The 547247-nt window shown below is 40.8% G+C and overlaps 12 protein-coding genes and 2 non-coding genes across 15 annotated transcripts; 8 read left to right on the forward strand and 6 right to left on the reverse strand.

Moving 5' to 3' along the window:
- Nucleotides 1-3340: 3340 nt before the first annotated feature.
- Nucleotides 3341-29430, forward strand: slc38a8a (solute carrier family 38 member 8a). The gene is made up of 10 exons (XM_033634780.2): nucleotides 3341-3691; nucleotides 10962-11160; nucleotides 11661-11817; nucleotides 13666-13770; nucleotides 16948-17005; nucleotides 23033-23147; nucleotides 25813-25960; nucleotides 26143-26345; nucleotides 26420-26471; nucleotides 28387-29430. Exons 1-10 carry the CDS (start codon nucleotides 3488-3490, stop codon nucleotides 28487-28489), a joined length of 1344 nt encoding a protein of 447 aa, XP_033490671.1. The 5' UTR covers nucleotides 3341-3487; the 3' UTR covers nucleotides 28490-29430.
- An 11083-nt stretch (nucleotides 29431-40513) lies between these two features.
- necab2 (N-terminal EF-hand calcium binding protein 2) lies at nucleotides 40514-227929 on the reverse strand. The gene is made up of 13 exons (XM_033635106.2): nucleotides 227557-227929; nucleotides 218625-218649; nucleotides 165191-165299; nucleotides 161065-161090; nucleotides 160752-160849; nucleotides 130491-130627; nucleotides 129951-130075; nucleotides 105350-105429; nucleotides 94761-94817; nucleotides 57083-57195; nucleotides 44749-44826; nucleotides 43833-43924; nucleotides 40514-41802 (listed from the first exon to the last, which is right to left on the reverse strand). Exons 1-13 carry the CDS (start codon nucleotides 227881-227883, stop codon nucleotides 41774-41776), a joined length of 1296 nt encoding a protein of 431 aa, XP_033490997.1. The 5' UTR covers nucleotides 227884-227929; the 3' UTR covers nucleotides 40514-41773.
- A 947-nt stretch (nucleotides 227930-228876) lies between these two features.
- Nucleotides 228877-350894, reverse strand: hydin (HYDIN axonemal central pair apparatus protein). The gene is made up of 95 exons (XM_078168198.1): nucleotides 350796-350894; nucleotides 350265-350356; nucleotides 347825-347950; nucleotides 346061-346180; nucleotides 345524-345658; nucleotides 342724-342923; nucleotides 342348-342472; nucleotides 330622-330823; nucleotides 330130-330319; nucleotides 328908-329007; nucleotides 324309-324427; nucleotides 323455-323678; nucleotides 323226-323293; nucleotides 322856-323097; nucleotides 320341-320441; nucleotides 319425-319560; nucleotides 313629-313793; nucleotides 313308-313460; nucleotides 308478-308716; nucleotides 308057-308354; nucleotides 307784-307927; nucleotides 307331-307474; nucleotides 302979-303071; nucleotides 301486-301706; nucleotides 292981-293149; nucleotides 290600-290809; nucleotides 289057-289260; nucleotides 288786-288960; nucleotides 288069-288202; nucleotides 285442-285569; nucleotides 284721-284857; nucleotides 283477-283604; nucleotides 283205-283318; nucleotides 281959-282039; nucleotides 281646-281792; nucleotides 281312-281551; nucleotides 280822-280951; nucleotides 280574-280711; nucleotides 280292-280462; nucleotides 279911-280084; nucleotides 278320-278498; nucleotides 278054-278128; nucleotides 277545-277728; nucleotides 277256-277397; nucleotides 273960-274116; nucleotides 273716-273809; nucleotides 273459-273562; nucleotides 273032-273148; nucleotides 272824-272929; nucleotides 272315-272418; nucleotides 271510-271677; nucleotides 270094-270291; nucleotides 269756-269959; nucleotides 269207-269442; nucleotides 268906-269088; nucleotides 268215-268334; nucleotides 267963-268122; nucleotides 267674-267846; nucleotides 267298-267496; nucleotides 266946-267039; nucleotides 265586-265679; nucleotides 265274-265442; nucleotides 261099-261181; nucleotides 260714-260869; nucleotides 259777-259873; nucleotides 258540-258744; nucleotides 257893-258125; nucleotides 257639-257787; nucleotides 257283-257478; nucleotides 254938-255046; nucleotides 252513-252755; nucleotides 252175-252317; nucleotides 251810-252034; nucleotides 251560-251720; nucleotides 251217-251311; nucleotides 250114-250342; nucleotides 249123-249323; nucleotides 248902-249028; nucleotides 248302-248467; nucleotides 246547-246694; nucleotides 246072-246273; nucleotides 245740-245961; nucleotides 244720-244889; nucleotides 243158-243356; nucleotides 242008-242160; nucleotides 241736-241906; nucleotides 241422-241531; nucleotides 236521-236743; nucleotides 234983-235192; nucleotides 234654-234817; nucleotides 232163-232313; nucleotides 231829-232059; nucleotides 231506-231724; nucleotides 229710-229991; nucleotides 228877-229297 (listed from the first exon to the last, which is right to left on the reverse strand). The coding sequence occupies exons 2-95, from the start codon at nucleotides 350331-350333 to the stop codon at nucleotides 229088-229090; spliced, it is 15237 nt and encodes a 5078-aa protein (XP_078024324.1). The 5' UTR covers nucleotides 350334-350356; nucleotides 350796-350894; the 3' UTR covers nucleotides 228877-229087.
- trnap-cgg (transfer RNA proline (anticodon CGG)) lies at nucleotides 253304-253375 on the forward strand. The gene has a single exon. It is a non-coding gene; the product is annotated as a tRNA-Pro (tRNA).
- On the forward strand, nucleotides 253774-253845 carry trnap-cgg (transfer RNA proline (anticodon CGG)). Its single transcript has one exon. It is a non-coding gene; the product is annotated as a tRNA-Pro (tRNA).
- Nucleotides 350895-353813: 2919 nt separating the features above from the next.
- Nucleotides 353814-370664, forward strand: pnp6 (purine nucleoside phosphorylase 6). The gene is made up of 6 exons (XM_033635698.2): nucleotides 353814-354001; nucleotides 361112-361281; nucleotides 361372-361475; nucleotides 365339-365514; nucleotides 365604-365794; nucleotides 367594-370664. The coding sequence occupies exons 1-6, from the start codon at nucleotides 353961-353963 to the stop codon at nucleotides 367788-367790; spliced, it is 879 nt and encodes a 292-aa protein (XP_033491589.1). The 5' UTR covers nucleotides 353814-353960; the 3' UTR covers nucleotides 367791-370664.
- A 4070-nt stretch (nucleotides 370665-374734) lies between these two features.
- Nucleotides 374735-399489, forward strand: calb2a (calbindin 2a). The gene is made up of 11 exons (XM_033634359.2): nucleotides 374735-374936; nucleotides 379539-379615; nucleotides 379707-379796; nucleotides 381482-381562; nucleotides 384577-384633; nucleotides 387672-387749; nucleotides 390771-390826; nucleotides 390962-391001; nucleotides 391207-391260; nucleotides 395499-395570; nucleotides 398688-399489. Exons 1-11 carry the CDS (start codon nucleotides 374843-374845, stop codon nucleotides 398799-398801), a joined length of 813 nt encoding a protein of 270 aa, XP_033490250.1. The 5' UTR covers nucleotides 374735-374842; the 3' UTR covers nucleotides 398802-399489.
- An 18953-nt stretch (nucleotides 399490-418442) lies between these two features.
- Nucleotides 418443-427109, forward strand: LOC117261916 (C-signal). The gene is made up of 6 exons (XM_033634511.2): nucleotides 418443-418709; nucleotides 419195-419246; nucleotides 422525-422712; nucleotides 425513-425686; nucleotides 426020-426130; nucleotides 426505-427109. The coding sequence occupies exons 1-6, from the start codon at nucleotides 418557-418559 to the stop codon at nucleotides 426616-426618; spliced, it is 792 nt and encodes a 263-aa protein (XP_033490402.2). The 5' UTR covers nucleotides 418443-418556; the 3' UTR covers nucleotides 426619-427109.
- Nucleotides 427110-429142: 2033 nt separating this feature from the next.
- On the forward strand, nucleotides 429143-445867 carry syt19 (synaptotagmin XIX). 2 transcript variants are annotated; one of them, XM_033634339.2, is made up of 9 exons: nucleotides 429143-429359; nucleotides 431523-431757; nucleotides 431869-431942; nucleotides 433491-433610; nucleotides 440610-440795; nucleotides 441034-441183; nucleotides 441348-441467; nucleotides 444794-444905; nucleotides 445004-445867. In XM_033634339.2, exons 2-9 carry the CDS (start codon nucleotides 431556-431558, stop codon nucleotides 445309-445311), a joined length of 1272 nt encoding a protein of 423 aa, XP_033490230.1. In that variant the 5' UTR covers nucleotides 429143-429359; nucleotides 431523-431555; the 3' UTR covers nucleotides 445312-445867. The 2 variants fall into 2 exon arrangements, with proteins under 2 accessions (XP_033490230.1, XP_033490231.1); XM_033634340.2 differs by lacking the exon at nucleotides 433491-433610.
- Nucleotides 445868-498316: 52449 nt separating this feature from the next.
- Nucleotides 498317-509203, reverse strand: LOC117250622 (myosin heavy chain, fast skeletal muscle-like). The gene is made up of 41 exons (XM_078168200.1): nucleotides 509181-509203; nucleotides 509025-509058; nucleotides 508484-508705; nucleotides 508266-508409; nucleotides 508017-508173; nucleotides 507905-507932; nucleotides 507717-507816; nucleotides 507519-507611; nucleotides 507365-507428; nucleotides 507192-507290; nucleotides 506993-507096; nucleotides 506730-506868; nucleotides 506503-506621; nucleotides 506026-506175; nucleotides 505756-505926; nucleotides 505358-505658; nucleotides 505152-505222; nucleotides 504980-505067; nucleotides 504725-504842; nucleotides 504518-504641; nucleotides 504084-504220; nucleotides 503745-504000; nucleotides 503418-503660; nucleotides 503157-503333; nucleotides 502931-503076; nucleotides 502745-502835; nucleotides 502249-502638; nucleotides 502006-502132; nucleotides 501799-501917; nucleotides 501517-501713; nucleotides 500971-501154; nucleotides 500694-500859; nucleotides 500460-500584; nucleotides 500049-500357; nucleotides 499759-499962; nucleotides 499527-499652; nucleotides 499273-499443; nucleotides 499084-499188; nucleotides 498894-498989; nucleotides 498639-498770; nucleotides 498317-498422 (listed from the first exon to the last, which is right to left on the reverse strand). Exons 3-41 carry the CDS (start codon nucleotides 508688-508690, stop codon nucleotides 498402-498404), a joined length of 5799 nt encoding a protein of 1932 aa, XP_078024326.1. The 5' UTR covers nucleotides 508691-508705; nucleotides 509025-509058; nucleotides 509181-509203; the 3' UTR covers nucleotides 498317-498401.
- A 3807-nt stretch (nucleotides 509204-513010) lies between these two features.
- Nucleotides 513011-514757, reverse strand: LOC117262771 (uncharacterized). Its single transcript, XM_078168201.1, has 5 exons — nucleotides 514546-514757; nucleotides 514132-514440; nucleotides 513842-514045; nucleotides 513200-513381; nucleotides 513011-513115 (listed from the first exon to the last, which is right to left on the reverse strand). Exons 1-4 carry the CDS (start codon nucleotides 514738-514740, stop codon nucleotides 513250-513252), a joined length of 840 nt encoding a protein of 279 aa, XP_078024327.1. The 5' UTR covers nucleotides 514741-514757; the 3' UTR covers nucleotides 513011-513115; nucleotides 513200-513249.
- LOC144458313 (uncharacterized) lies at nucleotides 514745-519332 on the reverse strand. Its single transcript, XM_078168323.1, has 10 exons — nucleotides 519182-519332; nucleotides 518817-518827; nucleotides 517035-517180; nucleotides 516849-516939; nucleotides 516359-516748; nucleotides 516116-516242; nucleotides 515909-516027; nucleotides 515627-515823; nucleotides 515057-515240; nucleotides 514745-514945 (listed from the first exon to the last, which is right to left on the reverse strand). Exons 1-10 carry the CDS (start codon nucleotides 519330-519332, stop codon nucleotides 514760-514762), a joined length of 1602 nt encoding a protein of 533 aa, XP_078024449.1. The 3' UTR covers nucleotides 514745-514759.
- On the forward strand, nucleotides 518668-524254 carry LOC144463519 (uncharacterized). Its single transcript, XM_078168202.1, has 2 exons — nucleotides 518668-519632; nucleotides 523933-524254. Exons 1-2 carry the CDS (start codon nucleotides 519345-519347, stop codon nucleotides 523987-523989), a joined length of 345 nt encoding a protein of 114 aa, XP_078024328.1. The 5' UTR covers nucleotides 518668-519344; the 3' UTR covers nucleotides 523990-524254.
- A 1686-nt stretch (nucleotides 524255-525940) lies between these two features.
- LOC144463520 (myosin heavy chain, fast skeletal muscle-like) lies at nucleotides 525941-537778 on the reverse strand. The gene is made up of 41 exons (XM_078168203.1): nucleotides 537752-537778; nucleotides 537597-537630; nucleotides 537068-537289; nucleotides 536850-536993; nucleotides 536601-536757; nucleotides 536489-536516; nucleotides 536301-536400; nucleotides 536106-536198; nucleotides 535954-536017; nucleotides 535781-535879; nucleotides 535583-535686; nucleotides 535319-535457; nucleotides 535099-535217; nucleotides 533825-533974; nucleotides 533555-533725; nucleotides 533163-533463; nucleotides 532957-533027; nucleotides 532781-532868; nucleotides 532526-532643; nucleotides 532319-532442; nucleotides 531877-532013; nucleotides 531538-531793; nucleotides 531211-531453; nucleotides 530950-531126; nucleotides 530724-530869; nucleotides 530537-530627; nucleotides 530047-530436; nucleotides 529804-529930; nucleotides 529597-529715; nucleotides 529315-529511; nucleotides 528742-528925; nucleotides 528465-528630; nucleotides 528231-528355; nucleotides 527817-528125; nucleotides 527527-527730; nucleotides 527168-527293; nucleotides 526914-527084; nucleotides 526725-526829; nucleotides 526525-526620; nucleotides 526270-526401; nucleotides 525941-526044 (listed from the first exon to the last, which is right to left on the reverse strand). The coding sequence occupies exons 3-41, from the start codon at nucleotides 537272-537274 to the stop codon at nucleotides 526024-526026; spliced, it is 5799 nt and encodes a 1932-aa protein (XP_078024329.1). The 5' UTR covers nucleotides 537275-537289; nucleotides 537597-537630; nucleotides 537752-537778; the 3' UTR covers nucleotides 525941-526023.
- Nucleotides 537779-547247: the final 9469 nt, after the last annotated feature.

Raw genomic sequence — 547247 nt, forward strand, 5'->3', positions numbered from 1 at the left:
ATATCAGTATGCAACTTCATATTGACATAGTTTTCAACTAGCCTATATACTTTTATAGAAGCATTATAGAAGTCCTAAAAATCAGCTATGGCTTTTGGTTTTGGTGTGCCACCCCAAGATTTTCAGTGGCACCACTGATCATATAAAGGGCCTGCAATACCTAAGCCATGAAAAGACCCCTATATTTCCACTCCTCTTACCCATTATCTCCATGCCCAGTCCAGGTTGGTGGCTCCTTCATATTTAAAGAGCATTTGAGATTAATGTTCCTCACTGTTCCTGTAAATTCTAAACAGAAAGGTTATGCATGCAAATCATCATATTTCTACCTGATTCAGTCCATGTCCTTCCTTTCCTTTAGAAAGCTGGCTTCAACCTGCAGGGGTACAATCTGTGCCCCTGCGACTGTACCGCAAGAAATCGATTTTTGTTGCTTTTTCATTTTCATCCATGAAATTAAAAGTCAGGAACTCAATTTCACGAGTGGAAAAAAGAGTGACGTTGGTGTAGTTTTGTGGGTGAACTCAATATGTGTTGGGCTTTTGTACCCACCAAATCAATTCTGCGCATGAAATGTACAAGTTGATGTGCCTGTGTTACCCCTACTGGACACTTGTCAAGTATTGAGTAATTCTGACTGCCTCATGTTTACCCATCCTTCCAGGCCATACAGTCTGCAGAATGATGAGTCATGGACAAAAACAACTGCTTGTGTTGACATCAAAAGACAATCATGATGAAAGCTTTTTAAGCAGAGGGAAGACGGTGTGGGGGACAGGATGGAGGAGTATAAAAAGAAAAAAGTTGTGCAAGTAGCAGTTCCTTGTCCATCATCTTTAATCAACCCTAAACAGCAGGAAATTGATGCATCTTTCTCTGAGGATGAGTAACAGAAAACACTAATGGAAAGGCTTTTGTGCTTTACAGAGTTATTGGCCCATCTCACATCCTTTCATCAACATCCAAGTAAAGGCTGTTTGAAATGAACAACGCAGGCGAGAAAGCCTTCCTCACCTGGCTTACTCCACATCACTTCTGGAAAATATTTCTTACGTTTAGAACCTTTTGCAGATTTGAAGTGTAATCAGATTGGTTTCACCCACATAAAAAGGCGTCAGTGATTGATCTGATCTTTTATGCTTGTGTGAAAACCATGTCCACGTGGGACTCCCTAATTCCCTTTATGTCTGAACTTCACTGACTGCATGTGATAGCCTGGCCAGCCAGGATGCAAGACATTCTGGCCCCACACAGACGGCCTCTTGTGTCCCCCACCTCACCCCTCCAACACCCCTCTCATACCTTTTCAACTCCACCCCATCCTCCTCTGGTATTTGTTGTTCGTTTTATCTCCCTTCTCAGATTCCTTCTAGTATGCAATGCTCTCTTAAAGTCATCGGTCTCCCTGAGTGTCACACTCAGGCACCACACTTCACTGTTTTATCCATGCAGCTCCCTCCATTCCTGTAACTTTCCCATTTCCCACATTTTCTTCCCCCTCAGTTACTGACATCACCAGATTTGACAGTGAGCCAGGCAGACTAACACTCACCTACACACTCCCACACATACACACACACACTGCCCCCCACACACTGTGTCTCTTAGTTATATGTGAATATTTTGACGATTTTCACAAAATACACAACTAAAAACTAATTTCAAGATTTCTGGGAGCCAATACGCTGGCTAATGATGAGAATGTGCTTAGTTAAGCAAAACCATGCAAGACTATGTTATAGTTTTTGTAGTTTGGTTTCTATATAGACTTCTTGCTGACATTCTGTGTGACAACTGTTATGTACAGTCCATGCTTTTTCATGATTCTGGTATGTCCCCTTCATGAAATGGATGGTCATAACAAAAATATTCTCTCCAGCAAAAAGTGATGACATTGATCAGTGTATTGAGTCACCGCATTGGTGGATTAAAGCCAATCTGGATATGGTGGGGGTACTTACTTAATCTCATGTTATATTTTACCTATTAGTTGGATGTAGTCTAAATCTGCACTGATATCTGTTACATGTCCAATCAGTGTCAACATGGTGTGCAGTAACTCCGAGATCATTTTGATTACTCACTGACATCCAGTGATCCCAGGTTAAGGCGACAGCATTTGCACTTTGCAGGAGTTCCAATTCCAGTTTTATAGTTAGCTTTTTTGATTTAGTCTCATCCACAGGTCTGTGGGAATTTTCACACTCCCAAAAAGGGCTTTGCTGACTTTGGTGATGCGGGTGGCCACTGATTAGCTACACCTGTGTGCTTAGCTAGCAGGTGGTTGCTCAATCTCTAAGTTCCTAGGTGATATTTTAATTCATTTTGACACAAGGTGCAAATTACTTTTGACTTGTCAACTGAGGTGTCTGGGAGTTTTTGTTTTTTGTTTTTTTTAAGTGAAATGAGCCATTCAAAAGCACAGCGGTGTCATTTTTTTTCCATCACTCTGGCAGCAGAAAGCAGGAACTACAAATGAGGGTGCATTTAAGGGACATATTAGTAGCATGTGATTAATGCAATTAAAAAAAAAACACATAAACAAAAAAGCCATTATGTTTTGACCTTAATCATTTAATCGGAGATAAATCAAAAGTAAAAATCTAACCTTAATTAATCAAATTAATTTTAAACCCCATGGAACTCAAGAATTCAAAATGCATCTTCTCTTACAATGATTAAACATTTTAAAGATTTTATACAGATTTAATTCTTTTAATTTTCACATTATTCACATTTCCATTCTCTCCACCCATTCTCTAATTTCTTACAACTGATAAGATACAAACACCATTTCAACTTCTACACCATTTGGTTTTGATGTATTGTCAGGTTTTGGATTGTAAACAGCGAGGGAGCCAATACTGGCATCCAAAAAAGTGCAGGGGTCATGTCCCCTGTGTCCCCCCTGTAAATTACGCCCGTGGTTGTGTATCATTTTATGTGCCCTGTCCTGTTTGTTCAGTGCTATACAATAATGTGGTCTATGTAGGCTAAGTCTTACCTGCCAGTGACAGCAGATCTATGACAGCTTTAAGCTAACTGTGGTACTGTACTACATCAAATTTATGTTCACTAGTGTGTGTGGTCCTTTACAGATAAATGAAATATGTCAATAAATAAATAGTGTGTGGTCTGATAATATATCATGACTAGTTTGGGCACCAGGGAGCCCCCTCATGCTGTTAACATCACCATTGTGTATGTTATGACACGCAGAGTTGCTTTTTAAGTTATGGTAAAGTTGAAGACCTTTCATTTTCCGAGCAGGACCTGAAGGCAGCAACTGCCCTCCACCGGGCCCACCCCTCCCTCCTCCCTCCAGCCGGCTCACCTTGCTCAGTGAGCGGCCCGGCCCACAGAGTGCAGCACGGTGCCCGGGGAGTGGTTGAGAGCTGACCGGCTGCTCGTGTGGGTGTATGAATGTAGCTCGTAAGCGCGCGTGTGCGTCATAGTGTCCCGCCGCGAGCTCCCCGCCGGTTGAAGCATGGAGGAGTTAGCCAGAGAGAGCATCAGCCTGCTGGCTTCAGCCTCAGCTAAGCCCCCGCTGGACGTGACCGTCGGGCCTCGGCTCGGCTCCATGGGGGCCATTTTCATCATGCTAAAATCCGCCCTGGGTGCCGGGCTCCTCAACTTCCCCTGGGCCTTCGAGAGAGCCGGGGGCGTCCGCAGCGCAGTCACCGTGGAGCTGGTGGGCATTTTAAAATATAACATTAAAATTAGATATTCCTACCTGTAGAATGTGAGGTTTCTATACATTGCTGTTTTTTTTGTTTGTTTTTTTGCTGAAAAGTTGTTGCAGCCACACTGCGTTTTAAAGGTTATTTATCAAAAATAGCAACTTTTTATATTTAATTTTATTGGAAGTTTGTTGTAGGGGAGATGCATCTTATCTGCTGAGTGCTGAGGTCCACTGAGATCAATTAAGGAGATTGTGATCTGTTCCACCTGACAGGAGAGGCCATGTTTGACTTGACCTCAGCACCTTTTTTAGATTCACTTTATCCTTATCAGCCTGGCTTTTCTTCAGTCTGTCACTCACACCACTGCGATTCTGAAACTGTTTTGGGCATTTCTATGTAGCATAGTCTTCATTTTCCCTTCTGCCAAAACCAGTACTTGAGACTCAACATAACCTTTTCACTTTATGGTCATCACTTTCACCCTGAAATTTGACTTGCAACTATGATCAAGCCATGTGTGAAATATTTCCAGACTCCCCACAAATCCTGGTTTAAGGGACATTTCACATGTGGCTGGTGGAAGTTCAGCAAGGGAACCTGTGCACTCTAGTTTTGGAGTTCGTTCTGAGAGGAATCAAAAAACTTGGAGAAGGCTCAAGCAAACTAAGCATTCCTCTTTTACTTGTTTTTGCACAACTCTCCAGATCAAACCAGCTGTACAAGAGCGTAATAGAAAAATATAAATCATTCCTTTATTCTCCCGGTGTCACTGCCTACCTGGCTGTCCTCCTTTCTAACTTCCACTTTGTCTTCATGGATAAATCACCTAGTGGTAGAAACAGAGGGGTTCCATTAATTTGATGTTTGAAAAGTATTCACTTGGGTGCATCTGCTTCTTTGCTGCTCCTTTCTTTGATTTGTCGTCCTGCAGACTCTCACATATAAAATCTGTCTTTTATGTTGTCGGTTTTAATGTCAAGTAGAAAATCATTTTTTTACTTGCTTATAGACTGTTTGATTTGACACCCATATGGTTTCCATGTCATGTCCTTAGGGGTGCCACATTTGATTTGTGAATAACTGGGACATTGATGTATGATGCATGGCATTAAACCACATTTGCAAATATAGTATGTTAACAGTTGTTGGATTCCTATTGCCTCACTTGGCTGAAAAATAATTGGTCACTGATCATAAAGTTGAAAAACTTACAGAAAGCTACGAATCTTTTCTGTCAGCTTGTTTCAGAGTGATCCAGGCTTTCGATGCACGTGGTGATTTGTCAAAACTAACCTGAGACATCTTAATCCCCCTAATAGCAGCACGAGGCAGGAGAGTAGCCTAACTGCGACATCTGGTCAGGGGCTTTCAAAATAAAATCATCTCTGCACTCCAGTGTGTCAGTTATGAAGTGTGAAGCTCTCACAGTACAGCGGGGAATACAGTGTTCTACCAACTGCACCAAATCATGTAAAATGACTGGATAGCCTACCTTTAGCAATGACAGCTTTTGCAGGAGTTGCTAGGTGATATGGTAAACTTTCGTATTTCTGCTACAAATGAAAAAAAGTATAGTATAGTTTAAAGACATGGATTGGATGTCTAAGAGGAAGAAAGAGAGTAGCAGCAGTACCAGGTTTTATTTGGAACTCTGATATTCTAAATAAGGAGTACATTTTCCCCCAAAAAGGAGGCAGTTTGCGTCCTTGGAAATAATGGTAATTTCCTGGGGCAGTCGCTCAACAAGGAGAATGATCCTGGGAAAACCAGAATGTGTGGCAACCCAACATGTCCTCCAGTTCTAAAGTTGAATGTGAAATTAAATTGGTGAATTATCTTCTCCTGGGTTAGTTTAGTGTTATTTATAAACTTTTCACCCCATGTTAGCTTGAACTTGTGAAGAAAATGTTTTTCTCGCATTCCTCCGGATTCCAAAAACTGAGAAATGTCTTGATGCATTGAAGTCATAGGGGTTCATGTTTAACAACAGCAAAATTATATCAAAACATCAAGTTACAAACTCTGACATAACTCCTGCAGTATAATCCAAGTCTCCTTTATCCAGCCGTATGATCAGTGCTTTATAAACCCAAGCATTTTTGCTAAATGTTACTATGTTACATTTCTGCCTACAGTCTCACACATGGATGACTAGTGCGCCTGGGCAAGTGAGTGTGTTTGAACTCTGTTCAGTGGGATGCACAACTGCGTGCTTGACCAAACTTGTATGCAAAGGTATTTTAAATAGTAAGGTTTTCTCGAAAATGCATCTGAGTGGGAAGAACTAAGCATGCAACTGGATAAATGACACTTGGATTATACTGCACAAGCTGTGTGAGAGTTTGTAAACTGATGTTGTGATATAGTTTTGCTGTTATTAAACATGGCCCCCATTCACTCTAATTCTTCAAGAATTTTTTTCAGTTTTTGGGATCTTTTTTTGCCATTGAGGCGTGCAAGAAAAACCAACCTTTTTTCCACAAATTTAACATGACATAAAGTGAGTAATTGTTACACCAATGTTCATATTTCAGGGTGAAGCTTTCCTCTAATACTTAGTTTAAAGCTGTGTGTGTTAATTTTTGGCCACTAGGGGCAGATAAATATCAAAACAAGCTGACTGATCCACAGCCACCACATATCATGAGCTCATAAAATTATAAACATGGTTAGCTCATGACCTAACAGTTGCCTAATTACATGTAGCAGCATTAGCATTAATTTAGCATTGAGTTTTTTTCAAAATTCACTCAAATTCAGCTCTGTTTTGGTCCCAACAAACACTAGTTGCCATCAGTCTGTTTGCTGTTTAGTGATAGATTAGGTAGTGTACTGTAGATGTATCAGAGCTTTTTTTTTTTGGTCTCATAAATTTGTCTTGATTAGAGCAGTAGACTAAACCATACAATAAATGTGCTGTACAACCAAAACAGTTCATGCTGAATTAGGCGAAAAGCTTTATAGAGCTTCAGAGAGGCCTTATGCATCTTGGTTTACATACAGTGAGATGAATAAGAAATCTCTTTCACACAAGTCTTTCAGCTCAGTGTTATCAGAAATATTAATGGAGACTTAAGCTTTTATTTAGGAAAAAAAATCCATAAGATTCTAAAAGATTTGTTAATTGGTTGTGATTTGAATGTTAGTTTAGTTTGAAAGTATTGTTCAGAGAAAAAGAGCAGGTTTGTGTATTATTTCGGCTCGGGGAAACTTGAAAAATTAAATGTGTACTATTTATTGAATGATTAATTGAAATAATAACATTTATATTAAGTAATAAAGAAAATACTAAATGAATAATTGAGAAAACAGGGTCATATTAAGTTGGCTATTAAACCCTCCATTAATCCTGAACATCTTGATCTGGAACAATGCCCTGTACTGCTCAGTGCCTAAAGATTAGTACTTTTCATATATTTAATGAATGGCAGCATTAAAAGTTGGTGCTGGGTCGTCGGTGGCTTAGTGGATAGAGCAGGCGCCCCATGTACAAAGGCTCCGTCCTTGCTGAAGCAGCGGCCCAGAAATGTACCCAAAAATGAAAATTCAGCCATTATCTACTCACCCTCATGCCGAGGGAGGCTCAGGTGAAGTTTTAGGCCTAATACACATGCCAAAGCAGTAGGTGGCGATATAACTCCTAACTGTAAGGCCATTGTAGCCAATCAGAAGGCAGTAAAACATCATTACTGGAAAAACAACAAGCGCGAAAAATCAACAGTGGTGAATCGAGGCAGGGTGGAATCTCTGTGGACTAACAGTTAGTTGTATGATACAGCCACAAAGTGCTGATATGCTGCTAAATAGCAGCAGTATTTTGTTTAGGTTCATCCTCAAATCGTCTCTCGCACACACTGGATCAGGTAATGACACAGCTGTTTTCTGTTTATGTCGCACACTGTGATGTCATACAATGGAGACGAGACAAAATAACTGCGGTTATCCTGTCCACACATGATTGCTGACACCGGACTTTTCCAAAAAGTTCACCCTGGACTCCGGTTACAAATAACTCCGGTTACAGGGGCCCAAAACTGTGGTTACGTGTGGATGAAAGGCCAAACCGTGAGCAAAGAGTCACGGTTTTATAAATACCCGTGTTGGTGTGGACAGCCTCTTAGAGTCCTCACATCCCTTGCAGAGATCCAAGGGGAGAGGGGGTAGCAACACAACTCCACCTAATGGAGGCTTACGGCGCCCCAGATTTAAACGTCCAAAAACACATAATTGAAACCACAAAATATCTCCATACTGCTCGTCCGTAGTGATCCAAGTGTCCTGAAGCCCCGACATAAAAAGTTGTTTGGAAAAACGTCATATGAACTCTGTTTTAGTCTCATTGTAGCCTGTAGCTCTAACTGCCTCTCTGTGCACCACTTTCATGTGTGTGGGCTTGTGTGCGAGACCAGCGAAAGCACGTGAACACACATGAAGGCGGTGCCCATGTCTCACGGTCTCGCGCAAGTGTGTACATGTGAGCGTGGTGCACAGAGAGGCAGTTAGAGCTACAGGCTACAATGAGGCTAAAAACAGAGTTCAAATGACATTTTTCCAAACAACTTTTTATGTCGGGGCTTCAGGACACTTGGATCACTACGGATGAGCAGTACGGAGATATTTTGTGGTTTTCAATTATGTGTTTTTGGACGTTTGAATCTGGGGCGCCGTCAGCCTCCATTAGGTAGAGTTGTGTTGCTAGCCCCTCTCCCCTTGGATCTCTGCAAGTGTTGTGAGGACTCTAAAACTTCACGTGAGCCTCCCTCGGCATATGGGTGAGTAAATAATGGCTGAATTTTAATTTTTGGGTGCACTATCCCTTTAAAGGCAAAACGCTCAAGAAAATAATCTTTAATAAAAAAAAATTAAAAAAAAGAAAGCTGGTGCTGGGCGCTCTCTGCTCGAGCCAGTCAATGTTTAGCACATTGCACGCTATTGAAGAGCTCTGGTGTTGCTTTCCTCCTGTAGTGTATAGAATAAATTCCTGGACAGTGTATAATGTTTGGTGCTGGTCAGAGACTTGAATCTGAAGTCTCCGTTCTTCCCAATTAGGCCAGGTCTTCCCATTACACTGCAATGGTTCTAAATATCTGACTGGACACTTGACGGTAACTTTGGGGCTTAACTGGATCATAGACTTTTCTAGTTTGTGTCCAAGCTTGCTCTCTTACAAAGTCACTCCCACATGTTTTCCCCCCAGATCTTCTATCGATCTTATTTGCATAATTGCTGTCATTGTATGTCCATGTTGTAATGTAATTCCAGACTTTGACCTTATAGCTGTTCAGCGAGGATCTATAACCCTCTCTCTGGTGTTTTCCCTCTCCCACTGCTTAGGTTGTGTGACTACTTTTCTTAATGTTTTTGAGGAAACACTTTACCTTCCACACCTCTCATTAGAGTTCAGTGATTCTCTCCTTCTAAGCAGCATATTAACCCAGAGGACATGGACATCAATCCTGATGCATAGCAGGGATGAGGGGTTAACCTCTTGGGCTGTGAAAGTAATTGCTTTGGCACACCTCTTTTATAAAAGTTTAAAGGGTTTTGACTGGAAGGTTTAGGATGGTCACAAATCACCATCCTCTTCAATTTTCATGTTATATCATGGCAGCTATAGAGAACATGAGCTAAAATGGGATAACGTGGTCAAGATAGTCCTATCAGTTCTTCTGTGTCCTTTCTCTTTGTCTGTCCAGGCCTCCAACATTCAGAGCAAGCATTTGTGAGGACACAGGGGGACATTAAAAAGATACTGCATTTCCATTTGACAAACCCATAGAAAAACTCAATAAATAGCTTTTGTCTTCCTTATTAGTTTTCCTTGGTGTCATTTTTCACTACCATCAGGTTCATTCACAAAAGCACTTTTCATTAAATCGGCTTGTCACACTGCTTTACAGCCTCAAAATGACACTCCTCCACTCATCATTTGGCAGCTGTATTAGTGGCATTTGTATTATTAATCAAAACTGAATGCCATAATATTAAATAACCAATAAGAAAAGATATCAAGACCATAGAATGGAAATGAAAAAATTCCAGAAAATATGACTTTGTTTTTCTAACTTTGTAGGCAAACAACATGTTATTTTTGACTTTGTCAACCTGCGCATCAGTGGTGGCCTCCAGTTTTTCAACTGCAAAATGTCCATCTAAGTGTGTATTATGGTCACAATTCTCAAAAAATAAAAAAACCACTGACTGGTATTAAAGGGATAGTGCACCCAAAAATGAAAATCCAGTCATTATCTACTCACCCATATGCCGATGGAGGCTCTGGTGAAGTTTTAGAGTCCTCACAACACTTGCGGAGATCCAAGGGGAGAGAGGGTAACAGCACAACTCCACCTAATGGAGGCTTACGGCGCCCCAGATTCAAACGTCCAAAAACACATAATTGAAACCACAGAATATCTCCATACTGCTCGTCCGTAGTGATCCAAGTGTCCTGAAGCCCCGACATAAAAAGTTGTTTGGAAAAATGTCATTTGAACTCTGTTTTTAGCCTCATTGTAGCCTGTAGCTCTAACTGCTTCTCTGTGCTCCGCACTTGCGTGCGAGACCAGCGAAAGCACGTGAACACACATGAAGGTGGTGCCCATGTCTTGCACAAGCGCACACGCGTGAGCACAGTGTACAGAGAAGCAGTCAGAGCTACAGGCTACAATGAGGCTAAAAACAGTTCAAATGACGTTTTTCCAAACAACTTTTTATGTCGGGGCTTCAGGACACTTGGATCACTACAGACGAGCAGTATGGAGATATTTTGTGGTTTCAATTATGTGTTTTTGGACGTTTGAATCTGGGGCACCGTAAGCCTGGATTAGGTAGAGTTGTGCTGCTACCCCTTCTCCCCTGGGATCTCCACAAGTGTTGTGAGGACTCTGAAACTTCACCTGAGCCTCCCTCGGCATATGGGTGAGTAGATAATGGCTTTTTCATTGTTTTTTTTTTTCATTTTTGGGTGCACTATCCCTTCAAGGCTTTATACCACGCCTTATCTGGTGGTATTTACTAACTGAGATAGATGGGCTGCAGCACATGGACTGCACCAGGGTTCACTGGGATCATTTTTCAACAAACTAAAACTAAGCGATCAGTAATTTGTAAGATGCTACATTCATATTAAAGTTCAACATAAAGTGGCTTTAAGGCCTTTGGTCGTTTGGTCTTGAGTACCCATATTGGGCAACAGTATGGCGGTACATGCTATCCTGCCTTAAGATGAACCATCTGTATCTCTGAGCTCCATCGTTCTTCCTTCCTTCATACCCTCAGGTCTCCCTTGTGTTCCTGATCAGTGGCCTGATCATCCTGGGCTACTCCTCGTCCATCAGTGGCCAGTGCACTTACCAGGCGGTAGTGAAGGAGGTGTGCGGTCCAGCTATCGGTCAGCTGTGTGAAGTCTGCTTTGTCTTCAACCTCTTCATGATCTCTGTGGCCTTCCTGGTTATAGTGGATGACCAGCTGGAGAAGTGTGAGTTGCAGATTGTGCAGACTTCAGCAATAAGTGCAGATTTGTGCTTTTTTGTCAAATCTTTTTTGGCTTCATTATTAATATTCATTTTTTGTAAGTAAACCGTTAGCGTGTGAGCAGATCTCCTCTCTGAATTGACTTGTGGTTTCAATGAACCATTGAGTAGCTCTGCTGTGTAAGTGTCAGATTTATCTCCCGAAGTGCAGCCCAGGTCATTGGGAAAAGGAAACATAATGTGTTCATGAGCACATCTTTAAGTGGAGTCTGTTGCCTCCTTGAACTTGACTTTGAATCTCTTTGTGTTTTGTGCTGGTGGACCAGCTCGACTGTTTCTCTCTGAATTAAAAGCCGGTCGATATTAATCACTCCTCTCCTCTTACGTTAGAGAGGATAAATCTTTGGTGACCTCGCATGGCTTTTGTCTCCTCTCAGCTAAAGGGCAGAATAATGTTTGTGCTGATGTGCTTTCATGTCATGTCTGTGTTCTTGTTTCCTGTCAGTGTGTGGCTCCTTGTATGAGCTGGTAACTGGTTTGCCGGAGTCTGAGATGCCGTATCACTTCTACACAGACCAGCGCTTCGGCCTAGTGCTGCTCTGCGTCCTCCTCATCCTGCCACTGTCCATCCCCAAAGAGATCAGCATTCTGAAATACATCAGGTCAGGTGACACATGTAGGAGTGCTTGTGTGTGTGGTGTGGCAAGCTCCCGTACATCCATTTGTTTGCTCACATACATGTTTATGGTTTAGAAATAAGACAAAGCAGAGCAGACGGTTTGTTTGTTTTATCATCTTGGATTTTAAGGAGTTTTTATTGTAAAATAATTTCCCTGAATTTAATTTCAATTTAATTGTAGTTTAAGTGGGTATCGTATAAAAGCTGCTTAATTGTTATTTTTCATTTAATTGACAAATTTTCTAGAGCATGGCTTTCTGCAAGTCATACAGTTGAATGTATGTCAATTAGGGGTGGGAATCACCAGAGGATCCACTATATGATATTATCACAATACTTAAATCACAATTCAGTATTACTGCGATTTTAAATATGTTGCGATATGCTGAGTATTGCGAGAAAATATATTGTCATATATTATGATTTATTACCTTTTTTCAACTGTAAATTATGTACCCAAAGGAAACTCGGTCAACATCTGTTTTATCTAAGATAAAGATTTCAGTCTGTTCATCTCACCTCAGCCATTTTTTTTTTTTTTGCAGCAAAATGTATCTGGTGGACTGAAAAAAGCTGTTGATTTTATCATACAAGTAGGCTACCTAAAGTTTAATTTGTATTTGTAACATTGATAATTTATATTTTTGAAAAAATCGATACTTGGCTCTATATGACGATACGATATTGCCACACAAAAATATCGAGATACTATGCTGTATCGATTTTCGATTGTAAATAAACATTTATAAAAGAGTGTGAACATTTAATTGAAATTATTTAAATATTAAAAATAATTCAGACAAGTGCTCCCTTTTAAAAGTCTGTGTGTCTGCACTTGGTGCGATATTAACACAGCATCATGATCTGTTTAACATTATTATCTTATATTTAATATCACAATCCAAATCATATCCATAATGCTAACTACTCTTATGAAGTGCACGGCAAAGTTCTGGTGTGCAAGCATATAGAGAGCAGAGATTCGGGGTGTCCAATCCATGGATAAGAGACTGCAAACTGGTTTGTAATTCAGTCTTCACTCGCGCTGATTAACGGGGCTCAGTGGGCAGACTGTAGAATCTATTTTTTTTTTTTTTTTTTTAATAATATCTTAGTTGTGATGGCAAGTTAGATAAAATCGCCTTAATGGTGTAGAACAAAACATGCATCAATCATCCCTTCATTGGTTAATATATAGTATATAATGATATCCACAATAAAAATAAACATTTCAACCTAATGTGCATGTATTTTTTCATGAATATATAAATCTAGCTCTATGTGCTTTTCTTCTAGCTCTGTGTGCTTTTCTTCAGTTCCACCTACATGCCAAAATGTCCAGTTTATACACAACATATCTCACAACCGAACAGGCAGAGTGCCATTGATGAGCAGCTAAACACTCCTGAAAATCACGATTCTGTTGAGCTCCAGTGGCTCAATGACATAGAAGTTTACCCCAAGGTATCTTAGTGCACTGTGACATCACTGCTGGTTGTGGTTAAACAAAGCACACTTTAGACCAAACCTTACTCTACAGTGATTCTGACTAAAGCAGGCTTGTGTCATTTTATCTGAGATATTTTTACAAGCACACAACATGGTTTTAGTTTTTGTCACAATGACTTTGTCGTTTTTTTTACATGTATTCTATTTATGCTGAGGATGCTAGTCTTTGTCATGGTCATGTTTATGTATAGATGGCTGGTTGACGCGACCCTGTCAATGGCGCTGACCCCTGCTGTCAGTTTCCAGCAATCCATTCATTCATTGTAATTTAAGTGTCTCTGCGATTGTTTGAACCAGGTGCTTTGTCTCTGTCCTCTCACAGTGTTCTGGGCACTCTGGCTGCAACCTACCTGACCATTGCCATCATCATCAAGTACCACACCACGCCTTCTGTTCTGGTTCACATCACCCCTCTCTACACTAGTGGGTATGTGTGTTCATGTGTATGTGGGGTTTGGGGGGGGGTCACAATGGCTGGTGAAGCCCAAAATTAGTCTGGAGAGTAGATGTGTCTGGTTGCAGAAAAAACGTGTGCACAGTGAATTATCAATGCTGTAGATAAGTCACATGTTTTTTAGTCATACACAGCTGTATGTTATTTTAAAAACCATTAGCGTTTTGGCAGCTACGCTCGTGCTGTCTTGCAGAGATTTAGGTAAAGATATTGATCCTGGTCTCATGTGTCTGTAAAATCTGAAACTATGGCCAGATTAACGCAAATGTTGGTAGCAGGGGAAAATGGCTCACTAGATTGATATAGTGTTCAAGAATCCAATATCATTGATGCATAGTGAAAACATTGATACATATACATTTATTAGATACACTTTACTGTGTCACCATTTCTGTCCAGCCGCAGCTCCTTCCTAAACATTTAAACAGTGCTGGTGGCCTAGCGCCAGGCAGACAATGGCAAGCAGTCAAGAAAAAGACTGTAAAGATATTTACTAGGGATGCACTGATTGTAAGGGCCAATACTGATGTTTTAAATAACTATTTGGCTGATAGCCGAAACTGATGTTTTTTGTGGTTGTTGTTTATTTTGTTTTTATTATCTATTCCCTCTTTTGTGTCTGGGAAACAAAAAAAGCTTTGTTAAATAGAAATACCTAAACTGTTTTAAAGTCATTCAGCCTGTCATGACAGTATCTTTGAGCACAAATTCAGTCATAAAAATGTATGAAGCAGCCTTTTTTTAAATAGCTGTTTTCAAAGCCTTTTTACTATATATAATACATCATAATTCCCTCTCTAATATGTATTTTATGATGCCGTGAAAACATCAACAATTTTTCTCCTCACCAAAAACTACTTTTTACAACATTACATTCCAAATTATCTTGAACACTGGAAATTACCTTTGCCCAATACTCATTTTAACTGATGAGAGCTTGAACACATCATAACGTAACTCAGTGCAACATCTGTCAGCAGCAAGTGGCAACTGGCTGAAAAATGAAACCAAAAGCTGTGCCAAAAGCTACAGTTCATCAAATGGCCATCTAAACCTGGCTCCAAGAGTGGGTCAATCCCTGTGGACCCCCATGTTCAAATGCCCGACTTTACAGCAGAAATAAACATGTTTACAGCCTGGTTCAAAGAATGGTTTTTGTCTCTATGGCTAATTTTAACATTGATGACAACTGTACATGTGGGTACATTTTTTAATAACTCACGGGTTTACATTTTTTTAAGGCCAAAAGTTGGGTGAGTGACAGGCTGTCTGTGAGGCGTAGCTACAGTCCGTGAATCAGATCCACACCTCCACCCTCTTGTCTAAATATGGTCACATCTAGCTCCAAAAATCCAAGATGGCGACGGCAGAAATGCTGAACTCGAGGATTCAAAACAGCAGTCCACAAACCAATAGGTGCCATCACTGTAGCTACATCCATCATTATATACAGTTTATGGTTGGTTTCACCTGCTAGCTGCTAACAGCTAACAGTAATTACCTCTTCCCCTGACCGATTTCAACATGGATATTTTGTTCACAATGAAGCATTATCATGGAAAAAATAGGGTGCGTTCCCTAACATGTCGACACTGAGTTTACTGCGTCCTTTCATCCCAGTGGTATCCTGGGTAGGATCTCTGTTTGTCCCAAGCATGTTTTTTATTGTCCTTGGGATGACTACACGCCATTCATTTGGAAGCCTTGCTTTTTGGCCTGCGTAAAATTGATGCGATATAACAGGAAAACATCAGCAACTACCAACGGTGAATGTCATCTTCTTTGCTGATAGGCCGATGGCAGTCAACAAGGCACATATCTGTTGATACAGAGTCATGTCCAATAAATCGGTGGATCTCTAATATTTACTGATATCATCCTGGATTGAATTAAATAAAAATGATATCATGGTAGACTTTGTGATATCAGCAAATATTGTATCGTTGGCCAAAGGGGTGTTGTAGAATAAAGAGACTTGGCTGTGGCTCAGAGGTAGAGCAGGTCGTCCACTAATAGGGAGATTGGCCGTTCGATCCCTGGTTTCTCCATCCCATATGTCGAAGTATCCTTGGGCAAGATGCTGAACTCCAAATTGCTCCCAATGGTTTTGCTACAGCTGTGATTCCTGTGCCGTTGGTGTGTGAGTGATTAGTTACTGAGTAGCAGGTGGCACCTTGTATGGTAGCCTCAGCCACCAGTGTGTGAATGTGTGTGTGTGAATGGGTGAATGTGACCTGTAGTGTAAAAGTGCTTTGAGTTGTCTGAAGTGCTATACAAGTGCACTCCATTTACCATTTACCAAAGAATCAACATGATATCCTATCATGGTGACACTAGCAATTTACCCCCCTGAAGCCAAGCTAACTGCTTCATCCTGTCATCAGTCGTTAGGCAAAGCTGAACTGACTGTCTGCTGGCTGTAGCTCTGTATTGAACAAACAGATGTGAGGGTGGTGTTGATGTCGTTTTTAATTCTCAGCAAGGAAGCTGATAACTACATTCCACAAAATGTCAAACTATTCTTCTAAATTTGCTTTAGTGTCTACTAATGACAACAGAGTCTGGGTCTGTTTAAATGTATGCTCAACAGTCTATATTTACTGTTGTCTGCATGCTGGAAGCAAGGTGTATACTCTGCCTACAAACCTCAGTTGTTTGGGTGGAAATGAAGGGAAAAAAAATCAGATGGAAATGCTAAACAGGAAGTTTTTATCTGTGTTATAAAAAAAGTAAAGTTTTGTACTTGAGGTCATGTTTTCTATGCCATAAATAGACTTAATCACCAAAGTAAGTCAATATAATGAGGTTGCTTCAAGGAAATATGACTGTTATGTGTCTCATCCATAAATCAGTTTTGAATCCAGGCCACCAGAACAGACAAAGTAGATGAAACTGTCCTGCTCGCTCCTCTCCTTGAACTCCCATGTCACTGTTAAGGCACTCAGTCTGGCTCACTGACTTACCTCGGCTGCTCTTGTCAGCTGCGCCCCTGTGATTGACAGATGAACTCTATGCTGAAGTGTCTCTAAATGCCACGGCATTATGAATGGTGCCCTAATATTTATTTCGTATTTCTTTTTTCTTCTTCTTGTCGTGGCATTTGTGAACTCCAGAAAAATGACTGTGGTGTCTTCTCCTGTCTGTGTGCAGGATCAGCTCCTGGGCCTCCACGTTCAGCGTCATCCCGACCATCTGCTTTGGTTTCCAAGTGAGTGCAACAAATTAGAAATGTGTTCATGTAAGATCCTTTGAGACTTTGTTAACATGTGTTTGGAACATCATGCTGTGGTAAGGCTGGAGGCCACTGAGTGTACAGCTGTGTGTGGAAGGGTTTATGTATGCATGTATTCATGCTTTCAGTGATGGCTGCAAAATTGCAAATACATGCATGTGACTACATTAAAAACTGATTACCCAGCAAGTAATGAAAGCTCCACAACCATATGACCTTAAAGGGATGGTTCCCGTGCATTTTTTCAATCATAGTATCTAGCCTGGCAGATAGTTTGGCTTTTAATGTGTTTGTCCAGGTCTGGCTGAGATTTTTGCCTACACCTCAGAAAACCAGAAGTAAATGGAATTTAATTTGTGCTGATCAGAACAACTGGTGTGTTTATATTCACCTGTTTTTATGTGCATAAAAAAAACCTGAGTGAAAATGCAAAGAAAAAAAAAATCTTGAAATGTAATAAAAGTTTTTACTCTTGGGGGGAGGTGTAAAAGTTGGTGTGTCCGTAAAAGGCAAATGTGACTAAGTGCAGTCAATAGGTTTAGCAAGCGAACACTGCGAGTATTGGTGGGTGCAGTATTGTGGAGGAGTCTGTGAGAGCTAGCTTGTATGCAAATAGAACACTGTAAGTTACAGACTAGTTCATACAACAGACATGAGAGTGGTATCAATCTTCTCATCTGTCAGTAAGAAGGAGTCTTTTCCTTCACTCAGGATGATCTAGACCAGTGGTTCCCAACCTTTTTCCTTCAGGGATCCCTTTTTTATAACCAAATAAACTGACAACCCCGACATATTTTATGGATATTTCATATTTAGTGCATAAATAATAACCGTACAGAACAACTGATAAACTCTACAGTTACTCTTAATAATGAACCCAACAACTGCAGAAAGTCAGTATTGCATCAGAAATGAGTTTTCCGGATATTTTTAGCAACTTTTTATACGACTCGCTGTCTATATTATGTTTTTATGCTGTCGTGCTAGCAATAGTCGTGGCCGGAGGCATTTTGTTTTCTGGTGCTCTGTCCCATTCTTGTGAATGCGATAGCTTAGGATTGCCTGGGGGGAATTTATTTAGATTTGGGACAAATGTCCATTTGGACTCAAGAACACTTAAAGGGAAGTTCCTCAAATTTGGCACAAACACCCCGTCTGACTCTAGAATAAAAAACACTGCAAAAACACTTTTCTGGCAATTATTCAACATCATATCTTAGGAACAGAAGGGGAGACATTTGGTCAGATACTGAACTGGTGACATAAATCTTGGGTGCCCATCTTGAAACCGTGCTGATCAGTGGCGTGCACAGACTTTTTGAAGGGCAGGGGCGAAAAGAAAAAAAAAGGGCACTTAAGCACGTGTTTTGGCTCCCAGGAGGGCACTTTAGCGAACGTTTTGGCTCCCAAGAGGGCACTTTAGCGCATGTTTTGGCTCCCAGGAGGGCACTTTAGCACGCGTTTTGGCTCCCAAGGGGGCACTTTAGCCCGTGTTTTGGCTCCCAAGGGGGCACTTTAGTGAACGTTTTGGCTCCCAGGAGGGCACTTTAACGCACGTTTTGGCTCCCAGGAGGGCACTTTAGCGATCGTTTGGCTCCCAGGAGGGCACTTTAGTCTGTGTTTTGGCTCCCAGGAGGGCACTTTAGGGCGCGTTTTGACTCCCAAGGGGGCACTTTAGCGAACGTTTTGGCTCCCAGGAGGGCACTTTAGCGAGCATTTTGGCTCCCAAGAGGGCACTTTAGGGCGCGTTTTGGCTCCCAAGGGGGCACTTTAGCGAACGTTTTGGCTCCCAGGAGGGCACTTTAACGCACGTTTTGGCTCCCAGGAGGGCACTTTAGCGTGTGTTTTGGTTCCCAAGAGGGCACTTTAGTGCGCGTTTTGGCTCCCAAGGGGGCACTTTAGCCCGTGTTTTGGCTCCCAGGAGGGCACTTTAGCGTGTGTTTTGGTTCCCAAGAGGGCACTTTAGTGCGCGTTTTGGCTCCCAAGGGGGCACTTTAGCCCGTGTTTTGGCTCCCAGGAGGGCACTTTAGCGCGTGTTTTGGCTCCCAAGGGGGCACTTTAGCGCGCGTTTTGGCTCCCAGGAGGGCACTTTAGCCCGTGTTTTGGCTCCCAGGAGGGCACTTTAGCGCGCGTTTTGGCTCCCAGGAGGGCACTTTAGTGCGCGTTTTGGCTCCCAGGAGGGCACTTCAGCGAGCGTTTTGGCTCCCAAGAGGGCACTTTAGCCTGTGTTTTGGCTCCCAGGAGGGCACTTTAGCGAGCGTTTTGGCTCCCAGGAGGGCACTTTAGTGCGCGTTTTGGCTCCCAGGAGGGCACTTTAGCGTGTGTTTTGGCTCCCAAGGGGGCACTTTAGCCTGTGTTTTGGCTCCCAGGAGGGCACTTTAGCCCGTGTTTTGGCTCCCAGGAGGGCACTTTAGCCCGTGTTTTGGCTCCCAAGAGGGCACTTCAGTGAGCATTTTTCAACAATTGAGCCACGAGGGGGGGCGACCACCTGCCCCCCCGCGCACACCACTGGTGCTGATTGTATAGATCCTCTGTGCTGCCGGGGAAAGATGTGTGTGACGCATCCGTGTTTTAACATAGATGTAAACTGTAAGTGTAAGTTGACAGGTTGGTGGAGGCATACAACTGTGATACAGTAATTCTAGTTTTTAATAGACTTTTTTTATTTTTTTATTTTTTATTTTTTTTTTTTTTTAAAATCAGTGTTTTCTTTTCCCTGACGCTTGGCCATTGTTGTATTAGCTCTTTGGTTGTTTTTACTGTGCACTTTTCTAATGCAGGATGAAGCTGTTAAGCAGAGAGTGAAGACTCTGTGACTTAAGCTTGTGTTCAGGCCTTATCCTTACCTTACTCTTATTCAGCTTTTTAAGGGTAAAACAAAATCTAAACTTAAAAAATAACAATCTAATTAACTTTCTTCACATAAATAAATGAAATATTGGGATTTACTGTTTATTCAAAAAGAAATCAAAATCAACAAGGCCCCATGACCCCTCATGAAGCTTTGGAAACCTCTAACGGGGGGGAGATCCCCAGGTTGGAAACCAATAATGTTGACCTCAATGTGAGCAGTATCTGTTGGGACTACTTTCTACAGAAGAAATGGCCCATGTGAGACATGTTGAGAGGGAAGTCTTTAGATTATTCCACAGTAACAGGGAATCAGATTCTGGTTACAGCTGTTTTCTGGTTGTCTGTCCGTTAGGGATGTAACGGTACACAAAAATCACGGTTCGGTACGTACCTCGGTACACAAGTCACGGTTCGTTTTTTTTCAGTACAGTAATGAAAAAAATAGACAACTATTAAATATCTTTTACTTATTGGTAACCTTATTAAAACATACCACCACAGCAGTTAACTCTTTTTACACAATTTTTGAATGAAACAAATATATATATAAAATCCTGCTTTTTCACATTGTTTGAATGAAAATAGAAATATAAAAGTGAAAAATAAAATCCTGCTGTTTTTTTAACACATTTTTTGAATGAAAAATATAAATATACATTTCTGCTTAAACAGTTTTACTCAATTAAAATAAAAAGTATAGTGCAGCTGGTCAGTTTTAAAGCCTGCTCAGATTCAGTTTTACTAGGAACTTACTTAGCTTTCCCACTTTGTTAAAGTGCAGTAAACAAAACATGCTTATATCTAAAGTGCAGCTTAAACAATTTTACTCAGCTCCAATGGCGTTGGTTATTTCTTTAGCGCGATGGTCAGGGAAACGCTCTTTCTTTTTAAACGATATCGTAGTTTACACCAGATTGCTTTTTCTAGTCGTGCCGGTTAACATTCAAACTCGGGTGGTGTCGCTTTAGATGCGTTAGCATGTTAGACGTGTTTCCAAGTACATACCTGACTGCTGTTCTGCAGTGTCGGCACACTGCTTTTGTCTTGTCAACTTGTTTATTTCCATCTTCGTATTTTACCCTAAAACCAAAGTGTTCCCAAACGGAGGACTTAAGGTTTGCGGGTGGGTCTTCAGGTTCATCAGGCTCACTTGCCATGTTGCCATGAGATTGCGCTGAAAGTGAAAGCGGAGATTTACGGTCGGACTCGGTCCGTCACTCAATTATGTCCGTCGGGGAACTAGATATTTTAAATGGTTCGGCTCGCAAAAACTGAATTAAAATAAAACAAAATAAAATAAAATAATATCCTGCGCCCAATAATTCGGTACAGGGTTGTGCCGAACCGAAAGTTGCGTACCGAACGGTTTGACACAAATACATGTACCGTTACGGCCCTACTGTCCGTCCATCTGGTTGTCCCATTCTCATGAACAGATATCTCAACAATGCTTGTAGGAAATTTCCTCAGATTTGGCACAAACATTCACTTGGACTCAAGGATGAACTGATGAGATTTTATTGTCCAAAAAAAGGCCTCATTAGGGCTGGGCATTGGTACTTGATACCCGTAAGGTATCAACCAAAATAACCCAGTCCCAAGTTGTATTGAATCGTCTCCAGTCAAATGATTTTTGCATTTGATCCTTTTCTGCACCTATGTCTAGAAAAAACGACTCTTTGAATGGTTTTGATTGATTTAATGAGACGTGTGTTAGGCCCAGTACCGCGGCAGCTACCACCATTACAGTCTGAGGTGTGGTGTATTTGAGGAAGTTGGCAGTTTTATTGTGCCGAGAAACCACCAAATGAGTGGTGGTGGCATTTTACACAACTGAATGCTTCCGTTCACACGATAGGTATCGAATGAAGTAGAAAACAAGGTGTTAAATGAAGTACTCTATTGGCATCGGTATTACTTTTAAGGGTAGCCTACTGGTGTTGGTACTGGTATCTGGTAATTTTTTAAACGATACCCAGCACTAGATCTCACAGAACATGTTTTTGGCCATAATTCAAGAATTCATCTTTTTTTTTAGGATTATTTTTTGGAAATGTTGCCTGTATTGATAGGACAGCTCAGAGAGCTAGGAAACATGAGATAGAAAGGGGGATGTCATGCAGCAAAGGGCCATGGGTTGGAATTGAACCCAGGCTGTTGCAGAGGACCTCACTCACTCTACTAGGTAAGCTAGAGGTCGTGAGGTGGTAATTCTAGTTGTTTTTTTAATGTAATATTTCAGTGCTGTGAGAACCACAATTAAAATTACATTCACTTCTATTGTATGAGATTAAAGTCAGAGGAAATGAGTGCTTCAGAATATTTTTATGTTGCAACAATGGCAGACATTGAAGTGATGCTTTCCTCAATGATCTTTAGGATGTGGACTTTCTCATGAGAGTGTGTTAAAGAGTTGTAAAGGTCATCCGGCTGGCGCAGCCTGGGGCCGCTGTGCTCCGCGGGATCTCTGCAGACTTAGCTTTTCATATTTAATAGCAGGGTAGAGTACAGGAAAAAGATCGTTCTGTCAATCTAAAGCAAGACAGAGTGATGTATAACTTCCCAAGTTGCCAAGGTAACCACTGAGGGATGCTGAGAGGATCTAATAAAAGTAGAGGAAAGTACGAACGGACTGATGCATGTCCTCTCACACAAACACACACAGAGACGTGCTCCCTCAGGATGAGTGATTGCACTGCAAAGGGTTGAAAAGAGAGCTGATGAAATCCTGAGAGGAGTGGAGGTGGAGAAGGCAGGAAAGGGGAAGTGAGATTTAAAAGCGGGCGACGGCAGCTGGGATCAAGTGGGGACAAGAGTCTGTATCCTGACCTCTGTGATGGTTTAACTCACCTCAATGTGCCAGCAGAGCCCATAGCCTTCATTTAATTCCCTATCTCATCTCAGTTCATCACAACAGCAGAGAGATTGGAGATAATAAGACCTTTGGAGCCTCACCCTGCACTGTGAGCTCCAAACAGATGAGGAAAATCCAAGGTTGGCTGCTGGAGAGGCACACGATCTGTTTAACCAGCAGCTAGTTCCTGTCTTATCTGTCAGTGGATCTGTATTTAGTCTCACTCTGGAGTTTATTGTAACATAACACAACCGTCGATATCAGCTTTAATCACCTTGCTTGTGTGTTTGTTCCAGTGCCACGAGGCGTCCATTGCCATCTATAGCAGCATGGAGAACCAGCGGCTCTCTCATTGGGTCTTCATCTCTGTGGTCTCCATGATCTTCTGTCTCATCATCTACTCCCTCACAGGTCAGACCAGCTTCTACCTCCCCTCTCTACCTACTTTTCCATGATAACAACACACCTGATTTCTTTGGGGTCATCAGCACCAGAAGAAAACTCAGCAGGGAATAAAATGTGTGGTGTTGATACAGAGAAGTCTGTTCCAAGGGTATGACTGGACCACTTTTCCTTTCCAGTCATGTGGGTCTCATCAAGGTGAAGTGAGGAGCATACTTTGGGGACACAGCTTCTAGGTTGTAAAATGATGCTTGGAAGCAGTTATGTCCTCATGAGCAAGGATTTTAGCTGCTTTAAGAACGGCACTGTGGGTCAGTCCACTGTTTCAGTCCGTACTAAAATATCTCATTATCTATTGGATGGATTGTAGTGAATTTTTTTTTAATCTAAAAATATTCAATGTCTCTCGAAGGTGAATTGCAGTGACTTGGGTCATCCCCTTATTTTTCCTCCAGCACCACAATAAAGTTGACATTTGTGGTTGTGAGTGAAATATGTCGACAACTATCGAATGGATGGTCATGAAATGTGTTACATACATTAAAGCCATAGTTGGTAACTTTTGTACAAAACCTTTTGTCATATTTGCTGAAACTGTCACAACATCCACAGAGTAATATATGAGACAGTCTGTGCTTCCTCATAGTGCTCCTGATGGCATTAAAGGAATTCGCTGTAAACAGTCAAACCAGAATGAAGCACGGCCCGACGCCAGGGCACATTTTCCCGTCTCATTTACTACTGTGTGAATATAGTGACAGTTTCAGCAAATATAACAAAAGTTTTTTTTTTTTTTAAAAGTTGCGAACTGTAGCTTTCACGGCCCCCTCAGGATGACTTGTAATAACTTTGGTGTTCCTCTGACTTTTCCTCCGCCGCCATCATCAGATCAGAATTTCACTTTTTCCAATGCTTTGGTTTATGATCAAACACAACGGAAACCACTTAACATTGATTTGCCAAGTTTGCCTCACAGAAACCTGTCTGCTTCCACCTGGCTACCTGTGGCTGGTGCTGCTGTGTGCACATTGGTAGAAAGGATTTCCGCACACTTACATCTATGCAGTGTTCACTTTATTCTGGAGCTTTAGGTCTATTAGACCTTCATCAGAGCATACATCTCTCAATGAAAAGCTAGTTTCCTCTGGGCTTATGACAAACTGCCAAAACAAGTCAATGAGATGCAGCAGTGAAACCTGGAGTTCCTCAGGCTACCTTGTGTAGTGAAATGAGAAACAGCAGCTGCTAGTAACAGAGACATAAAATGAATGCACACAGGGAAAGCACCTGTGGTTGAAGAGGCCCTCGTTAAGTCGATTAATAATGCCCAGTCCCAGGATGACCTTCAATGTTTTATATTCATGTAATAAATATACAAATGTCAATTAGATCGTAATCCACATGAGAGATACAGAAAAATATTTTTTTTACATAATAATAATCTACTTGTAGTAATCCATTTGACCTGGACAGATCAAGAAGGTTTCCACTGTACCTGCAAAATTAGGGATGCATGATAATATCGGTATCGGCCAATATCAGCTTTAGAATTAGCCAGCATGCTTTTTCTTAATTTGCACACCAAATTAATATTACATACATTAAACAGCATTGTATTTCATGTCTCCTTCTGCTGGTGGGCCATCACGATAAAAGTATGCATACGTAAAATGATGTTAATTCCACTACAGAAGAGACTTGACGGTCATTAAAATGAGGTTGGGGAAAAAAGTCAATATATTGATATATCATTTATCCGTCAAATGAGTTGTTCCATATCAGCATATCGTGTATCGGCAAAACATCTAATATCATGCATCCCTATGCAAAATTAAAATCATTCAGGTAGCCTCGGCTGCACTTTGTCTCAAGAGCTAATTAGAAAGTGCCAGCACACTAACACGCTAAATTAGGATGGTGAACATGTTAAAGGAATACTTCACCCTCAAAAGGATCCTTTGTATATCATTTACTCACCACATGTAACCTTGAATTCATGAGGAAAACTTTTTTTTTCTTGCGTGCCTCCACAGTGAACGAAGAATCCAAAAAACAAACATTCTCCTTGAAACGAGGTCATTGAGGACTACGTTTAACAACAGCAAAACTGTATCAAAACATCTGTTTACAAACTCTCACACAGCTCATCCTGTATAATACAAGTCATTTATCAAGTTGTATGCTCAGTGCATTCCGAACACATGCATTTTCACCAAAACGTTAAATAGAACACTTCCACATTGTAGTAGTGTTCCTGAGCATGCCTGAGCACATGGTTTAAATTGTAATGTTATAGCAAAAATGCCTGAGTTTGGGAAGTACTGAGCATACGACTTGATAAATGGGACTTGTGTTATACTGCACAAATTGTTTGAGAGTTTATAAACTGCTTTGATAAAGTGTTGCTGTTGTTAAATGCGGCGTTTCCCGTTAATTTCAATTCATTAAGAATCTTTTTGGATTCTCCTTTCACAGTAGAGACGTGAGAAAAGCAAGTTTTTCTTTACAAATTCAAGACAACACGTGGTGAGTAATTGATATACAGATGGTCATTTTGCAGGTGAAGTATTCCTTTGAACACTAAATTTGAGAAATATCAGTGAGTTAATGTTGTCATTGTGACAATGTTGGCATACTGATGTTGGTATTTAGCCTCCTTCTCACTCCGTTGCAGGGGTTTATGGGTACCTGACATTTGGAAAGGACGTGAAGGCGGACATTCTGATGTCGTACACCAGCGATGACATTCTAATGCTCATTGCCAGGCTGCTGTTTGGCGTCTCCATCATCACCATCTATCCTATCATCCTGCTGCTGGGCAGGTCAGGGACACGGCCTCAGTGAATTTATCATCTCAGTTGAATCTTATAAAAAAAGTTTTAATCTTTCCCACTGTTTTACTTAAATCATCCAAAGTCATTGGAAATGTTGAGACAAAGTTTGAATAAAGTTTTTCACGAGTCACACTGGCTGATCAAATACACATCTGTTTGCTGCACATCAGATCAGTGATCCAGGACCCCCTGCTGAGCTGGCGGCGGAGGCGGGACAGCATGGTGACGGCAGAGTTTGAAAGCCGCAGCCGCTATGTGCTGACAGTCCTGTGGATAATGGTGACACTGCTCATCGCCACGTGTGTACCAGACATCAGCAAAGTCATCAGTGTTATAGGAGGGATCAGCGCCTTTTTCATCTTCATCTTCCCGGGTAACACTCTGATTACAGATTCATATTCTCTCAAATGTGTTACAACCCTTTAACCCTGCGATGTGTTTGAACAGGACTCTGTTTGGTGTTTGCCATGCAGTCTGAGCCCGTCTCCTGTAAAACCAGGTGAGAACAAACTTCATTTAAATGTTAATGCATTGTAAATATATGTCTGAGTCATAATCCAAAGAAATATTAAGGAGACAAGGAATGAATGCGGTAAAATCAGCCAGAGTGGGTGTTAATCAGTATATTCACTTTAAAAAAGAACCTTGAAAATATACAGTTCTGTTCTAACAGAAACTTTTAATTGGCTTTAAACTCACAGTGCAATAGTTTCTGTGCTGGCGGTGATAGGTGTGAGGATGGTGATGTTTTCCTGTCAGTTTTGTTCATCCAGATACTTTGACACATTCATATCTATGTATTGACATCACTGTCTATCACATGTATACATAAATACTAAAATGAGCTGCAGTGTACTTGTACACACTTAAAAGAAAATGTAATGTGCAGATCAACCTGACATTTCTTTATTCATGCTTTCACGAGTGTGAACCTTCTACTTTTTGGGCTGCCTGTAATGAGCCCATGACCTGTAGCACTACCCTCTGTTCAATTCAATGTTCATTTCCTCTACCGCTGAGACTCCACAAATGACTAAATCATCTGTAAATAGTGTGTACTGTTCGCTTTTGGCTCTTTTGTATTGTAGGAATGTAGTGAACCATGGAGCCTGTAGGGCCTCCTGTTAGGGGTTAACACAATTCATCTTGTTTTAGTGCGAGTTGCCTTAGATCCTCTTTACCCCTTGTATTAAATTGCATTTTGGGTGATCGGATGCAATTGGATAGAGCTTGACTACCTGAAAGTAATGGTGTAAATGCACCCAAAACCCATAAGCCCCATTTCCACCAAGCAGCAATGAAAAAAAAAAAAGTAAACACTTTTTATATTTGTATTATAATTGTTAACAAATGTGGACGGGGCTTGTTTGGACTGTGTTTAGTTGTTTTAGCTGGACAAAGCAGTCTGATCTCAATGTGGACACTGGGGACACATAATGATACCAGGGGGATATGTATCAGGATAAATCACATCTATATGCAATCTGAGATGCTGGAAAAATGACTCATCTTTGCACAGTTCAGGGGTCAGTAAAAGGTGAGCAGACAGACGCACATCACAGTGATTACACCGGTACGCAGAAGTGAAAGTTTGCAGGGTTCAAACTTCTCTCTCAAGCTCTGCTTACATTTCTTTTCATCCTTTACATAATCACTTCTGGCATTGTTGTGCACATGAACAAGTGCAACACTGTGAATGCCTTTAAGGAGAAATTGCCAGAGGTGTGTGTGTGTTGTTATCCTTCAGCCTTTTCATGCTGGCTTAGAGTGTGGCCATTCAGCACAGCTATTAAGACTCTTGCCGTTGTACAATGTGAAGGCATACCTTGAAGCATTTTAAAGAATTAATTAAGGGTGCTGTAATTAAAGATTTAACTCAGAACAGAACAGTTACAGTAGCTACGCTGAGTTTCTCTGAGTAGGTTAAGTTTACATTGGATAGATTAGAGGTTTTCACACTGCGGGGCCCCCCCAGAGGGTGCAGGAGAGCCGAAGGGGGGACCTGGAAGATGCTGCATGAGATGAAAGGCAAGGATGCATGCCAGTGTTCCAATAGACAACAGGAAGTTGGTTATATAGTTGTCTCTAGATCCATTGGAATATTGCAAACGGGAACTGCTAATAGCGAACTTGGCATACTTTTAATGGTGCCAGTTTGCCAAAATGTAAACAAATACTGGAAAAAAACAAACAGAGCTCGAGTTGTTGTCCACAGCTAACTGACTGACTCCATAACTGATGGGGGTGTTGTTTTAATTTTGTCTGAGAGGAAGCCCACAGTGTCTGACTTTGAAAACCCCTGGGATAGAACAAAGAGATGATGCATTTTTTACAGACTGATCTGTGCAGTGTCTGCAGCATTTGCTTAAATTACATCACATTTTTCTTACTCTCCTGTACCTTCTCCAATCCAGAGTCGTCCTCACAGTGTGGGGAATTGTGACCCTCATCTGTGGCGCTTTCATCTTCGGCCAGAGCACTACCATCGCTGTCATGCAGATCGTTGGAAAGATTTGACTGTTTCCCCGTCTCTCACTGATCCACGTCTTTTTATAGGGACAGTGGTGACTAGATCTTAACCCCTCTCCTCTTCTCTAAAGAGCCCATGGTGAATAATGGCCACCATGAACTTTAACAGTGGACATGACCCCTGAAAAATCACTCTGCAACATATGGCCTTTGATACAATGGACTAAACCCAGTAAAAACCCTTCCTCGTTCAGTGTCAAGGTATGTCACTTCCACTTAGTTGCACCCTGATCCAGAGCTCTGTCTGCCTCATGCTGGGAAGATCAGATTAAAATGCTCAGGTTTTTCTTTCTATCTACTGTTGTTGCATTTATTAGTGGATATCTGTGCCTACCAGCATTAGACCTGCCTGCATTCAGAAAACATTCACACACAGTCTGTGGGTAAGAGCTTTAAACTGATAGTGGGCAGGGTGCTATAAACATATCTGTCACGTTTTTCATTTTTAGTGAGCACTATATTTGACTTAAATGCTGGGTATTATAAACAATTAGTAGTAAACAGCTGGGACATTGTTACAATATGAATTCAAAACTTGAAAGCTTCTATCATGTGTGCCAAACAGTAAAGCGTAAAGTGTCAATCATTTACACCATCTGCATGTTGCGACTAGAATATATGATAAAGGCTTGATAGGGGATATTTCCAAGACCTGTTGGTATCCACTGTAGAGCCGTATTAGACTGAGCTCACAGAGGTTACTTGATGGTGCTACACGGGAGGGGAGGGAGGATATTTTGATGTTTCTGTATATTTGGATGTGAGTGTGTAAATAAGTCATATCTTATATCTTTTTTGTATGTTTAAAAAAAAAAGAAATGCAGTCTGACATTTGATAAGTAGCTCATGTTGTGTAAAGTAGTTACATTAACAGTGAATATTGAGTTAATGAAAAGATAAATGAATAAAATAATTTTTATAAGAACCTTTGTTAAATGTGCATCCGTTTGCTGTTATAGCATGTAGTACATGAGGAAAATGAAACCCTACATTTACCCTACAGGCCACCCGTACAGCTGCAGTTTGCCCTCAACCACTTGATTTCACAAGCAACTTGATGTTTACAGGGGCAACCCAGCTGATTAGTAATGCAAAATAAAAAGAGTGGTCAAAATCAAAGCGATAGAAGCAAATTTCCCTCCAGAGCCACAGCAGACATCATAGACTGTTTCAACAGGCTGAGGAGCACTAATGGTAAGTCCCAGTTCCTACTAATTCTACACAGTGTGTACTACACTCTAATTGTCATAATATACTGATGTAGCAGTTTATACGTTAAAAAATGTAAATACTTAACTACAGCGGAAACTTTTTATACTGAGCAAACAAAATTGATCACTACAAGCAGATTATTATTATTGTAACTGATTTCTATGCCTCTTCACCAATAGCTGTAGCCACAGGCATTATTTTTTGCATCCATCCATCCCATTCTCATGAATGTGACATCTAAAAAGCGCCTTGAGAGAATTTCTTAAAATTTAGCACAAACGTCTAACCTGGAAATCCAGATGCCCCGCCCCTAGCAAATTCGAATTTGCACTGCACGGGAATCTGGCCCCGACAAGCAGAGCCCGCTGAATCGCCAGTCGGACCAATCAGATGCGCCGTAGGAGTCTAAAAGTAAACAGCCAAGATGGCAGCTGCCAAAGGACCGCATCCATTCAATTTAGCTTTGGAAGAAACACTAAGCCAACTACACTTATCTTTTTCCTTGAGTGAGGAACAGAAGACTGCCCTAGAAGCCTTCGCTTCCGGGAAGGACGTTTTTGCCGTTTTGCCGATGGGATACGGCAAAAGCATAATATATCAGTTAGCCCCACTGGTCGGCAAACAAATGGGGCTTAGTGCAATGAATATGTCACCTTGTTTTTTGCTCTGATTGGCTATCGTGCTATCCAGTTGTGTGCCGCTGCATTTGAAATGCCTCCGTTAGTGCCACCCCTTGGGAAGGAAGGATGTATTGGTGAGGGCCAGACTCAAAATCTTTCTAGATTTGAGATTTTTTTGCCCCCTCTGCATCCCCGACTGTTGATGTAGGTCATCTGGCCCAGTATGTTAAGCCTGCTATTAAAAACCTTGGAGTCAAAGTCGACTCAGACCTTAAGCTTGACAAGTAGATAAATGCAGTTGTAAAGGCAAGCTTCTAGTTGAGGCAGTTGACAAAAATTAAGCCCATACTGACAAGGAAGTGTTTTGAGTCAGTCATCCATGCCTTTGTCACCACTCGGCTGGATTAGTGCAACGCACTATATGTGGGGGTTAATGGGTCCTCCATTGCTCGTCTGCAGCTGGTACAAAATGAGTTGCTGCAGCCTTTTATGCCCACCCGTTCCCTCAGGTCAACTAACCAGCTGCTGCCTAAAACCAGGCTCAAGCACAGAGGAGATCGTGCATTCGCTGTGGCAGCTCCCAAACTGTGGAACGATCTGCCACTACACATCAGGCAGGCATCTTCACTGCCTGTTTTTAAAAATCTTCTTAAAACCCACCTGTTTTCCCTGGCTTTTAATACTGTGTAAGATGTTATTTTTATGTGTTTTTTACATGTTCTATTTTCTAATTATTCAAACTGTGTATTTCAACCTTTTGTGTATTTTATAGTGCTTCTCATTTTCTCTGTACAGCACTTTGGGACCTCAGTGGTTGTTTTAAAGCGCTTTATAAATAAAGCTGGATTGGATTTCCATGCTAACAAACATCCACTTGGACTCCAGAACTGAAAAACTGAACTGATTAGAATTCGGTGGTCAAAGCTCAAGGTCATTGTGTCCTGGTCTGTCCCATTCTTATGAACGCAATATTTCAATAACATGTTGAGGGAATATTTTCAAATTTGGCACAAACGTCCAACTGGACTACACGATGAACCGATTAGATTTTGTTGGTCGAGGGTCATGAGCAATGTGGCCCCAGAAACATTTTTAGGTAAAAAAATCATATGCTAATTATGACAAAATTTCACATAAAATTTCTTATAGGATAAAATGATTATATATATATATATATATATATATATATATATATAATGTCCAAAAGGTGAAAGGTCACTTCACTGTGGCATCATAATGTTCTACAAAAACATTTTCCTGGCCATTACTTGGTGTCATAACTCATGAACAGAAGGGGAGACATTTGGTCAGAAACTGAACTTGTGACACTAATGGGTGTTTCAAGATGGGTGCCCACCTTGAAACAGTGCTGACTGTAAAGATGTTCTGTGCTGCCAGGGGAAGATAGGTGAAACATACGCATGTAAGAATTTGTAGCTTTTTGCAGCAACATCCACACTGAAGCATTGTGAACTGTCATGGCTACATGCCACTCTGGACAGACTTGAATGTAATCTTTGAATGCAACTTCACTGGTTCACGGAGGCTTGTAACCGCAAGGCTGTAATTCTAGTTTTTCTTTTTCTTAATTTCTCATGTTGTTTACCATCTAACTGACATTTGTATATTTATAACATGAATATAAAGTAATTAGGGACATTCTTAATTCCCTTGTCAGATGCTTTTCCTGGTCACATTTGTTTTCTTCTCTGTCACTAGAAGCCATGACTGTTTCTTTTTGTTTGAATAGACTACACAAGGTATAGCCTTAGGAACACCAAGTTTTGCTGCTGCATCTTGTTGGCTTGTTTTTTGCAGTTTGTCATAAGTTTCAAGAATTTTTCCCATCATGATCTCAATGTGTGCCCAGCATCAATCTCAGGTAGCCAGCTGGAAACAGACAAGTCACTGCAAGGCAAAGTATCATGGGAGAAAAGTAAAATAAATAAAATAGAACTATCATAGTTTTAGATTTTTTTTTCAATACATATGAAAAGATCCAAAACGAACACTGTAGGTGGACTACATAATTACTATAAGCTAATTATTTAAACAGCATTTGTATAGAAATGATTCTGTTCAGAGCTTTTGGATCCATATAAGCAGTTGCCCACTGTAACCGTGATCACTTTAAGTGGTTTCCATTGTATTTCATACTAATATGTGCGACATTGGATGCCAGTCAAACTGACTTTGTGATATGTATTAAATTTCACAAATGGGCAGCAAAATGTTTTATGTACTTATTTGTCTTCCAAGATTTTTCTGGAGGGATTTTGTCACCACCGCTCACAGTTGATTAGATTAGAGATGGTGGAAACCAGCTCTAAAATTAAAATGCTGCTTAGGGACCATTCCCAACAAGTATTTTTGATACAAAGTACATTTTGCTGATATTGCTTTTGTACACTGCTCAAAAAAAATAGGAAACTCTTAAATCACACATCAGCTCTTGATGAATGAATTATTCAAGTTGAAAATCTTTACTTATGTATATTGTATAATGTGTTGAGATCAAAATGACTTGGCAATGGTCAATGGAAACCAAAATCCAATCCACTGAGGGCTGGATTCAAAATCACACAGAAAATCAGAAGTAAAACATTGAAATCACAGACTGGTTCAAGTTGTGTGAATTTTATCACAGCAACCCATGATGTGACTCAGTAGTGTGTATGTCTCCGGCGTGCCTGTATGCACTCTTGACAATGTCTGGGCATGCTCCTGAGGCATCAGCGGATGGTGTCCTGGGGTTTCTCCTCCCAGACTTGGATCAGGGCATCAGTGAGCTCCTGGACAGTCTGTGGCGGTACTTTGCGGCACTTGGTGGTGTTGGATGCACCGATACATAACACCCCATAGGTGTTCAAACTGGATTTATGTCAGGGGAACGAGAGGGCCAGTCAATGGCATCAATGCCTTTCTTAATCAGGAACTGCCTACACACTCTGGTCACATGAGGCCGGGCACTGTCCTGCACCAGGAGGAACCCAGGGCCCACTGCACCAGCATAAGGTCTTACAATCACTCTGAGGATTTCATCCCGGTACCTAACAGCAGTCAGGGTACCATTGGCTATGACATGGAGGTCTGTGCGACTCTCCAAGGATATGCCTCCCCAGACCATCACTGACTGTCTGCCAAACCCGTCATGCTGGATGATGTTACAGGCAGCATAACCTTCACCACGGTGTATCCAGACTCTTTGATGCCTGTCACATGTGCTCAGTGTGAACCTGCTCTCATTTGTAAGGAGAACGGGGCGCCAATGGCAGACCTGCCAATTCTGGTGTTTTCTGGTGAATGCTAATCGAGCTGCACAGTGCTGGGCTGTGAGCACAGGTCCCACTAGAGGACGTCAGGCCGTCATGCCACCGTCATGGAATCTGTTTCTGACAGTTTGGTCAGAAACATGCACACCAGTAGCCTGCTGGAGGTCATTTTGTAGGGCTCTGACAGTGCTCCTCCTGCTCCTCCTCACACAAAGGAGCAGATACCAGTCCTGCTGCTGGGTTGATGCCCTTTTACGGCCCTGTCCAGCTCTCCTTGTGTAATGGCCGGTCTCCTGGTATCTCCTCCATGCTCTTGAGACTGTGCTGGGAGACACAGCAAACCTTGCAACTTCACATATGAATGTGCCAATCTAGAGGATATGGACTACCTGTGCAACCTGATTGGGCTACAGGTACCACCTCATGCTACCAGGGACAGGGACACTGGCAGAACACAAAACTGGAGAGGAAGGAAGGACCACATGTAAAATCATTCCTTTTTGGGGGTTGTCTTGCTTTTGCCTCTGCAGCTGTTGTCACTTTCATTTGCACCAAAGCAGGTGAAACTGATTCACAATCACGTGTGCTTCCTAAAAGGACAGATCGATATCCCGGAAGTTTAACTGACTTGGTGTTACACTGTGACCATTGAGTGTTCCCTCCGTTATTTTGAGCAATATAAAATCTTGACTGTGGGACTTTTTTCAGATTGGTGTTGCAAGTTTTACTTAATAAAAGATATGTGTATTTCCTCCACCGCTGATTTTGTTTTAGCTGTGAGCAGCTTCTCCATTTCCATTTTGCATTGCATTGTGGGAGAACAGTGTCCTTCAACAGCACACTCAACAGCTGACTATTTTGCATACAGTATGGTGTAAGTATACTCAATTTTGCCACTTTTCCAGTGTGGACACACCACGGACTCAAAATCTCCTTAGAATTAATATGGATTTGGGACGTACCGTAACCATGACGAATAAGCTAAAAATGCCCCTTTTAATGAGACTGTATCACATTGTGCTCCAGTCCTGTGCTTTGTTGGTTTGAGATCATGTGAACTGGATTGTTTATGGCTTAACTCATTTTAAGGCTCATTAAACCATAAAGTAAACATTTGTGAATTGAGGATTGCCATGCAGGATGATCAGACTTCCATCAGGACAGAAACTCCTCCATATAATGAGAGAAAGTTCAAATTATTCAGATCTGCCAAAACCTTTCAACATGAAACACCCAAATGAATCATCAGTGGAATTTCAAAACAAAGCCACAAAGCACTGGTTTCAGTTTTATAGTTTTATTGAATTGCATCACTCTACATCATCTAGAATTTCAACAAGATATTCTTTAAAGACCAAATATAATACTTGCATCCCTGCATTAAGTCTCTACACTTAAGAAGAGAAAGCAGTTTTACTGAAACATACATTAAGAATTAATATTTCATTAAACATTGCCATAAAAGTGAATGTTCATTCTTGTATGCCATTTTTCTAGTCATATATATATATTTTATATAATAGATTTTAGTCTCTGTCTCCTTCATAGGAATACTAGAAAAGAAAGAAGAAGGTAAGAAATGCACAAAACCCATTGAAGAGTAGCATTGCCTAATACTACAGCAAAGAAGTTACTGGACATTCAGTTGACATGCACTCAGTTGAAGGATAGAAAAGAACACAGCCATAGAAGGGAAGAGTTATGGCCTCGATCAGTTTGGCAAATTCCTGATTGGCTTGGTATCGTGAGGTAAACCTGGTGACACGCTTCCTGTCCACCAGCTTCCCTACAGCTACAGAAAGCGATGCTGCTGCCTACAGGAGGCTTAATCTTTATATATTGTGTCCTCTGCTGTTTCATCTTTTCATGTTGCCAGGAAACATTCAATCAAGGCCTATTTCACTACATTTCAATGGCATAACTCTTTCATTGTATGACGAAGCACAGGTTGCACTGAGGAATAGGAGGATAGAAAAGAACAGGTTGCACAGTCTGAGGGACATTCAGGAATGTATCAATAGGAAACAGTATTGGCATTTCTGACAGTTCACTCACTATCTACCTCATATACACAACCCAACCGAGCTGGGCGCAATGAACAGGAAAGGAACCCTTGATTAGAGCATGTGGGCTGCATTCAGCTGGGCGCTCGAGTACTGTAAAACTATGGCTATCAGTATAGTAAGTCACTGACATGTAAACATCAATCCATGCAATATGGCTTTATGTTTCTATTCGCAATACAGCAGCTCCTTCTTGAACGCAAACAAGATTTGGCACAGGAGTGCAAGTAATTATATTTTTTAAGAAGTGAGAGATTAAAGGTGCCCTGTGGAGCGTTCTTGCAACAAACCAAAGTCCTGTTTACATTCGGCGTTTCACATTGTTCTGTCATTAGCTAAGCTGCAGTTTAAGGTTCAGGACAGGTTTAAACCTGCGTTCACTGGAACAAAATCACATGGTCCCCATTGCTGTGTCCTCAGAGACACTAGAAATCCAGGGATTAACTTAAACCTAATGCAGACGTGCTTTAAGAGATTTAAGGTAACGTATGTATTACTCTGATCTTTAGTATGTTGTTATAGAAACAGCAACGAATGTGAGTCAAATATGAAATACATCTAAAATATGTCCAAACTGGCAAGCAGCTTTGACAATCAGTAATTTATAGCTGTCAATTGTTAACTTCGCACAAGCCAATGAACAAAAAAACAGCTATCTTCAAACCTGAGTGGCCTTGGTGCAGATTAAAGGGTGTTAAAAGATAAGAAATTCTAACAGAGTCAAAGCCACAGATGGCTTTAAAAGTAACTTAAAGGATCATAAACAGAACCCTATAGGGAGTCTGGGTAATCCAGCCAAGTGATGCGGAGATACGGTTTCTGCTGATGCAGAATGCAGCAAGACGAGATGATAGCACGGGCAGCCTATGATAGGATGTAACGTAAGCTAAAATGTGCTATGATTGATTTCTGCTGCTGGAACCAGGAGACAGGGTTCAGCAGAAGCATGGATTGGAGTTACAAGACTTGAGTCACACATTTGATGACTTTGGACTGGACCCGACAAAATCAAAAGTCTTGCAACTCTGCTTAGACTTCAACACCAATGACTTGTGACTTCACTTGGACTTGAGCCTTTTGACTTGAAAATACTTGACTTACATTTATAAAAGAGCACATTTTGACTTGTTTATGACTTGAAACTCAAAGATCAGAACTTGGGTCCTGTCAGTCTTTATTTGGGACTCAGGACTTGCTCGCTTTGACTTGGAACTTGAATGCAAAAACTCAAGACGTACTTATGACTTGCATGACAATGACTTTGTGCCACCTCTGGGATTTAGGATAGGTACATCTCCTGATTGTTTGAGGTAATGTTATTTTCACATTGATATTTTTTAAATATTTGCAATGTCAGAAACATCTGCTGGCATGTTATTTCGATTTTTTTTTTGGTCATTTAAAATATAGCCAAGTAAATTGTAAAAAATGAAAATTAGGCTTTTTTTTTTAACTACTAATACTGCATTGGACAGATCTTAAGTTAACTTCTTCATACATCTGATTTAGCTGCAGGTTATCTCCAGTTCGTCAAATAGCTGTGTTTATAAGTGTTACAAGTTCCGGATTAGTTGGACCCACTTCAAACTGCAGCTAGTCAGATGCTAAGGGACATGTTTGCTAGCAACTTTCTTCTTTGCCTTTGTTGGTACTTTGACTGTTGACTGTTAATCAGCAAATGGCAAGATCAGCAAAAATATGTATTCTGTCCTACATCATACAAACAAGGACACCCACTAATTGAAACATTGCTTCATAGCGCTACCTGTGGTAAGAAAAACTCCACAGGGTACCTTTAGCACAGACACTGAGAGATTAGTAGGTGCATATCACAAATAAAGCATCAATGCCTTTGCATGCCAGTTCTACAAGCCTACTGTAATACGAACTTCTGTTACAGTACATGTAATAATATTCAACACTTCCACATTCCACCAAGTCCTGCCCTGCTCAATGCAGCCCAGAGCGGTGCTAGATCAATATTAGTATCAGTGTAGCTGAATCCCCACTCACCGCTACCACAGTACTGGCAGATGACAGACTGGCTGTCATACACATGTGAAAATAGAGAAAATAGATTAACAGTGATGTGGATGGAAAGGTGCCACCTTTGAAAGTATAGAGCTATAAAGAAGGAGTGATTCATCAACACATCTTTAACCAGATAAACAGTAATACTATATACTCTTTAAATACTGTCATCATACTCAATAACCTCTAATATACTGTATCTTTAAGTCACAACACACTCTTATTTTTACATTGTGCTTTCTGAGTGAGAGTCTGATTGTATAACAGTGGTGGGCTTGTAGTGGTGTTAGTGAGGGGTGACATTAAGTGAGGCGCCCGGGCAACTGAGTCTTGACCTGAGTTTAACCTCTGGTCATCCCAGGGTGAATTGATGGTTTCAGGTGAGACTTGTGCCAAAGACCAAGAACGATCAGAACAGATGCAGAAGTGGGTCAAGAACACAGGAATAGCCAAACGGAAAATGTGGCAAAAACTAGACAGGACTTAACCTCCACTGATTCAGTGTGTTTCCCTAGTTATAGTTTTTCAGAGCGTCTTACAGCATGAATTGGACTGAAGGAAGGAAAGGTTGTCAATTTGGAATATCTGTTGCCGCATAATCACATTCATATATACAGTAATTTACTTGTAAAGGTTTCAATCTACCTGTATGGATTGTGGAAAGAAACCCAGGTCAACATGAAAAGTATGCACAGGACTCAAAGATTAACCCTGATCTTTTGTTGTGCTGTGATGTCTTTAGTGCCAAACTTGACCTTGGTTGAACAATATTGTTGTTGGTCACTAGAATAATGTTTATCAGAGCTTCCAGGTGTTGGTCTTATTGTTTTAGAGCCCAGACCCAGCTGATCAGACCTGCCCAGCATTTGATTCTGATGGTCCACATTTTTTCTGTAATGTCCTCCAGTTGATATTGTATTGAGACCCTTGTCTCCTATAGTTGGGGGTTAATAGTGGCAATATATGTGATCATTGTGTTAGATATTGATGCTAAGGTGGGTGATCTATTGGCTACAAGATGCCAAGGGATGTGAAGACATATTTCAAAGTCATGGTCATCCTTTCAGTCATGTTATTAACTAAAAAAAAGTTCAATGTACAGAAAAATCTAATGGTATGGAGAAACTGTCTTTGTAGACACAACATGTCAGTGCAACGTAAAACTGGTGTTATGTAATCTGATGCCAAGAGGTCCTCACTGACAGACCACTACTGGGCATTTCCCTGCTTAATGGGAGTTCACATCACACCAAAAAAAGTCTTTTTTTATATATATATATATATATATATATATATATAATCCCTTAAAACCTCCTCTACCATGTGGTGATGTTTAAGGCTTCATATTCAATGTTATTCAGATGGGTTTATCTGTCTGAAGTTTCAGATGGGAGATAGGTATTTGGATTCAAACAAACTGTTACAAGAAGCTGCAGCACCTAGAAAGCTACTGCCACTTCCACTGAGGAAAAAAATTGCACCATAGCACTAAAAGATGCCAATAAATACAAATCTAATCATAATAGAACAACATTTTCCATATGTACAATCTCTACTAGACTTCCACAGCTAATATAAGCTACCCACCGCCAATTCAGACAAGGAATACACAAACAGAAGGCATAAATTAAACAAACTTTAGCTGCATGGAGAACAGTGAGGTGCTGCCTGTATCTCTCTCAACTTAGTCTCTTCTGTCTCAAGGTAGCAGCAGACTCTAAGTCACAAATTATCCCTTGACACCAAACGATCTATTCATCTCACCTCTTTAATGACCCTGATGTCAATGCTCAGAGAGTCAACTCCAAAATGTTTCATGAAATAAAAGCTACATAAAGGAATGTAAATTACCAACTCTCTAAATGTTTCTCAACACGTCTCAATCAAAATCATCTAAATACCCAAATTTTTGTGAAGACTGACGTCTTTTCATTATTCAAGACACTGAACTTGCCCTCTCCTTTTGGCCGGTCACCATCTGATGTCATCGTGATGTCTAGTTTCACAGAGATTTGGGTTTAGGGTTCTGTTGCTCATTCTGTTGCTGTGTTTACACATGCTAAATAAATTCCTACCATTATAGACATTACTCCCACAGCAGCCATTGTACATGAATGTACTTCAAACTCAACAAGCTCAAGCTCAGGCAACAAAACAAATGGACCTGAGGAGTCTGGAAGATGCAAGTAAGTGTTTAAAACCCAAAGTTACGACTGTAACCCTGGTTCTCTGATAGCATGAGTGTGCAGGGGACTATAACCTATTGTAAAATATTGAGTGAATTCTCAGTATCATTGGCGATATTGGGGAGTAATTAATAACATGATGTAATTGTAATCAGTTACAGTTACTAGGAGAAAATAAGTACCAATAAAAATGGGAGTACATCTGAATATATTCTTTTTGGTAAAAGGTTTATAAGTAGAATATAATACTCATTTTGTTACTTTGCATCCTTTTGCCATGCAGGAATGCCTTCTTTTGTCATAGCCTATTTCTGGACATTTTTCAGCTTTATTGCCCAGGTTAAAACAGATGATAGAAAAGTAATCAAAAAGTAATTACATGTAGTAAGTTACGTTACTTTGATGAAGTAACTAAAGATGTTACATTATTTATTACATTAAGCACCAATACCGCTTGTTAATGTAATCGCACGGTGATACATTGGTCAACTAGGCCATCTGTCAATGCTTGTTCTCTTTGAGATAATAAAATTGTTTTATGTTTTTTTAATCAAAAGATGTAATATGTTTCAGGCCTATATATGCCTTCCTTATAACACTTGGAGTCCTTCTTACCTTCAAAAAGTAATTTTTCTTTTCCAAAAACGGGTTTACAAAAGAGAGGCTGTGTTCAGGCTAATATTACAGCCACCTCTCAGAATCTAACAATGGTAAATCTGTCTTCAGGTCCTTCTGGAACCTTCTGTCCTTCTCTCAAATTGACATATGTGGCATGTATAGATAATGTATGAGGAAATGTTTTATTAAGTTATTGAGCTAGTGGCTCGAGCTAGCTTTTGTCCATGTCAGAACACATTTTGTACATATTCATTCTAAAAACTCATTGGCTGCTTGCAAGGCCTTCATGGTTTTCAACATAATATTTTTTTAAACAACCCAAACTTCGTCACTTAGCGACTCAAAACAGTAGGTTTGACAGCTAGCCAGGGAGCTAGCTAACCTTCAAGCTAAATTCAAAGCATTCAGTTTTCCTGAGATTGCAAGCTAATCTGGCAACTAACTCTGTATAGTCCTCCTTTACTCAACATGTCGATGTGAGTTCAGAATGGCTGATGTGAGAATAATGTCCATGGCTTTTGGTCGATTATAAAATGAACAAAAATATAATTATTATAATACTGTGTATGGGAGCAAATGTGGAATGAGCACCTACTGTGAAATAACAGTTAACTAGATGAGCTACCTGTGGTCAACCATAACAGCCAGTGGTGTAGTGGAAGGTATACGCAGGTATATGGGGTATACCCATACCCACCTTTTTCTGGCTATTTACAGTACACTCACCTATCAGCCAAAAGCCACTGGAATCTATTGTAAAGTATACCCACTTCCTCCTTGGTAACCTACCCATCTACCTAGTATTACACCCACCTCATCAACTACCACTACACCGCTGCTAATGGGAGTGAAAAAAAGCCACATCCCCAAATGCACTACCCCATAACAGTAACTGCTACATGAAAAACTCAACGTCAGGGTCCTTGCTACATGACAAACTCCACCTTACAGTGGCTCAAAGCTACTTGAAACATGAACATGACAATCCAATATCTTGAGCCAGCAAACTACTATGGTGAGATGCAAACGCATTAGTAATCTCACATTGTAAAATGCACTGTTTGTTCAATTTTCACTGCAGTTGACACCATTCATTTGCACTGTGTAAACATGTACTTACAAAAAGAGTTGAGGAATGTGAGGGTTGAAAGAGGAGGGGGTTTGAGAGGGGGAGGGTGAGAGCGGGTGAAACGCAAGGGCGGGACGGGGGGGTTCAAAGGGAGGTGGGGAGTGTCCAGGAGTCGTGGCGTGTAGTTGAATATCTTCATGCTCAGTCCCTGTTCACACTGCACCAGGCAGCTGCAAATAGAAAGAGAGGGATGACAAGTGAGAAAAAGAGGTTTGAAAGAAAATGAGGCCCAGAGGGGAGTACAGACAGAAAGATGTGCAAGGGAATGAGAGGAAACAGATTGAATGGAGATGAGGAGAAATTTGGCAAGGAAGAAAGTAGTCAGAGAGTGAGAGAGAAGAGAGCGGGGTGAGCAGAGATGGATTTAAAAAACGAGAGTTAGACAAGAAAAAAGTACAAATGGCAGTCTGCCAGGCATCACCTCAAGTCACTGACAGCCTATGCCTCAGAGCGTGGATGCATGCCAGTGTCAGTGGTTTTAAATGCTGCCGGGTTGCTTTAATTGTTCAGAATGCCTCTGAGCTTTGACTAATTACACAGCCAGCCTTACTGACTTAACACTAATCAGTTTCTCAGGATTATGAGGAGAGTGTATTATCATTCAGTTCTGCACTGTATTTGTGTATTTTTACACCATTTCCTTATTTTCTGTTCATTACTGACTTACGTCTATTTGGTTTTATTGTTCTTTAATCAGTGCTGAATTGATTTATCACCTATAACTTTGGTAACTGGTTGATAATCTTAAATCTTTTTAACACAAGACACCATCTTGGGTTTCAGAAACACAGTTTTCTGATATCTTACAAACTAAACAATGAATAAATTAATCTAAAAATTAATCAAGATACTTTTATACTTTAAGTTAAAGTTATGTTGTTATGCAGTTATGGCAGAACCCACAGATGGTTATTAGTCCTTCAGACCCTGAAGGTACATTTGTTTTTCACTGCCATCTACCTGTAACTGTAATACTGTACAATTTATCCTACTGTTCTCTGTGGAAATGAATAACAAATTATCAGAACTTCATTGAGCCATTATATGTCATTTGACAACTTGCAAAATCAAGCATAGGTAGTGGAACAGACCAATGACTGTATATAAAGATGAACGGCATGACAGTTCCCCAAAAGTGAAGCCAAAACATCTTGATCGCCCTCTGGTGGCTGGCTGCAGTATAGGTCATAAAGCCCGCCCCCTCCACGTTTGCAGACAGAAAATGGGCCAGACTAAAAGATCAAAGTACACGTCTAATACATTTTTCCCTAGAGATAATTTCTTTCATTTTAGGCAGTTCCTACCGCACTGCTGTATGTTGTCATAATTTTTCTGACGAGAACATTAGAGCGAGAGACAACGAAAAACCAAAAGCTGTCCGCAGTACAAAAACAAAGACAAAAAAGAAAAAGAAAAAAGAAAAAGAAAAGGACAATGACAAAATTTGCAAATTCGCATGTTCCATTTTCTTTTATCGTTTGTTTTTTTTTAGGTTTTTTATAATTGTTGTTTACTCGATAATAAGTTGGTTACTTGTGTTGATAACTCATTAGCTCTGATTATTAGTATTTTTTATTTTTATTTTTATTATTTAATATCACAGGGGAGGGAGTGGCACCAGGGGAAGCTTGCTTTGGGCACAAAATGTGCTAGGTCCTGTTTTAAAAAGGTTTTAATCAGGTTTTTAATGCTATAAAAAGAGGACTGATGTCATGATTGACAGCTGTGTGTGCCAATCTATGTGCTTGCATTCAGGGTGTATGGGCGGGAACTTATACCAGGCTCCACTTCGCAAATACTACAGTGCAGACTCTGGCTCCAAATAAGGTCACCAACGCAAGATGGCAGCGCCTGTATCTGGGATGTTTTGGCTTCATTTTTGAACAGTGAGAGGATGTTGAGATGCATCCTCCATCTTTATAAACAGTCTATGAAAACAGACCAAATCTTGCGTTTAGTTCCTTGAGTGAATCAGTCTCCAAAAACACTGAATCTTACTCGTACACACTCATGATGCAACCTCCAAATGCCCATGTGTTTTGTTTTGTTTTTCAAACACAGACTCAGATTTGACTTTTTTTTTCAGGCACATTCCCATGACAAGTAAATCTTAGTATCGCAAATCATAGCTGCTCCTTTGATTGATGATAAAAAATAAAGTTCAGCCTACTGTTTGACTCTGTAGTATTTCAGCACTGACCTGGCACGGCTACAGAGGACACAGCCTCTGGCTGGCACAGTGTATCCACCTTCACATGCTGAAAGGCTTTGTTGGGAGCCGACTGGAGGTGCCTGGAATCAGAGGGGAGCGTGAGAGAGCACACACACACATAGCTAAAAAACATAACACATATGTCCACGAGCATTCAGATGTGCGCAGTCACTCAAGCACACATGGCCTCAAACCGCTTAGCATGGCCCTTAGCCTTTACTGTAAGAGTTGAAATATTAATGGCAGCAGGATGCTGTGAGCAGTGGAGCAAAAACTCCGATCAGCAGGCAGCTACATCAGCAACCTCTCCTCCTGCCCAGCACCAGCACCATCACTAAATCATGATGACCTGACGTAACTCAAGTGCTTCAGCAACTCTGGAGTGAGCCAATGTCTGAAGAATGCTAATTAAAAGTGGATGGAGGAATTTTTCCAACAGGCTCATGACAGTAATGGAGGAAAAGTGAGCACTCTCTTTATTTGGCAATCACCAATCAATGAAAACAATGGCAGGAAGAAATGGCATGCTCAGCTCCAAAAAATCTTTCAGAGGAGCCAGAGTGCTGACTTGCAGTTATTTTCAGAAACAAAATGAATGTCCATGCTCAGTAACGACTTTTAATACTTTTAAGGTGGATCAGCATTAGTTATGAAACATTTTGCAGCAATGAGCCATTTCAACATTTACACTTTAATTCTGCCTGTTGCTCATTTTTCGTATGACAGCAAGACGGCTACTTTGACTGCATTCATGCTTTTTTACAAGTTTGTTCACACAAGTCACAGAAAATCAAAAAAGCTCTAAATACTGGCCTGAGTGACAGATATTAACCAGGGGTTTAGACTTAAGACTGACATATAATTATTTTTAAGTACATAAAGCCACATGTGGTTAAAAACTCACCTCTTCCACTCCTCCTCTCCATCCCAGAACTCGTAGACGACAAAGGATAAACCGTCTGGCAGACGCACCGCAGTCACACTGGAGCAAAGACAGAGGAGAATGGTAATGAGTGGATAATAGAGGAGGGAAGGTGGCATGCAAAGTGACGGGTGAGGAAGTGAGAGTTATGACAGAATGGTAAGTGGATCAAGGAGGGGGGAGGGGTGTGAAGAAGAGATGTAGATATACAGTAGGTTGATGGCATAAGTGATGGTAGAAGAGAAACAAGACAGATAAGACATGGCAGAAGAGAAAGGTGGAGCAAAGAGTAAAAGAGAAGAAAGATAGAGGATGGAGAGGATATATCATGGTTCACATTAAAGACATAATTAAAATGAAAAAGAAACACACAGTTTGGATTTCAGAAAAAAAATCAAGGTGACTCATTTCCTCATCCCGCACAATAATGATACCACAGCACTTAACACCGTGATGTGGCCTTGAAGATTGCATCCCATCTGTAAAAATGAAACTCGCAATAATACAATGGAACAACATGTGACCAGGTCAGTGTAGATGAGGGAATCTGGATGTTATTGGCCAATTCTATAAGGCACATTAAAGGGTACGTTTTGCTGTAATGAACAAGGGCTCCATATTGCCTCCCGAAGCATTTATGTGTTGAAATATGGGTTCAACAAGCTGCTAAAAGTAATCCACAGGGGATCATTGTCCTTTTCTCCTTAATAGCATCATTCAGTTTTCCCAATAACTGCTGCATTCAAGGGCTGCAGGCTTAAACTGGAACCACTGTCATGTTGGAACAATCTTAACTCATTGAGAAAGTGTGTTGTCGGAAATGTTAATTTGACAAAAAAAACATAACCTAAAAAGGACTACGGCTTGTCAGTAACAATATTTTGATTTCAGGTGGCAGAAAAATGTCACGTAAAGAAGCGTTACACAATATTCAGAGCATTAATATAGCAGCAAACAACTATTTGCTACGTAAAGATACAATGGGACCTGAATAGACTAGACACACTCCCTCTGTGTGTATTGTAATCCAAGCTTCCCTGTTTGTTGTTGTGAAAGACGGTTTGGCCGCATGTGCATATTAGTGCGTGTGAATCCTGTGTGTGTATCCCACTGGTTAGCTAATCGCTGCCGATCTGCACTCTGCTCATACGGCAGTTTATACTAATATTGGGACAGTGTCATCATGGAAGCTTAGCACCCACCCTCTGGTACTCCCCAAGGGGCAACCCCTGGTTCTCAAAAATGAAGCCAGCACAAAAGTACCAAAAACTGCAATTCCTCAAACAACCATTTATATAACTAACTGATTTCCATCTTGTTAAGACTTAAAGTTATGCATAAATAAGGGAGGGTCACTTTAAGTGACAGGCTGTCTGCTGTTAGTGTCCTAGGTGGAAAAACCAAGATGGTGAAGACCAAAAAGCCAAACTCGAGGCTTTAAAACCAATGGGTGACATCATGGTAGCTACGTCCCTTATTTTTACAATCTATGGTTCTCCCCCAGGTTAACACTGTCAGCACTGTTGCCGTTGTTAACACTGTTCTATTTGCTGGCTCAGCAACCTCCATGTTGAGAGCCGTGTGCAGACAGTTTCTGAAGTATAGATACGCACTGAATATTGTACAGAGCTCTTTTAAGAGTTAAGCTGCTTTCACACACAACCGCAGTAACTCGCCACCAACAGTCAACAGTTGGGTGGTATGAAGTGGTTGCCGCTCACGTGAACGTGATTTTGCTCTCCCATGCAGAGTTCAATGTGTTGGCAGAAAGAAGACAAGATAGAGAAGTTTTTAACATTGGTGATGAGTGTAAATGAGTGGAGTCAGCTGTCAGTCAGTGCTGGAGCAGAGAGGGGGAGGGTGGCCCCGCTCGGTACTGTAAGTGAGTATGTGTGTGTTAAGTGTGTGTTTTTTCGCCACTGACCGGTTCAGATCACCAGTGCTATCTCTGTAAATAGCATACTAGCCTTTCCCTTACCTCTGGGCTGTGTGATGTCACAAGCTTTGCTCCACTGTGTCTGTAGCTCTCTCTACCCGTGGGACAGCCGTTTTCTTGAGGAAGAGGTGTTTCGGGATTGGATGTCTTCTCTTCTTCGGCTGGCAGTAGTCATCTTGGGAGAAGTGAGCACTGCAGACCCAATGGTCTGCAAGGCGCAGTGTCTGGAGAGGAGTGTTAGCATCCATTTGTAGCACGACTAGCCACAACTTCAGCATCTCGCCGTCCGACAAAGGCAGCCTGTGAAAGCTGTACGGGGTGTTGTGCGACATCCTGTTCTTGTGTTCGGGAAAAAGGCCCGTTTATTTGAGCACTCCAAAAACTCCGGTAACACTCCAGGGGGTAGCACGTAAAAGACTCCATCCTCTGACTCTTCTAGCGTAACACACACTTCACACACACATACTCATTTACTGTACCAAGCGGGGACGCCCTCCCCCTCTCTGCTCCAACACTGACTGACAGCTGACTCCACTCATACCACACTCACCACTGCCCCAGGGCCGCTACAATATGCTATCTACAGAGATAGCACTGGCGATCTGAACTGGTCAGTGGCGAAAAAAAGCACTTTTATATGGGACGCATTTGCCCCCATTACCGTTTTAGCTCGTTTTGCGCCTCAATACTGAACCAATTTTAGAACGAGTGGTACCCATGAATCATACGCACACATATACATGGGGAAATAGAGCCCAGGTTGAAAAATACCGAAGTTGTCCTTTAAACCACCAGCAGCCTATGTTACTGACTGTACCTAATTCTCACCCTGACTGAAACAAAGATTGGGGTCTGATGACTTTCAGCCACTCAGTCATTTAGTTTAGGTGATCACATGTCCACTGTACTGTCTCATTCCAGTCTCATTTACAGTTGAGTAAAAATCTCAATCATGGTGTCTTATGAAGCATTCAGCATTCAACATTAGGAATATTTTCTATGTGATGATGTCTTCACATCAGTTTAAACATTTGATACAAGATCCCCATGAGCTACTAACACTCTATAAATCAGTGTAAGACAATGTCCTGAATGAGTGTTTAACAAAACCCAGTGGCCTCTAATTTAGTGCCAGTAAAATTTGAATAGCACCAAAGCACTGCGATTCCATTTTCATCAGACTCAGGTCCATTACATGCATCGCCCCTGTTTGGTAATTGTCCAGCTCTAACTGCTTTGCGGTGAATGGAGTGGAGCAGCTGAGGCTTTGGTTATGCAGATCAGTCAGAGCACTGCAATTTTGGTACTTGTTTCAACATGAAATTACACTCGCATTTATGCCAGCTCTTATCACAAACACTATTTTCATTGTAATTTTCAAAGCAATTTTCATGGTGCAATCACAGTTTTGCCTCTTTCGCACTGCAATACATTTTTTATCTGGTACAAGTTTATGCCCAGGTACAGGGCCTGGAGTGTTTTTCTACACAGCAGATTGGTATACTACTCCACCGAGAGTGGATACGGTGAAAGCAGGTGCATTGTAACAGGCATCCTGAGCAACATCAAAGATCTCAGGATTAATCAAAGTAATATTTTCTGTCTTGGCAACAGGGATATAAAGTCCAGCCCAGGCTATTACTCACACTATTTGCAGTAGTGGCAGTACAGTAATTTATTGTATTAAAGTGCGTAAATGTACACACACATGACCAACTGAATACAACATCTTTAATCACTTAATAAGATTTTAGCCAACAGACAGTAATAATGGGAAAATATTTTAGTGATATTACTGTGTTAAATAACTTCACATCATTACTGAGTGAACTGATTTTTATCCTTACAGAATTAAAATATGTGCTGTATATCAATATTTGTGATTTGCAGCTTCAGCCTTGGCTCTCCTACTGGCACATTAAACTATCTGCTGCTTTAAGATAGATAGATAGATATTTATTTATTCGTCCTTATGGAAACTTGTTCTGCGCCATACAGTACATCTGATACAGTTACTAGGCAAAAGGGACTAGACAAAAGAAAGACAGCTTACTACTAGACAAGACAGGATAGACAACAGTTTCTGCCCCCCAACCCACCTTCTCCCCCAAGACCAGGACAAAAGACACAGACCCCTCTACACATCATAAGTAGAATGGTAAAGTGCATTTACCAAGAGCGGGAAGAGCTGATGTGATTGGCAATTGCACTTACCAATTTCAAAAACATGGATCCTTTTCAGATCTGTATTTAAAGCAACTTTGAGGAGGAATCTAAACCATAATCTGTCACATGTACTATGAAGTACCAAAGTGTTCAATATAATGGAATTAATAACCACAGGAAAACTAGAATTAATGCCTCAGGGTTGTGTGCATCCATGCACCAGTCAAGTTGCAATTAGTTTCCATCCATGTCTGGAAAAACAACCGCATTCCACTAATTTCTAAGTAGTTCATTGTTGAGTCTAAGTGGACATCTGTGCCAATTTTGAAAAAAAAAAAAAAATCTCTTAAGGCGTTCTTGAGATATTGCATTGATGCGAATGTGACAAATGAAAGGACAATCAACAAAACCAAAAACATAATGCCTCCAGTCACAGCTATCGCCAGCATGGAGGCATAAAGACGTGCTCCTAACGAGTTAATAGTTTATTATGTTCTCTCTTTCATTATGCCATTTCCCAAGTGACAATTTTATTTCCTGTCATGACTGAGTTCATAATGACACTTCTTTTTGACAACAGAGGGGTCCGCCATTTCAGCTTTTAACCAATTACATCCCCTCAAATCCCCCAACAAACTCTCAATATCTTACATTTAACACACAAGCCCCTCATAGGTGTCTCTCAGGTTAGACAACTTGTAGAAAGCTTCTGGTTGCATGGCAACCGCCTCACAAGTCTCATAGGAATTTCGTTCTGCCATCAATGCTAGTGCTGTTTCTCAAAGTTAGCAATTACTGTGGGCAACTCTGCAGTTTAATGTGGCTTTGTGTGGCACTTTTTATATATATATATATATATATATATATATATATATATATATATATATATATTTAATATTAAACACTTTGGTGCTCCATTCAACTTATCATGATGAATGAAATGTGAAGTGCTCTGTTCATGCAAAATGTTGAGGTGCTTCTTGATATTCAGTGCCTCTGGACAGATGACTATGACTAAACAACATGTTTAATACCAATACTTTGCCATTTCTTGTATTTTCTGCAGTCTGAAGCCTGGATTTGATCACTCAGCCTGAGCAGTGTATGTTCGCTCTAAAAAGTAGTTCTTCCTTGAGCCTGAGGAGGGCACTGGGGGGACAGGCTGCTACTATCTGGATCCTGTGGAATAACTTGTGTGAGCCCTGCCGGAGGATATGATTAAGTGTTTGTGCATGTAATCACACTTTCGCCCGTAAAGATAATAAGCAGGGAAGGCAGAGACTAAATAAACTGTATATATTACAGTTAGTCCGTGCAAGATTAAAAGAGGAGAGAGACGAGGAGAGGTACGCAGTGATACAAAAGAGAGAAAGAAGGAGACAACACACAGGAGAGAAAACGTCTATCCGAGGGTAATGAGCAGGCTTCCTCTATCAACAAAGCTTCCTCTCCCTCATACATTATTAACTTCAACTACCTATAAGAAATGTGCTGCCAACACACTACTGCACTACTACATTTACTGATAAAGTAGGACAGTAACATGTGTACCAACAAGCCAGTGAAAAAGCCAATGTTAAAAACAAGCAAAAAACCAACGGCATCAATTGAGTGTGTGACTTACTGGAGTAAGGCTATTTAGCTGTTCAGAGCCAGACCTTGAAAACCCTTGAAAGTTTTGGAATCACAGCACATGGTGTTTGAAAATGGATGGATGACAAAAGTTACTGGCTGTAAAATACAGTATCCAAATTCAGCAGTATGCCCAAACTCTCCACTTACGCTTAAAACACATCAAGCAGCAGGGAGGGCAGTGCGCTGCAATAATTACATTTTACTGCAGCCAGGAGGCATGTTCATGTTTTAGACAGGATGATGTTTTTGGTAACATAGGTCAAAATGTCACAGGAATCACAGGATGCACAGTTCGCAGCCAAAAGTTAAACTAGCCCCAACTTGTAGTTTGACCGCACATTGCTGCAGAATCAAACAACTGCAGCTCGCTGAGCTCAGAGCAGGCCCCACTTTGCCGCTGCTTGGTATGTTTTCGACATTACTGAGCAAAACTTAATTTTCATTTGTAATGTAACATCTTTAAAATCAATGATTCCATGATTTCCTCCGCTAAAAACTAATCTGTCTTGTTTTAACTTCATGTTCAGCACAACATTTTAAAGTAACAAAACAAGACTGAGATTCTATAGCTAGGCTAGGAGCTAACATGAATAAATGCTAAAATACATGCAAATATTTAGCAGGTATACTGTTTATCAGGTTCACCATTGCAGTTTAGTGTGTTGACATGTTAACATTTAGCTGTAGTTACAGTTGATGCTGACAGGAATGTCATTAGTTTTGCAAATATTTGGTTGTTAAGTATTGGAAAAATTATAATTGTGGTTATGTGGATACTGAGAGTGTCCTGATTCATGTTTAAACTTTTAAGTTATCTCTGGTTTTAAAAAATTACTGCTGTGTCAATATACTGATCACTGTGTACTCAGACTGTTTCCTGTTTACATCCAACACAGTCTTTAGAAATTTACAAAATGGACACAACCTCTTGACAACGCATTATGTGGTAGTGGGCACCAGGGATTGCGTTAACTGGATATTCTCGGTCATTGACCGGTTTTTTACAACAATGACTGGAAAATCTGAAGGCCGTAGGTCATTTGACCGGTTGCAATTACCACCCCTGCCCACTTGGTGGCGGAGTGCACAGTCAGTGGTGTGGCTGCCGTTTTCACACTGCAGAGAAAAAGTCATTCATCTGCTTCATGTAGCATTGTTGACATAACGGCCTGGACACACCAGATGCGTTAGTGCCGCAGAAGTCCTGTGAGTATACTCGCAGGCGCCTGACTGTCCACACAGGCAGCGCATTTCTCCTGTGCTCTCCGCGCCAGTTAAACATCAACTCCACTCGTCTGTTCCCGTCAGTACTCGTTTTTTCACTTCAACAGGTCATTTTAAACATGGGTAAGTCCATATTTTAATCGTTTTTTATAACATAATAAGTTAATGACCATTTGTCATTGCATGTCCATGTATTGAGCGTGTTGGATTAACACTGACTGAATAGGGCATATTGTTCTGACCATTTTATTTATGTAGTCTGTAGGCTCGGTGACACAAAATTAAAATTGCAATGAAGTGATTAGGGTATTGAAAAATGTGTTCGATTATGCATTGTTGTGTTATTTTAAATTATAAACATGGTATTCCCTCACGTTCCTCAGTGCATGCTGTTGTTATTTTATTTTGAAAATTGGCCGGATTCTCTCGTCTTTTCTGTGTCCGACTTCCTGTTTGGTAGGATCCGCTCTATCCAGCTTGACAGAAGCGCTCGCGGCTCGCGTGTAGACCAGACGCCGAACTGAAGCGCTGTGGTGCGTGGATGTCTGTTCATCTTTTCGTTCATGTCCTTATTAATGCACACTTTATAACTTGCTTGTTGGATTTATTAAAAACGAACGAATGAAAACTAAATGTCTTTGAATATCTTTATTATCATTTAAAAACGAAAATTTAAATGACCGGTTAAAATAGATTATGACTGGATTTTTACGACCCTGTCGGTCAAAATGACCAGCGACGAAAAAGTCTAGCACAACCTCTGGTGGGCACAAAATGTGTTTCAGTCAGGAGTACATATTATATTTGGTGGTATGGCTCTGTTCTGGGGCCTCTCTGCATTCCTAGGCGCCTACGTGGAAAGCCTTAAGTCAGAGAAAGCAAACCTCCCTGCCCTTCCATGTGCAAATGAGGAAAGTCTGAGGCAGAGAAAGCAAACATCCCTGCCCTTCCATGCGTGGAGAGCAGTAGCAAAGACCCCCGATGGAGAGAGCAGAGCAAGCATCAGAAATGACAAACAGAAATGACATTGTCAGTCAGACATAACATGAAAAGGAGGAGCTGGGGTGGAGGCAGGTTGCAAAGTGGCTTGCAGACGAAGCAGCAACAGTAAGCAGGCCAAAGCAGTTTCAATAAGGCACCCAAAATGAAATTTGCCAATTGGTTGCATAGAGAGGAATCATGTGACATATCAACTGACTCCCTTCCATCAGTCAGCTGCTCCATTAGTTGATTGGGCTGCTTGAGATCAGCTGATGTGGCTGGGATGTGAGCTGAGCTTGACATCGTGCCCTGCCTGAACTAACGCTGTGCTTAATTAATATTTCATGCTAGCAACACGAAAAGAATATCAATGCAAAATCTACTACATGCGGTTGCCGTTTTAACCACGTCATTAATGTGGTTAACTTTGTGAAACAGTTGCAATTGTATAAGGGTTAGGGAAAGAAAAACATTTTGTTAAGTTTAGAGAGTTGGTTGAAATAACTACATACCGGACATAAGTGACGACAACTTATGTACTTTGCGTAGTTACATAAAGTACCTACATAAAGTACTTTGCGTAGTTATGTAAAGTCTGTAAAATCACCTAACTACTTTGACTTTTGGTTTCACACGACTTTACTGTGTGTCGACCACAACAAAAGATCCTCACTGACTTTGCGTTGTCATTGTTTTCATGTTGTCTGCACTTAATTTCAGCAGATTTCATGCCTTACTGCCTATCACCACATAATGCATTGTCAAGAGTTCATGTCCATTTCAGGTATTTCTATGAGACTGGACTGTTACATCACTGACACAAAGTACAGACATACAAGCAAACAATTTGGCAAAAGGCAATGCTGGAACAGCTTTTATAATAGAGGTAAACATGCTTGAGAAAGAGTGCTGGGATCAGCATTAAGGAGACAGTTGAACTTTCACATCAGCAAAATAATTTTTTATAGAATAGTTTCCAAGGTCAGGACGTGCAGTTTGAAATTTAATGCCATGGCTCACTACAGGGTTTTGATTGTGTGTGACCAACTTTTCCATTATATTGCGAGCCTGAGGCACTACAGCACTTCATAACCAAAAAGATAAATAACAGCTTGCTCTGACTCTAAAACCTTTAGCCTGTTCTACTTACCATCATCTTCTATCCAGATGACTTTAGGACATTATTTGCTCCCTCCCCACAGACACCATGTTATTACAAGATATGCTGCCACTATTCTGCTGGGAGGTCGCAAAATGTGGTGAACTAAATTGGAATGAGGTGGGTGTATTCTGAAAACACTCATCATTAGACCTTGCTCTCATGGTCCTTGCCCAATCAGAAAGCCATTGCATGTATTCACCCCACTTTGGTCAATATTTATAGAGGCACTTCTGGCAGCAGTTACAGATCTCCGCAGCATGGTGCTGCCACCTCCAGGACTCATGGTGTGGGTGGAATGTTTCTATGTAGTGTTTGGATTACACCAAACTGTTTGGAATGATTGCCAAAAAAAAGCTCAGTTTTGGACCAGATGCTCCAGCCCAGATAAAATGTAAGTGCCTCAAGTCACCACAAGTAAGGCACCTGGCCAGCAGTTCTACAATATTGTCCCCTGTCTCACCCTTTGGAGCACATACAAGCCTTGTGGTGGGCTCCCTCATGCCTCACACAGAGTTCTTGAGGATGTCCTGCTCCGAGCTAATTCTTTTTATTCTTATTTTCCCGAATTACCTTTTTGTACTTGGAATGATATTCACTGTATTTGTATGTGTTCATCACCTCATATGTACTTAGTTATCCTGTCAGCTGAGACCATTCACACCTGTCTGTTATGCATCTCCAACTGACCACTTGTGTTCAGATTTTGTCACTGTCTACATCACTAATGCTAAAAGACCAAAGGGTCTCGGGGACAATTATTATATCCACAATCTTGATAGCTGCTCGCTAACATGCTTGCTGGTTAACTTAGCAGTTGTGCTGGTACAGCTGGAGATATTGCTGTCAGCTGTTCAACATGCGTCCTTCCACACGGCAAAATGGTCATGGGCAATCATGCAATACTTCAATTGACAGCGTAGTCCTTGTCGGAATGCATCGGGACACATTAGCATTTACAATAAAAAAGATGTGTGATCAAATGCATCCCAGACCACCTCAGCGAGTAGTTTGAGTGATCAGATCACAATGTGTCTTGGTGGTCGTCTGCACTTGTATTTAGAGCCGTCCACTTATGTTTGGATCACCCAGATGCAATACCAGGTATAAACAGGGCTTGTAGTTTTAAACTGATTGTAGCAGATACAGGCTGTATTTAGGCTAATATACTTTTCTATCTTGATAAAACAAATCCTCTCCACCCAACTTGTTATACAAGTCCTAAAATCAATTGGCTGCACCACTGATGAGTCATCACTGATGACTTAGATGTGTCACAGTTAGGGAGTGAACACTTGATGAATAATTTATTTTGTGTTTTCTGCTTAATTTAGATCTATTTATAGAGATTTATTTTATGTTTGACATTAAAGAGTATTTTCCATCTAAACACTGTTAGAAAACCCCAGTTACATCAGCGATGATACAGTGTGGTAAAACAATAAACTATGAAAGAGTCCAGGATGGATTCAATGCTTTTGAAAGGCAGTGTAGTTAGATATGTACTCAGTCCCTCTAGGATGTCGCAGGCTGCTTTTGGGATTGTTGAGGCCTGAAATGCCTGATTCCGTGGCAGCTTTTCTGGCTTGTCTTTCTAGGTTTTTTTGTGATGCATGTTGTGATGTTTATAGGTATTTTTAAAATAAAAAATTGCAGGAGCGAGTGAAAATTGCAAGATTAGCTGTGATGCTGTCCCAGATCTTATCATTATGAGCATGTTGAGGCTGTTCAATGCAGCACTATAGGACTGTCTCTGTTCTCCACCTGCTCTTTTTGGCCGGTTAGCATGAGCTGTCACTGCACAATGTGATTTCATCCCTATGCGTTATATTGTGCCGCTTAGGCAGAAGCCACAAAGCAGCTGCTAACATCTGACACCATGCCTTTGACATCACACCGACACCAAGACTCATTAACCCTGTTAATAACCATTGGGTAACGTTAGTCAACTGATGTAAACAGTTAGCCCTGTCACTGACTATGTGTATCACTTTGTCTCAGGCACAGAGCTCTAGTCCTACAGCAGCAGTCTCATGCAAAACAGAGAGAGGGGGGCTGAGTGAATCAACTCTGTCCCTCTGAACTCCATTGAGCATTTTAGCATCTTTTAGCTAACTGTTTTGGTTTTACTGCCCAAACTTGACTGTTTTTGTCCAGTCTTACCACTGTCATGGTCATTTCCAGACACAAACAGCTGTTTAAGTGACAGAGCCCTAATAAACCCCTAATAAAGAGACAGATATTTCCTTCAGGAGTTGGTGGAGACCAAAACACAGCTAAAAGGAGAGTGGATAGCGGACTCAGTATTCATTAGGTGGCCAGAGACACAACTTGAAATGAATGTTAGTGTTGTCTTGTGTCCGCTGGGTGTGTGAAAAGTCTGTCTGCTAACATATTAGCTTAAAAGATGTTTCTACTTGCCCCAAGTGGACAAAAAAACTCAGTTAATGTTGGTTAAACATTTTTTGGCAGACATAATGAGGTTTATACATCTTAAATTACTCCACAAGTATTAAATTTATTGTGCAAATACACTATGCATTCTGTTCAACATGGAGATGTCAGACCTTATACCTCTGACTCTGCCCCTCTTGTACACCTTTTATCCAAAGATACAGACTGCAGTAACTAGTGGGAGAAACTGTAATACAAATAGAAGAAATGCAGCAAAGCAAGAACCTTGAAGTCTTGCCAAGAGCATATACAGAATATGACTCTGGACTATGCATACAGCATATTGAGTCTGGGATTTAGAAAAATCTCTCTAGATATCAGGTTTCACAGCACCCTGAGGCTCCGAGTGGGAGTCACAGGAGGTTTATAATAGGCACAGTATGTGTATAGAAGACTATATTACGGGTACAATATTATACGCATTGGGTATGCGGCATGATATTAGTATTATACTAATCCAAACCACCTGGGATTTAAGAAGTTTTCCTTCAGATTTTGGAAAGATAATGATAAAATACCCACTCAAAGCTTCACTGAAAAATTTTTTTGTGTGTGTGAGCATGAACACCAAAGAATACTGACACAATTCACAACCAGAAGAGAGAATATTTGAGGTAGTACTTAATAAAGTGAGAACAGTGAGGTCCTGACACTGAAAATGGAGCACATTAAATATTAAAAATGATTAGGGTTATGGTGCTGTACTCTGCTGCTGCAGCAGCAGTGCAGTTGTGAAAATGTGGAGCAGCAGTCAGACTTACTGAAAGCAGTCTCTCTGAGTGGAGACATTTTTCAGGTACTGCTTCAGAGCCTCGCAAAACTCGCCGAGCTTCTTCTGGGAAACCACCATCTCTTGACGAATCAGCAGCAAGGACTGCAGAGGAAGACAGAGACAGAGAGGTCAATTTTGTGCTGACATTTTTATATTAGTGTAAGCCACTGCATTTGTTACAAGCCGACAGATATAAACATATATAAGGTTCTGCATGAAACTGTGAAGCTTTACTTGGTATTTCTCATTTTTTAAGTGTCGAGCTTCAAGTCAACATCAATCTTGGAAGCCCATCGGCTATCGTCTGATGACGATAAGCCTCTGGTGGCAATGACCAATATTTCAGGAGATCTGGTGTAGCAAGCGGAGGTCTTGGCCAAGATTTCCTCTTTCATGCACCAGTCATTTTGGCTAATGTCTCTAAACAGATATTTACAAATGAATGCAGATAAATAAGTAAGGAAAGCTGATACAAATCATGGTCAGACATAGCCAATGGGTTCCGAGATTGCTCAGAGTATTACTCAGACTACAAACAGACTACACATGGAAACGAGATGCCTCCGATACCAGAATTTTATACTGTTTCCTACAGACTCTGTATGCATATGCATATATCTGTTTGTAGAGATTAAGTCACAATTGACTTCTCCAATAATTAACATAGACCTGGATCTTTCCCAAACCAAAACCAAGTGTTTTGAGTTGCCAACACATAATTACATAAATATTACCACTAGGAGTGGATACTGTAGGGCAGGCAATAAAATGGCAGTATCTGAGTTTGCACATGCAAAGGTATCAAAAATGTCATCCAGGCAGCATATTGTAAATTTATTAAAGCGGCATTGTTTATTCAATACAAAGTCTTGGGCTACACTGACTTTAAACAGTTGTCTGATTTTGTCGTAGGGATGGCAATGTTAGTCTGGTGGTCCAGACTAAAATATCTCAACAATTATTGAATGGATTGCTATAGTACCAACATTAATGGGCCCCAAAAGATGAATGCTAATGACTTTGTTGATCCCTTGACTTTTGGCACCACAATTATACTGACATTTCGAGGCTGAAATCTTGATTGCTCCCTGGTGGTGGGCTGCAGGACAGGTCATAAACCCCGCCCCCCCAAATGGGAAAAGGGCCAAAATAAAGATTTAAAGTACATGTCAAATACATTTTTGCTACAGATTCTGTCAACTTTAGATAGTTCTTACCATGCTGGTGTATGTTCAAGTGTTAATTTTTCTGAAATGTTTGGTTTTAATTAGTTAATCAGTGTGCGCACTATCAATGGCGCTGCTTGTGATTGGTCAGACTGGTCTATGGGCAGGAACTCCACACTGCTGAGATTGTTACTGCATAGACTCCGGCTCCAAATGAAGTCACCAGTGCAAGATGGCAGTGGCCATATGTGGGATATATTGGCTTCATTTTTGTTCACTGGGGATGAGTGGAGACACGTGGCTAAGTAAGATTGTGATAATATGATAGCATCTGCTGTAACAAGGTCTTTGTGATACAACTGCAAATCCTTTATTCATCTGTTCATTAAGTGTTATACATCTCCTACAGCTAGCAATTTCTTTGATGCTGAAATGCAATGAGAGGGCATGAGGCAGTGTCCTTCCACAGTCCCTGTTTCCTACAGGTAAAAGCAACATCTTCATAATCTCACACAGGCTATAGAAATGTTCTGATGGATGCTTGGGAACCTAACAGTCTAAGACACAAAAGATAAATCTTTAACATCTCCAGTGACCTTTGTGTGTTTGTGCGTGTGACGGAAATTGAACAGATCTGTTGTTGCAACATTTCTGTGTTTGATCTTAACTTTCTGTACAGAACAATAGCTCCCTTCCCAGTGGGCCTGTATGTAACAGAAGCTTTAGTGTGTGGAAGGTAAGCGTATCTGCATGCGTGCGGACGTGGTTGAAGTGGTGCTGTACAATTAGAGCCCAGAGGATCATTTGCAGTTATTTGTATAAATCCCATTAATAACAAGAAGAACCAAAGAAGTGCTGCTACATTTGTTTTGATCAGATGAGATTAGCTGCTATCTTCTGCTTTTTATGTGCAGTCCTTACTGTAGCTCACTACAGTACAATTAAAAATGCATCCACTATGACCTAGATAACTCCAGCAGTGTCTCACTGAGACTTCACAACACACATTCACACACTCTCATATACACACACACTCAAATATCACATGCACACGCATACTCTTGCACATACACACAGGCAGTGTAAAAAAAAAAAAGCTATCCTTAGATAATCTTATTATTTGATATGAATTTATTATGTCCAATGCTTTCCTGCAGCTGACTTTTAACGGCTAGAAGTGAGCTAAAACAGTGAAACCACGAGCCACCTCTGTTATAAACGTGGACCATAGAACTTTTATCTACATTTGGTTGTCAGACTTGAGAGGTCTTAGTGAAGAACAAGGGGTTAGAAGGTCTGAAGTTCAAAGTGAAAGCCATACTATGCAGGGTTTAAGAGAACTCCACAAAATCATAAATTGAATTCTAAAATGAATGAGTTGCCATCTCTGCTTGGACTGGAGAAATAGCCTATGTTCTCTACGTCTACTGTTTGTTAGAAGTCTTGCTGTTGCATTCTGCACCATTTGTGGACAGGCAACCACTGCATCAGTAAGACAAGTAACAATGAATTGCAGTAGTCTGGGCGAGCAGAAATGACGGTGTTACTAAATTGTTCTACAATAGCCTGTATATGTATATTACATGCATCACTATGCAGAGGCCATTTAAAAATAAATAAATTCTTAACACTAAATTAGGCATACAACTGGGTGTCATCTGCGTAACAATGGCATGGTAGCGTTTAAGTGACTTATATAATGACCAAGGGGTATCAGATGAAAAATGGAATAAAATGGGACCAAAAACTGAGCCTTGTGGAACTCCACATGACATGAGAGTTAGGGAAGTAACTATTTACTCATCAATTTGACATGAAATTGGCTTATCTTCCTCCCGTCTTGCTTCATTTATACCTCAACTATCCCTTTCTACCTAACACGAATCCTCTTCCAGCTCTTCTATCCTCACTCCCACCCTTCTCCTCCTTCTCCTTCTCCTCCTCCTCCCTGTGCTCCTCTCTCTGTCCTCATTCTGGGTATCCTTTAGAATACAGATGTGATTAAATTCTATTTATCTGTATGGAAATCACTGCTGCTCTCTCTCTCTGGTTACCCTGTTGGTAACCCCTGTTGGCTACTGTTTTTTCCACACTGTCTGGTTCTGTGTTAATCTTTCACTCCTTGTCCCTGAGAAATATTAGAGATATCTTAAGATAGGGTTAGACTGCAGAGGAATTGTTGCTGCAATTATCAGGACAGATAGTACATATCAGACTATGCAGCTGTTGTGTCACTTGAAATAGCTTGTTGTAAAACATCCTAATAAGAGAACTCTCGATATTTAGCAGCGGCAGCTCTTGCAGCTTGTGCAACATGCACGCTCTAAGTATTCAACACATCTGCATCCACTTGTGTGTGAGTGTGCCTCTGTCACTTTGATTGTCTGTTTTATTGGCATGTAATGACTATTTATCTCTTGACATCACTGTTTATCCGCTGCCATTAACTTAAATTGGTGTCATGAGGCAACAGCATTACTGCAACATTAAGCTACAAGAATTAACACCTGGTTGTTTGTCCAGAAGATACATGTTGTATGTGTGTGATGTAATTTATGAGGCAATGACTGCGTGTGTGAAGCACCCATAAAAGTGATAGAACCTGACAGGCTTATGACCGCTGTACAGACTACCTCAAGACATGAACACACACACACAACACACAAACATCCTACCAACTCAATTAGAAACACTACATTGCCCAGCAGCCTCTGCTAATCTAATCACTACCACTCCATTAACCATCCTGCCTCCCTGACCGAATCTGTATGATAACATCTGCTCCCCTCTGACACTGTGGCCCCGCAGAGCTGATAATTCAGTAGCCTCTAACTTTCCGGCTCTGTTTGCACCGCGCCGCTAACCTCTCATAATGGTCAGCATCAAAGGTAAATCCATGAAGGTAATAGACCCTTTTCTTGTGGCCTAGTGCTTTTGTCCCTAAAGTTCAGAAACTAAAAGTAACAGTCCAGGAAAACTGCATATATCATTAATGTCTTTGGTCTGACAGCCTGAGAACACAACTAGGCAGCCAAAAAAGAAACAACTAATCAGATGAGTGTAAAAACAACAACAAAAAGCTTAAGACTAAAACCTGAAAAAATCTAATCTATCTAATGTGCTAATAGCACAACCAAAAGTACACATAAACAAGATTAGATATTGGTATTACAAGGTTTTCATGCACTGAAAGGATCAATTTAACATTTTTGGAAATACACTTATTTGCTTTCTTAACAACATGATGTACTCTCATGTCTGTTTGCTAAATAAGAAAATGTAGACAGGAGAAGGTTAGCTTATCATGTCTTAGCATAAAGACCAATGACTCTGTACTAGGTTGGACAATGCATCTCCACGTTTCCACGCTGTACAAAAATAAAGCCAAAATATGGCGGATATGGCCATTAACATCTTGCACTGGGGATGTCATTTGGAGCCAGTGTCTGCGCAGTGGTGATCTGTATGGTATTAAGTTCTGACAGCTGTCAGTCATGACATCAAACCCCCATTTTACAGCATCAAAGATCTAATTAAAACCAAACATCAGAAAAATGAACACCTAAACGTACATCAGCATGGTAAGAGCTGTGCAAAATGACAGAAGCCATCTTTGGGAAAAATGTATGTGTTGTGTACTTTGAGGTTTTAATTTGGCCCAAGTTCCATCCACTAAGTTTATGGCCTATACTGCAGCTAGCCACCAGGAGGCAATGAAGATGTTTTGAAGTTTTGGCTTTACTGGGGTGCTGTCATGTCATCCATCTTTACAATCTGTGATCAAGACTGAAATGCAGGAGCAGGTTGCTGGGAAACAAGCATAAACTACTGGAAGTTGCTCAGGGCCAATAGTTACATAAAAAAACAGTTACACATACACATAACTTTTTGTTTTCAAACTTCAGATTTTGTACAAATGTTCATTAGTGAGTGTTAGAGGTGCTGATGGTGCTGGTAGGTGGATTTTGTTACCTTTAGACAGAGCCAGGATGGCTAGTGCGTGCCCTATTTCCAGTCATGTATAGTCAAGCAAACCGTCTGCTGTCTAAGCTTAACTAACTGTCTCCTGCTAAGCTAAGCTGAGCTAAAATGTTGATCTCCTCTGTGTACATGTGGTCAGAAATAGTAGTAGTAAAAAAAAAAAATTAAAAAAAAAAGTAATCAGTTGATTTGGGTTAGTTTGGGGTACTGATGTTTTACATGAGGTAGAGTTTGCTTGGGGTTGTAACCTGGGTTTTGGAAATACTGAGGTCATTAGGCTGTATTCCTCCTGAGCATCCTCCTGTACCGTCTAGCCATCTAGTTCACCACTTTTAAACCTTATGCGTGTCTAACTGTGGAATATAAACTCACAAATTCCCAGAAAATTTACATAAGGCATCTAACTGATGCCTTAATTTATTGTATGAAATCCTTTCAGCAAATGTTTTTAATTTGCTGAATTGGATTGAGACATTAGTTATACAGAATTTTTGTCTTTCATTATGTCACTTCTGCAAAGTGTTTGCTAATTTCCTAAAGTAAAATGTCAGACAGCATTTTGCATTTTGTTTCTAACATTTGAGTATGTGGAAGTCATATCATGGCTTCTCAGAAACAGGAACTTATTCGATGCACTTAACCTTGTACTGCAACAAGAAGAAGAGTGAGAGGGACTTAACAGGTATATTAAACCTATCGTGGTCTTTTTCTTTTAAACTGTCCATCATTACTTGTAATACCTCTGCTGGCATTGTGCAATGAGTAGTAATTGCTTTGAGGGGGAGAAGGAAGTGATTCCTTCTAAAGGGAATTACATAATATGTTATTATCTTACAGTAAAAACCCAACAATAGTCATTTCTGTCATTTACAGAAGAGTGAAATTAATGTGTCTCTCCCAAAGCCAAGGGCAAACCTCACTGATGACAATGAGGATTTTAATCAATGCAGATATTAAATTTGAGTGTTGAGGTCAGTGAAGTAGTACTGCCATCTTTACTATAAGTACAAATGCTTTCCGATAGTTGGACTAAATTGCTCTACCCTAGACAATGATATAATTTAGATGTACACAAGTCCTTGGATATTGTGAGTTTGATCAGCAGACTCAGACTACAATTAAATTCATTAAAATAAATGCCATTATAACAGCTTAGTACAAATCACACACACCATTTTTGCAAAATCAATATAGTGGTTGTAAGTAGTTTTTGATTTTGTTGCCTCAGTAATTTTAAGGACAATGTCAGGTCTGATAGTCAAGTTAAGTTTCAAGTCTTCGTTCTGTTACTTTAAGTCTGACTCAAGTCCTAGTTCCATGTCAGGCCTATAGCTCTGGGGTTTGGTGGAAAGGATTAAAATCAAAATCATTTGCCCATAGTAGGTTGAAACAAAACAAAGTGTGAACCCCTTCCCTGATCGTGCCAAATTTAAGAAATGATAGATTAAACAGATATAGGCAAGATATGTAGAGTAACAGTGGTGGGGACATGTTTAAAATACAGTTAAATTAATTGAAACTTGATGATATTAAAAAGTGTGTATGCTATTTCCCCTGGAGTCCCACCAGTTTTTAATATACAAAGACTACTGGCAGAGATCTGCAGCTCATTACTTTATATTGTTAACTGAGCTTTCAATATATATGATACAATGGATGTGCTCTGCCTGTGTCTGCTCAGTATGTGCATGAATGTGTGTTGTGTCAGCAAGAACATATATAATGGTGCTTCTTCTTGTACCTGTGAAGCTGGAAAAGGTTTGCATACAGTGTGTGTGTGTGTGTGTGTTTATGGGACACTATTGACTCTACGAAGTCTATTTGATTGGACAAACGACTGACTATCACCATGTCATAAAGATTCATGGAGCCTACTTTATAGTCTTGTATAAATATAATGATTTCTGTCTTCTTTCTCCTGGGCTCCATCAGCATTCTTCAACCCAATCTTAAAAAGGAGATTTTCTGTTGTTGCTGCCAACTAGAGTTGAATCCTGTCAGCATTTTCACATCATATTTTTAGCTTCACAGATAATCTCACTGAAGGATATAGTCATAAGCATGGTGCTTACTAATACTGATTTTTTTCATTAGTTATAATTCTTTACCTAAAAATACATCACACAGACACTAAAGATGCTTAAAGCCACAGTGTGTAGGAATTTCTCCCATCTAACGCTGAAATCATATATTGTATTCATACAGATGGCGCACTCTAGCGCCTCACTGTTTCAAACACGTATTGCAACAACTGTAGCCGCTGTGTACCAAAAAGCTATGATAACATTGATGAAACCATGTCATCCGATACTACATGGAATATTCATTCAGGCTCCTACACAGACACACGCAACACGAGTTGACAAACCCCCTCCTCACCATGCTGGCTGTGTTTACAACGTAGGACTGTTGGGGCGGCTGTAAATTGAAACAAACCAATCACGTCTTGTCCTTTGACAACTGACAAGTGGCTCAACCTCACACACCTCATCCCTCTCCTCGCATTACTGTGCCGCTAACAGCTGTTAGTGGCCAGCGGCACTACTGCCGCTTAACAAAGTCCCACTCTTTGAGCATAATGCATCACGGGAGACGGAATCCTCGTCGCCAAGAAAGTGCAAAAGGGAATCAAAAAGGCAGCGTGACCGGCGAATTAAAAAAATAAGGGTCAGCATTGGGGTTGCCTTTCCCAGGTGGAGAGAGCTGCTGAAGGAGAAAGATAATACAATCACAGGCCAGCGCTAACAGCGGCTAACAGCGGCTAACAGTTAACAGCGGCGCAGTGATGCGAGGAGAGGGATGAGGCTGTTAGTGACTGGCTGCTAACAGCGGCTAACAGCGGCTAACAGCCAACAGCGGCGCTGGCCTGTGATTGCATTACCATTCTCCCTCAGCAGCTCTCTCTACCTGGGAAAGGCTACCCCGATGTGGGCCTTCTTTTTTTAATTCGCCGGTCACGCTGCCTTTTCTATTCCCTTTTGCGCTTTCTTGGCGACAAGGATTCCGTCTCCCATGATGCTGCATATGCATGATCCTGCATTATGTTCAAAGAGTGGGACTTTGTTTCAAATTTGCCAGGGTAGTAGCGAAGCGCCTCTTGCTCCTCTCCTTCGGCTCCTCAGTCACGCAGTGCTGGCCTGGCTCTCAAAGAAAACGCAGAAGGCGGTGCTGTATGTCCCTTGCTGGCGGGTGTATTCTCAAGATGGCGAAACGTAATGGAACCCCACAGACGACTTACCCGCACAATGTACAAACAAATCCGAAATTCTCCTTTTACGAGAATAAGTCAGATTATTGGTGGAGGTAATAGTACACCAGTGATGACATATTTATGAATGCAGACATCAATTTTTGCCAATAAACAACTGAAAATGTTACACAATGTCCCTTTAAACTTTTCAGATATTTCATTATAATTTTAACGGAACTGGAAAAGGTCTTAGATGCTTCCTTATTGAAGGCAAGGAATAAAATGTATTATATTGAAGGAAAGATGTGCATCTTTAAACTGAATGAAATTTTTAGCGCAAGTTCAAGCAGGAAGACAACTGTCAACTGCCAATTTTATCAACACAGTGAGACTCCGCCTCTATTGTCAAGTGATTTCACTGGATTTGTCCATTGGTCATCTCAGCTAAAGAATATTTAAACCGGTGTCAAGGCTCCATCTACAGCTCCCCAGGGGGATCTCTGATTGGCTATATATATATATATATATTTAACTAAAGGGCTACTTTAGCTGATACTTGTATCATCATAATGTGGTATGTGTAAATGAACTAAGGTAAACTTCTCTCCATCTGCTCGAAGAGTTTTGCTGGCCCGAACTATAGATTGTACATCTGCATTAGGACTCAAAGAGTATAGAAGTGGATCAAGAGAGAGAGAAACCTGCCCCTCTCTCTCTCCATCACACCGGTCTCAGTCTCAGACCAAACTCAGATGAAACTGTAAAACTAGGCGCTGCTGATAAAATATATACTGTTACTATTACTGTGCTGCCTATTTCTCTAGTTAAATGTTTTCAGAAACATACTTTAGTGTACTGTTTAGCAGTTTTACAAGAGTTTTAAGAGTTTTAAACAGGAAGTGGGTGCCAATTTGTGTTGTGAAAACGGAAGCTGAAAAAACTCTGGCTGGCTAAAAAATTGGTAAAACTAAGCAATACTGATCAAAAATAAACCAAGATTCTGTTACTGCAATGCCTAGTTTTTGTCTAAAATGTTTTTAGAAACATATTTTGGCTTACTGTTTCACTAAAATAGGAAATTGTTTGTTACCAGCAGGATTGGAAACTCATCTTCCATCATCTGTAAGAGTTAGCGTTTATTAGTTGGGTGCAGTGCAGTGCATTCTGGTAGTTGTAGACATACCTCTTGTGCAAAAGCAAATGCCACAGCCCTTTTCCTCTGTTTTCTCTGGTCATATAGCACCAATTTCAAAAGTATTTGTTTTTTCTACTGCATAGACAGCTCAGTTTTAGGCCATTTCTCCAGCAGTAAAATATTTCTTTAACTGACAGGGTCATGAGCAAGGTTTTATCTAATAAAGCCTCTGCATTCCTGTTGACTTGTCACTTTTCCAATTAAACTAAAAATAAAATCAAGTGTTGTGTGCTCAATTGTTGGAGCACAGCAGCCAGTGATTTGCCAGGGACACATTTAGCTTTTTTGCTCATCATTAATATCCACCACAGTTTTTACAGTGTGTGTACAATGTTTGTGTGTTTGTAGCATAAAATGGCTTTCAATGGCACTGTGATGGTTTCAGTGCCAGTAATAATTTAATACAGTCTATGTATCTGTGTCTCACGCAGAGTCATTTTTGACACAACCTCTGGGGGGCGCCTAAGTCAGAAATTTCACACACTCAGTTGGACAATCCACCAAAAACCTGATGTACTATATTAAGGACATATACAGGGAAATGTCAGTGAGCTGAAAGTATGTCAAATGTAAATCATTAAAAAAATATTTCATGCTCTCTCTCTCTCTCTCTCTCTCTCTCTCTCTCATATCTGCACACAACCCCCTGAGTGAAGCTCTAAACTGACAACTGTATCAAATATTCAGAGATCATTGCCATCTATCGAGGACACATACTATACTATATGTGTTAAGTGTGTGTGTGCGTTTAGCATGCCATTGTGGTGAATTTTATCCCCCTGGGTATAAAAATGGAAATAGCAGAAAGATGTGTGAGTATGTGTTGTAGGAAAGGGGAGGATCAGTTTAGTGTTACCATGGGAACTGGGAAATACCACATTCAGGTCTTCCTCTCACACCTTGTCTTATTCTCGACCCCTCATCTCCCCACACATTCCCCCATTCTGTCTCTTCCGAAGGCCTTCCTTACCCACTTCTCTTCACTGCCCTAGTTCTGGTTTTTGACATCTCAACGCTCTGCAGCCTTCTCACTTCTTTTTTTTCTTCTCCTACCATCTCCTACGGTCCCTATATTTACTCTCTTATTTCCTCCCCTATACATCTCTTCTCTCCTACTCATTCTTCCTCCTCCTTCACGGTCTCTGTCTCTTTTCCCTATCCTCATTCCTCCTCCCCCCTGCTCTCCCTCCTTCTTGCTCTAGGCTCGTGGAATCCCTCATTTATTCAAACAAAAAAAAAAGAAAAAGAAAGAAGCCCTTCATTAATTCAGGGAGAATTTGCATATTTCTCCTTGGGCTGCAATAATAGATGGATGACTACAGTATGGCTTACAGTGCCCCGACCCGCTGACTGCAGCAGTGGGAGAAGAAGAATAAATACCTTACAATAAGCAGCAGCAGCAGCACACTTACAGTACAACGGTGGCTGTCATTGTTTTTTGGCCTGCAGCACCTTGCTAGACTATGTCGTTCTTTGTTTTCAGGCTATTTGACTTGACAACTAATACAACTAGTGCACTAGTAGTAGGCTGGCTCAAAGTAGTAGGTAAGTAACAAAAAAGTCATGTTCTCATGCAGTCCAAATATAAAAACAATTATGGTAAAAACAAAACACCGGGTGTTTAAAGCAGCATTTATCTTTTTTTTTTCTTTTTATCACTTCAAGTCATAACAACAAAACAACCTGAAAATCACACCAAAAGTTATTGCTAACAAGTTCGCTATACACCGAGCAAACATGGAGCAACAATAGTATTAATTTAGAGTTCTGGTGACCTCATAAATCAAAGTCCAACATTCACTCATGTTTTAGCCCTAATTTGGTCTCCACCAACTCTGGGCATGGTGAATTTGTAATTCCTACAGTGATGAAAGCATGACCTGGTTAGTACACATTGCCTTTGTTGGTTTGGTTGGTTAGTACAGGCTATTTTCAAGCACTGTTTGAATAAATAAAGTAATTCATCAGAATAGGTATATAATCCACATAATCATGAGCCAGTAATTTGTGTATACGCCACATATGCAATGACAGGACTAAAGAAATAAGTTGTATAAAGTACAAAACTAAAGTTGGGGTGGTGGATGGGTCAAACAAACCCAGGACTTTCCCCCTGGAGACTAGTGTCCATGTCCCATGTGAAACCAAGTGAACTTTTGAGTTATTTTAAGGTACATCATCACCATGTTTCTTCTTCCAAAACCTAACCTATGTGACTTGACCTTCAGTATGTAACATGACAATGCAAAACCATGTTTACTTTCCTAAACCTAACCTACAAAACTTTACTTGCCTAAACCTGATCTACGTGACTTTGCATTAAATACACAACTTTACAATAAGTACGTAACATGACAATGCCATTCATTGGACGCTAATTCATAAGATATAAAACAGTTGTATGAGGATACGTTGGTTAGGTATAGGCAGGAGACTGAGTTGGTCAGGGTTAGGGTGAGAACGTCAGGGTAAGTCAATCCGAGGCAGAGGCAGGCAGATTAGGGCGGAACATGCCTTCACTATCCTATAAAATGCAAACCTGCCTGTGGGGAATATCTTGCTCCCTGTCTGCTATCAAAGTGTACAGTGGGTTTATGATATCAGAACTACAAACAGCCATCTGCTGTGGCTGGAAATCAGGTTGACAAGAACACTGAGACTGAACCAAAACAGTAAAGTTGCAGGTTGTAAAATCAAATTAACAAGCTAAAAGACACTAAGACGCCACGATAGCTGAGATGAACGGCAGAGATGGGTGATAATTCTACAGTATGTGGGTTTGTCACTACAAGCAACCCTTTTCATATTACACATAGACATTTGACTGATTATTCATACAAGAATATGAATTACTGCAGCTTTAACTTAAGTGGTGAGTAGCCATGCTGTCTGTGTGGGTTTCCTTTGAGTGTTTCCTCCCTTAATCCAAAGATGTGTACAGCAGGTTAGGTAATTTGGAGATCCCAACTTGCAGGTGTGAATGGATGACAGTTTAAGCAAAGGGGAATCGCAGTCCTGCCAAGACTGTTTGACTGACAAGTAATATTTGGGAAGCGGCATGAGGAAACAGCAATCATCTCTTAGCTTCTAAAAAACAGAAACAAAAGCAGCAACAAAACAAATTAAGTGTAACTGGAGCCTCCAATTACAGTATCAGTTAATGGAAGCAGACTGTGGTTGTAGTGTGCAGCTCCCAGATGTTATCATGTGTATTAAAATTCTATCTGTGAGACTCGGAGACAGAGATCTCTGCAATTATAATGGGCCAACTTTCCTAGAGAAATGAGGGTGATTCTCTGCACTCAACACTTTGTTTCCTAATGTTCTAAATGTGTGGTGAGACTGCACACACGCTCATTCATATTTTGCCTGATAAAACAACAACAAATCTCTTTAGACACGCTGCTATTAATAGGACAATTACAGAGAGGAATTATTTACCTGCACAAAACAGTTCCATACAAAATGAATGTCCAAAAAGCATCTGGAAAATTGTTCCAACAATTTATTATTAATAATTTATTGTTATTTTTTTACCCAAAACGTACCGCACATGTTATTCAGTGCTAATTAATTTTTATTTGATGGAAGGTTTGTTAGTATTTGCAGTGATGCCATCAGGTTGCAAACATAAGACTGTATCTAAAGATGGATGATGCCTCTCCACTTACCCCCACTGTACAAAAATGAAGCCAAAATATCCTGGATATGGCCAAGACTATTCAAGAGAAGGCTGAGACATGGGGTCAAACGTGGGGGGATTGCACATGCGCAGTGTAACTTGAGCCGCGATGCTGGACGGTGACAGCAGGGGCGCTAGATAAAAAGCGCAGGAACTGCTCAGGCGATCAAGGAGTGCGCTTGGTGCGGTCTGCTTGGACTTTTGGACGGCGGCTGCCTGAAGTTGTCGGAATTGCATCTCTGTCATTCTCCCCCACAACGCAGGCCACCAGTGACAGTCCAGTAATAAGCTGTGAAAATGATATGCATGCACATCTCCTTGATTCCAAGGTCTCACGCCATCTACTGAGCCTTTGAGGAAGTGCAGACCAGATTTTACTGCGCATGTGCAATACCCCCATGTTTGACCCCGTGTCTCAGCCTTCTCTTGAATAGCTTTGGATATGGCTGCTGTCATCTTGTGCTGGTGATGTCACTTGGAGACACCAGAGTCCATGCAGTTGCACTCCACCATGTCAAGTTACCGCCCAAACACCCAGCAAACCAATCGCAGGCAGTGTTATTGATAGCAAGCTTATCGATTCATGACCTTAAGCCCCCGCCTCTTTTTTTTAAAACATCAAATTACTAGTTATAACCAAACTTATCAGAAGACTTGAACACACCTCAGAGTGACAGAAAATACCTAAAATGACTGAAAGCTGCGGGAAAAACTTCTTTGACATGTACTTTGACTTTTTGGTTTGGCCCATGTCCCGTCTGCTAACATGGAGGGGGCGAGGTTTATGACCTATACTGCAGCCAGCCACTAGGGGGTGATCAATATCGTCCATCTTTATTATACAGTCTATGGTTGCAAACCTCACAAAGACGATGAATTGAAATGACAGCTGCCACTGATATCCTGATAATGCAACACCAGCTGAAATATTTCCAAGGGCAAATTCTTTTTTATTGCCGCCACCTTCACTCAATCTTTTTATCCATCTCTGCCTGACTAACACATTCACTGTAATGCTGCATGTCTCTCTTTATCCCCATGATTCTGTCTCTCTCACACACACACACTCAGATATCTTACATGCCGACTCCCTGTGAGCTCCACTGATGCAACCTGCTCGTAAAGCTATTCACCAGAGGTCTCACTGTTCCGTAATGCCTTCTCTTCTGTCTCATCGTTGCTCCAAAACTCACTCAATATTCTTTCAGACTGTATTACTTTGATTGTTTGAATGCAAAACAAAATGAGCTATTTTATATACTGCAATGACCTCCAAGTACAACTATTTTATATAAATGATGAATGGATTTAATTTATCACAATTTACTCTTTCTTACCCCCGATGAATCTTGTTCTCCTCTGCTTACAAATTCCTCCAAACATAAATAAATTCATTCTGCCTCTTGCTTTCCCATCTGTCCTCCAAATTATTCCTTGAATCAGTGTTGACATCTCTTGATGGGGGGTGCATTTTTGGTGTGAGACTTCTCTGTATGCATCTCAGGGCACGTTCACAACGAGCATGTTTGCAGAAATACATTTGAGCTTAGAGGACTTTACTCCTCCAGTTCAAGTTTGTTTAGGCGACGAGAACAATATGATTTGAATTTCAAAAAGGAAGTTAATACCCGAATCTGCTGTTAGTCCTTATCCAAGAGAGCTGCAGAGTGCAGTTTGGTAGGATTGAGAAAGTTAGGGAAACTTTATATAAACCCAAAACATGAGGTACTGTGCAGACAGATGACCCGAGGGTGAAACATAATTTAGAATGATGCTCATATTAGATAATCTCTCCCCATGGTCTCAAAGTGAGATCATTTTTGACTGGAGAAATAACACCCTTCTCTTACAAATGAAAAGTTGGATTCATGAGCAATGAAATGCACCTTTGGTCAATTTAACACCCTCAGAAGTTTTGCTGCCTCAGCCTTATTTGGTCTGGAGCAACACATAGTACATGGTGCCGATTGTTGACTGCAAACTTAACATAAATATTGCTGTGTAACTGACATTATACAGATTCTTAACTTCATGACTCCTCTTTACTCCTGCGATACTGTTTCAGTATGTTTTCAGTAGGAAGTGCAGGGGTGGAGTGCTTGCAAACCCAAAATAGCCTACAGTAGAAAAGTGCAGCATGGGGTTGACACACAACACAAAAAATATGGCAGCATGGTTAATTTACAACCCCTCGAAGTGTTTATTAAAGAGTTATGACATGTAAACAACTGTTGTGTTTAGGTGGTAACTCTTACCACATATCGTTACAAAGCTAAGATTCTTGTGATTCTATTGAGGCAAACCATTTTAAGATAGCCTACAACCACCACAGCAGGTACAATCAACGCCTCTGTTAGACCACTAACAAACAGTTACAACACACTGCCAAAATTTGTCCTGATATATTGGGAGGAGGTCCAGATAATCCAAATCCAGTAAATATTAAGTTCAAACCAGTGGCGTAAGGTAGTTACCAAAGGCCCCAGTGCAGGCTATTGTGATGAGCCCCAGTGCATGCTAGTTACTAGTTATAAGGTATGCACACACGCCACCGGTAACTGTTTATAAAAAAGCCAAAGGAATTTAATTTAGGGAGTTTTGCTACTTTTTCCTCCTGTTTGTTTATCTCTGGTCCCCTTTCTTACTGCAGCTCTCATGATTAAAAGGCATGACTGCTCGCTGGACTTGCAGATGCTCAGCTTGTCAGACTTGACAGATTTTGCACATATACTAGCTACTGCATCATATCGTCCCCAACAACCATCATTGCATATCTTTATATGACCTGTAAATGGTTTTTCAGGTTCACTTAGATAAGCATATATTTTTGTCATATATTGCCACTGACTCCTTTAAAATTATATAATATCTCCATGTAATATCTCCCATTACATGTAAATGTAACAAAATGGCCACTGCACTCTGAACCTTTTGATCAACACCTCACTTGAGCCAATAGGAGCTTCCATGTCCTATCCAGTCTACAATAGCCAACTATAGCCTGTGTTAAAAGGAAGGACCTCAATGCTCCTCTCATCCAGGGATCCGGCCAATAGCAAGTAGTTTTGTTAATGACTGATGCTTCTTATAGCCAATAAAATTTTGAACCTGGTGATATGCATCTTGAGCAGCTTCTCTTCAACACAAAGGTTGGCAAACAGTGTAAATACTGTAGCACCAAACTAACGGAGAGACACTCTTGGTAAAGATGGTAAAAAGGCCGTTATCCTTTTCTCATATTCTGAGCCAAAAACCTTAAAGGGAAATTTCGGTTTATTTCAACCCGTCTCCTATCGTCCTAAATTTGTTTCAAGTGACTAGTGACATAGAAATAATAGTTAGCATGTTAGCTGTTAGCCTAGATACAGCCGTAGCGTCAGACCTGTTAAAACTTAATTGAACCGGCATCCTTTCAAGTGCAAAGTTAGTCCACTAAACAAGCTTTTTCTCCACAAAGACCGCCTCATATCGTTAGGATAAATGTCAGAGAACATATAGAAAACGACATGTAAACATGGTGTCTTACCTTACCGGTGTTGTGTCCCTACTGGTTTCCAATTTAACTGGTTTCCTTACCGAACAGCTGCAGATGTGCTGCGCCTCCGTCAGCAGATTTGTCACAAATTCACAAACATACACAACATATTATTGGCGATCTTAAAGTCGCAGCCCACATCTACCACAGCGAATATGCTTCTGTAGCCTAAGTGAGCACTACGTACCAGCGACATTAAAAAAAAGAAAGGAAAGAAAATATGATATACACAAATTTGCGTCAAGCTGGACTCAATTTCACGTCAACAAAAGACAATATAACACAAACCGCATGTCTACCTGTGTGAGCCACTGAGACTCACAGAGCGCACAGCTTTCCTCAGGTATTAGTAAATTACGTCAGCATCCAGGTAACATTTTGATTTGGTCTGACCTGAGACAACTGGTTACCCTAGGCTTGCCTTGAAAGTACCCAAACATATTTATCAATGTTTCTTGTTCTTTTTCCACGAGTCTACAAACATATTCAGTGCCACATTACAGTCTGCACAACACTGCACACTATGACAAAGCCTGTCATGTTTAAAAAGTGACGATCTAACTCGCTCACTGCGTACCTGTAGAGACAGAGATAACAGCATGACGTCATCTCTCTCGGACCATGGCGACATTTCTTTTAGTGTGCGTCCATAATTGTGAGTTTGTTCTTAGAGCTCATATGTCTCCATCAGAGCTAGCTGCCAGGTTGTCATAGAGTGTAATACTATTATTATTGTGTCATGGTAGTTAACGCTTATACAATTCCGTTTGCTTTTTTAAAATTTCGGCCGACTTTTTTTTTTTTTTTTTTTTTTTACTCAGTCACGGAAGTCATTTAAAATGCAGCGAAGCATAATACTTAAATTAAAACATAGGCTACTGATGTAACACTCAAATTAGATTTTAAAAAGTGCAAGTACACAAAAAACTACTCAATTACAGTGACGTGAGTAAATGTAAGTCGTTGCTTCACCTCTGCAATGATCCAGTGGCTATAAGTGCTATAAGCGTAAACTACTCAATTACAGTGACGTGAGTAAATGTAAGTCGTTGCTTCACCTCTGCAATGATCCAGTGGCTATAAGTGCTATAAGCGTATTTTGAAAGCATTTTCCGAGTTAGATCGTCACTTTTTAAACATGACAGGCTTTGTCATAGTGTGCAGTGTTGTACAGACTGTAATGTGGCACTGAATATGTGTGTAGACTCTTGGAAAAAGAACAAGAAACATTGATAAATATGTGTGGGTACTTTCAAGGCAAGCCTAGGGTAACCAGTTGTCTCAGGTCAGACCAAATCAAAATGTTACCTGGATGCTGACGTAATTTACTAATACCTGAGGAAAGCTGTGCACTCTGTGAGTCTCAGTGGCTCACACAGGTAGACAAGCGGTTTGTGTTATGTTGTCTTTTGTTGACGTGAAATCGAGTCCAGCTTGACGCAAATTTGTGTATATCATATTTTCTTTCCTTTCTTTTTTTTAATGTCGCTGGTACGTAGTGCTCACTTAGGCTACAGAAGCATATTCGCTGTGGTAGATGTGGGCTGCGACTTTAAGATCGCCAATAATATGTTGTGTATGTTTGTGAATTTGTGACAAATCTGCTGACGGAGGTGCAGCACATCTGCAGCTGTTCGGTAAGGAAACCAGTTAAATTGGAAACCAGTAGGGACACAACACGGGTAAGGTAAGACAAAATGTTTACATGTCGTTTTCTATATGTTCTCTGACATTTATCCTAACGATATGAGGCGGTCTTTGTGGAGAAAAAGCTTGTTTAGTGGACTATCTTTGCACTTGAAAGGATCCCCGTTCAATTAAGTTTTAACAGGTCTGACACTACGGCTGTATCTAGGCTAACGGCTAACATGCTAACTATTATTTCTATGTCACTAGTCACTTGAAACAAATTTAGGACGATAGGAGACGGGTTGAAATAAACCGAAATTTCCCTTTAACTTCAGTGGCACTTTAACTTGTTGTCTTTGATGGAGACGGCAACGAGATGCGGTTCACAAGTGTACACTGTGACCTGTAAATTTTGGCTTGTAATTTAAGCTTTTCATCAACCTTCTCAACAATAAAATGATGAATATATCCCTCCAATGCGTAGTTTAGGCCATTTTGGTTACTTCTCAATGACATCTGATCGTTATATCCCCAAAAATAATCAATTACCTCCTGCGAAATGCCGTGTACTGTGACACCTGCCATAGCGCCGGTCACTGAATGCTGATAGTTTGTCCGAGTGAGTGGAGGGGGCGTGGCTTAGCCATAGGTCAATTGTGTTTTTCAGCTAAGTCCCAGTTACAGTCATCTGCAGGGTTGTGTTTTCAGAAAATTAAACAAACCTTCTACTTCAGTGTGGTCAAACTTGGTTTAAACAGTGATTCAGGGAAACCTTTCAAAAGAGACTTTGTATGTGCATTTACCCTACAGGGTTCAAGAACAGCTTTCAATTTACTTTAGGTATGAATTAATTGAAGGCATTTCTTTTTTACAAATGCTACACGAATGCGAAGAGGTTTAAGAAATGTACTTCAGCAATCAGGATGAATGACAACGGCAGAGGGGTCATCAATCACAGTTCTAATGTGCTGCTACTGGCTGAAAGCTGCATTTAAACTTGAGAATTTTGTAAGCCCTGTCAAAACCCTCCTGCTACAACACACACTAAATACCACTAATCACTACACAGCACAATACAGGAAACCATTAGCAAAGCTTGCACTGCTCACAATAATTCTGTTTCTTTTGTGTTAATACATGCGTTATGTTCCCAGCCTTATCTGCATTCACTGTAGTGAAGTCAAACACCAGAGAGCTCTGTCTCTCACCTCCACTTTCTGTCTCTCTGGATCTATAAATCTGCCACGCTGTCCTAACTACCTGGCTCCCTCTCTTTCCGTCTCTATTGTCCAAAGTATATCGACAATGTGATTCACGCTCATTGAGCCCTGCATGTGCATGAAATAATGCTGTGCTGACTCACAGAGAAAAAGGAAGGCACTGGGACTGACTACAACAAAAAGAGCTGACAAGGTACTGTGTATGTGCAGGGCTGTAGCAGGGTTACAAACTAATGAGGGCCACAAGTTTTTCTTTTAATGGTGCTTATTTACCTCATCTTTGGATGAAAAATATTCTTCCTGAAATGACACCTACAGACACAACCCAGGCTACACACTGCACACAAACTCATTATCTATAATTAAATACATACAGAGGGACCTGTTGGCAAAATTACTTTTGTCTGTCTGTGGGGAACTTCTCTCCTCTGCTCTGCTCTCTTCCCATTTCTCTTCCTCTCTGTTGTCTCTTCTCTTCCTCTCTGTTCTCCTCTATTTTCTCCCCCTCTATTTTCTTTATCTGTTCTGTTTTTCTCTTCTCTTTTCTCTACCATTGTTCTCCTCCTATCTGTTCTTATCCTCTCTTTTCTTTCTCTGTTCCCCTCCTCTTCTCTCCTCTCTTATCTTTCCCTTTGTTCTTCTGTCTGTTTTCTTCCTCTGTTCTTTTCCTCTCTTTTCTCCCCTATGTTCTCTTCCTCTGCTTTCCTAATCTCTGGTCCTTTCTTTTTTTTTTATCTTCCTCTGTGTTCTCTTCCTCTTATCTCCTACTGTGTTGTATTCCTCTTTAATGCCCTCTGATTTGCTCCTCTCTTCTTCTGTCTGTTCTCTTCCTTTGTTCCCTTCCTCTCTTTTCTCCTCCTCTATGTTCCCTTCCTCCGTTCTCCTGCTCCTATTCCTTTCCTCTCTTTTCTCGTCCTCTATGTTCCCTGCCTGTGTTCTCCTCCTCTCTGTTCCCTTCCTCTCTTTTTTCCTCCTCTATGTTTCCTTCCTCCGTTCTCCTCCTCTATGTTCCTTTCCTTTGTTCTTCTCTCCTCTGTGCTTCTCCTGTCTGTTCTTCTCTTTTTCCTCATTGTCAATTTTTTTCTCTGGTTTCTTTTTTTAAATAAACAATCTAACGTAATCTGCTGTAATATTTTTGGCGCTCTCCTTCTCTTACCCCTCTGTCTCTCAGTGTTCTCACTTGTTTTCTGTAGAAGGAGGCATCAGGGAGGTCGATCAAACCTTATTGATTTCATCACATTTTTGTAGTTTTTATTTTCCATGCTTTTAATTTCTATAGTTGTAATATTCGTTTTTAAATCTGTGTGTACTGTGGTGAAACATGTAATGTTGCCAGAATGATGTCAATATGACTATCAACAGATTATTTTCACTGTCTATTATTTCTGAGAACTGTGTGTCTGTGTGTGTATTGTATCAAGCCTTTGATCATGAGTCTTTTTTTCCCGCCTCCTCTGGGTAATTCTTGTTTTGTTGTTTGCTTTAATTCCCTCTGACCTTCTGTTGCTTTCACCAAAATCTTCTAAATTCACTCTTGTTAGTTGTGTAAAAAGGAGCCTACTGTTTTGCTTTATTATTTAAATATGGGTCATAAAATGTGTTATTGCTTTACAGAGGGAAAAAAAAGGGCATGGCTTCATTTGGAAAACAAAAATAAATTAACAGGGCCTTTCGGTACAGTTGGGTAAGTAGTCAGCTGGATACAGGCCTGCAACAAAATGGTCAGTGAAGTCAATTAAAGAGAGAAGGGAGGCAATAAAGGCTAAGTTAAAATATACAGAGCTGAAGGAGACACACACACACACACACACACACATACACAGGAACAGATACAGTGAGCAAGCTGTCAGTTTTGTAGGCTAAGTGGACTAAATTGCGTTGCAGCAATAACAGAGGGAGAGAGGGGAGAGAAACAAACAGAGGGAGAGGGAAGAGTGGGTTGTGGTTGATTAATGCACGTAGGAGTGGTTATTGAATTTACAGAGAAAATCTCCAGCGCCAAGAACACAAACAGCCACCAGGGGATTGGGCCCATTCAGGGAACAAGTGCCACCATTCATACATCAAGACAAGAGACACTGAAAAGATCCAGATCTCATAAGAGCATTCTACCCAACAGACCTGTCAGACATGACTGATTTTGATGAGTCTTTTATGACACAGTCACGTTTACACAGAATCCCTCTAGTAACTCTCACCTATTCTTTCAGATGTGCTATATCAGCATTTAAACATCAGTACATCATTAGCAAAATAATTTGGAGACATAATTATGACTGTAAACAAACAGTACCGTTGCTGAAAAGAGCAAGCCTCTTCTATTTTTTTTAAGAGTAAGGCTGACGTTGTTCATTATATAACTTTATTTTTGTTGTCAACAAATTTCATGTTATTCAAACAGGAGGAAAAAGAGCATTTCTTGATTATTGTCAATGGCAGATTAATAATTTAATCTGGTGTATTAGTGAGCATTTTAGGCCACTGTTCTCAAACTTTTTTCAGCAAAGAACCCCATTTGAAATATTTTTCAGCCAAGTTAACCCTGACTAGCACAAAACATTTTTGGTAGAAACAAAAGTAACATAGGCACAATACAGTGCTGCACCATCACTGACTGATTTAATAAAAAACAGCCTTGTAGCTGCAAAACGCTGAAATGGAAAATTTCAAATGTTTAGAATTCATCACTAATGTCATGGCAAACAACACTAGAACAGCATGGTAGTTGCAATGAACTGCCTCTTTTTGACAGACAGACAACCATTCAAACTCATATTCACACCTAAGGGCAATTTAGAGTTGCCAATTAACCTGCATGTCTTCGGACTGTGGGAGGAAGCTGGACATCCTGGAGAAAACCCACACTAACTCAGAGAGAACATGCAAACTCCACGCCTCACATATTTCCTGCAGTACTCCAAAGTACCCTCAGGGGAGAGGTGGGAGTAAGTCAAATATGAAAATCACAAGCAAGTCTCAAGTTTTAACCTTCAAGTCACAAGCAAGTCCCAAGTTACTGTGGAGAGAATCAAGCAAGTTGAGTCCCTGCTATGACTAAAGCAAGTTACAAGTCAAGTCATATGAAATTTGTTAGAAAGCTAACGTTTGACCAGCCAACAATGAGTTAGCTAAAAAGATACATTCCTGTACCTTTCTCTGTTGGTTCTGCGGTGACGGATGAAGTTGGATGTTGTGGCGGTTGTGTTGCTGATTTTAGAGCTGCAGACCTTGTGTACCACTTGTCTCCTCTTACTACTTTATCATCATCATAATCCTTGAATTCAGGCTTTATTATTTTTGGATTATCCCTCTACATGATCGCTGCCTCGTGTTTTTGTTTTTGCTGGCTTGCAGCATCCTAGCATGGTACCAGGTTCACACACAATGCAGTAGAAATCACTCACTCAAGTTTCCAAGGCAAATTTTCTCAATATCTTGAAAAATGCAAAAATTCTATTAAAGAAGTCAGACCTTTTGAGTCTTCTGTCTCAAGACTAAGTCAGGTCTCAAGTCATGAAAAACCAACTCAAAGTCAAGTCGAGTCTTTTATCAGTGTTCATCAAGAAAGTCTCAAGTCAACAAAGTGTACTACTTAAGTCTGACAAGAGTCAAGTCATATGACTCGAGTCCCCCACCTCTGCCTTAGGGGTATGTGTACCCCCATTTGAGAAACAGTTTCATAGGTAGCAGGACAGAAGCTTAAACGGTGGATTGACTCCAAATACAACCCAGTCTCACACTTCTGGTGTCAGACATGTAGGAATTATGTGGCCAGTTGCTGTTATTGTCACAGGTGCCCAGCGGTGTCAGGGGAAAATACGGCAGGACAACAATGAATGTTAAGGTGGTGGAAGTCCAAGTAAGGTCAAGGTCTACCTGTTACATGCATTGTCTTCTTTAAAGATACACTTCTGTTTTCAGAGCCTCTTTCAAAATAAACACATTACGTCGGTACAACACTGTGAATAGACGTTTTTTTTCCTTCAACAACAAACACACATGATTGGGTTTAGGCAACAAAAGCATGTGGTTAGGTTCAGGAAAAAACAGGGTTTGGCTTTAGAATCTTACGGGACGCTAACACTGCTTTCTCGGTTGAACGTCGCTGTGTGTTTATTTTGAAATAAACTGTTTGCAAATGGCACATTTCCTGTGAAAACCTAAGTGTATTTTGACGCCAGAGAATGCATGTAACAGGCAGAACTTGACATGACGTCCAAGAACGTCAACAACCAACGCACCCAGGGTACCTCACACGTCGTATGTCGACGTGGAAAGTCTTTGACCAAACGTCTATATGTGACGAGGTCGGAGTGAGAATGTGTTGCCAAATAAACAGTTCATGATTAACTAAATAAATAAATAAATGAATAAATAAAATCTTCCACAAGTTCCTCAGTGCGATGGTGTGGCTCACTAATGTGTTTTTAATAGTAATTTTTGACATTAATGGAGCTCTATGGCACAGAGGAATAAGATATATGTTTGGATACAAAGATGATACCTGCAGGATCTTTTCATTGTTGGTTCTGGTCTTTCCATAGGATTTGTTGAAAATAAGAAAAATACAGAATACTGCCTTTAACTTATTTCTGTTGGACTGCTTTATGATACAAAAGATGAAGATAGAGCTCTCCTTCTAAAACAAATGGCATTTTATGCACTTTTAACATTTTACCTTACTAAAGAGCTTTAACTAAAATAGTTCATTTTCATAATAACAGGTTCCTGAGTAATGCTCTGCTAATTTTGACAAACGCTACCACTTACAATGTGTGAAATAAGGGATATAACTTCTAAAGATATCACATTCAGTTTCACACAATAACATAGGGAGATTAAAATTGTTATGCTCAGCACCTTCAGCTGAGGCTCATAAAATCCTGTAACACTTTATTGTTAGTAATCCTGCAGCAATTTAGCACTTTTCAGGGATATTCCTTATTAAAAAAAAGATCTTTTTTTGACAGAGAGAGAGAAAGACTCTTTCCTCCCTCTGCAGGGGCGTCAGAGGTCAAACTGTGCTGTAGAACCTGAAGCTGGCAGGAATTCATCTTGCTCTAGGAACCTTCAGCAGGGGAGGGGTTCTTGCTAATAGAGTCCTACAGCTACACTTGTCTCTAGATATAGTTCACCACCCTGCTGCCCTCCTGCTTCCTGCCAGGGCCACACTGCCAACAAAGTGCTGCGAAGCGCAGCGCACCAAAATTCTCGTGCGAGCCCATTCACATCAGACGCGCATTTCTCCACGCCGGTCGACAAGCGCTTCTGCTTTGAAATTCGTTTTATTCTGAAAATTGATGCTGTTGTTGTTCCTTTGTTTGACTTCCTGCCCGGCTTGACACATTCACTCGCGGCTCGCGCAGAAAATAGTCCAGACGCCGAAACGATCGCTGCACGGTGGATGACACAATCGGTTAACATGGGCGCCGAAAGGAAACTGGCTTAGCTTCTCAGCGCTTCAAGGCTATTCGCAGCACTTCCGCGGGCGGTGTGGCCCTGTGATTTGAGCTGCAGGTCTGAGTACTCCAGTAAATTCTGTGAATTTCCTACCAATCACTGTTCTACTTAATATTTCAAGTGTTCCTCCACTGGATGTTGACCTGTGTCTCGGATGCTTTTTTATTTTCAATAATTCACTTTCTGTGTCATAAATATAGACATGAATGCTGCTAAGGCTTCACCCTCTGCAATAGTCACTGTGTTCTCTGACACTGAAACATCAATCTGAATTCAATAAGTGATCATTTCTCATTCTTCTGTCTTTTCCTTTTCCTATGCTTTGAGATAATTTTCAAACATCGACAGTAATGCCTGGTCACATTAAAACTCGAGTATAACTGACAGACTGTTGGGCTGAGAAATGCATAATACCTGGTACTCTTTATGTGATCGCCCTATAGTGTGGCTGTTTTCCGAATCATTCCTCAATAAAAGTACCTTGCATTCATAAAAATGCCCCTATGAGAATGGCTTGGACTATATCAGTCATTTTTTTGTGAGTTGAGGAGAAGAAAAGACTCATCTGGAGCTGAATTTACCTGTAAAAGCTAACCGAACCATCATCCCTTGCTTTGTGAGGGAAAGAGGAGTGGCTGTAACCTGACATTTAGAGACACAGTCAGAACAGGAAGATGTGAGGGACCCTCTTCACACAAACATCTTTTCCACTAATGTGTTCTTGTGCAAAGCAGCTTAAATCAACTGCTCCACTGGAGTACATCTGCAGGCTTCAGAAAGCCATATGTAAGACTGTTAAGACCTTTGAATGCAACACAGAACTTCTATTAGGATTAGTATAAAACCTAAATAAAAACAAATATAAAATGTTAAAATAGTTTGTGTCTGACTGAAAGGTCTCAAAGAAATAACTGGGGAATACAGAACAAATATACATGTAGTGACATGAGGCCCATACCTCATGCATTAAGCTGTTCAGATCCCCCATCCATTCCAACTTACATAACTTTTCTAGGATGTATAGATCTATGATTACTGTCATTTGACTCAAATGCACAGACTTATTTGATGGGATGGCTATAAGCCAATCACAGTGTTCATGTCATCTAAAGTGGACTGCAGTAGGGCCACGCTCCCTTTTTTAACAAGCATGGCCCGACGATGAGGTAAGGAGGAAGCTCAAGGCACATTTCAGTCTATTAATTATGTTGAAATCAATTGCCAGTTGTTACCAGGAAGTGATTGCTGTTGTTACTGCAGAATTCACCAGAGAACTCCGACTGAATACAACTTCCAGATTTGCATAATGTAAACAATAAACATGACAACACTCATGGAGACTTTCAACACTGGGATCACAGCACAAAAAACGACAATAGCGTCATCGTAGATGTTATGTGAGGCCCCTAAATCAAGCAGGTTGTGACAATGGCGAGTATTTTTCTCTCATTCTGCTAATGCTACGCTGCTCCTTCTGTTTATGTGCATTTTGTATCTTGTGGATTCATAATGTAAGCACTAATTTCTGAGGACGTGCACAACCAATGCTCAAAATGAACACAGAATACGCGAGACAGCCATCATGCAAATGCAAAGGCAAATATAGGTTGTTTACTGTTGTTTTTTCACTGGAGTTTTGTATGGACGAAACACATTGGATATAACAGGCTAGCTGTTTCCAGTATTTGTGCTAAGCCAAGCTATCTGGCTGCTGGCTGTAGTCCTATATAATGCATACATTTAAGAGTGGTATCGATCTACTTATCTAATTCATGGCAAGAAGGTGAACATATTCTTCAGAAGTAGATAAAGCCAATAAAAGACTGACATGTTTTGATAGATGTGGATGAAGTTCAGTGTTTCATTTAATGTGAACAAACATCAATAAAATAATTTGATACCTCGCCTGTTGACAAAATTCATAGCCCTGATTTTCCACCTGCCTCCCCCAAAAAATGACAGAGCCAAAGAATATTCTATTAATCATTCCTATATTATAATTTAACATTACAGAGCAGTTGCTGAATTAATTGTACAGTTGGGGTAACAAAGCACTATTATATACAGTTGGCATGTATTAGCGGTAAGGTGGGACCTATTTCACACTTGGTCTCCATCTCGTCTGAGTCAGCACCGGTAGTGTTTGAGAATTATGGATAATTCAAAGAGCAGGCCCATCTGAGCGAGAGCTGCTGTAGAGTGCATGACCCGTTCATATGGTAATATCCATATTTATAACCTCTTGATTTATTTTTCATAAGGGCCTTCACAGCGTCCTGAATGTCCATCTGTGAACTTTACTTTTTCCTCTCAGCCCTCGACTGTCTGTTTCATTTATCTACAACTTATCGGAGCATACATTATGTATTTAAGCCCTACGCAGAGGCTCTTAGTCATTATTCACGCAGTATTAATTTGCTTTCTCAACTGACAGATTTCCTTTCCTGATCCCATTTTTTTAGCTTTAATTTCCTCAGTATTCTCTCATTTCTTTTTTGTGTGTCTCAGCTGACTTATTTTTAAATGCCAACTTGTCACCTCTCCTGTCTTTCCACACATTCCTTTCATTAATCTGTTATGTTTTTTTTAATTGGTCTGTTCTGCTAATGATTTTGGAGAGTAGTTAGAGTATCAGCTTTGTCTGTTTGGTTGTTGGCATGATACTGTAGTGTGTGTTACAGAAAGTGTCACAGAACATTTGGCTGAAATGTGATGCTCGCCTGAAGGATTAGCTTCAGAGCTAAAGACCCACATCTTTTTAGCCACAGCAGTGTTGGTTTGTTTGTCCACCACTTTGGACCAGACTGAAAATTCAACAATTCAATTCAACAATTATTGGATAGATTGCCTTGTTCAGGCTTTATCGAATGAATCTTATGATTTCAGTAATCCCCGGCTTGTCCTTTAGAGCCACCAGCAGGTCACAGTTTTCACATTTACAGTGAGATATCTCAACATCTATGGATGGATTTGAAGAAAATTGGACATTCATGGTCCACAGATGATGTAGGCTGTTCAAATAGATACAGTCAGTGTTTATGTGAACATCTACAAAATTTCATATTCTTTTATGGGGAAAACCAAAGCAATAAAGCATCCCCATAGCTGTGTGGTTTTCTGCACATCAAATAAACTTAAACTTATTATTCAACCTGGACACTTTTCCCCATGATTTTGTGTCTTAGTGACAAATGGGATCAACAACTCAGATTGTTAGTATTATATTATAGTAGGTCTCAAAAATGTCTGACAAGATTATTGAAAATACCCCTACAGAGATACAAAAAGCCCCAAAATTGCTATTGTCAAACCCACCGGACTCCATTTAAATAAACAGTAATTTTATCATCCTACAACATACTTCATTCAGAAGTATGAAGAAACAAAATAATACTCACAGAAACCTTCTTGGTTTTTCTTTCTACTTTTCCAACAATCACCAACTCTGGTTTGGCTGAAAATTAGATGTGAAAATATGCTGGTTCTTTACACGCTAAAATAACTATTTCTTTAGATTGAGTCTGGAGGGTTTAGCGATGGCAATTTTGGGGCTGTTTCTGGTTAAACAAAAAGGATCTAAAACTTTATCCAAACAACGTTGATATGTTTAGTTACTGGTTAAAAAGTTCTGAGCCTCCAAAGGACCTATAGTTCTTGAGGTTGCAGATCCCTGCACGATAATGTTTTAGCACATCGTCAAAACCGGCTTATGGCGTTGAGTAACTTTATTGCTGCTAAACTGCTAATATTCACTAAAACATACTAGTTTATAACATCATAATGTTAGTGGCTGGAGGGTACTATTATCATGTTAAGTTGCATTAATCATATCAGTGGTAATTTTAAGTGTCTTCCCTCCTCACCAACTCCGACTTCACCACACCCCTAACCTTGACACTGACTGCATCTGTGACTCTGGTAACTCTCTATCCCCCGTCTAGTACCACCATAAGGTTAACATTTGTGGGTTTTAGTGAAATGTGTCAACAACTGTTGGACTATTCCTACTATTCCTGTGAGCTATGATAACACCAAACCCCTGAGCTTGTCTGAAAAGGACTAAATGCACAAACCCGCTATTTTTGAATATCCCACGAAAAGAGACTCTCACTGCAGCCTGTTCTATTTTGGTCTGAAAATGTTGGCGTGCAATCCCGTTCTATGGACGATAAATGAGGTGCAGACTTCCATCTGTGTCATTGGTGATGAGGAAGTACAGTGAGTGTTGGACGGAGCAGTGAGTGACAACAACTCTAAAGTCCTAAAACCCAGAAAGGAGTTAGCATTTTTGCACTTGTGGTTCCCTCAAAGTCAGTGGTCAAGGACTCAAGCTGAAGAGATTTTTGAGCCTGGTCTTACTCTGAAGTAGTCGAAATCCGGCACTTGGGCAGTGACTTGCAGCATCAGAAACCAGCGAAAAAAGGCGTCCTTTAACATCTGCATAATATGCGGACGGTTGCCGTTACAGTTTAACGGCGCCTGGGGAAATGCGTTGGAACAAGGACCAAAGTTAAGGCGGCAAAAGTCCAACTGGGGCAGGCGTGAGGGGTGGTGGATGGGTCCAACAAACACCAACCTTCACCCAAGAAAGCAGTGTTCGCGTCCTGTGAGATTCTAAATCCAAACCCTGTTCTTTTTTCACTAACTACGTGCTATTGTTGCCTAAACCCAACCAGGTGTGTTTGTTGTTGAAGAAAAAAAAATCAATTTAAGGTGCTGAACCAACGTAGCATGTTTATTTTGAGAGAGACTGTGTGTAAACATTAAATTTCCTGTGGAAATGGAAGTGTATTTTAAATGGAGGACAAGCATGTTACAGGCAGAACTTGACACAGCATCCCCGAACGTCAACCCAGGGTACCTTGCAAGTCGTGTGTGGACATGGAAAGTCCATGACCAAACCTTAATATGTGAATGTGTTTGATGTACACGGTTTGTTCTGAAATATAAAATATGTCAGTAAATACCCCAATCGCGAATTTTGAAGGTTTATATGTCTTGAAAATGTTATTGCTAACTAACTGAGACTACATAATGTTATCACGCCGACCACGGCATTATGGCATCGTTAAACGGATCGTTATGCGACCTTGGTGTAGTTTGTTTATTAGTCTGAGTGGGCAGAAGTTCGCTGCATAGATCAGCCTCTCATTGGGCGGAACGAGCCACCCGCTGAAGTCCCGCCCTACCACCTCCGGTAGCAGTTTTCAACACGTCCTTTACTAACTTTTGCGGTGTTTGATCTTGCGGGGATGTAGCGATTTTTCTGCCATGGTTCGCGTCCTGTAGGTGATACTTTTGTGGGCGTGTTAATATCTCTGGTTACACCAAAACCTGTTTCCCCCCCAGCAATATTTTTGCAAGCGCACCATTGCTGTGGCACCGCCATGAATGATTGTGATTGGTTGAAAGAAATAAAAAAAGTCGGGGCGTTTTTTTCTCCAATCTTAAAGTGAGAGTCGGCCCAGCCAGACCTTTCTTTTCTTGAGAGAGAAAGGTCTGGTGAGCGAGACTATTTGTTTATAGCCTAACGTCAGCTTTTTACTTCTGGTGATTGCATTTGGGCTTCAAAAATCACAAAATAGGTGCTCATTTATCAAGATTATCTTGCTGAACAAAACGTGTAAGTATCATAAATGTTTGTTTGCCACTGACCTTATTTTTCTGCAATAATCAAAAATCCAATAGAAAAATCCCATAGGCTTTTACGAGGGAATCAGGGTGAAGCTGACCTCTGCGTCTGCTTACAGAAAAACGTTATCCCTGGAGCACTCTTTACTGTATGTGCTAGTGGGCTATCTACACTATCCAGGTCAGATGTACAGCATCACTGCACTTATGTTATAGTGTCTTTGAAGAATCAAACCCAGGAGACAAACAATAATTTGAGAGCTGCAGCTTTGCAAGAGGGAAAATAGTTGAGCGTTGGCGTACGTTTGTGCTCTGTGCTGAGTGCTTTCCAGTTAATTATGTGTTTCATTTAGATAAACATAGCCATGCAAAGATGCTGTATGCAATGATGAAAAACAGAGGAGGAAAAAAATGACAAATTTGTGCTGTTGAAATTTATAATAAAAACCACCTCAGGTGCTATTAAAAACACCATGTCTTAAAAACAGAAACATGCTTGTGTGCTTTTGGCCTTTTCCTTTTCTCATTCCCTTCCTCATTTATTTTATCCCCTTATATCCCACTCACCGCTATACATTTTCTTTTTCTTTTCTTTTTGTATTCCATTGTCTGCAGCTTCTTTTATTGCTACTCTCCTGTCTCTGATGTGCCTCTAGAGGATCAAAAGACTGACAAGGTATAGCGTATGTGATTGATTTACCTACTTCACATGACAGAAATCATTGTCAGCTGCCCACTTACTGCTCAGGAGTGTCCCCTACAAGTAAAATGCAGATGCAAATTTAGCTCCACAACTGCAATTTCAAAGTATCTCTGTATCTCATATACAGTATGTGATCTTATCATGATCCCCTGTGTGGTGATATGACTCACAGAGTGCGTCTTTGTGCAGAAAGGGAGGGATGATTGCTTTGACAGCGGACTGAAAGGGAGAGGAGGTGACGGGTTATCACGTCTGAGTCTTTCCTCTGGTGGAGATTGGAAGGTCTGGGGGATAGACTGAGCAGTGGATGGAAGGGTGAAATTATCTAAAGGTGAAGAGGAGCATGACCTTGTTAAAAGTAATCTGTGTTTAGAAGCAGGAGAAGGGGGTTACTGAGAAACAGAAGGCTCAAGGGATGATGATGATGATGATGATGATACACTCAGCTTTATGATAGGAAGGGGTAATGAAGGGATGGGGGGGTGGAAGGTGGATGGTAAACGATTTAAAGGAATTTTTTTTTTTTTTTTTGTTTATTGAGTTTAGGGAATAAAAGACAAGATTTATTAACCCTTTTCACCTGGTGTGAGAAACATATTTTGCTGACAGGCGTATTTATCAAACAGGCACAATAGCCTGGAGCCACAGTTTGTGAATTTATGAAGTGTGCCGTCAAATGCAAATAACAAAGGAAATATAACACAGCTGGCTGGATATATTAAAGGGGACCAGTTATGCTTTTCTGTATTTTGTTTCTCATATCGCTACAATGGAGGATGGATGTTCATATAAAAAGTGGCCAAAGTTTCAAATAATGACGTGAACGTATCTTGAGGTAATCCCTGTGAACAAAATCCTTGGGCTTTAGACTGTTTTGAAGGCTCTGTTTCCAAAGGTTTTTACTACACATGCTACAGGATGATGTCATTGTGTGCCGTAGTTGCCGTAGCGTGCGTGGAGCAGATGAGAATACAAAGAAATATTCTCATCTGCTCCAAACACACTACTGCAAGTGTTTACATTACTTCGCCTACACAGCTAAATGAAGCCACATGCTAACATCAGGAAAGCATGTAATCTTCTTTGCTGATTTCGTAAATTTCTCCAAGATTCATATGACATTCCTCCTAGAGCATGTCCGTTGGTGTTTAGAAGATTTTATTGGGGATTTTTTTTTTTTTTTTTCCAAAAAAGTGTCACTCTTCCCCATTACAGTCTTCCCCCAACTCCACTAACAGCACAGAGACACTGGCCCCAAAACACAGACCAATCAGAGGGGGTTTAAAGGTCCAGTGTGTAAGATTTAGGGGGATCTAGTGGGATCTAGCGGTGAGGACTGCATATTACAACCAGTTGAAACTTCTCATGGTTCAGTGTTCTTTGATTAGGAGATTTTCACAGGGTCCCAAATTATCCGCAGTGGTTTTCTCCTCTCCAAAACAAACAGACCATGTGATTAAAACTGGTAAAAATACTGAATAAAGCAGTTTCATGATACAAATCATCTTTCTCAGATGCTATTTGGCATGTCGGGGACAGGTGGATTACCTGACAGATGCGGTATGAGGAAACTAAAGTGTTTTTTTGTTTTTGTTTTTTTTAACCATTAAAATCATTGAAATATATTGTAGTAGGAACCTTAATACATTAATGCATAAAATGTCCTCTTGAAGGTGCATGCAGGGTCAGTTTTTGTGGAAATAGCAGATGCTTATTTGTGCTGGTGTAGTATTAAATGGTAAATTTATTTAAAAGAAAAAAACAAAACAAAAACGAGACAAGAAAGGAGCGCAACAACCTGCCATTCTAAAACACCAAACAGTGAGCAGCGCGGAACCTGTGGCTTTGTGCTTAAGCCTAAACCCAACATTCAGGCTGCTAACGTGCGCTGCCAATCTCACTTACATTGTACATTGTAATGGTTGGTCATTCGCAACATTTTTGCATCTTAAGGGGTTCAAGCCCAAAGGGCTAAAACCCTATTGTTTATGTGCTGTTTTATCATTATCCATCCATCCATTTTCTAACCGCTTATCCTCTTGAGGGTCGCGGAGGGGCTGGAGCCTATCCCAGCTGACATCGGGCGAGAGGCGGGGTACGCCCTGGACTGCAGGGCTGACATGTAGAGACAGACAACCATTCACACTCAAATTCACACCTACAGAGAAAACCCACGCTGACACGGGGAGAACATGCAAACTCCACACAGAAGGGCTCCCACACCCGGGATCGAACCAGGAACTCTCTTGCTGTGAGACGACAGTGCTAACCACCACACCACAGTGCCACCCTGTTTTATCATTATTATTAGTATTATTATTATTACTTCTCTTTTTTAAAAAAATGGTTATCTTGTGGTCATTTTTTTGCCTTTCGGAGCGTCGAGGCAGACAGGACATAAGAGAAGAGAGAGGGGAACAACATGCAAGAAAGGTTCCACCTGACCCAAGTACATGATGGTGATGTGATTTGAGGTGCCTATATACTATAATAACTTCCCTACAAAGGCTTGGACGTTACAGAGCTTTGTTATACCGATCAAAAATTCAAAACAGCCGAGTACCTGTATGGACAAAAAAAGGATACTGAAAGGATAAACCTATCAGTCTGAAAGAAGCCACGGAGCTTGTGGCTCGCTACGTGGTCGGAGAAATGCTGCCGTTGTCTACGGTGGAGTCTAAATAGGTGGAGTAGGACTCGCTGACAGACATATTTCAGACTCAGGACTTGCATTATGCCTGGTACACACTACACGCTGGTACTCACCAATTATCCCTGATCGTCTTTCACGGCGTGTGTGATGTCATCGAGTTATTCTTGTCTTATTTTTATTACTTTCACTATTATTTGAGTCACTGTGTCTGTTCATGTGCCAGCTGACATGTTGTTATAGTCACCTAAAAGCGTCAGCAGATGGCAGGAGCAACATTTGAAGCACCATACGTAAACTATCAAGCTACTGTATCTTCCACAGGAAGTTCTGACAAATGTTTCAGAATAAAAGCCTATTTAGAAAATGGAGGGATTCTCTCAGCCGCGGTTATAAGGGGCTTTTCATTTGAAACAAGTGTTGAGTTTGAAATGACAGTGCGATATGTTAACTTTACAAAGACAACGGAGCAGATAAAAAGTAAATATATAAACACACAGAGGGATTAATAAATAACGGACCATCTATAATGTAGTTTGTTTCAAATGAAGCTGGGAGCCTCTGCAGTTGTGGTGAGTAAAAGCCCCGCCGCTATTAGTTAATGTTATTACTTTATGTCCGACCGTGAGGATGTACCATTGTTACCCTTACCCAACACTGTTCACCACAGATTAGAAAAAGAATGGATATGCCGTCACCATTTTATATGACCACATTTTGAGCCAAACAGTGGATCAGGCTCAAAGACTGTAGTGATGCCATGCAGACAGCCTGTCATCCAAAGTGGTCATGCCCTCAATCATGTGTAACTTTAAGCCTTAAAATGTAAACAGTTAAGTTACATAAAAATTCACCCGCCATACAGTTATCGATGTTTAAATTAGCTATAGAGACCAGGACTGTTTTTTGTATCACACTGTAAACATGCGTCTTTGTGCTGTAAAGTTGGGCTTTTTAACACGGGAGGCTAAGGGGATTGACTTGCTCCTGGAGCCAGCCTCAAGTCGTCATTCAAGGAACTGCAGTTTTTGACACCTCAGCGCTGGCTTCATCTCTCAGCCCTGGAGGTTGCTGCTTGCTCTTAAACTGTGTGACAGCTGTATTTTCTGTTTGTGTTGTTAGCGTTTGTTGTAACAATGATTATTCTACCCTCTTAGCCAGGTCACTTAAAAAATACATTTTTATCTCAGTAACACTTTATCTGGTTTAATGGCTTCAAAATATTTTTCTTTGGGACTGTGCTCAGAGTAATGTGGCATTACTGGATCACAAATCATCATTTTTACTGGTTCCTTGATAATTTTTTCCTTTTTCCTAATTTGCCCGTTCTTTCTCTTCTTGCCTTTCTAAGTGCCCCTTGGTGGGTGTTCTAGGAGTGTTGCTTTGAGATGCAAATCACAACTTGAAACTTCTCCCTCTCAGTGCTTGTGGGCAGTCTCTTAGAATAACCTCTCTGCGTCTGTGCCCATGACAACTGGACAATTTAGTCAGGGCTCTCACTGCTTGCTGACAGCTAATGGGGAGCCATAAGTGGCCCAACTGCTGTGGGTAAAAGCTCAATAGGTGATTATTACACTGGTCTCCTGCAGGCAGTTTTCTAACTCTTTGTGTCAGATCTTGAGCCAGATGCATTTCAGTGATTGAATGATCCTTTAGACACACTAACAGAATGGTTCTAGGACGGCAATTTGGTTAGTATACTATTTTGGTTCAGACTAAAATATTGCAACAACTATTCTGTCGACTGCTCTGGCATTTTGGAGAGGATGAATTTTGACTTCAGTGATCCCCTGACTTTCTCCAGTGTCCCCACAAGGTTGACATTTTTGTTTTTTAGTGAAATGTTTGATGGATTGCCGTTTGGTACAGACAGTGTCCAGAGGCTGATGCTGTTGTGTTACATGGCACACCCGTCACGCCTCTTTTGCTTCCATAATGCCAGCATGCTGTTTAAGATCACACATCGGAGCAGCATGATGCTCCCGTCTTTGGTTCTGTGTAAAAGTGCAAAGTCAGCATGAAGAAGGGACTTCGTAGTGGCACTATAGCGCCATCTCTCTATGAAAAGACAGCGTGGCTATAGTCCGATAATTTTGATAATTTGTGTGATCAGTTTTATCATTCCTTTTATTTACAATGGAGGCATCATTGAACAGTTTTCACCGTGTTGTGTTCTTTATTGGGAAGCACACATCTGTTTTGACAACGGAGCCATAAACTAAATTATTGATGATTTTTCTGACGTTCAGATCACAGGTACATGTGTACATGAATTAATTATGTGTGCTATACATAGCCACAGCTGAGAGTAATGGTTGCTTTTAATAATTGTTGCTATGTGTTGTTGAAAAACCTTGCTGATGTGGCTCAATTGGTAAAACTGTACTTCCTGCTGTTCTTTCTGCTGACAGGTTTAATGAGTGGTGATATGCAAATATGGAATTAATTGTGTGTCTTGATCCATTTATGGCTAACTGTAGGAGTGGAAATGAGGCATGTGCATGTGTACCCAGTTCCACAGTGATTGAGATCTAAAACTCAAAACCATGCACACACAACTTTATAATTCTGATGGAAAGGATGCATGCCTATTTTTGTCTTTGTGCATTGTAGTGAATCTAAACAGAGTTTTATGCATCTGGCTGGTGTTGTAGTGACTGTTCATGTAGTTGTCGTCACTTGTTCTGGTGTAAATGTACTGTAGCTTCATGGTGTTGCCAGTAATCGATCAGCCTGTTTTATGGGCAAGAATCAATGTAGCATACTACACCATCTAAACCTCTCCAGCACACATGATCGACACCGCTGTGTTCTTGTTAGGGCGGGTCGTTTTCTCATCTTATGTATCTTCTTTGCATTCCAGAGCGCTTTGTGTAAAGTGCATGTGAATACGATAAATCTGTATTTCTCTAAGGTACAGATGGCTTATGGCTTTTTGCAGGCATTCAAGCCAGTAAGATAGCTTTTGGCTGTATTTATTGCACTCTCGCATTCTTATCTCTACTTCAGTGCAGGCACACAAGTGCTGTATGTGATAGTGATCTTGGGTGAAATCATATCTGAAAATGGTGTCAAATAGTTTAGCTTCTGTAACTGAATTTCTTCTGATTTACGATACAATTCAAATACAGCCTAGGAAGAAAAAAGCCCACACAGTGCTCATGGCTTTTGTAGTGAATCATTGATCATAATCACAGAGAATATCACACATCCTGAATATGCTGTATGTTTCTAGGCCAGCTGATTCGTTATTTTCTCTGAGGGTGTTAGATATTGTAAGATAGCTTGTGACTCTATTAATTCTTCAAGAGAATTCTCAGTGTCTGTAAATTATTCAGGTCGAGACAACAAAACAAAACAAGCACCTTTCCTGGGAAATAATTCAAAAGATTGGTGCCCATGGGACAAGCACTGAGACCTGGATTATTTTTGGACAGCGCTGGCCGTGCAGAAGTGCCGCCCCATGTTAATTACATCACAAAGTCATGTTTCAGCCTTGTAACACTCAGCCTGAGGTCCTGCCGCAGTGGATGCTGGCCTTTGTTAGGCAGCAGAAGTGATGCTGCACCTGGGACTGTGTGTTGCAGTGTAATGTACAATGGTTATTCATTTAGTGTCTACTTACTGCGCTGGTAGTGCCATCTGTGTCTGTTAGCCTCTGGTGCAGATCAAACCAGACTGTCTGCAAAGGAGAAGCACAACAACAACAAAAGCAGCAACATGTCAATCAACAAGACCAACAGCAGCTACTACTACAGCCACAGATTGAAGCAGACATTAGTCACTCACAACTAGAGGTGTTAGTGGACACGCTGAGAGCAGAGACAGGCATGAAAGCAGGATGGGATGCCTTTTTAAGATGAATAAAGTTCAGCAGGGAATATCCGAGTAGACTTCAGGGAGGAGGCGGAAGCATGCCAATAAAATAAGCCCGAAATGAAACAGAATGACTTGTATCTGCATGAAAGGTCTAAATAAACAAGGACACTGAAATGCCAAATCAAACTGCACAGTATGATGTAGAAGCTATAGATGGCAGAGATTTAATTAAAATAAAATTAAAAAGAGAAGTTTTTCATAAGCCTGTTGGCAGAGAGAATGGAATTCCCACACACTGTCCTGTTACTTGCTATAAAGTTTATTGGATCAACGACATTTTGGCCGTCAGACCGTCATCAGGTAAGGCTAACCTGATGACGGTCTGACGATTGAAATGTTTATCCAATAAGGTTTTTGTGCAAGTAACAGGACAGTGTGTAGGTATACCATTTCACTAAACTCCACTCACCTTAGTTACAGTTGCTATGTCTGTCAAGCTTTCCATTCTCACATAATGAAATTTAAAATGAAAACGGTGGCAAATTTCACTTACCACTCAGTTTCTAGTAGTTTTATTTAAACGAATGGTTTGATTTAAGAAGTAAATGGGAGGAGTCCCTGATCTTTTGTACTGTTGTCCCTAGCAGATGTTATCAACTCTAGCTAGCTTGTAGGCTAATGACAAAACTCAGAGAGGTGGAAAATGCTGCCTCCAGCTGACTAATACATTTTAAAACACAAGGGCTGTAAGAGGGTCTTCAGTATGCACGTGATGGTATGACATAATGCTAAAAGACTGAGGCAAAAGCTACTTATAGCCTATCCAAGTAAAAAGCATCTCCAACGGCTGATGATTCATGTAGAAGGCATTGAAATAGCCTAGCTAGGGACTGTTTGTTATTTATGAAGGGGAGGGAGGGTGCAAAATGAAGGAGGCATGTCAAAGAGGGCCTTTTTTTTTTTTTTTTTTGGTTTAAGGGAGGGACACACGACTTTTAATGGTTGTGTTTTATATTTATTTTCAATACACCCTAAACCCCTAAACCCCATATTTAAAATTGCCAAAATTAGACTATTCATCACTGTAAAAACAGAAGTTATTGTCTGACTTTTAAATTTCCAACAGTACTCGAACACATCATGTGCAACGAACACTTCCGTCAGAAAAATTTCTCAGTCTAAGTCTAAAATAGTGATAATTCATTAAAATCACTTAATTTTACATGTCTCATTTAAAATAAACTGTTTGCACAAACTACATCCTGTACAAACATATTCAATTCTGCGCTCCTGCATGCATGACAAAGGCTTTTCGTTTACAACTCTTAATTTTCAAAGACCAAGGGGTTAGTTTTTAAAATCTAATAGTAGTCTAATAGTAGCACCATGCCAAGTTGATACCATTCTGGCTGCTGCTGTGAATGTTATGGTTATTATGGTCATTATGAGCAGATGTTGCTTACGCCGGCTGTGTGTGTACTGTGATGTGTTTGTGTGTGTGTTTGCCTGTAATGTGTAAGCTCATTATATTTTGTTGGTCTTGTATGGTCAGTCAGACAGGTCGCTGTCATACAAACATCCTGCTGAAGTGCACACAGCTCGTGTGATGATGCTATTTGTGAGGAGGGTTTGCATTTGATTAAGAAATTAGCTGTTTGTTTTGGTGATAACTCACACCCTCTGTGCTCTTTGCTTATTGCATTGGCTCAAATACTACCTTTGGTGTGAATATAAAATATATATGGTTATTTATGGTAGAGGGAGGGTCATGCATTCATTTTCCCCAGTCACCCAGGGAGGCTCAAGGAAAAAAGAAATAAAATAAAATAAAAGTCACATCCAAGCCACCCCACTCCTCTGACAAGTTAAGTACAGTCCCTTAGCTGAACATGCCAATGTTTGCAGCTTATGTTCGCGCAGATAAACACTATGTTATCCATCTTTCACTTTTTCTCTCGTGTTTTTGGTTTTGGAATGGCTGAAAAAAAGACACCACCCTTCAAGCTCCTGATGTAATGAGTTTTTCTCTCAGATCCCCATGCTTTGGGGGAGGGGTTTTAATAAAAGGTCAATTATTCACACTCAAGACTTAAGTGAAGAAGGCACTATGAATGGGCGCCAACGCCAAGCCAGGTGGGCTAATAGTACAGTATGTTTATGCGAGTGAGGATGATAAGACATTGATTTCTAGTCCCACCTAACCTAATGTAAAGCTACATTTTTTCCTATACAATAACTGACAGAATCCTAGGTTGCATTTTAGTCAATGCTTTTTGGTCCTCCACTGTTTAAACATGATTGGTCAATACTATTTAGACTACAAACAAAAACCAGAACACATTAGATACCAAGATCTTATCCAGTCCACCTATGATTCAGCATATATATGCAGACATTTGTTCACAGATATTACTTTTAATATATAAATATTAACTAGAGCAGCCTTAAGTTGAAGTGCATAGGGCTGCTGTACGGTATATATCTTCATTATGCCAACTGAACCTTAAGTGTCTCACATTAATTAAAGATCTTAAAAACAAAAAGAGCAATACTCCTCTGAAAAAAAAAGATTCTTTATAATGATGTTGGTTACCAAGTGATAATCACTGAGTGGAGGAACTAGTTTTCTGTCTTTGTATTTTCCGCTATTCTTCACTGAATACAAAAAACTAGGAATGTCCACATCATGTTTGTTTGACTGATCACAAACCAAGTCCTTTCAAAACTGGGTATCTGTCGATATGAAGTCTGATCTGATACTGATATTTACTTAAATGTTTATTAACCATGTAGCCTGGCCAGACTGATCATATGTGAATTAGTCTGGAACCTTTCAGTAAATGTTCGATTTCCAGCGGCCATTCTCAGTGCGCACAGACCGAAATGCCTCCGGAAGCAATTGGATAGACTCAGAACAAAATGTGACCTGCAACCAATCAGAACAATGAAGCGTTGACATAGTGCTTAGTGACACATGCAAGTTGGGGCGGCGCTTGATCTGTTTTCAGGGTATGGTCACACATGAGTGAAATTAACATTGGCAATTATTTGCTTTCCATTCACCTCCATTCAGCGCGAGCAGAGGGCCGCTTCTTTTGGAAAAGCAACTTTCATCGGTGAAGGTACTGCCTCACCCAAGAGCAACAAGGTATGTGTGGAGGAGATATTGATTATTGCTGTGTCAAGCCAGCTGATAGTGTATGGTATTGGCCGTGAAAAATATGACTTCCCACGTGAGAGATGCTGGCTGGCTGTGAGTCCAGAGACAGGCATTAAACGTAAGAAAATGGAAAATGTACCCATTAATTGAACTGAATTGAAGGAGCCTGGCATGTTGCACTGGATGGAGCAGAAACTGGTGCCGCTGGTCTGTCAGTCATCGTATTAAACCCGCCCCATACTAGATACACATTTGTGATATGCCTACTTGGGATCTGGCTGGCTGGAAATTTGTTTAAATGGGACAAGGATCAGATGCATCTGCCAGGGAAATGAAACAATAGCTTGCAGATATGTCTGTTTCCCAGGTTATTAAACATGTATCTCATAAATTATTAGTATGTATGGATGAAAGTTTGGCTGTAAGAATGCCTCTCCTGAAACTGATGGGATGCGATCCCCTAAGAGAAGGGGTGTTACTTTGTTAGTTTTGGCTGTACAGCAGTGTTAAAGAGTGATGCTCCTTTTACCTCTTAAACAATCTTTGTCAGAGTGCAGACACACAAACCAACAGCCAGGTTCAATATTGGCCTGCCATCAAGTTACTCATGAATTTTGTATTAATTAGCAACAGCTGATATTACCAACTGTGAAAGCTCTGGTCAGCGTCGCCTAAAAAGAGAAGCTGCTATCTGAATCTTTTGTACACCGCTCACACCTCTACGGAAAAAACAAACAAAAACAAAAACAAAAAAATCCAACAAAAAGCTTCATGATCTGCCATAACAGGGCAGGGTAGTTAAAGTTATCAAAGCCACCATTACATGCTTTTATTGAAAACAGAGATTAAAGCTCCATCACTTTGCTTGACAGTGTTAAGCCTCAGTGTCACCTACACCAGATTTGCTGCTACAATCAAAGGCTATCATCTTGAGACTGATTTTTCCAGGTGAGAAACACATTTTCTTGTCTGTGGCACACAAAGAGCAATACATAATGATATTTTGTAACCAAAAGAACAAACAAACTCCCAGGGGAGCATGGAGGAAGACAGCAGGGGAATCTAAAAGTGAGACCAAGCAACAGAGGCAACATGAATTTTCCACCTTTTTTTTTTCTTTGCAGGTAACAGGATTTGCAGTGTGTTGTCACAGAGCAATGGGGCCAACACAGGGCACTATTTTCATCTTGCCAAGCACCACATCACTCAGTGTGTAGCTGGCTTATTATTCATTCAGTAAACAATTCATGCTTCACTCCGACGCAGTGTGATAATGTCATTTCCTTTTCCAGACTCCTGCACAGTCTTAATACTGAGATCCATGCAGGTAATACCAGGCCAAAGAGAGCGACAAAGACAAAGCCACATCCAATACGCCTCCTCAAAGCCATATTTTGCTTTGATATGATTACTGCAGTATCCTGTCTGGCCTTTGGAAAATGTAATCCAGCAGACAATGTCTACTCATTTGCTTTTCTTTAGCTCTGATTATTCTGAGAACACACTTTCCAACATAAAAGTTTGGTGACCCATTTTCTTTTCAGTGTACAGTGTTTTTCTGCTATTCTCTGTTATCACTGGAAGGGTCATATTGGGTGTAATTTCTTCTTTTCACAAAGAAAAGTAGGGAAAGACATGAAAATGCAGCAGCCTTGTAAGACATCAAAATAAAAGTATGACAGGATAATGCATTTTGAATAATCCATGGTGTGTCACTGTATTTTTTTCTTTGATGGATTTTATGTTTGGACAGAGGGAAAAAAATCAGCATTCATAACTGAAATACTCATTGAAGTCAGCCTTGAAATCATTAATGTCGACTGAATTAGATTAGTACATAGTGAAGGAATTATTTATTCAAATTGGTTGTTACCTGAAATATTATCTTTAAAAGTGGTTTTTAGCTTCATTCAAGACATGTCATTAGCAGTTACTTTGAAATTTCTTAGTTGTACATCTTACAATATACTGTATTGCGTTTCATTAGTCTTAATGGGATCGGTGCGTAATGAGTACATCCGACTCAAGGCTATCTTAATTTTTGGCCTCACAACTGTCTTAATCTTTCTGATGTTAGGTTTGTGACAAATGCAAAACTAGTATTTGAGCTTGATTAAAGGAATAGTTCAACATTTGGGAAACACTATCGTTTGCTTTCCTGGCAAGGGTTACATGTGATAATCAAAACCACTGTTGTGTCATGTAAAAGAAATATAAAAATGTCCAGTTGTGGTTCTACAAGTAGTTTTGTGCAGGACTATTTGTTGGCCAAAAGCAGTGACCCTCTGAGATCTTGCTGTCACCGTTAGTTTTCCAGACAACCAAAAGACACTCCAGGAGGTGGTCCCCGTCAAGAAATAATCTGGCACAGAAACTCCATAAAACCACAATTTATTTTATGTGGATTAAACAAATAAGATACAATGTGTTAATTAGTGAACTAAAGAGGCGCTCGTAGGGGTGTTTATAAACTTCAGACAGAGTCAAGCTAGCTGTTTCCCCATGCTTCCAGTCTTTATGCTAAGCTAACCGTCTACTCGGTGTAGCCTCGGATTTAGTGTAGAGACATAAAAGTCTATCTTTTCATCTTACTCTTGGAAAGTGAGTGAATAGGCTTAATTCCCAAAATGTTGAACTGTTCCTTTGAAGGTACGGTTAACCAATAAAAACTCTAGTCTGACTCATCTGAATGACTTTTCCCAGGCTGTTCTCATAAACTGTTTGTGCGTTTTTGCACCAAATTCGTACATATCCGACGTAATGATGAGCCAGTGATTTGTACATAAGCCATGTATTTTGGAAGACTACTATCACAAGACCATGCTGACAGGCGTAAAGAAGAAAGCGGTCTCAAGTGGTTCAGTTAGGAAGCACACCGGGGTGGTGGATGGTTCACCAAACACAGGACTTTCCCCTGCAGACTGAAGTTAGGAATCATAAGGACTTTGAATCATTTAAGGTGTGTTGTCACCATGTTTCTTTTCCGAAACGTTGCCACAGTAGCTTAACTTACCATAACCTAACCTAAATAACTTTACGTTAATTACATAAGTTAGCATTAAGAGCACAATGTCATTTGTGGGGCACTAATTCGTAGGATATCATATGTAACGTCACATGAGAATCTGTTGCTTTTCCTAAATAAGTATTTTGTGTCTTCTCTTGTTTGTGTTTGCCTGTAGCTGTAAGGTCAGCAGCAGCTATAGTATGGCTAGCTGCATTAGCCTCACCATCTGCACTTTCGCCGGTGGTTTCTGGGATGGACGGTGTGTCAGAGTCACTTGCTCAAAAAGTTGCCAAAAAATCCACAGAGGCTCACAAAAATGTCAGTACAATCCATAATAATACAGCTTATGGGCCAATACATTAAAAGGAAATAAGTGCTGCACAGTAATTTAGCATTAGTTAGCTCACATGAATGCAAAAGGATTCATTGGTAACAGTTAGCCTTGTCTTACATTTCTTTGGAGCCAGTGGCTGATCTTCCTACAGGCGACATAGGCAGCCACCTACACTGACAAAGATACACTGACAGTTTTTTTGTGTACTGGCATATTTGTTCCAGAATCTGTACGTAAGTACTGTAAGTGTCTTATTGACAGTGTTAGGGGTAATGCATTACAATAGTAATAAATGCATTACAATAGTAATAAATTTCAGTTACATTGTTTTAAGTGGTAACAATGTAATATAACTCTTTACAAACAAGATTTCTGGTAATATTATTATATTTACAGTGTCACATGATGTGTTACCATCAAAAATAAACCGTTGCTGTTTTCATTGTGTTATTCATCCACACCAAGCAACACCGGAGTGTACTATCATGTTTTATAGGCTACATTATAGAAGAGTGTAAGTGATCAGTAAATCTTGGTCATATCATACAGTGTGTTAGCATGTTCAGTGTGTTTCCATTTATAACTCTCTCTGGCGCTGCTGTAGCTGACCAGCACACTGGAAACCAGCAGGTAGGTCTTCCAGCTCCAGTGTATTAATTTGTACTCATCATAGTGACTTATTTGCTTCATTATGTTTCATGTGATAGGCCCACACATATTGATACCTATCTCATAATTTATCAGACTTTGATCAATGTTGGGAGCTGACTTGAAGACATCACTTTAGATTTGGTTTGTTGATGAGATGAAAAAAGAATGGATAAATTATAGCATCACTTTCATTTCTACTTTTCCCTTAGTGTAATTTTCAAGCTTCAATTAATTACTGGCTACTTTTACTCTGAACAAAAAACAAAAAACAACCCAATGGATAAATCATTCCTGAGGAGATCCTATCTTCGTTCCTGTCTAAACAGGTAAAAATCAGACTGACTGTGTTTAGTCATCTGTGAGACGATGTGCCTTTGTGACACAGGCTCCTGGGCTCTCAGGAGGGCTTCAGGGTCACAGGTGATTATTGAACAATTCTTCAGTGGACGGCCTTTCAATCACATCTGCTACGATAGAGGTCACTCGGCTGAGTCAAAAGATTCTACTTAAACCTGGGCAATTTGTTAGAAATATATTAAATTAGCACTTAGGGCCAAGGGCTAAAGGCCGTTTTTAAACAGGCATCACCGTGGGAGACACAGATCTGTTTACACAAACAGGTATTCTAGTGTATAAAAAAACTGATCAAACATTTAGTCTCTCTTCTTTTTTATTCTTCTTCTCATTCTCTATTTTATCTCCGTGATTCCCCTTCTCTCCCTCCCTCCCTCCCTCCCTCCCTCCCTCCCCCCTGGCAGCACATTGTGTTTATTCTTAGCTCTTTCTGCTGTAGTGGCCCGCTCTCCCAAAGACAGCTGAGTCTGCTGGGGCTCCATTAGCTTTAACATGTTCAGTACTGGATGGGACGCAGGCAATGCAGAGGAACGAAGAGACAGTGAGGGAGGGGGAGGATTGAGGAGGAGATGTAAAGATGGAGAGAGGGAGGAGGATGAAGCGGCATCTGGGACTAGAGAGCTGCTACAAACAGGAGGAAGTATAGTAAAAGACAATTTTGTTTGTACAGTACAGTTTGTACACAAGGCCTTTAATTGCCTTCTCTGTCTCTTTCTTCATTCACTCTCTAACTTCATCCTTTCCTCTCCATCATTTACTGTTAATTAAATCCTTATCCAACTCCCCACTTCTTCTCCATTTTTCCTTTCTCCTGTCATCTGCAGACCTTCAGTTTCAGTATGCTGCTTTGGTATCAGCCAATTTGGCCAATCTCCAACTTACAAATCCTCAACTTGCTGACAACTTGGTAAAAAAGTTAAGTGTGGCAACAAGATCACTGGCTTGTGCTGTTTGTAGCTGATAGAGGAGTGGAGCTAAAAATAATGGAGTGCAGCAGAGTTCGCAGTCCATCAGTCTGCTTGTCAAGTCTGGTCTAACTCAATTTTTTATCATAACTTATGTAATTTATTCTCCGCAGAACAAGTAATCTTTTTACACACACTGCACCAGCATAATCATAATCTTTAATTTATCTCTTTACAATAAATAAATGTATACGCATTTGATCTACTTTCATGGTGTTTCCATCTGAATTTGCACATAGCAGGCCTCTATCAAAAATGAAAAATCATATCATCCAGTTTAATAAAATACAATAAAATGACTGAGTCACCTGTCAGATACAGAAATGTGCAAAATGCCAATGATGAATGTTTGTTCACTTGTATCAATCATTTTGTGGGAACAAAAATGATTACCCCAGGTGAAAGCATTACATTATTAGAATATAGAATATAGATTTTGGTTCTACATTTTTCATATTGTAAAAACAATCACACAAACAGACCAAAACCAACAAAGTATTAATCTGTCTCTCATAACCCTCTGAAGGTATGCAAGCCTGTTGTCATCACAAAGTCGTCAAATACCGCCAGTGATTTTGGCATCAGACACTGACGCTGAAAGCCACCTTCTGTGGCTATGTGATATGCCACTGAGCAGCATCAGTTCGTAACGCGGCTAGATGGAACCCCTTGTGTCGGTATAATGTGTTTGTGGATGGTGTCTGTCAGAAACGCTGCTAGTAACAATGTAATATAAAGAGCTGGAAAGGGCGGGAGTATGGATCCAACAAACCTTGGACTTTTACCCAGGAGGCCAGAGTTAGCTTCCTGTATGAATTTCACCAAACTTACCCATGTGCATTCGTTGCCTAAACATAACCATATGCTTGTGTTACATGGTGTAAGTTGACATGTATTGTTAACCCCAAACGCAGGAGGATACCTGGTACGTATAATGTAAACATTAACGTCAGTGACTAAGTGGCAATATGTGACAAGTTGGGATGAGAATGGGTTGGGTATGCAAAGCATATTTTTTTTTATGTATTGTTTTTTTTTTTAATGTTTTTTTTTTTCTTCTGACAGATTTACCTCTACAGGGCCTATAAAAATGATTCAAGTTAAACAATCTGGAAAGGTAAAAATAAATAAATAAATAAAGCGCTTGACTTAATTCAACTCTGAAAAATGTAAGCTTCGGTGAAGAGGTCCAGTTTTTTTTTTTTTTTTTTTTTTAAATGCTCACTAGCCAAAAGTATAGAAAGCACCAATATAGGACTTGTTCTTACTAAAGATGTTTTTTTAAAAAAAAAATGATGAAAATAGGAGGACTGTACCTGACTCGGAATGTTTTCAGTCAGATCTGATTTGGCTGGTCAATACAAATATTCAACTATTAGACTATTATATAGACTTTCAAGGACAATGTGACAATGATGGGCGCCAACTCAGCTACTTCAGGGGACCAAAATGTCCCTTAAGGTACACTGCACACTGATTGACAGGTTTAAGCAAACATTACTTAAACAGAGGTGCTAGTGAGTTTTACAGCATCAGGATGATGTATAAGTCAAAATAAACTGCAGTGTGTGCGATCATGGTAATAAAAAAAACATGCCACCCACTGGAGCAGTGTGGCTTATTGATGTTTTATCAATAGGCTTTGGACGGCAATGGAGCTCTGTGGCACAGAGGAAGAAGATATACAGATAGAAACAAAGACAGTGCTTGTTGACAGAACCAATCATTGTTGGTTTTGTTCTTTTCATTAGATTCGTTGACAATAAGAAAAAATATTGAGTATGGCCAGCTTTAGCTTTTAAGACGTGGGCTTTGTTTAAGGTTAGGGTGGAGCATGTATGGTAAGCCACCAAGGAGTTAATGTAAGTCAATGCAATACATCTTCATACAATGACCACAACAAGTTTATGTCTGTATTCCTTACCTTATTCTCCAGTCGTCCAATTAGTTCAGCCAGGCGGTTGATTTGAGCGTCCAGACCTTCTTTTCTCACCTCTACTGCACCTGCAGCACAGACATAAACACACACTCTAAACACATTGCGTAAACAACTTTCATTGCTAGATCTGATGCAGCTGGGTTCAATTTATTCAAATATGTCTTTCAAAATTTTAATCAAATTTCCAAAGTTGGGCGGTAGGTTGTCATGTCACAATATTTATTTCCTTTGAACTACTCATCCATATGTAATCCAGGTTAAGCCATTAGCCTTTTGGATAAGTGGTGCAGCCACAAAGTAGGTGCGGTAAAGATGCAGGTACACTGAGCAGGTACATCATGGTGTATGAAGAATTACACCACTTAGTACTACACTATCGCTGCTCTCCTTCTCATCTCTCTCTCTTTTCTTTTCCATTCTTTGATCATGAATATTGCATGTAAAGTTCCAAAGTGGCTGATAAATAGGCAATCATATCTGTTTATCGGAAGGAACTTGGCCTTCAAAGACAGTAAAGATATGGATGGATGGGAAGCTGCCTCCTTTGAGGTGCTCTGTTTGTAACTCTTATTCCAGTGTGATATTGAGATACCACACTAGGCTCTTAGTAATTAGCTTCGGTCTTGAAGCAATATTTCTCTTTGGCAGAAAATGTTTACTTTGTAGCAAGAAAGACCACCAATGGGGTAGAAGAGTAAGTCTACAATTTCATTGATGCTTTTGAATATTTCATTATCAGTAGCTACAAAACATAATGGAGTGCTTCGACCTTATATCAGCATGAATGTGTGGTAAGAGATAATTATTCAGAACAGAATTAGGCTCTGTTGGGTCATTTTTAATTGGTGGTACAGATGGAGGCTTCTTGTACTGTCACATACTAAGACTGGTACATCCAGGGCTTGTTAGCATGTTAGCAATCTCAAGATTAAAACCACATTTCACATAAAACCGGATGCCTTGTTGTTTTGCAAATCTTTCTTATTTCTCGCCTCAAATGTTTTCAGAAACACATCTAATGCATTCTTTAGTTGTGAAATGAGAACATTTGCAACCCACCACCCACACCACTTTTCTCATTTTACAGCTAAACAGTACACTATAAATGTATCTGACAACATTCGAGGCGAGAAACAGGTGATGCAGTGACAGAATCTTGATTCATATTTGAGCAGTGCTGCCTAGTTTGACCACAGTTCATTAACAGTGACTGACATGACTGACAGCCACATTCAAGGCTCCTCAGCTCTGATTGGTTGTTTTCCTCCAGCCTCGTTGGATTGTAGCAAATGCCATAAGAAGCACTACGAGTGGGCAGACTGTCTCATGTACTATAGTATATATTGACAGTTAGTGACAGCAAATGTAACAAAAAGTTATTTTTATTAAAATTACCAACTTTTAAAATAACAACCAACCGACTACTTTAACAACCAACAGCTTTAATAAGAACTTAAACATTTCTGAATTTGCAGTGTATAGCATCTTGTCTTCTATATAATGCTCTTACTAGCTTATGGTGATTATCCTGAGTATTCCATACTCACAATCTAAGGTACCATGTGGAGTTTTTGACCACTAGTAGTGCTATGGAGAAATATTTTCCCCAGTAGGATCCTGTTTTGTGTATACTAAACTGATGATGTAGGCACGGATGTTTCCAGTTGCCTCAGCTCTGCTTAATTTGTGCTAAATTTATGCTCTTATGTCTATGGTGCACGTGTTGGTGGTTGCAAGTCTAACCAGTCTGTAAACACTAACCAGTCTGTAAATACTCCTCGTGATGACCTCTGCTAGCTAGCCAGGCTGAGGTTTTCAAATGTAAACATCAGTAAACATCGAAGAAAGATGGAGAAGAATGAGCACCAGCTGATATTACAGTTCTATATCTGGAACTGTAATATCATTTGATTCACCAAAACCTGGCTAAATCCTTGACAGCACCATTTAAACAGGGTACTGTTTTTCTATATCATCAAACAGAGCGGAGGCCTCTGCTGAGAGAAGAAGAGGAGGCATGTGCTTCATGGTGTATAAGGACTGGTGTGACAGTGCAAGATACTGTCCCAGTCCTGCTGGATCACTGCTATACACCATTCAGAGGTGGCTGCAAAGTGGAGTTGCTGCATGTGCTCAGGACTGGGCCCCATGGCCCGAGGCCTGGCCACCAGACACTTGCCAGTAAGCTCCCCCTCAGGTCTGGCTCCAGGGTAGGGTGCCCCACTGTCTCTGTACCGCGATGTAGTACTCTTTTGCTGAATGCGCCATTTTATCAAGGTCTTCTTGAACTACTCTCATTCTGGCCCCTCCCCTGGGACCACTTTGCCTTGGGAGACCCTACCACGGGCTATTTACCCAGACAAAAGAGCCCTCAGGATCACAGGAACACACACGCACACTCCTCCACTATGTAAAGGTGGTGATTCTTGGAGGAGCAGTGGAATTGTACCTTGTATAACTCCATGTGACAAATAAGTGATTGATTGATTGATCTCATGCATACACAGGCACGAGCATGTGGGCAACACAGTACAAATTCATGCCCTTGGTTTCATGCCATACTGCTGAACAGTCACTGGTTGCAGTGAGACAGTAATACATCATTACAGGCAAGAAAGAAGAAGACTGCTAACACATCAACATGGATGTCAACAATGAACAATACAAGACAGTCAGCTTTTTCAGTGTCTTCAAGATGTTGTTAAGATGCTGTAAGACCTCAAGGATACACACACTGTGTTTTTGTGAGTAACACTGGATGTAATCAAGACTTTTGTTTATTTACAAGATAACTGAGCAGTGGCACCTTTAATGTGTTTACAGTCTATTGACGTTAAAAAGCATCACATCGCGCCTTTAGCTGTTTAAGCTCCACAGTGAAATGTGCAGTGCAGAACTATAAAATAGCCTTTATCTTTCACTGTCATTGTTAATGATGGTTGCTAATTTGTGTGTGTTAGTACAACTAAAGCAACAATAAGGTAACACTAAAAACACACAGAAAACATGTTGTTTTCCTCTAATTCATGGCTCTCTCTGTTCACCTTCTTGTCCCTGGACATAATTTCTCTCTTCTCTCTTGGTTCTCCTCTCTCTGTCTTCTTCCTCCCCCTCTCCTCCCCCCTTCCCTGCACTGCCGTCATCCCCTGATGGCCCCCTCACTACTAATTGGAGAGTTGGCTGCCCACTCTTCATTAAAAGCTTTAACAGGCAGTCAATTAGGAGCTACCTCCCTGCAACCTAAACACACACACACACATATGCACACACTCATCAACTAAACCATAGTCTGTAACCATGGAGACAAAAGCTCAGTGGTCATTTCGATGGACTTAGAAAATAAGTGTCCCGGTCAATTATAGAAGTGTGTGAGGAATTACAGCCTTCAAATCTAGCAGCGGGGTGAGGGGAGGGGGGTCTCCATTGACTTTCTCCTCAATTAAACCTGATTTGAGTTATTCCACATTCACCTAATTTAACTTTCCATTCTGTGTCAGCCAGTATTTAAATGTGGTCACTTGAATCATGAAAAAGGTCCACTGTTGTTACAGTATCTACCTGATTTTTTTCTTTAAAAGAAAGAATGCAGTGATATAAGTTCACATGCAAAGCCAAGTAACTTTTTGGACCTGACAGAACATGCAGTCTGGTAGAGATTATGGACGTATATCACACAATTTACTTGCAATGCCACAGTATATTGTCTGACATGGAATTTGTGTATTGCATGTCAAAAAGGTGAAGGGGCAGACACTGACATGGTGTACTAAAATGTAATATGTCTGACTTTCACATCAGATACTGGAGTTTGCATCCTGTCAATAATAAATGTTGTGCAAGCTATAAATTATTTGTTGTTTTTACCAGAACTCTTAGATTTTCCACCACTTTTCTTCTAGAAGTTCCTACTGTCGGTGCAGAGTGCATAGTGGAGAGTGCCGGCGCCCCATGTACATGGCATTGCCTGGCTGCAGCAGCCGCGGGTTTGATTCAGCTCTTTGCTGCATGTCATTCCCCACTCTCTCTCTCTCTCCCAATTTCACACACTATCCTGTCCATAAAAGGCAAAAAGCCCATAAAAATAATCTTAAAAAAAGAAAAAAGAAGAAGAAGTTCCTACAGTCAGGGTCCCCCCTGACCTTCACCTGCAAAATGTCACTCAAATTAAAATGTACTGAGAGACCCCAAAAGACCACAAAGACATGCACAGTAACTGCAAAGAGACAAAAAGAAAAAAAAAATACCATGAGAAAGAAAAAGAAATGCAGTTCTTTGAACGGCTGCTTGAGGCTGGCTCCAAAGGCAAGTCAGTCCCCATACACTCCCATGTTAAAATGCCAAACTTTACAGCAGAAATAAACATGTTTAAAGCCTGGTACAAAAAACGGTGTTGGTCTCTGTAGCTAATGTCCCATTTCATGACAACTATATAAGGGTTGAACTTTTATATAACTCACTGTTTTACATTTTATCAAGCCCTAAAGGTACGCATGATTGAGGGTGGGTCGCCTTGAGTAGCAAACTGTCCGCCAATAGTGTCCTTGGCTTCTGAATCAGATCCCCCCTTGCTCCTCCACAGCTTCAGCCTCAAATATGGTCACTCTTGGCAAAAAAAAAACTAGATGGTGGGAGTCCACAGACCTTATCAAAGGTCTTGTAACATCTCCCAATATCAATTATATTAATTTGCAACAGAATTGAGTTTGGGTTGGGTTCCATAGGCACCAACAAATTCTTCTTTGCCTGAGAATTACTTGTAGTGTCCAAAACCAAAAAGTGAGAGATTGAAGCTGGATGCAAAGCCAGCCACAGATTAATGCAGAGATGTAGCTGGGTGCAAAAACCAACCTCAGCAGAGGTCAAGAACAAGACAAACAAAGCTCTGCTAACATCGTGTCTCAGTGCTAATCAGTCATTAATGGGAGGTTTCTGCATCGTGCTGCCTACAGATTACTTGTCAATCAAACTGTGCTGCTGGCGATGTATCCATGGATTTTCTCTTGTTATAATATAAGTTTCATGGTAAATTGTGTCATATCAACTAGCAGGTTTTAAAATTATATTTATGTCAGATCATCAGATTTTATTTTGCTGCCAGGAGCTGCCAGACAGCTAATGATTAAGATGCAAAATATTTAAGCTGAACAAGTTGAATTACACAATTAAAGTAGTGAGCCAGCATTTATTGTGTGCACAATAACAAACTGAGTGCATTTCCTCCTCACACAGACCCAATCATCCACTCCCACCCACTCAAAGTCCAACTTCAGCTTTATCAGGACTGAAGACGTCCTGTCATCGATGAATGCATCATCCTAGTGGTTCAGAACATGTGATGCTGATTGTGCTATAATAATCAACAGTACCTACTTATAGGAAAGTGCAAAAGGGGCAGGGTAATCAGCCTGAAAATTCACATCTTTAACAAGAAACAATGCGCAATATATTCTGTGTTATTGGGCGTAATTACCAGTTACATTTTTCCTCATACTTTTACAGACATCTGTCTCCACAGACTGGGGAACATATGGCTACTCCATTCTCTTCTCCGTAACAGTCACATAATGTCGGGCACAGCTGGGTGTGTACACAGTACATATGTGTACTTAAAGACTTCTGCATACAAGAATTGCTAATCATTAAAATACTCTAAAAATATGCACAATCTGGATCTTCAAAGAAGAAGATAAATGCACAGTGACCACAAAGTAACTGCCATTACTAGGTGCTGAATGCTTCTCTTCTCTACAACGTTATGTCCATAACCCCTTAAAGGGAAATTTCAGTTTATTTCAACCCGTCTCCTATCGTCCTAAATTTGTTTCAAGTCACTAGTGACATAGAAATAATAGTTAGCATGTTAGCCGTTAGCCTAGATACAGCCGGGGCGCATTAGTAGCGTCAGACCTGTTAAAACGTAAGTGAACGGGCAACCTTCAAGTGCAAAGTTAGTCCACTAAACAAGCTTTTTCTCCACAAAGACTGCCTCATATTGTTAGGATAAATGTCAGAGAACATAGAGAAGACGACATGTAAACATGTTGTCTTACCTTACTGGTGTGGTGCCATGTTTGTTTATCCCTCTAGCTCTGCTTTCCAAAGCGCGGCCGAAATATACAGTACAGGCCAAAAGTTTGGACACACCTTCTCTTTCAATGCGTTTTCTTTATTTTCATGACTATTTACATTGTAGATTCTCACTGAAGGCATCAAAACTATGAATGAACACATGTGGAGTTATGTACTTAACAAAAAAAGGTGAAATAACTGAAAACATGTTTTATATTCTAGTTTCTTCAAAATAGCCACCCTTTGCTCTGATTACTGCTTTGCACACTCTTGGCATTCTCTCCATGAGCTTCAAGAGGTAGTCACCTGAAATGGTTTCCACTTCACAGGTGTGCCTTATCAGGGTTAATAAGTGGAATTTCTTGCTTTATCAACGGGGTTGGGACCATCAGTTGTGTCGTGCAGAAGTCAGGTTAATACACAGCCGACAGCCCTATTGGACAACTGTTAAAATTCATATTATGGCAAGAACCAATCAGCTAACTAAAGAAAAACGAGTGGCCATCATTACTTTAAGAAATGAAGGTCAGTCAGTCCGGAAAATTGCAAAAACTTTAAATGTGTGCCCAAGTGGAGTCGCAAAAACCATCAAGCGCTACAACGAAACTGGCACACATGAGGACCGACCCAGGAAAGGAAGACCAAGAGTCACCTCTGCTTCTGAGGATAAGTTCATCCGAGTCACCAGCCTCAGAAATCGCAAGTTAACAGCAGCTCAGATCAGAGACCAGATGAATGCCACACAGAGTTCTAGCAGCAGACCCATCTCTAGAACAACTGTTAAGAGGAGACTGCGCCAATCAGGCCTTCATGGTCAAATAGCTGCTAGGAAACCACTGCTAAGGAGAGGCAACAAGCAGAAAGATTTGTTTGGGCCAAGAAACACAAGGAATGGACATTAGACCAGTGGAAATCTGTGCTTTGGTGTGATGAGTCCAAATTTGAGATCTTTGGTTCCAACCGCCGTGTCTTTGTGAGACGCAGAAAAGGTGAACAGATGGATTCCACATGCCTGGTTCCCACTGTGAAGCATGGAGGAGGAGGTGTGATGGTGTGGGGGTGTTTTGCTGGTGACACTGTTGGGGATTTATTCAAAATTGAAGGCACACTGAACCAGCATGGCTACCACAGCATCCTGCAGCGACATGCCATCCCATCCGGTTTGCGTTTAGTTGGACGATCATTTATTTTTCAACAGGACAATGACCCCAAACACACCTCCAGGCTGTGTAAGGGCTATTTGACCAAGAAGGAGAGTGATGGAGTGCTGCGGCAGATGACCTGGCCTCCACAGTCACCGGACCTGAACCCAATCGAGATGGTTTGGGGTGAGCTGGACCGCAGAGTGAAGGCAAAGGGGCCAACAAGTGCTAAACACCTCTGGGAACTCCTTCAAGACTGTTGGAAAACCATTTCAGGTGACTACCTCTTGAAGCTCATGGAGAGAATGCCAAGAGTGTGCAAAGCAGTAATCAGAGCAAAGGGTGGCTATTTTGAAGAAACTAGAATATAAAACATGTTTTCAGTTATTTCACCTTTTTTTGTTAAGTACATAACTCCACATGTGTTCATTCATAGTTTTGATGCCTTCAGTGAGAATCTACAATGTAAATAGTCATGAAAATAAAGAAAACGCATTGAATGAGAAGGTGTGTCCAAACTTTTGGCCTGTACTGTATCTCGCCAGCTCTAGATAAAGCCCAGCTGGATACTACTCCAGGTGGAGGCGTCTCGTCCTCGGTCACATCCAGACCTTGAAAATAAGGCTGCAACCGGTCCCGTTCCTTGCAACAGAGGCATTCCTTTTCTGTGGGCACTGGGGCACAGCATTCACAGGTACACCACCAATCTCCAGAGCTACACAGCCTTGCAGCAGCCATTCGTCCTCTACCTGTTGCGCCCCTCTCTCTCTCTCCTCCTCCGTTCTTCAATTTCATGAAGCTCTTCGTCAGTGTATCCTTCCAGCTGTTGCTGCTTGTTCAGGCACGCTATGAGATCGCTGCTTGTTCTTGCGATATTTCGGCCGCGCTTTGGATGATACATGGCAGCACACTGGTAAGGTAAGACAACACGTTTACATGTCATTTTCTATACGTTCTCTGACATTTATCCTAACGATATGAGGCAGTCTTTGTGGAAAAAAAAGCTTGTTTAGTGGACTAACTTTGCACTTGAAAGGATGCCTGTTCACTTACGTTTTAACAGGTCTGACGCTACGGCTGTATCTAGGCTAACGGCTAATATGCTAACTATTATTTTTTTGTCACTAATCACTTGAAACAAATTTAGGACGATAGGAGACGGGTTGAAATAAACCGAAATTTCCCTTTAAGGATCACTGCTTTACTCATGGTTTTTAAAATCAAGAGACAAATTGGCTTAAATAAAATAATATAAAATCAGTAACTAAGATATTATCTGTTCTTAGTGTCTGTTGGTGCCTCATTTCCTGTTGTTCTTGCACACTACTGCCAAAATACACCAGGGTTGAGGGTTGTTGAGGGGTTTCAGGTTTGATAACCCCTTCCCCTAAACATCGACTGCCCAACCATAGCTTTGCAAACATAACTAGGCACAGCAGGACGGTCAAGCCTTGGATTTCTCCACACGTTGGAGGAATGTCTGTGGGGCTGTGGTTAAGGTGATACTCTGCATTTAAAGACTTTGGAGTTTTCTTTCTTTCTTTTTCTTAGCCCTTTCCAAAACTAAAAATTGAGGGACAAAAGTGTATGAAGTGGACTAAACTTTGTATTTAGCTCCTCTCATGTAAGATTCAATTAATTACATTTTCCAACTACTAATAGCTTATATACCGACAGTAGACTGAGGATTACTTCCAAGATCAAGAACATACTTAACTGACTACATGTTGGGTTACAGAGAAAAAGCCCTGTTCACGATTAGCACATTTACTGTGTATTTCCTCACTGTGTGTAAGTCACCTCTGGATGTTCTTGTATTTTAAGCTAACATTAGCAGCTCTGTTCTGCTCTGTACTGGAGCATTACATTTCCTCTTATCAGTTAGTCCTTATTTGAAAGGCTCCTCCTCTTGCAACCTTTAAAAGGGAAAACAGCGCCACAAAACAAGCAGTACGTAATATTGTGCAAAGTAGAGGTGTGGCCTCAAAGAGGTGTGGACCTGACTAACATGACTTGGACTCAATCAGATTGGAATCACATATTTAATGACTTTTAGACTTTAGATACAACTTGAGAAACTTGAGACTTTAACACCCACGACTGACTTCACTTGGACTTGAGCCATTTGACTTGAAAATACTTGATACCATCCCCGAAACCCAAAGATTAAAAATTAATTTAAGGTCAGCAATTTCATAAAAGACATAAAAGTGCTTTATTTACTCTTTTTAGAATAAATCCTGTGGTTTAGAAATGTGCTTTGATTGCCTCTGTGTCGTCACCAATATAGCCATTAAACAAGCACTTTGGTGAGATTGTATCCCTCTCAGAAGCTTTGTTATCCAGCATGAAACTAATAAATTCATCAATGAATGTCTTCTGTGATTATTTATCCATTTATCTGTGTTGAAAGGAGTGGTTGCTGTTCTTGGCCATTAGCTAAGGTTTACTGAGGGCATGCATTGGGTCGAGCCCTTCACCAAATCAGAGGCTGTGTGGCATATGTGTGTAACGGTGCTGATCGCAGAGGCCACGTACACAACATGACATTCATTCCATCCTAGTATCAGTAGATCTGTGCTGTTTGGGCAGCAACTGCAGTTATGAGTAAAGTATCATAAGTGTTATAAATAATGTGTAGACTATCCTTTGTGCACCAGGATAACATTGTATTGTTTTAACAAACTTGTTTTAGCAAATAAAGACAAATTTTAAAAAGCGATGATTTTGGTGAATTAATATATTATAACTCTGTTGTTAAAGTGGCATTACATTTGGTGAAGAGCACATTATGACTCATGTATGACACGGAACTCAATGTTTAGGACTTGGGACTTGACTTATGTTTGCCTGTCTTGATTTAGGACCTGGCTCGGGACTTGAGTGCAAAGACTTGAGACTTTCTTGTGACTTGCAAAACCATGACTTGGTCCCACTTCTGGTGTAAAGTCAGTTCTCACTCCAAACTCGTCAAATACCACTGCTATATCAGTGATTCTGGTATCAGACACTGATGCAAAAAGGCACCTTTCGCGACAGTATGATACACCACTGTACGATGTCAGTTGGAAGCACTACCATTATTAACATAACTGAGATGCTGGAAGGCCACTATAGGGCAGGTACGAGGGGTGTTGGATGGATTCAACAAACCCTGGACTTTCACCCAGGAGCCCGCTGTTTGAATGTTGAGCCAAACAAGTTTTTTTCTTAATTTTATTTTGAAAAACACTGTATGCATCTAACAAACAGAACATGTACATTTCCCGGGAAAATGGAAATGTATATTTGAAAGACACAATTTATGTAACAAGCGTAAATTGACACTGCGTCCCACAACGCAAAAATTGCTTTGAAACGTGTTAAATCTGTCATAACGTCATCATTGTAAATAGCTTGTGTGTCATGCAACACAAAGCTTGGCAGGTGTAACAGTAATTAGTGTTCACAGGAAAATGTCTGGGAACATAAAATGTAACACACACACACACACACACACACACACACACACACTCACACACACTCTTTGGCCTGTGCCTGTGAGCGCATCTGTGCCTGAGAAAGCACTGAACAATAAAATACAGTTCATTTACAATTAAAACTCCTCAGTAAAGTGACAGATGCACTTAGAGGAGATATGCACTGAAGCGTTGCAAACAACAATGCACTGGCTGCTCAACTTAAAGGTGGTGGTGGATATTTTTAGCTCTCTTATTCTCTTTCCTCCTCTTACTCTTTTCCTTGCTCTTTGTTTCTAACCCCCGTTGTCTCCCACTCACTGCTTTGTCTTTCTGCTCCATTCTCTTTCCCTCTCTGTCCATCTTACAACAGAGACTTTCTGATCAATTCACAGTTAAAACAAACCTCATACACATACCCTTCTACACACTATTACTACATTACAGGGGAAAATAAAAATTCATGGTGGCTTTATGTGTGCATGTAGCTATAAGTGGAGGTAACAACAAGGGAAGAAGAAATGACTCAGAAGTGCAGGAGTAATTCATATATTCTGAAGGAGGCTGGGCAGTAGGACATGGAGAAGGGGAGAGAGAAGAGAGAGGTTTTGAGAGTCATTAATCAATCGACTTGTCCTGACTGGAGACAAAGCGCAGCTGACATCAAGGTCCTCAGCTGTCAGTGCTGCTTTACAGCCTACAGTATAGAAGAGAGGGGGGAGACAAGGAAGAAAAACTCAGAGACGAGGAAAAGAGGAGGCATGAGGTTGGGGTAAAAGAGCGAGACATCGTAAAGAGCACTCAGCCTGCTTTTTGCATTGTGCCATTTTTTAGAATGGATGCATAAAAGTAAGAACAAGTTTTAACACCCAATGGTTAAGCATTGACAAGATTTAAAAACATTTTAACCCAACCAATCAACCATTTATTTGTTAAATGAAATCAAACAAGGTAAAACTCCAGTGAAATGCAATCCTGTCAGCTCCTTTAACTTGTGTCTTGCAATGTGATCCTTTTTGCCTCTTCTTACATTGTACTGCTGCAGCTTTATAATTGTCCATGTTTCCAGACTGGCTGTGGTGTGTGTGTGTGTTTATGGCATGCTGGATGGTTCTGGTAATCCATGGTTTCTGGTTGTTGAATGATTTAACTGTGGTTTTGGGTTCAGATGCTTCTGTTGTTTCACAAACTAAATCCACCACAGACTCAGTTAATCCATTGATGTCATCGGTGACGTCGACAGTGGTGTCCTTAAATGTGCTCCAGACTCTGACTGGCTCCATCTCCCGCGTCACTAGGGTGTGCATTGTAGTTTGTTCACACATCTTGACCTCAATAAGATGGCCATATGGTCGCTTCTTCCAAATGCAGGCAGTGTCTTGGCTCTGCAGCCGTCTCTGATAAAGCATATAGCAGTGATCCAGAACAGTAATGGGCGGCCCAGTCGCCAGATGAAATGTTCGCATTGCATGTTTTCATATGTTACATTTCCATCAACATCAGTGTCAATGTCAAATGCCATATCAAAACATGACCTCATATTTTACATTAATAAACAATATAAGGCTATTTTATTATATTTATGTACTGTAATCAATAATAAAGTGCATATTGTTCAGTGACAACTGAGCATATTTAATTAGCTGTTAAAGGCCACAAGCTGCGACTGAAAGCTCCAAAAGAAATGACAACGGCCATATAGGTCAACTTGGCAAGCAAATTACTACAACCCATACTTATGTTTATTGTAAGGAGGCACCTTTTAGTGGTCACATTAATTACTATGGGAGCAGAGACGTGAGGTTATGCAATATAAAAAGCAAAGTGTTGTGTTGTACAAAGATGGAAGAAGATCCCATAGCATGGGCGGGAGGGGTGGTGCATGGTTCAAACAAGCACAGGACTTTCACCCAGGAGACCAGTGTTCAGAAGTCAACATTAACTTCTTCTAATAACAATGTAGCAAAGTATGCTTGTATCTATAGCATACTATGCTAGTGATGTATGTGACATTACGTTATGTTAGTAATAAAAGTGCTTATCTTTGAGGCAAACCAAGATTTTTTTTTTTTTAAACCTAACCACTAATATTTATAGTGAAACAGCAACTGTTTCATGATGTTTAGGACCTTTTAAAAACTGTGACTGTCAGGACGGTAAAGTATGCTGTTTTGGAAGTCAGTGGAATTTGACCTCTTCTATTGTTTAGGTATGAGAGAGCATCATATTAAATGTGATTACAGCTATGTTATACTGTGTTATCATTTACTGGTTGACAGTTTATAGATAAGTGTAGTTTCTGATAAGTACTGGGGCTGCCCCTTGAAAGTTGGAGATTCGAATCATCAGTTGGAGACCTATCAGTCGACTGCCGTTGCTTCAAGTTGAGCAGTCTTTTTTGCTAGTCAGTGTGCTATGCAGTGGGGGACCTCTGGGGACGTTTTGGTCCCCAGATTTTGCTGCAGAGTGAGCACTCTTGACTTTCCCACTGCTCTTTGGTACAGACAGCTGTGGACTGAATGCAGGGGCCCTCAGGAGGCGAAACTCTCCACTGTAAGGCTCTGATATTACAAAATCTTCTCTCTTCTTCTTGGAAGTGGTGAATTTACTGCTAACAAATACTTAACAGGACACAGTGTCTGGCTCTTATTTGATATCTAGTGTCTAGTCTAGTAAAATGTTGCACATTTCAGATTTGTTGTTAGCGCTGTTAGATTGTTTAGTATATTTCATGAATGCCGCTGTCACACTGAACGTCCCGCTGAGCCATGTTCAAACGTTGAAACTGTACATGAAAAAAAAACAAAAAACAAAAAACAAAAAAAACCAAATTGTCAAATATTCATATGAAATGGCTGAATCTGATTCAACTGACATAATTCTGAGTCACGTACAGCCCTAAAAAATACATCAATAAAAACTTTTATAAGTCCTTATATCTGCTCACAGGCACATTATAGTGTGTTTTTTCACATAGTTAACATAGGCTACTGGTTATAATGCCAAATGGGAGTGGGGAGGGGGTTCAAGTTAAGTGTCTTTAATTTAGCCTTACAGTCAGTGGGCTGAATGAGTTGCTGGAAGACTTTCATTATCTCCTCCATCATTTGTTCCGAATCTACTTGGCCTGTCTGTAAAGCCTACAGTGCACCCAGCCTGGCAGTCGGACTTAATGTAGAAATGACAAAAAAACATTTTTATCTGCTGCAGACATAAACCAGAACACAGCAGCTTGGTTCAATTTTACTAAATGTCTTCATCAGAACATTGAGGCTGTACAATGACCGGAAACACTCCGGTTCCAATTCCCAAACCAGCTGGGAAATACTGCAATCAAGCAGCTCTTTATCCTTCAGCAACAGCTACTGTCCAGCGATTCTGATGGTGTATAGCTGTTAATGTGGTGCCCACTTGTGCTGAAATCACATAGCAGCATGAATATGTCCAAGTGTGTGTCTGCAGTATGTGGCTCAGAGGTCTTTTCTGACAGGCTGTAAGCTAATATGTATCCCGGAATACACTCTGTTGACAGGTGACAGATGTTTGTACTCTGAAAGAGGAGGAACTGAAAATCCCGTCAGTCTGAGCTGTCTTCTTTGAACGTTTCATCCAACATGAATTGATTTTTCTATGCAGCAACAAAAATGAAGCTCATATAGAGATCAGACGTGTGCATATCACTAACACAAAACTCTTGAATGGCACTTGTAGTATGTTTAAACTCATTCTTTCTGCACTGTGATACATGAAAACAGAAAAAGAGAGCACGAAAAGCTGGTGTGATGCACGCAAGCAGAAATATTTACATTTTTGTGCAGCGTATGCTGCAAAAAGTGTAATAAAATGTGCATGACCTAAAATAATTTCTTTATAATGAGGCCCTGTGTAGTCTCATTTTCAATGCTCAGCACAAATTCTGCTATCCTAATTAAAGAAAATGTTTGTGTTGAGCCACATGTATCACCTGTACAGTATACAGGATCTATAATTGGATGGCCTGAGAGAAGAAAGTCCAGAAATACTGAAGCTCTACTTCAGTGCCATGCACTGTTTTACTAAAACTCTTCCGAAATTCTGTCTGTATTGAAATTGGTTTTCTGTCAGATGATAGAATGTTTATTTTATATATTTCTGGTATATATAAAATATGCACTTTGAACAGGGCTTTGAACATTCACTTTCTGTGAACAGCAGAAGAAATAAAAAGCAGGCAAATTCTTCCTCTTCATTAATGAAGATGCTCCACTGGTTTACCACAAAGCTCTCTAATAATATAAACAATAACTTGTTTACGTTTTACTCAGGCTGAAAGTAAAAGCTTTATTGTCTATCTCAGATGATCTTAAGGTCAGTAGATTTTTATTTTGACTTTTTTTTTGTCAGCAGGCTTCTGTAGTTGTTGGTTTATGCTTACGTTCATTATGTAAAATAACTATATTCTTTTCTATTTGGGTATGCTTGGTATATTGCTGCATTTAGAAGCAAATGAATAAATAAAGAAGGGTTTGATACAGGGGACTTTGTACGTCAGTCTGTGTTAGGTCCTAGGGCATCAAGAACTGCAGCTTGGTCAGTGACCGTTGGTGTCTGACTGCAATGCACAAGGCACCCTTTAGCATTTGAGATCCACCAGGCTGTCAGCTGACTCCAATGTAAATCCATCTGTGCAATGACATAGTATTAAGAGTGAGAAAGTCCATGTATGGTGGAAGGAATGGTTGGTAGATCAGTCAAACAAACCCAGGACTTTCACCCTGAGACCACTGTTTGTGTCCCGTGTGAAAAAGTTTCTTTTACTATGTTAGTACTTAGTTAATGACATATGACATAGATCATGTGACATTAACTTTCTTACTTACATTAAGTTACTTAACAAATGTGCTTACTATAACCCAAACCATGATCTTTTTTCTAAACCTAACCAAGGGTTTTGTGCCTTCACCCGAAAGTAGTTCTGGTGACGAAACCTATGTTTCCTGTGAACTCTAGTTTATCACAGAAAACTTTGCATGTAACAAGCATAAAAATGAACATGCTGTTCCTGAGTGACCAAAATTGATAGGGTACCTAGATCATCATATTTTGAAGCGTAGGGCCACTGGCCAAGCTGCCGTTTCTTGTGTGACTAAGTGTGAATGTCTTATGTATGTTAGTTTGACAGTGTCTGTGTATTTCACAGTCATTCAGTATTCACAAGAGACTACTTTCTTACCCAGTAGTGCTTTGATTTGGTTGTACTGGACTACTATGTCATTGTGATCTCTTGCTCCTATCGTCTCTATTGACACATCTGTGTCAGGGTCAAGGGCCATTTATCCTAGAGTTAGTCATTTAAAGGAGATACTATTTAACTAAACATATAGGCTATCTTGCCCAAGGACATGAAAACAATAACTTACTGTCACTTAAAGAAATAGTTCAACATTAAGTACAGTGGGTGACATTGATATAACTCTCATGTCTTTACAGATCAGCGGTCATTTAGCTTAGTGTAACATAAAACCTGGAAACAGGGAGATGGCCCTGTTAAAGTTTTATGGTGAGTTATGTGCCTGACTATTTCAAGACCCGAGTTTTGTTTTTACACTTTGTTTTATTGCATGGATTAAACAAGCACCATTCAAAGTGTGAATTTGTGAGCTGTAAATGTGTTCATACGCAGACCTTCAAAATGAGCTGGCCAAGGTGTTTCCCTATTTCAGGTCAAAGATAACATTCATATTTAGTGTAGGGTGATATTGATTTTCTCTCAGCAAGAATGCAAATAAGGTAATTTCTTGAAATGCCAAACTATTCCCCTGAGTTCAAAGAGGAAACAATACCCAAAAATAAGTAGAATGGGATTTTCCATGAACAACTACTCTGTGGATTCATAACGTCTTGTACTGTTGTACAGTACAACACAACTACAAACAATGTTTCGGGGCATACGGTAACACAAAATTTTTGTCTACTAAAATTCAGTGATATTCTCTTTCCCCTGTGTTTATATTCTTTTGTTCCTGTATTTTTCTACCAATGTGAGCAGACAGTATCAGACTTGTAAAAGGCCTCACGCACAAATTAAAGACTCTTTTGTCAAAGCACAGTGAGTATCATGCATGAAGATATATTTTTAGATATAGGATAAAGAGTAAACTGCTCTTTGGCAGTGTGTTGTCAGATTCAAAGCTACGTGAGAAAAAAGAGCCATCACTGCCATGCCCCGTCCAATCTGACAGCAATGTCAGGATCTGTGTGTGTGCGACATCCCAATGAAACAACAGGATTTATAGAAACCAAGGTAACTGTTCCAAACACTCTCTTGACTTAACTGCATCAGCGAGGCCATAAATCATAAAATCCCGTCAAGGTAACCAACTCTTGTAAACTTGATTTGTGTTTCATGTTCGTTTCTGTGCTGAAATTGGTCCAGTCACACACAGCTGGCCTTGGTTTATATGATGTGTATGCTGTAACAGTGAGCATTCTATGTTTTATTAGACCTGTTGTAGGAAACGCTGTCGTTTTCTGTGTCACAGATTTAGTGCAGTTTGAGGGCTACATGTCGAACACTTTGTATAATGACAGAAGATCAATCTCTGCTCTGCTGATCACTCACTAAATCAATAATGGCTCTGACAGCAGCTCTAATGTTTGCTCCATAGCATTCGGTCAGATGGATCACACAAACACCAGCAGCTTTTTACATTTATTAAGGGACTTTTTTTTTTTTTTTTTTTTTTACATGTTTTCTCATTTGGATTTGAATTTATGTTCAGACAACATTAGCCAAACTGCGTATCATTTTAGCCTCACATTAATTAATCATTACCACATTCAATTTGAGACAACAGAAACTGATTTTGTAGAAAGTATGTTTTATCATTTACAGCAGTGGTTCTTAACATTTTTCATGTGAGGGACCCTTAAATTGATACACATTAGGTCACAGATCCCTGTTTGATAAGATTTTCCTTCAGGGACCTCCATCTGAAATAAACATGGAGGAGGTAAAACCTATTATCAGAATACTAAGGCTTATGACTTTGACTAACATTAGGCTGGGCAATGTATTGATATTATATCAATATTCTGATAACAGACTAGCAGTTGTCTTAGATTTTGGATACTGTGATATTGTCAGTGTTGTCTGTTCCTGGCTTTGAAAGTTGCATTTAAGTAAAGTGATGCAATTTTCTGAACAGACTGTTCTAGCTTCTCTATATTTGCCTTTACCCACTTAGTCATTATATCCACATTACTGATAATTATTTATCAAAAATGTCATTGTGTAATTATTACATTAAAGCATCAATGGTCAACCCTACAATATTGTCCAAATATTGATATTGAGGTATTTGGTCAAAATGTTGTGAACAATGAGAGGGTTTTTTTCCAGTTAAAAAGAAAAAGAACAACATGCCTACAGTGACAGGAAACAGCAGCTTTACCAAGGGTTTTATGTTGTTACCTACCACACATCATGCATGTTTCCAACATCCATTGCCTTTTACAAAGCATTCTGTAACTTCAGTTATTTGTCTATGGGAACTCCGATATCCATAATCTGAGAACTGTAAATAGTAAATATAAAGTATTAGCAGTAACAGTATTAGCAGTTAACAGCCAAAGCATTTCATATTTATAATTGCTTTTACTAGTGTGATCCAACGCAATGATTTCTTGTAACAAAACACTGCAGCTGAATTGACATAATTACAAATGGATGCACTGATACAGCTGAATGAATTGTGTGAAGAATAAGCAGTCATGACTTTATGAGACTAAGAGAATGTGGAGAATGTGGCAGTACTGAATAGATTACTGTCACTATACCTCTCAAATGTTAGACATCAGAGCATCTATGAACAAACCAACCAACACTCCCTGCTATCAGCTGCATTACCACTCAAGAATAATGCAACCACAAAAATGTTAAGGTTCCCCTGCAGGCTTTATAATAGATACATTTTTAGATTTTTTTTTTTTTTTCCCAGGAACAAAATCCCTTTATGCCTTGAAAATGGCTAATATGTAATTCTACACTTTGCCTGATTTAGTATGCGCATCTATGAATATGCAAACCAACCTCACCCCTTAGTCACTCGCCTGCAGCTCAAGCATACCTGCTCACCTTTGACTCATCAATCTCACAAACCTCTGCTTGTAAATGGTAATAGATAACATTAGCCTTTGGCTTGACTATGCTATCAGATACTTAATATGTGGCTAATATTAGATAAACCTTGATCTCCATCACCAGCTCTGACAAGTTGAACTAAAAGTGAAAGTGAAATTTAACTTGCAAAATACTGATAGGTAGCCTGGCTTGTCCTCTGATGCCTCTCTTTTTGCCATAGTTTTATGTTAATTATATAGAATGCTCCACCAAGTTGATGGGATTGGTTCCTGAGATATTTGACATATGAAACCCTGGCTGCCTGAATCAGTCCACGCAGAAGTTCCAAAGCAAAAATCCTCGGCCATGGCGTTGACTGCGCGTTTGGCTTATAATATATCTTACAGCATATAAAAACACCATAGGTACATTCACACTTTTCCACTGATGTGTAGTTGGTGCCAAGAAACATATCAATGCAAAAACAAGAGCAGCAAAAGAGAAGACTTCTACGTAGCTAGCAAACATTAATGGAAAGAATGCAGGATGTGAAGGTCAAGTATGTATGATTTATGTGGATATATTGGCAGAAATGGTATATAATATTGAGTACTATGTTTTCATTGGTGTATAATCACCTGACAACAAGAACCATTGTGTTTTTGTTACCTTAGAATGAGCCGTTTCTGTGTACATACTGAGTGTTCTCGTATAAACTTGACACAAGGAAGAAGTTTCAGTTGTCTGCAATCTGCAACCTCACCACTAGATGCCACTAAATCCTACACTTTAAGATGCCATAAACATTTACAAATGTTTTATTCAATCTTCCATTATCTGCAACCGCTTATCCTGTTAGATGTTGCGAGGGAGGCTGGAGCTTATCCCAGCTGATATTGGTGGGGTACACCCTGGACAGGTTGCCAGACTTTTACATGGCTGACACATACTCGGACAACCATTCACACTCCCATTCACAGTTACACACAATTTGGAATCACTAATTAACCTAACCTGCATGTCTTTGGACTGTGGGAGGAAGCTGGAGAACCTGCAGAAAACCCATGCTGACATGGTAGGAACATATAAACTCTAACGTTTGTAGGGCGGCATCACCGTGCCATCTTACAAATGTTTTATGATGAAGGAAATTCATTCAACATGCTGGTTAGACCTCAAGGATACACACAATGCCTTTTGGTGATGAACACAACTTTGTTTATAAGAAAACTCCACAGGGCACCTTCAATTTTAATGGGGTGTCAATAACAACACATGCAACAGTGAAGCAGTGCTGCTGTCTAATTATCTTATTTGTGACGCATGGCATATACTGTATACAGCCTACAGTATACCTGCTGGTGTCTGCGATGTACTCTTTATATCAATGACATTTATAATGTTTACCACAGGGTTTCAGTATTACACTATATCACTTTAAGTTGTCCTGCTTTTCAAACCCTGCTGTCCCTGGATAAATGACACACTGCCCCTGAAGCGACAACACTGAACACCTTTGACTGACACTTGTCAATAAGAGCATCTGAGGCGTGACTGATTATATTTGCCCTTCAAGGCTTTCCTCTCCCTACGCATCGACCCAACTGTAATTTTTTTGTTTGATCCCTCTGTGAAGTTTGTGTTGCGATTAAGAGATGTCGCATCTCAACAACTTCTGAAGTGTCATTTCTTCAGCGAGCAATTTGTTCAAGTGGGTGCAAAGTGTCGAGGCGAGCGTGCGCTGCAGTGTTAACTACCAACTGGTGGAGGAAGAGAGCGAGGATGACTGTAACAGAGTCCTGGGGGTGGGGGGGTGGGGGGCGTACACAATGAGAAAGACAGAATAATGAGGGTCTTGCACATCCTCAAAGAGAATCACCTGCCTCAATCAATTTGTGTCTGTTTTAGCTGCTGTAACACACACACACACACACACACACACCCACAATGCACACTTCATAAAAAACAGCACTACAGAGCAGAATTTTTGTGTTAAGTGCTGACTGGACTCATATACACACTTACAGGTTTGACTTTAACACTTTCAGAGGTTATATTATTAAACCAACTCTTTACCTTCTACCTTTGGTACGACGGAGTATTAGGGCCACATTGAAGAAAAAAAAAATCGGAGATTTCGAGAATAAAGTCGAAATATTACGAGAAAAAACTCGTAATATTTCGAGAATAAAGTCATAACTGAGAAAAAGTCATAATATTATGAGAATGAAGTCGAAATATTATGAGATTAAAATCGTAATTTAAGGAGATTAAAGTCATAATATTACAAGAATAAAGTCGTAGTTTTTAAGGAAATAACCAACAACAAACAGAATATCAGATTGTCTTTCATGCCGTTGTAAGTAACCTACTTAATTAGGTTCGGGAACCGGCACTGTGCCGGTTCTGTGTCAGTCGAAAGTCCGGGCCCAAGTCTGCCACTGATTGGCCAGTCTGACATCCTTCATAATACATATAGAACGTTAGTGAAACACATAGGCCTCACAGAAACATGCGTTGGTTTGGGGACAAGTTAGTGGTCACGTTACTCGTTCCACAGGCGAAGGACCCCGGACACATAGCCTACAGTAAATACACCACACTAGTTGTAGCCTAAGTAACTTTTAACATACGTGAGTCTTTGTGACTCTTGACTCTTGTCCCATAACTAACGCTTGTTTCTGTTTCACTAACGATATTTTCACCCCATTAAGTCACATCCCGTTATTTCCTCTGTAAACCTAACATTACAGCAGCCTACAAGCATGCTGTGTCAATAAATCAGCTCAGACACTGTTAGAAATGTAGTATTTAGCCTAATAACATCATGCTACAGCAGTAATAACGTCAGCTTTAGTCAAATGGCTCTAGCTCTCCCGGTAAATGTCATAAACTCTGGACACATTTTCCCTGTATGTTGACATGATAATGGCCGCGTTTCCCAGATCGCTCTTAGCTTAAGAAGATCTTTCACTAAGAAGGAGTTGTAAGATCGAGCTGACCCACTCTTGACAGTCTTCTTAGCCACCAAACACTCACAGATCCAGCCACGGCAGGCACATTAATATTACACTAAGCAAGGAGATAATAAAACAGTGCGCACAGTATATATTTTGATCTATTTTATACTTCAGATTTATATTGTTTGGCATTAATTGGTGACAGAAAAGAACGAATTTCATTCTGCAGGGAAACACGTGTCCTTACTGTGCATATTGAATCTTGAATCTCTGTTTTATGAAGACCCTGTGTGAGCTGTGGCACAAGTTACGCACCGAAATCTGGCGGAAGAAAAATAATAATAAGACGAAAAATAAGTATGTGTGTGACTTATGGCTGATGAAGTGGTGGGTGATCGATGTGCCTGACATCGATTGATTTAGTTTCAGCGCCGCGGTAGTGACCAGCTCCTGTTAAGAGTTTCTTAAAGAGTGATCTCAAGTAAAATCTTAAATGGATGCAGAAAGTGAAAAGAAAGCAATAACCTAATTTAAAAAGTTGCCTCTATTGAAAATGCATTTAATCTCTGATTCAATTTGAAAGCTATTTCTCAAGACAAGTTCTGTAATTACCTTGTCCACTTTCATTCTGTTTATATCTTAACAGGAGCTGGCCACTACCGCGGTGCTGAAACTCTAAATCAATCGATGTCAGGCACATCAATCACCCACCACTGTCTGCATCACTGTCTCCATCACTGTTTCAACATCTCCTTGCTTAGGCTAGTGTAATATTAATGTGCCTGCCGCGGCTGGATCTGTGAGCGTTTGGTGGCTAAGAAGACTGTTAAGAGTGGGTCAGCTCGATCTTACAACTCCTTCTTAGTGAAAGATCTTCTTAAGCTAAGAGCGATCTGGGAAACGCGGCCATTATCATGTCAGCATACAGGGAAAATGTGTCCAGAGTTTATGACATTTACCGGGAGAGCTAGAGCCATTTGACTAAAGCTGACGTTATTACTGCTGTAGCATGATGTTATTAGGCTAAATACTACATTTCTAACAGTGTCTGAGCTGATTTATTGACACAGCATGCTTGTAGGCTGCTGTAACGTTAGGTTTTCAGAGGAAATAATAGGATGTGACTTAATGGGGTGAAAATATCGTTAGTGAAACAGAAACATGCGTTAGGGGTTAGGGGGTCCCCTAGTTATGGGACAAGAGTCAAGAGTCACAAAGACTCACGTATGTTAAAAGTTACTTAGGCTACAACTGGTGTGGTGTATTTACTGTAGGCTATGTGTCCGGGGTCCTTCACCTGTGGAACGAGTAACGTGACCACTAACTTGTCCCCAAACCAATGCATGTTTCTGTGAGGCCTATGTGTTTCACTAACGTTCTATATGTATTATGAAGGATGTCAGACTGGCCAATCAGTGGCAGAGTTGGGCCCGGACTTTCGACTGACACAGAACCGGCACGGTGCCGGTTCCCGAACCTAATTAAGTAGGTTACTTACAACGGCATGAAAGACAATCTGATATTCTGTTTGTTGTTGGTTATTTCCTTAAAAACTACGACTTTATTCTCGAAATATTACGACTTTAATCTCGTTAAATTAAGACTTTATTCTCGTAATATTATGACTTTATTTTCGTAATATTATGACTTTATTCTCGAAATATTACGACTTTAATCTCGTTAAATTACGACTTTATTGTGATGATTTTGGTTCCTGTGGTATGTTTTTGTGTTTGCTCTCTCTCCCTCCCCTCTTTTCTGTTCTGCAGTGCATGTGTGTGTCAGGGGGTGTGGCTGGCCTCTCCTGCAGCAGCAGATGAGGCACACCTGTCTTCACTCACCTCATCTTCCTGTCTACAAAAGCCTGGTCTTCACTTCACTATGCTGCCAGATAATTCCGTCATGTTCGGTAGAGCTCTGTGTTCTTACATTTTGTATCTTGTGATCAACTTGTTGCATAGCCGTATTTTTGCTGCCTGTTCTTCTAGTGTTGCTAGAGTTCTTTTGAACTTACCTGTGGTTTTTTCCTGTTGTGCTCAGGTCGTCCTTTGTGCCTCACAGTGTGCCTGAGTTTTTTCAATCCATCCTTCGGTGAATATTCTACGAGCCAGCCAGCTCCCTGCCTCCACTGCCTGCTCTTTTGTTTTTTCGTGTTATTAATAAACCTTTTTTTTTGTTACTTACCTGCATCAGTATCTGCTTTGGGGTTCAAACAAAACCGGAACTTAACATTTATTCTCATAATATTATGACTTTAATCTCGTTAAATTACGACTTTATTCTCGTAATATTATGACTTTTTCTCAGTTATGACTTTATTCTCGAAATATTACGAGTTTTTTCTCGTAATATTTGACTTTATTCTCGAAATCTCTGAATTTTTTTTCTTCAATGTGGCCCTAATACTCCGTCGTACCTTTGCTTCCTCAGCCTTCTTTCCATTTTTTGTCCCCTCATCCTCGACTTCTTCTCTTTCTTCACCTCTCCCTTCTGCAAACCCTGCTCCCTCTTTCTCCACCACTTAATCTGTGCTGCCCTGACTGCTGCAGGAACGCTGCATCAAACCTGTGCAGGTGACTGATTGAGGTCTTTTACAATGGAAAATAAATCTCGAAGGGATGAGAGAGTGTGTGTGTGTGTATGTGTGTGAGAGAGAGGATGAAAAACTGCTGAGTGGCAGCCAGAGTTTGATTTCTGCTCACCCAGAGTGTTGTCCCCGTCACTAAAGGTTGGGATATGAGGCTAATCATACAGTACAAGCGCATGACGGATGGCCCCCAACCATGAATACTGAGGGGGTGCTGCAGGGTGTATATGTGTGTGTGTGTGTGTGTGTGTGTGTGTGTTATTTGTCACCTGAAGCAGTGTTGATGGTCCTGACAGCCTCCCTGGCACTGACTCTGTTGTTGGGGGGATAGTCAGGGATGGTGTTTTCGTTGCGCCTCTCTGACATCCGAGGACTCACCTTGGCAGGTAGGTGACTGGAAAGCAGCGAGAGGGAGGAAAGAGAAGGGTATAAAAGAGAATTAGATGATGAGAAAAATAGTGTGGGATTGTGGATGGGCGAAGGAAGGAGAAAGAGAGAGCGGGGGAAGAATAATAACGGAATTAGGATGGTTGACGGAAGGATCCACAGGGAATAAGGAAGAAGAATACGGGAAAGATAGATGATGAAAATTGTATAAAGAAGATGAAAACCTGTTTGTGTGTGTGTGTGTGTGTGTGTGTGTGTGTGTGTGGGTGTGTATGTGTGGGTGTGTGAGTGACAGATGTTTTAACTAGAAATGATTTGTGCTTGAAACACTGCCTGGTTTCCATTATGACCACACACACACACACACACACACACGCACGCACACATGGATTCCCAATTTCACACATAACAGCCTGGCTCACCCTGATTGGCTGTGCTGCTCATCAATAGCGTCCACGGCACTCTCAACAGAGCTCAGGAGAGACTGGATCTGATTGGCTGATTCCTTCAGCAGGAAACGGGTTACAAACTGCTCCACATTGGTTCCTCTCTCATAAACCTGGGGAAACAGAAGGGGATAAAAAGGCTGATCGAGTATGTCACTTATAAAGCTCATTTGAAACTAAAAGCGAGACTTTCTGTCAAAGGTTTTAATACCAAGATATCCATAAAAAGACTTTATTTTGAAAAAAAAAAAAAAAGTATTGTCTTTTCCTTTATCCTTTGTCTTTCACATATCACAGCACAGCCTCTCTTGTTGCTCTGTTCCTTTCACTCCTCTGAAAAGATTTTCCAGCACAAATCTCTCTGAGTTCCTTCCTTGCATCCATTTGACGGTCGAAGGGTTTATTGGACAGGGAGCGTGCGGGGAGGCAAAAATAACAAGTAAAAATAGACTAGTATCTTTAACTCTTCTCCCTCTCCTTTCCCTCACTCTCTCCTCAATTTCTACCTCTGTTCCCTCCAAGTCTCCCCCCGATACACTGTTAGGACTCTAGCCTGAAAGTTTGTTTCAAACCTTAAAAACCTTTTAGTTTGAGCTTAAAGCCTGGCCCGAGGGGAATCAAAAGTGCTGTTTTGTGGTTTTACTGTATATTGTTTCAGATTCAGCAGGAACAACACAAGGCCAGACTGAAATGTTATCCACCTTATTAAACACAACAGCATTATGACAAAAGAAAGAAAGAAAGAAAGAAAGCCCAGAAATTGATCCTGTCTTCAGTTGTCAGCCTCAATCACTACTCCAAACCATACTGACTCCCAAAGTCAAATGGAGCATTGTAGCTCATACAACATTCAGCTCTCAGCGTATTGATCTATAGGTAATCTATCATTTTCATAGACCTGTTTTAAATTGTCATAACTTCCACAATGATACCTTGAGGGGAAATCAATTCAAAACCTCTAAATGTGTAAAGTTTGAAGTTTGTTCACCTGAGCAAGACTTAATCGAAGAGATGGAATGAAAAAGAAATGACGTGCTGGTGACAGCATCAAAGAGTCTCTTAGGTGCACTGCTGACAGTGTGTACATGGTGAACTGTCAGAGGAGTTGGCTGTTTCAGATAAGACCGGAGTGCCTGCTTAAACTCTAATGACCTTATCACTGCCACCTTTTAATTATTCAGGGATTTGACTGTTCGCTTAAAAAACACCTCCCCCGAGCAGTGACCATCCAATCATAGCCTAGCAACCGTATCTATGGGCACAGAAGGCCTGTCAAGCTTTGGGTTTCTCCTCATGTTAAAACTGTGTGCACGAGGCTGTAGAGTTTGGAGAGCTGTTCCTTTTTTCAGTCTTTCCAAAATCACAAACACAAGAGCAAAATTATAAAGAGTGGATTAAAAACACAGCATATATATTTTGGCCTAGTCACGATGCATTAGCTTATTTCGCTAGCTGCAGGTGATAAAATCTGCTACGACAGTTGGTATTTCAGCCGAAAAGTTGACAGTCACTGGCTTGAAATGAGCATGCTCATTTCCTCTGCCTCTGTTTGTTTGAAATTTATTTAAAATAAATAGTGAGTGGTTCATCTGCCATCGTTATCAATGTAAACTGCACAAAAAGTCCTCCAACCTATTTGACGACATAGGTAGTATGTTTCTACCCTCTGAGGAGCATTTCCTAAATTACGTCCCTAGCGGTGTACAACACAATAGCTTTAATATAACCATAAAAAGTTGCCCTTTCAAACATTTGGTAATGGGATGAAATAGCCCTAGTTGGGGATTTTTTTCCCACAAGCATGCTGTGCCTTGTCACGCCCTTCTGTGCTGTGACTGGCAAGAGCACAAAATGTTCATCCAATCATAGTGAAGAAATGTTTGGTGAGCAGGGGGATGGATTCCCTGCAAAAAATAAAGAAGGTAAAATCCACAGCTCCACATCCAGAGGTATGTAGACACTGGAGGAAAGCCAACAGGGCCCTCGGCTGTGGACATGGGCCCTGTTGACCTCCCACCTTCCCTCTGGTTCACTCGCGGAGGAGCAGAGCGCAGCCTGGGTCAGTGGCGCTTGCTGGAGGCTGCGTAGGGCCTATGGTATAGTGACAGGAGGCTGAGAGGCTTTAACGTGTCTTAAAACATTTAAGGCAAAAAACAGCCAACACAGTAACAGAATCTTACCATATTTAGTCAGAGCTGCTCAGTTTTACCTTTTGATCTCATTTTTTTCCAACTCCATTTTTTCAATACAGAAACTAGGGTTGGGTCGATATGAGGGAAAAAAAAAAAAAAAACGGTCAGGTTTTTCTAAAAAAAAAAAAAAAAAAAAAACGTATCAAGTCGGTAATACCGGGTTTTCGCCACTTGGGGGCGCAATTGACTCATTTAAAAATAAAAAGGGTGACACAGAGTGACAGTAACAAGTTGTTTCTTTTATTCCTGACAAATAAATTTTGCAGCTTACTCAATCAGTGCAAACAAGGGTTGCCTCCTTCGTCTGGCTCAAAGCCAAAGTGTTGCCATAGTGGTGCATTCTTTGATTTCTTTGAGACTAAATTGTCCCCCATTATCGACTCCCCAGGCTACAGTAGAGGCCTCGGCGCATGCGCGCTCGCACCCCCTAGCTCAGTCCCCGCCCCATCCCCACCCCCCTCTCTCTCCTGTTCGCTGTGCGCTTGGCGAAGAGGCAGACACAGGTGCTCACAGACTCGGGCGTACTATAAGCGGAGCGGACTCCCTGTAAAAATATCTGTGAAAAATCCCCACGATGTGAAAAATACATACCGAACAGTCTTTTGTGTGACACTGGTGCGCAGAGCGGAGTCCGCACGGTCGTGCTTTGCGCGGACGTCCACTTTTACCGGGCGGACCTCTGCGTAGTCCGCTCCGCTTACGTTCCGCACGAGTATGCGGTCCGGTCGGTCTCAAAAAAAAAAAAAAAAAACGGTCCAAGACGGAGTACCGAACCTAATTGATATTACCGAGAACCGACCCAACCCTACAGGAAACAGTGTGTTGCCTACTTTCTGTTCACAAATTCTCATATCACAGCCAAACAGTGCACTAAAATATGTTTCTGAAGACATTTAGGTTGAGAAACAGGCAATACTCTAACATAATCTTGGTTTGTATTTGATCAGCACTTAGATGTTACAGTTTGAATGGAGTTTGGTCTGAGTTTGAGAGAGAGAAAGAGAGGGGTGGGCCTCTCTATTCACTTGTATAGTCTTTGTATTTGTGGTGGTGGGCATATAAAAAAGCAGAAGTACAATCTGTAGTTTGAACAACATCCCCGGAGCCAGCAAAAAGCTGAGCTGAGAGTTCAGGGAGATCTGGGCGCTGGTGAGAAGTTTACCACAGTTCATTTACACATACTAGCCACACTGTCATGATACAAAGCTGGTTGAAAATTGACAAAGTATCCCTCTATGGCCAAAGATGTTTTAGAATAACACATGAAAACCTTACTAAGAAATGCCAGGCCATAATTGACTACTGTATGTACTCAGGAGAGAGGAGTCAGTCGGTCATGTCACAGTGCAGTGATTCAGGGAGACAATTAAGGTTCCTGTGCACTCAGCCATTATCTGCCGGGCTCTAATCAAAGACAAACTCTCCCACAGGACGCCGAATCACACAGGCTGTATTGACTTCCATTATCACAGTCAATGGTTTTCACACACATACACACATGTCCGCACAAAAAACATGCATGCACTCAAACATGCAAACACACATCCTCATCGGCTCATGTGTGGAATTGTCAAATCAGCTTGTTCTGGCTCCACTCAGAGAGCAAAACACACACACCAATCTGTAATACAACCAATCACTATAATTATAAATTTTAGGCTTGTGCCATTTTTATTTGCCATTTTACCCAAGAAGCACTGATGACACACTAATGACTCAGATTCACTCAATGAAACTTCAAGCTGAGATTCAATTACCAAAGTGGGATGCATATCTGAATACACAGAAATGATAAATAGGAATTTTGGCAGTCTTCTTGAGGAAATTATGAATGCATTATAAGTTCATTATGGGCACTAAGTCATTAAATAAGAAAATGCTGATAGATTCTTGATACAGCATGCAATTTATTGAGCATGCTGATATTTTTCACTACAGTGTTATGCAGCATACACACCAACATGTATTTGAAAAAATACAATGAAACAAAGAGACAGTAACTGTACCAGATATTGCACTATATTTCCCTTGTGTATATTGATGCTGTGGTCACCTTAATGTGCCACTCCATATGTGTCACCCTATGTGTAGGCGTGTGTGAGCGTGTTGTGACCTTTGAGTAGTGATATATTTAATGTGGAAGTCTAGAAGCAGACTGCATCACATCTTTAGCTGGCTGGATAAACACTACCATCCCTAATTGTCTTCTGCACTGATTTAGATGTTAATCTCACCTGTTTAAAGAAAAGTGAAAGGATGTGTAGACTCTTACACTGTACATGTACTATACAGTGCGTGTATTTGCGTGTGTGCACGATTGCTGACTATAACTGTTTGACCAATTATGCACCTGGAGTCAACATATATATATATAAAAGCCACTACCAGGGGGTGTCGGTGGCTTAATGGTAGAGCAGGCGCCCCTACAAGGCTGTTGCCGCAGCGGCCCGGGTTCGAGTCCAGCCTGTGGTCCTTTGCTGCATGTCATCCCCCTCTCTCTCTCTCCCCTTCACACTTGGCTGTCCTATACATTAAAGGCAAAAATGCCTAAAAACATATCTTTAAAAAAAAAAAAAAAAAATATTGCTGGGGGGAAACAGGTTTTGGTGTAACACGGCCACAAAAATATCGCCTACAGGACGCGAACCATGGCAGAAAAATGGCTACATCCCCACAAGACCAAACACTGCAAAAGTTAGTAAAGGACATGTTGAAAATGGTTGAAAACTGCTACACAACTGGAGGTGGTAGGGCGGGACCTTGGCGGGTGGCTCGTTCCGCCCAATGAGAGGCTGACCTCTGCGGCAAACTTCCGCCCACTCAGGCTACCTATCCTCATACAACATGTAGTATGTTATTTAATGAGTAGCGCCTAAAAATGACGTAACATACTTATTGTGTGTTATGTAGGTTAGGTTTATGAAAAGAAAAATAGTGATGATGTATCTTAGAGTGATTCAAAAGCCTCGTTTCCACCAAACACTTTCGGTATGGTACCTTTGCAACCATAAGTAACCCTTCAGACAGGGTACCAAGACCCTAGTGTTTCCACCGCAAACAGTACTGGGTTGTTGTCGCTTACTGTTCCGTCCAGCACTCACCGTATTTCCTCATTACTGATGACACAGATGGAAGTCTGCACCTTGTTTATCATCCACAGGCCACGGTTGCACGCCAACATTTTATCAACAAAGTAAAATAGGCTACAGTGAGAGTCTCTCTCTATAAGATATATAAAAATAGCAGGTTTGTGTATTTAGTCCTTCTGAGGCAAGCTCAGGGGTTTAGTGTTGCCTGAGCCAACACTCTGCAACACTTTTTTTTTCTCCGAGTGAGGACTGGGATCATGCCTTCCTGGTTGAAATTAATACATATAATTATAAACACTTGAAATCCACTCATGACTTAAAGTGTCTGTCATAAAAACTAAGAGAATTGTCAAAGCTGACACATTGAAACTAATGTGTGCTGATAGATTCACGTTGTCAACTCATGCATTGAGTAACTTAACAAGTAATTGTTCCACCTTAAAATTTGCCGGCAGTGGGCCCGGTGAATTAAATACATTTTTTCTCCGACTCCAGCTGCTGCATGAGGCATCAAAACATCCTTTCATTTTATAGCTACAGTTTACTGTATGAACAGTGGTTATATAACCCTCAAAACCAGCCACAACTCAGCCTTGAGAAACAGTGACTGTCCGATATTGACCAATCAACAGACTTAAGTTTTCACAGCTCCACTTTTTAGTACCAGATCTACAGTACAGGCCAAAAGTTTGGACACACCTTCTCATTCAATGCGTTTTCTTTATTTTCATGACTATTTACATTGTAGATTCTCACTGAAGGCATCAAAACTATGAATGAACACATGTGGAGTTATGTACTTAACAAAAAAAGGTGAAATAACTGAAAACATGTTTTATATTCTAGTTTCTTCAAAATAGCCACCCTTTGCTCTGATTACTGCTTTGCACACTCTTGGCATTCTCTCCATGAGCTTCAAGAGGTAGTCACCTGAAATGGTTTCCACTTCACAGGTGTGCCTTATCAGGGTTAATTAGTGGAATTTCTTGCTTTATCAATGGGGTTGGGACCATCAGTTGTGTTGTGCAGAAGTCAGGTTAATACACAGCCGACAGCCCTATTGGACAACTGTTAAAATTCATATTATGGCAAGAACCAATCAGCTAACTAAAGAAAAACGAGTGGCCATCATTACTTTAAGAAATGAAGGTCAGTCAGTCTGGAAAATTGCAAAAAATTTAAATGTGTCCCCAAGTGGAGTCGCAAAAACCATCAAGTGCTACAACGAAACTGGCACACATGAGGACCGACCCAGGAAAGGAAGACCAAGAGTCACCTCTGCTTCTGAGGATAAGTTCATCCGAGTCACCAGCCTCGGAAATCGCAAGTTAACAGCAGCTCAGATCAGAGACCAGATGAATGCCATACAGAGTTCTAGCAGCAGACCCATCTCTAGAACAACTGTTAAGAGGAGACTGCGTGAATCAGGCCTTCATGGTCAAATAGCTGCTAGGAAACCACTGCTAAGGAGAGGCAACAAGCAGAAGAGATTTGTTTGGGCCAAGAAACACAAGGAATGGACATTAGACCAGTGGAAATCTGTGCTTTGGTCTGATGAGTCCAAATTTGAGATCTTTGGTTCCAACCGCCGTGTCTTTGTGAGACGCAGAAAAGGTGAACGGATGGATTCCACATGCCTGGTTCCCACTGTGAAGCATGGAGGAGGAGGTGTGATGGTGTGGGGGTGTTTTGCTGGTGACACTGTTGGGGATTTATTCAAAATTGAAGGCACACTGAACCAGCATGGCTACCACAGCATCCTGCAGCGACATGCCATCCCATCCGGTTTGCGTTTAGTTGGACGATCATTTATTTTTCAACAGGACAATGACCCCAAACACACCTCCAGGCTGTGTGAGGGCTATTTGACCAAGAAGGAGAGTGATGGAGTGCTGCGGCAGATGACCTGGCCTCCACAGTCACCGGACCTGAACCCAATCAAGATGGTTTGGGGTGAGCTGGACCGCAGAGTGAAGGCAAAGGGGCCAACAAGTGCTAAACACCCCTGGGAACTCCTTCAAGACTGTTGGAAAACCATTTCAGGTGACTACCTCTTGAAGCTCATGGAGAGAATGCCAAGAGTGTGCAAAGCAGTAATCAGAGCAAAGGGTGGCTATTTTGAAGAAACTAGACATGTTTTCAGTTATTTCACCTTTTTTTGTTAAGTACATAACTCCACATGTGTTCATTCATAGTTTTGATGCCTTCAGTGAGAATCTACAATGTAAATAGTCATGAAAATAAAGAAAACGCATTGAATGAGAAGGTGTGTCCAAACTTTTGGCCTGTACTGTATGTGCTAGGTACTCCAACAGAGCGGTGACAGTTTCATTGGTACCATCCACAACTGTTCCTAGTGGAAACAGAAAAAAATGCGTACCGAACTGAGCTGAACTGTACCGTACTGCTCGGTGGAAACAGGGCTAAAGTTCACTTGGTTCCGAACACCGGTTTCCTGGAAAGTCTGGTGTTTTGTGAACCTGCCTTCTCACATGGAATAATTCTGTCTTTACTCGCATCAGCATGTTGGTCACATGGGTGTGTTATATTATTATTGTATTATAGTGCATTACTTTTTGAAGGAAAATATGAGAACGGTGCATGAGAACAGCCTGATAATTCTACATATATTGGCTTTAAATCCATGAATAACTAAAACTACTGCCTTGCTGTTGCATGCCTCTGCAGGAAAGCCCTAACGTTTCTTCTTCTGAAATTGAGGGGTAAGATCATAACTGAACAATGGTGGACAAAGCATTCTGAGCCTTTGTCGTCAACCTGCCAGAAATTCCCAAAGGAGAAATTGCTAAACAGACCCCCTCTTTACCATCTGGTCTAACACTCTCTGTCCCAATTATACCATTTTTCTATGCTGGAATACCACTGGGCCCCAGTTTTCCTGTGTCATAGTTCAGTGAAAGACCCCGAGGAATAGGAAACATATAAGCATAACACTGAAATGATAAGGTCTACACCAGGCCCCTAGGAAGTACATTGGGCCTTGAAGCCAATTTCCACAGTGGCCAAACTGTAATTACACTGTCACGTGATGCCATGTGGCCCTTGAAGACTTTCCCATTGACTTTCATAGTGAAAGAGATGTCTGTAAATCAGTAAATACATTTTAATAATTTCAATATGAGAATTTGATCCATTCAGGCTGATTAATATTTGGAAAGTCTAAAAGAGCAGCACGCTTAAATAAATTTATCCCCATTCAAGTAGCAGGTGGAAGTCACTACAGCACCTGCTCTATGGGCCACACAGTGCGGAAGCAGTGCCAATCATCAGGGTAATTTTATATGAAGCAGTTGAACTTTTTGTGCTTCAGGCACCACTGAGCAACTTTCATAAGAATGAATGCAGCTCCACCTCCAAAGCTGTATCCACTTTTTTTTTTTTTTTTTACACCCATGGTATACACATAGATCCTCCACAAGACAGGGCCTCAAGATCAGGCAATAAAGTAGGACCTAAGGCCTTGCCTGCACTTGAGTGGTTTAAGGACCCAGGGCAGTTGCCCACTTTGTCCAGTTTTAGATCAAACTTTGCTTCTGAGAAGTAAGGAATCCAGCATCAGCAGAACATTCAAACTGCAGTGGACTGATTCAAAAATGCAGTGCGCCTTATAAAAAAAAAAGAAGAAGAAGAAGAAAGGCTGTGTGGTGTGAAATTATATATGTAATTAATAAAATTGCTCCACAGTTCACCCTGTCTTCCTCTCCTCTCATTTTCTTTCCCTCTGTCCTTCTTGTATGTGTCTATCATCACACCCTCTCTCCCTCTGCCGAGTGTGTCCCATGGGCACCGCTACAAAACCGGGGATAGAAAAGCTGTGATCTATAATTCACACAGATCACTGACCCGGGAGGAGATACACTGTCTCTCTCCGCTGGCTCCCCGAACGCAGCCCGGTGATTAGCTGCAGTGTGTTTTATTGTTAGTACCTGCAAGTGTGTTTGTGTGTCTGTTCATCTATCTGATCAGATTTGTATGTGTTTGTGGATGTGAGTTCAAGGCAGGAGAAATGAGTGTGTGTGCTTGTTAATTTAAGTGTTATAGTGCAAAATCAGGGTATATTCAAAAAGCAGACAACACAAAAAACAACAAAGAAAACACAAAAAAAAGAAGAAAAGGGAAAAAGCAAACGATACACGTCCTACAGAATTATTCTCCCAGGATGTACCTTAAACATATTTACCAGTGATGGCTGAGAGTAGTGTGTGGGTGGACACTGGTAAGACTGCATGTATGTAGTGATGCTAGATGCACACATAGGCTATATTGCTTTGTGTGAAGATCGATGACAGAGCTCACCAGACTTTATCACACGTACAGGAAACAACATTGTTGTTATTGTACATATTTTCACACCAAAGGCATCACTGGAAGTAGCACACACAGGCAGCACATACGGAGCTGCAATATGCCCCACAGAAAGTGTAGGAAAAAGGCAGTGACGTAATGTTTATGAGATCTGAAAAATTCAATCTGGTAGAAGTAACTGACCGAGCCAGCAAGGTCACTAAGTCTATGAGGGTGTGTTGAGTGCCTGTGAGTGTGTTTCTTTGAGATTGCATGTATTTTCTTCCTTTATTCTTAAGGTTAACAACAAATCTCCTCATTATCATCCACCTACACAGCAGCACATGTATAGCATTGCATTCCCCTGAAGGGCACACACACACACACACACACACACACCCACACACACACAGTTTTCTGATAAGATGGCGGTGGCTGATTACAGGGAGTTGTAGGTGGTAATCAGTGATTATAGAGGTTGGTCTAGTTAGGGGAAATTATTCCATCTTCAGCCTCACAGATGAAGCTACAGAGGCTTAGTGGAGGGGTGGATGTGACTGATATGTAGGCTGATAATGTCACACAGATGGAGTTAAGAAATCTTCCAGGGACTGTTCTCAAATTTGCCTGATGGCATTCCCAAACAAATCAATCAAAAATACACAGCAACAGAAAATGCATAGTGCACTATGTAATTCAAGCTTCAACGGCTGAATGTAAAGTATTGTATGTGATATATTACTTTAATATGTTTAAAATCTCTCCTTCTTGCATGGTCCCCAAATCAAGAATACTGACTGAGGTCATATAATTGTGATTGTAGTGCTGTTAAGACTAAAAATGTCACAATAGCATTCCCATTGTGCAAGGACAAGTACTGGTGTGTCAAGCGGGAGGCATTCTAAAGGCGCTGCAAGCTGACCCTTGCTGACGGGTGGGAGAGGAGATGTAAGTGTTAGTATTGATCCACTGATAATTCCCTATATCCCTCAGCTTAGCCTGAAGGAGCTTGATCAGTCTCACTGGAAAGAAATCAAGTCACCTCACTCAGTTCTGAAAGGAGAGGAGAGGAGAGGAGAGGAGGAGGGGAGTTTTTCTTGCACCATATTTAGATCAGAAAATAAACCACTCCATTGAAAAATCTACCCACATACCCCGACCCTCACTTCATAGTTTCTTATATGACATAAAACCTTTCACTGTGTTTTCTTCTCTCAGTAAACTATATTTACTTCTCTCATTTGGTCTCTGTGGTTCTATCATTTTTCTCCCTGACCTTGTTCCAGTGTTGCCAGGTGTACTCTGAGACTTTACAGCAGACTTCACTGTTCCTGAACTAGCTGGTACAGAAGTGTCAGGTAGGTACTCATGTTGATTTTCAACCTGAGGCTCTGGTTCAGGCAAAGATGCTAGATGGCGACGGTTTCTCCTCAGTGTCCCTTGTGAATGGTTGAAAAGGTAAGATCGTGGGCTACAGATGTCACATTTGGCACCCATCCACCTCTCAGCCAACTCTCCCTCTCCTGTTTTCAGGTCAGGGAGAGTTGGCTGCGACATCTCTGGATAGGTGGGTAATGTAGTGCGAAGGTGCTGTTACTCAGAGGTGTAACTATGTAGGCCAACAACGCACAGAAGGGGTTTTTACATGGGTATCTCTTGGAGAGAAATACACAGAAAAGCTTGATAACCCTTTATTTTGTAGCCAGCAAAGTGACAAGCATACTCAACGACAGGAAAGAAGATAAGAAACTACTTTTTATGTTGCACGGTTTGAACAAAGGTTAGCAAACAGTTACAAAGCAATGGTCTTCACACAACAATATTTACAACTTGGGTTAAAAGCCGTTTTGATTCTTTGATCTGTGAACACTTACAGACAAAAGGAATGCCATTACTGAAGGAATGGACACATGTTCGGACTGTCTTATGGCTTCAAAGGTATGAAATCAGAGGAAAACACACTGTCCAGAACCCTGCCTTGTTAGTATAAGCCATTTATAATTTCAGGGAGGGAGGGAGAGTGGTGCTCAGTGGGACCAGAGTGGAGCTGGCAAGTGTTAACAGCCTGTCATCATGCCCTTACAACCTTCAAAGATGTATTTACTGTTGGGATTTGCTGACAAGAGTTTCATATTCTGAAACCAGAGACTTCATTTAAAATCAAACAAAACTCCAAATGACCAAAAATCAAAATCCTGACATCCACATCTAACTAGAAATTAGAAAATGTTGAGACTTTTTTCCTGTTTTGCTAGACAGTGCTACCTCGATGACGGTAGACTGTTGTTTCACCTCAAATTGCTTGTGTCTCAGCCAAAAAGCTGCACTTGAACACATCGCCAAGACAGTCAGTGGACAACTAGCAATGTTCTGTGCCTGCATGAGAGGAGGTAGCTCTCAGGCGGCGTCTGTAATCCTCAATCAAAAAGGGAAATCGAAGACCAACAGGACAGATTCAAGACGCAAGTTTCTCAGTTAGCACATTAACAACACAACCTGATATTGAAAGAACAATTGGTATTTACAGTGTGCCGTTGCATAATAACATGGTTACAAACGGTTTCTGCTGAAAAGGTCAATAGCTACAGAAATAAAACCTCACCTAATATAACAAGTTGGTTTAGATCTCATGCCCTCATTTGTTTGATTTCCTCACTTCTGCTTGTGCACTGAGATGCCAATCAGGGATTTCACTCACAGACGGACTCCATCGCCAGTGCAAGCTGAAAAGCTGCTGGAAAGGGCTGTCCAGTGCTAACGGTGCGGAATACACTACAAAATCTAGGGCAATAGACACTTACCGACGACTTGCCATTGACCAATGGCCTACAGTCGGTTTGGTGCCGTCAGGGAGCTGCATTTTTTCATGCACAGCTACAGTTGGTCTGAGTGCATTGTAAGGCAAAATGTAGCATGTCCTACTATCAGTCATTGGAATTTGATTTCCCTACATGGGTCCACATAGCACTTATGATGCAGTATGACGTCAGAAAAATTCCCCAATGAATGAGTTACCTGTCAGCCCATATGACTTAAACCTTACAGCTTGTGGCTCATTTGAAAAGTCAGAGTGAGCACAAACCAGACCAGAACTAAAAGTCAGCAATGTATCATGTTATCTTGGTGCAGACCAGAGGAACCCCACTACAAGTGAAAAAGAAACTGTAGAGCTCACAACAGACACAGCTGCAATAGTGAGCTTTCTTCCCAATCATGTCAAGTTCCTCCAGCTTAGGAGTTGCAAAGGACAGACGAGAGAGAGAAGGGCATACTCACTTGCAGAAGAGAGAAGAGAAAAGACTGCACAGCTTGTAGTTTCCAACATGTAGCCTGTAAGCATTTTCTGCTCATGCACTTCTTTTCAACTGGTCTTCAAACAGCTTCAGGCAGTACAACGCCCACATTTCAGTCTACCAAGGTGTGCTCTCTGGAGGTTTCCTGAGCGGCCTATTTTTAGATTTTTTATTACTTTCTATTGGTTTGATCTTATTTTTGCCATGGCAGCCAATAACAGTTGTTTATACTGCAGCAATTGTCTGCTGTAAGAAGTTTTGTTGGTTGTCAGTGGTGGTGTTTCTTTTATTTCACAGCTCAGGAGGTATCAACTTTTATTCTCTTTTAGTCTCTGCAGAACCAGCAATGTCTCACTACAGTTGGTCTCTATCTGCGAGGATAACAGAGGTTTGATGTGTTGGGAAGCACAAGCGCAGCTCCCTGGCTGGCCCGCTACCTCCGAAAACCCCCACAATCCTGCCTCAGCTTCACACATCAACCAATTAAAATGGTATCCTAGCAACCCCAGTCAATATGTCTCTAAGCAACACCGTTTTAGCAGTATGCAGGAAATGATATCTGAGCAGCAGACCTCTCACGCTGTGAAAGATATTCCTTTTAAATGTCTCTTCTCTATTCTCCCAGTCTCCCTCAGTAACCACAAACCCTCTCATAGTCTTATGGCTTTGTTAAGTCAGCGTGTACACACATGCACGCACTCACACACACACACACACACAATCTTACACACTCACTCGACTGTTACTGTTGGTTATTATTCTCCTCTGCCCCCATCCTTTTTCACTGTAGCCTACCATCTTAGCTCGTCATGTGATGAAGACATCCCAGCTGCATCACTCACTGACCATAGGGAGTTAAGCCACGTATACCATTGCCTGTGTGTGTATGGTTAAGCACTAATGGTGGTCTAGTATGACTGACCACCCGCTGGCTCTCCTCTGGAGACATCTGCCAGTCCATTAGCAGGACACTAACCTGAGCATGGACACACACACACACACACACACACACTGCACTATCAGCATCTATTCTCTGCTTGGATTTTGTGCCGACTGTTTGTAGTTGTAGCTCCTTAGAGGATAACAAATAAATCTAACAGGGTAGATGGTAGATACAGACAGGACAAATCTTCTGTACGGGATCTGAATACAGTACTGTACTATACATGCAAGCAGGTGGTGAAATAACTGTGAATTAATCACGGCCAGTAAATAAAAATGTTTAAGCTAATGGTCGTCAGAGGTGTCATAAACGCTGTAATTGTGATCCAGATGGGACAGATAAGATGCAACATTGAATTAAAACTTAACCTAAAAGGTCAAATGTGACAGCATTATGTAGGTTTTTGGTATCAGCTTCGGTGCAAAGTTGTCCATCCCGTGTTGTTAGGGTGCTTCTGTAATTGGTGCTTTTTTCCTCTATTCTTTCTTCCTTCCTTTCGGTCACTCTTATTACTCATGCTAAGAAAAGTTATCTCTGGGTCTGAAAAGTGAAGCCACTGTGGAGGTGCCTTAAACCTACATTCTTCCCAATGGGCAGCAGGGGGTGACTCCACTGGTTGCAAAAATATGTCTGATTGTATACAAATTCATGAGAAAATTACTCTACTCCTCACTTGATTTATTACCTCAGTAAACATTTTAATCAATGAGTTTCTGGTCTTAGTTGTCAGTTACAAGTCTTATTTAATACAAAATGAGGCTCATGTTGTAAATTATGGTCCCAATTAGAGTAAAATAGATGATGAAGTGGGATATTCCTTACGATGTGGCTACATTGTGATTGACATGTCGCTAACGTGGTGCTGCTCTCCGGTTTTCAGTCAGATTCACCTCCACAGCTCCACCCTCTTGTTCAGATGTGGTCACTTCTGGCTCCAAAAACACCATGATAGTGAAAGCCATAATGCTAAACTCGAGACCTTGAAACGGTAGTCCACAAAACAATGGGTGATGTCAATGAAGTTCACTTCTTATATACAGTGCATGTTAATTAGCCATTTTATCTAGGTCTAATGCACAATGTCTTTTTGATATTCAAAAGGCACTGATTTCATGCTGCAAACTACTATACTGGGGTTTTTTTCTGGTCCAAGCTGTTGAGGTTCATAGTTGACAGCTGTGTGTGCCAATTGATATCGCTATTATTGGCGCTGCTCGCAAATGGTTGGTAGGGGGTAACTCAATACCAGTGGAGGTTTCTACTGCGCAGCCATATCCAAGATATTTTTGCTAATTTGTTGTACAGTGGGAGGAAGTGATGACGAATCTTCCATCTTTACATACAGTCTGTGGTAAGAACAAGGAATAGGGGTAGGGGATTGTTTTGCATTTAAGCAAGCAGCCAGTAGTAACAGAGGCAAATTGATGGCTGCATAAAAACTCTGTGCCAGCAGGATGGGCAGGGCATGATGTTTTAAGGATGTGTCGGCTGTGAGACCCATCACCAGGGCATTATTATAAATCTAATTGCTCTCCTTGGCTAGACGCGCCCCTGCAAAGCCGTCAAACACTAGGACTGGCCAAGTGTCTTTGCTCGTACAAAGAATTGCAACGTTAGATTACACCACAGCCACAAAGCTTTTTCTGCCGTCATCACAGGTAGTTTAATCTATTACAAAACATATTTTATAAACTCTTCAAATATGTCTTGTTTGTAAAAGTCTTGAGGCTTTACTGGGGCTGGAGAGGCAGTCATACTAAAGGAGAGGAGAGCCAAAGCCTGCATGTTGGAGGCTCCACACCCAGAGGCGTGTGGACACCCCGATGACCTCCTGCTCTCCATCTGGTTCTTCAACATGCTCTGAAGGCCCTGGGTCTCCTCTTGCCTCCCCTGCACGGTGATGTCTGATATCAAATAGCCCTTAAGCAGTCTCCAGCAAGCTCCACTGACCCAGGGTGTGCTCTGCTCCTCCTCCAGAGAACCAGAGGGAGGTCCAGAGGTCTGTGCCCACAGCTGAGGGCTCTCTGTCGGCTTTCCTCCAGTGTCCACATACCAGGGACAGTAAATAAACTTTAGTGTCGTGTTATGTCATTGTTTTTGTTTAGTAAGTGCTGCCCGAGGCACATGTTATTTGTCATACTAAAGGCTGACAATGATGTGTCATGCCCATCACGCCTCTTTTGTATCCAGAACAGCGGCATGCTATCTTAAATCACACACTGGGACAGCACTATGCCGCACTTATTTGATTCTCTGTAAAAAGCGAAGTCGCTGTAATGTTGGGTCTTTGTTGCAGCACTGTCGCTGGCTCTGTGTAAAAACAGCTAGAGTGTGGGAACGTCAGTAGCTCTGTCCTGTTCTTTGAATTCAGGGAAAATTACAATCCAACAAGGATTGAACACAGCTATGAAAAGAAATAGATAATTCATTACCAAATATTTGGTTTATTGGAGAGCTTTAACTGGTGGAAATGACTGTTGGAAGTGTGGAAGTGGTTAACAGCAGGCAGAGCGCCTGAGTTTGTTTCTAAACAGAAGGCGAACCCACTAACAGGCATCAGAAACATACAGACTCTTCAGATATCATGCCAGCTTCATCTGCCTTCAGAGAAAAACGAGAACAGGGGGAGGCAAGAATGGAGGGAGGTAAGGAGGATGATGGAGGTGGAAGGCGGGGAGAAACAGGAGGGAGTGAAGGTGCTGGAGGAAATGGAGATAAGAGGGGAGACGAAGGAGGCGGGAAGTAGGAAAAATTGGAAGTTCAGAGAGGAAGAAAATAAAGGGGCTTAGGCAAAAAGGAGGACAATGTTCTGCACTATACATTGTGTTGAGCTCTCTGGTGCTTTGTGTGTTTTACTTTCTCATTCCCTCAATTCTATATTAAATCCCCAAGTGGAGTTCCTCTGTCTTCTTTCACCCAATTACCCATCCACCTCTCTCTCTCTCTCTTTCACACACACACACACACACACACACACACACCCGACTCTCTCTTTCTCACTCCTACGGTCCCCTGCATTATTCATGCTTTGGGTGTAACCTCATCAGTCAACACACACCCAGCTGACAACACAACAGACACTCTGCCAGTTCTCTTTCTCTCTCACTGCCACATACACACTCACACACAAATTATTCATGTCCACATCATTAACAGTTGTGGGAGACACTGAGGATGCAATCAGTCAGTCAGTCAGTCAGTCAGTCCGCAGTCACATTGTCCACCTCTGCTCTGTACAGAACACCACCATGCACCTAAACAAGGGTCAAAAAGGCACACACACGACACACTGGCTGCTCCGCTGCTCCAATTCTGAGAGGAGCTGACTGTAAAAACTCCAGTCTGCAATGCTAATGTAGGATACTGTAGATGGAGGAGGAGGAGGTTGTACTGTTACAGTATAGGCTGCGTTCACTGATGGAGATGAAAGTGATAATTGTAACTTGTGATCTGGAAGAGTCGTCAGGTTAAAAATCAACTGCTGCCTCATCAAAAAAATACTCAAACCTTAACAGCTATGAATAACTTTGGTAGGCCTAGGCTGAATTTGTTTCCAGTAGGCTACCTGTCAGTCCCTACTTATATGATGGCGTGTTGCTGTAGTGGAGTTTAATCTTCTGAAATGCAAGTAAAATGAGCTTGAGTTTTATTGAAATAAGTCTATAAGAACAGATGTAGAAAGTTGAAGGAATGTCCTGAGCTAGCATGAAAGGATCTGCAGGGAGCAGAGACAGCTTAAACTGAACATCTGTGCTGCTCAATGGGAAATGGGGCTCCTGGAGGGATTGATGAGATTTGAATTTATACATAGCAAGAATCTCATGGTAGCTCAAGTGTGTAGTAAACTTGGCCTATTCTCAATATACTTAGGAGAAAAAAGAACTTCAAAATGGCAGTTTGTAAACAGTTGCAATTGGCAGGAGGCATGTAAATGTGATGTAGGAAAGCATGAGGATAAGAGGAATAAGCAGCTCCACCAGCCAATTAAATGCAAGACGCAATTACCCCCACCATCTTAGTCAAGTAATGGCAGTCATTATAAATTTCTCCATGAATCTCACTTCTCAGGGTTTAAATAAATAATAATATAATAATAAAAAAATTGGAATATATAGGAGAGGATACCCACTTACACTTCGTGAAGACATCTACCCCCATCTACCTAGTCGTACACCCACATCATCAACTACCATTACACAACTTGCTGCAACGTTGCTGGGGCTCAAATGCTACACAGCGAGCCCTTAACTCACAATTAGCCTATAAATCCCTTTTAATGGCAGAGCCAGTGTTCGTGGTGGCTCAGTCATGCACAAGTGCAAAACAAGTTTTACATGAATGAGATAAGCGAGGCTATACTCAGCAGCTGAATGATGAAATGAAACCATGTAATCACTAATCAGTTTCACTGACAGAGCTGCTGAGCTTCTTCCTCATCCAGACAGTGATGGCAGCCATGAGAAAGATGTGGAGCTGCGTTTTTGACCTCCCTCTCACTGTGTCTGTCCTCCTGCCTCATCTTAAACTTTTGTTCTGTTCTATTATGTCTACTATCTACTAGGGGAGTCCCGTTCTGATCTTAAGATCGGTATCTGGCCGATCAAGGTGTTTTTAACTGATCAGGATCGGGTATGCTGAGTTATATACAGTAGAGTATTCAATCATTTGTTTTGTGTCAGCTGTCATACAGATGTTTTTACTTGTGAAGCTTGCCGTCTCCAACACTCGGCTCTCCTTATCTCCTCCACTCAGCTTAACCCCCCTATGTGTGTAAGAGAAGGGACTGAGCCCTGCCCACAGCAAAACACCACACACCATAAACAACAACCAAAATCAGTATGAGACTGTTTATTTATGGTTTTTACCTAAATTATGAGCACTTGGTTCGTTTTAGCTCAGTGTAAGTGCAACTAAAGCTCCAGGAGCAAAAAGCCAATAGTCTCTTAAAGGGACAGAGAAACTTATTAACACACACACACATATCTATATATATATATATATATATATATATGTACACATACATATATGTATATATTTGTATATAAATATATACATAGATGCATGTGTATATATATGTATATATATTAAATGTAAATATACATACCTCCTACACTTTATGCAGCCTCTTGTTTGCTCCTTCTCTCTTTACTTAATGTCTTTTCTCTCCTCTTCCTCTCTTCCAGTCTGTTCTTTCTCTCTCAAATCTTCCTGCACTTGCCCTTTCCACACCCTGTCTTCTCTTCATCATTAACTCCCTCCCTTGCCTCCTCTCCTCATTCCCTGAGTCTAACTTTACTTATTTAACATCCAGCACACTGGCTACAGCATCCTGCTCCTTGGTTACCAGGGAAACGGTAACCCTGCTTGGTCACCAGGTTCCTGAGGCTGAGGGATGCACTTGCTATCAGGGTTGACACCACTTAGTGATGTGTATATATAATATATATGTGTGAGTGTCTCTGGGATGGTGTGATTGCAGGAATGTCCCAAACTGAACACCGCAGCACCAGGTGGCTACCTACACACACGCCTCACAAACACACACACACTCAGGAGTACACACTGCTGCCTGTGCACTGCAGTAAAATCACCTTGGGACATTCAGCAATTTGTAATCATTAAACCTGCCTTGTATGTAATCTATGAAGTGCCCTTATTTTCTGGAGCAAATTATCCTAATTGAACTTAAAAACTTTGAATGTATTTTTTCCCTTTTGATTATTGCACACATTTAATACTGTAGATATGATGTCAATATGAAATCAGAAAGACGTTGGACTCATACTTCTGACAGACGTTAAATTTTGGTTTAAATAAAATTTGGCGAGTAATGATGATATTTCAAATGCCTCAATTTCACATTGTGTGGATGTTGACATTATCTCATTTTGCAGACGTTGGGTTTTGTTCTCAACACCTTACAACTAAATATCGCAAGACATTGGCATTAGACGTTGCCTTGACATTGAACTTTGGTCACTCAACATCATTACCTAAATTCAAACAAATATGGGTATGAGTAACATCCTTCATCCTTCATCCTCCAGAGAACAGGTCCCTTCTGCTGTGTCAGTGTGGCTATGTGTATTGTTCTTCATTTTAAGATGTATTTACATAAATCTTTGGGCCACAACAGCAGAGCAAAGTCCATGACTGAGTTAAACCTGCCACTTCCTGTTTTAAATTAAAAGCCAAACCATCCCGCCATAGAGGTTTTGACCTATTCTTGTTAACTTGTGTGATAACCTCTTACTGCCTTTGACCAGTTTTCAGACTGTACATTAAGGGTGTGAAAATCAGCTAGCTCTTACAAGGATAAAAGTTCAAGAGGAGAGGCTCAGCTTTAACGTTACAACACTCCACCCCTGCATTTCCAACACACTGATTCCTTTGCAAAGTCTTTATCTGAAACCCCATTAAAACCTAATGAATAAGTGATGAATGCTCCACAAAGAATCATATCCTATCCACTGACTGAGCCAGCTGATGTTTTACACACTGACTTCTGTTCCTTTTATTCATCACTATCATCATTCCGTGCCAACCTCTCGCCACACCCCCTTTGCCCTAACTTGCTCTCCCCTTCTCATCTTTACTTCTCCTTTCATCTCTTCCCAATCTCCTCCATCAATCTTCCTCCCCTCTTATTCTCCTCATCCCGCTAACACGTTATTGTGTACAGACGAAATCGCCTCTCTCTGCCCTGTGATCCGCTTCACCTTAATCTTCATGAAGAAAGGAGAAGGATGAAGAGGATGAGTTGGGGGAGGTGGCGATGGCTTGGGGGTGGGAGAAGACAATAGAGCGGAGATGAAAGAGGAGAAGATGAGAGAAAGGAGAGGCGAGAGGAAGAGGAGATGGGAGGGAGGAGTCAGATGTGAAGCAGCTAAAAAGCTCATGGCGGGTCACTCACCGGCACGAAACAATTTCCTGAACAGATTTTGAAAAAAAAAAGACAGGCTTAACAAGATTTTAGTCTGAGAGAAACTGTGTGTTTCCATGTGTGTGCCTGCAGAATTGTCAATGTGTGTGGCAGTGAAAGCTTGAAAAAATAAAGTGCTAATGAGAGTGGCTCATTAAACGTAGCGTTTATACAGGAAAAGACAGGACAGGAGACTAATGAATTCTCCCTCTTCTCTTTTTGTCTCCTGCTTCAGCTCCCATCACACCAACACACACACACTGACACACACACTCCTCATGGGAGGGGCCGTTATTTATCTCCACCTGCTGGATAGCCAATTAAAATTGTTTTCTGGAACCATTTCTGATTCTGATGCCATAAAAGCTTTGGCAAAAGAAAAAAAAAGAGTTAGTTGAAACAACACTGGATTTGAAGTGTTTCAACACATTTGCTCCCTCCCTGTGGATTATATATTTGTTTTCTTACGCTGTCTAAATCATGACATTCAGAGGTGTCATAAGGGAATAGGAGTAGAATGCTGCTGTAGTTAAGAAGCAGACATGCAGGGGGGCTTTCTCAGAATCCATCTTGGCCAAACCAACTGTCAGCCTTTCTTTCCCTGAAGTTCTCTCACTGTAAACTTCTCTTTGCTGCTCATAATTGTTAATGGCTGTCATCTTTGATCTCGTTCATTCAATCAGGACTCCTGGAAATGAGTGTTGCCAGAGGAACTACAGTAATGTGTGAAACTGTCAGGAAGATATCAGAGATGCCAAATGAAGCCCATAGACTTTCCTGCCTGTGACGGTGGATGACGACATGCGGGTGATCTGCTGGCAAATAGCTGCTAGATAGCCGAGCGATGTCTTGACAAGCTGGCTTCATGTAGACTGACATCAACTCAACCTGTCTCCAAGACACTGTCCCCTTAGTATCCTGCCTCCATGGCAACTGTCTCCATAGTAACCTGCAGGAACTATTGAGATGATGCTATGCTGAGATAAGCTGAGGTGGTATGCTACTGTACAAATCTAACAGTTTACACTTGGTTTCGGTGTGACAATAAAAAAAGTTGAAAATGCCAATGTAGGCAACAAACTTTAACAAAATTGTAGGTTTATTTATTTATTTTGCTTTTTTTTTCCAATTTAGAAATTTCACTTTAACAAACATCCAATGCATACAGGAAAGAATAAGCTAATAAGATAAAAATATTTTTAGATAAATAATTTGAAGACTTAAGTGAGTAAGTGCTCCTGTCACTTTAGTTCATGTATGTACAGTAGTGCAATGTGCAAAAGGGCTGACCCAAATGGAATATAAATTGGAGGATGCTGTGATTCCTAAATATCCTCTCAGCCAGGCACATCACTGGTCTTACAATAACAAACAACAGATAATGTTGTAATACCAATCTGAGGCTTTCAGTGGACGCCAGACTGTTCTCATGCACTGCTCCTACAAAAACCTTTGAGAAGTAATGCACCCAATTTCACACATATCCCACATAATGATGAGCCAGTAATTCGTGAAGGCTGTGATCATGTGACCAATACACTGATGGGAGTAAACAAGGAATCGGTCCCGAGCGGTCCAGTAAGAAGGCAGGTTGAGGTGGTAGATTGGTCATAAAGCCCAGGACACAGGACTTTCCCAAGGAGACCAGGGCTTGGATTCATTTCAACTTTGAGTAAGTTTAAGGTTTGCCTAAACTTTTCCTAAACCTAACCACAGAAACTTTACTTACCTAAACTAAACCATCATAACTATACATTTATTACATAACGTCAGAACGTAACTTTATTTGTGGGGTGCTAATTTGTAGGATATCCTATGAACTGTTGTATAAGGATACGTTATGGACTACATTGATGGTGCGCTATCGCCTTAAAGATTACATTGCAGCCTGTTTCTCCACTGCCAGCTGCAGCGCTCTTCCGCAGTGCTGGACCAGTTTCAAAAGCTGTTGTTTCCATTAGTTACTTAGACACAAAAACATGAGAGAATATAATCCAGGTTGGAAAATACTGAAGTTTCCCTTTGAGTTATTACAGGCTGAGTTAAGTTTAGTTTAACTGACTCCATTTATGAGCCCAAAACTTTTTTGTAAACATGTAAATTATAAAGTATTTATTGAATATTTCATTAAATGATTTTTTTTTTTTTTTTTTAAATTCTCCTGTGACTTGTCATGCCTGCCAGCTTGGTCGCTCACATTACCTTAATGCATTTCAAGAGTAAAACAAAAAAATGACAAATCTAATCACACTTAGTTCAAATAAAAGAAGAGCTGATTTAAGTTGAACTAAGTGTGATTAGATTCGTCATCACACTTAGTTCAAATAAAAGAAGAGCTGATTTAAGTTGTCTTTTCTTTTGTTTGAGATAGAAGAAAATTCTTGTAAGATTTTTCAAATATGAGGTAAACTTCTTCTTTGTTTTGGTTTTCCAGCAGTCCACAGCTAAAGAACACAAAGTAACAGAAGTTTATGACCTCACCATTAATCACGGGTAAAGATTAAATGTTTGTAGGACTCACTCACTTTAGTTGAAGCAGGGAAAAGGCCTTTTTCACAGCAGACATTTTGTCTTGCTGTAGCAGGAAAAGCACAGGTGCAATCAATAATGTTAACAATGGCTCAGTTCCATCAGCTCTCCCACTAAGCCATGCATCCATCGTAAATGTTATTAATTACACCAGTGCATTTCCTGCTGTGAACTGTTACAATATCTGCTGTAGAGAAGCCCTACTGTTGGATTTGTTGGCTGCGCTTAATATTTTTCATTTCATTAAATATTCTAGATGATGAAAGTGTTTTGTTGTTGAAAGCTTCTCTGCTGTTGCTTATTTGTAAACAGTATAGACTTGGGTTTACTAAATCTAATCTGACAAAAAGAAATTTGTCACAATTTTGCAGTGTTTAGTCAACAAAATCAATATGCAATAAATAGCACAGGTAACACACACAAAGCAGATGATACTGTTTATCCACCTGTTAAGCTGCTGCAGTAGTCTCACCATCTAAAGATAATTATGTCTTTGAAATAACTCTGCTGCTTCCTTTCTGCATTAGCAGGATAATTACAATTAATACCTGGGCTGATCTGATGTGAGGTCAGAGGTGATGTGAGTTTATTAATCACCACTAATTACTTTATGATCAGCTCATTTGCTGAATCTCATGAGCCTCTTAAGACGGGCAGCAATGACTGCTTCCACTAACTGATACCTTGACAGTCAAAATAATGAATAACACATGAAGTGAATGGAAATATCATATTTGCATTAATTATTAGTGTGTTGGCTGTTCCTATGGGAAAATAGAGGGAAGTGTGATGAGCGATGGTGACACAGACAAGAGAGGATCAGTATTTCTCTGGTGTAAGGCAGTTTGCTCAGCTGCTTAGATCACAGCTGTGGATATAAAACTTTATCTTAAAGGGACAGTTTACCCCAAAAAAACAAAAAAAAAAACAAAACGTGTATTACCTGTAGTGCCATTTATCAGTCTTCATTGTTTTGGTGTGAGTTGCTGAGTGTTGGAGATATCGGCCGAAGAGATGTCTGCCTTCTCTCAAATATAACGGAACTAGATGGCACTCGGCTTGTGGTGCTCAAAGCGCCAAATAAAAATACATTTGAAAAGCTCAACAGCAATATTTCATTCTAAAATGACCCGGTTACTCAAAATAATCCACAGACCTTGATGAAAGCAGTTTTATGTGGGAACTTCTTTCTTTCAATCAAACTACACCTGCCAACCGTATCACCGCTCAGAAGGATGTGTGCATCTATTCATGGAGGCTCGTGCTAGTGACAGCGCGAACATTAATGGCGTCCTCCTCAGCTGAGCTGTGACATTAACCAGCTCAGTGCTGTTAAGTCAGCTAGCAGTAAATGCACACTACCTGCTCATTGCTCACAATTGTGGATTATCTTGAGTGACCAGGTCATGATTTCTGGCAAGAGATGTTACTGTTGAGTTTTTCAAATGTATTTTTTTGGTGTTTTGAGCTCTACAAGTCAAGTGCCATCTAGTTCCGTTATATTTGAGAGAAGACAGACATCTTTACAGCTGGTATCTACAACACTTGGCAACTCACACCAAAACAGTCCAGACTTACACAGTAAATAGCACTACAGGTAAGAGGAAAAATATGTATTTTTGATTTTTGGGTGAACTGTCCCTTTAAAGGGATACATTCCGATCATACATTTTCTTAAATAATGGCCTAGAAGATTATGCAGGTATTGCATTGGCTAATGTAATGTGTTTTATTCCAGGAGCAAGCTGTAAATTTGTAAATCCTGTCTAACATTGTGAGGATTTGGCAATGTTTTTGCACCACAGCATAGCCAATACTGCTGGGGTACACATTTCAGCTGAATAATCTGGAGACCCATTTTATTCTTGCTGCAAACCGCCCCTGGGTTCCAGCCAAGTGCTTATAAGAAGAGCCCCCCTCCACCTCTGTACAGTCCTGTGAGTAACAGCAGAGCACAAAGTCTGCCTTCCTATTCCACTCAATCTTTGGCTCTGTGTCTATATTCATTGAGGTGAATGGAGAGCTAATCAATTCTCACTGGGCTCTAAAAGGCCAGGGCTCAGGCTACCGCCTTCTGCTCAAGCTAATATCACGCTCTGTCTTTTAGCTCCACCCACTCCGCCTCCTCACATCTGCCTGTTTGGTGATTTTCCCCAGTTTTTACATGGATGTTGTCTTGAAACCCTTTTCAAGTAATGATCGCCACCCATCGGATGCGCTGCCTCTGCTGTTTTCTAATTCATAATATATTGATTACTATGTTGACGCTTTGACACAGAGAGTTGCAGCAGATGGGGGGCAGGATGAGGAGGTGAATAATGAGACCAACAGTATAGAAAGGAGGCAGTGAGAGGTAAAGACAAAGACAAGCAGGAGGAGAAGATAAAGGAAGGTGCATCACTGCTATTCCTATTTTAAAGGGTAATGTTAAATTGAAACAGCCAGGGCTGGACTGGCCACCGGGCATACCATCGGGCATACCGGGTACTTTTAGTCATGTTATGATACCTATTGGTACACAAAACTGGTAGATCGGCCCATTAGTCATGATTGATTCTGGGCTGGACCAATTACAGCCGAGGGCCGATGCCCCCTCCCACTTGGGCCTCGGCTGCCAGTCAATCAATCATACAGAGAGAGAGGAGATTGACAAAATTGAGAAGAAACTCAAAGGAGGTGCGGAAAAAATAAGAGAGAAAAAGAGTCAAGCCCTTTAGGAAGATGCTGCCAAATGTGTTTAAATAACACAGATGTTTGCTGGCTATGGCGGAGCTTCTTCAGCAGCAGCATCAGTGACCGCACCCGCACTGGCATCCAAAGCAGCCGCAGCAGGTAATGATGGCGGAGGTGGCCGTCAGCAGGTGGATGAGGCAAAGGGGAGGCAGGAGGAGGAGACCTGCGGCTGCCGCATTATATGACGACGGCACAGTTGGTGCGACTGGAGGGGAATTTGAACTTCAGGTAAGAAGTGATGAACTGCAGTCTACCTGGGTCAGATATGAATCACGTTTGGTTGATAGTTTATTTTCGTTGTGCTTGCTAACTCTCAACACAGCATAGTTATGAGTAGGCCATTTAACAATTTAGCTGGCTGTTGAGCAGCATGACGGGGTTTCTCTACTGCTGGGCTGTTTCTATGATGTTATACTAGTGATGGTGATCTTAGTGCTTCAGTAACTTTATTTTATTCATTTAGTTAGTTAAGTATAGTCTTTATTAGTTAGGCAGTAAAATATTTCAATGTCTATTAATTGATATAAGTGCACTACGCAGTAATTCTTTACTCTGAAACAGCTAAAGCTCAACAGAGCAAAAATGTTCATGTAAAACCAGATGACTAGGCTAGTATTCATTATACACCCTCTACACTTGCAGATATAATTTAAATTGAATCAAATTAGGATTTGCCAGGAGATGTGATGCTGCTCATTAACATAAAAGTGGCTTGGAGTTGAAAGTAACTACTTAAATGTATTTGTCTTTAATACATAAATATTCTCTTTATTCTAGATATGTTGTGTTTTTATCTTATTGTTTTTTTACTGACATGTAACAGCAAACTCTTATGGACAATAATTAGCTGTATTTTTTTTTATTGTGGGCATGTTTCCATTCAATTTAAAATATCCCTTCACTTTTTAAAGGTTGCCATGTTTGAGGAAGTATTATGTGTTGCTGTGCTGTTTATTGATGTGGTGAGTACATAGTCTATGAAAATATTACTAAATCTGTCATTTATTCATTTTAATATTCATCAATGATCATTTCTCACCTCTGTTCCTCACTGTCCAATTTTCAGGATCCCATCATACGTTCATTGTTCAGGAGGTTCACTAGACCAAGCAGCCTTTTGGGTTCCTCTAAGTAAGTACTGTATAGAATACATGATGCAACTATGTTTCTAAAATAAAAATACCAGCACTGTGATCATCTAAGCAAGTCTATCAAGTGTCATTATTTCTCACCTTTCTCTCTCTGTCTCCTTTCACTTTTTAAAGGTTTCCATGTCTGAGGAAATATTCTGTGTTGCTGTGCTGAGTATTGCTGCTGTGGAGGTCTAAGGTGTTTATTGATATGGTGAGTAAATAGTCTGTGAAAATATCACTAAATCACAATCTGTCATTTATACATTTTAATATTTATCTCATCTCTGTTCCTCTCTGTCCTATTTTCAGGATCTCATCATATGTTTTACATTGTTCAGGAGGTTCACTAGACCAAGCAGCCTTTTGGGTTCCTCTAAGTAAGTACTGTATAGAATAATGGGACTGGGAGGATGGTGTAGGTTTACATTTATTAGACAAGTACATATACACCAACAAGACAGTGTACAAGCGGTGTCACAAGAAAGTTTGTTTTCATTCATAGGCTTCATTGTCTTTCCATCAATACCTGGTGGGCTGGTCTAGGCTCAAAATGCCCAGGCTGATTTTTTGGATTAGCACTCAGACTGTCCACTTAGACCTTTGCTAAGGAGCAGATAAGCTCCAGCCTCTGAAGAGGCACCATTTAAAATCAGAATTGGCTAGCCCCTGAAATAATGAGTGTTGCTCAAACGCTATGAGTAATGATTTTGAGCAAGGTGTTCAAATGAGGTAATCTGAACCATTGGATTTGTAAGGATGAATGCATATTTTAATTTTGTAAAAAAAAAAAAATTATAATAGGGAAAACATAATACAAGTATGTGATATCATCTCTACCAGTGCTCACTACAGTGTTCAGTATCTATGGTAGTGTGTAAAATTGCAGATTATGTTTCATAGCTCAGGTAGCAGCTCTGTAGTAACCTGAGCATCCCCTACATTTTGAAACTCTTCCCCTGAATTCTGTACAATAAAAGTAAATTCAAATTAGATGGTGTTGAAGTCTGATATATATTTTAAGAACTTCCTATTTTGAGGGCTGTATGTGAAAGGAAATATTAGTGGAATATTACATGTTAACAATTTAGTAGGAATATTGTCTCTTTTAGAATAAGGGCAAAAACTGGTATATTTTGCATATAAACATAGTCAGTGTTTAAGGGCTTATCAGATGCCAAAACTCTGCACAATGGGTACATTCACATGCACACTATATTCCACACATTATTCCTTTATTATTCCGAATATGACAATATACTGAATTTGATACGGGTCATGTAAACAGCATATTCTGTTTGGATTTTCTGAATTAGGCTTTTTTTTATTATTTAGCATTTTGTGATTAAGACATGTAGGATATGCTTTTATTATTATGGTATTAATAGCATTCTTTGGATATGTATACAGCGCATTTGTATGCATGCCCACATTTCTGGTCATAAGAAGAAACATACAGACTTTTGAACACTACGAAAGACTTGGATGCCATCAGACTTTTAAATGTGCACAAATATCGCAACACCAACCTTTTAAAAAAGGTGGTTGAAGGAATAAAAGAGAGAGGCTGTGTTTGCATGGTCGAAAACAAAAAAAAAAAAAAAAAGTCCTTTTGTGATGCATTACAAGCAAAATGGCACAAGCTTCAGCTTTTCCACTTTTCCGTACTTTGACGTGATAAACGACATGTTAGGCCACATTTATCGGAGTATGCATGGCTGCATGTAAACAGGAATGTTAGCAGAATATTCATTTTTATTAGCCATGTAGACAGCAAAGATTTAATATTGTCTTTTTCGGAATAATGGCAAAACTCTGAATATTTTGTGCATATAAACGTATTCAGCGTGTTTACAGGCTTATCATATGCCAAAACTCAGTCCGAAATACTCAGACAGGATTGTACAACTCTGGAAAGTTACCTCATGGTAACTACTTTTCTTTTGTCAAGATAATTGTGAGGTAAACAGTAGAAATTACTGTGTTGACATTACAAACTAATCTGTCAGGATTGTGCGCTTGCATGTATTTGCTGATGTAGCGCCTTGCTGGATGACATCACATTGGCAGCCCAATCTCATTAGACTGGCTCCACTGAAATGAATAAGAGAGTTATGGGTTGTTCCACATAGAGCTTCTGCAGATTTTCTACTTAGCACATAAAGAGCTCCAGTGATGGGTGTCTGAGCCTCTGCTGCAGTGGTCACAATCAGTAAGACAAAAAGAAAGCAGAGAAAAAGGAGTGAACATTTTGTGAGAGCAACACAGAGAAGCAGAGGAAACACTACAATGTAACAGAAAATCTATAAATAAATGTTTGTTAATTGACTGAGAGCTGCAGCTTCTGGATCGTATTTGAAACGGAGATAGTTTAGCCTCCTCGCGCTCTCTCTGCAGCAAAATCTATTGTAGCCGTGAAATCTGAAACACACTAAAACCTCCATCAATTCTTGACTCGTCAGCAGTGTCTGAGCTTCAGTTTGGCTATTTGACTCTTTGAGCTGGCTCACCCCATGCACAACACTGCTGGAGAGCTCTGCCACACTGCCCGCAATAATGATATCACAGCCCCAGAGAAAGGAGAGAGTTTGTGTGCGTGTTCGTGTGTGCGTGTTGCAATGGGAAAGGACAGTATGAATGAGAGTGAGAAGAAGAAGGAGCACAAGAGATACAGCGACAGAACAAGAGAGACACTCAACTGATTGATTGAACAATGGCTGCTCATTAGAGAGAAACTAGCCAGAGGTTATGTGTGAGGGAGGGCAAGTGTGTGTGTGTGTGTGTGTGTGTGTGTGTGTGTGTGTTTGAGTGCAGCTGAATGGCCTGCAGCAGAAAGAAAGATAAAGGCAGAGCTGTTGGATCGAGATATAGAGACACACAGAGCAAATTCAGAGCGCTACACACACACACACACACACACACACACACACACAAGCAGAACTCTAACATGAACATGGATACGGGATTGCGGCTGTAGACCAGCTGCTATATATAGCACATGGGAAAAACTAGGATAACACATTACTGATCTCCAGCTGACTGCTACACACACACACACACACACACACACACACACACCCCAACACATACGCTACACTCACCTTTTTGGTGAAGTCCATGGCTTTGAGGATGGAAAGGTTGAGTGTTTCCAGCGAGGCCAGAACTCCCTCATAGTCCCCCATGTGCTTGGCAAAGTAGTCTGCACACACACATACGGGCGAATTGGCACAAGACTTATACAACCTCTGAAGTCACAAAATTATTTGCAGTGGTTAGTCGAAAGTGGCTGAATTGATATCATGTATTTTAAAGTACTTTTTAATAATAGATAAGAAAGAGAATGAGGGCAGCGGCAGGGAAGTGTGTGTGTGTGTGTGTGTGTGTGTGTGTGGGGGGGGGGGGGAGTCCACTTACCACAGAGTTCCTTAGTGTCAACATTACTATCACATCACAGCAGAGCAGCAGCAGAGGGAGAGAAAGGGAGGGAAGGAAGGAAAGTAGGAAGGAAGGAAGAAGGGAAGGAGGAGACCAGGGTCAGAAACAGAGGAAAGGCTTTTTGCATGCAGTCTCTCTAATTTACACACACACACACACACACACACACACGCACACACACACAGAGCTGGAGTTTGGCAGGCGGGGAGCGATCTAACAAGACTCTCTGACAGGAGTCTGAATCAATCCACTGCCATCATTCATGCTCAGTTCGCTGTGCAGGGACTCATTTGGCAGCGGATTCTTCACTGGCATAAAGAAGACTTTCCCTGGTTGACTTACCAGGAGAGAAAGAGCAGAACAAGGGAGGAGAGGCCGAGATGGAGACAAAGAATGAAGAAAAAAGGAGGAACAAGCCAAAAGGGGGATGTGAGATGTAACTGATGATGGGTGATGTGGGGACAGAGGAGGAGACAGGCAGAAAGACTCCATCTGTGCATCTGTTCATCTCGCAGTAACTATTAATAAGTATAATGCTGCACATTATAGGGAATGTTTAAAAAAGACCCGCAGTAACTAAGGTTTAAAAATCGTATTCATTGCTATTTGAACATTTAAAATATCACCAAAAGGCCTTGGACTTTATGCTCTGTACAGATTGAATGATCTCTGTTAGTTTGATTTGATAACAGCTCGTTTTCATTTTATAAAACAACAGTTTTACCCACATGCGCAGAATTAATCCTAATCCGGCACTGTGACAGATGGGCTTTAAAGATATCCACCAAAAACCAAGTTTAACCCTTTTTACTTATGATTACTTCATAACATATGTAATTTAAACTGCATTCTGGGATGTCTGTCAGTGTTGTAAAACTCCTCCAACAGTTAGCTGTGGAAATGAAAGTGGCAGATTGTTTATGATCCAAATGGTAGCTTCAGATGCTACATTTTCACTGAGGAAGTAAACAAGTAATTATGTTGTTGTCTGCAAGTGATTCAGGTATCTATTGGGTTACTAATAAGATTTAACATCCCTCAAAGCTTCATTAGTCCTTGGCATTCCACTGTAGGAATTTCAGGCATTTCATATGAAATAGTTGTGTATTATTATTATTATTATTATTATTGTTATGTTACTGTTGCTTTAGAAAGGGACACTTTACAGATTTTACACATCACATTACTTTGCCAATTTTCAACCAGCTTTGTATCACAACAATTTAGGTAGTATGTGTAAATGGACTGTGGTTAACTTCCTTCCATCCGATTTTTTTGGTAGTTCTTGGGCTGTTGTTCGAGCTACAAATTGTACCTTATTTTGTACGCCCACTGCCACCATGGACATAAAGAGCTCTGCTCTCTCTCTCTCAGACTCAGACCAAACCCCAATCAAACCAAGTAAACCCAGGCAGTGCTGACGAAATATAAACAAGGATTCTGTTGCTTTATTGCCTAGTTCCCACCTATGATGGCTTCAGAAACATGTTTTAGTGTTCCTTTTTAGCTGTAATACTGGAATCTTTAATGTTTTTCAGGCCAAGGAACCCTTAGCTCACAGAAACGGAGCAGGGACCCCCTACTACATATTTTGTATAAAACTAAGTTGCATTTGAGATTATTCTCTGAATATTTTGGGGTTTTGTCTCAGTTTGTACTTGCCTGTAGCTGCTAAGTCAGCAGTAGTTGCAGAATGGATAGTTGCATCAGCCTCACCCTCTGTACTTTTGTTGCTGTAGACTGTTTGTCAGAGACACACTTTGAATAATAGTACAACTACTTGGCAGATATATTTCAATAGCACATACATGTTAGCTAACTAATTCACCTTGCCACAATGGAAAGGTGCTGCACAGTGATATAGCGTTAGCTAACTCACATGAATGCACAAGGATAAATGGGTAACTGTCATGTTGTGTTCACACCAAATGCGATGCGAACTTTCATGTCGCATTACCCGCGTGAGTTTGAATGCTAGAATATTTTGTGTTGACTTGCCTCATACACGTGAATAACTTGCGTCATATGCATGTGAAATCGCTGAATCTATGAATTAACTTCCATCAGTACATCCTCAATGTAGTACGTCCCTGGAGGATCTCAATGCTGAGTAGCTATCACAGCGTGTATTATTTTTCAACTTTCGTGAATAAGCATATGACGTAAAATCACACGACGGGCTTCATTCACCCTTCAATCGCGTCTTTGTAATGACTTTACATGTAATTCCAGTGTGAACACAACATTAGCCTATTATTAGTGTTTTGTACTGTGCATTTTTTTTAAATGAATATTATCTATATATTCATTAGTTTTTATTTTTATTTGCTTATTATTTTTGTTGTAATTTCATTGTAGTTTGAGTTAGTTAGGAGATTTAGGAAGTTCAGAATAGATTTTACAATACAAACACAGTTATTTAGCTCAGTCATGTTAATATTCCAGTCTCAATAACCATACATTCTAATGCCACCACATGACAAAGACTAGAACTTAAGATATTTCCTGTAAAGTTTTATTTAATTTTAGTTAGTTTTGTAAGTATGTTATATATTATCTCAGTTAGTTTTTGTAAAGCCAAATTTTTATTTTTATTTGTTTAGTTTTTATTTTAGTTTTAATTACCAATTATGACCTCACAAAATTCTGCACTGCAGATTTAGTATTATTTTGTTTGTTTGTTTTTTGACCAATCAGAAGCAATTAGCAAAAAAATGGGACAATCTTTCCCCACAAAAAGAAGCCAGAAAGGATGAAGACATTATGGAGAGAGAGGTGATGGGCAGGCTGACAGAGAAGGATAAATGGAAACAAGAAGAGATGGGAAGAAATCTCAGAAAAACAGTCTGATAGAGAAGGAAAGCTTTAGAAGGGAGGAAACCAAAGAGTGACAGAGATAGTTAGACAAATGACTGGAAGCAGGACAGCGCTCAGTCTCTGCCTGCTCCGTCCCTCCTCTCCATCCATCAACTTCCTGCTTCAACAGGAAACGCTTACGCCGTCATTTCTCCTTTTACTTGGACCAATCAATAACCTTATCTGCTGTCACATGATAATGCTGAGGCCTGGCATGCGGCTGCCAAGTCTACTTAACCGTAATGAGAAGAAAGTTTTCTGACTGTGCGCACTGCAGTGAATAAGATTTATAAAGCGCGACCATCTCCAAGAGGCAAGATGGCTGACGTCAGAGAGATGGTGGCGGTTGCATGGTCCACTTGCTGCACTGATTTGAAAAAGGAAAAAAAAAAAATTCCACTAATGGCTGAGCCTGCTGGAGGATTTATATATTGAACCTAATTCAATTCTACAACAACTATAAAGGTCAGCTTTTGTTCTGCTTGGTTTCATTTTATTTCAAGGCCCTGCAGGTTTCTGAGATTGTGTAAATTAACGGAGCCGGTCTTTTGATTACTTAGATCCCACTGTGTCAGCACACTTCTCCTGATTGCAGGCTGGATGAGCCGATTGGCTGATTATAAGGGGTCAATACATTGATATAATGAGAGCCAATCAAAACAGAGTGTCCTGGGGAGCAATAAATGTACAGTAGCGACTGTCCTTAAGGGTCTGGATGACTAATGCAGAAATAGCTGAGAGAGAGGGGAAGAAATGGCAAATGATGCAAAAAAGAACAACAATTACTTTCTTTAGTTTTCAATCTTCTTTCACTGTTTCCTCCCACTGTCTTACTGTCACCTCGCCCTTTATCTTTTTTTTGTCATTTTCTTATTGAAAGTGTCACTTAACGTAAAGGGCTCTGGTATAAAAGGTTCTCCTTAAAAAGAGCCTTTAGAACAGGATGTGACATTTTCTAGTCGTGCACCTAGAACTGCACACACACACACACACACACACACACACACACACACTATGAAAAGTGTGATACTGAGGCTGTGCAGTAGCGGGAAAGCAGCTGCGTGTTTCTCCCCTCTTTTTCATAACTGATAGTGAGATGTGATCAAAAACAAAAGTCACGGTGGAGCAAGCACACCAACACTTACACACCCATAAATGTACAAATACTGTATGCTGATTTATTTCAGGCAGCTACACAGCCATCTCGCATGCTGTAGGCAAACAGACACAGTAGTGGTATAGTGCTGACCTGGTGTTATCAGAGTCGATAGTGTGAAACAGCTTCTCCAGCTCTTCTTCGTTCAGCGTGCCATCGGAGAAGAAGGCTTGGAACTCATCCAGAGATAGCTTGCCATCATCTGCAGGAGACACACACACACAAACACACACACCTTGCATCACTTTGTAATAGGAAGCATTCTTACAATAAAACCTGAGTTCCATCAAAGATCTTGACATGTGTTCATGCCAGAAAAACTCAATATCTGAGAGATAAGATTATGATGGGGAAACAGTCAGTTTAAGCCATTTTCATCTCATATAATACTGAAGGGCAACCTGGACCCTGTTTTCCCATTTTTTGTGTCTATGTGACTTGTGGGAGCAACCATGTTCGAAGTTGGTCCAGTGTTAAGCGAGAGTGCTGCAGCCGGCAGCAGTGAGACAGGCTGCAATGTCACCACTTGGTGAAGATGCTCCTTGTCAATTTATGTCTATTAAAAGTGCTTGTTTTCGCCACTAACAGGCTCAAATTGTTATTATGACTGTCTCACAACATTACGAAAAGGACTTAACAGAAAACTGTTTCAATTTTTTTTTTAGTATCTTTCACTTGTTCTGTACTGTTTTGTGTCAAAGTCTCGCTGAAAGAGAAGTCTTGTTCTGAAAACTCACAGACTTTTCCACATCGCTAAAAACAGCTAAATATTCAATCATGACACTGAAAATCTTTTAAATAAGAGTACGATACACTTTTGGTACTCTACTACAACAAACTATCACCATGAACAATCAAATCACCATTTTCATCACCTCTCGTGAGATTTCAGAACGAGACATCTCATTTGTTAGACTTAGACACAAAGCAGAGCAGAACAGGTCAAAGGCATGGAAAAATACATTCAATTTCTTTGTAGGGATCTTTCCGTAATGCTGTAAGACACTCGTAATACCAACCTGAGCCAGTTAGTAGCAAAAACAAGCACTTTTAATGGTTGTACATTGCTCACCTGCCCCAATGGATTACATGTTAGCCTGTTTCGCTGCTGCCAGTTGGAGCACTCTCTACTGGACCTGTTTCAAAAATTGTTGTTCCCACAAGTCACTTAGACACAAAAACATGAGAAATAGGGTCGAGGGCAAGGGGAAACCTCTGGTGCTAAAAAATGAAGCCAATGTGTAAGTGCCAAAAACAAGTTGGCGACCGCCAAAATGCTGGACTCCAGGCGTCAAAATGGTAGTCTACGAACTAATGGGTGACATCACTATGTCCAATATTGTATACAGTCTGTGGTCCAGATTGAAAAGTATCAGAGTTTTCCTTTAAGTGCTCCACTCATGGTTCTAACTTAAAAGTCTTCTTCTTTCACATGAATGCTGTCGTAGCTGGATTGCAAAACTAAACTGAACCATTTGATAGCCAACTTCGACACAGGTTATCCAGGGCACCCAAGTGAAGCCAGGTAACCCCAAGAGAGCCAGACTCAGTCATCCATACCTTGGTCTTATCTCTACTGTAACTGCTTTGGTCTCACTCATATTTCCTTTTCACACCTCTAACCTTTACTGAATGTAGTCACAGCTGTTAAACAGAGAGATCACATGACCTTAAACCTTGCCTCCTCTCACCTGGTTTTATTTGTGATTTTTTTAAGCTCGTGCCTGGCATTGATCTGCATCTCAGACATTTCAACCCTGTACTGTATGAGTCAGAATGAAGCCTCAGAAAAGGCTGAGAAAAACTGTTCCTCTGGCTTACTCTGGTTCCTGATAGGAAATAACAGCCATCCACTGTGAGGCAGCTAACCAGATGATATGATAATAAGCTTACAAAGTCTGTAGGCTATTATTTATAATTACTGTTCAAGATACATTATCAGTGTTTTGCCTGGTATTTGTTTGTCCTTGGTTGCTCCTACTTTGCTCTAAATTCACTTTTTGTTGTCATGATTATGATGAGCAATATTATTTTTTATTAAACCTTGATATTTAGTTCCTGTTTGCTTTGCTTTGCTGTACCATGTTCCCACCCTTACAAACACACACAGACACAACCGTTCAGTGTGATCCCAGCCTTCAGTGCTTTCTCAAGCTGCTGTGAAATCAATCCAGCATGCGCTTCAGTCTGCTGCAAACCTTTAGCTGTATCCCTGCTGTCTGCCTGTCTCTGCACTTTGGTAAACACACAATGCAGATTATATTTCAAGGCCTTTTGGGAAGAATTGATAACCACCAAGCTCATGAAACGATACTGGATTTCTGCTTGTTATACCCACTCGAGTTCTACAACCCTCTGGTATTTTGCCTTGGTTCTATGTTCCCTGGTTGCTTCACTCCCTCAATGTGATTTTTAAAATTTACCCTGTAAACAGCACTATCTTCCCTCCACCTTATGTTCTGAACATAAAAAAGTCCATCTCTGTTGTATTGATCTCTGTTTCCCAAAGACTTGCAGCACTGTAGAATGCTACCTTTTCTTCTTTATATATTACCATAACAAAAGTAACTGTGTCATAGTGCACAGACTGCATGCTTTGTCTGATTTAAAGCAACATTTTGCTTTTTTATTTACCTTAAAATAACAGCCTCAACATCATTTTGATGGTACACTGGCACCAGAATGAGAGAGAATGGCCCCTTTCATTCCCACTCCACACCCCAAATACCTGTTTTTCCACTATATGACTTTGGTGAGCTGGTAGCATCTCATGGGAGGTGAATTTCCCTTTCCGAGGACAGTGCAGGTATGTCCCACTCTACTCTGCCTTACTCTGCTTACCCTGACATTCTTAGTTTAACCCAAACCAATCCCACTCGGCATGCCTTAATCTAGCCCACTAAAGCAACGAAGGCAACAAGTACTGGCCATTCAGAAGGACAAAAGGGTGAGCCAGGCCTTCGCTATCCTAGAAAACACAAACTCACTCTCAGGAGAAGTGTGTGATGCTTTACAGCACTACAGCACACACTACCAGCGGGCTGTAAGAAAAAGCTAGCTCAGTCTCATGTTTTTGATTACAACCTTTAGTTGGCATGTTTGAAATTGTAGACTCGATTTGTATACACAAAGTGTTGTAAACTTGTTTTATAATTATCTCAATAAATTTCAGGGAAAAAAAGAAGCTAATATTACTAACAATTCTCTGTATGGACATCATGGTAGAAATAGAGAGACCATAGAGGATGTCAACAAAAGAAGAAACCTTTAGACGCTTGCACATGATTGCTGATTTGCTGATGCCGCAGTGCTTGCCGTCGGCTTGACCCAATGCTGATCTCTCCTCCATCTTGCAGTCGGATCTTAAAATTTTTCCGTGCCCCGTCTCCGCCCCCCGCCTGCGTTCTACTGTAAAGTCACTGGCTCACAGTCATCATTCTTGTTCTTTATTTTTGTTATATAATGAGTTTATCTCCAAAGTCACAACAGATAATACTTTTCAGAGTCAAGTACAAGTATTAAAAATCCTTAAATCCAAATTGTTAAATGGGCTAGTAAGGTTATAGGTCTCAACTCAACCTATCAGCTCTTTATTCCTGAGCTGTATTCTTCAGGACTGTTCCCATCCCTTACATAGTAACTCCAGCTTCTTCACTCTGGTCATCAGTTTGCGGCCCCTCCGGGGAAAAAAAAAACTATACAGAAATATTTTTTCCACCAGCAGCTATTGCACTACTGAACAAAGCTAGCACAAGATGATGCACAGGGCACTTTAAGCTTTGGAGCGAGTGAGTGAGTGAGTATTTGTGTATGTAGAAACACTTTGTCATGAAATTCTTGAGTTCTTATACTTTGATACTATTTTGATACTAGATTATACATGTTTTAATGTATTTCTTTTTAATGTCTTTTAAATCTGTGTTGCTGTGATGACCTCTTTTGGAATGCTGAATTTCCCATCTGCACAACAAATTTACCCTTGGGCACAAATAGAGGAACCTTGAACCTTCTGTCATATTTGTGTAAAATTGTGTAATATTAGTGTACCAAAGTGGTTCTTAAATGTCGTATTTGCCAGTTCCAAATCATTCTTGTCCACTGATGAACTTGTACAGCTGCCCATAAGACTAAGACATAAGACACCAATAAAATTACTACCTACGTCGCAAGCTTGCATAAATAACATTGGCAGGGATGTATGATCTGTTGTCAGATTGTCCAGATAGGTCTTATGTCAGAACAGTATATAACCCAGTGCATGGTTTGCAACCCATTAAAGTAAAAACATTATTTCCACAGTATGAAATTACATGAATCTTCCATATCTTGGGGCCCATATATGAAGCAAATGCTCCCGACTTACAGCAGCTGAGTGGCTAACCTCTGGTTTAGCTCTCCGCTAACTTGAATGGTTAAAAGAAAAAAGATATTATTGTGCGGCTCTTCTAGACTTAAGAAATGTTATCAGACCAAATGGATCAAATCCAGATAGTGAAACAAGTCATTGCGCAATTATCCACTGATTTACAATGTTTTTCTCTACGTAAATCTATGGGAAGAAGTCTTTCTGGGCCCAGTGGCACCAAATGACAAACACGTACATTGTAATTCCACATTTGGCCAGTTTGTCATATTGGCTTCAATGCCTGGCACTGTTCTTGGGGAAAATATACCAATTCTTGCAAATTTGACACAAGGCTAAAGAACAGTGTTTTATTACCCTCTCTGGTAAAAGGTTGCACATATGATGATGCCTGACAGTGATGTCACAGAGCACTGAAGTACACTTCTACATCAAGAAGTTAAAACACTACACCTTAGCAAAAACAAGATTTTCAGGGGGTGTTACTCAGATGCGCAAAAACTTTTGAAGTTCTTTACTTCTTACTTAAGTTCTTCACTACTTACTACTAACAACTACAGATCGGGTAAGCAGGAATGGGATGGCACTTTAATATTCCTACTGTCACCATATTCACTATAAAGCACATAACTCCTCTTTTTTTTTTTTTTTTGCCAGAGTCCTCTGTTCTGTCAGATCGATGTAAAGCAAGAGTCATCAACTAGATGTGATGTGTTGTTTAAAAGCCAGCAAGCAGGCAAGCAAAACTTTAAAGGTTTTTTTAAATTATTCATCACGGTCATCACTATATGTTAATGCTCTCTTGAGGAATATAAATCTACTGTTAGAAACATTTAATATAGCTGATGACCTTCCATTAAAATGTTTTTCCCATGATTATATACATTTTTATTTATCTCATATCCATGTGGTCTCAAGTGGAGCCATTGATACAGCTATGAAAAAATGTACATATTGGTACAGAAAATGTATTGCTGCTGTCCCTCTGTTTCTCCTTGTGCAGGACTTACATTCCTATTGGATGTTTCTGCAGCACCAAGTGTAATGTACTAGTTTTAATGCACAACAAAGACTAAAGCTGTGGTGGTCCCATCTCACACCGGCAAGAATCTTTTTATTAATATCTTCCCCTGACAACAATGCTTTCCTAACATTAACTAAGCAGTCTGAGTTGTCTTAATTGAAACGACTTTGGAGCACACAGTACAATATGGAATGACCACAGGTGAGTTGTGACTTACTTAATTATCATAACGTATTTTTATTCTGCATCTAGATCAAGACAGTACTGCTGAACACTTTTTTTAACCAATCTAACAAACAACCAACCTGCCAATGCAGCGTGGGTTCTCTGTGGTGGAGTGGTGGCTCTGCAGCAGGGAGTGGCTACTCACAGCTTTGACTCCATCCTGTATCTGCTCGCTAGTAAGCCTGACTGTCTGTCTCACCACATGATGCAGAGCTAGATATCAAATATTAATTCCCTTGCCCTCACAGTGTGTTTGTCCTTGAGTGTGGCTGACTGGATGCAGCAGGTTGAGCTATGGGACCACTGCAGAGCACTGGGAAACCACAGGGACAGCAGGACTGCAGCCTTACAAAGGCTTGAATTCAAATGTGTTGCTCTTAATTCTGCCTCATCTATTCCCTCTGCTGTCTCAGTTACAGGATTACGCAAGCATGTTTATGAACTTCTCATTTTACTACCAAGAATGTATCAATTTTTTATTGCTCGCCTCTTTCTTCTGCTGATGTTTTCTTGTCTTTTTTCTTTTTTTGGCCTCCACGACTCCAGCGCAGCAGAGAGACAGTGAGCTGCACTCTCTGGCTTGGCTTAAGTTTTGACCACTCTGGAGAAAAGGCTTCACATGCTTTTTTGAAACAGACTAACAAACTGTCAAAAAACTTCCAGGAACTCCACAACCATAGCCAGCCACACAGTATTTGGCCCTCCTCTCCTCCACCTCACTTTACACTCGTCTCCCTATTAGTCTAACCATATCTTTTATCCTTCCTCTCTTCCAGCTCCTTGTTAGAGAAACACAAAGTCGAAGCTGACTCTCCGATGTTGTGCCATGTTGATTTCGCACACAATAATGCCGGGTAAGAAACAACGCTTGGCATAACCTTTCCTCGACAGAAGGCGTGATTGTTTGAGGCAGACTTCTGAAATGCCACTTCTTGTGTTCACAGCACCAGTCCCACTCTCCCTGTCTGCCCAAGCTCAACTGTTTATTCGGACTCTAAGGCCATGACTATTTCTAACCTGCCCTTCTGTGGCACAGCAGTGAAGCAGCACTGAAAAGCAGAGGCACTGGTGTTTAATTCAGCAGTGACCCAATTTACTGCGTGCAGCCAGCTAGCCCGGTTAGACCCACTTATGAATTCTCCCGTAACACACAAGAAATGCAGCAGCAGCACACGCACAAACACCACTCAAACAAACAGATAGCTAGCTAACCCATTTCCTAAAGCACAAAATACACGTGCCTAACAAAAAACTACAGGCTCTACAATCATAGACCTATACCATTGTGAAATACTCAAATGTGTTTCTTTTTTGTCACATGATGCCCTCCTACACATGTGTAGTGTAATATAATGTGCTACTTGCTTGTGCTCCGTTGGGAAATTCTCTGAGAAATCCCCATTATCTATGAAGTACAGCAACCCTGACTACGATTCTCCTCACTAACTTCATAAATTGGCAACAGAGGAGGTGATGCAACAGCATCCTGTCTCTGCCGAGTGAGACACTAGATTGCCCTATTTGCTGAAATTACCATTATTTTACTGTCCAGAATGGTCCGTGGAGGGAAATCATTATGATGCAAAGGAAATGACCCAAACTCAAAAATGCCCTCTAAAACAGCAGCGAGGAGATGAGCAGGCAATCCAGGCAAAACTCAGCTGCAAAATACAGGATTTGGGGTTAAGATAAAAAATTTAAAAATTAAAATAAATAAATAAATAAATTTACACCCCTGAAACAGTTCTATATAAATTCACAACATTATAGTCATGGTCTAATTTATTTCTGTCTGTCTCTGATTCTGGCTAGTTTCCACTGCCCAGCTTGGGGTGAGTTGTGTAGGTGATGAAAGAGGCCACAGTTACACAGTGGTGAAATGTAACTAAGTGCCCCCCTTAAGTAAAAACTTGAAGGAACTACTTAACCTGAGTATTTCCATTTTATACAACATCATATTTATATCCCATGATTTTCGTAGGAAAATGATGCTCTTTTTACAGGGGGAAACAGGTTGAAGCAGCTAGCCTTGCTCTGTCCAGAGGTAACAAAAACCACCCTCTAGCATCTCTGAAGCTCTCTAAAGCTTATTTGTTAAATCCACAGGAAAACAAAGTATAAAGATGACAAACTGGCATTGCAGTTTTTGAAAAAGGAGTGAAACATATTCATTTGTGAGCTTTTACAGGTGCTGGTAAGTGGATTTTACTACCTTTAGGCAGAGCCAGGTTAGCTGTGTCCCTGTTCCCTGTCTTTGTGCTACACCACACTAACCAGCTGCTGGCTGAAGTTTCATATTTTGTACAGACATGAGAGTGTATGAAAATCTCAGCAAGAAAGCAAATTAGCGCATTTCCCAAAATGTCTTTGAAGGTGTCACATACTTTGTTCCAACATAATTAATTCTCTACACATATTTAAGACAAGGGAAGACACCAGGTATCAGAGCCATTATCACATATTTAATATTAACGGGGACATTTACAAACCTACACCTTTTACAATCCAACCCTCCAGGGGGATCTGGTGGAGACCCAGGGAGAATTTAAAAAAAAACTTAACATCTAAACTGACCATTTTAGAGCATTTTAAAACAAATATCTTTGATTCCCAAGGTTCCCAAAGTTTTGATGACTGAATGCCTTTTTAGAGAGCCAGCATATATGACTGAGGACTGCACAGTGCACCCACTGACCTTTTTTATGACTTACTATAGTGTGACTTTTGAAATGACTTTTTATGATATACTATGGTATTTTTATTGCATTTATGAAATTACACTATGACTTTTTACACATTATACTCCAACTATTTTTTTTACAACATCTTTATGACAGACTAACACTTTACAAAAACTTTAACAACTGACAGTGATATAGCCAACATACAACTTATTTTACATTCTAGTTATCCACTTTTTCATACATTCAAAAGTAATGAAATAGAGAGACAGTACAGCATTTGACATTGATTGTGTTTACCCACAGCAAATGAGGAATGGCCTCTGCTGGAGTACAGCAACGCCACTTGGAAAACCTGACGCAGAACTGGAGTACCCTGTAATACTAGAACCCGTTGGTAAAAAAAAAAAAAAAAAAAGGAAATTTGTTAAGTTTATTTATGGCTATCATTTCATTTGCTAATAATAATTTGGGTGGTGGTGTGTGGTTGCCTTCCATATGTGTATATAAATCAGAAGAAGGTGGATATTTATGTACCATTGTTTGTGCCATTACACAAATTCTGAGCCTCTAAAGTCAATAGTTACTTGCTGAAACTTTGGCCTGCCTACGTACAGCAGTGCCCAGTGTTGCTCTGAATATGTATCCTCCTGTCTCCAGATGAATCTCTTTCCTTGTTTGCATTGCTCCATTTTGAATATTTTTCATTTTGTACAAACACAAAGTCCCGTACTGCTAATGTAATAGCAAGATTATATTATGGAACTCATACACATGCACACACTCACATTCATGCAAACCCGTGTCACAGTTAATTCAGATCTTCTCAACTGGGGATTAGATATTAGAATCAGATCACGAATAGAAATTTTACCATTGAGAGTGGATACTGACAGAAGGATATGATTGTCTGATTAAATCATAAATGAATGAATGAACAATTACTGCACACCTCACAGAACAGTTGATTAAGAATTGTTTGGGCAAAAGCAAAACCAAATCTTCCCTCTATATATTACACAAAATGAATGAAACTCTGCTTCATTTCTTTGTAATGCCATGTCATTATAACGCCCAGGAAAGGAGTCGTAAACAGCGTGACATTTTCAGACCCTTTGTTTCATCAAAGTTCTTACTTTTGAAAATACCACACAGAAAATCATGCATCTAAAAACCTCTTTGTTAAGCCAATTATGGAAAAAGGCAGATCTACATAACTGTGGTGCAATCTGTAGTGTCACAAATTACAGGTGGTGAAATTGCCATCGACGCACGCCGTCATTTTCAGGCTGAAGTGATTCAAGAGTGATTTAAGATTTGATTCACCTTTACATGACAGGTTTCTTGCTTGTTGCAAGCCTGACTGATTTAGTGTAGCTTCTTTTCATGTAGAGCAGCCAACCAGTACAAAAGCTACTGTCAAATAAAAAAGACTGCAGCTGCCTTTGCTCTGATCACTCACTCTGTGTGTACTGATGTGTCTATATGTATGGATGAAGATCTGATTTGACATTCAGACCCACCTTTGAACAAATGTAATCTTAAAGTAATATTCAAATGAACGAATTATTTGTTCTCACTTTGCTCATAAGCAAAAAACCATAAAGTCATCTTGACTTGTTGTGTTATAATCCAATAAGGCTGCATTCAAACTAATTTCTGCTCTGCGTGAAGAAAAAAAAACAAAAACAGTCCTGTCATTCCTTTGAAATGGGACCAGTCTGGTGATGCATCAGAGGTGCCAACAAAGAGGATGCAAAACAAATGCAAGGTTCTCATTGAAGGTGGCTCAACTTTTGACAGACCACAAGCTGTCACCATCCACTACATTATCCTGGTACCTTACTGTATGCTCCAACATGACCAGTGTATTTCTACTGTTTGCCTTGCTATCTCCGAGCATTATAAACCACTTTGCAGTGCTTTGGTGTCCAATAAGCCTTTAAACTCATGGATCTGTTCCTACACTAGAGATCTTCTGTTTAACACACAATTACTGAGCCAGAGAGCCTCTGTTGCTGAGCCTCGGATTGGCTTATCTTGACATCCTAACCCAAACCAAACCAAACCAAACCAATCGCCCTCCTCATTCCTAAACCTAAGCAATTCAGCCGAGGAATGCAATGCAAATCAGAAGGAGATGGGGTTGGCCATGCTTTCACTATCTTAAAAAAAAACAAAAAAAACAATGATTTCCGGGTCCCTTGAGGACCAACCCGCAAAGCGTCCAGTCAGATCCACATATTCAATCTAGTCTTGTCAGGTAAGGCCCTGTTCTATTAGCGCAGGTCTCTAATCTGCACATCAATATTATGTAGTACTCAAAATGGAATAGCACAACTAGGGTTGGAACCTGTTAGCTGGTTCCATTTGGGAGTCTGAATTCATTCAACTCTGACGCTAATGAATCTCTTACAGAACGTTTTATTTCTCCTCCTCATTTTCATATGCAAAGACCAATGTTGGAAACATACGTAATGTCAGCAATCTTTCAAGATGCTGACTGTGCTCTGCTAAAAGTTGTTTGTGAGTATAAAGACACTCGGCAACATCACTCTACCACAACGAGTGACGTGTATTTATGTATTTCAACCAGAGCTGTGGTAGAGGCAGCTTTCTCATACTGTTATAAAAAAGTGGAAAACTATAAACTCCAATCGCAGGTATACAAGACAAGATATAAGACTAAAACCACTGAAAGTATGTATCATATATCCCTATACATATGTTGTTGGATTTTTTTTAATCATTACTGTTAGCACTGTCGCTTCACAGCAAGAGGGTTCCCGGTTCGAACCCAGGGTAGGGGAGCCCCTCTGTGCCAAGTGTGCATGTTCTCTCCGTGTCAGTGTGGGTTTTCTCCAGGTACTCAGACTTCCTCCCACAGTCCAAAGACATGCAGGTTAATTGGTGACTCAATTGCCTGTAGGCATGAATGGTCACGTAAATGGTTGTCTGTCTCTATATGTCAGTCAGTCAATCAATCAATCAATCAATCAATCAATCAATTTTATTTATAAAGCCCAATATCACAAATCACAATTTGCCTCACAGGGCTTTACAGCATACGACATCCCTCTGTCCTTATGACCCTCACAGCGGATAAGGAAAAACTCCCCAAAAAAACCCTTTAACGGGGGAAAAAAAACTGTAGAAACCTCAGGAAGAGCAACTGAGGAGGGATCCCTCTTCCAGGACGGACAGACGTGCAATAGATGTCGTACAGAACAGATCAGCATAATAAATTAACAGTAATCCGCATGACACAATGAGACAGAGAGAGAGAAAGAGAGTGAGAGAGAGAGAGATGCAGGACAGACGGTAATGACAGTAGCTTACAACAACATTATTGAAAGTAATAATATTATAGTTATAGTTCTGGCTACTGTGGTACAATATGTTGAAAGTATATATTAATATCTGGCAGTATACATGTGTGATAATAATCATGTGTATAATAACAGAAGTATGACTAATGACTAATGATGGCAGCAGCAGCAGGAGGCATCTGGCAGGACCACAGCAGCAGCACAACCACACACGTCATGCTGTCCAGGCACCGCTGCGATATGAGTTAATCTGAGTCAGCCTGCAGCAGCCCTGTGATAGTCTGGCAACCTGTCCAGGGTGTACCCTGCCTCTCACCCAGTGTCAGCTGGGATAGGCTCAAGCCCCCTGCAACCCTCAAGAGGATAAGCGGTTACGAAAATGAATGAATGAATGTTATTACTGTTGTTGTTTTTCTTTGGTGCATTGGTTTGGGGTACAAAAAGAACATGCCATTCTGGCTACTACGCCAATTAATCCCAGTAAGCCAAAATAATGTCCACAATAATGTCATTTTTTTTTTGTCCAATATCACATATTTGCCCCATGGGGCATTTGAATTTGTACGGCACATGACATCCTCGATTTGGAAAATGACTACCTGAAAAACTAACAGGGAGTTAATTAACAGGGAGAAAATGGAAGAAACTTCAGGAGGTAGAGGAGGGATCCTTCTCCTTGAAGAGACAGACAGGAAACAGATGTGTACAGAATAAACTAAATTATAGACAGAACCTTTAGAATAAATAAAATAATTTAAACAAATATAAAGAATGCCATCTGTTGGCTTTTTTGGATGTGTAACAGCTGTGTTATCCACGAGTGAATATGGTTTTCTGAATTCACTTGTTCAAAGAAGAGCATGTGAAACTGACAGATGTCTGTGCTGCATATGCTGCAGCACTTAAAAGTCATCAACCTGCAAGCACTGAGGCCACGCTATCCACCAAGGAGAGGGGGCGAGAGGGTGAGAAGAAGTAGAGAGGAGGGGGCGTGTGCCAGACAACACTTTGGAGGAGAGCAAGGTGAGGTTGTTTGTTGAATTTGGCTTAATCTTCTAAAAACCGGGTAACAAGAAGTGAATTATCATCATAAAAAGGTGACTTAATTCTATGTTGTAAGTGGCAGTGATGTGTGTATATCCCCCACTGCAGCCCTGATGTATGCATTTCTCCAGAGAAATTATCCAGTTGATAGTGGCATGTTGCATACAGGAGAGTTTTTTTTGCATATCAAATCAATAGTTTGACCTCAATTTCAACGCATTGAAAGGTGGAAAATCAGGTATAAAAGATTTGATTAGAGATTTGAAAGAGTTCAGATTTAATAAATGGACTTGATACTGGATACAGATTCAATAAAATGCCATCAACCCCCAAAAAGGTCCCCATTACCAGAGAAAGTGTTGGCATTGTACTGTTCTGTAAACTACAGATACGGTACATTTGAACAGTATGAGTGGATACTTTGAAACTTACCTTCAACAACACTATGATTTAAGTGTGGTTAGATTTAGGAACAAAACAGCTTGGTAATGCTTAGGAAAAGATCATGTTTGGGCTTCGAAATGCAGCGAAGCTTTTTGTGTCACTATCCGTGCTGGAAAGAGAGTGTTGGGTCGCTACAAAACATCACGTTTGGTCATTAAAAAGCCGCTGGAAAAACAAAGACAACCATATTTGTTGTGTGTTGCTCTCAAACAGTGGTCTGTCATGTCATCAACCATCCACTCCACCTCTCGATGACAAAATCAGCTTATACACTATGTCTAGGGGTGGGAATCTCTAGGCACCTCACGATTTGATTCAATTCCGATTCCGAGGGCAACAATTAAGCAATATCACACGAAAGGGAGTGATGTTGTACTGTGATATCGTCACGGCTGTGATTCGGTCGTAGGCACGAGGCCGCAGGCCTAGTTCCCTCCGCTGTCACCATTGCTATGTAACGCAGACATGGTGCGCCAGGCACTTACTCTTTAAACACATTTATCTGCACGTTCCCATTAATTGTGCAGCCGGTGAAATAAGTTTCTGATGACTGCATGGTGGACGGTCGCTTCACAGGCACAGCCGACTCTGCCTTCTGATCTGACAGTATGTTGCTTTTATTCAAGTCATTGAGCTCCGCTGATGAAACACTGACAGACCTGGATGTGTGCTCAGATGGATTCAGCTTCTCCTCTCCCTCATCTTCCTCTGATGACCATTCATAGTTCAATTCAAAACTTATTTTAGGAAATAAATCCATATTTATGGCTGTTTGACAGTGGATGAATTAATTAGCCTACAACGCAACTGCTGACCTAACTGACACTAACCGTCAGTTTTGATTTGATTGTTGATTGCAATCAGCTGTGAGGCGGAGTGATACATACACAGTGAAATAACCGTGATGTTGTACTCCAATATCATCACGGTTTTACTGTCTCTCGACCAATCAGATTGCAGGGCCGGAACTAACTGTTGTATAATTTCAATTATAAAACAATTCTCGATTCTAAAACAAGCCAATAAGAAAATTTACACTAGATATTGAAAAACATTTTTGTAGTAAAGCTGGGAATACTCCAGTGCATACAAACTGTATTACTTACTGTGGTTGAGATGACTACATTCCATCAGTCTCCTCCGGTCCATCGTCCTCATCCACACATCTAAAGGGAACTCTCCTGTCCCTCGTCGACCTCCTCGACATTTCTCCTCCAGTATTTACAAAACTATAACTGACTATAACTATCTATGAACATAAAAAATGCACTATTGCAAAAAAGACGAGCGATGGCAAAATTACGAACTATGGTGAAAACACGATGAAAACACGTCAAAAAACACTCAAAAACACGGTATAAAAAACTCAAAAGCTCTCAAAAAAACACAAATACTATTATTTACAACACTAAATATTATTTATAAAGACAATGCCGCCCAAACTCCACTAAAACTCACCAAAACTCTGCTAAAACACCGCTAAATCACTCCAACCTGCACTCTCCTCGTCGGCTGTCACTCTCCTCCTGCTGTGCCCACTTCCCTCCCCTATGCCCTACGTAATTTACCGTGTATCACTGGAAAGCTCCGCTTCTCAGCTTTCAGAATCCGTTGGAATTACGTCGATAGCGTGAATGGTCGAGGAGTTACGGTAATTTGAAAAATAAATATAAAAATAAAATCAAAATCGATTATGAGTTTTCCAAATAGATGCTCGTATCGTTCAAGACAGAATCTTGATGCATCTAAAAATCGATTTTTTTGCCCCCACCCCTAACTATGTCACTGTAAAAAGTCATGAAAGGCATGAAGTCTGTATGAAAGGTACAATTGTAATGTATTCACGGTTTGCAGAAACCTACAGTGGCAACATTTGCGTCTGGCGACTGGGCTGCCCAAAGATATAAGGTACAACATAATCATTCTGATGGTGTCTTTAAAGGAAATTAAGTTATGTGGATTCAGACTGATCCAGACTAACTCCCTTCAAAAGTCAAGGCCTCCCCTCCTCCCTCACTGGGAGAGAGACTAATCCCTGCTCTGCAATAATCAACCGACACTTTTGCATCAGCAAGTGGAGCCTTTGTTTGACTAGCACAGAGGGAGGCCATGTCTTCTGGACCATCACGGCAGTATGAAAGGGTTGAGGGTGAACACTCTGGGGTAGAGACGTCAGGGTTTACGACACAAGATATTCACTAATACAGACCTTGAGTGGTAGATGTGTGTGTGTGTGTGTGTGTGTGTGTGTGTGTGTGTGTTTCTGAGAGACAGAGAGAGGAACTATAGAAAGAGTGAAGGGACGGTCAGAATGGTGGACCTACTGCGCTAACTGCTCTCTCTTTTCTCAGTGCAGACTAAAGAGAGGCAATTAGTACTTCCCTCTTCCTGCTGGGCTTCACATCCTGCACACAGCACCGAGGAGAAAGACAAACCGAGCGTGCCTTTCCTCCACTACATGTCTGAGACACACACACAAACCACCTGTCTCCACACGTTTTTACATACGTTTAATCATGACTGTTTCTAAAGAAGTTATTTGCTCTTGTTTTCCTCTCACCAGTCTCTCTCCCCTCTCTGTCTTTCTTGCTGTTTATCATTATTTTGGGGGTGCTACATGATGGGTTGTCATAGCAACAAGAAGAGGGGAATTGACCCTCCTTTCAGGCTCAGGATTTTTACCATCTCTTTCTCCCTCTGTACACTCTTAATACACATGCACACTTGCGTACACACTTCTGCCTCCATGACCATTTCTTGGTTTCTCTCGTTTTCTTATCTTCCTTTTTTGCTCTCACAACTTCCATCCTTCTGATTTTACTATTTCTTGTCCTTATCATCTCTTTCTTTGTCTCTGTCTTATTACTGCTACAGCCACAATCCCCTTTGTTAGTGAGAGTTAGAGATTTGTTCCATGAGCTGGTATTTCCCTCTTTGTCTAAATTATCTCACTTTTGCAAATAATTCTTATCAGCAGCTGTTAAGGAGAGGAAGGTGTGTGTGTGTGTGTGTGTGTGTGTGTGTGTGTGTGTGTGAGCTGTTTCATCTGATAGATGAGGAACAGGAGTGATTCTCACTGAGCTGTCAGCTCTTATCCTTTCTCCCGATCAATCACTGCAGCCCACCTGGAACACACACACACACACACACGCACACACATACACATACACACACACACACCAATTTGGCATCTCAGTTAGCACTCCCTCAAGAAGCATTGTTTAAAAAGCAACAGCAGTGTCTTACTTTCTAACCAATCAGCTTCCTCAGCTGAAGGATCTTCTTGTTGGCCAACGTCCACCCTGCTAAAGTGTCCTTGAGCAAGACACTGGATTAAAGTGTCACTCCACTAATGATTTGTGTCTTTGCAGTCTGATGCCACTGTAACTATAAACAGATGCTCTCATTCACAGTAACACACAAAGCTGCTCAGATTCCTGATTAACACAACACCGTCAGATTAAGTGAAGCCAAAACCTTTGCAACAATCAAACTGTCTCACAGCAGCGACAGTTATGTTTATGCCATCTATGCTTCATCTAAGCTTTGAGTACAGACCATTTAAAAACTTCATGACAGTCAACGAGTCATACAGTTGGTCTGACCTGACCCCGCAGAGTCGACTAGCCAGCTGCGCCCCCCGTGAATCACGGAGGAACCCTGATGACAGATAGTGCTGCAAGATGATGATTCCATTACCCTACAAACTGGGTCATCAACTCTACCAGATTTAGAAGAGCTAACATTGAAAACAATGTCGACAAAAAGGCTCCAAAAAACAGCAGTGATCATGGATAACTGTCAGAGCACCAGTTACATTTCCTGTTTCAAGCATTCATTCTTAACCTTGATCTGAAGGACACTTGAGGCCCCAATGAATCGTTTTAAAATTAAACCTATATGATACTTGAATACTTAATATGTGAACCTGCTCTGTTTAATATTCAGAAAAAGACTACTTACTACTTTTGGCTCATTGCTGTAAAATGTCTACAGTACAACAAGGGAACACCGTGCTGCTCTCTTTTTACTTTTAAGAGGTCACAAGCTGGAATGATTCAGAAACTTTTAATTGTTACTAGAACAGTGCAGATAACCGCATTATCGCAATACTGTGGTCATGTGGTGTTATCGCAGTGAGGTCATTGCTGTCATCATTGCAATTTCTTTTGTTTTTGAATAATAAATTAGTTGAAAAATGTACTACTTTGCCTCTGATAGCCCATCTGTCTACAGTCACCTGTCTGTGGCCTCACTTATCAGCACTATCTGATTGGTTATACGTAACGTGTAGGGCCCATCAACACTGAAGGCTGCTGTGCCACAGATGGCAAAGACGCAGACTGGAGCTGAGTGAATGGACTCAGAACTGTTTGTCGGACATAAGACAGCAGATATTTGTGAAGTTGTAACAGATTTCACAGTCTCTTATAGTGACGTTGCAAAAACAGACCAGTGTTTCCACTCATAATGTTCTGCTGTGGAATGAACTGCAAGGACAGGAAGAGGGAATGAGACAACACATTCTCACTCTGACCTCATCAAACAAAAATGTTTGGTAAGTGGCCCTATGTGTCGGTGTTCAGATACCGCTCCAGGATCAATTTTGAATGTTTATGGATGGCATTGTGTCATGTCAATAAATGCCCATTACATGCATTGTTTCGTTTTTATATCAACCTCCAGTTTTCAAAGGAAACGTACAGCTTCCAAGAGTTGAGTGCATAGTGTCTTTTCAAAATAAACTTAAAATTTCCTTCTTTATGGTTAGGCAACTAAAGTATGTGGTTAGGTTTAAAATATATGGTTAGGTTTAGAAAAAAACATCACAGTGTAGCTTATAATAAGTACAATTGTAACTAACGTAATGTAATATCACATGACACACATCACTAGCACAGTATGCTACAGAATCTAGCACATAACACTAAAATAAAGTTAAATAAACATCTCGTTGTTATCAAATTTAATAGAAAGAGCTGTATTATGGGAAATGGAGGTAGAGACAGGAGGCGTAGGACATGCAACAGTGGTTCCTGACTGGACGCTAACCTGGGACATAATGGGCCACCAGGCTGCCCTGTGGAGGCCAGTTTTAAAGCTCTCCTTAGTACAATGAAGAATTCTTCTGACACCCAAAACTAATGAGCTGCCCCATGAAAAACACTGTGGTCACAAGCTACGTTGTAAAATCTGATTCAAAACACCAGTACTGACCAAACATGGCCACCACCAAAAGCATAAAGTGAATCTGGTTGGTTCTTGCATTTAAAAGGCTAATGTTTACTAAGTAAACTCCAAGTATGAGATATTTGAGTGTTAAAGTGACAGTTCACCCAAAACTCAGAAATACATATCTTTCCCTTTACCTGTAAAACTATTTATGAATCTAGATTGTTTTGGTGTGATTTGCAGAATTTTGGAGAAATCGGCTGTAGAGATGTCTGCCTTCTCTCAAAGATAATGGAAATTGACATCACTTGGCTTGTAGTGCTCAAAGCGCCAAAAAAATATATTTGAAAAACTCAACAGCAATGTCATGACCCGATTACTCAAGATAATCCACAGAACTTGTTGTGGGCAGTTTCATGTTTTTCTGCCAAACTAGCCCTGCCAACCATATTGTATTCATTCATCTAGCTCACCTAACACCGCTGGGCGAGATAACGTTACAGCTCAGTCAAAGAGAACGCCATTAATGTCTACGAGCATGTCTACGAGCAACTCGTACAGTACAGGCCAAAAGTTTGGACACACCTTCTCATTCAATGCGTTTTCTTTATTTTCATGACTATTTACATTGTAGATTCTCACTGAAGGCATCAAAACTATGAATGAACACATGTGGAGTTATGTACTTAACAAAAAAAGGTGAAATAACTGAAAACATGTTTTATATTCTAGTTTCTTCAAAATAGCCACCCTTTGCTCTGATTACGGCTTTGTACACTCTTGGCATTCTCTCGATGAGCTTCAAGAGGTAGTCACCTGAAATGGTTTCCACTTCACAGGTGTGCCTTATCAGGGTTAATTAGTGGAATTTCTTGCTTTATCAATGGGGTTGGGAACATCAGTTGTGTTGTGTAGAAGTCAGGTTAATACACAGCCGACAGCCCTATTGGACAACTGTTAAAATTCATATTATGGCAAGAACCAATCAGCTAACTAAAGAAAAACAAGTGGCCATCATTACTTTAAGAAATGAAGGTCAGTCAGTCCGGAAAACTGCAAAAACTTTAAATGTGTCCCCAAGTGGAGTCGCAAAAACCATCAAGCGCTACAACGAAACTGGCACACATGAGGACCGACCCAGGAAAGGAAGACCAAGAGTCACCTCTGCTTCTGAGGATAAGTTCATCCGAGTCACCAGCCTCAGAAATCGCAAGTTAACAGCAGCTCAGATCAGAGACCAGATGAATGCCACACAGAGTTCTAGCAGCAGACCCATCTCTAGAACAACTGTTAAGAGGAGACTGCGCCAATCAGGCCTTCATGGTCAAATAGCTGCTAGGAAACCACTGCTAAGGAGAGGCAACAAGCAGAAGAGATTTGTTTGGGCCAAGAAATACAAGGAATGGACATTAGACCAGTGGAAATCTGTGCTTTGGTCTGATGAGTCCAAATTTGAGATCTTTGGTTCCAACCGCCGTGTCTTTGTGAGACGCAGAAAAGGTGAACGGATGGATTCCACATGCCTGGTTCCCACTGTGAAGCATGGAGGAGGAGGTGTGATGGTGTGGGGGTGTTTTGCTGGTGACACTGTTGGGGATTTATTCAAAATTGAAGGCACACTGAACCAGCATGGCTACCACAGCATCCTGCAGCGACATGCCATCCCATCCGGTTTGCGTTTAGTTGGACGATCATTTATTTTTCAACAGGACAATGACCCCAAACACACCTCCAGGCTGTGTAAGGGCTATTTGACCAAGAAGGAGAGTGATGGAGTGCTGCGGCAGATGACCTGGCCTCCACAGTCACCGGACCTGAACCCAATCGAGATGGTTTGGGGTGAGCTGGACCGCAGAGTGAAGGCAAAGGGGCCAACAAGTGCTAAACACCTCTGGGAACTCCTTCAAGACTGTTGGAAAACCATTTCAGGTGACTACCTCTTGAAGCTCATGGAGAGAATGCCAAGAGTGTGCAAAGCAGTAATCAGAGCAAAGGGTGGCTATTTTGAAGAAACTAGAATATAAAACATGTTTTCAGTTATTTCACCTTTTTTTGTTAAGTACATAACTCCACATGTGTTCATTCATAGTTTTGATGCCTTCAGTGAGAATCTACAATGTAAATAGTCATGAAAATAAAGAAAACGCATTGAATGAGAAGGTGTGTCCAAACTTTTGGCCTGTACTGTAGATGCGTGCTTTCCTCTGCACAGTGATATGTTGTGTAGTTCAGTAGAAAGCAAATACACATGAAACTGCTTACAACAAGGTATGTGAATTATCTTGAGTAACCGGGTCATATAATCACGTTTCAAGGTACCTGTCCATCACTTAGATCTGGGAGAGACCCAGGAGTCATTTCAGTTTCTGTCCTGACAGTACAACATGGTGAGTCATTTTGGGTTTAATGAGCTGCAGTTAGACATGCACAACCATCACTGCGGTCTTTCACATCCAACGACATAAACACTGTTTCAAATATCTAGGAAGGCACCCAGTTGAAATTCACGCGCAGTGACTATGACTTAACAAGCTGCTCTGTGTGCAGTTAAAGCATCGCTGTCCTCCTAATTTTTTAATAAAAACAGAGATGTGGGTCATAATTTTTCTTAATGAGAAGGATATGACCTACTCTCCATCTCCTCAGTGACAGATGGTTCCCTGGTGTAAACAATACGATATCTGTCTGTCTAGATGAAGAGATGAGCCACAGTAAATGATCATCATTCACTCTTATCTATTTTCTGTCTCAGCGGAGAGTGGAATGATATGTAATCATCATCAATCTGCTGGCTGAACATAATAATGTTATTATTAGAGGAGTGTGGCTGCTCACAGCACAATGGGTGTAATGGTGTTGAGAAGATGTGTGCTTTATACGCACAGTTCAGGAGTTACTCTGTGTGTATATGTGTGTGCGTGGGGGTCTATCCTAATGATGAGTAATCCTAGGTGATGGGAGATAATAGCAGCATGTCAGTGCGTTGTGAGGATGATGCATTCAGGTGCCTGCCTTCCCCGCGAAAATCCTACCATGTGAAACCCATTGGCAGCCTCTCCTGCCTCAATCAGCCCTCTGAGGAGGCCTCATTTGCACAAATGGTGTTTTATGGTTCCTGTTACAGCCAGATATGCTCCTTCACCAGCCAGTAATTGACTACCATTGCCCACAACGGTGCTTTTTTAATGCAGCGTGATGGTGTTTAATGGCAGATAATAGAACGTCAGTGCACTAAACGAGGTCATTTCTGCGAGTCATGTCAGCCCTCTTTGCTGTTATCACATGGTGCCCTGGTGGCTTGGCAGATTAACAAGCTTGCCAGGGAAGCTGTCCATATTGTGTAAATGCATAGACAGACTTGTTCTCATTACAAGCATCAAAGTATCTTCTTTTATTAAAACGAACTGCTTCGGTTGGGAGCAAGGAGATGCTACTACTTATTGCCTCTGATTACGAGGAAGTAATTTCCACTGGGCATGAAGAGAACATGTCCCCTGATTTATTTCAGTTTGATTTACCCACTAAAATCTCCTTGGAAGTAATTTGTTTTTTCATCCAGCTGAAACAAGAGAAATGTTGATCACCTTTAGTTATGAGTGCTTTGCAAACTTTGACTGTCCCAGGTTTCTATAGAAGAGGCAACTGCCACCAGGAACAGCACCAGGCTTTGAAGCCAATTTGACACAGCGGCAAAGTCATGGAATTACAACTTCCTGGTCTATCACGTGATGCCACTGGGCCAAAAATACTTTTCCCTATGGACTTACATTGTGAAATCTGCAGATAATTTGTTTTGAGGTACATCACTTTCCCAGCATGAACACCTAAATAGCCCTTATTTAAATTGTCTAGTCCCAAAAGTTGTAAAATGGAACCATGGAACTAGCAAGAAAATAACAGAGCAAAATAAGCCTGTTTTACTTTCATTTAAGTTCAACATGCCCAGGCTATTGTGTGACTTTGGTTAATCCAGACTAACCCTTTAAGACACCAAAATCACACAAAAACACAAACTAATCAAGGAAGCGGCAGACCAGCAAGGTAAAATTACTATTTTTGTCAAAGAGAACAGCTTCAGAACAGCCTCAGTTCCCCATCAGAAAGGGCTGTCTGAGGGCCTGCCCACTCTTATCTACTGTATGTAATAGACTGACTATGGATAAGTAGCCCAGTTAACCCTACTTCAAAAAAAAAAACACCTACCCTACCCCTTTAAACCTGCAATAACTGCAGCAGACAGTTGCTCATTTACACGACCAGCAGATATGTCTCTGTCATTGGGAGGTGGAAGGGATGGTGGATGGTGTGTCACTGACACCAACCAATCTGCAGATCAGTGTTTGGGACCAAAAAAAACAACACAACTAGTTGTTTTTTGCAAGCCATTGCTGTTTCCAGCAGCTTTATAGTCCCTACACGTGGGTGTTTTTCGGGGACCTGTCACTGTTTTTCCAGTGGGAATAGTACCACAAAAAGCCAGTGTTTTTTAGCAAGACACTGCTGCATTTCCTGCCGGGATAGTGGCACTAAAAGCAAGTATTTCAAGCCAAAACATCCTAGTCTCTTCCTAACCATAACCAATAGGGGTGTAAGGATCCACCGATCTGGATCAATATATCGATTCAATAATCAACAATCCAATATCATCAATGCAAAGTAAAAATATCAATCTATATCGTCATCTTTAGGACACGCTTTTATTTTGAAAGTCTGCATCACCATTAAAGAGCAGCAGGCAGATTGCAAGCACCCAATAGAAAGACGACGAGGGTAACATTATTGACTCGGAAATAAATCAACGGTGAGGGAATATTTTCGATTATGGAGAAAATAGGGGTCAACAGACAGAGCACATGCCGTATGTAAACAATGCCATTGTGAGATAAAACACGATGTAATGCTACCTGCCTGGCTGGGCTCTCACCCCGCTAACCTCTCTCTATAACAACATTAGCCGCTCTATTTCAACAATGTTTGGCTGAAAAAACATGCATGCAGGCTGAAATTCAAACGTGCTGTTCTATCGGGAGATGCAGTGACTTAAACAAACGTGTAATTTGTTAAGTTATAAATGGAGGAAAGTCTGCTAGCCGCAGGGCTATTTGAACTTATGATGGGTGACTAGCAAAAAACAATTAACATTTTTATGAACCTTGACAGTTCAGAGCTGAATTTTATACCTTTGTTAAATGAACTTGTCATTAATCCATGTTTTATGGCTGTTGGGAGAAGTTTGCCTTCAGGGTTTTAAGCCAGGTAGACCGTAAGTTTTATGAAAAAAAGACGATGGATTACCACAGTGTTGTTGATGTTGTTATAGCATATCCGCTATGCAGTGCAAATGTTATGCGTCCATGGTGTGCTTAAACATACAATGCCAACTGTTTTTTCTGGTGACTGGGTTGTTTTGACTGCTTGAGAGCCTATTTAAACCCTTGACTGATTTTAATCAAATTCACAAATAAATGCCAGAACACACAGTTCCTCCATCACTCTCATAATGTAGTTTAAAGTGTTGCTTGTAAGTAAATACAAATGAGCAAATCCCACTAGAGCTCAAACCCTGAGAAATTCAACTTTTCACAGACATTGTGGAGCTCCATTCACAGCAGCAGCAGCCTCCTCATTACCGGCTGTAGCTTGTCAGCTCAGCAATCAAGGCCAAGGTTAGAGTCAGTTGACACCTTTCACCAAAATCTAACCAGCTGTTTGAGACGACCCAAAGTGCTCCACAACAGCAACCATTACACAGAACAGGCTGGAATGGCAGTTTAGTTTACAAAGAGTTTCACATGGCCAGTACTTGTTGTCATGGCCTGCGCAGAGTAATGATTAATAGAGCTGTAGAAACATCTGACAGGTAGAGAAAAAAAGAGATGCTGAAGAGTGGAGATGGTGAATTGGGAGGGGAGGGAATGAGAGACTCAGGGAGTTCAACTCAATGTGAGGAACAAATGGAGAGGAAATGAGAGCGGAATCAGAGAGGAAGTGAAATAAGAAGAAAAAATGCGAATGTGTTTGCTTCTCTTTGCTTTGTATTCTCCAGGCCTTCTCTCTGTTTTCCACGCTGAACTCTCCCTCATCTTCCTCACCCTTCCCTCCCTCCTTCTTTCCTCCTTCCTGCAACCAAATATATACTCCCTCCTTCCTCACACAGAACTACTAATGAAAAACTCCCCTTTTTATTTCCATAGGGGATTAAAATGTTTCAATTATATTTCCACCCCATCCGCCTCCTCTCTCTCTGCCATGGAACGCGGCATCCTCATAAAAGAGAAGATAAGAGAAGAAGAGAGTGGAAGAGAAGGGTCAAAGTTTGCCTTTATTCATTTTCTGTCAGTGAGCAAAGCCAGCAAAGGATGAGCGGCAACGAGGCAGACAGTGAACAAGGCACACACACACACACACACTCAACAGTGTGGATCCACTCTGGTAGCTTTCAGTAAATGGCCCAAACAGCTTGACAGAAAGGACTGAATGATTAATCACATTCAAACCAACATCGCGATGCAAGAGAACGCAATTTTGACTGCGGAAAAAAAAGACAACGGCAACCGGAGAGTCACAAACAACTGGCCCTGTGGGCGTCAAGAGCACGCACACTACCCTTTGCTCCACGTGACATATGCAAATGAGAGCAGATAAAGAAAACAACTTGCAAAATGCCACATGCAAGTTTTGATGCTCGCAGTACTCCTATGGCCGAGGCCAGGTGCAAGTGCCTTATTGATTGATTTAATTAAATATTGCTGTCACAGTCAGAAGTGGAACCCAATATTTCAGTTTCAGCTGCCATATTCGCAGTGGTTCCTACACGACCAGTACCTACCGCACCAAATCATACTGCAGATTTGGTGTCTCATTTTGATGCCAGACTGTGTGTGCAGCCAGTGTGAGGCCGAGAGATGGAACGTGTGTGACAGTGTCACAGGTCAAGTTCCTGTGTTCAGATTGTCTGCTGATTAAAGTTAAGGCAATTAGCCTTGAAGTTAGCAAGCAAAGCTGGCCTCACATTGGAAACTGACCAGTCAACATTAAGACAGACCATTATGGTGGACTTACTATTCTTATTATCTCGACAATCTCAGCGTCTCCTAAACAAATAATAAAGAAATGTCTAGCTGCTGAGTCTGTCCTGACTTAAGCCTAGTTTATGCTGGAAGCAGTTGCTAGTGCACAAGGTTCACCCATCACAAATGACGTAATCACACACCTGGCGACAGCCACGCTTGTGTCACTCAGTTCAAAATGGATGAATTTGAGGAAGACTAGCTGAAGTGCATCTCTTCATCTACAGCCCACACTGGCTTCACAAGCTGGCTGTGTTCCCCAGTCAGATATCTCGCTACATGTAATGGGTGGACAGACCATCTTCTTTTGCAATATTTTTGTCTGGTCAAAAGCCATAAGCATAACAATTCCTCCTCCTCTGCAATCCATTCTTTTTGTGCTGCCATCATTGCTGTTTACATTGTTTTCCACTTGCTTCTACTTCTACTGTTTTTTGCCTGCTTCTACTACTTCCTATAGTATTTTTTCTCTACCGCACCCTGTCTTTGTGGCGAATACTGCAACGGAGAATGCCCCAAGTATAAATGCCTTCGCACTCTGCTGAGGTGCGTGCGCAATCCGCGAAGCTTTAGGGAGACGATAATTGATTCTTGCTCACAGTTTATGTTGCTGTCATTAGTACTGTCACTGTATTTAGTGTTAAATTATTGTAGTTGAATTAGGGTTTATTTATTATGTGAATGTGTTTTGTGAATTTGTTAATAGCATTTTGTATTCATATATTTAAGTATACTTAAAACTGTTATGAGTTTATTAATTGTTCAATTTTAAGTTCAAATCTACCTTAAAAATCTGCAATAAAAAAATAATAATTCTTTCACGTTGTTGATGTCGTTATGTGCTTGATTTTGATTAAATAGAATAGGTTCAGGCCCTGCTAAGGCACTGGTGCTGTTTTAAAAATATCACCAGTACTGGGAAAAAAGACAAAATGATGCCCAACCCTACAAATGAACTGACAAGCTACAGGATGAATCAGATATGCAGGAGGAGGATGATACTGGCTAATCTGGACTCAGTGTTTGAGAAGCTAACTCAGTAAACAACATGATGTTTGTTTGTTGGTGACAATATTATGTTGTTTTTGGCATATCTGCTGTCAGCTGTCAGATTTCAGAACAGCCTGCTGAGTTCTCGTACAGTGCTGTTGTCACCTGCAGAGACAGCATCGCACCAGCTCTGTTAAACAAATGGTCAGTTGAATATTTCTCTCAAGTTGGGCTGAAATAAATGATCCCTGTGTAGTCAGTGTGTACTTTACCTTGATAGTGGTCACTGTAACTGACTGGAGATCAGGAAGATCTATTTTTTGTTGTTCTTTATATTTTAGTCATGATAGTTAAATTACATGTTTACAAGCTTGAAGTTGTAGTATATATTACAGCCTAGACCTTAGGTTCTATGTGATTGAAGGTTTTACGGGTCAATAGCTAAAGAAAGATATGTTATTAATATCAAGGCGAAAGTGAAGGCAGCAGGCTGGGCAAAGTACGCCAGACCTCCCTCTCCCCAGCAACGCTTTCCAGTTCCTCCTGAGGGATCCCGATGTGTTCTCAGGCCAGAGCTATGTAATCCCTCAGGCATGTCTACCCCGGGACCTCTGACCAGGTGGACGTACCCAGAACACCTTGAACAGAAGGCACCCAGGAGGGTTCCAACCTGATGCCCAAACCACCTCAACTGGCCCCTTTCGACGCAAAGGAGCAGCAGCTCTACTCCAAGACTGAAGCCAATTTTATGTTGGTCCTATAAAATGATTTAGGGTTTGTGTGAATAAAAGAAGATAAGGAACATTCTATAAAAATGACACACAAATCACAATCGGAATATTGGTCTAAAAATTAATCATAAGATTCTCACATAGTGTTCAGTTCTATTGATTAATAAACATTGTTTTTTAAATTAGATGAATAATGAAACTTTACACTGACAGCTATTTTTCTATAAGACACCTCATACAACAGTTCCAGATAACATTTATTCATACCAGTTTGGAGAAGGATCATCCTTTTGTCAACCTGCCTGTGGTGCCAACACATCCTTTCATAAACCTGAGTGTATCAGTGAAGAGCAGGAGATGCTGCCACCTCTACGCCACTCAATACTTCCACACAGGGAAACTGATAACCATTTTAGCCCCGAGTCAACAAATCAGCAGCAAAGGATAAAGCATGAGCAGCGTGTTGACTGAATTTATATGAGCTCCTTTTAACTAACAAGTGTCTTTGTTCATCTTGACTTGTCATTGCATCTATCATTGAGTCTTGTCTGTGGATGAATTAAATATGAAAAATCCTGGAATGGATGGTTCTTCCAAATCTTTACATGAGAATTTCCTGCAGTGCCTGATTCATGTAAAGAATGCTAAGGTATTCATTTTGTTCATGTGCCTTTTTCCATTCAGTGTCACTGAGGGCCTGAGACTATCCTGACATGCATAGGGAGTGTGAACACAGTGATGGAAAACCTCATTCTCTGACCTCTATGAAAAACAATGAGAATACAAACGCCAGCTTCATAAAGAGAGGATCTGGTCTGGGATTTAAACCCAGGTCGTTCTCGCTGTGCAAACCACAGAGCCACACAACAACTGGAATTTTGCAAACAGCCCTCTGGGTGATGTGACGTGGGTGTATATCTGAAGCTAACAGATGTTGTACGAGATGCCAGCTGTAAGGTGCATCATAAATCTAACTCGACGGTAAATCAGTGAAGTGTGTCATTAATACAGGAGCAGCTGTGACGTGAGGGCGGAGGCCTAGTTGCAGGTGTGAAGGGAGACAAATATCAAATAAAAACTAAAATCACACCAAGATCAGAGGTGACAGTGATGGCAAATATGTGAGAAACTGCAACAAAGAGTCGTTGCACAGTGTATAGCAGAGTCATAAGGGTCAGCTGGCACTATACTTTAGTAACTTATGGCCATGACACAGCTTTCAAGGCTTAACTTGAGCTTAAGTCATTTTCATCATCATCGATTAGTTGTAGAAAATAGTATAACATTATAGAGTTGGGTTGATTTCTGGCTTTGCTGGTCTGGTGTACAGGCTTAAAGGAATACTTCACCCACAAAACGACCATTTGTATATCAGTTAGTCATGCAGTGTTTTCTCACATGCCTCCATGGAAAACAGCAAAGCATATTCTTTTACTGATTGCCTGGGGACCGGGGGGTGGAAGTTGTGAGAGTTTTGATATAGTTTTGCTGTTGTTAAACATAGTCCTCAATCAATCCAATAATCAATATGTTTGCTGTTTTTCATTGAGGCACGTGAGAAAAACAACATTTTCTTTACAAATTCAAGGTTACATGTCATAACTAACCCACTGATTTTATGCAAACCAGCTACACCAGCATTCGTCCTTATGACATGTTCTGGCAAATTACAAAGCAGCTTACATCAGCAACATGTGGTGACGGCGTCACAGCATCAAATCCAAATTGTACTGCAGTAGTAATAATATGACAATGTGATTAACATATATATCAATATAAATATAAATATAAATATAAATGTTGTCTTATAAATGGACAAATGGAGCCACTAGTGTTTGGCAGGCCATGCACAATTCACTGCCGAGCCAAGGCGGGCAACAGGAAGGAGATCAGATTTCAGCAGAGATGGGAGGGGGAACGACGTGCACCCTGCACGTCGTTTTTGTTTACTAGAAAGTCCACGTTTTTTGGGTTGATGCAAGTGTATCAAGAGTAACATGATTACAGTGACAATGCTAACTAGGGGTGATGGAAAAAAATCAATGTAGCCAAGTATTGCGATATTTTTGTGTGTCAATATCATATCGTCACACAGTGCCAAGTATTGATTTTTTGTTATATAATTTATTAATATGACAAATACAGTCTCCTAGATACATGTTGCTGCAAAAAAAAAAAATGGCTAAAGTGAGATGAACAGACTAAAAACTTAATCTTATTAGATAAAACAGATGTTGACAAAGTTTCCTCTGGGGACATAATTTACAGTTGAAAAAGGGTACTGAATCACAATACATATATATATATATATATATATATATATATATATATATATATATATATATATTTTAATACTCAGCATATCACAACATTTTTAAAATCGCAGTAACATTGTCAACATTATCGTGAGTAGTATTGTATCGTGATAATATTGTATCGTGCATCCTCTGGTGATTCCCACCCCTAATGCTAACGCACAGATGATTAGCGGGTATAACATTTACCACATTTACTATCTTAGTTTAGTGTGTTAGCATGCTAACAGAAACAAAAACAAAAAATCCATTTGTTCATAAACAAAAGCATTGGACAAATCAAGAATGTGAACTGATGATGGCACTAGATGGAAAGGGATAAAGGAAGTTACAGGAAGTCTGTTCTGCTCTGAATATGGATACATGTAGTAAATTTCATAACAATCCATCAAATGGTTTGAGACATTCCACCCAAAACCACCAATAATAACCTCATGGTGGCGCAAGAAAAAAGAGTAAAATAATAATAATAATAATAAAAATATGACCACAGTTGCTGAAATATTAAGTCTTACATTAGATTTTTTTTCCATATTTTTACATTTATATGCTGCCTGCCTGGCTAAAAAAATACAAAAAATATTAATTATATTATTACAAAATATTAATTATTAATTAATTATAAAAACAGTTGATAATTGGTAGTTGATAATTTTCTGTTGAATATTTGAATGTTGAACTAAGATTCAGCTTTAAACTTTACCAACCTGAAAACCCAAAAGAACATGTTGTCTTGGCTCAGTGTGTCATCAGAGTGGGCGACACCTGAGTGGAGATTACGAACTTGAAGGCCAACAGCTGCTGACAGTTTGTGACAAAACAAGTCCTCAGCAAAGTGCTGTTACTGTTGCAGGGCTTGACGCTAACTTTTTTCCCAAGGAGCACATGTGCTCCTAAGTTGAAAAAGTAAGGAGCGCACAAAGAATTTTAGGGGCACAATGTAAATTGATCAAATAATGTGTTTTCCGTAATAAACGTGATGCAAGTAGACATTTACAAGCAAAATTATTTAATGAATTTGTATACAAAATGTACAGAAAGGTAAAATCATCAAGTTTTGAAAAAGTAGGCCTATTGCAATTTAATTTTGTCTTTAATGTTATTATCTTATATATATTATCTTTGCAATATGATCATCTTATATAATGTTATTACTATCCTAAAACATTCTCCAGGTCCTCTGAAACTCTGCAGGACTTAAACCTCTTTCATACAGAGCTTTCGCGGCGCCCACCGCGGGGTAGGGCGCAGAGGACAGGATTTGGGGGAGTACAGGCTCGTTCAGGAGCTACAGCTCCATGGTGACCGCTTCCGGGTCTACATCAGGCTCTTCTCTGCTAGGCTATTGGACGCGCGGCGCTGAGGTGTCGTCAGAGCGCGCAGACGCCGCGACATGCGCCCTCTCGCGCGCCGCTCAGCTCGGCGGCAGAGTGGTGCGCACTTGCGCCAAGGTAGCACATACACAACGAATGGGTTCGTGGGCGGAGGTCTGCGCTTTGGGCGCTCTGTGTGAAAAGGGCTTTATTTCCACCCTGCCCAGCAGCGGTACCGTGGCGAACGGTCCCTAAAGGCCTCTACACATGATCAGCTGTAAAACCGCTTTGCGCTGGCTGTCAGATTGTTTGTCTATGGAGAGGGCAGCAACACCTGACAAAGCGGCACCGCTACCCTTGGCGTCGCGCACCGCTCTGATTTTCCGCCCGAGCGCTGCGCTCAGAGTTGAAATTATTTGAACTACGGGGAGAACGGAGCAGGCTTCCCTGGAGATTCGCCGCCTAACCCGGTCCATCTCCTCCTATAGGCTGCTTCGGCAGATTTTTTTATGCGCACGTGCCCCTAAATATTTTTTATAGTTCGCACACACCTATTTTTAGTCGCAAATGCAAGTGAAATGCTCGCACTGTTGAGCCCTGTGTTGCATAGAGGAATTTTTTTGGGGGGGAGGGGCAGAGGAAGGTGGTGGTGGGGGGTAACTTTGGTATCATGGCAACAGGAGCCCGTAAGGGCCTCATGGGAGGAGAACAGAGGGATCTTGTAACCAGGGGCAACTGAGTACAACTAGGGTTACTGTTGCCGTGATCTGGGCAGAGGTAAACTGCTTGTTCAGTGCTTTATAACAGAATACTAAAAGAGGGCAAGAACTTAAGTTTTTTTACCTTTGTGTGCAGTAGGTCTTGGCTCTGTTAGGATTAATTATCTCTGCACTCATCAGTTGGCTGGTACATTTTAATCTGAATGCATGTGTATTGTAAGATTTAAAGTACTAGTGAAGAACAGTTCAAGAGGTCTACCAATGTCATGTTACTCTGAAATTACAAATAATTGCAGTCACTTTTTAACTCTACTCCAACCTGACTGATTCCTCTATGAGACCTTTAGGCAGAGTTATTATGCACATGACACACACATTAAGACACACCCGACAAGGCCACGGTGTTAATTATGAGGCACGTAAATGTCATGTCTTAATTGCCCCTGGTGCTTTCAGGCTCATAACAGAAGACCCCCACTCTTTCAATAATACACACAGACTGTGTGCACAGATACTAATCAGAGTACACACATTCTCTCCTGAGTGGCAGCTCCCAACCGCTGCTCATTAAGAGAGAAAAAGTCAGGAATTAGCAGCCGCTGCTAGATTCTCTCCCATTGTGAAGCTCAAGGAAGAACAAACACTGAGCAGCTTTGCCTCTGATCATCAATGCTGCCAATCATCGACTGTAGCTGCGTTCACCATGGTAACCCCACTGCTTTTTGATGCTGAGGAGCCTCACTTTTCAAGTGCTGTGACAGGTTCTTCCTCTGCTAATAATGGTGTAATCCAGCAACAAGCAAATTTCATAGCGAGATAATGGATGCTGCTTCCGAAACCTGCATTCTCAGATGTCACATGCGTCATTACTTTTCTCCCTCAAAAAACACACCATTTAACTGCACTGAGATTGTGAGAAATTTGAAGAAGATGAAACACATTACAGGCAGATTTCATTCTCTTCAGTTTTGACTGGTTGTCCAGTTGTGCTCGCAAGCAATGAACAAATGCAACAATCACATGAACAGTAACACTGCAAAACTACAGATATGACGCTGAACACACTAAGAAACAGTGAAAGACATTGACACTTCAGAGAGTTGTGGTCCAATTTAAAGTTTGTGCTGTCTGCCGCTAAGTTAGCCTAATAAGCTAACTGAACTGTCATTGTTTTACCTTTATCATTCAATCTGACTTGGACTCCATTCTTGTGAAGCATCACTACAATTCACAATCAACTGCACCTTTAGTGCACTAAAATCCCAAATCCAAACAAACACATTATCTGCCATAACCAGAATGAAACTCATAAAATGTTTGTGTGATCACATGTCAGATATGTACATAAATGTCAAACACATGCGAAACATGGACAAAAGCATACAGGATCACGGCGTGTGTAATAAAGTGACTAAAGTATTACTGAAAGTATTACTGAAAGTATTACTGAATACATGCACACTGAGATTCAGGAAAATGCCACTTTGCTGGTACAGCACTGCGCTTCTTGTCAAGCACTTGCACCAGTGTAGAGCCGTAATTATTTTCTGTCAACACAAAAGCTGCAGTAGCGGTTGGTAAGAGCAGTTAATTTTCATTCAACCCAATTGGATGCCGAGCTATTTCTTTGTTTGACTCACAACCTGTAAAGCTCTATCAATTTATTTTACTCTTGTCCACATTTTTGCAGCAATAGTTGTGCTGCTGTTTTTTTCTGCCCTGGCACAGTGCCATGACATCCCTACATGCAAAGCTCTAAATGACTGAAAGTCAACACAGAAGTGCTAAAACTGCAGTTCCTCAAATGGCCACTTGAGACTGGCTCTAAAAGTGAGTACACCAACATGTTAAAATGCTCAGCTTTACAGCAGAAATAAACATGTTTACAGCCTGGTACAAGAAACAGTTTTTGGTCTGAACAACTAATTTCACCCTTCATGACAACTGTAAAGGGGGTTAATTTTTATATAACTCACCCATGTACATTTTATTTAGGCTTAAAATTTGAGTGACAGGACGATAGTGTCACTCGCTTCTCAGTTAGATCCACCCCTCACTCCTCCACAGCACTGACCATAGAGTGTTGCCTTACTTGGTGTAAGTCTTGTGAGATATGTAAAATGTGAGTTTTTGTTGTTATGGTTGGTATGGCTCCCGGCTGACCCCTAATGTTCATGTGAATAAATGTGAAGCTGAACATTCAGTACAGTTTCTACTCAATGACACAACGTCACTCAAATATGGTTACTTTTGTCACAAAAAAAAAAAACAGATTGCCAATGGTCGAAATGCCAAACTCAAGGCTTCAAAATGGGAGTCAAAAGGTAGTTATGTCCATTATTTTTACAGCCTATGATTATAACATGTATATGGAAAATACTTTACAATAAGATAATTTCCGCAGATGACGACAAGTTATTAAAGGTTAAACTACTTTTACTATGTTTTACTACACCTTAAACTGAGTACAAACACCTGAACTTGTATGGTTATCAAGTTGAACTGCATTTCCAAAACACGCAGAGGTGTCCTGATATATATTTGGCTGAGTAAACACTCTTTGCCTCTCTTGTGTCCATTGTTTTTATATCCTTGACATGCTTTATCATCTGCTTTTCATCCATTCATTGAATTTGTGCTAAAAGACATTAACAATCTTTACTTTGATATTAGACATAGCATCTAGAGAGCAGGAAAAGCACAGGTGACTGGTTAACCTAAATAAATATGCAGTTGCTGGATATTAATTACACCTGTGGTTATCCTGCAATAATATGTCAGTATTAGTACTTTCGACTCCATAAATGCCATTACTCCTCTCCATCTCTTCAATTATCCAATAAAAACTCCATAATAAAATGCAATTTCTCCCATTGTATATCACACACACACACACACCACAGCACACACAATCACTGGGAGTAATCTGTTCGGGACACATGCAGCTCTGATCTCATCACTGTTTGTTTGTTCAGATTCTCAAGAGGATCTTTGTGTGTGTGTGTGTGTGTGTGTGTGTGTGTGTATGTATACGTGAATGTGTGAGAGTGGTTGAAAAGGTCACATCAGTGAACCAATGATTGCCTTTCACACCTCCAGCACTTAAGTAGAGAATCTGGTTGGACTGATTAAAGGCTTTGCTCGGTTCCTGATGACTTGTTTAGAGTCATAATTTCTTTGGCCTTTAGTTTCAATCTTCTCCTTTCTCATAACATCAATCAATAGTCCGAGGAATGCTTGAGACCTGCGCGCAGCTTCAATAAAGGTGATTGAGAAGGTTTCCTACAGCAGGTGAATAGGGCCAATCTGATGACGCAAACATGCATATTGACCTTAAGGTATTATTTTGTATAGTTAGTGACAGGTGGGTAATTTTCAGAACCATGTGGTTTAAGTGCTTTTTGATTAGTTTGGTAAGTCATTGATTTCGACAAGTGTGGAGTTTAGAGGCTTTTTCACTTTTCACTAAAAATAAAACTGTTAAAGGGCCAGTGTGTAAAATGGGTTGAAAACCGTTGAAAACAGTGACATCAGTGGTCAAATTCTAGATTGCAGGGCTCACTCGCTCACCCCTCCCGTCGGGTAAATGACGGTGGCCTCGTAGGGACAAAAAGCCTTGCGCACGAGTTTTTCAGGAGTAGGTCTATCTAGCGACGAGGTGAATGTTTATTTAGAAATCTAAACCATGTTACGATATTGTAATGAATCCCTCACGAGCAGGAGACCAGAGGAGCGTTCGGGAAAAAGGCCCGTTTATTTGAGCACTCCAGAAACTCCAGTAACACACCACTCCGCCCCAAACTCTGACTCTTCTGGAGTAACAGACACACTTCTAACTTTACACACATACGCGTTTACGATACTAAGTGGGGACCCCCTCCCCTCTCTGCTCCGCCAATCTCCAGCCCGCACACTGACTGACAGCGTAGCCGGTAAACAGAGCTCAGCTGTTTATTTAGCCTAGCAATATCTCCGGACTATAGTAGCTGCAATGGATGACTTTGAACGCGATTTTGAAGAGTTTCTTGTAGCGGACACAGACCCAGAGCCATACCTGTTTGAGCCGGAGCACACAGATGAGGAACTCCAGGTGTTTGATGCTGAGCGGGTGAGAAGAGAGGCTGAATGCACAGAATGGGATTCGGTGCTACTGCTACCATTGTTGGGGAGATATCACCAGGAGGAAAAGCGCCGCAGAGAGTGCATCACAAGGAGTGAAGTTGCGTCTTCTTTTCCTCGCAGATGACGGTTTGGGTTCATTCTCTCCTGTTGCGTGGTAAGTGTGGTCCATTCGCAAACTTTATAACTAAAAAAACTTTTCACTACTCTCTATCGACGAACTACTAACACTCTCTGCTGTTTCCTCCTCCTTCTTCCTTCCTTCCGCTGTCTTTGTTGGTTCATTTATACACGCGAAACACGTTCTCTGGCTGGCTGGATTGTCCACTTGGTCTGCCGTACATACATGGCGGCGCAAGATGGCGATCTCTCTAAAGCAAGGCCCTTGCTATATATATATATATAAAAGCATAATTATAAGGCTACAAAAACCAAACAAATTTTATTTTATAGCAATCATACACTTGTATAAACATATTAATGGGTAGAATATTCAGATTCAGATTCAGATTGACAATAAACCATGCCAAATATTACACACTGGCCCTTTAATGGTAAATGGACTGGTTTAGCAGAACATTGAATATTTTTATGGTTTGGTCTATGCTCTGTTTAAGATGGTCCAAGACTTGCAACTATCGCTGGAGGATGTAAACAGGAAGTATAATGTTGCATGTTCAGTGTGTTACGTTTTAAGTTACAACTTGAACCCTGTAGTTGTTGTTTTGGCATATCTTCTTCACATTGCCTGAAACCAGGTTTCCCACACATCATCCAACAGCATGCGGCCAAAACAGGGGCCTCCGAGCTTAAGGGTGAGGGTGAGGGTGAGAGTGTCTACAGCAGTGTCAAAGAGAGCAAAGACAAACATATACAGTCAACCTGCAACATGTGAACAGTGGTTATTGCAGAATTGGTCAAACTAGATTATAATCTATGGGACAATCCACAAATTGGAGTTACCATTGTCAATAAAATTGCCTGTTGGCAGTTCCTATTTGCAGTGTGCCCATGGATGTATAGACAGCTATCACTGAATTACTTTGACACTGAAGAAAACTGAAAAACATGATATGATTCATAGGCAGTCTAAATTATACCTCCAAGAAAGAGTAAAAATTTTGATGCAAATCACAGCAATCGGGCAGCTTAAAAGTAACGTAATTGCCTCCATGAGGGCAAAATCACTCCTCCTGCTTCATCTCTCCCAAGAAAACCTCTGAAAACCTGTTCTGTACTAATCTCTGCTTTTGAAAGTGCCATATTTGACTATTTTTTTAAATTGCATTTTATAATCATCACCTTCTGTGAATCTGTTTAGTTCTTCTATTGTCTGTCTTTCCTTTCTCTGTTACATCCCTCTGTCACACACGGAGAGCTCTGCTTTAGAAAGGAGATCAGGAGCTGACGGAAGGATGGATAGAAGAAAGCGAGCGTAGAACAGACACGATTACACGGGTATGGGGAGGAAGTGTAGGATACACAGAGAAAAGTAGAAGGATTTACAGCGAGGGACAAAGCAAACAGGTAGAGAGAGCAGGGGAGAGATTGAAGGGGAGCGTGAGGGAAGAGTTAGGAGGATATAGAGAAGGGGGTGCAGTGAGGAGGGACATGGAGGAGAAAGAAAAGGGTGAAGGTGGGGATGCCAAATGCCCACTCATCCCACAGGCAGCTCAGCTTTGTTTCAGCAGTGATGCCAAATGTGGCTCGGCCAGGGAGTCCTGCCACACGAGAACCAAGACCCAGTATAAAAAGCCTTGGTGCAGCTTGCACTGCAGAGGGGGAGGGAGAGAAATGATGGTAGACTGAGGCAAAGGAAAGACGAAAAGAAGGCAGGAAAGGAGGAAAACCCAGCTGTTTGACTGACAAAGCATGAAACTAGGATGTGAAAATCAAAATTGCCAAAAGCTCTTCAGGATTATTTTATGTAACATTAATATAATGATTTAATATTTGAAAAATTCTCAGGAAAAACTTCTCCATAATAAAATATCTGTGGTAATCATGAAATGAAACCTAAAATTTGGTCACTTCTTTGCAGTTATATTAAACTGGTGACATGGTGGTGTGGTGGTTTGCACTGTCCCCCCACAGCAAGGGGGTTCTTGGTTCAATCCCAGGAGGGAACCCCTCTGTGCGAAGCCTGCATGTTCTCCCGTGTCAGTGTGGGTTTTATCTGGGTACTCCGGCTTCCTCCCACAGTCCAAAGACATGCAGGTTGGGGACAGGTTAATTGGTGACTCTAAATTGGCTGTAGGTGCGAGTATGAATGGTTGTCTGTCTATGTATCAGCCCTGTGATAGTCTGGAGACCTGTCCAGGGTGTACCCCACCTCTCGTCCAATGTCAGCTGGGATAGGCTCCAGCCCCCCCCCGCAACACCAAGAGAATAAGCGGTTCCCAAAATGAATGAATGAATATATTATACTATATATTGTGCTGATTTCAAAATCCTGTGCACAAATCCAACCAGCCTCCCCTCTTCTATCCTTAAAAAAGCATGTTTATAAAATTAAAATTCTGCATCTTAGGGCTTCCGTTTCACCTCTGTGCTCTTACAGTTTTTATACCATACAAATATTCTGAGTGAATGAGGTGAAAAGAGGGGGGATTGATCCTAAACCAGTGGAGGGCAGAAAGCGTCAGGTGAGGAAAATGTCTTCAAAGGGCGTCTTAACTCCCAGCCTTTGATCCAAATCCAGACGACCAAGACGGTGAACAAAGAGACTTCAATCCTCTCTGGTCTCCTCCCTCCCTCGCTCTTCCTTCTGTAGGTCACCAAAGGAACCTGCACACAATCCTTTTTGCTTTTTACTCCTCTGTTTCCTTCACAGCACATCCCTCCTGCACCGCTATGTTAACTCATTCACACCTACGCTGCATGGTTCTGTTCATTACTGACTACAGGAGCCATGTTATATCAAGCAAAACTGGGAGCCTTGTCAAGAAATTTTATTGTGATGCTTGAATATCTCATTTTCTAGACCAAGTGTCCACAGAGATACTATTTAGTTACCAAATTAAAGAAGTCACTCTTTGATCCCTGTGTTTGATTCCTCCAAAGGAATAGTGTGACATTTTGGGAAATACACTTATTTACTTTCTTGCCAAGAATTAAATGAGAAAATCAAAAGCACTCTCATGTCATGAAGCTACAACCACCAGATGGTGAGCTTAGCTTAAGCTGGGCACACACAGTACAATTTCTGACCCGATTTTAAGCCACACAAACTCATTTTAGAGTTTCACCAAATTTCAGCTTTGTCAGGTGTTGTTTGCAGTGCAGTTTACAGAGGGGTCCAAGACCTTTCACAGCCTGATTAGCTGCTCCCGACCTGCCGTCAGATGCTTGGATGAATTTCTGACATGGTACAAATATTGGTCGGATTTGATAGAGCTTTTGGAGCTGGATCACTTATGAGGAGCACCGTTGGAATATATAAAGCCTACCATTTGGTCATTTATTGTACATGAACTCTAGGCACAGACAGAGCAGCAGAATGGCAGGTGCAGTGAAGTGATTGTGTTGTGTCTAAAAGTTTGCTGTCACTCACAAACAGCTGTTTCTCTCATCCATCGATTTGATGTGATTAGCTTTGATCAGACTGACTGATCAAATATCCACTCCGCAACTTAAACTCCACAAACTGCTAACGAAGAGCAAAAAAAAAGAACTTGTGTGTTTCATGCTGCGTTCATGGACCCACAAAAACCTCAGAACTTAGAGAGGGGACACAGAGTGATGGAATACATGCGTACACACACACACACACACACACACACACACACACACTTCTCAACATCAAAACTGCTTAAAATAACACTGCAGCCTAAAAAACATGTTAACATCAATGTTTTTCATTCATTCGTTCATTTGGGAAATAAATTTTGTTTGCCTGTTGAGAAATAAAATCGGAAATTCAAAAGTGAAGTATACTCAAAAATTCCGGGTTTACACGATCAGTTGTGAAAACGATATCCCTGTTCACACGAAAACGCAAAAACGACAGCTTTTTTACTGCAATTACCATGCAAGGCCAGTAGGTGGCGATACGCCATATGTCAAACACCATAGAAGAACGTTTTGAGCATGCGGGTGATTTGTTTTCCTCTTGGCGCTAGTGATAAAAACAATGATAAACTACATTTTAACCTTATGTAGCATAGTTAGATGCTATGCACTTACTAATATTGGGCACAGCAGATGTCTTTGTTCGCCAATGTAGTGGTGATGTTGATGCAGCAGTGTTAAGTTCATTTGTAAGCTCGTAAGTAGTCCCAAAAGTGCTAACAAAACATATATCTGCCATTGTTGTTGTGGTTACCGGGCGCCTAATGGGCATGCGCGAACTGGGTTGCAATGTCATCGTTTTCCAAAATCTCTGTCTATCCTGTTTACACGTCTCCACAGAAACGGATATTTTTAAAAACTTTCACTTTGGAAGCCGTTTCTGAAAATCTCCCTTTTCGTCGAGAAAAACGGCGGTTACGTGTAAAGGATAGGTGCAAATACCCGTTTTCAGAAATATAAGGAACTGTATAAACAGGCCCTAAAGCTAATTGAGCAGAAAACCAACAAGATGAGGCAACAGAAGAAATACTTTCTATTTCTTTCTTTTTCTCTGTGTTGAGTGAAAGACACACTGTAAGCAATGGGCTGGATATGATTTTAGTGTTTCAGCAGCATACAGAGTTTTAATAGAGTCATTTTAAAACAACGAACCACCCATCCACAACCCTGCAGCCAACACACACTGAGATACTGAGTGAGTGTGGAAGAAGAAAATGATGTATTGCCTCTGACTTTCTCTGCAATCACTCATTTTGCACGCAAATATGTCCAGTCACACAATGGCAGCTGTTATTAGGGCGTATTTGTTTACTTTGTTCAAGAGGATAACATTGTGATTTGATTGATGTTTCAGTGCAGTGGTGAAGGAATACTGTTTGCCTTGGTTGATGGGTAGCATATCAGAGCAGTTGTCCTATCAAAATACACACAAGTATCAAGGGATTTAGCCTTTTTCTAATTGTCAGGCACTTCATGATGAACAGAAATCTTGGATGTGTGTCATTTTCACACTTGTAAATGGCATGTTCAACTTCAGCTGGTTTTAGGCAGCTGACAGCAACGACAACATACTCCAAGTCTGCAATCCCCTCTCAGTTGTTATCTGAATTTAAGAAAAACAATGTATCAGGTTTTCCAAGAAAAAAAAAAACCCATAGCGACAGCACATCACGACTTTCTTCTTGTGTCCTACAGCAGAAATGCTGTCCTCCCTGTGTTTCCCCTTTCCTTTCACTCCGACAGAACTTCCCCTCTTTATTCTCATGTCACTTCTCTGTCTCCCTTGGTGTGTGGCACTCTGGGGGTTGTTAGCACCAGCATCAGTGATTAAAGACCGCAGGTAATTAGATACACATGACACCATTCTGACTGACTGGCTGACTGGGGAGCTGTAGCGTCTACTGGCAGACGAGCCAAATGTTTGACTGTTCACAGTCAAAATCCTTCACACTTATTATTAGGGCTGCCACGATTAGTCAACTAATCAATGACTAATTGACTATTAAAATAATCGGTGAATATTTTAGTAGTCGACTAATCGGTTTGAGTCATTTTTCATAGAAAAGTACTATAAAAGTACCCCAAAATACTCTTACTGCAGCTTCCTACGTTTAGATATTGGCAGCTTTACACACTCTCCCGTGACAGTGAACTAAAACCCTTTGGCGTGAGTATGAAACAAGACATTAGATGATGTAATTTTGGGGTTTGGGCGAGACAGACCGACATTTTTCAACATTTTAACACATTTTTCGATGAAATGATTAGTCGACCAATCGAAGAAATAATTGACAGATTAGTCGACAATGAAAATAATTGTTAGTGGCAGCCCTACTTACTATTCCAGATAGAGACTTAATGTACATAACTGCTCATTTGAGTGCTGGACATGATATTTGAGTTACTGCTGTGCTTTAAAATGAAATGTTAGTTTCACCCGAGACTTTGAAATGTTCAGGTATATGTGATAATAAAGCAAGTTAGTGTTGTTTCAGCCATTAAACCCTCAAGACAGTCAGTTATTCATGCAAATTTTTCAATGAGGATGTATTCACCTATCCCTTCAGTTATCTTTGGCACCTAGCAGTTCTGTACCGAGGTAGCTAGGTGAGTTACGTCAGGAAAGCTTGCCTCATTTTGACAAAAAAAAAAAAATAAATAAATAAATAAATTAAAAAGATGGATAAATTAAATTAGGTAAAATGTTTAAGACATTTTAAGACACCCTGAACAAAGTCTATGTCCTTGACTACTACTGCTTACAATGGCACATAAATTCTACTTTATCTACAACTGACTATACTCCTCATTCGAACACTGCTTTATCACTGCTACAATATACAATACTAAACTTTAACATTAGCTGTGTCAGAGTTAGTTTGACTCAGTCCATGTGTTCTCCTTGGCTTCACACTCATGGTCCATTTGCATGTATCCTAAGTAACATGTGACGGCTATGAGTGGCAGATGAAGTGGATTACACTGATTGCACACAAACTGAAATGAGGCCTGTCTGTCTGAAAACCAGCTCCCAGCCTGGTATGACTGGATATCTGAATGACTGGCTAGTTGTCTTCTTGGAGGACGGCCAATTGACCTATGGCTAAGCCATGCCCCCCTCCACTCGAACAAACTATCAGCATTCAGTGACCGGCACTATGGCAGGTGTCACAGTACACGGCATTTCGCAGGAGGTAATTGATGATTTTTGGGGATATAATGATCAGATGTCATTGAGAAGTAACCAAAAGGGCCTAAACTACGCATTGGAGGGATATATTCATCATTTTATTGTTGAGAAGGTTGATGTAGCGCACCTCTCTCCATGGTGATATCCACACTCCGGGTTGGGAAGGTGGTAATGCATTTACAAGCTGGTTGCCAACCGCCAGAAAACGTAGAAGAAGAAGAATGTGAGACTTCTTTTGTTTCTGGTTCTGCGGAAAACTCGCGCGAGTTCATAGTTTTCACCAAAGTCCATACATTTAATGGAAACACACAGGATTCGTATTTCTTTTAACGCACATTTCCCAATGATTCAAATCACTTTTGGATGGAAACATAGCTAGTGTAAGCGTGATGAACCGCATCTCACTGCCGTCGCCATCAAAGACAACAAGTTAAAGTGCCACTTAAGTTAAGGTTTTTGGCTCAGAATATAAGAAAAGGATAACGGCCTTTTTACCGTCTTTACCAAGAGTGTCTCTCCGTTAGTTTGGTGCTACAGTATTTACACTGAATCATTCAGCATAATGTTTGCCAACCTTTGCTATCTCTGCCATTACAGATAAGTTAATGAAGCTAAGCTCCAGAAGTTAACGTTAGCTTAACTAGAGCCCTTTGGACAACAGCTAACAATGATGTACGATCACCAAAGTACAAAACAGCTACAAAATAGGCTAATGAACTCCCAGCAAACAAGGTGACATGATGAACAATGCAGCTAGGAGCTAACGTTAGGCTAACTTTAGCTAACGTTAGCTAGAGATGTTAAAGATAACTTTATATTTTTTTCCAGCAAAGTGACAATATTTTGCCTCAAACACGATGTTGTCTTACCTTAAAACAGATGTAGACATCATTGTTAATCTTATTCATGTTGAGATGATGTTGTGGTCTAACATTACCACACAACTTTATCCAAAGGAGACACTTTTCTCGGTTGAGATGTGGTTTAAAGTGTAAAAAATACACCCCGTCACCCAGCCTCTCAGGATACCTTGTGTCGGAGTTGCATGTACCCCATGCACACCATTTGACCATTTTTAAACTTCAAATCTCAGAAAAAGCTCATAAAACCGAACAAAACTGACTTTCTGTAATGCATTTCAATGGACGTCCAGGCAGAGAATGTCCAAGTGTATTGGAATGGCTATACGCACTGTGACTGGCTCATCGCGTTTGAGGGCGGGGCTTTACCATAGGTCAATTCAACACTCTGCTGACAAGCCAACCAATTTATACAAAATCATATTAAAATTACATCAATGTGATGAAATTTCACTTTAAAGGAATAGTCTGAAATTTTGAGCGAGTAAACTAAGAAGAACGATATCACCCTCATATTTGTTCAATAAATGTAAGGCTAGCCAGCAGCCATTTAGCTTAGCTTAAAGAGATAGGTTGGGTTGCTGAGTGTTGGAGAAAAAAATACATTTGAAAAACTCAACGTATTTGTCTTGCTTCAGAAATGTTGACCCGGGTACTTAGGATAATCCACAGACCTTGTTGTGAGCAGTTTCATGTAGAAACTTTTCTTTCTAGCGAACTACATACGCCAACCATATTACTGCGCAGAAAGAAGCATGCATCTATTCAACACATTCTCACTCCAACCTCATCACATATCTACGTTTTATCATAGACTTTCAACATCGAGATGCTACGTGCAAGGTACCCTGGGTGCGTTGCTTGTTGACGTTCTGGGATGCGTTGCCTGGTGTCAAAATGCACTTCCGTTTTCACAGGAAATCTACCGTTTGCATGCAGTCGCTTTAAAAAAAAAATCATATTACATCAGTACAACACCACAAATCATAGTTTTTACTTTTCCTTCAACAACAGAAATATGTGATTATGTTTAGTCAGCACGGGCACGTGGTTGGGTTTAGGAAAAAAGAACAGGGCTGTGCTTGACAATCTTAGGGGAAGAGAACACCGGCCTCCTGGGCGAGTCAGTGGTTGTTGGACCCATTCTATTTGGACATCCACTGCCGTAACTTTGGTTGTTGTCCTGCTGCGTTTCCCCTTGACCATATCATTGCGACATGAAAGGATGGCTTTTTTTTATTGGTATCTGACGTTGGAAGTCACCGCCCATGCACCGGATTTCAGCAACTTCAGAGTGAGACCGGGTTGATCTATTCATGGACGAGAGGATCGTGCTCATGAGAGCAGGAGATGGAAACAATAATGGCGTCCTCCTCAGCTGAGCTGTTACATAATCTAGCTCAGTGGTGCTAGGTGCTATCTACTAATAGATGCATGCTTCCTTCTGTGCAGTGATTATGTTGGAGGGTGTAGTCTGGTTGAAAGAAAATAGTTCCTACATGAAACGCTTGCAACAGGGTAACCAGGTCATGATTTCCGGAGACATTGCTGTTGAGTTTTTCAATATTTTTTATTTATTTATTCATTTTTTTTATTTTGACACTTAAAGCACCACAAGCCAAGTGCCATCCAGTTTCATTATATTTGAGAGAAGGCAGAAATCTCTACAGCCGATATCTCCAACACTCTGCAACTCACCTCAAAACAATCTAGACCAATAAATGGCACGACAGGTAAGAGGAAAAACAAATGCATTATTGATTTTATCTATCCCTTTAACACAATAGGAAACAGCTGTCCTGACTGTCCAGAGTTAACAAAATCCTTCTACCAGCACATCTAAAGCTAACTAATGAACACATTATCTAATTTGTGTAAAACCGTACTATCAATCTTTTCATCTAACTGAAGGCAAGACAGCAAACATATTTGCCAAAATGTCAAACTGTTCCTTTAAATTTCAAAAGTACTGAGACGTCAACCTTAAAAATGTCTACCACAGGTTTGGGAAACGAGGCTGTTAACAGAGATGTAACCCAGCCACTTTTAAAGACCTGTGCACCAGTGAATCAGCTGGCTCCTGTTGAATAAACCATGAACTAAATGCTCCAGTACGGGCCATCATGCTGCACATGTCTGCACTGCCTCATCTCTCACTCCCGTCTCTCCCTCATGTCTGCTACTTGTCAGTTTGTCTTTCTCAATTGATTTATCATTTGCTTTTCTCTCTGTCTCATTTTTTTTCTTCTGTTGACAGCGACACAGGCAGCTCTCTTCATCCAAATCTGTCCTCACTCGCTCTCACCTCCTATATTTATATTCATGTTCCTTTGACACACGCTGTCAATAAACCAACTCTTGTAAGTTCTTTTAAATTAAATAAATGACTTAAAAAAAGTTGTTGCATAGAATATGAAAACAGAAGGAATTCCTCAGGCAAACAATGCGGAAAAGTGATCGGTCATTCAGTACATTGGTCACACCTTCTGAGTTCACTCCAACTCACTTAGCATAGTCAGTGCAGAAAGTTGCAGCCACAGTGAGTGGAGATGAGTGGACATCTACTCAGATATAATGGTGTCTTTATTCAAGGGAGAATGTGTCTGCCAAAAAATTTTTTTTTTTTTTTTTTTGAAAAAATTATCATAGATAGATAAAAAAAAAAATTCTAAGTTGCCAACAGCAACTATATGTATAACTACCAACCACTGACAGAATGATATCACGCACTTTACTGCTGGACCCAAAGTGCCTGGAATTAGGAACACAGTAGTCGAGTGACACTAAGTGATGATGACTAACTGCTGCAAAACGTACAACCAAACCTTGATCTTCATCAGAGATGACTGTCGTAATGGCAACTTGCTATACTTCATTAGCTATGACAGTGTGCAAATATTGTTGACAAAGTGCTATGATGGTAATCTCAGCACCAATACAGTGATCTGATTTATGAGTCTCAGTATATGAACAGAAGCTTGTTATGGATAGTAGAAAGAAGATTAATTGGGCAGAGAAATCAGTTACACATCCCATCATCTCATATCACACACTAGTGCTGAGGCATACTTCAAATAAATACTATTTTAAGATGGTAGATGGTGTTTTTGTCTTTATTTACTCTTGAAATAGTAATAGAATAGTAAGTAATAGTAAGAAAGCTTTCATGGCAGTACATGTAAATTTTCAGTACCAGGTTTCCCAGATGACACTGAAGAGAGAAATGAGGGGGACATCCCACTCATTGCTTGTTTAGACAGCAAAAAGGACTGAGTGGTTAGAAAAAGGGAGAACGAGAAAGTGGCAAACCAGGAAAAAGAGGACAGACTGATGGGTGATGTGACAGGTGGAAGTGGAGTGCACAGCTAAGAGCTCTTGGGCACCTAATATCCAAACAAAATGTAACCAAAAGGACTTAATGTAACAGTGATGCGCTATGTTTGGCCACACTGAACAGAAACAGCTGCACCCTCCTATTTGCATTTAGCTGAAAGGTTGTAATTCTGTCTAGTCTTGACAGCGTGGATAAACAAGCCTCCCTTAACTCCGTCTGCTTTCTGTCTTTATGTCAAACACTGTGTCGATAATTAGCAGATGGCTCATGAGTCACAAGGCAAGAAGCAGAAAAAAACTGCCACTGAGCACAGATAGGAACATTTCTGTGTCTCTGGGTCTCTGGTCATGTCACTGTCTCTTCATCAAATTGTCAAAGTCAAAGGTGTCATGAAAATATTTTTTTCTCCCTTGATTAGATCAGCTGTGAAGTCACAGGGCAAAGGCTAAGTTATACGCCCCAAAAATTGTGGTTAACTCCACGCTGGTGTTTTCACATATATGACCTAATCAGACCTCTTCTGTGAGGTGGCCAAAATCACTCTCTTTTACTTATTCACTACTCACTATATCATAGATGTTCAGTAGTTTACTCTAAAGTGAGCAGTAAAATTAAGATTTTGAACTGGAATCATTAGCATTTTGCCTCATTGCTGAATTTTCACCTCTATCATGGGCTAGGACTGTTAGTAGAAAGTAGTGACCTGTATATGCTATGGACATAGACCTGTCACGATAATTACATTACGACCTCATCGTAAAATCTGTGGACCAGACCTTGATCGTTTTGTTGACCTCAAATGTCACCAACATGTTAGCCAACATGATACCAAAATGAACAGCAGGGTTAAGACTTGGGCGCAGCAATGCTCCCATCCCACTTACTCACGCTAGCCCGAAGACAAATAAAACAACACATTAAAGACGACACAGTGTAGCTTACCAGTAGCCTGCTACTGCACTTTTAGAGTGAAAGAGGCACAGTCCTGATAGTCTTTGGCTTGCCAACCCCTGGCAATGAGCCAAAAGGTCCATCGTTTGTAGTTTTACCCTCCAACAACCTCATCCTCCACTCAGTAAATCCACCAGTAAATGGCCTGACTGAAATCAGACGTAACAATTTTCAGCACACAGTCCAGAGAGCCTGTGTTTACATTTTCCTTGGCACAATTTTGCAGTGAGCGGTACGCTGGCCTCCAGGAGTACTGCGCAATCTTGCTGCCAATTTGGTACTCCAGCAAAATCCCTGTGGTCCCAGAAGCATTTTCCCCATTGACCACCATTATCAAAGAGACAACTGTAAAGTTGTTGACAAGTCACCTGAAACTGCAAACAAGCCTAATTATGATTCTTTCTCTTCTGAATTTTTGATCGATGGAGGTTTAATGTATATAAATTTTTCCCAAGCCCAGAAAAAAGCTTTAAAATCTTTCAATTGTCTGCTGTGAAAAAGCCCTATACTTGCAGTGCACACTGAGTAGTGGGTGATACAGATTTGCAGATAAATAGTTACATGGTTTAAACTTGTGTGTGCATTCCTTTTTTCGAGTCCAAACAGGTGAAAAGGAAAAAAATAATTATTCATGTAACAAATTAATTGTGCAAATGTTTAATTACATTTTGGGAAGGAATAAATGCAATTTCAATTCATTTTTTGAAGCGCAATTAAAATGCAAATACAACTTGACTTCATTTACTCAGCAGTTTCAGAAAACATGCAATTAAAATAGTAACCCAAGTTATACTTTCATAACATTTCCATTTTACTCGCAAATATTAAGTTTCAAACAGCAGCGGCTCAGTGGACTGTGTCATATTAGAGGTGCTGCTGCAAGTGCAAACAGTAAACTAAGTGCTGTCAAATGATGCAACTATTTCATAGCATTATTGGCTGCTGAAGCACTCCACCTGCTGCATAACAATGTCTATGAGTCAGCTGCCATAATCACAAACAACACACAAAGAATGCACACATATGCGTGCACGCACACACGCACAAATACACATGCAAACAAGCTCAGGCATACTGATACACTGATGCTTATATTACACTTTGGCACACACAAAAAATGCTAACCGATGCATGTAACTTGTATTTGAGGTAGACATGGATGCATAATGCACACACACTAATGCACACACACCCTCCCTGGCTTGCTGTTTCAGCAGCTTGAGGGCAGGAAGGCCAGCCCTGAACTCTGTGTTATGAATGTAAAGACAGAACTCGGCCAATTAAAGCTCAATTACTGACCCGTTGTCAGATATATGATACTCTCTCTTATAACCTTGCTCCTCTTCCTCTCCTCACCCCGCTCTTCTTTCTCTTTTTCTCTGTTAGCCTCCTCTCCTTTTTAGACTCTGCCACCTCCTGCCTCTCCTTCTGTCAATCTCTCCCTCCCTGTACCTTCTTTTCTTTTAAACAATTCTCTCCTCTTCCTGTTAACATCTCCCTTCTCCCTCTCTCACTCATTAAAACAGTTCCCCGGTCTTCTCCCAGGAGAGGGGAGGATGATAAAAATAGCTCTTCTTCAGCTCCTGCTCACTGGTTCTTTCTTTCCAGCCTGTGTTCCATACATCAAATAACTACGTTCCTTCATAATAACCGTCGTTTCTTCTTCTTCTCTTTTTGTTCCTCACTGCCTCTCAGTCTCTCCTTACTCTCGCTCTGATGCTCCCCACCCAACCACACTCATACCTGCCTCTTTTAAGACAGTTTGCAGCTGTGTGTTTCTAGCAGCGATGGAGTTTGTGAAACACCCCAAGAGACTGTTATCATAAACTTGCACACAATCCTACAGCTTGTTTGTGATGGAGAACGAGCTGCTTTATCGTTGATACAACTGGTCTGTGTTCAGGATAAGATCGGCAGGAAAAGAAAATATAAATCCTGTTGTGTCTTAACTGACGTTCGGTATCTGAGCAGTTGGTAATTAGGTAGTGCAAGCATTTAAAATGTTGACAGCTGATGCCACAGTCTGTTGTAAAGGCGCACTCATCTCTCAGAATAACCCCGGGCGAGATAAAAATGTCATCTACAGCAATGATGTCAAAAGTTAAATCATCTGTAAAAATTGTTTATGTTCACTAGTCTTCTAATTTAGTTGATAAATGGATTTGTGCAGTGTGTATCCACACACACACACACACACACACACACACACAACACTACTGAAACACAGGTCAGACAGATGACTAAGCAATGACTAAATAAACTGCCATGGTACCACACATTAAAGTGAACAGATATCTTCTTTACAGAGGTACGTTTTGGGAATGTAGCTCTGCTGGAGAGGAGGCAAAGAAGTAATCAGTTTGGATTTGCAGAGAAACCCCCTCCGCGCGCACACACACACACACACACACACACACACACACACACACACACACACATGCGCACACACTGGAAGAGCAAATGGCCATCTGGCTCCAATGAAAGCGCAGCCTTTTATGCGTTTTCCTCATTAGTTGAATTCTTTTTAGTCAACGACACAGTGAAAGGATAAAAGAGGGGAAGAGGGAAAGGATAAAAAAGAGGAAAGATGGCTAGAGCAGGAGGAGATGTAAAGGGAGAAGAGCAAGAGAATGTGGAGACGATAAAGTGATAGAGAGAGAAAAAGTAGCAGTACATGCGATGCCAGAGGGTATAAACAAACTGCTCACTGGCACAGCTACACTGTAATATAAACTTTACCCTTTTGAAAACACTTTAATGTCCCAACATGCTAAAAATACAGCACGCCGCAGCAGAAGCAGCTCAGACATCAGGCAGACAGAACTTCATACTCAGTTGTTTCCCACTGAACAAAAGGCTTCAGAGACAATAAATCTCATGTCTATATTGAAACACAATCATCTGTCTGAAAACCTACCCAACAAGGCCAAATAGTTCAGGAACAGGTTGTTTACTTGTGAATTTTTGCCTCTGGTAGCAAAACTGCAGATGCAAACTGTATAAAAACAGTCCTGAATTAGAACTGAACATCCACAGAGCATGTATACCTCTACCAAGGCTGAGAAAACCTCCAGGTTTGTTATTTTACTGAAAAACCTATCTTAAAGCATAAAGATATTTTGACTTGTCACTGCTAAAAAAAGAACATTGGTCACTCCATTAATACCAGATAGAAAGTATGCACAATACTTGGGCCCTGGAATACCATACTGGCAGATCATTATTAATGTAATCAGTGACATCTGTGTGTGAATAGCAAAAACTGTCACCAGTAAGATAGCTCTATAAAGAATTTAGAAGTTATGGTTTGCATCTGGGTCTTCATCAAAATAGACAAGGGATGGACAATCACTAGGTAACTGTTTAATGTTGAGAAACCCTTAAAAAAGAGTGTTTTAAAAAGATGTTTTTGGTTTCTGCACAACTGACCTATGGCTAAGCCACGCCCCCTCCACTCACTGGACAAACTATCAGCATTCAGTGACCGGCGCTATGGCAGGTGTCACAGTACACGGCATTTCGCAGGAGGCAATTGATGATTTTTGGAGACATAACGATCAGATGTCATTGAGAAGTAACCAAAATGGCCTAAACTATGCATTGTAGGGATATATTCATCATTTTATTGTTGAGAAGGTCGATGAAAAGCTTAAATTACAAGCCAAAATTTACAGGTCACAGTATACGCTTGTGAATCGCATCTCGTTGCCGTCGCCATCAAAGACAACAAGTTAAAGTTCCACTGAAGTTAAGGTTTTTGGCTCAGAATATGAGAAAAGGATAACGGCCTTTTTACCATCTTAACCAACAGTGTCTCTCCGTTAGTTTGGTGCTACAGTATTTACACTGAATCATTCAGCATAACATTTGCCAACCTTTGTTATCTCTGCGATTACGGATCAATTAATGAAGCTAAGCTCCAGAAGTTAACGTTAGCTTAACTAGAGCCCTTTGGACAACATGTAACAATGATGTACGATCACCAAAGTACAAAACTAGAACAAAATAGGCTAATGAACTCCCAGCAAACAAGGTGACATGATGAACAACGCAGCTAGGGGCTAAGGTTAGGCTAACTTTAGCTAATGTTGGCTAGAGATAACAGGGTCCAACATTAACGGTTGCCCGAATGCCCGGGGCAAGTAAAAATAGCTGGCGGGCCAGCAGACCCTGCGCAGACATGCCCCATCGGGCAAGCAGCACCGACTCAGACACACACACATACCGGACAGCCTCTCAGTCCTTACCCGCTAACGTTAGCTCATGTAGAACACAGATACCACACAGAAACTTTTACAAAGGGTCATAATGTGCTTCTAGTGACTGTCAAATCACCAGCAAAAGATGTTTTAAATGTGGACACGGAGAACAGAGCGATAGATAAGAACAGCATGCTGCCTGCTCTCATGGGACAAAGATCCTCTGAGAAGGAAGACGGTTCACTCTGCTCTGTCGCCAGGAACAAACTGGGAGGCAAAGATCCTCTCTGAGGAAGAGGGTTCACTTTGCTGCAGGGTTCACCAAAACGTTTTTTGTTTTTTTCTTTTGATAAATTGAACACACATTAAAGAACCTGAAGAATTGAAGATCCTGTAGAGAATTAATACATATAATACAATACAATAAACACTGTCAAATTAAATGAAGGAAGAGGATTTTTTTAAAGGCAAATAAAATATTGGGGATCTATGTAAAAATATACATAGAGACATATATAAATGATTATATAATTAAAGATATGTAGGCTATGTTAGGTGAATACTCCTGTCAGTGACCCTGACCACTGGCATTGGCAAAAGACGCCAGCAGTCTAGCTGCACTACGGCTGCCCACTGCTCCTAGTGTTACAGTAGGATGGGTCAAATGCAGAGGTCAAATGTATGTAATGTGCTGAGAAAGGACAACAATGAATCTTCTTCTAATAATAATTTCTTAATAACTTGGAGATAACAACAGAATAAAGAGATTTCAAAGACTTAAAAAATAAGGGACATGAATCAAAACAACAAGAAACGAGATATATCCCCAGTCATACACACCCAGTTTTAATAAACTCAGTACTGTTTTTCAACACATATATTGTTTTGTCTTGATTCAATGTAGTTAGTACATATTGTTATTGCGCCATTGGTTTTGGCCTTGGTGCCCCATATTTTGGCCGTGATGCCCCTATAAATTTGTATTTATCAAAGGCCAAAGTGGCCTTGCCCTAAAAATGACTTAATTCCAGGCCTGCAATCGTGTATTTCCTCTCCTGTTTCTGTCCTCGGAGAGGCCAGTTGCAGTGTGCTGCTTTTTTATGTGCTGCTGCCTCCATTGGCTGAGCGTCTCTGCTGACGTAAGATATAAGTCATGAGCGAAAATATGCACCACACAGCCAGAAAAAGAACCTCTTAAGCAGGGCAAGTAAGAATTTAGATGGGGCAAGTAGATTTGAGAAGTACTTGCCCGGCAGGGCAAGTAGGAAAAAACCTTAACGTCGGAGCCTGGATAACTTTACTATGTTGCCTCAAACACGATGTTGTCTTACCTTAGAACAGATGTAGACATCTTTGTTAATCTTATTCACGTTGAGTTGATGTTGTGGTCTAACGTTACCACACAACTTTATCCAAAGGAGACACTTTTCTCGATTGAGATGTGGTTTAAAGTGTAAAAAATACACCTCGTCACCCAGCCTCTCAGGATACCTTGTGTCGGAGTTGCATGTACCCCATGCACACCGTTTGACCATTTTTAAACTTCAAATCTCAGAAAAAGCTCATAAAACTGAACAAAACTGACTTTCTGTAATGCATTTCAATGAACGTCCAGGCAGAGAATGTCCGAGTGTATGGGAATGGCTATACACACTGTGACTGACTCATCGCGTTTGAAGGTGGGACTTAGCCATAGGTCAATTAAGCTGACATGGTAAAAGGATTTTAATAATAGGACATCAATGGATATCCATTGATGCTCTATTCAGTGTTTTTATCATTTTTAAATTACATTAAACCGCAAATCTTACAAAGTTCTGTAACAGATAATGTTGAACAAATACATTATATGAATGAATTGGGAGAATCATTGAATTCACTCACCATCTTTGTCAGCTCTTCTAAATATCTGTGAACAGAAAGCAAGAAACTGTAGTTAGTATCACTGAAGTTATCTGCTAGCTGCAGGCATAAAACAGAAAGAAAAGAATCAGATACAAGCACTAAAAGGAGAACAGTTTCAACACAAGTGTTTTATGACAGTTACTTAATAGTGGAAAAGTTACATCAGGTGGAGAGAATGATATAAACACAAATGCAAAAAACTTTACCCTTAGAATTAATTTGAAACTTTTCAAACTTTAACACAAATTGGAAATTCGATATGACACGATAACCCGGGACCTCTGCCCTTCTAAGCAAGAATCAGGGAGCACACTGGATACATCATACTGGATAAACATACATATAACACAAACTATGCAGCCACTTCTGTAACTCTGCAGGCTCGTCCAGGAGTTGAACCCGGGACCTCTCGCACCCTAAGCGACGGGTGGACGGCGCATGGACACTCACACTCTTGCGATTGGATTTTGAACTTATCCTTCAGTAGTGGTACGTGAGGCACCGTAGTACTACGGTACTCCACCCTGCAACACTAGTGACATCAGCCAATACTGTATGTAGTTTTTAGATGTGAAAAGTTCTAGACCCATACAAATTAGTTCCGGAACGCACAAGGGCCTTTTCTGAAAAGATCCTGGTATGCGTTCCAGTACGTTCCGGCTCAAATTAAGCACTGGAGTTACCCCTGCAACACCGGGAGGCATATCTGTTTCACATCACACTGGATAAACATGGCACATTACCAAAGCTACGCAGCTACCCCTAAACACTGTGGGCTCGTCCAGGATTTGAAGTGAGAGGCAAGCGAGAATCATACTCCTAGACCAACGAGCCACAAAAGGTACTGCCTGGGAGGGTGCTTGGTCAAGCCTTTTCTCAGTTTAGGCTGTGTACTCAACCATTCATCCACACATTTTCCTTGCTTGCTTTCAGTGGAAGCAAGCTTATTAAAAGTCACCCACATGCTTTTCTCCTCTTGTGCATCCTCCAGGTGTTCATCGGGGATCCAGAGGCATTCCCAGGCAAAATGGGATATGTCGCTTTGACAACGACATGTAGGTGCAGCAGTTCTTTTCAGACTTCCTCCATGGAATATCTGAGCTGCTCAACTATCCATAGAGACATCCTGTGCAGGAAAGCTGTTTGGATGGCTTACGTGCATCCACGATCTCATTATTGTGGTCGCTACCCAAAAGTTCGGCCATGCCTTACGATCGAACACCCATCGACTGCTAGGTCCAAGGCCTTGTCTTTGGTTGTCCGACAATAAAAGAGAAGTTTAGCGTCTTTACTGCATTGTAACCACAACTCTAAATGGTGTGTGAGCAACATTGTCTAGGTTCCACCAAAACTTGAACTGAAGTCAATGAAAGAGTCATTTCTCTATGTGAAGTTGGTTCTTTAGTGGACTTTAAATTAAGGATTAGGTATACAACCATTGACTTAAGATTTGAAACATTGTTTCAAACTTGTTAAATTAAACTGCTTACCCAGAAAACAAGTAGCATTTAGAGCTTTGGGGCTCGTCCGGGATTCGAACCCGGGACCTTTCGCACCCGAAGCAAGAATCATACCCCTAAGCCAACGAGCCACGTAAAACAGCCTTTTTGCAATTTTCCCACACTGGAATACCTCTCCACTTTGTCCTTGGCCTGAACACAATCTGCAAGTTGTATGTTTAGCTTTGCCTTTTTCTACGGCTCCACTGCCGGATTCAGCTTCGGGATGCTTTTGAACGACTGGACACATTTCACACAAAAGGTTCCACCAAGACTTGAGCTTGGATTTGTCAGTAAAATCAGTCAAACACAACTGTTCCATCCTAATGAAGTTGTTTGTGCGTAAAACTGAATCATGCGACTTTGATTTCGTCAAGTCACATCAGCCTATAGGTTGGAAGATCTGCTTTCCCAAAGGAGTTACACCTGCAACACCGGGAGGCATATCTGTTTCACAGCACACTGGATAAACATGGCACATTACCAAAGCTAAACAGCCACCCCTAAACACCGTGGGCTTGTCTGGGATTTGAACCTGGGACCTCTTGCACCCAAAGCGAGAATCATACTCCTAGAGCAACAAACCACAAAGGGTACTGCCTGGGAGGGTGCTCAGTCAAGCCTTTTCTCAGTTTAGGCTGTGTACTCAACCATTCACCCACGCATTTTCCTACCCTATCTTATCCACGTTAGGTCTCAGTGGAAGCAAGCTTATTAAAAGTCACCGACATGCTTTTTTCCTCTTGTGCATCCTCCAGGTGTTCATCTGGGATCCAGAGGCATTCCCAGGCAAAATGGGATATGTCGCTGTGTCGACGACATGTAGGTGCAGCGGTTCTTTTCAGACTTCCTCCTTGGAATATCTGAGCTGCTCAACTATCCATAGAGACATCCTGTGCAGGAAAGCCGTTTGGATGGCTTACGTGCATCCACGATCTCATTATTGTGGTCGCTTCCCAAAAGTTCGGCCATGCCTTACGATCGAACACCCATCGACTGCTAGGTCCAAGGCCTTGTCTTTGGTTGTCCGACAATAAAAGAGAAGTTTAGCGTCTTTACTGCATTGTAACCACAACTCTAAATGGTGTGTGAGCAACATTGTCTAGGTTCCACCAAAACTTGAAGTTGGATTACTGGATTCAGAGTCCAGAGTGTTGACCATTACATCATGCAACCCAGGTCAAGCATGCATGCTATTGACAGTCTCATGAACACATGCTACCCTTTGCACTGAAGTCAATAAAAGAGACATTTCTCTATGTAACGTTGGTTCTTTAGTGGACTTACCCAGAAAACAAGTAACATTTAGAGACTTGGAGTTCGTCCGGGATTTGAACCTGGGATCTCTCGCACCCGAAGCGAGAATCATACACCTAGACCAACGAGCCACACAAAGCATCTTTTCTGCAGATTTTGCTGAAGGACATACAGCCCCAGTCTGTCACTGAATTGAAAGCAATCCTCAAGCTGCATACTTGGCTCCGTCTCTATCTATGGCTCCACTGCTGAATTCAGCTTTGTGATACTATTGGACGATAGAACACATTTCACACAAAAGATTCCGGCAAGACTTGATCTTGTCAGTAAAATCATAAGGCATTACACCTACAACATCACACTGGACAAACATACCACATGACCCAAAATACACAGCCACTTCTGAAACCGTGCGGGCTCATCCAGTAGTTGAACTCAGGACCTCTCGGATCCTAAGTGAGAATCATAACCTGAGACCAACGAGCCACGCAAGAAAATTTTTCTGCAATTTTTGCTCATCGAAAGACCTCTTCACTTCGTGGCACTTTGTTGGCTTGAAAGCAGTCTTCAAGCTGTATGTTTGGCTTTGCCTTTTTCTACGGCCCCACTGCCTAATTCAGCTTTGGGATGCTTTTGAACGACTGGACACAATTCACACAAAAGGTTCAACCAAGACTTGAGCTTGGATTACTGGATTCTGAGTACAGAGTGCTGACCATTACACCATGGAACCGAAGTCAAGCACATCTGCTATTTTCAGTCTCATGGGGACATTCTACCCATTTCACTGAAGTAAACAAAAGAGTCATTTCTCTATCTACGGGAAGTTGGTTTTTTTGTCAAATTAAACCCCTCACCCAGAAAACAAGAAACAATTTGCCCTTAAGGCTCCTTTGGGTTTCAAACCTTTATAAACTTTGACCATGTCATACAGACAGAATGCCCATCGACTTTCCAGACCAGATGGCATGTGCAGTATTTTCTAGGTGTGCACTGATGTCTCCTCCCAAGGGGATATTCCGTGAATATCACCCTTTTTTGAGTTGTTTCAAAAACAGTGACATCATCATAGTTTACCCACCAGAGAAGTTGCTTATTGTTTAGGACAGTAGGACAAGTGTGGGGTTTAGAAAAAAAACAGATTCCTTATGCCATGCTACAAAACAATGTCATGTCAATTTGTCATCCAACATCTATTAACATATCAAAAAAATCTTTTTATGTTTGGTCCGGTAAGTCATTTCTGAATAAAACTAACCAATCTCTCATCTTTTTCTGGATAACTGTCACAGTTTCTTCTGAAGAAGACAGAATACTGAACATCAGCATAAGAGATTTGGTTTAAAAATTATGGAGAGAATTTAACAGAAGAAATAAATGCTACTTCGGATGGTATTATTAACAATTCCCCATCCTGTATATTGAGACTGCTCTGTAAATTAACATCTCCAGCGATGGAGCAGAACATTTACATTAAGTCACATTTTAGCTGAAGTGACAGATGGTTAAACACACATAATGTTGTGTTTTTGTTTTTTGTTTTTTTTTTAAGTAGAACACAACAACCAATTCTTCACAGCAACAAGAACCCAGCGGGACAGAACTGCAAATAGAAATGTTTGGTCTTCCATTCAATTTGTTAGCTAGTGCACCCTGTACAGTACACACAGAGACTGAATCACACACAAAAAGACACCAAGTGTGTCTCAACCAGATACAGTGCAGTCGTGTATGATAAGACTTGTTAGGAGCCACAGGTAGAGGATAAAAACTCACAATTATGAACGCACACAGAACAAAGTCGCTGATCTATAACTGACAGATGATTACTTACTGTGCATGTGTGTACCACATTCTATGCCTGCATGAACACACATGATTCTGGGAGCTAATTTATAGCTTCAGTGAAAGCTTCTTTCCCTATGGAATCGAAAGTGACAGGTCTGTTGCTTTCATCAGTGATTCAAAATGGGATGTAAACTGTTCCTACTGAGACAGGAGGAGGAGACAGCACAGTGACAGAGGTGGAAGAGAGAGAGAGACACATTGAGGGAGATGCAAAAGATGAAATGAACAGACAGAAAAAAGTGAGAGGGAGATGCATGGAGTTACAGTCTGTGTTAGTGTATATGTAATTAATGATTTAATTAATCAGTCATGTTAATCGTTCGCAACCAATTTAAGCATAGTATTTATCTATATCTTGCCAGAAATACCCTTCAACTTGGAACACAGTGAACATACAGATGGATAGAGAAGGAGTGGGTTATGCTGCATGAACGTGTTTCAAGAAGTTTCTTCGGATGTTTGGATACTTATTTTCTGAGAAAACCTGTCACCCAGTGGGCTGATGTAGCTGTAATTGTTCTTTTGAAGGACAAAACTGACAACTTTGATTGATGTCTTCCCATCTTACAGGGGATGAGTGGGTGGTGGTACCCAGAAGAGTTTTGGTGGGGTATCTCTTTAACTTGTTCCCATTATACAGACAGGATGTGGAAGTCTGTGAAGTACACAGATTCCTTTCCATCACACCTGAGAACAGAGCTGGAGCAAAGCTTAAAAGAATTCTCACCTAAAGAGGTACTAAACTGTCAGAAAAAATGTCTTAAGACCAGTTTCGTTATCAACTCTTAAATGGAGCACAGGACAGAAGTAAAAATGCCAAACATTTTCAGTGTTGAGACAATGAACTGTGAGGATTTGATGCTTTTCTTTGTCATACATGATAGCAAATTGAGGATCGTTTGGTATTGGACTGCAGATTGAATAAAACAAGCTGAATAAGTCACTTTGGACTCTGAGAAATATAATGAGTATTTGTTATGAACTTAGATGATTAGGCAATGAAAATGTTTGTTGCAGCCCTAACTTCATGACAATGTGTGAAAATGTGCTGTGTTGACAGCAATCATGACTGCAGCTGAAAACCAGAAAGAACTTGCAAACTAATTGTTAAGTAGTGTACTTGTGATGTACAAAGGTATGCAAACAAAAGTATGTGAACTAGTCTCGAGCTCAGTTGCTCTACAAATGCATTGCTTGTAAAACTTGAAGTATGTGGTGCAATCAGGTAGCGACTGCAGCCTTCTGAACAGGCCAAAGTGAAAATCATTAAAAGCTGGGATGCGCGACGCTCCAAATGACAAGCTGTTCTGCATTGTTCTGCTCTCCGGCTGCACCCTGGGGTGCACTCAACTCCGCAGAAAACAGCCAGCTCTGGAGCTGCTGGAGACAGACAAGCTTGGAAAGGATGGAAAGTGTCGCGGTGAGGAGGCGGTGTGCGTGTGTGTGTGTGTGTGTGTGTGTGTGTGTGTAGAGGGTTGTAACAGAAATACAGAGTGAGAAGAAAATGAGAGACAGCAGAAGAAAGAAAAAGACAAAATAGAAACAGAAGACAGAGACAGAGCGAGGGAGACTGTTGCATCCGTCTCCTATCCTTATTAAGAATGGGTGTTTTAGGGTTAAGATGAAGGAGAAAAAGAGAGCAGCAAAGTCTGAGAAACAAGCAAGCCAGAGAGGGTCTAATGAGCAGAATGCTGCCTGCAGGCACACACATGCGCGCACACACACACACACACACACACACACACACACACTACAGCGATCACTCTATCTCTTTGGTGTGGACTTCTTCACCATGATAATAATGCCAGGGTCAATAATATCGGAAAATGGCAAAAACGATTAACATTTCAAAGTTCAAGCCGATACAAAAGTGTGCTGGAGGGAAAATGCCAGATAGAGTTCAGTGCTGATGTCAGACGGCGCAGCTTGCACTGTATATTGACCAATCAGTGTGAATATAGCAGATAGCTGTCATGCTGGGGACATCAGGTAAAAATGCAGGAAAAAAGGAAACACATGGAAGATGTGAAACTTTAATAAGAGATAGGTGGGAGGTTATCAAAACAGGAAATCCATGCAGAAAACCAAACCCCCTCTTAACTAACAAAACTGATGAAATGCAATCAATTCCAGCACAACGTTTTTCAATCGAAACCTGGACTGAAATATGATTCTAATATAAACCAAAGCATAACCTGTGATTTACCTGTGCCTGAAGTGGTAAATGAATGTATGTTGAGTACAGGCCCATTGTCGGGGGGGGTCAAAGGGTACAGATGACCCCCGCCCAAGGCCCAAGGGGGGCCCATGCAAAGGTCAACGTTTGACCCTAGCAACAATTTAATAACTGACTTATAACACTAACAATCCAAGTTATATGTATTTACATGATAAATACATGCATTTACACACATTCTAACTTGTCATGGTATACCTCCCTGATAAATAGTGGGATCCGGGCTCAGTTGCACCAGGCATGACAGACAGAAGCTAGATGTGGCAAAGGCGAGGAGCTAAGCAGACTAGCAAGTAAAACCTGCTGTGGTGGGCTCAGTTTTAAAGTTGGAGTGAAGATACTGCTATCGTATGAAACTAGACGACCTGAGAGATCTATTAGTACAAAGTGTGTCAGGCAATCTTGTTAGGAAGGGGCTAAATAATGCTCCAGAGTCCCTAAACAGCCTTTGGAATCGGATGAATTATGACATTATAAACTATGGATTTGGAAATTGTAAGAGATGAAGAGTAAATGTGTTCACTCATGTTTTGATCTTATGATTTAATGCCTGTGGTAACTTCTTCAACCAATGCTTGATTTTACTTTTCTCTAATCATTCATTGGAGGGCATCTTTTCTCTCCGCATTTAGTTTCAAGGTAAAATGAGGACTATAACTGTCACAGGCTCATTTGAAAGAAAAAAATCTCTGCGTTTTGAAATAATTGACTTGACCTTTTGTGCTGTAATCATATTCACTATATGCACGCAAAACAGAGCCTGGCCTGGATGTGTCTGCAACACTGGATTTGGAAATGGCTGTTAGAGACTCCATATCTGTCACTTCAAAGCTGATATCCAAGAGATTATTATGCCTGGTAGAGTTTGAAAATGTAGAAAATTTTCTTAAACATTTCTTATGTGTAACTCAAACTTCAGGAATAAAGTATGTACCTGTGTAATCACTACAGACCAGCTGTTTCTGGGTCACACATCAGAAACAGGTCAAAGACAGAGTAAGGGTTAAGATGCCCTGCTGCACCGCATCTGCCCAAGAAGACAGCATCCCATTCAGGGAGGGAGCATCAGCAGCAAATTGGCTACAGCCCCATTAACCTCTTCACACACTCACAAGCAAACACACACAGAATGAGTTTACTAGGGTACTGGGATACATTGGCCCTCTAGTCTTGATCATAATTAGTTTCCCATGGACCCCCTCTTTATCAGTCTATTTGGGTCGTGGTCAGGGGCTGCACAAAGTGAACTACTTTTCTCTTTTGTTTTATACCATGTTTAAAAAATTAAAAGCAACATTAGCTGATCTCCAGGGGAAATATTTAGTGGGGCGGTGATGAAAAACAACCCAGTGGTATTGATGAGCTGACCTATATCGACATGGCGCTGCGTAATTGCCGCTTCCAATATATAAAGGCTGCATCTTTGAACATGTTTATCCGCTGGGCTCTGCGTGAAATTAAATATTATGTCGGGATTCTGTAACAACTGGATCAATAAAATATATGACCGTAAGACATTTTCATTAATAATTAAAGTGTTGTGATAAAACCGTCTTAAGCATCCTAACAGACGATCTGACTTGGTGATGCTGCTTTTACTCTGGGTGTAGCAGCTGAGGGGCAAAGTGCGGTGGTGCGCGTCGGACTTTCTTTGAACTGACAGTAAACCATCACCAAAAGTAACGCCATACTGCACAGAGCTGAATTTATGATGACTTCTGTATTGATATAGAGAGGATGTACATACTGTGCCAAGCTTATGGGAGGACTGGTCACAAACACATGTACGGTGTATTTCTGGACGGGGCAACAAGGAGAGCGATAGGAACTAGGTGATCACAGGCTTGATCTCCGACACGTGCCGTGCCAAAGTGTCAATCAACCAGGAAACTCCCCTGCCTGCTCTGCCGAGCTCGTGCTACAAGCCTTAACAGTAAACTGTAGGATCGTTTCTGTGCGTAAGTGCGCACTGCACCGGTCCGTACGCACTGCTCAATGGATGTCTTCATCCCGCACACCCTCCCACCCAACCTGTCAGGCTGACCGCTGCCTGGTGGCTCTCTATACTCACATCCAAAATAACGGAGATGCCTCTCCGCGGTTCCGGGGCGAAGAACTGCTCCTGAGCCACGGCCACCTCCTCCTTGCTGGAAGCGTACTCCCGGCTGGAGATGTTCTTGTTGTCGCTCATTTTGGTGACGATCCAGCGGACGAGCCCGTCGATTCCACCGGGCTGGGCGCCGCTGTTTCCGGACTGCGCTGCCGTCGCGGACTCGCTGTCCTGACCGGCTACGGGTTTCGGCTGCTCGCGGCTTTCTTGGGCACGAAGTTTGGCTTGTTCTTTGTTAAGCAGTTTGTGGACTCCGTCCCTACAGTAGCGCGCTGCCTGCTCACACATCCTTTTGCTGCGGAGCGCTCATGCTGCGCTCTATGGGGGGAGAGAGAGAAGCCCCCACCCCCCACCTCCCCTGTTACATCACAGCACCCACCCCAAAACACACCCACCCATCCTACATATCCCACATAGCCCTAATATCATCTGCTTAACGAAAACTGGTCATTATATTCTCATGGTGGCCGATATGGTAAAGGTTTGGAGAGTTTATAGTGACTTTGTTGCATCTACTGCTTCTCATATTGTATTAAAACACTATAAATAATTCATGTTCCTCTGGGGTACAGTGTGTTGCCTTTATTTTGTCCTTCTACAATGTAATAATACAGGATATGTTGGTTGTTGTTTTATTATCTTTGGGTGTTGTGAGCAGCCAGGTAACATCCATCCGTTATGTAATAAAGCTTGAGACCATTCAGCTCTAACTGGAGTACTGCAGCATCACTCCTCTTGGGCTCCAGAAGCAAGCTGAGGGGTGTAAAACAAGGGATTACACCCACTTTGTTTCGCCTTTTGTTTAATGTCAGTGCTATATTTCCCTTCCTTTAAAGACGCGTGTGCCACCAGTCTTGTCTGGCTCACTTTGTCCCACTGGGAGGATGAGAGGATTTTCTCTTGGAGTAAGAGGAGTGTCTTTTGAACTGTCAGCCCATCTCCTCATTAGAGGTTCAGGTGTGTATGTATGCGTGTGCGTGTGTGTGTGTGATGTGACAAATCTAACCTTTGGTAATAAGCGTCTCCTCCCACTCTGCCCTTTCAGCTGAGCAGCTAGTCTCGCCTGTAATGTGTCATGTGTCTAACAGCACACAGAGTGGTTTGGACAAATTAACCCCAGGTGGAAAGTTGACACTTTACTATGCAGGTTATGAAGATGACCAAAAGGCAAAAAGGTAAGGTGTGTATCCTCCCCATGTACTGGAGCTCTAGAATTGGTAAACTTACTTGACATGATTGCCCCCATGTGGAAACAAGTGTGCAATGACAGGCATGGCCAGGGTTTTTTCCTGCAGGATTTATTCAGTTGACTGTATTAAAATATTTATGAACACATTTATGACAACTAATTATTTAAACCACATAAATACACACAGGCAATTTTGGCTTTTGACATTAACATTGGAGTTCAGGCATTGAATAAATAACTTGTCAATACATTTAACTGAACACATGTTCTTTTGTGTTTGCCTGCATGTGTAAATATCTCTGTCTAAGATGACTCGGGGCGGTAGCCCTTCAGGTAATGGATCCAGGAACAAGGTTTGCTGTGGCCCTCTGAGCGCTGGCTGGTGATTGTCAGCTTTCCAAACCACGGCCCTGGGGAGCCTCCTGGAGGGGCCTCAAAAGATACCAAGATGTTCTTGGTCTTCTTGGAGAGGATGGTGTCCACTCCTTTGACAGTAAAACAGGGGTTGTCCACCTAGAAGCAGAGGAAATAAGGCTCAGGTTAAATCAATTACAGATTTATAATAAGGTAAAGCAAATTAATCAAACATAAGTATGTTAGGGAAGCTGAAGGTGTGAAAAGACACAGTCTAAACATGAGTATAAAAGCCAGACTGCACCACTCTCTTTACTGTGACTGTTCCAGGCTAAATTTAAAGCTGCTTGCTTCATGCTGGCTGGCAGTGCACCCAGAACTGCTAGCCAGAAAATTGTCTCCTTGGATTTCACCAAATGCATTAGCTTTCTGCATAGTGGTTGTATTGGAATGCTATTAATCGCTTTCATTTTCAGTGACACCAATGCTCTGCCGAAAATACCACATTTTTAACTTTTATTCCACGCTTCACTCTGGTTGTTCCCTTGGCCTCAGGACATTACTTCTTTACCTGAAAGGAGAAAGAGGTGGTCTGTAGGAACACATTCTTGAAGGGGATAGGCATGTTGTGACCAGCCATGATGCTAAATGGGCCCTGGGCTTTGGGAGGGCGGCAGATCCCGTGCAAGGGAAAGATGTATTCGTCAGCGGTTCCTGAGGACAGGCTGAGCTGGCCTCTCACTTCCCCCAGCTGATGAGGTTCAAAACAAACCTCCACGCTGGCCTCTGATCCCACCTGGAAACCCGGACAAACACCCACACTCTTATCCACCATGAAGTCCGGGCAATCAGTCTGCAGGAGAGAGACAGAAAGAAGGGGCTCACATGACAGCAAATAAGTTACTGAGATAACACAGGTGTTCCTCAAACATAAATTGAAAAATTAAAATTTTAGTCATCACAACTCTGGAGTCACAAGTGAGATCTGATTTGTCATTATACTTTTCCTCCAATGTAAAGGCTACATAATAAATAAAGCAAATATCAGCATGCAAGTCCCACATCACATTTTCTGCAATCACTTTGCAGTTTATACAGTTTATCTGCTGTACATTTTTCTGACTGAAAACAGGATGAAAGGAACTAAATTACATGTCAGAGAGTTCAGACTCTGCCCAACATCCCACTGAAGATCTAAGAAATTAATGGGTTATTTAAAGATGCTCTCAGCTCCTGAGTTAGTCACCTACCATCATGTCTTCTGTGTGAAGAATACATTGATGACAGCAAAAACAGTTCATAGCATATTACATGTACACAGAAGCTGTTGTCCGGTTATGCAAGAATGCAAAGTACTATTGTTTTATGAATTTAAAGGGCTCTGCAGTCTGGTATATACAGTAGCTGTGAACATCACTGTCACAAGAATGAAGGATGAACAAACTAGGAGCACATTCTCCTTTTGTGTTGACATGTAAATAAATCTTATTTTCTTACAGTTATGACTCAATAAAGAGCAAATACTCTGTGAAAATGAATTTTTACCACATGGCATTCTGACACCATAACACATCAAAGGCCACCTAAAAAGAGGTAAAACTGTCTGATGCTACTATTTTTAAGTCACATGACATAAGTAGGAATTTGGCGTTAACAGTATTGCTAATCTTGAAACCTATTTTTGTTACACTATGCTGGAGTAGAGTTCACAGAATGAATGTTTAACTGACAAACCTACTACATTGGAATCCATCCCATAATAATCTGTGATGCTTTAATTGTTAATCAGGGATCCCCAACAATGCCAAGTAAATGTGGTCTTCAATACTCTGAACTGAATATGAGGCCAAGAGAGGAACATTTACTCAATTACATTCAGGGCTCTGTCCCTGTCACACTGTAACAAAAACTGACAATGCCAATGTATAACTGGCAAGTGTGCCAATATAAGAACACAACTGTTAAATGTAAACTAAAAACAACACTATTTATTAATAATACTCAAGTCTATTCATCGGGCAAACATCAACTAATTACTGTTTCAAATCAATTAATTTAACTCATCAGGTGAAATATTCACTTACTCATCCACAAGGGATTTATGATACTCTACAAAATGACAGCCTTACGTGATAAAGCTCCTCCAGAGCCACACAACACATCATACAACTGTTTTCACAGGTAGTAAATTGATGTATGTGTAAAACTGTAACAAAAAATGCCCGTATCCATTAGTAAGAGCAAAACTAGCGGAGAAAAGGAAAAGGCAAGAGACAACAGCACATACAGTATCACAAGAACATAACATGCACCTTAAATTTTTAAGTCATTGCAAGACATGCTTAATTTTTTTTTTTTTTTTTTTACCTTGCACTCAGTTTTGCAGCGGGAGTAATTGATGAACTTAACATGAACAGAGTGGCTGCTGCCCAGAGAAGTGCTGAAGTGGACTGTTTTCTCTGGTGGTGGGGGCAGAGCTCTGAGAAGCAGATCGTAGTGGAAGTGGCCCAGATCACTACTACACAGAGTCAGCCGCGCTGTAGTCTCACCTGTACGCAGGGGCAGGTACTCAAATCTCAGAGAACCCTAAAGAGAGGACACACACACATATAGAAAAGAAATGTAAAGCTAGTGTGAGTGAGCACACAGCTGTTTTTTTCAGTGCAGGAGTAGATGCACCGAGCACCCACCTTGGACTTTCCTGGCACTGTGTGCTGAGATGGAGCACTGATGTCAGAGCATTTACACTCAGTGCTGAGGCAGGTAGCTGTGGTCAGGGGGTTCTCCACCTCTATGGTGGCCGAGGCCATCTGACGGACAGCTGTCACCAGCTCTATGGTGGACAGGACTCCGGGAGGTGTGGCCTCGAAGTTAACAAGGTAGAACAAGTACTCACCCGACACTTCATTGCGAAATGTCACCTGAAGAGAAGGGTTAAAAGGTGATGTGACGACAAGGCTCAGAAATACATTCAAATATATATATTCGTCTCACAACATATTCAGAATGTGTGTGTGATCAAACCTTGGTGTTGAACTGCCCCTCTCTGTATGTAAAGAAAGACATCTTGTAGTCTCTCTTGGCCAAAGCAGGGACATCAATGTATTCGAGACCCTTGAGGGACACTGTAGCATCTGGCTTGTCAGGCTTCAGGATCTCTATCAGCACACAGAACCTGAGCACACAGAAACACTCATGACTCTACTGTACAACTGTCCTAACAGGGTTTGTGTATTTCTCCTTGTTACATTTCATCTGTTATACACAGCGTTCCCATTTTGCATTTTTGATACAAAGCAAGAGGTTTTGCAAATAACAGGGATAAGATTTCCTCCATTTCACTTTTTACATTGATGATTGAAATTTTAAAAACATATTTTTTAAGGAGCATTGGGTGTGTACATGAAGTGATGCAAAATATTTCACTTTAATCACTTACATGGTGAATACAGGCCTTTAACCTTCATCCTCATTTCATTTCATTTCATTTATTTTATTTAAAGCCTCAGCCAGGAAACACATTGAGGGAGAACCCTCATTTTCAATGTTGCTGAGGTGCACACAACATACACAACTTAAAACAAATAGCAATACAAGAAGAAGGGTTTTTCAATGTAAAGCCAAATAAACAAACAAATACTAAAAATGATGACAGTTACATCATTAAGGTTACCAATTAAACCTTGAAACTCTCTCAGTGGTAATAATGAAATTAGCTTAAGGTTTTTTTGAAGCGTATTCCAAGAACGTGGGGCACAGTAAGAAAAGGCTGATCTTTGTAGCGCTGTATGAATTTTTTGGCACACACAGGGTGAGCCATGTCTGTGAGCAGGTACAATGGCTGCCAATACTCCAAGGAAGAATAGCTGGGAGATGGAGGGAGAGCTTTCATAAAAGAGCTATATAAATTAATAATAATAAATGCTGATCCTTCCTCACTGAAAGAGTAGGCAAGCCAGTTTTTTGGTAAAATAGACAATGGTGTTTCCCGTAACTATCTCCAGTGATGAATCATATGGCTGAGTGATATACTACATCTAAATGTTGGGGAGTAGAACTGGACGCTCACCCATAAATAACATCTCTGCTATCCAATACAGAGAGGAAAACGACTTCTTTTTGTAGTGAATAATGGAAAGCAAGATATATTTTGAAAAAGAGAGGCAAATTTTGCTCTCAACTTTGACTGCAATATGTCAGAACGGACTTTAGTACGTTTTTCATCAACCCAAATGCCAAGATATTTTTAATATTGCACTCTCTCTATTATGGTGTTACTAGCAGAACAAATTTCAAAACTACCATAGTCAATATTTCTTGCATTTGAAAATAAGATTGATCTTGTCTTTAAACAGTTTAGGACCAGTTCCAAATTATATCTGTGTTTTTGAAGGAGGTTAAACGATAGCTGTAGATTAAGGATGGCATCATGAATAGAGTCTACGCAAGAATAAAGGACAGTGTCGTCTGCGTAAAAATGGAAATTATACTTGTACAATGAAGAGGTTATATTGTTGATATAAATAGTGAATAGTAATACCAACATATTTAACACGCAATGGCTACCAACTGGAGTTCCTAGGGGCCCAACAATTAACTACTATAAGAAACAACCATCATAGCAAAGTGCGTTTATTTCTTCTCAAACCATCATTAGTAAAGTAATTAATGTCATCTGACAAAAAAAAGATTATTATTATTTTAATTTGCATACTGTGTAAAACAAAAACATATATTTTTTTTTAATACAAAAAAAAGTATATGTTTTTTTATGTTTTTTTTTAAAAGTTAATTTATCATCCCCTGACTTTGGTATACTTAAGTTTTCAGTGATTTCAAGTAAACATGATTTGTGTTATATATATATCTGTAGTGAACCCAAAAAAACAATAATAACAATCTATTAAATGACAGTGTGAAAGGGAGCTTGAAATGATGAAATTATAGATAATTATCACCTGCAACTCCCGTTGGCTCTACAGAGTTTTATATCAAGTTTCAGATCATTGTTTAGCTGTTTAATATTTACTCTTTTGGTTCCCTCTCACCGCTCTAATAGTGTCATGTTTCAACCATAGCAGAAGCTGTTTTCAGAAAAAAAGCTTTAAAAACTCACTACACTACCTGCCTAGCATAAAATGGCAGAGAGATGTAGTTAGTGATTAGCTGGTGCACATAGATAAGAGTATTTTGCAGCTAAGGAGACAGATATTTCTCTCAGGAGTTGGTAGAGACCAAAAACAGAGTTAAAAGGAAGTGAATATAGGACTTACATTCATCAAGTGGACAGAAAATGAATACTAATGTTGCACTGTAACTGCTGGAAGTGTAAATAAGCAACTATTTGCTAACAGGTGTGCCATACCAACTTAAAGGTAATATGTCAATGTTGTGTTCAACTTGTTCCTGCTGACCCCATGTGGAGAAAAAACAACTTATTGTATTTGGGTGATATGGGTTCAGGTACTGGTGGTTTAAAGGTGTGAGTGTATGTGTATGTTGATATGTGCTTTACCGCTGTTGCTTGGAGAGCCAGTTGTACACAGGGAGCACCTCTGTGTGATGACTCTTGGCAGGCAGTTTGTGCACAATGGTGTCCTCTGCCTTGGGAGGTTCAGCAGTTCCCTGCAGAGAGTACAGCATTCCTGTCCCATCAGGAAAGGAGAAAAAGACTGATCCCTGAGGAAATAAGGAGAGACGTGACAAGTTAATGTCTGAGATTAAGTTAATATCACACTTTATTGCTTACACTGTCTGTTTTGTCATATAAAAAAATACATTGCACTGCACAAAATAATCTACAAATAAATAACAGATTGTGTTAAAACTTTAGTGCTCCTCTACCAGGTGTTTCTTTCCATCAGCAGTCACGGACAGCGGTCGGTAGGTGACCTTATATGTTTTGTTTTGGAGGGGTTCAAGGATCACAGACGGCGCAGCACTCCATTGTTCGCCCTCTATGACAGGTTTGATGCTGCAGTGCTGGTTTGTGGGGTTGGACACGGGCAGGGTCTGGGTGTGAGAGCCACGTACTGGGCAAACAAAATTCACCACCTAGAGACAAGCAGTCAGAAGGAGGTAAGAGTTCTGCAATAGGTAGTACAAAGGCAGTTACAGTAAAGTGATATCTGTCACTGAAAGCATTACCAAAAAGACCTACTGTATTAATAACCTTTAGCTTGTTCTAATTCCAGTAGAAAACATACATACACATTTTCTAAAGCCTTTTGTCAGGCATTAGTAACTCATCAGCTAATTGAAACCGACTGAAAGCTTTTCCATATTTTCATTGCTCTTTAGTCTGTCAGCAATTCTTCCTGTTCCAAAACGGAGCTGAATCAATGACTCACATTATCTGATGCTGGCCTTTAACAGCCCCTACAATGAGAGGCTAAACTGTTGACGAGGCAGCTTTTAGCTTTTATGACCACTGGAGAAGCCTCAAAATCATTATCCTAATACAAATTTACTATTTTTTTAAGTGTAAAACCCTTTTAGTTACATTGTGTTGTAATATAAATCAAATGTGATTATTAATATGGTTGGTCAGTGAAGATTGTTTGTCTGTACATGAGGCAGCATGCCTGATATAGAAACCTTTCTATGAAAACAGGTACTGCAGAGATACAGAACATAAGAATAATGTGATACTACATTGAGTGTCTTATGGAAGACTGTAGATCAAGGTTGGATAAAGTAGAACATCCCTGTTGCTGGTAGTGACTATTTTAGGAAAAAAGTTAGTTAAGATGGAAATTATATTTTTGAAATGTGGTTGTAAGAGGTAGCGAGAGAGAGTTTGAAGAAGCAGACAGGAGTAGCGACTGGCACCCAGTAGCGTAGCATGTAGGGCAGGCGTCCCGTCTACGAAGGTAACGTCCTTACTGCAGTGGCTGCAGGCTCAATTCCAGCCTATGGCCCCACTGATCATGGATAAGAACCTCATGCAACCCCCCTTCACAAGATCCGAACTATCCGTTTATGCCAAGTTAGTTTGAAGAAAATGTTCTTTAACTGCTTTGTCACCCTGTCATGGCAGCTATTGTTTCTTTTGCGCCATCAAAGAAAAGAATATACTCTTAGTTTGTTATATTAACTACATATAATAGATATCACCTACATGTCTTTACATTATAATGGTAATCATACTAAAATACAACCATGGGGAGATATATATAACTCAAGACAAATGTAATGTAAATATGTAAGTTACCTTATTTTGACTTGTAGCTGCAGTGCTGCTAGAACACATACAGATGCATCATTTACCCCACTGTTCATCAGATATAAACCCCCCAATGAGCAAATGTCCCATGATTTAATGTGTATTTTTTTTTTAACTTCACAAGTGAACATTGTATATAAAAGTACATCAATCAAACCTCTTTGCTTGTAGATGCCACGATGCAGGAGCCTGTTACAGTAAGAGTGATGGTTGAGGAGGAGCCCTCCACACAGCAAGACAAGTTCTCATATCTTATGTCAGCAATCAGTTCCACAGGGGCAAAAGTCACTTCAAAAGGAACCTCCATGCCTGGACAGATATAGCCTTTAGCTGGTGTGATGGACAACTCTGAAGGAAAATTCTCTGTTTTCCACTGGAACCTGGTCACGAGTTAGACAGATACATAAAAACAAAAAACAATTGGAAATAAATTCATCCAGAATAAGGCCCGAGTTCCAAAAGCAAACTACTACAAAATCTATGTCCTCATAACATCAAAGTTAATGGAAAATTTAGTATTTTAGCATAGTATAAAGTATTTTTCAACCAGGACCCTATTTTCTTGTGTTTTTATGTTCAGGGGTCCATTTCACAAAGCAGGTTCAACAAACTCTGAGTCTAATCCTGAACTCTGAGTTGATCTACTCTGAGATAGGAAACTCTGAGTTTCCGGTTCCAGAACAGCTGATTTGGATCAGTTTAATCAACTCGGAGTAGTTTCACCTGGAGTTAAGTGTGTGCACCACAACTATAAAAAGCCAGCATCAATGGAGCCCCGATTCGACGAGTCACCATGGCAACGGGGAAGAGGAGGGCTGCGTTTTTCACCCCACTAGAATTAGAAATCTTAATGTGCTCATACGGCGAGTTTGCACACGTTTTCAAAAAGAAGTGCAACACCGCTGCAGCTGCAAAAGAGAGGGAGACGGCGTGGGAGAACATTGCTGCTCGGGTCAATGCGTAAGTTTAGGTAAGTAGTCCTTTGCAAGCACAATAATATTACAGGGGAAAACTGCTTGAATGGTAGCCTATTAATTTATTTCATTTAGGTGCAATCCCGCGGGGGAGAAGCGCACTTGGCAGCAGTTTAGGATGAAATATAAAAACATTGTTCAAACAGGTAAGACCTCGGCATAATCTCATAGGGGTACCTCATTTTGATCATGTTTTACATTGTAAAGTAGCCTAAATATTAAGTGGCTGTTTGACTGTGCAGTTGTTTTATCCCCAACATAATGCTGTTTTCACACACATAAATGTCTTCTCATCTATATCATGTAGGGCTGCACGATTAATCATAATAAAATCGTGATCTCGATTCATATGCATATGCGATCTAATTTTTCAATGACGGCGATTCTGACGGCCCCGCCCATGCCGGGAGTCGGGACATCATCTGCATGAAAACAAGCGCTCCCAACGACGCAGCGTTATACTAAGTGATGCAGAGCGACAGCCGGCCGGCAGTTTGGAAAGCAGCCAGACGGGGGGAAACACACTGCTAACTGTAGCCTCAGTTTGTGCCTCATACAGATCTGCTGGTAAAGTTAACTTAGCGTTAGCAAGCGTGATAAAAGACGGCAGAGAGGTGACTGCTATGCTAAAGCTTTACAAGCTATTCAGGGCTGCTGACGATAACGTTAACATGACAAACAGCAAGGCTACGGCTAACACGTTAATGTACTGACACTCCTCAGACAGACAGACAGACACACACACACACACACACACACACATCCCAGACAGCCTCTCAGTCTTTAGCCGCTAACGTTAGCTCATGTACAACACAGGTACCACACAAAAACTTTTACAAAGGGTCATAATGTGCTTCTAGTGACTGACAAATCGCCAGCGAAAGATGTTTACACTGCGGACAAAGAGAACAGCTGCCTGCTCTCATGGGACAAAGATCCTCTGAGAAGGAAGACGGTTCACTCTGCTCTGCCGCCAGGAACAAAGTGGGAGGCAAAGATCCTCTCTGAGGAAGAGGGCTCACTTTGCTGCAGGGTTCACCAAAACATTTTTTTTTTCTTTTAATAAATTGAACACACATTAAAGAACATACATGCCCTATAGAGAATTAATGCATATAATACAATACAATAAACATTGTCAAATTAAATGAAGGAAGAGGATTTTTTTAAAGGCAAATAAAATATTGGGGATTAATGTAAAAATATACATAGAGACATATAAATAATTATATAATTAAAGATATATAGGCTATGTTTGGTGAATACTCCTGTCAAATGCCTGGTGTTGAAACGTTTAATTTTGACTTAATTCCAGGCCTGGAATACCTACCTCAGAAAAATGTTGTTCAACATTGATATTATTGTTAAAATTGTTCAAAAGCTGTAAGAGAAGACAAGAGACTAAAGTTTATTGTTTTTACGGTCAGTGTCAGGCTGTCAGCTGTTGCATTTAAGCTAAAAACAGGAGTGTTCCCTCTCTGCTGACCAGAGTTTATGTGACTTGTGTCTCTTGTATCAGGCACAATCATAGGTTTTGTTATTTAATGATATTTTTTTATTATTTATAATTTTTGTTACTTTTCCTTTTGTATCAGGAAATAAGCACAATATATCTTTATGTTGAAAAAAATCGTGAGAGAATCATGATCTCAATTATAAGCCAAAAAATCGTGATTCTCATTTTTTCCAGAATCGTGCAGCCCTAATATCATGTTCTGTTAAATAATTAAGCCTATTTAAACTAACACAGACTTCTACTCAGCCAACAGAAAGAAGGCAGATGCCCGTAAAACGAGCACACTTTTCTGACCGCCCTGCATACAGTTGCCTCACTCAAGTGTTCAGCGTCTCCGACATTGTACAAAAAACTTCCATTTGCAAAGAAACGCAGCGCATTTTTATACAGTCTATGAGCGCAACACATAATATCTGCTGGGATGTGAGAGCATGACTACGATTGGTAATGTTGCAAATGTAAGGACGAATTAGGTTGTGTATGTAGATGATGGACTGTGACGTGAAACGGTACAGCTCAAAAAGATAATTGTGTGGAAATGCTAGAACATCTATGCGCGGTCTGATAACCATCTCCCGACGAATATTTAATTCTCTGCGCAGTAATGCTGCACCTTCATCCACAGCATCGTTATCAAAAGGACATGCCATGTTAGTGAAAAAAGTCGCCACCTACTGTGCCTAATGGACTTCTAATATACTGACTCTGATTTCTTTAATGATTTTTTAAATGACAGACGGCAGAACTAGGCTACGCCAAAACTCGCCTGCTGACTGAATGAATGAGGAAATCAAATGGAGTGTGTGGCTCTGAAAGAGGGCAGAGACAGAGACACTCGAGGTTCATTGAGAAAAACCTGGTCCCGACCAGGTTAGGTTCATAGAGTCTGTTACCACGGTAACTGACTGAGAGCTTAAGTTACCTCTCTCTCTGAAACAGGCTAGAGTTACTCCTCTTTCTCTGGTTTGAGTTACCTCCCTTTTTGAAACGGAAAACTCAGAGTTTCCCTCATTTCAGGGTTAACAGACTCTGAGTTTTCACTAAATCTGCTTTGTGAAACGGACCCCAGGTGACTAATGGAGACAACAATTTTTGAGACCAGTATTGAGCAAGAGCACTGCAGCCAGCAGCCACAAAACTGCCCTCTCAGGGCAGTAGTGCACAGTCAATGTACGTCCACTTTAAGTTTTTTTTGTTTGTTTTTTTGGCCACTGACAGGCTCAGATTGTTATTACAAACATCTGACAAAAAATGAAACGTTTTTCTTTAACATTCACTTGATGCCGTCAGTTTGTTACTGTCTTCCTGCAACAACTCAACTTGTGAGACTTAAGAACGAGACTTCTTGAACAAGACTTGGTTACACACAAAAATAAACGGAACAGATAAAGCAAGAAATAAAGAAAAACATTTTATTGTTTTTTTATTGTAATAACAATCTCAGTCTGTGAGTGGCAAAACAAGCACTTTTATTGGACCTAAATTGACAGTGAACTATTGTCTTGAGTGGTTATATTGCAGCCTGTTTAATAGCTGCTGTCAGCAGCAGCGCTCTCGCTCTATACTGCACTGGTTAAAAAAGTTTTTGTCCACATTAGTCACAAAGACACAAAACTCTGGATTAAGTAGAGTGTAGGCTGAAAAATACCAAAGTTTCCCTTTAAAAAGAGCTGATAAAGCCAGTCTTCTTAATCTTTGTTGAATTACACAATAATCTGTACACTCCAATAAAAAGTACTAACTCTATAAAGTCTGTCTTAATAAGTGTGCACACACATGTGTGTATGAGTGTATATGGATGTGTATGTTTGTCTGTTTCTATTGCAGTTTGTCTTTATGAGGTTTTTATATTATTAAATGTTGTGGCCTCTAGTTTCCCGGCACGGCGTAGGGTGGCGCAGGGTGGCGCAGGGAGGCGAACCCCACGCAGAGCTAGTTTTGAGCAGCGCAACCTGAGGCGCGCTCAGTTTGGTAGTTTGGCAGACCGAGGTACGCTGAGATGGGTGTGGCTGCGCCGGTGTAAGTGGAAGTCTGGCTGACCGGCGGACAGTGTGCACACGTCACCAAAACCTCACAGGCAGGTTTCCAGAATGTCAGGCACATTAACAATGCAATAAATACCCACAAAAACCACTATTCAATGCAACTATCTGCAATCAGCACATATAGACCAGTGAAAGCACATGAACACACATGAAGGCGGTGCCGATGTCTCACAGTCTCGCGCAAGCGTGTACACGTGAGCGCAGTGTACACAGAAGCAGTTAGAGCAGGCTACAATGAGGCAGAGTTCAAATGAAGTTTTTCCAAACAACTTTTTATGTCGGGGCCTCATGACACTTGTATCACTACAGATGAGCGGTATGGAGATATTCTGTTCTGATATTCATTAGGTGGAGTTTTGTTGCTAGCCCCATCTCTGCAAGGGATGTGAGGACTCTAAAACTTCACCTGAGCCTCCCTCGGCATATGGGGGAGCAGATAATGGCTGAATTTTCATTTTTGGGTGCACTATCCCTTTAAATATGTAAATGACTTAAAATGACCATCCCTAATATCTAACCTTACCTGGCACCAATGTCCCCAGTGTTCACCATGACAATTCTCTTGCTAGCTTGGCAGCGCTGGACAACAGCTCCAAAGGCAAGGTGATCCTGGTTAAGCTGGATCTCCACACCCTGAAAGTTAAAATCACAACTAGTGGTTAACATGACTTTATCCAAAGTACAGAACAGACAAACTTTGTGTCATTCATCACACACAGAGTACATCAGCAAACTTACTTCGGAATAGACGGATAGGATAGTTTAACGCTTGTCACAGCAAGCAAATACATCAAGAAAGGTCATCATTATCACCAGCCTTGTAAAATGAAAGCCTACCTGGCAGCAGCCTTGGATGGTCAGCAAGGGGTGTAACAGGCCTAGTAACTCCGCCTGCAGCTCAGCTGAGAAGGGAGGCATGTGCTGACGAGGTGAGAACTGGATCTCAATAACACATGAGCCACCACTGGCTTTCAGGTTCAGCTCACCTGCTGGACTGAATGACAGATCCTGGAGGAGGAGGTGGGGGAAGACAAGAATATTCAGTGTTGCTTGTGTAGACCAATCTTTATCTATGTGTGTGTGTTTGTGTGTGCATGTGTGTTCCCTACCCTTGGGTCCAGTTGTGTGTTTGTGTTAAGCAGCAGAGTAAAGGAAAGGTCAAGAGGGCTGCGGTTGACCAGAACCACTTGTTTTTTCACCTTCTGACCCAACATCAGAGATCCCAGTTTCAACTTCCTCTGCCTGGAGTCCTCCACCTCCAGCTGGGACACAATCATACATATACAGATTAAATACTTAAGATTTTGTTAAATAAATAGTCAAATGGATAAGAGTAGTGGAGCCTATTTATTGCTGGGGAAACTCAGTCTCAGGGAATGTTCTTGAAGAGGGAGTTTTTTTTTAAATCTGCTATCACTAAAGTGATTATTTGGTTTGATTTTTTTTAACATTATATATATTCAGGGATGTTTAGATAGAAGCAAACAAGCCATAGCAGTTGCTTTCTAATCCAGGTGGGAATCTCTTACTAGGAGATAGGTATTCCACTCACAACAGCAAGAAGGAGCATTCCTAAGATGCATTTTAAAGGCCCCGTGAGTAGGATTTAGGGAAAAAAAAGACGCAGAAATGGAATAAAATATTCATAAATAGTTGTCATTGGTTTTATAACAGCAGAAACTAGGAATCGCGTTTCTGTCACCTTAGAATGAGCAGTTTATATCTAAATACAGCGAGAGTCCGCCATGTAGTTTCTACAGCAACACACTGGCTCTAGATAGAGCCATTTCACATTAGCCACCATAGTTCTCTTACTCACTTGGCAGACAGGAGAGGTCTGCACATGTCTACAACATCACCACCACCACTTTAAACTAGACATTTAACAAGGTGTTGAATCCGAAATCTGTGAACTTTTCTTAAGAAATGCATAGTCTGTAGAATGTCATAAAACTATGAAACGTGAAATGTACAAATACATACATTCTTTCTTTTTCATAAAAAGAACAGAATTTAGAAATCCAAGTAATAAAATGAACGTGTTAATGCTAACTGCAAGCAACTGCATTCTAGTGCACAGCTTCTGTGGGTTCAGTGTTTTCAGTCACAGTAATCTAAGCAGTGATTTGGGTTAGTCAAAGGATATCACCATGAAAACTTCAGTCTATACTCATCACATGTTTAATCTCTGTCCCAGTCTTGTGTTGAAGTCTATTCACTTTTAAAGAGTGTCTAGATTCACACTCTCTTCTTTCTCACCTTTATCTTGACGCCTTGCCCTAATATGTCCACATGTTTTGTGACACAGCCGTTTAAGATGAAGGTGAGTTTTTCATGGTAACGGCATGCCTCGCGAGGACAGAACTTGACTGGTGCCTCCATCACAGCACCAGGGGACAAAATACCTGGATGGAAGTCCATCTCTAGGTAAGAGGTGTTTGTGAACTGGCAGTGGACACTGAGGAGAGAGTAGGAGAGCACAAGAGTTGTTTTTTTTAATTGGATTGATAATAACACAACAGTTAAGTCAATTAAAAGCAAGTCTAAAATATAGAGGTTTTTTTAAGGTAACTTTTAAAGAAGACAATGTGTTAGCTTTCCTGATCTCCAGCGGCAGGTCATTCAACAACTGAGGGGCCCAAAGAGAGAAGGCCCAGTCATCTTTAGTTTTAAGGCCTGACCTTGGAATGGCCAGGAGTGACCTACATGTACCAGAGAATCGCCAGTTGTATTCAGGCTCGTAGGAGGTCAGGAGGTCAGCTATATATTCTAAAGCGACCCATCTAGGAGCCTTAAAAGTGGTCATTTAATTTTTAAAATCCATTCTTAGATGGACTGGAAGCCAATGAAGTGATTTTAAAACTGGTGTGATGTCTTCTCTCCTGTTGGACATGGTTATGCATCTGACTGCCGCATTTTGAATCACCTCAAGTTTATTGAAGTTTTGTTTTGTCAGACACGAGAAGAGTGCATTGCAGTCATCTAAATGGGATGAAATGAATGCATGCATTACTGTTTCTAAATCTTTGACAGATAAAAACGACCTGATTTGAAAAAAAAAATTCTCAACAGGAAAAACATGATTGGACAACAGAATAAATATGCTGGTCAAAGTTGAGGCTTGAGTCAAAGATAATACCAAAGTTTCTGCAAGAGTTAGTACTGTTAGACGAAAGCGGAACAAGATGGGAAAAATGAGTGGAGGTACGATAACGATCTTGGGTTTGTCTGAGTTGAATTGTGGAAAGTTAACTCCATCCCGTGGTTGATATCGGCAATGCACATGTGGAGTTTTTTTAATTGACTGGTATTAATGGTGTCAAATGAAAGATATAATTGTGTATCATTGGCATAGAAATGATAACTGCTATTAAGTGGAAGCATGTAAATGGAAAATAGCAAGGGCCAAAGAATGGATTCCTGTGGAACTCCATATTGTGGTGGTACTGAAGCTGATTGTTAATTTCCAATGTTCACACAAAATGACCTTCCTGAACGATAAGAATAGAACTAATCTAAAACCAAACCTGGGATTCCAACACAATTTTGAAGACGTTCAATTAAAAAACCACGATTTACAGAGTCAAAAGCCACAGACAGATCCAACGGGAGTAAAACAGTGTGTTGATCAAAGTTAGCTGCTAAAAGAAGATCATTAAAAACCCTGAGAAGAGACGTTTCTGTGTTATGACCTGCTCTTAAACCTGACTGAAATTTCTCAAAAAGATCATTACCATTCATAAAAGAATAAAAACATTTCTTTATGCAGTAAACACCTTTACCTGATACATGGAGAAAAACAGACTGACACACTCAATTACCTGATGTCTCTTTCGCCTTTGTTTCTGATCACTAGAGTCTGGGAAGCCGGCACCATGCCAGGAGTGTACAGGAAGCACTTGCCAAAGTTGTACTTGGTGAAGGAGAATTGAAGGCCAGGTGCTACAGCCCTGCCTTCAACGGCAAATGTAAATGTTGGCCCATGCTTTACCTGACAAGTTGAAACAAGAGAGAGAAGGACAGGAGAGAGGATGGAGAACACCAAGAAAGAATGAATGAAGAAAGTTTATACAACAGTTTTAACACAAAATCCACCAAATTAAATAACTTTATGGTGTGACATGAAAAAAATAACAATTTTTTTGTATCCTTTTTTATACATTCTTTTCAATAAATGTTGTAGATGTTGACTCCCTTTTAGAGTTTACCAACAATATAATGGAAATCTAGTCAAATACATTACTGAATAATATACTTTGGCAGTAGTCTCAGTATTTGTCTCTAAAAATGAGGAGAAAGTACAAGTAGATTTAGTTTTTATGCTTCAGTAGACTATTACTTTTACAGCATCACTTCTTAGTCAACTCATTAAGGTGTTTTCACCACTCTTAACAGAACATGGAAACAACAGCATGGATTAAGTCTTTATTAATGTTTATAGATTATTTATGACTATCCAACTTTGTTTTCTTGTCAGTGCAGAATGAGGGGAACTAGCTTGCTGATCTTTCAAAGCACTGCTACTTCTGCAAAAACCCTCACGCATCTTCCTGACGTGGAGCAAGCAAGCAAATTCTAGAAGATGGAGTGCGAAAAAGTATACAAATATACTAGGAGTGGCAATTACATTCAGAGAGCCTATCAAGCCTCGAGCGAGCCTGAGCAACAGCTTGCTGTTTTTTAAACAAGCACACGTCGTTTAGCCTGTTTGCTGACACACAGAGCAAGTTAGAACTTATTCTTTGGGAAACACCGAAGCAATCTGATGTCTACTCACTCACACTTCACGTTGCATCCACGAAAGGGTGACACGTAGGAAATAAGAGAGTTCAGCATCTCACCTTGATACTCAGTCTGACATCCTGGAGATTACAAATGTTCCGTGGACCAAAGAAGAGTGAAGACTGCAGCTGCTCTCCAACCTCAATAGCAGCATTTTGTGGTTGTACTTCCAAGTGTTGCAGCAGCTCATTGGGACCTGTTAAGTCCGAGTTCACTTCCAGGCTGAATCTTGCCAGATTGGACACCAGGAAATTAAAGGTGGATCGCTCCGAAATCCCCACCTGTAAACAGTGTAAACACAGACAGACGCAGGAAGATGACTGTCATGTTTAAACCTCACACATAAAGGCATGTGATCATTCATCTAAATATTTGTGACTGCAATGCCGACCTTTCCAAAGTCCAGAGTGTCTTGTTGGTTAGGCTTGATCTCTCTGAGGCCTCTGTCTGGGTTCTCAACTTGAACAGAAGCCCTCAAGCAGAAACAATCAGCCTTAACTGTGAGTGTGAGTGACTTCCTCTTCACCCTCAGGACCAATCTGAAGCTCACATAGCCGTCCCGGCAAGGCATGAGGGACACTGACAGTGGCAACCTGCACCAAGAGTTCACAACAATTGACAGATATATTGCTGGCTATGAGTTTCTACAGTATGTGCTGTAATACAACATAAAACTTCCTCACAAAGCTTTAATATCTGCCATTTTAATGACTTCATGCCAGATAAACAGTGCACCATGCACAAAGCAGAGATTTTTTTCTTTCAAAATAACTGACACTTAAACATTATTACACTTCAAAATAGCATATTGCATTTTTGGATTGAAGTCTTTACATGTAGCTAGTGAATGTTATAGTGTCACTAACCTGTCTTTGGGTGCCACTGTGCCAGTCATGGGCTGCACAATGAGGCTGGACTGCTGGTCATCACCAAGAAGAGATGACTGTACAACAGCGAAACTGAAAGTCTCCTGCTCTCCATTCACCAGATCAACAGTCTGTTCCACTTTGCGACCTGACACACACACACACACACACACACACACACACACACACACATTTACACTTTGTTTAGAACAAGAATCTTTGTTACAGTTGACCACAGCATCCCCTATCCTTAATCCCAACCTCAACCAATGTAGCTACAATGTAGCTGCCCTCATTTAAACCCCCATCAACACAGATCTTGACCAGAAAACCATGTCTAAGTGCCTTGAAAAACTGAGGGTCACCTCAAAGATTCAGAAAGAGGTGTCAGTTGTTTAAACTCCTCACATTTTTCCCCCGTTAAAGGGGTTTTTTTGGGGAGTTTTTCCTTATCCGCTGTGAGGGTCCAAAGGACAGAGGGATGTTGTATGCTGTAAAGCCCTGTGAGGCAAACTGTGATTTGTGATATTGGGCTTTATAAATAAAATTGATTGACATTAGCAGTTTTACAGGTTTATACAATATAATATTACTAAAGCAGAGACCAGTAATTAGATTCAACCAATGACCTAGGCAGTGTTTTACAGATGTAGTGGAAACACAGGCCAATATGTCTTCAATAGGATGTATTTGTACATGTAATTATATTCATCAATGTCTAAAAATGACTAATAAAAGTGAACATGGTCACTATGACCCTAGAGATTTAAAGGGATAGTTCAGATCTTATGATGTGGGGTTATTTGAGGTACTTCTCCATAGTCAGTGCATTACATGCAGTAGATGTTGCAAGCTAAGCAATGTATGCTGTTGGGGGTTCAACAACAAAACCTACTTTAGCCACCTAAAATAAGTCCCACCTAAAAAGTTTTATATCAGTTTAAGTGTAGGCTATATTTTGAATATTTTCACTACTTTATCTTGCTGTCAGACAATGATTTCCAACACCGAACTGAGGCCGTCAAAATGCTCACTTCAAAGCCAGAGTCCATTACAAAAACCAGTCATTTAACATTGCCGTACTCAGGAGTTGCCAGTGTACCACCACTTCGATGAGTTAGTTTGTGTTATCGTGTGACTTTGGCATTTAAAATAATTGGTTTGGATTCACCAAAGTCACATAACACAAACAAACTGATTGAGGCAGTGGTAAAAACCAGCAGCTGCCATTTTCAATCAGCCAAAATTACTGTTTCTATCAGTGGATGGATTTTTTTTTAACAAGAGCATCGATGGGGGAGCTGAGGTGACCTTTGATGAGTTCCTGGTGGAACTTAAGGCATCATCATCTGAACAAGCAGTATATGTCAAGGTAAAGCAGAGAAAACACTCGAATGATGTACGCTTAAACTGGTATAGACTTTTTTAGGGGGCCAAAATACATTTTGTTGCTGCCCCCCTGTCCACAGCAGTCAATTGCTTAGCTTTCGTGTTGATACTCCTGCCTACAACCCCATTTAAAAAGATCTGAACTATCCCTTTAATAGGTTATCCACCCATGATAAGCAGTGACCTGCTTCATCTATGGTTGAAATTTGTTATGGTCACATAGACTTAAGCCTTGGATCTGCAAATTAAAACTCCCATGTTAGTGAGAGAAACCATTGCTTTGTGTTGTATATGTGGTATGACTTAAAAGAGATGTGTGACGTCACTGTGTAAATGCACGTACGAGTGTGTGTATATGTTACGTACCAACAAGCAGTTCTCCAAAGTCAAGGTGAGGTCTGTCAAGATAGACAAGTGGTTCTTTAGTGGTGCCCACACACAGGAAGGGGACAGTCAGTGAAAGAGTCTCGATCACAAAGCTCCAGAATGACTCCACGGGATCCAGCTGTTCAGCTACATATTCAAAACGCACCTACACACACACACACACACACACACGCACGCACACAGACCAGAGGACTAAAAAAGACGGTTTAAGCAAAAGACGATCTGAGTGAGAGGAATAAAGGTGAGGAAGACCTGAAGGGAAGAGTGATGAGCAAACTAGAACAGATTAGATTAGATGAGTTGAGCTAGAAATATATTTGATATGAGATAAAAATTAAAATGGTATTAGAATAAATGGGAGGAAGGAGATTGGATTAGACTTGTTGTGATAGAGGGGGGCATGAGGAGACAGGGATGCTGAAACAATAATGAGATTGAGACCAAAGATTTAAAATGAGGAGAGATTTAGATTAACTCATGCGCAATGAAATTAAGGATGGGAGGAGGTGAATTTGATGACACATTGCAGTTGGTGGAAACTGAAAGACAAATGTTCCTCGACTGTGCTTCCATCCTTACTTCCACTTTCTTTCCAGGCAAGATGGTACCACATGGGGTGAGGCAGCAGAATGGGCTGCCACCTGTGTCTTCACACCTCCACTTGAATGAGTAGGGTTTACTGGTTGGGTTCAGCACACTAAAACATCTGTCGTGTAAACAAAGAAGACATATGCATATTCAGAGCATTAGGGCCTACAGTGATGGAAATAAAACGCTCCCATCTCTCTCATCTCTGTTACCTTGTTGATGGCACAGAGAAGCCAACAGCGTTGAACTCTATGAACCTGGTGTTAGGGTCCAGAGAGCCCCTGAATTCAGGGTTACGGCGGTTCCCGCTGATATAGTCTGAGTCCTCCAGGTCAAAGTGGCAGTGGGGTAAAAGGCTGCGGCCGCACACTGAAATACAGGGAGACTGATCCCCATCCTGCAAGTTGGGAATACTGGAAGTATAAACACAGAGACAGAAAAGAAAAGTCAAAGTCTGTGTCAAAATTCTTGGGAAGACATTTATTAACGTCCTTACAGTCACCCTGGCCTCCCACACTGTGTGAATCAAAGAGAGAGAGAAAACTACAAGCGTTTACTATGATTCTAGGCAGAGGCCTCAAAAGCTTTTTCAGCAGTTTCCAGAGCAGAATTGTTTGCCATCCAATTGGCAAAAAATGCAATTCTCACTGAAATTTCCAAATGTTTTGATACCAAATCACAGCATGGATTGCTCTATGGCATCCCTGAGGGTCTTGGTGTCTTAACGTGGTATTTTATGAGGGATTTAAGACCATTTATTGAGTCTCAAGGGTAAAAAATGCTTACATTTAGCACCAAATCTGTGTAACAAATGGTACCAACCAAAAACGTGCTGTAACAACTTATGAGACATAACTGAGCATGGGAATGGCCATCATGTACTTCCATCATAATGTTCTAAACCTCTATACATTCCAGACTTATAAAGTCCCAGTAGGCGCCTAACCAAAACACAATGTTTATTACATATTTATGACTAGAAAATCCTGACACACAGTACTGAGCTGCATCTATAATTAATCTTCGGTTTCACTGCTTTCCGATGATGTGTACCACTTCGATGTGGAATATACTGTTGCCTTGCTATCTCTCCTAAAGCTCCCCTGTTCCACCTTAAAAAAAGAAAAAAATAGGTCTATGGTAGAGAGGGAGAGAAGGAGTTGAAGAGGTAAAATATCAATTTTAAATAACAATTTACTGTACCTGCAGACCAGCCTGCCCTGAAACTGGGCCACTTCCAGAGGTGAAAAGCGAATGCTGAAATTCTGAATGGCACCAGGCTCTATGGCCCCTATGCTGGGCTCAATGCTGAAGGGTGGAAGCTCAGGATCCCCCATCAGATGAGGCATCACGCTGGCCAGAGCACTGGCAGGACGGCATCCAGTTAACACTCCTGCTGACCTGCTGCCTGGTCGAGAGGTAAGGGTCCCATCTGTTATAGACAACACATGTTCACATTCACACACAGTTTTAACCTCCAATTATTAAAAAGGATTCAAGTGTAGGTACAGGAATATCAAATACTGGTACAATGCTAAAATTGAAGGTCAAGGCCAGTTATTTTAAAAGATTTTTTTAATGCCACGCGGAATGAAATTTAAGACCAATTTTACATTTACCGAAACTGAAGGAAAATAAACATGAGCAGAAATCAATTACTTAGCTTACTTAGTAAGGGACAGTTTTGTCCAAATATTCACTGTAACATAAAACATGATTTTTTTGTCTTGTAGCAGAAACAAGGGTGTCTGCTGGCAAGTTGCCCTAGGAATCTTCTCACTTTACATGAGGGATTTCGCTGCCTTATTTCCCATAGTGCCAGGTTTGGAAAAACCTTTTGCATAAAATACATGGTTACAGCCATGTTGTAAAATCTTGGTCAAATAGCCAATTTTGATTATTTTGCTCTTTCCCGTGTTGTCCAGGGTACAGTGACAGCTAGCTAATAGACAATGGATCCTGTTGTCCAAGCATCCTAGCTGGAAACAAAATATGAGTGTTGTTGGTTTCACTATCCTGATCTATGTGACATTAATGTCAGAAGCAAATCATTAAAAAAAATAAATAAATAAAAAAAATATGTTACTTATTATTTTGTCATTTTACAATGCAACATTGGAAAAAAATATTCAGAAAATCTCATGTTGTAGCACTTTCTTACTTATGAAAGACTGATTTAAGACATTGTAATACTAATTAAAGCCTTATTTTGCGATTAATTAATTTAGCGTCTTTTAATACTTTTTCAGGATCCACAGGAGCCCTGTCAAATGCTGACCTCATTATATGCAATATTACTGAGGTACCTCCTTGGTCACGGTGTGCAGTGTTGTTCCTTGGATCCATGAGGACTTGTACAGAGAATTCCAGTTTGACAGCACCCTGATTCACTATCTGCAATCTGCAGAGACACACACTCAAGATGTTAACATCATTAGCTCTTTACTGAACACTATTGTGACTGATGTGATAGAGTGTCAGAAAGATGTGTAATGAGATGACATACAATATGAGGTCCTGCAGCTTTATTTAGATTATATATTATCATCCTTACTATCTGACCCTCAGGGTGCCCTGACAATTTGTTCGTATGGTTTATTTTGGTTTATTGAAACAGCATGTATTGCAGATACCCAGAGCCTGACTTACTGGTGTAGCCTGGTTTGGTAGAGCATGGTGTCTTTGAAGTGGATGGTGTCTGTGTTGCAGTTGAACTTCACATAGTCACAAACTGCACTGATGTGCAATTTCAACTCCCACTGGGAGCCCTCAACCACAGAGCAGCAGGGTTCAGGATCTGTCTTTATCACCTGCATGCAAACATATACATGTTTGTTCAACTGTAATTGTGAACTCTCTCTTCAGCATTACTTTCGCATCACAGTCAACCTGTGTTTACCTTATTCTTCCCAGGCTGCTGTGGTGCTCCTAAAGACTGTTTGGAGGAACTCAGCCACTGCACTGTTCTCTGTCGATCGTCCCAGTCAGCCACCTGCTCTAGTGGCTGCTGGAACTCCACCTGACTAACCCTACATGTCATTAGCTGGCTTTTCAGAGTCACTGGCTGATTGGAACAAAATGTGACATTTACTTCCTTAGAGCAACCAGCATGGAGATGTCCCACCTGTAAGAAAAAAGTAAGGAATCAAGTATCATCCTACGCAGCTAAAAAAAAGCTAGTTAGAGTCCAGCCCCTTCATTAAAAAGTTTTTTAAACATGCTCCACTTTTATAGCCACACCTGCATTCCTTCTAAGTGCTTTACCTGTGGTGAAAAGATGACATGAGGTCCGACAGGAGGCCATTCAAACCTCACCACCAGGCTGCTGCTGTGGTTAGTCATGGTAAAACTCTCTTGGTAAGGACGATCTACATGGCAGTCACCAAAACTCAGCAACTCATAATTACCTGTGAGAAAGAAAATGAGTCTTGTTGAAAAATCTGGGATAAGAAACAAACTTCCATATTAATAAAACTTTTAGCATTTCTCTGTACACACTCAGCAAGTGACTGCTAATCTGGCTGATTAATAAACCTACTTTACACATCGCAATCTCCATTCCTACCACATGATTAGTCTCCTGCCCTCCTTTCTACACTTACCTCCCTCATCATCATCCTCCTGATCTACTTCTTGTGATGACTTGTTGATGTTGTCAAGAGAGACAATTTCCTGGTAAGCTTCTCCAGCCACCTGTATTATGGTATGGCTGCACTGGTTGTCCTCCACCTGCAGTGACATCTTGGCCTTTACACTCTGGGGCTTGTCAGAGCAGAAGCTGACCTCAAACTCCGCCTGCTCATTAACATCCAGCCTAAGGATGGCTCTGTGCACTAACTGATGCTCTATGGGAGAAGAAAAAGGGTCACCAATGAGAAATATGGAAATGGTTATCGCCATCACAGGAGAGAAACCTATGTGGAGCTCATAAAGTTATTAATATTTCATGCAAAACAACAGTATCACTGACAGTTTTGAATATGTTTGTCAGAGAAAACAGAAACAAATTTCTGGAGTAATTTGTAAATATGATTTTTCTTCATAAATGTTTTGAGCACTCAATTTTTGGGGGAGTCCAAGGAGCGACACTTGGTGCTGTAGCCCTATTGCTTTTGCTCTCATTATTCCTCTCCTTTTTGTTGTGTTCATGCAGCAAAAACTGCAAGATGAGAACCAAGTCCATCTGCAAAAACTGACAGGTGCAAATTACTACCCTGGCAAAAAAAAAGGCCATCAATTGTCCAGTTGTCCAAAAGCATCCCAAAGCTGAATCTGGCAGTGGAGCCGTAGAAAAAGGCAAAGCCAAACATACAACTTGAAGACTGCTTTTAAGACAAGGACAAAGTGAAGAGGTCTTTCCTTCACCAAAAAGTGCAGAAATGCTGTTTTGTGTGGCTCATTGGTCTAGGGGTATGATTCTCGCTTCGGGTGCGAGAGGTCCCGGGTTCAACTCCCGGATGAGCCCACAGTGTGTAGAAGTAGCTGTGTAGCTGAAGTAATGTGGTGTGTTTGTCAAGTGTGATGTGAAGCACATGTGTTGCAGGTGTCATGCCTTTGGGAAAGCAGGTCTTTTAACCTATAGCTGATGTGACTTGATGAAATCAAAGTCACATGATTTTGTTTTAAGTACAAAGCAACTTCATTAGGATGGAGCAGTTGTGTTAGACTGATTTTACTGAAAAATCCGAGCTCTAGTTTTGGTGGAACCTTTTGTGTGAAATGTGTCCAGTTGTCCAAAAGCATCCCAAAGCTGAATCTGGCAGTGGAGCTGCAGAAAAAGGCAAAGCCAAACATACAACTTGAAGACTGAGATTGAAGATAGGTCTTTCATTCACCAAAAAGCGCAGAAATGCTGTTTTGCGTGGCTCGTTGGTCTAGGGGTATGATTCTTGCTTCGGGTGCGAGAGGTCCTGGGTTCAACTCCCGGACGAGCCCACAGTGTGTAGAAGTAGCTGTGTAGCTAAAGTAATGTGCTGTGTTTGTCAAGTGTGATGTGAAACACATATGCTCCCTGGTGTTGCAGGTGTAACGCCTTTGGGAAAGCAGGTCTTTTAACCTATAGCTGATGTGACTTGATGAAATCAAAGTCATATGATTTCGTTTTACGCACACAGCAACTTTATTAGGATGGAGCAGTTGTGTTTGACTGATCTTACTTAAGTTTAAGAGCTTAAGTTACCTAGCTAGCTAGCTGGTGTTGGTGGTGTATATTGTCCAAGACAAATGATGTAGTTCACTGAGAAGTTTCATATATAACTTAACAGTACTATGATAAACCTACAGTATGACAAACGGTGACTTTCTTGACTTGCAAAATGATCTTTTACATTGACAAACATTATATGAGTTCAAACAGGATCAAAAAATTCTTTGTCTCTCGCTTGTTCTTTCTAAAAGAAGTTTCCACTGGGGACACCAGAGGCAGCGGGACTTTGCCTCTCTATTGACTGATTGATTATTTTTATTTACGTGTCATGCACAAAGTGCCCAAACCTCATGGGTTTATAAGACACCAAAAAGAAAGTACAGTTTCAGTGTACATTTTTTTTCCATTTCATATATAATTACAGCCCCTTTTACAGCTCAGACTTTAAACAGAATATTCTGCCTTCTCTCCCACACTTTGCAAATAAAATCTGCAACAAGAAAGGTTCCCTTTCTAAAACACAACTCAAGTTTCTCATACTCATCCAGCCAAAAGAAATTAGCATAAGTAGAGGACAGTTTAATAAAAAGTACATCTCTCAAGTCGTCATAAACAGAACAGCAAAACAGAAAATGGACCTCAATCTCAATTTCACCAAGCTCACACACCTGACAAAGACTGTCCTCCTCTGGAATGGCATTAAACCTGCCAGTCTCTAAAGCTAAGGGTAATGTTCCTGAACGCAACTGTGCACATAATGATCTTTGTCTTTTGTTTAAATTATACTTCACATACATTTCAACATCATAACAGTTTTTTATGAGACAGTAAGTTCGTAATTTTGATTATGCAAAGTTGAGTTTTACAGGTAAAGGTTGTACCTGAGTCAGTGGTGCCCTCAAGCTGTGTGGAGTGGATGGAGCTGCAAGTGTTGCCAGGAGCAGCTTTGAGGGTGAACACTCCATGTTCATCCAGCATGTCAATCTGGATCTGCACAAAACACAGAGCAACAAAGCTCCTTTATTGAGAAAATCCCCCATCATTGATGTGTACCATATCTATCTATCGTTCTTTTTAAAGGGTTATTTTTTGGTGTTTTTGCATTTATTGATAAGACGGTTGTACACTGATAGGAAAGGAGGGAGAAAGAAGGGGAACAACATGCAGCAAAGGGCCATGGGTCAGAATCGAACCCGGGCTGCTACAAAGGACTCAGGGCCGAACTCACAAAAGGATTGTGTGGCTTTTGTGGCCACTAAACCGGTAAAAATGGAGCAAACACATACCTTCTTATTCACAAAGCACGCACAGAGGGTGAAATGCTCCACTAACTGCGCTGCCAAGCAGATTGTGTCTCAGTGCTCCGGTGTTATTTGCACGTATTTAAATGAGGTAATATGCATATATTTGGCGCAAAAACTGCCCCTTTCTATGCAAATGAGCCTCATTGATAGACAACGTCTAATTCACTAACACCAGTGCTAATAGCCACACGCAGTTTGAGTGAAGTAAATAACGTCTTTAGAAAGCTGGTGCAAACTAGGGCTGCGCGGTATATGCGGTAGATGGTAGAAATGATATAAATTTGGCCCACGGTAGAGATTTGCGCTCTACTGTCCTATCGTCGATGACGTCATCGCACCTGCCTCAGTGTGAAAATGGCTGCGAGCACAGAGACAGCGGAGCAAGAGGAGCTGGTTCACGTCCGTGATTTAGCGTAGCACGTGCAACATGTGTTGCTGGAGAACTTGTGAGTGAGTGAGTTAATGTTGTATGAACAGCCCCGGACTTCTCAGACTCTTTTAGCGACTTACCGCTCAGAGGGAACTCATTCAGTGTCTCCTCTGGCAGCAGCACAGCGTCTCTCCCTCTCCTCTCTCGCCGTGCGCACACGGGAGTTGGTTTTTGGCAAGAGAGTTTGTCATAAACCTTTGGTAATGTAAACCTATGTGACGCTAGGGGCTCCACAAAAAACTCCATATGTGAATGTGTGATAGTTGTGGTATCATAACAGCCTGTCACAGGTTACAGCGTGATGATTAGAGGAGAAATGGCAGAGCATAAAGATCCAGGTGGAAAAAACACAACTCAGTCATTTAGGATTTTGCTAAAAGAAGGAAATTACCTTTTGATATAGATCCCAGGGGACATTTTGCACCGTAGAGTACTGGGTTTTAATTTTGAGTATTTAGCTTTGCTAAGGGACTACAAAACCCATTCAGAAACACTTCTATTATAACTTTTACACTTAAATTTATACCGCGATATATACCGTTACCGTGAAGGGATTCGATTTATACCGTGATATGAATTTTAGGTCATACCGCCCAGCCCTAGTGCAAACTGGGCGCTCCTCTGTGGAAGCCTCTCGCCCAGACTTTCCAGTGATCGTGGCAGCAGTGATTGTCTGTTAAATCAGTCTGTAAATAATATTTTGACATTATTATTATAATCATTATTACTTTAATGGCATCCGAAGATACTGATGCGTTGAACAGGTGACAGTCTGCGGTCGTTCTCAAAACACACTTCTGTCACACACTTTAAAAGCAACTTTCAATAATTTATTTTATGAAACGGGGGAAACAAACGTGAACAAAAATGGTTCCATAATTCATATTAAATTCAAAAGATAACGAAAAATCAGCTACAGGTGAGAGGGAATAGTGATAAAGTGGTCAAACTTGGTCAAATCCACAGTCTCAACCCATCCGACACTGTTAGACTGACTCACCAGCAGACATCACTACATGAGGGTATACAGTATTCAGTACTTTGCCAAACAAAGTCTGCCATTGTTCTGCCACTGTGTTCTTGGTGCAAAGCCAGCATTTATACTTTGCCATGTGTGGCTTATTGCAATCAGGGGCAAATCAGGGGCAAACTGCACTCAGCTGCCAAACTTTGTGGGCGTATTTGCGCTGGTATATCATTAGTGCAATATCCTTTGTGAATAGGACGTTAAGACGGAGCAAACTGCGGGTGCAAATGAAGTGCAATTCAAGGTGCTATCAGCGGCTGCAGTTCATTCTTTGTGAATTCGGCCCTCAATCTATACAGGCCAGACACTCCACCGAATGTGCTATAGGTCGCCCGGTGGTCATATGTTGTAATTACAAGTCAATGCAATTTCTTTTTTTTCTTTTCTTTTTTTAATAGCTGAAAGTAAACATCTATAATAAATCTATAATAACATAAAATGACAGAGGAATATGTCTCCTCTCACCTGAGCTAGGACATTTCCATCATTTAGAAGCACCAGGGGCAGACTGTGTCTGCGCCCTACCAAAACTCGTGCGAACTGCAGCATTAGGCTTCCTCTGTTGTTCCTCAGAGCTGGACGCACCACACACACACTGGGCAGATTGCCCTCTCCTATTAGCTCGAACTCCAGTACCTTGCTCTTTGATGTGGGTGTCATTCTGGATCCGATGGAAAAAGAGTAGGTGGGTAGTGGTCAGCAAGGCAAAGCAAGAGGTGATCATATTCCCTTACTATATTCACAGTAGTAGTAAAAATAAATGAACAAACAAACAGCATAGAGCACACTTAAGTAGCATACGCCGTTATGAACCCAGATACCTTATGGCTCCTTCCACTGTGACCTCAAGCACAGCACTGTAGAGCTGCATCATCAGCGGTGCGAAGGTGACCACAGCGAATGAGTGCGACTGGCTGGGAATGTTTAGTGTCGTAGCAGACAGATCAAAAACCTCCACACTACCAGGCGTCTGTTAGAAAATGGATAGGTTTGACCTGCTTCCATCTACCACAATCAGCAATACTCCCATACGCATTTATCCATGTTCCTACCCACGAAGCTTTATATGCCTTACCTTAACGCCGACATATTTGATGGCTAAGTTGAGCGCGCAGGGCACCTTGTTGTTGTTGGTGAGCTTGAAGCGGGCCTGGGCAGTTCGCCCAACCAGGACCTTATTGAAAATGAACTTGTTCTCATCCTGGACGTAAATGCCTTCAGCGTTGCAATATTGCTCAGAGGAGAGCTGACTGCTGCTGTGGCACAGATGATGTTCCTCAAAGATGGAAGCCATGTCTAACGCTATGCCTGGGAGGGAAGGAAGGAAGGAAGGAAGGAAGGAAGGAACAAAGAAAGAAAGAAAGAAAGAAAGAAAGAAAGATAGAGCCAGATATAGTATTAGTCAAAGGAATTGCATTGTCCTTGATGTAGACCGTCTAATGTTCACACAGTCAATGTTTTTGTGATCATTAAAATGAAAACCTCTGATGAAATATTTGTAACCTAGATAACAAGTTTTGAACTCATATTCTCATATGGCACAGAAATGGAAACAGAAATCTGCACTGTTTTTCTGAATGGCAATAGTTTGTGTCCAGCTTAGTTATCTCAGGAGAACCCAATGCAAATGACATGCATAGAACTGAGCCATTTGGAAGGGAGCCACGACTTTGGTCAGGTTTATTAATCAAATCTGACATAATAATATCACATAGCCCTCACCTGGCTTGCAGACTTCAGCCAACAGTCTGTACGGTATGCCGTCAGGGTGGTCTGAGGGGTCACGGTCACGGATGTCAATGAGCAAACCCTGGTTCCAGCTGCCCAGCTGTTCAGCTACACACTCCACCATCACCACCTGCTGAGACCCTGGCTGCAAGCTCCCTGTGCAGGGAGTCACTGAGAACACCCCCATGGTGAGGCGATTCTGAGGAGAAACATGGGAGGATCAGAGAGGTACAGATGAAAAAAATGGGAAAAACTACCGTAAATGTTGTTCCTGTTGTGCAAATGGAAACTTAGGTATTACAAACAAAAGACACAAAGCTCTCCTGCTTTTTTGATATGGAACCGAAAAGCATGACAGGCTTTTATATATCGAATTGAATTTACTTCAAGCATCACCAGTTTTTTTCTTCCTTCCGTTTTGTTTTATCGTCATGAACAGGAGCTACAGGAGTTTTTTACTCAAAGCTAGAAACCGGAGAAGTAAGTCTCAAAGTTGGATGTCACAGGGAATAAAGTCTGGAGCTGCTCCATGGACAATGCAAGGGAGCCTGATTTTGGGAACCAACAAAATGTCTGTCTTTTTTATACCCAAATGAGCTTTATAAAATTGTAGTGTTTACGGTTGTGAAACAGAAAATGTACCCATATACTCACTGTTGTCTATAACACGCAGAAGAGAAACAGAGGTGAGGAAAGTAAAACAAAGCAGATAAAGTCAAGAGGGTGAGAGATTGAAACAAACTTGTCATATAAGGTGAGATTATTTGTCTTTAGCCATTAGGCTCTTTAGCAGAAAGGGTTTGTGAGGGTTTGTTTCATTGTTCACTGGTGCACAGTGAATATGGTTTGTTTTTTCAACATTACATTGTGTTGTCAATGTGCTGAGTGGCTAACTAGTGTCATGATGGACTCCTGGTTTGTCCTTTTGAATAATGAATACAGACTATCACCATCTACTGGTATGGAGAGTTATCTCCTCTCACGCAGGTGCAGAACATACGTGCTAGTTTGCTGTCAGCTGAACACTTTGAGGTGAGTTCATGTGCAACTTTTTGATGGCGACACAGGCGATGTGAGCTGACACAACATTCAGCTTTTGTCACTGCTAGATCTTTGATGTTGGTTTGGTGTGTATGGTCCTTTACACTCTAAGAAAGACAAACTTGGAGAGGACTGTCCAAACAAAAAAAACCCTGCATAAATGTTGTCATCCCCACTAGCAGTCTCTCACCTGTGTATGACTCTGGGAGGACTCGTGTCTCACTTTGCTGCTGGCACCAGTGGGTCGCTCTGAATGGCTTTCTCGAGGCATCTTCTTACCAGGACCCCTGAGACCAGCACACAGGGACATGAACCTCAGTTTAACAACATCTTTAAGCAAAATGACACTGTAGAAGGACTATGGCTGTTTTAAGCTTGGGATCATTCTAGGCAGCAGTTGAGACCTCTGACAGTTCACATCGTTAAAGTCGGACAATATATTTCATTGGAATTTTATGTGTGCAAACAAAAAAGTATATCTTTTGTGAGTCATAACTGATCAGATTAGAAAATGTTGGAATCCATCCTTGAGGTCCACACCACATATTGTTACATTTGTTAATGCAATATATTGTATTTTTAAGCATTCTGATTCCCAGCACAACAACCTCAACTTGCAACATAACTGCAACAAGCAAAACCTACAACATTTGTCATACTTAGCTGTTTATGCATAAGATGTTATTTGTCAATTTATAATACTGTATGTAAAGAGCAACTAATGATTATTACCCCTTCCTTTTGCCTGCCAGTACGCCACCATCACTCTAGTAGCTCTAGTCTTGTTTACAAGTAAACAGGAATTGTATATACTGTAGTTCTATCAATTGGCAAGGCAATAAAGGGATTGGCAACACAACACCGCTTCAATGAAACCTCATTTGTAAGATTTATAACCTATTTAGTATATGATGTGTCACATATGGCAGCAGACAAGTTTCAGCATGTACAGTATCTCATTAACAGGCCAAGAACATCTGCACTGAGCTGCTGTTTTTAAATGTCTTTTGATTTTAAATTTGTCAGTTTTAAAACACTTTTGAGGTATGTTCTGTTCCTTTCCAACATAGTTTTGCGTTAGCCCTTATGTCCCTGTGTATATGTGTGCATGTGTATAATATTCCTACCCTGGCCTCACTAGTGGTGCAGGATCCGTGATCATGCGGCAGATGGTGAAACGTGTCTCAAAGGCTCCAGTGTTCTCAATAATGAAACTCTGGCTTTTCTTGTAGCCATAGACTAGTGGACCAAAGTTGATGTCACATGCAGGTGTGATCTTGTACCTAAAGGACAACACAGCAGTTCAAATACTGGAATTCTGTAAAGCAAATCATTAACTGACTGTAATACTTTGAAACTGTTTGAAAACAAAGAAAGATGATCATCCAACAGAATCAAGGAATAAAGGTTAGTGAGGGGTGTTACACATTCTAAATCAGAGGTAAACATACTACTGTATCTTAATTACTAACAGATTTTACACAAAAGAGACAGCATGAATCAAGCCTTAACCTGGAGAAGACGGACTTGACTGAAACCTTGATGGGTAGGATGGCTATCAGCTCTCCTCCGTTCCCAATTTTGGGCTCAATCACCTGCAAAAGATAAAACCGAAATCTCTACTTTGATGCATTCTGTAGCATCCAATAAACCATCAGATAACTTCAAATCTCCAGAAATTTAAGATGTGTCTGTGAGATGTGTTTTTTAATAAAGGAAAAATGCATTCCAGCAACTCTGACTAATCTTTTGCTTTGTATTTCATTTGATTTGTTTATAGTTTACCTGCAGACAGGAATCATAGAAAGAGAAAGAGGGGTATGACAAAGCAACCTGGCCAGAGTCAACTCTGGGACACCACTAGGCTCCAGGACACTAAAGTTTTTCTTCCTAGAATGGTAAAGGCATGACCTGCCCTACTCTCCCTCTGATTGGCTAGTGTTCAGCTGGTTAAGGTTAGGGTAGGATAACCAGGCAATCAGAAGCAGAGTAGGGTAGGTCATGCCTTCACCATCCTTGGGAAAAGAAACAAACAAACAAAAAAAAAAAAACACTTGTGTCCATCAGGCGTTGCGCTAGACCTTTTCGTCACCAGTCATTTTGACCGACAGAGTCATAAAAATCTGGTCATAATCTATTTTTACCAGTCATTTTAATTTTCGTTTTTTAATTAATAATTTTAATTTATAAATAATTAATAATTGGTACCATCCGCTCTATCCAGCTTGACAGAAGCGCTCGCGGCTCGCGTGAAAAATAGACCAGACGCCGAAATGAAGCGCTGCCTCCGCGGGCGCTCCGCTCTGCTCAGCGGCCTGTGTGGACAGTCAGATAGGTTAACATGGGCGCTGACTGAAAACTGCCTCCGCTGCTGGGCGCCGTGCTATGGTTCCGCATCCAGTGTGTCCAGGGCGTTATGTCCATAGACATATATACATAGACGCCGCATCGACTGCCTGAGCGCGTCCTCGCCGGCCGCCATCTTGGATGGGTCTCGCTTCGCCTCCACAGTGCATTCACTTCTATTGAGGAAGGAGCTGTATGCACAAGTAAAATAGAATAACTCGCTGAATTTTCAACTGATTTTCACGCGGTTTGGTTTGTTACAAACGGCACACATGTAGTTATGATACAGGATGCTTTCGTACATTAAAAATGCAGGATTTCATGCTTTAATACTTTCTGCAGATAGCAACAGCATGTTATTTAGATCACAACACAGTTCTTTTATTCACCTCAACCCCAGAGTGGGATGGATATATATATATATATATATATATATATATATATATGTATATATATATAGCCTATAGTAGGCTATAGATAGATATAGATATACACACACATATATATACACTGTATAAACACAATATACACAATACAAAATATAGTATAGCATATTAATAAATGTATTAATATATTTTAATAAAGAAAAAGCTCTATTGTTGATTGAGTTTATTTCTCACACACACCCACTCTCTTTTATACCCACAGCCATCAGACTTAATAATTCTTTGTTAAATAGATGATCTTACAGACTTCTTTGAAATTTTCTTTTCGGGGATTAGTAAAGTTATTCTTATTACACTGACTGCTGTGATCCCTCAAAAGTAGTAAAAAACATTTTCAGTATTTACATAAACACTGAAATTAATTTTGGTATTGGTATTATAACTATGAAAATGGGACTGTGGTCAAGATAATTTGAAAAAAGATACAGAAGGATGAGCAGCAGGGGATATTTGCAGCACAGCTGGTGGAAAAGTGAATATGTGCACAAAGGTGTGCTAGGCAAGGCAAGGCAAGGCAAGTTTATTTGTATAGCACAATTCAACACAAGGTAATTCAAAGTGCTTTACAGAGACATTAAAAGCAACAAGACACAATTTAAAACAATAAAAACAGTCGATTGAAAAGGGAAATAGAAATTGAGAATGATAGTGATAATAATAAAATACAGTAACATAAAATAAAAACAGGCTCAATACATTGAACCGTCAGGATAAGAAAAGAAGTAAAATAATAAAAGGCATAAATCAGCAGTGTGTAGTTAAAAAGTACGGGCAGCAGAATACAGCAGGTAAGTATTTAATCTAAGAGTACGTTTCAGTAAACAATAGTGTTTTTAGCCCTGATTTAAAGGAGCTGACAGTTTGAGCAAACCTCAGATCTACATATTATGCTATACATAATATGCTATACTGTGTTTTGTATTGTGTATAGGTGTTTATACAGTATGTTTATACAATATATAAATACTGTATATATATATGCCTATATATATATATATATATATATATATATATATATATCCCACTCTGGGGTTGAGGTGAATAAAAGAACTGTGTTGTGATCTAAATAACATACTGTTGCTATCTGCAGAAAGTATTAAAGCATGAAATCCTGCATTTTTAATGTACGAAAGCATCCTGTATCATAACTACATGTGTGCCGTTTGTAACAAACCACACCGCGTGAAAATCAGTTGAAAATTCAGTGAGTTATTCTATTTTACTTGTGCATACAGCTCCTTCCTCAATAGAAGTGAATGCACTGTGGAGGCGAAGCGAGACCCATCCAAGATGGCGGCCAGCGAGGACGTCAGCTCCAATATGCAGCGGCAGTCAATGCGGCGTCTATGTATATATGTCTATGGTTATGTCAACAACGCTACATGAAGCAGATGAATGACTTTTTCTCTGCAGTGTGAAAACAGCAGCCACTTAAACCACTGACTGCGCACTCTGCCGCCAAGTGGGCAGGGGTGGTAATTGCAACCGGTCAAAATGACCGACGGCCTTCAGATTTTCCAGTCATTGTTGTAAAAAACTGGTCAATGACCGAAAATATCCTGTTAACGCGACCCCTGGTGTCCATGACACCTTATGCCTCCATAATTCTGTTCAATTAGCCTTCTACAGCACAGCGTTGCCCTTGGGCAACAGAATGTTTTTTCTAAGCCCCAGCCCAGTACATGTGAACTTAAATGATGCCAACCAAACAGAGTGTTTAAAAAAAGTATCAAATTTCAGTCCAATAAGATGTGGGAGTCACTATCAAGCATTATTTGAAGACGGGACATCCTTTTCTGACACATAGTCACAGGAGCACATGGTGTGAGAGGAAGGTAACAATATTTGCCCTAGTAATCATATTTAAAATGACATGAACTGTAAATAAAAAATAACGTGTGTGTATGAAGTTGTAGAGGGGGTTTGTGCCGGGTTTTATGAAGAATTTTTTATTTTGCATTTTCCTTTCGTTGCCTCCGGGCAACATTGTGCGATAAGGGGTACTTCTTGAGGGAGACTTTGGCCTATTGAATTTTACTTCTTTTAACACATTTTGACAGAAAAACAGACGTAAGATCTTTCTATGGGAGGACAGAGAGGGATCAGCATGTTAGGGAATTCCCATCTGAGGACAGTGACATAGACAGCAATGACAGTGAGACCAAAAATGTGTGACAACAAGGGAAGGTGCAGGGTTCCTGGTTACACAGGAACACCAAAAGTGATATGTATAAAGTGTAATATGCACCTCGGTTTCACAGTACAGAAGAACTGTTTTGTGAAGTTTCACAAAGTTATGTCTCACAACATGGGAATCAATATGACATGACACTGGACAATGCAAACCTAAGCCTGTATCAAGTCGTCAATGTTAATATGTTTCAAGTGTTTTTCAATTCTTTGTTTCATAATTTGTTGACATTTTTGGAAGATCTTCTGATATTTTTATTGCTCTCTAACAGTTGTCTTATGATCTATGAATTGATTGTTTTCCCTGTTGTTTTGTACCATTGTTGCACAACGTAACAAAAACATATCTTGGAGTGGGAGGGTCTGAAATATGAATAAAGTTGTTATGGCAATAAAATGGCCCAAAGTGAGTCAGTTAATGATGCTGAATAATTTTCAGCATGTACCATCAAAATGTGTGCAGTAGAGGGTATTGAGTTGAAATATAACACAGTTAACCATATTTTAAAAGTCTCCACTAAAACTGCTTTTATTAAGCCAAAGAAAGGCTGTGTGGAGGGCATACCTCTTGTATCATCAAATCAAAATCAAAAAGTTGTGGTACCAAATATCTGCAGGGGTAACAGGGGTACACAATCCATTTCCATTTCACTATGGCCACTATACACTACACTACACTACACTATACCAGTGTATGACTCCTACCTGGCAATGCAGAACAGGCTGCTCTTTAATTGAGGCTTCCCCACTGGGTCTGCAGAGGATGTACACTGTTGTGGGCTTCTCATGGCGCATCAGAGTACCACTCTGGGGGGAAACTGTGAAAATGGAGTCTAGGTTTGGCTGGGTTGGGTCGGTCTGCTGTAACGTAAACCTTGTGGAAAGAGAAGAATGCAAGCGAATAACATTATTAGCTCCATGGTGAGATCAAAATTACTTACAGTAATCTAGAACCTTAAACTGATACTTTAATACTATGATGCAATGTTGAGTCAAAAAGGAGCAGTTTTAACTCACTTGTATGCTATCTCATATTTTCCTTGATTTTTCATCCTGAGAGAGAATTTGGCCTCCTCAAAGACTCTCATGGTTCCAAAATCAAGACAGCCATCTGCCAAAGAAACAAGAATATACAGTATATAGTTTTTATGCCTCTGCTACAGGCATTGTGTATTCTGGTTGAAAATCCGTCCCATGCTTGTGAAGCAAATGTCAACTTGGACTCAATGATGAATTCATTAGGTTTTGGTGGTCATAGGTCAAAAGTCAAGGTCACTGGGACCTTGTCTGTCTCATTCCCATGAATGCAATATCTCAAGAACACTGTGAGGGAATGTCTTCACATTTTGCACAATGGACTCAATGATGAAATAATAAGATTTTGTCGTTTAGTTGTTTAGTTAAGAATTATACCATCAGGGCTGTAACTCAGTCATTCAGTGGTAAACACAGTCACCACACAGCAAAAACATTCTGGATTACAATCTCAGTTTGAATTACATGTGTCATAAAGGAACAGCTCACTGCAAATTTAAATATACATATTCTTACCTGTAGTGCTATTTATCAGTCTTGTTTTGGTGTGAGTTGCCGCATGTTTGAGATGTTGGCTGTAGAGATGTCTGCCTTCTCTTGAATATAATGTAACTACTCAGCTTGTGGTTTTCAAAGTGCCAAAAAATAAATTTGAAATCCTCAACAGTCTCTTTCCAGAGATTATGACCAAACTTGCCTGCCAACTGTATCACCGTGCAGAATGAAGCGTGCATCTACTCAAGAACTAGAGGCTCCAGCTTGTTACAGCACAAGATGTAAACATTAATGGCATTCTCCTCAGCTGAGCTGTACTGCTAGCTAACTCAGCGGTGCTGAGGAGGACGCCGAGGAGGACGCTATTAATGTTTACATTTTGTGCTGTCACAAGCAAGATCCTCTCGTTCATAACTATATGCATGCATCCCTCTGCATAGTGATAGGGCTGGTGGTTGTGGTTCAGTAAAAAGAAAATAGTTCACACAGTAATCCGGCCATAATTTCTGGGAAGAGACATTGCTTTTGTGTTTTTCTCTTTTTTTGCCACTTTAAGCACCAAAAGTAAAGTGCCATCCACTTCCTTTATATTCAAGAGAAGGCAGACATCTCCACGGCTCCAACACTCTTTTTTTAAAAATTAAAAAAAAAAAAGGAAAAATGGCCAATAAAAAATTGATCACAAAAATCTCCAACACTCTGCAACTCACACCAAAACAATCTAGATTGATAAAAAAGGAAACAAATGTACTAATTTTGAGGGAGACTGTTCCTTTAATAGAATTAAAAGCCATGCAAATTATGGAAGGCCCAGCATGAAAGGTTTGTACACTCTAACAATTTTTACCTGGTGTAATTTCAAGAGCTATATCGTAGGCTTCTGCTGTGACCACTATGTTTTCTGTGTGTACGATGCCTAGAATCTTCTCCACATCGGATACCTGAAACAAAACACACAGTACATACTGTACCTGTACACAAACTGATATGTGAAATACCTAGTTTGACACATATCATCGTATCATATCATACACATATATCATTTTTGAATCAGCCCTGACATTTTGAAGTGCGTTTGAATACCTACAGCAAAACTGGAATAGTACTTCCATAATGCATACTGAGCTTAGTTCCAGTTCATGTTGTATTTCATATTTATTATTCATTAAAGCATTTGTACTTCTATAGTTTTACTCTACCTCCAGACGTAAGGTCTTCTTAATGTTGAGTGGTTTCTTGGCCCTGAAGTGCAAGCTCAGGGGGAAAGAAGAGTTTGGTGAGATGATGCCCTGATCCTGCGGCACACTGAACTCATCACCCAACTCCTCCACGCCCTGCAGTCTCCAGGATACCGGCAGAGCTGTTTTATTATGCAGTGTCACACTACGGCTATTCCGCCTAGAGAGAGAAGGATAAAAGAAGCTAAGTTCAGCAGAGGACACTTTAGATTATATAAGAACTCAAAAATAGCCAGTGTAATGGCAGCATAGTATTTTATCATGCAGCTTCCCTTTATGGAGGAGGTTCACTGTGCTTTGTGAAAATCACCTCTCAAGTTATTCTACATTTTGGTACCTTTGCAGCAAAGTCCTGTCAAAGTGCAAATGCTTGCTTTCCAGCTCTAGCTCTGGTCGAACGCCCCAGCAGGAGAGGTTGATAATGACAAGCTCTGGATTGTCCTTGATATGGCACACAACACTGTCCTTCATTTGTCCCAGTTTTGTTGGGTAGGCCCACACTGTCAACTCCTAGCAGGACGGAAAAAATCACTGGATGCTAAAATGTTCTCAATCTGGTATTTCCCTGTGATATTTTGCTCACACATTATCAGTCATCTGAATGAGAGGTAAGACCTGAATGGTACCTGTTTCTGGGCAGGTTTGAGAGTCATGGTTGGGGGGTCCAGCAGATATGTAGTGGCCTGGCTATCATGCTGGAAACAAAACTGGACCTCAGCCTCCAGGCCTGAATTGTTATGAATCACTAGTCTCTCCGTGTTCTCTGGGTACCTGTTTTCCTTGTATCTATTAAACAGACACATGTGAATCTGTAAAGACAAAGGCAGAGACTGAAAAGAACACATTAAGCCATTCACATCCTTTACCCTGCCTCTCACCTGTCTCTGCTCTTGCCACAGAGTAACGGTCCAAACTCAAAGTATCCAGGTTTGATAATGTAAGTCTTCTGGAGCCCTTCTTTCATTTGGGGTACCCTCTTACTGAGGGCAAAAAGAGTCCTGTGGAAAGGATGTATGATAACTTTAAGTCTCAACTAAAATCACTTTTAGTCATCCTTTCTTCCAGTCAAGGGTTTTCTGTGAAGTTCAATGCATTTAAAGATTTTTCAGGCAATTTATTTCACATTATTGCATTTTCAGCAATGGCTTATTCAGCTGTCAGCATTCACACACATTTTTTTCAGGAAATTCATTTTGTAGTGAGCCACCTAGCCTGCAAAGTGATGTTAGCAGTGTACTTTCTCTGATGAATGTTTGTTGGCATGTTCAACAAGCTAAGGTACAGGACAAGATATGTTTATGTTTATAAGTTAAATAAGAAGGTGACTTTAGCAGGAAAGCTAATGCAGGTTGTTCTCCAATGTCTGGACCTTGTGTAGCAGTCTGGCTCAGTGTGTGAGCCAGACTGCTACACAGATGTCACTTAATTTAGAAATATTGGGTTAAATATCAAAGTTTAATAATTGTCTAGTATCTATTTTTTATTTGTAATAACCCCTCTTTTCCCCTCCCTTCCCCTGTTTTTACCATTTGTATTACTGTATTTAGTTATTAAATAATGCTGACTGACGTGTAGTCTTTGCAGATGGAGGGATAGGCGCTTCTTCCTCTGCAGAGGAGCTGGTATTGTCTCTGGGTCCCCAGTAGCTCAAAGTTAAAGGTCTGTTCAAACGTCCCTATGGAGTCCGAGTAAAACCAGATCTTCAGGACCACCTCACCGTTGGCTGGTACAACCCAGCGAAATGTTGTTAGGCTGCACACAAATACATACACAAAAACACACATGCACACACTTAGTAAAAACAACAACAAAGTTAAAAAAAAAAGCTACAATGTGTCCTTGTAGAGTGTCTGTGTGTGTTGGTCCTTGCCTCTGGCTGCGTTTCAGCTCTAAGATTCCTTGATGTTGATCTTCTTCAGTGCAGTCAGATGTAGAGGAGACGTGAGGTAAGCGAGACTGATCCGAGCCCTTTGCTTTTATCTTGGCTGAAGTTTGTCTCTTGCTCCTCTGACTCTCTCTGCCCTTTTTATCCTTGTCCCTTGTTACTGCACTGTCCTTAATGCTGCCCTTGCCTCGACTTTTGGAACGTGTTGCTGCTGCCTCTTCCTTTAGTGTGGACACACAAACACCACTCTGAAGCTTTAATGGTGACACTGTTAACATAAATTTGTACCTTTAATTGTTATTATAATTTGGTATCTTAAATATGTGGGATAGAAATTAGTGGTAGCTCATTCTTCAAGGAAGGTAAATTCTAAGCACTCAATATTCTTCAAACCAAGACAACATTTCCTATAAATCCTGCTGCTTCTTGCCATAAAAGGATGTGGCTTCTTGAAGAAGATCATCACCTACGCATTGATAATTTTGCAGTTATGTTTTAAGTATATATTCATGTGGTGTGTAAAATTATCATTACCTTTACAACTGATGCCTGCACATCTTCCCTTGGACCTTTCTCCTCACCCTGGTCGTCTGGCCCTGCAGGAACTAGGAAGGTGAAATAGCTACAGGAGAGCTGGCTGTCAGATTGCTCCCTGTTTTTGGGAAAAGGAACCATAGAGAAGATGGTAGGAGGAGGGATGGGTGGGCCGCTGGGTCCCAACCCCAAATCGTCCAACACCTAACAAGACCAAAGTAGAGATGGAAGCACATTAGGCAATGGTGACAGAAAAAAACAAATGCTAAGGTACATTTTGAAGAGACAGATACGGTCAATTATACTAACTCCCATACTAACAGAGAAATCAGACATACCTCGACAAGAGGAGGGAGGGTGCTGCCTTTGAGCAGCTCTGAAGCACTTGGATAGTCTTTCCCTGTCAGATTCAGCACAATATGAGGGATGATGCCCTGTGGAGACACCTTGTCTGCTTCACTTGGTGCTGATGTCTGGCTTGGCATTGGAGACATGACCTTGATGTTGGCTTTCTTGCTCCTCTTGCCAACAGGGGTCTGTGCAAACAGGTGAATAGTGTATTGAATAGTTTTCCAAACTTGAGCTGCTGTAATACTGAAGCTTTCTTTGTCTATGTTAGTCATTTATGCAAGTGTAATGAGGGACTATGGTCAAACCAGAGGTTTTCTAACGTTGTCTGTAAGTACAATCAGCAAGTATCGTGTGATAAAGTGTACACGCACATAAGGACAGATATCTACCTGTTACCCATTTAAATTTAAAGGTGGGTACACAAACATGCAACAATAACACTAAAATGTTCCTCTGGAGAATGGCACCACAAGAAACTGTTCGAATGTGAAAAGTAGTGATAGGAAAAAATAATTGAACAAAAAGCATAATGCAAAGCATATTTTGCAAAAATCAACAAAACTTGAAAGGTCTGATACATTAACATGTATCAAGAAATTGATAGTGTGAAAAGGATCAGACCGCCCTTCACTACTGAAAGGCTGTCTGTCAGGGCTGCCGTCAACTTGTTACAGTGATGATAAACTCCACCCATGGTTCCACCTTCAAACTGTGACTGGACAGTTAATTGTTTTTCATTTAGCCAAGGACAAGCCCCACTTCTCATTTCTTAGTGGACACATCCTCACAAGCCAAGAGGAGGCAAGGAAGAGACATGAGAAGAGAGGAGTCAAGGCAACAGGCATTTCAAAAAATGAGACATCCATGCTTTGGAGCCATCACCTGTGTGTCACATGCCCTAAAAAACATCCACAAAGGATACCCCTGTGCATCCTTGTTCATAGCTCCTCCTGCAAGCCTCCTCTCTCCTTTTAGAGATTTATTTTTAGAATTGAGACTTGCTCCAATTAACCGTGCTAAGATTAATTTCCGGGTCAGGAGGACGAACGACAGAGGAGACGAAGAGGTGCAAAATAGAAAAATGAGAAGAGCCCAGGGGGTCTCCATCTCATAAAAAGAAAAGACTCCCCTGCAACAGTGCTTTGTAATCAATTTAGTAATCACAGGTGTATGCTGCCCTCTGTTGGACAAACTGTAATAAAATACACCTCTTTACTCTGTTGTGATTTGATCACTCAAGTAATTTAGACAATATATATATATATATATATATATTGTAATTTAACAATACATACAACGTGTATTATATATCACTTTATTTAGGTTTTTTTGCTGTAGTTTGAAAGTTAAAAAAAAAGTTAGAGTACAATTGTAGCAAGAGAAAACACAACTGACAACCTTACCTGTTTCTCTGCTGTGGCCTCCTCTGACATCAGTGGTGGGGCTTCTTCACTGGGGAGCGGGACCAGCAACAAGCCCTGAGCTCGGTCCCAGTGCTGCAGGATGTGCTCCACCTGTTCTTGGCTCCGCTCATACGAAGTGAACTGAGACTGCAGCTCATCCATGATGGGCTACAATGGTTGGATAGTAAAAACAGAAAGGCTATTACAAATAGGTCATCAGCATCAACATCTATTGCATTTTCTAGCTTGGTAGAAGCTCAAAGTGTAGGAGCCATTACACATGCAACAGAATTTATAACTATTGTCTTTACATAACTAATACAAAAACCTTAACTGCAAGTGCAAAGCCACAATTAATTTTTCCATTGTTTTGCTGCTGGCAAATTAAATGTTTAACTGTGAATGTAATTCCTATTTTAAGACAACAATTAAGTGTTGTTATTTATTGTTATGGCAGATCATCTCTCTCTACTCTCTCTGTTGTAAAAGCACACTGAATGGTTGTGTATATTCCCAGTATTCAGTATCAAGTTTGATACTATGAACAACTGGACCATTCCAGAGCTGAAAGAGTGAAATACAAACGGAAGAAATGTATGTTTACTTATCAAGTAACACAGAACTCACAGTGTAGTCTCCATTTTTGTTTGATTTTTTTGTGAATGCACAGCCCATTATGACTATGATTATCTTAATAAAGCATCTAGAAATATAAAGTATTGGTAATTGGTCAGCAATGACACTGAATACTCATCTGCTGTCTGGGTTTGACTGTGTCACTGCCTTTGCTCCTTAATAAACTCACCATTTCTCCCTCCGGCTTGTCTGCAGGTTGAGGAGACACTGCTTGTAATGTCTTGGCTTCTTCTGTCTTCTTATGTGAATGATCAGCCTCTTTGTTCTGATGCGCTGCATTTGCAAATAGGATCAGTAATACATACATACATACATACATACATACATACAGACAAACACAGTAATTGTGGATCATGACTTTTATCTTGGAAAATAGTATGGGCTACATGGTATCCATTTTCATAATCAAAATGACACTGTTTTTTAAGCTTCCTGTGTATTTTTATATTACTGCATGCCCTAATTTGAGTATTGAAACAGTTATCATTTTTAACTAATTAGATAACCTCATCAGGAGTTAATCTTGGGTTTTGAGACCCTCTCCGGATGTAAATGTCTGTCAACAAAATTGTAAGCCTTGTAAGTAAGTTGTGAGCTTATACAGTGTGGATCATCCTTTCTTATAGCATGTCCTAAAGGTTCTTATCTCCTCCACTGAGGCATGCTGGGACTCCTTACATCTGCTGGCACCTTCATTTAATTGATGCTGCTCTCTTGCCTCCACAATTGACTCTTTAGAGTTGTTACAGAAAGGTGTTGGATGGGCATCCGGCACAAGTGTTGACTGGAGAAAAAAAAACAGAATAAGTAATTGTTCTGTATGTGTAAAATCTGGTTTAGGGATTTAATTCACAGAGGAATCCCCGAACATGGTGTGTGTACAGACCTCCTTTCCACCAGGTGGGCCTGTCTTCCCTGATACTTCTTTATTATCTCTATCTCCACCCTTTTTCTTCAACTCTTTTTCTTCTTTTAGCTTCTTCATGTCTGCAGTTTCTATACTCTGAGATCCAATGACAAACATACGTCATGTCCAGTATAAATGCAAAGTTCATGACTGAAAATCACAAGATCATGTACAGTATATGATTCTAGATACAGATAATTCCAGTTGTAGACAGGTCTATAGTGACACTGAGGACAAATACTTTTAACACTTCAGATTATGGCCCACAGCATGCAGTGTAATACCTCTCAACTGTGCGTTGTGGGACATACCATAAAGAGTTACTCTAATGTCTAATAATATGATACAGTGAATAATTTCTGTCGTGGGACTGAATGTCACTGCCTTTGTTTAGAAATAAACCTACCTTTTTTCTCTCCAGCTTGTCTGTAGGTTGAGGAGACTCTGCATGTAATGCTTTGGTTTCTTCTGTCTGCTTCTGTAAATCATCAGTCTCTTTGCTGTGATGCACTGTAACAGCATAGAAGACCATATGTTGCGATCAGACCACTATTAACTGCATTTTATTCACTTTTTTTTTTTTTTTTTGGGTGCCAAGATACTAGAAAATTATTTGAGTGTCCAGAACTTCACAAAAGTGGGATTCCTTGCAGTTGCTTGCACCTTCATTGAAGTTATGGTGTTCTCTTGCATCCACTAGTGACTCTAAAGAGTTGTTACGGGAAGACAACCTTCGTCCATTCAATGCATCTGCTGACTGGAGAGGAAATCAGACATATGAGTTTCATGACCACCAATAGGGAGACAAAGTGAGCGTTGTATTTGTGCTCATGGAGGCTTGTTGGTTTTTTGATTCCAATTGGATTTTGTTCATAGAAGAATATTGATGTGGAATACATATACAGACCTGCTTTCCCTCCAGCAGGCTCTTCTTCCTCAACACTTCCTTAGTATCCTTCTTTCCAGCCTTTTTGGTCTTCTTCTTCAGCTCTTCTTCTCTCAACCTTTTCATCTCCTCCTCTAGCCTCTTTTCTTCCTGCTCTTTAGCTATATGCTCGAGCTCCCTTCACAGGCGCACACATGTACACAAGTTGTTTGGTTTTTTAATAGTTAGGAAAGGTTTGGTGGAAGCTGCATCCACTAAAGACCTGGACAGTTCAATAAGTATTTGCGTATAAAACTCCAAAACTAGACTACAGGGGACTTCAACCAAGTACACAACATGAAAAACTGGAGGGTTAAATTAGCTTTTTTTTATCCAGGTATACAGACACAAAATCCAATTCAATATTTATTTTTTCATTTCTTATATTTCCTTGAATGGTTTATCCTTCCATTATAACTGTGCTGTTTCTTCACTTTACTTTGACCATCTCTATCTTTTGGTACAGCCACTGTGTTGCTTCTCTGCCCCCAGGTTGCATTTACAATCCCTCAAATGGTAAAAAGATTTCAGAAAGTTAAAAAAAAAAAAAAAAAAAAACTCTGTCCAGCACCTAATAGACAGTGGGCCTCATGCAAGAACCACTCATGTGAACAGACTGGTTGTTAAGTAACACATATGAGTGACTGAAGAGAATTTGTGGCATTTACCAACTGTGTTAAAGGCGCTGTATGTAAGAATGTGGCCAAAGCGGTTACTGCACTCAAATTCAAAATACTGCCGCCGTGTCCGCCCCCCCTCCCCTACAGATTTGAGGTTGCTGGATAGCAGCACGCTGGAGACTGATTTGTTTGCCCACAGGCGGCTGCCGTGGCAGGGCCGCGTCGCCGCGTCCTTGATCTTCGGTTTTCCAGTGGACCGTTCGAGCAAGTCCAGCTTCTCTGCTGCTAACGCTGCTGCTGGGATACAGCTGAGGAGAAGCCGGCTGCTAATGCTATGTACCGGGACACTGCTAATGCTGCTTGCCACGCTGCTGTAGCTCAGTCATAACTGTAACTGATGCTGAGACTCTACTGACTGCGTGACCGGTGGGTGGCGCAACAGGCCAAAACACAAATTCAAAACATAGACATGATTTGCGGACCGTAAAATTTTTTTTTGAATGCGAATATTCTGGCTGTACTATTGTTGTCGGTGAGATCAGTATGTTATATGAACATTATTCCTTAGTCTCTGTGACATATTAGGAGGATTTTACGACTATTTGCTTTAGATTTCTTACATATAGCTCCTTTAAGAACTTTCTCTGGGTACAAACAAAATTCACAGGTGGTACAGACCAGCCATACCAATCATGTAAACTAGGATACACTTGTTTGACTTAAAGGTCTGGTGTGAAGGATTTAGTGCCATCTAGTGGTGACGCTGCACACTCCAACCAACTGAAACTTCTCCCATGTGCCAAGCATATAGGAGAACCACGGTGGCTGACGTGAAAAATTGAATGGCGGATGACGAAAACACAGCAATTCTTACTTTTACTTGACTATACACTAATGTAAACGAGTTATGGATTTCATACTCAATTTCTGTCAATATATCTCCCTAAATCCTTCACACTGGACCTTTAAGAATCATTATGGGCTCTAGTTTCCCAGCGCAGCGCAGGTGGCACAGGGTGGCGAACCCTGCGCAGAGCTAGTTTTGAGCAGCGCAACCCGAGGCGCGCTCAGTTTGGTAGTTTGGCAGACCGAGGTGCGCTGAGATGGGTGTGGCGGCGCAGCAGGGGGAGGTGTCGACAGATCCAGCTTGGCGCAGTGACAGTTTCGTGCCAAAAGGCTTCGTCAAAGGTGCGCTAAAAGCTCGCCATCTGAAACCAGGTCTACTGTCAGCGCAGGGGGAGCGCAGCCAGTGTAAGCCGAAGTTTGGCTGACTGGCGGACAGTGCGCACACGTCACCAAAACCTCACAGGCAGGTTTCCAGAATATCAGGCACATTAACAATAAAATAAATAGCCACAAAACCACTATTCAATGCAACTATCTGCAGTCAGCACATAAATGTATCTCTATACCGACTGTCCCGTCACATCTGATGTCAGATCAAAGGGGACTGGCACCGTTTGGCACATTTGGCACGCGTAATGGAAACCCAACCTGATTTGATTAACACAGCTGCAAACTAATGAGTTCACATCCCTCTCAGCCAACCACAAACAGCCACAGCATCAGATAGGGAGTATATATTCATCATCTGCCATCTTCAAGTCAAAAGAAAACAAACAGAGTGAGACTGCGAGAGAGAAAGAGAGAGAGCGCGCGCACGAGAGAAACACAACATTGATTTACAATTGTGGTGACCTCCTCCCAGGCTACCTTTGCATCATCAGCCCGTGGAGGTCTGCTCGCAGTTCCGTATATTCGGACACTGCGAGCAGACCTCCTGGACCAAAACATAAGTTTCCTCCTGGGAGGAGTTTGGCTGTCTGACGCTGCTGCTCTCTTCTGCCATGGCGAATTGAGTAAACTCTCATTACACCTTCGCGCGGCACATTTAAGGGCGAGGAGAGGGGCTCATTTGATTGGTGTGATGTGTGTAAAACCCACTCCACGCCTTCTCTCCTCCCTCTTTCTGACTTGCGCCGGTAGGAGGGATGGAGGTGGGAAAGAGGAGTAGCTGCGCCAGGGTGCACGGTGTGCCAAACTTACAAAATCCGCCTGACCACACCCAGTTGGCGAAGCGCAGGTGCGCTGTGCCCCCGCCGCGCCCGGTCTGTGAAACTAGAGCCCAATGTCTTGATCTGAATGAATTTAAATATGATACAGAAATAAATCAAAATAACATGAACAGGTGACATTTGTCAGGCTGAGACAAGCAAATTATGACAAGTTTGCCCAGTTAAACCTACAGTTGGTAACTTTTATAAAAAAAACCTTTGTGTCATATTAGCTGAAATTGTCACTATATTATGAAGAAAGTTCATGAAACAGATAATCTGTTAAAAAAAATCATGTCCCTCCTCCCCTTCCTACTGCCTCTAATGACATTCCGTAGGATCTACAGCGGTGCACCAATCACAGCTGAGGAGTCTCTAACGCAGCTGTCAATCATGACAATCACTGCTCATAAACTGTGATCAAACTGTCAAACTTGGCAGTGCTGATCAAATATCAATCAAGATTCTGTGACTGCATTGCCTTTTCCCACCTCAAATGTTTTAGCAACATATTTTAGTGTACTGAATAGCTGTAAAATGATAAATGAATAGAATTATAGAATAAAGATGCATGAAGTCCAGTGTGTCATCTTTCAGTCAGTACCTGAGTTTCTGCTGTCTACGCTTCTCTCGGTGTCGCTGAACAATACGCTCTTTCTCCTCCTCGGGCAGAGCGTCATACTCCTCGTCATCCAGCTGCTGCAGCCACTTCTCCTCCCTGTCAACTTTCTCTCTCTGCAGAGCCTCTGAAGGACACACACACACAGGCAGTTCCACATACTGTACAGCTCTATAACCTTACTGAACAGAAATAATAATACAATAACTTTGGTGAGTTCTGTTCTCTGTATCAGAATCTGCATGTGTGTGTGTGAGCTCTTGCCATTTCTTACCCTCAGTTTCTCTCTGTGCTCTCTCCCGTGACTTGAGTGCAATGTAGGAGTCGGAGAAATTGACTACATAGATGTGTTTGCGATTATTAAGGGCCTTGAGAATAATTTGCAGTGCGCTTGCCACTGACTGAGTGTACAGAGATTCCAAGCCATCGATCACTATGCCACGGTGACAGTCGCTTAGCTGTTATCGCAACAGCAGCACCAACAGCAATGACAAGACAAAGAGGACAAACATGATAGGACAAAAGTCAAACTTAGGTGAAACTCTGTCTGTTTAAGGTATTAAACATAATCTGATGTCTAACAGTTTATAAGTACAAACAGCTGTGAGCCTTTTTCATGTATACACGTAGCATTTTTTATGTAACTGTCTTAGAGTATGCACTACAGGTAGGGTCCTGTGACATTGTGCTCTAGCAGTTAAGTGGATATTTTGAAACTGTTTTGTAATGTGTCACATGATATACCACGACAATATATATGGAAAAGACTGTGTTTTAACTTACCTGAAATCTTTCTGCCAGGATATCAACCAGTAGCTGCTCAGGCAAGAGACTGCTAAGTGTGGTCACATCTCCTCCCTGAAGCCAAATCACACCAAAGGAATTTGTATTTATATTTAGTAAGATTTCAAAGAGAGGCTTTCTTTGCAAACATAAAGATGTATCCAGTATGTTCATACTGGATACAAGGAGAAAAGGAAAACAATTTTTAAACGTCCCAATCTAACCCTAAAACTCAGCAGAAGACCAGCAGATTTAGGAAAATATACCAGGTAAAGGGCAATGTGTGTGTTTTTAGTCTCCTGAGGAGCCTCAGAGTCGTTTCTACTGCAGCTGTCCTTTTTGGGTGTTGCAACAACTTCCACAGTATCACGTGAAGCTGGAGCTGAATGCGGAGCTGGAACTGAGGCTTCAGGATGTTTTGCAGGTCCTGTTTCTGTGGTCTGACCTGGAAGCAGACATATGTAGTAATCAAATTTTTTAAGACTTTTTTTTTTTTTTTTGCAAATCTGCCTTTATTTGACAGAGGACAATGGAGAAATAGGAAATAGAGAGAGAGAGAGAGACAGAGAGAGAGAGAGCGAGAGAGAGAAAGAAGAGGGTATGACATGCAACAAAAGTCTATATATGTGTCTATATATGTGTGTGTCTCTCTCTCTCTATATATATATAAACACACATATGTATATATATATATATATATATATAATTTATTATTTATTAAACTGAATAATAATAATAATAATACATTTTATTTAAAAGCGCCTTTCTCAACACTCAAGGACACTTTACAGAGCATTAAAAACACAATTAAAGTCATAATTAAAATAAATAAAAACAACAGACAAGAGTGACAGAAAGTAAAAATGGATGTGGGCAGTTAAAGGGAATATGCAATTTGGAACAGATGGGTTTTGAGTTGTGATTTGAAATGGGGTAGAGAGTCTATGTTTCTGAGGTCCGGGGGGAGAGAGTTCCAGAGTTTGGGAGCAGAGCGACTGAAAACTCTGCTCCCCATGGTGCTGAGCCGGGCGGAGGGCACAGAGAGATGGAGGGAGGAGGACGACCTGAGGGAGCGAGAGGGGGTGGCGATGTGGAGGAGATCAGACAGGTAGGGGGGGGGCGAGGTTGTGAATGGCCTTGAAAGTATACAGAAGGATTTTGTAATGGATTCTGAATTTGACTGGAAGCCAGTGAAGCTGCTGGAGGACAGGGGTGATGTGGTGAAAGGAGGGGGATCTGGTAATAATGCGGGCTGCAGAGTTTTGGACCAGTTGAAGCTTATGGAGGGATTTGTGAGGGGCACCAAGGAGGAGTGAGTTACAATAATCAATGCGGGAGGTGACGAGGCTGTGGACCAGGATAGCCGTGGTGTGAGGGGTGAGGGAGGGGCGGAGACGGTTAATGTTTCATAGGTGGAAATATGCAGACCGGGTGATGTTATTGACCCTATGCTCTTCTCCAGTATTGTCCTGTCTGACTATAGAAGAGTTATGCCTGATTACAGGGTCCAAAATTAACATCTGGCAAGCACCAAAATGTGGAAAGATTATCCATTTGGCGAGTAGATTTTCAGAAGCCTTTTCACCACACTGGCTGGTAAATGTTTGTACCAAAATAAACATTGCAAAAAGTTTTGATGTCATTTACAAGTGCGCTCCACTACTGCTCTACCACAAAACTGACTGTCTTGAGCGCTCTTAGTTTCGCAGTACTGTTTACTGCATCAGCTGATCCACTAAATTATCATTTGTCGCCAGTCTGCAAAGAAGAGGGTGATTTCAGTAGACAGGAAGGAATCTGATGATGACACAAAAAAACATATTAGAATTGACTGTATGCACAGCTCATAATTCTTACCAGGTTCCTCAGCCTTCTTCTCAGCATACTCCGCAGCAGCACGGTCATAGAGTTGTCTTGCGGTCAGGCTAACAGGTGAAGTACCATTTATCAGCACCTCTGTAACCACAGCATCAACACTCAGGCATGCCCCTCCGTAGTGATGCGCCAGATCAGCCACTGTGCTGGTCTTATCTTAAAAAAGAAGAGGAAAGTGACAATTTCACATAAACATGCTCATCAGTCTTGGGTAACTGGGTACTGGGTATTACTGCTAATACTCCTAGTCATCAAATATTTAATTGAAATACCAACATTCTGTAAATTACATAAAATTATCATTTTACTTGATTAACGTTACAAGATCTACTGTTTAATTGGTTAATTAATGAATTTCTTCACCTGTCAGTGGGGCTCCATATACAATAATAGCAATGCCTCTGCGGTTCCGTGCAGCTAGACCTTCAGGTGAAAGATCCACGCCCATGTGGCGGGCAATTGCTCTGGAGACAGGAGTCATCTCTAGCTGCCCCACTCTCCCACTGCTTCCCTCATTGGTCATCTCTGAAACGACTAGAAGTGCAAGCATTATAATACACATAGTACCTGTGGAAATTACAGTGCATTACACTCACCTCCTGTCAGGCTCCTCTCAGGTTCTGCTTCTGAAATGGTTGTACTCACCTAATTCAGCTGGTTTCACAGTTATAGTGTGTATTTCTTCCACTTTGTCTGGTGGGTGGGCACCATTTTGCCTCTTTTCTTCCTCATGGGTGTCACCCATCTCAGCTTCATTTTCTTCCAAGTCTTCCTCCAGCTCTGCTGCACACAGGTAGATTGGATTAAAACAGGTACACACACACACACATGCAGTATGCAGGTACCTGTAGGTATATGATTTCAGTGCTTTATAAACATGTGCCTGAAGCTACCATCATCTTTCAGTTGGGAGCAATTCTCCCTGTAGAACTCAAGCAGTTCTGTGGGAAGGCTTTCTCCAGGGACTCTGGGAGGCAGCAGTAATATGTTGTTCTCATCATAACCCTGCATCAAACGCAGGATCTACACAGGATGAAGCCATAGGGAAGAGAGGGGAGGGAGAAGGAAACCAGACAGAAAAAAATTAAATGCTGTGAGGGGCCAGGTGAAGAGATAAATAAAGAGAGGACATCTCCAAGAGGGAAATAGGGGTAGATAGATAGCTAAAAGTAAGTATTCAGTGATATATGGTTCTTACATGAAAACTGGTAATGGCTTTGTTCAAATGTTTCTCTTTGTCAAAGTTAAGCCTGGGCATGATTTTTTGTGAGCCCCCACCTCACCACCTCCCAGATGTACTCGCAGTATTATTATCTAACAACCTTGCACCCTCTCATTCCAACTTTCTCTTTCTTTTTTATCCCTTCTGTAATCATAAGCTACCTTTTCTTCCTCAAGATACTGTGTGTCAAATTCCAGGGAGTAGAACTCAATGGGGAAAGAGCAGGGGTTTTTGATGGTGACCTCAGCTTCAACCTCAGTGCTGGCAGGCAGGCAAGGCCCCAGATCCAGCATTAACGGGCAGAACTCGAGTTGAGGCTCCTCACCCTGCCCCTGGGCTGTAATAAAGACCTGCTGGGTGCTCTCAGCCACACAGACCTCTAGCTGTCTGTTGTAAGCATTCTGCAAAGAAACAAACAGTAAGTCACCGCCCATGAAATATAGTGAAGCTCTGCTATGTATCGTGTCAATCTATAAAATCAAGTAAGCTCCTCACCCCCTCAGAAGGGCTGAACTTTATCTGGACATTGACTCGTTCTCCGGGTGACAGCATGCCAGAGCAGGGAATCGCCTTAAATACCACTGGTGGTCGCTGCTTCTGCAAGACCTTTTTACGCTGATGGAGAGGCAGGAACTTGTCTACCTGAGTGAGAGCAAGAACAGAGGCTCTTTGAGATAGTATTCTACACACTTAGTTTATCCTAAGCTAAATCTGATAGATACCAAGTAGTTTTTGTTACCTGGATATCAAATTACAAAATTCATTGAATAAGTTAACTAAAAATTCCATAAAATGACAATTGTTGTACCTTTTTGAAAGGCTTCATCTTCTCAGCTATCCTCCAGTAGCAGGGCACAGACTCATGGTTAAACAGTTGTATTGTCTTCATCTGATGGAGAACAATGACAACAACAACCTGAGTGCATTCTCATGTCAGACTGGCTACCACAGAATGAACTGATATTGTCACTAATTATAGCTTTTAAATAATGCTTTGCCTCCTTTAAAGATATATAACCACAACCACATTTAAGCACTGCAAATCGATGAGCTTAGTAAAAGAAATCCTTAGAAATGATAAACCTGATCTGACCACAAGATGGCACCACAGTGAAGCAGCATCCTGGTCTCTCATTAATGCCCTTCTGAAGAAGCAGTGTTAAAGAATACTTCACCCACAGAATGATCATTTGTATATCAATTACTTACCCCAGGTTACATTTTATTTGTGAAGGAAACTTTGTTTTTCTCACATGCCTCCGAGGTCAAAGAAGAATGTAAAAATGATGACCTGAGGACCTAGCGGGTCCACGTTTAGCAACAGCAAATTTATATGAAATCGTCTGTTAACAAACTCTCTCACAACTCATGTAGAATAATCCAAGTCACATTTATCCATTCCACTTGCTGCTTCCCAAACACATGCATTTTCACTAAAACCTTACTATTTAAAACACTTGCACATTAACAGTCACATGCACAGACAAGTAGCACACCTGGGCAACTCAATGAAATGCACAGGCAGAATTCAAATGCACATGCTTGCCCAGGCATGCTACTCATATTTCATTGTTCTAAACAGTAAGGTTTTAGCAAAAATGCATGTGTTTAGGAAGTGCTGAACATACGACTGGATAAATGAGAGTTGGATTGTCTGGACCTCCTTTTACTACGAATTGCTGAGAATTTTCTGCGTGTTTGGAGTCTTCTTTCACCATGGAGGCATGCGAGAAATACAAAGTTTTCTTGATGAACTCAGTGTAAAATGGGGTGAGTAACTGAAATACAAATAAAGTTTTAGTTTAAGCTGTATACAGGATTTGTGCTTCCTAATCTGCTACTTTTGCATGTTGAAAACAAAAACAAAAAAATAGGCAGTAAAAGTTAATTTTAGTTAATTTGTGTAACTATCCCATTTCAATTAAACACATGTAAACTATATGAATATACAAAATTTCAACACAGTGTTTTCATTCATTCACAAAACTCAACCTGCAACCTTGCTAGGACTACATAACAGTATCTTGTAATTCTATATTATCACACTGTATTACCTGACACATGTGACACTGCACAGTGTCAAACTGCAGTGTGTCTGTGGACACAGTGATGGCCGGCACAGTTACCACTGCACAAAGCCGTACCTGGACCATTGGTCCTCCTGTGACCTGTGCAAGCAAACAAAATCATCTTTGCAACAAGGTCACAAAGCTACTGATTAACAAGGGAGACCCAGAGGACTCACTTATGTAGAAATTTTACACTGAATCAGAATTAATGACAGTATTTGTCCACATGTTCATGTGTTGTGTGTGCCCATGTGTACCTGTATTGGCATGACAACACTTGTGTCCCCCATCTTCAGGTTGGCTCCATGGGGGACAAATTTAACTGTGAAAGTCTGTGTCTCACCACAGGGCAGGTTTTTCACCCTTTCAAATTCTACACTGAATCCTTTGATGAAACAAAAAAAAAAAACATTTAAAGTATTTCTTTATGTAATTAAGGCAAAAAATGTATAATACTGAGAAGAAACAGAAATGAAATAGCCAATGAAAACACAATGATTAATATCAGAAGATGGGCAGAATGTTACCACATTAATCAAATCAAATCAAATCAACTTTATTTATATGGCACTTTTCATACAACAGTAACACAAAGTGCCTCACAGAGGTTAAAAACAACAAAAATCCAAAACAGAAAACAAAAAGAAGAGAAAACCCAACCCTCCCACCCCACATAGAGATACGAAAATATATATATACGCACACACACACACACACACACACACACACACACTAGCTATCACTAAAGAGACATGGCCGAGCACCGAGACCCGAGGCAGTGGTGAAACATGGTATCAATCTTCCTATTTAACTCACTAAAAAAAACCTAATGAGCATATTTTCCAAAGTTTCAAACTCTTTTTCTGAACTATACTTTAAGTCTTACAGGGATTTTCAGTTTCATATTCAATTTTCCAAATGACGTATTTGCATAATTGCACAAATATTTGATTCTATGTTGTTATTTGTTATGTAACTGCTGTGTGACGTAAGGCCCAACCAGTGCCAGGATATAAATACCAGATGCATCACACCAAGCTGTTTGAATAGTTCAGCCACAAAACTAACATTTGAAATGTTTATTACAGCAACAGAACATAGTTAGAGTTTACCGTCTACACTCCGACCTCATCACTCCTGGCAGATATGTTTACATGAGATACTGGGGAGTGATGATTGAATACTCCCCCCCAGCCTGAGCATGTAGGAGGATGCTGGGGCTAAACGAGCAGGCAGCAATACTAATGAGAGGCTGCAATGTCATTGACAAGGCAGAGGGAGAGCTGGGAAATATTTGCCGCCTTAACTGACCGTCAAATTGGGAGGTCAGGGTGTGTTTTGTAGATGATATGGAGAGTGAGGTATGTCATGAGTTTAAGAATCAGTGTAGCTTGGGTTGACTACTAGAACTAGCTCACAGCTCCATTTACGTACCATAAATGGAGCTGTGAGCTACATAATGATATCACATGGATCTCAAAGGAAGTGTGTTGTGTGTTACCTGTGCCAGCTAGAGGTTTGCCATTGGCATGGAAGGACACAGCCACTGACCCAGTATTGGTCACATTTACAGTGTGACTGAGGACTTTGCCTGGAACTACATAACCAAAATCCAAAACATACTCTGGGAGTGGGAACCTGGGGGAGTAGAAAGAGGTGGGCTGGTGACAAGAATAAGATCATAACAAGCAATATCTACAAGTCTGTTTACTGAAGCAATTTAGTTTACTGGGTAATACTTGAGCTTTATGATTTTCTGAGATTCAATTCTTCAGTTGTCATGATCATAATATGTTATCACTTTATAAAACAATGCCATTGACATAAATATTTCAAGTAAATTGTACTTTACAACTGACCATATTAGTTATTATTAAGTTTGGTTTTTACGTTTGTGATGTGTTTTGTATTTCAGTGGGACACCATTCTTTGCCTTCAACATTAACTTGCTTATTTAATGTCTTAATTAGCAGTATACATTTGTGGAAATTAAACAAGGCGTCACAATATGGTATGAGAGAAAACAGCCAATGCACACCATGACATCCATCAATTTGCACAAGTAGCACAGATCAAAAACGCACCCAGACAGATATAATTCATTAGCCCAAAGTCTTTGAATTTCACAACACAGTTCTTGTTTCAGTCCAGTGAGTGGACCATCTGTTCAAACAATGTGTGTGTGTGTGTGTGTGTGTGTGTGTGTGTGTGTGTGAACATACTGGCTAAGTCTGTGCCACTTTCTGGAGGAACCTTGCGAGTCTCTAAGCTCCAGCAGGCTGCCGGTCACAGCAAGAGCATTCTGTTTGACCAACGTTCTCTCAATCTCCATGTGAAGCAGCTCTTCATACTGGAAGCCGCAGGCAAAAGACAGAAAAGAAAAAGGGAGGGGAGACAGAGGGAGGGGTACATAAACATTTGAAAGTTACAAAGAAAGTATTGAAGAGTTACATAAGCAATAGACTGCACAGTCTCAATGGTAAGTACAAAAATTCAAGGTACCTCCAAATCTATTTTTACTAGTCAAAGCTCTTTTTAAGAATTGGTCTCATCACACATACACTACAGCTCAGAGTGACAGCTGGATGTCATTCAGTTTTGACTGATTTTCAGATATCACTTGATGTGATTCAAGGTTTAGAAATGGATGCTGGTTTTGTAAAACAGAGCTGGCTGATTAAGATTCCAGCCATGACCATTTCAATCCTGAGGAAAAAAAAGAGCCACTACATTAAAAGAACTCATGATCGTGGCATTTATGGTGATGAAGAGCTTTGAGATCTGCAGATTTGGGATGATCAGTTGCCCACACCAAATCATTTTTACAACCCTTGGTGCAGTAAGGTTGTGAACATTGCATTATAACAAGTCATATTTCAGCCTTGAACATCATTACTAAGATATCTTTTAACTGTGAGAAATCTGAATGTCCAAATGCTTCACATAGCAGAGTAACTTTAGTCTAACTTTAGTTTTCAGTCTACAAGTCAGAATATGACTGGTGGTATGTTAAATTAGCATTTTGACCAAGTAAACTGTAACATCTATTGTGTGTCTGTTTATCCTGGAAGAGGTATCCCTACTCTGTTGCTCTTGAGGTTTCTAGCCTTGCTCCAGTTTTAAAGGGTTTTTTGGGGGGATGTGTTTCTATATCTGGACCGAGGGTCTAAGGACAGAAGGTGTCATTTGCTGTGGGGCTGCATTAAGTGATTATTTTCACTGTCTATTAATCTGTCGATTATTTTCTCAAACAATCAATAAAATGATTTGGTCAAGAAAATGTCAGATAACACACAAAAATGCAGATCAGTGTTTCTTGAAGTCCAAAATGACATCTATAAATGTCCACAATGCACTGAAATACAGTTAACTGTCATGAAGTAAAGAAACCAGAAAATATTCACACTTAAAGGTATACTATGCAGGATTGTTTGTTACCTTTTCTAACCTTAGATTCACTCTTGTTTGGCATTTCACCTCAATATATTAATTTATTTGCACTTTTTTGGTGATGTGTCTCTTGGATGCCTGCTGCTTACAGTCTGGTCTAGTCTTGCTACCTCCAACCTCACCTGAGCTCTGTGGGGTACACGCCCACAAACGTTCCCCACACAAAATAATAACAAAATAAGGTAAAAGCTAGAATCAGAGATTTTTGACCTTATTTTTTTATTACTCGAACAAATGTCAAATTAGTTGCCATTTAATTTAATAGTTGATAACTAAACCATTAATCATTTAATCGTTGCAACTCTGACATGTTGTCATACCTGTATGTGCAGGCTGTAAAGCCCTTTGCGGCAAATTTGTGTTTTTGGCTGTATAAATAAAACTCATTTGACTGACTAGCCAACATGTAATTAGATGTATCTTAATGTTTTGAAAAAAAAATTGCAGATTTCTGTATTCTGTATCAAGAAAGCTACTGTAAGATAAAAATGGCTGTAACATCACTACAGATCTGAGGTATTTTCAATCATCAAAATTCTACTGGAGATACTTTGAGCTGTTGTTCTTACTAGACAAATCAAAACTGCATAATAATGCATGCTAATCAATCTTCACCTTGTAATTATGACTTCAAAATGTATTTATGAACATTTATGAGTGTATGATAATTGATAATTAGGCAAAACTGTGAATTGTATACATTTTCTAAATCAGTTTGCCATCCTCTTCCCTCATTTCTACACCATAACAAAAACAGATAGAAAGTCACTAAGATCAGGGTTCTTTGTGAATCAGGTAGTAAGGTTCCAATTTGTCAGGTTATTCACAGGTATTGCAGTCTTTATCCTTCCTGTCCTTATCTGCTATAAAAATGTTTCATTTTTTATGTCAGTGGTTAGGGGAAATGTCAGGGATGTTGTTGGGGCAACTCACAAAACCATGAACAAATACTGAGTGGATAAGCAGAAAATAGCAATTTCCATTGAAATTCACTGGGTCTTGCCTACTCTATAGAAAATCAATACACAGATAAGAAGCAGGGAAAGCCCTGTAGAATAGGCTGGTTACTAACAGCAGAGATGTAGTGGCACTGCCATGCCCATATAGAGCGAATATAGATTTGGAGCATGTACACTGCAGTATATCTGTGATCACAATGGCATGCATTATTTCTTAATACATATACATAAAGCATTCTAAACAGGACACAAGATGAACTCTGCTGATTACAACAAACATAAATTTGTGTTATTCAGAGATAGGAAGAATAAGTGCTCCTACTTTACTAGAATGAAGAATAGCACAGTTTTCACTACGCTACATACAGTATGCGTATGGAATAATACAAAAGATAAGGTTTTATGGCATAACATCAGTGCTGTTTATCTTAGTCACTGACTGTGAGGATGCTGCTGGCCTCGGTTGTTGCTCCTTCACCTCCAGTGGCAATTCCATCCATCAGCTCCTCTCTGACTCTATCTCCCTCCACAGCTGTTCTGGCCTGCTGCACCACGTCACTATAGCACTCCTCTGCTGCAAGAGAATCACAACAAGACACCAGCGCAGAAACAAAAAGTTATTTTTGTGTCTCAATATTTGTTAGCATGGAGACGTGACTATTAGGGAGACCTGTCTGTTAGCTAAGGGATTTGGGCTCAATGATTTCTAATGCAAACAGCGTCAGAAAGCAAAACAGCAAAACAAGGATTACATACTACGGAATAAATTCTGTTCTAAGGGACAAGCTGTGTTCTTTGGGCGACTCTGTTCTCTCAGAATTTTTCTTATGGGGATCAATAAACCCTTACACTACATGTTAAGCATTTTCTGTTTACTGTTGTTTACTGTGTTTGACAAAGTTTTAGATTTGTCCGTTCCGACGCACTGAGAACAATTAATTCCAGTGGTATTACCTGACACCAAGATTGCATTTGGGCAAACAAAATGAATATAAAGTACAATATAAAAGTTAGTCTATTGCACATAATGGTGGATGGGGGCGTAATATGAAATACCTAATACCTAAAAACGTATATATTTCATTGTAAATGTTCATTCTGACTTGAATAGGAATATGATTATGTGTCTGTGAGTATGAGTGCATGTCTATGCATACACAGGTTTCTTGGCAAGTTCAGGCTTATCCTTGGGAAAACTCCCTCTCCAGTCAGCGTGATGTCCTGCAGTGGCAGGAATGCCACCTGCAGCTGAAGGCGCTTCTCAAACACATCAGGGATGCCCGGGAGGTAGAGCACACGCAGACACTGCTCCACACCTGCATCAATGTAACCCTGATACACAAAAACAAACACACATATTGACTGGTAAAAAAAAAAATCTTACACATAATAAATGACCCTCCCACATTTAAAATGATTCCAACTCACTATGTTGGGGATGACCATGGGCTGGCCTGGTCTGAGCTCCTGTTCTTTCTCATTTTGCTCTCCTTCGATGGCTTTCCTCTGTCCTCCTGTCTCTTCACCTGCCTCCTCCTCATCCTCACTTTGAGGTTGTATGATGCTAAATTTGAAGCCCACCTTGCCAGTATTCCTCAGGGTCACTTCAGCTTCCCCTGCATGATCAAACAGCTGGAAGAAAAACAGAGGATATGCAACACTGGCTTTTAAACTTTCAACACCTTTATCTTTACTGATGGCAAACAGAAGGTTTTGATAAAACCACTCCACCTAGTGTCTTTCAGGTGGAGTGGGTGCCTTGTAAAGGTGATACAGTACAGTAAAAACACAGTTCCAGAGAAGCATGCATGAGTTTGGCCTTCATTTGAACCAGATGGCTTATGGTTATAACTATCATAAAAATCTAACAACAAAGAAGATAAGGTGATAGTTGTTAGTGTGAAATGAGCACAATGGAATTGTTATTTGAGTGTTAAAATTGAGATGAGAAGTAAGAGACAAAAATGCTGCTGCTCAAAACCTGGAACTGTTCAAAGTCGGCCACTTGTGCATGCACAGAGAGGGTCGTTTCAGGACTTCCTGACTAATATGGGTAAATCTAATTGACCACAAGAAAACAACACAGGGAGTGGGAGAGAGAGAAAAGACAGCAAGAGAAAGAATAGTGCTGAACAGACAGGAAGGTCAGAGAAATGTTCTGCTGAATCGCTCATTTCAACTAAATCAAAAATCAATATGTCCTTGTTTTGAATATCAATGATAACTGGTCTGGATGGCTTGCATACTTAAAGAGGGGGTGGAAGTGCAAAAGACCAAAGTGTGAAAAACTATACAGTGACATTCAAAGTTACTGTAATTCATCTCATCAGTCTTTTTAGTGGGTAAAAAAAAACCTTTATGCCACTCTCAACAGTGTTTATACCATGTGTATCCTTATGACTTACAATCACTAATCGTACAGTCTGTCCTTCAGCATTAGAAATGGAATGGGAGGGGGATAAAATTAGATTGTCTGTCAAAACACTAAGCAAACAAGCAAATAATCAAACAAACAAACAACAGTAATTCAGCAAACACATCCTCATCCACAATCACAAACCGATCTGTCACACTCCCCCCAAGGCCTGTCAGTGTCATTTTGCAACTCACCCAAGTTTTGTAAAAATCTAATTAGTTTTGTATGAGGAATCGGGTCACACATGGATGAGCAAACAGACAGCAGAGAGGAACAAGGACAAGAAAAGCAGGATAGCAGGACAACAAGGAGGCAAATTAACACAAGACAATGTAACTGAAAACATAGTGAAGGAGAGGTTTGCCAGACATGAGTAAATCAAGCAGTGGTGAATTCTGCCTCTTTTGCCACATCAAGCAGTCTCCTGCACTACCTATAACCCTGATCCTTGCCATTAAGATCGAAAAAAACTTAGCTCAAACATTTGATCAGTAGAGCAGTTGGGATGAAGAACTAAGAAGATAAAGTCAGGGTAAAGGAGCTCTGTATACATACCTGCAGACCAAAGTCAATATGGGAAGAGTCAAGGCTGTAGCTGATTACTGATGCTTCTCCTCTGAGTTTGATTTCATACGTAGGCCCCTCCTCTACGTGGCACTGTGCGAACACCTCTCTGCTGACATTTTCGTGGCCGTAGAAAGAGAAAATGACCTGCTGCTGCTCCCCTGGTTGCAGATGACCGTATATGGGCAAGATATCAAACACCTATAGAAAAACAAAACCAGTGGACCATGCAAGATTAACAAGATTCTTATGAGATTCATTTCTTACTGATTCTTCCAATAGGCTGCTGTTACACTCCCATTAAAGGGATCATTTGGCATTATGTGACGTGCACCTATTCGGTCTTTTGGCTTGAGTTAATGCCTTTGCGCACTGAACCCGTTTTTCTCATCCAAAATCGTTGTACATCTTAAAGCAAATAAGACCTCTTGGTGTCTCAAATTTGCACTCATTAAAGTTTTCGGAACATGTTCGATTCTTGTTTTTTTGCATCCATCAAAAGCCTTTAGAGAGTTGACGCAGTGAAAAAAGTGTGGTTGCGGGACACATTTACATCAAGAGAGAGTTACTAATATTCAGGTGGATGATGATGATGACGAAGAGGAGAATGTAACAAAGGATGAAGACCACACACAGACAGAGCGACAGTGTGGACACAAAGAGGGAGAACAGCTCATCCCCTTTAGGTAGCCATGGTCCCAAACACAGAACATATGGAGAGAATGGAGACAGCAAGGGAAGTACCTCCAGTGGAGAGAAGCAAGGGAGCAAATACGTGGTTACATTTTGTTTTGAATTAGTGTGCAAGGTTTCTGTGCAAATGTTTTGTTTTGGTTTTTTTTGGATGACGGATTACAAAACACAAACTAAATAAACACACTCAGTGTGTAAAGGCCTTTAGGCTGCATCTACACCAAATCAGGCACTGCAGTGATAATGGCAGTATTCCTATTCATTTAAAAGTGGGTAGTGTGTCAGGCTGATGAGGCCGCAAGGGTCGCCATAAAAAAAAAACACAACGGCCTGCAGTGAAAGGTTGAAACAGAAGCAACTTTTGGAGAAATGAAACCATGTAACAGGTGATCAAACCAGAAGACACCCGCAGTCCACTACAGTGGGTCTAGCAATAATCAAAAGAAATTCTGTAGATCTTTTCAACCATAAACCTACATAATCATAAACCTACCGCAGACAAATACTTAGTTGCTTAGATGGGGAAATTGGCTCTCCATAGTTGGGGTCCAGTCACCACACCCCCATAAATGAGCTATCTTAATTGACACTCCCACAGTGCCTAATTGCAGCAACACCTGATTTGGTGTGAATGCAATCTTTTGAAATGAGAAGGTCAGTTCCACTCTCAGTTCCTATCCTTACAAAATGTTAAACGATGCACTGTGGTTTTATCGGGAATAATGTGCTGGACTATTTCTTGGTAAGGTGAAGTCACTTTCGAGAGTCTTGCCTGCTTTGCGAGGCAGCCAAAGTCACTGCTCTTGTTAAAGAAGTAGTTCCAGTAAAACCACAACCTGTTGTTTTAACACTTTGTCTTTTGTACGAAATGAACAAACAAGATATAAAATGTTAATTAGTGTTTTTTTTCTTACTTTTGATAGAGCCAGGCAAGCTTCTTCACCCTGCTTACAGCCTTTAAGACTTAGCAACTAACTACCTGACAATCTCCTGGATCAAGCTTCATACCAACTGACAGATATGACTGTGGTTTTCACCATCTCATCTGACTCTTGGCAAAAAAAGCAAATATGCACATTTCCAAAAATGTTCTACTATTCCTTTAAGCTCTAGTGTTTCAGAGTTTCTTTTATCTAGAGTTTGCACTAGTGGTGTGTACTACTAAGTTAGCACACACAATTAGTTGATCTATCAATGACCTAATCAATACATACAAATTCCTTGATTTTTCTGGATTGTTGGTCAGACAGTTCTATAACATTGATATTTTTACAAAGTATAGACCAGAAACAAATTTGAGTTATTTGGTCAAAGATTAGGCAATAGATTTCTCAACGATGAAAATAGATATAGTTGCAGCGCTAATACATCTGTGCAGATGTGATATAAGTATTCTGATCACTTTAACAATGGAGACATAATAAAATATTATAGGTTATAAATCAGGGCAGTGATAACAACAAAGAGCATGTTGATAATACAAAGGCAGACTCTCCAAGGTTAAATTTATTATGCAAAACTATGTGCATGGGTGTGGCACCTGCGTGTTTTCTACCTCCACAGCACTGCAGCATAGAGACAGAGAATGACTTGCACCTTAGCTGCGGGCTTTCTCTCTCCCCTGACCAACTGGAAACCTAGGGAAACCTTGATTTGTTTACAAGTGAGCATTTGCCTACCTCCTCCACACCCACAGGGTGCTGCGTGCTGCTTTGTTCATCCGCACCTGGCCTGGGGCTGAGATGGACTGAAAAGGCAGGAGACAGTGTTCTAGAGGAACTCCATCCTTCTTCAATCTCACTGTCTGGACTTCTCCGCTCCTTCTTTGCCTCCAGCATCTCTGTCTCTCTATGAGTGCAAAGTAACAATAAATAGAAGTTAAATATTTATTTGATGAGAGGAAATGAAAGTAACACTGCATAAACAGACACACAATAAATGAAACATAGGGATAATCAGTGACATGAGGCAAGAAAACACATACAGTAAACCGTTTTCCAGCTTCATGAAATAGATAACTGAAGGCCTCAAGATGTCCATGAGGTAGCAGTGTACCACATGTACACAGCAACTTACATAAGCATCTATTGTACATCCAATATATCATTAACATATATCGCAATACCCAAGTGGAGAAGAAAATCTTTAGCACCCACACCCCAAAGAACTCTGACTCTCATTTTCTCTCTCTGTTCTACTCTCTCCTTCCCTGTGGGATCAGACTGGGTGCATCCATCAAGTTAATTAAACAGAGTGTTCTATAATTAAGAGGAATTTTAATAGGCAAGCAGCAGGAAACAGGTCAGGATAGATTGCAGTGAAGTGCTGAATAAACATGGAAGAGAATGAAAGAGATTTAGTGAGTGAAGGCATCTCAAAGCTGGGCTGGACAAGTTCTATATTAAATCACCCATCACTGGCTACGTTATTGCTATAGTGTGCGTATGTGTTTGTGTATGTGTGTGTATGTCTGTGTGTAAGCCTGTTTATATGTAAGGCAGCATTCAAGTCTGCACACACATTTGTCAGAGTTCCCAAGCATGCTACAGAACTGGTGTGTCAGCTTATAATGAGTGGATGGTGGCAATGCAGCCAGCAGGGGGCACTGTTGTATGGTCAGTCTGTGATGGAATGCAGTTTTAAGGGACAAGCTGGCCTGATGTCCGGCCCTGGGGAGACTCACAAATTAGTATGTCCAGCCTTGAGAGATGTAGGGTTGAGCAAGTATTGTAGGTCAATGTCTTCAAAAATAGGGTGCTTTTTTTTGGTGGATGAGAGTTCAGAAGAGCCCACAAAAACCATTTGCCCCCCTGTGGAAAAAAATAAGCCTTTTAGAAAGAGTTTAAAACCCACTGGTGCGGACAGAGGAACAGATGGTGAGACAGCAGATGATGACTCTGCAAGAGCGCGGCTCAAAACAGAAATAGCCTACTCTGACATTCTCATATCTGTCTCTCTCTTTCTTCAATCTATTCTTTCCTTCATGGGTGGGTGTGACTGTCCTCCTATGTTCAGCCTCACTAAAATTCTACACACCAGAGGCTTCTGAACCACAAACACACTTCCAGCTGAAATAAAAAAAAAAACAGGCATGATGGGAAACATTTTGATGCTACGAAAAGCACACTGGTACAGACAAATGACTACTGGGGTTACAGTTAATAAGTCAGTTTGAGTGTGTGTGTATCACACTTGGTTTTAACTTTTGATATCTCTACTTAGTTTTAGTCAGAGGCTTAACAAGTAAAAAAGCACCAACAAGGATAACTAGTTTCACTCCGAATCATTGTTTCCATTGTGAATAAGCTGTTTAAAAGCCAACAAGGAAGTATAAAAACTGCAGTTCCCAGAATGGCCACTGGAGGCTGGCTCAAAAAGGTAGTTGGACATTGACTCATTGACTTGACATAAACATGTTTACAGCCTGGTACAAAAAAAACGGTTTCGGTCTCCATAGCTAATTTTCCCATTCATGACAACTTCATGGGGGTCAAATTCTTATATAACTCACCAGCTTACTTTTTAATACGGCTTAAAATTAGGTACAATTAGGGTGTGGCCTCTTTGAGTGACAGCCTGTCTGTGAGACTGTCTGTGAGGCTCCAAAAATCCAAGATGGCTACAGTCAAAATGCCAAACTCAGTCCACATATCAATGACTGACATCACGATGGCTACGTCCATTGGGTCTCATTCATGAAAAGTGAGTAAATCTGTGTGTAGATTTGCACATAAAAGTCTACTCTACTAAAAACCTACTCCGGATTCAGGAACGCCGCGGGAAACTCAGATTTGATCGTAAACATGTGTGTATGATCATGAATGCCAATCCATCGTAAAGTGACAGCGCGCTCCCGGTAATCAGCAATTAGCATAAATCCCCACCCATGAATAGCCAATGACCACCATATAAGGAGGTGTAGGTGCATCCAGTCGACCTGTCAGTCATGGCGCAAAGAAAGAAAGACAGAGAAGGAAAAAAGAATGTTTCCGAAGCGGAGATCGAAAGTGAAGTGGACTTAAGAAAAAACATTTTATTGTCTTCAGTTAGTAGTGGTGTGACAGGGACAGACAAAGCGAAGGCCTGGAGGGAGGTAACAGATGCTGTTAATGTTGTCTCCGTGATACAAAGAACCATGTCAGAGTTGAAGTGTAAATGGTTTGATATGAAACTGGAGGCAAAGAAACGCATAAGCACACACACAAAAAAATACAGCGGTCACCAAACAAACAGAAGATTCATTTGTGGGGTTTTGAATGAAGTGGGAACGGGAAACCAGAGATGTTTTGTGCGTAATGGATAAACTCTAAATCAGTGATGGCTGTCAGAATGTAGAGCTATTTAACATTTATTTTAACAAATGATACGGATAACATATAGCCTACAGCAGTTTGTATGCATCGTCTTCAAATTATTTGAATCTTAATAGCCTAAAGCTCTGTTTTATACAACGTAAATTAAACATTTTTCAAATCAGATTTATTCATTCAAATTATCAAAAAGCCACAAAAAAAACGTGTTGTCTCAATTCTTTCAGCTGGCGCGTGCTCCTTCGCGGCTCCACCACCTGCTGCCCCTGCTGAACCCAGGCACCGAGGCTGAAGAGGCTGTGATTTGGCTGTCCTTACGGATATTTTTATTATCATCATTCAACATGTAGAAAGAACGTGTAATCTACTGAGTCGATTTACATAGATAATTCACAATCATGAACCTAATCTGGATCTTAAACCTGCTAATTGCCAACTAATTTAACTAAAGGTGTTATATTTTTAATATTTTGTCATGTTTAGATTACGTGTTTCAAAGGCATCTGTGTTGTGTATGAATTAAAATTGTAATTTCCAAAAGTGACAAGCAATATTTATGTGCCTTACTAAATACATACATACATAATACACAAGCACTACGAGTGGTCAGGAGCAGGAGTAGATTTTGTTAGTAGCTACGAAAAGATCGGAGCTACTAAAATATTGATGGATGCGATGACATGCACGTAAATTTCAGTCTACACACAAATTCCTTCTGCTCACGTTTCATGAATGAGACCCACTATTTTCGTACAGTCTATGTGCACAATGAGTTACTTCCCTTATTCCCAGTGGTGGAAATTAACTGGGTACATTTACTTTAAGAACTGTTTTTAAATACAAGTTGGGGGTAACTTGTACTTTGAGTCTGCCATTTTATGCTACCTCATAAATATACTTCATGATATTTCAGAAGGAAACATACTTATTACTAAGTATTCATTTGACAGCACATTTAATGAGCTACTTTGTACAGTAAGCTTTTACATACTGTATTGTTATAGTCGTAGTTGAATCACCTAACAGTCTAAAGTAGCTCCAACTTGAGGAGCTACAAAATTAAAATGCTCTTTATACATTTTAATAAAACCACGTTTAAAATTACATCCATTTCACACCAACAGGAGTCTTTCCGCTGAGTAATTTTAGTTTTGATACTGTAAGAACATTTTTCTCATTGTACCTCTGTACTTTTACTTAAGTAAGCTTTTAAAAACTTTTATCTCTGATGGAGTATTTCACATTGTTGTTTTGCTCCCTTTACCTAAAGACACAATGAAAAAAAAATATATATATTGGTTATAATCTTGTGTCCTTGCATTAATTGTTGTTTAGATGCTAAATAAGTGTCAAAAAAACATTTTTAAGTATTTTTATATCGAAACCCCTCTCTTTTCTCTAAAAAATATTTTAGATGACTCATCCTGAACTTGGGGGCAATGACATAGATGTATCCAATCAAATGTGGTGTGGGGTGACTAGCAAACCCCACCCATCATGTAAATAGCACTTGACGTTTGCTAGTGGCTAGTAGAACAGTATCACATTAGAGGTGTGTGTTTAGATTTTATCGGGTCAAAACTTTGTTTACATTTCTGAATAATGTGGTTGAGGTCTAAAAAACTAACCCCCATTCTCTTCCTCTTACACTAATAACATGGGAGAGGGAGATGTGGTGGAGGACAAGCTCTGCATTTCAATACACCTCAGCATGCTGCTACCTTCACTAAGCCAGGCTCACTTTTTCACATGCCAGTCAACTCTTAAGGATTTGATTTGAATCTCTGTCATAACTGAACCCCACCCATGCATACTTTCCCTCTGAAATGTGTCAAATTATTGAAAATAATAACCTCTCTCTAACCATTTTAACTTTAAGTAAAGGATCTGAATGTTTCTTCCACCACTGTTTCTTCTGCTTTTTTCCAAACGTTTGACGTTCCATTCATTCTTAGTAATTCATTAGACAAGTGTCATTTCAACAAGATTCACCTCTTCTTGATTGTGCTACGGCAAAAATAAGTTGTAGGATGAATATTGGGCTTTAGAGATGGATTTTTTTAATTTATTTTTTGCTAAAATTTGCATTCATTGTTTCCCATGTTGACCTTGTGGTACAACAGTGGTGCATCATAGTATAGCATTTCCTTGGATAGCAAATGCATGACACGCCCTATTCTCCCTTGGATTGCCTAGTGCTCATTTCCTTCCTTGGTTGTATTGGTCAGGTTTAGGCAGGTGGATTGAGATTGGTTAGGGTTAGGGTAAGAATGTCAGGCTAAACCAATCAGAGGCAGAGTAAAGCAGAGTAGGGCGGGTCATGCCCTCTTTATCCTAGGAAGTGCAAAATTTGCCTCATAGACACGAAAATATCTTGTTTCATGTTTTGTTTTTTTGTTTTTCCTTCAATTTTGTTTATTGTACAATTGGTCTTAAATTTAATTATGAGTGACATTAAGAGGTCTTTTGCTATTGTTTACACTATCTGGTTAGATGCTACACTGCATAAAAATGCAGGTACAAGCATTATAGCTTAGGAAACTCAAGGCTGTTTCTGATCCTTATTTGAAAAAGTAACATTACAGGTTTGGAAGGCTGAACACAACTGACCATGGAAAGTTGTTGAGAACCTTTTTACACCTGTACACCTCTGCCTAAATTCAACTTCCTCTAAAACACCTGAAATCATTACTTGTGAGTGATCAGTCAGTCATTAAGTTGTCAGTGGATCCCATCAATCATGCATACAAAAAGCTGCAGTGCAATAAAAAGGTGGCATAAGTATTCCAGTTTACTTCTTATAGATATAGAATCCTAAAGACTGAAAAGTAACAGTACTTAAATGTATTGTACTAGCGCTATCTATCAGTGGGATAGATGGATAGAAAAGAGTTAGCTCTATTGAAATTCCCCTCTCCGAGGGCTGCGGTGTAATTACTGATAGGGATGTAATTAGCTGAACATGGCTAGATAGTGCAGGTTTTGTGAGGGAGAAAGAGAGACTTTAGAGAGAGAGTGTGCACACAGAGTGAGGTCTCCATTTAATTAGCAGGACAGCCTATGAGACAGATTGTTAAGCGAGGTCACAATCTAAGAGAGAAAGGGTGAAGAAAACGAAGAGAATAAAAGGTTGATAAGAATTTGGTAGAGAGCAGAGAACAGGCAGAAGAGGCAGGGAAGCCGCAGGAGAGGAAGGAGGGATATGAAAAAAAAAGATAAATAGGCAATGTAAAACCCTAAGATGAGTACAAGGAATGGAGTAAAAAGATAGAATACCAATAGATGAAAGAGGGGGAAGGGAAAAAGACAGTGGAGGGTGATAAATCTTGCAAAGCTTTAGCAGTTACTTGGTTCAAGGCCATGGACAGACAGACTACTATAGTATTCACAGTCCATTTCGAGGGAAAGGAGCCAAAGCAAAGGCTCGAGAGAGGCACAATGTAACGTTAAGTACACAATCAGTAGATTTGTCTTCCCCAGAGAATTTATAATGGATTTGGCTTTCAATTCAGAGGGTTCAATGTATAGCTACTGTACTGACTCATCCCGTTGGACAGTTTTAATATATGGCTGAGATCCTATCTGTTCTTGTCCCTGAATCTTGTCTATTCAGGATCCTACAGTTCCAAACATTTTTTTGGTTCTATAATAAAGCAAAAAGGTGCAACACAGGAACCAAGCATTCTACAGAGCAAGGGTGCTTTAGCTTTCCGTAGTCAACCAATCCAGTGAAAGTAACAATAAAAATGCTCTATGTAATTTATGAAAGTTTATGAAAACAAAGCCTCACAGGTAACTTTACTTTCTTCGCCTCACTTACTAAATTCTGTCCCGGTCACCATACAATATGTTTTCAGGTGAAAATGCAGTGCAGGGTTCTGGCTCAACTATAGCTGTGTTTCCACCAAAGGCTTTTGGTATAATACCCTTAAGGCTCATTTATGCTCAGGGTTAGATAAATATATAGAGGTTGATGGAGCCTTCTGTCCATTCATTCCGTCCATATTTGTGCTTATTTTATGAAAGCTTACAGATGCGGATGAAACCGAGCAGTACCACCAGAAACTGTGGGGGCAGTGGAGCATAGTTCAAGCAAGATATGACTGTCTACAATGCTGCCTCTGTTAAAAGGTACGTTATTATGACGTCCTCCACAGTTGCCTTTTTATTGTTGTCAGAATCTTTTGATTCTGCCCTCAAGCACCATCTTGTGGATGTATCTATGCCATCCTAAATGATGCATGGAAGTAATGCATCTTTAACTTACTAAACAGTTGTAGTTTGCAATTAAATCTATGGAGCACAAACATACAACAGAACTCAGATAAGATGAGAAGGATTTTTTACTGTCTTTTGCTCCTCTGTTTGGCGCCTGGACGTGCGCCGCTGGGTGATGTCGCACAGGTATGCGCATGGCCCCGAGTGGCAGTCCGAGTGTGCCTACCTACACATCGTTGTTTGTAATAGTCGCGAGGAGGAAAATAAATTATACATAATGGATACTTTTTGTCAAAGCTTGAATGCCAAGAAAATGTAATACATAAAATCATACATAAAATCACGATTAAGACTTTTTAATAGCTTTTAAGGGCCTTAATTTTCCAACATTTGATTTATCAACTTTTAATACTTTTTAAGACCCTGTGGACACCCTGATCTCACTGACTGTCCACAAAACAGGGTTGTGCAACATATTCAGCACAAAAAGAATAGATTGGAGTGTTTAGAGCAGAGCAGGGGTGTAGTGCTTCCGAAGCGTAGAGGAATAATGCTTCGCTACTGTTTTTTCTCCAAATGAGGAAATAGAATATTATAGTTTGCACAAACTTGAAGTCTAATCATCACTAAAGCATATGTGACACAAAAGTGACAATAAAAACAAATGGAATGGTCAAAGTTGTCATGATGACATTTAAGGTGTGTTGAATGATTCACAACATCAGCTCATAAATTAAGATGCAAGAAACGATTCCACCTTAAAAATTGATGGTAGCTGCCGGTGGTAGCCTCTGAGCAGCACAAAGAGGCAGCAAAACATCCTTAGTTAGAGTTGACTAATTTATGTAAACTTGTCATTGTAGGAAGAGTGGTTATAGTCCGCTGTAGTCTGAGCAAGAGTGACGGTTGGACAGATCAGTGTGCTAGGTACCTCAACAGGGGGGTGACAAAAAGGGATTAAATGAAACAGTTCTGTTGGTACCATCCACAACTTTTCACAACGGAAATGCAAAAATAACCATTAAAATGTGTAACAAACTGAACTGAACCGGACACTTGGTGGAAACAAGGCTTATGTACTGTACACCCTCTCTTTCATCTCTGCTATACCAATACTGTATGTTATTATACAGTATGCAACTGAACACTACTTACTATATTTTAGTGTAGGCTATATCAGGTGTAGGGTGTGTGTGTAAACAGAAGTAGAAAAGTTACCTGATATGACTCAGGGCTCCCACACCCTCCTAAATATCGAATTCAAGTACTATGAAAGAACCCGATTTCAAGGACCCAACACGGCACAGTTTGACATACGGATCAAGGTTAATTACTGTTGTAACACTGACAATTTTTATAATGAGAGCTAGCAGGCTTTACAGAAGCTCACAGACAACAATTAAAAGAGAGAGAGAGGCGTGAATGTGTGACTACTCATCAATTGTGCTGTGTCACAGTGATGGCAGACAATATAAAACATCAATTTCTACTTTTGCACAAATCATCAAATTCAAGCACTGTCACTGATAATGTCTATTTCTTAAAACTTTCAAGGCCTTGATTTTTTTTCTTCTCAAATTCACAAACTTTTAAAAATTTCAAGAACTCATGGTAACCCTGATGACTGTGTGTGGACATTTCTCAGTGTGAATATACCTCATGGTAAAATGTTTCTGGTCGTCCAGGAAAGCCCAGTGGTAGGACACAGGCAGAGGGGAGCAGTTGGTGATAGAGATTTCTTTTCGAGTCCCTGTGCAGTTCAGCACACAACCAAAGTCCACTGTGGTGGAGGAAAAGTGGAGGTTGGGGAAGTGGACCTCAGCGTGCAGCTCCACCATGTCTTGCTGTGGGTGTCCCTGGTAGTGTACCTTAAGGAGCTGGAAAAAAATATCAAGGAAGGACATGTATTTGTCCAGAACAGTTGATACTACAGATGAATACTATAATGGTAGAAGCAGGTAAACGCTGATTGTTTTCACTTAATGCCAGTGATTTCCAGTCATTTGTAGCTTGTGCGGTGGTGGAGGGTGCGGTGGTGGAGGAAGAATTCTGATCGTCTACAAGATCATCATATGTTTGTTGTGTCATTGTCCTGTGACAACCACACATCTCTAAAATTTAACTTTTCATGAGCTTAGAAAAACAGCCCTGTTTTCAACTTTGTGACAATGCATTTTCCAGCTGTTTTCTTTTAAGTTAAAGGTCCAGTGTGTAGAATTTAGGGGGATATATTGGACAAAATTTAACATAATATTCAAAACTATGTTTTTGTTAGTTTCAAATCACCTGAAACTAAGAATTATTGTGTTTTCATCAACAAGCTGTTTACATCTACATACTGAGTCCTTTTCTACAGTCCACCATGTTGTTTCTACAGTAGCGAAGAACGGACAAACCAAACACTGGCTCTTGATAGGGCCATCAGGATGTGGGGTCGCCCACCATAGTTGTCCTACATGATTGCCACATGGGAGAAGTTTCAGTTGGCTACAATCTGCAACTTCTCTGCTAGATGCAACTAAATAATATACACTGTACCTTTAAGACGTAGCAGAATTTTCTCAACCCATAAAAGAACACTTTATAATTTTATCTATCAGAAAAGTTTAAATTCAAAATCACCAGATTTAGGGATGCATTGTTTTTATATCAGAAAGGAAGGGCATGAAAAATTGTAATCTGTAAAGTAACTAAAGATGTCAGACAAATGTAGTGGGGTAAGAAGTATAATATTTGTTGTAGGGGAGTTTATGTAAAAAAGTATAAAAATGCATAAAACTCACACCTCAAATTTAGTAAATGTACTTAAGTTACACCGCCAGGCCTATGACAGAGCAATGTTACTCATGACCCCTTGTCACTGGTTATGGCCTGAAATTATTTGATTTGGAGGTAAAAATATCCAGCCTTTGAAAGATAAAAGTTAAATTTGGAGAAGAAAGAAAAACTGTTTTGTGGAGATATCCTTCTTTTTTTTATCCCTATAATTATCTCTTGAACCCAATGCAGGTCATAAAACTCATATTGGGAGCCACTGCCATATGCACTAAGATATGGTGCGCTAAGAGGTTCACAATATGCTCCCAGATTAAAAGCATTACGTAAGAAATTTTACCCAAAAAAAGGAAAAGCAAAAAAATAAGCATTACCTCATCCAGGACTCGTGACACCCGATCCTGGCAGTAAGATGGATTAAAGCATACCCACAACTCAGCCTTCCTCCCGTCACCTAAAACCATGGACTGGAAAATAGAAGAGAAGAAGAGTTAAAATAAAGATCATAAAGGTACCAAAGGGCTCGCGCTGACTCTGCAATAGTTAGGATCACAGACTTTGTAGGTAAACTAATCAACATAAAAGAGCGCTTCTTCACCTTTTTTCATTTCATGATAATCTTGTCATACATGCTTGATGAAAAATCACTGCATGTTTTTTATCTGATGACTCTCAAAGCACAGGTTCACGACCTTTTTAAAAACCTTCCCACAGTTTAATCCTGTCATGGGACCTGGGCTTATCAAAATATCCTGCTACTCTTTAACTTCGCTCAGCGATCTGCCGGGGGCTTGAAAACCATTTTTATGTGGATTCCAATCCTGCACTTAAATGAGCTCTCAGAATGGAAGTGAGAGCTGTGATAAAATAAAAAACATGGGTAGTATGCAATGGTATGTACTGAACTTCTAATATATATCTGAACTTCAGTCTAGGTGGGTGCAAGTCATTGAAACATTAGGTTAAAAAACAAGCAGATGATAGCAGTGGGTCTCATTTGGAAGGTAGGGAACATCGAAGAGTGTATCTGACTGCAGTTGCTACTAATGTGGAAACACATGTCTAACACAGACAAGATGGACAGCAACACTGAATCTGTATTAGTACCTTAAACATCAACTAATCTAAAGGTGGCCTTATTTGTGGAAGTAATAAGTAATACTAACATGTTTCTAAACCTTTTAAATACAAACTTAAAACATATTGATCAGTCATCAGCATTTATGTTGGCTGTACACACTCAAAACAATGTCCACTTTCTCTGGTTTTCATTTAACACACTACGCTCACCACAAGGTGAACGTTTTTATCGTTTTTGATTTTTGAACATTTAATTTATACTGGTTTTGCATACATAATAAAACAAGGCAGACAAGACATACTGACAACAGGTGGAGCACTACAATACCAAAAAAATAAGTAGGCAAACAATAATGAAATTAATAAATGAGTCAATAAATTATAATAATTACAAAAAACCCTGCCCCTGCTCTCCTCCCCCAAGGTAAAAGAAAAGAAAAGAAGAAACATTTGGGCAAAACTTGTTGATATTTTGCTATTTTCACTGCCTATCTAGAAAAGCAGTACAAGCACACATAAAACAAAGAAGGGAGAGTTCTATAAATCCTTGATGTACTGTAACACCGGATTTCATATTCTGGAAAACTTCTGAGGATGAACTGACAGTTTATACATCAGTCTTTCAACATGCAAAATTCCCAACAGTTCTTTAAACCAGGTCTCAAACCAGGGGGCTGAGATGGATTTCCATAGTTTCAAAATGCATATCATGCCAAAGCAGTTTCAGGGTCAAAATAAAATACAGTAGAGTATTGGAATAGGAGACACCACAGGGCTAAGGTTAACCCTGGATTGCAGTGATAGTCATTCAATGCAAATCAAGTTGCAGCTATGCAATAAACAACACTCATTTAGCAATGATGTCCGTGATGCCTCAATCCCTGGTTGGATGCATGTATAGCATTTTCCTGCTACTGCCTTTGAGCAAGGCACTGTCCATTAGGCTTGGGCAGTATCACGGTATTATGAAATATCAGCATACTCAGAAATGTACAATAGCTTGATTTTCAATACTGTCAAAAATAGAGATGCTCCTCTTTGTTTTAAATTCAAACGGAAATGCTGTATTGAGGATGCATTGTATGTAGTGCACGCACACACCACCAGAGGTCAGTCTCTACTGATACAACTGAGCTGAGAGACATGGAGACTGCGCTTTGTGAAGACTATGGCCTCTAGTTTTGCAGACCAGGCGCGGCGGAGGCGCAGCGCACCTGGGTGTGGCCAGGAGGATTTTGCAAGTTTGGCACACCGTGTGTGCTGGCACAGCTACTCCTCTTTCCCACCTCCATCCCTCCTACCTGCGCAAGTCGGAAAGAGGGAGGAGAGAAGGCGTGGAGTGGGTTCTACACAGCCGATTCACATCACACCAATCAAATGAGCCCCTCTCCTCGCCCTTAAATGCGCCGCGCGATGGCGTAATGAGAGTTTACTCAATTTGCCATCTGCAGCGTCAGACGGCCAAACTTCTCCCAGGAGGAAACTGATGTTTTGGTCCGGGAGGTCCAAGCTCGCAGTGTCCGAATATACGGAACTGCGAGCAGACCTCCATGGGCTGATGATGCAAAGGTAGCCTGGGAGGAGGTCACCACAATTGTAAATCAATGTTGCGTTTCTCTCGTGCGCGCACTCTCTCTCTTTCTCTCTCGCAGTCTCATTCTGTTTCTTTTCTTTTAACTTTTCTAAGATGGCAGATGCTGAATATATACTCCCTATCTGATGCTGTGGCTGTTTGTGGTTGGCTGAGAGGGATGTGAACTCATTAGTTTGCAGCTGTGTTAATCAAATCAGGTTGGGTTTCCATTACGCGTGCCAAACGTGCCAAACGGTGCCAATCCCCTTTGATCTGACATCAGATGTGACAGGACAGTCGATATAGAGATACATTTATGTGCTGATTGCAGATAGTGAATATAAAAAGAGCAGCCGCGTGCGGCTGTGAAGAAGGTGCTGGACTAAAAGAATTAAACTAAACAAACAAAGAAAAGTCAGCACACTTCAGCTCCCTTTATAGGTCCATTTATTCCATCATCATGGAGTGACGTTTCGGGCCACAGGTGCTCTTCTTCAGACCCTCTTGACCTTCTTGTGTCTGAAGAAGGGCACCTGTGGCCCGAAACGTCACTCCATGATGATGGAATAAATGGACCTAAAAAGGGAGCTGTGTGCGGACTTTTCTTTGTTTGTTCTGATTGCAGATAGTGGCATTGAATAGTGGTTTGTGTGGCTATTTATTGCATCGTTAATGTGCCTGATATTCTGGAAACCTGCCTGTGAGGTTTTGGTGACGTGTGCGCACTGTCCGCCGGTCAGCCAAACTTCCACTACACTGGCTGTTCTCCCCCTGCACTGACAGTAGACCTGGTTTCAGATGGCGAGCTTTTAGCACACCTTCAGCAAAACCTTTTGGCACAAAACTGTCACTGCGTCAAGCTGGATCTGTCGACACCTCCCCCTGTTGCGCCACCACACCCATCTCAGCGCACCTCGGTCTGCCAAACTACCAAACTGAGCGCACCTCAGGTTGCACTGCTCGAAACTAGCTCTGCGTGGGGTTTGCCACCCTGCGCCACCCTGCGCCGCGCCGGGAAACTAGAGGCCAGTGTATAGGTATGTAAACAGTAGGCCAGCAACAGTAGAGAGACAGCTGAGATTAGCATTATTATTATTATTTATTATTTTTAATAATTATTATTATTAGTTTGATCAAAACAAAGCTAACAAACTAACTAACTAAGCAAATTACAAGACTAACCAAGACAGTTTTGCCATTTCTGTCAAGTTTGAGTGAAGTGTGCTTCACGATGAGTTAAAAGACAATTAAGACAGACTTAGTTTGGTGACAGACAGAAATAAATTTAGAAGGTGTACAATTGTATTGCCCTGTTAAGTAAGGTGAACAGGTGTGAGAGTATTAGTTTCTAATGTTTATTTATGAGACTGCAAAAGCTAAGAAAACAAAGCAAACTTGCCGCTTGGGGTGAATCTTAGGTTTTTCCCCTGGCACCTACACACCACAGAACATGTGTCTTCATTATTATTTTGCTGAATTGTACTTTCTGTTGATAATCTAAGGTTAGTTCTTGAGCTACAAGAAGCTCTGACAGCAAGAAAATTTGAATGAGGTAGAAAATGAACAGAGATAAGAAAGAGACAGAAGTGAAATTATTTAAGAGAGAGAAAAAACCCCAGTATGAACGAATTCACAAGTTCACTGTAGATTTAAGTTGCCTCAAAATCTAGACAGAAGAAAGTACTTTCGTATATGCTCACATTTTTCATCCACCATACAACTCCTTCCACTAATTTTCCCAATACCGTCATTCTCTGCATGACGGCAGTGTTTTTATTTAGTTATTTTTTGGGAATATATTTAGTTACACAACTTTAATCTAGAGTTAAGTTAAATGGATTTCTAGCAAATCCTTATAATACCCTCAGTAAGTGACTCATTTCACAAACAACACTATGCTGATAGATGACAAAATATATAAGTTCAGTTTCAATTCATGGTGGAGCTAGAGCAACAGTCTGTATACCACCAAAGTCGATAGGTTTCATTCTTATGGAACTTAAAATAAAATAAAGAAGAAATAAAAATAGAAAAATAACAATGAAGAGCTAACTAAAAGGGAGAGTTGTGGACCTTTGTTGTGGCTGAGCTATGGGCTCCCTGGGCCTCACACAGAGAGAATGGCTCTACAAGAGAGAGCTCCACCGACAGAGACAGAGATGACACGTTTTCCAAGATCAGCTTCTCATACAGGGGCATTAGACACTGTCCTGGGACCTGTAAGACATATACAAAATAAATTCAACCATATAAAGACATGTTTGAGGGATAGGAATCTTAAATGAAAAGCTCCTTGTTTCTTTTGTACATGCTGATCTCTGATAAAATTTAACAGCCATCACTAAAGATTACAGATGCCAAAATTCTCAGCCATTCCTTTAAATTATTTACATCCCTGCAACATCATATCCAAAAGGCATCTGACTTACGACATGCCTGTAACAACTAGAAAACATTGTGTGGACAAGTTTCTGCAAGATACATTACAGAACTAAATACAAAAATATATATAGCCTTTTGACCAACCTTTTCTATGTAGAATTTCAGGTGCTTGGAGGAAATGCTGAGCATAGGAGCCACAAAGCGACATGTAACATCTACAGACATGATAAGCTCACTACAACCCTGGCGACCCACAATGCCATGGCACACCAGCCGCTCCCGTACAACCTAAGAAGACAAGAACATATGAACTGTACGTGTACTGTAATGTGTATCTAATGGACTCACACTGGCTTTGCTTGCAAAATTCAGAACTTGAGTTTATTCAGTTTATGGCTTGCATGCAAACTTTCTCACCTTGGGAGAATCTGAAGATCCCGTCAGCACCATGTCAACAGAGCAGCCTGGGGAAAGCTCAACACGAGATGGTTTGAGACTAAACACCGGCTTCTCTCTGCTAGAGGGGAGCAAAGATCCATGGCCCAGAATGTCCCGCTTTCCAGGAGCAGAGATGGGGGGCAGGACGGTCCAGCCAGATAAGTTTCCCCTCTTTCGAATTTTTGTAGAGGGCAGGATGCCATCAGTCCGCCAGTATATCCGTTGCATTTGCTGGCCATGGTTGGTCAGCTTGAAGTGGTACTGGCATGACCCATGGCTTACAGGACATACAGAGGACAGCAAGGAGGCAAGGCATACAGTCAGTACTACAGTTCTGAATCACCACATCATTATTCTGAAGTCAAAATTTGACCCATAAGTGTGATCTCTTTCATTCTACCTGAAATATGTGCCTAGATCAAGGCTGGGAGCAAAAGGCCTGTCGCTGACAATCGTGGTGCCAGTGCCTGTGGCTGACAGAGGGACAGAGTGCATTTGACCATCCAGAATGGATATATCCAGCCTGGCCTGGAAGTGAAGCGTGTCCTTCAGATGTGCCACAACTCTTAGCTCAAGCTGGCTCTCAGGTGGCACCTCCCCCTCACTGGGCTCAACTCGCCCAAAGGACCTTCCATGGCTCTGAGGAAACAGAAATACAATCAGAGTTCTTTTACAGTCTGAACCCAATGAGCTGATGTGTTTGCCATGACAGGATGCTTGCCTTTGTACCTCTGGAGTAGCATGGGAACAGTTACAGAAGCTAGTTTCATGACTGAAATGTGATGCATGAAAATATCTCCCTTGTGGGGGCACTTTCCTCTAACTGCACTGCACACGCCATTGAGGCCTATGCTATGGATGGACCAGGAAAGATAGATGTGTATATCATATAGCTGCATAATCACATCAATATTTCGTTGTAGTATGAGATCCTAGATGTATAAGTAGAGAAGTGGCTCCCTGCTTGACATAAGTAAGATGAAATACCTCCCTACTTAACTGTTAGAAATAAGACTTCCAAAAGGGTTCTTGCTTCCTGAGGGGGTGAGGTTCTACCCAGAACCATTTGCTTCTGGAGAACTTTTTGAAGAAAGGTTTCCTAAAAGGTTCACTGTAAGAGTAAGGGTTCCATTAAAAACCCTTTTCATTAAGAGTTCACTGAGTGTTAAAGCATAGATGTTCTCTGCACCATCAAATATTTAAATCTTTACCACATTACCACAATTGATATATTTACCATCATTTCATGCCATACAATAAACCTCTGGTAGGGTTCCAGGTGGAACCTTTGTAAAAAGTTCTACCGTAAACAAAAAAGGGTTTCTTCTATGGGTACAGCCAAAGAATCCTGTATGGTTCTAGCTAGCACCTTTATTTCTATGAGTGTAAGATTATGATAATGGTAGAGAACGATATATAGATTTATAGTTGTATAGAAGGAGTTAAGATGAATGTATCCCATGTTAAAATCTGTTTTAAAATATACAAAAACCTGACACATGGATTGTTTCAAAATGTTATTTGTCTCGCATCTACACTCTCTTTGATGTGACTATAAAATGGGACTGCTGCAAGACAAACTCAGTATTTACTCTATTTCCCAGCTCTGTGGATTGTTGGATTGCATTTATTGGAATCAAGTTCAATGTAATGAGAAAAAGATGTAAATCTAATGTTCGTCTCCAGTCCATCAACAAAGCCCTTCACTGTGCTCACTGTACTGTATATATCTGACCAAGCAATGGTTGGAATCACAATCAGTGCTCGATACAGCAACTCTGTTGATGAATGGCTGGAACCTAAACTTTAATTGGGATTTTGAGAATGAGCTTCCTACAGATGCAGTGAAGCTTGCCCACTTTCAATGCCGATAGGACATCACGGTAGATAGTTTATCAATGGAGGAGAACGTCTTTGCTTAAATACTGCAATTGACATTCGGGTTACCTTACTAAAGCAGAGACTGTACTAAAAATAATATTGGGCAAATGAAATATGATGATTTAGTCTGAGAGGGACGTCCTGCAGAAAAAGAGGCATTTGAGGAAAGTTGCCGCACAAGCAGGCAACACTTGATCAGCGAGTGACTTTAGGAGTCATAGATCACTTTCTCAGTGTTTGTATGATCAAACAAAGGAGCCGGTGAAAGTGAAGTTGGTGTGGGTCGATGCAAGGGTGATCACAGCAAAGGGGTGGGTAGAGTCAGAAGAGGAGAAAGAGCAGGGGGTTGACTCCCCAAAGAGCGGAGCAAAATGACTAGAATCTCAATAATCACATCAAAACCTCCTGCATCCCACAGCTTGATTAGCATTGATTGCTTTCAAATGCGGCACAAGTCAGAAGGGCTTTGAATCCAAATCGGTGCTGTATGCTGTAAAACAGTCAACAGTACACCAATCTGCAGAAATCCTGCATTGATGTTGAAGCGACTAGTGTAGCCAGTGCCCCTGTCAAAAATTATACAGCAAAACATGATCAATATATTGTAATGTGAATCTCACAGGGCTCATGTTTCTGGTTTCCAGCCAAAAACGGGACTAAAATATTGACATTTTCCAACCAATAAATGTAGATGTAGTCATGTAGATGTGTTGTCATGAAGTTTCTATTTCTAGCTCTGTATCTGTTGATATTCTGACAATAGAAAAGAAAAACAGATTACAGAAAAAATCTGCATGTGAGGTTAAGTGTTTGGTGTGCTATGCTGACACTACTCTTCACATTACACACTCTGGCTGTCTACAATCCTTGACACTGTATACAATAATCAATAAGCCCGAGGTTGGATTAGGGATGGAGTCGTGGTTACTTTCTAACAGATGGTCACTTAGACGACAAGCGCGTGTGGATACCTTCCACAATATCCCCGCAATCTTAAGTCATCAGGTCTATTTGTGTGGCTCTCTGCCAGCCTATTGAGCGAGATGTAATGTAATTCAAGGAGAATCTGCATCGATTGATGCTTGAGGGCGCGGGGGGAAACTCCTTCCCTCAATACTGCCTCAGAGGAGAGGACGGGGTCATGCAACTGCAGTTACACTGGGCTTGCCTATGTGTGTGTTTGTTTAAGGGCACGTGCATGGTCTTGTCAATGCCAGCTTGGGACGTATTGAGTCATAGCTCCAGTCACAAGTTTGTTCCCAGTGGATTCTCCGTGATAAAAAGATGCACAGCGAGAAAAGGGCTTTCAGAAGCTATGTGAAACACTGATATGCTGGACTGTACATCGTAGGTCACAGTTAAGTTTCATTTACACTGAGTAAGCACAACAAAGACAAATAAGTGGAACATTATTATTCAATCTTAAGAGTCTTTATGGCTATGTTTATATTACAGAGCTTAATGCTCACTTGAATAATTTCCCCAGATTTGATCTTTCTGCCTGGACTGCTCACATTCATATTTGAAGTTATCCATGACTGACATCAGTGCAGATTGATCTCCTCCCTGAAACACGTCACAACAGTAAAAATGGCACATTTGCGAAACAGGCATTCAGTGAAAAAATTAATGACATACCACTGCAAGCTTTATCTTCCTAATGATCACTATAGTAGGAATGTTTGAAGACATCATTCTGGCTCATGGCTAGTAATAATAAGCCACACAAGCTTTTAATATCAAGGTCTGTCGGTCCAACAGCTCTACTGGCGGCTACTGCTGGTAGTTCTGTGGAGAGAGAGGTGTGGGCACAGCTGGGTGAGGAGTCAGAAGTAGAGGAGCCGAAATTTGGAGGGTTTCATGGAGGGGAAGTTCCTGCAAACCTTAGAATGTCAAGGGCTACATTTAAGTATCCCTGTTATGGCATGTAGGCAAACTGTACTTGTCAGAAAGCATCTTGCAGTCAGTCTATTGGCTGGTGACTGGGGCTGCCTATCACAGCAGCGGTACGGTTATGGCAGCCTTCTGTTGTTTCAATGGACCGCTCTGCACTGTATGGAGTGTACATAGTGTGACTCGCAGTGTAAAAAGCGCTCTGAGTGGTCGGGTGACAAGAAACACACTATACAAATGCAGGCCCATTTACCATGTGCGCCTGAGCAGTGAATTATGATGTGGAAAAACCATGGATGTATGAAAGTGGCATCCAGACATGATCAGAAAAAAATTGAATTTCTGTGTCCACGCCTCACATGAGTGCAAAAAACTGGGTTTGGGCCACATTTGCTTGTGAACATAGCCTAAGACTCTGTTTACACCTGATAGCAGTGCTAAATAAAAGTGTTAACAACCAACAAGACTCATTGTGATCCGATCACTCAAACCACTTGCCTAGATGGTCTGGGACACATTTGACCACATATTTTTTTTATAGTGTAAACGCTAATGCATACTGTTGCTTCACTGAAAAGGACTATGTTGTCATTGCAGGACACATCTTGTTTGTTTTGATGACAGCACACTAACGCTCTATAACTTGTCCATTTTACATTAAGGTGGACAAAGTGTTGCATGACCGTACATTGTTTTGCTGTGTGGAAGGATGGAAGGACTGTGCTAAATTAGGCTGAAAACATATTCCCAAAAAAATGAGTGCGCACTGAAGCTGAGTGAAAACAGTGTCATTTGCAGAGTAGGAGGTGCAAACAGATGAACCATTAGTTGAAGAGTTCAAATGTCGATTAAACAGTGTACATTGTATTTTAATGTATTGTGTTATATTGTAGATTAAAATTACTATTTCAAGCATAAAAAGCTACAAAAGCAGAAACATTAAGACAGTCCAAGTTTAGCATCGTTACATCAGCTTCCCACATCAAATAAACCAATTTCATTCACGTCACCCTGAATTGACAAAAAGTCAACATCTGACCGGCTCATAAAGGGAATGCACTCTAAGGAAAATCACTTAATCAGATATTGAACTGGCAACTAATTATTTCTAAAGCTAACAAAGCATTGAACCCACTACCTCATTAATTACTTATCAAATCAGACTGGAAATTAATTAGTCACAAGAGCAGGGGAGACAGACAGAGGGTTTGGACAAGAAATCTAGCCACTGAATGGCTCTATGGGAATGCATTAATCCACAACTAAAACCATTTAATTCTGTGTTTTCCGAGACTCTAACATCCTACCGCTACATCTGAGTGCATGCAAAGTTACCTTGATCATCTTAATGTTAATGCATGTGATAAGTGTTTTATTCTATTTTTAGCAAGAGCATGTCTGCCTAATAATGCTAATATGTATGCTCAGAGGTGTGTCTGTGTTGGTGTGTTTGTACCATGCGCGCAGTAAAGTAGGCTGGAATAGGTGACTGGTTTGACAGCTGCAGGGACCTAGTTATGTCCGTCAGAACCGGGATTGTGCCAAAGTCCAGCTGAGGGCTCTGAACATGAACCACTGGTCCCTGCCCAATACATGACAAGCCCACCTCCTAGAGCAGAACCAAACAGAGGTGGATCAAAGAACAATTTGATGAGTAAAAAAAGCACTACTCCTGAATTGAGACAAAAACATCACAATTACTCCTACATTAACAACCAGCAGCATCACAGATATTCAGAGTTCACACTAAGAAGCACACACACAGACATCCACTGACCAGGGGTGGCTGTACGCTGCCAAACACAGCAATGCATAGAGTGTGCTGCTGCCTTCCAACAGCCTTAGCCAGCAGAACCACAGGAAGCTCCTCTGAACTGTGAGGAAGAATCACTCCTCTGGGTGTGGGACTGCCAAAAAGTAGTGAAGGACTCTCCTCGTTTTTCTGAAGGAAAAAAAAAAAAAAAAAGTGAATAAGATTTTTTTTGAACATCTACTGTACATATAGATTCACAACAAAAGGATAAATTGTCTTAGAAGTACCGTATTTTCCCTCCCCTTGTCACAGAACAAGTGGGCGGTTGACAGACATTGATTTAAATGTTAGCCATTTGCACCAGTATTTTGCAGTTTCAAGCAGCTATTAAACATATATTTTTGTCGCTCGGGTTCTCAATGAAAACATTAATAAAAGACGGAGCAATGCCATCATTGCAGTCAGTTTACTCCCGGTTAGATTTCCTTCAGTGTTTCTTGTTCAGGAGGTTTTTACTGGAAACCCAATTATCCACAGAGGTCTCTTCCTCTCCAAAACAAACATACCAGGGGCCTCATTTATAAAAGAGTGCTTAGGATTGATACTAAAAGTTGACGTGCGCCCAAAGGCTGAAAATGGCGTGCGCCAAAAAAAAATCTGATTTATAAAACCGTGCGCACGCACACTTGCACGCAATGTTCTCTTTATAAATCACAGACCTCCTTGAGTTGTGCGCACCCAGATCCGCCTCATATTCCGCCCTCTACACACCCTAGTTCAACCATAAATGGTCATGCAAATCACCTCATGAATGCGATCTGCATATAAATAAGCCGGCATGCGAGTGTTCTCTCATTGTGTGAGTCATGGCAACGGGTGAGAAACAAACCAAAAAGGGTCTCTAGCTCATGAGACTGAGCTAGAGACCCTTTAACGGGAGGTGGAGGACTGAAGAAAGATTTTATTTGGTGGCTAAAGCAGCGGGATCACTAATAAAAGAAAACGAAAAAAAGTGGCAACACATCAACGCTGCTGATGCTGTCAGCTGTGTCTGTGGGACTTCACGGACATTGACAGAACAAAAAAAAAAAAAAAAAAGTGGTCTGATCTAAAGGTAGACCAAATATTTCTACTCCTTTACCAACATGTAGTTAATGTGTTGCTTTTAAATTTGAGGATGTTTGACATTGATGTGCGACATAAAGAATCACATTTATTAAAGGTGGAGGCAAAAAGGAGTATGTGCCAGTGCCATCTTGCACAATTATGCACGAGGGTCACCGCAGTATTTATATGTTTATGGCAATTAGTCTGATCAGACACCCGGCCTGAATTACAGCATGAACCAGTGGTACCCCTGTCCCAAAATACAACGTGTAATTTGAAATACAATTCAAAGATGAAAGTGTAATAGGCAAACACGTTTCTTCATGCCGGTTTTGTCATGAACAACACGTCTAAGTAGGGCTAGTGAAATGAGTGTAACGGTTGTGCTTAATGGCTGTATTTCGAGACATGATAAATGCACTGGAAATATTTAGCTAAATACATAAATATATTCCATGCAGTCGCGCCATCCTCTCCCCCTCCTGCGCTCACAGAGTGGACAATGAGACGTTAGAGGCAGTGTGGATTAATTACGTATTTAGAAAGAATTTCAATTCAGGATTTGAGTTGGATTTTACAACGTTTTTATGAAACAATTATCACTCACTCCAAGCGCAAAATAAGGCTGCTGGATTTAATTTCAATGATAACGTGGATCTAAGGTGGATATAGCGTGACATTAAATTTGTGTGAGACATCAATAAAAATCTGACTCCACTTCATCTCGCCGTCTGCGTCGCCACTTCCCAGTGTCTTCCAAAATGTGCGCACGCATGACTCAGAGTTTGCTTACAGGTGCACACAGTCTCCCAGCAATTTTATTTTTATAAGTCACAACCTTTGCGTGGTAAGTGGCGTACGCCACTTTCAAGCCCCATTTTGTGCATAAGCAAGCTTTATAAATGAGGCCCCTAGTCATTAAAACTGGGAGAAACACTGAATGAACCAGTTTCATGTTACAAATCAGTGTTTCCCTGACCCTGTTGGGCTTGTCGCGGAGGGGCTCCTCGTCCAGCTCCTGCTAGTATGTGCTCACCTGTTTTTCCATGATAAATTAAGATTCAGACATTCAGGTTTTGAGCTGGAGCCAAATTATTCGCAGAGGTCGCTTCCTCTCCAAAACAAACACACCCAGCATTTTAAACTGGTGAAAATGAATAAAGCAGTTTAACATTAAAAAACTGTGTTTCTCAGATGTTAGTTGGCACAACAGTGGCTGGAGCCAAACTGCTGCTAATGTTTGCTCAGCTTGCTTCTCTGATAACTCCTGATCCAGATGTCCAATGACTAAAATCCTTCATCTGTTTAAAACATAGTAAAAAACAACCAAGATCACAAAAGTTTATCTTTGAAAGAAAAAGTTGTGACACCACTGACAGGCAACAAAGACCAAATAACACAGACCATGTCCCTGATTAAAATTATGGATTTCTCTTGGTTTAAACATTGTTGGAAACATTTGGGATACTGTGAGTACACAACTCAACAAAATATATAACATTGGCCTGGTTGTTTTCGACATTTTAATGCAGAGAAGTTACAAAACATATTTCTCAGTCAGGACCTTATTATTGTGACTCTCAGTATAATCTTATCTCTGTTGCATCTTAAAGTTGATTAGAAAGTCCTGAGAATATTCAGTGATAATGACATTTAATTGTATTTAGTCAATCAATAGTATAGCATTTTGGAAAACAGGTTTATTGGCTTTCTTGTGAGGAGTTAGAGGAGAGGATTGATCCCACTCTCACGTACCACTTTCATGTACATTAGTATGGAGGAGATGGGAGATAGGAGATGAGCGGGATCAGTCTTTTCATCTGTTGGGATTCACAGGACCACAGATGATTTATCATTTGGTAAAATCATCACTGATTTCAAGGCTTTTTCCTCTGCATGCTCTTTGTCTTCAAACAAAGAGGGCTATGCGACACCCATCTCCACAGGAGATCTCACCTCACACCTCAGTGAGACTCAAGTCCCAAAACGTGATTGGACCTTTACAGTGACATGTGACTCTAATGTCACCGGCATCTGTAGATTTGTGCTCCCTTCCAACAGATTCCTTCCTCTCTGCTCCAACCGTGGAGCAGTGCTCTCTTTACCCCAGCTTCTTCAGCAGCTAACACCTCTTCCCGTTTGGGCCTGGACAGCAGAGGCCCGAACCCCTGCTCCATAGCCCAAACCACTAAAGGGAGGGCAAATGATCACAGACTCTCTGGCAAACACAAGGTTTGCAAACCAGCTTTCCAGCAACAAGGAACTAAGTGAGTTAGCACCCAGCGTCTAACTCTGCAAGGACCCCGAGCGACCAGCTTCCTCGGATCAGAACCTTTGGAACAAAGGACCCAACAAAGACTGCAGCTGGAACCATCTTCCCAGCCTTCTTCTGACGGCTAACAGCAGTACACCACCGAGTGACTCTTTCCTCCATCCATTCAAGGATCGGTAATGTAACAACTGGGCATAGCTTATCACAGCTTTACAGGCTAAGCAAGACTGTTTGACTTGTTGTATGTGATTTGATGCTGTTTACTGAGTTATTGTTGTGATAGATTGCAGTTAGGTCATTGATTAGTTGGCTTCACCACAGCTAAGTGTTTAGTTTGCTAATACTGTTCACAAACAGATTCTTGCATGCAACTAAACAATCTCTGCACTAATCCAGACCGTTTGCAACACACGTCACATTGACATAGACTCATTAACAAATAGGCTTTCAACAGAGCTACATCCAAACAGGCATTTCAAAGTTCCCGCTTCTTTTCCTTTGTCTTTGTCCTGACCACACGGTCAGACAAACACCTCCCCCTGGAGTCAGCCTTGATTCGGCCATTTTGGTAGTTCTCTGTTGTCAGCCACTTATTTGTGAATAAATATAATTCTTTGGAATCATGCCTGCTGTCTGTTTAATGTTGCACAAGGGTGAATGAATAGTCAACCTCTGCTGCACCAAGAACTCCAAAATCCTTCAGGCATTACCGTTAATTTTGGTTGTTGTCATTAATTTAATTATTAATCAAACTCCAAATTAATAGTTTAGCCTATTTTATGAGACTGATATCTTTAACTGGCTATCATTTTTCCCTTTACGGGAATGGTGCCCCACGAGGTGATTTAATGTTAATTAAGTCACATTATTTAACATAATTACTAATTATTAATAATTATTAAAGGAGCAAAAAGCGAAATTCATCATTTCTAGATTGAAGGAATTAAAAAATTGCTATATGAAGAACTAGAGGTGTAATTTCATCTGGAATATAGCGTGACCTCACACACCCTCTCTCTGTGTTGATCTCCAGCCTATTGTTTACAAGCCAGTCCGGCTGCGCGTTCATGTACATTCATGTGAAATGGAGGCGAGCCTCAGTGACTAGAAGATCTGGTAGAAGCGCTCCATAGCTGCAAGCTACTCCAGTAGCCGTAGTAGCTCTAGTGCTAACTCTGGGGGCTAACGCTAACATTCCTCTCTTCTCCGTGAGCCCGCCAGGCTCCACGCTAGAGCTCGCCGGAGCCGAGAAGCAGGCTCCTGGAACATTAGCATGGTAGCCGACTACTGCTAATGCTAACGTCCCTACGCTTCTCAGCTCCGACTCACTGAGCCTGGCAGAGAAGCGTGGGGACGTTAGCACTAATGGGCTGCCATGCTAACGTTCCAACTCTTCTCTGTGAGACCGTGAGCCTGGCTCCCGGCTCAGGTGGAGTTGGAGCGTTAGCGTGGTAGCCGAGTAGTGCTGACGCTAACAGGAAAGCAGGGAAATAGCTAAACACAGCAGAGACCGAGAGTGAGTGAAAGACATTGCTAACTGCTAAACTAAGCTGGCTGTTTAGGTTTTATTTCCTCGCCCCTGTGGCGAGTGAATCTGCCTGCAATTAAAGTGGGGGCTAACCAGTGCTTCCTCCTCAGGCTCCACTTCACTCAGCTGCCTGACAGACCCGCTGCTTCTTCCCACTTTAACCTGAATAACAAACAGGAGGTAGCTGGGAGCGGCTAGCGGAGCGTTAGCCGCAGCATGACCGGAGGGAAACACAACCAGTTAGCCTCCGCTAGCTTCCCAGCTAGCGGCTCTCCGTTTGGATCCAACCGGAGCACTGAACCCTGGTTTGTTACTCAGGTTAATGTGGGAAGAAGCAGCAGGTATATCGGGCAGCTGAGTGAAGCGGAGCCTGCGGAAGAAACACCGGGACTGTCTGGATGTGATAGTCCGTGCTGCGGTACTCGTCTCGCCGGCACAGACGTGGTGTGGGGGGGGGCGGGGTCCCCACGTGTTGGAGAGCAGAGGTAGAGGGAGAAGTGGCTCATGACACACTTTGTTTTGCTCTACAGGCAGTGCACAACAGCGAACCTAGCGGTGAAACGATTTCACTTATTGCCCCTTTAATTATTTCCGATAGCCAATTTAACCCCAACATATTTGATACCTCCGTGTGAAGCCTAGTGTGTTGACCCCAACATATTTGGTGCCACCGTGTGAGGTAAATATATGTTGATTCCCAACACATCTAACTCAGAAAGTAAGTGTATTCAAAATGTTGTTTTCATGTTGCCCACCTCTACAACATAAATTTTCTGTTTTATGCTGGAATTGAGCCATTTTCTTTAATACGCATGTGTCAGCCTTGATAGCTTTTACGCTTGTTCATTTCACAACCCCGCAACATACTATATAAACACAATAAAAAATCATTTACTGCAGTGATCTCCTTAACCTGGTCAAGCATGCCATAGCAGGCAGGCAGAGTGCTGATGTTGGTCAGCCGCACTTTCTGTTCATACGGGTGATTGAGGAAACACCTCTGAAAGTCCAACACAGGAGTCTCCACCACAATATCAGGAACAACACACCTATTGGCAAAGAGGAATAGATAGAGAGAGGAGAAGAAAGGAAAAGATCTGAGACTTATTTATGAATTACAACAGCTATTGCATTACTTCATGCCAAAACTGTGCTCTATTAATTAGAGCTGATTCATAAATTTACAATGACGGTGATTGCCATGAGGAAGTCAGATTACAATTGCCCTACTCTGAGTGATGGCGCAGGTGACATTCCAATGTATTATTATGCAAATTAGGCTCTGAATATTTAACACACACTCCACTGATTTGTCGACACCTGTATGGAAGTTCAATGGAGCACATTCACAGCTTGTCAAAGCTTCAGCGACAGCTAGAAGCACAGCAGAGGATACTGCCAAGAAAAAAAGGCAATTTACTTCCAGAGAAAGAGTAGTAGGAGAGTTTGTAAAAAGAGAGATGAACCTCTGCTGTTTTATGGCATCTTGTGACACAGTTGTGACACATTAACACTCATTTTAGAGGATGAGATGATATTCCATCTTACTAGGACAGCGGGGCGGTGATTCATTTTCATCCATTAATTTTTTATGAAGTATCTTTTTAAAATGGAAAAGATCAAACAGTGTTACAGCAAAAGAGAAAAAATACAGGACAACTGAGCCAATAATCTGTTTATGGCCTAAATATGCAAAGTCAAACTAATAATAATATTGAAGTATTTTTGCTGCAACTTGCAAGACACCACACAACTAATTTAAACTGATGTATATTTGAGTATGTGTACATCAAAGAATGTGTGTGTTCATGTCAGTAAATGTGTCTGACCTGGCATTGATAGGCAGAGTCCTGATCTCCTTCCCAACACCCTCAACATCCACCACCAGCGCCAGCCTGTATCTCTTGACTGTGTTGGAGCACAGCGTCACCTGTAGGTATTTAATACACAAATACAGTATGAGATCACAAAAGGTTCAAAACAAACAGTGACGGTACTCACATCAACAAATAAACACAGTTTCAGTTTAGGTTTTATATTGTTGCCATAGAATTTTGATTAATGCATCACAGGAAAACTTAATCCTCTCTAGTTCTTTCAATGAAGTCAGTTTAATGACGAGCAGTATGCCATTCTGAAAAACAAGTAAGTAGAAATTGCAATCCAAAGAGCACCTATGAAAGGAATAGGTTGAAATTTTTTTGACGATCAGTACCACTTTGATGTCTATTGGAGACTGGTAGCTAAGCTTAGCATAGAAACTGCAAATGGGGAGACAGTGAGTCTGGCTCTGTCCAACATAACAACATCCTGCCACCAGCACCCCAAAAGCTCAATAATTACCATGTTAAATCTCATTTGTTTTATCCATGAAAAAAAGTTGTGGTTTTATGAAGGGTTAAAAAAGGGTTTTAAAAAATACTATTTCTTGGCTGTTTCCCTGCAACCTCATTCAAACAAGACTTTGCAAAGTCGCTGCACGCAGAGCCAGACTAGCCACTTTGGCCTATTTAGAGTTTTTAAGCTGAACTTAGGTATTCATCTCCTAGATCTGGCTAAATAGATAACACAGATGCATGCGAGTGGCATCAAAGTTCTCATCTAACTCTCTGCAAGAAAGTAAAAAACACATTTTCCAAAATGTCAGACTGTTCCTTTAGATCTACTGAACTCAGTCAGCTATAGGTATGAATATGCTGAATATGCCTACCTAAGCTCTATAAACAGATATCTGCATATAAGGAGTTCACCCATTTTGAAATTTGGAGCCAGTATCAATACCAATGTTTTAATATTGCTGTTTATTTATTTATTTATTTTTTTGTTATTTATTCACCTTTACTTAAAAAAAATAACTGAACTGTTTTAAAGTCATTCAGTCCTTCATTACACTACCTTTGAATAAGCACAAATTCAGTTACACAAATTTGTGATACAACCTTAAACATAACCTTTCACATGATAAAAATCTAAAGAAAAACAGCTTTAAAAGCCTTTTTACTCAGTATAATATATCATAATTCCCTCTCTAATATCAATTTTATTTTTATGTGAAACCATCAACAATTCTCTCCTTCAAACAGCTGCATTTATCCAAGTCTCTCACCAAAAACTCCTTTTAAAATATTACTTTGAAGACCTAATGAGACAGTTATAATTTACCTTTGCCCAATACCCATTTTTACTAAACAGGACTGAACGCATCATAATATAACTCAACACAACCTCTGTGAGCAGTTAGTTGTGGCCACCAGCTGCTAACAGCTAACGTTAATTCGCTCTCCTCCTGCTAATTTTAACACAGATTCGTTCACAGTGTAGCATTATCAGAGAAACTATACAGTGCGTCCTCTGACGCTTCAATGAGTTTACTGCATCCTTTTATCTCAAAGGCAATCTGGGGAAGATTTCTGTTCATCCAAAGCATGTTTTCTATTGTCCCCAGGACGAGGGGACACTGGCTGCAACTCGCCATCTCGTCACACAACAGTGAGATCACAGAGCCTATGTGCCAAAAAGTCATTGTGTTCCTCTTTTACCTGCTCACTATTGTAGCTGTTAGTCTGGAGCCCTGCTTTTTAGCTTGCTCAAACTTGACAAGACAAAACAGAAAAATATTGGCCACTGCCATCTGTTAATTTGCAGACAGGCTGATGGCAGTCAACAAGGTGTATCTCAGCCAATATCAATGTTACGTTGATACTGGTACTCTAGTTGGTACTCGAAGTGTTCTGGTTTCCGTTTGCGGTCCATTTGTAGTCTGAGTAGTACTGACCAATCACAGTTGAGTGGCAGGTAAACAGTCCACGTGGAGAGGTGAAACGCATTGGCTGAAATATAATCTGACAGCATTTTGGCTTTTTATTGTCTTTTTTGGGGTATTTTTTATCTTTTTATCAGCATATATATTTAGACATAAGCTTATAGAGATTATAAATGACTGGAACACAGAAAAGGACGTCTGGGTCTGGATACCTGCTGGCTACACCATAACCCCAGAAATACAGGCTATTGCCAGTGGGTTCCGAGATTGCTGATTGGCAGATTTTTCCTAAAGAGAAAGTTTACACCTTTATTCTGGAGGCACGTTTTGCTACAACAGTATATTTTTTAAATATAATATAGGTAAAGTAAGTGATTGGGGGGATGCATTGCTTGCATCTCTTCTGCAGCTTTACTTCATGATTTAGACTAAAAATATGGTCATGTTTTTACAGATACATACTGCCTGGTGCAGCTGGGGCATACAACTTTACAAAAACCTGTAATATGCTGCTACAATAGCAAAACTTATTTCAAAATTAATTTAAATAGGTTCCCCATTCATTAGTTAATTTACTCTACCTTAATGGTGACATCTGACAAGGCACGCACAGAGCTTGCAGTGGGTGTGACAGTGAACTCCACAGGCCGAGCATGAAAGTCTCTAGCAACACTGCCTTCCCAATTATTCCTGGACATCTCCGATGCCTGTTGGGCACTAGTAACACTAGGAGACCCCAGCCCATCTCCCAGGACACGCAGGGCAAAGGTCATAGGCACCAAAGAGGTATTGAAGAGGGTACAAATCATTGTTAGTGGGAAACCTGCACAGAGAGGAGAATGAAGTGGAGGAAATGTTTTTTTGTGTGTGTGAATGTTGTGATGCTCTGAGGCATTATATATCTGTAGCAATTTAAAAATGAATGAACCTAAGATAAATGTTATTACTCACCGAAGGCTACATCTCCAAAATTGAGCTCTGAAACATTGAAGTGGAATGTGGGACCAATGACACACCCCCTGGAAAAAGAAGGCCAAAAAACAGGAGCCATGAGAAAGACACCCTGGTATTTTGATGAGTAATGCTGCCACCACTTTTAAGTCCAAGTTTTTATAATGTTTCTTAGGGATAAATCTGAATGTTCTGTTACAATCTGAGTTACTACACTTGCTAACTTCACCTAAAGGTCACGGTAAGTGGTTGAGGCTGTCCAGTGACAGCTAGCAGCAAGTCCTCAGAGAAAGTTCCCAAGATGCGACTGTGGAAGGTGACTTCCACAATCTGGCAGGCCCCAGAGGGAACAACACCTTCCTCAGGACTGAAGGAGAAACAGCGGCCGAAAGTGGTGTCAGGGCTGGATAGCCTGAAAGGGGCATCAATCAGTCCTCTGTTGTACACCTGTAGCTGGACAAAAAGACAGATCCATTGACCTATCACTCAAGTCATGTTTTTTCTTGTATGAGCCCCACCGTCAGTAAACAAGTAATATGCATGTGCTGCATTTATGTTTTCTGATGTTATCCACTTCAGTTCAGCTTTAATGGAAAAATATCATTGCAAATAGTGCTCTGGGAGCCTGCTTTTATTTTGGAGAAAACATGACTTTATTACAGTACTAAAAAGAGAGAATTATAGAAGTTGTTTTTATGTTGAAGATTTTATCTGTTTAGTTAGTTTAGACTGAAAGTTTAGTCTTATTTTTAAGAAAGGACACACATCAAGGATGATGTTAACACCAAATGTGACTTCAGAACATTGTTGATACTTAAAACTCGTCCATTCAGTCACTGCTAAAGATACATTACATTACATACATTACATATTGGCAAACACTGTATGATACATACTTCAGTTTTGTCAATATGTATAGAACATGGTAATTCAATGAGCATCTTGGCTGACTGGGTGGAGCACAATATTTTAACAGTTTAACAACTAGATTAAAAGACTTCCTATAAAAAGTTAGGAAGGATATGCCATACACAAGCTCTTACTACATTTAGATTCACAGTTAACAGGCGTAATCTTTCTTACTTCATAACAGTCTCTGTCACCAATGAACACATTTTTCATGTCCATCAGGTCATAGCTGAGCTGGAGATTAGGTCCCAGGCCCTCACCCTTCACTGTGAGGGGCAACCGAGATTCACGGCCTACGTAAAGACACAGACAAACGTAGGGAAAGGCAAGACAACAAAGTTAAAGGCAGTTAAAAATATGAGTAAAAAATGTCTCTCAAACACTATATATATCAGACACTGATTTAATGCAGTTGAATTGGAAAGGCTACTTTAATATTTCCAGGTAAGAGATATACTTTAGTTTACTTTTTTAGAGTTTCTTAAAAAATGTGTAGACTCATACAGAAGTGGTCCCTATCAGTCATCACTTATAACCCACTATAGGTCTGTGGTGGTGTATTTATCTGCAGAAACTCTGCCTTCTGCATGTATTTCTTTATTATTTTGCTGTATTCGGGATGTTCCTGGGCACAACTCACAGGTGAGATCAGGACTTACTAAAAAAAAAAATTGCAACCAGGTGCTAGATCGTAAGCAGCACGCATCCAAGAGGAAGCTACAAAATTGCTGACATAGCTATGAAAAAAATGCAAATATTGTACATGCTAATGAATCTGGAGTTGGTTTTCATTTTCACTTTTGTTGGCGATATTGTTTACAAAAACTAAACAACATTCCTGCACAGTAGTCACTTCATGGTGCCCCTCCCATTTTTTTAAAAAACTTTTGATTCTAACATACTTGTTTTCATTTTTACGGTTTACAGCTAGCTGCACTAGTTGCCGGTAATGAATGAATATGGCAATATTCAGCAGTAACACTGCAGCGATTGGTTGTTTTACAGTACCACATCCGTCAGCCATCCAGTGACTGAGAGGACAACATAAGAAAATGGCCTGAAATCACATATAAGGACATTTTTCATTACTTTAAAGTGTTCCCTCATGTAGATGGCTCTGCTATGAGGAACCAAAAGCAAAATCTGTCAACACAACTGCTTAATGAACTTAACTGTCTACAGATTAAGCTAACAACCTGATCACCAGGCGCTAATTTTCCGTGTCGCATACAGAATCCCGATATCTTCACCAGAGAAATCGAAAGTTTCAATGAGAATTGTTATATGCTATTGTTTCTTCTGCCATACAGCTAACTGTAGTTCACCTGTACACCTGTAGCAAAACAAGAACCATAGCCCAGCTAGAGCCACCTAAACAGCATTAGCTTAGCCTGCTTTCATCATCATCATCTGTATTAATTTTCAATGTTGATATTTTTTGCAAACATTGATAGTTATTACCAAAACACTGCAAAAACACTCAACATGCTTTTGTAACATTATGCCAGCAGCTGATCTGACACAGCCAGCAGCTCTGATAACGTTGGCATAAATATGTAAACTGATCACATATTGGCAATATAAATGGTTACTTTTTCTGAAAAACTACCATAACTACAGCTTTTATTTTAGCTTATACAAAACATTTAGGCGTGTTGAGGCACGGAATAAGGTGACTACCTTCAAAGTACAGAATTAACTTCGTAAAGGGCATATAAGTTCTATCCTTCAGTTTTGCTGAGTTTGCTTCTGAGCTTCTTGCAAAGTGAGGGATCAGGGTAGTGTCCAGTCTGGCTGCCATTGACCTAGGCTGGTCAGGGCGTCACCAGCCTCAGAAAACATGGAAATTAATGTAAATCTGGCCTCCGGCTCAGAAGACACACGTGATGGCCACATGCAAATTTACCAACAACCTTTTACAACCACTGGGATGAGATGAATATATTGAGGCCTCATGACTGCAATGTCTAATATGAAAATGAGCTCAAGTAGCAATAAGTCATCCAGTGGTCAAAGCATTTAGGCAGATTTAGGGGCTCATTTGTGGTGCTTCAACACGTTTCATTGAGGACGTCGTACACTGAAGGAGAAGTCAACATTTAAAGAGGGAAGCTGTTGTTCTATGACAATAACCAGACAGACATGTTTTGCTACCCAGGCTTGTATGTCTTGTCCTTTGTCTGCACCAACCCACTGAGGGAAGAAGAAGCTATTGATTAACAGCAGGAGAGTACAGACTGCTTGAAGTTGCTTGAAGTTGTTAAAACAATTAATTCCAAGGTGTTGAAGAACAAACAAAAGAAAAGAGTTATCCTTTGGAAAACCCGCCGACTTTGTGTCAAGTGACGCTGTAAATTGGCTGTAAATGTAAGCTTTAATGCACATTTAGTTTGTCCTTTACCCTAACCTGCATTAATTAATACAGGTTAGGTAAATTAATTAATTAATGCCATAATTATAACAGATATAAAATCATATACAGTAAAAACAACAAACAACAATAGCAATAACTGATCCCTAAAAGTAGAAATATAGAATGATAAACATGTTATGATGTAGATGTATAGTTCAAAGCATTTACACTCATCACAAGATCTGAAATAAGGGTGGCATAAGGGTGTCCAAGTTTAATGTCAGATTATTCCGTGTATAAGGTGCACTGGAAGAGAATGACATTCTTCCTAGTTCAGTTCTGATTAAAGGTAGGATCTGGAGGATTTTCAAACAAAACAAAATATAGACATATACAAATGAAATCCTGCTTAATCATTACCTATGGGCTTCTACTCATGTGTGGTGGTGACTCTGTTTGCAGAGCTCCTGCCCTTTAACTGTATTTTGATGTTTTTGTGAGCTCGGACGTGCCCGAGCGTGTCCGAGCGTGCACCAGCGCGAGCCTTGCCTGAACCTCTTCTGTGAAGCCTTCTTCCGTATCTCCAGGCTCTGTACACCCGGGAGAGTTGAGCCTGATAGGAGGGGCCGAATTTGAATGTGTGTTTACAAACAGCAACTGGAAAATCCTCCAGACCCTACCTTTAAGGGAATGTGAGGCAACAACCTGTTCTGTGAATGAGTACCAAGATTATGTGAGGTCAGAGCTATGTCTTGCTTCCCTTCACATATTTGATTTGAGACTGTGACCACAGATAAAATGGACGAACCCTGAGGTACGGTCTTGAAAATGTTGTCTAAGTTGTTTCAAAAAGGCAAATCAGTTGTATCAAAATGTCTTTTAAGGTGTATTGGACTACAGTATTGATTTTCAACCAGGGGTCCAGGGACCCCAAGGGGTTCTTGAGGGAGTTTAAGGGGGTCCCCAGAAAAATGTGGAATAGTTTAATTTCACTATTTAATTCCCTATGCCCACACATATCATAAATGGGGTTGCATGTCATGTTTTGTTCTAATATGTGTGAGATCCGACTCTCTACACTGGTGGACAACCTCCTAGCCAGCCAGCACCCTGCTTCCACTGCCTGCATTTTTGTTTGTTTTTTTCCTTCGGCAATAAATTCTTTTGTTTTCATACACCTCCATTTGTGTCTGCTTTGGGGTCTCGCCAGAAACCAAAACGTAAAAATATGGTTGTAGAGCTATAATTGGGCCCAAAAAGATCAGGCTTGCCCTACATGAAGCCACACAGTTCTTGATTAAAAACTTGAATTTCCACTGTATAAAAATCTCGGTGTCTTTTTAATGTAAAAACATTTATCACAAGCTTAAGTCAACCAAAGTATTTTCAGTGTACTTAAAGACATCTGTAACATGAGTTCCGGCATGCGCCTTCTCCTAACGACTGTTCAGCTCAGCCTTAAACTGTCATATACCACATCTATTAAATAGAGATAGCATAACATTTCTCCTCATTAATGAGAGGTGGGAGGTCGGGATGGGTTGATGGCCCATACATTATTCATGACAGTACACAGATTAAAAGTGGTGCAAAAGCGAAAAATTGAGAAATTACAGCTCGGCTTGTTCCCTGCAGGTAGGGTAACACTATGGGCCAATCGGGTTTGGGCCATAGATCGTAAATAAAGATGGAAGATGTGTTTACAATTTCTCCCACTGTAAAAAAAGAAGCAAAAATATCCCGCATACAGGATATCATCTTGCGCTGGTGTCATCATTTGGAGCCAGAGTCTGTGCAGTAGGTGTCATGAAGTGGAGTCCTGGTATTGAGTTCCCGCCCATGCACCCATCAGACCCAGTCATGAACATTGCCTTTGATTACATGCTAACATGCTCAAAATGACCATGCTGACGTGATGATGTGTAGCAGGGAAAATTTTAACCATGTTCCCCAAGTTTAACGTGTTAGAATGCTGCCATTGGCTAATTAGCAATAAATACAAAGTACAGCTGAGGCCAGGTTAGGAATGCCATCACTCTTGCAGGTTATACAACACATTACTGGACTCATTTAGACTTTGTGCTAGATGAAAAGTTCAGAAATCAGTCAGGAATAAAGTTATTACAATTCATCCTGAGGTAAGCACGAATGTCCGTACCATGTTTTATAGCAATCAATCCAATAAATGTCAAGACATTTCACTAAAAACCAACAGTAGTAATCTAAGACCATCCAAAAATTGTTGAGATCTGGATGAAAGTGGTGGTCTGACCGAATGTCATTGCCCTCCTAACACCTTGCCACTAGCACGGCTAAGAATTAGACATTGTTTTATCGTTACTGCATCGTAAAAGGTACAAATACTGTGCTTTGCTATGAAAAACCTAAATGAGTTCTGTATTTTCCAGCTCGACACTGACCTGTGACATCACAATATATCGTGTCTTGGTACAGTTTGGCCTCCTCTGGCTTGAAGACAATGTTGAACTGTGCTGGGGTGTTAGGCCATATTTCACCCTCCTGAACCATGTTAAGACAAGAAGAAAAACAAGTGGTTATTTTACTTAAGGGATATTTTATAAAGCAGACACGCACACACTATAAATGCATATTCTCTCACAGAAAAAAATAGCTTGGATTGACAATCACTCACTGTTAATGTTAGCAGCAGCCTGATGGTGTGAATGCACAAGAGAAGTTTTATGGATGGAATTTCAATTGCATTCATTTCGGTGGGGAAAACAGTGTGGAAGTTAACTTATCTTACCCGCCTCAACTCCACACACACACACACACACACACACACACACACACACGCACTCTCTGACACCTACTAATACCTATGTGTGTCTGTGTGTGTGTGTGTGTGTGTGTGTGTGTGTGTGTGTGTGTGTGTGCATGGGTGGGTGGGTTTACGCATGAGTAGACTGCTGACCATTTCTCTCAAATGCCCTCTCAAAGTTTGTGTTGTGACTGGCTTATAGACTGTTTACTCTTTCTCCCCCGCAATCTCTCTCTCCTGCCCTCTCCTTCTGTTTTTCATCTGTCTCCTCTCATGCTCTGCCCAGGGAACCTGGATGAGTTGAGCAGAGGAGACACTGACAGAAAAGGGGGGTGGCGGTGTCAGAACAGGTCAGGCTACCTGAAGGTCCCTAGGCAGAAGCGGCCAAGTCCGTGACCCTCCTGTTACTGCAGAGTCAGACTGGATTTACATTCAAACAACAGAGCTGAAACATAACTCTTTGCGACAACTCTAATCTGATCTTTTTGGGGGAATCCACAACAGATTCTCATTTCTGTCCTTACAGCCACAAGGCAGCACACAATAGGTGGCTTAGCATCTAGCAGGAAGTGTCCTTCAACCTAAGAGCCCTGTTTCAAACATCCAATCTGCCCAAGTGCCCTTGGACAAGCTACTGAATCCCTGCCAACTCAGAGGGGCTGCACAGAGGTATGTTAACCCCCTTGGCATAAATGAAAGTATTAGATTATTCAGACACATCATGAGAAGTTATTATCTCTGCTGCACAGTCCTAATGAGGAGAGAAACTAGGCTGCGAATCCATGGGTGGGTGTGGAACATTAGCCAAAGTGAGACACTGGGCAAGAGGGATATGGAGAGACAGGAAAACAGAGACACACCGCTGGTTCCACAGTTATGCAGCTGTGTGAGAGAGCCAGGAGTTGGTTCCCTGCAGCCTGGCTTCTGCGTTCCTGCAGAGCTCTGGACAGCAGTGGGAGGCGATGGACCACTGTGGGGTCAGACTCACACTGAACAAGCAACTGTTCCCTCTCCCCCTCCTCCTCCTCCTGATGGAGCATTGAGCTCTCCCTAGAGAAATGGAGGAAGGGAAGGTGAAAGGCAAAAAAGTGAAATGAAGAGGGTCAGAGAGAAAAAGAGGCAGTGAGAAGAACAAAGAGTTGCAGACAGAAAGAAAGTGATAGACACTTGAGCTATTTCTGGCAACACATGCTGTTGTGAAGAAAAAAACAACACAGCAGGTAATTTTACTTGACACATGCACACAGCGAGAGAGGGGGGGAGCTTATACAGCCCGCACTTCAAAAAACATCTTTTCCTAAACACTTTGCTGTATTGTCTGTGTTTAATCAGTTGTGCGCATGCATAAATACCTCAATAAGCTCAGGGCCTCTTCTTGCAGGCTGGGCCACGTCGTCCAACAGTACTTCAGAGGGATGTCACTCTTGTAGGTGAGGGACACTGTGCGTACGCTTTCCAGGGAAATGTAAGTCTTGTTCAGCAGAACACAGTCAGGCTCAAGATGGATGTCCAGTTCCTCACAAGTCCCATACAAGCTGATGTACACGTCTTCACCTGGGCAGAGGACATGCAAAAACAGCAGACTTCAATGCCCAGACTATGCCAGTGGTTTTTAGACTTCTGATAATGAGCTATCACTGCCCTAAACGGGTGACATGAGTTATGAGATAAAGGCAACAAAGCATGAATTTAACAGCTGAATATATACTGTATCCACTTCAGATGAATCACCTGACTGTTTTCCTCATCCAAAAATCAATCGATAACAGTGAGACTTCTTTCTAATCCTGATTTGTTTAAGTTGACTGACCAGCTCTTATTAACATTTGCACATTACGTATATACTATACACAGAAAACAAGATCAAACAATTTGTGTAATACTGTGAAGCCACAAAACTGTACCCTGATGAGCCTGCATTTATTTCTACTTGTACATGTATTTACAGGGCTCCTGTTCATTTTCCCTATCAAAATTCCATACTCCTCTAAACTTTATTTTTCACACTTCTCTGTAGATTTTTCAGATCGTATCTGACAAATAGCAAGACCTCAGATTGCAGTTACCCATTGTGGCTGTTCAGTCCACATCACTGCACATTAAGTTGGAAGATGTTCAGTTCCACTGTCAAACATGTCTGCCCAAAGAGGACGTAAACTGACCAGTGCTTCCTCTACTCGTATTATTTTCCCATAACATACTGAATACATAATACCATATTATTGTTCCCATCATATTTTTATAACTAAAAATGAGTTGAAAAAAGTTAAATAATTCAATTTTCACTGTGTCTGTGCAGCCTTGTTTATCCACTTCGTCCATGGAAACACAGCCATAAAGTCTCTTTTCACAGTAGTCTCTCCCTACTGTGCTGCGATCGACTAGTACTAGCCCTAACCATGACTTCTTTGCCCTCACCCTAACCTTGTGAGCCAAAGCAACAGTCGGCCTCCTTCGCCACTAGCTGTCTCATGTCAATTATGTGTGTGTCTAGGCCTTTAAAGCCAACATGTCTTTCAGCCCAGTCATATTCCCAGGTTGTCAAATACCAACATTTTTTCACATGCCTTTCAAAGGCACTCTTTTGTATCTTTGTGAGATGCACCATGCTTTGAATTAACTCCAGTGTCAACTTATCCATGGCAACACAACGCTGAGAGCAACTGAGGTAGCGCAAAAAGCAAGAAAGTCCTCGTAGGGCGGGAGGGCAAGGAGATGGATGGGTCAAACAAAACCAGACTTTCACCCAGGAGATCACAGTTTGTGTCGTGTGAAAACAAAAATCAACAGTGTTTTAACATAACATTGCGTAATTTACATATCATTTTTGTGTACTGCTGTCACTCACATGATGTATCTACGTCACAGTAGGCTACATCAAGTAACAAACATACGTATCTAAACATGATCTTTTTTCTGAACCTTACCGAGCAGTCATGTTGCCTTAACCTAACCATGACACTTACAATGTATTTCAGCTATGCACCACAATGAGACGCTAAAGGGTGCCCTGTGCGTCGCTGTGAGATACCAAGGATCGTGACAAAGCATAAGTATTTGACAACCTGGGAATGAGAACAGGTTGCATCTTCAGACTCACAGGAATAAACTGATACCATGTACTGAAAACATGGCAAATGGTTATAATCTGTGACGCATATAACAATAAATGAATCAATAAATCAATTACCTGCTGTACAATGTAAGATTGTACTTAATACTGTAAGATTAGCATTACTGAATGCATTAATTAAAGCACTGTCCTGAAGATGTAGTTGCATGAGGGAGAGACAGTTAGATACTGCACATACAGTACTCAACGGGGTGTTGCTTAGCACAAAACAATTCTACCCGCTGAGCAGCCACCGCTGCTCCTCTGAGAGTCCCAGGCCTAATGTGGGCAGTGGATAGAGGAGAAACTCACAGTGGAGTCAAGGACAAACTGCAAAGTCTAGCTTTGAAAGATTGGATCTGGATCAAAAGGCCTTACAAGAGATTAAAATGGCTCTCAAAATATCCTGAATAACTGGCATCCAAATCTACTGACTTTATTATGCTGCCAAGCCTGCAGTAATATGAAATACATCAGGCTAAAATGAATATGAAATGTTTAGATCACAATGTAGTAGATTTAGGATAAATACGATTTCCCTCGACACAAAATACAGTTTCACAGTATGATTCTCTGGAGTAAGTTTCATAATCACAAGAGACAAAGTCCTCCATGATATACAGGACATATAATGAGTCTCTGTGGTAATAACAAGGTGCCACCATCACACTGTGCACACTTCCAACACTGAAAGAAAGCGCAACAATAAGCAGCAACAAAAATAAAATGCAAAACAAGGTTTTGTATAAAGCCACCAAGAACAAGGGCTTATGTAAATTCAATGAGTTTTTGTTTACATTCAAATCATAAGGACTGGTGCTTTAGCTTGTAGAGACACACTGCTTATCCTGAGAGCAATTATATTTGTATACCTGCAGAGGTTATATTTTTCATACCAGGACAAATTTCCAGCTCGTCCCACTCCACACACACACACACACACACACACACACACACACACACACACACGGAAATCTTTCATATTTTGGATACAATATGAGGGGATGTCTGAATTCTGAATACTCTGTACATGATAGGGTTTCCCTCTCCATATTTTTGTGATTCATAATTTCTTTGATACAGTATTACATTTCCCTAGCGTAAGTGAAAATACAGATACTTTGGTCAATTAAATGATTAGAAATGAAAACTGAGATCTGAGTGACATGGGGGATTTTCCCATTTGCAAACAGTGCAACTCAATGAGTCCAATGGGTGTTTCATTTAATTGTGATTGTTGTGCTTTTCAAAGCTTGTCTCCAGCCAAAACAGCCGTGGAGACTTGCCATTAATTACTTTACAAAATTGAATGGAAGTGAACAAAATGATTTACAAGTTACAAGTGCTCCGGAATGCAGGTTTATTCAACTGACTGGGAGGATTGATAGTCGCTCTGCAGGACGGTGAGTGAAAAACTTGCTCTTGGCCGAGGATTAGAAACTTGACTCTAGCTTGACTGTGCAAAAATTTTGAGGTCTGAAATTGCACCAGTGCACTTGAACTAATGTGACTCCCAACAGTTTTTAAATAAACAAGGGCACGGTATCATTGACGCAAAGCACCCAAAATGGCAGCACATCCAGTTGCAAAGCTGCAATGCCAGCAGGTTCAGGGCTGCAGTTCTGGACCTGCAGTTGGCAAGTAAACCAACAGCAGTTTCTTCTTCAAATATTAGTGTGTGCCCCGTACAGTACAGGCAAAATATCTATAACATTCTGAGACTTTGTCTGCAATCAATGAGTGTTACACATTTTTATAGTTGCTGTTAATATTGTTAACAGCTATTAAAATAAACTTTCAAGCTAACATTTGGTGTTTAACCACCATATGCTGAGTAACTATCATAAGAGCCATGTGGCACAATAGTGTTTTACTGTTAACTTTTGCTAACAAATGATACAGGTGTAAAACTTGTACCTCATGCACGCATGTGATACACATCCACATAAAGATATCAGCAGCTTGTTTACTGGTTTGTTGATGGTTGTTTGGGGAATGTCTGTTTGGCTTTTTTCCCAGGAACTTGGGGATATTACCAGCTTTTTGTTTTGCTTATCATTCTATACTGCAATTACTCATTATGATTTTGGCTGATATAAAAGCTGTTACTGATGAATTTGTCAAAATCATATTTTATTGTTTTAAATATTTTTCAACAGTGTGGTGGCCAAACCTGCTACACAACTGATTTAAATGTAGGTAACCCTCCTTTTTTATAACTCACCAGTTTATGTTTTATCAAGGCTTAAAGTGATGCATAATTAAGGCCAGCCCGCTTTGAGTGATAGACTGTCTACTGATAGTGTCCTCGGCATCTCAGTCAGATCCACCCCTCCCTCCTCCACAGCACCAGCCTCTTGCCAAATATAGTCACTTCTGATTCCCAAAAACCAAAATGGCCATAATGCCAAACTCAAGGGGAGTCCACAAACCAATGGGCGATGTCACGATAGCTATTTCCATTATTTTTTAAGTCTATGGCCAAACCTCAATGGAGGTGGCTATTCTTGAGTCTCCCTCGCTGGGCTGGCTATGGATTACAAATCCAAAAAAGAGGTAGTCTTTCGAAAAAGGGTGTGGTTGGATTTGTTTCCTTTCACTGCCAACACTACAAATTTTAAGTACCAAAAAAACATAAATAGTAAGAGTATCCACTTCCTTATGGAAAAATATATTAATAAATGCTCATTTAGACCTATTAGTAATAATGATAGGCTAATTTGCACTTAATAGGCAATGTTACCTTCATTAAAAGGCTCAAACATGTTTTGGATGGCTCTTTTGATAGTAAAGGTTGTCAACCCCTGCTCTAGACCTTCTTTGTGTTAGGCTAACTACCTGTTTATGGGGCTGTACACATGCTGCATTTTTAATTAATTTTAATTTTTAATTGAAAACTCAAGGTCGGGTGCTGGGCGCTACTTCTGTGCCTTTTTTGTGCCAGCTTTTAAGCGTGGGCAGCAGGTCGCATCCGAGGTTGCTAAGTAACCTCAACAAGCACGGTACCATAGCCAGTTTACCTGAAATCTTGGGTGCAGAGCTGATCTTCTTCAGGTGCTGTTTATAAGTGTATTGGCATATCGTCCGTGGGACAGATGTAAAGCTCTGGCAGCCCTGCACTAAAATGATCAACTTCTTGCAAAGACATCTATCGGCTATGACTGGTTGTTCCTTGTCACATGACATGTGGTGCGCGCTGCCGAATTCCAAAAGTTGAACTCAGGTTATCTCAAATCGCAGCCATCACGCCCTGAAAAATGGGCGCTTGGGAATGCGCGGCTTCCACCACACTGGTGTGCTCCACATTTACTGTACAATAACAGGTATATTATTTGCTTTCTTCAGTCATCCTTTACTAAGCAAGAACAGTCCAGCTGAGATCAAGGACCTTTCTTTCTCAAGGGACCTGGCCAATAAATCAATGAAGCCACGAGAGAAGTGAAGTAAGACTCAATGAATCAACCAAAGCACTGACTGTTTCCACGAGATTTGTCCTCCAAAATAATAAGCAGATGTGTTGAATTTTCATAAGAGAAGCCAACCCATTAGGTTTCAAGACCTGCTCAGTGCTGACTGCATTGGAGAGGTTTTAATCCATCTCTGCCTGGGCTTGTACACGAGTGAGCACAAGTGATTAATTGGGACCTGAGATACCTCATTTCTGAGTAACATGAAAGCCTCAGAAGAAGTAAAACTCTCCCAGTGTGACTTATTTAGCTTTCAGATGCATCAACAACAAATTGACCCTAATCCTAGTTGAGGGGAAAAAAACAAGGCAGACTATGAAGAATGAAGTACACTGGTTAAAATCTATACAATGACCATACATGCCATACAGTAAAAACATGTATCAGAATTCAGGGAGAGCTCGCGTTTGCTTCCAGTGGTCCAATTATCACTGAGATTTTCATCATGTACCTGGAGGCAGAAAGAGGGAATATTGCCTGGCACAGTTCCACAGGTCTTTGCTTTCACCACAAGAAAGACTAGCAGAAGCTGTGAGATATCATCAGGAGGAGAAGTAGAGAGAAAAGACAACAGAGAGGACAGAGGATGAGTGATAGAAGGAAATGAGGGAGAGGGAAAGAAGAATTGGGGAACACAGAGAGAAAAAGCAATTATCTCCCAGCATCCGGATGCTATGACAGCAGCTGACAGGCAGGGAGAGCTGCAGCTTATTGCTAAGCTTTCATCATGGCTGTCCACCACCCCGTCCTTCCCCCCGCCCGCTTTCTCTTCCCATAATTTCTCTATGTACACAGCGAGAGAACTTCTCAGCCCCCTCAGCTACCTTTGATTACGGCACAAACAGCAGCTCTGCAGTACATGTGTGTATGGAGTGTGTGGACACACGTGCTTGTACTTTTGGGTGTGTGTTTGTTCGTGTGCAGCTGCTTGCTGTTTGTGTGTGTGAGTGTACCGCTTTTCTAAAAGGCTGCTGTGCTGAAGTCCCCTTGGTGCTATAGCCCTGTCAAAGCAGATGCCTCAGCGCTCCCTAAGAGCTGTCCGTCTTTTCATTTAAATCAGCAGCAGTGACAGAGGAGAGGGGTGTGTGTGTATGTGTGTGTGACAGAGGGAGGGGGGTTACTGGAGCAGCACAGACTCTGCTCACTTTCAAGACAGAACAAGGATTCTCTAACACACCACTGTGAAAAACAAGCGAGCTGAGCAAACTATTATCATTCAAAGCTGCACTGGCTTTTAACTGACAACAGGAAATAAACATGCATTGTGTATCAGCGTTGAGCACTACATGCAAATTGACACGCAACACACTAAGACACACATGCACACACAGGCAAAGTCAGCCAGCTTATGCTGAAGTCTCCGGCGGCCCCTCAGCAGAGTGAAGCCTTTTGCAGCATGCTGACCTGAAACATATATGAGCGTGAGGCAGACAGGGAAAGGTGCTAAATTAAAAATGATAGTCTCTTGATGGGCTGTAAGTGGTGTTCTGGACCTGGGCTGGCCCTCCCATTATAAAAGCTTAATGCCGTCAAGCGCCGTTACTGTTGCCACTCCTTCAGCAGACCTGCCTGTTTACGTAGCCAGTCAGCATCCCTGCTCCTTTAAGGTCACGCACACAGGTAAAAAAAATATTGAATACTTTTTCAATACACAAAAAATGAAAAACAAAACACTCATCAACCGGCAGATATTTATTCTATAGATCCTGAAGTTTTTTAATCAAAACAATCATCATTAAAAAGCTATACATAAATATTTTATCAGGTCATTCTCTGCTCTTGGGAACTGCATCACAATAATTAAATGATAAACTCACACTGGATGAATACAAATCTGAAGTCGGAACAGTTTAGCTCTTATCCACTATTATCCAATCATAAACGGGCAGTTTTTTCACAAGATGACTTTGCCTTGGTCGAGTTTCAGGACTACTACTGATAACAGAATGACTGTCGTGTCAGCATGCTACTGAATTTTCCCTCACACACACACACACACACACACACACGCACACACGCACGCACACACGTGCGCACACGCGCACACACACACACACACACACACACACACACACACAGACACACACACACACAGTGCTTCACAGTAAGCTGCACCGTATAATATCCACCCAAGTGATGTATAGCTAAGGGTGAACTCAAGTCTTTCTTTTCTCTGCACAGTACACAGACGTTCTATCATATTTGTTTAACACCATGGGATTATTCTACCTAGACGACTTATAGGGAGCGGTGAGCTTAAATTAGCTTTAAAGGAGACTTTGATGTGGCCGGCTTGGGTCAGGAGTGAGGCTGATTTGATTCTGATGAAGAATCCCCTTGGTTAATCAACCTAGCCAGTCGTGTTTGCTATTTTCAGCAACTAACATAGCTGGGAGTGCACAAGAAATGTGAGACTAATTGCTTTTTTACCATCATAACAAACTACACCATCAAACTGGGCCGAGTTTGCAAAGTTGCTGTAAGACAGTCATGTCTTAAGTCCAGACCTCGGACCCATTTCAAACGGCCTGTGGCTTGTCTTTCAAAATATAATATATGTGGTCTGACACACAATACTGGATAATTGAGCTAGTTCATTTTGCATTTTTTTCCGTTCACCTCACAATGGCAGGACTATCGTACAGTTTGTAAACATGCACCAAGTAGGAACTATGCTGGCAGAACTAATGTGTTTTCACAAATGGATGGTAAACAAGCCAACAAGTTACCTAGCAGCACACATTCCCTGCTAGGTAGAAGACATGGCCACAGCAAAAAAGCATTAAGACACCAGCAAGGGCTGCTGTTTTCAAGAGCGGTGGAAAGTTTACTATTTTTCCTGTAAAAGATAGATTTGTTGTATTTGTCTCATTTGTGTGTGTATTGTTTTTTGTTGTTGTTATTGTTTTGGTTTTTGTTGATTTTTTTTTGTTATGTGAGAACCAGCTGGCCCTCATTCAAAAAAGATCAGACACCCTTGCTGTAAGGTGTAGCAAGGTGTAGTTTTGCATTGAAAGTTCCAGATTACTTCACCTGCTAAATGACCATTTGTGTATCAGTTAAATGGGGTCCTCATTTGACAACAGCAAAACTATATCAAAAAATCAGTTTGCAAACTCGCAAACAACTCCCTTACTATAATTAAAGTCTCATTTATCCAGTTACTCAGTACTTCCCAAACACATGCATGTTCGCCAAAACATCAAGATTTAAAACACGTCAGTACCAACAGACTCAGACACAGCTGAACAGCATGCCTGAGCATGTGTGTGCGTTTGAACTCTACTCAAGCGGAGCTCATACACACCTGCTTAGGCACACCCAGGGTGGATTACTTGTAGGCATGAGTGTTTTATGTTGTAATGTGTTATAAAAAATGCATGTTTTTGGGAAGCATTGAACATTCCACTAGATAAATAAGACTTGGATTATACTGTATGAGTCATGTTAGAGTTTGTTGACTGGTGTTTTGATATGGTTTTGCTGTTGTTAAACATGGTTCCCATTGACTTCAATTCATGAAGAATGTTGACTTTTTTGGAATCTTTATTCACCGTGGAGGCATGCAAGAACTTTTTTTTTTCTTCTTTTTCAGAAAATCAAGGTAGCACATGGAGATAGTTCATATACAACTGGTCATTTTGCAGGGAAAGTATTCTCTTAAGGTAACATTAATTGTTTGCCATTCATCCAAGTGATTAAATTTTACCATTTTCTAAATGTATGTAAGGTGTGAGCTAAAGTAAAAAAAAATATATATTTTCAACAGGCCCAGCCCCAGTTAAATTATCTCTTGCAATGCACTGATGTTTTCCAGCAACTTTCTTCTTTAACCTCTAATTGATCCCCTTGTGTGTCGACAGAAGAAGTCAAAAGCTTCATCTATTTGCCTTTGATGTTTAGGAGTCTAGCTAATTGTGCAACCACGGCTACCCTACAATAACGTGTGACTAGGAAGTGTAAAAAATTGTTACAAGTACAGGTATAATTGTAGGTAGAGCCCAGGAATCACTCACACTGGTAACAAGATTATCACAGAAGAGCAGAAATTACAAAAAAAAATAAATACAAATTTAGAGGGTATAAATAGTACAAGAAGTCGCCATTACTGTTCTATGATTCATTAGTTTACTGCACTGAGCTGATTTTTATCACAAAAATAACATCTTTGTGATTTATGTTCATGGAATGGCAACATTTAATTGTTCTGAGTTTTCTGATTACAAGAGACACCTAAAATAGTATCCTGCTGTCAGCCACGATGGTGTGTTAGTGATAGTCACCAGTTTCTGTGTGATTCAAAATGCAAATAATCAAGTTTTGAGTAGTCATTTGCAAATGGTGTAGCCAGTCTGCCCAATTTTCAAATCTAACACTACTATTACAGCAGGAAACAACAGAGATACAGTAGTGGTGGGTTGGTGTATGCTAAGCCCATTAAGATGTAATCTGAGAAGAAATCAGAGCTTGCAGTGGCAAGGAGAGGAGAGGAGAGGAGAGGAGAGGAGAAGTAATAGGCTCTCAGAGAAAGCTGCACTGAGCAGTATATACAATACAACACAGCCCATCATAGGCTAAACTCCCACCCTGTTCACAGCCCAGTTCCCTAAGGATGTTATAGATTCTCCTCTCATTACCATTAGTTATGTCACCTTTGGCTTCATGGCCCCAAGTGGACACAAACACACACACAAGCTCCGAAGTACCTTGTTAGTATCTACTCATCCACTACATCCAAGGTTTAAGGACCTCTCTGAATCCAAAACCAGCCAAGCAAATGCAGGTCTTGTTCACATGTACACAGGGGTATCTGAAATTGTAAATTTTTCTCTGTGTTTTGGCCTTTTGTCCACACGCAAACTGGTTTTTAGGTCACTGAAACAAATCTTTTGTAAAACTCCATCCAGAATAAATCCAGAAACTCAGTTTTCAGTGTTAATGTGTTAATGTGTAGACAGTGAAAATTGAGTTTTTGACTTGAGATGTGGTGTGCTGTGTTATCTCCTTTATGAAGCCTCACAAATGAGGCAACACTTTGTGCAATGGCGGATGTGACCAAAATAGTGCTGCCTCTAACCTTGATAACAAGACTTCTTACATGTTTATACATAAAATGTGCAGTTACTCTTCCATTATATTGAGAAACAGAGAATCATAGATGTATAATAATAATAACTAGATACCAGACCCCAAGATGATGCCTATTCAGTCCAATGGAGTTGCTCGCTTGACACATACGGCTTCCAGGTTTACTTCCACAAATATGTACAGTAGTGTTTCTCCGGCTGGCTTCACCCTAGAGTTTCCGCTCAGCTCACAGACTTCTCATTGTGATGACGTCAGAGATTTTTAAATCGTTTTTCTTGGCTCGAGGAAAGATTTAAATAATTAAAACTAAATGTAAAACCTCCAGGTATCAAAAATTCATAATAGAAAGAGTCATAATTTACCTTGTTTGCAGTTGTTTGCACCTGACAGTGCTCCAATTATGTTTTATGTTTTCATTTGACATGAGCTTTTTTTATAGCAGTGCCTGTGTGAATGAGAATTTTGTTTTTAGACCAGAGGAGGGGAAAACCCCATTTTCAAAAATACCACTGTCTGTGTGGATCAGGCCATAGTTATACACACAGCCTATTAGGGCTGAAATCAAGCAGCGAAAAGAACATAAATAGAAAAGAGACAATACACAGTTATTTGAACAAGCTTGGGGTAATTGTGCCGGGCTGTTACACATAGGTCTGAGGATGGAAAACACTGACTGTGTATGTGAAAAAGACACTGACTGTGAAACACACACATGCAATAATATTAGACGTACAGAATGAAACAAAGGGTCTTCATGTCCGACAAAAGTGAATGCCATCAAACCCTGAGTTACACAAAGGAAACTACAGTAGCCATTGTTTTGTGTGTGTGTGTGTGTGTGTGTGTGTTGTATGTACGTGTGTGCATGTGTGGGCCATGCAGTAATAGATATGAGACAATGTACTTTGTTGAGGCAACACTTTTTTTTTACAGTTTGTAGTTTGACTGTATGGGTTCATGATGTGTGTGCATATTTGTGTGTTAGAAAAGAAAAAAGTGACATTGATGCTATCTTCAAACTTTGATCAGGCCAAATGAAATCTATTTATGTGACACAATATTTCACAAGAGGACAGACAGATTGAGAAACCCATTCTGACAAATAAGAGAGGGAACATCTGAAAACTCACTCAAAAAAAATCACCTCTAGACCATACTAGAACTGAGTTTCTGAAAAATGCTCTGTTGAAAAAAAAATTACAGCTGATGAGAGACGAGCTACAACAAGGTAATTCTCATGAAAATATGAATATTTAACTACAGCTCTGGGAAACTGAGAAATCTTGTGACTGTACAACTGACACTAGCTTTATCAGATGCTGTGGTCATAACGTATTTTGGTTATTTGTACCATCTGCTTGCTTACAGTTTTGGAGTTTTGTATATTTTCAGATGGTTGGATTTTTCTCACCGGTGTGGTAGCGCAAAAGCAGGTCCTGGCTGTGGTCTCCTACAGTCATGGGTTTGAATTCCACAGTCACCTGCATGCACTCGCCTACATCAAGAGTCCCACAGGAGGGCGCCACTGAGAAAGGGCTGGAATAAAAAAGAAAAGAATTTCACAGGGTGGAAAAGATGTTAAGGCTCAGCATTTAATAACAGCCAAGATTCAATGTTCTTTTAGAAACTGGCAGAGGAACCCCAAATGTTCAATAAAACCTTTAATTGTAATCAATAGGAATTACTGTAAACGTTAATGAAATGTGTGCTTATCACCAAGGACAATAATATAGTTCTAGAGTCACTAGAAGAGAGTAGACAAAAACCCTTACTGTAGTGACACTCACCTCTGTGTGTCTAGATTGAACTTGGCCTTGCTGCTTCCTATGTTGCGGACTAGGTGGGTCCTCTCTGTGGAGGCTTTCACAGGACAGACAGGTAAATGGAGCTCATCACGAAAATCAAGAATGGCACGTGGCCCAACAGCACGGATTGGGACCTCGAACCGCTCCCTCTCTGTCACACAAACCAGTCTGTGGTGGTAGTCCTGCATGGACAAAATGAGAAAAATGTGTCAAACAAACAAGCTCCACACGTATTTTTTATGTATTTGTTAGGTGATGATGAGCCACTCGCCTGTCATCAAAATTAGTCCTGGACGGAAACACAAGCACAAACACACACACACACACACACACACACACACACACACACACACTGATTTTTTAGTAAATTAGCTACAAAACCATTGATATTGGTATTCTCTACTGTAACATGTTTGTATACTACTACCACAAAACCAGCAAGAACAAAACGCTACAACTCTTTGAGGCTATGTGTAGGCACAGCGAGGCTTTGAGCTAAATGCTAAAATCAGCGTGCTCACAATAACAGCACTAGTGCATGGATGTTTAGCAGGTTTAATGTTTTACCTTATTCACCATCTTAGTTGAGGGTGTAGCTAATATTTGCTAATAAGCATTAAACACAAAGTATAGCTGAGGAATTTTATTAGTTTTGCAGGTATTTTGCCATAAATCAGTGTTTAAAAAAAATAAAGGTTTAACCTGATGATGATACTAGATGAATAGTCAGAGGATATAAGTTAATACCATCCGTCCTGAGCACAGGGCCCAGTAGTCCAAAAGTAATTGATTGGATTTCGGTGATCAGTTGGATCAAATCTTGAAAACGGGTTGTGCGAGAGAAGAAAAGGATTCTGAAATCAGATTAGATCATGTAAGAAAGTCTCGGTTTTAATCTAGCTTAAACCTTCAGCATGTGTTGTACAAAAGTTTTTCAGTAGAACTAGAATACCTTTGATACAAAAAAAAAAAAAAAATAGGATTATCCTGATGCAAGCTAAAGGTCAGATTCAGGATGGTTTCCAGGAACAAAAAGTAATAAAACTTTTAAATTAGTCAAAGACATCCACATTTATTTATATTTTGCACTTGATTTGTTTAACCGCTACAGTGTTAAAGTGGATAAAGTAGACATTAGGCTACCTATTAAGTCTTTCAGTACAGTGAAGTAAAAAAAAAAGAAAAAAGCAATAGATAAAGGATTTTGTCCCCATAAAATAATCCTCCAAATAGCTGTCAATATCAAACAAAAATTATCTGAAGTTACAATCTCGAAGATTTCCATCTCATTCTCTTTGGCAGCATTCATGGCAATAAGCGGTAATTGCAATGTGTTTATTGGCTGGTGAATTTATTTCTATCAGCTCATTCTATGAGCTGTGCAGCTGGTGAGTTGAAAGGGTTACTACAGCATACAGTGTGAGAGCATATAATTAATGACTGTGTACCGCATATAGAGTTTTCCCAGGAATGTCACCACAGACAGCCAGTTCGTTACACTGCAAACTTTCATCAGAGGGCCATAGGCTCAATCACCATTGATCTTTTCACCACGGAAAAGATAGTGACTTAACATGCGTTTATTAAAATGAAAATCTTCGGATTATTACTTTAATTTTAACTTTCATTCATCACTTTATATTGATTGTAATGACATAGTCATGAAGGATTTTCTTAAAAATAGCATCCCCCACACCGTTTTATGTCTTCTTAAATAAAAACATTTAGAGTGACCCATACTGGCTGCTCTACCTGTTGTTCTTTACATAGTTGGCAGTCTCATTTAGAGCACTGTTCATACAGAATTTGTAATCTTGAAAAGTCTATCTGGATCAGGGTGATCCAGTCCAATGTGGCATTGAAAAACTGGCACAAAAGCAAGATGGATTAGCTGATCCTGGATAGTAAAACATGGGATTTTTCAAATCCAAATCATTCTGATCTAGGCTCAACTTTTGAACAGCTGGGCCCTGAGCGTTATTAATGTCTGTAACCAAATTTCACAACAATCCATCTTATAGTGATTGAGAGATTTCAATAAAAGCCACTTGTATCAGCCTCATGGTACAGCCAGAGAAGACTCAGGTGATCACCAAAGTCATAAAGATTGATCCCTTGGTGAGCATGAATGTACTAAATTTCATGGCAATCCATGGCAATAGTATCTTTGGCCTGTGGACCCACTGAGTGACCTTCTTTGCCATCCCTAGAGTCAGCTATCTAAAAAGCTAAAAACTTTTAAGTGTGGCGACCACTGTCAAACAGTCATGACACACACGAGGTATTATGTTACCTTTAATATAATGTTACTACATTTCATGTTGACCTTTGCTTCTCAGGTTTCACTTTCTCCCGCAGTATCAGTAAAACAGTGGACAAAAGGATGTGCTAGTGTAACCTAATGCCTGACCCTTGACCCTTAACGTTCTACCTCTAACTCTGAAACTGGCCATTGCAAGAGATATGTGCACAGAATATGAATGCAAAGTAAGTGCTTCCATTTTGATGTATCAGCTGTCATTAATTTCATATTATCTATTTAATTTATGTAATTTCGCTATATTATTGTTTTCACAAGGAGTGGTTAATTTCACATTCTTACCCACAACCTATCTTCTTCTTACCTACAGACCTGATTACAACTTCATCAAATCATCTTATCTAAATTCTATATCAGCCTCTTAAGTGCAGGTTACCTTGTTACTTCATTGTATTCCCTAAATCTAGCCTTTTGTTTATGATTATTCTATGGAGCAGTCAAACTGCCCTCTGTCTCCAGTACCTTGTTCTCCTGCGGGGTGAAGATGACAGTGAAAGTAGCAGACAGTCCTGGTGCAACCTTGCAACCTGCATCCTCTGGACCGACCACATGGAAATACTCTGAGTCCTCCAGCTCCAACTTCACTTGTCGTGAAACCTTGACAAAATAACATCCTACAAACGTTATGAAATTGCAAACCCCACACAGCAACAAACACGGACCCAGGTACACACAAGTGATGATTTATTCATTATTACTTGATGGTTTCTTGTACAAATTGCAGTGATAAATCTCCACCAATCCCCCATGACCTTTTCCAATCATTCTTCTCTCTGTACACACAACCCACACCCCATGACTCTCTCTCACTCACACACACACACACACACACACACACACACACACACACACACACTTTTTTCGCCTGCTTTGATCAAAGCTATGCTCAGGCTGAACTGTTCCTGTTGTTCCATTTCACAACTAATCATGACTGAAACATCGGTTCAGCAGCCATGTTGTTAGTGTAACTATTTATTTATTCGTTACTCATTTACACACCTTGTCATTGTTGCAGAGAAGTAGAGGTAACGTGTAGGTCTGTGCAGGAGTGAAGTTCTGGAAGACTAGCTCAGACGGGTAGGGCTGGAACAGTGGATGATCAATATCCACCAAGGACAACTAAAACACACACACAGACACACAAAGCATAAAATAACTCTTTCCTAAAAACAAAACATGATACATGATTGGTAATCCATCCACCTGGCAGCTGTGGTATATCAAGATCCTGATTAAACAGCAGGATTATGACACAGGTGTGCCTTGGGGTGGTCACAATAAAAGGCCTCTCTAAAATGTGCAGTTTTATCACGACACAATGCGACACACGTTGCAAGTTTTGAGGGAGCGTGCCATTGGCATGCTGATGCAGGAATGTCCAACAGAGCTGGTGCAAGTTAACCGAATGTTCATTTCACTGCCATAAGCAATCTCCAATGACGTTTTTGAGAATTTGCTACACCTGTCAGATGGATAGATTAGAGATTATATTGGCAAAGTGCTCAGGAACACACATTTAAACAAATTTGAGGAGAGAATTTAACCAAGACTTTATAATATGTACGAGAAGATATGGCCTCTTGGAATTAACTTGAGTGAGTTTCATTTGTCCTCTATCATTGCCAGTCATAGAAAGAAAATAATACTGCTCTGTATATTAAAGTGTGCAATTTTGTGGCTCTCAGGATGACATAAAAAGATCCTACTGGTCATTGCTCCCACTGGTCACCTGCAGTGGCCCACAGTGGGGGTTATTTGGATTCACATTAGCATATCTGACAAGTCAACAAAAATGTGAACAGGGTGAGATGCAAAAATGGCTCCTTCTAATTATGATGAGGGGGCATTTATTAATTTCATAGACATTTCACAAACTTTTGATGGTATTTTGCTCCAAGCCCCCCCTCTGTTAAATTCTGACTCTAAAAGTACAGAGCATTCAGTCACATTGGTTGCCCTTTGCCCATCAATTAGTGCCTGCTGACTAAGGGGAAGCAACTTTGGTACAATGTAAATGACCTTAGCAGACAGCACATGTTCTGAATGCAGGGGATTAATGATGAAATAATGAGATGTTTGAATGTTGGTGTCTTTTTTGTAGTCTCATCTACCCTTACAAAAAGTCACCAATATCCATTGTATTAAGATATATCTATTAATTCACATATAGGTTCAGTCCATTTGATCTCACACCTGACTCAACTGTTAAACTAAGTATGGCAACTGTGCTTAAGTGTGTGTCTACAGTACAAATGCTCCAATGTTACAGTAAAAGTACACTTTCAGCACCACTGGGAACATTTTGTTAGAAGAAGTTTTATATACCTTATTATATATCCTTGTGGTCTGAAAGTCTTTTGAAGTGAGGAGACAGGTTGTCTAAATCAAATGTAGGTTTCAATGTATTTTTGAGTCTTAAATGTTACAGTGGACTCCCCAGGGTTTCATTCTCATGAAGATCAAAGTCAGCAGCTGAGGCCTCTCTGCAGATGGCAGTGATAATGGCAAACTCCTGTCCAACTTTTATCTTTTGAAGTAGGCCGTTGTCATTCTCAAGTTTGTTGCTGGTGGAATTGGAACAGTCCATAGTTTTTGTTTCAACCTCAAATAAAACAATGACATGTTTAACCAGTTTCATCATCCTAGTTATCTATGCCTATTGTAACCTTTCACTATCACTGCTACCATCTGCGATTATCTTTTTTTCTGGTTGTTTTTTTAGCTTTTAGCTATGGACATGTCACAACATTGACTGGCAGTTACTTTGTGATGCGTAGTCTTGCTCATGTCAAGCAGTTCCAGGATGCGGGGCTGGTGCATCTCGTTGGTGTTAGCCAGGCGTTCCTCTGTAGACTGCAACATTTCTTGGGTGTAAACAGATGGAGTCACCTGCAAACACACAGCAGTTCAGGCTATTAAGCTAACTGATAGCCTGTTTCCTGTCTCTTAATTTAGCAGTGATGAGGCACCACATCAAAGAAGACTGTTATCACTAAAGGAGAAAATGGGAAAAAGACAATGAGCACAAGAGCTGTAGACTGTCTCATTAAGGCTGTCAGCTATGACACATATGCACAGAGGCCTGCATTAAGAACATTTCCATGAACTGATTTCATGTGCTTAGAGAGTGTCTGTAGTCTCTTCTTCAGTGAGGACAACCTGCAGCATTTTGTGGTTAATATCCTCTCCACACAATCCTCTGGCACCTCTTTATCAGAGCATCAGACGTAAAGAAACATCTAACTGCACTTAGCCTATTTCAAGGTTAGGTCAGATGGATTTTAGCTTAAAATCTAAATGAATAATTTAGCAGAGGGGGTTACTGTATATACAATATTCAATAGCTGCCAGTTAGGTGTGTATCCATAACACACAACACTGTATTATTTAGTGACAACAAAGTTGCTCTTTAAAAGGCAAGAGGCTTCTCTTTAAATGATGACTTCTCCTAAATAGTAATCATGTGGTGTTGGCATGAAGAGATGCAGGCATAATAGCCCACAGAGCATTGAATATTGTGCTGTGGGATATAATTATTCCACTGCTTTATTTACCATTGATACATTTAATTGTCCGTCTCCATCTATTCTGATGGATAGGCGGTTTGGGGTGGTATCAGCAGTGATGTGGGCGCTGCACCGGACTGTTGTGGTGAAGAGGGAGCTGAGCCAGAAGTAGGGCTGCCACTAACGATTATTTTCATTGTCGACTAATCTGTCGATTATTTCTTTGATTAGTCGACTAATCATTTCATCGAAAAATGTGTTAAAATGTTGAAAAATGTCGGTCTGTTTCGCCCAAACCCCAAAATTACATCATCTAATGTCTTGTTTCATACTCACGCCAAAGGCTTTTAGTTCACTGTCACGGGAGAGTGTGTAAAGCTGCCAATATCTGAACGTAAGAAGCTGCAGTAAGAGTATTTTGGGGTACTTTTATAGTACTTTTCTATGAAAAATGACTCAAACCGATTAGTCGACTACTATAATAGTCACCGATTATTTTAATAGTTGATTAGTCATTGATTAGTCGACTAATCGTGGCAGCCCTAGCCAGAAGGCAAACCTTTTATTTATCCAATCCATCTATGTCCCAACCTTCACCTACGGTCATGAGCTTTGGATAGTGACCAAAACAATGAGATTGTGGATACAAGTGGCCGAAATGAGTTTCCTTCGTAGTGTGGTTGGGCTCAGCTTTAGAGATAGGGGCAGTAGCTCCGACATCCAGAGGGAGCTATGAGTAGAGCCGCTGCTCCTTTGCATCCAATAGGGCCAATTGAGGTGGTTCAGGTATCTGATCAGGATGCCTCTTGGGCGCCTCCCTTTGGAGGTTTTCTGGGCATGTCCAACTGGTAGGAGGCCCCGGGGTAGATCCAGAACACGCTGGTGGGATTATATATTTAATCTGGCCTGGGGACACCTCGGGATCCCCCAGGAAGAGCCGGAAAGCATTGCTGGGGAAAGGGACGGCATGAGTACTTTCTCAGCCTGCTGCCCCCACAACCCAGCCCTGCATAAGCTGATGAAAATGGATGGATGGAAGGGCATATTATTGTCCAACTATATTTGTGTTTATCACACTTACCATCAGATATAGAGGAATACAGAAGGCTTAAACTACTAAAGCAACTAAGAAATATTTAGATATTAGAAAATGCTATTGTCAAATTATTAATAAGTGTATGCACTGGCTTCGGTTTTATTATTGCCCAGACAATGAGGAAACCAGGGTTTGTTAGAGGATTAAAAATAAGTTATCACCAAACTTGAAATAAGTATAACCAACTGTAAGGACAAATAATCACTTTTATGTGGATCATATTTTGCCCTATAAAAAGTCTGGGCCTCAGTAAAGTAAAAGTACCTCCTACTCTTGTCACCTACTCCAGGTAACGTTACAGAGACAAGCAGCTAAGTAGAGAGCAGAGGCCTAAAATTGCTGAGCTGAGGTCACTGCAACAAAGCACTGCAGTCACATATTGATTTTTGTTGCCTATAAGAAGCCAAGGTAATTATTAGGACAATCTCTCATTTGAAGCAGCTTCTTTAACAGAATGGGACCATGTCCAAAACGTGGGTTACAGGAAATTGGGCCCCCTGATAATTCATGAGAAAAAAATGGTTTCAAGATCTGATTCATTTTATCTGGATACTTCTAATTCTGTGTGAAGCTACAAGATGTCATGACAGGGTATCCTCACCCTTTTTGGCTTGAGAGGCATCTCGCTCTTTAACCACTTCGTTCTTGGGGGAAACTGAATGGCTGTCATTTTGTTTTGAAGCACACATTCACCTGCAAAAAAGAAAAGAGGCAAGAAAGAGAAGAGAAGAGAAGAGAAGGGAAAGCAGTTTTAAAAAAGACGTTGCTTTTTCTTGATGTCATGCTAATGTAACGTTAGCTAGGCTATATATGCTAACAGTAACGTTAACTAGGTAACTAGAAGTTATCGTCCTCAAAGCCTCTTCGATACTTTTAGAGGAAATTTGCTTTAAGCTTACTTCAAACTGAAAAAGTTGTCCGCGAAGTTAATTACGTATAATTACAATTATATATGGGCTTAACTGTTAGCTCATCCTGACCAAAGTTAGAAAAAAGCCTACTTCGCATTACATTGCTTAGGTCCTCAGTCAACCCGTTGACTCGCTGTCACGTTACATTAGGCTGTTACATGTTTTCTAACTTATCCTGTTTAACGCTTCTCTTCCGTCACTTACCGTCACAATAAACTTACCAGTTAAACATGTTGTCTCGTTGCACTGACAAAAAATAATTAAGTATTAATCTACCACTCCTTTGGGTGAATAAACAGCGGCTTCACAACTTCGTTGTGGTTTGTCGCCCTGGCAACACACTCAACGACCTCCCAGTAATCTGTTCTATGATTGGCTTGCGGCTGTAACACAAACTTGCTGCAAAGTGGTGCATTGTCTCATACAACACGTCTATTAAAAAGGGGAACGTTTTGAGGAAAATCGAAACTAATGCCGTTTTCTGAGGAGTCATCATGAGACAAAGGCGACTCTGAAACGTTGAAAAGAAAGAACTCCCTCAATCTGGCATCGTCTCTCAAAATAATCCAATTTCTTTAGGTGAGGGACTCTTCTTTACTTATCAGAGGAGTGGGGTGGCTGGGTTGTGACTTTTTTTTCAACCTCCCTAAAGCTACAAATATTTTCCTTGAGCCTCTCACCCTGTTCACAAATGCATGACTCTCCCTCCACCATAAATTAGTTATTAGATTTTTAAAAACTTACCCTTTGAAGTTTGAAAGTTTAAAGTTCACAGTTGAAGACAAAATCCTGGAGTTAAAAAAAAGCCTTGGTTTTTCACCCTTGTCATGCATGCTGCTTTATTAGTGTAAATGGTTTATTTTAGGCCACATTTTTAAATAAAATGACGAATAAAGTGATTTTGATAAAATAGTATCACTATTTTTTTCTGACACAGTTCCACTGCATATGATGTGTCCGAGGACAATTGAAAATATGAAAATCCAACAATAATTTCTGTTTTTACAGTTTCTGACTGTGATAAATGGTTTAATTTTGGCCATTCTTGCAAACCCAGGCAGGTTTGGAGGGCATGTTTCCTTGAAAATCTGCAGTAAAATAAAACAAAATACAACCATTTTAATTTGAATGCCTATCAACTAAGCCAAAATAAAAAACCTAAGTCCATCCCCAGTGCTTAAAAAATGTTTGACATGCCTCCCCCTTTTTGCACCACCCCTTCCCCCCTCATAAGTACTGAACAGCCGCTTAAAACAATAAATTACATTACAGTCTCAACTAACTGACCTGGTTCTTGTGAGTTCAAAGCTGAATCAGCCAAACTCTATGATCGAAAAATAGGTGTTTTAATTGAGTAGCCTTTAAATAGGATTACCAGAATGTAAAAATACCCGATCACAAGTTGATGCTGAGCTGGTTTCAGTTGCTCATAGCCCACTGTCCTGTAATGTATCTATAGCCTAAAAGTGTATTATATTTTAAAAGATAATAACATTTTGTAGCCTATGTAAAATTTTAATCTGTGAGATAAAGAGTTAAAATAAATGTGGTAAAGTAAATAGTAACTTCAACACTACCTCTGGCAGAAGTATAAAAAACAAGTAATCAAGTAATGTTCAAGTACCTACCTCACAATCAGTGTTTCAGTGAATATTTTAAGTATAATTTTAACTTTTTTTTATGTTGTTGTTGTTGTTGTTGATGGGTTGATGTTGTTTTTGTTGTTGTTGTTGTTGTTGTTTTGGTTGTTTTATTTCAAGTACAATTTTAACACTTGTTAAATGGAATTTGTTACAGACAACTTGACCTTAAGTCAAGTTCAAGCAGCTTGTCTTGGCCTTTTTCACTGATATCGAGATGTGGTTCATTGCAGACTATGAAAAATCCAACAATTAGTGAGATGGATAATCTATGGACACAACTGAGGAAGTAATAAATATTAGACCACAATTAAAATAATAAAGAGAAACATTATCATATTAAATTATATGTCCCATCTTATTTTTATCAAACAACCTTATGAACGTTTCCCACTCCGACTCTCACTCACTCACTCACTCACTCACTCACTCACTCACTCACTCACACATAACCAACATGAATTGCACTCTGTGTGTGTGTGTGTGTGTGTGTGTGTTCAAGAGGGTCATTATAAGGACAAGTGAGACTACAAAGGGGATTTGAAAGCCCAGTGAGCATGATGACAGCGCAGGAATTCCTAATTGAGTCTACAACTTTACAAATCCACTTATTTATCCCTCTTGACTAACTGTGTTCATGGCAGTTTTATTTGGACTGATATCTTACAGAGGTCACTAATCTTTAACCTAGATCATCACTGATTAATATTTTTCCCACGGGCTGCCATCTAGGAATGTATTTGTTTATGTATCTATTGCAGTATATTGTCAGTGACTGACAATATACAGTTATATTTGTATATTTTGTCCCACTGCTTAATGTCAGTAAATGAAATTGTAATGACATGTGAACCTCACATGAAAGTCAAATGCAATTCCAAAGCCTTCTCCACATTGCTAGAAACACAGTTAATTATGCTTATTGATTTTTTTTAAACTCTTCCACTGAATCCTGAAATTCCAAGAAAGAAATATGGAGGACATATAATCTCAGTGTCCTACAGCCTTGGATATTTTCATTCACTTGACAGTGTTTTAAATCATAAAGCCATAAAGTGTTAACATGGAATGATAGTTTGCACTACAGAGCATACAGTGCAGAGTTTTGTTGATGTTTCATTATACCATATTGGTTTATAGTTCTCTTGACAACAGCTGTTGGTACTCACTTTTTGTGTTTCCTCTCACTTTCATTCTTTTCGTTCTAACCCATGAGTCAGCACTTTGAATTGTTATGCAGCCTGTGTGTGTGTGTCTGTGTCTGTGTGTGAGGGAGAAAGTGAGGGAGGGAAACTACTTGCAGGCTACAACATGTTTCAGTTCAAACATATTAAGCAGTTTGCAGGTTCTGAGGTGTTTAACCAAACTCTGTGACTTGTAGCATTTATTAGTTGCTCATCTTATCGTTTCCCTCATCTTTGTGTTGGTCTTTCCCTCTGTTGCTCTCTCATTGTTTCTCCCTCTGTTCCCAGCCCCGTCTCTGTCAGTGAACGGATCAGTGAGCTGCCCAGCCTAGTAGAAAATAGGATTTACGGTCTTCTTCAGAGGGACCGGCATTCAACTTAGGTCCCGCCCCTTCGCCCCGTACGCAGTGACGTTGGCACGCGCCATGACCTCCGCCACTCCGTCCGCAGCAGCAGAGTCTCAATCAGCTGCTACATTATCGTCAACTCAGCACGGGAAGCGTCTGTCAAACACGACACAAACAGCATCTAATCAGTAGATTGGTAACGCTCATCATCAGATATGGAAGCGGCATCCTCCTCCTCCTCCTCCGGTCTGTGCAGGTAAGACCGATAAGGCTGGATGTTGGTGGACCGGAGTGAAATGAGCCTCACTGTTGTCAAGGCTACCCTGTAGTCTAATCATATTAAGAGGTATCCAGTGTTGTTTACAGCATAACGATTTTGTAATCAGTAAAGTGTACAATAATCATCTTGTTTTGGATTGTGCTGTTTGAGAATTGTGTAGAGAAGCCAATACAGTGACATGAACGCTTCATTCTGAGGATTAGTAGCATATGGGGGCTTTCCCTCCAGGATGACACCTGTCACTCTGACGTAATCGTGTGTCCCAGGTGGTATGTGGGCTATGTCGTAATTATAAAGTCTGTTATCTCTCTACATGAACAAATCATTTTTATTTCATTTGTAATGTGTGTGTCCGTGTTCCTAGTTCACTGACAGCCTCGGAGTTTAACATCCGCTCAGGCTGGCCGAACTGGTTGGACGTGTTGAGTCTTCCAAATATGTAAAACACACAGCCTCTCTGTGCTCTCGTGCCTGGAACACAAAGTTCCGGCAGTACCACGGACAGCTCCGCGCGCAGCTTGCCGGTCCTGGAGAGCCCACGAGCTCACTTCCTGCTCTGAGTTTAATTTCTTACTCTGCTATTACATAATACATAGGCCTACTGTGCTTTCAAAGGCATGTGCTACCTGCCTGATCATTAAATATGACTTGACTGTTTGTTTTTTTTGTTTTTGTTAGAAAAAGAAAAAAGGAAGCAATAAAACAGAGATATTTTTAAAAATCCACAAATTAATAAATAGGCACTAGTACAAAAAGAAAAAGCATCTGAAGAATAAAAACGCACAAAAATAAAAGTACAAAAGACATTAAAGTTGCTTTTGGTAATTAAAATAGTATTCTACTCATTAAATATACGAAATAGCCCAAATATAATTCTAAAATGATACCTATTGGTTTAAAGGTATGACATATTTGGAAGTTTCGCTTCAACTCACTGAGTCAAATAGTTTTAAGTGCAAGAACAAAATCTTTAAATAACAGTGGAAAAAAACATCTCAAGTTAGTTTCATTAGTTGCAATGACTAATTTGACATTCACTCATTGTCCGTAACCGCTTATCCTCCTCCCCCTCCTCCAGGGGGGCTGGAGCCTATCCCAGCTGACATGGGGCGAGAGGCAGGGTACACCCTGGACAGGTCGCGAGACTATCATAGGGCTGACACATAAGTTGTTTTTAGATAGGAATTGTGCAAATTTGCAGGAAAGCCCAATCAGTCTTTTTTCAGCATTGGCAGTATAAAAACAAAATCGGGGAGTGTGGCAAAATGCCGCCTACCTACTTTTGTTTATACAGTCCCTGACAAAAGTCTTGTCACTTATCCTAGTTGTAGGAACAACAAATAATAACCTGACTTGTAGTTGATCAATTGGGATCAGAAATAGCTTATATGAAAGGCAAAGGCCTCTAGATTATGCTTATTATACCAAAATAAAGTTGTGTATCATTCATTGAGTTTTATCATTTAATTAGGACAGAAAGGTCAGATCTTGCTTGGACAAAAGTCTTGTCATGTCTTTAAACGATTCAACCAATCACAGATTAGAGCTCCACCTGTGACAAATACTGTAATTAACACATTCCCAGGTGTGTATAAAAAGAACCCCAGCACACCAGACCTTCATGTGAAGTGCAACCTGACCGCTGACAACATGCCAAAGATTCAACCACAGACCAAAGTGCTGATCATCAACAGTCTGAAGACCAAGTCTGCTGCTGAGGTGGCAGACATCTTCAGTGTATCCAAACGTCAAGTGGAGAGGATAAAAAAAAGATTTGAAGAAACTGGTGACGTTCATGACAAGCCCAGGTCAGGCAGACCCCGTAACACAACTGTTAGAGAGGACCATTTGTTGCTTCGGCAGTCCAGGGCCAGCCCTTTTTCAACTGCAGCAGAGCTACATCAGAACTGGTCACCAGAAACCCCTGTATCTACCAGAACAGTTTGTTGAATTCTCTCACGCAATGGTCTCCATGGCCGAATTACTGCTCACAAACCAGCATTAAACAGAAGACAACAAAAGAATCGTGCTGCATTTGCCAAGGCCCACAGCGTGCAGAAAGGATGGACAGTGGAAAAGTGGCAGAAGGTTGATTTTTCTGATGAATCATCCATTGAACTGCATCCCAATCGCCGCAAATACTGCAGAAGACCTGTTGGAACCCGCATGGACCCAAGATTCACCCAGAAAACAGTCAAGTTTGGTGGAGGAAAAATCATGGTTTGGGGTTACATCCAGTATGGGGGTGTGCGAGAGACCTGCAGAGTGGATGGCAACATCAACAGCCTGAAGTATCAAGAGGTTCTCGCTGCCCATTACATTCCAAACCACAAGAGAGGGCAAATTCTTCAGCAGGATGGTGCTCCTTCTCATACTTCAGCCTCCACATCAAAGTTCCTGAAAGTGAAGAAGGTCAAGGTGCTCCAGGATTGGCCAGCCCAATCACCAGACATGAACATTATTGAGCATATCTGGGGTAAGATGAAGGAGGAGGCTTGGAAGATGAAACCAAAGAATCTTGATGTACTCTGGGAGTCCTGCAAGACTGCTTTCTTTGCCATTCCAGATGACTTCATCAATAAGTTATTTGAGTCATTGCCGAGACGTATGGATGCAGTCCTCCAAGCTCATGGGAGTCATACACGATATTAATTCTTTTTCCCAAGGCACCATGACTTTATGTTCTGATGTTATTGGAGCATGTTTGTGTATTCAAAATAAAGTATCATTTCTACAGTACATTATTTTTGTATGCGACAAGACTTTTGTCCAAGCAAGATCTGACCTTTCTGTCCTAATTAAATGATAAAATTCAGTGAATGATTGTACAACTTTATTTTGGTATAATAAGCATAATCTAGAGGCCTTTGCCTTTCATATAAGCCATTTCTGATTCCAATTGATCAACTACAAGTTATTATTTGTTGTTCCTACAACTTGGATAAGCGACAAGACTTTTGTCAGGGACTGTACAGAATGCGCCTTTTTTGGGGCAATGAGGGGCGTGAGCAAGTAACACAACGTGTAGCTCAGCGAGTCACGTAACCAGTGACGTGGGAGGGAAGTTGCGACTAGTCAGTCCTGATTCTCTCGTAAGTCGGCCCGTTCCTCACCATTCCTGTCATCTGACGGTTAATGGCCTCTTTGTTTGTGAGGGCAAGGAGGGCGCACAATTCCTTGTCTCCCCAGTTGCTTATCTTTACAGTGTCTGTCAGGTTTGCGTTTCCCTCTTGCTACTAGCTGCTCGCTAATTCCTGCTATCAGCTGTTTCCTGTTTATCCACCACCAGTGGCTCGCACGTGCGGCGTCATCAACAGCTCCTCCCGTTGCAGAAGGCCGCCTCGGTCTGTTTAAACTAAAAGGGTTCCGCCAATATGACTACCCTATGAGGCAGAAAATTGGACACCTCAGATCAATTCGCCAATCCGGCTCTGTGTGTCTAAACGCTCGCAGCTTGCCAGCAAAATGGCCCAACATTCGCGGAAAATCTGGCAGTGTAAAAGGGGCTTTAGAGACAGACAACCATTCACACTCACATTCACACCTACGGACAATTTAGAGTCACCAGTTAACTTACCCCAAACTGCATGTATCAGGGAGGAAGCTGGAGTACCCAGAGAAAACCCACGCTGACAAGGGGAAACAACATGTAAACTCTGCACAGAGGCGGCAATAACCACTTCACCACTGTGCCGCCCTAATTTGACACGTTTTGGTGAAAAATTATTATTAATGTATTTAAAGGGTAACTTTGGTCAAAGTTAGAAGGTTTTAAATAAATTAAATTCACACAGTCGTCTTATGATCCACAGGTGTAAAAGGATGAACTTAGCTTCAGTAATTTGCAGTTAAGGGGCATTGGGGCTGTTAGTTAACAACGGGGTATTTAAGTATTTATTTGTAGAATTATGGTGCTAAGAGTACAAGAACAATCTGTTTTAGTCAAACAAAATAAAATGCTACCACAGTGGTGGACAAAAAGAATAGCTAGCTAAAAAGTTAGCATCAGCACTTCGTATTAGTTATGTGTAAATTGTTTTAACAGCAGAGGAATTATTTGACCAACAAGATGCAAACTCATTGTCTTTTTGTTACCTTAAAATGAGCTGTTTATATCTACATCAGGTCCCCTGGAAGTGCGTCGGGCTTTGAAGTGACATTTTTTAGTGGCCAAACATTGGATTGGACCACTGTGTCATGCTACTGGGCCTAAAGGGCTTTTCCCCACAGACATTGTGCAAAACCTTTCTGAGCGTCATAATTCCTGTGAAATGACTCCTTTCACCATCAGGATTGGATCCTTTCGGTCCAATAACCTTTTAAATTCTGGAAGAGGTGCAAGATCAAATCATTTTATCCCCATTCAAGTTAGCAAAGGGCTTGTGTCAGTGCACTTGCACTATAGGCCCAATGATGCAGAAGATCTGAGTAATTTTACATCTGAAAAGTCAAACTTTTTTGGCTTCATGCGCAACTGAGCAACTTTCATAGGAATAAATGGGGCCCACCTCCAACACTGTATTCAGTTCTCTTTATACATCCATGATCTACATACAGAGTGAGTCCTCTTCCACCGAGTCACCATTTTGCTCTACAGTGGCCCAGGACAGACAAACCAAACACTGGCTCTATAAGGCCATTTGTGTTTTCATGTTGGCCTCCATAGTTCTCCGACACTTTAGGCGCATGGGAGAAATCTCATTTGGTTGTAATCTGCAACCCTTACTGCCATATAGCATTAAATCCTACACACCAGATCTTTAATGAAAGGAGCATATATCAGAGGTTTAGCCATTGTCATTTTATCAATTGTTTAAACACTTTTCTTTGTTATTAGCTGTTAGTGTATTCAGTCTAGTTGTCTATTAGTAAATTTAGCAGTAGGACACATCTACAACAAAAATTTTCTTTACCATCTGCCTTGTTGATAAGAACATTTCAGTGACGATCATATCTAACATAAATTACAGCAGAATTACAGACACATGAATTGTCATCTTGTTTTTGTTACACAAGAGATTTTTATGGCTATGGCTACACATTGGACCCCTGCTGACATCTCCTCGTTTCAATTTCTTGGGGTTTATAAATCACTGATTACAAAAACAGGTTGTTCAGTTGTCAGGTTAAATGACCTGAATTGCTCTCTTTCATTCCCCACCTTTTCCTGGCACCGACAGTGAATCTGTGTATGAATCATCACACATCAACATGATGGCAGAAGTTATTTACAGCAGCCAACTGCATGTCTGCCTGGGTGTGAGTGTGGTTGTACATTTGTGTGTAAAACTGCCATTACCACCTGAAGAATCATGTGAAAGGCAACCTCTGCAACTGACAGGCCAGTAATGCAGCCATACAACAATAGTGTCATTGTCAGTGCTTTAGAATGAATTGATTACCTGTCGGGTGTTTTGATAATTCTCCCACAGATTTTAGAGACTACAGAAATACACTTCTGCTTTGATAAAGTTTTAATAAAGTCACCACTCAGATAGCCAGTTGGAGCATTATTCATGTTCATCACTTTGACTTCACCCTGTCCCAGGTACCAACATACCTACTGCAATGAAAGATTTCCCAGCTCCTTTTTGAGCTTGAACCGAGTAAGGAAACAAGGGGAAAATGTGGGAAGATTGAACACCCAAGGGTAGCCTAATGTAGCTGTCATCTTAGATGGCAGCTCTAAAATGGGCTCAAAATCATCAGGCTCTCTCCTGCTGCAGATTGGTCTGGTAAAGGCTGCAGCCTGAAGTGTCATTGTGTTTTAATAACAAAGCTCGAGGCACAGAGGGGACATTAACAAGGTTATAGCTTTACAACCAGATTTATAACCAGAATTACAGACTGTTTCAGACTTTGTATGATGTAATACCTCAAGGCATTTCCAATCAAATCAGCATCCTTGACTAGTAATTTGGCTGGTACACTAAATATCAAACAATCTCACAAAATATACACGGTTAATTATGAGACAGGCTAACGTTATGTCAGTTGGCTATAACCTCAGTAGTTACTAGTAGAACCTGAAATAGGGGACAAGCAAGTTCAACTACCAGCAGGTTTTGCTGACACAACTAACAAAATGAAATCACTTTGCTCTGCTGAAAGTGTCCTTGGCTTCTCAGTCCATCCCTCGCTCCTCCACAGTGCCAGCCTCTCTCCCAAATATGGTCAGTAATGGCAACAGCCAAGCCAAACTCATGGCTTTAGGAGTCCACAAACAACAATTCTTAGTTTCAGGTGATTATATACTGATGAAAACATATTATTTCTGCTAATAAATGGCTCTACTCCTACAAATTGGACCTTTGTTCACCAGTTATTGATTAGGTAACCACAGCTGGTGGTCCTTAAATTAACTACTAACATTTATCTCCGCTCTCTAACAGTCTAAAACTTAGCAACAGGCTAACGCTAGGTTAAGAGCAGAGTTACAATCATATCTCCATCATGCGATCATAATCTTAAAATAAGACATAAAAATACTTACATTTTAGGTGACAGATAGCCGACTTCAATACTTTCGCAAGCTAGCAACGACCATATATCCATGGCAACGACGGCGTGCCGTGCGCATCACTTTTTAGTGTCCCCTGGAAACAGTTTCCGCTGTGTTGTGAGCCTCTTGCAGCGCTTTAAAATGCCGCGCATGTATTGTTAAATTCATGTTCTCGTTTGTCAAGTCGGTGGAGATGTTTTCTAAATGTTGCGTGTGTGTGGTCCAATGGTTGTTATCGTGCGTCGTCGAGTTGACGTTTTCGTGTGTCGTCAAACTGATGTTTTTGTGTGTCGTGAAGTTGGTGAAGCTGTTTTGTAAATGCTGCGCATGTGTTGACAAGTTGGTGAATATGTTCATTTGCTTGTGTTGCATCTGTTTGTAGCACATTGATGGCCTCCATAGTGATTACTCTTAATTCTAAACATGAGACTGATGTTGATGAGTGTTTATGGTGTTTATTCCTCTGTGACCATTATGATGATGGAACTTGCTGCAATAACACAGACATGCAGCTAACTTTTCTCTCTCAGAGCTGTGGTTTAGTAATATTTCAAATTAATCAGAATTATTTCCATGATTTTCAGATACAGTTATGAAGAGTACAAAGAGACAGCAGACTGGCTGCTGGCCCACACAGAGCAGCGTCCTAAAGTAGCCATCATCTGTGGTTCAGGCCTGGGCGGTCTAGCTGACCTGTTAACTGACAAGACTGTGGTTCCCTACAAGGATATTCCACATTTTCCCACCAGCACTGGTAAGTTGTCTGTGACAAATTGCTTTTTATCTACAACTTATTATAAGTGGATGGAAACTGAACATGAGCTGGTCATACTGTGCTGTGCAGTGTCAGGCCATGCTGGTCAGCTGGTGTTCGGGAAGCTGCAGGGCCGTCAGTGTGTCTGCATGAAGGGGAGATTCCACTTCTATGAGGGCTACAACATACACACGGTAAGCTTAAGTATATAAAGAAAATGAAAAACTGCTTATGGTACTTTAAAAAATTAGTGATTTATTCTAAAGTAAAGTTCCAAAGCCACACTCAGAGTTACAAATGTGAGCCCTATGGTTGTGCTGGAGGAAAAGTCAGGGAATCACCAAAGTTGTGTGAGTCATCATCTGTCTACCACAGTAAAAATAATAATTATAACAATAATAATAGGTAAGAGACAAAACCAAAAATTGACAGTGTCGAGCACAGCATTTTAACCAACACTGATTATTATTCAAGCCTTGGCAACCAGAGAATAACACCAAACCTGCAGAGCTCCGTCCAGAATAGACGCAGAGACCTCTACACTACTGGTGTTTGTAGCAGAGTGTAAATATGAAGTGCTCCCATTGCAAAGAATTAAAAGATAGGCACACCTCAGGAAAAACACTTTTCTGCTGCAACTGCACTTGTCGCCATCTTCCAGGTGTTTTTCTTGAGTGCTAGTAGAGGTTCTTTTTCTTCCTTTCGCATTTAACAGCAGACTAGAACACTTGTAGGCATGCTGCCCCACAATTAATGCTATCCCGGTACCTACGGTACTGGAGAAAGGCAAGAATTGTTATGTTTTCAGAACTTTGGCATTGATTTGGTACCCATAGTAGTTCCCATGACATCCCAGTTTGTATAATGTTTTTGCCAATCCAGTATATATTGAGATATTTCACAGGATCACTGACAATTCTGCCCTGCTGTACCAAGGAAAAGTCAGCACATCTATTGTCAATCCAGTTAATAGTTATTGAGATATTTCAGTGCAGACCAAAGTGGTGGACCAACCACTATTGCCATCCATGCTGCCAGCATGTTTAAAAACATTGTAATGTGTTGATCTTAGAGTTACGTTTTGGACTTGTCTACTTTGGTATATGCTGGAATTACTTAAATAATTAATGAATTCAAATGAAATTTGAATAATATCCATGTCAATGCTGTTTGGTGCAGAGATGCAGACATAATTATTTGTTGTATTGTGACTTGCTTTGTGAGCAACTTTCTGTCTCAGTTTCTGTCATGAGCCAACTTGCTTCGACATTTTGAAACCTTGCTGATGTGAATGATATACTATACAGGGTAACTGAACTAAAGCTGGCAGTTTAAACTCTGACTTTGTCAGTCACTTTGAGAAAAACATTTACAGCGTGAGTGTACGGAGGCCTAATCTTTAAACTTTCAAACACTGACTCTGTTGTTCTAGTCGCGGAGGGTGACTCTGCAAGAAACAGCATTCATTTTGTGCAAGATCTTTTTAAGTTCCAATTATAGCATTGGCCTAGTAATAATTGTAGATGCAGTATTTGCATCTAGCATTTATATCCAACTGCCTTTAAAATGTATTATTTTTGTTTTGTAAATGTAACAGCTTTAAATCCAACACTTCAGACCAGACTTCATTTCATATATTTTTACATCTCTATCAGAGAAAACTGCTCTAAGAGACGCTTAATCTTTATCTCATCCTCGATCATGATTTTATAATTTTATAATATCAAGTTGTGTAAACTTTGAATATGACAGACAGGCCACAGTAAAGCTCCCAACTTTGGCTAACAATTTACTGTGTGTGATGAATGATCAGCTGCAGAATTGTGATGACAGTGAGAAACCACTCGGTGTGTCGTATTGTCAACGTGGGAGCGGCCTTTGACCTGTGGAGACACCGTATCCTGGTTTTATTTATTTTATTACCAGCTGTGATGTGCCATCCCCACATAAAATGATCCATATAAGCCCACTGGATCATAAAATTCAGTTTCATACATGCAGCAATAGAAAGCCAGATGCATTATGGCCCTTCTGTACCTTGTTGGGACTTTAGACAGTGATATAATGTATGAAACACCTCAAGCTGAATCACCATGAACTGAGCAGAACTAAAAAAAAAAAAATTTGATTCCACCCAAGCCAACTGAGGTACATTTTCACCACAGTATTACATAGATACATTCTTGGCAAACTAAACAGAAAATTGGTTGAGATTAAAATTAGTTTTTATTAGCCACACCAGCAGCGTTGCTCTGTGTATAGCAATTTCAGGCTGACAGTCGTTTTTGTGCCTCTGTGCCAGAGACATTATGTTTTCGGGTTGTCTGTGCCATTCTCGTGAATGTGATATCTTAGGAACGCATGGAAGGAATTTCTTCACATTTGGCACAAATGCCCACTTGGACTCAAAGATGAACTGATCAGAATTTGGTGTTCACTGTGACCTCACAAAACAGATTTTCATGTGACGAATTTCCGACAGATTTCACACAAATGTCTAACAGGATATAATGAGGAAGTGATGACATTTAATATCCAAAAGGTCAAAGGTCAACACCACTGTGACATCATAATGTACTGCAAAAACATTTTTTTCTGGCCATTACCCAATGCCATCACTGAGGAACAGAGATAGAGACATAGATACCGTTTGATTAATCATATAGCAGTGGCTCCTAACTGGTTGGTCGCAGTCCAAAAGTGGGTCGTGGGTACATTCTGAATGGACCACAAGTGACTTGCAAAAAACAAACTTCATTATTAAGTACAGTAAAGTTCCAGAACAAAGCTTTAATTTATTATTTACATTTAAGTGCTGTCTCCTGCTGTGGAGATAGTGATTTACAGACAGTTACTTGACAGACACAGCAAACTAGCTCAACGACATGACCAATCTCAAGTAAGACACTGAATATATTAAACTGTGTGGACCTTGAAATTATGACTAAGGGGAAATCTGGACCCCAGGGCTGGACCAGTTTGGAACCACTGTCATATATTAAATTTAATGGTGTCTCAGTGAGATGGGAATTGTAGTTTCACTTATCCAATACTTTGCTCTATGGCCAAATACCTGTATAGCCTAAGTGAAGACAAAGCCATCAGCTTCAGCTGTACATTGTGGTTAATGCTAATTAGCAAGTGTTAGCATGCTAGCACACTAAACTAAGATGGTTTACATAGTAAACATTACACCAAAATGCAAATGCTAAACAGAGGCATCTAAATGCTGAACATGAACATGCTAGCATTGTCATTGTAAGCATGTTAGCATTAGCATTAAGCTCAAAGCACCAAACCAGCACCTCTTAATCTCTCTCGCTCTTAATCCTGTCCTCATTTAAGTTCTGTCTGTTTCAGTGTGACTTTTTCCCCCTTCTTGTCAGGTGACATAAAGAATCATTAACGACTGAAAACTAGCTTAACACAAGCACATAGTGCCACCCAAGAGCCTTTTGGCAAATAATTTGATGCAGTTAACCTTTTATTAACGTCTCCATGCTACAGTGTAACTACAGACAGTCCTGCTTTTACATATGCAGCCACAAGTCAACTTAGAGCACATTTCCCTGTGATAATGTGCAAAACTCATATCAAACAGACCAGTGTTTCAAAATGACAGCTCTGACCTTATCAAGAAACTGGGATACATGAAAATATTTCTACACTAACTAGCAAAACACTTTAACAGGCAATTTAAGCTTCAGAGAAATGTGAAATAGAAAAAGCAATTTCCAAATGTGACTGCAGTGAGAAGTAACAACAGTCATTTATGGGCCATCGGCTGCCATATAAAGGTTAGTACAGAACCACAACTGTTTCAGACATGCACAGTTCAACAAGAACCCATAGTCATAAAACCCCTCGAGTCTACTGACATCAGTATGTGCAGACGCCGTCCCTTTTTAAAATATTGGCTTCTCAAGTGATGCGTTTTCTCTTCCGTTGTTCCCAGGTGACCCCCGTCTTGTAACTCCCCTTTGTAATCTGATATGCATCAAAACAATAAAAGAACAACAGTATCTGTCCCTAAAGCAGAGCATGTCTGTCCCTCCAGGTGACGTACCCGGTGCGAGTCTTCTATTTGCTGGGTGTGGAAGCTCTGATTGTGACAAACGCCGCAGGAGGGCTCAATGACAGCTACGATGTGGGAGACATCATGCTCATCAAGGATCATATTAACATGCCTGGCTTTGCAGGGCAGAACCCGCTTTGTGGGCACAATGATGAAAGGTATAGCACCAACACCAGGGCAGGACTATGAAAGTGAAACATACATCTGTCTTTTTGCTGTGTCACATTCATTCATTTCACGTCTCCAGGTTTGGAGTGCGCTTCCCTTGCATGTCGGATGCGTATGACCGTGAGCTGAGGACTCTGGCCAAGCAAACAGCAGAGGAGCAAAACTGCGGCAGCTTCATGCAGGAAGGGGTGTACTGCATGCTGGCTGGACCGACATATGAGACCATTGCAGAGTGCAGAGCCCTGCAGATGCTGGGGGCTGATGCTGTGGGTTAGTACAGCTCTCTCGTGCTCACTTAAAAGGATACTGATGTGTTGTAGGACAGTCTCTCAACAGTGCATTTACAACAGCTTACTAGGGATATTTCAATCAATATGAATTCATTATTCAAATAAGAACAGATAATGCACTCTGATATAGATAGAAATAGCATTTGAGATTTTTGCAGTCGAATTTCCCCTGGAATAGAAGCAGCGTTGCCGAAATGTCAACAAATAGGCTATAGGTGTGGGTAGTTATGGCTTCAGCATTAAAAAATTCCACTTTATTTATCCTCAGTAACCTTTCAGCAGATGTGTTTGGCAGTGCAGGATAAAGCTTGGCTGGTGTTGCGTTTATATTTTTATGTCATGAAAGCTGGCACCTCACCCTAAGAGGTCTTTTCAGAAGTGTGTCAACTGCTTTCTCAATTTGTTTCATAGACACCACAAAGCAACTTTTATCTCATCTGGACCCCCTCCCGTTGCATTTGTAACCTCCATTCTTTTTTTTTTTTCTTTTTTTAAGTCTGCAATAGATCCAGTTGGTATTTGTGAGAACACCCACAAAGCGTCACATCTTTTTATGCCGCTGGGTAAAACAAAGCATTTGCTACCATGCTACAGAGTTGTTGTGTAGGAAAGGACCGTTTTCCCCCTCATGGACCATAACCCTTAGCTATGACTGGATACCAACATGACCCAATGAGCTATTATGGCCTTATTTATTATTATCTCTCTCATATTTTTTGCCATAGACACTGTTATTTGGCTGTCTTCCCAATTATTTACACAGCCTTTGTATGGCCCAATGCAAACAGTCCAACTGTCTCTGTGTCTGTTTTCCAATGTTTAAACCTCCTGTTTTATTTCCACTACTCATTTATGGCTTACTTTTCTCTTTTTTCAAAGGTGGGGTTAAAATACAAATTATGTTTTGTTATTTATTTATCTGTGTTTGTATTTTGCAGGCAGATAAACCTACACATGTGAAGAGTATATGCCTCTTTTAGAGTCCCAATTTTGTGAAAGTACAATACTAAATCACAGGATTGTCCCTTTTATCTTGTTAGTCAAATGGGATTTGGCTGTTCAATATGAATATTTGACTATTTTTCCCTTTTCTCCTACATATTTATTAAGCAACTTTATTGGACTGTCAGATTTTTTAACCGAGTTCAGCGAGACGTTCAGGGGGACAGCTACATCCACGTTACATAGAAAACAAGCCAAGTTAGTGCTCTGAGCTAATGCATGCTAACAATGCTAAGATCAGAAATGTGCAACATTTTTTTGCCGACTCTAGATGTTAGAAAAAGCAGAGACTGTATAGTATTAAGTTGCTGTGAGCACCTCTAAGCAGAAGGCAGAAGATAATGTTATCTTAAAACCTGACCGTGCAAAGCCTCTCTTCATCTCACAGCTGCATACGTCTCACTCAGACTCTCCCTTGGTCCGTGTCCGCAGCTGCCTGTACCCGTTGCGAGACATCTTCACCAAGCTGACTTGACGTAGTGTAATGATTTTACTCCGGAGAGCAGTGTGAAAGTGAGGAATGCTGACTCTGCAGCTACAACATTTCCCCAGAAGTACACTGCGCACTGACTGACAAAAAAAACAAACACAAAAAACAACTGCTTGACTTCTAAATGAAATCTGAGTTGACTGAGGGGGCCCCCAAATGATGATTCCAATCCTCTACTTTCAGGGAGCAGCCCTACGGCTCCTCCTCTTATGATTAGTAGTATTATTATTGTTACACTCATGATTAATCAGTGCACCTGAAAAAAATACTTTCTTCCCTCTGTCCAGGTATGAGCACAGTGCCAGAGGTGGTGGTGGCTCGTCACTGCGGCCTGCGTGTCTTGGGTCTGTCCCTCATCACCAACAAGGTCGTGACAGATTATGAGAGCAGTGAGAAGGCAAACCATGAGGAGGTGCTGAAGACCACTGAGCGCAGAACCCAGGACCTCCAGAAGCTCGTCAGCCAACTCATCACTAAGATCTAGTACCTTCATCTGAAATCTGCTGACAAAAAAAAACATCCAGCCTCACAATGAAGTCACCGGTGACTAATCATAGCTTTGAACAAAGGTAAAAAAATGTAGGTGCAGATGGTGAACTGGTCAGGTATGGATGAGTTATTATTTACTTGGGTATTGTATTGGCTGTCGTGGTTATCAGGTGGAGTGAGTGATAAGGTTTTAAGGTGGAGGGCAGATTAAAGAAAAACATGTTGTCAATATGGTACTTGTGATAGACTGCAGCATTGATGATTTATGACAACATTGTCTAGTTTGCAATTCAGTGCTATCACAGCAAAACTTTCACAACCCTGGATCCAGTCTCCATGAATCACATTCATGCCGACTTTATATATATCTGACCACTAGCTAAATTTGTTCTTCAGAGGTGTAAAATCTATAAACTGGAAAAGCAACAATTGGCCTAATGTAAAAGTTTTAATAGAAGGCAATGACTGGCTTAGATTTTATTTAATTTTTTTGACAGTTTTTGGTTTAGCACAGTCCAATCATCTAATGTTAATTAGCAGAGGATTCTGAACAGCAGGATCAAGTGTTTCACTACCTTGCTTTTTGAGAATTTCAGATACATTTCACGACAAGCGTCATGCATCCCTGTCGCCTGTTGTTTGTTTGGTCAGAAGAATACACCTGTAACCACACCCAGCAGTGATGTCATGGTGTACCAACACACCCTTGAGCAAACTTTACATCAACGCAGCAAAGTTAAACCACTGGAGAAAATAAAACAAAACATAATTTTCAAGTAAAGTTGCTCTGTAACAACAAGTGTCGTGCTTGAATCATGAGACTTGAAAACCAGACTGAAGAAATGTTGTGAAAGTAGTTTGTTGGGCGTCTATCCAATCCGTAGTTGATATATTGACTTTTGTTGTGTGTTTAAATTCAAATCCAGATTATTGTGGTGACTGCTTACGATTACAGTATAACATTCCCTTATTTAAAAATGACCATGTTCTCGTATATCCCAGATCATGGATCAATAAATGTAACAGGAATACAGCTGTGGCTATTGTACAACCCCCTCTGGTATGTATTTTTATCCTGCATTGGTGCTGCAGGGTTGTTTGGGATTTCCCTTTACAGTACTACCTGTTAAGGCTGGAGTGGCAGTATACAACATGACTGGGACCTCTCTGATGGCTGAACTTGTACTGTATATTTGAGTGTGTCTAAACAAAATCTTCAATGTAAGACACGACTGTTCATTACTAATGACTCCTAGAGTGATACCCTCCAGCATTTATACTTACATTTGTTATATGAATACATGCTGTATGTCTTCTTTGCCTTTAGCAAGAGCAATGTATGCACCCACCACCTATGAATGCGTAGCTGCTAGCTTAAAGGGACAGTTCACCTCAGCATCAAAAATACATATTTCCCTCTTACCTGTGGTGCTATTTATCAGTCTACATTGTTGGAACAAGATGGCACTTTGCTTGCAATGCTTAAAGTGTATTTTTTTGCCACTCTGAGCACCACAAGCCGAGTTCCATCTAGACACATGATATTGAAGAGATGGCAGACGTCTCTATGGTCGATACCTCCAACACTCAGCAGCTCACACCAAAACAATCTTGACTGATAAATAGCACTACAGGTCAGAGGTAATGTATGTATTTTTGATTTGGGGGTGAACTGTCCCTTTAAGATGTATTCGAAGATATTTCAGACGACACTGTGCACTTATGCGTTGGCCTTGACATGTTGGTGCAGGGATAGAGGACACAGCCAGTTCCTTCTCCAGCAGTGTCTTAGAAGTGAATCTACATTATAGTAGCTGCTAAATAGAGAACATATAGAATAACTCTTGTAATCAAAAAGGATCACTGGGAGTAGCTGGCATCTACATTCCTTTATGTGTGATTGCTTGTTAATAATGATGTACAATAAATACTTATTTAAGCTATAAATCAAAGTGAGTATATTTACACTCCACTGTGAAATCAGAGTTTATTTTTTAAATAGACAAATCACTTATTTTAATTATCTAATGTATTTATTGATGAAAAAATATGATGAAATGGAAATGACATGTCAATCCAAAGCCTTATTGGGTATCCACTGAAGAAGGCAGTGAAGTTTTAGCTGAATCAGTGTCTGAGAAGCCTGTCCACAATATAAGCACAATGTAATCTGAAAGAAATGCCTTGAATCAAAGGCTAATTTGGTGAAGCAGTAGGGATGTATGAAGGTTTTTTTCTGGGGTGGATTGCATTTGGATGCATTTTATTTGTACAACAAGAGACCACAGCACTGTAATATCAGGGAGAGCTATAATACCTCGGCCTGCAGTTTTCAATCTGGAACCTGCTGCCAGGTCCCCTTGACCATCTCATTCATTAAAGCTGCAAAGGCCCGAGAAACCCTAGATCAGCAGTCCACCTCTTAGGCCATTTGTATCAGGCTTTACATCAAGATGCTAATGGAAGTCTTAAAGGGGAATTCCACTCAGAGTGAAGCCTGCCATCATTGAAATGTAAAATCTGGATCTGCTCCATACACAATAAACAGGGAAATTTACATTCAGTTGATTCATTTTAAACAAGCACGATCACTCTCACTACTTTCCTGTATGGGCACAACTCCAAATTTTGCATTTTGCTTCTTTGTTAGTCTCCTAATGTCTGGTTTGTGAAGTCTTCCGCACCTTTGTATATCCTAGACTAAATAGTAACTATATATACTATGCTCAGTTGACTCATATTTACTATATCCAGGTCTCAGGTTAGAAACAAATTCACCAAAAGGATAAATCTACTATGTCTGTTTTGATTTATAATTATTTCTTTTCATACCAAATGTTGCTGCTGTCAAATAAAAACTTGCAGATGACATTGGGGTGCTGGTGTTTTCTGTCATGGATGAGTGTAAGTGTGTGTGAGTGTGCACTGAGGGGTTATGTCCCCAGAATCAATCAGTGTGGCTGTTTTCAAGGAGAAAAAGAGTTTCTACCAGCAATAATGATGATCGGTGAACAGGGCGATATCTGTGAAAAGCAATGAGATAAAACACACGCATCTCAGCAAAGCATCCACTCTTTGTATATCCTCGGCTTCACTCCCTCAATCCTTAACTTTAAACACACCTCAAACAGATGAAGACGCTGTGAGATTGAGATGAAGTGGAAATGGCTGTTTCGTGCCGTGCTCCTTTCTGTTACATAATTCATCTACATACAACCCACTGTGGTGCTGAAATATTAATACAAATGAACCAGGCAGCCCGACAACACAACACCTTTACTGGGCTGGATTGTATTTGCACACGTACACACAGCTGCCTCACAACTCCAAGCTAAAAGTGAGATGTCTACAAAGATATGCATGTAGGATGCAAATATCAGGCTCTCTGCTTTGAATGGAGGGAAGTGGTAGACCAGACACACAGATAAAGACAGACGATAGGAGTGACTAAAGAGAGTAAGAGAGGAGAATGAAGTGTGTTTGAGTCGGCAGTCCCTGCAGGCTGGCGACAGGCTTCATCTGTAATGTAATGTTGATCTATCTATTGTCGCAGTGCCAACAGAGCCCAGAGCCCACTATTGATTATTATAGGGTGAAAAGAGAAGCTGAGGAAATAGAACAGGACAGCTCTGCTGAGTTTACACTCTTATACACTCTTGCACACACACAAGCTGTTCTTATGCACTGTCATGTACCTGAGCTCACACAGTCTATGAGACAGCAACGCTACTGTTAGTGAATGTGACTTTTACAAGCGTAAGAAATAGCGTCGCTGAGGGAATGTCTCTGCTGACTTTCACACGCCGCCTCCAAAAGGAGTCGGCTGCCAGCAGCATGTCAGCACTGTGCTGTTCCAGCATGCAGAGTGGATCTGGAAAATTACTGCCCCACCTCTGAGGAGACGTGACAGGTCAAGTTCAACAATGCATCTGTATGCATGATGGTGCCAACTTGGTTTGTCCAGATCATCTTAATTATTTGCCCTCAGTGCTTTAGCTTCAACTGGGGTAACCTTGATTTATAGCACTGAAAATACAGAATGCACAGCACACTGCCAGTGCTGGGCATATAGATAAGTGTTGTGTTTGAGGTTGGATTAAAGAAACAAGATGGATCATATAAATTGGTGAGCTTTTCACGTGTTAATTAGCATATTTTGGAACTTTGGAGAGAGCAAAGCCAAAGCCAGCTGCACCCCCTGCATTCAGTCTTTATGCTAAGCTAGGCTAACTGCCTCTTTGCACTAGCTCCATACCTACCATGCAGTGCAGCGAGGTGTTGATCTTCTCAACTAACTTTGGAAAAAGCGTATTCACCAACATTTTACCAGCTAGCAAACATTTAGCTGCTAGAGATAGATATTTACCGCAGGCATGGTCGAATCATGAGACAATGGGCCCCTGGGCACAAATATGCAAAAGGCCCAACCCAACCAACCTGAAAAGGTCCCACCACCTGGCCTACATAGGAGCAACATATGCAGACTTTGTGGTGGTTTTGCCTAATTTTTCTTTTGTTTTGCATCTCTTTATCATCTCTATGCATTTTTTCATGGTTTTCTCTCTATTTGTAGTTATTTCACGTCTTTGCAGTACCTCTGTACCTCTGTGTGGCCTTTTTCTCTATGTCGTCATTTTGAGTCTCTTCCTAGTACGTGTCAATTTGAGTGATATTTTGCAGGTTAAGGCTATGGGGGCCACTGGGCCTGTGCCCAGTAGGCCTGTTCAGTAATCCATCCATGACCTCAGGAGTTAGTGAAAACAAAAAGAGGAGTGACTTAGGGCATTTTCATATTAGGCACAATGGATCTGTACTGTGCCCAGGTACGATTGCTGTGCTGCCGTCTCCTATAAAGGCATCAGAAATAGATTGAGACTGTTTCATAACTGGTAAATTTAAAAAACAAACAAACAAACAAAAACTTCTTGTAGCTGCATTGAATAGCAGTCTGCTTGAATGTTTTGGTAAAGTTGGTGTTCACACCTGATGTGTACTGTAATGGACTACGCACAAATCATGCTCAAGACCACCTTTCCAAGTGCGTATGGTACACAACATTCACACCAATTAAATAAACAGGACTTTGGGATCAAGTTTACTTGGATACAGGCATGTGTCCCTGATGTGAAAGCCCCCCTTATGGGGCAGCAGAGATATGAAGCAGTTGCCGTCAGTGGTGTAGTGGTAATTGATGAAGTGGGTATACCTGTATACCTGAGTATACCCTCCAATACACCACTGGTTGCCGCCCATGTGGATGCACACAGAGTTTGCTCTGTCAAGCAGATCTCACCGTGTTGAACTTCTGGCGGTTGCAACCTGGCATTGGCCGATCTAATGGTGGGCATCGCAGAAGCAGAAAGAAGATAGGATGGAGGAGCTGATAAGTTTAGTGACTGAATACCTAGAGTTACAGTGCTAGCAACTTATAAGGACAACCAGAGGAAAAACTGGGCCTGGGATAACACTTCCACCTAACTTCAGATGACTGATAAATTGTCCGAGTATGCAAACTTACAAACTTGCTTGCACTTCTGCTGGTGTTCCCCAACACCTGCATGTAATCACAGCTGTGAATGGTAGTGGCAGCAGCCACTTAAGATAGTTTCCTGTTTGGGGGAACGCTCCTACAGGTATGCAGTTGTCAGGGTGGTTACCACGTGGCAGTATGACAGCATCTTTACGCTACATTAGCCAGTTGGCCAGAGACACAACTTAGAATGGATGCTCATGTTGCTCTGCGCTTGTTGGATGTGTAAATAGAGCCAGCCATTTGCTAACACCTTTAGCATAATAACTTATAAAGTGATCATATGTCAGTATTGCGTTTACAGCCGGCTGCGCTGCCCCTAGTGGCCAAACAAATATTAAAGTGTACTTTTTATAAATTGAACTGAATAAGATGATTTGAGTTTTGACACAACTTTAATGACACAGTGAATTGTGTAGACTTTGCCATTTTCACAGCAGAGATTTGAAATGTAGCAAAAAAAAGCACATGGTGTACCAACACTGAACCATAGCCTAATGATTAAACACACCCACTTCTCTCAACATTTGAGAGTCAATTGAAAAATATTAATATTCTTCACGTGTAGAAAGATGTCTATTTGCAGATTTCATCCAACAGCAGGAAAATGCTTCTAGGGATACTTGCCCTCCTGCTGATTGCAGTCTTATTACTTTATCCTGAATATGATCACCTCTTGCAGTAAATGAGTTGAAGAAATATATATGAGTAAATTTTTTTCATCCTCATTCCCGTAATAGGATCTGTGGCTTTGCCTGCCCCTCTGCACAGCAGACTGGCCATTAATGAAAAAGTTCTTTTCCCTTTTTTTCCCCAGAATTTACATTTATTATGTGGGCTAATCACTGCTGGCTGGAGGCAGTGTGGGAAATGTGATTAGTGTGTGAGTTCTAATTAAGTCTGTGAAGCCTCACACACACTGGCAGACAGGCTCGGGGAGCTGCACGCTTAAATACACACACAGATGTAGGAAGGAACACACTAGGTCTGCTTGCATGCACAGAAACACACGCATGCGCTTCAAATGCATAAAGACATATGTGAATTTACATACAACACAGACACACACACACACACACACACGAAATCTACTATAAAGCATGATGATGCAACAACAAAACAATCTGCTCACTATCTGCATCTCTCTCATCTCTCTCTTACACACACATCAGTCTGTCCACTGCAGTGCCCAGTCCCATCACACAATCACATCAAACTTGAGAGCACACACACACACACACACACACACACACACACGCACACACACACATGCGCGCGCACAGAGAGAGAGAAAGAAAGCGAGAGAGAGAGAAGCTGACTCAGATGGATGCTGTCGGTGGCAGTGCGCCCCTAGCGGCGGTGCAGCGGCGCAGCTGCTCCTGCGCCGGGGTTAAAAAGCGGCGGGCGGCGCGCTGGGGCCACAGTGTGGGGTGTGTTTGAACAAGAGCCACAGAAAAAGTTAGTAGCGGATTTTTTCTGGCGTCTGACCTGCAGCAGCAGCATCCGTCGGCAGCATCATGGCAAACAAAGCACAGCAGCCTCCTCACCTGCACCTGGCCGAGGTCACCGCGTCCCAGTTCCTCGACATTTGGAAACATTTCGACACTGACGGTAGGACACTTTTTTTAACCTCCTAAAAGTTATTTCCAAACCGAGAATTCACGAAAGATGACTGAATGATACTGAATGCTATATCACTGCAGCGGACTGAATGAAGGTTGATAATGGTCATACAGGTAAATGCATGGGAAAAATATTGGGATGCATCACTCTTTGCACAGAATATCACACGATGATACCACAAAGTTTTTTTTTCGTTTTAATGTTTTTTTGTCGGGTATTAGGAATTTTAAGAAAAGAAAAAAACAGACATGGTGTAATATCGAATTCTATAAGCTATTGGAACCGTGTTTTTAAATTATTGATAACATTCATTCGAATAAAGTAGGGCTCATTACATGTTTCATATTGTTGAGGAGCTGATATCGGACCTGCTATACCGAATTAATGCAACCCTTAAAAAAAGTTCACATTTTTCAAATGAATTCCTGCTGCGGACCTCTCCCCACACCACGTGCTATGAGTTTATTTTTATTTATTTATTTTAAATGCACATGCAGATACATTATTTCCCATGAAACGCATTTTATTAAAATAATTAATATAACTTATCAAAGAATATACTGGATGTATTCACTGAGCTCTAAATGAGTGGATGCAGCCTTTATTTTTCTTACAGTCAAGCTTTGAGCTCCCAGAGAAGTCCTCTCATGATACATGAAGTACACCTTGACATTGTGATTTTTCAGCAGTGAAGGCATCTGATTTACATGTGTGTTATTTTGCAACCAATTCATCATTTAATTAGGGTCTTCTGTGGGTTAACCTATTGACAGTTTGGATGTTACTTATAAGTAATTGGCTCTGCCTGATGCTCCTTGTATTGATATCAATTTCCAATCAAACACTAGCTGATTTAATTTATCAATAAGCGCAGTCTGTCAGCTGGTGGTGGTGTGCATTATGCAGTGGATGTAGCCCAGTATGAAAATTGATTTGATGTGATAACTGTCAACATGAAATTGTCCCATGTACTCATTTATTCAGCGACCCCCTCCTCCCCACTGCACACACCCTGTTTCTTCAGTCTCAGTCTTTATCAGTGTCTCTTCTTCTTGCATCGATCCTGTTTGTCTCCGTACAGATTTGTCAGTTCAGTATGTTTTCTCACTATACAAATATCTGTGTGTGCATGTGTCAGAGTTGCAGTGTCACAGTATGACATGGGACATATTTTCTACAAATTCATCAGGCATGTTAGTGCTGTCATTAGGAGTCTAATTATGGAAATCCTTTCTTTGTAAATTAGGACATTTTGTAGATTGATAAAAAAGTGCTGATGAAACGCTTTAGAGAAGCGTTGACGAGACTCGAAAGTTCACAGTGGTCAACCTGAGAAGGACTGGTTTTCTATAAAACTTTGAGAGTAAAAGTGACCAATCTGATCTGGCTGTGATTTTTAAACAGAATGTCCTCGGTCTTGCTCGTTCAATCAACTTTCTTGAGACGTACACCTGCAATCAAGGCGAGTGTGTTGCACCTAGTTTGTTCTACACACATACTCCTGGGTATTCATTGTTAATGCGATCTGTTTTGACGCCTGCACACATGCAGAAATGTATTCCACAGGGAAATCAGGGTAGAATGAGGAGATGCTGTGGGTTGAGATGGAGGGGCTCAGCAGCTGAGCTCCACCATATGAGCCAATGTGCAGACAAAGTATTGGTTATACTCTTTTAGCCTGCTTAGAGCGTGAGGATATCACTCCTACCGCCCAGGTGTTTAAGTCCTGCTGCTGAGCTACTTTACATATTGTGCTTTGCAATGAGCCACTTTGCAAATCAAATACAGCCAGTGTGCATCAACAGATTTGGCTACAGTGTTTGATTTCTGCTCTCATTAGTGGGAGTGTCTTCTCGACTGGCAGAAAGAAAGGGGAGCTAATTTGTTTGCTCAGATTGAGTAAACATCTCTTGAGTTGCAGATAAAAATACACAGGAGGCAATGCACCCAGAGATGATGAAACCACATATTCCCCTGTTGGCCCAGGATCAAGTTTCATCTGGATTGTGTCTCTCTTGCAGCTCCTCCGCTCTGCGTCCCTCTCATCTTTCTCCGCCGTCTCTGTCATGCCATGTCAATCACTTCAAAGCTGAAAAAGGAAACAACTGCAGTTGCTAATTATAGAGGCATTTGCTGTCAATTATTTTTATTAACCCAGATATGGAAATTTGGAGTACGAAGCAAAACCGACTTCCTGAATTGACCCTGCTGTGATCTCAACATAAAATATTTGAATAGACAGGGCTGCACTCTCTTCTGAAAGGCAAATGCACTTTATATAGGCTTTAAATATGCACTTCGTTGGCACAGCTGCCCACTTTGAGAGTTTTCCTGTGTTGGGGTTGAATTTTAGAATCAGAACCAGAGGAGTTGAAGCGTCTTTACCAGTGTCTCCCGGGACTGTAATGACGCAGTATCCAAAAGAGGGTGTATATGGGCCAAAAGTGGTTTTGTGAACCTTTTATCTCGCTGGTTGGTGCAAGCTTTAAGTGCTTGTGCTAAGAGACCAAAGCAAGTTGGTAGGAGCACTCTCATTACAGCATATAAAACTAGTTATTTGACATTTAAATTGAATGATGTGGAAGGGAGTTGACATTCAATGTATATCAGTGTTCACTTGATGGATTTGGGGCAGTTTACGGCAACATGGACACACTGTAATTAGGCTGCAGCACATATAGCATTTTTTTGAAGAAAAAACATAGGGTAACTTAAGCATGTTGTTGTGGCTTAGAGGCTGATTGGAACAGATAGCACATAGGGGCTGTGTGTTATTCATGATGGGGGAGGGGTGTTGCAAAACAGGGAAGGCATGTTAAATGACTTTTTAAACACTAAGGAGGGACTTGTCTCTGTTATATTTTATTTTGGCTTTGGGGCGTGACATACAACTTTAAATGGTTATATACTGTAATTATTTGAAATACCCTTTAAACCCTAAATCCCGCTGGTGGATTTGAAAGGCATGTTTTCAAAAATCACCAAAATTAGAGCATTTATCATAGCCAGAAATCTTAAAAACAGAAATTATCGTCAGAGTTTCAATTGCTGGCACATCATAAAAAAATAAAAAATGAAATAAAAAGCAACACACATCATAAAAAATATAGTTATTTATGGTGGAGGTCATACATTTTCCCCCAGTCACTCAGGGTGGCTCAAAGAAAAATATTTCACACCCCAGCAACCGCTCCTCTGATAAGTAAAGAACAGTCCCTTATCCTGCATCTGAAAAAGTACAGCACAAACAGATGCTCTCTTATGCACAAATATAATGGGGTGTATGGATCTATCGCCGCATTTATTGAAGGTGTGACAGCGGCTCCAGCATAATCTATTCATAAATCTATTTTTATTGTCATTTTATTCCATTCGCCTTGTAGTTAATCACGTCTTACTCTGTTTAATTATCAAGCAGGCCATTTCTCTCCAGAGTGCTAAATGTCAATAAGACCCACAGGAGGGAGGCTCGATAGCAGTGAGGCATTTTACTGTCCCACTTATTGAAACAGCAGAGCTTGTATTCATGAGTTGCGATAACATCACTAAGAAAGGCGTGTGTGCCCACACACACACTACACACATACACAAATATTTCCATGGATAGAACAAAGACGCTAAGATGTTGGTTGGATGGGGAGAGGGAGTTAGATGGAAGATGACAGAAAGAGACAGGCGAGTTAGAGGGAAAGGAGAGGAAGCGGATGGCATAATAATCTTTGTTAGTGTTTAATGAGGCAGCTCTGCCTTCCAGGGTTTTATTGAAGCAGCTAGTCACATCGTTTGGAGCCATCTGTCCAGCCATTCAGCGTGCTTGTTGATAGAATATTGGCACGCGTTCACAGACTACCTGGGTGAAGCGCGCATACTCGCTTGTCTTCTGAATAGGTACTGTCAGGGCAATAGAACACCGGGGGTAAGAATGAAATAACATAAGAGGAAAATCAACTTTATTGTCCCCAAGCTAAATTTGTCAGGACAGAATCCAAAAAAAATGTGACAGACATCATCTCAGTTAAGGCAAAATTTGACAAAAGTGACTCTCAGTCTGTCAAAATGACTGACAGTATTCAGTAAAAGACATTTTTAAAAAGTTAAGCCTTTTAGTTTTTCATGACAAAATTTCATCAGTCTCACAAGTGTAGATCAGGTAGAAATTGTCACAGTAGTGTTATCCATATTGATTCGTCCCATTTTCTTAACTCCCTGCTGAAAGTAGTATTGATCTCCGTGGAATAAAAGAAGCTGCCGGTGGATCATCACCTTCAAAAGCCCAGAAAAGCATTTTTCCATATATAGCCTCTCCTTGCGTACAACCCTGTGAACACAGTCTTTGAGGAGTGATCAGTTTGCATTGTGTCAGTCAATAGTCTAATCTATTGAGCCAGAGGGGAAGGAAGAGAGTTACTGGTAAAAGGCTCATGTTTGAATCAATACTTGAGGCTAAACCGAGACATGCTGGGATCTGTTTGACACTGTGACAGTGTGACCACATCTGTGCTGATGGGGTTTTTGCATGTCAGCAATACTGAAATAAGCCCTTTGTGGTATGTTGCAATGACATAGGTTTATGGTCTGTCTGTCTCTCAGGTAATGGCTACATCGAGGGGAAGGAGCTGGAGAACTTCTTCAGGGAGTTGGAAATGGCCCGGAGAGGAGCAGGGGTGGTGAGTTCAAGAACTAGAGATTAAACATCAGATACACGTAGGCTACTAAGCACTCAGATTTCACTTGTATTGAATACAAAATGTTTTCTAGGACCCTTCAAACCCCACATTCAGAGAAAAGATGAAGGAGTTCATGCAGAAGTTCGACAAGAACAAAGATGGACGAATTGAGATGTCTGAGGTAAGACCTTGAAGGTGCTCCTTCATTAAGGGAATAGACTGACATTTAAAGCATTATTGCCTTCTTGCAAAAAAATAGATGAAAACATTGATAACACTTTCCAGGGGTGGAGTCAAATGTTGTAAACATTTGGGGTTCAGCGAAACCTAGGGGGGTCTGGGCCATGCTCCCTCTGGGAGATTTCTTTCCCATTTCCTGCAGCTATATGCACCATTTTCAATCCATTTGAGATATTAGCATGTCTAAAAATCAGTAGGTCACTTGGGGGAAAAACACGAGAGCTGCCAAGGTTAAAAAAAAAAAATCCTGTCGAGCCTACTAGTGTTGTCACTGCACTATAATTTCTAAGTTTAATACAATACCTTGAAAAATATTGATATTTGATCACCCTTTTCAAAAAATATCATTAAAGGAATAAAAATCAAATTTCAAAAGCAGAATGACTGTAGAGAATAAGAGAGCAACTGATATCGCTCACTGACATTGCGAAAAATGAGTATTGATACCTTTTCAAATATTCAGAATGGATATGTATTGATAAATCAGTATTTTTGACAACACTAGAGCCTATCCTATTTTGCATGTAATTGTTCTCCAACTGTTTTCATCATTCTGAAACCATAACTAATGCCCTGTAAAAGAGGGTTGTGTGAGTGTTTCTTTTTTTTAACGTCACATAACATAGGTAGGGTAGGAATTGGGCATGAAGACCAATTTTAGTCTTGAAACCTGTATTGTTTATACCATGTTGGAGTAGAGTTCTCAGAATGAATGTTTAATTGACGAATCTCCTACATTTGAATCTATCCCATAATAATCTGGGCTGCTCTATGCAAATCAAGCCTTCTAAACAACGCCAGGTAAATGTGTTAATCAATACTCCTTGACTGAATTTTAGCCCAACAAAACATTCACTCAATTATATTACATTTCTTGAGGGGATAACATAATAGAATAAACAACATGACACAAAGTTAAAGGCATTTTAAACACCTAAAAGATTGGGGCCTTTTGAGAAAATATTTGGGTTCAGAGCCCCAAAGGCCCCCACCCACTCCGCCCCTGTCACTTTCATATTTGTGGCTACAGCCAGCAGCTGGCTATCTTAGCTTAGCATAAAGACTGGAAACAGGGGAAAACAGCTGTCTGTCTGATTTCCACGGAGGGTGAGAAAAAGTTGTTTAGAAGAAAAGCCTAAGATAATTCAAGGAGTGAGAGGAATACAGTACAAGTGAGAGGCTTCAGAGGCTTGGTCAATACTCAGATCGACTGCATAAATACAGTCTTTATGATAGTCTGAGTGGAGCGTTAGTTTGGGATATTGCTTTTCCTCGATTTTACCATTTTCAGAGCCTGTTTTGAAAGAGATGCAAGATGGAGGACTTCTGCAATATCAATAATCTGCTGGCTGCATGGAAAATCTGCAAATGAGTTTTAGGTTCAGTTGTTGGTCAAGAGTCAGGTGCAAAGACTTTGTCTGATCCAAAAACATGATTTAAAAAAATATTTAGAACTTAGGCATAGCCCGGCTTCTGAGGTTATGGCTCTCTATTATTTATGTCCGAGTTGCCCATTTGAGGCTTTACTGACAAAAAGCTCCCCAGTCTCCATCCTCTTCTGTCCCGGCATATCAACACCACCATCTTGTGTTCTCACTCCCATTTTCCTGTCATTTCTCTCTCTAGCTGGCCCAGATTCTCCCAACTGAAGAGAACTTCCTGCTCTGCTTCAGACAGTTTGTCAGCTCCAGTGCTGAGTTTATGGCGGTAAGAGTGTGTTTCTGAGTGTGTGTGGATGGGCTGGTATGTTTTTGATGTGCAAAACTACTGTCCCCCCTTGCTGATCTCTGTCATTAGATCAGTTCTTCGCAATACTTACAAATCCTTCTTGTTCACTAAGCAGTGCCATTAGTCAGGTAACACTTACTCTAACCAACCATACATTATTGACCAGAGTCAGTCAACCATGGAGGGGAGACAGCCTGCATGTTCTCATTCCTGCCTACTAACTAATTTCACGGATTAATTCCCTGTCTATGGTAGAAGGTGTACTAATTAGTGAAATAGACTGGAGTAGTCTGGAAAGAAAACCGCAGACTCCCTGCCTCCATTGCACATGGCTGCCCATTTCTGCCTTTGAGATCTAGCAGTTGGATTACAAATGGAGCGACCACACCTGGCTCATCATGAACATCGACTGTAGAATTAGCAGAGCACTAATAAGGGCTAAGTGAGCAGGCAGAGGTCTTGAGAAGACAGATGTGGTGTAAATCCCTTCAGCAGAGTTAAAAGGAGGTGTGAATAGTTTGAAATGGCTCCCATTTTATTCAATGTTTTGGTTACTGGGATACAGTAAACCTTTTTGATCTTTGTTGTGTCAGCCGCAAAACACTGGTTTGGCATAGGAAGAAGGAACTAATTTAATGTGAACCATTAGCTTTGGTATTTTATGCTCAGTAACTGTGTGTGACAGTGTTAATTACTTATGCTGGAAATGGCTCTCTAAAGATGCATGGGAATGTCTCCGCTGCTGGTCTGTGCAGAGAAGTTATGGGTTGTTATGGGAAACCACAGGTCACAGAGGTTTGCGGACAAGCTGATATTTACAACTCCCAAATCTCAACGCGCAGTGTGGGTCTGAACTTCAAACATGATTGATTTAGTTCAGAAAAACAAACAACATGTAATCTGTAAACTTCATCTCTAAAGTCTGAAAAAGTGGAAAATTAACAGCTACATGAATGTATCTGATTATGCCTGGAGAAGCAGGTGTAAAATCACCTTTGGCTGTGGCTCAGAGGTAGAGCGGGTTGTCCACCAATCAGAAGATCAGTGGTTCGATCTCCGGCTCCTCCAGTCTGCATGTCGAAGTATCCTTGAGCAAGATACTGAACCCCAAATTGCTCCCGATGATGCTCCTTGTATGAGTGTGCTAAAAACTGAGTAGCAGGAGGCACCTTAATGGTAGCCTTGGCCATCAGTGTGTATGTGAATGGGTAAATATGACTCGCAGTGTAAAAAAAACGCACTTTGAGTGGTCGGATGACTAGAAAGGCACTATACAAATGCAGGTCCATTTACCTTCGGTAATCACCAATCACCTTTGGTGCCCCCAGTGGCATTGCTTGAAGATAGCTGAAGGAAGCTCCAGGTAGGCACTTAGCTGTACTTTTGAATCAGCTGTACTGAAGCCAGTCTGAGAACCTATTGGCTATTGGTCTGGCAACCACTGGGGTACTGTTCAGCAAGATAATCTTCACAAATGAACACCACTTTTACAATTTTTGAAGCATAAATGCAATGACCAGCAGTAAAAAGCTAACATTAGGCTACAAATGAACTACACCGCGCTTACGTAACTTACTTAACTTACTTAACTTACGTAACGTAACTTTGGTGGGATGACATTCTGTAGTCCGATTTAGCCACTTGTTAGCAACCACCTTTTTTAAAACAAGTAAAGACTTAAAAATTCACAAGTGGGGCATTTATTGACATATTTTATGTTGTAGAGCAAAACATGAAAGTGTCTTAAGCTTGTGTTAACCACAACCCAAAAACCAATTCAAAAAGCACGTCTTCAAAACGAGAAAACCAAAAGTGCTGAAAGACTTTATTTCGCAAGATGACTATGTCGATATATTGCACAGTCCTATGAGCAATCAGACACACACACACAAAGCAAATATGTGTCACTCTTCTGTTGCTGTATAGCAGCCAGGTTGTGTGTTTAAGAAACCATTTATGTTCAAAGAACAGTATAAACAAGTTTAGTGCTGCTGTGAATTATGAATAATGAATGATTGTAGGAATAACAAAAAGCCTTCAGCGGAGCAAGATGTGTGTTGAAAGGTACCAGAAAAAGGAAATCATTTATTCCACAAAATACCTTTAGGAGATAAGAAAATGGCAGATTTCATGTTAGATCTGCCGCAATGAAAGATTGGAGCCAATTAGAAACCAATTACATGTGGGGAAGAGGCTGTCCTTGTCTCCTGTGTCATATTGGAAAAGGAATAATGAAATGAGAGAAGGAGGATGAGTGAAAGAGAAGGTGAGGAGAGAGAAGGATACAAAGGGCAAACCAGAGAAAGTGGGAACAGAGAGGACGTAAATGAAATGTCGATGGGAAGTTGAGAGCTGGAGTTTGAGAACATAAAACAAGAGAGGGGGATTAATCAGTCTTTGTTGAAGGGTGCGGGGAGGAGGAAGTGGGCAGAGAGGTTTTTAAAGGGTTAGAATGAGGAAGCAGAACCTTCTATTTTCAGAGTCATATATAATGGATAACACCACTGTAGCTCCTCTCTGCAGAGCCCAGAGGAGGAGCAGAGGGGGAGGAGGAGCAGGGTGGAAAAGAGGAGAAGGAGAAGGAGAAAGGCCATCCATCTTTGATAAGGAGTCCTTCTTTGGACAGGGACAGCTGCTAGATTAAAACATTCATTAAAATGACTTTCTCTCCCTCCCTCATTTCTCTCTCTGTCTCTGGTTGCCCTCTGCTCTGTATGCGGGCGACTTGGATTGTATTGAAGACTGTGTGATTACAGTGATGGCCCAGCCTTTTGTGGTCGTCCCCTCTGGAACGATTTCTGCTGTGCACCAGAGAAAAATCAAACTCTTAGCGCAGTTAAAGAGCAAACTGGGGCTCGATCAGAGAGGATTTATGAAGGTGGGGGGGGGGGAATGTAAATCACTCTGGGGAAGAGTGTCTTTGTGCTTTGTGCATCAGGGCTGAAAAACTGCTTTCGATCCAATATTCCTTTTGTCTCGTTGATTTCTTGTAGGCATGGAGGCGATATGATACAGACCGCAGTGGCTACATTGAAGCAAATGAACTGAAGGTATGTTGTGAATCAATGACTCTCAATGACAAAACATATACAACTCATTCATGGCTCTTATGTAATATTGCATCCCAAAGGCTTGCTTACTTGGTCATACTTATTTTTATTTTGTTGTGTCTCTCTCTCCCCCCCCCCCCCACCCCCCCACACACACGCACATTTAAATGCACTTTCCCATGCTCACCATAGAGCACCTACCCTAAACTGTAATTACCAGTATGTAGTGGCAAGTAGCCATTTAAGTAGCTACTTAAACCACCACATTTCCTGCTTTAATCATTTACATTTTAATTACACATTAACATATATTTATACCACTGTAATTTGAAGTGTAAAAGTGTAGACAAAATGTCTCAACATGTATGTTTATTTCTATTTATCACCTCCTAGATTTTCTGTTGTGTTGTACCAATAAAAAGAAAGACAAAAATAATCTTTAACATTTTTTGTGTTATGATCAGCAACTATCCTACTATCATACTGATTCTAGTAATTACTTGCTGGCACCATAGAGTCCTTATATAAAGAGGATAACGTGTCTCCACCGACCTCTATGAAGCAAAAATTTTGCCAAAATATCCTGGATGCAGGCTCTGCCATCTTGTACTGTTGATGTCTTTGGAGCAACCCAGCTGGCACCAGACATGAATAATTATGATGTCAGAAATATTTTGGACGCTGACATTAGATCGATGTTAAATTTTGGTTGGAATGAAAATTAGATTGACGATATTTTAAATGTCTAACGACATTAGAATTTTACGTCGTGTAGACGTAAATAGTATGCCGTTTTGCAGATGTTGTGTTTTGTTCTACATACTTTAAGACTAAAAGTAAGTAATTATTCTATGTCAAAATGATGTTGGCATAAGACATTTGGAAGATTTTGAATATTGGTTACTTAGCAACATAACTTGAAACCAAGCAGCAACTTCTGGTGCTCAAAAATGAAGGCATCACAGAAGTGCCAATTCTCCACAGACTCCCATGTTACATTGCCCAAATTTACAGCAGAAATAATCATGTTTACAGCCAGGTTCAAAAAATGGTTTTGGTCTTTATAGCTAATTTCCACATTCACGCAACTGTAGGGTGATACATTTTTATGTAACTCACTCATTTATTTTTTATTAAGGCTTCAAGTTACTCACAATTCCTTACTTTTTGCGGTGTCAGCCTCTCACCTTAATATGTTCCTTCTGGCTTCAGAAAACCAGGATGGCAACAACTGAAATGCCGAGCACGAAGCTCCAAATGGGAGTCTAGAAAACCCATTGGTGATATCATAGTAGCTATGTCCACTGTGTTTATAGTCTATGCTCAAAACCAACAAAATATCAGTGTCATCTGTCATAGTATTCTACATGAAATTGACATTGGCATTAGATGTCCTGACATTGAATTTTGGTCACAATATAAATTCTACCAAATAACAACATCTAATCAGGAAGTGGAGCCATGCTATTGAGTTCCCGCCCATACACCCGCCCGATTCAATTGCGAATAGCGCTATTGTCGCCGAACACACTGATTGACACACACAGCTGTGAGCTTTTTATGGAATCACATAACTCATTAAAACCAAACTTAACAGAAAAATTAACATCAACATACATCAGTATGATAAGAAATACATAAAATGACAGCAACCATCTTTGGGGAAAATCATTAACAATAATTCGTTACAATTATATGATATGTGCCCATATCCCATTTACTAACTTTGAATGGGGTTTATGGCCTGTACTGCAGCCAGCTACTATGGTCTGATAGAGATGTGTGACTTCACTATTGGAGAGCTGTCATTTCATCTATCATTATGTACAGCCATTGGTTGGCAGTCACTTGATATTCAGAGTTGTATCAATGTTCTCTGCTAATTCTCAGCAAGGCGGCGAATAAGCTTATCTCCAGAGGTCAAACTTTTCTTTGAAATGATTCAAACATCTGTTAAAAAAAATGATCACGCCTGGCTTTGAAGAAACCGCTATGTAAAGATAAGTAACTGATATAATGAATATGATTTAAAACAATAGTCTTTGCACTGTTAGGGCCATCAAGTGACATATTAGCTAAAATGTTAATGGATAATCAACATTTCAAAATATTTGTCACTGGGTGTTTCAGTTTGATTCACCTTTTTTTCCCAATACATGTTAGCATATGAGTCAGTAAAGCCAGGCAGCAGCTTTGACAGAGAAGAGTTATGTGGCTGCTCCACAGGAAAAACCCATGAATGTTTTTTTCAGGTGAGGATTCAGATGCAAAAAAGCTTTTCAGTTTGTACAAATGTTATTCACTCCAACACCTCTACGAAATTATATAAACGAAAGAACTCCACACTGGGGAGTTAAACATAACTGGGGTCAGTGATTATATGTCATGTAGACATTAGGCTGCTTGGGTTGTTGTGGGATCACATTTCTTCCAGCTGACCAGGTGCAGATGAGTTACTCAGGTGTGGCCTTTTGAAAGTGTTGGGAAAATGCAGATGAGATCGCAGGCAGCAGACATGTGTTTCACCTCATTTGACTGTGAGCAGACGTGGTAAATCTGAGATAACCACTGCACTACATTTACTGTACCTAATGGCTGTAGTTACCCTTTACTTTGGAGAGTAGATTTTACATGCAGAAAAAAAGATCAGGTCATGAATTAACACTGATATCATCTCCATCCTTCTTTTCCTTCTTCAGTCTTAATGTTCTTCCTTCCTACCCTCTTCATGTCCTTGTTTCTTTTATCTTTCCTCTTCTCCATCTTTCATTATGTCAACCTTTCCTTTGTTTTCCATCTTTATTTGTTCAAGTTTTTTATAGGCCTACAACTAATCTGAAAACATGGAAATCCCCAAAACTAAATAAACCAAACTGCGCAGTATTTTAAGTTCACAAGAGAAAAGATTAAATAAAGCATATTTGCAATTTTTAAATGGTGAAAATTGAAGACTCTGTATTTGCCAGACTCCTGCATGCTCTTCCTCTTCTTCTTCTTTTTATTTTTTTTTTTAAATCTGTGTGTGTCTCTGTCCTCAGGGCTTTCTGTCAGACCTGCTGGAGAAGGCTAACAGACATTACGATGACCAGAAGCTCCAGGAGTACACACAGACCATAGTAAGACTCTTGCTCTCTCTCTCTCTCACACACACACACACACACACACACACACACACACACACTAAACCTCATACTTCTATCTTTGTGAGGTCCCTCACTGACATAGTGCATTCCTTAGCCTTTTACCTGAATCTTACCCAACAAAACGTCATATGTAACCCCAAACCTTACCCTTATCTAAACGTATTACTAACCTGAACCTTAAAACCAATTTTTTTACTCCCAAACTGGCCCTCAAAGACATAGTAACCTACTAAATTGTCCTCACTTTCCAAAAATGTCCTCACTCTGTCGGTTAAAAATGTGTTTCGGTCCTCACTATGTAGGGAGTACAAGAACACACTCATACACACACACATAATGTGGAATCCTAGATGCATAATGTAGTTGAACAGTTATCACAATTCTGTTGGGCTAAACTTTACCTTCAGTATCAGGGACATTGGACTGATTATTTTCATTTTTATTGATTTTCACCTAAATTCACAGATTTTTGGCTTAAAGTTTGTTTTGCCCAGATTTTAAGTCCCAATCCAAAGGTTATTGTGTTCAAAGTTGTAGTAAGCAAGGTTCAATCAGTTAAAAAACTAACAAAAAGACAATTGGGAGAAAACACAAATTAGATGACTAAACTTAGGGCTGGGCAATGTGTCAATATTTCATCGATATCGTGATATGAGACTAGATATCATCTTAGACTATATATATAGGATATTGTACTATTGTAGGTATTTTCTTTTTCTAGTTTTAAGGGCTGCATTGCAGTAAAGTGATGTCATTTTCTGGACTTACCAGACTGTTCTCCACATTACTGATAATATTTATCAAAAACCTCATTGTGTTGGATGTTTGGTCAAAAACATCAGGATATTTGGTTTTCTCTATGTCGTTCAGTGGCTGAAATAAAAATAGAATAAAATAAAGTAACATAAGATAAAAAGTAAAATCTTAGAAACACTAATGAATCCTACAGAGACTCTGTAAGCCATATGCAATCTCAAAGTTTTATGTTGAGTGTCCATCTGGCCTGGAGGGCCTGAGAGGCCTATCATGTTGGTGGCAGTGGTGCTCCGCTGCTGAATGGTCATGGCCCATTGTGCCCTGCAGGTTGTGTGTTTACAGCACAGATGTCCTAATATCCTAACATCTGCTTGTTCCTGGAAGCCCCAGAGCTGACCTGACCTGATTTTTGAAGCAGTTAAAACAACAAACTCATAGATACACTTGGTCATTATTGTTTCTTTATGCCTTTATTACATAACATATTTTTTTCACATATAATCAAGGGACTGCTGCAAGTTAGTAGAGATTTGGCCAGTTATTATAAATAAATAATCATTAATACATAGGCATCAATATCTCTCAAGTGTTGCCTGTCGTGAATTATATTAGTACTTACACACAACACCTAGAATATCCTATGCTAATAGGAATCTTCTGGTGAAAATTAGAATCTGCAGCAAAGATAAATGATGAGTAATTCTAATTCACATGCAGCTAAAAAAAGGCAGTTTACTTTAGGGGATGTAGACTGTGAAATGTAAAACACTCAAAACAAATATTACTTGGGAAATTGGGGTGGTGGTGGGGGGGGGGGATAAACAAGAAAGAAACAAGAAACAAATAAACAAGACAAAGCCATCTGTTTCATCTTTCAGTAAAATATTTATTCACCTTTCCGGTGAAAAACACGGTGATCCTCATTGTCGACTTTATGCTTCTTTGCTACTATGTCTGCTACCTAGCAGGAAATGCATGCTGTTATCTGACTGTTCTGTTTCCTTGTTTCTGTCTGTTAATGAAAACACATTAGTTCCGCTTGTGTAGTTCCTACTTGGTGCATGTCTACAAATTGTATGATAGTCCTGCCATCGTGAGGTGATTGGAGAAAACGCTGAGTGATTTTGCTTTGACTAACCAATTTTGTGTTGCGGGCCACATGTAATAAATTTGACTGACAAGCTGACTGCCATTGGAAATTGGCCCCCAGGACAAGATTTTGAACATGCCTGACCTAAAGCATACATTGATCCTAACCTTGCCGTACAAGCTTGACAAGAAAAGGGCTAAACAATGTTCCAAAGTTGAGAAGGCCTGTTCTCAGTAAATTTTTTGTTTCTTACAATGAATACACTCCTTTAAATTAAAGCTGAATGTTTATCTTTCTAAGGAAACGGACAACCAGCCTATTTGAAGAACAATGAATCTTCTAACACGTAGATTCATGACACATTAAAACAGGACTGTTGTGGAACTCAAAATGTTAACTATGCATATTAGATAATTAGTAATATTACCTGAGAAATGACAATTCAACGTATGTAAGCGTATGATTCCTTAACCTTCTATACTGACATAGTATTCAGCCAGCCTATATACTTCAACAGCATAATTGAATCCCTGAAATTCAGTTATGGCTTTCAGTTTTAATGTGCCACCCCTAGATTATCAGTGGCCCCATCTGGCCACCCCATGAACATTTTCTGGGGGCACCACTGTCCTTGGGCTTTGGTGAGAGGCATAACACTCAACACATCTGATAATCACGAATATATACTTTTTATAGGACATTACAAATGTAAATACTGTGTCACATTTTAAATGAATGGTTTTATACCAAATATATGTTAAAAAAAACTTTAGCTTTTCTTAAAGGGAAATGTAATAATAAGAAAATATAATTTTGCAACTCAACTTTTGTTTTCTTTTGTCCTAATTCTTCTGTTAAAAAAGGAAACTTTTAGGTTATTATTCTGTAAAATACCACCATCAACTGCTTTGACTGAAATAGTTGAAGCATGTTTTATGGACAGTCCCTTTACTGGTGCTCTGTTAAACATCTAGCACTATGAAAAAAAAAGTTGTGGATGTATAATAAAGGTAGGAACTTTATGGCTGTCCATTGTATTTCTCAGTCACATATCTGCCTTCATCTTGACAGCATATACCTATAAAAAGCTTTCCTTTCAGTCTCTCTCCTCTGTCTCTTCCTATCTCTGTTCTGTCTTCACTTTGTAGCTCAGGATGTTTGATCTGAATGGAGATGGAAAGTTGGGCCTGTCAGAGATGGCAAGGTAATGTGCAGTTTTACTTGCCTCTGTTCACTGTGTAAATGTTGAAACACACTGCCTGCTGATGTCCTGCTGTCAATGGATTTGAATGATTTAACTAACTATTGTGTCCGCTAATTAAGTCCTTCTCTCTGGCAGGCTCCTCCCTGTTCAGGAGAATTTCTTACTCAAATTCCAGGTATGAAAAAAAAACCATGGGGCAGAGAAAATGTTCATTTAAAACAAGATGGCTACATTCAACACAATTAATGTCACTGAAACACTTACTATGATGCAGCTGCTATTTTTGAATATTTATGATATGCTTGGTTAAGTTTGTCTTACTTTGGCGTCTGCTATTTGGTCATCTGTAGTCTGATCAAAGTCAAACCTTGCTGTTATAGGGTGTCAAGTTGACCACTGACCAGTTCAATGCCATCTTCACATACTATGACAAGGTAGGTGACATTTTATTCAAGGTGTCAATAAATACAGCTGTCAGCTACTTTCCACACACTCCCTCACACACAGCTTAAGAAGCCTGGCCCTGCTTCCAGGTTAGCTTCTCTTCCACTGGCATTTTGGTATAGATGGTTTTATTCATCTGTAGTACTGAACACTGGGGTGCTCTTGGGAAATTCTGTCCATGTATTCTGTGCTAAATTGGTATAACACTCATATTTAAAACAATTCACAAAGTTAGCAACAAAGTGAACAACTTATTTTGTTAGCAACAACTACATTCCCCATTAGTCTTATCCATGAACCATAACCTATGGACCTGTTGGTGTTAAATGCTAATATAATATAGTTTTTAGCTGAGGGTAGTGGACTAAGTAAGGCTGTATGATATAAGGAAAATATGCTTTAACAATACTGAATATCGCTGTATTAATATTAGTTGTGTGAATATTAAAGAGTACTCAGGTTTGCCTTTCTGCTGCACTCAGTATACTGCTAAAATACCACTATAAATTGCTTGTTGAATTTTAAAAAAATTAAAGGAAATTATTTCCAAAATTCTTTCCACAGCTGTTCAATGATAGTTTTATATGCAGCCAGCAGGAGTTTATAAATGCTAATGCAAACACGATACGGACTCAATGTTTGTGGAGACCAGTCCATGTGCCTCTATATATTTGTCTGAACACCGCCCTGTAGTGAGACTACAACATTTACAACATACTATTAGTTAATTCCAATACATGAAAACATTACTGCCACATATACTGATGAAAGGAAATAAAATAATCTTAATAAGTTATATAAAAAGGATAGGCTGTCTTATAAAAGTGACTTGTACCAGTATGAAAGGGAATACTTCAAATACAATTTTTTTTTTTTTTACACTTTAAATTGCATTTTTTTCTGATTAAAAAAAACTCTAAGTGCAATAATGCAGTCTTTAGTGATATGTTTATCTTGCCCATTGACACTGTGATAATGATGAAAAACTAAACTAAAATAAAATAATAATAATAATAATAATAATAATAATAATAATAATAATAACGTGCAGCCCAAACTAAAAGCTAGCTTGAAAAGGATTGAACAGCAAAGCTGATGTGCTAGCATGGTGAGACGACTTGGGGAATGTACTGTATATTTACACTGTAAAACAAGAACAAATTGCAACAGAGCTAGATAAAAAAAGAGTCTAGACTCTTGAGGCAAGTTGTCTGGATGACGCAGCAATGTTTGTTTTGGAGTTTCCTTTTCCTTAAAACCATGAATATGCAAATTCCGTGTTTCGTGCCTAGGGCACTCCCCAACTACCAAGGGAAATAAGTTAAGCTTGGCACACCTGTCCCTTTGTAAACAGCTCAGGATGGTTGAGCAGTGGTTCAGTTAATGGACACATTTTCCACATTAGCAGTAGATTGGTAGGGAGGGACTACAGGGAGCGATATGATACAAGACAGACCGGAACAGAGCAGAGTTACAGGAGAGAGCTGTACATCTGCTAAATCATTTTTCATGTTTATGATATCTTGTGAGTTTTTGTCAGCCTGAGGGACCAGCCATAATCTAGGTAGCTATGAGTGGGCTGACTCAATTTTTTGAGGAAATAAACAACTCAGCTTTCTGTGATGCAGCACCAGTGCTCCAGTTAGCTTAGTCTTTAGTCTCTAGTTGTTAGCTCAGTTCTTGTATCCCAAATGCTATAGCCCACAGCTATTATAAGTGGTACTGTACATGTAAGAAAAAAAAAAGAAAATCTATTCCTTAATGCTGTTTTGTAGCAGTGATTCAGCTACTTTATGACACGTTTACTATCTTAAACATTAATTTTGTGTGGCAAATTTGGATAATACAACCATCTTTTCAATATGTATGTTCACAACAAACTACCAAATATACTATACTGAAATCTAGCATGGATACTACAATTGCTGCATTTTGGGTCAACAAAACATTGAACAAAGCTGTGCCATGCATTTAGCACTGTGCCATTGCGTACTGTCATCATTAAAGTGAATGTTGTATTTGCTACTGAAGGGGTGTGATGTAGGTAGAATTTTTTTAATTAAAAAACGAATAGAGGAAAAAAATTTTCTGCGCACAGCTCTCAACATGAAAGTGGCTGAGTTGGCAGCTAGCAGCTAATGTTGCCAACAGCGCTAACAGTGCTAACAAAGGCAACAGTGCTGACAGAGCTAATAGAGTTAGGGGGGGAAATGGAGGTTGGGCACTATGCTTTCAGGATGACATGGTTCCAATATTAGTACTTGGAAAACTTATGGAATGTCACAATCTAATTTTCCAGGCCTGGAAAAATCATGGAATTAGTGAAAATCATAAAACGTTTTGAAAAAGTCATGGAATTTTGTTGTGTGTAAAGAAATGAATTGTTACAGTAATATTTGGTGGATAATCTTCCACGTAATGTCAAAAACATAGCCAACTAGATTAGAAAAGGTTGCTGTTAATTTTCATACAATATCTAATATTTGGAGTCAAGTGAACTATACAATTCTGTTGGTGTTACACGTTGTGAATTGTCATTAAATTTTGTTATAGGTCCTTGAAAAGTTATGGAGAAGTTTTGAAATTTTGTCCATGAAAATGTGTGGCACAGTACAGAATGGTGGTGATTAGCTTACCACAGCAAAGAACAGAGAAGCTCAGATTACAACACACACAGAAATAACGTGACTTAATTCCCTGCTCAGGACGCCATTAATCCACTGTATAGCAAATAGTTGGTTGCTTCTATATTAATGCTCTGAATATCGTAGAGCTCATTTAACAATAAAAATCGTAATAATTGTTAGTCTGAATATTCGGTTTGGTGCTCACAATCAAATAATCTCACATTTAAGTTCCACGGCTACAAAACCCTGACAAAACATTAGTATTATTTAAATGTATTTATTTAATTGCTTCTGTTTTTATGATTGTCAACATTATTAAGGTCCAAATTTTCAGAGCTTCAGCCACATGTATTTTCTTTAATTTATCTGATTCTCCAATTAAGGTCATGCAATATGGCTTAATGCTCCAGAAAATTTGTAGTACTCAAATTTGTATTTCCAAGGTCAATAATAAACCATTAAGATTCTTTGTTATATTTTGAGCTATTTCTTGTCACTGTACAGGCCTTAGTTAGCAGGAAAGGCCTCCATAACAGTGGTGGGTGGTTGCGTGCATGTTAATGTCTTGGGTTGGACTAAAGGCAAGCACTCTCTCCAGCTCACTTGCAGAGGACAGGGTTGAATGTTCAATTATAGATGAGCCCCTGCGGTCCATTCATGAGGACTATCTGTGCGAATGGAACCCTACCATTTATGGGTGTAATTAGTTATATCATTTTGTCATGGGCTCAGTCCCTGCAGCTGAAACACAGGCAGCTGCTGTCACTGGTAGGGCAGAGTGTGGCCGGTCATCTGAATGCTAACATGGCTCACAGTGCCACAGCCCCAAACTGTGCGAGGCCTTGAAAATGTCTGAAAATCCAAGATGCCACACAACTTTGACAGACCAGTTGATACCTGATGTTGCTCTGCTTTCCTATAAATCTGCAGAGTCGTGGCTCTTTCATCCTTAAAGTGAAAATAAACAGAATTCACACTTTATTCCCAAGATCTGGGACACTTCAGTCTAGCTTTGTAAACATCAAAGAGCATCTCCCAAAGTAAAAAATAAGACTGGCAAGCTGCTCAGCTCTGAAGTCATCTTGAGACCGAGCCTAGATGAACAGAACATGGTTTTGTTTCACTTGCCAAGGGAACGTTTCCAACAATTTGGACTTATTTTTTGGCCCCAAACTCTAAACACTACTGTGAGACATAACTCATTAATTAGCAAAGTGGCTCCATATTGACTTTACAGCTAACCCCCTTTACAGAGTTGTGAATGGGAAGTCTTTTTTAAATCATCATTCATGAAAGGCCATTTGGCTGGTGCAGTCATGATGGCTGCCATAAAATATTGAGTAACGTTGAGCAGCAGAGCAGGGCTCAGAAACCAGGAAGCTCAGAATCTAAATATAGCTGGCGTACACTGTTTCGGAAGGCATGCAGGATTTTTAATGAAAACTGAAAAAAAATCCTGCGTAATAGGCAGCTATATGGTTGAACTGTTGTGTAAATAGCTGCAGCCGAATTATGTTTTTAAGTCTTGTCCTTTCTTCCAGTCCTTTTTGAACGTGTGGAGATATATATAACATCTGTGGTGTGTTTCTGTCTTCTTTCAGGATGGGAATGGCTATATTGATGAGCAGGAGTTGGATGCCCTGCTACGAGACCTTTACCAGAAAAACAAGAAGGTGAGATGGGGGCTTTAGTAAAAGCTCAGTTTACCCATATCCTGTATACCCATTGGAATTTCCTGTACAACATGAATTTTTCATATACCGCCATGTGCATAGCTAAAATAATTGCAGCTACTCTTCAACAGGGAGCACACTATATTAAAGTGTTCGACAAGAACAGCAATAGGGTCCAGACAAACTGCATAGAATCTATTGTGAGGAGATTTTAACTGTGTACCCTTCTCACTTACGGTTAACTTTGTAACACAATTAAAAGGGCAAAAAACTGTGGGACACAACAATGTGTGCCATGAACAACAGTAATATTTGTACACTTATAAAACTACACCGCAGAACGGCATGCTGGGTACAGCTCATGAGCACCAATTAGCATAACAGTCTGTTAACAGAAAATGTGTCTGCTGTTTGGAAGCTTTTTTGGTTTAAAAAGAATCCGACTAGTGTGGCAACATTTTGCCTTCTCCGTGAATTATGTAAACATTGGATGCGTTGTTGACAGAAGAACTGCAATCCACAGGCTTTGCTAGTAAGTCCAAGTGAAAGTGACTTTTAGCTGATGAGAGAACTCAAGCTGTCATTGTAAAGTACCTCTCTGCCATCTAGTAGCTGTTGTTTTTACATTTAACAGTTTGTTCAGTTGACTTAATACTCCCACAGTGGCATAGCCGTCAGTACTGAAAAAATGTTTACATAAAAAAAATCAATTTGAATCATGACCATAAAATCAAAACTCTAAACAAATCATAGATTTAGAGAACCATCACAACCCTAGTATGATGACATGAAAATGTTTTTATATTCTTTGTACTGCTGACAATCAAATAAGCCACTATAAACCTATATAAAGGGGAAAAATAATGTGATATACTGTGTTTGAATCCTAAAAAATACCAATATTGTTACTCAGTTTTGGTCATATCGCCCAACACAAGTTCAATGCCCTGTGGTATACTACACAATGTACTTTTTGGAACCTTAGACATGGCTTGTGACTTCTGGTGCCTTATAGCATTTCTCTCTGATCATTTATGCTCCTCTTAGCTGTTTACTCCCTGTGCATTCTGTGTATTACTACCATGTCTCAGAACAGAAACCAACAAATTGAAATACAACCCAAAAGCCTCTATTTTAAACATATCTCTTTAATGCTATACTTGAACGGCAGTTACAATAATACAAGTAAGAAGCTGCATGTGATAAGTAGTGTTAACTGCTGTGGTTCTTAGTGCTGCACAAGCTCAAATCAGTAGCTTTATTGATCCCATCAAATGATTTGAGTGTATTAACCGCTTTATTATCTGCATTCAGGATGTGTATATTGGTACAAGCCCTGACTGAAAGGTTTTCAAGCCAGGGGCACAATCTTACGATGAGTTCAAGTTGCATTTTTCTGAGGTTGGCATGACATCACCTTCTTCTTGTTGTCAGGATTTGAGGCCAGAAAAGTAATACAGGACGAGAAGCAGCTCGTTAGCAGGGACTTAAATTAGAAACATAAAAACCAAATTGACAAAGGACAAATTCCTAGTCACATCATCTTGAATGTCAAGATGTCTAGGTTTCACATTTAGTTTAGTTGACATTGTGAGGATGATACTGAATTACACACTACAATGCCAAGACACAAGAAAGTCCACTTGTTTTCAATGTGGTCCTTAGCAAAGAATATCTAAACATTAATAATACTGAAAAACATAAATGTTATAATTAAAAAACATTCTAGTTATATTTTTATTTGTAATGCTGTCCTAGCTCTGCGCTTCATTATAATATCAGTGCTGCTTAATAAACACATCTAGCCTGTAACAGTGCATCTATATGGATCATTAACTGAAGAGGATGCTGACTTTGTCCCTGAAATGTGTAGCAATCTCACAGGCGAATTCACAAACAATGGAGTGTGGCTGCTGATAGCACCATGAATTGTACATCACATGCAACCTATCTGCCCTTTATCAATGTCAGATTCACGAAAGATACAGTTTTGCTGCTCGGTGCAAATGACCCTTTTTGCATCTGATTACAATTTTCTATTTGGCGAAGTATAAATGTTGCCTCTCTGACAAAAACACAGTTGGCAGAAAAAAAAGAAAATAGAAAAAGAAAATTGTAATCTTCCAGCTGTTAGTTACAGGTGCTCACTGAAGAGATGCAGAGGCACGCCTGGTATGATGATGGCTTTGTGTGGCTACTATCACTACTAATACCTGTGTACATGGCTTTTGTTTTAAAACAACTGGAAACATAAAAAGCTAGAGATGGAATTTCTTAGCCAGCTGACAGTTAGCATAGCAAGCTAGCTAAAACTAATAAAACCTGCTAGCCACAGTTTTCAGTTCTGATCGTAAAAATCAGTAGTTGTCGGCTAAAAATGAGATGCCTTCTTTGGTCTACCTCTGTCTGACATCAAGCAACCATGCAAACTGCATATGTTGTGCAGTAACAGAAAGCTTAAAGGGTGTAGCAACAAATAATCTAAGTATATAGAACAATACTGTTTGAATTAAGCTCAAAGCATCTTCATCTGAATTAAAACATAGTTTGGATCTTTTGAGATGGGTTTGTAGGGGGTACTCATCCATAGTTGGTGTATAACATGCACTAGATGTCTGAGAGCATGCCTCCAGTTTGAGAGGTAAACTGGAGTCTTACACAGAAGCAAGGCAATGCTCTGTTGTGGAGGGGTCAGCAGCAAAACACATTACAGTCACCTTAATAAAAGTCCCACCTAAAAAACTGATATCAAAGTCACACAATATCACAAACAACTAACTGACTGAGGCAGTGTTAGACTGGCAGCTGCTGTTTTCAGCCAGCCTAAATTACTGTTTTTCTCAATGGAGTCTGGTGGCTTTTATGAGAGCATGGATGGGGAGCTAAAATACATATTGCTGCTGCCCCTTGTCTACAGCAATTTATCAGTTAGCTTCTGGTGTAGCGCTCTTGCTGCTTCTCCAAACTGGGGCCGACATGTAGGTGCTGTATGTAATTCACTGACTCTGGATAAGCACCTCATACAACCCCACTTAAATTATCCGTATTGTCCTCAAAATCTCACTAGTGCCCCTTCAGTTATACTGACTCAATCATACCCTCCTTTCTCTCCTTCAGGAGGTGGACGCGAAGAGCCTGACCGGCTACAAGCAGAGCATCATGAGCCTGTCTGACGGAGGGAAGCTCTACCGTGGCGAGCTGGAAATTGTCCTCTGCAGGGAGCCAATGTGACTTTTCCTCCTCTCTTGTTGTGTATCATCATTCTCTCTGCCTGCCCTGCTCTCCCGAGACCACACCCACAGCCAGCTGCCTGGCAACATATACCAGGTGCATGTGCCAGACACCCCTTATCCTTTCCCCAACCCTTCCTAAAGTTACAACATCAGAGCGAGTAAGTGCACTGTCAGCACGCAACGGCTCTTCCTTCTTGAATCCCATTTTCTGCAACCTGACCTTTCAACCCTAACCATGACCTGTCTTGAAACCTCTACAGTAGCTTTTCACCTTCTCAGCTCTCCCTCATGTCCTTTACTGTACCATTCTGACCTCATAAATGTCCCTGCCATCCATGCTGTGCCTGACTTGCAACTCCTGACCAAAAGCCCAAACCAGTTATTCCACAGAAATGACCTTTTGACCTGTTTAAACCCCCCTGAACCTTGACCCCAGCTTCACTGACCCCTCCATTCCCTTGCTCTTTAAACTTTGCATTAGATACAATATATAGTCAAACAAAACTGCAGACAGCTGTGTTTGAATTGATCTAATTATAGTCTGTGATGGAACTGGCATTGATTTTTCCACCTTTGTTTGTCCTGAAGCCCTCTTGTTCCATTGCCATGATATGATTTTCATTTTCAATGTTTTTGGCTGATACTGTCAATTGAAAATATTAATAAAATGTCTTAAGATAAAATTAGTTCTGACATTGTATGAACATAATTTTGTTGAGTATGCAACCTGTGGTTATGCAGCGTTGCCAGATGGGAAATGATAAACCAGGTACAAGAGGCTCAAAATTGGTGTCCAAAACCAAAGTCAACCCCTAAAAAGTGTCGGGTTAGCTCGCTAGCTAGTTAGACACTAAAGGTGTAGCCTACTGAATACACACATGCTGCTTTTGCTTTTTAATGATCATAAAGACCTACCCTGCTTTGCAGTATTCAGTGATGGGAAACAGAGAAACTTTGCAGATATTCAACCAGCTATGTGTCATCGCAGTGTGCACAGGCTAACTGTGTTTTGCTTTCCCCGGAGCTCCCTGCCTGTCCGCTAGCGGAGGTCTGGGTGCTGGCGGCAGCGGGTGGGAAGCCAAATACTGCTCACCTGCACAAACTGTGATGACACATAGCTGGTTGAAAAAAAAATGTTTCCCTTTATTTTGATTGTCTTCTGTCTTGATCGCCAGTGATGTGATGGTTCACTATGATGTGTATGGTTAGGCTTTAGCTTCTAACTATCTTTACTTTTTTAACCTGTCCTTGCTGCTGAGTGAGTTTGACATCCTGAATATATCCTTTAAATACATATTGTAGACTCATCTGTCTGTACATCTCTTTTTCATTTTTCCCAAAAATTTGATAATATTTCTTCAGGGAGTGCAGTTAGTGTAAGTGTGGGCTCCATGCTTCTTCCGACAGCTTGAAGGACCATCACAAGGGTGTGGGGATTAATGAAGGGTCAATTAAGGCCCTAAGCTATGGTAATTAAGAAAGTAACTGATCTTACTAGTGCATTCCAAACAACTCTACTTGAATGCAGCATAGCTTTGTGAGAAAGTTCAAACTCCAGAACGAGAACCGTGCTCATGAGTCACGTTCATCATGGCCTACTCCAACCGCGATTGGCTGGAAAGAGGTCACATGAAAAGAGATGTGTAAACATGAACACAGGATCCATATTTTGCTATCCTGATCCTGAAATGAGTAAAACCAATCACTAATTATAAGCATCACAAAATGGTCAAAGTATCTACATTATGGCACACTTTGGCATATTGATTGTTCATTGTACAGAGGGCAAAATTATCATGCAATGTGGTAATTATTGTACATCTGGCAACGCTGTGGTTATGCCTAAATGAAAAGGATTCAACCTGGACTTCCTTGTGCCTGACAGAATAATTCAGAGCCATGCAATACTGTGTCATTCTCTTAAAGTTACATTTCCTTATTACTTTCTGTGGTGCTGACCTCCTGCATACCAACTTCATTATTTTTGTCAAGGCCTCCGGGCTCTAAACTGCTCCCTCGCCTTCAATACACTGGCGTAAGCATAAAAAGGATTAACGATGGATGCAATCACAACAAGAGCAAGATGGTGCACAATTTAAAGCTATAGTAAAGTAAGTTTAGAAAAACAGTAAAACTGGACTCCGATGTCGATGCTGGCTGTCCTTGTTGAGCAGCTTAACAGCAGCAAGTACAACTTCCAATGCTTTCCCTGGGAATGTATTGCTTAGTGTGCACTGGAAATCAAGAAGGTGCTTGGAATAACGATTGTGTCGCTGTAGCACGGACTCAGACAGCTTTATTTGCAGCATGATGTCTTTCTCCCAGTTGCATAATGAAAATGACTGAAACAAGTAGAGTGATATTGCTGAGTCGGCACTGCGAGGCATTGCCTGTGTTTTCCCCTCGTGTGAATGAAATGAGGCAGCATAACAAAACACTTCTCTCCTCCCTTGGAGTCGCTGAAGCAAACCTCAACTGCTGCACAAAGCAAAAGCTGACCTGAAGTTCCAGTTTACATAAATTTAAAATCAGTTTCTAATGGATTTACAATTTAGCTCCTGTCATTGACTTAGTCCCTAGGAAGTGAATTTAATTAAAGGGCATCAGGCTTAAAATGTTTAATAAGATGAAACATTAAACTTAAATAGGCCCAAATATGGAAATTAATTTAGATAGCATTCAAATGCAAATTCGAAAACACTATAACTGACTGAGGCTGGAATTTTGAAACTTGTAAATGACCAAAGTAAATCTCGAAGATAATCTGATCTGACATCACCCAAAAGAAAAGTTTCTCAGGAGCTTTAAATGTCAATAGAAACATGAATGCAGAGCCTATTACATAAAACTTGCAAAAAAATATAACCACAAAACTTACAAAGCCTACACAATGATCCAAACTGACAACCTAAAAAAAAAAAAAAAAAAGGCTGAAATTCCAGCGGTGCACTGGAAACATCCATCTTTTCCAGTTGAAGCCAGGGTGGGAGGTGTTCCCTACTCCCGAGCTGAGATGTTGTTCCTGACATACCAGGACAGGACATGGTATTTCTCGTAAAACCCCTGTAATTGAGTTGACATGCTTTTAAAGCCATCTGAATAATACAGCAAGCACACAAGCTCCCATCTCAATGTGGAGCTGGTGCAAACCTGCATCAATTAATCAGAAGCATTTAAATCTTTATATGACATGTAGCTGCTCCAGAAAAAATGTGCATGTCACGAAAACTGCAATAAGAATTTGGCTGATCAGATGTCCTATGTACTAATATTGGTTAAAGTGAGACTGTAACTTTTACTGAGCACTGTGGACACAAGTGAAGTCAGTCAGTGAGCTGCCTAAATAATGTCAGGTACACAGAAATATATCTTTTATTTGTTTGCCAACATTAGTCACCTTAGGCTCAGCTCAGTGGTGTAGTGGTAGTTGATGAGGTAGGTGTATTTACCATTTGGCTGAATGGTGGGTATACTGTAAACAGCCAGAAAAAGAGGGGTATACCGCGTATACCTGCGTATACCCTCCACTACACCCCTGGCTAAGCTAATCATTCAAGCAAGAAAGGTTGTAGCAGCAAAACCCTGGATTATAGTAGGCTACAGTAATTGAGCAAAGGTGTTTTATAACAATATGGCAATAATAGAATAAGAAGCACATATGATGTTAAAAAAAAACCCATAATGTAACAGTAGTACAAGTAAAGATGAGTCATACAGTTATCAAGCTGGCTGAATAAAGTTTGCCAACATTAGCCAGTATAAGCTACCAAACCAACTTGGTGTGTAGCAGCAAAACCCTGAGCTGGAGTGGATCATCCCTGTGTTCTCAGAGTCCTACGTCTCTTAATATGAAGTAACATTGTAAGAGATTGGTAAGGGCTAGCTCCACAGTTCAGATTGCAAATATGGCAGTTTCCATTGCAGTTTGATTAGTAAACATCTTTTCAGATATCAATGTCTAATATCAAGAAAACAGTCTATAGATTTAAAGGACTACAACATAAGGCCATAAACGGTTGGTGGATGATTTCAACATACTGACGCAGGGAAACATACATTGACCAAGGGAAACACTGAGAACAAAAAACCCTTTTAAAGGGTCTCCTTGAAGCTTTAGTTAAATTTTATAAAATTAAGTTTGTGTCATATTTGCTGATACCGTGACTTTATCCTGACAGTAGTATACGAGAAAAATAATTTGTAAAAACAAAAAAAGAAAAGAAATTCCTCTGCCTCCTCGTAGTGCTTCTAATGGCACTTGCTGGAGTCCACTGCACTACCAATGACCAATTAGAGCCTAGCAGTTTTGTGGAGGTTCTGATGCTCAAAAAAAATGTGTCTACAAATTTACAGATGTCTCTTTCCCAATGTAAGTCCATGGGGAAGAATCTTCATGGGCTCAATGGCATCATGTGATGGACTTGGGACATGTCATTCTAATGTTTGGCCGCTATAAAAATTCCTTGCACTTCCTGGGGGCTTGGGTTTGCCTACTTTAGTCGACCTTTTCCAAAATGGCAGCTGGGTACCAAACTTTTACAGCTAAACAGTGCACTAAAATATGTTTCTGAAAACATCTGAGGTGAGAAATAGGCAATGCAGTAACGGAATCTTAATTCATATTTAGTCAGCACTGTCGAGTTTGACCGCAGTTCATGAGCAGTGACATGACCGACAGCTGCGTTAGTCTCCTTGGCTCTGGTTGTTTTCCTTCAGCTGTAATAGTTTCTAGCAAATCCCATTAGAAGCACTACAAAGTGGAAGAGGAACATTATTTTTTTCACAGACTATCTGTCTCATGTACTGTTGTGTAGATGTAGTGACAGTTTCAGCAAATATGATAAAAACTTTTTTCATAAAAGTTACAAACTGTAGCTGTACTGAGTCATATTAAATATTGAGCTGAGGAACACTGGGCCCACAAGTGCCCAATTGTAGTGATTAAGCAAGGTTGTGTTTTATTAAATGAGTGGTGATTACTGTATAATCATGAATGCTAAAACATAATATAACTTAGCACAGAGGAGACGCAAAGTTAGCACACTGGCTAAATTATGGCACTTACACAGCAATACAAATCTGAAGCTCGCTAACTTGAGCTAACATTAGCCACCATAAGCTAATGGCAGCCTACTGTAACAGCTAAACTCCTGAGTGCAATGACTTGAGCAGGGGAGCATCGTATTATTTATGAAAAATACTTTGTTACAAGAATGAGGTTTCTTTCAGAAGTTACATAGTCTCACTTTAAAGCACAATTAATATGCAGTAGTTTTAGGAATTGATGTCTTACATGCTATCAGAGCTATAGGAATTGTATCATTTCTACATGAAATGGTTTATTATTTAGGTAAGCATCCTTAAAACTGCACACAATTATTTCAGTGCAGGTTTATAATCTTTCCAGTTGCCGCATGCACATCCTGCAGCCTGTCAGCAGCTCTTCGAGAAAGTCTCCAGCCTCCTACAGGTGGGTCCCTGCGTTCCTAATGTAAACTTACAACAGAACACTTCTCCCTCTCAAACGTATATCCACAACTATCTAGCTGTTTTTGACAAAGTGGGATCTTTAACTACTGTTTGGTAGTGAACTATACAGATGACTCAGACATCCAAACAGGGGAGAGTCCTTTGAAAAAATGCTTGAGGGAATGGGTGCATTGGTGTGGGAATAATTTCTTACAACTCCACATCATTAAAAAAAAGTAGCTGCTGATAGAGTTTGGAAAGGAGGTAGATCTAATTAAACATTTTGCTGAAGATGCAGTCATTGAGAGATTGGACAACTGTAGATACCTCAGTGGCACACTTGATAAATCTCTCTCGAACTATATTGTGTCTTTGAGAAATAAAGAAACCATCTCCACATGTTCTGTACCCTCTGCATCAGCAGGAAAACGTACACTTCCTTCTTAAGTTACTCTATTGCCACTGCAGATTGTTCATAAAGAATTCTCACTTTGTTCCAGTCTTGTAGGAAGACCATCACTTATGAGTGATAACCTGCATGGGATTTGTGGGAACAGTCTTAACTGAAGGAACCGCAGATGGCAAGAAGCATCTACAATCCCAAGTCTTACTAAGCACTGCCTTCTGCTACCATCTGTGAGCAGATTTAAAATCAGATTGATCTCAAACAGATGCAGGATGAACTCTGTTCTTTAGCTGTAAATCTGCTCAAAAAGGAAAATCACAAACTACTATACTAGAGTATTATTTCACTAAATAAGTATGTATTTGTTATTACATACTTATTTGACCAAAAGGGCAATCTAAATTCTGTTTTTATGTTGAAGATGTGATTACTGGTGATGTTTATTGTCATATATTTTCTCTGCCCACTGTTTTATGTTCTATAATATACTGCATGTACAAGTTAGACTAACAATAAGCAAAAGGATCAATACTAATAGCAAATGCAATATCAAGGAAAAAAGCAAAGTATTATGTTGCATTAAACTGTGCTATGAAATCTCATAGTTACTTTTCAACATGTGTTTTTAGCCACACTATGGCCTTGGGTCTAGGAATGTCAGTCGGTCAGTCTGCCCCCAGCCCCTACATAACCACCCAAATCTACACCCATGTCGTAAGTGTACTATATCTGTACTTGAACACAGACTTGAGATGTCTAGCTTTGCAAGATAACAACAAGACAATAAGGCCAAATGACACTCGTCCTATGACCAACAGCTGCTTGTCACTCATTTTAAGAATTGACATTATTCATGAAGCAGAATGGTTCAGTTTACTACTGATGATCAGGTAGAAACTAGATGCTAACCACTGAACTTGCCAAACAAGACAGAAGATTGTGCAGATGAGAGGACAACATACAACCCTAGACTGTATAAAAATAGTAGACGTTGCTGTGACGCCCCTCCCAATGTCTTTGAGAATGTTTCAGCCAGTCTCATCAGGCAGCTGGCTGACATGGTAGGGTCGTTACCTTGATTAGGCTCACCTGGGCTTCCAAGCTATAAAAGCTGCCTAATCTGTTCACTTGCTCTCTCCCTTCCTTTCAGTTGACATCCACTGAGCATCTTTGGTTTTGGTTTGCACCTTCAGCACCTCCACAGAACACCTGACACTCACCCATGCATGGCTTTCATGACTGACTTTGCTGATAAACACACTCCATTGATTATTAAGTTAATTTTAGTTTAATAAATTCGGCTTGTTTTAAGTAAATCTTTTGTGTGGACTCCCTTCTTGTCACATACTCTGAGCCAGTTTGTGACATTGCCAACAGGATGTCTCATTGGTTTATGGAGTCTGGTTTTGAAGCCTTGAGTTTGGCATTTTGGCCTTCATCATCTTTGGAGCCCGAAGTGACCATATTTGAAGAGGGTGGAGCTGTGAAAAAGTGAGGGGTGGATCTGACTCACTGACTATGATGGCTCCTCTCCACAGATTTATAAAGACAACTGGATGCAGCATTGGAGGCAGGCCCCATTCACTCCTGTGAAATTTGTTCTGTGGCACATGAAGCCAAAAAAGCGTGATTTCTACAGTATGAAATTACCTGTGGGGCCCCTAGAGCAAGTGCACAGTGGCCGAGCAGCAAACTTATGCCAACTTACTGTTTAGTCCTTTGCGAAAAAATTACAGAATTGTGCAACTCTTCTAGACTTTATAAATATAATTGGACCAAATCCTAATTGTAAAGCAAATCATTTTGTGGGGGCTGAGATGCTCAAAATAAATAAATAAATTTAAAAAAAATAAATAAATTACCTGCTGATTTACAGACGTCTCTTTCACAGTGTAAGTCTTTCAGATAAAGTCTTTTTGGGTCCAATGGTATCACATGAAGCACCCAGAAATTGTAATTCTATGTTTTGCTACTATCTAAAATTTGCTTGAAATCCCAGCTCTGCTCCTGGGGGCTTGCTCCTTGCAGACAGCCTGTCAAAGCAGGTACAGCCTTAATTAATCAGAACTTTAAGCCTTAATAAAATGTGAACATGTGAGTTACGTACAGTAAAAATATACTTCCTGTACAACTGTCATAAATAAGGAAATAAGCGAGACCAAAACCTTGTAAAGACAGTAAACATGTTTCATCCTGCTGTAAAGTCGACCATTTGAACTTGAACTTAATAATTAATTGACTCGTATATGGAGCCAGTCTCAAGTGCCGATTCGAGGAACTGCACTTTTTGGCACTTCTGCGTTGGCCTAATTTTTCAGCCCCATGGTTTGCAACTTGCATTTAGCACATTTAAGGAAAAGTATACCCTCAAATTCTTAGAGTAACTCAAGGTCGGCTTACTATCAACTCCATGTCTTGGTCTACAAACTCATCTGATGTTTGAAAGCTATGAAAAAAGGCTTGTATTTGGACCATTTGCATTATATTCTGCAAGGGAGTACAAAGAATCATTGCTGACTCAGGTGTTTTTTAAAACATGGTCTGTTGAAATGATAATTCTGAATTACAAATTCAAGAGCGGATTTTTTTAGATTCCCAATTTAGGAAAGATGTTAAAAAGCACTCTGGTGCACAGCTGACATGAATTCTTGAAATGGAAGGCATTCTCCAATAAGTGTTTGAGGGGGATTTCTTTTCTGCTGACATGGTTTTTACTGATTTGCACTATTTTCTGCTCTCTTCTGACAGACTGAATTTTCCTCGGGACATTAAATAGTATTGCATCTTAAATCATTTTCAGGGTTCCACATGATGGGGTTATTGTAAACAGCATTTACACAAGTAAGCTCAATCAGCAAATAGCTGAGTAGACTGAATAACCAAAGGATGCTGTTGTGCATGTAAACACATTTAATCATACATCTAGCCCGCTGTGATAAAACAATGTGATAAAGACTGGTGGCAGCGTACTACACTGTGCACAGGGGAGAAAGGGAGAATATGAATACAAGAGGATAATGTCCATGATTTATTCATTGATGAAAGGTACCCTGGTATTTTATTTATGATCTCTTTAAATATAGCTCATGTGAATTAAATAAGTGATTGAAAATAGGTGTTCCAACCTAGATTCTTGTGTATTTCACACACCCGGGAGCATGCATACACTGAACACAGGCATGTGCACGCACATAGACAAATGCACATCACAGCACAATATATGCACACATTCACAAACAATTACAAGTTAATAAATAAAGGCACACACACTGATTTTGTTCTTCAGTGTTGCTCCTGACTGACAACTTTATCTCTCTTGGCTGTAGCACTATAACACAAAAGCAAACTCATAATGCAGCTGGACTGACTTCTAATGAAAAAACACTCTAACAATTCATCAGTTCATTGTGATTAAAAAACAGAATTCTCAGGCAAGAAATCATCCAGCATTTGGTCTGGAGGATTCAAATTATTATTATTAACGGCAGTTTGGCCAAATGATGTCTGCATGCCACCAGGAGAAATGTCTCTTTCAGCTCATTTCTCACTTCCTTACAATTAGTCTTTTTTTATATGAGCTGACATGACTCACTGAGAGTCACAGTTAGCTTTTTTATGCTTTTTATTTAAACAAAGCTATTTAAAGGAATATGTTTGGGAGTTTGAGAAATATGGGAGAATTCACAAACAATGGTTTGATATCCTACAAATTAGCGCCCTTCAAATGGCGTTACGTATGTAACATAAAATAATGTGCTTAACACTAAGTTATGTAGATTAGGTTTAGGCAAGTAAAGTTACTTTGGTTAGATTTAGGAAGAGAATCATTTATGTAGCAATTATGTAGCTTAAAATGCCTCAAAGGTCACTCAGAGATCACATGGTTCCAAACACTGATGTCCTGATGGAAAGTCCAGGGGTAATGTTTGGTGTTTTGTGACCCATCCACCACCCCCAACCCACCTTCTTAATGAACTGCTTTGTTCTTTTGTCCCATCAGCACATTGGTCATGTGATCACTGTCTTCCCAATTGCGTGGGTTATCCACAAATTACTGGCTCATGATTAGGTAGGATATGTACGAATTTTGGTGCATAACATTTCATAGGAAAATGTGCAAACAGTCCTTAAAAACAACCTGGGTTGCAACACTTTTGTCTCAACATCTATAACTCACTGAACTGTTATATTAAAGCTCTTAAACTTTAACACAAAGTTACCTTTTTTGTCTCTTACAAATAATGTTTCTTCACCAACTACATCGTAGAATTCATTTATTAATGCCAAATGCAATTTCACGTGTTAAAACCTGCCTCACTACCAGGGTAAGTTGTAGCAATAAGAGTGAAGAATTAAAATCAATCGATTCATTGATTAATCAATCATTTATTTGTCACATGGAATTATACAAGGTACAGCTCCGGTGAAATGTGATTCCATCTGCTCCTTAAACGTTTGCACTGTAATTTAGCCCTTTTTTTTTCCTTTTTTTTTTTTTTTGCATCTTCTTACATTGTTAGCTGCTGCTTTATAATTGTCCATGTTTCCAGATGGTTCTGGTAATCAATGGTTTCTGGGTGTGGACTGATTTAACTGTCCACACATCCCAACCCTAACAAGTTGGTCACATGGTCGTTCCTCCCAATCATACACAGCCCTACACCACTGTCCAAAGCCAACCACAAAAAACACCACCAACACTTGCAACATAGACATAAGAGCATACATTTAGCACAAATTTAGCAGAGCTGACAGAGAGGCGTCTGGAATTGCTGTACCGCATGACACATGATACAGCCAGCCGCAACTTTTAATTACAAAATGACCGAAAAATAGGCTATGCAAAAAAACTAATACATGCAGTGATAACCAATTCCTACTAAGATCTAACTTGCTAACCCATCAGGTACCTCAGGTACTGCTTTAGACAAGTAGACAGTCTAAACATCTTCTTTCTGTGCATTGGAGACCTTCTGCTGCTTTGACAGCCCACACAGGGCAGCTGTGTTGATCCTCTTTCTCTCAGGTTTTGTAATTTCTTGCAGTATCTGCTTAATGTCACATGGCAGATAGAGTATTCTTTGGGGGCAGACCTTATGTCTTTCCAAGCCTCACCTCGTCTGATGCAGACCTATGTGTGCAAGCACACCCTTATCAGTTTTTCTCGACAACTCTCTTGGCATGCCAATGAAGATAGTAAGATAGATTGATAAAATGTGTTTAGTAATCATTGGGGTTAACTAACCACCATCCCTGTTAGCAATTGTTTAGCTAGCTGTAGCAGCATGGTGGTTGAAATGAGATGAAGGGACTAATGTCTAATCTAATACCAATTACCTAATTCTAACAACAATATTGATAGGGTACTAATCAAAATACAGGCTTCTTTAAAAAACAAATCACTTTCAAACCTGAAAATAAGTATTTTGGCTGCGAAATCGACACACTTAATTACAAAGCTATGGAATTTTACATGCAAGGTCAAGAAGGAAGTGGTCATATATGAAATTAATCTCTCAGGTCATCCCCTCTTGGTTTAAGTGGTGTTGTTCCAACCTCCATGCTCTCCCCTATGTTTATTTGTGCTCTTTCTTGGAATTAGATGAAAACATCACTCATATCTGTTTTTAAATGACGGTATAGCTCAGAGATGTTTAGCTTAGCTTAACTTGGTGTAAAGTGTTGGCACTGTACGATTTTGAATATATATACAGTACAGGCCAAAAGTTTGGACACACCTTCTTATTCAATGCATTTTCTTTATTTTCATGACTATTTACATTGTAGATTCTCACTGAAGGCATCAAAACTATGAATGAACACATGTGGAGTTATGTACTTAACAAAAAAAAGGTGAAATAACTGAAAACATGTTTTATATTCTAGTTTCTTCAAAATAGCCACCCTTTGCTCTGATTACTGCTTTGCACACTCTTGGCATTCTCTCCATGAGCTTCAAGAGGTAGTCACCTGAAATGGTTTCCACTTCACAGGTGTGCCTTATCAGGGTTAATTAGTGGAATTTCTTGCTTTATCAATGGGGTTGGGACCATCAGTTGTGTTGTGCAGAAGTCAGGTTAATACACAGCCGACAGCCCTATTGGACAACTGTTAAAATTCATATTATGGCAAGAACCAATCAGCTAACTAAAGAAAAACGAGTGGCCATCATTACTTTAAGAAATGAAGGTCAGTCAGTCCGGAAAATTGCAAAAACTTTAAATGTGTCCCCAAGTGGAGTCGCAAAAACCATCAAGCGCTACAACGAAACTGGCACACATGAGGACCGACCCAGGAAAGGAAGACCAAGAGTCACCTCTGCTTCTGAGGATAAGTTCATCCGAGTCACCAGCCTCAGAAATGGCAAGTTAACAGCAGCTCAGATCAGAGACCAGATGAATGCCACACAGAGTTCTAGCAGCAGACCCATCTCTAGAACAACTGTTAAGAGGAGACTGCGCCAATCAGGCCTTCATGGTCAAATAGCTGCTAGGAAACCACTGCTAAGGAGAGGCAACAAGCAGAAGAGATTTGTTTGGGCCAAGAAACACAAGGAATGGACATTAGACCAGTGGAAATCTGTGCTTTGGTCTGATGATTCCAAATTTGAGATCTTTGGTTCCAACCGCCGTGTCTTTGTGAGACGCAGAAAAGGTGAACGGATGGATTCCACATGCCTGGTTCCCACTGTGAAGCATGGAGGAGGAGGTGTGATGGTGTGGGGGTGTTTTGCTGGTGACACTGTTGGGGATTTATTCAAAATTGAAGGCACACTGAACCAGCATGGCTACCACAGCATCCTGCAGCGACATGCCATCCCATCCGGTTTGCGTTTAGTTGGACGATCATTTATTTTTCAACAGGACAATGACCCCAAACACACCTCCAGGCTGTGTAAGGGCTATTTGACCAAGAAGGAGAGTGATGGAGTGCTGCGGCAGATGACCTGGCCTCCACAGTCACCGGACCTGAACCCAATCGAGATGGTTTGGGGTGAGCTGGACCGCAGAGTGAAGGCAAAGGGGCCAACAAGTGCTAAACACCTCTGGGAACTCCTTCAAGACTGTTGGAAAACCATTTCAGGTGACTACCTCTTGAAGCTCATGGAGAGAATGCCAAGAGTGTGCAAAGCAGTAATCAGAGCAAAGGGTGGCTATTTTGAAGAAACTAGAATAGAAAACATGTTTTCAGTTATTTCACCTTTTTTTGTTAAGTACATAACTCCACATGTGTTCATTCATAGTTTTGATGCCTTCAGTGAGAATCTACAATGTAAATAGTCATGAAAATAAAGAAAACGCATTGAATGAGAAGGTGTGTCCAAACTTTTGGCCTGTACTGTATATATATATAAATATATATATGTATATATATCACATATTATATAAATATATTATATTTGTATGTCACTATAAACCGAATATGTTGAAATGTTACATTGTGTTTCATTTTTCAATCTTATGTTGTGACAAAAACATGTTTAAAACACGGCTGGTCTTGAACAGTGGGCTGTTGGTGAATGCTGCTTGGCAACCATCTGGCCAAGGTATCACACCATCCACTGTCTCTCATCAGGATGAGAGACTCAGCTCGTAATGTGTAATCCAAACTAGTTCACTTTGGAAATGTTGATATGATATGTATGAAACATACAAATGTAATGTATCTGTGGTCTGAAGAAACACACAGTGTCAACATTTTATTCTGGCAATTCTGGCAAAAATTCGACTCCAAATGCATTATCACATTTGGAGTCGAATTTTTGGCTACTTCATGAATGTATTTTTGGTCTCTACCAACTGTTGAGGAAAATATCTGACTCTTTAGCTGCTAAATGTTCCACTGTGTTGACAAACTAGGTGCTAACTGTGTCCATCTGCTGGGCAGATGGTGTATGGTAGGTTTTTAGAGAATTTCACTGAAAGCAGTTGCCTGTTGTGGCTGGAAAAGCGCTATGAGGGCAGTGAGATTAAACTCAAACAGTACAGTTGAGATGAAACTTGTTTTAAATCTCTGTAAAGCCAAGGGAAGCTGCAGATAATTCTCTGTAGGTTCATCAGGTGACTGTTTTCACATTGTCACATTCGCCCTTTTTAAACAAAGATCACGCCATAAGGCTACAAAGTCCCTTGTTTGTGCTGCCTTTGCATTTTTACACAGAACCAAACATCTGCGCTGCTGAAGTGTGTGATTTTTAGACAGCATGCCGGCATCCCACAATCAAAAGAGGCGTGACAGGCGTAACATGTAACACAACAGTGTTGGCTCCTAGTGTGTCATATAACATACATGTCAACAACAACAATGGCATTAACATGGCACTAACAATGATTTACCATCCCTGTTACACAGCAGCTGATCTCTTCCTTTGCTTGGAGGGTAACAAGCTCCTGGATCTCATTGTTTTCCCAATTTGGAGACATATTTGGTTACTTTTCTTCTTTTTTAAGTTAGCTGCTAACTGCTATCAGCTTTTTAGACATCCAGTTGTGGGTCACACGCATAAAATGGCTATACATCACACCCGGGCCACCCATGATCCCGTCCTGCCAGCTGTCCCAAAATACAGAAGTCGTTTTGGTGCTGATACTACCTCCGATGCTGCCTTACAGGCAAGACAACTCTGTTCCCCCATTCTACAATTGTACCTTTTATAGAGAACTGCAAGGCTGCATAATGGTGTGAAATTCCCACCTTGAGGAGGCAGTGTAAAAGGGGCTATTGTTTCCACAGTGTCATTTGATAGATTTTTACTCTTAAAAGACAAACAGACAGACAGAAAGAAGAGTCGTATCAATCTCCACCTCTCACTCTTGGAATGAAATCAAATGAGAGTATATCCCAAGATGTGGAACTATTTCTTTAAAAAAGAACTACTATTTTCCCCATGTTCAACCTGAATTTATAGCCATCCTTAAGTATGAAAATTTCTTATGACAAGAATGTAACTGATTAAACCCAATAAAGCATATACTTAATGTCTTTTGACTGATACAATCTTCTATACAAAATGGCAGTGACCTAGAGTCATATCAGCTTAACCCAGCTTTCCCACATCAGCCAGGGTACCTAAGTTTTCTGTGAGATGAAATCCAAAACACTGAGGTAGTTACCTTTCCCCTTGGTTTGCATTAAGATTGTCAGTTATATTGTCTTTATCATGCTTTATCTTTTCATCTTGACATAGTCCCAGTGGCCCATTAGTGTTCATTCCTTACCACCAAGCCAATATAGAATGATTCAGGAAGAACATATGAAAGAGGATCCTTGAGGGATGCGGGAAAAGGAAGTACTATAAAAATGATCAATACTGCCCTTTTCCTGGATTGACTCGAGCAGTCTTTCCTTTCGGTTGAATGTTACACAGCCACAGAGAGTGTGTTCTGCTTAATAAGTTATATCTTCAGTCTGCTGATTTGGCTTGACCTTGGTTATATCGTTCAAGCGGAAAGGCACACATGCGAAAAGATGTGACAAACAGCCACCAGGAAAATCTATGGTCGAGTAAATTGCACATTCAATTGTAATTGTAATACTCTAAGTGAATGCCACTGTACCCTCTAATCTTGAAGAATCACGTTGTAATCAGTGCTTAACGCAGGGATCTTCAACATTTTTCAGGCCAAGGACCCCAAAACTGAAAGAGAGATGAAGCAGGGACCCCCTACGTCATTGTACAACAGGATTGCACTTAAAATGATTCTCTGAATATTAAATATTTTTGGGTCTTCTCTGATTTGTACTTACCTGTAGCTGCTAAGTCAGCAGCAGTTGTAGCAAGGCTGGGTGCGTTAGCCTCACTCTCTGTATTTTTGCCAGTGGTTTCTGAGGTGGATGGTGTAAGGGTTTCTTGCTCGAAAAGTTACAAAACAATCCACTGTAGCTCACAAGAATGTCTGAACACGTGGAATAATAATACAGCTAACTGGCCAATATGTTTCAAGAGTAAGTAACTGCTAGCTAACTAGTTCACCTTGCTATTATGGATAGTTGCTATGCAGTGAAACAAAAAGGTGCTGCACACTGATTTAGAGTTAGCTAGCTCAAATGATGACAATGACTCATGGGTAACAGTTTGACTATCATTAATGTTGTGTGCTATAAATTAAATGGGAATAATGAGTAGGCTGATTTATCTCTGCTAATAAAGTGGAGCAGGAATGAGTCCTAAAACACGAAAATGAGTTAGCATTTTAGCACTTTTGGTTAGATGCCTGAAATAAGGTCTGTTGTTAATATAACCTTAAGAGACTTCCGTGTTTTGTTCTGCAATATAAAATATGTCTGTAAATGTCCTATTTATGAATTTTGAAGCTTTTGTGTGTCTTGCTAACAAGTGGCTAAATGAGACTGCAGGACGTCATCATGCAGAACACAGTTTTACATCCTTTATGCAGTGGCAAAGTTAAGTCATGTGACTGTAGTGTAGTTTGTTTATAGCCTAACATAGCTTCTAACTTATGGCAATTTCATTTACTCTTCAAAAATCATTCAAGTGGTATTCATTTGTGAAGATTTTGTGGCTGAAGAAAAATGCGTAAGTATAATAAACATTTGTTTGCTATAAGACTTTTTTTCTGCAATAATCCAAACTCTAATGGTAAAACCTCATCGTTTTTACATTCATGTTAATGTGTATTTTATCACACATTATAATATTTGAAAATAAATAAATGAATAAATAAAAACTTATATTATCAAAAAGTAATTTGGCAACTCTCCCTGCAGTAACTTAAACTGAAATAGACATCATTTAGGGTCCCTTCACTGTACAATGGAGTTAGAACAGTAACTGTAACACAGCTCAAAAATATCTTCAGCTGAGAAAATCTGATAGTGGTCCTTGGTTTTTCATGTTTCAAAATTTGGAGTTCACTAACTTTATTCAGCGTATTGTTCGGTCAGTCATAGAGTCACTATAGCTCTGGGGCAACTGTTTACAGTAATACCAGTGTTAAATGAACTCTGGTGGATGTGGACTGTATATTACAGACATAAGTGATTTTGTTGTGTAGACAAATGTCTAAAGTAGCAGCAGTAGTGGCAAAATGGAATATCACACTCCGTGCTGTCCCTCTGCACTGCTTACTGGACAGACCAACTGTAATCTGAGCCATTAACTGATTGCGGATTCCTCTGTGGAGACAATACCTCGCTGTTGTATACACCAGTTAACACCCTCCAGCTTCAGGAGCACTGCTCTGCACCACACATTGTACCATGACCAACCCTTCATTTGCAATGTGTGCTCCATGCCAAAGTAATGTGTCTGTAAATGGAGGCATTGAAGCCAAATTCCAAATTAACTGACCTGAAGCAGACCAGGGGTATCTGCTGCTCCCAAGCGCCAGAAGCTTTAAGAAAATCTGGATTTAAGAGGCTGCCAGAGAAACCATCTGTGTGCTGTGACTGCATAAGCTCTGTCAGCTGTGTTGTCACCCTTATCTCTGCACCTCCATCTTAGCTTCAATATTTAAAACTAACTGAATGCACAAGGAAACAGCGGATGCCTCTCTCATTTACAAGATTAGCATTCATGAAAGCCAGACTGTTTAATCATAAATAATAAATGAATCCGGAAAATCTAGCTCATCTAATGTGGTCAAAATTTAATTCTTGGAAAGTGTCCTTTTTAATTTTGTCAAGAAACCTAATATAGAAAAAAACAATGGAAGCAAACACCTCATGCAAACCATATAAAGATAACAGCCTTTTATTTTACTATTTCAATAAGCACTGTCACATGTTAAAGACAACATTTATCACCTATGAAACTGAAGGTATACTAACAGGTAAGTTAGTGCAGTGTTACAGTAGCTGTTGTATGTCACATGTTATGGCTGATTATTATATTTTGTGGATGTAGATAACTCCTCATAAAACTCACCATTTAAAAAAAAAAGTTTGACGTGGTAATTTGGTATGACCTTGATAAATATTATGCCAAGCTGTTATAAAATTTAGATTTTTGTTAATTAAATTGCCCCATTTATATTATTAAGAAAAATATGTATTTTTTTTAAGTTATAAGACAGCTATACCTTAAACCAGTGGTTCCCAACTGGTCCAGCCATGGAGTCCAGATTTCTCCTTAGTCATTAGTTCAAGGTACCACAGTTTAATACATTTCAGTGTCATACTTGTGTTTGGCCATGTCTTTGAGCTAGTTTGCTGTGTCTGTCAAGTAGCTGTCCATTAATCACTCACTCTACAGCAGAAAATAGCATTTCAAACCAAAAGCTTTGTGCTGAAAATTTACTGTACTTAAAAAGTGTTGTTTTTTTTAAATTCTTTATTTATTTTAATTTTCTTAAAAACTTGACACGTTTGCGAGTCAGTCATTCAGAATGGGCCTGCGACCCACTTTTGGGCCGCAACCCACCACTTGGGAATCACTGTCTTACACTAAGTATGTGAATATTGTAGTAGCTACTCATGAGAGGTTTTCCTCACCCTGCACCTTGATTTCCATTGTTAATTGCATATCACCTGATGAATCTAACCTAAATTAACAAAACCTAAACAAAGATATTTGTTGTTAGTCAACAATTCATGATTCAATTTAAGACCAATATATAAAATTATCTCTTTTAAATGGGACTTGTACATCACTCTAACCAACAACACAGGTTCTAATCATACAGTCTGCAGTTGTTCTAACCAATAAGTCTTATTACAGAGAATTTGAAGGTACATGCAGTGTGGGATGAGGTACCATCTCGTGAGGTACAATGTCTGGGTATGTGAGTGAAGGTAGTGCACCAGGATCTGTATTCCAGCCTTGGGCTGACAAGTCATATGGATCTATGTTGTTTATCTTTAGTTTGTCCAAATAGTGTTGCTTGACCACTGCAGCTGACACAGATAACACAGTGCAATCCTCAAAAGATGGCGGCAACATCCAAAAAATTCTATACATAATTACATACATGCATGAACTGAGTTGTTGAGCAAGACACACCCAGGACATCCCTGACTCCCTGTTTCTCCAAAATACTGAGCATTTGTTCTGCTGTTTTTTCCCCCCCATTTTAAAAAATATACTGATTTATTTATCATGTGTTTTTTTGTTACATTGTGACAATGCAACATCAATGTTATTTAACGGGACTGTCAAATTAGAAAATGTAATCATTATAGCCTAATCTGAATGAAAGAAGATGGAAAATAAAGTAAAATATAAAATACACAAGTAGAACAAGAAAAGATAAACACAACAATGTAAAATGCAGGGGTTCGTGTATCTAATGTATTTATTATTTTTGTCAATATGAGAGATGTTTTCAATGCTTTTTATTTTTAGAAGTCATTGTATTGAGGGAGTTTTAAAAAAAGAGAATTTATGAATGTGAAATGGACCAAACCCTAGACTTTTTGAGATCATTATCTGTAAGAAATGAACCAGTAGCCTATTTCAATCAAGAACCAAGACCAAACCTTCTTTTGTGCTAAGCAAAACTTAAAAATGAGTAATGCAATATCTGTCCAGACCATATTGGAATAAAGACAATAATGACCTCTTATTTTGATCCCTGACAAAACAATGTTTTAACTTCCCACTGACTTCACCAGAATCTTCCATCCATTGGAAAAAGCGAATTCCCACTGACTTCTCTGTGTGACGGTTTAATAACTCTGCTAAAACTTTCCAAATGTTTCTTGCCTCGGTCATCGAAGCTGTACTCCACTGAACTACAGTATCTCCCTCGTGTAAAAGCGCTGGCTTGGTTTGGTCAAGTGGAACAATCTCCCCATCTACCGGAGGAAGCACGCGACACTGCAGATTTAACAAAGCCCTGTCACGAGCGATATCCATCAGGACAGAGAGCTCAGCCACCGGGCTGCTGAGTCCAGTATTTGTTACAGGGGACATTAGCAATGAGTGGCGTCATGAATTTTAAAAACTGCGGCTCTGTGCTGGTTACGGGAGCCAGCCGAGGTCTCGGGCTGCAGATAGTCGACAGCCTGGCGAGCGGAGGTTTCTCACCCGGCAAGATTATAGCGACGACCAGAGACTCCACGCGCTCGCAGGTAAACATTAGCACATACAGACAGTACCATTTCAGTGTATTTTGAAATTGGAAAAAACGACATGGGACGTGGAAACTGTAACGGCCATTCAAGTCAGAATTTCAAGTCTATTATTATGTATTTGTTATTGTGATGAGCACAGACCGTGGACGTATGCAGCAGTGGTGCTTGTGAAGCTCACTTGCTATGCAAACACCGTTTTGTGGCAAGCCTCCACGTTTTCCCGAAGAGATGCACCGGGACGTATTAAAGTCCACTCCTAGATTACAGCAATCCTGTAACCACACCACCTGTAGTGCTTTGAGTGTCCTTGTTGTAGAGCAGTTATTTCTGCTCGACGCTGAATCGACTGAAGAAAAAGGGTGTAGGTACATACATTATTACTAACAGTTGGAGAAATACAGTCAAACGACACAGAGTCCATCATTGTTTCCCCACTGAATATCTGCGAATGAACAATGACGTGATGTGGTTTTGACTTACAGAAGCTTCAGGAACTGGCAGAGAAACATCCCAACATCTATGTCATCACTTTGGGTAAGACAGAGGTAAACAATGGTTGTGGGTGTGTAAACAAACAATATGTGAAAAGTACTAGAATAGGTTATGTGTGCAAAACTAACAAGCACATAATCCTCACTTTGATTAATGCCTCAATGTAATCACTTATGGGATAATTTAGATACATTAACCACAGAGAAACTAAACATTTCTTAGAGTATACCATACAACATATTACAGCATAGCAACTTAAACACATGTTGGTGTAATGCATGTTCAAACTTTAAACATGTAGATAAAGCACAAAGATAGGTCTAATTAGGTGTCATCATAGAAACCTTTAGATGTATGAATGTGTGTGTGTGTGTGTATATATATATATATATATTATATGTATATGAATGTAATACTTAAAGCAGCTCTGCGGAACTTTTTACCATTAATAAAACTGCCCCTAGTTTGCATCACCCCCCCTTGAAGATCCGCATATTTATTTGAACCCAACAGCGACAAAAAAGCCTTTCTCTATATGGCTATTTAGCTTAGCCTCACTCGGGTCGGACACACTGCGGAAGTCAGCAAACCAGAATACGGCACCCCAGGCGGAAGTAAGTCTGCACACCTGCAGCAGTCCGCAGCAATTAAACCACAGAAGAAGGAGCCGTGTTTACAGTGTTCTTCGAGTAAGCAGTACGCAACGGGCATTGCTGAACACATAACACCTAACAGTTTTACCAGAGATGTATCTATGAGGACTTGGTTGTACTTTTGATGTCATGGCGGATAACGAAGGAGCATCATCTAAAATTATCTGTGACTGTGACCATGAACACAAATATACAGCAGGCAGTTGTCCTCAGTTTATAAGAAATTCAGAGCTACACCAGAACATTTATGAACAGGTCTTACTTTACTACTAATTTGTGTGTAACGTTAGCATGTTAGCATGTTAGCATGTTACCACTAATTACCTGGACTGACCTAACGTTAGTAGCGTTAGCTTTGCAAGCGAAGGCTGCAGGTAACAGCTTTGCTGTGTTAGGATTATGTTATGTCTTCACTGTGTATCTTCACATAAAAGAATACTCCGACGATTTGGGAGTTATGCCCTTTCTCTATCATTTTCATATTGAGACAACATGATCGATATCTTTTTTGTGTCTGTACGTCCAGTGGCTGGGTCTCAGCGGTTAGCATTGCGCTTATAGGGGGTTAGTACATCCTGCGCTGTGATCCGTGGAGGGATACCTGTTTGAGCCGGAGTACACAGATGAGGAACTCCATGTGTTGCATGCTGAGCAGGCGAGAAGAGAGGCTGAATCCTCCGCTCCCTCGGTGCTACCATCGTTGGGGAGATATATCATCAGGAGGAAAACCGCCGCAGAGAGTGCATCACAAGGAATGAGAACTTTACAGCAATCACTAATCCTGGCGTGATTGAAACTTTTTTTCATGTTCCTGAGATAAACTGGAAAAAACACTCAGGCCTGCAGGAGCTGATGGACAGCTTTCAGTCGGGTGAGTAATATCGTCCGTGTCGTCTCTTTGTTTGCTTTTACCGAGTGACCTAGCGTACCTGTCCCAGAGCCAGCTGCAGCTGTTGCTCACCGGTGTATCCCTCCGCGCAAGATGTACTGACTCCCTACAAGTGCCATGCTAACCGCTGTCTCAATATGAAAATGATAGAGAAAGGGCATAACTCCCAAATCGTCAGAGTATTCTTTTCACATAATAATGCGGACTCAGCAGATGACTTGTTAACTGTTTATTCCTCCTTACACCAAATGTACACGGCTGCTTCTCATTGTTTCCAGTAGCACAACAACGGTTACTACATTACCCAGAATAACTTGAGGCTCACACTACTACGGTAGCTTTAGTAGCTCAAAATACACAACAGATTACATTAGATCAGAACAGAAACACGACAGGAGAATTTACCGAGTAATTTTGCTGTTTCCACTAATTACTTGGACTGACCTGACATTAGTTAATCCTCTCGCTCTCCAAAACAAATGCATGTGGTAATTGCCGGCTGCAGTCGGAATTTTACGACACCAGGCTGTGGGTGTCATACCGCTTCGACCAAAGGGGCGCTATAATCAACGAAAACGAAAAGTTCCGCACAGCTGCTTTAAATTACATTTGCATTTTCTGTGAATTACATTCTTTTACATCTTTTTTTTCTCATATTGTATGGTATTATACAGTAAAGCACTTTGTAATTCTGGTTTAGAAAAGCTCTATTAAAATAAAGTTTATTATTATTATTATTATTGTTATTATCGTTTACTCTGGCGACGCTGGGAACATACCTCCATCACTTTTTGAGATGGCCAGTTTTGCCCCCATTGCTGTTTAATAGCATAATTTGCTTAAAAAGGCTTATTTTGAGCAAGGAGGAAAAAAATACAATGCAATGCAAGCACTGACAATACAAATGTGCACTGCCCAAGAGCAGTAACATAAGATTCATAAAAACCCAAACAAACAAAACAAAAAACAATTTTTTTCCATTCTCTCTGTGAACAGGACAACACACATGAACTACAAGAGTCCAGGGGTTTCTGAATTTATGAAAATAAATTGATGTGCATTGACATGAATAGGTGCCACATGCGCATTTAAAGAGGTTACTCCCCTTGAAGAGTTATTCATGCGCAGTTGAGTAAGCAGGGATATCATTAAATGAGAAAAATTGATCTACAGGAGAATCAGTATTCTAAGCAATTCAGAATTTCGGAGCTTCGCGGAATTATATTTCATTACAGTTTTGATTTTTAAATGTAAACTGTCTGCAGAGTTTTGTGTTTTTACTTTACGTAAACAAAGACATTTCCCTCATAAATTGGTGCAAAAAAGTAAACCAGAACACAGGAAATGAGGTTTTTGATGCTCAAAATTTCCTGGGAGAGGACCCCCAAACACCCTATCTAATATGTGCCCCCCCCCCACCACCCAATGCTGAAGTGAAACCCTCCGAAGAAGCCTAGGCTATGCCCTCTTAATGCGTTGTTTTCCCCCTCTCACTGTAATATACCTATTATGACCTCCTATCCATCCCCTCCATTAAGTTGCCTAAATTGCATAAAGACCATTTAAAAAACCTGTTTTTTCATCTGAGCCCTTATGGTCCCACCACTTTCAACACAAAGTGATGCCCTTGAAAACGCATATATCCTATACACACTGATGATATGACGTTAGGGTCAAAACATTGATTTATTTATTAATTTATGTTCAGCTTGCATTTTATTTCTTCCATTTTGATTGACTCTTTTTTGTAATTTGCAGTGTTGATGTGTCTTTCCTAGACGTAGTGAACCAGGACAGTATAGAGAAGTCTGTGGAAGAGGTGGGCCGGCTGGTACAAGAAGACGGTTTGAACTGCCTGATCAACAATGCAGGGATCAACGTGATGGCCGACTTTCATACCGTTACTGCAGAGAAGATGATAGAAAACTTCCACACTAATGCTGTGGCTCCTCTAATGATCACCAAGGTAATGTTTACTACGCTATTATTTTTTTTTGTATACATTTTGTGCTTCCTGTCGACTTGGATGTTGCTGATCGGCTAGTGACAAGAAATGTTTTGTTTTGAACGTCTTCAGCTCTCACCTCCCCAGATGGTGAAATAAAAAAGAAAAGAAGTGAAGCTACACCTCTTTTTTCTTTAGACACCAGGAGCAGGACCTGTGAGTTTTTTCATTTCCCGCAAACACTGCAAACTAAAACAAAAGGATGACCTTGATGGACAGAAGTAACAAAAGCCCCCTCGCCCAGGGCAGACTGTATTTCATAAATATTAATTGAAAGTCTGGTTTCAGTTGGCCCCAGAGTACAGGGCAGACTTCAGAGCAGCACGCTGCGCTGGTAAAAATTCAGGCGCTGATCGAGAACATGTCAGCAGGGCATATGCGTGCTGACACACAATTTGCTCCAACTGAAGGACAGTCTCTGTGACTACAAGGCCACGCTGCTGCTTAAATGTCTAACGGTAGGGGGACATCTGCAATGCACTGCACTCCACTCTCAGTGGGCTAATAACTTTGAAACATGCTTTACTCCCATTTTAAGGTGAAAGAATTAGTTGATTGTTAAATTAGATGATTAGCAGAAAAACATTTAAGCCAAATCATTGATGTTTCTAGCCTCTCACATTTGAGGTTTTGCTGCATTTTGTAACAGAACAGCAATTATCTTTGGCTTTATTAATAAACATTGTGGATCTTCCTCACTGCCCATTCAGATGGGAGAGGTGGCACAGATTCAGACTAGAATCTATTAAACTGTATCGTAACAGCACGATGCTGCAACCACCGGGCTTCATTGTTGAGATTGTATTGGGCAGGTGATGAGTGGTGTTTGGTTTCCTCCAGACATGATGCTTGGAATTGTGGCCAAACAGTTCACTATTGGTTTTATCAGACCAGAGAATCTTGTTTTTCACAGTCTGGGAGCCTTTCAGATGCTTTTTTGTTTTTTGCAAACTCCAAGAGGGCTTTCTGGTATCTTGCACTGAGTAGAGACTTCCATCTGGCAACTCTGCCATAAAGCCTAGATCAGTGGATTGTTGCAGTGATCTTTGTCCTGGAGGTTTCTCTCATCTCCACACAGGATCTCTTTAGCTCAGTCAGAGTTATCATTGTCACCTGTCTTACCAGGGCCCTCCTCCCCTGATTGCTCAGTTTCTCTACAGAGTCCTGGTTTTTCCAAACTTCTTCCATTTAGGAATTATAGAGGCCTCTGTGCTTCTGGGAACCGTCAATGCAGCAGATTTTATGTAGCTGTCTGGCAGTTCCTTTGACTGCATTGCCAGTTTTTTGCTTTGATATGCATTGTCAGTTGTAAGAACTTATATAGCCAGGTATGTGCCATTCCAAATCATGTCCAGTCAATTGAATTAACCACAGGTGGACTGTATTCAAGGAAGAAACATCTGGAAGAGAATCAAGAGAAGTAGAATGTACCTGAGATACATATCAAAGCAAAGGATCTTGATACTTATGTCAGTGTGATGTTTCAGTTTTTACTTCCCTTTTTAATGAATATGTGGGTTGTCGGGTTGTCCCTCTGCCCATTCATACAGTTGTATGTCCGTCTGTCCATCTGTCTGTCCATCCTATTCTTGTGAACGTGATATCTCAAGAATGCCTTGAGGGAATTTCTTCACATTTTGCACAAACATCCATTTAGACGTAATGATGAGCTGATTCAATTTTGTAGTCATGGGTCAAGGTCACTGTGACCTTGTCTGTCTTATTGACTTGAACTGATATGATGTTGGCGGTCAAAGGTCAAGGTCACTGTGACCTTGCATCCATCTAATCCTCGTGAACATGATATCTCAAGAACTCCTTAAGGTAATTTCCTCAGATTTCACAAAAATACACTTGGACTCAATGAGGAATGATTAGATTTTGAAGGTCAAAGGTCAAGGTCACTTTGACCTTGCATCAGTCTCATTGTCCTGAACGCAATATCCAAAGAAGGCCTTAAGGGAGTTTCCTCACCTTTGGCCCAAAAATCCACTTGGACTCAAGAATGGACTGATTAGAATTTGGTGTTCAAAACATAATCCTGGTTTAAACTGTTTAAGAGAGGTGTTGATTAAATTGTTTGATTATTTTGGAGGATGTAGTTTGGGTTGCTATAGAACTGTATCACGTTATAGTTCAATTCAGTTCAATTTTATTTATGAAGCCCAATGACACAAATCAAAATTTCTTTCTTTTGTTTCTTTTATTCAGTTTACCTTCACTGATATAAAGGGTTTGGACAAGAAACACAATACAGTGTGTATCTATATAGTTCTTTTTAGAAAAATACATGAATAGTTTTAAACAATTTCTCTGTAAGCTGGACATGCTACCACCAGAGGGCTCTATTGTTATTCCTACTCACAGACTGTACAGTGAGAATGTGTTATAATCTGACTGGAAATGCTCCTGAGTTTGCCCAAAATGCAAGATTTGATACTGAAATAGTTTCTTAGATGTGTGTCTTAAGTAGTGGGCTCTGTGTTGTACATATGTAACATGTTGCATTCAGATGTAGTTTTGTTATGAATATTAGATATTATTTGCAGTGACAACTGCATTATTATCATGAAATAAATACTGAATCCTTTCTCTAACTTATCACTAACCATGATAATTGATATTCAGATTCAAGAAGTTCTGACGAAACATTGGTTACATCCTCCTCCTCTGCTCCATCTCATGAAAGCCCTGTACAGTAAGTTGATTTCAGCTTCAGCTGTGATGTATGTGGTTTATTTTTTTTTTGTGTCCCTGCAAGGCCTTCCTGCCTCTGTTGAAGCAAGCTGCGTCTAGAGGAGGAGTGGGTGGCACAGGGAGCATGGGCATCCAGAGGGCAGCAGTCATTAACATGTCCTCTTCGTTGGGCTCTGTGGAGCTCAACTGGGGGGAACGGGCCAACGACTTCAAATGGTACCCCTACAGGACATCCAAGGTATTGTTACCACGGCCGAATATATTTGCTTGATACCAATTCATACAAGACTGTCAAGGTATGTAAGGTAAGTTAACTAGCTTTGATATGGCTGCAGAAATGGTGCTGCTACATGATTGGGTATTGCAATTCTGTCCTGGTAAATGAAAGAAAGTTATAAGCGCTCTTCTGATTAAACATATAGCAACAATAGATTCTAGGATAAATGAGAAATGTCAACTCCACCTTTTAACATCCCTCCACAGATCCCCAGCTGTAGTGCTGTGCAAAACTGTACTGTAGTGGGTTGAGGTTTGTGTTGTGTTGAATAGTGACTTGTTCCTGCCTTTTCAGAGTGCCCTAAACATGGTGAGTCGCTGTATGGCTGTTGACCTGGAGCCTGATGGGATTCTGTGTATGGCTATACACCCTGGCTGGGTCCGCACTGACATGGGGGGGTCTGAGGTAAGGGCCTGGCAAACATACAGTAAAAGACATGCATGCAGGTACATGAAGGCAGACTGACAATAGCAAGATAGCGACAGGTGACAGCAGACAGCAAGGGAAGTTCAGCACAGACAAACTGAGAACAAAAAGGTGGAGCTGAGTTTTAGTGCTGACAGATCTGAGTAAATATCTTTTCATATTCTTGAGCCTTTTTGAAATTTACATTAGTGTGAAAAAAATGTTTGTGTATTTGACTAAAATATATGAGCTCTTACAGTTTTTATATTTATATTGTATTTGAGTGCCATGAGGGATGTTTTTAGGGATATTTGTATTAACATTTCCAAGAAGTGTCTGGTTATCATTTTTTGTGCTAATTCGTTTCTTTTCAGGCTCCACTGAGTCCAGAGGAGAGCATTTCTTCCGTCTTGTCTGTGATTGGTGGACTGACTGAAAAGGATCATGGGTCATTTCTGAACTTTACAGGAGAGGTGTTGCCATGGTAACCCTGATTATAAGCACTACTAATGGATCATAATGGCTATTGATTCAGTTTATGAGCAGCTTCAACTATGCAAAGAAACATATCAATGACTCAGAGTACACAGTGTTAAATCTTAGTCAGGCTCTACCTTTTAATAGAAATGGTGTGTATTTCACCTTAAGACAACTATATAAAGAACGACAGTATTTGCTTCCTTATAGAGATTACTTGATTATTCATAAGTATTGTAGATTGTGTGGTGTGTGTCATTTAAGCAATATCACACGAGAGAGAGTGATGTTATACTCGTATATCGTCACGGCTGTGATTCGGTCATAGAAGACAGTCAAACAAGACTTTGTTAAAGTTTTAACGGGAGTGAGAGTGTATGTGTTTGAAAAGGTCTGTAGTACAAAAATGTGTTAAAAATGCTATTTTGAGATGTTTATTGTTTAGAGCATTAACTTTGGCACAGTTGCTGTGAAACAGTAATAAAAGTTTGAATTTCCACAAGTGTGTCTCCTAGTAGAGGTCTTTAATGAGATAGGGCTCAACACTAACTTTTAAATGTGGTGATGGGGCTTGAAATCTAAAGTGTTATCAGTTAACGAGTGCACCCTCAATTTCTGGTATAGAAAATACCAGTAGTGCAGATGTTTTTCTTTGTACTTCTCAGATGCATTGAAAAAGAAGCAAAAAGGTCACTGCAAAACTTGACAGGTTTCCTTTACATTTTTTGTTACAGTTCATCTGCTTATTTGTCAGTTGAATAAGTTTACACATTTGTTTGTGATGTTGATGGGTTAGTCAAAATTTTGTCCCCCTGGTCAATTTGCTTCGTTACTGTCTCTGAAACAGATGCTGTGTGCACACCAATGACACACCAATGCATGTGCAGCATCACCCAGTTCCAATTCTGACTTTAACAGCATTATTTAAATATCCATAATGCAACAAATATTACAAATATATTTATTTGGAGGTGCATGTTTTGATGTCCTTATTTTTATTTGTTAAAAAGAGGTTGCCACTGATGGTGACTAGAGGCCAAGAATTGGGCACAAATTTCCAAAATGGTTGCCAATGGCATCCGTTATCATCGAACCCTGTGAGATAATGCATTTCCAGCTGTGTAGTTGCTTTTGTCATGAACTGCATGATTATCAGAAAATGCTGCAACATGCAATTTGTGAACTGAACACAACCCATTAACAACGCATTATGTTATGGTTGGCACAAAATGTGTTATAATTACATGCTGGCAACACAAAAACAATGCCAATACAAAGATTAATATGAACAGTTGCAGTTTCATTGTGTAATGGTCACCATTTGCTTAAGTTTAGGGGGAATAAAGCACTTGGTTACTGTATGTTCAGGGAACAAAAAAACTTGGTTAAGGTTAGGAAAGTTTTTGGATTTGGTTAAAATAACTATGTATGGGATGTAAATGATGTAAACTCATGTACTTAGTTACATACCTACGTAAAATACTTTGTGTAATAATGTAAAGTCATGTAACTGTGTTTACTTTGGTTTCACATGAGACAAGAACAGCAGTCTTGTGGTTGACAGTCCATGTTTGTTTGACCTGCCCACCTTTCGCGGACTTTCTCTCTCAATACTTAATTTGTGTGTCCACAACAGCAAAAGATCCTCATTGACTTTGCATTGACATTGCTTTCGTGTTGTCAGCATGTTATTTAATACATTTCATGCCCACCACCACGTAATGCATTAAGATGTCGTATCCATTTCACAAATGTAAAAAAAAAAAAAAAGGAAGGGAAAAAAAAGAAAGAAATAACATTTAAGTGTTTCTATGAAACCAGGCTGGAAGATATTCATCCTTGAAGGATTTAAGAAAACCAGGAAGTTTGGTCAAAATGTTTTTCTTCCTCATTCCTGGAAGGACAAGCTTGGGTTATGTAACTTAAAACAACTTTACCTTCCAGCAGGGTGACTTGACATGTTCTCATTGTTAAAGGTCTATTTTAAGGTAAATTTCCTGTTTTCTATTGTGTGTCTGTCTTTCAGCAGGCAGTCCTACAAAATACTAGGTGACAAGTCCACAAGATAATAACTATAATGAAAGGCTATAAGGTAAATGCCATTTACAATGATGATGCTGTCTTGCTGCCACTTCAGCTGTTACAACTGTAACAGAGCTGATCATTGTCCATTTACAGCACCTGCAGCTTCAGCTGTTTTGGGTACAGCTGGATGATAAAGCAGAGCTGATGCTGAACATGCAACATATTGAATGTATCAAACCTCCAAACACCTTATGATCTAAACTTAATGTATTAAAGTATTACTTTCAAGTGCTATAGGAATGTTGACCATGATATGCAGAGAAAAACATAAAAAGCTTAGGCATTCAACATTTGGTAAGCAGGCCTGCAGGGGGATATTTAAAAGGAGAGCTGAAGATCAGGTCATGTTAGGCTCCCTGAAATGTCATTTAAATCCAATCCAACCAGTTTGCCCAGTAAGGTGTACAGGAAGTCATGTGCTAGGCGTGTGTGTGTGTGTGTATGTGTGTGTGGAGAGTAAGAGGAGAGAGGGAGTGTGACCAGAGAGACAAAACCAGAAGGAACAGTTAGATGATAAGGTGCTGCTTTAAATTTCTCCAGCTAAGAAGTTATTTTGCTCCTGTGAAATTTGAAGAGCTCTGCATGGATTTATAACACAAGAAGATACTTGCATCCCCGAGGGAAAAGATGAGCTGAATTTTTATTCAATTTTTATTACTTACTACAGGTAAGAGTCCTGCATGTGACTGTGTTTAGTTGAAGTGCCAAACTGCAACAGAAGGGCTAACTTATGTGTTTAATACTCATCAGTCTTTCAAAAACAACAATAAAAAACAGGTTCTGAGCTCATTTGTGCAACATGTATGGTAGCTTGAAGTACTTTCTTTGTTTAAATACAAATACTACTAGCAGCTTTTGTAGGTTTTTCCTTGCAACGTTCATCTTGTTTTGCATGCAGTGTGAGCAGGACAAGTGCAATTTGACTAAACAGCTTCTGATAGGAGCTAATCATGTCTTTCTGACTACACCACAGTTGCACCAGTTTTCTTTACCTCGAATAATCAGGCTATTAAAGTATGTTCCAGAATTTAGCAGGCACAAGGACATTTTGACCTGATCATCTGTGCAAATTGTGCACAGTTGGGGATACAGGTAATCTTATGATACCAACTCAATCTTGTAGCTTTTATGATATAAAAAATGTAAGACGTTTGTGCAACTGAAAATGGCCCATAGATATGTTTTTTTTTTGTTGTTTTTGCCAAAGGAAGAATTAACATTTCTTGAAGTTTATCTGCTGACTGGTCAATCCAGGAATGATCTGGTGCTGTTTAGTTTTACATTAAAGATGGCTCTGTTATATTAAAGTGTCCCAGTAACTTGTGACAGTTTGATCATGATCAATACCAGGACCCTGAAAATGGAGCAGCTAAATTGAATTCACTTATTCCATTTTAATATCTGCATCTGTGCTTTTCTTACTGTGATATGTTCCTTTTTTTAACTCATGCTAAGCTAGTATTTAAGACTTTGGAAATCCTGTGATCTTGATCCACTTTGCTAGTGTGCCACAATATCTTTGTCCAAACAGTTTCTTCAAATATCTTTTATTCTTTCTTCTGTCTATCAGTATCACCACTCATATTTCCTGGGAACTGCGAGTTCACATAGGTCCTAAATGAACAACAACAACAAAAGTCTCAACTCCTATTAGGGCTGCAACAAACAGTTAATCTATTCACTGTTTTTAATTAATCATTGAATTTAATCTATTAAAACAAGTCAGGATATAGTGAAAAATATCCATCACACTTTTGCAAAGCCAAAGTTGACATTTTTGAATAGTTTTCGAACAACAGTACAAACCCAAAGGTATTCAATTTTCAGTGATATGAAAACAAAAAGGCAGCAAGTCTTTACATCAGAAAAACGTAAAACACATACGCATAAAATGACCAATCCATTTTCAGTAGTAACTCCTTTACCGTCTTTTCTTCACAAATTTCATACATGTTCTGCTGAACATCAGTTGTTCAGAGAAAGCACGTGCACCACAACTCACCGAGTCTTCTCCTCGTTTGTCCTTTTAGCATGAAATCTGTCCAGGTAAGCTGGTTGGTAAACATGAGCATGATCCACATGTGTTCTTTCATGATTACTTGGGTATTTAAGAGAATCAGTCAAACAGATGCCCTGCATGACTTTTTTTCTGACTGTCCTGAGTCAGGGGTATACATGAATCTGACGAACATATATATATATATATATATATATTATATTTCACATACACCACAGTTAACGTTAGGTGATTAAGTAAATTTATTCTGTGGGACCATCGCAGCTCCAAGACGATAACACTAGCCCAGTAACACGTTAGCTAAGTAGTGTTAGCTTAGCTGATGTTACTTCTTTCACAGTCATTTTTTTCTTAAAATTGAAATTTAACACTCTTGTTGGAGTAGCTGAGAACTGCACAGGTTCTTCCCGATGTCAAAAGTAACGTTGCAAAAAAGTAAATGTAAATGTGAAACATTATACATTTCCCAGGACTTCTTGCATTCAATTGTGTGCATATTGTAGGGAAATGCCACCGCAGTAATGGCAACTTGTTTACTTCTGGTACTTCCCAGATTTGTCTGTATGAGAAGTTGTAGTGTGCAGCTTTAATGCCAATATGTAACTGCTAGCCAGTGCGAATTCTGTAGTTGCAAGTAGCAGAAGTCTCTGCCACTTGCACTGACCAAATCCAGACAACAATCCTCTATCATTGATAGTGGTGCTGTCCATTGGCTGAACCTCCAATATGGCTTCCAACAGGTCCATGCGTGCACTCAAAGTTCTACAATCTACATTTAAGTCCCCTAACATGATCTTTCTTTTTGGGTTGCAGAGTTATGTATAGGCCACATGGAGCTGGAGGGTCATGGTTATGCTGATAGACTATCCAGCCTCAGTGGGGCTGGTGTCAGCAGCTGGAGAATTGAGTATGCTGCTCTCAGACACAGTCAAGTACTGCATCCTGGGCATATCAGTCACTCTTCTGCTGCTGGCGCTGGGTATCTTGGCATGGCAGACCTTCAGATGCTGCACACAGAAACACACCACGTACACCTGGGAAGATACCTGTGAGTAGATTAGATTACAATACTAAACACCACAGCACATGTTGCTGATGCTGGATGTCTGACCAAGAAGGTTATTACCAAATCCCACCTCTTATCTGATTTTTATTATAGTGAACAATGATCTGCTGTACACAGATGAAAAGTCAAGGACAGCAGAAAACTACTCAGGAGCTCCAAGTACTAGGGTAAGATATAAAAATGGATTTCAGAGGTGTGGAAAGAACAAACTATTTTGTTTAAACCTCCTTTCTTATGATCATGATTATGTCATATAGTATGTGGCCACGCTATTGTATCAGGTTACCCAGAGTTCCAGAGAGGCACCTTTAGCTATGATCAGATTTCTTAATAAATCTATAGATGTTTGAGCTTCTGTGTGGCTATGTTTATAAAAACTTAAGCAGAGCCATGTTTGAAATCTTTGAAAAAGCTGCTGCAGTTGATACTCTGGGGAGGCCCTTAATGTTCCTGGATGTGCTTCTCAGTGAGGTGAATCTCTTTATGAAAACTGATATATGTAAACCTAGGATTAAGTTAACTGTCACATTCAGTTTCAAGCCAGCGCAATCAATTGTAGCTTTAAAACTTTTCATTGTACCATTCAGCCATGTTGAATGCATGGGAAATCAAATATATTATCTGCAGGTACCTCTTTTTCCATGCATGGCTGGCTTGAGTTGCGAATGTGAAATGTGATTGGTTTGTCTGAATGTTTTGACAGCAATTTGATAATGCGAGGTGGTGGTGTAGAATTGCCTTGGTTAAGAATTATGGACAATTTAACAAACAAAAACCTGTATTAAGCATGAAAGAGAGGTTCTGTAGGAACACAAAATCAAGAAACTTTTCTTGGAAAATGCAGATATACTCGATGTGATCTGCCAGTTCAAGACTTAGAGAATTGTAAGTCTGGAATAAGCACAACAAGACTTTAAACACCATAAACTAAGGAATTTTGATGTGATTGGTTCATATAAATGAAAAAAGTCACTCAGCCTCAGCCTCTAGTGTAGATTTCTATCCTGACATGGACATGTTTAGCAGCTAGATTATTATACCTGCGAGAGGAGTCCGGTTAGGTGCGGTGTCTGTGTTGACCTTATGCTCTGCTTCATGTGAGCTGTGCTTGAGAACTCACATTTTATTTAGATAGCTTACTGTTTCCTTCCATCACCTGATCTGACATGTGTTAGTAAAGGCCCTGCTGACTGTAAAAACAATTTGTAGTTTGTACAGTGTTTGGACAGGGTTAATGTTGAACTTAGGAGCACAACAAAGTTGGATATATACTGGGACAAGGACAGCACAGCCATCAGGTTGAGGTTTAGGGCTACATTAAGGGTGGACAAAAAAATAATAAGAGGACTTTTCAATATAATACAACCATAATCTACAGCCTTATAAATTACGGTGAACACCTCTTTGATGCAGTGGTAATAACATTAAAATTCCTCAAATATTTCATTAGTTTATAGTTCTTAATTTTATGTTGATTGTAAAAGATTACATTATATTATGTTTAATGTCCCTGTTATTGTGTCCAGACCCATTAGTCTGTGGAGATGCTCCAAATAGGCAACATTGTCTATGTAAATAAAGATTAAGGTGAACTTGTTTAAACAAAGAAGAGCTGGAACTTGTCACAAGTCAAATAAAAGCTGGAGGTGCTGTACTGTAGTTGTTAATAAAAACACCACGGATAGAACTGGCCCGTATGTCTGCATGATCCCCAGGTGGAGGATGTCAGTACAGAGGTCCGCAGGCTGAGTCACTGTCTGTCTCAGGCCTCTGCTCCCTCCTCAGGATCCAGCCAGGCAGACGCAGACATTGGGGAGCAGGCCAGCATTAAAAAGGTAGTTCATTATTCTGTAATGCTGTTGTCATGTAACAATCAATCAACTATTTTTTGTTTTTATTGTCTTCAGCTAATGGCTATTGCACATCCTGTCTTTAAAAACAACTCAAAGCTCCCTTGCAACTGTACTTAACTTAATGAGTATGGAATAGGTCTCATTAGGGCTGGGGGATATGGAAAAAAAAATCAAATATCATGATATTTCTGACCATATACCTTGATGTTGATATTGCGACAATATTGTTGGGCTGACTCTTGCTGCTTTCACAAAATATTCACTTAAAATATTACAATGCCCAAATTCTCAGACGATATTGACTCTCACATCACAATATCAATGTAGATGTATTGCCCAGCCCTAGGTCTCATACATCAAATGACCTTTGTGCATCCTAGGTGGCCATGGAAATGTGTGAGACCTAAATTCATTGTGTTGTAAGGGAGGCTTATTTAAAGGGACAGTTAACACCAAAATCAGAAAATACATATTATTCCTCTGACTTGTAGCACTATTTATCAACCTAGATTGTTTTGGTGTGAGTTGCTGAGTGGTGGAGATATCAGCCGCAGTGACATCTGCCTTCTCTTGAATATAATGTAACTAGATGGCTCGGATGGTGGTGCTCACAATAAACAACATAAATCCATATGACTTGGTAGCCCAAAGATGGATTACAGACCTTGATGCACTATCTTCTTTCACAGAGATAATTGAGCATGTACCTAACAAGATGGTGCCACTGTCTCACAAAGTGTGATGTACCTTCACATTCTCTATTTTTAATATTAGCATGCTAACATGCTCACATTGACAGTACTAACATTCTGATGTTTAGGTAGTAATATTTACCAGGTTTGCCACTGTAGTTTAGATTGTTAGTGTGCTAACATTTACTAATAAGCACAAACAAAAAATATGCCTGAGGCTGAAGGGAAAATGTCATTGGTTTTGTATTAGTAGCTGTATCAGTATTTGGTCATAAACCAAAGTGATAGACAAATTAAAATTTTGAAATTTAAATAATGATGATGCTAGAGGAAATGTAGGGATCACCAAAATCTATCTTGTATGGACCTTAAAGGGGAACTAATGTTTTTTTCAACCTGGGCCCTATTTTCCGATCTACTTTTGTCTAAATGAGTGATAGGATGTTCAATATTTGACATTTCTCCAGTACAAAGCTTGGGCTGATCTGCCTGCAGCCCGTGAGCGTGTGCTATATTAAATAATAGGGCACTTAGACAGCGTCACACAACGTCAAAATATGTCCACTAAAAGTGCATTTTTTTCACACAGATAGGCTCGGAATGTTAGTATAATTATTCGACAACATAACAGAAAGGAGAAATGTCTGTGTTAACCTTTAGCTGGATTCAGACATGTTCCTCTGCCTCTTGCTGCTCCCTCTCTCTCCTCGTCCGCTCTTCAGTTTCGCGCTCACAGGCTGCAGGCAAGTCAGCCCTAGCTTCGTACTAGAGAAATGTCAAATATTGAACATCCTATCACTCATTTAGACAAAAGTAGATCGGAAAAAAGTTGAAAAAAAAAAACATTAGTTCCCCTTTAAATATTTCATTGAGCAAATTTCATGGCTATCTGTTCAATATTTGTCAAGATATCTACTCTATGCTGGTTTCAGACTGCATGATATCAGCCTGATTATAGTCCAATGTAGCCTTCGTACACTGTCAGCTCGGATTGTGAATGTTGTGCATGATAATCCATCGTTTTATCCCGTGATATGTATCATCGTAGAGGACCAACGCCACATTTGGGACACCTCATGATGTCCCAGGAGGAAGTTTTGCATGTTTGATTTTTATTTTTTTCACGACTGTTCCTGTCACAGCCGTTACTTTGACCAATAGGTACACAGCGATCTGCTGCGTGGACAGCTGTATGGCAACAACACCCCAGCCTTTCTGATATTTCCTCTGGGGATGTTAAAATGTAAAAAAGGAAAAATTATGGCATGAAATAGCAGAGGCACTTAATCAACCTGGTCAGTACTGCCATTAGCATCAAGCTAGCAAAAAAATGTACTTCTTCATAATGGAGACACAAATGTACAGATGTAAAAATTTGTACAAATAGTGACTGGGCCTTTACTTAGCACAACTGCAGAGGGTACCAGCTTTATTTGAAAAAGACTACATGGAAATGGACCTTTATTTTTAGACACAGGCCTTTACTTCTCTTTCCCTCTCTATTTTTCATTTTTTAACTTTAAAGCCTCAGTGTGTAAAAAATGGTGAGTAACAGTGACATCAGCGGTCAAATTCTAGATTGCAGGGTTCACTCGCGCTCACTCACTCACCCCTCCCATTGGGTAAGTGACGGTGGCCTCGTAGGACAGAAAGCCTTGCGCAGACAGAGATGGCAACATCCACGAGTTTTTCAAGTTTTTCAGGAGTAGGCCTATCTAGCGATGAGGTGAATATTTATTTAGGAATCTAAACCATGTTACGATATTGTAGTGACCCTGCAGTAAATGTTCTATTATAATGTAGGGCTGTACCCAAATATTCGGATATTTGAATATTTGTTTCTATGGGTAGGTATTCATTATGAAAATTTGGTATTCGATATTCGTTTTTTTATTTACATTTTTTTTTTCAATTTTTTTTATTATTATTATTTATTTATTTATTTTTTACATATTTTTTGGTGCTAAATGTAGTCTTTTTGTTGTTGGTAAATGTAGGTTATCAATAAAAATCAAAACTTTTAAATTCCATTGTTAAAAATGTGAAAATATAGTATCGCCTACCAACTGAGCTTGTGCGCACGGCACGCTTGAGTGCATTCGTCTGAGGCTGTGGATCAATGCCAAGTTTTACCACTTTATCACTATTCTTTCTAACTTGTAGCTGTTTTTCGTTATCTTTTGAATTTAATATGAATTATGGAACCGTTTTTGTCAACGTTTGTTTCCCCTGTTTTGTACAATAAATTATTGTTTAAAGTTTCAACAAGTTTCTTTTGGAGTGTGTGACACACGTGTGTTTTGAAAACGACCGCGGACTGTCACCTGCTCAACGCATCAGTACCTTCGGATGCCATGACAATAATAGCCAATAATGTCAAAATATCATTTACAGACTGATCTAACAGACGATCACTGCTGCCCGACTCGCAGGTCCATTTGCAGGTCCATTTGCAGGTCCTGCGGGTTACGGGTCGACCCACGCATCACTACTCAGCTCAGTCTATAATGCTGTACACACAACAGTAAGGCTATAGACATTATATTCTAGTCAGGCCGGCAGAACCAGCAGCGCATCGGCTCTACAGTGCACGGCACTGCTGATTAACCATTTTATTGCAGCACAGAGTGTCTGCCAGCAACCAATTACTTGCAGAGGCTTCCTACAACTTGTTTCAACGGTTCCGATTTAATCAGAAGACAAACAGGATGACTAGCCAATGTGAAAATCAAAAGAAAGCACAGAATAATGTACTGAAGGAGACTGTTGTGCCATCACATTTTTTTGTGGTTTGACAGCAAAGATCTGGTGGCCGCTGTGCAAAACTCCGCAATACAATTAGGTCCGAAAAAACCCTGGAGAAGTGCTTCGCAAGGAGTCTTTGAAAGGAGCCAAGCCTGGCGTAAAACCGGAGAGAGCAGGCAGCACGGCCACAGCTACAGCTACAGACTACAATATGTTATAGCTTACCAGTGACATATAGGTTGTTGTTATCTGTGAGATACAGTCAGGTCCATAATTATTTGGACAGTGATACAGTTGTCGTCATTTTGGCTCTGTACACCACCACAATGGGTTTTAAATGAAACAATGAATACCTGCTTAAAGTGCAGACTCTCAGCTTTCATTTAAGGCTTTTTTCAAAAATGTAGTATGAACCGTGTAGGAATTACAACCATTTCTTCACACAGTCCCCCAACTTTAAGGGCTCATAAGTATTTGGACAAACTAACATAATCATCAATTAAACAGTCAGTTTTAATACTTGGTTGCAAATCCTTTACAGTCAATGACTGCCTGAAGTGTTGGACACATAGGCATCATCAGATGCTGGGTTTCTTCCCTGGTGATGCTCTGCCAGCCCTTTACTGCAGCCGTCTGCACTTCCTGCTTGTGTTTTGGGTGTTTTGCCCTCAGTTTTGGCTTCAGCAAGAGAAACGCATGCTCAGTTGGATTCAGGTCAGATGATATGACTTGGCCATTGCAGAACATTCCACTTCTTTGCCTTAAAAATGTCTTTGGTTGCTTTTGCAATATGCTTCAGGTCATTGTCCATCTGCACTGTGAAGCATCGTCCAATGAGTTTTGAAGCATTTAATTGAATCTGAGCAGATAATGGTGCCCCAAACACTTCAGCTTTCATCCTGCTGCTCTTGTAAGCAAGACAAGACTTCACTAGAATAAATACAGAGGGTTTATCACAAGATGCAAACCATTGGTTAGCCTTAAAAATGGAAGGCCAGATTAGAGTTTGTCAAAAACCATCTAAAAAGCCTGTACAGTTGTGGAACAGCATACTATGGACAGATAAAACAAAGATCAACTACCAGAATGATGGGAAGACAAGAGAAGGAAGAAGGGAAGGAACTGCTCATGATCCAAAGCACACCACCTCATCAGTGAAGCATGGTGGAGGTACTGTTATGTCATGGCCATGTATGGCTGCCAGTGGAACTGGTTCTCTTGTATTTATTGATGATGTGACTGCTGAGAAGAGCAGCAGGATGAAAGCTGAAGTGTTTGGGGCACCATTATCTGCTCAGATTCAATTAAATGCTTCAAAACTCATTGGATGATGCTTCACAGTGCAGATGGACAATGACCTGAAGCATACTGCAAAAGCAACCAAAGACATTTTTAAGGCAAAGAAGTGGAATGTTCTGCAATGGCCAAGTCATATCATCTGACCTGAATCCAACTGAGCATGCGTTTCTCTTGCTGAAGCCAAAACTGAGGGCAAAACACCCAAAACACAAGCAGGAAGTGCAGACGGCTGCAGTAAAGGGCTGGCAGAGCATCACCAGGGAAGAAACCCAGCATCTGATGATGCCTATGTGTCCAACACTTCAGGCAGTCATTGACTGTAAAGGATTTGCAACCAAGTATTAAAACTGACTGTTTAATTGATGATTATGTTAGTTTGTCCAAATACTTATGAGCCCTTAAAGTCGGGGGACTGTGTGAAGAAATGGTTGTCATTCCTACACGGTTCATACTACATTTTTGAAAAAAAGCCTTAAATGAAAGCTGAGAGTCTGCACTTTAAGCAGGTATTCATTGTTTCATAAAACCCATTGTGGTGGTGTACAGAGCCAAAATGACGACAACTGTATCATTGTCCAAATAATTATGGACCTGACTGTATAACGGTATGTTAGGAGTGTTTTATCTCTAATTGTTTTGGTAACATGAGCAAACATTAGCACAGTAATGCTAAAATAACACGGTTTATGTGATAGTCACAGCACAGTGCGGCAAATATAGGTTGGTACGATTATAATATATGCGTTTCCAGAGTGTTCTTCCACAGGAGTTCTTTCCACCTGGAATGAGCAACGCTGATATTCACTCGCATTTTGTCCCGTCCTCGCTTATCTGATCTTTTTCTTTTAGTTGGTGGCATGGTTTCCCTCTTACAGGGCAAAACATGTGTGTGGTCCTCCATTTAAAGTGTGACAGAATCATTAAAGTACAAAGCAGGTTCACACAGAAGTGCCCCAGATTGAGCTTCACTTTCTCTGTCTCCAGTGACGGCGAGTTCTAGGTAAACGCGAAAGGCGAAGTGCGTGTATCTCTTTTGGCCACTGTATTCAAATATGGCAATGCAAGAAGGCAGCCTCCAGCATACCTCCCCCTGCCTGTGTATATATAGAGAAATCATTCTAAGTCTACGAGAAAGCTTCCATTTGTATGTGAATTGCATTACACTTTAGTAAATATATATTTATGAAAGCAATAGTTGATATTTGCTAATAAACAACCACGTAAATTACACATTGTAACTTTAAATCTGCTTCAGTTTGCCTTGTAAAATTTGAATGCATAATGCCTTAATTTAAAATGCACCACTTTCTGTATGAATTTCGGTTGAGAGAATCCCTTTATTTTTAAAAAGGCTTTTATTGTCAAACATTTGCGGGAACTTCTTATGGAGGATTCAGTAACTTGCATAGTTTTCATGCGGTACTTCAATTATAGCTCCTGCCATCTGCTGGCACTTTATACACTACTACATTAACAGTTCAGCTGGGACATCAACAGACACATTGACTGAAATAATAATAATGGTAGTAATAATAATAAAAGCAGGACAAGAATATTTCGATACTATCATGCGAAAGATGACTGGTCATGGACCAATGTGTAGTCTGTCATGTCTGCCAGCCAAGTCAAGGTAAGATTTTATGACTCCACAATCATGTAATCCAACACAGTTTGAGGGGGGATGAGAGGGGATGCCATCCCCCTTTTTGGTAAAATGACCAACATATGTCCCCCTTGTTAACCTGCCATCCCTGTCCATACCCCGGGTCCTGACATAGACCTTTAATTCATAAATGATTGAGATTTAATAAATTTCAACAAAGTGTTTCTGTTTTAATCGGTGCAGCATTTGTAGCATGGTCAGCGGCTCAGAAACTCAAAGACAAATTGCATGCAAAGAAATCATGCTACTCAACCAATCACCTACTGGCTTGTCTCCATTCATACCCCTGCTTGTAACCCAGCCCATACTTTATTGCATCATTGAAACATTAGGATTAACCCTCTGGGGACCATGGATGTCTGTTCAAAATCTGATGCTTATCCATCAAATAGTGGTTGAAATATTTCAGTCTGGACAAAAGTGAAGAATGACTGGCAGACCGACAGACTTATTTTAGTTTTCCATTGTCTGGCTGTTGGCACCTGCTCTGAATTTGTTTAGATGTGTGGACTATTTATTTATTTATTTTTTTTTACAGCATTATGTACTTGGTGTCTTTCCTAACAAACACTCTTTTACCAGGTTGATGGATCGCTACGTTTTTCCATCTATTATGACCAGCTGCAGTCCCAGCTGGTGGTCACCGTCTTGCAGGTGGAGGGGCTTCTGGAGGACAGCCAGATGCACAGCTTCCAGCCATTTGTTAAGCTAAGACTCATGTGGGCAAGTTCAAGTTCATTGGAGATGGAGGACAGTACCGATGAGGAGGTAATTTTGTCTTTGTTAGTTACCACATACAATATATCACTCAACAAAGGGCATCATTAAATTAAGTGTCAGGCACAGAGGAAGAAGAAGAAGAGCTTGTCTTTTCTTCTTTTATGCTTTTTAGTCCCACTTTGTAAAAAATATGTCAACACTGTCCTTCAGGCTCTCATTTAAAGCATTGGAGCAGTTTCTCTGCACTGTATAAAAGCGTGATCAATTACTGCTGTGACCCTCTTAGGGCGAAGGGACTGCACCTGTCTTGTGGACAGTGATGAGGGAGTGGCGGACTCGCGTTGTGAAAGGCAGCTGTAACCCTTTATTTGGAGACCAGTTCAGCTGTATTCTGCAAGAGGATAAGGAGCTTCATCACATCAGTCTCCGGATGGAGGTCCTGTAGCACACAGACCCATCTCTCACTCCCAGTATCTGTTGATGACAGTAATTTATTTTATCAGTTGAAGAAATCAGATCTGAGCAGAGGATAAGGGATGCTTTTTATGTGCAATTCTGTAAGTAAACTGTCCATCTGTCTTGTGTCTGTGTTCATCTCAGGTGAGGGACTTTGATAAATTCTCCAGACACACAGTGTTAGGAGAGGTAAGGGTTCCTCTAAGACAGCTCAACATCTCCTACCCTCTGGAGCTACAAGAAGATCTGAAGATGCCCCAGAAGGTATAGTAAGACATAATGTATACCATGCCTTTGCCGGGGCAAGGGGCCATTACATACATAAACATTAATTATAATAATGATATAGAAATAATTAGCCTGGATCTCTGTTGAGGGCTTACATTCAAAGTACAAAAAAGAGAATTCCAGTGTGAATCACTTTCTTTTTATGGAGTGTCTTTTTGCAGCTGGGTGAGAATAGTCAGACTGCAGCTGCAAAGCAACACAGTTCATGGAGGGAGTAAGACATGGTGGGTGAACAGGTGTAGCACAGGACTGGGGATCAGGTATTGTTTGAGTTAGTGTTGTTTTATTATTTTTAGACTTTGTTGACTTGGTATTATCAGTTTTTAGGTTGTATGAAGCTGCTGAATGCACAGAGTGTAAAAACTTTAGCTGAATAGACCTGTTCGTGTTAACGTCATATTTCGACCTTGCTAGGAAGCCCAGGAATATACACCTGGGTGTAATAGCATTGTTTGATATGGACACCTGGATGCGAATAGCCTCTGCCTTATTTCTTTTGTGAATTAGAAAATGGTTGGCGGGCCACCGGCCACCTATCTCAGGCCAGATCTGGCCTGCGGGCCATAAATTGAGTATCATGGATGTATACAAACACACACATATGCAAATAAATGGGGATTTTTTTCAATACTTCAGTTAAGGTGAATTAAAGAATGGCATTCTTACATACGTTAATGAGTCATCTCAAGCAGTGGTTCTCAAACTTTCTTCAATAATATACCTCCTATGTGTGTGTGTGTGTGTGTGTGTGTGTGTGTATGTATATGCATATATACATACACACACACATATGTATACACATACATACTGTATGTACATATATACATATACACACAAACATGCAAGTACACATACATACATACATACATACACACACTCTTTTCCATTACATTTCTCAATATAAATAAATAATAATTAACGAAAGAAATAAAAAATAGAAAAGAAAAAATAAAAACTAGTGCGCACCCACTGAATTTTGAAATTAAATCTACCCCTTAAATTATAACCCCCTTCCCTTACAGTGAATAATTTCTGAATATTTCCTGGTAGTAGATTGTTTTTGGCTTTGAATATTATTTTTGTTGTTTGCAGTTCTATGATGTCTTTGAGTTTTAGTAACTTTGATTGTAAGAATAATGAGTTTGTGTGATCTTTGTAACCTGCCTTATGAATGATCCTTATTGCTTTCTTTTGCAGAATGATTAGTGGATGTATTGAACTGATGTAATTACTGCCCCAAACCTCTGCACAGTAACTTATATATGGAAGAACTATTGAACAGTAGAGAATGCGGAGTGATTTATGATCCAGGACCTGTTTTGCTTTATTTAATACTGCTATGCTTCTTGATATTTTGGATTGTATAAGTTTGATATGTGGTTTCCAGTTGATTTGGTCATCTGTTGTCACCCCTAGGAATTTGATTTCAGTAACTCTGTCAATGTTCACCCCATCCAGTTGAATCTGTAATATCATTTCTGCAATTCCCAAACAGGATTATTTTTGTTTTACCCAAATTTAATGCTAATTTATTTATATCAAACCACAGTTTTAATTTCATCAATTCAGTGTTAATGTCATGTATTAGGAGTTGTAGATCACTGCCAGAACAAAAAAATATTGGTATTATTTGCAAATAAAACCAGTTTTAACATATTTGACACCTTGCATAAATCATTAATATACAGAATGAATAATTTCGGGCCCAACACTGACCCCTGGGGGACGCCACAAGGAATGCCCAAACATGTTGAATACAAATCACCCAACTTCACAAACTGTCTCCTGTCAGTCAGATAACTCCTCATCCAGTCCAATACCCTTCCCCTGATACCATTCCGCTCTAATTTCATGAGTAAGATGTCATGATTTATTGTGTCAAAAGCTTTTTATATATCTATGAATATTCCAATTGTATACAGTTTTTGGGCCAATGAATTAGTGATTTCCTCTATTGACTCTATTAATGCCAGTGATGTTGATCTGTTTGATCTGAATCCGTATTGACTTTCATTGAGTAATTTGTGTTTGTCCAAGGATTTATCCAGCCGGTTATTGAATAGTTTTTCTAATATTTTGTAGAATTTTGGGAATAATGAGACAGGTCTGTAGTTTGTGAAGATGCGTTTGTTCCCAGACTAATGCAATGGAATTACCTTGGCTATTTTCATTGTATTTGGAAATGTACCGGTTTGAAATGATAAATTACAGATGTACGTTAGTGGTTTTGAAATTCCCTCAATTACATTCTTCACAATAGTCATGTCAGTATCGTCACAGTCGGTTGATTTTTTTTTTTTTTTTTTTTTTTGAATTTTAAGACAGTTTCAACAATTTCTCTTTCCTCTACTGCTGTAAGGAACATGGAGCTAAGATTTCTTTCTATAAGACCACCACTCAGTTCGTCTGATGTTCCTGAATATTAACAAAGAATTTATTAAAACAATTAACCACCTAGTTCATGTCATATTTCTCAGTATTGTCTATCATAAAATATTTCAGGTAACCCTCCTGTCTTGAACCATTTTTTATAATGCTATTTAGAATTTTCCACATACCTTTAACATTGTCTTTATTATCATCTAATATTTTATGAGAGTATTTTTTCTTAGATGTTCTTATAATAGTTGTTAGCTTGTTTTTCTATTTTTTATATATTTTTTTCTGCCTCTTTGGTTCTCTGTTTTATAAATTCTCTATAAAATGTGTTTTTCTTTTTGCAAGCATTTTTTAATCCCTTTGTGATCCAAGGGTGATCTTGTTTTGGTTTATCGTTAAACAATTTTATAGGACAGTTTTTATTATAATATTTTGAATATTCTCATGAATTCATCATATGCACCATTTATGTTGTCGTTATTGTATACTACATCCCAGTTCTGTGTCATTAAGTCATTTTTAAATGCATTTATTGAATCTTTTGTTCTCACTCTTCTATATTCGTTTTTTTGTCAGGATGTTTGGACTTGTAGCTGTTGTCATGAACTGTAAATACTGGTAGATGGTCACTGATGTTGCTGGTTAATAGTCTGCTTATTGTGTTATTGAAGATGTCATTTGTGAAGATATTGTCGATTAGAGTGGCGCCGTGGGAAGTTATTCTGCTGGGTCTGGTGATTTTTGGGTACAATTTCATACTGTATATTGTATTGATATCTGTTATTTTGTGTCTGGATTCAGCAGATCAATATTGAAGTCCCCACAAATAAAAAATGTTTTGTGAGTTATTTTGGAAAACATTTCTTCCATCCAATCTTTGAAGAGTTCAATATTAAGTGTTTGTCCTCCAACCTTCTGTACAGGATCTTGTAGGAGAGGTGCTTCTGTCTTTAAAATTTCTTCCCACTTCTCAGAGGCTTGAGGTTGGACTGCTAAAGGTCAGAACGGCCCTCACTGAAATACGCTCAGATGCAGGTAAATAACAAACCTTAATAAAAACAAAGCCACAAACATATTGTAGTACACATACAGTGGTATAACAGATCCCGAATTGCCCTCTTTTTGTTGCACAGCCCTGTATGCCAGGATCAGTGTGCAGTGTAACCAGTGCAAGTTGAGGTACCAAAAAACCTCTGCGGTGGCCCGCTGCCTGATGACTGTCTTCAATGAGGTCCTCATGTTCTCCCTGCCAGAGTTTCCCCTGGAGCAGTGCAAAATATCGGTTTATGTGTATGAGACTCACACAACCAGGAAATCAACCAAACATCTGATTGGACAGTTGACTGTGGGGAAGGAGAGGAGTTCAGAAGACGAGCACTGGAGGTTAATGATGCGCTCAGTCCGCCAGCCAATAGCAAAGTGGCATGGCCTACTGATCTGACTTACATCTCATAAATACTCATCTGCACTTCTTGGATGTCCATACTTGCATCTATGTAACTGAAAGCCGTGGTGCTTTTCTATCACGGTGTTTAGGGACCTGCACCTGCTGAGCTACAGGCTGAAATATGGACTCCTCTCTCTCCTGACACCTCAGTGGGAGACAGATCTTTCTGTTCCAATCACAGTGATGGAGTGACTGCCCAGCTGCAACCTTAGGTTACTCAGTCTACATGTTCACTGACATCTCATGTATCTCCTTTTAGCTCCAAATCTCACCATACTGAAAGAGCTCTAAAGATCTGACATTTGCACTCCTTGTTTCTTATGACTGCTCTCATTCAGTGTAGCTGTGTTGTTTGTGTTACTGTTACATTCATCTTTAATATGTGCTGTTCTTTTGTGCTTGTTTTAAAATCTCAGTTAATTATGCATGATTAAATGTTAATATTGCAACTCTGAATGTTCAGTAAATTCAGCAGGTCACTGTAAATTAATGTTATCTACGGGCTTTTATGTAAGAGAATCAAAAATGTATTAAATATCTTAAAAAGAAATTACTTTCTTTTTTTATCTTACTGAGGATGAGCATGCAGCACACTGTGGAAAAAAACATAACATAATATTTGTGCATTTAGTGAGCAATTTTAAAATGTCTTTGGTAGCAAAGCCTTCTCATTCAGGAACACCATGCTCACACTTACGCTGTTAAACACATAACACTCAATTTCAGGTGTTAAGTCTAGCAGGGAATTTATACTTCTGCGTTGAATCGATGCCGTAGCGTTGAAAGGTGTTTTTGGCTTATGAGACTCCACTGGGTGCACCACAGTGATTTCCTGCATTGATTTTATGACAGACCTTTGCCACCATCTGCTGGTTTAACAGTTTACATTGTTTGTGAAAGCAGAAAAGTACTGTACTGCTGAACTCATCTAAGTTACCTTTCAATCTGTAAGTAGCCAGTAACTGAGTCAGGGTTCAATTAAGGCCGAAACTAAAAATGATGATGACTTTTACTGTAGATAACTGTTTTTTAGTTTCATTATTTCGCAATGTAAATCATTTTTATTAACAAATTTATCATTTGGTTTATAAAAAGTAAACATATCAAACAATACATTCTCATTATAAGCCAGTGTGTTTAAAATTTAAATTGAACAGATACTTATTCCATGATTGCTTGATTGTAACCTAACTGAAACTTTGGTGTTGATTAAAAGCAGTTATAGACAACTTATTTCAGTGCAATGTTTTATGATGACATCCATAAGAAATGGAGAGAGCTGGACATGTAGCTTATATGCAGAAATAAAAAGATGATATTTGGTTTGTGTTAATTAACTGTAGGCCATTGTGGGGCAAATGATTTTCAGTTGAGCAAGGACAATACCATTATATCATTTCAGACCTCTGATGATGCTGAGGAATAGCAGGCTGTAACAGTTCCACACTGTCTCTATATATATGGGTAGTGTATGAGTGTTCATACAAGCACAATAGGAAATAATTCACAAGATAAATGTGCATAAAAATAACAAAGTCAGCTGATAGATCACATGATTCCTTTCTATGCAGCCAATTGGTGAATGTCATTCAGGGCGCCCTATTGAAACTGCTCTGACCTGCCTACTGTTGCTGCTTCCTCTGCAAGCCCCTTTGCAACCTGCCTCCATCCAACTCCTCATTTTCATGTTGTGTCTGACTTATCAACGTCATTTCTGTTTGCCATTGATGCTGCTCTGTTCTGTTCCCACAGGGGTCTTTGCCGCTGCTTTCCCTGACTTAGGCTTTTGATGCAGGTGCAGGAAGGTTTGCTCTCTCTGCCTTAGACTTTCCATGTAGGCATAGAAGGGCAGTGAGGTGTGCTCTCTCCACCTTAGGCTTTCTGTGTAGGCCCGAGGAAAAGCAGAGAGGCCCTAGAACAGAGCCATACTGCCAATGGAAAAGTTTTCTCTGACTAAAGTGGTCCTGACTGAAGTATGTTTGTGTGGGACAATGTGGGACATGTTACCAATGCTGTGAGGTGGTCTGATCGGAAAGTCACTTTGGTAAGGGTAACATGTCTGTTTTATAGTATTTAAAGAAAAAAAAAAAGTGGTCCCTGTACGAAACAGATTATAAAACTATGCTGGATAGCGATATTGTAAATTTGTTACTTCTAGATAACTGACATAGGAATCAGCTACATTTGTTCTATAGGCTGTGAGTGTGTGATAATGATGGTAGCCTAGCTATTGTAATGTTAGATGAACTACCCAATAATTATCTCTCTGCATTTTCATTATAAACTTTTTACAACAGCTGCATAATGGATGCTAAATAAAATTGTATTTGTCTGTTTTCATTTTGTTGTAAAGCACTTTGAGCTACACATCCCTATATGAAAGGTGCTATATAAATAAAGTTTATTATTATTATTAGTATTATTATTATTATCAAAACACAGGACACAGAGTGGTAAATGTTGTGCACCACAGACACTTCGAGTATGCGTTTTAACTAACAACATATAACCTGCTCAGTTCACAGCGACACAGTTCAGTATTATCACCTGATGGTTTAATCTGAGCTCAATACATCATTCATGTCCCTGTGGTTTGACTTTTGAAAACTAGAGACAATCAAAGTGCGAAACACTGTCTCGATATGAGGGACAATTGACCTAAAGTTAGTATTATGTTGTTTATTTTGACCATTTTAAAGCTATTATTTTAATTATTGTTATGAACTTTAGTCGTTCAAGATATATTTTGTTTGAAAAGCAGCATAAAGCTGCCACCACTTTTGTTAATCCAGTCTGATCTAGTGTCAGAGGCAAGACAGTATTCACCACACAAGCAAGTATAGAACAGAAAACATAGAACATTTGTTGAAGTTACAAATTCATTACAACTCACCAAAACACACCTTGAACAGGAAGCCCCCTCAGAGGTTAATTACTATGGCCACAGGCAGCATATATATATATATGTATATATATATATATATATATATACATACATATATATATATATATATATATATATATATATATATATATATATATATATATACATACATATACATATATATATATATATATATATATATATATATATATATACATACATATATACATTATATATATATATATATATATCTCACATCATTGTAATACAGTCTAATTGAGTTCAGGTAACTCGTTTTCATCAAATACTGCCTAAGTACAATTATTACATCGATGAAGTACAATACATTTTCATTTGTCCAACTCAAATTTATATAATGAACTGGTTATGAAATTATTGCATTTAGAAACTTAAATTTATTTAAGTTTAACCAACTCAATAATAAAGTTAAAGTTGGAAGTCAATAAAGGCAGAATTTTTTTTCAACTGTTTTTATTACTTCATTAACATTGTGGCCAAAACAGACCTCCCATTACAACTTTAACCCATTACAAGTAAAATACATTGACGTAAAATTGGAATATGCATACATAAAATCAATGCATAACATTTTTCAAGACCAATTTAAAAAGGAAACATTTAGGCAAATTTGCCCATTGCTATAGTTTCCATGGTTAAATGAGCAGATCCATTTAAATTACTATCATACTACAGATGTGCCAACTGTTTGGCACAGGATGGAAGTGTCTGGTACAACTTTACAATTTAGCCTACTCTGTCATGTGTCATATTACTTGACAGTAAATTATAAACCCACACTGGCCATTTCCAACCTGTGCTTTGCAGCACATCTGTGATGACCTACTCATTTAACTATAGGAAGTACAGCAGTTGACAAGCTTGTCAAAATGTTGAACCATGTTAAAACCTGGAAATAGTACAGCTTTAACAGCCCTCAAGCAGTTCTCTGAACAGTGCCACAAGGACAAAGAAAGCAGAGGCTTTGCACTGCACTGCTGAATACTAAGAACTGCACTAAACAAATCTATTTTTGCTACTTCCTTGGTATGGTATAGCAAATTTCTAGAATCTGACATTACAAAAAACAAACAAAAAAAAATCAAGGCAAATGCAAAAAAATAGAAGTGCAGCTGCATTTCCTTTCCCTGCAGACTGTCAGTAAAACAAAGGATACAGTTTTACAATTACTCTTTTAAACTGAAGAGTATATTTACACATACTGTGAAAAAATGCATGGAATACTATAATGCTACCACTCAAGAGCACCGTTTCAAACACCTGATAAGGTAACCTTGTGGCGTAACGTTGCCGCGAAACAATGGTAACAAGTGACATGTTGAACATACAAAGTAAGAAAAACCTTTAAACACTTACTGTACAAAAGACTTCTCTACACCTTCATTAGTACACCATCATGAAATGAGGTAGTGGGTAGTGCAGACCACTTTTCTGCTCCAAGACAAGTGTGGTTACACCACATTTTTGCCATTCAAAAATCACTGAATCATATGTAGATGAATTTAAACTTGATTTGAGAGATGACAGGGAGGAGAAAATGGATGTGATGGTAACTTGAGATGAATTTCAGAAACAGGGTGGACGGTAAAGTAACACTTTGGGGGTTAGGATGTGAAGGTGAAGTGGGCAAAGTGTTCAAGTGCATCAAACCCATGTAATGCTAGTTTTAAACTGTCAGTGCAGTCATTGCACTCCCCAAGGCAGCATATCATGTAATTTTCATTGGTAAATTCAAACAGAAGCTTGCAATATTTTAAATTTCAGTTGACTGCAGCTCCTAGTTTGTCTCTGTGCAGCAGTCTGTTCTCAACTATCGCAACATTAGAAAAGGAAGCATCCACAAGATCCCAACTGTTTTTGACTGGATGCAAAGAAAAACGTGGAGGACAATGTGTAACAAACAATGTCATGAGGGAAATTGGTCAACCAACCAAACTCTCACCTGATGTCCAGCACTTACGCAAATAGCTTGATTTTCAGCTGCTGTATTTTTGCATTCAGCTTGTGCCCATCCAAGTTCATTATGATCTTTTGGAAGAACTCGAAAGTGTACTTGAGGTTGACTGGAAAGCTTAGATCAAGGGCATAAATGAGCCCAAACAGCATGATGAAAGCAATGATGACACTGCCAGTGTTGGTGAGAACTTTGACGCCTTCGATCACAACTCCCACGTCCTCTGGCTCCTCATCCCCAGGTCTGTGGATGACAGACTGTACTAGCGATGTCCCTCTCTGAATCCTCGATGGCGGAGGCCTGAACAACAGCACAAACACAGAAGACTTCTGTTAAGTGAAATGCTGAACACAACAAACAGAAAATTAAAGAAATAACCATTTTTAAATCCTTGTCTGCAGTTTTCATCTAGACATGGACATAATGATTAGCTTACAAGATATTCCTTGAGCAAAGTGTCCGGATCTTCATTGAGGTATATGATGAGGGATTTCAGGATACTCTCTCCTGATGTAGATGTCACACTAAAACGGGAATAAAAACAAAAAAAGACAGAAATCAGCCAAATCAGAAGCAGAAGAAGAAGAAGAAGAAGAAGAAGCAGAAGAAGAAGAAGCAGAAGAAGAAGAAGAATTATATTGTCCCAATAAAGTGATGAAAATTATGCTATATGCATTTCCACTGACCGAATTGTCGATTGCCAGGACATCCTTGATCTTTTGACCCTTCACTCCTCCTTTCTTCTTGAAGATTTGTATCAACTTGTCGGAGAAGTGGTCCAGTTGTGACAAAAACTTCGACACCAGTGGTTTGGTTGTGATCCTTAAGAACTCTGCATTCACCTGAAAAATGACAAAATACAGCCATTTTTAAAAAAACATATTATCATGCAAACATTCAAGGATGCTGGATTTTTTTCAAATAGTGCATCCATTGATCATCATGGGGAAAAATACATACATTAAAACGTGCACATTGACTCACTTCATTCTCCTGAAACAGGGCAGGCCATCTGTTTTTGAAGTCCTCTATCATGGATCTCTGCTCCACAATCTCTAGTCGTCTGTGGGAAAAGGTTTTTTCCATTTTTGCTTTTATTACCACTTCACTGTCATGCTTTTTGAGTTCTGACAGTAGGGCAATTCTGGGCCAGGGCTGAAGTATGTTCCATTCGTCTCAAACTCTAAGTTCTTTTGGCATAGCTCAAATTCAGCATCATATATAAATTTTGGGATCACAAAAACATTGGGCCAGGACGACACGGAAGGCTGAGTTTCTGGGGATGAATGTGGGGTTGAAGTGCACGGTGTATCATCACTGCAGGATGAGACTAAAGATGAAGCGGAGGTTTCAGGTTGTGTGCCAGAGCTTAACGGGGTCTCGTCCATTTCAGGTTGTGTGCCAGAGCAACATACAATCTCATCTGAAGAGTTCATTCCAAACAAGGTGATGCAAGGATTGTCAAGTGACACAGGGGGAATGTATATCACTTTCAGTGTGCTTTTATCTTCAATTTCAGACACTGATGTTAGATTCATGAACTTGTTAAAGTCAGCATCCATATATTGTAAATGGAAGTCCTGTGGCAACTGAAAGAATGTCTTGAAGAATATTACTTGGGGTGGATGATTTAGTTCAGGAGTGATAACATAATGGCTTGTCAGCTAAAACAAATGAGCACAGGCAGGCGTTCCAGTCCAGTATATTTATTCTTATCATGAGAGCTGGTTTATATGGCAAAAAGAAGACAAAGTATAACAAAGATGTTAAACTAAGCATCAAATCATAAACTCATAATTCATAATCCAACAAAAGTCATATACATTTAAACCAAAGAAAGCCAAATCAATAGAACTCACATATCAAATACACAGCTCAGTATTTGGAGGGATGATAGCACCACAGGGACAGCCAGCTCCTTTGTTCTCTGCCAAAAGGATGACTGCAGGGGTTTCACAAAGCAGGTTTAGTGAAAACTCAGAGTCTGTTAACCCTGAAATGAGGGAAACTCTGAGTTTTCCGTTTCAAAAAGGGAGGTAACTCAAACCAGAGAAAGAGAGGTAACTTTAGCCTGTTTCAGAGAGAGAGGTAACTTAAGCTCTCAGTCAGTTACCGTGGTAACAGACTCTATGAACCTAACCTGGTCGGGACCAGGTATTTCTCAATGAACCTCGAGTGTCTCTGTCTCTGCCCTCTTTCAGAGCCACACACTCCATTTGATTTCCTCATTCATTCAGTCAGCAGGCGAGTTTTGGCGTAGCCTAGTTCTGCCGTCTGTCATTTAAAAAAAAATCATTTAAAAAATCAGAGTCAGTATATTAGAAGTCCATTAGGCACAGTAGGTGGCGACTTTTTTCACTAACATGGCATGTCCTTTTGATAACGATGCCGTGGATGAAGGTGCAGCATTACTGCGCAGAGAATTAAATATTCGTCGGGAGATGGTTATCAGACCGCGCATAGATGTTTTAGCATTTCCACACAATTATCTTTTTGAGCTGTACCGTTTCACGTCACAGTCCATCATCTACACAACCTAATCCGTCCTTATTTGCAACATTACCAATCGTAGTCATGCTCTCACATCCCAGCAGATATTGTGTGTTGCGCTCATACTGTATAAAAATGTGCTGTGTTTCCTTGCAAATGGAAGTTTTTTGTACAATGTCGGAGACGCTGAGCACTTGAGTGAGGCAACTGTATGCAGGGCGGTCAGAAAAGTGTGCTCGTTTTACGGGCATCTGCCTTCTTTCTGTTGGCTGAGTAGAAGTCTGTGTTAGTTTAAATGGGCTTAATTATTTAACAGAACATGATATAGATGAGAAGACATTTATGTTTGTGAAAACAGCATTATGTTGGGGATAAAACAACTGCACAGTCAAACAGCCACTTAATATTTACTTTACAATGTAAAATATTATCAAAATGAAGTACCCCCATGAGATTATGCCGAGGTCTTACCTGTTTGAACAATGTTTATATATTTCATCCTAAACTGCTGCCAAGTGCGCTTCTCCCCCGCAGGATTGCACCTAAATGAAATAAATTAATAGGCTACCATTCAAGCAGTTTTCCCCTGTAATATTATTGTGCTTGCAAAGGACTACTTACCTAAACTTACGCATTGACCCGAGCAGCAATGTTCTCCCACGCTGTCTCCCTCTCTTTTGCAGCTGCAGCGGTGTTGCACTTCTTTTTGAAAACGTGTGCAAACTCGCCGTATGAGCACATTAAGATTTCTAATTCTAGTGGGGTGAAAAACGCAGCCCTCCTCTTCCCAGTTGCCATGGTGACTCGTCGAATCGGGGCTCCATTGATGCTGGCTTTTTATAGTTGTGGTGCACGCGCTTAACTCCAGGTGAAACTACTCTGAGTTGATTAAACTGATTCAAATCAGCTGTTCTGGAACCGGAAACTCAGAGTTTCCTATCTCAGAGTAGATCAACTCAGAGTTCAGGATTAGACTCAGAGTTTGTTGAACCTGCTTTGTGAAACGGACCCCAGGTGAGCTGCATGAATTTATCACCTGTGGGCTCCGCCCACCTCTTGGGCTCCACCCACACAAGTGAGGTGGCAGGTAGAGGAGGGTCAGAGAGGTGGGAGAGGGATTTTCCACAGTCTTTATACGTGTATGTAGTTCTTCCACTGATCCTGGAATTCCAGAAGGCAGGGGCAGTTTTCTTGAGTCAGACCCATCGGCAAAAATGATCCGCAGAACAGCCATTATGGACCACCTTTAATCTAGAGCAGAAACAAGGAAAAAGGAGAACAGGGGGAAAGGCAGGGTTATTTCTTTAGACCAGGGGTTCCCAAACTTTTTCAGCTCAAGACCCATTACAAAAATTTGGTGTCTCTCCGTAACCAAAAGTTGATCTTTCTTTGTTACATGAACACACACAAACTCACAATCATGCTCGTACACACACACACAAACATGCATGCACGCAGACACACACACACACACACACACACACAATAAATATTTGGGTTGACGAGATAGGAAGAGAAAGAGAGGGGGAAAGAAAGAGAGGGCGAGAAAGAGAGAGAGGGGGGAGAGAAAGAGAGAGAGAGGGGAGAGAAAGGGGGGGTGAGAAAGAGAGAGAGAGAGGGGGAGAAAGAGAGGGTGAGAAAGGGGGGGAAGAGAGGGAGAGAGAGGGAGGGAGAGGGGGGAGAAAAAGAGAGGGGGGAGAGAGAGAGGGAGGGAGATGCACCTGAGCTGAACAGACGTAGTGGAAAAACATGCACTCTGTCCATCTTAATTTGGAAAATAAATTAAAAAAATTGACATTTCACTCTGGTAACTGGCAACTAGGGATGCACCGATACCAGTATCGGGCCAATACTGTGCTTAAGTATTTGTACTTGTAGTCATACACATGCCATGATACTACAACACCGATACCACTTTACCGCAGCGCGCAATTCACCTCTCACAATTTTTGCTCTAAAATTTTATTTGGTGAAGTGTGTGGCACTGCCATATTCACAGAAAAGCACTGATGTTAAAAAGTCAGTATATGACAATATTATTATTTAATTTTAGTGTGGTTGTGGGGAAAAAAATAATTCAAAGTAATTGTATAACATGCATCATTAAGTACGCAGTATCTGTAATCAATATCGGCGAGTACGCAAATGCAAGTACTGGTACTCTACTTGGTCTGGAAAAAAGTGGTATTGATGCATCCCTACTGGCGACCCAAGCAAAATACACTGCCTGGCCAAAAAAAAAGCCGCCACCTGGATTTAACTAAGCAAATAGGTACGAGCCTCCTATTGGATAATTACTGCATGGGCGATTATCTTTCAGCTGGCAACAAGTTATTTAACCCCAACTGGTGCAATGAGTTGCTTCTCATTTCCTAAACAACCATGTCGAAAGACACATCCCGTGGTCATGGAAAAGATGTTAGTCTGTTTGAGAAGGGTCAAATCATTGGCATGCATCAAGCAGAGAAAACATCTAAGGAGATTGCAGAAACTACTAAAATTGGCTTAAGAACTGTCCAACGCATTATTAAAAACTGGAAGGATAGTGGGGACCCATTGTCTTCGAGGAAGAAATGTGGCCGGAAAAAAATCCTCAATGATCGTGATCGGCGATCACTTAAACGTTTGGTGAGATCAAATCGAAGAAAAACAACAGTAGAACTCAGGGCTATGTTTAATAGTGAAAGTAAGAGCATTTCCACACGCACAATGCGAAGGGAACTCAAGGGATTGGGACTGAACAGCTGTGTAGCCTTAAGAAAACCACTAATCAGTGAGGCTAACCGGAAAAAAAGGCTTCAATTTGCTAGGGAGCATAAAGATTGGACTCTGGAGCAATGGAAGAAGGTCATGTGGTCTGATGAGTCCAGATTTACCCTGTTCCAGAGTGATGGGTGCATCAGGGTAAGAAGAGAGGCAGATGAAGTGATGCACCCATCATGCCTAGTGCCTACTGTACAAGCCTGTGGGGGCAGTGTTATGATCTGGGGTTGCTGCAGTATGTGCTCAAAGAATGAGGTCAGCTGACTACCTGAATATACTGAATGACCAGGTTATTCCATCAATGGATTTTTTCTTCCCTGATGGCACGGGCATATTCCAAGATGACAATGCCAGGATTCATCGGGCTCAAATTGTGAAAGACTGGTTCAGGGAGCATGAGACATCATTTTCACACATAGATTGGCCACCACAGAGTCCAGACCTTAACCCCATTGAGAATCTTTGGGATGTGCTGGAGAAGGCTTTGCGCAGCGGTCAGACTCTACCATCATCAATGCAAGATCTTGGTGAAAAATTAATGCAACACTGGATGGAAACAAATCTTGTGACACTGCAGAAGCTTATCGAAACAATGCCACAGCGAACGCGTGCCGTAATCAAAGCTAAAGGCGGTCCAACAAAATATTAGAGTGTATGACCTTTTTTTTTGGTGGTGACTTTTTTTTTGGCCAGGCAGTGTAGGTCTGCAACCCATTTTGGGTCCCGACCCATAGTTTGGGAAAGGCTGCTTTAGACAAAAATTGTTTTGGGTTATCTTTAGATTTGAGTTAAAACGATGATACCAACCTTTAATGATGACAAATCTTTTCAAAATCACCATTTGCATACCTCCAACCATGTAGTCCACAAGGGGATATGGGTCCGCCAAGTCACCAAGCTCAATCAAAGTAACCTCTCTGGTGGGTGTGGCAGACAGCTCAAATCCACCAAAATGGTCCCTGTACCAAGAACATAAACCTTTCATAATGAAACACAACCTCTCCCTCAGAATGCACAGTTGAATGATTTAATTGAATTTAGGCAGTCCATCCACAGATCCATGTACAATAAGCATCCCCTCACTGTAATGAATACCACTGCTTGACACGGTTTTTGCCAAATGAACCTCTGACACATCGGCGTATCTCTCCTTCAGAGCAGACACTACTCCTTTATTAAGGACATCGATGGGCATGGTTGAGACATCTGTGACTGAAAGGATGTCTTTCTGAGAGTGGAGGAATGTGTGTGATACGCAAGCATGAACTGGTGTTTAATAGCTAGTGAGCGAGGTATAGTCTTAAAGCAATTAGTATGATGAGCAACCTGCTTGAAAAAGCTATGCTTTGCCTCAAACCTCATCGTCCACAGAGGAATCAGAGATCCAAAGCAATGAATCATTTGTGGATAGTGCTCTAAATAGTGGTGTTTTGGTAGGAGCTTGACATGTGGAAAGAGTTCAAGATAACGCTGTCTGTGATCAAAAATCCTGGCCTCAAGATATGCAATGGTCTCATCGGGTGAACAGGGGCCACAACCAACTCAGCAATGTCTTTTAGATCAGTAATAACCTGCCATGCTGGCTCACCTTCTGGTACAATGTTCCCAATCAGACAGGGAAGCAACCTTAACAAGGCCCAATTCTGGAGTGTTGCCACCAATAGTGTTACTAGAGGTGAAAGAACGTGATATGGCATGAGGGCGATTTGTTTTGTCTCCCCATTTGTATGGAAATGTCAGGATCAATGTGTTTAGGTGACCAAGAGTGAAGTACTTTTTGGAGACCAATACACTAATACAGTGCAACAGTTCGAATGGAACAACACCCTCAAAAAGATCGTGCACAATGTCAGGCGGATAGCCTGTGCTGTTTTTTGACACCACAGCTAATAGTTGCACTCTCCTGGGCAGACTGGACATGAACAGCATGGATATCTCTGGTTCTCAGTTGAAAAGCACCTGACTTGACATCCTCAGTCTGGAATTCTGATTTGTCCCCTGTACAAAATCTGCATATTAACCCACCAGAGAAGCTCTCGACAAAGCCAGGTAGGCCATGGGCTCCAAGATTGTTGGCAATGACACACTGGACAGTACCTTTAACAAACTGCCCTAGCTGAGAAATAAAGACACCATGCTGCTCTAATATGCCCAAGTCTTGCAAGAGAGGCTCCAGAACTTTCTCATAGCCAAAAGACTTAACATCATCAGATTTGCACAGAGCAGCTAAATAGATAGAGGTTAGGGTTGAATGAGAACCTGGTGGCAAATTTCCCAAAACCCAACAGACACCACAGAGTTTGTGCTTCTTACGAGATGTCCCCAGAGGGTTACAGATTTCAAAATCATCAACGTAAAGATTTACTGCTATCTTCAAGCCTTCAGACAGAAAAGGATTTTGTTCATGGTATTCACTGTCTCTTATGGTTCTATACTCTTTGAGACCAGTCGATACCTGTTGTATTTTCGGAGTATCAAGATCTTCAAGGACACCTTCATGAGAGAGCAAATGTTGCAAAGATTTTAATATAGGAATGTATTGAAATATCCTATTTCTCTGTGCATCTAATATATGCTCAACAGGTTCAACAACACCAAAATGAGAAATATAGTACTGTTTGTGCTTATAGGCAGTGGCAAGAGGACCGTCCTTGGCAATAGCTATGCCTAATGGATTAGATTTACATAAGACAGTGGAAAGATCATCAATTACTGCCTTTTCAATTTGTAGTTTATGACTTTATAACACATCAAAAATAATTGTTTTTGTGACAGGCAAAGATGATGTACTTAATATAAAGTGAAGTTCAGAGAGGACTTCATCAATAACAGCCTTCAGAACATGAACATTATCTTCCAATTTCAATAGAATGCAAGCAATTTTCTCTTCAATAAAATTTGGTGGGTGAATTTCTGAAGTCTCATCACTCAGTGTTTCGCATTCATGATCTGTATCAACAGACTCTGTTGGCTCATCTACAGGACTATCTGACTCATTCAATTGACTGCTTATACAGACAACATTGGCTTTAAAGTCCTGCAATGAATGTTGGTTGTGTTTCCTGTTTTTGTGTGTGTTGAATATACTATAAATGTTAGTTTTAAATGTACATCCTTGAAACACACATGGAACAGTCTCATAATTCCTTAGATGTCCAGTTTGCCGTTTACCGTGACTTTTGTATGTGTGATTTAAAAGTTTACTCCACGTATTAAATGTACATGGGCAATCTGTGTATGGACATGGATAGCGGTAAATACCCCTAAAATGACCATGAGTCTGCCTAAAATGTTGCAACAACAAATACCTGCTAGCCAGTTCCAAACTGCATTCTTTACAATTCCACATCCATAAGCCTAAAAATGAGAAGAAAATTAGTACATTGCATATCAAAGAAATGACAATGACACAGACTAGCTTGGGTCAGCATTGAACAAGTAAACTTATCACTCACTATCACTAAGAGGTTGTCAAAAGTAGCTTGGTGACACTGGTTAGGCCCTTCCTGACTGACAAACTGCAAAAGATGAAATAATAGTAGAGAGAATAGAATCAATTGATTAGGATAAACAGCAGATTGATCCATAATTAGAATGGTTGGTTACAATCTTGCACAAAACAGTTCACAATGAGCCATCTACATTAAATAAACAAATCATGCTTGTGTAATTCATTCATTCATTCATCTTCTGGAGCCTATCCCAGCTGACATCGGGCAAGAGGCAGGGTACACCCTGGACAGGTCGCCAGACTATCGCAGGGCTGACACATAGAGACAAACAACCATTCACGCTCACATTCACACCTACGGACAATTTAGAGTTATCAATTAACCTAGTCCCCAATCTGCATGTCTTTGGACTGTGGGAGGAAGCCGGAGTGCCCGGAGAGAACCCACGCTGACACGGGGAGAACATGCAGAAGGGCTCCCACGCCCAGGATCGAACCGCCCGCTTGTGTAATTAATACTGATATTATTATAGAAACTAACAAATATGTGGCCTGCATTATTGCTGCATTAAATAAATCACAATGACAAACGGCAGTGATAGATATTTTTATGCTACAAATAATTCTGAATTTCATAAGTTGCAATTTTGAACACAAGTTTACAGTTTAAAACAGTTTTTAAGTTGGTATTAACAGAATATTGTAACTCTCATGAGAATGAATTTAAAACAAAATATTCAAATCATAATCTTATATAATTTCTTCCAAATCAAAAGGAGTTTTAATGTAAATCCAAAAAAATACTATGTCTACCTCCTTGAAGGGAAATTTCGGTTTATTTCAACCCGTCTCCTATCGTCCTAAATTTGTTTCAAGTCATTAGTGACATAGAAATAATAGTTAGCATGTTAGCCGTTAGCCTAGATACAGCCGTAGCGTCAGACCTGTTAAAACTTAATTGAACGGGTATCCTTTCAAGTGCAAAGTTAGTCCACTAAACAAGCTTTTTCTCCACAAAGACCGCCTCATATCGTTAGGATAAATGTCAGAGAACATATAGAAAACAACATATAAACATGTTGTCTTACCTTACCGGTGTGGTGCCATGTTTGTTATTTACCATTTAGCTAAGGCTGCAACCGGTCCCATTCCTTGCAACAGAGGCATTCCTCTTCTGTGGGCATTGGGGTACAGCATTCACAGGTAACGTTACACCACCAATCTCCAGAGCTAAAGCCTTCCAGCAGCCATTCCTCCTCTGTTGTCCTCTACCTGTTGTGCCTCTCTCTCTCCTCCTCCGTTCTTCAATTTCACGAAGCTCTTTGTCAGTGTATTCTGGCTCAAATAAATAAGGGCGGCCTGACATTTATCTTAACCATATGAGGCGGTCTTTGTGGAGAAAAAGCTTGTTTAGTGGACTAACTTTGCACTTAAAAGGATGCCCGTTCAATTAAGTTTTAACAGGTCTGACACTACGGCTGTATCTAGGCTAACGGCTAGCATGCTAACTATTATTTCTATGTCACTAGTGACTTGAAACAAATTTAGGACGATAGGAGACGGGTTGAAATAAACCGAAATTTCCCTTTAAGACACTTGCAAATAAAACGCAAACCAGGAGACAACATCCCTCTGACAACAGAGGGGAGGCAGGATAAGTTGACATGCTGTCACATCATGGAATGAATAATAAGCAATTTAATGTATTTCATCTTTTCATGTGATCGAAGTGTTTATGTGACAGATTCGGTCATGGCACATGATACAACACAATACAACATGTGCGTGAAGTGCCACGGCTGTCTCGATGGAGGTTGCTACGTGAGCTACCCTGTGGCTTCACCTGCGCGGTACCCCACGTCTCTACTGAGCTCCGCACAGCCTCTCGACCGGCTCAAATGTGAGCTTCCCGGTCGGTAGCGGTGCTGGTGCGCCCAAAGATGTAACGTCAGATGCACTGACGTACGAATATAATTGCCAATGACGGTGCGTAGGCTACACGCTTTGGCTACGTAGGGAGTCCTCCTACACTGTAGCATATCGGCTATTAGCCATTAGCCAGTGGTGGCTGGCAGAAGCGGGCGGTACTCTGCACAACATGGCCGATCCATGTGCACGAATCTAACACTGTCTATAATGCTAGCGACAAAAACAACGAACGAACTGACAACTCACCTCATAGCCATATCCATGCACGTTCTTCAAAAGTGAAATAAATTCTAAAAATAGAAATACTTAACGAGGAGTGAGTGTCCACTTGTTGTAGTTGAAAAGTTTGTTTCCTGTTCTTCAGTGAGGCAGGCAGAAGTGAGGTGAGGCTAAGGGGGGTGTGATTTGTAGAGGCGGACCCTTACCAAAGGGATAAAATTGTGTTACATGCTGATGAATTTATCTCTTCAGTGAAACTATTAATACGTTTTATGTTAGACCTCTTAAATATACTTACATATGCTTTGAAATAGATATATTCAAGGAAAGCAAATTATATAAAAATGTGTTCAATTTAAGAAGGGCAAAAATTAGTTTTTTGAGTGTAGCGAGACACTTATACATGACTAAACAGTGACACATTTGCACATAGATAAATTTCCAATTTTCTGTAATCTTGTGCTGACTGTAAAGAGCTTCACATGGGAAAATATGTTAATTAGAATTGTCCATAGCATCATAAATTGTGAACGTGTAACAGTCCATAAACCAAATTGAACACATGTAACAGTTCATTCTGCCCCTTTTTTTAAAAAGACAGCGTTCAGGTGCAAAAATCCCTCAGCCATGCAGGTGGCTGAATCTGCCTGCGACTCTGCTGGGGCATGGAAGGTGGTTGAGCAGGCGGGGGTGTCTGAGGGGGCACATAAACGTCCTCAGGCTGTACACAGGTACTGAGTGTGTGCACATCAGGGAAGGGGGAACTTGCAGGGGACAGGTGTATGGCATTCCATACTTTACCATCAGAAAGTTCGTAGGTTGCAGGGCCTTTCTGAGCAACAACCCGGAGGGGCTGTGTGAACTTGGAGTGTCCTTTCTTTGTGATTCCTGGCTTCCTGATCTGAACATAGGAACCACACTGAAACTTTGGAGACTGTGCACCATGACGTTCATTCACATAGCGCTTTACTTTGGCTTGTTTCAGAGTCACAGTGTCTCTCACAGCCTCAGGCTGAGCAGATGCGCAAGGGGAAGAGATGTTTTTGATGTTCAGCTTGGTGCGGAATGGACGGCCATGTAGAAGTTCAGCAGGGGAGACTTGTGTCAATGCATGGGGAGTGGCTCGATAAGTGAGGAGGAAGTTTGTAACAAAGGGCTTCCATGGCTGACCTTCAATGTCAGCTGTTTGTAGACAGTCCTTTAATACTCTGTTCCATCTCTCAACTTCTCCATTGCTTTGGGGATAGTAGATGGAGCTGCGGCAGTGTGTAATGTCCTGAACTGCTAAGAAGGCCTCAAACTCAGCAGACACAAATGAAGGGCAGTTGTCAGTCAAAAGTTCAAGGGGGTTGCCTTCACGGCTGAAAACAGCAGACAGGAATGCAATGACAGTAGTGGACGTAACATCTGAGGTAAATGCTACTTCAGGCCATTTACTGTAATAGTCCACCAATGTGATGGCAAAACAGCAGTCGGGTGGAGCAGAGAGGAATGGGCCCACAATATCCATGGCAAGTTTTTCCCAGGCTGCATTGGGAAGGGTCACTGGTTGAAGTGGGGCAGCTCTGGCTATGGCGGTCCTGCTGGGAGCAGGTGGTGCATGACTTAATGGCAGCTTCAACATCAGAGTCCATACCAGGCCATCAATAGAGCTCTCTCAGTCTCTGTTTAGTCCTCACCATGCCTTGTTGAGTGTCATGGGCAAGCTGTATGAGTTGTGGCTGAAGAGCCGGGGTAATCACGACTCGGCGAGTACCTCCAACCAAAACCTCATCAAGTTCAGCCAGCTCAGTCTGTACATGGTAGAAGGGCAGGATCAAGGCCTTTAGCTGTACGGGGCCAACCATTTCTCAGATAAGAAATAACCTGCTGCAGCACTGGGCAATCTTGGTAGGCAGTATGTAGCTGCTCTGTAGTAACAGCTGCAAGGTCCACAGACACCATTGCTATCATGTCCTCATCCAGCTCTTGTGGGTCAGAAGACGGCAGGGGCATGCGTGACAAAGGACCTGGCTTGTGTTCCATAGTATAGTTCAGTCAGACAACTCTGGATTGAATTTAACATTTATATTGAGCATAAATGTTGCATACTGAAGCAGAGCATGAATAGTTTTAGCATGGCTGAAGCAAGTTTGGCGTCGGGCTCTATCTCAATTTATTCATTCCCTGAAAATGATCTGTATGACAGACATTACAGGGAATGAATAGCAGACCCCCAAAACTGCAAGTACCCCAACAAGCTTGAGACGCAGAGCCCGACGCTGCCCAGTTATGAGAATGGTGGAGCATCTACCATAGAATCAGCCCTGTCAGTCTATTAAGCCTAAGAGGATAATAGCAGCAACCCCCTTCCCAACAATCCACCAGATACAACCGTAATGTGAAGCTGAACATTTATTGAAGCCGGATTACGGGGCATATGAGCACTCATGATTTTTTTTTTTTTTTTTTTTTTTTTTGAGCCTGTGGTATTTCATTGTTTGTTGAAGCAAATACAGTACAGGCCAAAAGTTTGGACACACTTTCTCATTCAATGCGTTTTCTTTATTTTCATGACCATTTACATTGTAGATTCTCACTGAAGGCATCAAAACTATGAATGAACACATGTGGAGTTATGTACTTAACAAAAAAAGGTGAAATAACTGAAAACATGTTTTCTATTCTAGTTTCTTCAAAATAGCCACCCTTTGCTCTGATTACTGCTTTGCACACTCTTGGCATTCTCTCCATGAGCTTCAAGAGGTAGTCACCTGAAATGGTTTTCCAACAGTCTTGAAGGAGTTCCCAGAGGTGTTTAGCACTTGTTGGCCCCTTTGCCTTCACTCTGCGGTCCAGCTCACCCCAAACCATCTCGATTGGGTTCAGGTCCGGTGACTGTGGAGGCCAGGTCATCTGCCGCAGCACTCCATCACTCTCCTTCTTGGTCAAATAGCCCTTACACAGCCTGGAGGTGTGTTTGGGGTCATTGTCCTGTTGAAAAATAAATGATCGTCCAACTAAACGCAAACCGGATGGGATGGCATGTCGCTGCAGGATGCTGTGGTAGTCATGCTGGTTCAGTGTGCCTTCAATTTTGAATAAATCCCCAACAGTGTCACCAGCAAAACACCCCCACACCATCACACCTCCTCCTCCATGCTTCACAGTGGGAACCAGGCATGTGGAATCCATCCGTTCACCTTTTCTGCGTCTCACAAAGACACGGCAGTTGGAACCAAAGATCTCAAATTTGGACTCATCAGACCAAAGCACAGATTTCCACTGGTCTAATGTCCATTCCTTGTGTTTCTTGGCCCAAACAAATCTCTTCTGCTTGTTGTCTCTCCTTAGCAGTGGTTTCCTAGCAGCTATTTGACCATGAAGGCCTGATTGGCGCAGTCTCCTCTTAACAGTTGTTCTAGAGATGGGTCTGCTGCTAGAACTCTGTGTGGCATTCATCTGGTCTCTGATCTGAGCTGCTGTTAACTTGCCATTTCTGAGGCTGGTGACTCGGATGAACTTATCCTCAGAAGCAGAGGTGACTCTTGGTCTTCCTTTCCTGGGTCGGTCCTCATGTGTGCCAGTTTCGTTGTAGCACTTGATGGTTTTTGCGACTCCACTTGGGGACACATTTAAAGTTTTTGCAATTTTCCGGACTGACTGACCTTCATTTCTTAAAGTAATGATGGCCACTCGTTTTTCTTTAGTTAGCTGATTGGTTCTTGCCATAATATGAATTTTAACAGTTGTCCAATAGGGCTGTCGGCTGTGTATTAACCTGACTTCTGCACAACACAACTGATGGTCCCAACCCCATTGATAAAGCAAGAAATTCCACTAATTAACCCTGATAAGGCACACCTGTGAAGTGGAAACCATTTCAGGTGACTACCTCTTGAAGCTCATGGTGAGAATGCCAAGAGTGTGCAAAGCAGTAATCAGAGCAAAGGCTGGCTATTTTGAAGAAACTAGAATAGAAAACATGTTTTCAGTTATTTCACCTTTTTTTGTTAAGTACATAACTCCACATGTGTTCATTCATAGTTTTGATGCCTTCAGTGAGAATCTACAATGTAAATAGTCATGAAAATAAAGAAAACGCATTGAATGAGAAGGTGTGTCCAAACTTTTGGCCTGTACTGTATATCTGGCGTAAGCAGCCGAAACCATCAGCCCAGAGACTTAAGGGAGGGCGTGGGCACGAGCACCGCTGCAGAGGGAGTGAGCAGTGTACGCCACTGGAGACACCCTACAACTCAAGCAGAGTTCACGCAGCCTTTCGGAAAACCAAGATCTGGTCATGGCTTGCTGCCATCAATGGTGAAAAGCGGGTCACTCGGAGCAGGAGCAGGTCGGGTTTTCAGGCAGCTCAGCATGGAGGCGAATGGACAGAAAGCAGAATTAATTTTTTGCAGTCCTCACAGGCGTTCCTTGTTCATCCGATCTGTCTTAGAATGTTTTAAATGAACAATGAAATGATCAGATTCTGATATCAAATCAGAAAAACAGAGGTCGTACAGAGGGTTGAAGAAAGAACTCCCCGCACCTCATGAACCACGAAACGCCATTAAAAAGAACGGCTTCCGACATTTTGTTAACACCGGGAGTGAACAGCCTGTATCTTAACTTTAAAATCATCCTGTGCACCAAGGAGAAGTGAGAGGTAAGCGTTTATCATAGCCTGGAGGTCGCTCTTTTGAGGCTGTTGAGAAGCAGGCGAATGCTGGGATGCGTTAACAGGCCACAGACTGAAGGATCTTGACAACGAAGATGAAACTGAATGCCGGCTATCATGGCTTTGGAGAGAGGCTGCAACTTACGGGACTCAAAAGAGTGGACTATAAATGCGCAAACGAAGGGAATATTGACTGGCAAGGGTGGGCAAGCAAAACGAGCACAGAAAGAAGAGTAAAACCACCAAGCAGAATCATAAGTTTTAATGTGTTCTTTGATAGACCTTCCCTATGTATTTGGCAGCAGAATTTAGCAGAGAAGGCAGAGGGCCTTCGCATCCTAATCTAGAATGACTTGAGAGAACGGAGGGCAGGGCAGGCCACTAGCCTTGGCGTTTGAACACAGGGTTTGATTTTCTGAAATTTAAAACGAGAGCGAGCATCAGCTACCCTGGTGTCATGACCCGGAATATAGACAGCGCACATTAAAAATTGCCTGTCACGCATGTCCAGGTGAGGCATCTGAGAAAACGATTAGGCCTAATTGTGGGCATCTTAGAGTGCCCTTGTTAATCATGTTAACAGCAGCTTCATTATCACACGAGACTATAATCTGTTTCCGAGACCATTTGCTGCCCCACAATAGGAAGCCACAACAATTGGGTACAGTTCAAATAATGCTGTTGATTGCAGTCTGACGGTAAATAGAGCATTCCTTAGGCTAAGCTGCAGAAAACCATTCCCCCTTGAAGAACCCTCCCAAAACTGACAGGAGGAGCGGCGTCTGTGTGGAACTCAATCGAAGCGGATGCTTCTGATGCGTTATTATGAAAAAAAGAAATGCCGTTCCACTGATCTAAAAAGAAGGACCAAAACCGAAGGCAGACAGGCACCCATGATCTAATATTATCGTATCCTGAAGATTTTTAACCGTGTTTTTTTTTTTTTTAATATCCCTAATGCGACACAATTCTCTTAAGGAAGAGCGGCTTGCATTAGTACACTGTCTAACATGAGAAGTCTTAGGAAGCCACGGCCGGCTAAAAACCCCTGAACAGGTCCAGTTATTAGATAACTGAAAAAGATTTGATAGGATGATTTCTGCGAGCCTTAGAGAGAGCCGGGAAATTCACAGGCGTGGAGGGATGAGCTTGAGCCGAATTTATTTCTCTGATTTGCAGGACGCACCCGTCTTGGGCACACAGATCTCAGGTGGCTGCTCGCGCACCAGCTGCAAATATGCAAATATTTACAATTGCGGTAAGTGCAGACATTTTCGTTAAAACTGATACATGTAGGAGTATTATGCCAGGTAAATAAGGCACCTGAGTTTGCGTGTGGCAGGACCCGTAGCTTGGGGGCGAGGAGTATTGGCCTGAAACGCAGGCTTAGGACAAAAGAGTGGGGCTGTGGCAAAATGAACTGCAGATGATGGCTTGATGTCCGGTGAGGTGTCTGCTTATTAAGGCTAGATCTACGACTGACCAGTCTATCCGTTGATTAAATTTCTGGATGTACATAGCAGATTTAGATGAAAAACTCTTGTGGTACTCGTAGAAGAGAGTCCCTCCGTATGACATAGCCAAATCAGAAATAATAGCAAGGTACGTGTCCAGCTCTTGTCTGCGTTCAGGAAAGACTTCACAAATAGTGTCTCTAAAGACGCCAAAAGCCACACTGAACTCGGCTAGTGTCAGTGATTTTGACACTCTAGGGTCATTATCCTTTAAAGACAGAGAAGTCGCCGCAGTCCACCATCCGTTTATTTGATGTGTCAGAGCATAAATCAAGTCTTGACCAGATTAACGTCCTGCCCTAATAAAACAGCAAGCATAGAGCAATCAGATTAAAATGTGAACGTGGCAATAAAAATCGAGACTGAGCTGCATACCTGTGATAATCTGGTTCCTGAAAGCATCAGGACAGAACGGCACACCCATAGTTGGCGCAGGAACTGCAGTTCCCAGAGTCCTCCGGGGCAAGGACAGGGGCTCGGCCGATGACGTTGAGGGTTCCCCGTACAAGGGAAGGCGGAAGTGGAGCCTGCTGCGGTAATTCAAGCACAACAAGACGATTATTCACGCTGATTAAGGAGGATTTAATAAATGGAAGGCAAGGTTACAAAGTGCTTAACAATAAAATGATTAGTGTAAATAAAATACATAACAGTAAAATAACATTAAAATACAGGAATACTGAAGGCCAGACGATAAAAGTGAGTTTTAAGAAGTGATTTAAAAGAGGACACTGAGTTTGCCTGCCTGAGATTTCCAGGCAGGGCGTTCCACAGCCGAGGGGCCCGAGCAGCAAAGGCCCGGTCCCCTTTAGTGACCAGCCGAGTTTTGGGTACCTGTAAGAGGGCCCCGCAGGAACATCTCAGGCTCTTCTCAGGTTCATAAGAGTTTAGCATGTCACCGATGTAGGCAGGAGCCTGACCATGTAAGGCTTTAAAAACGTGCAGTAAAATCTTAAAATCAATTCTAAAACTCACAGGTAACCAGTGAAGGGCAGCAAGGATTGGCGTAATGTGGTCACTTCTCTTGGTACCTGTTAAAAACCTGGCAGCAGCATTCTGAATCAACTGCATTCTTTGAATATTTCGTTTACTAATGCCAGAGTAGAGTGCATTACAATAATCTAGCCTGGATGTGATGAAGGCGTGAATAACCTTTTCTAAATCAACACGAGAGAGGAAGGATTTAATTTTTGTTAACTGTCTTAGTTGGGAAAAGCAGGACTGCAGCACCTTGGTAACCTGAGCATCAAAAGAAAGTTCTGAATCAAGAATGACGCCCAGGTTATGGGCCTCTTTGTGAACGTTGCTGGACAGGACACCCAGACTAGAAGATAGAAAATCTATGTTGTTTGTGCTGGAGCTAGCAGGGGTGACGATGAGCACTTCTGACTTTGAGTCATTTAACTGCAAAAAATTGTTGGACATCCATTTTTTGATGTCAGCAAGACAGGACATTATGCGGGAGACATCAGAGCAACCAGGTTTTAAAGGGACATACAGTTGGGTGTCATCTGCATAAAAATGAAAGTTGACGTCATACTTCTGAATGATTTTCCCAAGGGGAAGTATGTAGATTGTAAATAAAAGGGGTCCTAGAATGGACCCCTGTGGGACCCCACAAACGAGAGGAGCACTGGAGGAGGAGGAGTCACCGAGCATTACCGGGAAGGACCTATTTGTCAGGTATGAAACAAGCCAATCGAGAGCCACATCACTGATACCAACAAAGTTTTTCAGACGGCTAATCAGGATACCATGATCCACGGTATTGAAAGCTGAGCTGAGGTCAAGGAGAATTAAAATTGAGTACTGGCCTGAGTCACTTGTCAGCAATAGGTTGTTTGAGACCTTGACCAAAGCAGTCTCTGTACTGCGTAGGGAGCGGAAGCCAGATTGTAATTTTGTGAAGAGCTGATTGTTGTTCATAAAAGAAATTAGTTGCCTAAAAACATTTTTTTTCTAAAATCTTGGATAAAAAAGGAAGCTTTGAGATAGGTCTAAAATTACTTAAGGCAGAAGGATCAAGGGACTGCTTCTTTAAAAGGGGGTAGATGATAGCATGTTTAAAATTTGGTGGGAAGATACCTGAAGTGAGAGAGGAATTAATAATAGCTAAAATATCCGGACCAACTGCCTGAAAAACTGATTTTAAAAACCAGGTGGGAATGCAGTTAGAGGAGCAAATGGAGGATTTAGAAAGTGTGACAGTATGTTCCAAGGTTGAGAGAGAGATTTCAGAAAAATGTGAGAAAGTAGAGGCAACAACAGTCATCAGGAGTCTTTCTGCCATTGGTACTGAACTGTTGCTGAATCACAGATATTTTGTCACGGAAGTAGTTTAAAAATTCTTCACATCTCTCTGGAGAAGGATCAACTGGTTGGTTGGGAGGGGGGCAATAACAGAGTTTATAGTTTTGAAAAGAATTCTGGGATTACCCCTTTGCTCAGCAATAAGATTGGCAAAATAGTTGTTCCTTGCCACTTTGACTGCGTGCTGATATCTGGCCATAAGATATTTTAAGGAGACAAGGGAGGTATCAAGCTTGTCTTTCTTCCATCTCCTCTCTGCCTTTCTGCATTGTCTCTTAAGGTTCCTTAAGTCCGCCCTCATCCAAGGTATGAAAGAGGGTTTTGGCCTTTTGAGTCTGACAGGCGCTATGGAGTCTAAAATGTTCAAGCAGGAGTTGTTAAAAACACAGAGACGTTCCTCAACGGTAAGATTCTGTTCATCAGGATTTAAAGATAAGCTTGAAGCAGTAAAAGCTTGCGAAAAGCGATGAGTACAGCTGGAGTTTAGGGGGCAGGATTGAATCAGAGTGGTGGGTTTAGGATCAGGGCAGAGAAATGGAACCGTGAAAAGCACTGTGTTGTGGTCAGATACTACAAAATCAACTATGTTCACACTGTCCACAGAGAACCCATGTGAGAGCACAAGATCAAGTGTGTGTCCTTTAACATGGCTAGGCTGCTTCACAGATTGAGTTAAATTAAAAGACTGTAGAGGATTAATAAAATCAGAGGCAAGTGAGGATGCAGGACAGCACACATGTATATTAAAATCACCTAAAATAAGAAGTCTGTCGTGCTTTAAAATAATGTCTGATAAAAACTCTGAAAATTCCTATATAAAACCAGAGATAAAATTGGGGGGTCTGTAAATTGAAACATAAAATAGGTAATTTATTTTTTAAAATGAATCCAAGGCTCTCAAAGGTGGAAAAAATGACCTAGAGAAAGTGGGGAACAGCTAAAATCATTACTATGGATTACTGCAAGTCCCCTCCCACGGCCAGTCAACCTCGGTTGGTGGAAGAATACATAATCTGGGGGGGATGACTCAGTAAGAGGCGAACAATCATCAGGGTTAATCCAGGACTCGGTGACAATGAAAAAGTCAATTCTGTTAGTTGAGATAAAGTCCTGGCAGATAAAAGACTTGTTTACCAGGGATCTTACATTTAGTAGGCAGAAATTATCTGTTTTAGATTCTGGGGTTGAAGAAGTGGTTTGTACAGTAATAAGATTATTTGTGTGTGGATTAGAAGTATATCTAAAAGTAGCCTGCTGCCTGTTGGTTATCCTAACAGGAATGGATGAAACTGAAAGGTTTGAGGGTTGAGCAGGGACAGCAGGATTGGCATCAGCATCAGCATCATCAGCAGGACCCGCATTGTCGGGGACAAGGCTATGTGAAATGGAGCCAGTGGTCTGGGCAGGGTCCTGCTGTAGAAACCATCAATTTAGGTTAAAAGCAATGAAGTTTATGAAGTTTTGGCTCAGTATACTTGTTCCTCTCTTGTTTAGATGTAGCCCGTCATGCCTAAACAAGTCCCACTTGGTCCAAAAGGAGTCAAAATGACTGATAAAACCAAGACCAGTGGCAGTGGTAAAATTTTCCATCCACCGGTGCAGACTAAAAAGACGGCTAAAACGCTCTGAGCTCTTTGACAGAGAGGGGATGGGGCCAGATAGAATAAACCTCCTACCCAGACTTTCAACTGTAGTGGTCAGAGACTCAAGGTCATAGTGAAGCTTAATTGAATGCCTGGACATGACGTCACTTGTGCCAGAGTGTGAAATCACCGTGTGAACTGAAGGATGAATGTCCAGGAGAGCTGGGATCAGTTCAATAAAATCAGCGGTTTTACCTCCAGAGAGACAGTAGGTTATTGCACCAGGGAGCTTTACAAATCTCACAATTGAATCGCGACAATTAAAATCTCCGGTCGGCTTGTACCGAGGTTATCATTGTAGACGGCAAGCTTTGATCTCAGGTGATGTCCAATAGATAACGGACTGGTTGCAATCTCTGATACGTCGTCTGGGATGACGTCATCAGTGACCACAGCTGTGGCTCGTGAGCTAATGAGCAGGTGAGCTGGCTGTGAGGACGAAAGGGTGCAGGACGCATGGACAGAGGTCGGAGACAGTTTATTGGACTGTGAAAATGAAAAAACGGCGCCGTTTACCTCCTGGGGGAGCCGATAGAGAGGATGGGGAGTCCAGGGGTAGGGTGCTGGGAGAGGAGCGCTTTCGGACCCGAGCTGTACTGCGAGGAGGCAGGGGAGAAACCTGCTCGGGGGGAAGAGACGCAAGGGGAGTGAAAAAGTTTGTGAGTGGGATGCTATCATCGTAGAGGGGGAGAGACAGTCTTTTTTCCCCTTTGACAACAGACGACCAGGAGGGAGCGGCGCTCGGACCCGGAGCGTCAGTGGCAGCGACTGCGGGATGTGGAGCCGGGGGGTGCTGGTTGACTGCAGGCTCCAGACAGGCTACGGATGAAGCGGAAATTGAACCGGCATTGGACACCAGGAACCGCTGCGTATCCCCAGGTTCGAGGGATGCCAGCCGGGAGCACAGCACAGAGTGCCGCTGGAGGAGCTCATCAATCTGGCGCTCTATGGATTGGAGTTCACTTTTTAATTCCACAATCTCTGCAGCGGGAGCCATCGGTGGAGCTGAAACAGATAAAAACGAAGAAAGACACCAGCAAAATGTGCAGAGAGGAGAGGGGGAGCCCAGGAGCTATTCTGATGTGGCTGATTGAGTATGGAGCAACTGGCAGTTTGAAAGACTTACACGCCAGGGCTCCAATAGGAGCAGTGAGTAGGCAGATTTCAGAAGAAATGGAGTGGCCAGGTAGAGAGACTTAGCACCAAGGGCCCGAGACGGGCCACTGCTGGTGAAAAAAGCTGTGTGTATATTAGCAGAGCACGCTTCCTCTTTTATCCTTCACTTCGTCGGCCAGAGCCAGCACGTAGTTATCAAACATGCGAATCTATGCTTTGAAAGGCACTGTAGGCTCACCTGGGCTTTGTAAAAATGCCGGAGGTGGCGAAATTCCAAGCAGAGCCATCCTCGTTCCCAATATGTTGTATTGTAAGAATGGAAGAAAACTAGCAGGCAAGCTAATTCAGAGGAGTAATGTTTACTTCTTCCCGGTGTTGTGTCCCTACTGGTTTCCAATATAACTGGTTTCCTTACCGAACAGCTGCAGATGTGCTGCGCCTCCGTCAGCAGATTTGTCACAAATTCACAAACATACACAACATATTACTGGCGATCTTAAAATCGCAGCCCACATCTACCACAGCGAATATGCTTTGTTGACGTGAAATCGAGTCCAGCTTGACGCAAATTTGTGTATATCATATTTTCTTTCCTTTCTTTTTTTAATGTCGCTGGTACGTAGTGCTCACTTACAGAAGCATATTCGCTGTGGTAGATGTGGGCTGCGACTTTAAGATCGCCAGTAATATGTTGTGTAGCCTATGTTTGTGAATTTGTGACGAATCTACTGACGGAGGCGCAGCACTCCGTGTTCGGTAACGGCTGCGGCTGTTCGGTAAGGAAACCAGTTAAATTGGAAACCAGTAGGGACATAACACCGGTCAGATACAAGTGCACAACAGTATATTCACAATGCAGAGTTTACATAGGGTCACACTGCCACCTACTGGCATGATATGCAGGCACACACGTATATCACACTATCAGTCCGAAAGAAGCCATGAAGCTTGTGAGCTACATTTGAAGCACGGAACGTAAACATTCAAGCTACCTCCACAACCAAGTTCCTACAAATGTTTCACAATAAAAGCCTATTTAGAAAATGGAGGGATTTTCTTAGCTGAGGTTATAAGGGGCTTTTAATTTGAAACAGGAAGTGTTGAGTTTAAAATGACGGCGCGATGCATTTACTTTACAAAGCCAACGGGAGCGGATAAAAAGTAAATAGGCCTATATAAAAACAGAGGGATTAATAAATAACGGACCATCTATAATTTAGTCTGTTTCAAATGAAGCTGGTAGCCTCTGCAGTTGTGGTGAGTAAAAGCCCCGCCACTATTTTTTATTGTTATTACTTTATGTCCGTTTCCATTATGAGGACATAACATTGTTTGCTAGCTTGATGCTAATGACAGTACTCACCCATAGATATATATACGTAGATGCCGCATTCAACGGTGCTCCTCATTGGAGCAATACGTCAACGCGGCCGCCATCTTGCCCAGGTGGAGCCGCGCTGCCTAATGCATGTTATGTCTATTGAGGCAGGAGATTATTTATGATTAAAATCATCATTACTTGCTGAATTCTCAACCAATTTTCATGCGGTTTGGTTTGTTACAATTGTCAGACATGTAGTTATGATACAGGACACTTGGTTAAATAAAAAATGCAGCTTTTCATACCAAAATAGGCTATTTGATCTTATGTAGATAAAATAACAGTAATAGTTCTACAACACATTTAAACTAAACTTTCCCCATGTAATAAATATTCTTTTTTATTACTAGATGTACAATGCCCACCATGATGTCATTTAATTATTAATTTTGATTATAAATGTTTATTCACATTTCACACAATGTGCAAAAAATAGTGTATCAGCAGGGTTGTGCCGAGCTGCAGTGTAGATTCTGATTAACAAATGTTGGTTTTGTACAAGTGAAAATAAATGACTTAGAGCTGCATGTTTATACAAAATTTTGCTTTAATCTCATATGTATAACACCACAGTGCTCATGGGAGCCTGGACACAGAACTGTTTACATTATTAGGTCATATTTACAAAAAATACAGTGTACAGTAGCTAGTATTATTTTTAGGAGTCTGCCTAGTCCTGTCGAAGTCCTCAGGTCTGAAGTGACAGCTGCAGATGACTGAGGAGTCACTCGGGACAAAGTCCTTTCTCCTCACTGCTGCTACCCATGCCCGTCTCCTATCTGTGTTTTTTGGGAAACTACACACAAAATAAGTGTGTCAGAAAAACGCAGTTCCACATAATTTTTAGTTACAAGTTAACTACTAACGTTATATTGCGTTATGTCACGTTGGTGCCATGAAACAGATAGTTGACAATTTGGAATAACACATACACCGACATAGCTGTTTGACAAAGCATCATAATTTTATAAGTAATATTATATAAATGTAATCCTTTTTTCTTTAAGTTGTGTGACATAGCGTTAGCTTAATTTGGCATTAGGACCAGATCAGGACAGTTACTTTACTTGATTAGCTTAAAAGAAGGATCACTTTTTGAGATATATATCTCATTAAACATGTTCGTAACAGTAAAATATTGTAAAACAACTTCTTACCTGTGGAATGTTATTCCCTTCTGCTTGGTTTTAACACTTCTTTCGTTCGTACACCCAAATGCAGAGCAAAAATGTGGCATTTTTGCTGAGTCTGACATGGGTCTGAACCGGTCAGAGCACCTAGGCAAGATGGTGGCGGTATTGACGCATCCCACAAGCCAGGGTGCGACATCTATGTATGTATATCTATGGTACTCACCAGCACCACCAACATAAAGCAAGCAACGTAGCACGCACATGCCGACTGGGAGGTGACGCCAGGGCGCAAACCAAGTTACCACTCCCATCTCTGGTAGAATTATGGAGATTTCTTGTCCCGTGCGAATTGGACATTTATAACAGACATCCTGTGGTAAACTGACTTTAGGCCACATTCCTATGTAAAACTAATTCCGTCCGAATAGTACTTATGATTGATACGAAAATATCGATACTCTCGATACTACATTTTTATTTTGAAGTTCGATCCAAGTGTCACTAAGTTTATCTCTTCTATGTCATAAATAATTGTATTTTAAGAGTAAATCTGTGCAAACAATGTTCCGTTGTTGTGAACACAGCTAGTGCATGTAATCTTTGCTTCTCCACTGCTTTTGTGTTGTCTGCACCCAAACAAGTGACTTCAGACCCAGCAGCATCTTCTTAGTTTCACTTTCGGTAGTAGTAAGGTAAGCTCACCTCCCAGCCCTTCTGTTTACTGTTGGGGGATGATGCAGACCCTTAATTGTACTAAACAGAACAGCATGCACCTCTGCATCTGTGTGAGCATAGCTGTCCATGGACATTCAATGCAGAAAGTATGTCTGAGCCTGATCACTTTAATATGACATGTAATAGCCGTGATGGATAGCAGTGAAAGAGGGAAAAAAAACATAGACTGAGAAAACACAAAACACAAGAAAGAGAACTTGGAGCTGCGATCAAAAGGAAGGCAGCAGGAGGGAAATGCCTCACCATCCAGACCTCTGACACACAGACAGAGTTAACTGGCAGAGTCTGTTTCGAGAGGCTCAGGCAAGGCACATCCAGGTATACAGTAGCCTAGTGAAATTAATATTTTAATCAAATCAGATCGTCAGCATTGGTTAATGTTACATTTTCAAACTGTAATTGGTTATCATTAGCTGTTACTTAAGCAGACTGATATAAATCATGACACACTGCTTTCCCCAACAAAAAGTCGCGTCATCTCCGTTCACTCCAATGGATCATTTTTCTTTCACAGCAATGGCGGATCGCGGAGCCTCTCAACAGTTCCCGGAAGTAAGCGGCACATGCTAGCAGCGCAATGGAGTTACAGCAGAAAAGACTGGTTGTGATCTGTGATGTACTTTAACGGGTAAGACGTCCAAAGACTCAAATTTTACATTATCAACACAGCTTATCTAAATTAACATGTGCATTAAAGCTCGTTAGTGGATTATCCCCCATTAAATTAGTAGATTTATGGAATGTTAAAAGATAAGATAACAGATTAGGCTAGGACACTGTACATACTGTACACACCATACAGGTAATGCTAACCATAAACAGCCTATAAGTTTTTAATTGTCTCCTCCGAACCATTTTGTGAGCCTGTCTGAATTAGATATTAGCTCAGTTAAATATAACATTGCTGCGTGATTGTTGAGTGGACGAGGTGAAATGAAACAAAAACGTAACTTATGGTGTGTGTTTTTTAGGCTTTGTGATTCTGTTGATTATACCTGTCTATAATATGTTACAGCTCAGCTTATATTACATTGATAGTGAAGGGGAGGGAAGTTTGAGGACCGGAATGAGATTTAAAACACAAGATAAGTAATTCTGATAAATGAAACATACAGCACCAGGCTAAATGGGGAATTATTCTAAATACCAAATGTATGTATGTATTACCGTATTATACAAATTATCATGGTAAACATATATTCTATAACATTAGATATGTAATCTTGTATATTTGTAACCTGCTGTAGGAGCACTGGGTGGTGGAGGAACAGTGGTGCTGCAGGACCACTGTGTGAGAGAGGACGCTGCAGGTAAGTGCTGAGTCGACCTTGGTGAGACTTAGAGGCCGTTTACACGTACACGGTGATTTTGATAAACGGAGACATCTTCCTTCATTTGTGCCCTTCGTTTACACGCAAACGGAGATTTCTCCTCTGAAAACGAGTCTTTCTAAAAACTCCGGCCAGAGTGGAGATTTTGGAAAACTCCGGTTGCGCGTTTGCATGTAAACTGAGATAAATGCAGATAAACGGAGTTATAGGCAGCCCACGTCACAGTATGCGCCGGAACTTGCGCCTGTGTAAAAAGTGCGACCTATGTTGCTATGGTGACAATGGATACATGAAGGCTTGAGCTTCTCGTTACACTGCCACCTACAGGTTTGGCATGCTCTTGTGTATATATACACGGGTAAGTGTAAACGAAGATCTTTTTGAAAACGGAGACGGTGAAATGTCCGTTTATGAAAATAGTCGGCGACGTGTAAACGGCCTCTTAAAACTTAACAAGGTGTGTTTCAAATAGTTCCAGACATCAGGAATCATACTTAATATGTATTATACTGCATTTTATATTAATTATATAAGTAATTATATTGAATATATAATATATGATATAAAGTGTTGGGCAAGTTACTTTCAAAATGTAAGACACTGCATAGTACTAGTTACCATCATTATAATATCACTATATTAATAGCCATTATAGAATAGAAGAGGGTCATGTTGTTTCACAGCGGCTAATCAAAGCACAGAGAGCTTTAATCACAGTTCATTAACTTACAAATCCAGTAGTGGGCGATATTGCATAATCTAATCTGACACCGCACCTGGGGGGACAGCGCTTTCGCTGTTGCTGCCCCCACCCTCTGGAACTCCCTCCTACTGCACAGACCTCACCTCCTTCAAGACTCAACTCAAAACATTCCTCTTCCCTTGCACTCTTACTGTTATCTAAAAAGTAATTTATACTGCAGCTAACTTAACAATTTCAGCACTCTTATTTGTCTATAACTGTGCACTCTTGTAATTTTTTGCTCTTTTTGTCTGCTGTTTTGCACTCTTGATTGTATTTTCCTGAACTTTTTTGTCTGCTTGTAAAGTGTCTTTGAGTTTTTGAAAAGCGCTCTATGAATAAAATGTATTATTTTATTATAATGAAGGCTCTCCTTTGGAGTGCAGATCTGGCCGATTCACACATTCACATACAGTGGTTACAACTTTGTATTAAAATCCCCTGCTTATATTAATAATAGTGTAATGATATAAAACAATTAAATAGCCTAAACCTTTCAAATAAACAGATAACTATGGACACAGGGACGACTAGACACAGGATCAAAGTCTGATAACTTATGAGATCGGGATAAATATTTGAGAGCAAATCATATGACACACAGTAGGCAAATGCTGAGGTTAGCACAACAAAAGCGAATTGGCGTGCCATTCAGTCACTATGACAAGCACAAATTAATACACCAATCTGGTAGACCTACCTGCTTGTTTCCAGTGTGCTGATCAGTTACTACAGCACCCAACACTGAAATATAAGTAAACATTTTAAGGAATTATATTCTGGTGATGCTGCGTGCCTCGTGTCAGGAGTGCTGCAGGATGAGGACCATTAATGTTACAGTTTAGGAGTGGCAATAACAATGATGTTACAGGTCCAGGGGTGAATTGTGGTGCAGGGGCACTCACAGCATGATGCACAAAGATGGTGAGAATTAAATCTGCTCTAAGCCTAGTCTTGCCCTTTTTGGTTTTGGCAAACTGGTCTGCACTAAAATGTGCCTGCAGTGACTTCCCACACACAACAACTCACTTTTTTCTACCCACAGACATATCTCATAGTGGTTGAATGCATACAGTATTTGGGGACACTTTTATACTCACTGGACATGTATACACTCATTACAAATCCATGAGACAACTTCAAACAAATTCAGTTAAAACTGATGGCACTTGTCATGGTTTGTCAAACATTCACAACTAATGAAGTTCCTTGGGGAACAAAGACCACACCTTATCTCACAAGGCAACTTCAGACCCAGGCATATATAGGTGTGCCTAACCATTTCTCCTCTTTCTTTTTTTCCTCTTTCAGCACAAAAACAACAGGGGGATGCAATGGAGCCTGAACTCACCCCGCAATGAAACAACCCCCTTACCCTGAGTCTCAACTCCGTGGGTTTTGCAAGCCTTTCCCTGTTCTTTATTTTTAATAAGCCAACCACTGAGCCAATAGTGTGGTATTTGTTTGTGGAAATGTGCTAATGCAGTATTTGAGAATGATAACCTTACATATTTTAGTTGTTGTAGTCTGAAGTGAGTCTCAGGTTACTCCTGCTGACTTTAGCCAAAAATTTCTTTCTCATGTCCATGTCAATGAAGAAATTGTGCATGTGCATGTACCTCTCTCTCTAAACGATTGGAATATCCCCACACAGCACCATGGTGGACACTGTATGAGAGGACAACACAGAAGGAAGGGCACAGACAAACTGCTTGACATTGTCAAATCTCAAGTCAACATGTATTGTTAAACATAAAAGTGTTTCAAAGTTCACTTATCTTGCCCCAGTCTGGTGACAACCCCCCCACCCCCCCCCCCCCACGTGAAGGCGGTGCACGGAGAGGCAGTTAGAGCTGCAGGCTACAATGAGGCTAAAAACAGAGTTCAAATGATGTTTTTCCAAAGAACTTTTTATGTCAGGTCTTCAGGACACTTGGATCACTATGGATGGGAACTGCCCATTGGTCCGACAGCCCATTGGTTCAACATCCCATTGTTCCGACCATATTAAACCCATTGTTCCGAAGACCGTTCCGAAATCATCATGATGCCCTGTGGTTAAGGTCTGGTTAGGTTTGGGACAAAAACCACTTGGTTAGGGTCAGGAAAAGATCATGGTGTGGGTTAAAATGAAAAAGAAAGTGACAAACACATAAGCTGTGAGCCTGCTCCGCCTCAAGCCTTTCCCAGCTGACCCAGAGCCGGTCGTGGCGCACCACACACCCGCCGCGAGCCGTTCAGCACCGCGGACAGTCGGACTAATGGGATGTCGAACCAATGGGCTGTCGGACCAATGACATGGACCCCTACGGACGAGCAGTATTGAGATATTTTGTGGTAAGCCTCCGTTAGGTGGAGTTGTGTTGCTACCCCCTCTCCCCTTGGATCTCCGCAAGTGTTGTGAGGACTCTAAAACTTCACCTGAGCCTCCATCGGCATGTGGGTGAGTAGATAATGGGTGAATTTTCATTTTTGGGTGCACTATCCCTTTAAATTAGTAGCTAACTAGCTAGGTTAAATAAGTAGCTAGCTTGGTGAAGTTAGTAGCCAGCCAGCTAGTTTAAGTTAGTGACTAACTAACTAACTAACTAACTAACTAGGTGAAGTTAGTAGCTAGCTAGTTAGGTTAAATAAGTGACTAACTGACAAGAGTAGGTTTGCAGCTAACTAGCTAGGTTACGTTAACTAACTAACTTGGGTAGTAGCTAACTAGCTAGGTTAATTTAGTATCCAACTAACTAGGCTTAGTTAGTAGCTAGCCAGCTAGGTTAAGTTAGTAGCTAACTAGAAAGGTTAAGTTAGCTAGCCAGCTAGGTGAAGTAAGTAGCTAGCTAGGGTTAAGGTGGAGTCTTTGGTTCTAATCCAATACACTTTTGATCAAATGACCTATGGCTAAGTCCTGCCCTCAAACGCGATGAGCCAGTCACAGTGCGTATAGCCATTCCCATGCACTCGGACATTTTCTGCCTGGATGTTCATTGAAATGCATTACAGAAAGTCAGTTTTGTTCAGTTTTATGAGCTTTTCCGGAGATTTGAAGTTTAAAAATGGTCAAACGGTGTGCATGGGGTACATGCAACTCCGGCACAAGGTATCCTGACAGGCTGGGCGAGGGGTGTATTTTTTTACCCTTTAAACCACATCTCAACCGAGAAGTGTCTCCTTTGGATAAAGTTGTGTGATAGACCACAGCATCAACTCAACGTGAATAAGATTAACAAGGATGCCTACATCTGTTTTAAGGTAAGTCAACATTGTGTTTGAGGCAACATATTGTCACTTTGCTGGAAAGATATAAAGTTATCTTTAACATCTTTAGCTAACGTTAGCTAAAGTTAGCCTAACATTAGCTCTTAGCTGCGTTGTTCATCATGTCACCTTGTTTGCTGGGAGTTCATTAGCCTATTTTGTTCTAGTTTTTGTACTTTGGTGATCGTATGTAATTGTTAGCTGTTGTCCAAAGGGCTCTATTTAAGCTAATGTTAATTTCTGGAGCTTAGCTTCATTAATTTAGCTGTAATCGCAGAGATAACAAAGGTTGGCAAACGTTATGCTGAATGATTCAGTGTAAATACTGTGGCACCAAACTAACGGAGAGACACTGTTGGTTAAGATGGTAAAAAGGATGTTGTCCTTTTCTCATATTCTGAGCCAAAAACCTTAACTTCAGTGGCACTTTAACCTGTTGTCTTTGATGGCGACGGCAACGAGATGCGGTTCACAAGCGTATACTGTGACCTGTAAATTTTGGCTTGTAATTTAAGCTTTTCATCGACTTTCTCAACAATAAAATTATTGATATATCCCTCCAATGCGTAGTTTAGGCCATTTTGGTTACTTCTCAATGACATCTGATCGTTATGTCCCCAAAAATAATCAATTACCTCCTGCGAAATGCCGTGTACTGTGACACCTGCCATAGCGCCGGTCACTGAATGTTGATAGTTTGTCCGAGTGAGTGGAGGGGGCGTGGTTTAGCCATAGGTCAATTTCAGCTAATATATTGTCCTCACAGTGTTCATACACAGCCCTGGCTCTGTAAATGGGAGATAAACAAAGTGGCCCAAACAGAGCCACAAAACACTATTGCAGCCATAGCAACAGGCAATGTTTGTGCCCACACATTCGCTGGTCTCGCGCGCAAGCGTGCACACGTGAATGTGGTGCACAGAGAGGCAGTTAGAGCTGCAGGCTACAATGAGGCTAAAAACAGAGTTCAAATGATGTTTTTCCAAACAACTTTATATGTTGGGGCTTCAGGAGACTTGGAGCACTACGGACGAGCAGTATGGAGATATTTTGTGGTTTCAATTATGGAGTTGTGTTGCTACCCCCTCTCCCCTTGGATCTCCGCAAGTGTTGTGAGGACTCTCAAACTTCACCTGAGCCTCCATCGGCATATGGGTGAGTAGATAATGGGTGAATTTTCATTTTTGGGTGCACTATCCCTTTAAATTAGTAGCTAACTAGCTAGGTTAAGTAGGTAGATAGCTAGGTGAAGTTAGTAGCCAGCCAGCTAGTTTAAGTTAGTAACTAACTAACTAACTAACTAACTAGGTGAAGTTAGTAGCTAGCCAGGTAGGTTTAGTTAGTGACTAGCTATTTAGGTTAAGTTAGTAGCTAGCTAGTTAGGTTAAATAAGTGACTAACTGACAAGGGTAGGTTTGTAGCTAACTAGCTAGGTTAAGTTAACTAACTAACTTGGGTAGTAGCTAACTAATTAATTTAGTATCCAACTAACTAGGCTTAGTTAGTAGCTAGCCAGCTAGGTTAAGTTAGTAGTTGGCCAGCTCGGTTAAGTTAGTAGCTAACTAGAAAGGTTAAGTTAGCTAGCCAGCTAGGTGAAGTAAGTAGCTAGCTAGGGTTAAGGTGGAGTCTTTGGTTCTAATCCAATACACTTCTGATCAATTTCAGTGAATATATTGTCCTCACAGTGTTCATACACAGCCCTGGTTCTGTAAATGGGAGATAAACAAAGTGGCCCAGACAGGGCCACAAAACACTATTGCAACCATAGCAACAGGCAATGTTTGTGCCCACACACAGGAAAGGGGATGGGCTGTAGTACAACAGAAAGGCAGTTGGAGCAAGAGGAAAGGTAAATCTGGCAGCACATGCTAAGGCGCTAAAATTTACAGTGCAGTATCAAGAAGGAGAGATACCCCATGGTGGACAGATGGGCAGAGGGCACAATGAGGCTGATGGAACCTGAGTGTCTGGAAGGGAGTGTTGATGTGGAGGAGGTCAGAGAGGTATGGGGGAGCGAGGTTATGGATGAAAGTGTGGAGCAGAAATTTAAAGTCCATGCAGTATTTGACCGGAAGCCAGTGAAGTTGTTGTAGGACAGGTGTGATGTGATTGATGGATGGAGTTCTGCGGATGATACGGGCAGCTGAGTTCTGGACCAATTGGAGCTTATGGATGGCCTTGTGGGGGAGACCAAAGAGAAGGGAGTTGCAGTAATTCAGGTGGGATGTAACCAGAGTGTGGACCAGGATTGCAGCCAGTGTTGCCAACTTAGCAACTTTTTTTTTAGCGACTTTTCAGACCCCTCTTGCGACTCTTTTTCAAAAAAGCGACTAGTGACTTTTTCTGATGTTATTGGAGACTTTTGGAGACTCTTTTTTTAAAAAATATTTTTATTCCACTTCAAACAAATCCACACAACTTGTTATCCAAATTACACATAAGTGTTTTTTTTGTTTTTGTTTTATTTGTTTTTTCCCCACCCCACCCTAATTTCAAAAATGACATCAAGTCCTTCAACCAAGATGTATTTGAGGGAGGTAAATGATTTTTCCACAGAAGAAGAATTTGACGACACGCAATCAGAGAGGCAAAAGAAATTACATTTTTTTTGTATTAGACTCATCCTAATCCCCTCTCCAGGAGTGCCGAAGATAGCAATTTGCGGTGAGGGCTCAACATTCACTTCCAACATCTCCGATATAAACCTAAAAAAAGATCCCCAATATTCTGTTAATTTTGGGCATGCCGAAAGCATGTGAGTATGATGGGCTGGTGACTGAGAGCATCTATGAAAGAAGTCTGAAAGGTTTGAATATATTTTTCATAATCTTTCTCTGGTATAATGGGTCCTATGGAGTATTTTGAATTGAATAAGGGTAAGTGTTGCGCAGGAGAAGGAGGAATTTATATTACTAAGTGCATTTCCCCACCATTCATCAGAGAAGGTCATGTCTAATTCAGATTCCCATTTTGTCTTGATTTTACATAGTGCAGATGGAGTCGCTGTTAATAGTATAAAGATAAGATATATGCCCTTTTGGCAGCTGAGTAACAGTGATAAAAAGATTGATGCCCGAAGCCAACAGGGTTTGTGGGAATGTTAAGGTATTATATTTAGCGAAATTATGAACTTGAAAATAGCCATATCTATCCAAGTTCTGGAGGTTGAACATAGAGCAGAGTTGTCTAAAACTAGCAAAGGTGCCATCGACATAGAAATCACCCAGAGAGGACAAACCAAATGTACACCAGTTAGAAAATCTTGGATCAGTTCTGGCAGGTTGAAAAAGGTGATTATTACAGATAGGTGTGGCTAAAGGAGGACTCTTCCATCCAAACTGTTGTCTAATTAGCTGCCCAATTTTTAGGGTGGCAATAACTATAGGATTTGAAGTAAACTCTGTAGGTTTAAGGGGAAGGCTACTACACACGAGCTTTTAGAGAGGTATCATGACAAGAATTAGCTTCTAGGTGGATCCAGTTATTATCCCTACCTATCATCCAAAGTGCAACCTTATGCATATTTGCTAGCCAGTAATAAAACTGAAAATTTGGCAAATCAAGACCCCCTTTTAATCGGTCCCTCTGAAGTAGGGTTTTACGAATTCTACGGGTTTTGCCCACCCATATGAAGTTTAAAATTAAAGTATCTAATTTATGAAAAAACAATTTGGGCAAAAAAATAGGTAAACATTGAAATAAGTATAAATATCTAGGCAGGATATTCATTTTGATTGATTAAACTCTGCTTGCTAGAGAGAGTAGCAAGTTATTCCACCTCTGTAGATCATTTTTCACTTTGGTAGTTAAAGCAACAAAATTCTCTTCATAAAGCAAGTTTACAGATTTGGTGATATTAATTCCTAGATATTTAAAACTAGTAGAAGATTTAAAGGGAATATCAAGTTGCGATATTGCCTGTGCCAATTGATTAACAGGAAAGCATTCGCTTTTTTGAATATTTAGCTTATAGCCAGAGAAGACTCCAAAAGAGTTGAGGGTGGCTAGAATATATGGAAAAGAATTTAGTGGATCCGTAACATAAAGAACCAAAGCATCTGCATAAAGGGAAACCTTATGTTCTACTCCACCTCATTTAATACCCGAAAAAAAATTAATTAATGCCCTTCTCGCTAGAGACTTTTCAGATTCTCTTAGCAACTTTATTGCTAAAAAAAGACAAGTGATGATTTAAGCCCAGGTCCCTGGCCACCTCCACTCCTCGAGAGCCTACATCATGGTCCCAGGTCGCAAGCAGCCCCCTCACGCACTCCACCACACCACCCAGCTTGACAATAGATTTGATTTCCTCGCTCTGCAAGATTTCCCTCTCCTACCAGCTGGACCCCAACCTTCACCACCACCTTCCCCACAGTCCAGCAACGCACCGTCACTTCAGTAGTCCCCCCATGGTGCCCTGCTCTCCCCGGAGCTCGCCGCCTCTCCATCCCGCACTTCACTCCGGCTCCTAGGCTTTCTCCTGCCTCATCCTCCACCTGCTCCTCTCCACCCGCTCTGTCACCACCTCCCAGATCTCCATCAAAACCCTCTCTCACCTCATCACTGCCCCCCGACTACTCTAATAATTGGAGACTCCATGACAAGAAATGTCCACTTCTTCAATGCGGTTACGCACTGTTTCCCTGGAGCAACCGTCCCCGTCATTCTTGCTAAACTCCCCGGCATGATCCAGACACTCCCGTTATCTATCCACAGAGTAATCATTCACGTTGGCTGCGTGGATGCTTCCCGCCGACAGTCTGAGATCACCAAAGCAGAGTTCAACAAACTATTTCATTTCCTCCACACCATCGGAAAATCAGTCTTCATAAGTGGCCCACTCTCTCCTCACGGCTGTGGATATGGGATATTCAGCCGTTTCATATCCATCCACACGTGGCTTCAATCTGCCTGCAAAACACACTAATTGAAACCGAACCGATCCTTTTTTAAACCCGACGACCCGTACAAAGTGGGAAGCCGCATATTAGCAGCTAACTTGCAGCACATTGTTCACAATCAACCATGTGACTGACTGTTTACACTCCCCACGCAGCGCCCCCCTTCTTCCTCTACGGTCCCAACACAGAACACTACCACTTTCCACAGCTCCCCTACAGGCTCCAGCTGTCGCTCCTGTCTGCTGCTGCTCTCTACACCATTCAGCCTGTTAACTGCCTCAATTCTACTAACAAAAGCAACCTTATTAACATAAAATGCAATGACCCCACTACAAATTTTCCCATTCAGCCCATTATAACTATTAGAACCCCCTGTCCCCAAAACAGAAATGCAAAACAAGTGAAGAAAAAATCCATCGCAACCTCTGCCTGCTCCCCCACTCCTCAGTCTCTCACACAACAACATCCTTTCAAGCTGGCTCTCCAAAACACTCGCTCACTCAACAATAAAGCACTCATCTTAAACGATTTCATAACAGACAATAATCTGGACTTCCTCTGTCTCACCGAAACCTGGCACGGCCATCTGGACTATTTCACGCTCAACCAAGCCACCCCTGCTGGATACACATGCATCGATCAACCCCATCTCACTGGACGTGGCAACGGCGTTGCTTCAGTCCACAAAAAGACCTTCAAAATCAACACTATAGCCACACCTTTTGTACCACCATTTGAAAACATTGCTCTTAAACTCCCTGGCCCCAGCCCCGTTGTCATTCCCCCCCCCCCCCCCCCCCCCCCAAACCACATCCACCTTTTCTCTCTGACTTTTCAGATTTTGTCGCACATCTCTCAGCCATCTCACCTTCACTTGGCGACTTCAACTTCCATATTGACAACACTAACTGTAAACAAGCCTCTGATTGTCTGGATCTCCTCGACTGCCTCAACCTCACTCAGCATGTCACCTTCCCCACCCACTCCCGCGGCCACACCCTGGATTTAGTCTGCTCCACTAGTCTCACCATCCAACAACTCTCCAGCATCAACCTCCACATCTCTGACCACCTGGCTATCATCATGGACATCCACCTCCCCACCCGCCTTTCCAAAGAAAAACGTACAATAACCTTTAGAAACCTCAAATCCATCTCGCCAAAAGACGTCTCAGCATCTCTCTCCGCCACCCTGTCAACATCCCCTCCCCCACTATCCGATGACCTCAGTGACCTTGTCAACCACTACAACAACACTCTCTCCTGCCTTGATCAATTAGCTCCCATCAAAACCAAAACCGTTTCATTTAGACACTCAGCCCCCTGGTTCACCCCTGAACTCCACCAGCTGAAATTGCGTAAGCGCCAGCTTGAAAGACTCCACAAAAAAACAAGGACTCACAGTTCATCTCCAAGCATACACTGATCACCTTCAACTGTACAAAACCGCCCTCAGCGCTGCCCGCTCTGCCTACTTTTCAAACCTCATCCACTCTGGCTCCAATAACCAAAAGGCTCTTTTTTCCACCATCAACAAGCTCCTCAATCCCAGTGACAATGTTTCAAACACTTTCACCACTGAAAAATGCAATTCTTTCCTCTCTTTCTTCCAATCCAAAACTGATACCATCTACAGTTCCCTATCCTCCTCCCCCATTTCCCATTCCTCCTCCCTTCCCCCAGCTCCTCTTATCATCTCTCTACTCTCCAGATTTTCACCCGTCTCCCCAGCTGTTTTGTCCAAAATCATCTCAACCATGAAATCCTCCACCTGCATCCTAGATCCCATCCCATCCTCCTTTATTAAACACTGCTTCCCCATCATCTCCCCAATTATCTCTGGGATTATCAACTCCTCCCTCAACTTTTCCACCATTCCCCCATCACTGAAACTGGCTGCTGTAACCCCCATCATCAAGAAACCTGGACTCAACCCTGACAGCATCAATAACTTCGGGCCCATTTCCAACCTCCCATTCCTGTCTAAAATCCTGGAACATCTTGTCGCCTCACAAATCAAAGCCCATCTCACCAATAATGACCTCTACGAACAATTTTAATCCGGATTCCGTACCCACTACAGCACTGGAACTGCCCTCCTCAGAGTAACAAATGATCTCCTCTCCTCAGACTCCGGTCAACTCTCCATCCTCATTCTCCTGGACCTCACTGCTGCCTTTGATACCATTAACCACTCCATCTTACTCTCCCGCCTAAAATCTCTCCTCAACATCACAGATGATGCCCTCACCTGGCTCCAATCATACCTTACAGAAAGGAAGCAATTCATCTTCATCAACAACTGCTTCTCCTCGACGGCTCCCCTGTCCCAAGGTGTCCCCCAGGGTTCAGTGGTTGGTCCTCTCCTCTTCATCCTCTACCTCCTCCCCCTCGGTCAGATCATCCGTCGTCAAGGCCTCCGTTTCCATTGTTATGCTGATGACATCCAGATCTACATCTCCACCAAATCCATCACCTGTCAGACCTACTCCACCCTCTCAAACTGTCTCTCTGATATCAGACACTGGATGCAAACAAATCTCCTCAAACTCAACTACGGCAAATCAGACTTTCTCATAATTGGTCCAAATTCCCTCCCTCCCTCACCACTTCCATCTCTCTATTGACAACTCCACCCTCTCCCCCTCCCCCCACTGCCGCAACCTTGGACTCATCTTTGACAGCAATCTCTCCTTCAACCAACACATCAAGCAAGTCACCAAATCAGCATTCCACCATCTCAAAAACATTTCCCGCCTCCGCCCCTCTCTCTCCTTCCCTGCAGCTGAAACCCTCATTCATGCTTTTATTACATCTTGAATCGACTACTGCAACAGTATCCTCTATGGCACAACCTCCAATCTCCTAAATAAACTTCAGTATATCCAGATATCTGCTGCCCGCCTCCTCACCCGCACCCGCTCCTATGACCACATAACCCCTGTCCTACAGAACCTACACTGGCTCCCTGTTCCTTACCATATCCAATTCAAAATCCTCCTACTCACCCACAAAGACCTTCTCCACCCCTACACCCCTTCCTGCACCCTCCGCTCCTCTGACGCTAACCTCCTCACCGTACCTAGGACCAAGTGCTGCACCTGGGGGGACAGAGCTTTCTCTGTTTCTGCCCCCACCCTCTGGAACTCCCTCCCACAACATATCCGCGCCTGCACAGACCTCACCTCCTTCAAAACTGAACTCAAAACATACCTGTTCCGTTTCGCATTCAACTTACAAATTTAATCCATCCAACTTCCTTCTTGCTCTTCCCTTATACCCACCTAACTTTGTATTGTCAGCACCCTTATTTGTCTACAATCTTGTCTATAACTAATGCACTCCTGTCTGTAATTTTTTCCCTCTTTTGTCTGCTGTTTTGCACTTCTGATTGTATTTCCCTGCACTTTTTTTATGCCTGTAAAGTGTCTTTGAGATTTTGAAAAGCGCTCTATAAATAAAATGTATCATTATTATAATTATTATTATTATTAAGCGACTGATTCAAAAAAAGAGAGAAATATTGTATATCATTCCTTTACATGCTGCTCAGAGTAATCACTAGCCCACGGCTGTTCCACCATCAGCATAGAATCTCTCCCTGTCTCCCCTCTCTCCTCTGTACAGTTGGTGTGGGACAGGCAGAAAGCAAGGAGATGGGACTCACCATGGGAGTTTGTGTGCAGTGAGTTTCTATGGTTATTTTGGTGCTCTTGTTCTATGGAATGAAAGTGCAAGAAAGTGATGTACTGTAATATAATCACAGTAGCTCTCATGTCATTCATCTGTGTTGTTGAGGATTTTTCAATTGAAACCTGTCTTACCCAGCCAACAACTCCAGAACGAGTGATCCTCTCTCAGAAAAAGATAAGTGTGAAGATGGTATATCAACAGTAATACAACATGTTATTAAGTAACCTTGGTAGATGCTAGCCACTGCTAGCTAATTAGTTAGCTACTGTTTAAAGACTCAGTAGCTAGCATGGATTCAAACGATTTTATTGTCAGCAAGGTAAAAATTGTCTCAGAAGACACTACTGAGCCATAGGCAAATACTGACGAGGATCATTTTACGATTGGCTCAAGTTAGTTAAGTGGGGGTAAATCTTGCTCTCTTTCCTGCTTCCAGGACATTCAGCTTTGTCTGACAACTGAGGAGTATACCACAGCATGGCATCAGTTGGAAATAGGTATCATGGCAGGATGCACCATCTCCTTTACCCATGACCATGGAGGTCATCATCCTAGTCTCCTGGTGGGTGGTAGGGGGAGAACAGCTCAAAACTAGTTGTAGCTGTTCCCACCCATCAGGGTTTATATGGATGATCTGACTACACTCACCACAACCAAGGCATGTACCAGGTGTTAGCTGAGGAAGCTGCAGGACAACATTGAGTGGGCCCAGATGAAAATAAAGCCAAACAAGTCCAAGAGCATATCACTTATCAAGGGGAAGCTGTCAGGGCAGCGCTTCTACATTGGTGAGGAACGCATACCAACAGTAACAGAGAAGCCAGTCAGAAGTCTGGGATGGTGGTACGATATATCCCTCAAGGACACTGATCAAGTGGACCATGTTAGGAGGGATACCATCAGTGGTCAGAGTATAAACAAGTCTTTGCTCCTTGGCAGGTCGACGCTCTGGTGCCTTCAATTCGGTCTCCTACCCCGGCTAATGTGGCCATTGACCATCTATGAGGTCCCAAACTCATTGGGTCTCTCCAAGTTGACAGACTGGAGAGACCGATCAGCTCTGTTGCCAAAAAGTGGCTAGGTCTGCCCAGGTGCATTACCAACACAGGGCTGTATGTAAAAGGCCTACTAGAGACTACTGTCCTGCCATCTTTGAGGAGCCTCAGTCAGTGGGGCTGTAAAGACCCTATGTGCCCCCTCTGCCCATTCTCTGCAAACCTGAAACATATTCTGGTTGGCTGCAAAACAAGCCTGACACAAGGTCGTTATGACTGGCGGCACAATCAGGTGCTTAAGTGTCTAACAGCTACCCTGCAGACCAGGCGTACATCCATCAATACCCTACCTCCTCCATGATTCCATCTGGTGATTACAAGAGTGCTTGTCCATGAAGGTGCAAAGCAATCCAAGGCCTGTACACTTAAATCAGACACCATCCACCTGGGAGGGGCATGATACTGGAGGTTACTGGCAGATCTGAATCAGCGTTTATGTTCTCCATCTGAGATTGCCTCTACCAACCTCAGAACAGACCACTGGTCCTCGTCACTGGGCCTTGTTTACATCATTGAGCTCACTGTGCCCTGGGAGGTTGCTGTGGAGGAGGCCTATGAGTGAAGAGCCTTAAGTATGCCAAGCTGGCAGCTCACACTGAGCGAGTTTTGCCCAGTTGAAATGGGCTGCAGAGGTTTTGTAGGCAAATCAACTACCAGGCTACTTAAAGAAATGGGAATTTGAAGCCAAGCCCAGCGTCAGGCAATCAACGCCCTCTCTGGTGCAGCTGAAAAGGCTAGTCAGTGGCTATGGATTAACAGGAAAGACAGCACTTGGGCCCCAAAATACGAGGAGGGTACGAGGGAGTAAAAGCGGAGGGGGGCACGCCTGGGACACCAGGGGCCTAATTTAATAAACTATCTGCAGGAAAGGTGAGTAAAGGTGACATACAAACAAAGCACATGAGGTGCTTAGGTACAAAAGTATCCTGACTTATAACAGTATGCACACGTCCCACACCGGTTTCCATTTAAAAATCACATTCAACTCGAAATTTGGCGCAGGTGAGAGAGCGTCTCGCCCCATAAATGGCCAGTGAAACGCCCTGAATTAATGTTTATTAACATGAAACTGCACAAAGAAGAGCATGGCAAATGTAGCAAAAAAAGGTAAAGAACGAAACTTCACACAATGTGAAGCTGAAGTGCTTGTTGGGTAGGTTAGTAACAGAAAGACAATGTTGTTTGGTGGACTCAATAGGGGCATTACTAAGGCTAAAATTGCAGCGGAGTGGCATCTGGAGGCAGATGCTGTAAATGCTGCCACCTCAGACTGTGTCAGAAGTCACGAAGAAGTGGTTCGATATTAAGGTGTTAAGGCTTTTTGCTGTGATTTATGTAGACAGAAAACAGGGATGTTTCGAGCTGACTGTCAGACAGTGTCAGTGATTGTCTGAAATAAACACTCTAAATGGGGGATACAGTTGCCATAGCTGTTTGACAAACAACCAAATTTTCTCTTAAGTTTCTGAGGATAGAGGTTGAGGCCAACATCCATGTCAAGCAGTAGTGACACGTTTTAACTGTGTCACATTGTGCAACACAGCTAAGTTCCAGCTTGGTGCTTCTTTGTAATGCCAGGCCTGACGTGGCGCAGACAACCAGCAGCCCTGCATGTAGCAGTCGGAAGCGGCTCATAAGCCACTCATCGTTGGTCAGTAGGTCTTGCTGGTCAGTAAGCCATTGTGTGTCTTCATGCACTGTGATCACTGATTTTTATACCCACCCATTAATTGATTGATTACATGTGAAAAGGAATTCCCTGATTGTAATTGAGGAGCAATTTTGGCCAACGAACATGTGAAATAAATATTAATTATGGTGATTATACACGTTATTTTTTTACAATTTTTTTAACAGTGACACAGCACTTTACAATGTCATTAAATACATTTAACTCACAGCATTAAAAATAATTAAAAGCCATAACACAAACACATTATAAAACACAATATATTGGCTAATAGAGGATAACAGTAGCCCCTTTTACACTGCCAGATTTTCCGCAAATGTTGGGCCGTTTTGCAGGCAAGCTGCAAGTGTTTAGATACACAGAGCTGGATTGGCGTGTTGATCCGAGGTCCCCAATTTTCCACCTCGTAGGGTAGTCATATTGGCGGAACCCTTTTAGTTTAAACAGACCGAGGCGGCCTTCCACAATGGGAGGGGCTGTTGAACACTTGTGGGAGGAGCTGTTGATGACGTCGCACATGCGAGCCACTGGCAGTGGATAAACAGGAAACAGCTGATAGCTGACAGCTAGTAGCAAGAGGGAAACACAAACCTGACAGACACTGTAAAGATGAGCAACTGGGGAGACAAGGAATTGTGTGCCCTCCTTGCCCTCGCAAACGAAGAGGCCATTAACCGTCAGATGACGGGAACGGTGGGGAATGGGCCAACTTATGAGAGAATCGCAGAAGGACTGACTAGCCGCGGCTTCCCTCCCACGTCACTGGTTACGTCACACGCTGAGCTACACGTTGTGTTACTTGCTCACGCCCCCCCATTGCCCTGAAAAAGGCGCATTCTGTAAACAAAAGTAGGTAGGCGGCATTTTGCCGCACTCCCCGATTTTGTTGTTATACTGCCAATGCTGAAAAAAGACTGATTGGGCTTTCCTGCAAATTTGCATAATTCCTATGTAAAAAGGGCTAGTGACACTCTGCTCGACTAACAGGTCCATCAGATTATTTAATGATTATAGAACAGGCTTGAGGAGGTCTTTAAAAATAAAGATACCGGTACCAGTTACTATTTAGTTTCCTAAATGCCCTCAGTCAAAGACATGTTTGTTCGTTTATTCATGTTATCCATTTTTGCAAGTACACTCTTCATAGAATGCGAGAGGTCATATCTATCTTTATCTTACACAATATCAAATTCACAACATGTCTTCCTTTTCATTTTTCTGCCACAGGGGTTACAGTTTCTCATGTCTCAAGTTTTTCTGCATACGCATGGGTCAGACCTTCCGATGAAGACCGCACATTTTCTTGTCAAGTTTGTTTTTTATAAATCCGTTTGCATTGAAAGTGGCATATACCTTGTTCTGTGCGTACGCCGCGTTTATACATGAAGCCCCAGGTGTTGCCTATAACCCCTTTGGAGGTGTTGTGGGCCTATCATATAATTTGTGTACTTTGTCAGGTGTTTATATGTCTGTCTGTCTGTCTCTCTGGGGTCAGATTTTGTCATTGCGATAGCATCACAACTATGCAAGATGCAGTCAAACATGGGTTTGGTCTGACAGGGCTTGATGCTAACTTTTTTCCCAAGGAGCACATGTGCTCCTAAGTGGAAAAAGTAAGGAGCGCACAAAGAACTTTAGGGGCACAATGTAAATTGATCAAATAATGTGTTTTCCGTAATAAACGTAATGCAAATAGACATTTACAAGCAAAATTATTTTAAGAAATTGTATACAAAATGTACAGAAAGGTAAAATCATCAAGTTTTGAAAAAGTAGGCCTATTGCAATTTAATTTTGTCTTTAATGTTATTATCTTATATATATATTATCTTTGCAATATGATTATCTTATATAATGTTATTACTATTCTAAAACTGGAGCTACAGCTCCATGGTGACCGCTTTCGGGTCTACTTCAGGCTCTTCTCTGCTAGGCTATTGGATGCGCGGCGCCGAGGTGTCGTCACAGCGCGCAGGCGCCGCTCAGCTCGGCGGCAGAGCAGTGCGCACTTGCGCCAAGGTAGCACATACACAATGAATGGGTTCGTCGGCGGAGGTCTGCGCTTTGCGCGCTCTGTGTGAAAAGGGCTTTATTTCCACCCTGCCCAGCAGCGGTACCGTGGCGAACGGTCCCTGAAGGCCTCTACACATGATCAGCTGTAAAACCGCTTTGCGCTGGCTGTTCCATTGTTTGTCTATGGAGAGGGCAGCAACACCTGACAAAGCGGCACCGCTACCCTTGGCGTTGCGCACCGCTCTGATTTTCCGCCCAAGCGCTGTGCTCAGAGTTGAAATTATTTGAACTACGGGGAGAACGGAGCAGGCTTCCCCGGAGAGCCGCCACTTAACCCGGTCCATCTCCTCCACACTTTGACTTATTTCCACGCTGTCGACAGTGGGACTTAAGCCCTTTTCACACAGAGCACGCAAAGCGCAGACCTCCGCCGACGAACCCATTCATTGTGTATGTACTACCGCAGCGCAAGAGCGCATTGTGCCGACAGTGGCTTGGAAAACCGCCCATAACTGTGTCACATGGGGAAGAGGGAAGAGGGAAGGTGGCTGGAGTTCCTCCAACATTTGCAGTTAGATTATCATATTTTTTTATTGACAAAAATATAGGCTGCTTCGGCTGATTTTTTTATGCGCACATGTGCCGCTAAATATTTTTACAGTTCGCACACACCTATTTTTGGTCGCAAATGCGAGTGAAACGCTCACACTGTCGAGCCCTGTCTGAGGAATGGCACTGGAAAGTAGTGGGGTAGGAGCGTAACATCATGGTGATAGGCCCCGGTGCAAATATTTTTTTTGTGCCCCCCCACCCCCGCCCGAAACACAAGTGCACGCTTGTGCGCACTGCACGCACACACACACACACGCGCGCACACACACACACACACACACACACACACATATGCTTGGACACACACGCACAGCCACTCGAGAGAACTGCTATTGTCACCATGTAGGCTAACATTACAGGTGACTGGCCACACACTCATCCTGCAAACCAGCCTTTCAGCACCACGGACAGTGGCCGAAGCTCCATATCAACACTTATCTAACAGCCTGCCCTGACCTGGGCTCAAACTACTGTGAACTATAGGATTGTATGTAATAGATCAAATCCAATAAAGAATGCTTTCATGCTATTGACTGTCCCGTCACATCTGATGTCAGATCAAAGGGGATTGGCACCGTTTGGCACGTTTGGCACGTTTGGCACGCGTAATGGAAACCCAACCTGATTTGATTAACACAGCTGCAAACTAATGAGTTCACATCCCTCTCAGCCAACCACAAACAGCCACAGCATCAGATAATAAGTATATATTCAGCATCTGTCATCTTAGAAAAGTTAAAAGAAAAGAAACAGAGTGAGACTGCGAGAGAGAAAGAGAGAGCGTGCGCGTGCATGAGAGAAATGCAACATTGATTTACAGTTGTGGTGACCACCTCCCAGGCTACCTTTGCATCATCGGCCCGTGGAGGTCTGCTCGCAGTTCTGTATATTCGGACACTGTGAGCTTGGACCTCCCAGACCGAAACATCAGTTTCCTCTTGGGAGAAGTTAGGCCGTCTGACGCTGCTGCTCTCTTCTGCCATGGCGAATTGAGTAAACTCTCATTACACCTTCGCGTGGCGCATTTAAGGGCGAGGAGAGGGGCTCATTTGATTGGTGTGATGTGTGTAAAACCCACTCCACGCCTTCTCTCCTCCCTCTTTCCGACTTGCGCAGGTAGGAGGGACGGAAGTGAGAAGGAGGAGTAGCTGCGCCAGGCGCACGGTATGCCAAGCTTGCAAAATCCGCCTGGCCACACCCAGTTGGCGAAGCGCAGGTGCGCTGTGCCCCTGCCTCGCCCCGTCTGTGAAACTAGAGCCCTACGTTTTAGTTTAAGTATTTTTTAGCCAACCTATCCCGTGGAATCAGGGTAGCCAAACATGACTACATGGAAAAAGCCACCCGGCACTTCACAGACAGCACAGATGCATGGTGCCTATGGCAGGGTATCCAGGCCATCACGGATTATAAATCTCTGCCACAGACCTGTGCCAGCGACATCTCTCTGCTGGACAATCTCAACAGCTTCTTTGGATGATTGGAAGCAGCCAACAACCCACCTCGGCAGAGGACCACCTCCCAAGCCCATGACCACGTCTTGTGCTTTTCTACAACCAGTATGAAATGAACACTCTTCAATCAACATCCGCAAGACTGCCGGTCCAGACAACATTCCTGGTTGTGTGCTGAGGGAATGCACAGAGGAGCTCAAAGATGTCTTCACTGACATCTTCCATACATCCCTAAGTCAGGCTGTTGTTCCCTCCTGCTTCAAATCCACTACCACCATCCCTGTGCTAAAGAAGCCTTCTCCATCCTGCTTTAATGACTTTTGCCCCATCGCACTGACCCGCATCATTATAGAGTGCTTCAAGAGACTGGTCATGACCCATATAAAATCCATCCTTCCCCCTACCCTGGACCCCTTCCAGTTCACTTATCGGGTCAACCAAAACACAGAGGATGCAATCTGCTCTGCTCTTCATCCTGTCCTCACACACCTGGAGAAGAAGGATTCTACCTATATGTTAGAATGCTGTTCTTCGACTTCAGTTCAGCATTCAACACCATCATTCATCCATCACTTCAGCTTATTAACAAGCTGGACCAGCTGGGACTCAACACCTCCATGTGAGATTGGCTGAGGGACTTTCTCAGCGAGAGGCCACAGGCAGCATGGGTCGGCAACACCACATCTAGCACCATAATCCTCAGCACGGGGACCCCCCAAGGATGTGTGCACAGCCCCCTCCTCTTCACCTTGCTGACCCATGACTGTTACTGACATTTAGCACCAATCACATCATGAAGTTTGCGGATGATACAACCATGGTGGGTCTCGACTCCAGCAACGACAAGACTAACTACAGGTGTGAGATTAAACCGCTCGCCATGTGGTGTAGGGACAACAATCTCCTCCTGAATTTAAATAAGATCAAAGGGACTGTTATTGACTTCAGGAGAGGACACACTGAACTACCCTCACTGACCATCGATGCTGCTGCTGCAGAGAGGGTGAGCAGCACTAAATTCCTGAGGGTGCACATCTGTGAGGACCTCTCCTGGACGACCAACACCACAGCCCCGGCGAAGAAGGCTCAGCGGTACCTATTCTTTCTCTGCAACCTGAAGAAGGCAAGAGCTCCCCCACCCATCATGTGCTTCTTCTACCGTGGCACCATTGAGAGCATCCTGAGTAGCTGCATCACCGTGTGGTGCGGGAACTACACTGACTACAACCCCAAGACCCTGCAGTGCATCGTGAACACAGCTGGAAAGATCATTGGTGTCTCACTCCCCTCCCTCCTGGACATTTACAATGCCTGCCTCACACGCAAAGATCTTAGCATTGTATGTGACCCCAGCCATCCCTCACACGCAAAGATCTTAGCATTGTATGTGACCCCAGCCATCCCTCACACAACCTCTTCTGCCTCTTGCCATCAGGGAGAAGGTTCCAGATCATTCGTGCCTGCTCCAGCAGACTCATGAACAGCTTTATCCATCAAGCTGTCAGGAAACTGAACTCACAGCCCTGACCCTCCCTCCCCACTCACCCCCATAGACTCTGGTTATCTATACTAACCATATTACCCAAAAAGCACCAGCCACTGAAAACAGACTACCAGAACTAACTAATATATTCATTCACTATTTACTGTTTACTGTACTGGTATGCAAGCTGCTGTTCAAATTGTTGAATATTTGCACATTTGAATTAATTGCAGTTACATCTTTGCACCACTTGTATTGCTCTTATTTATTTCTATTTTGTATTACTGCTTCTAATTTATACTTATCTGTTTGCACTGTCTGCATCGTGAGTCAGTACAGAGTGAAACGCTGTTTTGATTCTCTATATGCCTGTACATAACTGTAGAATTGACAGTAAAGCCTCTTGAATTTTTAATCTTAAACGTCTTCTCAACAGAAAAAATGTTTGCTAGGATAATTGTAAATACATATGTTTTTTTTTTTTTTTGTGGCCAGCATCTGCTTACATCTGCTCCCTCTCAGAGGACACATTTGGAAAAACAAAAAATACAAAAACAGAAAATGCAGTTTAAGATCAAAAATTATTTTATTATGGAATATTTCACATCATATTATATGATTAGAAACAGCCCATCAGCTGAAATGCTTTACTCAGCTGCCTCTTTTCCCTGTAAATTAGAGGAAGAAGGAGAAGAAGAAGAAGAAGAAGAAGAAAATTAATACACACAGTTCATATGCACACGCACACTTATTATACTCTGTAAAGGATTTCTCTGTTGTTTATTTTATGAAGCTTAAGGCAAATATTGTAATTATTTTTTAGTCATGATGAGAGTATTGCATGACCTAAATTTAATTTTCATTTAGCTGAAATTTGTATTTACCTTGCCAGAGTCACGACTCTTCGCTCTCAACTTGTTGACCTGGGACTCTGCAATATCAGCACGCTCCTCAGCCTCTTCCAGCTCATGCTGGATTTTCCTGCACTTGGACAGATGGACGTTGGCCTGCTCCTCCTGAAAAACCATAGAGATTGACATTGTTTTAATGTCCACAAAGACCATCAATCTACTTCATTTGAAATAAACCTGCCACAGTAGCAAGATTTTGAGTGTTGAAAATGTATATTTTGTCCTTACCGCCTCCTCAGCCTGCCTCTTGTAGGCCTTCACCTTGAGCTGCAACTTATCAACCAGATCCTGCAGCCTGGAGATGTTTTTCTTGTCCTCTTCAGTCTGTTAAAGGTAATTGAAAAGTAAAGTAGAAAATGAATGTACATGCTGACTTGAATTAAGTTGATTTCTATATTAAATGTCAAAGTGACTGTACCTGATAGGTGAGTTCCTTTACTCTCCTCTCATATTTTCGGACACCCTTAACAGCATCTGCTCCACGTCTCTGCTCAGCCTCCACCTCTGCCTCCAGCTCACGCACCTTCAGAAAACAAGATAATGAGTATCCATCTTCTCTTCAAAACTCACGTTTCAGCTGTGAAAATTGTTATCCTGACTTTCTTACCCTTGACTCAAGTTTCTGGAGCTGCTTCTTTCCACCCTTCATGGCCAGGTTCTCAGCCTCATCCAGGCGGTGCTGCAGGTCCTTAACAGTGACCTCCAGGTTCTTCTTCATCCTCTCCAGGTGAGCACTGGTATCTTGCTCCTTCTTCAGCTCCTCAGCCATCATAGCAGCCTAGAGAATACAGCATAAAACATTGATTAGAAATGTTGTGAAAAAAATACATTGGCTTATGAACAAATGAAGTTTAAACCTACATCAGTGATGGCCTTCTTGGCCTTCTCCTCTGCATTCCTTGCTTCCTGAACAGTGTCATCCACTTCTCCTTGGACCTGGATCAGGTCAGCCTCAAGCTTCTTCTTGGTGTTCGTAAGGCTTGTGTTCTAAAAAAAAAATGTAGGCATTGAGTCATCACATGCCTGATGTTCAAGTTATTTTTAAATCTCACTAGCTTTTTAAACCATTGAATAAATGACTGGGTTTGTTCACCTGTGAGTGCAGAAGTCCAACACGCTCACTGGCGTCCACCAACTCCTGTTCAGCAACTTTGCGACTTCTCTCTGTCTGTTCCAGAGCAGCTCTGAGTTCCTCAATTTCAGCCAACATGAGACCGTTCCTACGATCCACCATAGCAGCTTGTTCCTTGAAGTCCTCCTGGGCTCTGACGGCATCATCAAGGTGCAGTTGCGCATCCTAGTGGAAAAATATCAGGAAAATGTTCACATACATGTTTCCGTCACTGACCACAGTCTGTGCAACAGCTCTGTGTCTTACAGTACCTTCAGCTGTGCCTGAACATTTCTCAGTTGCTTCTGGGACTCAGCAGCCTGGCGATTGGCGTGGCTGAGCTGAATCTCCATCTCATTCAGGTCTCCTTCCATCTTCTTCTTGATTCTCAGGGCATCATTCCTGCTCCTGACCTCAGAATCCAGAGTGCTCTGCATGGAGTCAATCACCCTCTGGCTGTTCCTCTTGATCTGCTCCATCTCCTCATCTTTCTCTGCTAGCTTCCTGTCCACCTCACCCTTAATCTGGTTGAGCTCCAGCTGGACACGCAGGATCTTAGACTCCTCATGTTCCAGAGTTCCCTGATATCAAAGAACGAAATGTCCATCTCTGCTTTCAAACCTTTAATAATATATTTGTCCCAGATTTATAATGTTTTTCAGATCTCTTAGAAAAAAAAGTACCTCAGCCTCTTCAAGAGCTGTCTGGATTTCAGCCTTCTCTGTCTCCACCTGCTTCTTGGACTTCTCCAGCTCATGGATGCTCTTGCCAGTCTCACCAATCTGTTCAGTCAGATCTGAGATCTCCTCTGCAGGGAGATACAAGTGTAAATTGTGAAGCCTTAAAATGTAGAATATAAAGACTTTATTCCAAAACATGTTGAGTACAGTGTGACTGTTAGATAATGTAGAACTCACGCTGCAGGTTCTTGTTTTCACGCTTCATGGTCTCCAGCTGATCCAGAGTTTCCTCATAGGAGTTCTTCATCTTGAACAGCTCAGTGCTAAGAGAACGAGCCTCCTTCTGTGCACCCTCAAGCTCTGCCTGGCCCTCCTCGTACTTCTGTTTCCACTCAGCCAACACCTGAATAACACAATTAATGCAGTTCAGATTGTTACACAGCAATATAAAGACAAATGAAAGTATCTTTTTCATTGTTTGTATGGCTGAGCCATATAAAGTAAACAATGCTACCTTGTCAAAGTTCCTCTGCTTCTTGTCCAGGTTGGCAGCCAGCCCATTGGCCCTCTCCACATCAATCATGAGGTCCTCCACCTCACTGTGAAGCCTCTGTTTGGTCTTCTCAAGAGAGGCACACTTTGAGTTCACTGCCTCAATCTGCTCCTCAGCCTCCTGAAGGCGCTGAGCCAGCTTCTTCCTGTTTGGAAAAGGCAAGTTTTTTTCTCTCAATGAATGGTGGGAAATTACCTGAGGCCTCAGTAACAAGAATTTGCAATATGAGCTCTGAACACATTATGTAACAGGTAGCTGAATCCATTTGGCCCCAGTGGGAAGAGGGAACATTCTATTTGAATGGAGCTACTGGTGTTACAGATGTAACACTGGTGTTCTGCCCAGGCTTAATGTTCTGAGGGTAGGGATTATTTTTCATCTTATTCTTAAACAGGTGTTTTGGAAGCATTTACTTAAGTTTTAATGTTTGCAGTGCAGTTGTCAGCTGACTTATGCCAAAATGAAACACTTCTGAACTGGCCATTCAATTGTATGAATGTTACTCACTTGGCTTCCTCAAGCTCCTCAGTGCGCTGGATAGCATCAGTTTCATACTTAGATCTCCACTGTGCCACCTCACTGTTGGCCTTGGACATTCCACGCTGCAGCTCAGCCTTGGCCTCCTGCTCCTCCTCAAACTGCTCCCTCAGCAGATCACAGTCATGACGGGCTGATTGCAGGCCATGGGCAAGAGCATTCTTGGCCTGGTATAAAAAATATTATTGAATATGCAAAATTCCTTAATCTCAAACATATATACCAATACACACTTACTGAACAGTTACCTACCTTAACCTCCTCCTCAATCTGTCTCTTCAGCTCCTCAATCTGCTGTGTGAAGGCCTGTTTGCCTCTGGTCAACTGGGAGACAAGCGCTTCTTTCTCCTCGATTTGACGACTGAACTCACCTTGTGTAAGAGATGCCATGATACTATTAGTTTGTGTTATGTTTCTCAATGACACACAAAAGATCATTCACTGATAACTTGTAGATACCATTTTCTGTCAGGAGACGTGCTTTTTGTGCACTTATGTCATTGATTTGACGGACGTTTTCATCATTCTTGGTCTTCAGTTCGCTAAGTTGGTCCTCAAGAGTGCGGCACATTTTTTCAAGATTTCCCTGATGAGGAAAAGAGAGATGAGATCAGTGATCAGATTTTACTTTGGCTATAATATTGATTACCTTATTTACTGTACTAATTTGGGCATTAAAATAGCGTGCAATGCGTTGCACACCTTTGCTTTTGCAACATTCTCCATGTTGCTGGAGAGGTCGTCAATCTCCATCTTGTATTCACTCTTTTCCTTCTCAAGCTTCTGCTTAACACGCTGGAGGTTGTCGATCTGCTCTCCCAGCTCAGCAACGCTGTCAGCCTGCTTCTTGCGAAGAGCAGCAGCAGTGGCTTCATGCTGCAGAGTGGACTCCTCAAGGTCACGACGGAGCTTCTGGAACTCAGCTTCACGCTTCTTGTTCATCTCAATCTGAGCAGCAGTAGCACCACCGGCCTCCTCCAACCTCTCGCTGATCTCCTCAAGTTCCCTGGAGAGGTCAGCTCTCTGCTTCTCAACCTTGGCACGAGCAGCACGCTCAGCCTCAATCTCCTCCTCCAGTTCCTCAATACGGGCCTGTTGAATGTAGGTGTAATGTCTTTCAGTGAACTGTCACTTTTATTACACAACACAGGAAATGTAAACTATGCAATGATGGTTTTTTTGTAGTACAATATGTCACCTGAAGCTCCTTAATCTTCTTCTGGAGCTGAGCACCCATTGACTGCTCGTCCTCAATCTTGCTCAGGAGTTGACTGATTTCAAAGTCTTTCCTGTGAAAATAGTAGATAGAATAGACAGAGTTCATGTATTTGTGTATAATTTTTTACAAGAATCGTTGTTGGACTAAGTAAAAGAATACATATACTTTTTCATTTTCTCATCAGTCTGCTGCTTGTCATTCTCAAGATCCATGATGGATTCCTGGGCTAATTTCAGATCACCCTCGAGCTTCCTCTTGGCTCTCTCAAGGTCCATACGCAGCTTCTTCTCTTGCTCCAGAGAACCCTCAAGCTGAGAAATATAATGAGTTTTTAATCATCACATTCAAGAAGAATCTTGTCTTTCCACTCTGAGCAACTTTGTGCACTTACATCATCCACTTGCTGCTCAAGCTTGGTCTTGGCCTTGGTCAGAGTGTTGACTTTGTCTTCCTCAGCCTGCAGGTCATCAAGAGTCTGCTGATGAGCCTCCTGCAGGGCTTTCTTTTCCTTGGTCAGCTTAGCAATGCTCTCATCCTGAGAGGCCATCTCCTCGGTCAGGTTCTTCACCTAAATATGCAATAAAGATTTTGTCAATAAATAGTAATCATCATAATCTTTCTTGATCTGCTGGAAAGAGTATTATTTAGGAACCTTGTTCTCAGTGGCGTGTTTTTCCTTCTCCACTTTGGCCAAGGTAAGCTCCAGGTCATCAATATCCTTCTTGAGCTCAGAGCATTCATCCTCCAATTTTCTCTTCTTGGCAGTGAGCTCAGCATTGATTTCCTCTTCATCCTCCAGTCTCTCATTTGTCTCTTTGAGTTTGGCCTCCAGCTGAATCTTACTCTTGATAAGTCCCTCACATCTCTCCTCAGCATCTGACAGATTCTCTGCTTCCTAGTTAATTTCATGAAAAAACATGTTAGCACATTGACAGTGAAAAACCGGAAAAAGCACAACTGTCTGTTGATGTGAACTTACAGATGCTACTTGCAGCTGCAGGTCATTCTTCTCCTGCAGAAGGGACACCATCTTCTCCTCCAGTTCCTTCTTCTTTGCCAGGGCAGCAGCCAAGTCATTTGTCATCTTATCATAGTTCTCCTTCATATTTTGCAGTTCCTTTTCAGTTTCAGCACTCTTCAGCAGAGGCTTGACCTTGTAGTACACCTTCATCCATGGCCAGTGTTTCACATTCATGAATGAGCGGATATTGTACTGGATGGTATAAATGGATTCCCTGCGGATAAGAAGTAGCATTTATAGACAGTGTTGTTTGGGATTTTTCAAACAATCATTCAGATTGATCTGTTTTCAACATGCCTCCTCTCCATCATCTTCACAAACTCCTTCCTCATGACGTAACCACGGCACAAAGCCTGAGTCATGGTGACCAGAGTTGCCAGTTTTTCATCTCTCATCTCCTCAAGGACACCCAGCAGACCAGCCTTGAAGAACACCTGAACAAACAAAAAATAAAATAAATGCAGGATAAACTCAGACTGTGATTACTTCATCTACCCTACATGGTTCAAGACCTCTAAGGCGTAAGGGGTTTCATGAATGGAGACTTGCTGGCTGCTTTGCCTCTGTTCTAAGGCACTGAGCACAAGTGGGTAGTTTTCAGATGTTATGATTTATTATTAATCGATGTGTCTGGAACATAATATGTTGTTAACAGAAAACACTCAAATACGTTCTGCTTAACAACTTTACAATTCTTCTTAAAAAAAGAAAAAGGACAGAAAGGTGCTTACCTTAGTGTGTCCGAATTTGTACTCATCGTGATTAACATCAATTGACCCAAGCAGCTTCTCTGAAGCTTTCTTGTTGTCAATGAACTGACCCTCAGGGATCACACTGGCATTCAGCACTTTGTACCTTTTATGGGAGAGTTAACGGTCAGTGTGAGCATTTTCTTTTAATTATCTGCATCAAAACAATGTTGAAATATTCACTGATACCTCTGCTTGAAGTCACCATAGAGGATTCTGCTGGGGAAACCTTTTCTGCAGATTCTGATACCCTCCAGCACACCGTTACACCTGAGCTGGTGGATGACCAGGAAGTTCTCCATCAAGCCTGGAAAACAGAAATTTCTTGATGAACTTTTTTGATGAAATAATCTCCTTGTTGAAACAACACAAAATGTCATAAATCACAACAACAAAACTAAACCAATTCTCAATGACTCTACTGACATGATATTCTTTATGTACCTGGAGTCTTTGACTCATTGGGAATCAGGCAGCGCACAAAGTGAGGATGGGTGCTCCTCAAGTTAGTCATCAGCTTGCCCAGGTTCTCCTGTAGATCCAAAGTGATCAGTCTAATCATTAGTTTTCATACAGACTGAGATATATGAAATGCATTTGCAATTTTAAACCTTACCCTAAACTGAGAAGACACAGTTTGCATAGAACCACCCTTCTTTTTGCCTCCCTTCTTGCCACCACCAGTCTCTGTTTATAATTTACAGTACACATATTTTGTTAGATTGTGATGTCAAATGAACATGAATACATTCTTGTTACTGAAAAATATACAGTATGTTTGACCTTGAGATGGGTTTTAGTTTACTGTAGTTACTATCATACCCTCAACGACAGGAGGATACAGGACAGGCAGCAGTTTCACTGAGGATTTCTGGTACAGCTGTACAACGGAATCATTCAGTGGATCCTTGTTCTTGTCCAGCCAGCCAATGATATTGTAGTCCACAGTACCAGCATAGTGCACCAGAGAGAAGTGGGCCTCAGCCTTGCCCTTGGCGGGCTTTGGCTTTTCAAATGCTTTGTTTTTGCCAAGATGCTGGTCATACAGCTTGTTCTTGAAGGATGTGTCTGTGGCCTTGGGGAACATGCACTCCTCTTCAAGGATGGAGAAGATGCCCATAGGCTTGAAAAAACATACAAAACATACAAAGTATGTCATTAAGTGACACATTAAGTCAAATCGAGAACAACTACATATAATCACAAAATCAAGTGACTACCTTTTCAATCAGCTCAATGCAGGCAGCCAAATCCATGCCAAAGTCAATGAACTCCCAGATAATACCCTCCTTCTTGTACTCCTCTTGCTCCAGGACAAACATGTGGTGGTTGAAAAACTGTTGCAGTTTCTCATTGGTGAAGTTGATGCACAGCTGCTCCAAGGTGTTGAACTGTGAGGGGAAATATAATCAGCATAGTCTCTTGCAGGCAACAAGAATGATTCTGTCATGAAAATTATTGGCTGCTGAATTTTTGGAAATGAAGCTTACATCAAAGATTTCAAAGCCAGCAATATCCAGGACACCAATGAAGTACTGTCTTGCTTGTTTGGTATCCAGTGTCTGGTTGATACGGACGACCATCCACAAGAACATTCTCTCATAGATAGACTTGGCCAGGGCACTCACTGAGTTATTCACCTGAATAAAAACAAGGATGTCATTTTATAAAGTCCATCAACCCTTTTGTAAATTGCTGATTACTGGTAATTTAAACTTCTTCTAATGAGACAAATGACACAAAAGATTCAAAATAGAAAATACAGCTAAGATGGATCTTGACTTAATTTGCATCATGCATTTAGCATGCAATGCATAAAACACATCAAAAGTAGTAAGACATTTCACTCTTCCACTGCATTTCTTCTTTCAAATAAATTATTTTTACACTACGTTATATAATTTCACTACAACATAAATAATCTGTTTTAAATAGTAGGATATTGGATGTTGATAATTCATGTTTACCTGAGGTACAGTCTGTCCCTTGGTGACAAATTCATTTCCGACCTTTACTCTTGGATAGCACAGAGCCTTCAGCATGTCAGCTGAGTTCAGACCCAGTAAGTAAGCAACTTTGTCAGCCTCTGAAAACAGTTCAGTGATTTCCATCAGAAACCAGTGTTTTTTTTAAAAAAAAATGTTATTACTGTCGTGCTCCAAGGTATTTTATTTCGCTGACACTGAATACTCACCCTCTGTGCCATCAGGCTCAGCCTGCTCCTCACGCTGCTTCTGCTTGAACTTCATGTTACCATGGTGGAGCACAGCACCAGTCATCTTGTAGATACTTGACTTCTCTTCACCGGTGAAGCCCAGGATATCGATGGCATTCTAAATTCAAAAGAGGTGTCCACACAAAATATAATCACTTAAGTAAATGCATCCAAAAAGCACTTTTGATGATGCATTTAATGCACAAAATATATTTAAACATTTTAAAGTGGGGATCACTCACATCAGTGGCTTCCAGCTCAACTTTGTCATCAATGCTGGCCACAGTGATCTGACCCATGCTACACATGGGGAAGTCATAGGGGTTGGTTGTGATGAGTGCCAAATCTGGAGATCAAAAAAGGGTGAAAATGTCAATACATGTGTTTCATAAAAAAAGTTGTAATATGGTTACACATTGTGCAGAATCTCAGTTTTCTTACCAATCAGCTCAGGCTTGTGGTTGGTCATCATCTGGTAGAAGATGTGGTAGCCTCTTTCATCAGGAAGCTGGAATGTCACTCTAGACTTCTCCAGCAGATCTACAAATATTGTTCATAAGTCACAGCCTGGCCAATTCTCAATTCCAGTCGTTCATATGAGTGTTATTACTTACATGTCTCAATATCAGCACTAGCCAGTTTGCCAGTTGTGCCAAAATGGATTCTGATGAATTTACCCTGTTTGGAAGAAAAGAATTTTTATTGTCCCACGACACTGACAATCTGTAACAAGACCTGTCTCATGTATAGAAATCGCTCCATACTTACAAAACGAGAGGAGTTGTCATTCCTCACAGTTTTGGCATTACCGTAGGCCTCCAGCAGGGGATTGGCTGCAATAATCTGATCCTCCAGTGACCCCTATAATCCAGGTTTAATCAGAAAATGACTCTTCCCCCCCCCTCCGCCAGAGATATATGTGCTATTGAAAGATAACTGAGTAGTGATCATTACACAGTTACAAACCTTTGACATGTCCCTCTTTTTCTCTCCACCAATTGAGATTGTTGCAAAGTACTGGATAACACGCTTGGTGTTCACAGTCTTTCCAGCACCAGATTCTCCACTAGGTATAGACATAGACTCATAAGAAGCTGATCAAGATATCTGACTGTGTTAAACAGAGTCAACAAATGCAAATGTGACAAACTTACGTGATCAAGACAGACTGGTTCTCCCTATCTGTTAAATAAAAACAAGAATTAATGATGTTTTACTGCAACAGAAACCTCATATAAACTGGACATTGTTATGGTAATGACTTACCAGTAAGCATGAACTGATAAGCATTGTCAGAGACAGAGAAGATGTGGGGTGGAGCCTCCATACGCTTCTTGCCTCTGTAGGCAGCCACACATTCAGCATCGTACACTGGGAGCCACTTGTAGGGGTTCACAGTGGCACAGAACAACCCAGAGTAGGTCTGAAAGTGATCACAGAGATTCAACCGTTAACTTTATGTTTCTGTCAAGTATTTTCAACCATTCTCTTATGTCATTAGGCACATTGTCTTACGTAGATCATCCATGCTGCATAACGCTCTTTGAGATTATACAGCACAGAGGCTTCATTGAGATGGGTCATCATGGCCATGTCCTCAATCTTGTCATACTTGGGAGGGTTCATTGGAGAGACATCATCTTCTTTGACTGTCCTCTCCTGGAATAGAACATTTATGATTATCAGAATTGGTCATATTGAATTTCCAGATTACTCAGACTTATGATACCAACCTCCTGAGTGTCCAGGACTTTGACAGTGACTTTGCCACCATCTTTCTTGATGATTGTTGCCTTCAGGTACAGCTCCTTGGCATCGGCCACGTAGCAGGCACTCTTGGCATCAAAAGGTTTGCTCTGAGCCTCAATTCTCTCCCTTTCTGGCTTCCGGAGGTAAACGGCAGCCTTGCCATATATGGCCATCTCTGCGTCCGTACTCATGGTGGCGGCTGATGTCTGGTCGATAATTACAAAGGAATTGCCATCATAAACTTATGCTTTTAAATCCATGTGATTAAACAGCACATAAACTTAAAAGTCTGCTGAATACTTAACATATCCAAACTGAAACATGTCTATGTTTCCTTGCAGGTGGTCTTCAACTTCATTCAAAGTCCTTTTCAGACTCAATTAGTGAGAATAAACTAATACTAATATTGTTTTGTTTTGTTAAAAGTCTGCATGAAGAACTGTGGACACTGATTGAAAGAACAATATTTTGCATATTTATCAAATGATTATAAAGACAATTCAAACACTTAAAAGTTGTTCTTACCTGACCCCCTCTCTCTCAAAACTATTCACCAATCCTGTTAAAAAAGTAATCTGGTTAGAATAGGTGTAAAATCAAGATAACAAATGTTAATATAACTTATATCTTAAATAAAGAACATATTGATATGTCTTTTTGCTAAAGAGAAAATCATTTTACCACAAGCAGGAACTCACAGGTCTTCAGCGTTGCACACTGTGTCCTCAGGCAGCCTTTATATTGAATCAGGTTTTAATGACACTGCAAAAGTTAAATATGGTATACTTGCCAAATGTGGTAAGGCATATAGGCGGGCATAAAGACATGTTGTAATCATAGATCATCTGATGTTTCAGGTTTCAGTCATGGCCAAGTTTTTTCTTAATCATGACTTCATTTTACAGAAGTATACTAATTTAAAAAAACATCAGTGTTCTATTTCCCTTTAACTGTTTCTTCAATTTACTTCTTTTTTTAAAACAAATTATTTCTATAGTATAAGTTATATGATAATATTTTACTTATTCTTATTCCAATCATACAGTTTAAACAAAATGATATTAGTATGCCATGGATTGGTGGGGTCAAATCTTTTTTTTTTGTTTTGTTGTTAAATTTTATTATTAAGCATTACTGAGTTTTTCAGTTTTGTTTAAGCATAAGACCATAGTACAAAACAAGCACAACAAGAAACAGTAAAGACTCTTAATGGGGGAAAAAGGGAATACCATTAAAACCAAGAAATATATTTTAAACAGTATCAGGACTCTTAGAAGAACACTGATTTCAGAGCATGAAGGTTGATTATTCTCTCAAAGTTTTTGTTAAAGCTCTCTAAGATTTTTAACACTCTAGATGCATTTTGATCAGGGGTAAGAGTGAGCACTAAGGGGTACACTGTTCTGGGATGCCAGAGTTCATTGAACTCCCTTATTCAAAAGGGCTGGCCTCAAGAGACAGCTTCTTAGCAAGAATTTATCTTGAATTCAGCCACCTGTTCATTCATGCTTCTGGAAATGTTTCATGTTGGGATTACAGTGACAATATTGAAACTTTTCCAGAGGGATCCAAAAGTGCTGTGAGACATTCTTCATAATAAAGTACCTCTGGAATGTCTTGGCTCTCCTCTCAAATGCCTGTGCTTGGGACCTATTAATGCACAGTGGGGGCACATTGACTAGTTTTTCCATACCACAGTCCTCCAGTGTTACAGATGGTTACAGCAGTTATTAATGTAGTATAGTATATTTTTGGATGACTTGTAAATAACCTATGCCGGTGAGCAGCAACTGGGATTTCAATGTTGAATTCTAGTTCAAAACAGAATGACATTTGGGTCTCTAGTTTCGCAGACCAGTTGAGGTGGAGGCGCAGCGCACCTGCGCTTCGCCAACTGGGTGTGGCCAGGCAGATTTTGCAAGTTTGGCACACCGTGCGCGCTGCCGCAGCTACTCTTCTTTCCCACCTCCTACCCTCCTACATGCGCAAGTCGGAAAGAGGGAGGAGAGAAGACGTGGAGTGGGTTTTACACAGCCGATTCACATCACACCAATCAAATTAGCCTCTCCCCTCGTCCTTTAATGCGCCGCGCGAAGGCTAATGAGAGTTTGCTCAATTCGCCATGGCAGAAGAGAGCAGCAGCGTCAGACGGCCAAACTTCTCCCAAGAGGAAAGTGATGTTTTGGTCCGGGAGGTCCAAGCTCGCACTGTCCGAATATACGGAACTGTGGCTGTTTGTGGTTGGCTGAGAGGGATGTGAACTCATTAGTTTAGAGCTGTGTTAATCAAATCAGGTTGGGTTTCCATTACGCGTGCCAAACATGCCAAACGGTGCCAATCCCCTTTGATCTGACATCAGATGTGACGGGACAGTCGATATAGAGATACATTTATATGCTGATTGCAGATAGTTGCATTGAATAGTGTTTTTTTGGGGTATTTATTGCACCATTAATGTGCCTGACATTCTGGAAACCTGCCTGTGAGGTTTTGGTGACGTGTGCGCACTGTCCGCCGGTCAGCCAAACTTCCACTTACACCGGCTGTGCTCCGCCTGCGCTGACAGTAGACCTGGTTTCAGCTGGCATGCTTTTAGTGCACCTTCTGCGAAGCCTTTTGGCACGAAACTGTCACTGCGCCAAGCTGGATCTGTCGACACCTCCCCCTGCTGCGCCGCCACACCCATCTCAGCGCACCTCGGTCTGCCAAACTACCAAACTGAGCGCGCCTTGGGTTGCGCTGCTCGAAACTAGCTCTGCGCGGGGTTCGCCACTCTGCGCCGTGCCGGGAAACTAGAGGCCAATAAGTCCTATCGTTATTCGTGAATTTCATACTGCAAATACAGAGATTAATATGCTCAATTATGTATATGAAATCCATGATGGACATTCACCCTCCCCTCAGTGAAAATACATTTCCTTATAATACTTGTTTTATTTATAATTTTCCATCATATCATATCAAACTTCTTCCTACAACCAGAGAGACAAACCAGAGGGACCCTACATCAATTATGTATTGTAAAGTGAAGGATGGCCAAGATGGCACCTGGGGACGGGTTTCTTCTGCTCATTTATGTTGTATTGCTGTAGCATTCTCATTGTAGTATTCAACTTAATGTAGCAATTTTATTTTATTTATCATTTATTTATCTATCATTCTATTTTATTTCTATTTTTTTATCGTATTCTGTTTGTCTTTTTGTTTAAGTCTTGTGCTGCTGTGATATTTGAATTTCCCCTCTGGTGGATCAATAAAATATATCTTATCTTAATTGTATTAAAAGAGCATTTTTCATTGTTATATTTAAATTGTTGCTTAATAAATACATTTATCGCATGTGTCACACAGTCTTCTTTGTCTTTTAAGTGGAAACTATGGATGTGTTAGTATGATTAAGTATATAACTTATATGCTGCTATTGATGTCATCATAAAGCCAGCACCACTTGTACTGTTTTATATTACAGTGAGCATTTTTAGTTTTAAAAGGTGTATTATTTGGACACTGTAGAGGATGAAAAATCTCTATACTGCCAATCCTCATGAAATAAGTTCGAAATGCAAACGTTCAGTCAACATCTTCAAGTAGTCGGTGAAAAACTTTTCACTTTTGAACCTTTTCTAAATGTCTTTTTACCGGTGACCATAGCAATTTTTTTTTTCTTTTTCTAAATGTCTTTTCAACATAAAAAGTTTGCTGGGCTAAATGTAAATAAAAAATCTATGCAGCATATTTTTTTTAGTCAGCATCTGCTTACATCTGCTCCCTCTCAGAGGACACATTTAGATCAAAATAACAAAGACAATGCAGTTTAAGATTATTTTAAAAATTATTTTATTATGGAATATTTCACATCACACTAGAAACAGCAAATCAGCTAAAATGCTTTACTCAGCAGCCTCTTTTCCCTGTAGAGAAGGAGAAGAAGAAAAAGGGGAAGAAGAGGAAAATTAATCCACACAGTTCACACACACACACACACACACACACTTATTATACTATGATGAGAGTATTGCATGACCTAAATTTAATTTTCATTTAGCTGAAATTTGTATGTATTTACCTTGCCAGAGTCACAACTCTTTGCTCTCAACTTGTTGACCTGGGACTCCGCAATATCAGCACGCTCCTCAGCCTCTTCCAGCTCACGCTGGATTTTCCTGCACTTGGACAGATGGACGTTGGCCTGCTCCTCCTGAAAAACCATAGAGATTGATATTGTTTTAATGTCCACAAAGACCAAAAATCTACTTTGTGTAAAATAAACCTGCCACAGTAGCAAGGTTTTGAGTGTTGAAAATGTATATTTTGTCCTTACCGCCTCCTCAGCCTGCCTCTTGTAGGCCTTCACCTTGAGCTGCAACTTATCAACCAGATCCTGCAGCCTGGAGATGTTTTTCTTGTCCTCTTCAGTCTGTTAAAAGTAATTTAAAAGTAAAGTAGAAAATAAATGTACATGTTGACTTGAATTAAGTTGATTTCGATGTTAAATGTCAAAGTGACTGTACCTGATAGGTGAGCTCCTTTACTCTCCTCTCATATTTGCGGACACCCTTAACAGCATCTGCTCCACGTCTCTGCTCAGCCTCCACCTCTGCCTCCAGCTCACGCACCTTCAGAAAACAAGATAATGAGTATCCATCTTCTCTTCAAAACTCATGTTCCAGCTGTGAAAATTGTTATCCTGACTTTCTTACCCTTGACTCAAGTTTCTGGAGCTGCTTCTTTCCACCCTTCATGGCCAGCCTCATCCATCAGTGATGGCCTTCTTGGCCTTCTCCTCTGCATTCCTTGCTTCCTGAACAGTGTCATCCACTTCTCCCTGGACCTGGACCAGGTCAGCCTCAAGCTGCTTCTTGGTGTTCACAAGGCTTGTGTTCTAAAAAACGATTTAGGCACTTGAGTCAACAGGTTAGTATGTATTTTTACATCTTCACTGACCAGTGGATACTAGGTCAAAGAACCCCTAAGGATAATGTTCCGCCAGGACAGCTATCATGGCGTCAGAAATGCTAGATGGACAAGTTAGACTAATTTTAGTTGGCTGAAGGCCAAGTTCAATTTGGCAAAACACCATATAGGTAACAGCACATGTGCTACCATCCTATATAAGCTGTGTCTCTTTCTGTTCATGTATGACACACATAGCTTCTGCATGTGGCCAATGTTGATCCGAGCTTGTAAAAAACGTGCATTAAGAAAGAACTCCGTGATTGGCCTCATCCTTGCATTCTCCAGATGACAGAAAAACCTACTCTTACATCACATGCCTGATTTTGAAGTTATTTTAAATCTCATTAGCTTTTTAAATTATTGAATGAATGACTGGGTTTGTTCACCTGAGAGTGCAGAAGTCCAACACGCTCACTGGCATCCACCAGCTCCTGTTCAGCAACTTTGCGACTTCTCTCTGTCTGTTCCAGAGCAGCTCTGAGTTCCTCAGTTTCAGCTATCATGATACCGTTCCTACGATCCACCATAGCAGCTTGTTCCTTGAAGTCCTCCTGGGCTCTGACAGCATCATCAAGGTGCAGTTGCACATCCTAGTGGAAAAATATCAGGAAAATGTTCACATACATGTTTCCGTCACTGACCACAGTCTGTGCAACAGCTCTGTGTCTTACAGTACCTTCAGCTGCGCCTGAACATTTCTCAGTTGCTTCTGGGGCTCAGCAGCCTGGTGATTGGCGTGGCTGAGCTGAATCTCCATCTCATTCAGGTCTCCTTCCATCTTCTTCTTGACTCTCAGGGCATCTTTCCTGCTTCTGACCTCAGAATCCAGAGTGCTCTGCATGGAGTCAATCACCCTCTGGCTGTTCCTCTTGATCTGCTCCATCTCCTCATCTTTCTCTGCCAGCTTCCTGTCCACGTCACCCTTAATCTGGTTGAGCTCCAGCTGGACACGCAGGATCTTAGACTCCTCGTGTTCCAGAGTTCCCTGATGATATCAAAGAACGAAATGTCCATCTCTGCCTTCAAACCTTTAATAATATATTTGTCCCAGATTTATAATGTTTTTCAGATCTCTTAGAAAAAAAAGTACCTCAGCCTCTTCAAGAGCTGTCTGGATTTCAGCCTTCTCTGTCTCCACCTGCTTCTTGGACTTCTCCAGCTCATGGATGCTCTTGCCAGTCTCACCAATCTGTTCAGTCAGATCTGAGATCTCCTCTGCAGGGAGATAGAAGTGTAAATTGTGAAGCCTTAAAATGTAGAATATAAAGACTTTATTCCAAAACATTTTGAATACAGTGTAACTGTTAGATAATGTAGAACTCATGCTGCAGGTTCTTGTTTTCACGCTTCATGGTCTCCAGCTGATCCAGAGCTTCCTCATAGGAGTTCTTCATCTTGAACAGCTCAGTGCTGAGAGAACGAGCCTCCTTCTGTGCTCCCTCAAGCTCTGCCTGACCCTCCTCGTACTTCTGTTTCCACTCAGCCAACACCTGAATAACACAGTTAATGCAGTTTAGATTGTTACACAGCAATATAAAAACAAATGAAAGTGTCTTTTTCATTGTTTGTATGGCTGAGCCATATAAAGTAAACAATGCTACCTTGTCAAAGTTCCTCTGCTTCTTGTGCAGGTTGGCAGCCAGCCCATTGGCCCTCTCCACATCAATCATGAGGTCCTCCACCTCACTCTGGAGCCTCTGTTTGGTCTTCTCAAGAGAGGCGCACTTTGAGTTCACTGCCTCAATCTGCTCCTCAGCCTCCTGAAGGCGCTGGGCCAGCTTCTTCCTGTTTGGAAAAGGCAAGTTTTTTCTCCCAATGAACGGTTTGATTACTTGACGCCTCAGTAACAAGAATTTACAATGTGAGCTCTGAACACATTATGTAACAGGTAGCTGAATCCATTTGGCCCCAGTGGGAAGAGGGAATATTCTATTTGAATGGAGCTACTGGTGTTACAGATGTAACACTGGTGTTCTGCCCAGGCTTAATGTTCTGATGGTAGGGATTATTTTTCATTTTATTCTTAAACAGGTGTTGGATTAGGAAATAAAAATATTTTGGAAACATTTATTTAAATGCAAGTTTTAATGTTAGCAGTGCAGTTGTCAGCTGACTTATGCCAAAATGAAACACTTCTGAACTGGCCATTCAATTGTATGAATGTTACTCACTTGGCTTCCTCAAGCTCCTCAGTGCGCTGGATAGCATCGGTTTCATACTTTGATCTCCACTGTGCCACCTCACTGTTGGCCTTGGACATTCTACGCTGCAGCTCAGCCTTGGCCTCCCGCTCCTCCTCAAACTGCTCCCTCAGCAGATCATAGTCGTGACGGGCTGAGTGCAGGCCATGGGCAAGAGTATTCTTGGCCTGGTGTAAAAAATATTATTGAATATGCAAAATTCCTTAATCTCAAACATATATACCAATACACACTTACTGAACAGTTTCCTACCTTAACTTCCTCCTCAATCTCTCTCTTCAGCTCCTCAATCTGCTGTGTGAAGGCTTGTTTGTCTCTGGTCAGCTGGGAGACAAGCGCTTCTTTCTCCTCAATCTGACGGCTGAACTCACCTTGTGTAAGCGATGGCATGATACCATTAGTTTGTGTTTTGTTTCTTAATGACACACAAAAGATCATTCACTGATAACTTGTAGATACCATTTTCTGTTAGGAGACGTGCTTTCTGTGCACTTGTGTCATTGATTTGACGGACGTTTTCATCATTCTTGGTCTTTAGTTCACTAAGTTGGTCCTCAAGAGTGCGGCACATTTTTTCAAGATTTCCCTGATGAGGAAAAGAGAGATGAGATCAGTGATCAGATTTTACTTTGGCTATAATATTGATTACCTTATTTACTGTACTAATTTGGGTATTAAAATAGCATGCAATGCGTTGCACACCTTTGCTTTTGCAACATTCTCCATGTTGCTGGAGAGGTCGTCAATCTCCATCTTGTATTCACTCTTTTCCTTCTCAAGCTTCTGCTTAACACGCTGGAGGTTGTCGATCTGCTCTCCCAGCTCAGCAACGCTGTCAGCCTGCTTCTTGCGAAGAGCAGCAGCAGTGGCTTCGTGCTGCAGAGTGGACTCCTCAAGGTCACGACGGAGCTTCTGGAACTCAGCTTCACGCTTCTTGTTCATCTCAATCTCAGCAGCAGTAGCACCACTGGCCTCTTCCAGCCTCTCGCTGATCTCCTCAAGTTCCCTGGAGAGGTCAGCTCTCTGCTTCTCAACCTTGGCACGAGCAGCACGCTCAGCCTCAATCTCCTCCTCCAGTTCCTTAATACGGGCCTGTTGAATGTAGGTGTAATGTCTTTCAGTAAACTTCCACTTTTACTACACAACACAGGAAATGTAAACTATGCAGTGATGTTTTAGCACAATATGTCACCTGAAGCTCCTTAATCTTCTTCAGGAGCTGAGCACCCATTGACTGCTCATCTTCAATCTTGCTCAGGAGCTGACTGATTTCAAAGTCCTTCCTGTGAAAATAGTAGATAGAATAGACAGAGTTCATGTATTTGAGTATAATTTTTTACAAGAATCGTTGTTGGACTAAGTAAAAGAATACATATACTTTTTCATTTTCTCATCAGACTGCTGCTTGTCGTTCTCAAGATCCATGATGGATTCCTGGGCCAATTTCAGATCACCCTCGAGCTTCCTCTTGGCTCTCTCAAGGTCCATACGCAGCTTCTTCTCTTGCTCCAGAGAACCCTCAAGCTGAGAAATATAATGAGTTTTTAATTAACACATTCAAGAAGAATCTTGTCTTTTCAGCATATTTCTCTCGGAACCCGACCTGAGCCCGACATTATTTAATGACCAGAGCACTGAGTTTGTGTCACACAGTTGTTATGGTTACAGGCTATTTAACAGGCCGGTCGTGCTCAGCTGCGGAGAGGGAGTCCTCCATGTTTGAGACGGGAGCGGGAGGCGGGAGCGGGAGGCGGGAGGTCTGATGCTTCTAGCGAGAGGAGAGGGAGAAATAAAACAAAATAAGATAAAATAGGAAAAACCTGTCTCCCTCTTTTATTTTATTTTAAGCGTTTAATCAAGGCGGAGGCGGGCGGCTGGAGGTCTGAGACTTCCAGCGAGGAGAGAGGTAGAAACAAACAGCCAATGAGTGTCTGTGTGTGTTATGTCCAGGTGTTGTCACGTAAATAACTGTGCCCAAGCAATAAACAGGACAGACAATAGGATTTTAGTTATTTTTACACTACATTTTCACTGAAAGCTGACCAAATCCGACCCGAGCCCGAATACAATTTATAGCTACATTTTTGACCAAACCCGGCCGACCCGTCGGGTACCGTCGGGCTTGGATCGCCACACTCTAGTGTGTGTATGTGTCCCCTATTGGGGCCTATCTGAAATTTGTCTTTGAGAGATATTATTTTGTAATATAACTGAATTTTCTATCCATACATATAAATTTTAAATATATTAAAATTATAAGGCATCTTTGAGTAAACTGCGAGTATCATTTAAATAGGCTATGTCATGCCCGGCCGAGTGTCCTCTTTTTTGGAAATCAAAATATGGTCACCCTAGTGAAATGTAAATAGATTTATGTTTCTTTGAAAGTTGTAATATGGTTACATGTTATGCAGAATCTCAGTTTGCTTACCAATCAGCTCAGGCTTGTGGTTGGTCATTATCTGGTAGAAGATGTGGTAGCCTCTTTCATCAGGAAGCTGGAATGTCACTCTAGACTTCTCCAGCAGATCTACAAATATTGTTCAAGTCACAGCCTGGTCAATTCTGAATTCCAGTTGTTCATATGAGTGTTATTACTTACATGTGTCAATATCAGCTAGCCAGTTTGCCAGTTGTGCCAAAATGGATTCTGATGAATTTACCCTGTTTGGAAGAAAGGAATTTTTATTGTCCCATGACACTGACAATCTGTAACAAGACCTGTCTTGTGTAGAAATCGCTCCATACTTACAAAACGAGAGGAGTTGTCATTCCTCACAGTTTTGGCGTTACCGTAGGCCTCCAGCAGGGGATTGGCTACAATAATCTGATCCTCCAGTGACCCCTATAATTCACGTTTAAACTTGCTATCAGAAAATGACTTTATTTCCCCCCCAGGAAATATATGTTGTATTGAAAGATAACTGAGTTGTGATCATTATACAGTAACACACCTTTGACATGTCCCTCTTTTTGTCTCCACCTCCAACTAAGATTGTTGCAAAGTACTGGATGACACGCTTGGTGTTCACAGTCTTTGCAGCACCATATTGGCAGCAGCAGGGAGTACGGCAGGGAGTACGGCGTCTTGCACAGTCCGTGGACTTTGTTTAATCTTAATGATTTTAACTGCCCTTACACAATTACGAAACAGTCCAACCCCAAAAGTACCTGTTGGAGAAAGTATGGAAAACTTTCCAAACTTTTACATCCAGGAAGATCTCCCAGGAGTGAAACATCTCGGGTATGGACATGCGGTGATTTATGACACACTGGGGCGGCACTCGCTGCGTCCACTAACACGGAGAGGAAGGGAAGACTTTCATGTAATTATCTCCTTGTGCCTGCTTCTGTCCGGCGACATCCACCCACGTCCAGGTCCAGGATCTGTCGGCATCGGGATGACTGTTGGGCCTTTGACACATGATAGCTGGACTAGTAGGCCAGCTAACAACATCCAGCGGCAACTAGCCTGGCCGCTAACAACCAGCCAAGCTAGCAACCTGCTAGCTTGGCTTCACCTACCTCCACCAGTGTTCCAGCGGCTGTGTCTCCCTGTCGTCGGTCCCGACGGCATGAAGCCTGATGGCAGTAATCCGATGTTGGGTGAGATACCGGCGGCGCTCCAAACCTCAAAGACGGCGCGTCGCGACAGGACCCCGGGAACCAGTGACATCGCTCCCCGGCGATGCTACCCGACCCCGGCCATCAGCGGTGCCGCGCTGACGGCACAACGCCTAGCAGCACACCGGTTACCACCACCACCGTCGGCTCGCTGCCTGATGACGGTCATCCGTCTGGACGGACATCGGCTGTGCTCCAGGCAGTCTCCACCCTGGGATGTAGTAGCGGGTCTCAGGACAACAACGGCGCTCTCCTGCAAGACCATCCGACCCCGGCTATCAGCGGTGCCGCGTTGACGGCACAACAACGCCCAGCAGCTCATAGTCGGTTGTCACCCCGGTCCTCCACAGAGGTAAAAACTAGAAACTCAGTTTTTAAAAAACACCGTTCCACCGAATTTTTTCAGACATTTAATCAGGCCAAAATAGTGTGGGACCCACAGCGCACAAAGTTAGAGGACTGTTCTGTGGACATTTAAATATCAGAAGCATGGTTAACAAACACGAACAGCTAGAACATCTACTGGTTAATTCAAACATTGACTGCTTGGTACTGACAGAGACTTGGCTTAAACGCACGCCTCCAGAAGCTCTGGTTAACATGCCAGGCTACAATGTTTTTAGAAAGGACAGGGTTAAAGGAAAGGGTGGGGGCGTTCTGTTGTACATTAAAAACACCTTGCAATGCAAACAGATTGAATGGCCAGAGGAAGTTGAGCTAGAATGTGTTGGGGTGTAGGTTACATTATCAACTGAGATGTCCTTTGTTTTGATCTGTCTGTACCGCCATCCAACTGCAAAGGTAGATTTCTATGTTCAGTTAAAATTTCTGTTTAATGCCTGTGACTTTAACAAGGAAGTTATTGTTTTTGGAGATCTAAATATTAATTGGGATGATAAAAAGGGTAGGATAAACCTTAAACAGATCACAGATCAATATAACCTCTCACAGCTTGTGCAACAGCCCACTAGAATTACTAACCACTCTAAAACCAGAATAGATCTGCTTTTCATGAATAAAGCTGAGAGAATTAACAAAACTTGCAATTATCTGTCTGGCCTATTAGACCACAATATAATTTTCTTTTCAAGTAAACTAACTAAACAACGTCATGGTAACTCTCTCAACTGTCCCTCCTGCGAAAAGTCAGAACGACTAAGAATACTTAAGACTGAAATAAAAAATTTAGAAATTGCCCTGAGTGAGATAAATTGGTCTGAGCACCTCATATGTGAACGGGTGGATGACAATTGTAACATCTTTATGTCAGTGATTCAAAAAACAATGAACGGCTTTATTAAAAACATTAAACAGAAACTGAAGAAAAGAAACCACCTTCCCTAGCTGAATAGTACAATATGGTCACTGATGAAACAGCGGGATCATGCACTTAAGATAGCCCTTAAGACGAAATCAACACAAAATAGACATAAGTTCACCTCACTAAGGAATAAAGTGACTAAAGAAATCAGAACAGCAAAGGCAAACTTTTTTATTAATGTCATAATCAATGCCAGAGGCAATGCTAAGGAGATTTGGACAAACATAAAGAAACTAACAGGAAACGATACTATAAATAAGAACATTAGAGAGTTGCAAATAAATGGAAAACTAACTCATGATTCAAATGAGATTGCAACAGCCCTAAACATATACTATATTGACTCTGTGAAAGATTTGGCCACTAACTCCTGTCCACAAATCCAACTTACAATGCCTCTGAATACCGCTACTCCGGTTTTTAATATGAATGAAGTGTCTTAGTTAGATGTAAATAGAGTTATCTGTGGGTTGAAGAACTCAAAAGCCAAGGATGCATTTTATATGGACACAATGTTTCTCAAAACTCATAAACAATCGCTTATTGCTCCAATCACCAGCATCATTAACAAATCTATAATTGAAGGTAAATTTCCAAACTCATGGAAATCTGCAGTTATTACTCCAATCTTTAAATCAGGAGACCTTGCAACAATCAGTAACTACAGACCGATAAGCATTCTCCCTACAGTTTCCAAAGTAGCTGAAAAACTGGTGGCAGAGCAGTTCATTAAACATTTGAATAATAGTCCATACAACTTAAACCCAATGCAGTTTGGCTTCAGAAAAAACCATTCTACTGAGATGGCAATTTGTTTCTTTGTGGAAAATTTAAAGTCTAAAATCGATAGCGGTGGTGTTATAAGAGCTGTTTTTCTTGACTTGAAGAAGGTGTTTGATACTGTGAATCATCAAATTTTATTAACTAAGCTGTCTTATTTTAATTTGTCGGTAAATACATTGCAATGGATAGAATCATATATTGTGCAGAGGAAACACTGTGTTAGAGTACACAATACTACATCTGAAACTTCTGATAATACTCTTGGTGTACCTCAAGGTTCGGTTTTGGGACCATTGTTGTTCAGTCTGTACATTAATGATCTGCCAAATAGCTGTCCGTCAAACGTAACGTTCCAGATGTATGCTGATGATGCTGTTGTGTATTTGCATGCAAAAACTAAATGCCAAGCTGCACAAGATCTATCAGCTGCTATGTCCAAAGTGTCAAACTGGTTGAATCTTTCTCATCTGCATCTTAATGTGTCAAAAACTGTTTGTATGTCTTTTTTCTAAGAAGGCAAATGCTGACATAACTCCCGACGTGTATGTAAATGGAACAAAGCTTGAAGTTGTACAGGAATTTAAATATCTAGGAATTATCATTGATTCACAGCTATGTTTTAAACAACAAGTAAAAAAAACTGTGAATAGAATAAAATACAACCTGTCGAATTTTAGATACATTCGAAATAACTTAACTCTTGACTCTGCAAAATTATATCTAAATGCAATGATCATGCCACATATTACCTACTGTATAACAACTTGGGCATCGGCATGCAAGTCCACATTAAAGCCTGTCGAAATTGCATACAAGCAAGCTCTAAAAGTCTTAGACAAAAAACCCAACACACACCATCATTGTAACATCTTAAAGAAACATGAATTGCTGAGTTGGGAAAATATAATAAATTATGCAGATGCTTCCTTAGTGTATAAGATTCTCCATGGACTAGCTCCACCTCCACTAAAAGAATTTATAAAGACAAACTTAAATCGATCGACTAGATCAGGATCTAGAGGTGACTGTCTGGTCCCATTCAGAAAAAGTGCTTTTGGGCAGTCAGTTTTTTCATATCGCGCGTCACACCTATGGAACACGAACCTCCTCAGTGTCCAGGACTTTGACAGTGACTTTGCCACCATCTTTCTTGAGGATTGTTGCCTTCAGGTACAGCTCCTTGGCATCGGCCACGTAGCAGGCACTCTTGGCATCAAAAGGTTTGCTCTGAGCCTCAATTCTCTCCTTTTCTGGCTTCCGGAGGTAAATGGCAGCCTTGCCATAGATGGCCATCTCTGCGTCTGTACTCATGGTGGCGGCTGATGTCTGGTCGATAATTACAATGGAATTGCCATCATTAACTAATGCTTTTAAGTCTCTGGGCTCTAGTTTCCCAGCACAGCGCAGAGTGGGGAACCCCGCGCAGAGCTAGTTTCAAGCAGCGCAACCCAATACGCGCTCAGTTTGGTAGTTTGGCAGACCGAGGTGCGCTGAGATGGGTGTGGCGGCGCAGCAGGGGGAGGTGTCGACAGATCTAGCTTGGCGCAGTGACAGTTTCATGCCAAAAGGCTTCGCAGAAGGTGCACTAAAAGCATGCCAGCTGAAACCAGGTCTACTGTCAGCGCAGGCGGAGCACAGCCGGTGTAAGTGGAAGTTTGGCTGACCGGCGGACAGTGCGCACACGTCACCAAAACCTCACAGGCAGGTTTCCAGAATGTCAGGCACATTAATGGTGCAAAAAATACCCCAAAAAAACACTATTCAATGCAACTATCTGCAATCAGCATATAAATGTATCTCTATATCGACTGTCCTGTCACATCTGATGTCAGATCAAAGGGGATTGGCACCGTTTGGCATGTTTGGCACGCGTAATGGAAACCCAACCTGATTTGATTAACACAGCTCCAAACTAATGAGTTCACATCCCTCTCAGCCAACCACAAACAGCCACAGCATCAGATAAGGAGTATATATTCAGCATCTATCATCTTAGAAAAGTCAAAAGAAAATAAACCAAGTGAGAAAGCGAGAGAGAAAGAGAGAGCGCGCGCGCACGAGAGAAACGCAACATTGATTTACAATTGTGGTGACCTCCTCCCAGGCTACCTTTGCCCAAACATCAGTTTCCTCTTGGGAGAAGTTTGGCCGTCTGACGCTGCTGCTTTCTTCCGCCATGGCGAATTGAGTAAACTCTCATTACGCCTTTGGGTGGCGCATTTAAGGGCGAGGAGAGGGGCTCATTTGATTGGTGTGATGTGAATGGGCTGTGTAAAACCCACTCCACGCCTTCTCTCCTCCCTCTTTCCGACTTGCGCCAGTAGGAGGGACGGAGGTGGGATAGAGGAGTAGCTGCGCCAGGCGCACGGTGTGCCAAACTTACAAAATCTCCCTGGGCACACCCAGTTGGCGAAGCGCAGGTGTGCTGTGCCCCCGCCTCGCCCGGTCTGCAAAACTAGAGCCCCATGTGATTAAACAGCACATGAACTTAAATGTCTGCTGAATGATTAATATATCCAAACTCAAACATGTCTGTGTTTCCTTGCAGGTGGTCTTCAACTTCATTCAAAGTCCTTTTCAGACTCCATTAGTGAGAATGAACTAACTAATACTAATATTGTTTTGTTTTGTTAAAAAAGTCTGCGTGAAGAACTGTGGACACTGATTGAAAGAACAATATTTCCAGAGCCGCAAACTGGGAGATCCAGCCTTCTGCTCCTCTGCTCCTCGACTGTGGAACACCCTCCCAGAACACCTGAGGGTTCCACAGTCAATTGAAAAAAAAAGGGCCTTAAAACGTACCTTTTTAATAAATCTTTTACTCTGTAATTTTTGCTCGTGTTACTTTGATAACTGCTTTTAACTCTTGTTTTAACTTATTTTTTTCTTTTCTTGCTGTTGTAGCACTTTGAGATTTTTCATTAAATATGAAGTGTGTTACAAATAAAATTTATTATTATTATTATTATTATTATTATAATATTTTGCATATTTACCAAATGATTGTAAATTAAATTCAGACACTTAAAAGTTGTTCTTACCTGACCCCCTCTCTCTCAACACTATTCACCAATCCTGGTGAAAAAGAGTCTGGTAAGTTTAAAAACAAGACATCAAATGTTAATATAATTTATATCTTAAATTGAGGACACATTGATATGGTCTAAAGCTTAAGAGAAAATCATTTTTCAGTATGACAGTATCAGGCCTCTTAGAAGAACACTGATTTCAGAGCATGAAGGTTGATTATTCTCTGAAAGTTTTTGTCAAAGGTCTCTGAGATTTTTAACACTCTAGATGCATTTTGATCAGGGGTAAGAGTGAGCACTGAGGGTACACTGTTCTGGGATGCCAGCGTTCATTGAACTCCCTTATTCAAAAGTGCTGGCTCCGTAGCAAGAATTTGTCTTGAATTCAGCCACCTGTTCATTCATGCTTCTGGAAATTTTTCATGTTGGGATTACAGTGACAATATTGAAACCTCTTTATGACAGAGTAGTACATTGTTGGATGACTTGTAAATAACCCATGCCAGTGAGCACCAACCAGGATTTCAATGTTGAATTCTAGTTCAGAACAGATTGACATTTGGTCTGAATGTCCAAGACTACATTTTCTTATAATACTTGTTTTATTCACAAGTTTCCATCATATCATATCAAACTTCTTCCTACAACCAGAGGGACAAACCAGAGGGATAAACTAGAGGGACCCTGCATCAATTATGTATTGTTCTATCTCATTGTATTTAAAAAGCATTTTTCATGTTACATTTAAATTGTTGCTTAATAAATATAAATCTGTTGAAGCATGTGTAACATGATATTAATAATAATGATAATAACTTAGGCTTATATAGCACCTTTCAAGAGACCCAAGGATGCTTACAAGTACAAAAATAACCAAGGCCACTTTACAACAAGAAAAATAACAATCTAGCAATCTCCATGGGGAGAGAGTTCCAGAGGGATGGGGCTGCCACACTGAAGGCTCTAGCCCCGAAAGTTCGCCTTCTGGTGTGAGGGACGTTGAGGAGACCCAAGTCAGCAGACCGCAGGTTCCATGAGGGGGTGTAATCAGTAAGGAGGTCAAACATGGTCTTCTTTGTCTTGTAAGTGGAAACTATGGATGTGTTCGTATGATTAAGTATGTAACTTGTATGCTGCTATTGATGTCATTCTAAAGCCAGCACCACTTGTACTGTTTTATATTACAGTGAGCACTTTTAGGTTTAAAAGGTGTATTATTTGGACACTGTAGAGGATGAAAAATCTCAATATTGTGAATCCTGGTGACATAAGATCGAAATGCGAATGTACAATCAACATCTTCAGATAGTCAGTGAAAAACTTTTTACTTTTGAACCTTTTCAAAATGTCATTTTTCCAGTGACCATAAAAGTTTTTTCTTTTTTTCCACAATGTCATTTCAACATAAAAAGTTTGCTGGGCTAAATGTAAATAAAAAATCTATGCAGCATATTTTTTGTAGCCAGCAGATGCTTACATCTGCTCCGTCTGTGAAGACATATTTAGATCAAAATAACACAGACAATGTAGTTTAAGATCAAAAATTATTTTATTATGGAATATTTCACATCATATTATATGACAAGAAACAGCCCATCAGCTGAAATGCTTTACTCAGCTGCCTCTTTTCCCTGTAAAGAAGGAGAAGAAGAAAAAGGGGAAGAAGAGGAAAATTAATACACACAGTTCATATGCACACACACACACACACACACACACTTATTTTACTCTTTAAAGGATTTGTCTTGTTTATTTTATGGAGCTTAAGGCAAATATTGTAATTATTTTCAGTCATGATGAGAGTATTGCATGACCTAAATTTAATTTTCATTTAGCTGAAATTTGTATGTATTTACCTTGCCAGAGTCACGACTCTTCGCTCTCAACTTGTTGACCTGGGACTCCGCAATATCAGCACGCTCCTCAGCCTCTTCCAGCTCATGCTGGATTTTCCTGCACTTGGACAGATGGACGTTGGCCTGCTCCTCCTGAAAAACCATAGAGATTGACATTGTTTTAATGTCCACAAAGACCAAAAGTCTACTTCATTTGAAATAAACCTGCCACAGTATCAAGTTTTTGAGTGTTGAAAATGTATATTTTGTCCTTACCGCCTCCTCAGCCTGCCTCTTGTAGGCCTTCACCTTGAGCTGCAACTTATCAACCAGATCCTGCAGCCTGGAGATGTTTTTCTTGTCCTCTTCAGTCTGTTCAAGGTAATTTAAAAATAAAGTAGAAAGTAGATGTACATGTTGACTTGAAGTAGGCTGTGCTAAGTTGATTTCTATATTAAATGTCAAAGTGACTGTACCTGATAGGTGAGCTCCTTTACTCTCCTCTCATATTTGCGGACACCCTTAACAGCATCTGCTCCACGTCTCTGCTCAGCCTCCACCTCTGCCTCCAGCTCACGCACCTTCAGAAAACAAGATAATGAGTATCCATCTTCTCTTCAAAACTCATGTTTCAGCTGTGAAAATTGTTATCCTGACTTTCTTACCCTTGACTCAAGTTTCTGGAGCTGCTTCTTTCCACCCTTCATGGCCAGGTTCTCAGCCTCATCCAGGCGGTGCTGCAGGTCCTTAACAGTGACCTCCAGGTTCTTCTTCATCCTCTCCAGGTGAGCACTGGTATCCTGCTCCTTCTTCAGCTCCTCAGCCATCATAGCAGCCTAGAGAATACAGCATAAAACATTAATTAGAAATGTTGTGAAAAAAATACATTGGCTTATGAACAAATGAAGTTTAAACCTACATCAGTGATGGCCTTCTTGGCCTTCTCCTCTGCATTCCTTGCTTCCTGAACAGTGTCATCCACTTCTCCCTGGACCTGGACCAGGTCAGCCTCAAGCTTCTTCTTGGTGTTCACGAGGCTTGTGTTCTAAAAAACAATTTAGGCAGTTGAGTCATCACATGCCTGATTTTCAAGTTATTTTAAATGTATTTATTTTTATTTGTTTATGTTTAAAAAATGGGACAGAACATATTAATGAACATTAACAATGTAAATATGTAAGAGATTCTAGCCAAGCCGCTAATTTCCATCCCTTGTCCCATTGGGAGATAATCTCACTAGCTTTTTAAATCATTGAATAAATGACTGGGTTTGTTCACCTGAGAGTGCAGAAGTCCAACACGCTCACTGGCGTCCACCAGCTCCTGTTCAGCAACTTTGCGACTTCTCTCTGTCTGTTCCAGAGCAGCTCTGAGTTCCTCAATTTCAGCTATCATGAGACCGTTCCTACGATCCACCATAGCAGCTTGTTCCTTGAGGTCCTCCTGGGCTCTGACAGCATCATCAAGGTGCAGTTGCGCATCCTAGTGGAAAAATATCAGGAAAATGTTCACATAAATGTTCCCGTCACTGACCACAATCTGTGCAACAGCTCTGTGTCTTACAGTACCTTCAGCTGCGCCTGAACATTTCTCAGTTGCTTCTGGGACTCAGCAGCCTGGCGATTGGCGTGGCTGAGCTGAATCTCCATCTCATTCAGGTCTCCTTCCATCTTCTTCTTGACTCTCAGGGCATCATTCCTGCTCCTGACTTCAGAATCCAGAGTGCTCTGCATGGAGTCAATCACCCTCTGGCTGTTCCTCTTGATCTGCTCCATCTCCTCATCTTTCTCTGCCAGCTTCCTGTCCACCTCACCCTTAATCTGGTTGAGCTCCAGCTGGACACGCAGGATCTTAGACTCCTCGTGTTCCAGAGTTCCCTGATGATATCAAAGAACGAAACGTCCGTCTCTGCTTTCAAACCTTTAATAATATATTTGTCTCTGATTTAGAATGTTTTTCAGATTTCTTAGAAAAAAAAGTACCTCAGCCTCTTCAAGAGCTGTCTGGATTTCAGACTTCTCTGTCTCCACCTGCTTCTTGGACTTCTCCAGCTCATGGATGCTCTTGCCAGTCTCACCAATCTGTTCAGTCAGATCTGAGATCTCCTCTGCAGATAGACACAAATGTAAATCGTTAAGCCTTAAAATGTAGAATATAAAGACTTTATTCCAAAACATTTTGAGTACAGTGTAACTGTTAGATAATGTAGAACTCACGCTGCAGGTTCTTGTTTTCACGCTTCATGGTCTCCAGCTGATCCAGAGCTTCCTCATAAGAGTTCTTCATCTTGAACAGCTCAGTGCTGAGAGAACGAGCCTCCTTCTGTGCTCCCTCAAGCTCTGCCTGACCCTCCTCGTACTTCTGTTTCCACTCAGCCAACACCTGAATAACACAATTAATACAGTTCAGATTGTTACACAGTAATAGAAAGACAAATGAAAGTGTCGTTTTCATTGTTTGTATGGCTGAGCCATATAAAGTAAACAATGCTACCTTGTCAAAGTTCCTCTGCTTCTTGTCCAGGTTGGCAGCCAGCCCATTGGCCCTCTCCACATCAATCATGAGGTCCTCCACCTCACTCTGGAGCCTCTGTTTGGTCTTCTCAAGAGAGGCACACTTTGAGTTCACTGCCTCAATCTGCTCCTCAGCCTCCTGAAGGCGCTGGGCCAGCTTCTTCCTGTTTGGAAAAGGCAAGTTTTTTTCTCCCAGTGAACGGTGGGAAATTACCTGACGCCTCAGTAACAAGAATTTACAATGTGAGCTCTGAACACATTATGCAACAGGTAGCTGAATCCATTTGGCCCCAGTGGGAAGAGGGAATACTCTATTTGAATGGAGCTACTGGTGTTACAGATGTAACACTGGTGTGCTGCCCAGGCTTAATGTTCTGAGGGTAGGGATTATTTTTCATCTTATTCTTAAACAGGTGTTGGATTAGCAAATAAAAATATTCTGGAAACATTTATTTAAATGCAAGTTTTAATGTTTGCAGTGCAGTTGTCAGCTGACTTATGCCAAAATGAAACACTTCTGAACTGGTCGTTCAATTGTATGAATGTTACTCACTTGGCTTCCTCAAGCTCCTCAGTGCGCTGGATAGCATCAGTTTCATACTTTGATCTCCACTGTGCCACCTCACTGTTGGCCTTGGACATTCCACGCTGCAGCTCAGCCTTGGCCTCCTGCTCCTCCTCAAACTGCTCCCTCAGCAGATCACAGTCATGACGGGCTGATTGCAGGCCATGGGCAAGAGCATTCTTGGCCTGGTGTAAAAAATATTATTGAATATACAAAATTCCTTAATCTCAAACATATATACCAATACACACTTCCTGAACAGTTTCCTACCTTAACCTCCTCCTCAATCTGTCTCTTCAGCTCCTCAATCTGCTGTGTGAAGGCCTGTTTGCCTCTGGTCAGCTGGGAGACAAGTGCTTCTTTCTCCTCGATTTGACGGCTGAACTCACCTTGTGTAAGAGATGCCATGATACCATTAGTTTGTGTTATGTTTCTCAATGACACACAAAAGATCATTTACTGATAACTTGTAGATACCATTTTCTGTCAGGAGACGTGCTTTCTGTGCACTTGTGTCATTGATTTGACGGACGTTTTCATCATTCTTGGTCTTCAGTTCGCTAAGTTGGTCCTCAAGAGTGCGGCACATTTTTTCAAGATTTCCCTGATGAGGAAAAGAGAGATGAGATCAGTGATCAGATTTTACTTTGGCTATAATATTGTTTACCTTATTTACTGTACTAATTTGGGTATTAAAATAGCATGCAGTGCATTGCACACCTTTGCTTTTGCAACATTCTCCATGTTGCTGGAGAGGTCGTCAATCTCCATCTTGTATTCACTCTTTTCCTTCTCAAGCTTCTGCTTAACACGCTGGAGGTTGTCGATCTGCTCTCCCAGCTCAGCAACGCTGTCAGCCTGCTTCTTGCGAAGAGCAGCAGCAGTGGCTTCATGCTGCAGAGTGGACTCCTCAAGGTCACGACGGAGCTTCTGGAACTCAGCTTCACGCTTCTTGTTCATCTCAATCTGAGCAGCAGTAGCACCACCGGCCTCTTCCAGCCTCTCGCTGATCTCCTCAAGTTCCCTGGAGAGGTCAGCTCTCTGCTTCTCAACCTTGGAACGAGCAGCACGCTCAGCCTCAATCTCCTCCTCCAGTTCCTCAATACGGGCCTGTTGAATGTAGGTGTAATGTCTTTCAGTAAACTGTCGCTTTTATTACACAACATAGGAAATGTAAACTATGCAGTGATGTTTTAGCACAATATGTCACCTGAAGCTCCTTAATCTTCTTCTGGAGCTGAGCACCCATTGACTGCTCGTCTTCAATCTTGCTCAGGAGTTGACTGATTTCAAAGTCCTTCCTGTGAAAATAGTAGATAGAATAGAAAGAGTTCATGTATTTCAGTAAAATTTTTTTACAAGAATCGTTGTTGGACTAAGTAAAAGAATACATATACTTTTTGATTTTCTCATCAGTCTGCTGCTTGTCATTCTCAAGATCCATGATGGACTCCTGGGCCAATTTCAGATCACCCTCAAGCTTCCTCTTGGCTCTCTCAAGGTCCATACGCAGCTTCTTCTCTTGCTCCAGAGAACCCTCAAGCTGAGAAATATAATGAGTTTTTAATTAACACATTCAAGAAGAATCTTGTCTTTCCACTCTGAGCAACTTTGTGCACTTACATCATCCACTTGCTGCTCAAGCTTGGTCTTGGCCTTGGTCAGAGTGTTGACTTTGTCTTCCTCAGCCTGCAGGTCATCAAGAGTTTGCTGATGAGCCTCTTGCAGGGCTTTCTTTTCCTTGGTCAGCTTAGCAATGCTCTCATCTTGAGAGGCCATCTCCTCAGTCAGGTTCTTCACCTAAGTATGCGAGAAAGATTTTGTCAATAAATGATAATCATCATATTTTGGCTTGATCTGCTGGACAGAGTATTATTTAGGAACCTTGTTCTCAGTGGCGTGTTTCTCCTTCTCCACTTTGGCCAAGGTAAGCTCCAGGTCATCAATATCCTTCTTGAGCTCAGAGCATTCATCCTCCAGTTTTCTCTTCTTGGCAGTGAGCTCAGCATTGATTTCCTCTTCATCCTCCAGTCTCTCATTTGTCTCTTTGAGTTTGGCCTCCAGCTGAATCTTACTCTTGATAAGTCCCTCACATCTCTCCTCAGCATCTGACAGATTCTCTGCTTCCTAGTTAATTTCATGAAAAAACATGTTAGCACATTGACAGTGAAAAACCGAAAAAAGCACAACTGTCTGTTGATGTGAACTTACAGATGCTACTTGCAGCTGCAGATCATTCTTCTCCTGCAGAAGGGACACCATCTTCTCCTCCAGTTCCTTCTTCTTTGCCAGGGCAGCAGCCAAGTCATTTGTCATCTTATCATAGTTCTCCTTCATATTTTGCAGCTCCTTCTCAGTTTCAGCACTCTTCAGCAGAGGCTTGATCTTGTAGTACACCTTCATCCATGGCCAGTGTTTCACATTCATGAATGAGCGGACATTGTACTGAATGGTGTAGATGGCTTCCCTGCAGACAAGATGTTGCTGTTATGGACAATGTTGTTCAGGACTTTTCACACCATCATTTAGAATGATCTGTTTTCAACATGCCTCCTCTCCATCATCTTCACAAACTCCTTCCTCATGACGTAACCACGGCACAAAGCCTGAGTCATGGTGACCAGAGTTGCCAGTTTTTCATCTCTCATCTCCTCAAGGACACCCAGCAGACCAGCCTTAAAGAACACCTGGACAAACAAAAAATAAAAATAAATGCAGGATAAACTCAGATAGCGTTTACTTCACCTATGATTAAAGGCCTCTAAGGGGTTTCGTGAATGGAAACATGCTGGCTGCTTTGCCCCTCTACTAACATCTGAGTACTTGGAACTGAATTCATTAAAGTCAAGTAAGTAGCTTTCAGACGTTATGCTTTATTATTAATACATATGTCTTGTACATAACATATAATTGATAGAAAAACCATCAAACACACTGGACTGAACAACTTTATTATTCTTCATTTTTAAAAAAAGGACAGAAAGGTGCTTACCTTAGTGTGTCCGAATTTATATTCATCGTGATTAACATCAATTGACCCAAGCAGCTTCTCTGAAGCCTTCTTGTTGTCAATGAACTGACCCTCAGGGATCACACTGGCATTCAGCACTTTGTACCTTTTATGAGAGAGTTAATGGTCAGTGTGAGCATTTTCTTTTAATTATCTGCATCAAAACTATGTTGAAATATTCACTGATACCTCTGCTTGAAGTCACCATAGAGGATTCTGCTGGGGAAACCTTTTCTGCAGATTCTGATACCCTCCAGCACACCGTTACACCTGAGCTGGTGGATGACCAGGAAGTTCTCCATCAAGCCTGAAAAACAGAAATTTCTTGATGAACTTTTTTGATGAAATAATCTCCTTGTTGAAACAACACAAAATGTCATAAACCACACCAACAAAACTAAACCAATTCTTAGTGACTCTGTTGAGATTATGTTCTTCATGTACCTGGAGTCTTTGACTCATTGGGAATCAGGCAGCGCACAAAGTGAGGATGGGTGCTCCTCAAGTTAGTCATCAGCTTGCCCAGGTTCTCCTGTAGATCCAAAATGATCAGTCTTATCACGAGTGAGTTTTCATACAGACTGAGATATGTGAAATGCATTTGCAATTTTAAATCTTACTCTAAACTGTGAAGACACAGTTTGCATAGAACCACCCTTCTTCTTGCCTCCCTTCTTGCCACCACCAGTCTCTGTTGATAATTTACAGTACACATATTTTGTTAGAATGTGATGTCAAATGAACATGAACACATGTTTGTCATTGAAAAATATACAGTATGTTTGACCTTGAGATGGGTTTTAGTTTACTGTAGTTACTATCATACCCTCAACGACAGGAGGATACAGGACAGGCAGCAGTTTCACTGAGGATTTCTGGTACAGCTGTACAACGGAATCATTCAGTGGGTCCTTGTTCTTGTCCAGCCAGCCAATGATATTGTAGTCCACAATACCAGCATAGTGCACCAGAGAGAAGTGGGCCTCAGCCTTGCCCTTGGCGGGCTTTGGCTTTTCAAATGCTTTGTTTTTGCCAAGATGCTGGTCATACAGCTTGTTCTTGAAGGATGTGTCTGTGGCCTTGGGGAACATGCACTCCTCTTCAAGGATGGAGAAGATGCCCATAGGCTTGAAAAAACATTGGAAAAAGTATGTCATTAAGTGACACATTAAGTCAAATCGAGAACAACTACATATAATCACAAAATCAAGTGACTACCTTTTCAATCAGCTCAATGCAGGCAGCCAAATCCATGCCAAAGTCAATGAACTCCCAGATAATACCCTCCTTCTTGTACTCCTCTTGCTCCAGGACAAACATGTGGTGGTTGAAAAACTGTTGCAGTTTCTCATTGGTGAAGTTGATGCACAGCTGCTCCAAGGTGTTGAACTGTGAGGGGAAAAATAATTAGCATAGTCTCTTGCAGGCAATAAGAATGATTCCGTCATGAAAATTATTAGCTGCTGAATTTTTGGAAATGAAGCTTACATCAAAGATTTCAAAGCCAGCAATATCCAGGACACCAATGAAGTACTGTCTTGCTTGTTTGGTATCCAGTGTCTGGTTGATACGGACGACCATCCACAAGAACATTCTCTCATAGATAGACTTGGCCAGGGCACTCACTGAGTTATTCACCTGAATAAAAACAAGGATGTCATTTTATAAAGTCCATCAACCCTGTTGTAAAATGCTGATTACTGGTAAATCAAACTTCTCCTAATGAGACAAATCACACTAAGGGCACTATTTAGATGGTCTAAAATGCAAAGCGCCAGGCGTGCGGTGCATGGGCGTCTCCCAGTCACTTGCTAGTTAGACAGCGCGTTTTCAGACTGTGTGCCATGGCGGAGAGTCTAAAAGGGTTGGACTTACTCTCTGAATTAGTCATGGGTGTGTTTTGGGCGTATCATTCAATAAGCCAATCAGAGTGTCACCTCTCATTCCCTTTAAAAGAGACGCGATTGGAGCGCACGGCGGAGACCTAGTTAGATGGCGGACCTACCAACTGGAAACAGTGAGCGTTTTACAGCTGAGGAGACAATAAATGTATCTCTATATGGACTGTCCCATCACATCTGATGTCAGATCAAAGGGGATTGGCATCGTTTGGTACGTTTGGCACCTGTAATGGAAACCCAACCTGATTTGATTAACACAGCTGCAATCTAATAAGTTCACAACCCTCTCAGCCAGCCACAAACAGCCATAGCATCAGATAGGGAGTATATATTCAGCATCTATCATCTTAGAAAAGTCAAAAGAAAGAAACAGAGTGAGACTGCGAGAGAGAAAGAGAGAGCGCGCGCACGCACTAGAGAAACGCTGTCAACAAATTGTAAATTATTCAATTTATTTTATTTTAACCAGGGAGGTTAGAGAGCCCAGCTCCCTCTCCAGCATCCTGAACCCAGATGACAAGGGCGCAGGGCGTGAAAATGACAACTGCACCTGCATCTAAATAGCATTGATACTTGCAACATGGATTATGCGCCCTCCGCCGTCCACTTTAGACTATCTAAATAGGGCCCAATGTATCCAAAATTTGAAATTCAGCTGAGGTGGATCTTGACTTAATTTGCATCATGCATTTAGCATGCAATGCATAAAACACATCAAAAGTAGTAAGACATTAAACTCTTCCACTGCATTTCTTCTTTCAAATAAACTATTTTTACATTACATGACATAATTTCACTACAACCAACAAAAATAATCTGTTTTCTATAGTAGGATATTGGATGTAAATAATTCATGTTTACCTGAGGTACAGTCTGTCCCTTGGTGACAAATTCATTTCCGACCTTTACTCTTGGATAGCACAGAGCCTTCAGCATGTCAGCTGAGTTCAGACCCAGTAAGTAAGCAACTTTGTCAGCCTCTGAAACCATTCAGTGATTTCCATCAGAAACCAGTGTGATTAAAAATGTTATTACTGTTGTGCTCCAAGGTATTTTGTAATAGCTGACACTGAATACTCACCCTCTGTGCCATCAGGCTCAGCCTGCTCCTCACGCTGCTTCTGCTTGAACTTCATGTTACCATGGTGGAGCACAGCACCAGTCATCTTGTAGATACTTGACTTCTCTTCACCGGAGAAGCCCAGGATATCGATAGCATTCTAAATTCGAAAGAGGTGTCCACACAAAATATAATCACTTAAGTAATTGCATCTGAAGAAGCACTTTTGATGATGCATTTCATGCACAAAATATATTTAAACATTTTGAAGTGGGGATCACTCACATCAGTGGCTTCCAGCTCAACTTTGTCATCAATGCTGGCCACAGTGATCTGACCCTGGCTACACATGGGAAAGTCATAGGGGTTGGTTGTGATGAGTGCCAACTCTGGAAATCAGAATGGGGTGAAATGTAAATAGATTTATGTTTCTTTGAAAGTTGTAATATGGTTACATGTTGTGCAGAATCTCAGTTTGCTTACCAATCAGCTCAGGCTTGTGGTTGGTCATCATCTGGTAGAAGATGTGGTAGCCTCTTTCATCAGGAAGCTGGAATGTCACTCTAGACTTCTCCAGCAGATCTACAAATATTGTTCATAAGTCACAGCCTGGTCAATTCTGAATTCCAGTCGTTCATATGAGTGTTATTACTTACATGTCTCAATATCAGCACTAGCCAGTTTGCCAGTTGTGCCAAAATGGATTCTGATGAATTTACCCTGTTTGGAAGAAAGGAATTTTTAATGTCCCATGACACTGACAATCTGTAACAAGACCTGCCTCGTGTAGAAATCGCTCCATACTTACAAAACGAGAGGAGTTGTCATTCCTCACAGTTTTGGCGTTACCGTAGGCCTCCAGCAGGGGATTGGCTGCAATAATCTGATCCTCCAGTGACCCCTATAATCCAGGTTTAAACTTGCTATCAGACAATGACTTTAGTTTTTCCCCTGGAAATATATGTCATATTGAAAGAGTTGTGATCCTTATACAGTTACATACCTTTGACATGTCCCTCTTTTTGTCTCCACCAATTGAGATTGTTGCAAAGTACTGGATGACACGCTTGGTGTTCACAGTCTTTCCAGCACCAGATTCTCCACTAGGTATAGACACAGACTTATAAGAAGCTGATCAAAATATCTGACTGTGTTAAACAGAGTGAACAAATGTAAATGTGACAAACTTACGTGATCAAGACAGACTGGTTCTCCCTATCTGTTAAATAAAAACAAGAATTAATGATGTTTTACTGCAACAGAAACCTCATATAAACTGGACATTGTTACGGTAATGACTTACCAGTAAGCATGAACTGATAAGCGTTGTCAGAGACAGAGAAGATGTGGGGTGGAGCCTCCATACGCTTCTTGCCTCTGTAGGCAGTCACACATTCAGAATCGTAGACTGGGAGCCACTTGTAGGGGTTCACAGTGGCACAGAACAACCCAGAGTAGGTCTGAAAGTGATCACAGAGATTCAACAGTTAACTCTGTGTTTCTGTCAATTATTTCCAACCATACTCTTATGTCATTAGGCACATTGTCTTACGTAGATCATCCATGCTGCATAACGCTCTTTGAGGTTATACAGCACAGAGGCTTCATTGAGATGGGTCATCATGGCCATGTCCTCAATCTTGTCATACTTGGGAGGGTTCATTGGAGAGACGTCATCTTCTTTGACTGTCCTCTCCTGGAGCAAAACATTTATGATTATCAGAACTGATCATATTGAATTTCCAGATTACTCAGACTTATGATACCAACCTCCTCAGTGTCCAGGACCTTGACAGTGACTTTGCCACCATCTTTCTTGATGATTGTTGCCTTCAGGTACAGCTCCTTGGCATCGGCCACGTAGCAGGCACTCTTGGCATCAAAAGGTTTGCTCTGAGCCTCAATTCTCTCCTTTTCTGGCTTCCGGAGGTAAATGGCAGCCTTGCCATAGATGGCCATCTCTGCATCCGTACTCATGGTGGCGGCTGATGTCTGGTCGATAATTACAGAGGAATTGCCATCATTAACTAATGCTTTTAAGTCCATGTGATTAAACAGCACATGAACTTAAACGTCTGCTGAATAATTAACATATCCAAACTGAAACAAGTCTGTGTTTTCTTGCAGGTGGTCTTCAACTTCATTCAAAGTCCTTTTCAGACTCCATTAGTGAGAATTAACTAACTAATACTAATATTGTTTTGTTTTGTTTGTTGTTGACATTGATTGAAAGAACAATATTTTGCGTATTTACCAAATGATTGTAAATTAAATTCAGACACTTAAAAGTTGTTCTTACCTGACCCCCTCTCTCTCAACACTATTCACCAATCCTGTTGAAAAAGAATATGGTAAGTGAAGGTTTAAAAACAAGGCATCAAATGTTAATATAATTTATATCTTAAATTGAGGACACATTGATATGGTCTAAAGCTTAAGAGAAAATCATTTTACCACAAGCAGGAACTCACAGGTCTTCAGCGTTGCACACTGTGTCCACAACCAGCCTTTTTATTGAATGAGGTTTGATGACACTGCTCAAGTTATATATGGTATACATGCCAAATGTGGTAGGACATATAGGCAGTCATAAAGACATGTTGTAATCATGTATCATGTGATGTTTCAGGTTTCAGTCATGGCCACGTCCTGGTTTATTCTTAATCATTACTTCATTTTACAGAAGGTATACTAATTTAAGAAAACATCAGTGTTCTATGTTCCTTTAACTGATGCTCCAATTTACTTTTTTAAAAAAATAATTATTTTTATATAATAAGCCATATAATATTATTTTACAGAGTCTTTTCCCGATCATACATTTTAAACAAAATAACATTAGCATGTCATGGATGATTGAAGTAATACCTTTTTTTTAAATTTCTATTTTATTATTAAGCATTACTGAGTTTCTCAGTTTTGTTTAAGCATAAGGCCATAATACAAAACAAGCACAACAAGAATCAGTAAAAACTCGTAATGGGGGGCAAGGTAAAACCATTAAAAACAAGAAATATATTTCAAACAGTATCAGGCCTCTTAGAAGAACACTGAATTCAGAGCATGAAGGTTGATTATTCTCTGAAAGTTTTTGTCAAAGGTCTCTGAGATTTTTAACACTCTAGAGTGTTAAAAAATATGAATTCAGCCACCTGTTCATGTTTCTGGAAATTTTTCATGTTGGGATTACAGTGACAATATTGAAACCTCTTTTCCATTTCCCTCAAATGGTTTCTCCAACTTCTCCAGAGGAGTCTAAAAGTGGTCTGAGACATTCTTCATAATAAAATACCTCTGGAATGTCTTGGCTCTCTTCTCAAATGCCTGTGCTTGGGACCTATTAATGCACAGTGGGGGCACATTGACTAGTTTTTCCATACCACAGTCCTCCAGTGTTACAGATGGTTCCAGCAGTTATTGATGTATTATAGAGTAGTATATTTTTGGATGACTTGTAAACAACCAGGGTTTCAATGTTGAATTCTAGTTCAAAACTGATTGACATTTGGTCTGAATGTCCAAGACTACATTTCCTTATAGGCTAATACTTGTTTTATTTACAAGTGTCTTTCATATCATATCATAGCATATCATATCATAGCATAGCATAGCATAGCATAGCATAGCATAGCATAGCATAGCATATCAAACTTCTTCCTACAACCAGAGGGATAAACTAGAGGGACCCTGCAGTAATTATGTATTTTTCTTTTTCATTGTATTTAAAGACCATTTTTCATGTTATCTTTGAATCGTTGCTTAATAAATATAAATCTGTTGAAACATGTGTAACATAATAATAATGAAAAGAACTTAGACTTCTATAGCGCCTTTCAAGAGACCCAAGGACGCTTACAAGTATAAAAATAACCAAGGCTCCTTTACAACAAGAAAAATAACAATCTAGCAATCTCCATGGGGAAAGAGTTCCAGAGGGTTGGGGCTGCCACACTGAAGGCTCTAGCCCCGAATGTTTGCCTTCTGGTGTGAGGGACGTTGAGGAGACCCAAGTCAGCAGACCGCAGGTTCCATGAGGGGGTGTAATCAGTAAGGAGATCAAACATGGTCTTCTTTGTCTTATAAGTGGAAACTATGGATGTGTTAGTTTGATTAAGTATGTAACTTGTATGCTGCTATTGATGTCATCTTAAAGCCAGCACCACTTGTACTGTTTAATATTACAGTATGTACAGTATGTAACTTTTATGCTGCTAATGATGTCATCCTAAAGTTTAAGTTTATTTACTTTATTAATCCCCCTGAGGGGAAATTCAATGTTTTCACTCTTGCTTGTCAATTACGCACACATGCACAAACAGGACCTATACATGCACAAGTGGAGAGATGTCAGAGTGAGGGGGCTGCCCTTGGTGAGGCGCCCCGAGCGGCTGGGGGGTTCGGTGCCTTGTTCAAGGGCACCTCGGCAGTGCCCAGGAGGTGAACTGGCACCTCTCCAGCCACCAGTCCATGCTCCATATTTTGGTCCAGACGGGGACTCGAACAGGCGAACCCTCCGGTTCCCAACCCAAGTCCCTATGGACTGAGCTACTGCCGCCACCACTTGTACTTGAGAGGAAACAAGTGTTGTTTGGGATACAGGTGGAGATTCAAGATGGCCGCATGAGCGTCCTTGTCTGTTTTCTGTCTCTAAGAATTTATAAAAATCCTCGGGAATCACTCAACTAATTTCACCAAAACTTCTTGAACTGGTTTATAAACTGTTGGTGCCCATTTTGTGTCTTCCCTGTGTGGGATCATGGGTGATGACTCGAGAGCACGGAGATTAAAAAATTCGGACGCTGAGAACAATGACAACGCTGCTTTAATCAATGAACTTAAAGCACTCAACGTGAAGATGGACCGCATGCAGAGCGTGTTGGAGAAGCATGTGAATAGTAAAACTGATAACCTGCACGGGGTGATGGAAAAATTGATCTCTGAGAACCAAGCTGTAATGAAAAAGGAGCTGGAAAAAACGGTCAAAGAAATGAATCATACTTTGGATCTGGAAGTGGGGATCCTGAGCTCAAGAACGGAAGCGATTGAGCTGAAAATAGCCAAGAAAGTCGTACACAAGAAATATGTGTTCGATCCAGATGTCTCACTAATCATAGTGGGATTACCACACGCGGAAAATGAAGATCTGATAACGCTGGTGAAAGATCTACGTGAAGGCCTTCAGTGTAACCCAGTTCCCCACCCAGTCGCAGTGGAGCACACACGCACGAGAGGCCGCCCGCCGGGGCTGGTAAAAGTTGAACTCCAATTGGTGCAAGACAAAGTGGCGGTGCTCAGGAGAAAAGCACAGCTGAAGAGCCACGATTGCTATCAGAGAGTTTATGTTTCATCCGCCAAATCGCACACAGAATGGCTGTTGTATTATAATTTTAGGACTCTTCTCAGAGAGACATCTGCTGGCAAGGATTTTTATGTGGCAAGGAATGGCCGATTGGTGAAGCGGGCGCCTATGGAAAACGCAGCCGGAGGAGGGGGCCGGTTTGAGGTGAATATGCCCAGCCTGTAAATGAACAGTTTCGCTTAGTTTAATGGAATGTTAATGGATGGACTTTGAATAACTGTGAACTCAGGAAAGTACTGCTTCGCTCTCTTGAACCTGACTTCATTTGTTTAAATGAGTCTCATTTATCCTGCCATGCTCCAGAAATGGATGGTATTGTTTGGTTTGGTCATAATCGCACTCCTCACAGGAGAGCCGTGAAAGCCTCCGGCGGTGTTGGTACTTTTGTTAAGAACACTGTTTTTGACCAGTTTGATGTTAACATAACAGATAAATCATATGATGGAATCCTCTGTTTACGTTTTGAGCATCGGTTGACACATTATTCTTTTATTATAATTTCCTGCTACTTATCACCAGAAATGTCATTATGGGGTCAAAACGCTGATCTTTTCTTTAGTCATTTAATAGCTTTGAGTTATTCTGATGCAGACTCTGTCTATATCTGTGGGGACTTTAACAGTCGCATCGCAGACTTGAGAGATTATATTGAAGAAGATGATATTTTGCCCAGAGTGATATTGGATACAGGTGTGAATAGTCATGGGGGTGTCTTCATTGAATTCCTGAAGGACTCAAAATGCTGTGTGCTTAATGGGAGGTTGAATCCGGAGAATGATAACTTTACTTCTTTTTCTGTCAGGGGAAAGACTGTAGTGGATTATATTGTGACACCCCATGCTGACATTAATACAGGTATTGAATTTAATGTTTATACTCCCTCTGATCTTGCAGAAAGGGTTGGACATGAAACTCTCAGGGCCCTATTTAGATGGTCTAAAGCAGACGGCGGAGGGTGCATAATCCATGTCGCAAGTGTCATTGCTATTTAGATGCAGGCGCAGTTGTCATTTTCACGCCCTGCACCCTCTTTGTCTAACTAGCAAATGAACTTGCCTTCTCTGGGTGTGTTGGTCTAAAAATGAGGAGTGGTCAGGCGCAGTCATGGTGCGTTGCTAGTTAGATGATGTAAAAAGCAAATGCGCCAGTGACCAACAAAAACCTGGTCTAAAGTCATCGGCGCAGTATTTCGCTGTTAAACAAGTTAGTAATATGCGTCTCTAGGCAGGTGCACAACGCGCGTGCACTCTGCTCAGACACACACGGAGCAGCCACACATATGCAAAAGATAACAAATAAAAATATGATTACAATGTGAAAGGTTATTAAAGTGCACATTAAAATATTTATCAGACACACGTCTTAATGGTCAGTCATTAATCAGAATGATCTAATCGCAGTAATAATGATCATCATAATCCGGGAGGTCCAAGCTCGCAGTGTCTGAATGTATGCAACTGTGAGCAGACCTCCACGGGCTGATGATGCATAGCTTGTAAAATGAACTTGTCTTTCCAAATTGAATTGTGATCATTTTGGCATGTAAATCACAAAATCAAAGATGTGAAAATGTTTGATAAACTTTATTTTGACATAAACACAACAATAACCAGCTTCTGTGAACTTAAACCGTAAACTTATAGCCCTACAAGTACAAATGTATATGTAAAAAAAAGCTTTTAGAACGTAAAACTGAAGATCATCTTGTCAGGAGGAGGAGGAGGAGGAGGAGGAGGAGGAGGAGGATGGCCCCAGCTCCGCAGCCTGCACGCAGCCAGACCAGACGGCCCGGGTGCAGCCACGGGACCAGCCCTTCCTGCACCTTCAGGCGGGGGGTTCAGGATGCCGGAGAGGGAGATGAGCTCTCTAACTTCCCAGGTTAAAATAAAATAAATTGAATAATTTACAATTTGTTGACAGTGTTTCTCTAGTGCGTGCGCGCGCTCTCTCTTTCTCTCTCGCAGTCTCACTCTGTTTCTTTCTTTTGACTTTTCTAAGATGATAGATGCTGAATATATACTCCCTATCTGATGCTGTGGCTGTTTGTGGTTTGCTGAGAGGGATGTGAACTTATTACTTTGCAGCTGTGTTAATCAAATCAAGTTGGGTTTCCATTATGCGTGCCATACGTGCTAAACGATGCCAATCCCCTTTGATCTGACATCAGATGTGATGGGACAGTCGATATAGAGATACATTTATCGTCTCCTCAGCTGTAAAACGCTCACTCTTTCCAGTTGGTAGGTCCGCCATCTAACTAGCTCTCTGCCGTGCGCTCCAATCGCGCCTCTTTTAAAGGGAATGAGAGGTGACACTCTGATTGGCTTATTGAATGATACGCCCAAAACACACCCATGACTAATTCAGAGAGTAAGTCCAACCCTTTTAGACTCTCCGCCATGGCGCACAGTCTGAAAACACGCTGTCTAACTAGCAAGTGACTGGGAGACGCCCATGCGCCACACGCCTGGCGCTTTGCGTTTTAGATCATCTAAATAGGACCCACAGTCTGATTGATGAGCGCAGTAGACTGCCAGACCACTCAATATTGTGTTTAAGATTTCAAACGGGGAATCTCCTTAATAATCCTCAAAGTGTACATACTGAGTTTAAGGTTAAGAGACAAAACAGAAATTTCCCTCTTAATTTTCTATCCTCTGAAATGTGCTGTAAGGCTCTCTTAGACATTTTACATCAGCTTGAAGGTGGTCAGAATAAACAGGATAATCCTATTGACCAGTGTTATGATCATCTCTGTGAGCTGTTGTATAAGGAGATGGACAAGCATGGAATACTCAAAAAACATGTTTTGAGGAAGTGTCATCGAATGAAGTGTCCATATTGGAATACTGAGCTAAATGAATTATGGACTAAATTGTGCTCAGCAGAAAAAATGTTTCTTAAATGTAAGGAGCAACATAAGAAAAGGGATCTAAAAGATCAGTTTAAACAGTGTCAATTCAATTTTGATAGAAGACTTAGGTATTTCAAAAGAGGCTTCAGAAGAGGACAAGCACTTCAGTTAGAACAACTAGAAAGTAGAAACCCACAGCAATTCTGGAGGGAAATAAATAAACTTAATAAATAAACTTGGCCCTCAGAAGAGTTTACTTATTCCTCTTGAAATTTTAAAGGAAGACGGTGAATCTTCTTTTGAAATTGATTTGATACTTAAACAGTGGGAAAGGGATTATCATAATCTGTATGCTGGCAATAATCCTCTATTATTTAATGATCACTTCTTAATAGGGCCGTAACGGTACATGTATTTGTGTCGACCTGTTCGGTACACGACTTTCGGTTCGGCACGACCCTGTACCGAATTACTGGGCGCAGGATATTATTTTACTTTATTTTGTTTTATTTTAATTCCGTTTTTGCGAGCCGAACCATTTAAAATATCTAGTTCCCCGACGGACATAATTGAGTGACGGACTGAGTCCGACCGTAAATCTCCGCTTTCACTTTGTGCAGCGCATTCTCACATTTTGACAACACGGCAAGTGAGCCTGACGAACCTGAAGACCCACGAGACCCACCCGCAAACCTTAAGTCCTCCGTTTGGGAACACTTTGGTTTTAGGGTAAAATACGAAGATAGAAATAAACAAGTTGACAAGACAAAAGCAGTGTGCCGACACTGCAGAACAGCAGTCAGGTATGTACTTGGAAACACGTCTAACATGCTAACGCATCTAAAGCGACACCACCCGAGTTTGAACGTTAACCAGCATGACTAGAAAAAGCAATCTGGTGTAAATTACGATATCGTCGTCGTTTAAAAAGAAAGAGCGTTTCCCTGACCATCGCGCTAAAGAAATAACAAACGCCATTGGAGCTGAGTAAAATTGTTTAAGCTGCATTTTAGATATAAGCATGTTTTGTTTACTGCACTTTAACAAAGTGGGAAAGCTAAGTAAGTTCCTAGTAAAACTGAATCTGAGCAGGCTTTAAAACTGACCAGCTGCACTATACTTTTTATTTTAATTGAGTAAAACTGTTTAAGCAGAAATTTATATTTATATTTTTCATTCAATAAATATGTTAAAAAAACAGCAGGATTTTATTTTTCACTTTTATATTTCTATTTTCATTCAAACAATGTGAAAAAGCAGGATTTTATATATATATTTGTTTCATTCAAAAATTGTGTAAAAAGAGTTAACTGCTGTGGTGGTATGTTTTAATAAGGTTACCAATAAGTAAAAGATATTTAATAGTTCTCTATTTTTTCATTACTGTACCGAAACAAACCGAACTGTGACTTGTGTACCGAGGTACGTACTGAACCGTGATTTTTGTGTACTGTTACACCCCTACTTCTTAAATGAAGATTGCAGACTGAAGGGTGAAGGGTGAGTTGGAGAATGACATGAACAATGCAGTGCATTGCTCTGACCATAGACTGAATGATGACATCACGTTAGAGGAGGTGCAGAAGGCTGTTGATAAAGCTAAATTAAATAAAGCTGTAGGAGTTGATGAGATTCCTAATGGAGCCCTAAAAGCTCCCAGCATGCTAAGGACTTTACATGGTTTGTTTCAAAAGTCTTTCCAGGATGGTATTATTCCTATATAATCAAACCTATTCCTAAATCTGCAAAAGGGGACCATGATTTCCTTTAAATTACAGAGGTATCAGTCTAATTAGTACAGTCTATAAATTATATTCAGGTGTTCTGAACAATAGATTAAATGATTTTTAGAGTCTCGAGGTGCGATGGTGGATGAGCAAAATGGCTTCAGGGAAAACAGGGCATGTATGACCATATTTATGTTTTATCTTCTATTGTGAGAGCAAGATTACAGGAGCATAAAGAGACTTTTGTTTGTTTTGTCGACTTTAAAAAAAGCCTTTGATTGGATAAATAGAGACCTTTTGGAATATAAATTGATATCTTATGGTATTGGTGGTAAATTTTACAGTGCAATTAAATCTCTATATAAGGACCCAGTCTCTTGCATTCAGGTAAATAATCTTAGGACTGACTGGTTTCCTAAGCAAGGAGATGTTCTCTCCCCGACTTTATTTGCCCTTTATGTAAACGATTTGGCTCAAGAAATCAAGCAGACTAAGCTTGGCATAGATATTGAAGACTTGAATTTAAGTATTTTGTTATATGCCGATGATATTTTGTTGGTTGCTGAGACAGAAGTTAATTTACAGAGGATGTTGAATATTTCAACATGGTTCATGGTGCGTGGCGACTAGCTATTAATAGTGAAAAGACACATACAGTATTATGCATTTCCGAAATAATCATGTGCAGCAAAGTAGCTATATATTCCAGCTTGGATTGAGACCTCTGATATATACCTCTTCTTATGAGTACCTTGGTTTTGTTTTTACAGAAAATATGCATTTCTACGAAGGAAGGAAAGCACTGGCAGAGTCAGCAGGAAGGGCTTTAGGGTCAGTAATGAATAAAATTAAAAGGTGTCCTGACCTTGGGTTTTAAACATTTTCTAAGGTCTTTAATTCAATGGTTGGCTCAGTCTTATTTTATGCGGCTGGAATATGGGGCTTTAGGGATTCCCCTGAAAGTAACACAATTCAGAATCGTGCCCTGAGGTGCTATCTTGGAGTTCATAAATTCACTGCAAAGGGTGTTGTAGATGGGGACACAGGTTGGGAATCCTGTCTTATTAAGCAAAGATACTAAATGGTTCGGCTCTGGAACCGACTTCTTTGGCTGCCAGACGAAAGGCTGATCAAAAAGATTTTTAAATGGGATTGAGCCCATAATTTCCCTTAGTCAAGAGATGTCTCTGCAGTATTCTCTCACTCTGATTTAGATTATATTTTTAGTAATAATCTGCAGTGTAAGATAGATACAGTTAAACAATAAATATTTAATCTCCATAAGAAACAATGGAAGGAGGAGATTTGGAGGAAACCCAAACTTAGAAGCTATGTTCAAATTAAAGAAGATTACTATACAGAATCATACTTAATCTTAAATTTAGGGAGAGGTAAGAGGTCCTTGTGTGCACAATTAAGATCTGGTACCTTGCCCCTGGTGATTGAAGTGGGGAGGTATAAGGGTATCCCTCAAGAGCAGCATATTTGTGTTTTGTGTGATCTTGACATTGTTGAAGATGAATTTCATTTCTTCTTTCAATGCCCTTTGTGCAATGAGTTGAGGAAATCTTTGTTTGAAAAAGTTCAGGGGAAGAATCCCGACTTATTTTGGATGTCTGAATATGATATGTTGAGTTGGTTCTTCAAGGAGGAGATCTATGTCTTAGCTAGATTTATTGAAAAAGCATGGACATTAAGACAGAAAACACTGTATCCTACATAAGAATACAATACTTTGACTTTTTTGTTGTTGATGGATACATAAGATTCTTGTTTCCTCCATCTTGAATTGTTTGTATATATATATTGTGTAGTGTCTTGTAAGCCCGTGTGGGCTGGGCACTTTAATGTGCATGACACTGAAATAAACAAATCAATCAAACAATCAATGTACTGTTTTATATTACAGTGAGCATTTTTAGGTTTAAAAGGTGTATTATTTGGACACTGTAGAGGATGAAAAATCTCAATATTGCGAATCCTGGTGACATAAGATCTAAATGCAAACGT

Source organism: Epinephelus lanceolatus, chromosome 5, assembly GCF_041903045.1.
Source record: "Epinephelus lanceolatus isolate andai-2023 chromosome 5, ASM4190304v1, whole genome shotgun sequence".
NCBI classification, from domain to species: Eukaryota; Metazoa; Chordata; class Actinopteri; order Perciformes; family Serranidae; genus Epinephelus; species Epinephelus lanceolatus.

Excerpts from the sequence above, each read along its gene's own strand:
- slc38a8a (XM_033634780.2), top strand. The coding sequence starts at position 3,488 with ATGGAGGAGTTAGCCAGAGAGAGCATCAGCCTGCTGGCTTCAGCCTCA. Across the intron at positions 11,818-13,665 it reads AGCATTCTGAAATACATCAG|TGTTCTGGGCACTCTGGCTG; the intron begins GTCAGGTGACAC and ends GTCCTCTCACAG. Across the intron at positions 26,346-26,419 it reads TTTCATCTTCATCTTCCCGG|GACTCTGTTTGGTGTTTGCC; the intron begins GTAACACTCTGA and ends GTGTTTGAACAG.
- LOC117261916 (XM_033634511.2), top strand. The coding sequence starts at position 418,557 with ATGAGTGGCGTCATGAATTTTAAAAACTGCGGCTCTGTGCTGGTTACG. Across the intron at positions 418,710-419,194 it reads GAGACTCCACGCGCTCGCAG|AAGCTTCAGGAACTGGCAGA; the intron begins GTAAACATTAGC and ends TTTGACTTACAG. Across the intron at positions 426,131-426,504 it reads CTGACATGGGGGGGTCTGAG|GCTCCACTGAGTCCAGAGGA; the intron begins GTAAGGGCCTGG and ends GTTTCTTTTCAG.
- hydin (XM_078168198.1), bottom strand. The coding sequence starts at position 350,333 with ATGACAGCCATTCAGTTTCCCCCAAGAACGAAGTGGTTAAAGAGCGAG. Across the intron at positions 290,810-292,980 it reads ACCCTGTGGGTGTGGAGGAG|GTGTTTGATATCTTGCCCAT; the intron begins GTAGGCAAATGC and ends GTTTTTCTATAG. Across the intron at positions 234,818-234,982 it reads CTGATGGAAAGAAACACCTG|GGATCAGTCTTTTTCTCCTT; the intron begins GTAGAGGAGCAC and ends TTATTTCCTCAG.
- calb2a (XM_033634359.2), top strand. The coding sequence starts at position 374,843 with ATGGCAAACAAAGCACAGCAGCCTCCTCACCTGCACCTGGCCGAGGTC. Across the intron at positions 379,616-379,706 it reads CCCGGAGAGGAGCAGGGGTG|GACCCTTCAAACCCCACATT; the intron begins GTGAGTTCAAGA and ends AATGTTTTCTAG. Across the intron at positions 384,634-387,671 it reads TTGAAGCAAATGAACTGAAG|GGCTTTCTGTCAGACCTGCT; the intron begins GTATGTTGTGAA and ends CTCTGTCCTCAG.
- pnp6 (XM_033635698.2), top strand. The coding sequence starts at position 353,961 with ATGGAAGCGGCATCCTCCTCCTCCTCCTCCGGTCTGTGCAG. Across the intron at positions 354,002-361,111 it reads TCCTCCTCCGGTCTGTGCAG|ATACAGTTATGAAGAGTACA; the intron begins GTAAGACCGATA and ends CATGATTTTCAG. Across the intron at positions 365,795-367,593 it reads GCTGGGGGCTGATGCTGTGG|GTATGAGCACAGTGCCAGAG; the intron begins GTTAGTACAGCT and ends CCCTCTGTCCAG.
- necab2 (XM_033635106.2), bottom strand. The coding sequence starts at position 227,883 with ATGTGTGAGCAGGCAGCGCGCTACTGTAGGGACGGAGTCCACAAACTG. Across the intron at positions 161,091-165,190 it reads ATCGACTCTGATAACACCAG|TAATGTTGACACTAAGGAAC; the intron begins GTCAGCACTATA and ends GTGATGTGATAG. Across the intron at positions 41,803-43,832 it reads GTCCTCTGTAGCCGTGCCAG|CTGCCTGGTGCAGTGTGAAC; the intron begins GTCAGTGCTGAA and ends TTCTATTTGCAG.
- LOC117262771 (XM_078168201.1), bottom strand. The coding sequence starts at position 514,740 with ATGTTTTGGAATAAAGTCTTTATATTCTACATTTTAAGGCTTCACAAT. Across the intron at positions 514,046-514,131 it reads ATGTTCAGGCGCAGCTGAAG|GATGTGCAACTGCACCTTGA; the intron begins GTACTGTAAGAC and ends TTTTTCCACTAG. Across the intron at positions 513,382-513,841 it reads TTGGACTTCTGCACTCTCAG|AACACAAGCCTTGTGAACAC; the intron begins GTGAACAAACCC and ends ATCGTTTTTTAG.
- LOC144463519 (XM_078168202.1), top strand. The coding sequence starts at position 519,345 with ATGCTACCCGACCCCGGCCATCAGCGGTGCCGCGCTGACGGCACAACG. Across the intron at positions 519,633-523,932 it reads CACCCCGGTCCTCCACAGAG|GTGGTCTTCAACTTCATTCA; the intron begins GTAAAAACTAGA and ends GTTTCCTTGCAG.
- LOC144463520 (XM_078168203.1), bottom strand. The coding sequence starts at position 537,274 with ATGAGTACGGATGCAGAGATGGCCATCTATGGCAAGGCTGCCATTTAC. Across the intron at positions 536,401-536,488 it reads AACCAGTCTGTCTTGATCAC|TGGAGAATCTGGTGCTGGAA; the intron begins GTAAGTTTGTCA and ends GTCTATACCTAG. Across the intron at positions 526,621-526,724 it reads TAAAGGAGCTCACCTATCAG|ACTGAAGAGGACAAGAAAAA; the intron begins GTACAGTCACTT and ends TACCTTGAACAG.
- syt19 (XM_033634339.2), top strand. The coding sequence starts at position 431,556 with ATGGTTATGCTGATAGACTATCCAGCCTCAGTGGGGCTGGTGTCAGCA. Across the intron at positions 440,796-441,033 it reads AGGACAGTACCGATGAGGAG|GGCGAAGGGACTGCACCTGT; the intron begins GTAATTTTGTCT and ends TGACCCTCTTAG. Across the intron at positions 441,468-444,793 it reads ATCTGAAGATGCCCCAGAAG|GATCTTGTAGGAGAGGTGCT; the intron begins GTATAGTAAGAC and ends CCTTCTGTACAG.
- LOC117250622 (XM_078168200.1), bottom strand. The coding sequence starts at position 508,690 with ATGAGTACGGACGCAGAGATGGCCATATATGGCAAGGCTGCCGTTTAC. Across the intron at positions 506,176-506,502 it reads AGGGACAGACTGTACCTCAG|GTGAATAACTCAGTGAGTGC; the intron begins GTAAACATGAAT and ends GTTTTTATTCAG. Across the intron at positions 498,990-499,083 it reads TAAAGGAACTCACCTATCAG|ACTGAAGAGGACAAGAAAAA; the intron begins GTACAGTCACTT and ends TACCTTTAACAG.
- LOC144458313 (XM_078168323.1), bottom strand. The coding sequence starts at position 519,332 with ATGTCACTGGTTCCCGGGGTCCTGTCGCGACGCGCCGTCTTTGAGGTT. Across the intron at positions 516,940-517,034 it reads TCTGATGAGAAAATGAAAAA|GAAGGACTTTGAAATCAGTC; the intron begins GTATATGTATTC and ends CTATTTTCACAG. Across the intron at positions 516,028-516,115 it reads ACGTCTCCTAACAGAAAATG|GTGAGTTCAGCCGTCAGATT; the intron begins GTATCTACAAGT and ends CGCTTACACAAG.